Raw genomic sequence first — 570,951 nt, 5'->3', positions numbered from 1 at the left:
AGGAAATATCGTCAACCATACAGGTCGAGGTGCATATTCAGAATTTCTTTCGAGTAACGCATGGAAACTATCTATCATCGTTTCTGTCAACCATTCTTTGGAAATCAAAATGTCTTTTTCCTTATTGCCATAATAGAACTTGTGACACTGATGATGCATTTTGAGCTGGCGCTCGGGGCAGCCTTATACAGATATATGGCGCTTAGGGCAGTCTTTTAGTCATGCAAGTGTCACAATCACCTTAAACGAATAATTAAAGTTACAGAATTCTATATCAGATTTTTTAATTTGGCGCCTAGGACAAGCCAGCCAGGGCCAAAACTCAGCGCTATTGCAGCCGATATTTTAATTCAGCGCTTACGGCAGCCGTTATACAGCGCCAGAGCAGCCGATTATTTTTTCTAATTTTTTTCTGGATCTGAAAAATAAAAAAAGTGTATTAATACATAAAACAAACAAGTTATAAATTTTAGATTAATAATTGTAAACTTTGTACAAGTTTTTTTGCAATAAGCAAGCGAACAGTTTAAAATAATTTTAATAAACATATGCAGAGATTTAAAATTATTATACTAAATAAAATATTGCAGAAAATTTGCTTATAAAGAAGTGAAGCTACATTTATCTTCTGTATAGTATTTCTGAATAGTTGAAAATCAAGTAATCACATTAACATTTAAAAATAGTATTTATTTATTATCACTAAATCATCAATGCAATCTCCTAAAAATTTTTGCTGCTTTCTATTCTATATAAATAAATCCTGTTTATAAACCTTGCTTATAAAAAAAAATTATTCCATAAATTCTACACTTATATTAAATATCTCGAAAATAAAACATTTTATAGGAAAATGTGTTAGACAAAAGATGTTTGGTTCGAAAAAGGAAAAAAGATGGACATATTAATTTGGATGAAAGCGCTTCGGAGATTTGAAAGTCAATCTAGTTTTTTTAAATGGAACTCTATCTTAATTTTTTTATAAATCGATTCCTCGCAATATTCGGTGTTAAAAGTTATATAGGTAGAATGGCCACAAATTAAATAGTTTATGAGATATTTTATACGTTGACATAATTTTACTAAAACAATAAAATATCTCATAAAATAGTCATTTTTCCATTACCTTATCTGCATACTTGTATGCACAAAATAATGAAAAGAATCAATTAGTGTAAAGAAATAAATAGTTGTTTAGAAAAAAAATATGTACCTGCTTGTTGCAAATTCATGCTTTTTCTTAAAAACAACTATATGTTTCCTTTACACCAATTTGTTCCTCTCATTATTTTGTGCTTATAAATATTCAGGTAGAAATATTATGTCAAATGAAAATAAACATATGCATATAATATATCTTGAAAACTATTCCATTTTTGACCATCCTACCCTTATAACTTTTAACAGCGTATATTGCAAGGAATCTATTTATATAAAAAAATTAGAGCGCTTCCATTTAAAAAAATGAGGTTTACCTTCAAATCGTCGAAGCGCCTTCACTCATAGTCAAACTAATATCCTTTTCCTTGCTTCCTCTTCAAAGCGAACAAGTTTTTTCTAAAACATTTTCCTATAAATAAAAAAATGTTTTATTTTCGAGATATTTAACAGTTTTTGAACTTTTGGGACACACTGTATATACAACCTACAGGGTGCGGCATTTAAATTGAAACGTCTAAATGCCACCCTAATTTTTTTAAATAAATCGATTCCTCGCGATATTCGATGTAAAAAGTTATAACGATAGAATCTCGTTAAATATTCATTTTTCGATTATCTTATCTCAATACTTTTATGCACAAAATGATGAGAGGAATCAATGTTTAAAAAAAATATGTTACTGCTTGTTGCAAATTATCATACTTTTTCTTAAAAATAACTGTGTTTTTTATATACCAATTGATTCCTCTCATTATTTTGTGCAGAAGAGTATATAGATAAGATAATTGAAAAATGATTATATTACGAAATATTTCATACTTTATGTAAAATTATGTCAAATTAAAGTATAAAAATTCTCCTAAACTATTCAATTTTTGGCCATCCTATCATTACAACTTCTTACGTCGAATATGGTGAAGAATCGATTTATAAAAAAATTAGAAGAGTTCCATTTAAGAAAACTTGATTGATCTTTAAATCTTTGAAGCATCTCCACCCAAGGTGTAACTAATATCTCTATCTCTTTTTCTTTTATGAAGCAAACAACTTTTGTTTAAAACATTTCTTTTCATTTTTATTTTTTATACATGATTCTGAAAGGTTTCCTCAAACTTCAACGGCGTATTCTAGCGGTCCTGATGAAAACAATTCCTATAAACATATGTCCTGCAATGTTTCCTTTTCAAGATACAATCATTTTTTAATTTTTAATGAAATTTTTAATTTTATTGGAAAGTGCAGTATTAAATCCAAAAAACAATCAAAGTAAATGTTCGAAATGTTCGCCAGCCGCAATTCAGCGCCCAAGAACAGTATTGTCGAGAAAAAAGGTATCTCGAAAAGAAAGCGTTGTAGGACACGTTCATAAGAACTTTTTTCATCCTTATGACCGCTAGAATACGCCTTTGAAGTTTGAGAAGACCTTTCAGAAACACCTTGTATATTTTGGAGTCTGAATTAAAATGCCGCACCCTATATATGTATATATATTAATAATAAATAAAATTTTATTAACTAAACAACTGCAATAATTGTTCAATAATAAATTCAACAAATGAATAATAGAAATATGTTCCAAGAAATATGTTCCAAGAAATATGTAAGAAGGCAGTAGACCGTTATATTACAACGATCTCGTTTGTCTAATGCAGTGCTCGAAATTGGTTGAACATTTGAGCCGATTTCCGCGGTAAACGCCTCCTTTCCTCTCCTTACCGCGCGCGCCGCAGCCGCTAGGGCCAGCACCGCCGAGCGTTAGGAGCGGCACTATCTGATTATGAGTGGGTTCTTCTCCCTATTTATTAAAATTTTAAAAAATGTATTAAAATTTAAATATAAATTTAAAAATAAATTTTTTATTTTTAAATTTAATAAGTGGAAATATTTCAATAGATTTCTACGTCACTCATGAGGTACTAATGCTGACGCGTTTTTTTAAAAGTGGTTTCTATCTACATTATTGCATCAATTGTTCATTCTCATAAAAGGCCAAGAAAATCTAATTAAGAAAATCTCTTTTATATATTTTTTTTAAATTAAGAATTTGTTATTTTTATCTTTAGTGGAATAGGCCTACGGGGGAAAAAAAAAAAAAAAAAAAAGCGTCAGCATTAGTACCTCATAGGTGACATGGAAATCTATTGAAATATTTCCACTTAATAAATTTAAAAATAAAAAATTAATTTTTAATAAATTTTAATACATTTTTTTTAATTTTAATAAATAGGGAGAAGAACCCACTTATAATCAGATAGTGCTGCTCCTAACGCTCGGCGGCGCTGGCCCTAGCGGCTGCGGCGCGCGCGGTAAGAAGAGGAAAGGAGGCGTATCCCGCGGAAATCGGCTCAAATGTTCAACTAATTCCGAGCACTGGTCTAATGCATAATATATTACATGGTAACGTAAGCGCGAGAAAATCATATCTACTCAATAAATACCTGTGATAGCTAAGAAAGCATATGTATACAATAATTATACAAGATAATACATAAATAGAATAAATAGAAATGTTAATAATAGTAATTATTTCTTACCTGATTTTAAACTCCAGAAAGTATAGATAATATATAAGTAAGCTTCAGAAAGTCTGTACTATTACAGTTATTTGCGTAAAAATCTTCAAAGTAAAATAAAGCCGCAGATTTATTTTATTTTATAGCTCAGGCTTCTTCTATGTAACTCCCACAGAACAAATTCTAATGGATAGAAAAACAGAATATCAAAAATTGTTGCACATGTGTCTGTATATCTATAAATAAATCTAACTTTATTTATTGGTCAAGCAACGGTTTGTTGAATTTTTAAAGAAATATGTTTTCATCAATGATAAATAAATCGCAGAACTAATTTATTTCCTAAGACAATTGAATTGACTCGACGAACTGTATTTATGTAAGAAGGCAATAGACCATTATATTACAACGATTTCGTTTGTCTAATGTATAATATTAAATGGAAACGTAAGCGCAAGAAAATCATATCGACAAATACCTGTAAAAGTTAGGAAAACATATACAATAATTACAAGATAATACATAAAATAAATGGAAATGTAATGTAACAATAATAACTATGCATTACTTACTTATGTAGCCACTTCTTTATACCAAACACTACTTAAGCAGTTAACCTGGTACACTCTGTCGTCAATATTTACACTCACTGATCAATGAAGTACTGAACATTGACATCCCGAATTCATAGTCGCGACATATAGATCTACTTATATCGATAATCTCGATGATAACTAAATCCATAATGTACATTTACACGAACTTACTCCAAACTACATTACCAGCTGTCGAAGTGATGACAATATTATTGTGAAAGTTTCAAATCTGTACTAATTATCGATTCAATGATCTTCAATGATCTCTGCCCTGTGGGGACCTATGGCGGACCGCTTCGACATTTGTGAACGCATGAGGATGGAGGACGATGTAAGTAACTCCTTTAATATTGTTAATATTTTATTAACAAATAAAATTAATACAATAAAATTGCAGATACTAATGATGAACGAAGAATCGCTCCTCAACGGCGATGTCGACGTCGACGTCGATTTAATCACCGCCCATTCCGTCGCCGCCCGTTCCGTTGCCGCCCGTTCCGTTGCCGTCCGGGACGTGGCTGCTGGTTCCGTCGCCGCCGGTCCCGTCGCCGCCGGTCCCGTCGCCGCCGGTCCCGTCGCCGCCGGTTCCGTCGCCGCCCGTTCCGTCGCCGCCCGTTCCGTTGCCGTCCGGGACGTGGCCGCCGGTCTCGTCGCCGCCGGTCCCGTTGCCGCTGATTCCGTCGCCGCTGGTTCCGTCGCCGCCGGTTCCGTCGCCGCCGGTTCCGTCGCCGCCGGTCCCGTCGCCGCTGGTTCAATGTCGAAACAAAACAGACAAGGTAACATAATTTTAATCTATTAAAGATTGTACCATATATTAGTACTTACATAGTGTATAATTATTAGTACTTACGTACTGCATATTTTCCTACGCACTATTTTTTAGTAATTACGTAGAATATATTTTTCTTTGTACTATTATAAAAACACATATGTAATTAAATTAATTTTAATAATTACAGATTATAGACCGAGAGGTAGAGCCGCAGGAGCTCGCCGACAGCAGGAACGATTTATGAAATTTTTATATCAGCTATCCATGGCACCACATCACTGGGGCAGACACAGGGGAAGAGGCAGAGGAAGAAGGTAAGAAAGCATTAAAAAATTTCTAAAAATTACAAGTTATAGTTACATGTATAGTTATTACATTTATTTTACAGAAACAATTAAGTATTATCAAGTCATGGTGTTCAAGCGGCTCGTCGCATCGCTCAAGAAAAAATTTTTTTTAGTTATTTTCTAATATTACCAATAAAACATCTGTTTCACAGAATGTAAGTGTGATGTGACAAAATACTTGTGTTAGAATGCGAAATAATTTAGTTACTATGTAATTAAGTTAATATTAATGCACAAAATTAATTATGTGACAAAATTGAGATTATTTTTCAATTATTTTTGCACATTTTAGATGTAACATTTATATTAAGTCAGTTGTATATTAACTAAATTATCTTACATTCTAACACAAGTATTTTGTATCACACTTACATTTTGTGAAACAGATGTTTTATTTCGAATATTCAAACTAAACTATTTTTTGTTGTAACATGTCTTCGGTTTGACTGCCCCATTGATATAAAGCCGTGGATAGCTGATATAAAATATCTTTGGTTTGATATTACAGTTTTGTTAAAATTTTTACAAAATATACGAAATAAAACTATAATATCAAATCAAAGACATGTTAAACATAAAATAATTTAGTTAAAACATTCGAAACGACACTTATTATGTTTCATTTAGCGTAATTGTGATATCAAACGCAATACTTATGTTTTATTTCAAATATTCAAATTAAACTATTTTTAGTTGTAACATGTCTTTGATTTAACTGCCCCATTCATATAAAGTTATGGATAGCTGATATGAAATATATCTTTGGCTTCATATCACGGTTATGTTAAAATTTTTACAAAATATGCGAAAAAAACTATGATATGATATCAAAGACATGTTAAACATAAAATAATGTAGTTAGAACATTCAAATGACACTAATTATGTTTCATCTAGCGTAATTGTGATATATCAAACGCAATACTTATATTATTAGTTATTTTTTAATATTATCAATGAAACATCTGTTTCACATGACTTAAATGCTATATAAAACACAAGACGTGTTATAATGTAAAATAGTTTAGTTAATATGTAATTAAGTTAATATAAAAATGTACAGAAATGTACAAAATTAATTATGTGACAAAATTTAAATTATTTTTCTACATTTTGAATGTAACATTTATATTAACTTAATAACATATTAATTAAATTATTTAAATTATAAGTTTTGCGACTGGATCGATGTCAACGTCGATGAGATGTTCTTCGTTCATTAATACTAATAAAATTCTATTATATGGCAGTTTATTTGTTAATAAAATATTATTAACAAGATTAAAGAATATAATTTTTTTTTCATACTTTTCAGAAGTTTTTTTTAATACTTTTCGAGTTATTTTATATCTTAATCTGACATATTTTGATATAAAATTTAAATTAAAATATCTCTAAAAATATTAAGTTCTGGATAATCTTACCGTAATACTTTTATGATTAGAATAATGAGAATCAAGTGGTATAAAGAAAACGCATAATTGTTAAAAAAGTACATTGTAAATTGCATACTTTTTCTTCAAATAATGGGTTTTTTACACGTATTGATTTGTTTTATTATTCTGTGCATAAAAATATTACGGTAAGATTATCGATAACTAAATATTTTAAGAGATTTTAGATTTTATATCAAAATATGTCATATTTCTCTCTCTCTCTCTCTCTCTCTCTCTCTCTTTCGTGTTTGCGAAATTTTCGTAGTGCAACTTGGGGAAGTCGAATTTGTTGAACCTTGATACCTGGTGCAAGGAATTCCCGTAGCGCAACTCGGGGAAGTCGAATTCGTCGACTCTTTGCACCTAGTGCGAAAAATTCCTGTAGCGCAACTCACGAAAGTCAAATTCGTCGACCCTTGATACCTGGTGCGAGGAATTTTCGTAGCGCAACTCGGGGAAATTGAATTCGACGACCTTTGGCACCAGGTGCGAAAAATTCTCGTAGCGCAACTCGCAAAAGTCGAATTCGTCGACCCTTGACACCTGGTGCAAGGAATTCCCGTAGCGCAACTCGGGGAAGTCGAATTCGTCGACCCTTTGCACCTAGTGCGAAAAATTCCTGTAGCGCAACTCGCAAAAGTCGAATTCGTCGACCCTTGACACCTGGTGCGAGGAATTTTCGTAGCGCAACTCGGGGAAATTGAATTCGACGACCCTTGGCACCAGGTGCGAAAAATTCTCGTAGCGCAACTCGCAAAAGTCAAATTCGTCGAACCTTGACACCTGGTGCAAGGAATTCCCGTAGCGCAACTCGGGGAAGTCGAATTCGTCGACCCTTTGCACCTAGTGCGAAAAATTCCTGTAGCGCAACTCGCGAAAGTCGAATTCGTCGACCCTTGACACCTGGTGCGAGGAATTTTCGTAGCGCAACTCGGGGAAATTGAATTCGACGACCCTTGGCACCAGGTGCGAAAAATTCTCGTAGCGCAACTCGCAAAAGTCGAATTCGTCGAACCTTGACACCTGGTGCAAGGAATTCCCGTAGCGCAACTCGGGGAAATCGAATTCGTCGACCCTTTGCACCTAGTGCGAAAAATTCCTGTAGCGCAACTCGCGAAAGTCGAATTCGTCGACCCTTGACACCTGGTGCGAGGAATTTTCGTAGCGCAACTCGGGGAAATTGAATTCGACGACCCTTGGCACCAGGTGCGAAAAATTCTCGTAGCGCAACTCGCAAAAGTCGAATTCGTCGAACCTTGACACCTGGTGCAAGGAATTCCCGTAGCGCAACTCGGGGAAATCGAATTCGTCGACCCTTTGCACCTAGTGCGAAAAATTCCTGTAGCGCAACTCGCGAAAGTCGAATTCGTCGACCCTTGACACCTGGTGCGAGAAATTCCCGTAGCGCAACTCGGGGAAGTCGAAATCGTCGACTCTTGGCACCTGGTGCGAGAAATTCCCGTAAATTTTAATGATAATGATAATACTCTGGGCCCCGTAAATTCTTCATTCGTCCCTGCGGACAGAGGAGAAGAATAAGGAGACGACGTTTCTTAATTTTTTGCATTACCAACATCACTTTTTGACCGCTTGTATCTCTGAAACGGCTGGACCAATTTAAATTTTTTTTGGCTTAAATTAGTCGTGGCGATGCCGCCTTTAAGGATATACTATGTGTTTTTATAAAATTTTTTATATTTTAGTTGCTACAAACCCCCGAAAAGTCGACTTTGTGCGCGCAGGATAAGAGACTTAGTAGTGTCATTTTCCGAACTTTGCCAGAGATTCTTTTCCTGACTTAGTAGTGTCGTTTTTTGAACTTGGCCGGAGACACTACCGCGTCTCCTGATATGTATAAGATGTTCAATTTTAATTCACATAACTGACTTCTCGGGAATCGGAATCAATATTTAAAGAAATGTAATTTTATTTAAAAAATTACCTTATCACAGAACTTTTCTACGTCAATCGAAGATATACTACCTACATATCATTATTCCTTGATTCTCTCGAAATTATACAAATCTTATTTGAAACATCTTTTTATATTTCCAATGTTTTTTGAGATATTCAGTTGTATTATTTAAAATTAGAAACTCTGTATACTGTAACTATACTGTAACTATACTGTATACTATACTGTATACTATACTGTACAGTTACACAAACTACTAAATATTAAGTGCCATACGCAAATTTCAATAATGAATCTGTTTCATATAAAAAACAAGAGATAAGAAATGGAAGTATTACTTAATGTTAAAAAACTTACCTAAAGTTATTAGAACTTCAGAATTTTCCAAAAAATTATAGTCATTGCTTTGCGTATTTGCCTCCGTTGTTTTCATTCACATTGACAAAGTTTGTCGTTCTAATAAAGCTACCTAATATCGACATAAAATTAAAAACTATGTAATTACGCAATAATTATTATAAATCAGCAGCAATACAAACTGATATTTTATAGATTACACTATAATCAAAGACTTATGATAAAATAACAATCATGAAACTTGCCAATTTTAAAGAAACTCACCTAATCGCATTCGAGTGTCTTCGTTTTCAAACGATTCACAGTCTTCGTTTTGTGCAGCCGTCTCTGTGTATGTATTTTCATCGACAGATCCTACCTTTGTATTAATATCTAATATAAAAGTGAAAAACAAGACTACATATTATCAAATGCTTATAGTAAAATAACAGTCATAAAAAACTTAACAATATTAAAAGATCTTACCTAAATGTATTTGAACGTTTGTTTGAACATCGTTTTCCAGAGATTTAATTAGTTTGTTTTTATTTTCCAAATAAATCCTTTCACATATGATGTGTGGTTTTTCATCATTTATGTTTTGCACTATTTCTTTTAAGATTGTTTTATTATCTGTGAAAGTAAAATAAGATGAATTTGTTTTAATGTTTTTAGAACTTTCCAGTTGAATTATGTATTATGTAATGAGTGTATGCAGCAAACACTAACCAACAATAACATAACATCAATGTTATAACTTTCCACACAATAATATAATAGTTACGTACAAAATATATTATATTTTAGTAACGTTGAGTGAGAAATTATAATATTGATGTTATGTTATTGTTTGTTAGTGTTTGCTGAGTATATGCAACTTATTACAATAACGTAAGAGCCAAAAATGGAAAATATGATCCTTATCATTTCTTGCTAAAACGTTTGCTGAGTATCTACGTCTATCACTATATAATGCTTTAGTAGTATCATTTTAACAACGATTGTGTTTGACTTACACACATAATGAATATTATCAAAAAATTTGACTAAAGCGTACAGTTTAATGAATTTTTATTCAACTTAATTTTGATAGAGGAAGTTATCAGGATTAAAATAGACTTCTCTCAGACACAGTCATGAGCGTACGCGTGCTCGCTCATGCATGCACGTACATGTACAAACACATAGGACATGCACGAAAAGGCACGGATACGGGAGTGTCCCGTTTGCGCACATAAGCGAACGGACACCGGAATTTTTCCCAATCGGACACAGTGGCAATTGGACACAAGTTAGAACGGACACAGTTGCAATCTGACACAGATGCAATCTGACACAGATGCAATCGGACACAGTTGCAATCAGACACAGATGCAATCGGACACAGTTGCAATCAGACACAGGCGCAATCGGACACAGGCTGACCTGACCGTCCTGACCTGGAACTGATTGACAGAACTAAAATAATAATAGTATAAATGATTATATTGGTATAATGGTATGCTATAAAGGCTTGTCTACATGGTCATCATATGGACAGAGTAAGTATTTTCTAAAGAGTAAGAATAATTCTAATTAAAAAACTAAACGATTAAAACATTTATATATTTTGTAGGTTATAGCGGTAATGTTAATTTTATGCGAAGCACGTACCACAGCACTGTATGAAATAATTTGGTCAAAATAGATCTTGTTCCCAATCTGTTAGTGAACATAAAGTTCACATGACAATGTTTCAAACTATTAGTTCAGAATATGATAAAGTAAAAATATAATTATGAATATAGTATGTATAAATTTTTATTGATAATAAAATGTATAAAAATTGCATAAAAATGTATAAAAAAGCACAACCTTTAGCTGTACTTGTTTATGAATTAATACCAAGTTGCATTATCTTGGATTTAAGTGTGGCTAAATATCTTTATCTTCCATGTTCCTTTATCTCTACCTTTCTGTCAAAATAAAAAAAAGATAGACATATTCGAGTTTAGCTTAAAGCCAAAATAACATTAATATAATCCAGCCTGAATTGAACATCAATTATCCACATAAAGAAAAGAAAGTGTAACTGCAAGATAAAACGCTTACACACTAGTATTTTATTTAATATTATATATTACAATAGCTTATATAATATTAAGAATAATTGGAACTACATGCATAAAATAATCAGTGGAAACACAATTTTAGCTTACATCTTATTTTATTGCAATACAGAGTATAACGTACATCATATAATATATAATCCAAACAAAATATTCTTTATATATTATCTTTTTTTCCATATTAAAGAATATGAAAATTGCACAAAAAAAAGTAATTTGTTACTTATAACAAAGTTGAGAAGAAATGCGTGTGCGACATTTACTTAAGAGCTAGGTTAGCTCTTGAGTAAATAAAAAAAATATTTATGACAAAATGACTTTAACGACACTTGCAATTTGTTTCTTGCAAATTGGACATTTTTTTTCATGCATATTTGTTAAAGTATTAATACAACGGGCACACATACACATGTGACCGCATGGTACGATTACTTGATTTGCTTTCGAATCAAAGCATATAATGCAAATTCCCTGCGGTACTTCATTTCTTAAAGCTGTGTGATCATCGTTGAAATTTGATGAAGGCTGCTCTATAGAGTAATATTGTACAATATTATCTAAATCATTTGTCATATTCCAAAATCCGTTATCATCCTCCGGAACTATGAGTATATTTTCGGCGACATCTGAAATATATAATACATAAAATATATACACACAAAATAATACGTGCTATACGTGACATACATATATATATACGCGCGCGCATATATATATATATATATATAATTTATGTAAAAATGTACACACAGGAGGGAGTACATAAAGTATCGGTGCTCTTTTGGGAAATATTAAAAATATTATATAAAATAAACTAATTTTATTTAAAAAATAATAATAACTTTGAAAAATGATCATAATTAATATTTATCAACTGTATCATCTAATTTTATACGAAATATATTTTAAAACAAAAAATTTTCATCTATTTACCGTGTAAATGACATTCTGTCACTTTTGTTGGCATGCCTTCACTTTCAGGCATTGAAGTCTCACGAATCGTGGGATTATGATCCCCTTCAGACCCAGTTTCAACTGATGTACTGTTTTCTGGTGGAAAACGCGTCCTTCTTCGCCGTGGTCGACGATGTGTATTTTTATGTGTATTGCTTGAATCAGTATTATCACTTTTGTTAAATTCTAGATAGAGAAAAAGAGGAAGAAATCAAAGAAAATAGAGTCATAAAAATGGAATATAAATGTATTAAAACAAAAAAAATAAGTATGTATAATGTATAACAGTATAATGTATTAAAACAGAAATAAATCTATATTTTCACCTTTATCATGTTGAATAGATAATTCTGATAACAAATCGCCGCAAATGTCATCTACTTCATTGTTATGCCCCACATAGCACGAAATATTACGTAAATATTTCAATAATATTGCAATATACCAGAAATATTACGCATTATCGTACTATATTACAGAAATATTACTGATATATTACATGTTGATAAATAACATTGAAATATTACAGTAATATTGTAATATATTGTTGCAAGATAATAAATAATACATATAATTAGAGTGATGTTATTGAGACGTTATTAAAATATCAAATATATTGATACATATATATTATATATATCATATAATATATATGTATCAATATATTTGATATAAGAAAAGTCTATTTGACCGTCATTATTATTTGCTATATTATAAACTCTATTTCGTTTAACCTTTTTATATATTTTTGTAAATTCATTTAAACTTCTTTTATGTGCTAAACGACGTTTGTGTCTATCTGTGTAATCTGCCCACACAATTTCATCTGTTTCTTCACTAGATGACATGTTGATGAATGTCTAGTGTGTATATATATATATATATATATATATATATATATATATATATATACAATTTATATTCGTACCTTTTTGAAATTCTGCACTAGATTAAGTATATAATTTATTGGTGCCAAGTTATTTATTAAATCCTGACACTGATATTACGTGAAAGACACGCGCACGTTATGTTTAAGTAAGTGCGTCTTTATAGCGCCTTTACATTAGATGCTCCTTGGTCGAGATAGTCTTATGTTATATATATGCAATTGTGTTATTTTGTGTGCGATAACCTTATATCGGATCGGAATGCATAGTGTGCATAATGTAATGTGCGCAGATTGTTTTTCATGTGATAGTGTCAAGATTTAATAACTTTGATACTAATGAATTATATACTTAATCTAGTGCTGAGTTCCAAAAAGGTACAGATATAAATTATATAATGTATATGTGTACATACATTCAGAAATTTCATGATTTCAGTTTCCTAAAATATCGGTTTATTTTAGGTCATATATTTATCTTTGCCGTGTTTTACCAAACTTGTTGCCTCTTGTATTATTACTAACTGACTCTCGATTAAATTGTAATAACACGCTATTGGGGTTATAATAAGCATAAATATCTTTTTTAATAATGCATAATTTTTCATTTTTCTAGTGCTTCAGTTCCCAAGAAACCATATATATATATATATATATATATATATATATATATATACACATATATTACTATATATATATATATATATATATATATATATATATATATATATAGTAATATATGTATATTTTTAATGAACTCTTTATTTCTGTCATTTTTTTCAGATTCTCTTTTCACAATAGTTGAAAATAAAATTAGAACATGTATTCAATCGTTGAATTTAATGATGGAATATTTGCTATTCCAACTATTTGGTTAAGCACAGACAAGAAAAAAGCTAAATGGCCTCCATTTGATGAAAGAAAAACTTTGAAAGCTACCCTGATAGCCACCTGTCTGTGTTGTTGTTGCCACGTTGCCGAAAACAAAGGGCATTAGTTTTCAGCAAATTTAGAACAAGGTGTGTGAGTCATTTGCCTCTGGTATGATCACATGAATTCAGCATGTGTTGCCGTCAAGTTGCTATGTGTTTGCTGTCAATGGTTTATCGCTGTACATAAAGAGCAAAATGACAGCAAGTTGCCAACAACACATGCCGAGTCATAAATTTCAGCAAAAATTCAACAGCGTGTTGAAAACGGTTAAATATATTTTTTGCACCCTTACTCTTTTCAAACATATAAAATAATAAGTAAATAAATCCTCCTTTTTGTTATCACCAGAAAGAAAAATTTCCTTATTTATTATTTGACATATATATTATATATATATATAATAGATATGTAAAATAATAAATAAGTAAATTCTTCTTTCTAGTGATAACAAAAAGAAAGATTTATTTACTTATATTTTATATGTTTGAAAAGAGTTAGAGTTTCAAACGGATACACACACACACAGCAAAAATATCGAAAATATAATCCGATCGGCAAATATAAACTTGTATTACTAAAATAATTATAAAAAATTTTTTAACTTTTAAGTGAAATTAATCGGGATAAGAAATGATAGGATAAATAAATTGTTGCAATTGAAAATTATGCATATATATTGAAAAATATTTTATTTCTGGTCATTACTATCTAATCATCATCATCATCCTTCTTCTTCTTCTTCTTCTCTATTGCTTATTTCTTCTTCCTCTTCTCTGTTTCTTGTGCCAAATATGGCATCTGCTTCCTCGCGCCGCCTTGTTCGGCGACCTTTCTCTCCTGGTTGTCTACGAACAGAATTTCGCAGTCGTTGTTTAGCGAATCTTATGGATTCTTTCACAGCATCATAAAATTTTTGTTGGTCAGGTACCGCAAAATAAGGGCTGTTTGCTACCGCTTCTAAATTTATGAACAGAATAATAACAAAAAAACGTTAAGAAGGAATATATTCCAGTGATTATAAATATTTCATAAATTGAAAACAAGTTGAATATTGTAATAAGTGATACAAGATTTGTTTTTCAATTTTTATTCTTTCAATGCCATTTTAATAATATTATAAATAAAAATATATTACCATATACTGCATATAATAACTGAGTATTATAAAGTTCGAGATTCCGGTCCTTTTCGCCCCATAAGGAATATTTATTTAATGCTTCGTCCGTTATTATTTGTTTCATGCAAAATTTTACACTTTCGTCCAAAGTTTGTCCTCCCAAGTATTTGAGATATGTCACCTAAAATACATTGTATAGGATAATGTAAATATGATAATGTATTTAATTTCTACACAATGACAAGGAAAAAAAATTATATATGAAACAAAATAGAATTCTGTGTTCTGGGAAACACTAGAATATCTATAAAGATTCTTTATATATTCATGTCATTACTATAATATGATTACTGTAATATATTATGCTTTAAGACCTACCACTTCGTTGTACTGTTCTTCGTCAATATTGTCGAAGTTCTGCACTTCTTTGACGGATTTTAATGGAATACAGTGTGGTTTCATTGGCATTTTATTGCTTTGCTTTTTTAACAGTTTATCAAGTTTTTGGGTGATGGTTCTGAAACAGAGTATAATAGCCTAGAGAGTATTAATAATAGTAACATCCTCATCTTAAAAATTAAAACGGTTAACATTTTTTCTAGCCATTTATAGTATTTTTATAACATTAATATCTATGTATTCGATCACAAATGCATAAATAAAAAGAAAAAGGGCATTTCTATACATGATTTAAATAAAGTTTGATCTATGAAGGCTTCCTAGTTTCATCTTTTAGTCATTATCGTGCAATAATGTTACGTTGCAAAATACTGTTTAATCGGCAAGTTTAGGACACAATAGTGTCGAAAAGAATACTCTGATTACAGTAACAATAAAAGTTTATATTATATTATACAGGATGTATAAAAAGTATCGGATTAATTTTGACTATGACCGCATGTACCGTATATAAGACATTTTCATTATTCACATACACATATACATATATACTTTAATATTATTATCAAAATACATATGCAGAAAGCTTACATGAAATCTTCTTTCGTCGGCATATTTTCTAGCTGCTTTCTCATGTTATTGAATTCCCTAAAACGTATAACATATTTATTTTTATTTCTTAGAAATAATATTATTTCTAAGAATTTATTTTTATCTACTATTTATCCAAAAATATCTATACATTCGCTGCATGTACATATATACAAAATGTGTAGTATTTATGTAACTTGTAGAATTATTTACGACTAAATTTGTGATTTTTTTTGGTTTTGGAACAAATACATGTCGAATTCTTCAATGTACTACAAGTATAAAACTAATCCCGTCATCACATTACTCAAAATGACTCAGATATCGATCATGTAACTTGAATTTTCCAGCTAATAGAAAACTGAAAGTGTCAAATAGTCAATATTATATTAACTTAAAGATATCTATATCTCTTAAGTTATGTGCGCAGACCACACAGAAAAACTATAAATGGCACATAACTGTTAAAACACGTAATAATTGAATTTTCCAGCTAATAGAAAACTGAAAGTGTCAAATAGTCAATATTATATTAACTTAAAGATATCTATATCTCTTAAGTTATGTGCGCAGACCACACAGAAAAACTATTAATAGCTCATAAATGTTAAAACACGTAATAATTGAAACTTTAACCTTTTTTTCGTTTCTACCCTAATTGTTTTATGAACACTAATAACATTTTTAAATGTTTATTTCGTTTACCAGATCAGCTAATTTCAGTTAATTCGATCAAAAAATTATTGTATACAAAGAATAAAAGTCGTAACTAATGTACTAAAGGATATAACTATTAAACTGCGTTTATATATTTAAATCTATAGTCTTACATTTCAAAAGAAATTCAACATTTTATAAATAAATAGAAAAATTATCACTTGCCCTATTATAGCATTCCAATAATGCTGATGATCATGTTGTGTTGCATGCTCATGTTGTGTTGTTTTATGATAATTATCTCTTGAAGGATACGGATAGTCATATCCGTCATATCTATCATGCCGTTGATAGCGATAATTTCCCATAATAGTTTCAGAGTATCCTCCAGTGCATCCGCTTGTTTGCGGCATTTGTTGCAGACTTTGCAAATGTAACAGTGGATTTAGTGCTCCGGAATCATTAGGACGCACGCTTTGATCTTCGGTAAAAGTGGATGCTCTATTAGTGCTTTCGAGTTGCCCTGTAATAAGAATGAACTCATTATTAAAGATTTTTATAATTATAATATAAAACTATTTCAGAGACGTTACATTTGTTGACTGCAAAGATTTCACCTAAAAAATATTTCTTTTTTCTCAAACGTAAACAGTAAAATCAAAATTTTAAAATTAATTTTAAGACATCTCAACATTCCATTACATTAACATCCACGTAAATTACTTCTGTTTTCAAGGAATTGATTTCAATTGCATTTCAAATTTCAAGTGCATTATTTTTCAGTCAAATAATTAGTTTATAAACACATTTCTTTTACAAAGCTTTTCATATGGAAGGTCAAGACTTATGAAAAATAATGTACAGAAGATTCTGTTTCATTTGATCTCCTAAACAAATTAAGATATTTTTATAAATCATTACAGACATATTACATCTCACATGTCGAATATTAAGTGACATACCACCAACACGTGTAACGGAAGTTGAAGTTCCTGACATCAGTTGCGTGTAACTGCGGTCAACCGCAACTTTTTCATTCGTAACTGCTACGTCGTCTCTAATCGGTAAGGACCAAGATGACATGTTGCTTCTTTCTGACTCCTGACTTGGAAGAATCGTTGTAGAAGCGTCGTTTGGTGCATTGCGAATTTCATCGACATCTTTATCGAGATTAATTGGTTTCTCTGTTTCTGGTTTTTTTTTCTTTTTTAACGACGGTGCTTCGTCCTGACTTGAAGTTGTCACATACCTCTTTGGTTTTGTAATATTCCTCGTAGGACGTTGAATGTTTCTGCAATTCAATATTTTATTCTATTACTAGAAATTTTTTTAAATTACTATTTTTTCCAATATCTGCAATAAATTTTCGTAATATCAATAAAAGATAGTTCATAATATCAACTACAGTACTTACTGACTTAAACGAAATTGTTTCAACTTCTGAACCTTATAGTTAGCAACTCCAGCCTTAGAAAGGAATGCTTGTTTACGACGTATATGAGTTTTGCGTTGGTTATTCATCTTTCAATGAGTCTCACTACCTTTAAATGTATATAAAAAAAAAAAGAATTTAAAAAAGTTAAACTCTATGCACAAAATTCCATTTAAATGCCGCAGTAAATACTTTTATCACCTTTTTAATGGCGATTTCTACTGTTCTTATCAGCTATCAAACATTTTGTTGCGTACAAATATTACAGATTTTTAAATGGATTATCTCTGCATTGATAAGAGAAATCAATATCATCATATTTTGACAATGTAATTTATACGCTTGACCAATGCATTAATAGACGTATCTTGTTTAATTTTATTTACACAAAATTAGTAATATAATTTATACACTAATAAAATATAATACAGTAAGGAACTTGTAAGAGTGGAATATGTACAGTGTTACGAATAATATTACTATGTTAGAATACTATACAAGTTTTATATATAATTTGAGTTATTTCGAGGAAACATTCATTCATTACTTTTATTTAATAATATTGGATTGTGTATATACTCATGTTTTTGCTCTTTTATTTTTCATTATCTCCTTTAGTGTTTCTTTGTTACTGTAGGTTCCTATAAAAGTAAGTTCCTATAAAAGAACTGATATAACATATTCACCAGGAACCGGCTTATCGGTTTCGGAATCACTGCTGGAATCAGAACTCTCGTCATCAATAGTTTTCCAATATAACATCATGTAACATTTTGCCCGCACATCAGTAATAGGTATTACATAAAAATCGCTTGATAACGCAGAGCATTTATAAATATCTAATGATGATGATGAAATACCCACATCATAAAAATCTTCCATAATTTCGAATTTCTTTACCACAAAATGGTACGTTTCATTCATTTCTAATATGTTTTCGATGACACATACTGAAGAATCCTTTAAAATACAACATTTGTTGCCAAGTGAAGTAACATTAAAATACATACTTCCGGTTTGTATCTTTGTGTACTGTTGACAATGTGTAGGAGAAAATCCTAATGGAAGAGGACCTTCGCCATGCCGGTCGAACATTTGTATAACTGTTGCATTACTGTGTGCGGAATGTTCTTTCCGCTCATGATTATTTATTTCCGCCTGTCTGAGGGCAAATTGCTGTAAAGCCTGATGAGGTTTTCTATACGAGCGTTTGAATAATTGCATATTATTTTCATACTTAAAAGCGGAAAAACTGTCAAGCGGACCAAAGCGTTTGACATCTGCCACCAGGTGTAGCAAAGCATGCACATTGTATGACATAAAAGAAAGTTTATAGAAAACTTGACATTTTTCAACAAATTTTTTAAGTGCTACTTCTGCACACTGTAACAGAGACATATTCGAAAATGTGTTACTGCAAAGCGTACGAATTGCTGTATGTAGAAATAATAAATGAATATATGTTTGTTTTTCCATAATGCCAAGCATTACTGTAGGCCCAGTATATAAAATGAACTGTCGTCCCTCTGTGGCTTTATAATCCGAATAGTCGCTCAATGACCTAGGTTTTCTGGCGAAGTCCCGTGGACAATAATGGGAAAGAAGTTCAAGTCGTTTTGATACTACATCTAGGTTTCGGCCTGATAATTTTGTCTTTTTACCATATTTGCCCGTAATCCACGCCGTTAACAATTTCTTCACGACTCCTATACACACTAAGTGCATATAGTCTACGGGAACTTGTGTTACCATTCCCATAGGTAATCGGGATAAAGGGCTTTTTCCTTTATGATGATCGCGGTCTGTCATCCGAATGTACTCTTCATCGGTTCTTAAACGATGATTCGTACCTAAGAAGATCATTCGTTGCTCATATCGTATGCCGACAACTTTACATTTTCCGCATGCATGACTCGATGTGTGCCCATAATGATTTAATAACCAAGAACGTGCTGGAGCATCTGCGATGAATGCTCTCAGTGTAGTGGGAATTTGTTGATGACTAAATGTTATACCGCCCTTTTCAAAAACTTGCAATACATCAGTTACAAATTCATCCATAAATAAGTTAATGTCACCTGGTTTTTTATTCCCCATATAAATACCCACTATTTCCGGTTTGCTGTTACTTATATTGCTTATTGAAATTTGGATCGGCCAAATTTGCATTGTCCCACATTTGTTTAATTTCGCGCCGTCGGTACTCCAGTCTATTTCAAGAACGGAAGGAATCTGATTCGGTGGAGTTTTCTTCAGAATATTATTAATGCCTTTTTCAAAACCAATATAAAGGTATTGTCCTGGGTACATTGAACAAACTGCAATTCTGTCACGCGGCGTATTAAGTAATGATCTTGTATCTTTTGGTAGAAACGTATGGCATTTATGTGATCGTAATGTATTTAAGATTATATTCCCCTGTGTATGGGTCAGATTACATTTTATAAACGCTGATGCTAAAGATTCTTGAAATGTCTGATTTACAGTGTCCAAAGATATGTCATTATTGATTGTACTACTATAATCATTATCTACGATTGACATGTCATTGACTTCAAGATTTTGTTCACTTTCAACATGCATTAAATCATCATAAATATTTTCATTCGTATTTAACTCGATAGCAGAAGACACTGTTTCATTATTAGCAAGATTATCTGTTTCATTATTAGTAAGATTATCTGTCATGTCTACTGACAACATTAATTGTTCGGAATTACGCTGCTGTTCGTCGTAACATCTTGTTTGATAAAATCGCCTCATTTGCAACAGAACTCTTGATTGCCTCTTTGGCCCTAATTGAAAAATAGGCTTACGGCGTCTTTGAAATAAACTCATATTTAAAGATATGTTAATGTCCGACTAATATATATAAATTCTACAATATTATATCTGATTAGTGTATGTATTTTAATAATAGAGAATTATAATATTACAATAATATTGATAAGAATATTTACACAGGAGCGTATAATGGAAAATTTCGATAAAATATTGTACAATATGATATCAATTTTACATAACCTTACTTGCAGGAATTTATATTCAATTAAAAATCCAAATACCTGTACGGCCGTACTTATTGATAACGCAACGTATAGTTGACGTAGATATATATTCAAAGATGTATATTCAAAACTATCACTTTTGAATGTTAATAAAATATTGGTAAAAGCAATCTCGTGCTAATGCGTGCCAATGCGTGCCACGTGCCACACCTTTGACCGTTATATATAATCGTGGACTATGGATTGCTAGTTGGTGTACTAATAATAAAGATCTGTAGCGCCTTCATCTCCTAGTGGCAGAAATGTGAAACATACAAGTAAGACAGCAATACATATAATAGTAGAAGACGAGGAAAGGAATAAGTTATACGTCGTTGTGCCATACTTGCTCCACATTATGCGTTCACTCTAGAATATACATTTACAAAATTAACAAAATAATAATAATAATAATGGTTGCAAGACGCAATTAACATATTTAAACAGTTTTTAACAATTTAATATATTTAAATAGTTTTTAACAAATATACGACAAAAGCACAGACATCATTATCTTTTTCTATCACCGTCATGTTGCTCTTATGTTGTCGAAAATGAATGACAAAGCAAAATGTTTTTCATGAATAGAAGTCATTTTGTTGGCAACAAAATGAGCAACAGTTGCTCTCCGTTTGCTCTGAATCTGCTGACACGAAATGTTTCAAATCTGCCCTCGTGTTGTTGAATACATATGACTATGCATTACGTTTTTAGCAAATATACAGCAACTAGTCGAAAATTCATGCTCAGCATTAAGTTGCATGATTTTGCAAAACATGCTTGGCTATCAGGGTATCTCTAGGAGAGAAGAACCTGATGAAAATTGGGAATTTTTAAGTGTCATAAGAATTTTTGGAACTGCATGTAAAATAATAATATAGGTTTTATATGTTCAATTAATAATATATGTTATATAAGTGATAAAAATACTTGTTTTATTACAGCTGATTATGATAATGCTATGAAAAAAGTGTCCTTAGCAGAACAGCTGACTGATATTAGTGATTCAGAAAATGCAAAAAAGACTAGAAAACGTCGTGCACGTCGTATGTTATCAAGTGAGGATTCTGACAATGAAGAATATCCTCCAAGAAAAAGATCAAACAGAATTAAAAGTAGTATGAAAAAAACAATGAATTCCAACATCCAATATCCAGAATTTCCTTCAACATCCAAATTACCACTTATTAGTATGGAAAATGGTAATTATATATATATTTACAAATTGCATAGCAAGTAATATACTTCAGTCAATGTACTTCTTAAACGCTCCATTAATTTGTGATATACATATTATTTGCTTGAATATAACATAATTTCTTTTCTTGTTTCTATTATAGATAATTCAATTGAAAAACATGATGGTGATACATCAATTGTACATGATGATGATACATCAATTGTACAAAAGAAAAATACTTTTATGAAAACATTCACCATTAAAGATACTTCTACAGATATAGATGTAGATCACACAAGTAATGAAAAAATTGTTGACGTAATTGGTAAGTCATGCATAAAAGTGATTTACAAATAATGGAAATTAAAAATTTTTAATTTTTAAATATTTCTACAAAAATTATGTATGAGGAAGGAAAATATTCTCACGAAAATAAATGCCCAGATAATTTGTGCGAGTTTATATTCCTCTCACGCGTGAATATTACGTGTATAAACAAGATCTCGCAGCTTTTTTTATAAATTTATTAATATAAAAGAAATAGTATACCTAATTTTAATCGAAATGATTTCAAATCAATTACTTTTAAAATGATTCAATTTTTGATTTCTGCTTTATTTCAGAAGCACGTATCCAAAAGATCATGCATAAACCAGAAGAAGTGAAAATCCAATGATGCGATGTTCGAAGAATAGGCTGCAATAAGATTTTTCATTCAACATCAAGAAATGCTTATTTAACAGCAGCTTCTCATTATCATGGGGAAGACTTCGGCGTTTTTTTTTCCTTTATCTATTTTGTATTTAATCTGTTCTCCGGACATCGCATCTTCGGATTTTTACTTCTTTTAATCCATGGAGCACGACTTTTTGGATATCCGCTTTTGGAATGAAATAGAAGTCAAAAATTGGATCAATGATTACTTTAAAAGGCGAAGCATTTTTTCGTCGAGAGATTGGCACCTTACCTGAGAGATGGCAAAAAGTAATCAATTCAAAAGGATATTATTTCGATTAAAATTGAGTGTACCATTTCTTTTATATTAATAAATATAATCTAAAAAAAACCAAGAACTTATTTGTACACTTAATAATAAGTCTGTTCTTTTTAGCTAAACTAGCTGCATCAGTTCAGAGTTTATCTTTCTCCTTTCATTTCCAATGTGGAGAGAAAAAGATAAACTTTGAACTAGTGTAGCTATTTTAGCTAAAAAGAACAAACTTAATAAGATTATTAAAATATTAAGTAATAATCTTTGGTTCTCTATTGAGCGTAAAATTTAAAAGCTTTTTAAAGCACATTAGTCGAAGGGCGAACAATCCGCACGCGCGCACTGTGAAAGCATTGTGCAGACATTTTGTTATCTGGGTAATTGTTAAAATATTAATGTAAATATTGGGTTGGCAAGAAAGTCATGTCGTAATAAGTTTTTGTTGTCGCCTTTCATTTAAATAAAGGAAAAAACGACTTTCTTGCCAACCCAATAATTAATTTTTTTTATTTTCATAGATAACGCAATGTTGACAAAATATAATGTTGACACCTCAATTGTACAAGAGAAGAATACTTCTCAGAAAACATGTTGCATAAGAGAAACTTCAAGAAATATAGATCATACATTTTTAACAACTAATGAAAAAATAGATTATTTAATTGGTAAGCCATAAAATGGAAGTTTAAAAGATTGTTTTTTAATATTTAATTGTTTTTAATGTTGCAAATATTTATAGAATTACAAAAATTATCTATAAAGAAGGAAAATGTTGTTCTTACAAAAATTAATGATCTACTAAAATCTATCAATAGTCTGGATAAATCAGGATATATAGATAATGCTACAGTTAATAACAAGAGTGAAGATGATGATAATATTGCTTCTTTACTTCCAATTGAAGATTGAAAAACTTCGAAGAAAAATAAAAAATAAGGAATTTTAACTTGGTACACATATTTTTGCAAGTTTAGTTTAAAAGTCCTTCAAAATCATTTTTTTAATTACATTAATAAAATAAAATGCATTCAACATTATTATTATTACATATACATATTATTATACAATAATATTATTACTACATATAATTATAATATATAATTCTATCAAGAAATAGTAAATGTTGAAAAATTTTATAAAATAAGTAGAAATATTACTACAGTACAAAAAATTAGATATAAACTCTTTTGCTTTAACAAATAATATATATATATTAATAATATATATTATATATTACAAATAATCCACTTTTTAAAGTAGACAATTTCTTTTCCTGACAATTCATCTGCAATGCAAGGTATATATATATAAATTGATATTTTCTGTAGTAATAAATATATTGCAATTAATTTGTTCATAATGCTTGTGCATGTGTGTTAAATTTTCTATGCAGAGTAATCAGTATCTTTCTTTTTAAAAAATGAATGTTTTCATGAATGAAAAATGAAAATGATTAATATGTAAATTTGATTTCTATTTACGCTTATTGAATACATACTAAATAATGATAACGACTTACTATTTTATCATAAATATATATTGCATATATTATCATAAACATATTGCTTATTATAAATAAAATAATATATTATTTATTTATTTGTAATAATTATTACAGGTGACTAAATTATATTATCGAGGAGGAAAAAATGTTGACGAAGTTGTGAACAAAATAATGAGGCAAATTTTTACTAACTCTCTAGCATGTAGTTACAGTTATCTTGGAAAACAGAAAAAGAAACCGTTTTATAATTTAGTTTTATGTAAATGCGTTTTGGGTAAATTTTGTAAAATTATAATAAATTCCCAGCAAACACAAAGTAATAGTAACATAACATTATTGTGTAATAATTTTTCAACACTCAACAGTGTAACTATTACATACAAGGCAATGTTACTTGCAGTTACATTTTTGAGTGGGAAATTATAACAATAATGTTATGTTACTATTATTTTGTGTTTGCGTAAGTTTATATTGTTAAAGATAATTGAAAATAATAATAGAAATTTAATATTTTAGGTGCCGTTTATCGTCATAAATTTGATGTAACAGAGGACTACATCATTAAAAAAATAGGATTTTGGCTTGCTAATGCACCTACTCGTCAGGCTCGAGAAAAGTAAGTACAGTTTTTTAAAATATCACTTACAATAATTAAATTAAATTTTATTGCACAAACATAAATATATATATATAAAATTTTTAGAATAAAGGAAGAAAAAAGCAAGAATATAGAAAAGGAAAATGTAAAATCAAAAGACACCGACGATATTCTTGCACTTTCAGGAAATGAAAGTGAAGATTAAAAAATTTACAAACGGAAAACTTATTGTAACCATATATATATTATATGCCATTCAGTTTGTACTAACATTGTACGTAACATATTTTAATATATAAAGTATTATTGTGTATTAAAATAATTTTATTATTTAATTCCTTGCTATATTTAATATCACATAAATATTACAGAAATATTCATTAATATTACAGTAATATAATTGTGATATATGACTACAATATTACTGCGATTAATCTTCGCGGACATTTTAATATTGCTGTGACATCTCAATAATATTTAATCAATATTTCTGCTATATTTCATGGTAATATTGCAATGGAAAAATAATATTGCTGCAATATTGCTGCAACATTACGTGCTATGTGGGGCATTACAGATGAGGAAGTTGCATCAATAAGATATTGTTGAGTCTCGGTAAATTGATGAAAAGATTTTAAAAATTCCGTCAGAGCAATCCTGAAAAAAAAGAATAAATTTTTTTATTACAATTAAACAATATCTAAAAATTTTTAAAGTTTACATACTTATATTTCTAACAATGTATGATAAGATATATTGTATAATAGATAATACCTATTTTGTCTCAGATCTTCTTGTTTTTGGAGTATAAAATCATTTCTTTTTTTGCTAATTTTAAGATTAGAGCGTCGTACTTGAAGATTATTTTTTGCGCGACCAAAATCAATTTGCTGAGTAATGATCAGTTTCTTCAAATTATCTATATAAAAATAAATCTGCCTTTTAACGTTCTCTTAAAAAGTATAAATGTTATTAATAAATAATTAATTCTCTAATAAAAATATTAATCTATCATTGATGATTGTTAAAGACCTGTCGCTCTATATATTACATTATTTATTATTATATAAATACATATTAAATTATTTATTATTGTGATATATTATTTATTCATTTATTTATAAAATACTTATATATAATTACTGTATAAATTTGTTCTTTATAACTAAATTGTTTTGCACTGAAAATGAAACAAATATGTTTTTAAAGAAAAAAAGATAAGTGAACAAATATAGAAAAATCAATCGTAAAGAATAAAATCCTTTGTTTTACTAGATATAAAAGTGATAAAAGAAATAACGTACCTATAAATATCCAGATGCTTGTATGTCTACCAAAATGTTTTGATGCTGTATTATGGAAGCTTTCTACGAAATTGTTAGTTCGCACAGGACAGTTGTAAACTGAAACTTTTGTAGATATATCAAGCCATATATTACGCATATACGACATAAACCGCAACACAGCAGGATGATTATCACATATGTTATCAGCAATACGTTGTAATATTGTGAACGCTTCTTGAAATCTGATATGCGGTATTAATGGAATTGCCATTGCCATTAATATTAAGGTTTTTGGAGCGTTGGTTAATCCTAATTGTCGCCACTTGCGTAATATTGCCTGAAAATTGTTTAATTTTAATTTTATTAGAAATGTTAATGAGTTTTATGTGTATTGTATATTTTATATTAAATTTATTAGATTATTATTTTACTTATTGAGATTAAGATTATAATATGTAAATAATATTATATATATATATATATATATATATATATATATATTTTACATATACTCAATATTTTATTAATTTAAATATAATATATATAAAAAAAAAATTTAATTACATTATTAACATACCTGATTAAAATGAAACCAACATCCATGTATCGCAGCTGCGGGGAAAAATTCATGTAATATAGATATCGCTGCTCTTTCATAATCTAGCATAATAAATTTTACATTGTTCTGTAGTGCTGGAGCAAGCTTAATTACTTTTTTCCAAATTGCCCGATAAAGATTTTTAGTTCGCGATTCACATAAAATAAATACTGTTGCAATTCCCTGTAACATGTAAATAATGATACATAATTGCAAATAAATTTTTTAAACCAAAAAATGCTCTAATTTTTTAAGTTTTTTTACCGTATTCATATAACGAATATGAATGGTATATAACTGCACAATATTTGGTTTCCGAGGAACAACCTGTAATGAAAAAAATTATTAAACAAATATAGTAGAAAATAACTTGTTTATGAAAAAAATGAGAAAATTACAAAAATTACCGAAAATGTTCCATCAACATATAATTCTGTCGTTTCATTCAATGCATTGAGCAGTTCATCGCTTGAAAATAAAAGTCCCATGCTACCATCTTCTGCGATTACACTTCCTTTGTAAATATCTTTGCATGAATCATACTTTTCAAGTTCTACACTGAGAGATGCGAAAGAATCTGGCACAGGTGGTTTGCATGCAGCTCGTTTTCTATTCAAAGTACTTTTAAAACTTGGATAACTGATATGCATTGCTGCTTCAGGATCACTGAAACAAAAATTTGATATATGAAACAATGCCTAACAATCTGAAAAATTATAAAATTAAAATTATCACTTAAAAAATGTCATTATATATATGATCTCAACCTTTCACAAACATCATCAAATATTTTTTTTATAGGCTGTACACTTCCTTGGCAAAGGCGAAGCATTTCTCGCTTCAAGTATAACGTACGTAACACCATGTCATTAGGAGGATGGTCATGTGGAGTGAAAACAATTACTTTGCCATCGTCGTTGATTAATGCTAATCCTTGACAACCAGTGTTGCGACGAGTTGAACATCTATATGTACCTTCTAAACGCTTATCAACGTGATAAGTATAACCTTCATAGATGGTACTATTTTTTAATTTGCCTTCAATTTCTTCCATATTTAAGACTTGATGATGACATTCGCGATTAACAAGAGGTTGCAACAGAACAGAGTTCTGCAATATATATTCATAAGATCAATATGTAATAAGAGGAACTCAACCTTTGCTTAAGTTAGTTAGTTAAATGTTTATTGGCACTGGGTAATTCTCTTCCTTACGGCCATATGGTTCGTAAATGAGAACAAAAAAGGACAGGCACACACAAGTTTGCAGAGAACTGCGAACAAAGAAACAGTTAAGCCACAGGAAATGATACAACAATGTTGCTCGTAACGTAGTCGAGAACAGACTTTTTTTAATCTTTGCCTAACAATGGCCGCGTTCAAAAGATTCCACAGTTGTAGAATTTTTGACTGAATGTCAACTGTTGATTTGTCGGATCGAAAAATAAAAGTCAAAATCAAGTGCGATTGCTGCTAAAGGCCATCACACACAAAATGACATAACTGCATAAATATATGCATAAAGAAATTGATTAATCCATTTTCTTACGCATTTGCTTATAAACCACTCAATATCATTATGCAAGTATTTATGCGGTTATGCAAGTTTGTCTGGATAAGCCCTTATCTACGATATTTCGACTTTTACAATAGCACAATTTTCTTTAGTATAAATTTGAAATGAATAAATCCTAACGTTGCTTGATTTATCCAATTTTCTATTCAAATATATAAATTATTGCACGCGAATAAAACTTTAATTTTAAATTAAAAAACAATCTTTATTTCATGTCTCACACATTGCATGCATGCACGTGCATGAACGTGCATACGTGTGCGAGCATGTGCATGCGTGCAATGTGTAAGGCATGAAATAAAGATTGTTTTCTAATTTAAAATTAAAGTTTTATTAGCAATTAATAATTACATTAACAAAAACTAATGATTTCTTTAAATTCATCCAAATCTTAATCACAATCTTGGATATTCTGATAATGGCAATCCAATTTAATTGCCGCATGGAAACAAACAGCCGCGCTCCGATATTTTAATAGTAGCAATTTCACGCCTAATTTTTTCAATCACAATATTACATATACTAATTTCAATGTTTATTGCCAAAGACATAATAAAGAAAATAATTACCAATTGCCATTGACATGAATGTTCAGAGATTTCACTGGTTCACAGCGATTTTTGTCACAACGTGTCCAATCGGGAAGAAGCAAACGAATATTGTTTCTTCCTGATTGGTCAAATTCCCAATCTTCAATCTTTAATCTCAATCTTCAATGCGTAGTCTGATACGGGCTCAGTTTTCTATTAGCTGGAAAATTCAAGTTACATGATCGATATCTGAGTCATTTTGAGTAATGTGATGACGGGATTAGTTTTATACTTGTAGTACATTGAAGAATTCGACATGTATTTGTTCCAAAACCAAAAAAAATCACAAATTTAGTCGTAAATAATTCTACAAGTTACATAAATACTACACATTTTGTATATATGTACATGCAGCGAATGTATAGATATTTTTGGATAAATAGTAGATAAAAATAAATTCTTAGAAATAATATTATTTCTAAGAAATAAAAATAAATATGTTATACGTTTTAGGGAATTCAATAACATGAGAAAGCAGCTAGAAAATATGCCGACGAAAGAAGATTTCATGTAAGCTTTCTGCATATGTATTTTGATAATAATATTAAAGTATATATGTATATGTGTATGTGAATAATGAAAATGTCTTATATACGGTACATGCGGTCATAGTCAAAATTAATCCGATACTTTTTATACATCCTGTATAATATAATATAAACTTTTATTGTTACTGTAATCAGAGTATTCTTTTCGACACTATTGTGTCCTAAACTTGCCGATTAAACAGTATTTTGCAACGTAACATTATTGCACGATAATGACTAAAAGATGAAACTAGGAAGCCTTCATAGATCAAACTTTATTTAAATCATGTATAGAAATGCCCTTTTTCTTTTTATTTATGCATTTGTGATCGAATACATAGATATTAATGTTATAAAAATACTATAAATGGCTAGAAAAAATGTTAACCGTTTTAATTTTTAAGATGAGGATGTTACTATTATTAATACTCTCTAGGCTATTATACTCTGTTTCAGAACCATCACCCAAAAACTTGATAAACTGTTAAAAAAGCAAAGCAATAAAATGCCAATGAAACCACACTGTATTCCATTAAAATCCGTCAAAGAAGTGCAGAACTTCGACAATATTGACGAAGAACAGTACAACGAAGTGGTAGGTCTTAAAGCATAATATATTACAGTAATCATATTATAGTAATGACATGAATATATAAAGAATCTTTATAGATATTCTAGTGTTTCCCAGAACACAGAATTCTATTTTGTTTCATATATAATTTTTTTTCCTTGTCATTGTGTAGAAATTAAATACATTATCATATTTACATTATCCTATACAATGTATTTTAGGTGACATATCTCAAATACTTGGGAGGACAAACTTTGGACGAAAGTGTAAAATTTTGCATGAAACAAATAATAACGGACGAAGCATTAAATAAATATTCCTTATGGGGCGAAAAGGACCGGAATCTCGAACTTTATAATACTCAGTTATTATATGCAGTATATGGTAATATATTTTTATTTATAATATTATTAAAATGGCATTGAAAGAATAAAAATTGAAAAACAAATCTTGTATCACTTATTACAATATTCAACTTGTTTTCAATTTATGAAATATTTATAATCACTGGAATATATTCCTTCTTAACGTTTTTTTGTTATTATTCTGTTCATAAATTTAGAAGCGGTAGCAAACAGCCCTTATTTTGCGGTACCTGACCAACAAAAATTTTATGATGCTGTGAAAGAATCCATAAGATTCGCTAAACAACGACTGCGAAATTCTGTTCGTAGACAACCAGGAGAGAAAGGTCGCCGAACAAGGCGGCGCGAGGAAGCAGATGCCATATTTGGCACAAGAAACAGAGAAGAGGAAGAAGAAATAAGCAATAGAGAAGAAGAAGAAGAAGAAGGATGATGATGATGATTAGATAGTAATGACCAGAAATAAAATATTTTTCAATATATATGCATAATTTTCAATTGCAACAATTTATTTATCCTATCATTTCTTATCCCGATTAATTTCACTTAAAAGTTAAAAAATTTTTTATAATTATTTTAGTAATACAAGTTTATATTTGCCGATCGGATTATATTTTCGATATTTTTGCTGTGTGTGTGTGTGTATCCGTTTGAAACCCTAACTCTTTTCAAACATATAAAATAATAAGTAAATAAATCCTTCTTTTTGTTATCACTAGAAAGAAGAATTTACTTATTTATTATTTTACATATCTATTATATATATATATAATATATATGTCAAATAATAAATAAGGAAATTTTTCTTTCTGGTGATAACAAAAAGGAGGATTTATTTACTTATTATTTTATATGTTTGAAAAGAGTAAGGGTGCAAAAAATATATTTAACCGTTTTCGACACGCTGTTGAATTTTTGCTGTAATTTATGACTCGGCATGTGTTGTTGGCAACTTGCTGTCATTTTGCTCTTTATGTACAGCGATAAACCATTGCAGCAAACACATAGCAACTTGACAGCAACACATGCTGAATTCATGTGATATCATACCAGAGGCAAATGACTCACACACCTTGTTCTAAATTTGCTGAAAACTAATGCCCTTTGTTTTCGGCAACGTGGCAGCAACAACACAGACAGGTGGCTATCAGGGTAGCTTTCAAAGTTTTTCTTTCATCAAATGGAGGCCATTTAGCTTTTTTCTTGTCTGTGCTTAACCAAATAGTTGGAATAGCAAATATTCCATCATTAAATTCAACGATTGAATACATGTTCTAATTTTATTTTCAACTATTGTGAAAAGAGAATCTGAAAAAAATGACAGAAATAAAGAGTTCATTAAAAATATACATATATTACTATATATATTATATATATATATATATATATATATATATATATATAGTAATATATGTGTATATATATATAATATGGTTTCTTGGGAACTGAAGCACTAGAAAAATGAAAAATTATGCATTATTAAAAAAGATATTTATGCTTATTATAACCCCAATAGCGTGTTATTACAATTTAATCGAGAGTCAGTTAGTAATAATACAAGAGGCAACAAGTTTGGTAAAACACGGCAAAGATAAATATATGACCTAAAATAAACCGATATTTTAGGAAACTGAAATCATGAAATTTCTGAATGTATGTACACATATACATTATATAATTTATATCTGTACCTTTTTGGAACTCAGCACTAGATTAAGTATATAATTCATTAGTATCAAAGTTATTAAATCTTGACACTATCACATGAAAAACAATCTGCGCACATTACATTATGCACACTATGCATTCCGATCCGATATAAGGTTATCGCACACAAAATAACACAATTGCATATATATAACATAAGACTATCTCGACCAAGGAGCATCTAATGTAAAGGCGCTATAAAGACGCACTTACTTAAACATAACGTGCGCGTGTCTTTCACGTAATATCAGTGTCAGGATTTAATAAATAACTTGGCACCAATAAATTATATACTTAATCTAGTGCAGAATTTCAAAAAGGTACGAATATAAATTGTATATATATATATATATATATATATATATATATATATATATATATATATATACACACTAGACATTCATCAACATGTTATCTAGTGAAGAAACAGATGAAATTGTGTGGGCAGATTACACAGATAGACACAAACGTCGTTTAGCACATAAAAGAAGTTTAAATGAATTTACAAAAATATATAAAAAGGTTAAACGAAATAGAGTTTATAATATAGCAAATAATAATGACGGTCAAATAGACTTTTCTTATATCAAATATATTGATACATATATATTATATGATATATATAATATATATGTATCAATATATTTGATATTTTAATAACGTCTCAATAACATCACTCTAATTATATGTATTATTTATTATCTTGCAACAATATATTACAATATTACTGTAATATTTCAATGTTATTTATCAACATGTAATATATCAGTAATATTTCTGTAATATAGTACGATAATGCGTAATATTTCTGGTATATTGCAATATTATTGAAATATTTACGTAATATTTCGTGCTATGTGGGGCATAACAATGAAGTAGATGACATTTGCGGCGATTTGTTATCAGAATTATCTATTCAACATGATAAAGGTGAAAATATAGATTTATTTCTGTTTTAATACATTATACTGTTATACATTATACATACTTATTTTTTTTGTTTTAATACATTTATATTCCATTTTTATGACTCTATTTTCTTTGATTTCTTTCTCTTTTTCTCTATCTAGAATTTAACAAAAGTGATAATACTGATTCAAGCAATACACATAAAAATACACATCGTCGACCACGGCGAAGAAGGACGCGTTTTCCACCAGAAAACAGTACATCAGTTGAAACTGGGTCTGAAGGGGATCATAATCCCACGATTCGTGAGACTTCAATGCCTGAAAGTGAAGGCATGCCAACAAAAGTGACAGAATGTCATTTACACGGTAAATAGATGAAAATTTTTTGTTTTAAAATATATTTCGTATAAAATTAGATGATACAGTTGATAAATATTAATTATGATCATTTTTCAAAGTTATTATTATTTTTTAAATAAAATTAGTTTATTTTATATAATATTTTTAATATTTCCCAAAAGAGCACCGATACTTTATGTACTCCCTCCTGTGTGTACATTTTTACATAAATTATATATATATATATATATATGCGCGCGCGTATATATATATATGTATGTCACGTATAGCACGTATTATTTTGTGTGTATATATTTTATGTATTATATATTTCAGATGTCGCCGAAAATATACTCATAGTTCCGGAGGATGATAACGGATTTTGGAATATGACAAATGATTTAGATAATATTGTACAATATTACTCTATAGAGCAGCCTTCATCAAATTTCAACGATGATCACACAGCTTTAAGAAATGAAGTACCGCAGGGAATTTGCATTATATGCTTTGATTCGAAAGCAAATCAAGTAATCGTACCATGCGGTCACATGTGTATGTGTGCCCGTTGTATTAATACTTTAACAAATATGCATGAAAAAAAATGTCCAATTTGCAAGAAACAAATTGCAAGTGTCGTTAAAGTCATTTTGTCATAAATATTTTTTTTATTTACTCAAGAGCTAACCTAGCTCTTAAGTAAATGTCGCACACGCATTTCTTCTCAACTTTGTTATAAGTAACAAATTACTTTTTTTGTGCAATTTTCATATTCTTTAATATGGAAAAAAAGATAATATATAAAGAATATTTTGTTTGGATTATATATTATATGATGTACGTTATACTCTGTATTGCAATAAAATAAGATGTAAGCTAAAATTGTGTTTCCACTGATTATTTTATGCATGTAGTTCCAATTATTCTTAATATTATATAAGCTATTGTAATATATAATATTAAATAAAATACTAGTGTGTAAGCGTTTTATCTTGCAGTTACACTTTCTTTTCTTTATGTGGATAATTGATGTTCAATTCAGGCTGGATTATATTAATGTTATTTTGGCTTTAAGCTAAACTCGAATATGTCTATCTTTTTTTTATTTTGACAGAAAGGTAGAGATAAAGGAACATGGAAGATAAAGATATTTAGCCACACTTAAATCCAAGATAATGCAACTTGGTATTAATTCATAAACAAGTACAGCTAAAGGTTGTGCTTTTTTATACATTTTTATGCAATTTTTATACATTTTATTATCAATAAAAATTTATACATACTATATTCATAATTATATTTTTACTTTATCATATTCTGAACTAATAGTTTGAAACATTGTCATGTGAACTTTATGTTCACTAACAGATTGGGAACAAGATCTATTTTGACCAAATTATTTCATACAGTGCTGTGGTACGTGCTTCGCATAAAATTAACATTACCGCTATAACCTACAAAATATATAAATGTTTTAATCGTTTAGTTTTTTAATTAGAATTATTCTTACTCTTTAGAAAATACTTACTCTGTCCATATGATGACCATGTAGACAAGCCTTTATAGCATACCATTATACCAATATAATCATTTATACTATTATTATTTTAGTTCTGTCAATCAGTTCCAGGTCAGGACGGTCAGGTCAGCCTGTGTCCGATTGCGCCTGTGTCTGATTGCAACTGTGTCCGATTGCATCTGTGTCTGATTGCAACTGTGTCCGATTGCATCTGTGTCAGATTGCATCTGTGTCAGATTGCATCTGTGTCAGATTGCATCTGTGTCAGATTGCAACTGTGTCCGTTCTAACTTGTGTCTAATTGCCACTGTGTCCGATTGGGAAAAATTCCGGTGTCCGTTCGCTTATGTGCGCAAACGAGACTCACTCCACGGATACACATGAGTACGTTTCCTTTAATTTAAATGCAAATAACTAAGACTGACATTGAAAAATACCGGACATATAAATAGGCTGTGTTCCGAAATTCACTGTCAGTACTGAAAATCTACAATATACGTAACGTAAACTGTAGATTATAAAAGAAATAGTGCAAAACATAAATACTAAGGCACTAGATATGTAGGTATTCTCATCCGCCATTTTGGTTCCTATTAGATGGAGAATTATAGCGTATACAGGGTGACACTTAAAGACTGCCCACTAAGTACATAGCGTTATTCCTTGCCAAAAAATGAGTCGAAAAAAGTCCTGAATCATTTTTAATAATTGACGTGTTACACATGTACGCTATACTATACTATATACGCTATAATTCTCCATCTAGTAGGAACCAAAATGGCGGATAAGAATACCTACATATCTAGTGCCTTATAAATACTAAAAAACCATACATCATATGTGAAAGGATTTATTTGAAAAATAAAAACGAACTAATGTTAAACTCTTTCTATCTTTCATTTACTCTTGCACGCAGTCCGGCCAAATCTACAATTGATGTCATAAGCTTTAAGTCGACAAAAACTGACCAATCACAGACGAATGGGTAGAGAATAATCTGTGATAATTCGTCAACTTTTTACTGTTTAAGGATTACTATACCTATTGTACATCCGATCTCTTTGTAACAGATTTTATAATTTCGTATAATATCACTGCCGTGTAACAAATTATTATTTCTTTTACAGAAAAAAATTAAAATTAAACTTATCCAGAAAAGCGAAATAATCTTAACAATCCCGACAATTAAATAATCTTTTTTTATTTTCAGACATAAAACTTTTATATCATTGTGACTGCATAAGATGAAGCAGTAAAAATTAACTATTTATTAACTACTTATATGTCCGGTATTTTTCAATCTCAGTCGTAGTTATTTGCGTTTATATTTATGGAAACGTACTCATACGTGTCCGTGTCTGTTCGTGCATGTTCGTATGTGTTCGTACATGGACGTGCGTGCGTGAGCGAGCATGCGTACGCTGTGTATGAGAGAAATCTATGGGCTCGTTCGTTTTAGCTACACTGGGGCTGCTCTGGTTCTGCTCTACACAGGATAATACAGGACAGATAAATAGTTTGTCCTGTATTATCTTGTTTAGAGCAGACCCAGAGCTGCCCCAGTGCAGCTAAAACGAACAAGCCCTATATTAATCTTGATAATCTCCTCTATTAAAATTAATCTGAATAAAAATTGATAAAAATGCACGCTGTAGTCAAATTTTTTAATATTTTATTGAATATTATCAAAAAATTTGTTATGTGTGTGAGTCAAACACAATTATTGTTAAAAAAGATATTATTAAAGCGTTATATAGTGATAGACGTAAATACTCAGCAAATGTTTTAGCAAGAAATGGTAAGGATCATATTTTCCATTTTTGGCTCTTACGTTATTGTAATAAGTTGCATATACTCAGCAAACACTAAAAAACAATAACATAACATTAATATTATAATTTCCCACTCAACATTACTGCAATATAATATGTTTTGTACGTTACTATTATATTATTGTGTGGAAAGTTATAACATTGATGTTATGTTATTGTTAGTTAGTGTTTGCTGCATATACTTACCACATAATACATAATTCAACTGGAAAGTTTTAAAAACATTAAAACAAATTCATCTTATTTTACTTTCACAGATAATAAAACAATCTCAAAAGAAATCTTAAAAGAAATAGTGCAAAACATAAATAATGAAAAACCATACATAATATGTGAAAGGATTTATTTGGAAAGAAAAAACAAACTTATGTTAAATTCCCTCTATCTTCCATTTACTCTTGCATGCAGTCCGGCCAAGTCTACAATTGATCTCGTAAGCTTTAAGTCGACAAAAATTGACCAATCACAGACGAATGAGTAGAGAATAGTCTGTGATGATTCGTCAATTTCTTACGGTTTAAGAATTACTATACCTATTGTACATCCGATCTCTTTGTAACAGATTTCATAATTTTGTATATCACTGCCGTGTAACAAATTATTATTTCTTTTATAGAAAAAGATTGAAATAAAAATTATCCAGAAGAGCGAAATTATCTTAACAATGTCCCAATAATTATTTAATCTTTTTTATTGACAGACATAAAACTTTTATATCATTGTGATTGCATAAGATAAACCAGTAAAAATTAACTATTTAATAACTATGGCTGCATTCCGAAATTCACTGCCAGTACTGAAAATCTACAATAAACGTCACGTAAACTGTATATTATCAGTACTGGCAGTGAATTTCGGAACGCAGCCATAGTTAATAAATAGTTAATTTTTACTGGTTCATCTTATGCAATCACAATAATATGAAAGTTTTATGTCTGTAAACAAAAGAAATTAATTAATTATCGGGTCATTGTTAAGATCATTTCGCTTTTCTGGATAATTTTAATTTTATTTTTTTTCTGTAAAAGAAATAATAATTTGTTACACGGCAGTGATATTATACGAAATTATGAAATCTGTTACGAAGAGATCAGATGTACAATAGGTATAGTAATCCTTAAGCTATAAGAAGTTGACGAATTATCACAGATTATTCTCTACTCATTCGTTTGTGATTGGTCAGTTTCTGTCGACTTAAAGCTTACGACATCAATTGTAGACTTGGCCGGACTGCGTGTAAGAGTAAGGGCCACTTTTTTCAACGTCGGTTAACTTTAACCGACTGGTAACTTTTCAGAATAGCCAACTGAAAACTCGAAACTTGTATATGTATATGTATATACAAGTTTCGAGTTTTAAGTTGGCTATTCTGAAAAGTTATCAGTCGGTTAAAGATAACCGACGTTGAAAAAAGTGGCCCTAAATGAAAGACAAAGGGAGAGAGAGAGAGAGAGAGAGAGAGAGAGAGGGAGAGAGAGAGAGAGAGAGAGAGAGAGAGAGAGAGAGAGAGAGAGAGAGAGAGAGAGAGAGAGAGAGAGAGAGAGAGAGAGAGAGAGAGAGAGAGAGAGAGAGAGAGAGAGAGAGAGAGAGAGAGAGAGAGAGAGAGAGAGAGAGAGAGAGAGAGAGAGAGAGAGAGAGAGAGAGAGAGAGAGAGAGAGAGAGAGAGAGAGAGAGAGAGAGAGAGAGAGAGAGAGAGAGAGAGAGAGAGAGAGAGAGAGAGAGAGAGAGAGAGAGAGAGAGAGAGAGAGAGAGAGAGAGAGAGAGAGAGAGAGAGAGAGAGAGAGAGAGAGAGAGAGAGAGAGAGAGAGAGAGAGAGAGAGAGAGAGAGAGAGAGAGAGAGAGAGAGAGAGAGAGAGAGAGAGAGAGAGAGAGAGAGATGCTCGAAATTTTGAAACATAATTATTATTTATGTATTATTTTGTACTTCTGTTTTTTGCATATAATTGAATGTACCGTTCCTATGTTATTGACAAATAAACTGCTTAAATGTATTAATATAATTTTACAATTTTGTAGAAAAGCCATAGTGCCACAAAAAAACCTGTACGTCTTTAAATTACGTGGTTGTAACAAAAAGATAAAAAGCCTGTATTTTAATGAGCAAATTTGCAAAGGAATACAATGGAAATTAATCAATTTTACGCAGCAAATTTACACGGTTACGGAAACGCATGGCAACTTATTGTTATTAAATTAGTTTCCACTGATAACGATGTTGCTGATTTGGTTACATTCATGGGCCATGCAAAAAATACATTGAAAACTTTTCCTCTATCTTATATTGTATTTGCGTAATCTTCCTAGTATATTAGTATGTGTTGCATAAATAATTACACAAATGCATTATTTTGAGAAAACTGTAGAGATCTCAACACTGAAAAAAAAAAAAAAGATTGATTAATGACTGGAATATTATTAGGCATATATGTTGTGTATATTCTATATATACTTGTTTATTATAAACAATTTAACAATAAAAAAAACACTTGCTTCTAATTATAATGTACTTTATGACGTACACTTAAGAACTTGTTTTGTGTTATTAAAATAATCATGTTCCTTTAAGTTAACACAAAAGGATACTTATTCAATCTTACTTCTTCGAAAGAACAAGATTTGAAAGATTTACAGATCTATTTACAAAGCACAGAAATATTACTTTCGCCTCCTTAAAAGTAAAATAAACAACATATAATACAAATATGTAGCGCAACAAGATCTCATTCGTACCCAGATAGACAAAAATATGCATAATGAGCTCATATTGCACTCATGTATCTCGCAAACATGATGACAAGAATAGACACAGATGCGGGCTCATATGCTACTCAGAACGCAATCATGTTATGACATCCATAAAATGCAACAAAATAAGGACATAATATATACACACATGATGATCAAGTTGATATTGCAAGTTGTATGTTATATGAAGTTCAGAATATGATAACAAGATATGTGTGTATTTATTGCAACTTATGAGCTCATTTTATGATAATATTTTCGGGATATTTTAGGTTATGATTAGGTTATAATTAAAATTATAGATTGAATAAAAAGTACAATAAATTTATTCTCAAAATTTATTATGAATTTATTTAAAAGTAAAAGCTACTATTATACGCATACAGAACCACAATTTATTATATGTAAAACGGTTTTATACAAAAGAAATAGTCGCAATATTCCAGTCGCAAAACATAACCAAATACTTCCAAAAAATATTCGTTATATACAAAAAGATGTGTATATAATATTATATATATATATATATACACACATCTTTTGATATGATTTCAGTTGACCGCTTTACATATAAAATACATTATTAGTTTTTCCATCCTCATAATACTAAAACAAAATTATATCATTTAGTAATATGGTTCTTCATTAAGAAATGTATCACATGAGTTTTTTTTCGTCGTGTCACTAAAAACGGTTAGACAGTTGTATTAGACTTACAGCAAAGAACAAATGTGACGAACTAGTATGAAACATGTTTTTATCAAGTAGTAAAGTAATCTAATAATTAAATTAATAACTAAGAAATAACTAATTTAAAAAAACACAAAATTTAGAAAATATACAGTTTAACTTTAGTAATAAATTTTAGTAATAAACTTTAATAATAAACAAAACTTATCAATTAAAAATCAACTAACAAATCTCAATATTAAGTTCCATGTATCTTAACATGTCTCCCTTCCGCGATTTCTCTCTTTCTATAACATTAATCACTTTCAGCGGACGCATTACAGTTTTCAGTATTGTCATCACAATCTTCAATACTGTCCATTTCAGGCATGTCTTCGAATAAATTATTATTGCATGAAAAATCCGACATTTCTTCCTCTTCTACAATTACTGCAATACTTTTACTTCTTAAATGTTGTCGTTGTTTGGCAGCTCGAAAAACCTCCATAATTTCCAATTTGAATTCAGCCCTACTTTCAGGCCCTTTAAAATTTGGACACATTTTTGCCGCATCTAAAAAACATAACAGTATTTATACATTATATAAATGTTTGAAAAATTAAAATATCAATTCCAATATATGTAGCTTCTATTGTGTTTTATAATATAAAAAATACATACAAAAAAACACTTTTGCAATTTGTGTATTATAAAAGGCTAACGACTCCTTCGTTCGACCCCAATAAGTAAATTTGCACGTTAACTCATCTGTCATCGTTTCTTTTTGAAAATGGCTGAGAGCTTCTCTTAATTTTAGGCCACCGACAAATTTAAGATATGTTAGCTGCAATAAATTTGAATAATTAATGTATAATGAGATATAGAACAAACATTTTTATACTTTTTGCAGCAGTGTGTAAAGCTGATAGTTAACAATTTACTGTAATAGTTCTTTTATAAGATTTTAAAAATGCTTTACAGTTTTATCTGTTTTTATTTCATAAGATATCAATTCTAAAATATTTGTGTATAACATTTAATTGTATACTTAATTTATAAGAGAAATTATAAACAGCTAAAAAATTTTTAGAAAAAAGTCTTGAACCTGAATAGATATCTATTTCTCATACATTTTTGGTCATTGAATACGAATCTGTATTTTGTTTCACCGTATCGTATTCCTAATTTTTTTAACTTAATTTTTCTTTAAGTTTTTTTAAGTTAAAGTTTTTTAACTTAATTTTCGAACTATTTCTGATCTCAAGTCTAAATTTTGTTTAAAACGCAAAAAGGTGTAACAAAATACAGAACCATATTCATACACACACATACACACAATGACCCAAAATTGGTAAGAAATACCTTTCTGATATATTCATAATATATTACAAAAATATTTTATTACTGTCGTCTTTATTATAAAAGTTATTATATGTTTATTGAAAAATACATATTACTTACCAATTCTTGCAGACGGTCTGTATCAGCTTTTAAATTTTCAAATTCTTCAATCGTTTTTAATGGAAAACCATCGGGTCTTTTATATAAGTTGTTTTGCATCGTCAACGTGTGATGTCTTTTTAAAACTTTTATGTCTGATAATAATTCCAAATTTTGCTTTATCACTTGCCTGCAGTGAAAAATATATAATTGTACATGCATAATAAAATAAAAACTACAACAATAAAAGTATATTATAATATTTGAATATAATATACAATAACAATTTTTCACAGACTTAAGGTAAATTTTATCATCAGTTAAACTCTATTTCTATCTCTATCTTACCTCTTAGATAAGATAAAAATAGATGTTGAGTTTAACCGACCGTTTACTTTAACCGATGATGGTGAAATTGGCTTATAGAATAATACATTTTACAGTATATATTAATACTATACATTTCAATTTTTGAAAATTAAGAATTATTATAATTTACCTCAGAAGTTTGACAATTTCACTTTGAGTTTTATCTTCGGATATTGCTTCTACAAATAAATCAAGTTATATTAATCATTACATTTATACTTTTTTACTAAAACATAATTTTGAAGCTGTAACTTTTTGAATATATTAAAAACAATTAAATGTATACGTTAAAATATTACATAAAAGATTTTCTAAGTTTTTACAATATAAATTGATCATAATTTTATATATCTTATTTGTACACCAAAACATTTTTAAATTTTAAATTAAAAACAAACATGAAACATTGAAACATTTCAATAAAAATGATATCAATTAAAATTACATTTAAAACACACAAAATTCTAATCTTACCAGATTTTTGCAAGTCATCGTTTAAGACAACTGGTATTTCATCAATGTTATATGTGATACATCTGTTTTTGAGGCTTATATTTCCATCATTATTACAGATATTGTTATTCCAAGAATTACACGCAGGCAATGCATGATTGGTACCGTGTTGAACCCATTGTTTTGAGTTCTTATGTAGCAGACTATTATCCATGCTCATGCTACGTGATAAAACGTTATTAACCGCATGAGGTTTTTCTGATATTACATCATATTGTTGATTTGATTTCTGCATGTTGCTTGTAGAAGTAATATCTTTTAAAATATTTGGTTCGACTGAACATGATTGTCGAAGATCGTGCAGTTCCTCATGTATATTTGTACATTTTTGTTTCATAAGTCTTTTTTTTCTTTTCCCTTTTTCATCCGATGAAGTCGTTAATAATTTCTTTGGTTTAATTATTTGCCTTCCTTTTGAAGTCATTTTAAATTCTTTCTTTATGTTTTTATGATTGTTTGTACAAGCTTTCTTAATTATATCTTCATTGTTAGCCATATTTAACTAAACAAACTATTCATTCTTGTATTAGAGATTATTACTAGTTTTTTATACATATTAATAAATTGTAAAAATAAATTATACCCAAATATGATACAATATTATTGTTATACACATGCGCGCGCGCACGCGTGCACACACACACACACACACACACACACACACATTTTTATTATACATTACTTATACTAAGGCATTATAGAGGTGAGTCTTCTCATCCATTTTGATGCTAGTTTGCCAGCGCGAGAAGACAAATGTATAGCAAAAGGAGCTTGAGTTTAATAAATATTGTGAAAAATAGCGTCTTGTAGTGTATTATGAAAAGTGAGTGAACGTAAATTAGTTTTTTATGTAAAAGTTTTATTTCTTTTCTATTTTATTACGTTATTAAAATTCATTGTAGTATCTTAACGTTTGTCTATAACCAACGGCATGACAAAAACAGGGCATGTATTTTTATTGTAAGAAAAAAAAGAAAACTTAGCAGTTTTATTATTTTTTTATTTTATTTTAATTTTTATTAAATTTTATCAGTGATAATCATATCGTCCTTGTAGTGGATCATATATATAGAAAAAATAGCAAAGTATAAAAGTTTTTTGATGTAATATGTTATTATTTTCTTAAAATTAAATAAAACTTTGCGAATTGACTGTGCGTTAACGTATTAATCATATTGATACATCTGTAAACTGGCACCATAATAGCGAATGAGAATACCTACATTTATAATGCTCTACTTATACTATTACATTGTCCAAATTTTAACAAAATAAGCAGTTTATAAATAAAATAAGTCTAATTATATATCTGTTATATGTCTGGAAACATTGTAGTCACAACCCATACATTTGGAATAATATTTTCTTCTTCTCCAATAATTGCAGACCATTTTGGGATTCTAAAACATTTAGTATAAATATCCGATAGAGGAATAATAAACTGGTCTGATAAATTATAACATTCAAATACTCCCATTAATTTCGATTCTATTACATAATCATATACATTATAAACTTCTGTAAATTTTTTTACAATAAAATAATATTTTGTTAAAATTTGAACAATATTTTCTATAATACATATCATACCACTTTTTGAAAAACAACAATTATCACGTTCATTGCATCCATAAGAAATATGACCTATTTTTAATAATTTAAATTGAGTACATGTAGAAGAAATATTACGTAAAAGAGGACCATTTTTATGAATATAAGATGCACGAATTACATTATCAGAATTATTGGATTTTAACGAAACAGTAAAGTTCAACTCGTCTAATCTTCGTACAAACTGTTGTAATGGAAGATGAGGTTTACGTATAAATTTTCTAAATTCTGACATGTAATTCTCAAAATCAAACGCGGAAAATGAATCCAACTTTCCTAAAAGCTTAACATCATTGGCAAGGTGAAGTAAGCCGTGCAAATTATATGATAAAAATTCTGTTCCGTATAAATGTTCACTAAGAATTACAAATTTTCGCAATGCTTGTTCTGCAAATAAGATATCTTCATTTGAAGAATTATCAGATATAAGAATGCGGATAGCACTGGATAACAATAAAAAATGTATATAAACATCCTGTGTCACCACGTTATGTAATACAGGAGGTCCTGTATATATTAAAAATGTACGGAATTCGGTTGCCTTAAAATTTTTATATTCTACTATATCTCTACATCGGCGAGAAAATTCACGTGGACAATATTTATTGCAAGAAAGCAGTCGCGCTGAAATGATACTTATTTGTCTACCGGATAATTTTGAAACAGCATACTTTCCTTCTAGCCACGCGATGATAAGCTTTTTAGTGACTCCAAGTAAAACCATATGCATATATTCAAAAGGTACATTAGATACTAAACCCATTGGAAGAACAGATAATGGACTTTCACCATTATGATGTTCTGTATCTATACACATTTTATATTCAAAATCAGTGCGACATGGTGAATCAAACACATTAAATATCATTCTATTAGATAATCTAAACCCTTCAACTTTGCATTTAGAACACGGATTTGAAGACATGTGACCTTTATGATTTAAAATTAATGCTCTTGCTGGTGCATCTGCAATAAAACATCTAATACGTAAAGGAATACTTTTATCATTTATAAATATTCCACCATTTTGTATCACTTGTACAATATCATTGACAAATAATTTCATAAATTTATGTGGATCACATGGTTTTAACTTGCCAACATAAACACCAGCTATAATAGGTTCACTATTTATATTTTTAATTCTATATTGTATAGGCCAAAATTGAAAAGACCCATTCAATGTTGCACCATCTGTACTTATATCTATAACAACTTCTGTGGGTAATTGATTAACAGGTACAGATAACAATTTTCGTTGAAGAGTTGTTACAAAACCGATATGAATGTATTGACCAGAACCAATTGAAACAATATTATAATTTGATATCCTTGGTGTTTGCAGAAACGTTTTACTTAAACGTGGTAAATATGATAAGCAAGAATGTGATCTTAAAATACGTAAAATTGCATCACCTTGCACATGTGTAATATTATGTTTTAAAAAAATATTGCGTAAAGCAGAAGTAAATAAATCCTGATTATTAACAATTATTGCATTATTTGAGTTAATAGTCACTTGTGATTCTATATCGGACAATGAGTCAATAATTACTGATGATTCTTCTGCGTTTGAATGCAACACTTCTGAATAAGTTGAGTCATTATTTTTATTAGCAGATTTATTATCATCAGACAATAAATCTGCATTTTCAAAACTGTATTTTGAAACCAAATTATAAGATTGTTCACTACTTTTCTTTACTTGTTGTTTAGATCTTAAAAATAATATTTCTCTTCTCTTATGCGAAATACTTTTACGAGCGAAAGTTTTACTGTATTTTAATGTGTTTGATTTTTCCATATTATACAAATAAAAGTAAAACTAAAATTTTGTCTATACACACACTATAAAATTCTAATGCTTTGGTGAAAATACAAACATATATATATGAATTTTTGTCATTCGCAAAATATCAATTCCTATTTTCATTAACAGCAAAATGCATACGCATGTAGCATACTTGTGCGCATATGTGATTTATTAGACATATTAGATTTTAGTGACATATTAGAGTTTTTATTGCAAAATGTAGAAAACTTTGATAAATTTTTTTTGCTTGTCTACAAAATATTAGACATGTTTTGTATAAAAGATATTTTGTACAAAAAATTTGTTATATTTATTTTTTAATTATATGTAATATTATACACTATTTTCAAATTCAACACAAATTAGATTTAAAATTATTAATCGTATTCTGATAAGTTTTTTTATGATAATGTACTTGATTTTTCTACGATACAAGTTTTCTTCTAAAAGTTTATATTATATATTATTATAGATGATTTGTCTATTTTTTAGACAAGCCAAAATGTTAATTATCTACATTTTACAATATAAAATCTATAAAATTACATAAATGCGCACAAATGTGTGTTTGTGTAATAATTTTAAATGTTTAATTTTTTAATTAGTTATACTCCTTGCAGGTTTTCATTATTGATGATACTATACAAAAAAACGAATACAAAATATCAGTTGGAGATAACAAATACATATGTTCTTGTTATCGCAGAGGTAATAAGAACAGAAGCATGTATTCGTAGTCCACACATGATATTTTGTGTTTGTTTTGAACTTTATAAGTTTCATTGATGAATAAGAAACTCTTCTGCAAGGAGAAACCCACAATTACAACTAAATAAAAAATTAAGCAAGATTTGAAATATTATTACACAAACTTATATTTGTGCAAATATGTATATCAAAATTTTTTATTAGCTAGTTTATTATACCTGAAGCAAAACGTAAGAGGTAATAAGAATAGATGTATTCCTTCTCCGCATAAAACAACCGTGAATAAATAATATATTCCTGTATTCAATATTTCTTTTCTATTATTCTCCTATTCATACCAATAGTTATTCTGCATAACTGGAATAAAAATGTATGCTCTTAAACTTTTTAATACAAATATATCTATATTACACAAAAGTTTACTTCATTTCTTGTAAGAAATAAAGTAATTCACAATTTTGGAATAAACATTTTTGTATACTTACATATGAACTTTTTTGGAATTTCCATAATACGTATCTTATCGGAATCACGGTTTTTGTAGAAGATACTCTCAGATATTCAAAAATCTAATTCTCTCATTGTAAGATATGACTGACTTGCATGCAAACGGCAGAGATGACGTTCAAAAGAGAAGCATTGAGTTCATGCACGAAACCATTAAACCATTAAATGAATGAAACTTGTCGAGGATAAATCCGCTATAGGAACGAAAGGAATACAGAGTGCACGTCTTTAATGCCGGTTGACTCCAACTATAAATATTAACCTATTTATATGCCACGTATACTTGTTACACTGTATACAAGTCATAAATTAACGCGATGCAACATGTAGGGGATGAACAAGTCTTCGTATATACGCGTACACATATTAACAGAATATCCGCAGCAAAACAAAGATCGCACGTACGATCAACAGATATAAACTGCGACGACTTTTCCGTCGGGCAGAAGTACACCCGCCGGTAAGCGTGTCAAACCTCGTTGCTCTATTTTATAGATCTTAGCAATTATTGCAAAACTTATAGTTGGGCGCCAGGCGCGGATTAACGCGCCACACGAACAAATTACGTTAGAGTCAATTTTTTCTTTAAAGAGCAACGGCAATAAGCGCGACTAGCCCACTCTACAAATGGCAGAGGGGCGAGGTTCTTTAGAAATGCTAACCCGGTTTGGAGAGAGGAGTCTGAAATAAACGGTTATTAAAAACACACTAATCAGTAACAAATAACATTTAATTATAAATTAGATTAAGTGAGATTGACGCCGGGTAATGGGCGTCTTAACAATCCCGCGAAGTGGAGACATTTTTTTATCTCAGTGAGAGGCGTTATGATTTCACTGTTCAACTCGCGGAAATCCGCGTACTTCCGTCTCACGCGGTATAATATTCGGCGTACAAATTCAGTAACTTTCATTCGGTGCGGTTGTTACAATTAGCTCTACTTCAATCTTTCTCCATAACGGTTAGCCTGCAATACAAACTCTATCTCAGTATTATTCTTACGGTTTTGAATGTAAACGCTCGACCGAAGGCCGAGGCGAGAGATACGCGATAGGCTAACTCCAAAAATTCTAACACTCGGTACAGCAATACACAAATAGACGCGAAATTATCATTCATGAACGAGAGACATTAATTAACGCAAAACGACTGTCGGCTCGGCAGCCCCGAGGGGGATAGCATGGTGAAATCTTATTCTATAGAAGCGGTAGTCAGCGGGGCCCGGCCTAAATCTAACCTCGCAACATATCGCGAGACATTTCGATACTCTTAATACTCTTTCACGAAAACCAGGCGGGTTCTTATTTCCGCGAGGCTCGGGCCGCCTACTGATACCGCTCTTACCGCGAAGTCGAAGTGGTGGCCTTACAAATCGCTGGTACGCCCGTGGTAGTCCTCGAGGTTCCGCCCAGGTTGCCGACTCGCCGAACAGTGACGACAGCGAGGCTCGCCGGACAGCGGTGACATTCCGCGCATCGTCCTGCGCATGTAGATCCGCGCTATCGATTAGCGCTACTTGATCTTTCGATATCTCTAGCGATCTCGATCCTCGCGTCGCTCCTCGATTTTTCGGCCCTCGGTGACGCTTTTCCGAGGTGACCCCGGTCTCTCTCTTTTGGCAGCTGCCGTTAACGCCCTTCGTGGCCTTCTCCGTTTCCAGATCCGAACCTTCTTTGAATCGGTCGTGAACTGGCCAGGTTCCGACCGGATTCCTCTTTCCTGGCTCGTTACAACAGCTCTTTGTTCGGGTACTCCACCCCGGGTCTTCGGCGTGTGAGAGCGCGCTTCCCTCTCGGGCGTCATCTCTCTCGGTGCGTTCACCGGCCTCGATATGCTCCGGATCTGAAATCGTAACTGCGGTAGCGACTGTGTCTGGAATCGAATGATATTTGCAAGGGTGTTTTTACTTGCCCTTATCCTGGATCCGTCTGCACGCCGTCCGGGCCTCCGTCGTCCTGCCTGCTGAGTCCCTCGCAGGTCCCACGAAGGCTGCTCCACGGTAATTCACAATATGGGAGTTTGGCCACTCACCACGACTCGCTTAATTCGCTACAACGCAAAATCTAAAATCTCCAAAAAAGAATTAAGAGGGAGAGGTCGTCGCCCCCCCGCGGTGGGGTCTCCGACCTCTCCTTGTCCTAATTGTCATCATCGGCATTCAGTATTTCTTTAGGTTCAGTGAATAATCAGAAAACACAATTTTGAAAAATACGATCTTATATTGCAGTTGCATAGGCAGCGCAGCAAGTTTTCCAGCACTAATACATGTTGCATAGACACAGAAATGCATTATTTCTAGCAAAGCTATAAAATTTCCCTCCTCGATCGGGCTTTCTCGCCCTTGTGACGGACGTCAAAAATGTCACGTCACAAAACACGGTATAATAAAAAAGAACATTCTCGCCGCTTCACCACGCTGACCGCTGGCCAGCTCGCCGTATGTGCAGACTCGCAACTTCAGCCAATCCAGTTGGTTATATTTACGCGCAAAATGGCTTACAGTACAAACACATCCTACATGCTAAATTTTGAAATATAACTTTTGTAATTACTTTGTACTTTTACGAATGTAAAAGACAATTAAGAATGCCGTAATCATGCATTTAACTCTGTAACATATAATAATGACAACAAAAATGCTAATAATGAAAGAATGTAACATTTATTACGCATAATAATCAATTATTGCAGTCAGCATGTGATTATCATGAATTTACAAATTAACATCAATACATGAGCTCACATTCTGTTCTCATGTGCTTATTAATTTGTGCTTATGACATGATCATTATAATATGAGTGCAAAACATATATTATTTGTCGATAAATATCAGAACATCATGATATGATGAAATCTGATCATCACGCAAGTCTATCTGGGTACAGCAATTTTACCAGAATAATTGTCATCATCGGCATTCAGTATTTCTTTAGGTTCAGTGAATAATCAGAAAACACAATTTTGAAAAATACGATCTTATATTGCAGTTGCATAGGCAGCGCAGCAAGTTTTCCAGCACTAATACATGTTGCATAGACACAGAAATGCATTATTTCTAGCAAAGCTATAAAGATCTCATCACTGAAAAAAAAGAAATTGGTTAATTGCTGAAATACTCTTAGGCATATGTTGCATATACTTTACGTACTCTTGTATTATAAACCTTATCACAAAAATGTACTTGCTGGTAATTATAACGTATCTAATTACATACACCTAAAAACTTGCTCCATTTTGCTAAAATCAAGCTCCTTCATGTCAACACGAAAGTGTTTACTCAATGTCATTTTATCGAAGGAACAAAATTCAGGGAACTTATAGATATGCTTGATAATAAATCGCCATAATAAAAAACACAGTGATATGCGTGAGGTTAGGATATCTGACATGTAGCATACAATATAGAGAAACACAATGTGAAATATCTTTATTATTTATATAAATATGTATTTCTGTTTTTCGTGTGCTATTCCGTCTGTAAACAATTAATAATTCTGTATCTTCTTGCAAGTAAAACTTCATGTATGTCACGACGTTGTGAAAGATTTTTTGACAAAATACAGTACAATGATTAATTGTTTACCAAAAGCATACCGTACAAAAAACGCAAAAGTACAAAACTTATATATAAATAATAAAGCTACTTTAACATTACGTTTTTCTACATTGCATATATGACAGATATCCTGAGCTCACATATTTATTATTTAATACATTAAAAAATTAAATATATAGAATTGTCGTTAAAATAACCGATAAAATAATTTCGTTTAAAATAACAATGTCGCCGTACTAAACAAATAATATATTATAGTACATAATTTTGTACTGTTGTCAAAATAGTCTATCTATAGTTAATTCTTCATACATACTTTCTAGCATGTTGTGTCTTAAAACTATTGTTGATGTATACGTCAGACGATCAATGTACTCTAATGTATACAATAATATATGGAAGTTTTTGGTGTCGGTAAAATAGCTGATTGACATACATATATATATATATATATATATATATATATATATATATATATATATATATATATGAAAAGGTAATTAATATTTATAATTAAAATTTTTTAAAACTAATTTTATAAAAAGTAAATTTTTTTTAAATAATGTAATCATTAAACTTTATGTTCACGAGTTCTTCTATGTCAATTTCTATTTTACTTATCGCAATTTGCATTAAAATTAATAACCGATTATCAGTTAATAAAGATCTATTTTTGTTTTTTATCAGTTTCATTACAGAAAAAGCACTTTTACATGAGTAAGTAGTGCCAAACATCGAAGCCATTTTAAGACCGAAAATTCGAAGCTCGGAGTACAAATCTTTCGGAAGAAGTTTAAAAAAATCAGTGCCTATTTCTTTCTTCATTGAAAGATAAGGATCAGCTCGCAAATTGCACAATTCAACCCGATATTTAATATTTTGATTTTCAATTGATACGGCCAAAGGATTATTAAATAATAACACATCATCTTTTAATATGAGTAATTCTTTAAATCGAGAATTAAATTCAATTGCAATTTCATTAATTAAGTCTCCGAAGACAGTAAAATCAGCATCGGAGTGTTCTTTTTTTATTTCTCCACAACAAGGGAAATGATGAAATTCTTCGTTTTCAATTTCTATTTTAAACATATTTAATTGAATTTGGAAACCATTTATAAAATGAATAATGTCACTAATTGATTGATTTTTTCCTTGCAATTTTAAATTCAAATTGTTCATATGTTGAGTAAAATCCGTTAAGAAAGCTAATTCACTCAACATATCTTTGTCCATTAAAGCTTTCTCAAAATGAATAGTATTACTGGATACTTCTTCTTGCAAAAACTGTAAAATTTCTTTTCTTATGGCAAAAAAGTACTGCAAACATTTTCCAGCACTTAACCATCGTACCTCACAATGAAGGGGCAAATTTTTATAAGTTGCATTAATTTCTTGTCAAAAATTTTTAAATTGTCTGTGCGACAACGATTTATGCCCACCTCTAATAAAATTAGTAATTGAGGTAACTAATTTCATGGCATGGCACATTTTAGTGGCTTTTCCACATAATGCTTCCTGATGAATTAAGCAATGAATAGTTAAACAAGTGATGTCATTTTTCTTTAATAAGCCAAAAAAGCCCTCTTTCAAGCCAATCATTGCTGGGGCACCATCTGTGACGACAGCTGAACATTTATTAAAATCGATGTTGAATTCTTTAGTTATTTTAATAAAAACATCATAAATATCGACTCCTTTCGTTGTATTGTGCAGTGATGCCAAACCTAGCATTTCTTCATTAAAATCTTCTTGTATTGTTCTAATAAAAATACATAATTGACTGATGTTACAAATATCTGTACTCTCGTCTAAACAGAAAGAATAATAAACCGCATTTTCTATCATAGCTTTTAGTTTATTACATAAATGCTCATTAATATCAGTAATTCTTCTCACAATTGTTTGACGACCAAGAGGAACAGACTTAAATTTCTCAGCTAATAAATCTTCCTTGAAAGCTTTGGCCATTTTAATTGCACATTTTTTTATCATTAATCCATCAGAAAAACTTTTTTTACTGTTTCTATTTCGCTATTTCGAGCGATACATCATATGAAGCATGCATAATTTGTTTTTTTTCTCAATATTAAAGTCTTGTTTCTTGGGAGAATTTTGAAATAATTTTATTTCATTTTTCAATTTGCATATTTTTTTTTACGAAGTCTCCGTCATATTTTTGAAATTCAAGCTCATGGAACTTAGCGTAATGTCTTTGTACATTATACTTTTTAAAAGTATGTAATCTACTTTTACATATGAGACATAGTAATGAATTATCATCTTTAATGAAGAAATAATCATTTTCCCATTTTGTTAAAAACAAAAGTATCTTTTGTCTTTTCGCCATTGTGAAAAAACAAAAAAGTAAAATTTAAATAAAAATTATTGCAAAATATTTTGCAAATATTGCAAATTGCAATATAGCAAAATTGTAAAAACACAAAACAACATCAGACAATAACAAAAAGAATAACAGAAAAAATAACAGAAAGAATAACAAAAAATAATCTGAAGAACAATGAAGATATCGCTTTGGGATTTGAGAACAAATATCGCTGATCGGGCTGACAAATATCTGACAGAGCGCACGAGAATTGACGATAGTCAGGCATCACTGCGAGAATGACGGCCGTATGGAGGGGATAGGTGGATCGAGGGGCCAGAAAGGAAGAAGGGGAAGAAGCAGCCGCGCGAAGAGAGGGCACGTTCTCCTCCTCGCGTGCTCCGTGGGCGCCCACAGGGCCAAGCCTGAATTAGACAAACTGTTATTCAAAAATTGCAAGGATCTAGTGTTATGAAATATAGAACAGAAATGGCAGAAGATTTAATGCAAAGTTGCGATAACATAGAGCCTCCGCATTTATTTAGTGCAAATGTTTTACGCGTTGCTAAATATAATGTTACACAAGCTAATTATTTTCATAAAGATCCAATAAGAGCATTAGAAATTATGCAATTAGGACCATTAAAAAATATTATCCATAATATTGGATTAAGTCCATTTTTTGTACATTATTGGTCAAATTATCAGTTGGATGTATACAGAACATATACATCTAACGAAACAACATGCATTTACATTGATGCAACTGGAAATATTATAAAAAAAAATAAAAAGGCCTGATAATTCAAAGACGGGACACATTTTTTTATATAATTGTGTTGTAAATTCGGAAAAAAGTAGACTTTTTCCAGTATCACAGATGTTATCTGAAAAACATAATACAAATATTATTCAGTACTGGTTAATGGAATGGATACGATCCGGGGCACCACGATCACGTGAAGTTGTATGTGATTTCTCACGCGCATTATTAACAGCAGCCGTGCGAAGTTTTACCAATTATTTTACACTTGACGAATATGCGGACGCATGCAAAGAAAATGATTTACCTGCTTGCTACATACGTATCAATGTAGCACATTTTATAAAAAAATATGCCAATTTTTTGAAAGATTCGCGTTCTCGTATAAAACAATTTTATTTATGTGTATTAGGACAGTTAATTTTATGTCGTAATATTGAAATTGCTGAAGATTTAATAAAAGGAATTTTAATTATTGCACGGAGCGAAACGAAAGGTGAAACAAGCGAAAATAGAAAAACAATATGTGAAGAGTATAAATTAAAAATAAAGGATCTTCTTACAAGAGATTTTACTGAAGATCTAGTTAAGGACAGTTCAAAAGATTATAATGATATGCAGGATAAAGAAGAAAATAATTTCAATAAATGGAGTCATTGGGCAAAAGATATAGATGATAAAGTTAAGATTTTATTAGCTGATAATGATGGAGACAAAGAAAATGCTCATTATATGCCAAAATTAGCTGATTATCTTCTAAAAGATGTAAAATTATTGCCTCTATGGTCTTGCGTGTGCCGTGATAAATTTGGATTTGGTAGAATACCAGCTAGCAGTGCATCTGTAGAAAATGATTTTAACATAATAAAAAATACTATGTTGAAAACGGAACAAACACCTATGCGTGCAGATGAATTTGTTACAAAACATGTAAACTTCATGAGCGAACGTTTAAAAATAGCACATACAAAAACTCAAGAAGTTACGGTTAGAAATGCAATAGAAATACAAGAAGATGTTAATGAAGATGATAACCAAATTATTGAACAAAATTACACAAGAAGCGAAAAACGATGTCCAACTTGTGAAAATGGGCACGAACCAACTGGTGGACATGCGTATTACGTATGCAAAAAGTATGTGCGTGCTCTGGAAGAATGTTCTATACCACTTGGAGAAGAAGGATATGGACAGCAGCGAATATGTGTCAGTTGCCAAAAAATTAATAATATTCAAGACATAATTGTAACAAAGGAAATTGAAGACTGGCGTGGCTTGGCAACAGCGGATGTACAATCCAGAGGAAGATATTTACAAAAGGATAGTATACAAAATAAATTTTTATTAGAAAGCAATATACGTAAGATACCAATTATGAGAAATGGTAATAGTATATCTTTAAAACCAGTTCTTATTGGAAAAGAGAAATATTCATTAAAAAATACTTGTGCTTTTGATAGCATCTTACAATTATTTATTGCTGCTTATTTTGACCAAGAAAGTATTAAAGATCTTATATGTACTAAGATAGATATTAAATTTTTTGAGTTAATAAAGGATATGATATCTTACGGCATTAAAAAATCATCGTATAGACTTCGTGCGATGATTTTAAAAGAAATATTTCCAAGTAAAATATTGCCCAATAATTGTAATCTTATTAATTGTGAAGTAACGATTGGCTTTTTGTGCAGAAAATTGTTTCAAAAGTATCCATCACTTCAGGAAGTGTCGAAGTGTACAAAGGGTTGTCCTGAAAGATTGAAAGCATTGCCACTAATTCAAGTTCAACTTACAGCATTATTGGAAAATAATTTAAATGAAATTGAAAAGGATATCACAATTCAAGGATTGCGATCTTGTTGTCAATCAGGCTGTGATGGGCTAAAAGATACCACAATTTCAAATATAGGTATTTGTTGTACACTATGGTTAATATATTTCATAAGAAAATTTCAACTCATATAATAGTGTGAAATTTAATTCATATAATAGTATTTTAGAAACAGATAATATATTTTAGATAACTGATAAAAAATTAATTTGAAATAAATATTATTTTTTATATCTTACTATAATAATATAAATATAAACCTATTAATTAAAAATAAATTAATAACTGAAATGTACATATAATTTTCAGGACAATTTATCATAATGGAGATATATTCAAACGTTAATGATAGAGAAGAACATGCTGTTCAACTAAAAGATATACCAAAAAAGATAAAATTTTCATTTATGACGAAGGAATATACTCTTGCTGGAATAATTAATTTCAAGCCACCTGCAAAACAAACAAGAAATACTATGGATCAAAGTATTGATCATTATACTGCCATTAGTTATCGACGAAATAAATGGATACAGTACGATGATTGCAAAGAAGCAGAAACAATTTTGAGAGATAAGGATATTGTTTACCCACATATACTTTTATATATTGCATAATTATAAAAAACAGAACATTTAATATTACACGCACGCACGCACGCACGCACGCACGCACGCACGCACGCACGCACGCACGCACGCACGCACGCACGCACGCACGCACGCACGCACGCACGCACGCACGCACGCACGCACGCACGCACGCACGCACGCACGCACGCACGCACGCACGCACGCACGCACGCACGCACGCACGCACGCACGCACGCACGCACGCACGCACGCACGCACACACAACACTGATATGATAGAAAGTATTTAATTTTAAGACGTTATAGTGTTTTATTTTTTTCCATTTTTGCAATACTTAAAAATGTTTTAATTTTAAACAGTGTTTAGATTTAAAAGACTAAAATATTCTAATTTGTTTTAAATTAAAACATCTTCAAATATTTCAAAAATGTAAACAAGAATAAAACTTTAATTTTTTAAAATTAAACATTTTTTTAACAATATGTGTGTGTGTGTGTGCGTGTGTGTGTGTGTGTGTGTGTTTGTGTATGTGTGTGTGTGTGTGTGTGTGTGTGTGTGTGTATGTATGCAAATTATCAATAGTAACTTAATAAAAAGATATAAATGCGTTCGCGTAATGATCATACATGAGCGCGAACGATTCATGAGTGAATACAACAGAAATACGATATGCGTTCGCGGAATAATCTTGTGAAGTCGTGAACTGCATTTGCTATTAATTATACCTATTATACAGGGTGTCTGGCAATAATCGCCCCACCGGTCATATACAGGTAGAGGAGGTCAAATCGAGTAGAAAAGTCCTTTACCATTTTTTGATTTTTGTAATAAGTACTAAGTAATTAACGAAAAAAGATTGGTGAATCCGTGCAAGTAAAGCGCGCGCAGCGAGAAGGACATCCCACTGCTATGCGATCACTAGGCGCGCGATGAAGCGTTGGGAGGAGCGCTCTACAAATGACAATGGCAACATACAAGCGGCGCGTAACGCTAGAGCCTTGTGTCCTAGTGATCGCGTAGCAGTGGGACGTCCTTCTCACCGCGCGCGCTTTACTCGCGCGGATTCGCCGATCTTTTTTCGTTAATTACTCAGTACTTATTATGAAAATTAAAAAATGGTAAAGGACTACTCGATTCTACTCGATTTGACCTCCTCTACCTGTATATGACCGGTGGGGCGATTATTGCCAGACATCCTGTATAATTTTTTTCAATTTTTTAAAGTTAAAATTTAAACTAAATTAGCGTTCGCGCAATATTTACAAGTGAAATTCACATCGTGAACTGCAACTGTTACGCAATTATAATTAAACATAATAAGAAATATATACGTTACATGATAAGTCCTTGACGAAGAATGCCAAATTATTGCTTTTAAGAACTATTGACATAAATTTAAATTTATTACATTTTATTTCACATTTTATTTCCATCCACAAATTTTATTTCCATTTTGTGTCTAAGTTTATTAAATTATTTAAACATTTTGAAGCAATTTTAGTATAATAATTAAAAACTAAATGATATAATCATATTTAATATTTTTCTTCTCTCAATATATAATCAATTTATAAGTGTATATATATATATATATATATATATAAATAATATATAAAGTGGTTGGTAATCTTCTACAGGCATACAGAATATAATTTATACGTTCGTGCAATGATTGTATGGGAGCGTGAACTGCAGTATGCATATTTTGTATACAATAAATAAAAAGAAATAAAATAAAAATAAAAATAAAATATGTGTTTATTAATACTTTTCCACCATTTTCCTGTTATTAATGTTATTATGCTATATCTCTTATTTATCTCTTATAATCTTTTATTCTTTAAATTAAATATTTATTTTTATTATAGTTTATAAGTAATATTTTAATAATATATTAAATTATAATTTATATGGTATGTAATATTATCCACGCAGTTGACTGCGACATAAACTGTCGATACGTGTCCTTTAAATGAAAATTTTATTATTGCGATGAGTTCAAAATATACAGATACGAAAATCAAACTATTGGGAAGGGCGTACATGATAGTGCGCACTTGACAAGATCGAGAGGTAGGCGGAGTTTAAGGAATCTATAACGAATAATGTGTTAGCAGCTGTGTAGCAACTACGTGAAATTATTCCTTAGATTTATGTGAACAATCATAATCGAAGAGTGCTTCAAAGCTGTTACACGAGAAGAGTTGACGGACAAAGCACAAGAAAAAATGGACAGTGAAGGTAATGTTTAATATACACTGTTTAATATTAATTAGTCACTTGATTTCAATATTAATTTGGAAAATATAATTTGAATTTTGTAGAATCTTTATAATATAAAATGCAGTTAACTCTCCTTCTATGAAACTGTAACAAGATTAAAATTAATATAGTTTTGCTAATTTATATTTAAAAAAAAGAAAAAGCTCTGAAATTAATATATTATTTATACTTCCATTCAAAAATTTGTACAGATTCTTAAAAATAAAATTAAACGCGCATTTTTGTATAATTTTTTTTAACGTTAGCAACATAGTTATGTAACAAATTAATTAATTATAATTAATGTAAAAAGCTCCAGTGATTAATAAAATGAAATAAAATTCGAGCGTAAAGAGCTACAATGCAGGTTCTTCGTGCGAAGGTTACTGTATTCTCGTTTAAAATTATTTACAAACATTTCTGTCTGTTATCAGGCTTTCATCGGTGTTAATAAGAAATAAAATATACAAAAATTAAGAATTCTTACATACGTACGATTTGGATTATTTAACCATGGACTCAACTTATTTTGAATCTTATACTCTTCTAATGATTTTAACTTTTCTGGACACTCTGAACCTGTTTCTAACATTATAAACTGCGGAATTACTTGTTCATGAATATATAACTTTTAAAATTGCGTGCGTCTTTTCTTACAATTGCATACGGTTCTTTTTATCTCCGTCACAATATGTTAATTATTAATGATAGTTTTAAAATTTGTGCGACTATGTAAGAATTCTTAATTTTTGTATATTTTATTTCTTGTTAACATTGATGAAGGCCTAATAAGAAGTAGAAATGTTTATTTATACTATTTGTTTTCAATACATACATGCACGAACAACCAGCACAGGCTTCTTTTGCGCCTTACATTCTTAATTTTTAATAAATATATTAAAAACATTAAAAATAATAGTTTGCGGAAACTTATAAGCGGTGGCGTATTTAAATTTTTATAACTTGCATTACTTGTGTTTCACATTTATAGGTAAATATATAAAAAGGCGTCCGGGAAGAGCTGCATTACAGCGCTCTCGTGCTAAAACAAAACAGCGACGTAAAGAACGATTGCTTGCTGCAGGTTATGATCGCGATTTTCCGCCACTGCCAACGCCATCGCAAGGGCGACAGCAACAGCAGCAGCAGCAGCCACAAGAACTGCAACAACAGCCGCAGTAACAGTTACAGGTGCGAGAAGAACTGTAACAACAGCCGCAGCAACAATTACAGGTGCGAGAAGAACTGCAACAACAGCCGCAGCAGTCACAGCAGTTACAGGCGCAACAAACTTTTCAACAACAGCCGCAGCAGTCACAACAGCAGCAATTAGCAGCTGCTCATAGAATACGAGAGCTGCGAAGAGAACTGCGACAATTGGAGCAAAGTCAAAGGATGACAGAAGTTGCGACGAATGTCCGTGGTCGTGGCGGACATCGTGGAAGAAGCCGGGGACAAAATTATGGACGAGGTCGTGGATGTGGTCGTGGTCGTAGACGCGGTCGATACGAACGAGTAATTATTTATCAAAAAACAGCGAACATGTATTTTCAAAAATAGAAAAAAGTATTATATCTCATAACTTTATTTTTATCGGTACATTATGTAAATCATATTTATAAATTTGACAATTATTTTATTTTAATTTTGACGTAATAGTATTCTATGATGATAGTATTATATAAATTTAATTAATCAATTTTTAAATTTATTATTAACAAATTATTAATTATAATTTATTATAATTAATTTATAAAAATTATTTTATAAATATTATTGTATATATTATTGTATTATTATCTTATTATTATATTTATTCCTTTTATTATTTTATTTTTACGTTTTTTTTTTAATTACTATGTATTTATAATTGTAATATTAATTTTTATAAACTTTATATTTTTTAAATAACAAAATAAATAAAAATTTTTAGAATGTAATTATTGCGTACAATTATTATACATGTGCGTAAGTGAGAGAGAATGTGTGTGTGTGTGTGTGTGTGTGTGTGTGTGATAAATCACACACGTTTCTAAAATAATTTTAGTTTAAATAGAAATAATTATTTAAATAATAGATAAAATAGAACTTCAAAATTAATACTATTATACTATACATAAAATACTACTATTACGGAAAAAATCCAAAATAACAGGTATAAGCTATAATATTTTAAAACAATAAATAAATTTAGTTTTTGATTTATTTTACAATCTGTAGATTAATTTGTTACCAAAATTATACAAGCAACAAATTTTTTAAACTACTTATAACGTTCTTAATCCGCGCCGTACCGGTCCGCGACGACAAAGTGTCGCTTCTCGATACTTTAAAACGAGCAACAAATTCAATTTCTTATATATTTCGATAGTACAGAATCTATAGATTAATTTGACACCAGAAACATACGAGCAACAAATTATTTCAACTAATTATAAACGTTTTTAGTCCGCGCCGTACCGGTCTGCGACGACAAAGTGTCGCTTCTCGATACTTTAAAACGAGCAACAAATTCAGTTTTTTATTTTTCTGAATAGTATATTGTTCGTAGATTAATTTGAGACCAAAAACATACGAGCAACAAATTATTTCAATTAATTATAACGTTTTTAATCCGCGCCGTACCGGTCCGCGACAACAAAGTGTCGCTTCTCGATACTTTAAAACGAGCAACAAATTCAGTTTTTTATTTTTCTGAATAGTATATTGTTCGTAGATTAATTTAAGACCAGAAACATACGAGCAACAAATTATTTCAATTAATTATAACGTTTTTAATCCGCGCCGTACCGGTCCGCGACAACAAAGTGTCGCTTCTCGATACTTTAAAACGAGCAACAAATTCAGTTTTTTATTTTTCTGAATAGTATATTGTTCGTAGATTAATTTAAGACCAGAAACATACGAGCAACAAATTATTTCAACTAATTATAACGTTTTTAATCCGCGCTGTACCGGTCCGCGACGACAAAGTGTCGCTTCTCGATACTTTAAAACGAGCAACAAATTTAATTTCTTATATATTTCGATAATACAGAGTCTGTAGATTAATTTGACACCATAAACATACGAGCAACAAATTATTTCAACTAATTATTACGTTTTTAATCCGTGCCGTACCGGTCCGCGACGACAAAGTGTCGCTTCTCGATACTTTAAAACGAGCAACAAATTCAATTTCTTATATATTTCGATAGTACAGAGTCTGTAGATTAATTTGGTACCGAAATCATACAAGCAACAAATTTCTTTTAGTCAATTTTACTTAGATTGTACATGACATGGTGCAACGTAATCATTCTTAAGTGAAGTCGCATCTTTTAATTAATTTATTATTATTAATTTAGTGCAAATTATGTGCTAATTTGTTGCTGTAGTCCGGATTTTGTTGCTTTTACCGTTTAGCAAGAATTGATGTTTGTATTAAGTGAGCTATCTTGATATTAAGTTAGCCCCTCCCCCCATAGCGGAAAGAAATATATAGAGTGCTCAAATCAATAAATCATTTATACCAGAATTTGTTGCTATTTTGTTGCTCCAAGATAGCGTGAAAACATTTTGAAAAAATTGCATTATTTAAGATATACCAGTACACATCATTATACGACACTACGCATTTACTGTAAATAATATAATTTTTTCAAAATGTTTTCACGCTATCTTGGAGCAACAAAATAGCAACAAATTCTGGTATAAATGATTTTTTGATTCGAGCACTCCATATATTTTTTTTGTTATGGGGGGGCCAGCTTAATGTCAAGCTGGCCCCTCCCCCCCACTTTAAACGTGAATTCCTGCTAAACGGTAAGAGCAACAAAATCCGGATTGCGGCAACTAATTAGCACATAATTAGCACTAAATTAATTGATAGGTGCAACTTGATTTGGCGATGGTGGGAGGTCTAACTTAATGGGGGTGAGAAAACCGCCTTTGGCTTGTCTTATTCTTTATTGTAAGATATTTTTATTACGTCATATGCTTTATATATATAATGGATATTATGTGCTATATTATCTATATTCATATCAAAATATCTTTTTAAAATGACATTATTTTGTATACTCTTTTTACAATAAATGTATATGATATATGCCATATTTTTTATTTCTAAAGCATGAAGTATAAAGATACTTTTAATTTCTTGTGCCTATTATTTGTAAAAAAATCTTGATAAAAAAAACAACATTAATTTTGCGACTTGCAATAATCTGTTTTAATATATTGTTACGTCCTATGTCCTGTACGGACCTTTCCCTTGCACAAGTTTCTCACGACCAGTCGGGAAAATTCAAAGAAACGTTCCGAGAATATTATTTTAATGATTTAAGATTCCGAATGTACTATAATAATCTTTTAGGCCTTCAATCGAAAATTTGTCGAGATAAGACACGCGACCACGATAGTAGACTTTGAATTTTCGCCGACAGAAAAGCCGACGGAACAATAAACATGTCATTCAAGCAATCCATTTATTAATCTTCAAACAACCTTTTTTTATCTTATTTTTATTAACAACCCCTCGGAAGGAATGTCTCCCTTCCAAAACCCAAAATTTCGAGTATAAAAGGAAGATACCCACCCGTGAAGCAGGCAGTTAATATAGTTCTCTCAACATCTCTGAATCCAGCTCAATTATTATCGAATCTTAGTTCATATCTTAATATATTAGAAAAACCGATTGTATCTCAAAATGCTTGTATATCAATAATTATAGTAAACGTGTTTGTTAAACAATATTTCGACTAAAACCATTTCTCACACATTTAACCTACCCCCGCCTCATTCCTAATTGTTTCTTCAGATCAGCACTCAGTATCGATATTTTCGGTGCGGACCACCGCACGTGGTATCGATTTCTGTATCCCCGCGTACCGTGGTGCGGCCCACCGCACGCTTTACGCCTGAAATTTCTGAACTAACATAAAATTCCTTTCTTATCCCTAAATCCAAAACTCGTCGCGGAGGAGTGAAGTACTGCGCGCGGCAATTGCTTCTCCAACATATTAAACCAACCTCCGAGCAATATTCGTTATACATCGGTGTGAATACGGACCACTGAACGACCCAAGAAGATCCAGATATATTTTCAGAACATCCAAGTAGTAAGTCAAATCCTTGGTAAAAGGAGTTAAGTCTCTTGACCAGAAAACGGAACCACGAACGATTGGTTGAGACCTCTAACAGGGTAATATCGATCTTTACGATCGTTGACCTGTTCTCAGCCAAAGAAAATCGTTCGGCTCGCGCGATCGCCTCTCCTCATACCAACCAGCGAGCAAACACCATAAAATACTTTTATGGTTGCGTCCGCCCGTATGCCTGACCCTACCCCTTTCCCTCCAGGTTAGGACGTAACAATATGCTTCTTTTAAATACATACAATTAGCCTTATTTTACGTGATTAACTTGGTATTTAAAATACGTATCAAAATCGCAAATGTATTTCTATTACAGTAGAAAAGAAATATTCTTGTCTTACAACACAGAAAAATGGCAAAATATAATATTGTCTAAAATACAGTCCAATAAAAACTGTTAAAATTGAACATTTTATAAAACCACTGTGATTTATGAAAAATCAGAACTATTATTTTAAAAATATAGACATATTTCGACTTTGTGTTTTAAACTGCACTACACATTCAAAAATCAGAGAATAATTTTATTTTTGCAAAGTTGTGTATAATGTCAGTGGAAAAGTGATTTATTTGTTATTGCATATACATGATATTTTACCATTTTTCTATGGTGTAAGACTACAATGTTTTTTTTTACTGAATTAGAAATTAATTTTATATTTTGATGCGTATTTTAGATACCAAAGTAAACGCATAAAATAAGGCTAATTGTAAGTATTTAAAAGAAGTATATATTGAAACAGATTATTGCAAGTCAAAAAATTAATGTTTTTTTTTATGAAGATTTTTTTACAAATGATACATACAAGAAACTAAAAATACCTTTATATTTCATGCTTCATAAATAAGTTATATGACATATACATTTATTATAAAAATATATACAATATACAAAATAATATTAACTTTTTACATAGATACTTTGATGTGAATATACAGGGTGTCCCAAAGTTCGCACCGTCGTGTACAGATAGAGCGGGTCCCCCTCTCGTTGTGCGCCACCTTGTCGTGGTGAGAGGGCTCACCGGGGGAATACCTGAAAAGGTGTTCCCGCGGTGCTAAGAGCGCACAGTTCCTCCGCTGGGGGGAACAGGGAGTCCGGCGACTCCCCAAGGGACTTTTCCCATTCGCCGGTAGGAGACGGGGACTCCGACTTCAAACCCCCGGTGGCACGGCACCGTTAGGGGGAGATTTCAATCTCCCCTCCATGCACGGGCGGCCAGGCTCGTAGCCCAGTGGGGCGGCTGGTCAGGGGGGTGCTCCCCCCACTGTTGAGGCCTGTCTTGGCCGGGGCTGCTGCTCCGGCGGGACGGGTCTCTGGTGGGGTCACTTCGGTGGCCCTGTCTAAAGGGAAGGGATGTGGGTGCCGGTCCTCTTGTGTCTGGGGCCGATCCTTCCTCCTCCGATCAAGGGGATGGACAGGATGCGGCCTGGCATGGGAGGAAGCGGTGTCCCACAACAGGGGTGGCTCTCCCTCTCCGCTCAAACGGCACGGGGACGTGGTCCCTGTGTACGCGAGCGTGAAGGGGAGCGACGGGCCGTCGATGTCCCGGAATTCACCGGGCTCGTCGGGCCGGGCCGTTCCGAGCCGCTCAGAGGTAATCCGAGGCAGGGTCGGACGGTGGGGGGGGCTGGGGCGGATTCTGGGAGCATAGCTCGCGGTTTCCGGCCTGGCCTGGTGGCTGCTCGAGCCGCTCAGAAGTATTCTGAGGTCGGGGTCGAGTAGCGAGGTCCGTACACTCTCGGAGTGCGTCCCGGTAATTTATTACCGGTCCCAGAGTGTGCGGACGAGGAGTGGTTTGCTGGTTGCCACGGCGGGCAAGGCGGTTGGTTGTGTCGCAACGACCCTCCGCCCCATCCGTCCGTGGGGCCCCCCGCGTGGCGGCGCCCATCACGGTGCCCACAGGTCGGAGATGTGGGACCCCTGAAAACCCCTGGGTTAAACCAGGGGTGTGTAGGGGGCTGGAGGCCCGTGCACCGGATGTCTTTTCCCGGTGCCAGAGCCATATGCCGACTCCCCGGGGGAACTCGGGGGTAACTGGGCATGCCCGGTCGGCGAAGCCGTGATGGGTTGTGGGTTAGAAACCAAGAATGGAGCTTTACAATTATACGAAGATGGGGGAGGAATGCGAGCAATCGCAACACACTTGCGTTATGACGCAGGTGGAAGACGCCAGTCACCGGCGTATGTACGGGTTGGAGGTCACCGGCTCTCTTCCTTTAAGGTTGAGAGGAGGGGGTGATGACACCAGGGAGGGACGGGAAGAGGGAGGTAACCCCCCCCTGGACAAGGAGGGCACTGTACGAGGACCCAAAAGTGGTCAAGGCTCCGACGGTGAAGAGAGGATGTCCGACAATACGGAGATGTGGGTGAGGATGTCCGACAAGACAGAAGGATCGGCTATTGTGATCTGTTCACAATCAGACTCCGATCAGGGGAAGAAAGCTTCCTCCTCTGGGAGGCAGACAAGGAAGAAGAGGCCGACGATCATCCAGTCCTCCTCCGAGGACGAGGACACGGACTCGCCGAGCTCACACCCCCCAAGAAGGAAGAAACCGGGTCGCCCAGCCAAGTCGATAGACCAAGTTGGGCAACACACAGCTCAGAAAAGACGGGAGAGGAAACAGCTTTACAAGAAAGACTGTAATATGGACCTGGCCCTCTCCATAGCGGACGGAATCGAAACCGTCGATAAAACGACCAGAAGGTTCCGTTTGCACGAGAAGAAGATGAAGCAGTGTTCGGACGAGTTTGCAACGGCACCTGTCCAGGATGTCTTAAACACCCTAGAGGGACAGGTGCATGCAATAATGTGTGCGGCAAGCAAGGGAGCAGGCTTGCAGGGCGGCCTACAGAAGGTCCTGTACATGGCTGCCTCCACTTTGGGAGCGGGAGCCAAGGCGCTGGCGTCTCGCACAGAAAAGGGGCATTATGACCCCCAGGCTGGTAGAGCCCCCTCCCCTATCAACATGGAGGTAGAGGAGTTAAGGGAGGCTAATCGCCGCCTCCTTGAAGAGCTCCAAAAAGCCCGCAGGGAGATTGAGGAGAGGAATAGAACCTCTCCTCCTCCCTCCCCTGTTATTACAAGGGCTAGAGTCGAGAAGGAGGAGAAGATGGAGGAGGATGAGAGTGGGGAGGAACTGGGGGGGATTTTCCCCTCCCTGGTACCCTCTCCCGATATTCCCCGCCCCTCCAGAGAGGAATTGGAGGCAAACCCTGCCAACAGGCCCCCGATTCAGGGGAAAAGTAAGAGGCTTGAAGACCCCAAGTACCCGGCCATCACGAGCAACAAGGTACTGCAAGGTGATGAGTCGGTGACCATCATGGGGCAAGTACTTATGGGGCAAATGAGGGAAGAGTGGAGGAGGGAGATGAGGGAAATGAGGGAGCTTATCGAGATGAGACTCCCCTCCCTCTCCTTGCCTAACCTCACCCCTTCCGAATCCCCTAGTGGCTCGGGTCCACCTCCCGTTAAGGCGGTGGCTCCCCCCACTGGGAACTCAAGGAAGGAGGAAGGGAAGAAGGGGAAGAAGAAGGTGCCGAAGCAGCGGTCCGCTGCCCTGCAGCAGCCCACAGTCGGCCCTCCCCCTCCCCCAAAGGAGAAGAAGAAGGACCCGAGCAAAAAGCCGGGTCCCCCAACTCCCCCTGGAGAGGTGAAAAATACCACTGTGGCCAGCACTGCCGTCCCGTCTCGAGAAGCGGAGTCGTGGACCACAGTGGTTAAGAAGGGGAAGAAGAAGCTCCCCCCTTCTAAAGGAGAAGGGAGCAAATCAGCTCCCAAATCTTCCCCCACTCCCCCCTCTCAGGAGACGGGGAAAAAAGGGGGAAAGAAGAAGAGGAGGGCCCCCCGCACAGCGGCAATTATGCTGACCTGTCCGGGGGGCGAGTACGCTGCCACAATGAGGCACGTACAGGAAAGGATCCCCCTCAAGGAATTGGGGATCACTGGGCCACTAAAGCCCAACACGGCCCAGACGGGAGCCATGCTCATCGAGCTCTCGGGCCCAGACAAGGGAGAAAAAGCGGACAGGTTGGCCAGTAAAATGGCTGACCTGTTCGCTGACAGACCAGAGATCCGGATCACTCGGCCCCAAAAAATGGGGGAGATCCGGATCAATGGGAAGGACCCTTCCATCACACCCGACGACATCGCTCGGGCTGTGGTGGAACAGGGCGGATGTTCCCTCACTGACATCAAGGTGGGGGACATCCGGGAAATGGGCAGGGGCCAAAGGACCGCCTGGGTCCGATGCCCCCTGGAGACGGCCACTAAGGTGGCACAAGTGGGCCACCTTAAAATAAGGTGGTTCACACACAAGGTGGAGCTGCTCAGTGCGCGCCCCCTCCAGTGTTACAAATGCCTGGAGAAGGGGCACGTGCAGGCCAAGTGCCCCTCGGGCAGCGTGGACCGTAGCAAATGCTGCTACCGCTGCGGCACTGAGGGGCACGAGGCACGAACGTGCACAGCACCGGCGCACTGCACTTTGTGCCATGCAGCCGGTCGCCCGGCCAACCACAGGATGATGGGCCCGGCGTGCAAGGCCCCGAAGAACGGGGGCAAAAAAAAGAAGGGGGTGGCTGCCCAAGCACCCCCTCCCCAAAAGGAGGGGAAGAAGAAGGAGCAGGCAGCGGCGAATCTGCCTGCCCTGGAGGGGCCCTGCCCCCCCGAAGCAATGGAGTGCGAGCCTACAACCTCGCAGTGTCCCGCAGCTGAGGACACAAGGATGGTCTGCCTGCAGGAGTGAAGGGTTTCGTGGACCCGAAAATGTCCACAAAACTCCTGCAGGCGAATTTGAATCACGCCCGTCAGGCCCAAGATCTTTTTGTTCAGGACCTGGACGGGTGTGACGCAGGGCTAGGTGTGGTGGCGGAGCCGTACAGCGTGCCCGACTCAAATCCCAATTGGGTCGCGGCCGCTGACGGCTCCGCCGCCATTGTAAGAAGGAACTCCCCGTGCTCCCCCCCCTTAGCCATATTGGAGAAGGGGAGGGGATATGTCATCGCGCGGTGGGGTTCCTTTCGGGTGGTGGGAGTATACGCCCCTCCCAGCATGTCTCACCCCGACTTCCTACACCTACTGTGGGAGATGGGTGGGGGCATACGCCGATGCCTCCCCCATCCAGTTCTGGTGGCCGGGGACTTCAATGCCTGGCATACAGATTGGGGTTCCCGGTGCAATAGAAGAAGGGGTGAGAGCGTGAAGGACTGGGCGGCGGAGCTGGACCTCTTGTTATTAAACAGGGGGTCCGCAAGCACGTGTGTACACCCCCGTGGGGAGTCCATAGTCGATCTGACGTGGGCCTCCCCGCGGGCTGTGCAACTGGTGGAATCCTGGAGGGTGACGGACACCGAGTCCCTGTCGGACCACCTTGTCATAGAGGTGGTCTTGACTGCCACCCCCAGGAGCGTGCTGCTCCGTCGCAGGAAGAGGGGCGATAAGCTCCCGCACAGATGGGTCCTGGCCAAATTGGACCAGGACCGGTTGGAGGCGGCGGTCTTAGTGGAGACGTGGTCGGAACCCCCCGACCGCGTCGAAGCCGAGGAGGAGGCCGCCGCGATCGTGGGCATGGTCACGCGTGCTTGCGACGTGGCCATGCCCCGATCGAGACCCGCCCCTCGTCGGGCGGCGTATTGGTGGTGCGAGGAGATCGCGGAACTCCGCAGAGAGGCCAATTCGGCCAGACGCGATCTCCTCAGGGCCCGACGAAGGGCGGGTGGGGACGACGATGAGACTGCAGTGGCGCGCGGTGTGTACCTTGCCGCAAGGTACGCGCTGCGGACAGCCATTAGCAGGGCCAAGGCCAAGGCCTGGGACGAGTTGATTGCGGAACTCGACAGGGACCCATGGGGGCGTCCGTATCGGGTAGTCTTAAACAGGCTAAGACCGGCGGCGCCCCCCATCTCGGAGACGCTAGATCCGGAGTTTCTCGGTCAGGTGGTGGAGACCCTTTTCCCCGAACGGGATGTTAACATCCCTCCGAAAGGGGACCCTCCCCCCTGGTCCGGGGACCTGGACATTACGGGAAGAGAGCTCTCCGAGGTAGCAAAGAGACTGGGGGCAGCTGGTAAGGCCCCCGGTCCTGATGGGATCCCTGGTAGAATCTGGGCCTTGGTTTTTGGCGGAGTAGGGGCTCGCCTGAGGAGGTTGTTCAACACCTGCCTCAGGACGGGCTCTTTCCCCTCGGCGTGGAAGATGGCCAATCTGGCCCTAATCCACAAAGAGGGGAAGCCGGCGGAGCAGCCTTCTGCTTATAGGCCGATTTGCCTGCTGGACGAGGTCAGCAAGTTGTTCGAAAGAATAATTGCTGACCGAATCGTCCAGCACCTGTCGCGGACCGGTCCCGACTTGAGTGAGGAACAGTTTGGATTCCGGGAGGGTCGCTCGACCACGGATGCTATCATGCACCTGAGGGCCCTTTCGGACCAAATTGTAGGGGAGGGAGAGGTGGCGTTGGCAGTGTCCTTGGACATTGTCAACGCGTTTAACTCCCTCCCCTGGGACTGGGTGGGGGTGGCCATGGAGCATCATGGCCTCCCCCAATACTTAAGGGACGTAGTCTGGGACTACTTCCGCGGCAGGACGCTCCAGTACAAAGACCAACTGGAGCGTATAAGCAGAAGGCCTGTGCACTGCGGGGTTCCACAGGGGTCAGTTTTAGGCCCCCTTCTGTGGAATCTCGCGTATGACAGAGTGCTCCGTACGGCGCTCCCCCTGGGCTGTCGTCTGCTGTGTTACGCAGACGACACACTGGTGGTAGCCCGGGGGAGGAGTTGGGTAGAGGCTCGGGACGCGGCCAATGCCGCAACCCGAGCAGTCGTATGCTCCATACGTACCATGGGACTGGAGGTCGCCCCACAGAAGACGGAGGCCCTGTTCTTTTACGACAGGGCCAAGGGGCGCCCTCCCCCCATCCAAATGTGGGTGGGGGAAGTCCGAGTCCTGGTGGGGACCCAGATGAGATATCTGGGCCTCATCCTGGATGGGCTTTGGGGATTCGAACGGCACTTTGTGCAAACCGTCCCCAGGGCGGACAGGATGGCGGCAGCGTTAGGCCGTCTCCTGCCCAACGTGGGTGGGCCGAACGTAAGGGTTCGGCGTCTGTACGCCAACGTAGTGCAGTCGGTGTCCCTCTACGGGGCACCGATATGGGCCGATAAAGTCCTGGCCAGTCGGCGCATTAAAGCGATCGTGCATCGCCAACAGCGTCGACTGGCCTCGAGGATCATTCGGTCCTACTGCACGACGTCGTTCGTGGCGGCCACGGCCCTGGCGGGCCTCCTCCCGGTAGAGTTTTTGGCGAACTCGTACGCTGAAGTGTATCAGCGTACGAGGGACCCTGACCGCGCCGGGAGCGCCCGTCTAAGACCAGGGGCCGTGGATAAAATTAGGAAGAGTGCCCGTCGCAGAGCTATATCCCAATGGCAAGAAGCCATGGCGGATTCTGCGACGGGCAGATGGACCACCCACGCCATCCAGCCCTGTCTACCGGAATGGGTAGACAGGCGAGGACGAGGACTTGAGTTCCACCTGACACAGGTACTCACCGGGCACGGTTGCTTCGGTGACTACCTGTGCAGGATTGGTAGGGAGCGTACGACGAGATGCCACCACTGTGCGGCCGGTCGGGACTCGGCGCAACACACACTCCAAGAGTGCAGCGCATGGGACGAGGAGCGTCGAGTCCTGACCGCAGTGGTCGGCGGAGACCTCTCCCTGCCAGTAGTGGTTAAGGCCATGCTGGAGGGAGAGGAGAAATGGAGGACCGTCTCCTTCTTCTGCGACAGCGTAATGCTGCAGAAGGAGGAGGCGGAGAGTGAGAGAAGAGGGGAGGCGGCGGGGGGAGGGGGATGATTTCCCCTCCCTTCCGTCAACATGTATCCCCCACCCACCCCCCAAAGGGGTAAATAGGAGCAGAGCCTTCCCAGGGGGGCGGTACTCACCCCACTGGGGAGGACTCTTATTGGAAGGGGCCCATTAGGGGGCCCCTCTACATCGGGCAGCCGGAGGGGAGGGAGAATATAGTCCGGTATATCTGGAATTATACCTCTCCTCCGGAGTTAAAATTGGGCAGTAACAACCGAGGGAGAGGGAAAGCCTCTCCCTCGGAGTTTACATTGAGCAGTGGCCGGGGGGGAGGGAGATTACCTGCAATTGTTGGAATTATACCTCTCCTCCGGCACGTGGAGGACTTAATCCTCCACAGCGAATGGCCGGAGAGGTGGATACCGAGCTTTATCGGAATCACATCCTCTCTCCGGCGGGGGGGGTCAGTAGGGAGCGGGGGCTCCCGGCTGGCCTCAACCCCCCACCAATTACGGGAGGGCGGGGAAAGGCCGAGATAGCCCGGTCTTTCCCGGTAAGGATGGCGACAATAAAGGGGAAGGGGGACTTGAGAACCCTCCCTTCCCCCGAGATGAGACCGATAAACGGTCAAGATTGAGGAAGGGTGAGATGAACGCCGCTGGCGATGCCTCACCCTTCCTCCTTATGGTCTAGGATGGCTATCGGCAGGGGTTTTAGTGGGTATGCCTGGGACATCTTCCCAGGAGAATCCCACATAACCCACGGGACTCCCCCCGGATCCCGTGGGTATCCATAAAGGATTTCCCCTGCCTTATCAAAAAAAAAAAAAAAAAAAGATAGAGCGGGTCAAACTGAATAAGTAAGTTCTTTACCACTTTGCGAAATTTTTAATAATTAATTAGAAAATAATTAATAAAGATCCGCCAATCCGCGCAAGTATTCCCCGAGCGCCGAGCGCGCGGCGAGTAGGACCCATCCAGCATAGCATAATACAAAGCGCGGCAGAGCGGTGGGAAGGACGCTCTCTTGGCTAGCTATGCACACTACACACGAGCGGCGCGTGACATAGAGATTCACGCCGAATTATTTTATTTTCAGTTTCTCTCTCCCTCCCTCTCCTTCTCTCTCTCTCTCTCTCTCTCTCTCTCTCTCTCTCTCTCTCTCTCTCTCTCTCTCTCTCCCCTCCCTCTCTCACTCTCTTTCTCACAAAATATGCTATCGTTTCCACACCACTTTGCGATAGATAGCATAGCGCATTTTTTTTAAAGTGGTATCCCCAATAGGTCTAATCCACTCTTACATTTTAATGTAAGAATTGTTCGAAGTGCCTTCCTCGTTCTCATAAACAGAGTTCAGCTTTTCGAATAATATTGCGCGTCGCAGATAACGCCATTTCTGGCGTAATGGTATTAAAAGCTGCGACGATTGCTTCTCGTGCTTCAGCTTCTGTACCATCATGCGTGTGCTCGATTAAATTTTTAATGTAGTCCCATACAAAATAATCTAGCACATTCAGATCTGGCGATCGCGCCGGCCAGATAATTGGGCCACCTCGACCCATCCACCTGTCCGGATAATGCGCGTTTAAAAATTCGCGTACTGGACGCGCAAAATGTGCAGGAGCCCCATCGTGTTGATAAATGAGTTCCCTTCTTCCCTGAAGAGGAATATCTTCGAGTAAAAGGGGTAACTCATTTTGAAGAAACTCTTAATAATTATCTCCATTTAAACGGGGCGCCAGAAAATAAGGACCGATCTAAAAAACGTCAAATAAAATATTAATTAATTAATTAATTAATTTTTTTTATCTCACTGACAAATTTATTACTTACAATTTGATCTTGTGTTATTCCTGCCCACACGTTTATTGTCCATTGATACTGGAATACACGCTGGCGAATGGCGTTGTAACGTCTCGCGATAGTATGCCGCTGCCACCAATCTTATTATGTTTTATTGTATTGTGTTGCAGATGGCGATGCACCTCGATGCTCGACCGTTACTTCCTACACAGATGTTACGCCTCGGCAGACTCCGTTGGGTCCTTCTTACTTGAGTGTACCTCAGTCACGCAGAGTAAGGGTGCTCTCAATTTTTAAGGCTACCTGCTGGGCCGGCAATACCTCGGGACTCGAGAGCTTAAGAAGGTAGAGACGGTCCGTGAGTGCGAGAGCGGAGATGGGAGTTGTATCAATAAATGTTGTAAAATTAAGAAAGTTGTAATTTACTCATGTAAAATTCTACTTTCTTATCTGCTGCTAGAGTATCGAAATCGTCGTTAGTAAGTATGCTACCCGTCGGTTGACTGTCGGTAAGTAATTTTTCTTCTACGCCTGCGATCGTATTATCAGGGCTGACGTTAGCGGATATACTATATGTCAGTCGTGTGTCGGTAGGTAAATTTCCTTTACTCGCGGTTAGAATATTGCAATTTTCGTCAATTGTATGGTCTGTCGTTTGGTTGTTGGTATGCAACTTCTCTATTATATCATCAATAATTAGTAATTGTGGAGACGTCAATGTGAGGAGGGCTTCTCGTAACTCTGATTCTAAGATCTCTGATCGTAACTCGATCTCGATCTGATTTGTGTATTGTACGTAAGTGATCAAGTCGTCGTAATTTATAATCGTTGGCGTTGTAGGATTGAGATTTAGTTTAGTATAGAAGTCTACTTCGTCGACATTATTCTCAAAAGTTATTTGTTCGATTGTAGAATTTATATTTATTTCCGATTTAATAATTTCACGGTGTTCCGATTTAATTATTTGATCTTTTCCTTTTCGTATTTTCAATGTCTCGTAAAACGTCGTATGCGTTTGCTTGAATAGGAATTTCTATTATTTCTAGAATTAACGTTTCGAAAGCTATTAATTGTTTCTGTGAGAGCTGACTCGATTTCCGGTGTCTCTTTGCTACGCGGAGTTTAGATTTTCGTAATTTAGAAATTTTCCGTTTCTTGAGGTTGCGTCTAGTTGTGTCAATAGTCTTTGTCATTTATTAATGCGTTAATATGTCAAAAAGAAAAAGGGTGAAACACTCGATTAAACAGACAAATATAAATTTTGACTTACTTGGTACTGAGTTCCGTGGCGTTGATTTTGCTCGCTGTGATTGTAAGAATTTTGCTTATCATGCGTAGTGATCGAAATAAAAAGAATTAAGCGTATTACGATGTGATAGAAAAGATGTGTCGAAGATATGTCAATCTGTGTAAGTGTGTATGTGTGTGTGCGTAATGTAAGATCGGAGTTAGATAGATTCGTCACTCGGTTTCGCGATATAGAATTTTTGTATTAATTGTGCGATCGGGTTATGTTCACTTTTGATCCTTATGTTTTAATTAATTTGCATTTATTCGTTAATGTTCTGATTTTATTCATTCATTCCTATGGCGCTACAGCCCGTATTCGGGCCCTGGCCTCCTTCATTTTTTCTCCCCATCTGTCTCTATCCTTAGCCCTCTCCCTCCAATTCCGAAATCCCAGCATATTCCTTGAGTCCTCCGTCACCTCCTCCCGCCATCTTCTCCTGGGTCTTCCAGCCGGTCTCTGCCCTTCCATTCTCAATTCTAATATTCTTCTGGGTAGCCTTTGTTCTGACATTCTAGCTACGTGTCCCGCCCACTGTAGTCTTTGGAGTTTTACAAAATTGGAAAGTGATATATCCTTATATTGTTGAAATAATTCTTGATTGTGCCTAAGTCTCCACAACCCATTATCATTTTTGGGGCCGAATATTTTCCGGAGTATTTTTCTTTCAAAAGCGTCAATGTCGTTTGTGATCTTATTTGTTAGGACCCATGCCTCGCACCCATATGTTATTATTGGTCTCACCATGCTTTTGTATATCCGGATTTTGTTATTTGCGTGGATGTCTCTTGATTTGAAAATGTGTAGGAGAGCAAAATAGGCTTTATTGGCCTGAGCGAGTCTTCTGCAGATTTCTGGTTCTTCTTTGCCATCTCTTGTAATACTCACTCCCAAGTACTTAAACTCGTTTACTCTTTCCAAATTGTCACTCCCCATTGCTACATTTTGAGAGCTTCTTTTGCGCCTGGTTTGGGACAGGATCTTTGTTTTTTCGAAGTTTATATTTAGGCCTACCTCTTCCGCTTTTAATTCTGTGAATACCTTCTTCACTGTAACCATTGACCTCCCCATTATGTTAATGTCGTCGGCATACGCCGCAATTTGGGTTGATTTGTTGATTAATATATTACTAGGATTCAGCGACATTTTCCTTATTACATATTCTAAGGACACGTTGAATAATAACGGAGCCAGTCCATCGCCTTGTTTTAATCCTTGAGTAATTTTGAATGGGTCGGTCAGTTGATTTTGTATCTTTACGTGAGCTTCGGCCCCTGTCATCGTTGCTCGTACTAGGTTTATTAGTTTCTTTGGTATTCTAAATTCACTTAGGATATGATAAAGCTTCTCTCTTTTAATCGAGTCATAGGCTTGTCGAAAATCTACGAAGATCTGGTGGACATCGATATTAAATTCCCATGCTTTCCGTAGGATCTCCTTTACACTGAATAATTGATCTATTGTCGACCTCCCTGGTCTGAAGCCAGATTGATATTCACCAACCACACCGCTTTCCGTGTATTTGAGCAATCTTCGATTTAGGATGTATGTGTATACCTTATACGCTGTGCAGAGAAGGGAGATACCGCGGTAGTTTTTGCAGTCCAGTTTGTCGCCTTTCTTATTTATTGGGCAGATTATACTTCTCCTCCAATCTTCAGGGATCTCCTCTTCCGTCCAAATTTTGCTTATGAGATCGTGCAGATGTTGTAGTAGTACGCAGCCTCCTGCCTTGTACAGTTCCACAGGTATCCCGTCAAAACCCGGGGCTTTGTTATTCTTTTGGATTTGAATTGCTTGCCTGACTTCCTCAAGTGTTGGGGGTTCCTCCTCTGACTCTAAAGGCCCTCGGGCTGGATTTGCAGACTCTTGCTCCTGTTGGTCATGTGGCTCATCCACTCCATCGCGTTCCCCCAGAAGTTCTTTGAAGTAATCCCTCCACGTGCGTTTGATTTGTAACGTATCACTTATAATCTGTCCATTTTTATCTTTGCATAAACTTGTTTGGGGTTTAAAACCTGTTTTTAAACCTTTTATGTATTTGTATGCGTTCCTAGGATTATTGTCTTTGAAGTTCTGCTCCATTTCCACCATTAGTTGGTTCATGTGCTGTCTCTTCCTTTTTCTGCATATTTTATCCGATTTTCTTCTTGCTTGCTCGAAATCGGCTTTTCTTTCTCGCGTTCTTCTTTGTATGTATATCCTATGCAGCCTGTTTCTCTCCTCCACAGCCTCCGCACACTTATTATCATACCATGTTTCTTTGCGTCGGCGTTTTTGTGTTCCTATCACCTCTTTGGCCCTTGTCATTATAGTCGTTCTCATAACTTCCCAAAGTTCCTCCATTGTTTGACCGTCCACGCTCTGCATCTTCCTGCTCACTTCTGATTCATATTTCTCTCTCGTTCTCTGATCTTTCAGTTTTTCTAAGTCAATTTTTTCTGAGCGTTGTGTATGACTGCGTTGTTGTTTCTGGATTTTACTTCTAAATCTGGCCTGCAGAAGAAAATGGTCTGTTCCACATGACGCCCCTCTTCTTGCTTTGACGTCCAGAATGCTTGTGGCTCCTCTTCTTTCTATTAAGAGATGGTCAATCTGGTTGGCCGTTAGTCCATCTGGCGATATCCAGGTAGCCTTATGTATATCTCTGTGTGGGAAGCATGTTGAGGTGACTATCATATTTTTACTTGCTGCAAAGTCTATTAACATCTCCGTTTTCATTGGATTCACTATGCAAGCTATGTTTCCCTATTATGCCAACGTATCTTTCTTCCCTTCCAATTTGTGCATTTATATCCCCTATTACAATCTTTATGTCATTTTTTGGGGTGTTGTCATACACTCGCTCTATCTGTTGGTAAAATTGCTCTTTGATGTCTCTATTTTTATCCTCTGTGGGACAATGGACATTTATAAGGGATATGTTGAAGAATTTAGTTTTTATTCTTAGTGCACAGATCCTTTCACTCACCGCTTGAAAGTCCAATATACTATGCTTTATGCTTCTGTCAATTATAAAGGCCACTCCAAATTCCCTGTTTCCCTGCAGTTTGCCACTTTGCAGGATCGTGTGCGTTCTTGTGTCTCTAATTGACTGCCCTGGCCATCTTGTTTCTTGTATTGCTGCAATCTTGATTCCATATTTTTTAAGCTCGTCTAGCAGATTCCTTTGTGCTCCAGACTTCAGCAGAGTTCTTACGTTCCAAGATCCCAATTCTAGTTCCATATTTCTTTGCTTGAGTCGTTTCCTGGCGTTCCGTCCTGACATCCGAGACGTCTTTGAAGGTTTCGTAACAAGCTCTTTTTTACTGGAATGGGTTGTTAGCCCTTAGCCAAACCCCCTTATATCGGAGGACCATCTCCTCCTTCCTCGTCTGCCCTGACCTTGCTTTCCACTGGGGTTGGTTACCCAGTCTCTGGCAAGGTTGCTCCGGTTCTCCGGGGTTCACCCGCGTGCTTTTTGCTACGCTTCGTGGAGGTGAGGATAGGAATTGGGTAGGAGAGGCTATGCGATGCTAGCTGGAATCCGCATTGTGTGTTACGCATGCACTACCCCCTTTGAACCCCATGTTCTGATTTACAATAATAAATTTCGGACTTACAGATTTTCGCTTTGATTCCGTTGCATTCGCTCGCTTTTCTGGAGTGCGATGTTCCCGTTGATCGGTCGTTGGTTGTCTCATTGCTTCCCTCCAATGATGATCCGTTGGTTTGAAAGAAGTTTCCGCTCTGACGTATTTCCCTTGAGTTGCGTTGTATTCTTGAATTTCCGTACTGCTTGATGTCTTTCTTCTTGAATTTAATTTGCGCACTGCCTCTTTTCCAATTTTTTATGGCGGACTGCTTGCGTTTTTCTAAGTTTTCAGACCGTTTTTATTTCGCATTGCTCGCAAAATTTTCTAAGTTTTTATTTGATAGTTTCAGAATTTTTTTATGTTCTTATTTTGCATTGCTCGTGAAAATTCTAAGTTCTTAAATTGTGCTGCTCGAGATTTTCTAAGTTCTTAGTTCGCGTAGCTCGTTGAATATGGCTTCTTTGTTCTTATTTCGTATTGCTCGCAAAAATTCTATATTCTTATTTGCACTTCAAGAATTTTTTCTAAGTTCTTATTTCGCATTGCTCGCAAAAATTCTATGTTCTTATTTGGCAGATATGGCTTCTTGACTTACCCCACGCGATGACACTGCTTCTTCTCCAATTTTTTTTTGGCGGACTGCGCTTTGGAGCTGTCCGGTGCCCTTTTTATAGGCGAAATAGGCGGGGCTAATGATGTGGCGCGTGTCAAGGTTTTTCTTTGTTCTTCGCAGTTCGATACGTGATTGGCGATGATTTTCCTTTGTCGGCGAATTGCATCAGTTGACTCTTCTCTGTGTTGAGCCATATACGTGATTTCGTAGAACATCGTTAGACCTTCAGCTCAGAGTGGAAATTTCCTTTGTCTCATCTCGGATGCTTGATCTTGCAGGTGTTGGTGAGTCATCGCATTAGTGCTTGCCGATATATTCGTCGATCTATTTTATGTTCCGAAACGAAATTTATATCGCATTTCCTCGCTTACAGATAATTATTAACATTGTTTTGTTCGGATATTAACATTGCTTGTTCTCAGATCTACAACGGTGTATAAGTTTAATCTCGGAAAAATTCTGTATTCTGCGTTTAAAATTAATTATTGTTTATAAAATGTTAATATTTAACTTATTCTAACGGAATTTCATCGCATATAATAAGGCGTAACATTACAAGTATATAGCCGCAAGTGTATACAATAATTATTTATTATATGCGAGAATTTGTATTAATACTAATAATTCGGAAGCATCGACAGTGTATCCTAATTAAGAATAAAAAGATATATAATTCTGATTAATAATATACAGGGTGTCCCATTATAAAACATCCACGCAAATTACTCCGAAGATAAGGGTGATAGCAAAAAATAACCTTAACAAACGTTGTAGGATTAAAAGGAGGCCAACTGAGGGTGACCTTGACTTTGACCTCGCAGTTGATTTTCAAAGTCATTTAAAGGTCAGAGTTATTTTTTTAAATAGAAACCTCTATTTTTGATTCCAAAATCTAATAGCTGGTGTCAAGAGCTTTTCAAAACACTATAATGAAGTTATTTTTTATTAAGTATTTTTCGAGTTATGAGGCTTGTAAATTACAGTATTTTGACATAAAATACAAAATATCTTGTAAAACATTCAATTTTTGGGAATCTTACCTTAATACTTTTATGCATAAAATAATGAGACGAATCAATTGGTATAAAGAAAACACATAGTTGCTTTCAAGAATAAATATGTAATTTGCAACATGCAACTGCATACTTTTTTTTAAAACCAATGTGTTTTTTTTATACCAATTGATTCGTCTCATTATTTTATGCATAAAAGTATTAAGGTAAGATTCCCAAAAATTGAATGCTTTACAAGATATTTTGTATTTTATGTCAAAATACTGTAATTTACAAGCCTCATAACTCGAAAAGTACTTAATGAAAAATAACTTCATTATAGTGTTTTGAAAAGCTCTTGACACCAGCTATTAGATTTTGGAATCAAAAATAGGGGTTTCCATTTAAAAAATAACTCTGACCTTCAAATGACCTTGAAAATCAACTGCGAGGTCAAAGTCAAGGTCACCCTCAGTTGGCCCCCTTTTAATCCTATAACGTTTGTTAAGGTCATTTTTTGCTATCACCCTTATTTTCGGAGTAATTTGCGTGGATGTTTTATAATGGGACACCCTGTATATTAATTTCCTTATTCTACCTCATGCTTTATAAAATATATATATAACAATAAATTATTATTTTTAATTATTTCATAAAAATATTTCTATCTTACTCGCCTTCACTCGTTGGTTAAGTATTTCAAGTCATTCGGTCGTTTAAAGCTAGCGGCGAGGAGATCTATAGTGAGACATATATATGTATATATAGCATGTGTGAAAAAAGGTGATTTTGTTTCAAGGGCTACAGGCTAAGGGTTAGCACTTAGATCGAATCTTTTCACGTAGGCAAGTTACATTTTACGTCTTCTGGTAGAGAAAATACAAATTGTGCCTTCATACAGGCTCTTTCATAAAGTAGTACTTTTCCTGTAGTTCTATGAAAATATACTACAGCTCTAATTAGTCGAATTTTTAATTAGAGTTAATTAGTGAAATATTATTGAAGAATAATAGGTGATCCCGTATTTAAAAGTGGTTCTCAAAGTTTGAAGTCGGTAGTTAAATTCACTTTTGAGTTATTCACGATTTTGTGTTGAAATAAGGACTTATAGATATAAGTACGTAAATAATTTTAGATTCCGTTATACTTGTCGTAGGACGTTCGGGAATAGTTCTATCAGATCGGCGTCGTAAATTTACATATAGCCTGTTTATAAAAATAAAAATATTATTTATTATTATTCTCATACCAAAAAGGTGTTTATTTTACTTTTAGAATTTTTAATTTGGACGTTTTTTTCTTGATTTTAATAACTAGTTAAGATACAGTTTGTCGACAAGATATTATTTTTAATCCAGCTTCTCTGGTAAATCTTTTATTTAACAATTTGAATTTCAGCTCTTGTGCTTGCATATACAGGTATAGTATAACTAAGTATAACTATCTATTTTCCGTTTATTATTTAATTGGTTAAGTTTATAGCTTAAGATATTTTAATTATTAGTTTATTTCTGCAAATCTATAAGGTTGTTAAGTTTAAAATATCAAAATAAAACTTATATTTTCTGGGCAAGCACTTGTCAGTCTTAATTTACTTGTGAGGCTGGTACCTAGAGGGCAGCTAAGTAAAAGTTACTAGTGTCACGTCCTGATCGGCGCGTGACACGGATATTGTACGTTTTCAGGAGCAAGAGGCTCTTGTCGTTTGAATAAATCCGGACGATGGTTACCCGTCTCCCAGAAAACCATTAGTGTGGATATTTTAGCCGCTGTCACCAGATTTTTGATGGTTTACTCCATGTAAGTGGTCACTGCGAGGTCGCGGATCTGCTGTCACCAGGTTCTTGTCACAGTCGGTCCTTGCAGGATTTGTGTGTATTTTCTACCTTGGGTCAATAAAACTGATCTCTTGATTTTCAAGGTTTACTTCATTTTATTTATCCTTTCCTTCCTTATAAAATATATGAAATATATGTAATAATCTAATGCCCATACTATAGCTATAGTAATTCTTTTTCTGTCGTATTATAATTTTGCTCAGCTCGAGAGAGTATTCGGCTGGCGTATGCTATAGGACGGTCGTGTCCTATCAGGCCTTGTGATAGTATAGCTCCCATGGCGTAATCTGATGCGTCGGTAGTTAATATAAATTCTTCGTTAAAGTCCGGATATTTAAGAATTGGTGCTGTTATTAACTTTTCTCTAAGGATATCAAACGCGGTTTGTTGCTCGTTTGTCCATTCAAATTTTATTTTTTTTTCGTTAAGTTGGTTAGCGGTTTAGCGATCTTAGAAAAATCTTCGATAAATCTTCGATAATATCCCGCAAGTCCGATAAAAGATTGTATGTTTTTTACTTTCCGCGGTACCGGAAAATTTTTTACCGCCTTTAATTTCTCTGGGTCAAGCATGATCCCATTCTCGGCTATTACATGCCCCAGATAGGTAACTTCTTTTTTAAGGAACTCGCATTTATCGGGTTGTAATCTGAGGTTGTAATTTGAGATTGTTGGTTCGTATTCTTCGCAACACGTCTTCTAATCTACGGTTGTACTCTTGGAGACTGGCTCCGTATATCACTATGTCATCGAGATATACTAGGTACTTTATTCCTTGTACACCTGTTAGAATTGTATTCATTAGACGTTGAAAAGTTGCGGGCGCGTTCTTTAATCCAAAGGGCATTCTATTAAACTCATAGTGCCCATGTGGTGTAGAGAATGCAGTTTTTTCTTTATCTTTGCCGGCCATTGGTATTTGGTGATACCCTGACGCTAAGTCTGACGTCGAAAAATATTTCGAATTTTCTAATTGATCGAGTATATCCGCAATGTTAGGCAATGGGAATGAATCTCCGATTGTTAAATCGTTTAATTTTCGGAAATCTACGACTACACGTAATTTTGCCTTTCCTGAAGCGTCTGTCTTTTTTGGCACCACTAGCAATGGAGCATTCCATTGGCTATTGCTCGACTGAATAATTTTATTTTTTAGCATTTCCTGCACTTGTCGATTTACCTCTGTCTTATGTTTCTCGGGCAAGCGATAAGGTCGAGTGTTAACCGGTGCTGAATCGGCACGCGTCGCTATCTCATGTTTCGCAGCCGCGGTAGCCGTCAGTGGTTCTCCTTCTAGATGAAATACATCATCGAAATCTTCGCAGATTTTAAGTAGGGTTTTTCGCTCTTCGTTATTTAAGTGATCGAGACGAAGCGCCTCTTTAATTCGTTGCATACGTGACAAGGGAATTTCCTTCGGTATATACGGTATATATCTGAGCTATTAATATCTCGGCATTTTCTTCTGTCTTTACTTCTTCAATTTCTACTACTGGAGCTTGCATTTCGATTTTAGTTTCGGTAGTATTTATTATGTTAATCGGGCAACTATTATTTTTTGGCTCGACTAGGCAATTTCCGATAAATATTCCTGTTAATATGATAAATCCTATATGATCCTGATAAATATCCCTTCTAGTTTCCACTGCTTGGATTATTCCTGCTGTGTTTTCTTTAGTTATGGCTGTTATAATAGTTTCGCTTCTAGCTTCTAAAGTAAATTTTTTGCATGGGAAAAGCGTAAATAAATTTTTATCGATGCGTAGTTTTTTAGTAGTATAGTCCCAAGATGCTTGATATTTTTGTAGGAAGTCGGCTCCGAGGATTCCGTCATATTCAATAGGAAAGTCGTTTTTTATCACGTTTAACTCGTGTTTAACATCTCTTGTTTTTAACGGAATAGTTGCTTGCATTACGCCTATAGTATCCGCTTTGTGCCCTGTTGCGCCAATAATTGTTATCTTTTTATCGTATATTATGGTTTCATCCTTCAATTTATTCAATTTTATTAGACTCATGGTAGCTCCTGTGTCGATCAACATATTTATTTTATCAATCACTTCATTCATGGGTAGTGAAATCAGATCGAGCTCAGTGTGTGCATGGTTTATTATCTCATCAGCTGTTAGTACCTTATGCTCTTGTACTGTCTTAGCTGTTGCTTTAATTGTTTTTCTTTCTGCATCGTCGTCCTCAGTCTCGCGATGCTTATTAGTTTTATTTATGGTATTTCGCGTGTTTGATTCTTCATTTATTTTCTTATTTTTAGTATATTCCGGTTTTCCGTTTAATATCCAACATTCGATACGGTTATGTCCGGATTTCTTGCAATAATTACAATGTTTATCCAGCGTATTAAATCTTGATCCGCTCGGTTTAGACAAAGTGAATTGATTACCGTAGCGGCTCGTTCGGCAATCGCGACCGTAAAGTCCTTGCTTACCGCATTTATGGCATTGAATTGCCTTAGGATTATTAAAACTTTTATTCGCGTTGTACGCGGAATCACGTGGTCTCTTTAATTTTTCCTCTGCTTTGGTCCCTTCGATGGTTTCTTGCAGGGTTGCATATCGTTGCGCGCGTATTACCATTCGTATATCCTCGCGCAGTCCGTACACAAAGTTTTGTAGCGCTTGCTGTTTTACTATATCTAATATAGTGCGTTTATCTTGCGGTGTCTTTCCTGGACTGTCTGTTAGAGATTCGTATAGCTGTATCGCTAAATGGTCTGCTTGTGCCCCATATTCTACTTCACTTTCTCCGGGTCGTTGTTTCAAATGATTAAATTTAATTTAAATCGATGCAGGATTTCTCTTAGGGTAGTAAAAGCTTTCCAGTTTGTTTTTTAACTGTTCAAACGATCTGATATCTTTGATCTCAAAATTTATTAATGCTCTGCCTTGCAGTTTAGTCGACATTATGACGTCGAGTAGCTCGTCTTCGAACTCGGGCTTTACATACTTCATTGCACATGTACAAGCGCTTAGAAATGATTTTAAGTTCGTTCGTGACGTACCGTCAAAAATAGGTATTAAATTTATCGCGTTTTTTGATGTCATGTAGCGTGGTGCGTCAGTGGACTGTCTGTTTCGTACGTCTTTAGTAGTTCGACCGTACGAAATTTCGGCTTCGCGTTCTTGTCGTGGATTTCGTTCGTGATGGTGCGCATGAAGATACTCAAATAATGTCGCGATCTGTTTGCGCATTTCGTGCAATGCTTCTTCTATTGCTGAATTCTGATTTTTATTTTTTGGGCGTGTTCCCGTTCGAAGTCCGCTGGCTTTATTTTCTCTTGTATTTTGCTCCATTAACGCTGATATTTCGTTTTCTATTTCGATGTCTGCCTCACTCTTTCTTCTTTGAGACATTTTTTCGTTTCTTCTTTCACGAATTTCGTCCGGATCAAATATGCTACTATCGTATGATGTTAGCTCAAACTCGCTGTAATCTGACACGCGGCTTGGTGTTTTACTAATGTAAGGTCTAGTCCTTTTAGTTTTTACTTCTATCACGGTATCGTTAAGAGCGGGAATTAAACTCGAATCGATATCTTCGAAAGTGTAATCTTGTTTATTTTCTACGTTTGCATCTAATTCGTCGTCGGTATCACTGTCCGAGTTTGTATATTGTAAAGTACGGCGTACGTTATCGCTTATGTCGCGAGTCGCGTCTTCGATAATGCGTATCGGGTTTAACGCTGTGCGGATTGCATGTCGCGCTTGGTTGCTTAATAGCCACGACCTATTTCGTATGTGACCGGGATCGTTTTCGCTTTTGTACATTCACGCGTTTTTATATATTATATAATGGTTCGGACTTACAGTAGTAGTAGTATGATCGCTCGCATGTTGCCTCGTCCTTAGCTGCGGTTCGCTGTCCGGCTGTAGATCGTAGGCTGTAGGTGTAGGTCGCTCGGCTGCTTTCTGCGACTGGCTCCTATTTCGCTGACTCCGCTTGGCACTGCTTGGCTCTGGGTAGTCTGCTGCTGCGCTGCTACTCTGCTTACCGTTGCGTTGGTCGGGGTCTTCTCGTTTCAATAATCTCCGTATTGAAACTTGTCCGCCGACTATTTTGCACTCAATTTTCGGCTGCTTACTGGTGCGTTGGTCGGGGTCTTCTCGTTTCAATAATCTCCGTATTGAAACTTGTCCGCCGACTAATTTTCACTCACTTAAATTTTTTTTTTTGTTTCAGGCTCTGGACGTTCCGGGTTCCTGGTCCCGAAGAAGAGGCAGATCCCACCGCTGCCACTAGAATTTGTTGTGCCCTTTGTGGTAGGGCACGGGTTCGGGATCTGCCGAGGAGTTAGGCCGGGAATCCGGGAATAATCTTTTGATGTTCTTTCCAATAAAAAACAGTCTCCCGTATATTTATTGGTTTCTTGTTTTATTACAAATTCCCTTACTTCTAGATAAACTAAGTTCCGTCAGGAATCCTTGCCTTAGTGTAGTATCACGGAGCCCCAAGTTACTCTTATTCGCTTTTAGCGATTTGTTATAATTCGCGTTCTTCTAGATTTGTGGTCCCGACGGACATACATCCGTTTCTTTTGACTGATAGTTTTTGACCCGCCGTCGTGATCTCGCGACAGCGATTTTATATGCGCGAAACTGCACTTGATTGCAGTTTTAACGGTCTAACTTGCTGACAAAATTCGATCGTTCGTCAGCATTGTCGCGTTAAAAGTGAATTAGGTTTTAATTTTCGCTGCGCGATTCTCCGGTGTCTCGCATGAGCCGGAAACTGAATATTAGATATCTTAATCTGATATGTAATAGATATTTTCTTATATTTTATTAATATATATATTTTATTATTAATAATTGGTTGTGGTTCTTTGGACCCACAACAATATGTGAGTATAATCCTTACAACATTCTAATATTATCTACTAATGATTCTAATTCTAAGTACGCATTACTATAATTATTAGTTATTGATACGGTACGATTATTATATCTGGATATTAAGATCGGATTTTCATGTAACTGTTCGTATATAACTCTAATATGAGAAGCACCTTTATTTTTGGTAAATCGTTCGAAAAAAGTACTGCATCGGGCACATTCTAAGAGAGAATTAATCTCGTTTAATACGGTCGAACAATGTTCGCACCTTTTAATAAGAGTATTATGTGCCAATGTGAGAAAATGGAACTCTTTAAAGTAAACTTGTTTGTCCTTGTAAAAGCTTTCTTTTAAATTTCTAAGAAAATAGAATAAAATGCGTTAAGCAATTTTTAATGACGTATGATGTACTTGTTTCTGTGTCTTGTGACAGTTTCCTGTTGTGAAAATAGAGTGTAAATGTTGTGTGCATGTAGATGTATGCATTGGGTGCACATGTACGTAAAAGTAAATTATTATAATTAAAATAAATGAAATTATTAAATTACAAATGAAAACTTTTGACACAGACTGTTTACGCGTCGTTTTGCGTGGACTGTACGGTGCAGTCTTAGCTGGGATGCGGACGAAGATCCGCACAAAGAAGAGAGACCGATAACTCTCAAGTAATTTTTAATGCATTCGTAATGATGCTCAAGGCTACCGCTTAGTAACAGAATGGATGTGTAATGACGGACCGACCGGTAACCGTAATCTCTATTAGCAATAGCGAAGGAATTTCAACACTGATATTCGCGCACTGACTCAACTTCAATCTTTAATTATAAGACAGCAAATAAAATTATAATGAATAATATTCTTACCTTATTATTACTGGTGGTGTATCGTGGTTGTATGTTGCTGATCTCGTTCTCACTCTGCTTTTATTACTTTATTTAATTGAATTTGTTCGAGTGAAAAAATGAATAATTCGTTAAATGCTATTTCGATTACAAAGTTTATTAAAACTATAAGGGTATAATATGTAGTAATGTAAATAAATATAATTGATTATAACATGAACACAAATATAACAAAATGTATTAACTTTAAAATAATGCAACCTTAACTTCTAACAAATTAAACGTAATTAAATCAAGTGTATTATAATAATGCAATATCAATATAAAATGGTAATAATATGATTATTGATGAATCTTTCTTAATCAATCTTTAATAATTCCCTTCAACTTCTACTTTAACTTTCTTAATTCTCTTTTCAACTTTAATTCTCTTTCAATTATTTATTTCTTAGTTTCATTAATTAATTAATTTGCGGGACTCGAAATTGACTATTTAGCCTTACCGCATATGTATCGTCGTCTTTTTATAACTTCCTTAAGAGCACCTCAATTGTGCGACTGTTCCGTACGACTTCTATTATTCAAGTGAGTACTTTAAAATGGACCGTGTATGAGGACACGTCCGAACTTGACGAGAGTAGTTTTCCGAGTGACGACTTTAAAGCGGAGCGTGTATGAGGACACGTCCAAACTGTGACTGTTAATTTTCGAGTGTCGCAAGTGTGGGGACTTGCGCTAGAGTAGGGTTTGCTCTGTGCGTGCAGTGGAGGAGGTCTATGTGCCTTGCTCATTATGCGTCATGATGATTGGTTTATGATTTTATTGACGGGGGTATCTCCGCCTACTCTTTATAATAAGATTCTCTACCGAGCAATGGAGAGTACTGGAGGGGGCCTTATCGCCTTGCCTCGATTAGATAGCTTGCTCTTGAGCGAACTAACGGAGTGGGACCTATGCGTCACCTCCTGATGATTTCATGCTTTTATCTTCCATCGGCATGCAAGTAGAGGGGACTTATGTGTCACCTCTTGACAACTTTTATTCTTATCTTTATCTTTATAAAACAACTTCTTGCAACAGTCGGCAAGCAAATGGAGGGGACTTATGTGTCACCTCTTGACAACTTTTATTCTTATCTTTATCTTTATAAAACAACTTTTTGCAACAGTCGGCAAGCAAATGAAGGGGATCTATGTGTCACCTCCACATTTTAATCTTTAACTCTTATTTCAACTCTACCTTAATATTTCTTTTATTTATTAAGGCCTTTGCCTATTGCATATTTCATCATGAGCATTTTTATGAGAGTATGCACCCACTCTACCACTGAACGGACCCTTTTATTATTTTTATCATTAACTTTACTGAGCCAGAAAAAGATGTCGCGATACATATTAAGATTTTCTTTCTTTTCTTTGTTCTTTAAGCAAATTCAATAATCATATTATTCTTTCAACGGATCTATTATTCTTTCTAACAGAATCTTTCTTACTTTAAAAATTTTAAAATTTTCCTGTGATATTGCTTACAATATAGATATATTGACTGGACGTTACACTAGACAAGAAAAGATCGAGAGCTGACGGAATTATTTTTATCAATTATTTTTTCCTAAACGGTAAGTTATTGAGTTTTGAGATTTTTACTATTATTATTATTTTTTTTATAATTTATTTTAACGCATAGTAATTTTTCAAAATTGTCGATATCTCGTAAACGGGATGTCATAGCAGTGTAATATAACATTATTAACCTTAATCCAGATCGAATATGCGAAATATAAGGTTTTATAAAAAATTTTGAATTTGCTATAAATCGGGAACGTTTAGAGATAACTGTTTTGAGTTGGGTCTGTAAAGTTTGCTTAAGTCGTGAGATTATTCTAACAATAAAAAGTTTTCAAAATTTCAAAATTTAAAATTTTTAGATTTTTATAATTTTTATTAATATGTTTTATTTTCAGGTAAATTTAACCTATAAAAAAAATGTCGAATATGTTAAAAACCTTTCCAAAAAAATGTCGTATATATTAGTAAAAACCTTTCAAAAAAACTGTCTTATATATTAACTCTTTCAAAAAAACCTATCCTACATTAAAAAAATCTTTCAAAAAAAAGATGTTATAAATATTTAAACTTTTCAAAAAAAGCTAACTACAAATATAAAAAATACAAAATATGAAACTTTTTACAAAAAAATGTGATATCAGAAAATGACGCCAAGTAGGACTAAAGAACTATGGAAAAAGTTGTAAACTATTTTTATAAAGACTCTTGTATATAAAGCTGTCATATATACACTCACCCGAAAAAAAAGCGGTACACTGAAAATGTGGGAAAAATTCATCAAATTTCAACTGACGATAACTTCGTAAATAATAAAGATAGAAAGTTCTATAAAATATGGAAATGAAGCTAAAAATCTCTACTTTAAGAATCAATTTATTTCAATGTTGCAAAATAAATTTATTGAAAATGGCGGATGACAAAGCGCAAGCATGCAAAATTGAAAAATAATGGTTCGAGTTTGCGACGGTGCACGGTATAAACAAAAAATTGTAGCTTATTGGGATCAAAAGCGTACGAAAGTACAGAGTCTCCTCTTTAAAATGCTTTTTTATGCATCTCGATACGATGATTTTTCGCCGAGAGATTCGCATTTGAAGAAAAAGGCAGATTCTTACTTCAAATGCGAATCTCTCAGCGAAAAATCATCGTATCGAGATGCATAAAAAAGCATTTTAAAGAGGAGACTCTGTACTTTCGTACGCTTTTGATCCCAATAAGCTACAATTTTTTGTTTATACCGTGCACCGTCGCAAACTCGAACCATTATTTTTCAATCAATTGTTTTGCATCCGAAGGAGATGTCTGCAGATCTTTTGTGATTTCTCCGCCCTGACTTTTTGTTTATGCTCGACCGCACATTGCGAGAAGAGTGCTTGATTTCTCTTGATCTTTTTCTTTCGAGACGCGTTACTTATTCGTACGACTTCGTCAAAGTAAACAATAATTAATCTTTTCGCATTGAAATTATTGGTCAATTATGGCGACGATAAGTCCTGAAAAAGCTGCTCAAGTTGTAGCGTTAATTGAAGATGGGAGAAGTCGAAGGTACGTTGCTGAGGCACTTGATTTATCAGTGTCAACCGTGCAACGTGCTTATGCTAGGTACTTGGAGACTAATTCTGTCCAAAGAAGACCTGGTTCGGGACGTCCTCGTTGTACGAATGAAAACGATGACCGATTTATTGTTTTAAATTCATTAAGAGACAGACATCGAACGGCTGTTCAAATTCGAAACAATTTAAGAGATGTCCGCGAATGTAATGTATCCGTTGACACTATTCGAAACAGATTAGCGGAACACGATCTTTTTCCGCGCAGGCCAGCAAATGTACCTTCGCTTATGCGTCGCCATCGCGTAACTCGACTCAATTTTGCTGTCGAGCATGCAGGCTGGACATATGCAGAATGGAGTACCGTTCTTTTTAGCGACGAATCTCGTTTTTGTCTGTATTCTTCAGACGGACGAGAACGAGTATACCGTCGCGTTGGAGAACGATTTGCAGACTGTACTATAAGTGAGAGGCCTAGCTACAATGGTGGCTCTGTAATGGTTTGGGCAGGAATTTCTGCGAATGCTCACACAGATCTCCACTTTTTTGACGCAAACATGAACGCAGATGTATACGTGGAAGACGTACTCATACCGTACGTTGTTCCGTATGCGCACTTCATCGGAGAAGACTTTTTGTTTATGCAAGACAATGCTCGATCGCACGTTGCGAGAAAAGTGCTTGATTTCTGCGATGAAGTTGGCATAAATCGACTCGAATGGCCAGCAATGAGTCCAGATTTAAATCCCATTGAACACCTATGGGACAATATTAACAGAAAAGTACGAAATCATATACCTGCTCCTCAGTCATTGCCAGAACTTCGAAGAGTTCTTGAAATAGAGTGGAATGACATTACGCAGACTGAAATTAGAACACTAATAAGAAGTATGCCTCGTCGCATGAATGAGGTAATACGCGCACGAGGAGGTCATACCCATTATTAATATACGCGCGCGCACACACAATTGTACACGCACCACCGGGAGGGTTTGGAGTCGTAAAATATCGTGGATCTAACGAGCCATGAGGTCCTTATCCCAGTGGTGCACGCGCACACACATGCATGCACGCGCACGCACGCACGCACGCACGCGCACGCACACACACATACACACACACGGACGCACAGACACACGCACGCACACACACACACACACACATACACACGTGCCAACATGTGCACACGGGATCAGATTTCTGCCACGTCCACGCCGTTGATCCTGGGTAACGCCAAGAGCAGAATTGACACTTATAACCGTAAGGAGAGTTTGGAGTTTTAAAATACCGCGGAGCTGATAACCACAGAATTCTTATTCTTGCAATTCGGTCTGGTTCAAAATTGAATATCTCGGCACGTAATACAGCTAGCAGGATTTTTTAAAAACCATTTTAAAAGTTTGGATGTCTAGTGTTCGAAAATTCATAACGCAATAATGTGTGATAACTTTCTCCAAAATGGCGGATGACAAAGCAAAAGCATGCGAAATTGAAAAATAATGGTTCGAGTTTGCGATGGTGCACGGTATAAACAAAAAATTGTAGCTTATTGGGATCAAAAGCGTACGAAAGTACAGAGTCTCCTCTTTAAAATGCTTTTTTATGCATCTCGATACGATGATTTTTCGCTGAGAGATTCGCATTTGAAGTAAGAATCTGCCTTTTTCTTCAAATGCGAATCTCTCGGCGAAAAATCATCGTATCGAGATGCATAAAAAAGCATTTTAAAGAGGAGACTCTGTACTTTCGTACGCTTTTGATCCCAATAAGCTACAATTTTTTGTTTATACCGTGCACCGTCGCAAACTCGAACCATTATTTTTCAATTTTGCATGCTTGCGCTTTGTCATCCGCCATTTTCAATAAATTTATTTTGCAACATTGAAATAAATTGATTCTTAAAGTAGAGATTTTTAGCTTCATTTCCATATTTTATAGAACTTTCTATCTTTATTATTTACGAAGTTATCGTCAGTTGAAATTTGATGAATTTTTCCCACATTTTCAGTGTACCGCTTTTTTTTCGGGTGAGTGTATTAATGTTAAATAACTAAATATTTAATTTACTTCTTTGATTGGAGTGTAGATTTTATCCTAAATAGTTTAAACCAATCGGAGAAGCAGATTTAGTTTTCTGATTAATATTAGATAACTTTTGTTTAGTACGCGTACCAAATATTTAATCTACTTCTTTGATTGGTGTACATTTTACTCTAAACAGTTTAAACCAATCGGAGAAGCAGATTTAGTTCTGGTTAACGTTAGATAGCTTAAACCAATCGGAGAAGCAGATTTAGTTCTGGTTAACATTAAATAGTTTAAATCAATCGGAGATTATAAAAATAAATAAGTTAATACGTAAAAAACAAAAAAATAAAAATATTAGAAAATAAAAATATTGGCTAGCTATAAAAATATGGCTAGCAATAATTATTTGTTTCGTAAAGCACGAACTAAAAACATTGTGAGGAAATCTATCTTTTCAAAATTGATTCAAATAATTTTTAATCATAATTAAAAGATTTCTATAAAAGGACCCCGCACAAACATTATGAAAAGTGGTTAAATTCGCCGAAATTGCAGTATCATTTATTGATGCTGATCGAAAGTCTCAATGGGAACAAAGCTTAAAAATTAATAGTTTTTTGTCTAGAGATATTTTAAAAGTCTTTAACTTTTAACTTTTGCTATGCTGTGATGACATAGCCGTGATATAATGCCGTCTAATGTGATGCTGTGTGTGTGAGTGGATGTGTGCGTATGTGTGGGTATATGCTGTGTTGTGTATATACACACGCGCGTACACACCCACCACTCACTCGCATACACACCTACACGATACATACAGCACACACACGCACGCACATACACGCATATGCACGCACAGCGCGCATACGCACGCACACGCATGCGCACCCGCTCCGTACTCCGTACCCGCCATATTCAAATAAAAATTATTTATTTTGTGTTTTAAACAAAAACAAATGTTGGAATTATAAATTTAACCGATTATTAATAATGTACAAACGACGTACAAACGATTAAGCACGATAAATTCATAAGTTATAGTTTACGTGATGTAATTGCGACATAGGGGGGGCTAACTATCATTGGCACAGTTACGAAAACTTTGTAATTTTTTTTTAAATTAACGAAAAATGTACAAACGATAAAAATCATAGTACATTCATGTACAAACAATGTACAATCCGAATATATAAATGTTTTTACGATTTGCGTTAGGGGGGGGGCCAACTATATAGACCTCTGCTATAGCATTATCTTTTAAATATGACTTTAAGGGGATGCTGGAGTTACCGGCCGGACATTATATTTTTTCGAACAAGAATATTTTTTTATTGGTTGCATAGAATTGTAAATCCTTTTGCAGGAGTAAAGTGTACACAAAAACGGAATTTGGGCTGGTCAACTTTATTTGGAAAAAAAAGAATTAATAACAAAATTTGTTTCTATTCATTAATTTCTATTCTGCTCTTAGGATAACATATTGTATAGAGTGTCACGTCCCGGCGCGGTGGCGGTAACACGTAGTGTTCGCACCTTTACGCAAGACTCAATCGGTAAGATTCACGAACCAATGAAAAAGTAAAAGATCAGAAAAGAACGTGAAACACAAATGTTGTGTTTAATATAAAAATCGTAACCAAAATCCCTTTCTAATGGATAGCGAAATTGAATGAGAGATCGTAAGGGAAGCAGTATCGCATTGATATTTTGTTGCTCCTTACGCGAACAACGTGTATGACCAATAATTAGGACCGTATTCTAATGAATAATAAATTTAAATAATAAATCTTAAGGAAAGCAGTATCGCATCGATATTTTGTTGCGACTCTGCAAAACAACGTGTATAGTAATAATTAGGACCGTATTTTAATGAATAGTTAATTTAAATAGAGGCGAATAATGAATCCGCGCGAGTAAGACCACAAGAAAATGAATATGATAATACAGCAACGTAGTAAGAAATAGTAATCAACCATTGTGACTGACGTGTAATTATTTAAGTTTTATTATCATGCATTTGAAATGAAAGAATCGTTTAATACCATTAGAATGCATCAAGTATATGTTGACCGAAAATTTAAGAGAGTAACATTGGGTCTCGCTGATCATAAAAACTTTCTCCGTTTTCAGCGAGATTTTGCATATAATTAAGGTACCTGTCTTCGCATTCATGACACTCGGAAATCGGTTGAATCAACGCGAGGTAGCGATGGCAAATAATGCAATGTAATCTTGGGCGGCGACGCCCGACGGATGCGTAATGCCTATCATTTAAAACTACGAATAAACTTTTATATTCAATCGGTTCGCTAGCGATGCATTCTTTGCAAAGACGCTCTTTTGCCGTAGGATTCACGAAGCTGGTTTCACGAACGCAACTAGCTAAGGAGTACCTATAAAGATATTCCAATCGAGGCGACCAACAAGCGTAACGTTTCCCCACACACATATCAATTATTTAAAATTCGATTAATCAGACGGTTGATTTAATAAGCTGGTTATAACTAACGTACGTATTCCCGGGCCTCCGCCAAGTAGAACGCTGGTAGGATCGGGAAGATTAACAACACTTCGTCCTTCTCGAGTTAATTGATTTGTTAGGCTTATAAAATGATTGAGACACGCGAGACAGTGACGCACTGAAAAAGGTTGAGATACGTTCTGGCCACAAACACGACACCTTGCTAATGGAACTATAGAACCGATATTCAAATGATGTCCGAGGACGTGTTCGAAATCATTTCGCGTTGGTTCTGATAAATCGTGATAACAATTGAGGCACAAGATCGTGCCAGTATTTCTATTCAAGCACGCGTTATCCAAGATACAGTACACGAAACGACAATTACAATTTGAGTCTGGGCGCGAAGATGTTACTTCGGTATCTGGCATTTTCTCTTGCTCAGATTTTAACTTTAAACCTTCCCATGCAAATAAATTTGGAACGGACTCACCGGTGTCGACTTGTATGGTACCTGAAGACAGTGATAACTCAATCTAATTGTAAGGCGCCCGATCGGTTCCAGGATCGATCTTCCAATAGCAGGCTGATAGTCGTATGGAGATGAATCTTCAGATGCGTCATTGTTGCTGGTTATCTTGCGGTCGAGGAATCACTGCACTAGAGTTATTTCGCGACACGTCTTTACCTTTTATTATTCGTTGGAATTTAAGGATCGCACGCTAAATTGGAATAATGTTTAAGGATTTGAAATTAAAGATAAAATTCTCAAAGCAACCAAATAAATGTAATTATAAATGAAAATAAGAGTACATTGGTTTATAAATGAAATTACACTCAAATGAACTTATAAGATAATAATTCTTACAAACATATAAGCACTTATGTTCTAGAAATGGAACGCGCAGTTCGCGAATTAAGTAATTGAACATATAAAATTGATAAACCGAACTTAAATTAACCGTACTGAACTAGGACAAAACTAGAACTAGAATTAGAATTAGAATTAGACTTAGAATTAGACCGAGACTGAGTCAGAATTGAAATTGCGAATGCGAAAACTAACAACTTGACCGAAACTGACTCTCTGACTGAATATTGACGGCTTACTGAAAAATTGAATACTGACTCGGCGGCATCGCAGGGCCCGTATTTATACTCCTCTGGATCTTCAGAGACAAAGGTTTGTCCTATGCAATAGGACCGCACATGGATGTAATCTCGCTTTAGAATATCGAATGTTCGAGGCATGGTTTATATAAAACTGCAGGCGATACTCGAACCTAAGTTTTGAGAGTGGTATGGTTAACATAAAACCGTAGGTTATATCCGGACCTAAGTTTTGAGAGCGACGACAGATAATTTACAGTCGTACGCTTTGAAACGCAACAAGGGGTTTACGTTACGCGAAAGGTTTCGTGTTGCGCCTTTCTGGCGACATGTGTCGAGCGCTATTGATACAGCGAGCGATAATTCCAAGAGGTGATAAACTAGAAAGTTTAAAACAAAAATTTACGAGTGGAAATCTACTTGCTAAAATATGGGGACGTTACAAGAGCTATCTATTTTCGTTTTTTATAAAAGTTTAACAGTTTTAAGACGCTGAATAAGAGCAGCCCGAATTGCGGACTGCAGAATAGAATGTTATGGAACCATTAAAATTGGGCTGAAAAGTCTAATGTAAAAAATAACCTTGTCCGACTATTTTTACATACGTGTGCGTCCAATATCGGTATAACAGATGAAAAAATAACAGAAGATTAGTTCCAGGATAATATCAAAGAGGCGCTATACAATAATATGCGAATATATACACGCACCACACATACGCATACACAATACATTTATACTTAGATTCTTCTCTCTCTCTCTCTCTCTCTCTCTCTCTCTCTCTCTCTCTCTCTCTCTCTCTCTCTCTCTCTCTCTCTCTCTCTCTCTCTCTCTCTCTCTCTCTCTCTCTCTCTCTCTCTCTCTCTCTCTCTCTCTCTCTCTCTCTCTCTCTCTCTCTCTCTCTCTCTCTCTCTCTCTCTCTCTCTCTCTCTCTCTCTCTCTCTCTCTCTCTCTCTCTCTCTCTCTCTCTCTCTCTCTCTCTCTCTCTCTCTCTCTCTCTCTCCGCATCATCGTTACACTCATGTTACACGCATTACATATACGCACAGGAATTGCGTGTGCATGTGTGATGCGTGCAATGTGCGTGTATGTATGGTAAGTATAAGTAACGATGATATAGCGAGCGAGAGACAGAGAGAAAGAAAGAGAGAGAGAGAAAAGAAAAAAAATCCAAGTGTGAATGTATTGTGTATGCGTATATGTGGTGCGTGTAATATGAGTGTAAGTTTCAATGATGCAGCGAGAGAGAGAGAGAGAGAGAGAGAGAGAGAGAGAGAGAGAGAGAGAGAGAGAGAGAGAGAGAGAGAGAGAGAGAGAGAGAGATGTAAGAAAAAAAGAGAATCTAAATGTGAATGTATGTATTGCGTGTGCGTATGTGTGATGCATGTAATATGAGTGTAACGATGATGCAGCGAGAGAAGGAGAGAAGTTATCTTCGAGAAGAGGACTGGGTCACATAAAAAAGAAAATATTGTAAATAATTATTATATTATATTTATTTTATTTTATATTGTATTATTATATATTGTATATTGTATTTTATTTTATTTTATTTTATTTTTATTTTTGTTTTGGTTAGGCTCCACATCCTTGGTTAGGCTCCATCCTTGGTTTTAAACTGAAAACAAAAATATGTATTAAATATGACATTAAATTTATACATTATTTCATAATATCAATCAAAACAAAACTTACCAATTTATCTATAATAATAACCAGGATTTATGCCGGGATAAAATCCCGGATAAGATGCAATATTTTGGTATTGCATCCCTCCGGACATATATCCCGGCATAAATTGAACAGAATAAGGCGGCAGTGGTTGAAGCGGCAGTGATTGAGGCGGCAGTGGTTGAGGCGGCAGTGGTTGAGGCGGCAATGGTTGAGGCGGCAGCTGAGGAGTCGCATAAAAAACCATCGGGGCCATGGGCAATGGTGGTTTTGTTCTATTGCGTCTCCGCTCTTTATTAATGGCCCGCCGCACTGCTTCATTTAATCGCTAAAACATAACATAACATTTTAAATTAATAATAAAAATTATTAAAAAATCGTTGCCTTACACTCATATTACACGTACCACATACACACATGCAATACATACATTCACATTTAGATTCTTTTTTTCTTCTACATCTCTCTCTCTCTCTCTCTCTCTCGCTCTCTCATTCGTTCGCTACATCGTCATTACAATTATCATACATCCATGCACATTACACGCACCATACATGCACACGCGATTTCTATCCTAATATATTTTATTTAGTTATTACTTACGTTTTTTTGCGGTCTGAATCGATTCGGCAATGATGCTGGTCGCGGCGGTGGTGGCGGCGGTGGCAGCGGAGATGGCGGCGGCGATGGCGGCGGCGGCGGCGGCGGCGGCGACAATTCTATTTTTTTTCTTCTGAACGACGATGGTACCGTCGCCGCTCTCGAGCTGGACGACGACGGTGCCGTCGCCGCTCTCGAGCTGGACGACGACGGTGCCGTCGCCGCTCTCGAGCTGGACGACGACGGTGCCGTCGCCGCTCTCGAGCTGGACGACGACGGTGCCGTCGCCGCTCTCGAGCTGAACGACGACGGTGCCGGCGCCGCTCTCGAGCTGGACGACGACGGTACCATCGCCGCTCTCGTCGACATTCCCGTCCTTGCTACCGTGGGGGAGGGGGACGGTACGGCGCCTTCACTTTTGCCTGCAAATAAAAATTTTTTTTATATATATTAATAATGAAACCAGTTAATACATTATTACAGTTAACGCATCGTAATACGATATGTAAACTGTAATAATATATTAACCGGTTATCATAAAATTAAAATAAGGATACTTACTTATTCTTCCCATCTTCTAATGTCGCGTGGTCGCGTGGTCGCGTGGTCGCGTGGTCACGTGTCGCACAGCTAACAGAAGAGTGATTCTTGCCGATTTTCAGCTGTTGAGTAGGAGAGGTCACTTTCTTTCCTTGTCACTTTTTCATCACTTTTTCATCACTTTCTTATCTTACGGGATTTCATAGACGTGCGATTGCATTTCGTTCCACCGTATTTATTTTTCTGATAAATATTTTTTTTACTTTTTTGGAAATTTTATTATTTTAAAATAAGTAAACAAATATAGATAATTCACAGCGTGTACATTTTTCAAAATATTAATGCAATTAAAAAAATAAAATAAAACATTAATAAAAGCATATGATAGCAGTATATGCATTTCTGAAATGCGCTATAAGAAAATATGAATATTTTTTATACTTTTATATTATTTTGCACATTGTAGCAATAAAAGTATAAACTAAATATAAAAATAGAAAATGCTTTTATTTTTATCTCTAGTTTTCTATGAAATTTTGTTACCACTAATATTTTGAAAAATTTATTTGTATAGAATTACTTAACATTACTTACTTTAAAATAATAAAAAATATTGTAACAAAACTTTATACAGATTATGACTTATACTTTATTCGCATAACCAGGAGTCGCACAGAGTTACGTACATTACTGAGCACTACAGCTGACAGTAAATTTAGCGGGAATACTGTTATTGTTATTGATACCGCGTAATATCAGTATATAGTGCGAGTGAAAGTGTTAGAAGAAAGAAGATAGGAAAAGAAGAAAAAAGATAGGAAAAGAAGAAAGAAGATAGGAAAAGAAGAAGGAAAGAAGAAAAAAGATGGGAAGAAAAAATTCCATGCAAATATTGCCTCTTTTTCGTTCGCGAATGTCATTGAAAAAAGGATGGCGAAAAAGGTTAGTAACCATTTTTCATCAGTTGAGGAATATCTCATTTGATGATATTATTCTTTTTATTTATTTCTGTTTAGAAATTCATATTTCTTATTTCTATTTTAATTATTAATTATTAAAATGTATTAAGTATGCTTGCGGCACGAGGTGCTATTTTCTGTGCTTTAATTTTTTCTTCTATATTTTGTGTGTTCTATATATAATTGAGAATTGCTACTACATGGTATTTTAAGAACAGTGACAAAATTTAAAACTACAGATTTTGTCTTAATATTTCTATTTTTTTATGAATTTATAAACAGAAATAAATAGAAAGTAATATAAAATCATGGGTTGAAGAATAGTAGCGGTTGTTAGTGCGAAAGGATTTATTTATTTCATATTGAAATTATTAATCTATAGAGACACTATAGTGTACATTGATCTTACAATCACATATTTACAGTATAAAAAAATTAAGTACATAGCTCTCACAACAGAAAAATGTGAGATCGATGTACATTACATTGTCTGTATATAGACTAATAATTTGAATATGAAATAAATTCTTTTCACTAACAACCGCGACGATTCCGAAATCCACTATAAATAAATAATTTTTATTAATTATAATTAATTTATTTCTTGTACAGCTTTTTTCTAAAGTAATATAGAAAGAAATAAGAGAAAAATCTTTCATTTTGAGTATGATTCAAAAATATTTTTACCATGTTCAATAATATTTTCTTAAAAAAGTGCGCTCGTGCAGTTGCAATTGCATTTATTTCTTAAAAGGCATCGAATGCAGCAATTGCAGTTAGACTATGTAAATAAATGAAAAGTAAGTGAATAATTACTTATTAATTTAATATTATTTCAATATAATAATATAATTATTTTTCATAAAACATTCAATATAAATAAAATATAATAATACTATAAAAAAATTAAAGAAGCTAAAAAAGAATAAATTGAATACAAATAATGTAATTTTTTTTTCCTTCATTATAACTTTCTACACTTCTTCAACGTACAAAAAAAGCTAACTTGTCTCAATTACTAAAAAAAATCTGTAAAAAATAAATAAAAATGCAATATAATAAAAAAACAATATAAAAAGAAATAAATTAATTATAATTAATTATAATTACTTTTTTATATTATTACACTTTATTATTTTATTTTCTTTTATCTTTTATTATTGTACAGATTTATTGTAGTACTTCAAACAAGTTAGCTTTTTTTCTAAGTTCAAATAGAAAGTTATTATAGAGAAAAAAAAAATTACATCATTTGTATTCAATTTATTCTTTTTTATCTTCTTTAATTTTTTTTATAGTATTATTATATTTTATTTATATTGAATGTTTTATGAAATATTATTATATTATTATATTGAAATAATATTAAATTAATAAGTAATTATTCACTTACTTTTCATTTATTTACATAGTCTAACTGCAATTGCTGCATTCGATGCCTTTTAAGAAATAAATGCAACTGCAACTGCACGAGCGCACTTTTTAAAAAACATTTTATTGAACATCATACTACTGTTACGTCCTGATAGATGTAGAATTTTTTCGTTGGGCTCGGCGATCGACGTAAACGGGCCTGACCGCACGAGCCGAGCGGCACGTTTAGGACTTGCAACGGGTCAGCGACTGGAAGAGTCGTTTTTACTCCGTCAACAAGTCAACCGCTCGTGGTTCCCTTTTTGGGTCAAGGAATTGAATCCCTATTACCCGGGGCGGAACCTTTGTGCGCAATTTGAGAGGGAAGGTGTGAGGGGGGTGACGAACGAGGAGGGTGTGGTTAAATGAAAAAGAACAAAAGTTTAATTTACTAAAGACAACATTTTAATTTGATTGAATTTATAATTAGGATACAAAAACTTAATTCTTAATCGCATATGTTAATAATTTTATTTATGTATTCTTTACAAGAGTGTGTGTGTGTGTGTGTGTGTGTGTGTGTGTGTGTGTGTGTGCGCGTGTGTGTGTGTGTGTGTGTGTGTGTGTGTGTGTGTGTGTGTGAGTGTTTTATTTTTCCGGAGGGAGGACAGAAGAAATAATAAAATAAAGAGAAATGAACTGACTTACTCGTTGCAAAGTAGTTTCGGATCGCGTTGAATATGTTCGGTGGTTCTGAGCAGGTGCCCCGTTGAGGGAAGGTGTTGTATAGGCGTCGGACCCTTTTGTAAACGAGTGGGCACCCTACTGCGGGATGGTGTCGTCAAGGTAATGGACCCTCTACTTGAGATGCACCACGAGATGGTCGCGACAAAGTATCAACTGATTTTACTCTTTGATTCGCGCCCCCGAACTACTCGAAAAACTGTTTCGAGAAACTGAGCTAAACGGAATAACTGCGCAAACTGCTTGAAAAACTGTGTGTGATTGTGTCCGGAGCCACCAGAACACGGGTTTTTATACTTTTTCTTTGGGGTAGATCCCTTTGGAAAATCTTAGGTTTTTGGAGCGGGGATCGAATAGGAATTAGTCTTGCGAGAAAATTTTTAATGTGGGGGAGGATGGCGTCATTTTTAGCTAATAGGATTGGGTTTAGATGATTAGGTTACTTGAAATGAGATAGGAAGAAAGAGGCCCTAACGAATAAGGAATAGCGTCGTTTCGGGTCCATATATGATGGGGGTAGGTTTTTGAGGTGGCGTAACCCGGTTGGTGTTAATTAGTATAGGTGGGGTGCATCTCAGTGTCTTAAGATCTGGGTGGGCGTAGTCTTTAGACCATACAATGGAATGATGGGTGGTCTATAGAAGTGCTTGCCCCGATTCTCGGCTTTCGGATTGGGTGGTTAAGAATCGGTATATAAGTTCGCAAAGCCTTGGGTCACTGATCTAATAAATTTGACAGTTTACGACTGTCGCGTGCCCTTGGTGTCGCGTGGAGAGTGCGACTAATGCATCTCGGTTTCCCAGACCTACTAAACACGTGCGCCGTATCAGGTGTCGCGCCTTCTCGGCATGCGACTGCGGTCATTCCCCGATCGTTACTCGGTAAAACCCTATCTACTAGCTAGAGTTCCCGTAGGTGGAATCCAAGAATATGACTAGTTGGTGCCAGTTTTTCTTTTTATCTCTTACTCTAACCGTCTGGAGTCGGTTAAGGACTCCAGCTACCGCGAAGTTTTGACTTTTACGGTTTTTCTGGCGACGATAGGCACGCTGAGCGGCCAAGGTATTTTGAAATATCCATGGCCCTTGCTATTTTTCTCTGTGAGAGAAGATCCGAGCTTCTGGTGTCTCATGAGAAAAACAGCTCTGGCGTTATAATATTTCTTAAGAGTTTTTGTTGGTCCCGCGTTTACTAGGTCTGGTATTTAATGAAAAGAAAGAAATCGTGAAGTCTGATCAGGACGTAACACTACAAATGAAAGATTTTCCTTTCTTATTTCTTTCTATCTTGCCTTAGAAAAGAGCTGTGATCCGTCCCACTTGAATCATCTTGTATGTATACAAGGTGTATAAAATAGGTGGGAAGTCCAGAATATCTTGGAAAATGTTTAATACAAAAATGTTTCACATTAAAATTATAGGGTTTCAAAAGATGTATTTACTAATTTTATCAGTTTTACCTTGGGAGGAAGCACTTCGGAGATTTGAAGATCATCTTTATTTTTTTAAACGGTACCATTCTAATTTTTTTGTTGAAATCGATTCTTCGCTATATTCACCGTAAAATTTTATAACAGTAGGATGGCAAAAAATTGTACAGTTTACGAGATATTTTACACTTTTATTTTACATTATGTTACATAAACTATGAAAGATTTTGTTAAATATTAATTTTTCAATTATCTTACTTTAACACTTTAATGTACAAAATAATGACAGAAATGAATTGGTGTTAAAAAAACATATAGTTATTTTTAAGAAAAAATATGTAACTAAAATATTATTATTTACCATGTTTTTTTCACACCAATTGATTCTTCTCATTAATTAGTGCATAAAAATGTTAAGGTAAGATTATTGAAAAATGAATATTTAATGAGATGTTTCATAATTTATATAATATTATGTCAAATTAAAGTGTTAAATATCTCGTAAGCTGTTCAATTTTTTGCCATCCTATTCTTATAAAATTTTACAACAAATATAGCGAGGAATCGATGTATTAAAATAAAAATTAGGGTAATACCATTTTAAAAAATGAAGATGACCTTCAAATTACCGAAAACGCCTTCATCGAAGGTGAAACTGATAAGATCAATTAATAAATCTTTTTGAACTCTATAATTTTTATCTGAAACATTTTTTTATAAAACTTATCTTTTTCGAGATATTCTGGAATTCCCATTTTTTTTACACTTTGTATGAATCTATAATTGAGGGCCCGGATCGAAGAACTCGCCTAGTGCTCGAAATCCTGTAAAGGTATTATCCAAACGTCTCAGAGCATGAAAATTGTAAAAGTCGCAAAATTAATTTTTTTAAATATAGGCTTGTAGAGAATGACGAGACGGAACTTTTTTCTATTTGCAGTTTTTTTGTTCAATGCCTATTTTTAATAATAAAAATAAAAAACTGAAAAATTTTTATCCCCAAATTCAATAAGATTTTAAGATATAAATCGTCGTAATTTGGCCAAATTTTGTTAAAATTGTTTGAAATTTGGTATACGCATGCAGTATAGTCTGGCGATGCCTACAAAACAATAAAGAAGCTGAAAATCACCTATTGTTTGATAATAATTAATTGCAAATTGAGGCCAGTCAGTAATCACGTTTTTTTAGTTTCGCCGATAAAAAGTATCGAGGAAACTTGAAATTTTAAACAACCTCCAGTGAGACATTTCTTCCTCATTATTGAAGGAAGGTTTCTGGAAATTTTCAGATCGATTCATAGAAAATTTGTGGAAATATGCATTTTATAAAAAAACATGCGATGCCGCCAATGATAGCTCCGTGAGCGCTAAGCACCATCAGGCAGCGTACTCACTGTTCGGCTTTCCAGGACTCGATTTTATAATGATTTTTTAAAACTTCAACTATTGTTATTTGTTAAATTACTATCGTCCTAGAGACCGCGTCTGTGGAGTGTATGTGAAATATTTTGAAATAATAATAATAAAAGTATTTAATTAAAGACCCGTATTAATAATAGTTTATTTCGATATTTCGTGGGGAGTGGGCGATTGTTGAAATGTATAACCATTAAAAAATCATAATAAAATCGAGCCCTGGAAAGCCGAACGGCGAGTACGCTGCCTGCTGGTGTTCAGCGCTCACGGAGCTATCATTGGCGGCGTCGCATGTTTTTTTATAAAATGCATATTTCCGCAAATTTTCTATGAATCGATCTGAAAATTTCGAGAAACCTTCCTTCAATAATGAGGAACAAATGTCTCATTGGAAGTTGTTTAAAATTTTAAGTTCCCTCGATACTTTTTGTCGGCGAAACTAAAAAAACGTTATTACTGACTGGCCTCAATTTGCAATTAATTATTATTAAACAATAGGCGATTTTCAGCTTCTTTATTGTTTTATAGGCATCGCTAGACTATACTGCATGTGTATACCAAATTTCAAACAATTTTAACAAAATTTGGCCAAATTACGACGATTTATATCTTGAAATCTTATTGAATTTGAGGATAAAAATTTTTCAGTTTTTTATTTTTATTATTAAAAATAGGCATCGATCAAAAAAACTGGAAATAGAAAAAAGTTCCGTCTCGTCATTCTCTACAAGCCTATATTTAAAAAAATTAATTTTGCGACTTTCACAATTTTCATGCTCTGAGACGTTTGGATAATACCTTTACAGGATTTCGAGCACTAGGCGAATTCTTCAATCCGGGCCCTCAATTGTGATTTATTTGACATAAATTGAACATAAATTTTGAGTTGTCATTTTTGTTTCTTTAATTTTTTTATTGTTAATATTTTTTACATTTTATGTATTGCATGTTATATTAACTGCAAAAGTAATGCTATGTAACATAAGAAAGCAATCCTTTATTATTTATTTTTACAGATTCAAAATTACATACTAAAATATATAAATATATATTTATTAGTTATGTCTGTAATACCTAAAAACTAGAGACGAATAAAACGTGGGCTGGCAATTTGTAATAAATGTAGCCAGAGGCGATCTAACGTGGGCTGGCAACATTTAAATAATATAGCCAGAGGCGATCTAACGTGGGCTGGCAATATTTAAATAATATAGCCAGAGGCGATCTAACGTGGGCTGGCAATTTGTAATTAATGTAGCCAGAGGCGATCTAATGTGGGCTGGCAATATTTAAATAATCTAGCCAGAGGCGATCTAACGTGGGCTGGCAATTTGTAATTAATGTAGCCACAGGCGATCTAACGTGGGCTGGCAATATTTAAATAATGTAGCCAGAGGCGATCTAACGTGGGCTGACAATTTGTAATTAATGTAGCCAGAGGCGATCTAACGTGGGCTGGCAATATTTAAATAATGTAAAGTCTCAGGCTGTCAGTTTACAGGGTCTGATAACTTACAATAATAAATTATAAATTATAGATGTCTATCCGATTACGTACAGATATAGGTAAAATATAGTTAAGTTATAAGTAAGGAAAAATAACAAAGGATTGCTTTTATTTATAACGTACAAATTTTAAAATTTTCATGTTATGTCAATTTAATAAAGTATATTAGTAGGAGCATATATATATATATATATATATATATATATATAGGGTGTCCTATTTTAAATGAGAACTTCAAATATCTCTTGAACAAATGCATTTTAAAGACAAATGTTTCAGACAAAAGTTGTAGGGTTTCAAAAAAGACATAAAAAGAATAAAACAAAATATTTCTAGATAAAGACATTTCATAGATTTGGAGGGCAACTTAATTTTTTGAAATGGAATTACTTTAATTGTCTTATGTCAATAGATTCCTTGTAACATTCTGCATAAAAGTATTATGATAAGATTATCGAAAAGTAAATATTTTACGAGATATTTTATATCTTAATCTGATATATTTGGATATAAAATACAAAATATCTCGTAAAATATTTACTTTTCGATAATCTTATCATAATACTTTTATGCAGAATGTTACAATCTATTGACATAAGACAATTACAGTAATTCCATTTCAAAAAATTAAATTGCCCTCCAAATATATGAAATGTCTTTATCTAGAAATATTTTGTTTCATTCTTTTTGTCTTTTTTGAAACCCTACAACTTTTGTCTGAAACATTTGTCTTTAAAATGCATTGTTCAAGAGATATTTGAAGTCGTCGTTTAAAATAGAACGTCCTGTATATATATAAAATAAATGTAATGTGCATATATTTATTGATTTTTTTTTGCAGGCGTCAAATGCTGCAAACAGAAGTGCGAAATGCGCAATTCGAGGAAAGAAGTGAGACAACAAAGCAGCAAAATGAAGAAGAAATAAGTAAGTACAATATGTCGAATATAACGACGATAACAGTTTGGTTATCGAAAAGGGTCATCTGGATACGAATCGTATCCAAGAAAACATGCCCGAAAGTCGTTGCATTGTCGACCTTTCTTTTATGTGGAATGAGATCCACAGAGTATTTGATGATCATGCACGAGGAATTGAGTGCCAATTTAAAGATTGGAAACTTGTAAATTCCCGTCGCCGTGGATTACTAACGCAGTTGTTCTTCAAGTGCCAAATGTGCAACTATGAAGCCAACATATGGTCAGAACCTTCAGAACCTAATAAACTGGATCTCAATAAAGCTGCTGTAGCTACATAAACACATTAACTATAACAATTGGGAATGGTTATGCCCAACTGGAAGAATTCTGTGCGGGTATAAATATCCCTTGTATGTCTGAAAAGACTTATATCAAATATCGAGAAAATGTAGTCGATGATTTTCAAAAAATAGCCATGGAAAGTATGAAAATGGCAGGCAAACTCGAAAAACAACTTGCTCTCGAGAGGAATGAAACTATAAATGGCATTCCGTATATAACCGTTGTAGCGGATGGTAGTTGGATGAAGAGATCATATGGCAACACCTATGATTCACTGTCTGGTGTTGGTGCCATAATTGGATATCGCACAAGGAAAGTTCTCTTTATTGGCATCCGCAATAAATTTTGTACGGTGTGTGATATGGCGGAGCGAATCGGTCATGAGCCACATAGCCATAAATGCTATAAAAATTTTGACCGCAACGCTAGCTCTACAAGAATGGAAAGCGACGCCATTGCAGAAGGTTTTAAAAATAGCCTTGAAATGCATGGACTGATCTATAGAACTGTTATTGCTGATGGCGACAGCAGCGTATATCAGTCCATTAAAAATAATGCGCCATATCGTGAACAAAAAGTGACTGTACGAAAAATAGAATGCAGCAATCATTTGCTTCGCAACTTGTCCAAAAAGCTGAAAACTGTTGCAGAGACAGCACAGCCAAAACAGCATAGAAAACGTGGCTTTGTACAGCTACGAAAAGTTGTAGGAAACAACATTTTAAAAATACGGAAAGAAGTGGTAGAGGCAGCCACTTTACGAAGGGAAGAAAATATACCTCATCATAGCAAGGCTACGGAATTACAAAAAGATATTTTGAACATTCCTAGCCATATTTTTGGTGAGCATGAAAGATGCAAAGAACGCGGCCGTATATGCGAAGAAAACCGTGAGAAAATGCAAAATTATGTGCCGTATTTGAAATTTCACGGTTTATATCAGAAAATTGAAAGTGCTGTTACGTACTTGAGCGCTTATTCCGATAGTTTGTTGTTAAATTTAACAAACAATCCTGCAGAATCGTTTAATTCAATAATCTGCAAAACAATAGGTGGAAAGCGCAAATTTCGGCCTACGTGGTTCTTACAATGCTAGAATTGCGGGAGCTGTTGTGCAGTATAATACTGAACAAGTTCTTACGCAAATGTATGAAAACATGTGTAAGAATGTCCCTCCAGTCGTTGAGAATTTAGAAACGACGACAAATAAAAATTCCGAGAACCAAAGAATCTCGAGAAATGCATGGCAGATCAAAAAAATTCAAACGAGAGCCAGGAACAGATTGTTATTATGGCCCGCAATCACAAAAGCCAGATCTTCCGCCTAACGTTTATCAACAATTAGAAGAAAATCACATGGAAAAGTTTGCGGAAAATGCGGAAAAGAGGCAAGAAATAGAATTAGAGACAAGAGGCCAAAGTGATTGTGAACTATGGCATTCATTGAGACGTGAAATGCTAACAGCATCCAATTTTGGAACCGTATGTCGCATGAGACCAACAACGTCTTGTGCAGCAACTGTAAAAAGCATTTTGTATCCTCCACACATTGACACTGTAGCCATGAAATATGGTCGCGAGAAAGAGGAAATCGCCAGAATAGAATTAGCTGCAAAATTGAATAAAAAAATTGCACTATGCGGATTGTTCATTGATTATGAAAATCCATGCTTGGGTGCTTCTCCCGATGGACTTATCGATGAAGATGGATTGGTGGAGATTAAATGTCCTCCATCAGCTGAAAATTTAACAGCTGATGAAGCTGTACAAACATTGCCTCAATTAAAAGGCATATTTGACAAAAAAAATATTGATAAAATGAATCGAAATCATCGATTCTTTTATCAAGTTCAGGGGCAGTTGAACATAACGCAACGCAATTATTGCATTTTCGTTATATGGACTCCAAAAAGTTTAAAAACCGTGCGTGTTAATAGAGACAATGTTTTTTGGGAAAAAGAAATGGTACCTATCTTAACACGCTTCTATTACGAGTGTATATTGCCAGAAATCTTAGACAGTCGGCATAACAGACATATGCCTATTAGAAATCCACAATATATTGTGGATGCTCAAGAAAAAGCATCTAAAAAGAAAGTTAGTCACAAATTAAGTGTGCAAGAAAATAACAAAGTACAAGAGACAAATATTGTACAAGCTAAGAAAGAATTACAACGGAACATTTTGCTAACAGACGCGACAAATGTTACTGCTGATCTGAATGCAGAGCAAGATAGCGATTGTATCTTTGTCAGTTATACAAAGAGAAAAAATCTGACTAAAGATGAAATAGCAAAACGTAAGAAAGTTCTAGATGATACAATTGTTCCTCTTTCTTTGGTGAGAAACAATGTTTTGCCTGTACAGAACCAACTAAACGATGAATCGTTAGACACATTCTTACGCATCGTTAGAAAAACTTCTTGTTTCGAAACGCAAAGCGTTCAGTATTTGCAATTTCCTGAACTAATAACAGCCAGTGATAGCGATAACAGTTTACAAATAATTGGAGGCAACTGTACTGATCACTGGCGATGCATTTTTTTTTATGGCTCCAAACTGCACGTGTATGACAGTTTACCTAACTGTACATACGACAAATTGGCAGAAAAAGAGAAAGATTATATTCGCAAACGTTATCCAACGATAAACGTGAGTGATATAACATTTCAAAAAGTTCAATCACAACCGGACAGCACAAGTTGCGGAATTTATGCAGCTGCTTTCGCAACAGCTGTAGTTTTAGGAAAAAATCCTTGTGAAGAAAAATATTCTAATGACGTTCAGCGCATGAGACGTCATTTAATGAATATAATAGAAAAGAACAAGCTGTCGCTTTTTCCTTCACAATAAGTGATTTCCGCAACATGGCATTCAAAAAAAGCAATATAGTTTAAAAAGTAGCATTTTTTAATGTAATATCGATAATATTTGATCTGTGCTTTTCCACACTTAAAAAATGCTTTATTATTCACACAGTTGGTGTGCAAAATCGGAGAGACGAAGAATAAGAATAATGGTTGCGTCTCACAAGAATGGGCGGCGGATGGGGCCCATTCTATATTATTTTAATTAATAATAATAATAAAAAAATACAAATAAAGCCAGAGACGATGTAACGTGAGCTGGCAATTTGTTATAACGTTTTCTTTCGTTTACTACATTGATCTGTGTTATGGTGTAAATTGTTAACAGATATTTGTACTTTTTTCGATCGAAATTCCGTCACAAAACTGTAATTTAATATACCAAACGAAATCGACATGATACCAGATGTCTAATAAATTGTGATAAAAAGTAGCAAAGTAAAAATGAAAATATACTTGACATACATATAATATTATAGACTATATTACATGTAATAAATGTCATATGCTTTCCTTATTTGTATCCGTATGTAATTAATACTCAATTAGTTAATTATTGTATATTTAATGTACATATATGAAACATTTCATTATCTTTATTTTGTACATTATACAATAACGATTAAGATTATTTAATACATTTGTTTTAATGTTTTATATATATATTGAATACACATTGAATATTACAATATGTATTAATTGTTTCAGTCATTATTTTATAAAATCTTAAATAAAGATAAATGTATATGAAATAGGTGTGTGTATGTTATAATTAATAAATTAACTATTAAATTACTTATTTTTTTATTTTGTATTCGTTACATAAGAAAAAACAGAAAAGAATGGCTTTCTTTTTTAAGTTTATTAATTTCAATTAAACATATGGTATATACATATGTATACGGTGTATATATATACTTTCTACAAAAAAATATGATATCAGGAAATGGCACCAAGTGGGACTAAAGAACTATGAAAAAAGTTGTACACTATTTCTATAAAACTCTTCTATAAAACTCTTGTACATAAAGCTGTCGTATATATAATTAACTATATTATATACTATATATATTATAAAAAAATAAATACATAAATAAGAAAACAAAAATTCAAAATTAAAAAATTTTTTAAAAATATTTAAAAAATAAAAATATTTAATTAAAAAATGAAAAAATATAAAAAATGTGATCAAAATAAAAAGATATTTATTAAAAAACGTAAAAAAACTTGGCGCTGCTACAGTAAACTACATGTTAATTTCATTGCTTTATAATACTTTGTGGTGTAGCAGCGCCAAGTTTTTTTGCGTTTTTGAATAAATATCTTTTTATTTTGATTAAATTTTTTATATTTTTTCATTTTTTAATTAAATATTTTTATTTTTTAAATATTTTTAAAAAATTTTTTAATTTTAATTTTTTGTTTTCTTATTTATGTATTTATTTTTTTATAATATATATAGTATATAATATAGTTAATTATATATACGACAGCTTTATGTACAAGAGTTTTATGTAGAAGAGTTTTATAGAAATAGTGTACAACTTTTTTCATAGTTCTTTAGTCCCACTTGGTGCCATTTCCTGATATCATATTTTTTTGTAGAAAGTATATATAATAGCTTTTTTAAAAATTTTACTATATACAAGTTTTTTTTGAAAGATTTTAATATCTATGACAGGTTTTTTTGAAAGGTTTAATATATACGACAATTGTTTTAAAAGATAAAACAATATGGTTTTGTTTTAGTTGTGACAAGAGCGTGTACTTGGCGCCTTTTTTTTACCTTTTTTTAAAAAAGGTAATTTTTTGATAGATATTTCTTTTTTTGTAATATATATACGACAGCTTTTTTTGATTTAATATATAGGCACGACAATTTTTTGAAAGGTAAAACAATACTGTTTTGTTTTGATTCTGATAAAATTAACTGAAAATTATAAATGTTGAAACTAATTTAGGATCTGTCAAAAAAGCACACGTTTCAGAAATTTTGTATGATTTGTCTAAAATAAATAAAATTAAATACCAAAGTTTAATATTTCTGTTTTATGTATCCTAAATTAATTCCAACAATATTTATAATTTCCAGTCAATTTTAATCAGTCAAGAAAGCACACGTTTCAAGATTTTAGTATAATTTATCTAAAATAAATAAAATTAAATGTCAAAGTTTAATATTTCTGTTCTATGTATCCTAAATTAGTTCCAACAATATTTATAATTTTCAGTCAATTTTATTTTGTGTATTACAAGATTTCTTGTCGAGTTTGTTTATAATCGAGTTTGTTTATAATTTTTGTTTTTTATTTTCTATGGACATAAAATTGACTAGAAATCATAAATATTAGAACTAATTTAGGATAACTACACACAAAAAGTATCTTATGCTATATTTTTTTATATATAAAATAAATTTTATATATAAAATATAAAATTGACTGGAAATTATAAATATTGTTGGAACTAATTTAAAATACATAGAACAGAAATATTAAACTTTGAGATATTTAATTTTATTTATTTTGGACAAATCATACACTAAAGTCTCGAATGATGTGCTTTTTTGACAGAATGTATTGTAAAATTAATTTATACAATCATACCAATCATCACTATGTTTTATAGGACCATTGTTTAGAAACTTTAGTGTATGATTTGTCTAAAATAAATAAAATTAAATATCAAAGCTTAATATTTCTGTTCTATGTATCCTAAATTATTTCCAACAATATTTATAATTTTTGGTCAATTTTAATTTTAATTTTAATTACAAGATTTCTTGTCGAGTTTATGTTTATAATTTTTGTTTCCAATTTTCTATGGATATAAAATTGACTGGAAATTATAAATATTGGAACTAATTTAGGATAATCACACAAAAAGTGACTTATGCTATATTTTTTTATATATAAAATTGACTAGAAATTATAAATATTGTTGGAACTAGTTTAAGATACGTAGAATTAAAATATTAAACTTTGAGATATTTAATTTTATTTATTTTAGACAGATCATACACTAAAGCTTTTTGACAAAATGTATGGTAAAATTAAAACACAATACTTATAACCTATATACATATACACTTATTTTACTTGATACATTTATATTGAATTTGATCACTCGCACTACACTGCACTACACTACTCTGATGAACACGAATAAAAAACTGGTGAACATTAAGCAGCCTTGAGTGTGCACCAGTGCAATGTAGTGCGAGTTGCCGAATTCAATATTATTCTTTTGACACATCTTCTGTAAGGTTATTTGGTATGCGCGGCTATTTTCTTTAGCGCCACCAACACAAACCCAACTACTAACATCACTATAGCCATCTAGTGTGAAAAATGTTGACTGTACATCCTAGAAATTGAGATAATATTTTTGACATTTCGACTTTGGACTTTTATATATTTATTTATAAAGCACGTAGAGCAAAAACAAGCATACTTTTATTATATATTTTGGGTATGCGCTATTGATTGAGACCATTATCAACTCGATCGGCCCGGGCATTATTGAGTTCCGATAATCTCGGCTCTCTGGGCTCTTCGGGCTCGCGTAAAAATACACGTTCGGTCTTGCGCTGCGCGTGAACTTAGCGCGAGACACTACCGTGTCTCTTGATATGTTGCGCCCGTACTATTTCGCCGCTGATGCTGTGTGTGTTACAGCTGACGGACCGATCGATAAAATCGATTAGTTCCAACAATATTTATAATTTCCAGTCAATTTTATATTTTATATATAAAATTTATTTTATATATAAAAAAATATAGCATAAGATACTTTTTGTGTAGTTATCCTAAATTAGTTCTAATATTTATGATTTCTAGTCAATTTTATGTCCATAGAAAATAAAAAACAAAAATTATAAACAAACTCGATTATAAACAAACTCGACAAGAAATCTTGTAATACACAAAATAAAATTGACTGAAAATTATAAATATTGTTGGAACTAATTTAGGATACATAGAACAGAAATATTAAACTTTGACATTTAATTTTATTTATTTTAGATAAATTATACTAAAATCTTGAAACGTGTGCTTTCTTGACTGATTAAAATTGACTGGAAATTATAAATATTGTTGGAATTAATTTAGGATACATAAAACAGAAATATTAAACTTTGGTATTTAATTTTATTTATTTTAGACAAATCATACAAAATTTCTGAAACGTGTGCTTTTTTGACAGATCCTAAATTAGTTTCAACATTTATAATTTTCAGTTTTGGCACACTTTTGGCACACTCTGTATATATATATACTGAATACTTATGATTGAATATTATAATATGTATTATTGTTTCAGTCATTATTTTATAAAATCTTTAATAAAGATAAATGTATATGAAATAGGTGTGTGCATGCTTTAATAAATTAACTATTTTATTTATTTATTTTTTATTTTTTATTCATTACATAAGGAGAAAAAGGAAAGAATAGCTTTCTTTTTTACTTTAACGTACAGTATTATATATATTGTTGCGCCTGTACTATTTCGCCGCTGATGCTGTGTGTGTTACAGCTGACGGACCGATCGATATTATCGATCGGTCCGTCAGCTGTAACACACACAGCATCAGCGGCGAAATAGTACAGACGCAACAATATATATAATACTGTACGTTAAAGTAAAAAAGAAAGCTATTCTTTCCTTTTTCTCCTTATGTAATGAATAAAAAATAAAAAATAAATAAATAAAATAGTTAATTTATTAAAGCATGCACACACCTATTTCATATACATTTATCTTTATTAAAGATTTTATAAAATAATGACTGAAACAATAATACATATTATAATATTCAATCATAAGTATTCAGTATATATATATACAGAGTGTGCCAAAAGTTCCGGAACGGTAAAATATGTCGAAAAAAAATCATTATGAAGAAAAATGTTTGATACAAAAGTTGTACGATTTAAAATGTACTATATACTGATCTTATCAGTTTAATCTTGATTGGAAACGCTTCGGAGATTTCAAGGTGATGTTCATTTTCTTCAATGAAAGTACCCTAATTTTGAAATACAAATCGATTTCTTGCAATATTCGGCGTAAAAAGTTATAGAAGTAGTATAGCCGAAAATTCAATACTTTACGAGATATTTTATACTTTTATTTCACATAATTTTACATAAACTGTAAAATATCTCGTAATATTTATTTTTTAATTATCTTACTTCAACACTTTTATGCACAAAATAATGAAAGGAATTGATAGATGTAAAAGACATAGTTATTTTTAAGAAAAATATATGATTGATCATTTTGACAACATATTTTTTTTTAAGACAACGATGTGTTTTTTTTACATCTGTCGATTCCTCTCATTATTTTGTGCATGAAAGTGTCAAGGTAAGATAATTGAAAAATTATTATAGATATTTTATAGTTTTTATAAAACGATATCAAATTAAAGTATAAAATATCTCGTAAACTATTCAAATTTCGGCTATACTATTTCTATAACATTTTTCGCCGAATATTGCAAGGAATCGATTTGTACAACAAAATTAGGATAGTTCTATTTCAAAAAGTGAAGATGACCTTTCAATCTCCGAAGTGCCTCCATTCAAGATCAAACTGATAATATCAGTATATAGTACATTTTAAATCCTACAACTTTTGTATCAAACATTTTTCTCTAAAATAAGTTTGTTTCGACATATTTTACTGTTCCGGAACTTTTAATACACTTTGTGTGTATATATATAAAATACGACAAGAAATGTATTATCCATTAATCAATTATATAAAGTACAAAATAAATATAACAATATATGAACATTCAATATACAATAATTTGTTAATTTTATATAAATTACATAAGGGTAAAAATAAGAAAAGCGTATTATTTATTATATATATAATATATATAGTCTAAAGTATTACATGTATGTCAAATATATTAATTTTTACTGTACTAGTTTTTTTAATTTATCAAACATCTGGTGTATGCCTATTTCATTTTGTACCTAAAATTGTAGCCTTATTACGGAATTTCAGTCGAAGAAAAAAACGCGAGCATTGTTTACAAAACATCTGACGCGCAGATGACGTAACCGCACGTCGGTGTACTGTGTCACCACTACAAACAAATATGTTTGTAGTGGTGACATTTTTTTTAGAAAAAAGAGAGCCAAAGACAATTTATTCGTGAGCTGACAAATTGTAAAAAATATTGTCAGAGACGATCTATCGTGAGCTGACAATTTTTAATAAATACAGTCAGAGGCGATCTAACGTCAGCTGATAATTTTTAATAAATACAGTCAGAGGCGATCTAACGTCAGCTGACAATTTTTAATAAATACAGTCAGAGGCGATCTAACGTCAACTGACAGTTTAGAAAAAACAGAGCCAAAGACGATTTATTCGTGAGCTGGCAAATTGTAAGAAATATTGTCAGAGACGATCTATCGTAAGCTGACAATTTTTAATAAATACAGTCAGAGGCGATCTAACGTCAGCTGACAGTTTAGAAAAAACAGAGCCAAAGACGATTAATTCATGAGCTGGCAAATTGTAAGAAATATTGTCAGAGGCGATCTATCGTGAGCTGACAATTTTTAATAAATACGTATTTCTAAGTTTGTTATTTACTACAAGTGTGGTCTTTTAACGTTTTATCGCATAATTTATAAAGTTATTTTACCTTTTTTCTCGCAATTGAAATTCTATCGTATGGCTGTGTGATGTACATACGAGACGAAATAGACTTATACAAAGTATCTAATAGATATAAATTAGATATGATAAAATATTTTATTTGAAAAATATATATATAATACTATATATCTAATTGGAAAAAAATATTATATGCTTTCTCTATTTTTATTTTTATGTAATTAATACAAAATAAATAAATAAGTTAATTAATTATTCAATACATACATATACATATTAAATATAATTATCTTTATTTTATATTTTATATAATGACCGAATTGATATATACTCTCATTATTTCAGCCATTATCATATAAAATACAAAATAGGGATAACTATTTATTCAATATATGTGTATATGTATATATTAATTAATTGATTAATTAGCTATTTTGTATTTATTACATAAGGATAAAAATAAGAAAAATATATGACATTTTTCTTCAGTGATATATATAGTATTATATGTATTTTATTATTTTGTCATATTTAATTCATATTTATTTGACACCTTGTATACGCCTATGTCTTCTCGGACATTATATTGCAACCTTGCGACGAAATTTCAATCGAGGAAACAAGCGCAAGCATCGTTTGTTTACAAACTATCCGATCACACGTACACAGACCACACGTCAATGTAGTGAGTTACCACTACAAACAAATGCGTACACACGGACCTACGCGGCATAGGTCCGTAGGCTACGCCGATAATGTCATTTCTTTTTTAGTACCATCGAAATGATGGCGCTTTCGCGTCGGAGTTCGGCTTCCACTCCAGCATCCTCTTAAAGCAACTAGATTCAAAATTACAGTATGAATATATTTATAGATTTCTGTCCTTATTGTATTTATTACAAAGAAAATAAAATTTATTAAATGAATAAAATAAGGTTAGAGATCCGAGAATAAATTATATAGTTTTGAGTCTACTGGATAATTAGCAATTGAGAATTCAACGTTTACAATCTATTGATGAAACCTTAAATTTCACAATAGCATTATTATTTAATGATAATTAAGTTTATTTATTCCGGGACTTCCACCTTAATAATTATAATTTTAAATTATTAGATTAATATTTGGTCTCGCAATTTAATATTTTAAATATATATATCTCTACTGACAATTAATTGATTATTATATTTTTTAGAAATTTCACGGGACGTTAGAAAATAATTATTATTCGTTAGATTTTTAATCTTTAAAATCGAGCGATTTTTCACACTAGACACACATAAAATAAAACAAAATTAGAAATAAAAAATACAATTAGAGCGGAAACAGATTTTACAGAAAATAAATTCTTAAATAAGATATTTCATATCAAACACTGTACTGTTAACAATCGCAAGACAAATAATTATACATTAATTGTAATAATTATTTGTTACGGATATTCCGCTTTTGTTTTTTCCGCTTTGACCACGATTCCGAAAATATTTGCGGCTGCCACGTTGGCCCGCTCTTTTCCATCTTCTGGCTGTAACAAAAAAAATTGTTTAAAATTAAATAATTAATTAATTGTTGATCAATTTGCTACAAAAACTAAGTTATGTAACTTTTAGTTGCTATACTTACGTTGTGCTGCAGCCTGATTTTGTGGCATGGCGGCTGCGACGGCTGCGACGGCTGCGAAGGCAGTGGCGGCTGCGAAGGCAGTGGCGATATTTCTGATGGCAGCTTTTCTTCCTGCATGACTAAAAAAGATATTAATAATTTAATTAAAAAACATTTTAATTATCAGTTAATTTTTACTTACTTTTCGTACCACGTGTTCTTAATTCTGGTGATGGCAGCTTTTCTTCCTGCATGACTAAAAGACATTAATAATTTAATAAAAAAACATTTTAATTATCAGTTAATTTTTACTTACTTTTTGTACCACGTGTTCTTATTAATTCTTATTAATTAAGAGACACGGTAGTGTCTCGCGCCAAACCGACCGCACCGCACACGTCATCGAATAAAATGGCCAGATATAACACCGAGGCTTACACACATTCAATCTAGAGTGGCGTATACCTACTGCGCGAAGCGTTCTGTATAACACCACACATACGCGATTCTTGATTGGCTGTGTATGGGCCACAGATATCTATATTATAACTAGATCGCTAACTTGCTTTAAATACATAGCCCCAAAATCTATGTACTAAACTTTCGCGCATGCGTAACATTGGTAGACAGCGTAGACAGTAATCATTGGTTGATGTTATGTATAATCTGTACACATATAAGTATGAAACTTGTATATATAATATTATAATAAAATTTTAAAGTAATATGCAACTTTTCTCATCTTTTAAGTAAAAAATTAGCTCCTAAAAATAAAATAATGTAAAAAATATTCTTAAAATATGCAGTATATTGAAAAACAGACAAAATCAAAAATGTTTATAGTAAAGATATATAATTTTTAAGATAAAAAGTTAAATATTTAAAACAATTATTTTAGCTATATTTAGTTAGCAATGATTACACAATTATAAAGTAATAATGCAATTTTGAAAGAAATTTAATAAAGATTTAATATCTTTATATAAAAAAAAAACATTTGTTAAAAAAAAAACAATATATATTTTAAAAAAATAAAAAATAAATAAATAAATAATATATATATATATATATATATATATATATATAGTATAAAACTTTTGTACATAAAGCTGTCGTATATATTAAAAAAAAATCTAAAAAAATGCTGTCGTACATATATTATTATATTGCATACTATATTTCACCATATTTTACATATACTATACTATATATATTATATATATTATTACATATACTATACGATATATATTATTTATAATATTACATATACTATATATATTATAACAAATTAAACTCATAAATAAAAAAAATAAAAAAAATATTAAAAAAATAAAAATATTTTTGCAAAAAAAATTTTTAAATATTAAAAAAATTTAATTAAAATAAAAAAATATTTATTAAAAAACGCAAAAAAACTTGGCGTTGCTACAGTAAACTACATGTTAACTTTCATGATGTCAACTTATTACATTATGTCAATTAATCGTCAATTGTTATATTATTACTAATTTTTTTGCTTTATAATATTTTGAGGTGTAGCAACGCCAAGTTTTTTTGCGTTTTTTAATAAATATTTTTTTATTTTAATTAAATTTTTTTAATATTTAAAAATTTTTTTTGCTAAAATATTTTTATTTTTTTAATATTTTTTTTATTTTTTTTATTTATGAGTTTAATTTGTTATAATATATATAGTATATGAGTAGTATAGCAATGATGATTCTAACTCAGGGATTTGAGGGGGTGCGCGGGTGAAGAGGGGAAGAGGGGTATCAGATAACAGTGGAGGGGGTAATAACGTCATCGTTTTTGGAGGAGAGGGGGTAAATGTGGAGTGGTAGGGGTATCAGATTACAATAATTCCCGGAAGATAAGGATTGTTAATACAAATCGCAAGATAAGGATTCCCGGAAAAGATAAGGATTGTTTATTGGAAAGAGAACTGTTTATTGGTGCAGGTTTTTTTTTCTACACATCAAAGTAGAGCGCCATGTTGTCGGAATCATTATGTTTATAGTATGCAGGTTCGTGCAGATTTACGGATTGCGTCATCGCTGTATTTTAGAACAAAGAGGCAGCATTTGAGCGCCGTTTCTTAGAGGGTGTGATAATGATTGTTAATACAAATTGTAGGCATCGCCAAGTTGCTAGATGCGTCATCGTGTTTGGAGGAGAGGAGGTAATTTTGGAATGGTGGGGGGTATCAGATCACAATAATTCCCGGAAGAGATAAGATAAGGATTGTTAATGCAAATATGAACCATCGATAGTTTTAATCAATGTCGTGTGCAACAAGCGGGTATATAAGGCCCGCGAAGAACGAGTGGTATAACAGTCGAAATGTTCATCGCACTCTCGGATGAACGCGATATTCTCAATTTAACAGCAGCGGAGTTAGAATTTGTGCCAAAGGTGATTTTATTAAGCAAGTTTGCTCGGTTCGTGGACCAAGTGTGGGAGAAACTTCCGGAACACGCAAGAGTGGACCCGGAAGTGCAGGGTTACCGTCGGTGCAAAAAACATCACAATCAACCGTGGCAGCGCGACCACATCGACGGACCCGCGCCATACGTTAAAGATTGCACTCTGTGCGAATTAGGTGAGAAAAATATCTCTAAAAATAGAAAGTGAGAAATATTCAGCGAGTAGATATTTAGGTGTATTGTAAAATGTTTCAGGATCACCACGATGCGACAGCCGAGGAGTCTCGTCGAACTCGCCAGGAAGGTCATAAACCAGAACGTCGCAAGCAGATACCTATTGAGCGATCTACCGCTTCCGGAGAAGTATATTCGACAATTGTATCAGACGTATGGTCGGAATCGCTTCGAAAAATTGTTATCAAAATGTAAGACGCAAGTCGAGTACTTAGGCATCGTACAATTGATGTGTTGTGTCGATACCGACGAAATGTCGGAAATGTTTGTATGCGAATATTGAAATAAAAAATTTTTATATTTAAAATGTAAGTTTTTTTTTTATCATCATCCCGCTGTAGTAATATAAGAGAACGCGTCGACTGTACCGACTTATCGCGAGTCAAGTTACACCGTTGTAGCGGACCATTTAAATAAACAATTTTAAAAGTTTTATTAAAATAAACTTATTCATATTAAATAAAAATAATTAGAATTATTATTCCTGTGCCTCATCTTATTCACTGACCTATTCTACCGCGAGATAAGCGACAGATCATATGTCACGAGGATCGTATAACTGAGGTGGAATAAAAGTCGTACGATATAAATCATTTTTTTTTTTTTTTTTTTTTTTTTTTGATATAGATAGTGTGAAATAATTAAGTTATACATTTATTCTAAACACCAATAATATACTTCAAGTTTTTTTTTTAATACAAATTATCCGCGGTAAAATATAAATTTAATAGGAACTTTAATCTAAACTTAATATGTAATTTAAGGATGGGAGGTGAAAGGAGAAAAAATCGCAATAAGATTAATATTAGCAAATTTTATTCATATTTTTGTAAAAGATGTTACATAGATGAAAAAAAAATTGTTTTAACTGAGCCTCTAACGCCTTTCACGATTACGAGGGGGAACGGGGGGAGGCGCTTGAGTCGTCCTCGGACGAGGCTCGACCACAGCTATCGGCTTGTGGTACACTCCGCAATCTTTACACTTCTCGTATTCGGAATTTTTTTTATTCTGATCACGCTCCATTTTCTATACTTTTTTCTCCACCGCGTGCACACTTTGAACTGATAAATTACTCTCTTCCGCACACCTTATATACAGCTCGACGCAAAAAACGTCAATTTCGCTGTAGTAATAAACGTTAAAATACGTTCGATAGATGTTAAAAATGGTTTAAGTAATGTTGAAAAGATGTACAAAAGATGTACGTAAGATGTTCAACAATACGTTAAAAGACGTTCGATAGACGTTCAAAGACGTTCGATAGACGTTCAAAAAGACGTACGATAGATGTTCTTACGAATAATCTCTTCGCGAGATAAGCGACAGAGCATATATCACGAGGATCGTATAACTGAGGTGGAATAAAAGTCATACGAGAGATGTTCAAAGATGTACGATAGACGTTCCATAGATGTTCAATAGACGTTCAAAGACGTACGATAGACGTTCAAAGACGTACAATAGACGTTCGATAGACGTACGAGAGACGTTTGATAGACGTTCAAAGACGTACGATAGACGTTCAAAGATGTACGAGAGGCGTACGATAGACGTTCAATAAATGTTAAAAGTAGTTCGATTGACGTTCAAAGACGTACAATAGATGTTAAAAGTTGTACGTAAGACGTTCAACAATACGTTAAAAGATGTTACATAGATGTTAAAAGTAGTTCGATTGACGTTAAAAGACGTACGATAGACGTTGAATAGATGGAAATATCATACGCTGGCCTATCGTCCTAGCGAAACCTTAGATCCGCGATTACTATTCCTCCAAAAGGAGATGCTACTGTCGAGCGAGTCATCTCGTCTTCGACATATTATAAAGAATTTTATTGTTGTAAACTATCAGCGGATATCGATACAAATGTTAGTTAGCGACGAATAGCTTAGCACCTATCGTCCTGGCGAAACCTTAGATCCGCGATTACTATTCCTCGAAAAGGAGATGCTACTGTCGAGCGAGTCATCTCGTCTTCGGCATATTATAAAGAACTATATTGTTGTAAACTATAGTGGATATCGATACGAATGTTAGTTAGCGACGAATATAATAAGATTATAATAAGATTTAGCGGCATCTTTGATGTAAGGGTATATAAGTCGGGATTAAGTATTGCATCCATAATAGATATTCGTTGTTCACAAAGTTCGTAACGTAGTTATTCGTTTAAAAAAATGTCTAGTTGTCGGAAAATAATCGATTCGTGTTTGCGATTGACGCATAGCTTAAACGGGCTATGCGTTGATAATTATTTATCATCGTTGTCCGACAACGACGATGATAATTATACGGTATTCGCAAAGTTTGCGGGTGCGTGCCCTAGCGCGGTGCTCGCTGTGTTATTTCGGTTGGGACATTTTTCGAATTATCCTCAGCTCTTGATTATTGCTGGGGAAATTGTCGAAATGAGACGTATTTACAGCGATGCTGAAGAGGATGCGGGAGGTTATATCACCTGGCTGTCGCATTGCTATAATGATGCTGTAAAAAATGGTAAGTTTTTTTTTTTTTTATTATGAATATTAAAACAAAGTTTTAAAAAATTAAAATCATTATTTTTTAGGAACGCTACAACATCCAACATCTAAAAAAACTATGGTGGTGGAGGGTGTGGTGCGTGGTACGCGTCGAAACCACGACGAGCGAGCTACTCGACGTCTCGGGGTAAGACGTCGAGCGGATACCTCGCCTGAGGCCGGACCCTCATGTAAGTCGCTGTATACATTATTTATATGAAATAACAGTATCGATTTTTATAGTAGGAAATTTTACAAAAAAAAAAAAATTTAATGTTTCAGCTCGCGCTCGAATTGTTCTAACGCCTGAGCTCGTCGATCTCGTGAGCGACGAATCGATGAGCTCACTTCGCGAGGAAGAAGAGCAGGAAGAGGAAGAGGAGAGGACTTATGAAGGAGGGGATGAGGAAGGCTACACGCAAGACGGATGGGGAATGGGTGACAGAGGTAAGAAAGATTGAAAATTTTTACAGTTACTTTTGTTTGAATTTTTTTTTTTTTTTAAACATTAAAATTTTCACAGGATACAGCCCCCCTGTGATGTCTTACTCTTCCGATTAGAATTTTCAAACGGGGGAGTAAAATAAAAAGAAGAAAATCGAGAGGTGAGTATTTTCATACTCAAATTTTTTAATTAATTTATTAATTTTTTTTTTTAATTTTGACTTTTTGCAGTTTAAACAGGTGGTAGAGAAGAAGAGTCGGAGGAAACTTGGTCGGGCGAGGTTCCTGCGACACGCTTTCGAAGTCGTCGGTTTCACCAGTCGATTCCTCGCGAGGAAAGAACTTTTTTTTGCAATTGAAAAAAAAAATTCTGTTTGCTTAAATGTACATATATTTTTTTAATTGTTTTTTTAATAAATATTATTCATATTAAATAAATTAATTTTTTAATTTTTTTTTACCAGACTCTTCCCATCCTATTCACTGACCTATCCTACCGCGAGATAAGCGACAGATCATATGTCACGAGGATCGTATAACTGAGGTGGAATAAAAGTCGTACGATATAAATCATTTTATTAATATAAATCATTTTATTAATATAAATCATTGTTATGTTACACGTTTGTTACACTCAAACCACCACTTGTACAATTTGCAAACATTCCGCATAGCGCAATGTTTCGTGTGATACGCGCAGCGCAAGGTTCCGATTACATCCAAGTTCGTCAGGCGTGCGATATCTTCGTAATCCGCATCGATCGTTTCGATCTCTACATCATCTTACAAAATCTCGCACAGCCACTTTTTCTTCTCGAGTCCTTTCACGTATATCAGAGGCGGTTCCGTACCAATGGCGTTGTTGATGAGGCTTTTCATCCGACTGTACGAGACGTGTCCATCTTCCCATCGGAAGCCGTGATGGTGTATCTGTAACCAACACACCAGCGATTTTTCCGATTTCGTCAATAGATACCACGGTACGTGTTCACGAAATACGTAATGAGACAGCGTTTCGCCATCTCGAAGTACCGCTGCTTCTTTCACGATAAAAATGTTGTTGAACGCGTAACCTTGCAAGTCGACGAAAATTGGTACGTTCGACATCGTCGTCGATCGTCGGAAAACTGACATGTCCGCGTACGCACACGTCTAATTTATAACTTTTCACACGAGTCTGCGCACAATGTTGTTGAGTGGATTATATTCGACCATTCGATCGTGTATAACGAGACAATAGGCGGTGGTGTTGGCCGGTATATTTTCCTTACAATCAAATTCTATTCGCACGTCGACGGTGGCGTTCTTGACAGAGTCGTTTTGTCGCAAACAATCTATGACTACGAACGGACCGGTTATCAAGAAATCATCGATATCCAAATACGTATCGTCCTGTCCGTAATAGGCTTTGCGGAAACGCGCATACATGTTGTACAGTATAGCGTATCGATTTTTGTCGAAATCCAAGTTCTCGTCGTCGTACGGATAAAAATCTGAATTCAGATGCAGTCTCACATTGGTGAGTTTACAATCGTCAAATTGCGCAGCGTTTTCAGACAGTACGTTTTTTCGACCGGTTTGGAGAGCGAAGATTACGTATCGCGGTTTTTCCAATTGCGTCGCGGCTTTGATCGCCCAGGAATGCTTGGTCGTGTTTTGCAGCAGAGGAAACTCGTACAGATCCCACGAACGGAAGCACACGCTCAGATATCGTCCGCTTTCCAAAGTTCGAAGAAAAGACAGCTTGTTGACTTCGCTCAGAGATACGTGAGGCATTCCCACTGTATCTTGAGTAGCTCGATCGTCGGATTCGCACCGGCTCGTCCTACGAGACAATTGTTATCGTTGCGCGATCGTATCAATACAAGTTCGTGACGAGCGTTGATCACGATGCGCTTGTAGTCCTCGCAGAATCCAAACAGAGCATTGAGCGGAACGCAAAAATTAAAGTTTCCATCGATCAACGAATATCCATTCGGATTCCACGATGCGTATTTCAGCATCTTGCTCTTCTCCGTCGTCAGCGATATATAATTTTTGATCGTCATTGTTATTCCAGCGTTTCTGTTACGATCGATTTCAATTCCGTCGAGCTCGTATCGCATTTCTTCAAACATGAACGCGACACAATTATTTCCCATAATACACACGACATCTCTATTCTCACCGGTAGGATTCATAACGAGTTTTCCTTCAACGTAGAGAAAACTCTCACACGGCAACGTGTACAAATCCTGTTGTTGTATAGGTATTCGTATCTCGTCGCTGTGTCCCAACGTCGTGTTAGCGTACGGATTGTACGTGTGCATCTCATATTTCACGATACGCTCGTCGAAGACGGGCTCGTCAACGATGTCGAGTATATCCATCTCTTTAAGCGTTTCTCACAACGAATCCCAACGATTGTAAAAAGTTTACGTTCGTCGTACTGAGCCTCTTGAATGGCGATTTTTTCACAATTTTCGTTGTTCTCTCAATCACTCGCTGTTCGTTCAACACGAGCATTCCCTTGCACCGCGTCGCCGCAAGTGCAGTCTGATGGTAATCTCCTCTCCGCGAAAGTCGATCAATCGTCCGTCTTGATCCACCACACGCAAGGTGATATCGGTAACACTCCTCGCGATGACCGGAAGGTAAATGATTTGCGCCGGTGTTTCCGAGACTTTATATCCCGGAGGCACGTTCGGTGAAAATTCGTGTATCGTGTGCACCGACTTGTCGTTGGCGTACGCACCCGCGGTAATGCTGCATTCCACTCGAATAATGTTTACGTTGATGATGTTTACCGAGGAGTCTGATTCGTACCACTTTCTCGGTTCCAGTATACGACCCGTCGAAAATCCCAACAATGGTCCGATGGTATTCGGTTTGGCGAAATTTATCCGAAAAGCGCACATGATTTCACTCCTCATAGTATTAACGTTGGGACGAAGTGACAATGGATAATCCAGCTCTTCGCCTTTTTCTCGTTTTTGCAGTATCGCGCGTTTCAGATAAGAAGCAATGGCGTCCAATTCGTACGATCCTTCGGGAATTGTAATTTCTTCGTCATTGTCGTCGAAATAAAATTTATCGTTCGCTACCGTCACGTTCGGAATCGTGTTGTAGGTCTCCATCGTGGTTAGGCCGAGCTCGTAGTCCCCATCGCTCAAGTCTATCGGTGGAAAATAATCCACCGTGAGAACGCTGCTTTTACCGTTTAGAGTGAGCGTCAGCGACATTGCCGAGATTCCATCGACGACTGATGTCGATCGATGGTGGATCGATTTTTATATCTATTTTCTGGAGGAACAGGAGACACAATTGTCCACAGATCGTTTGATCGTACGTCTGGTGGACCGTGCGATTGTACGTTATCGTTGTATCGGTGTCTCCGAGGTAGCGTGTAAGCTCCTTCGGCGGTTGCAAATTGCCAAAGCTGTCAAAATATACGGCGCGATCGCCTCTCTTGGCGTACGCCACCCAATGTGTGCCCGGCCCGTCGACATCGTCCAAATTCACGATACCGCTCTCGTTTTAGTGTATCTCGTCGGGTAAAGCGTTACGCATGTAGACACCTCGGAAATACGGTATTCGCATACGCTTCGCTATTCGTGACAACTGTAGATTGGTGGTGGCACCCGCGGGCATCTCTATCGTTTTTTCGACGTTTTTTTTTTCTTCTTCTTCTTCTTCAATCTTTTGCCCCGCTTGTACGGAGCGAGATAAATCCCCCGTCCTTCCATAGCTTTATTGTGACGTTTCATCTCTTCGAGTTGTCGTCGCGCGGCCTTAGAGTCGTTCACCGCCTTTGCAACACCCGCCGCTCCACCGGCAAGCGAACCGATGACTCCCAAGAGCGGTAACAACGGTAACATACCACCGCGTTTCGCCGTCGGAAGCGTTCTCCTCTTGGTCTTCTTCTTCTTTCTCTTTGTCATACCCATCCCCAATTTCGTTTTTGCTTTCATAGCAGCCCATACGGCGGTAGCGGCGGCCCTCTCACCGAGAGTTGCGTCCGCAGCGGTAATCCGCTCCCGCGCTTTATCGGCGAGAACGCGATCGGCCGCGTGGCGGTCCGCTGTTTCGCGGTTTTGCGAGTACGCGACGTCGTGATCGCGACACGCCGCGTCCAATGGATTGATACCTCGATCCCCTCGCGCGAGTCGTTTCCGCAGACGAGTCTCCGGCCCACAAAATTGGTAGCCGGGTATATGCAGCTCCAACGGTAGTCGATTTATCACACTGTTCAGTAAACCGGCACCCTTGTATCGTTTCATAGAACGCGAATTCTAACGTATCGCGTGTAAATCACATTTCCAACTGAGGTGTGTTTCGACAGCGATCACCTATAAATAGGAGGCGCGTATCGATCGCTAACTAGTGGAATATCAAAGTTTGTCGGACGACGACGTACAATGAATAACCGGGATAATAAGAAGGAACGGAAGGAGGTGAATATCGCAAACGTGCATCGCTAATCGTGTGTTTGAAACAATATTTTTTTTTTCAGGATAATGTCCGAATCATGTATGGAAATAGAGATATTTTAGATCTAGCGACGAATATCCGAGCATCGCTCTTTCCGACATCCGATACCGCGCACTCGTCGCGTAATAACAAGGATGAGAAAGAGTCTGGTAAAAAATGAAATTTGTACAACAACCGTACACGATCCGTGTGAAAAACATGGATGATAAGACGCAAGGGGTTTGTGAGAAGGCGTGCAGACACGGTAAAATGCTGCCAAACACGATACGCGGTATCATTTGCGGTCCCTCGAATTGCGGTAAAACCAATGTGATGATCAGTCTGCTGGAAAGTCCGAACGGTGTACGTTTCGAAAACGTGTACGTGTACTCGAAATCGTTGAATCAACCAAAGTATCGGTATCTCGAAAGATTGCTCGGATCGATCGATGAAATCGGCTACTTTACGTTCTCGGACAACGATACAATTGTACCGCACAGCGAGGCGTTACCGAATTCCGTATTCGTCTTCGACGATATAGCGTGCGACAAGCAGAATGCGATATGCGAGTACTTTGCTATGGGTCGACATTCGAAGGTCGATTGTTTCTATCTGTGCCAAATGTACGCGAAAATACCCAAACATCTCGTGCGCGACAACGCGAATTTACTCGTAATATTCAAGCAGGATGGAACAAACCTTAAGCACGTCTACAACGATCATGTGAATACGGACATTTCGGTACATTGTGTCACGCATGTTGGCGACACAAGTATGGTTTTTTAGTGATAGACCAGGATAGTGCGATTAACGATGGACGATACAGACGTGGTTTTAACGAGTTTGCGGTACCGCGGAATGGTTAGTCGTTCTCAAGACGTTGACGATGACGCTCGACACGAAAGATATCGACGAGAGGGAGAAGATCGCGAAGGAAATCGCTCGTACGAGCGAGTCGATTCGCAAGAAGCACCGGACGTTGAAGACGGGTAGAGTGGAGCAAGAGGCGCAATTGGAGAAACGGTTGAAACCGATCGTAGAGCCGTTGAAACAAATCGTCGAGAACATCAAGAGTGACGATGATTCGGTTGACGATCTCGAGATTACAAACGAGCCGGATATCAAACGAAAGCGGTCGAGCTTCGAGAAGAGGAAGAAGAAAATCAAGCGTACCCCGTTGACGACACCGATACAAGCCTCGACGCCGTTCCAGCCGCGAAAATTGGCGTTTGAATCGCCGATAAATTTACCGATCAAAAACGTGTTCGAAACCACGGACTCCGAGTCAAAATTTAAAACCTACTATAAACCTCATACATGGTTATTTGTGCCTCTAATAATGTTCCTTGACCTACAAGTTCTATCTTGAAAGTGTTATGTCTTCTTTTGGCTTTTCTTTAATCTTGTTTTCCTAGAAAACCCTTATTTTTATTGATGTTAAACATACAATTCTTACTTTCGTTCTTACAACTCCTATCTCTTTTGAATCTCCAAATCTTATCGAAATTTCTAGCAATAAAAATATTAATATTCAATCTATAATTGAGTTCAATTTCTATTATATCAGATTAATATAATAAATGTTATAATTAGAGGCGGACTGGACAGGAGAGATACCGAGAAATTTCTCGGGGGGCCCTATGTTTTTGAGGACCCCAGTGGCCCTCAAATCCAAATTTTTTTTTTAATTTTTTATGCAAGAAATTAATAATCTAAATTCTAAATTATCAGATTGCGACAGTTGAATAACGACGTGCTTTCCTTCTCTAACCAAGATAGCGCTGAGCACGAGTTAGCGTTAGTCAACTATCTGTAGTGCGTCACTGTCTTTCGTGTTCTCCTTTCATTTTTTTTTATAATTCGTCTGAAAGGTTATGGCAACTGACAATTTATAAAAGAATATTTACTAAAAGCCAAAGAAATATTATTTTATTATTAAATAAAATACATGCACTATACATGGTTATTTATTTTACGTATGCTACCTTTACTACAATACAAAAAAATTTACAATAAAAACAACAACAAACAAATTAAAGGACAAAATATCTCCAAATTTCATTAAAACACGTTTGACCTTGAACTAAAAAAATTTTTTGCCGCGGCGCTTTAGAGTGGGGGCCCTTTTTACAAATTTTCTCGATGGGCCCTGGTGTTCCAGTCCGACCCTGGTTATAATATAAAATAAATAATAACAAATGAATAGTAAAAAATATTTTTAAAAATTAAGTGCAACTCAGTATTATATTTAGTATTATAAATAACTAAAAATTTATTCGAATAAACAAAAAACAATTAAAATTCAAAATTTTATTTAATATTTTATTACATATCTGACCTATAATTCAAAATTATTTAATATTCTATTACCACATTTACTTTATTTATATTTAATGCATATCTTAATTTCAATAAGCGCAATACATTAATTATGTAATTTACTTAACTGCAGATAGATACGTAAGAGATAAGTGAATATTATTTATATAATATTTGCTTATAGTAGCCTATTTACAGTTAAGCAAATTATAATAATTAATATATTGTTTATTGAAATCAAGATACATTAAATGCAAGTAGAGTATATGAGATAATAGATTATTAAGTAATTTTGAATATTTATTTTCTAGAAATACATATTTATAGAACCTGAAGCCTTTTTAGAGGTTCTCAGTAGATACTCTTTTGAGCTTCCACATGGAAAAAACGGCAATAAGTAACAATTTTTAGTATCAAAGGAGGGCAATAGCCAATGTAATGTTATATCTATATATATGAATTAAAGCTTACATTTGTTCTCCAAATTCGACAAAACTTGTAGGTTTAATCTAGGCTAAAAATTTCGACTCGGGACCCGTCTTTCGCGACATCCGTGAGACAGACGATGCAAACGTCCGATGGTCGGGAAGCGCTGTACGGTCAAATGGGCCCGCTGGGCCAAGAATACATCGGGGAGCTCTTGAGCGGTGACAAGAAGAGAGGGATCGACAACGTGTACGGCGTATACTTCAACGATGCGGGAACGTTTCTCGGGGACAAGACCTTCGACATCAATCGAGACGACAATTTGATCGTGGACGGTGTGAAATACGCTGGCACGCCCGGCATGTTTGAATTAATATTCAAAAGACTTCCCGACGATACGCTGTGTACGGAGGCTGACAAACAAAAGTACAAGAGCATACTACTAGCTACTAACGCTCACAGACGCGGTCATAACGCGCATTTACCTGTTTTGGGAAACAAAGGATACAAATACAAACATATCATCATACCTCTAATATCTAAGGTGGAGGTGTCGCACATCTCGACAAGAGAGGTGCGGGTCGCACGTTACCCAAGTGTAACGTACCACAGACCATGACTGTGACCGACAACGCGGTCGATTACGTGTACTGGGATGATCCGAACGAATTGGTGGATCGCCTTCGATTGCTGGACGCCTCCCGTCAGGCGGGAAACAACGCGCACGACAACGAATTTCTCTCGATTATCGAGGAACTGCGCGAAGCCGGTCTGATTATAAATTGATCGTCGTTGTCATCGCTGTAGCCAGTATTGCTCGTGCGATGCTACGGGAATGTCTATCAACAAATTCGGACTACAGCTAGGAGGAGGAAGCGCCAGGGTGACGAGACAAAGCGGTGGAGTCTCGAAGAATTACGTGCGCGAGAATTGTCTCTGCAAGGATGGTGGGGTTTTCAACGCCAAGTCACGCGTAATCAGACATCTCGCCGACCCTGAAGCGGACACCGACGCCGTCAACAAGCTGCATCTGGATCATCACTTCCAGCTTATGAGCGATCGTGCGAATCGAGATCGTATGCTCCATGAAAATTTTAAGCGAGAAGTACTTTCGCGACTCGAAGATTCGGAGAATACCGAGCGGACCTGGAAGAGGGCCACGACGATTACATCGAGACCAGATACGTGACGTTGGAACGCCAGATTCACGATCTGAGAGGTCTCCTCGACGAGAGTGTGGCGCTACTCGATGGAAAACTCGTCGATCGCGAGCGAGAGACGAAGAGTCTTGTCGAGCGAGAGATTCACAATCTTCGTAGAACTGTGAGAAAAAATTTCATCAAATACTACGATGAGGCGATGAAGAAGAAGCAAAACGAATCGCAATGAGCCTGGAGAGGAGATCGCTCGTGGACGAGCTCCACGCACCGGCGAGAAGAAACTTTACGCGTCGGCCAGTCGTCGTGAAAGGATACGATGATTTGTGGCAGGCTGACATTGTCGAGATGAGACCGTACTCGCGATCCAACGGCGGTTACAACTATATTCTAACCGTTATCGATGTGTTGAGCAAGTACGCGTGGGCCGTGCCCTTAAAGACCAAAGGTGGAATCGAAACGTCCAAAGCATTTTCCGCGATATTTAGGGAGAGAATTCCGAAAAATTTGCAGACCGACCGTGGAAAAGAATTTTACAACAGAGATTTCCAAAATCTTGTCAAGAAACACGGCATCAATCATTATTCGACATACTCGGTTATGAAGGCTTCGATGGTGGAACGATTGAATCGCACGTTGAAGAACGAAATGTGGAAGTTTTTCACGCTCGCGGGATCGTACAAGTGGATCGACGATTTACCGCGATTGGTCTCGGAATACAACGGTCGTAAACATCGTACAATCGGTATGCGCCCGATCGATGTCACTCCCGAGATCGCAAAGGGACTCTTGAGCACCATGTACAGTAGAATAAAAATTGCCGCGCCGGCGAAATTTAGGGTGGGTGATCCGGTGCGCGTGAGCAAATTCAAAACTGTATTCGAGAAAGGATACACGCCGAATTGGTCGACGGAGGTGTTTAAGATCGCCGCGGTGCAACGTACCAATCCTGTGACGTATCTGATTAAAGATTACCGCGGAGATCCGGTCGCGGGAGGCTTTTACGAGCACGAATTGCTCAAGACCGCTCAACCCGACGTTTATCTCGTGGAGAAGGTGTTGCGTCGAAAGGACGACAAGGTGTTTGTAAAGTGGTTGGGATTCAACAATTCGCACAACTCTTGACTAAATAAAGACGATGTATTGTAATAAACTGTGTATATTATACATTGTATTATAATAAACTATTATACATATATACAATGGTGTTTTTTATTACTACTACAATATGTTACAATATATACATTTAAAAAAAAAACTAATAATACATAAAATATTAAACTATATAAATTAAACACTATGTATATTACTAAGCATTATTTACAAATGTATCTCGCGATGTCCTCATGGTAGAGTGTCGGTGGAACCGGATACGACGTGCCGCTTATCGTCGTACGGACTGAGCGCGAGCTTCGACTCCGACACGGTGTACACCTCGTGCATCTTTGAGCGGATGCACGATTGACGCCGCGTCAGCTCGATTTCGGCGTTGAGGCACCGAGTGTAGTCGTCGAACGTTATCGTTCTAGCGACTACACTCTTTTTTATACCTTTAACCTTTTTGGTGTCTTTTTGGCCGGTGACTCTCAACGCGTACATCTTCGCTCTCAGTCCGACAAATTCCGTCATGATCGCGCCGTTATTCTCGTCTTTCATCAGACCGGGTACTTTCTTGTTGGCGCGCGGCATACCGTAAGCGTTGTCCTCGAAGTAGTCGCTCGTGTCGAATTTGGATATATCGCGTTTCATATCCCGATACGCGTCCTCGCAGTGCAGAAAGTATATCAGACTGTCGGTATCGGTATACATAATTTTGCAATTATCGCGGTAGAGAGGCGCCATGTACTCGTAGTGAAACTCGTACAAGCAGGTCTTGGATATGTCGAGGATGCACATACCCACGTAGATCGGCTTGTCAAATTTCACTTCGAGTTTTCGCAACTCTACGGCCATCAGATCCTCCGAGAACACGCTTCGGCTGTGGAAATTCGGTTTCGCGATCATAGCCTCCGCTCCGTACCGACCCTCCCACTGTGTAACGAGCCGTACATCCGTGTGATTTCGCACATTCTCCATGGTTTTGCCGAAAACCGCGTTGTTCATCAATTTGTACAAATTTTTTTCGAAATCATTTTTCGCCCGTGTCCGAAACTGTGTATTCAGTTCTATGTATCCGCGGAGCCATGGAGATTGCGCGAATTGCAGTACGCGGTGAATCTTTGCAATTCGCAGACCATATCGCACGCATTGCTGTAGATTACGGTAGTGAATGACATAACGCTGCTTATCGTACAGCGTTGCGAGTAACTTGAGCTCCCGCTTGCCGGGCGGCTTATCGCGCGTCGGGCAGAACGGCAGGTCGGCGTGCGCGTCGTGAAGATTCACCGGATACTCGAGATCGACTTCCAGCACATAACCGGTAGCCGAATCGGATGCAACGGACATTACGTTAAAGTTTTCGACATCATCGACCCATCGAAATTTGGCGTTGACACATTGCCCAGCCGTACAAGTTGTTTACATCAAAGTACATTAAGTACGATGACGGTTCCGATGGGTCGTAGGATGGCATGTATTTGTTGTTGGCGGCGGCGTATCGGTTGGAGCATTGGCTGAGACCGCCGCGTATACCGCGCTCGACAAACAGTACCATATCGATGTCCGTGAGCAACTCGAATTTTACACGCGTGTACTTCATCATAGCGTCCCACGTGTATCCCGGTAGAGTGTAGTAATGAGCGGGATCTAAACTGTAACTTTTAATACACATGTTTCGGAAATTTTCGAAAATATCCGCCAACAAAAGAACGTCTGTTTTCAAATACAAATCGCTGTATTGACCTAGATCTTCGATCGAAAAAGTTTGCCAGACGTTTGTCGCGTGCGCGTAATCGCTTTCGGATACCGTTTCTCCGGTGAGCGAGCTGTAAAACGATTCGCGCGATGGTAGGTTTGTGTCCCGGAGCTTGTCGACGCTGTCGACGTACTCGTAGGGAAACACGCCTTTCCGAGTAAGCAGATTGAAATTTTCCGCGGAAAAATGTTTGAATTCCGATCGTGAAATTTTTAATTCATCTACAGTTAAATACGATGCCAATTTGTCGAGACTCGTACTGAGAAATCTGAACGAATCGATGAATCGTAATTTAATGCAAATTTTGGAATTTTGATCCTCGGTATCTTTAACATTTTTTGTAAATGAAATGTAACGTTCTTTCGTCAGCGGTAACAATTCGACGTAGCCTTTGAAAGCATTGGCAACGTCTTTGATTATAAAATGCGCGTCGTAACCGGATAAATTGTGAAATATCACCGGGATAACGTCGGAGTCTATGTAATTTAGATTGCACGAGTGCGCGGCACCGCGATAACGCCCGGTCAGATGACAATGATCGCGCACCCGCGTGTCATACGCTGTTAAGGGTTTCTCGCACACGTGACACGTTACGGCGCTACGGAATTTCTCCGATTCCTCCCGCGTAAGATCCGCCATGGGGACGACGGTGGTGCGGATCGCTTTCACGCGGTGCGTCAAATCGTGCAGTTCGTTGACGAACCACGCTGTGCAATCCTCACCGCGATATGACTTAAAACTAGAGAGTGAATTATCGTAAGCGCAACTTACATAATATCCTACGCTAAAGGCTCTGTGATGTTGGTAGGCGTAAGTAGTACCGTCCTGATCCTCCTTTTTCTCGAGCGTACATTCGAGATCGGCGTACACTACGAACGGAACCCGCTCCTTCCGATTGTAATTCCAGAACGTCAGCCACTTGTCCTCGCCGGGGAGAACGACGGCGCAGTCGTTCATTTTCCCGCAGTCGACGCTGTGGACTGATAACTTCTCCCGTGTATAAAAGTAGTGTAGACACCTGTAATAATTTATTTGATTAAAACTATGAAAAAAAAAAAAATATTGATTTATTTTATACGCATCTTTTTACTTACCGATCGCAAATGTACTTTTTATTTGCGTGCTTGCTCAGTTGCGAGCTCACCAACCGCGACAAGTTTTTGATGCACACAAAGTGTGCATCGTTGTTTTTACACACGTAGAGCAGGTTGACGTGCTTCTCCTTTTTGTCATCGGCGAGCCGCAGAGGAACGATTTTTGAGTCTTTGGTGGTGAAGACGTTGACGGAGATGGCGTTTAGTTTCTCGAACTTTGTTATTTGCGGAAGCGTCATGGGGAACTCGATATCGCACAGGTTGAGCACCGTCGAGTAATGTGGGTATTCGATTGTTCTGTCTGAATTTTTTTCCGCAGGATACAAGGCTGCTACCACCGCCCACGCAAAGCACGCATTATCGTTTGATTTAACATTGACCACCGCCCTTTTTAGCATAATTTGCCACGGTAACTCGATGTGGCATCCCGCGTGCAGAGGATTGAACTTGTTCACATTGACGGTGAGATTCAGGATACGCGACAACGCCCATCCGCTATCGCGTTCCTGAAACTCCTCCAGAGCCGCCAGAATATCATCCTCCACGTGCCGCGTGTACCACTCGTTGAGATCGGATGTGGGAAACAACTCGCAATTTTTGGTGGCGATGGTCTTCACAGCAGTCTTGTCGCCCGCGACGAATTCCCCGTTGAACGCGGTGTTAATCTTGACGCTGTTGTGTTCCGCCATGACGCCCTGGATCCGCTCGATAACCGTATTTTTTACATTTTCAAAAAATTCACGAGGATCTATATAGTTTTGGTTGATAATCGCACCGGTCAGCACACGGTTCCTAAACGCCGTCTCGATCTCCTTCCACGTGTAGCCCTTCTTCTCGTATCCACCGTATCCGGCACCGACGGGCACGAAACGCTCGTGTAGGGCGTCCCTCACACCCTCCAGACGCACAATTTGCGCCACCAGAGAGTTGACTACTCCGGTGCGTTGCCTCTTGCAACATTGTTCCTTGAGAGAATCGAGGTACTCGTTGCACTCGTAGTCCCATGGAAGGAACTCTCCCGTCGTTTTGATATTCGCTGCTCGTACGGTAAGATCGCGCGCCTTCTCCATTTTGAACAACTGTGATTAGTCGTTTTTTTCTCACTCGCTTTATATATACCCGTTTGTTGCACACGACACCAACTATAAGCATAACGATGATGCATTCCGACAACATGGCGCTGTCTACAATTTGTATTAACAATCTTTATCTTTTCTCTTCCGGGAATTATTGTAATATGATATCCTCACCACTTCGAATTTACCCCCTCTCCTCCAAACATGATGACGCAATTTAAACAGGCGCTCTACTTTGATGCGCGCGTTGTAGGATAAGTCGGTATAGCGGATAAAATGACACGGAAAAATAATAAAAAATTTTAATTACAGTTGAAATAATATTTATTAATATGTATTGTTACAACTCCGCAAAGACCTGAGTCACCAGTTCACAATCAATTATATTATTCTTATCGAATAAATCGCTTTTGCGAATCGCCACGTGATCGGGGTCTTTCGCATTCCTCGCGATTTCTGAAAAGTGTGCGAACTTGACATCAACTGTACCGGTGATGTTGTTCAACGAATGATTGATACAGTCTACGCAATATTCAAGTGCAAACATGTTACACACGGTTCGGTTTGACATGATTAAACATAATGCTGATGTTGCCAGGCGCATTACTTTTAGGTTGTTCATTTTTCCAAAACTTAACGTGCAGTGTCCAACGGTCTGAGACGGTGCTTCGTCCGCATCATTCTTAAAGAAGCTGGCGATGATGCTCCGTTGATTCATGAGTTCTTTCCATACGTCGTATGATAGACGTAGCTCCTTGCCATGGTTGTCACCGAGAGCGATTTCCACACGGCTCGGCGTTGAGACGTTGATTTCGATGTCGAGATATTTGTAACTGGTTTTTGTCAACGGGTATCTTCTAACCAAGATCCTAGATGATTCTTTTTCCATCTTTGACATATTACTTTTTTGTTTTCTGTGAAAAAATAAATTGTGAGTTTAAAAGTATAACAATTAAGTTTAAAGATGTAGCTAAAGAAACGACATACTCGTTGGGTAATTGCAGCTTCTTCGCACTCTGCTGTTCGTTGATCTGATTATTCACGGTTGACATGGTGCAAAACATCGTTGCTAGTAAACGTCACAGCGAACTAGTGATTTTCTCAATGATTTCGAACGACTGATGGTTCCTATTCTTTTTCACTTGCTTTATATACCCGCTTGTTGCATACAAAATTGATTAAAAATATCGATGGTTCATATTTGCATTAACAATCCTTATCTTATCTCTTTCAGGAATTATTGTGATCTGATACCCCCCACCATTCCAAAATTACCTCCTCTCCTCCAAACACGATGACGCATCTAGCAACATGGCGATGCCTACAATTTGTATTAACAATCATTATCACACCCTCTAAGAAACGGCGCTCAAATGCTGCCTCTTTGTTCTAAAATACAGCGATGACGCAATCCGTAAATCTGCACGAACCTGCATACTATAAACATAATGATTCCGACAACATGGCGCTCTACTTTGATGTGTAGAAAAAAAAACCTGCACCAATAAACAGTTCTCTTTCCAATAAACAATCCTTATCTTTTCCGGGAATCCTTATCTTGCGATTTGTATTAACAATCCTTATCTTCCGGGAATTATTGTAATCTGATACCCCTACCACTCCACATTTACCCCCTTTCCTCCAAAAACGATGACGTTATTACCCCCTCCACTGTTATCTGATACCCCTCTTCCCCTCTTCACCCCCTCAGATTCCTGAGTTAGAATCATCATTGCTATACTACTTATATGTAATATTATAAATAATATATATTGTTACGTCCTGATAGATGTAGAATTTTTTCGTTGGGCTCGGCGATCGGCGTAAACGGGTCTGACCGCACGAGCCGAGCGGCGCGTTTAGGACTTGCGACGGGTCAGCGACTGGAAGAGTCGTCTTTACTCCGTCAACAAGTCAACCGCTCGTGGTTCTCTTTTTGGGTCAAGGAATTGAATCCCTATTACCCGGGGCGGAACCTTTGTGCGCAATTTGAGAGGGAAGGTGGAGGGGGTGACGAACGAGGAGGGTGTGGTTAAATAAAAAAAAGAACAAAGTTTAATTTACTAAAGACAACATTTTAATTCGATTAAATTTATAATTACGATACAAAACTCAACTCTTATGCACACGTGTTTTATATTTCTATTAGTGTATTTTTCACAAGTGTGTGTGTGTGTGTGTGTGTGTTATTCCTCAGGGGAGAGGACTAAGTTTAGGAAATCAAACCCTGTGAATTCAGGGTTTGGAAGATGGGGAGGAGCCGCGACGTATTCGATGGTAGTGGCTTCGGAGTTGACGGATATGTTGTCGAAGTCCGGATCGTTTCGTGGGAATTCCTCCAGTTGAGCCTCTACTGGAGGAGGATAGAAGCGGACAGGCGAAGGGGGTCTGTACTCCAGGAACTCTTCAAGAGACGGAGAGATAGACCTAGGAGAAGGAAGTAGAGGAAAGTCGAACACGGGAAAGGGTTGAGGAGGTGGTTGAGGAAATTCCTGAGGAATCGGTGGTAATGGAGGAGGTTGGTCTGTTTGCGTGTGAGTGCTTGTACGGGCGTTATTAAATGGGGTGTGTCGCCTAATTCTAATGGGTCTTACGGTGACCCTCGCAGCGTATCTAACGTATGGCGGGAGGAATATAGCTAAACAGAGAGCAAATGCCGAGAGATCCGAGCGGTTCCGACGATCGTTGGGTCGCGGCGAATGTTTAGTTCTCACTGACAAATAACACAAAAAAAGATTTTTAACCGAAATAGGGACGGATTACATAAAAAGAAATAAGAGAATACTAAAGAGAGGAGGAAAAAAAAACAAATGAACTAACTTACTCGTTGTAGGATAGTTTCAAGTCGGGTTGACTATGTTCGGTGGTTCTGAGCAGGCGCCCCGTTGAGGGAAGGCGTTATGTGAGCGTCGGACCCCTTTTTTTGTAAACGCGTGGGCACCCTGCTGCGGGATGGTGTCGTCAGGGTGATGGGCCTTCTACTTGAGATGCACCACGAGACGATCGCGACAAGGTATCAACTGACTTTACTCTTTGATTCGCGCCCCCGAACTACTCGAAAAACTGTTTGAGCTAAACGGAATAACTGCGCAAAACTGCTTGAAAAACTGTGTGTGATTGTGTCCGGAGCCACCAGAACACGGGTTTTTATACTTTTTCTTTGGGGTAGATCCCTTTGGAAAATCTTAGGTTTTTGGAGCGGGGATCGAATAGGAATTAGTCTTGCGAGAAAATTTTTAATGTGGGGGAGGATGGCGTCATTTTTAGCTAATAGGATTGGGTTTAGATGATTAGGTTACTTGAAATGAGATAGGAAGAAAGAGGCCCTAACGAATAAGGAATAGCGTCGTTTCGGGTCCATATATGATGGGGGTAGGTTTTTGAGGTGGCGTAACCCGGTTGGTGTTAATTAGTATAGGTGGGGTGCATCTCAGTGTCTTAAGATCTGAGTGGGCGTAGTCTTTAGACCATACGATGGAATGATGGGTGGTCTATAGAAGTGCTTGCCCCGATTCTCGGCTTTCGGATTGGGTGGTTAAGAATCGGTATATAAGTTCGCAAAGCCTTGGGTCACTGATCTAATAAATTTGACAGTTTACGACTGTCGCGTGCCCTTGGTGTCGCGTGGAGAGTGCGACTAATGCATCTCGGTTTCCCAGACCTACTAAACACGTGCGCCGTATCAGGTGTCGCGCCTTCTCGGCATGCGACTGCGGTCATTCCCCGATCGTTACTCGGTAAAACCCTATCTACTAGCTAGAGTTCCCGTAGGTGGAATCCAAGAATATGACTAGTTGGTGCCAGTTTTTTCTTTTTATCTCTTACTCTAACCGTCTGGAGTCGGTTAAGGACTCCAGCTACCGCGAAGTTTTGACTTTTACGGTTTTTCTGGCGACGATAGGCACGCTGAGCGGCCAAGGTATTTTGAAATATCCATGCTATTTTTCTCTGTGAGAAGATTCGAGCTCCTGGTGTCTCATGAGAAAAACAGCTCTGGCGTTATAATATTTCTTAAGAGTTTTTGTTGGTTCCGCGTTTACTAGGTCTGGTATTTAATGAAAAGAAAAGAATCGTGTAGTCTGATCAGGACGTAACAATATCGTATAGTATATGTAATAATATATATAATATATATAGTATAGTATATGTAAAATATGGTGAAATATAGTATGCAATATAATAATATATGTACGACAGCACTTTTTTAGATTTTTTTTTAATATATACGACAGCTTTATGTACAAAAGTTTTATAGAAGAGTTTTATAGAATAGTGTACAACTTTTTTCATAGTTCTTTAATCCCACTTGGCGTCATTTCCTGATATCATATTTTTTTATAGTTTTAATATACACAACAGCATTACTTGTGAAAGGTTTTAATATGTACGACAGCTTTTTTTGAAAGGGTAATATATACAACTGGTTTTTTGATAGGTTTAATATATACGGCAATTTTTTTTAAATGTAAAACAATACTGTTTTGTTTTGGTTGTGACAAGAGCGTGTACTTGGCGCCTTTTTCTTTATCTTTTTTTTTTTGAAAAGGTTATTTTTTGAGATATATATATATATGTCTCTCTATAGATCCCTTCGCCGCTAGCTTTAAGCGACCGACTGACTTGAAATACTTAACCAACGAGTGAAGGCGAGTAAGATAAGAATATTTTTATGAAATTATTAAAAATAATTATTTATTGTTATATATATATTTTATAAAGCATGAGGTAGGATAAGGAAATTAATATATATTATTAGTCAGAACTATATATCTTTTTATTCTTAATTAAGATACACTGTCGATGTTTCCGAATTATTAGTGTAAATATAAATTTCTCGCAAATGATAAATAATTCTTGTACACACTTACGGCTTATACTTGTAGTGTTGTGTCTTGTTGTATGCGATAAAATTCCGTTAAAATAAGTTAAATATTAACATTTTATAAACAATAATTAATTTTAAGTGCGGAATACAGAACTTTTCCAAAATCAAACTTATATGTCGTTGTGAATCTGAAAACGAGCAATGTTAATATCCAAACAAAACAATGTTAAAATGTTAATAACTGTCTGTAAATAAGGAAATACGATATAAAATATTTCGTATCGGAACGTAAAATAGATCATCAAACACATCGACATCCGCTAATACGATGACTCACCAATACCTGCAAGATCAAACATCCGAGATGCGACGAAGAATATTTCCGCTCTGAACTAGAGTTCCACGAAATCACGCATATGGCTCAACACAGGGAAGAGTCGACTGATGCAACTCGAAACTCATCGACAGGGGAAAATCACCGCCAATCATATGTTGAACTGCAAAGAACAAAGAAAAACCTTGACACGCGCCACATCATTAGCCCCGCCTATTTCGCCTATAAAAAGAGCACCCGATGGCACCGCAGAGCAGTATGGAAAAAGTGAGCAGTATGGAAAAAGTCAGCAGTGCGCCAGAAATATTTGAGGAAGAAGTACATCAACCAGTGTCGGGGTAAGTCAAGAAGCCATATCTGCCAAATAAGAACATGGAATTTTCGCGAGCAATGCGAAATAAGAACTTAGAAAAATTCTCGAAGTGCAAATAAGAACATAGAAAATTTCGCGAGCAATGCAAAATAAAAAAAGTCCGAGGACTTAGAATATTTCGAACAAGTAGTATGGAAAAAGTGAGCAGTATGGAAAAAGTCAGCAGCACAGCAGAAAAATCAGCAGTGTCGGGGTAAGAACAAAGAAGCCATATTCAACGAAATAAGAAGATAGAATTTCGCGAGCAATGCGAAATAAGAACTTAGAAAATCTCGAGCAGCACGATCTAAGGACTTAGAATTTTTGCGGAGCACTACATAAGAATATAGAATTTCGCGAGCAATGCAAAATAGAACTTAGAAGAAATCAGCGACACATCAAGAACATAGAATATCGCGAGCAATGCGAAATGAGAACATAGAAAAATAACGCAAGAAGTGCGTAAGGAAGAAATCAAAAGCCATACTCAAGCTGAACATTAAAATTTATCCGACGTACTGCCACTACAAACTATATCAACCAATCGCTACTTCTATTACGTCGAAACTTCGTTACAAACGTTAACGTCTGCCACTGTCACGTTCCGGGTGGACGCGCCAACGCGTTATTGTCTATCTTCAGGAACGAGAGGCTCTTGTCGTCTGAACGATGGTTACCTGTTTCCCGAAGACCATTAATGTGGATATATTAGCCGCTGCCACCAGTTTTATTAACGTGGTTTGCTGCACGAGTGCTCACTGCAAGGACGCGGGGCTGCCGTTACCTGAACGTTATCTGAACGTCGCAGTCGGTCTGTAGCAGGATTTGTGTGTATTTCTACGTTTTAAAATAATAAATAAATTTCTTGTTCTGCAATGTAAATGTCGTTTATTTATTCTTCTTCGTCCTTCCTTGATCAATTTATTATAATTAACATAAATGACATCCTTAAATTATGGAAAAATTTTTGACATGGACTATACTGTGTGGTCTTAAAAACTTTTGATATGGATTGTACCACATAGTCGAAACTTTTGACATGGACTGTACCACACAGTCGAAACTTTTGACGTGGACTGTACCACACAGTCGAAACTTTTGACATGGACTGTACCGCGCGGTCTCGCTCAAGGCTACGCTTAGTAAGAGAATGAAGGAGCGACCGGTAACCGTTTTCTCTGCTGGCGATAACGAAAGAATTTTAACACTGCTATTCGCGCACTGACTCGACTTCAATCTTTTTATTTGTAATGTCTAAACTTGAATCTGTTACCAGTTTAAGGTCCTTATTTCTGCTGAATCTTCAATGATGTTTTCGCAGTTTTGTCAGTCTTAATATATTTGAAGGATGAATAAGCTTGTTTAAACACTGCTTCGATTATAAAGTTTATTATAAGAATAATATAGATGATAATGTAATAATGGTTAATATATAAAAATAATAATTCTTCAATTTTCTGTAATTTAATTAACTCGCGGGACTCGAGACTGGCTATTAGCCTTTACCGCGTATGTACTGTCTTTCTATGATTTATTTTAAAGCACCAATTTGTGCAACTGTTCACTTTGACACTTGTTTAAAAGTGAGGTTAAAACGGACCGTAAGTCCAACTTCTTTACTGTACTGATTTTTTCCCGAGTGCCTCCGCAAGTGCGGGGCACGCGTATATATAGGCGTTTGCCCACTCGTTCAGTGGAGGGGTGATGCGCCTGGCTCAAGACGATTGGTTTCCTTTCCTAATGATGGGGTGTGTCTCCGCCTACTCCTTGTTGAGATTCTCCAATGAGCATGGAGATGTACTGGAAGGGGCTTTATCGCCTTATCTGGATATTAGTTACATAGGCAACTCGCTATCGCGCGAGCCACTGGTAGGGGCACTTGCGCCGCCTCCGATGACTGCATACTTGCGAGTGGAGTGGGGCCTATGCGGCGGCGCTGTGTCGCCTCTGCAATAACTTTCCTCTTCTTATCTTCTCTGATGTTTTGCCTATGTCTCGCCTTTGTGTCGCCTTCCTCTTCTTCTTCGTATTCCTGCTTTTGGCGGTAGGCGAATGGAGTGAGGCTGTCGCCTATGCGTCGCCTTCTACGTCACCTTTTAATAACTTTCCTCTACTTCGTATTCATTATTATTTGTAACATTAACTTTCTGCCTTTGGCGGCAGGCGAGTGGAGTGGGTTGATGTGTCGCCTATGTCTCGCCACTGCGTCGCCTCCTACGTCACCTTCTAATAATTTTCCTCCTTTCAATCTTATCGATATATTGATTGTTCTTTATTTCGATATATCGATTTTACTTCGATATATCGATTATTCTTATTTCGATATATCGATTATTTCGATATATCGATTATTTATTTTTTATAAAATATATTTTTTAATTCTTCAAGTGGTTTTACGCGTCAACTCCGCGGTATATTCTTTAATTTTTCAATAACAAAATTTTAAATTCTCTGGCGTTAAACGCTTAATAAAGTAACATAAAAATTAGCGGGACGTTACACTTCAAAGTTTAACATAAAATTTATAGAACTTGAAATTATTTATGGGAAACTGGCAAAAAAGAATTATACAACATATTAGTCAACAACTTACAAAGCCGCTACGGAAATTCGAGAATACAAGGAACTCCATAGAAGACACGTCAGAACGGGAACCTCTCCTTTCAGCCGACGGATCATCACCATCGGAGAAAAGCAACGAGTCAGTCAACGACCGATGAACAGGAACATCGTACTCTAGGAAACCGAGCGAACACAGCGGAATCAAAGCAAAAATCTGTAAGTCCGGAATCTATTATTGTAAAACCATCACTAACGAATAAATGCAAATTAGTTGGAACATGAGAATCAAAGGTGAACATAATCCAATTGTACAAGTTAATATAGAATTTTTACATCAAGAAACCGAGTGACAAATTTATCTAACTTTAATATTTTATTACGCACGCACACATGCGCGCCTACACCAATTGACGCATTTTTCCTACCATATTAAATTCTTTTTATTTTGATCACGATACATGATAATTAAAATTCTTACAATCACAGCGAGTAACGCTACTTAAGATTAACGCCACGAAACTCAGTACCAAGTAAGTCACATTTATAATTGTCTGTTTAACCAAGTGATACACCATTTTCTTCCGTTTGACATATTAACGCATTAATAAATGACAAAGACTATCGACACGATTAGACGCCATAAGAAACGGAAAACCTATAAATTACAATGATCTAAGCTCCGCGTAGCAAAGAAACATCGGAGATCGAGTCAACTTTCGCAGAAACAATTAATAGCTTTCGAAGCATTAATTCCAGAATTGATAGAAATTTCCATTTAAGCAAACGCATACGATATTTTACGAGACATCGAAGATAAAGAAAGGAAAGAACGAACAATTAAATCGGAACATCGTGATATTATTAAATCGGAAATAATTATAAATTCTACAATCGAATAGATAACTCTTGAAAATAACATCGCTGAAATAGATTTCTATACTGAATTAAATCTCGATCTTACAATGCCAACGACTATAAATCACGACGATTTAAGCTCTTATTTGCATTTCATAAATCAGATAGAGATTGATCCTTTAGAATCCGAGTTACGAGAAGCCCTTCTCACATTGACAACTCCGCAATTATTAATTATTGATGATATAATAGAGAAATTGCACATCGATAATCGAGCAACAGACCACACAACTGACAAAAATTGTAATATTTTAATCGCGAATAAAGGAAATTCAACTATTGACGTACAACCGACGTGTAGTATATCCGCTGACGTTAGCCCTTATAATTTGATCGCAAGCGTAGGAGGAGAATCACTTACCAACAATCAACCGACGGGTAGCATACTTACTAACAACGATTTTGATACTCTAGCAGCAGACAAGGAAGTGGAATATTATATGAGTAAATTACAACTTTATTAATTTTATTACGTTTATTGATACAATCCTTATCCCCGTTCTCGCACTCACGGACCGCCTCTACCTTCTTAAGCTCTCGAGTCCCGAGGTATTGCCGGCCCAGCAGGTAGCCTCAAAAATTGAAAGCACCCTTATTCTGCGTGACTGAGGTACACTCAGATAAGAAGAACCTAACGAAATCCGCCGAGGCACGACATCCGTGTAGGAAGTAACGGTCGAGCATCGAGGTGCATCGCCATCTGCAACATAAAAAGCAATAGATACATAAAACATAAAATTGGTGGCAGCGGCATACTATCGCGAGACGTTACAGAGGCTGAATATCGTTGTAAAATGATCTCAATTCTTGTTTATCAAGAGATGATAGGAAGTTGTTAAATCTATATAGACACGAATGGCACCTCTGTATCGGTCTAATATAGGTTATAGTGGTGTGACAAATAGAACAACTATATTTCCGTGTGAATCTAGTTAAGTCTATACAAAATATTAAATTATGTCTTAATTTTAGCCTTTGGTCTTGCCTTGAATCACATGAGAAACTGGCTAAACATTCATGACAAATTTTGTTAGATGCCCTGTCGCGTTTTTGGAAGTAATATAGCTTTACGCAGCATATAAATCTTTTAATAAAAATATCTTTGATATCAAGTTTATAGTGTGGGTATAATTCTATAACTGGGCGATGTCTTTCATTAATATATAGCTGGTGAGACATCTATGGAGGAAATCATATTTGATTGGTAAAATCTTCAGGTGTAATATGGTATGAGATTTTCTTCTTACCTTAATGATTGATGATAAAGATGTATTGTTTATGTGAATAATATATATATATGGTCCCTTATATAACGGGCCTTAATGTTAGGTTAATCCTGTATTTAATAATAATAATACTTCCTTGAAGAAGTTATCTGTATAAAAATTAAAATGTATTAGCCAAGTCCTATAATAATTGGTTAATTATTCCTGTGTCTTATGATAATTTTTGTGTGTAGGAGTTACTATTGGTGTTGTACAATGCGAGCAACGTTTTATAATCTAGGTCCTTGTGACCTTCAACTCCGAGGTGTTGAGTATAACTTGTACTCGCGGGCGTGTAATAATATTCTGCTAATAATTTACGCGAGTGATACTTAATTCCGCCCCGGCGTGTTTTTGATTTAGGCATAAAGTTGATTTTGGAAAAGGAGATTTTTGTTGTAAGGGAAGCAGTAAGCGTGCGGTGGTCCGCACCGAAAACCACTGGAGTATGTAAAGAAAGCAGTAAACGTGCGGTGGTCCGCACCGAAAACCACAGGAGTATGTAAGGATAGCAGTAAGCGTGCGGTAGTCCGCACCGAAAACCACTGGAGTATGTAAGGAATGCTTGAATTTCGGAAATCATCAAAGGAAAATGCCGGTTGATGTGATCCATTAATAAATGTGCGGCTGACCACACTAAATACCACAGATCTGTGTCTCGATAAGCCGTGTGCGGCTGACCGCACAACAGATTCTCTAAACATGTGCTCACTTCCAACAGAAAGGTAAAAAGGAGTTCGTGAAGTGTCGGGTAAGTATTAGATAGTTGGAAAACTTTTGACACGGACTGTACTGTGTGGTCACGAAAACTTTTGACACGGACTGTACTGTGTGGTCACGATCAAGGCTACGCGTAGCAGAATGGATAGAGAATGAAGGACCGACCGGTAACCGTAATCTCTATTTGCGATAGTAAAGGAATTTCAACACGATAATCGCGCACTGGCTCGACTTTAATCTTTATAAGATCTTTATAAGATCGTGAATAAAATTTGATAAATAAATTCCTCACCTTTATAATGCTGTCAGTTTGTTGTAATTGTAATTGCTGTTTTTGTACTTTTACTGCTTTTATTCTTTATACTTTTATTTATTTAAACAAAACGAGTAAGTCATTAAATAGTATTTTGATTATAACATTTATTAAAATAATAAGAATATAATATATGATAATATAAATGCATATAATAATATGTAGCATGGATTATAGTTCAAGCAAATGTATAGTAATAGTATTTCTTGAATTCAAATGAATAACATATATTTGATATAATGCAATAGTAATAAAAATTAATAGTAATATGATTATTGTAATAATTCTTCAACATTTCTTCTCAAACTCTACTTAAATCTCTCTCAATTATTTCTCTTAACTTTCTTTCAACTTGTTTCAATAATTCTTTAATTTTACTTTAAATCGCGGGACTCGAGACTGGCTATTAGTCTTACCGCGTATGTACCAAGTCTTTTTATGACTTACTTTAAAGCACCAACTTGTGCTATAACACGTTTATTCACTTTGACAATGCACTAACTTGTGTGCAACTTTATTCTCTTTACTGACACGTAGCGAGTGACTATTCAATTTAGTAATTGTAAAAGTGAGGTTAAAACGGACCGTAAGTCCAACTTCTTTACTGTACTGATTTTTTCCCGAGTGCCTCCGCAAGTGCGGGGACTCGCGTTTATATAGGCCTTTGCCCGTCGTTCAGTGGAGGGGACGATGCGCCGTGCGCATCACGCTTCATGATGATTGGTTCCCTTTCCTAATGATGGGGTGTGTCTCCGCCTACTCCTCGTTGAGATTCTCCAATGAGCAGATGGAGATGTACTGGAAGGGGTTTTATCGCCTTATCTGGATATTAGTTACATAGGCAACTCGCTATCGCGCGAGCCACTGGTAGGGGCACTTGCGCCGCCTCCGATAAATGCATACTTGCGAGTGGAGTGGGGCCTATGCGGCGCCGCTGTGTCGCCTCCGCAATAACTTTCCTCTTACTCGGGAAAAAATCAGTACAGTAAAGAAGTTGGACTTACGGTCCGTTTTAACCTCACTTTTAAAAAAGTGTCAAAGTGAACAGTTGCACAAATTGGTGCTTTAAAATAAATCATAGAAAGACAGTACATACGCGGTAAAGGCTAATAGCCAGTCTCGAGTCCCGCGAGTTAATTAAATTACAGAAAATTGAAGAATTATTATTTTTATATATTAACCATTATTACATTATCATCTATATTATTCTTATAATAAACTTTATAATCGAAGCAGTGTTTAAACAAGCTTATTCATCCTTCAAATATATTAAGACTGACAAAACTGCGAAAACATCATTGAAGATTCAGCAGAAATAAGGACCTTAAGAGGATGCTGAAGTGACGGGCGAACTCCGACGCGAAAGCGCCATCATTTCGATGGTACTAAAAATGAAATTATCGGCGCAGCCTACGGACCTATGCCGCGTAGGTCCGTGTGTACGCATTTGTTTGTAGTGGTGACTCACTACACTGACGTGTGGTCTGTGTACGTGTGTCATCGGAAGTTTGTAAACAAACGATGCTTGCGCTTGTTTCCTCGACTGAAATTTCGTTGCAAGGCTGCAATATAATGTCCAAGAAAACATAAGCGTATACAAGGTGTCAAATAAATACAAACTAAATATGACAAAATAATAAATGAAAAATATACATATAATACTATATATATCACTGAAGAAAAATGTCATATACTTTTCTTATTTTTATCCTTATGTAGTAAATACTAAATAACTAATTAATCAATTAATTAATATATACATATACACATATATTCAATAAATAGTTATCTTTATTTTGTATTTTATATGATAATGACTGAATAATGGAAGTATATATCATTTCAGTTATATAAAATACAAAATAAAGATAACTATATTCAATATGTATATGTATGTATTCAATAATTAATTAACTTTTTTATTTATTTTGTATTAATTACATAAGAATAAATTTAGGAAAAGCATATAACATATTTTTCCAATTAGATATATAGTATTATACATACATTTTTCAAATAAAATATTTTATCATATCTAACTTATATCTATTAGACACCTTGTATAAGTCTATTTTGTCTCGTATGTACATCATTCAGCCATACGCTAGAATTTTAATTGCGAGAAAAAAGGTTAAATGACTTTATAAATTATCTGATAAAATATAAACAGACCACACGTGCAGTAATTTGCTAACTAAAATAAATACGTATTTCTTCAAATCTGTCAGCTGACGTTAGATCGCCTATGACAATATTTCTTAAAATCTGCCAGTTCACGAATAAATCGTCTTTGGCTCTCTTTTTTTTAAACGGTCAGCTGACGTTAGATCGCCTCTGACAATATTTATTAAAAATTGTTAGCTGACGTTAGATCATTTCTGACAATATTTCTTACAATTTGCCAGTCCACGAATAAATCGCCTTTAACTCTCTTTTTTCTAAACTGTCAGCTGACGTTAGATTGCCTCTGGCTATATTTATTAAAAATTGTCAACTCACGATAGATCGCCTCTGACAATATTTCTTACAATTTGCCAGTTCACGAATAAATCACCTTTAGCTTTTTTTCTTCTAAACTGTCAGCTGACGTTAGATCGCCTCTGACTATATTTATTTAAAATTGTCAGCTCACAATAGATCGCCTCTGACAATATTTCTTACAATTTGCCAGTTCACGAATAAATCGCCTTTAGCTCTCTTTTTTCTAAACTGTCAGCTGACGTTAGATCGCCTCTGGCTATATTTATTAAAAATTGTCAGCTCACGATAGATCGCCTCTGACAATATTTCTTACAATTTGCCAGTTCACGAATAAATCGCCTTTAGCTCTCTTTTTTCTAAACTGTCAGCTGACGTTAGATCGCCTCTGGCTATATTTATTAAAAATTGTCAGCTCACGATAGATCGCCTCTGACAATATTTCTTACAATTTGCCAGTTCACGAATAAATCACCTTTAGCTTTTTTTCTTCTAAACTGTCAGCTGACGTTCGATCGCCTCTGACTATATTTATTTAAAATTGTCAGCTCACAATAGATCGCCTTTGACTATATTTCTTACAATTTGCCAGTTTACGAATAAATCGCCTTTAGCTGTCTTTTTTCTAAACGGTCAGCTGACGTTAGATCGCCTCTGACTATATTTATTAAAAATTGTTAGCTGACGTTAGATTGCCTCTGGCTTGTCTTATTCTATATTGCCAGTCCACGAGAAAGCCGCCTCTGGCTTGAAGACAAGAATAAGAATTTTCTTCTAATGCCAGTTCACGAGAAAACCGCCTCTGGCTTGTTTTATTCTATATTGCCAGTCCACAAGGAAACCGCCTCTGGCTTGAAAACAAGAATAAGTATTTTCTAATGCCAGTCCACGAGAAAACTGCCTCTGGCTTGAAGACAAGAATAAGAATTTTCTAATGCCAGTCCACGAGAAAACCGCCTCTGGCTTGTCTTATTCTATATTGCCAGTCCACGAGAAAACCGCCTCTGGCTTGTCTTATTCTATATTGCCAGTCCAGGAGAAAACCGCCTCTGGCTTGAAGACAAGAATAAGAATTTTCTAATGCCAGTCCACGAGAAAACCGCCTCTGGCTTAAAGACAAGAATAAGAATTTTCTAATGCCAGTCCACGAGAAAACCGCCTCTGGCTTGTCTTATTCTTTATTGTAAGATACTTTTATTACGTCATATGCTCTATGTATATATATAATGTATATTATATGCTCCATATTATCTATATTCATATCAAAATATCTTTCTAAGAAATTGACATCATTTTGTATACTTTTTTTACAATAAAGGTATGATATATGCCATATTTTTTATTTCTAAAGCATGAAATATAAAGATATTTTTATTTTTTTGTGTCTATTATTTGTAAAATAAACTTGATAAAAGAAACAACATTAATTTTGCGACTTGCAATAATCTGTTTTATTATATGCTTCTTTTAAATACTTACAATTAGCCTTATTTTATGTGATTAACTTGGTATTTAAAATACGTATCAAAATCGAAAATGTATTTGTATTACAGTAGAAACGAAACATTCTTGTCTTACAACAGAGACAAATGGCAAAATATAATATTGTCTAAAGTACAGTCTAATAAAAACTGTTCAAATTGAACATTTTATAAAACCACTGTGATTCATGAAAAATCAGAACTATTATTTAAAAAATATAAACATATTTTGACTGTGTGTTTTAAACTGCACCACACATTCAAAATTCACAGAATAAAATTATTTCTGCAAAGTTGTGTATAATGTCAGTGGAAGAGTGATTTATTTGTTATTACATATACATGATATTTTACCATTCCTCTCTGGTGTAAGACTACAATGTTTTTTTTCTACTGAACTAGAAATTAATTTTACATTTTGATGTGTATTTTAGATACCAAGGTAAACGCATAAAATAAGGCTAATTGTCAGTATTTAAAAGAAGTATATATTGAAACAGATTATTGCAAGTCACAAAATTAATGTTTTTTTTATCCAAATTTTTTTACAAGTGATACATACAAGAAACTAAAAATACCTTTATATTTCATGCTTTATAAATAAGTTATATGACATATACATTTATTATAAAAATATATACAATATACAAAATAATATTAACTTTTTACATAGATACTTTGATGTGAATATTCATAATATGGAGCACATAATATATATAATATAAACACATGAAGCACATGAATAAAAGTATTTTACAGAAATTAGAATATGAATGTATGTAACTTAATAATATAAATATTTGCAAAAATGTTGCAAAATTTATGTATAATACATACACTTTTTTATCCTTCAGAGTGCCTTCAACCCATTTTTTTCAGCCGGGTTTTGTAGCACATAACACAAACACACACACACACGCACAACTAACAAACATAACTAACCTAAAAAATTCTGTATATGACAGATAGCACTGAGAACTGTATAGCGCCTCTATCCCAAAATCGCGGAACTAATCTATAGCTCTTTTTTACCATTTTCTTTTATATTGCACGCATGCTTTGCATAAATCTGGAAAAGTATGGCATTTTGAAAATAAGTCTCTAAGCTCTATTTTTTTGGTTTTCCATTATTGTTTCATACGCTCTTCTTCGGCACACACTCTTGTTTTGCAGATTGAAGCAGTATAATTTTGATATAAAAGATATAATTTTTTGAGGTGACATTGTCGATAAATTTTCAAAAATTTTTTTTATTTTTTGGTTTAAATTTCACTATCCACCGAAAGATTAGCATGTGCACTTTACTTACACCAAAGGATTTGTAATTCTATCAAAGCAATAAAAAATGCCATACTTTTCAGAAAATTAGAAGTTCGGTCGGTAACAATATGACTTCAGCATCCTCTTAAACTGGTAACAGATTCAAATTTAGACATTATAAATAAAAAGATTGAAGTCGAGTCAGTGCGCGAATAGCAGTGTTAAAATTCTTTCGTTATCGCCAGCAGAGAAAACGGTTACCGGTCGCTCCTTCATTCTCTATCCATTCTGCTTACTAAGCGTAGCCTTGAGCGAGACCGCGCAGTACAGTCAGTGTCAAAAGTTTCAACTGTGCGGTACAGTCCATGTCAAAAGTTCCGACTGTGTGATACAGTCCATGTCAAAAGTTTCGACTGTGTGGTACAGTCTATGTCAAAAGTTTCGACTGTGTGGTACAGTCCATATCAAAAGTTTTCAAGACCACACAGTATAGTCCATGTCAAAAGTTTTTCCATAATTTAAGGATGTCATTTATGTTTATTATAATAAATTGATCAAGGAAGGAAGAAGAAGAATAAATAAACGACATTTACATTGCAGAACAAGAAATTTATTTATTATCTTAAAACGTAGAAATACACACAAATCCTGCTACAGGCCGACTGCGACGTTCAGACAGGTAACGGCAGCCCCGCGTCCTTGCAGTGACCACTCGTGGAGCAAACCACGTTAATAAAACTGGTGGCAGCGGCTAATATATCCACATTAACGGTCTTCGGGAAACAGGTAACCATCGTTCAGACGACAAGGACCTCTCGTTCCTGAAGATAGACAATAACGCGTTGGCACGAACAACCCGGAACGTGACAGCGGCGGACGTTAACGTTCGTAACAAAGTTTACGACGTAACAGTATCAAACAATATCGCTTTCCCCCATTACACAAGGAGGAAATAAACAAACAAGTTACAGACTTACTACAAAACAATATAATACAACCCTCAAATTCACCCTTTAATTCGCCACTATGGGTAGTACCGAAAAAGCCCGATTCCAAAGGAAATAAGCGATGGCGTATGGTAATCGATTATCGCGCCTTAAACGAAAAAAACCATCGGAGATGCACATCCACTTTTTAATATAAACGAGATTTTAGATCAGCTGGAAAGCGCAAAATATTTTAGCATTTTCGATTTTGCTTCCGGTTTTCATCAAATCCCTATGCACAAAAACGATGCACCAAAAACAGCATTCTCCACTCCATACGGTCATTACCAATTTAACAGAATGCCTTTCGGTTTAAAAAACGCCCCAGCAACATTTCAAAGACTAATAGATCAAATTCTTACAGGCTTACAAGGAAACGAATTATTTGTATACTTAGACGATATCGTGATTTACGCTAGCTCATTACGCAAACATGAAATTAAATTTAATAAATTAGCAGAAAAATTGAGAGCAGCAAATTTAAAATTACAGCCTAATAAATGTGAATTTTTAAGAAAAGAAATAGTTTACTTGGGACATATAATCGGAGAAAATGGTGTAAAGCCAAATCCAGAAAAAATTAGAGCCATAAAAGAATTTTTGATTCCGCGAAATCCCAAAAATATCAAACAATTTCTCGGTTTAGCCGGATATTACAGACGTTTTATTCAATACTTTTTTAAAATCGCGAAACCAATAACGGAATTATTAAAAAAAGACAATGCTTTTAAATGGCAAGACGAGCAACAGAACACGTTTGCAACTTTAAGAGATTTATTATGCTCAGAGCCATTATTACAGTACCCAGATTATACGAAACCTTTTGTCATTACAACAGACGCCTTTGATTACGCTATTGGAGAAATATTAAGTCAAGGCCCTGTGGGAAAGGACCTACCTATTTCATATACTTCGCGATTGTTAAATCCAGCCGAGAAAAATTATTCTACCATAGAGAAAGAATTATTAGCAATCGTTTATTGTACGCATTATTTTAGACCCTACATATATGGTAGAAAGTTTCTTTTGGTGACCGATTATAAGCCACTCACTTGGCTACATTCAGTAAAGGATCCGCCTTCGAGATTACTGCGATGGCGTCTCAAATTAGCAGAGTATGAATATGATGTAATGTATAAGGCCGGTAAAACCAATGTAAACGCCGACGCACTATCTCGAAATCCAACCACAGTAGAATCACCTAAGATATTAATTTGCAACGATGATAGCGATTCCGACGAACTAATATTCGGTTACGCTCCGAGGAAACCTCCTTTTGCAACGAAAGATACGCAGCAATCAATTTTCAAAGACAAAGATGGTGCAGACTTCTCAGATAACGACCAACAAACGGACACGGAGCCTTTCATGGACCCGACAACAATATAGCACAAAAAAACCGACTTCTCGATGACGCGATCGACAAAGCTGACGACGACTCATCATCTATGCACAGCGCATCTTCAGCCATATCCAATGACGAAAATAATAACGACGAACTGGCAGTTGGTATTACCAGCAGCAGTAACGAAAATAGTGAATCAGAAATCTTTGAAGAAATTAATCCGCGGTATGAACTAAAGAAACCAGAACTGATATATGTGCGTGACAACTTTCTTACGCGGAAAGATAACTTGGTTAGTAGTTATACTATGCCGGTTCTAATCCAGGGGCAATGAGGGGGGTGCGGGTGAAGAGGGGTATCAGAAAACAGTGGAGGAGGTAATGACGTCATCGTTTTGGAGGAGAGGGGGTAATTTAGGAGTGGTGGGGGTATCAGATAACAATAATTCCTGGAAGTGGGGGATTTCCGGGATTCCCGGAAGAGATAAGATAAGGATTGTTAATACAAGCATGAGTCGTCAAGATATAAGGATTCCTGGAAGAGATAGGGATTCCGAGAACTGTTTAGATCCTTTGGTTTTTCTCTGCGCATCAAAGTGGAGCGCCATGTTGTCGGAATGTATCATTGTTAAAGAATTCCGAGAACTGTTTAGATCCTTTGGTTTTTCTCTGCGCATCAAAGTGGAGCGCCATGTTGTCGGAATGTATCATTGTTAAAGGATTCCGAGAACTATTTAGATCCTTTGGTTTTTCTCTGCGCATCAAAGTGGAGCGCCATGTTGTCGGAATGCATCATCGCAATGTTTATAATATGCAGGTTCGTGCAAGTTTACGGATTGCATCATCGCTGTATTTTAGAACAAAAACCCATAGCAACAGGCAGCCACGTCAGCATTTTCGGCGCCATGTTGTCAGATTTCAATTTTGTATATAACAAGCGGGTATATAAAGCGAGTGAAAAAGAATAGGAACTATCAGTCGTTCGAAATTATTGAGAAAATTACTAGTTCGCTGTGACGTTTACTAGCAACGATGTTTTGCACCATGTCAACCGTGAAGTAAGTTGTTTCTTTAGCTACATCTTTAAACTTAATTGTTATACTTTTAAACTCACAATTTATTTTTTTTTTCATAGAAAACAAAAAAGTAATATGTCAAAGATGGAAAAAGAATCATCTAGGATCTTGGTTAGAAGATACCCGTTGACAAAAACCAGTTACAAATATCTCGACATCGGAATCAACGTCTCAACGCCGAGCCGTGTGGAAATCGCTCTCGGTGACAACCATGGCAAGGAGCTACGTCTATCATACGACGTATGGAAAGAACTCATGAATCAACGGAGCATCATCGCCAGCTTCTTTAAGAATGATGCGGACGAAGCACCGTCTCAGACCGTTGGACACTGCACGTTAAGTTTTGGAAAAATGAACAACCTAAAAGTAATGCGCCTGGCAACATCAGCATTATGTTTAATCATGTCAAACCGAACCGTGTGTAACATGTTTGCACTTGAATATTGCGTAGACTGTATCAATCATTCGTTGAACAACATCACCGGTACAGTTGATGTCAAGTTCGCACACTTTTCAGAAATCGCGAGGAATGCGAAAGACTCCGATCACGTGGCGATTCGCAAAAGCGATTTATTCGATAAGAATAATATAATTGATTGTGAACTGGTGACTCAGGTCTTTGCGGAGTTGTAACAATACATATTAATAAATATTATTTCAACTGTAATTAAAATTTTTTATTATTTTTCCGTGTCATCTTATCCGCTATACCGACTTATCCTACAACGCGCGCATCAAAGTAGAGCGCCTGTTTAAATTGCGTCATCATGTTTGGAGGAGAGGAGGTAAATTCGGAGTGGTGGGGATATCATATTACAATAATTCTCGGAAGAGAAAAAATAAGGATTGTTTATACAAATTGTAGACAGCGCCATGTTGTTGGAATGCATCATCGTTATGCTTATAGTTGGTGTCGTGTGCAACAAACGGGTATATAAAGCGAGTGAGAAAAAAAACGACTAATCACAGTTGTTCAAAATGGAGAAGGAGCGCGATCTTACCGTACGAGCAGCGAATATCAAAACGACGGGAGAGTTCCTTCCATGGGACTACGAGTGCAACGAGTACCTCGATTCTCTCAAGGAATAATGTCGCAAGAGGCAACGCACCGGAGTAGTCAACTCTCTGGTGGCACAAATTGCGCGTTTGGAGGGTGTGAGGGACGCCCTGCACGAGCGTTTCGTGCCCGTCGGTGCCGGATACGGTGGATACGAGAAGAAGGGCTACACGTGGAAGGAGATCGAGACGGCGTTTAGGAACCGTGTGCTGACGGGTGTGGTTGTCAATCAAAACTATATAGTGCGACGTGAACTAGCCTCGGAATCACGCCAGATCCGAGGGAGCACGCCCAATGGAAATCGGTCTAGACGGTATTATATAAGCGAGCGCGTGTATGAGTGTTTACGTCGCGTTCGGCCGCGAGCGAGCGGCGTGTAGAAAAACTCTACAGCTGAGCGGCACGCGCCAACACAGCGAGCGGTATCACACGTATACGCGGCGGCACACAAATTCCAGAGTCCTCTTCTTTTATATAGGACTTAGAATATACTTATTGCAACTTACTTGCATAGGACAGCATATATATATTGTGGACGATACGTACATTTGTCATATACACAGACGAAAGAACATGAAATGTAATAAGTGGATTAGTACCTTGACAAAGACACAGATATAATTAATTGAGTTACGCTCTCTCACTCTCCAGATTTTACTTTCCCCTAATTTCTCGATAATTTTTCACGGCGTGGGCCCCACGTTGGGCGCCAAAATTTGCGACGTGAACTAGCCTCGGAATCACGCCAGATCCGAGGGAGCACGCCCAATGGAAATCGGTACTCGAGGCATCGGCAATAACTGCTCGACTCGGTAACTTACGGTATCAGAAACAGATGCTTAATTCGGTAACTCGCGGTACTCCACGCTCGTCGGGAGCAAGGTAACTCGCGAAATCGGCAATAACTGCACGATTCGGTAACTCGCGGTACTCCACACAATTCGGGAGCAAGGTAACTCACGCGATAACGGTAACCGGAAATGGGCGCCAGGTGCGAATAATCGCACCGCGGTATCGGTAACTTTAATAATTCTCAAAATTTTGCTCGGCCGCTCCCCGCTCAGTATGGCAGAGGGGCGCAGTTCTTTTACTTAACGTAGATATCTGGAGTGAGAGGCGAACACAAGGACAACTCAATACTTAATAGTTAACAATAATGTATTTCCATAATTTGGCTTACAAGGGTAAAGATGTGCAGCGTTCGGCCTGAGCCGATACGGCGGAGACGGTTCAATGCGGTAGCAGGGCCGTTCGCCCAATTACTCGATAACAAGAATAAAGTTAGACAAATACGCGAAATCACGGAGATGCGATCACGATAGTTCGCCGCTGATCCGACTCTATCCGGTAAACACGGGACTTATACTCTGATCATTCGATACGGCCGGTGAAGGCCAAATAAACAGACTTTAAGCGACGGGGGCCTAACGGCCAGGACTGAGATGTCGCGGAACGGCTATTTTTCGCGGGCTTTCCCGTTTCTCGCCGAGACGCGAACTTGGCGGTAACCGCAATCTCGCGGAGAACGTTCCCGGATCAAAATCCGCCCGCAGACATTCACGGTACTTCCGGTACGGTGATAACGCGGCAAACGGTAACGGAGCGGTATCGCAAGAAAACGGTAGCAATCGGTTTTTCTTTTCTTTTAAAAGACGGTAACGGCAGGACGGTACGGTAACTAAACGAACGGTAACGAAACGGCAACGAGAAAAGACTGTCGGCGCTGAATTCCCACAAGACAGAGAGACTGTTACGCGATATCCGGGGCCGGCTGGACATGCGGTAATTGAGCGTAATTGAGCGCTCACGATATCAAACACTACGGTTAATGTGAGAGACACTACATATTAAACGAACTCACGCTACCAGCCATCACCGGACGGAACTCTACGGCTACCCGAGAGGCGGCTTACAACGATTGGACGTCCTTGGCGTCTTCGGTGTCGTCGGGCTGAGTCCCTGATGTCGTCCTCGCGCACTTGTGTCACACCGAACAGTGACTCTTCTCGGCTCTGCCTCTAGGTCCTTCCAGATTCGCGTCGCCTTCCTGCGCATCCTGCCGATTTTCCGAAAAGGGGGGCCCCTGAGAACCGCCCACAGTTCATCCAAGGCGCCCCCTTCCGCTCACTGTGGTTTCCTCAAGTCTTTCGGCTGATAACGTGTCGGTAAGTCGATGTTCCCGGAAGAGACTGGTTAGGCTGGCCGGGCCATACTCCGGTCCTTCCGGGTGCAGCATCTTCGGGGTCCTCGAAGCCGTCTGCAGCCGGGCGAGGTCCGCTGCTGCGTGTCTTTGTGTTGCTTTTGACTTTGTGGCTGAAACCAAAGCGGAGTTAGATAGGGCTTGGATGGCGGAGGCGACGGAATCGCGGTACCTGACCTTTTTCGTGGGGTCACTAACGCGTGGCCCCTGCGGATGATCCCCCGGTGTCCGGCTTCCCTGGCGATGCTGTCTTCGCCCTGAGGCACAAAACACGCAACGCCGCCCGCACGGGGTCTCGCCTTACAACTCAAAAACGGTATTACGGTACAAAAACAGGAATTACAATACAAACGACGCGCAAAAATTGTGGAGTCTCGCGGGTTGCTCTCTCCACGCGAGGAGCAACACCGGGGCTCCTTGCTCCCTCGGCCGGGCTATCGCCCTTGTGACGGCGCTCGAAAAGCGTCACGTCACAATAGATCCACACGAGTTTTTGAAAAACGTGAGAAATATGGTTATCGAGCGGATCCAGGGCGTCATGGTGGAACACAACAGCGTCAAGATTAACACCGCGTTCAACGGGGAATTCGTCGCGGGCGACAAGACTGCCGTGAAGACCATCGCCACCAAAAATTGCGAGTTGTTTCCCACATCCGATCTCAACGAGTGGTACACGCGGCACGTGGAGGATGATATTCTGGCGGCTCTGGAGGAGTTTCAGGAACGCGATAGCGGATGGGCGTTGTCGCGTATCCTGAATCTCACCGTCAATGTGAACAAGTTCAATCCTCTGCACGCGGGATGCCACATCGAGTTACCGTGGCAAATTATGCTAAAAAGGGCGGTGGTCAATGTTAAATCAAACGATAATGCGTGCTTTGCGTGGGCAGTCGTCGCCGCTCTATATCCAGCGGAAAAACATCCGGAAAGAACGATAGAATACCCACATTACTCGACGGTGCTGAATCTGTGCGACATCGAGTGACGCTGTCACAAATATCAAAGTTCGAGAAACTAAACGCCATCTCCGTCAACGTCTTTACCACCCAAGACTCCAAAATCGTCCCTCTGCGGCTCACCGACGACAAAAAGGAGAAGCACGTCAACCTGCTATACGTGCGTAAAAACAACGATGCACACTTTGCGTGCATAAAGAACCTGCCGCGGTTGGTGAGCTCACAACTGAGCAAGCACACACATAAAATGTACATTTGCGATCGGTAAGTAAAAAGATGCGTATAAAATAAATCAATATTTTTTTTTTTTTTTCATAGTTTTAATCAAATAAATTATTACAGGTGTCTACACTACTTTTATACACGGGAAAAGTTGTCAGTCCACAGCGTCGACTGCGGGAAAATGAACGACTGCGCCGTCGTTCTCCCCGGCGAGGACAAGTGGCTGACGTTCTGGAATTACAATCGGAAGGAGCGGGTTCCGTTCGTAGTGTACGCCGATCTCGAATGTACGCTCGAGAAAAAGGAGGATCAGGACGGTACTACTTACGCCTACCAACATCACAGAGCCTTTAGCGTAGGATATTATGTAAGTTGCGCTTACGATAATTCGCTCTCTAGTTATAAGTCATGTCGCGGTGAGGATTGCACAGCGTGGTTCGTCAACGAACTGCACGATTTGACGCACCGCGTGAAAGCGATCCGCACCACCGTCGTCCCCATGGCGGATCTTACGCGGGAGGAATCGGAGGAATTCCGTAGCGCCGTAACGTGTCACGTGTGCGAGAAACCCTTAACAGCGGACGACACGCGGGTGCGCGATCATTGTCATCTGACCGGGCGTTACCGCGGTGCCGCGCACTCGTCGTGCAATCTAAATTACATAGACTCCGACGTTATCCCGGTGATATTTCACAATTTATCCGGTTACGACGCGCATTTCATTATTAAAGACGTTGCCAATGCTTTCGAAGGCAACGTCGAATTGTTACCGCTGACGAAAGAGCGTTACATTTCATTTACAAAAAATGTTAAAAATACCATGGATCAAAAATCAAAATTGTGTATAAATTTACGGTTTATTGATTCGTTTAAATTTCTCAGTACGAGTCTCGACAAATTGGCATCTTATTTAACTGTGGATGAATTAAAAATTTCACGATCGGAATTCAAACATTTATCCGCGGAAAATTTCAATCTGCTTACTCGGAAAGGCGTGTTTCCCTACGAGTACGTCGACAGCGTCGACAAGCTCCGGGACACAAGCCTGCCATCGCGCGAATCGTTTTACAGCTCGCTCACCGGAGAAACGGTATCCGAGAGCGATTACGCGCACGCGACAAACGTCTGGCAAACTTTTTCGATCGAAGATCTAGGCCAATACAGCGATTTGTATTTGAAAACAGACGTTCTTTTGTTGGCGGATATTTTCGAAAATTTCCGAAACATGTGTATTAAAAGTTACGGTTTAGATCCCGCTCATTACTACACTCTACCGGGATACACGTGGGACGCTATGTTGAAGTACACGCGTGTAAAATTCGAGTTGCTCACGGACATCGATATGGTACTGTTTGTCGAGCGCGGTATACGCGGTGGTCTCAGCCAATGCTCCAACCGATACGCCGCCGCCAACAACAAATACATGCCATCCTACGACCCATCGGAACCGTCATCGTACTTAATGTACTTTGATGTAAACAACTTGTACGGCTGGGCAATGTGTCAACCGTTGCCCTACGCCAAATTTCGATGGGTCGATGATGTCGCGAGCTTTGACGTAATGTCCGTTGCATCCGATTCGGCTACCGGTTACGTGCTGGAAGTCAATCTCGAGTATCCGGTGAATCTTCACGACGCGCACGCCGACCTGCCGTTCTGCCCGACGTGCGATAAGCCGCCCGGCAAGCGGGAGCCCAAGTTACTCGCAACGCTGTACGATAAGCAGCGTTATGTCATCCACTATCGTAATCTGCAACAATGCGTGCGACATGGTCTGCGAATTGCAAAGATTCACCGCGTACTGCAATTCGCGCAATCTCCGTGGCTCCGCGGATACATAGAACTGAATACACAGTTTCGGACACGGGCGAAAAATGATTTCGAAAAAAATTTGTACAAATTGATGAACAACGCGGTTTTCGGCAAAACCATGGAGAATGTGCGAAATCACACGGATGTCCGGCTCGTTACACAGTGGGATGGTCGGTACGGAGCGGAGGCTATGATCGCGAAACCGAATTTCCACAGCCGAAGCGTGTTCTCGGAGGATCTGATGGCCGTAGAGTTGCGAAAACTCGAAGTGAAATTCGACAAGCCGATCTACGTGGGTATGTGCATCCTCGACATATCCAAGACCTGCTTGTACAAGTTTCACTACGAGTACATGGCGCCTCTCTACCGCGACAATTGCAAAATTATGTACATCGATACCGACAGTCTGATATACTTTTTGCACTGCGAGGACGCGTATCGGGATATGAAACGCGATATATCCAAATTCGACACGAGCGACTACTTCGAGGACAACGCTTACGGTATGCCGCGCGCCAACAAGAAAGTACCCGGTCTGATGAAAGACGAGAATAACGGCGCGATCATGACGGAATTTGTCGGACTGAGAGCGAAGATGTACGCGTTGAGAGTCACCGGCCAAAAAGACACCAAAAAGGTTAAAGGTATAAAAAAGAGTGTAGTCGCTAGAACGATAACGTTCGACGACTACACTCGGTGCCTCAACGCCGAAATCGAGCTGACGCGGCGTCAATCGTGCATCCGCTCAAAGATGCACGAGGTGTACACCGTGTCGGAGTCGAAGCTCGCGCTCAGTCCGTACGACGATAAGCGGCACGTCGTATCCGGGTCCACCGACACTCTACCATGAGGACATCGCGAGATACATTTGTAAATAATGCTTAGTAATATACATAGTGTTTAATTTATATAGTTTAATATTTTATGTATTATTAGTTTTTTTTTTAAATGTATATATTGTAACATATTGTAGTAGTAATAAAGAACACCATTGTATATATGTATAATAGTTTATTATAATACAATGTATAATATACACAGTTTATTACAATACATCGTCTTTATTTAGTCAAGAGTTGTGCGAATTGTTGAATCCCAACCACTTTACAAACACCTTGTCGTCCTTTCGACGCAACACCTTCTCCACGAGATAAACGTCGGGTTGAGCGGTCTTGAGCAATTCGTGCTCGTAAAAGCCTCCCGCGACCGGATCTCCGCGGTAATCTTTAATCAGATACGTCACAAGATTGGTACGTTGCACCGCGGCGATCTTAAACACCTCCGTCGACCAATTCGGCGTGTATCCTTTCTCGAATACAGTTTTGAATTTGCTCACGCGCACCGGATCACCCACCCTGAATTTCGCCGGCGCGGCAATTTTTATTCTACTGTACATGGTGCTCAAGAGTCCCTTTGCGATCTCGGGAGTGACATCGATCGGGCGCATACCGATTGTACGATGTTTACGACCGTTGTATTCCGAGACCAATCGCGGTAAATCGTCGATCCACTTGTACGATCCCGCGAGCGTGAAAAACTTCCACATTTCGTTCTTCAACGTGCGATTCAATCGTTCCACCATCGAAGCCTTCATAACCGAGTATGTCGAATAATGATTGATGCCGTGTTTCTTGACAAGATTTTGGAAATCTCTGTTGTAAAATTCTTTTCCACGGTCGGTCTGCAAATTTTTCGGAATTCTCTCCCTAAATATCGCGGAAAATGCTTTGGACGTTTCGATTCCACCTTTGGTCTTTAAGGGCACGGCCCACGCGTACTTGCTCAACACATCGATAACGGTTAGAATATAGTTGTAACCGCCGTTGGATCGCGAGTACGGTCTCATCTCGACAATGTCAGCCTGCCACAAATCATCGTATCCTTTCACGACGACTGGCCGACGCGTAAAGTTTCTTCTCGCCGGTGCGTGGAGCTCGTCCACGAGCGATCTCCTCTCCAGGCTCATTGCGATTCGTTTTGCTTCTTCTTCATCGCCTCATCGTAGTATTTGATGAAATTTTTTCTCACAGTTCTACGAAGATTGTGAATCTCTCGCTCGACAAGACTCTTCGTCTCTCGCTCGCGATCGACGAGTTTTCCATCGAGTAGCGCCACACTCTCGTCGAGGAGACCTCTCAGATCGTGAATCTGGCGTTCCAACGTCACGTATCTGGTCTCGATGTAATCGTCGTGGTCCCTCTTCCAGGTCCGCTCGGTATTCTCCGAATCTTCGAGTCGCGAAAGTACTTCTCGCTTAAAATTTTCATGGAGCATACGATCTCGATTCGCACGATCGCTCATAAGCTGGAAGTGATGATCCAGATGCAGCTTGTTGACGGCGTCGGTGTCCGCTTCAGGGTCGGCGAGATGTCTGATTACGCGTGACTTGGCGTTGAAAACCCCACCATCCTTGCAGAGACAATTCTCGCGCACGTAATTCTTCGAGACTCCACCGCTCTGTCTCGTCACCCTGGCGCTTCCTCCTCCTAGCTGTAGTCCGAATTTGTTGATAGACATTCCCGTAGCATCGCACGAGCAATACTGGCTACAGCGATGACAACGACGATCAATTTATAATCAGACCGGCTTCGCGCAGTTCCTCGATAATCGAGAGAAATTCGTTGTCGTGCGCGTTGTTTCCCGCCTGACGGGAGGCGTCCAGCAATCGAAGGCGATCCACCAATTCGTTCGGATCATCCCAGTACACGTAATCGACCGCGTTGTCGGTCACAGTCATGGTCTGTGGTACGTTACACTTGGGTAACGTGCGACCCGCACCTCTCTTGTCGAGATGTGCGACACCTCCACCTTAGATATCAGAGGTATGATGATATGTTTGTATTTGTATCCTTTGTTTCCCAAAACAGGTAAATGCGCGTTATGACCGCGTCTGTGAGCGTTAGTAGCTAGTAGTATGCTCTTGTACTTTTGTTTGTCAGCCTCCGTACACAGCGTATCGTCGGGAAGTCTTTTGAATATTAATTCAAACATGCCGAGCGTGCCAGCGTATTTCACACCGTCCACGATCAAATTGTCGTCTCGATCGATGTCGAAGGTCTTGTCCCCGAGAAACGTTCCCGCATCGTTGAAGTATACGCCGTACACGTTGTCGATCCCTCTCTTCTTGTCATCGCTCAAGAGCTCCCCGATGTACTCTTGGCCCAGCGGGCCCATTTGACCGTACAGCGCTTCCCGACCATCGGACGTTTGCATCGTCTGTCTCACGGATGTCGCGAAAGACGAGTCCCGAGTCGAAATTTTTAGCCTAGATTAAACCTACAAGTTTTGTCGAATTTGGAGAACAAATGTAAGCTTTAATTCATATATATAGATATAACATTACATTGGCTATTGCCCTCCTTTGATACTAAAAATTGTTACTTATTGCCGTTTTTTCCATGTGGAAGCTCAAAAGAGTATCTACTGAGAACCTCTAAAAAGGCTTCAGGTTCTATAAATATGTATTTCTAGAAAATAAATATTCAAAATTACTTAATAATCTATTATCTCATATACTCTACTTGCATTTAATGTATCTTGATTTCAATAAACAATATATTAATTATTATAATTTGCTTAACTGTAAATAGGCTACTATAAGCAAATATTATATAAATAATATTCACTTATCTCTTACGTATCTATCTGCAGTTAAGTAAATTACATAATTAATGTATTGCGCTTATTGAAATTAAGATATGCATTAAATATAAATAAAGTAAATGTGGTAATAGAATATTAAATAATTTTGAATTATAGGTCAGATATGTAATAAAATATTAAATAAAATTTTGAATTTTAATTGTTTTTTGTTTATTCGAATAAATTTTTAGTTATTTATAATACTAAATATAATACTGAGTTGCACTTAATTTTTAAAAATATTTTTTACTATTCATTTGTTATTATTTATTTTATATTATAACCAGGGTCGGACTGGAACACCAGGGCCCATCAAGAAAATTTGTAAAAAGGGCCCCCACTCTAAAGCGCCGCGGCAAAAAATTTTTTTAGTTCAAGGTCAAACGTGTTTTAATGAAATTTGGAGATATTTTGTCCTTTAATTTGTTTGTTGTTGTTTTTATTGTAAATTTTTTTGTATTGTAGTAAAGGTAGCATACGTAAAATAAATAACCATGTATAGTGCATGTATTTTATTTAATAATAAAATAATATTTCTTTGGCTTTTAGTAAATATTCTTTTATAAATTGTCAGTTGCCATAACCTTTTAGACGAATTATAAAAAAAAATGAAAGGAGAACACGAAAGACAGTGACGCACTACAGATAGTTGACTAACGCTAACTCGTGCTCAGCGCTATCTTGGTTAGAGAAGGAAAGCACGTCGTTATTCAACTGTCGCAATCTGATAATTTAGAATTTAGATTATTAATTTCTTGCATAAAAAATTAAAAAAAAAAATTTGGATTTGAGGGCCACTGGGGTCCTCAAAAACATAGGGCCCCCCGAGAAATTTCTCGGTATCTCTCCTGTCCAGTCCGCCTCTAATTATAACATTTATTATATTAATCTGATATAATAGAAATTGAACTCAATTATAGATTGAATATTAATATTTTTATTGCTAGAAATTTCGATAAGATTTGGAGATTCAAAAGAGATAGGAGTTGTAAGAACGAAAGTAAGAATTGTATGTTTAACATCAATAAAAATAAGGGTTTTCTAGGAAAACAAGATTAAAGAAAAGCCAAAAGAAGACATAACACTTTCAAGATAGAACTTGTAGGTCAAGGAACATTATTAGAGGCACAAATAACCATGTATGAGGTTTATAGTAGGTTTTAAATTTTGACTCGGGGTCCGTGGTTTCGAACACGTTTTTGATCGGTAAATTTATCGGCGATTCAAACGCCAATTTTCGCGGCTGGAACGGCGTCGAGGCTTGTATCGGTGTCGTCAACGGGGTACGCTTGATTTTCTTCTTCCTCTTCTCGAAGCTCGACCGCTTTCGTTTGATATCCGGCTCGTTTGTAATCTCGAGATCGTCAACCGAATCATCGTCACTCTTGATGTTCTCGACGATTTGTTTCAACGGCTCTACGATCGGTTTCAACCGTTTCTCCAATTGCGCCTCTTGCTCCACTCTACCCGTCTTCAACGTCCGGTGCTTCTTGCGAATCGACTCGCTCGTACGAGCGATTTCCTTCGCGATCTTCTCCCTCTCGTCGATATCTTTCGTGTCGAGCGTCATCGTCAACGTCTTGAGAACGACTAACCATTCCGCGGTACCGCAAACTCGTTAAAACCACGTCTGTATCGTCCATCGTTAATCGCACTATCCTGGTCTATCACTAAAAAACCATACTTGTGTCGCCAACATGCGTGACACAATGTACCGAAATGTCCGTATTCACATGATCGTTGTAGACGTGCTTAAGGTTTGTTCCATCCTGCTTGAATATTACGAGTAAATTCGCGTTGTCGCGCACGAGATGTTTGGGTATTTTCGCGTACATTTGGCACAGATAGAAACAATCGACCTTCGAATGTCGACCCATAGCAAAGTACTCGCATATCGCATTCTGCTTGTCGCACGCTATATCGTCGAAGACGAATACGGAATTCGGTAACGCCTCGCTGTGCGGTACAATTGTATCGTTGTCCGAGAACGTAAAGTAGCCGATTTCATCGATCGATCCGAGCAATCTTTCGAGATACCGATACTTTGGTTGATTCAACGATTTCGAGTACACGTACACGTTTTCGAAACGTACACCGTTCGGACTTTCCAGCAGACTGATCATCACATTGGTTTTACCGCAATTCGAGGGACCGCAAATGATACCGCGTATCGTGTTTGGCAGCATTTTACCGTGTCTGCACGCCTTCTTACAAACCCCTTGCGTCTTATCATCCATGTTTTTCACACGGATCGTGTACGGTTGTTGTACAAATTTCATTTTTTACCAGACTCTTTCTCATCCTTGTTATTACGCGACGAGTGCGCGGTATCGGATGTCGGAAAGAGCGGTGCTCGGATATTCGTCGCTAGATCTAAAATATCTCTATTTCCATACATGATTCGGACATTATCCTGAAAAAAAAAATATTGTTTCAAACACACGATTAGCGATGCACGTTTGCGATATTCACCTCCTTCCGTTCCTTCTTATTATCCCGGTTATTCATTGTACGTCGTCGTCCGACAAACTTTGATATTCCACTAGTTAGCGATCGATACGCGCCTCCTATTTATAGGTGATCGCTGTCGAAACACACCTCAGTTGGAAATGTGATTTACACGCGATACGTTAGAATTCGCGTTCTATGAAACGATACAAGGGTGCCGGTTTACTGAACAGTGTGATAAATCGACTACCGTTGGAGCTGCATATACCCGGCTACCAATTTTGTGGGCCGGAGACTCGTCTGCGGAAACGACTCGCGCGAGGGGATCGAGGTATCAATCCATTGGACGCGGCGTGTCGCGATCACGACGTCGCGTACTCGCAAAACCGCGAAACAGCGGACCGCCACGCGGCCGATCGCGTTCTCGCCGATAAAGCGCGGGAGCGGATTACCGCTGCGGACGCAACTCTCGGTGAGAGGGCCGCCGCTACCGCCGTATGGGCTGCTATGAAAGCAAAAACGAAATTGGGGATGGGTATGACAAAGAGAAAGAAGAAGAAGACCAAGAGGAGAACGCTTCCGACGGCGAAACGCGGTGGTATGTTACCGTTGTTACCGCTCTTGGGAGTCATCGGTTCGCTTGCCGGTGGAGCGGCGGGTGTTGCAAAGGCGGTGAACGACTCTAAGGCCGCGCGACGACAACTCGAAGAGATGAAACGTCACAATAAAGCTATGGAAGGACGGGGGATTTATCTCGCTCCGTACAAGCGGGGCAAAAGATTGAAGAAGAAGAAGAAGAAAAAAAAAACGTCGAAAAAACGATAGAGATGCCCGCGGGTGCCACCACCAATCTACAGTTGTCACGAATAGCGAAGCGTATGCGAATACCGTATTTCCGAGGTGTCTACATGCGTAACGCTTTACCCGACGAGATACACTAAAACGAGAGCGGTATCGTGAATTTGGACGATGTCGACGGGCCGGGCACACATTGGGTGGCGTACGCCAAGAGAGGCGATCGCGCCGTATATTTTGACAGCTTTGGCAATTTGCAACCGCCGAAGGAGCTTACACGCTACCTCGGAGACACCGATACAACGATAACGTACAATCGCACGGTCCACCAGACGTACGATCAAACGATCTGTGGACAATTGTGTCTCCTGTTCCTCCAGAAAATAGATATAAAAATCGATCCACCATCGATCGACATCAGTCGTCGATGGAATCTCGGCAATGTCGCTGACGCTCACTCTAAACGGTAAAAGCAGCGTTCTCACGGTGGATTATTTTCCACCGATAGACTTGAGCGATGGGGACTACGAGCTCGGCCTAACCACGATGGAGACCTACAACACGATTCCGAACGTGACGGTAGCGAACGATAAATTTTATTTCGACGACAATGACGAAGAAATTACAATTCCCGAAGGATCGTACGAATTGGACGCCATTGCTTCTTATCTGAAACGCGCGATACTGCAAAAACGAGAAAAAGGCGAAGAGCTGGATTATCCATTGTCACTTCGTCCCAACGTTAATACCATGAGGAGTGAAATCATGTGCGCTTTTCGGATAAATTTCGCCAAACCGAATACCATCGGACCATTGTTGGGATTTTCGACGGGTCGTATACTGGAACCGAGAAAGTGGTACGAATCAGACTCCTCGGTAAACATCATCAACGTAAACATTATTCGAGTGGAATGCAGCATTACCGCGGGTGCGTACGCCAACGACAAGTCGGTGCACACGATACACGAATTTTCACCGAACGTGCCTCCGGGATATAAAGTCTCGGAAACACCGGCGCAAATCATTTACCTTCCGGTCATCGCGAGGAGTGTTACCGATATCACCTTGCGTGTGGTGGATCAAGACGGACGATTGATCGACTTTCGCGGAGAGGAGATTACCATCAGACTGCACTTGCGGCGACGCGGTGCAAGGGAATGCTCGTGTTGAACGAACAGCGAGTGATTGAGAGAACAACGAAAATTGTGAAAAAATCGCCATTCAAGAGGCTCAGTACGACGAACGTAAACTTTTTACAATCGTTGGGATTCGTTGTGAGAAACGCTTAAAGAGATGGATATACTCGACATCGTTGACGAGCCCGTCTTCGACGAGCGTATCGTGAAATATGAGATGCACACGTACAATCCGTACGCTAACACGACGTTGGGACACAGCGACGAGATACGAATACCTATACAACAACAGGATTTGTACACGTTGCCGTGTGAGAGTTTTCTCTACGTTGAAGGAAAACTCGTTATGAATCCTACCGGTGAGAATAGAGATGTCGTGTGTATTATGGGAAATAATTGTGTCGCGTTCATGTTTGAAGAAATGCGATACGAGCTCGACGGAATTGAAATCAATCGTAACAGAAACGCTGGAATAACAATGACGATCAAAAATTATATATCGCTGACGACGGAGAAGAGCAAGATGCTGAAATACGCATCGTGGAATCCGAATGGATATTCGTTGATCGATGGAAACTTTAATTTTTGCGTTCCGCTCAATGCTCTGTTTGGATTCTGCGAGGACTACAAGCGCATCGTGATCAACGCTCGTCACGAACTTGTATTGATACGATTGCGCAACGATAACAATTGTCTCGTAGGACGAGCCGGTGCGAATCCGACGATCGAGCTACTCAAGATACAGTGGGAATGCCTCACGTATCTCTGAGCGAAGTCAACAAGCTGTCTTTTCTTCGAACTTTGGAAAGCGGACGATATCTGAGCGTGTGCTTCCGTTCGTGAGATCTGTACGAGTTTCCTCTGCTGCAAAACACGACCAAGCATTCCTGGGCGATCAAAGCCGCGACGCAATTGGAAAAACCGCGATACGTAATCTTCGCTCTCCAAACCGGTCGAAAAAACGTACTGTCTGAAAACGCTGCGCAATTTGACGATTGTAAACTCACCAATGTGAGACTGCATCTGAATTCAGATTTTTATCCGTACGACGACGAGAACTTGGATTTCGACAAAAATCGATACGCTATACTGTACAACATGTATGCGCGTTTCCGCAAAGCCTATTACGGACAGGACGATACGTATTTGGATATCGATGATTTCTTGATAACCGGTCCGTTCGTAGTCATAGATTGTTTGCGACAAAACGACTCTGTCAAGAACGCCACCGTCGACGTGCGAATAGAATTTGATTGTAAGGAAAATATACCGGCCAACACCACCGCCTATTGTCTCGTTATACACGATCGAATGGTCGAATATAATCCACTGAACAACATTGTGCGCAGACTCGTGTGAAAAGTTATAAATTAGACGTGTGCGTACGCGGACATGTCAGTTTTCCGACGATCGACGACGATGTCGAACGTACCAATTTTCGTCGACTTGCAAGGTTACGCGTTCAACAACATTTTTATCGTGAAAGAAGCAGCGGTACTTCGAGATGGCGAAACGCTGTCTCATTACGTATTTCGTGAACACGTACCGTGGTATCTATTGACGAAATCGGAAAAATCGCTGGTGTGTTGGTTACAGATACACCATCACGGCTTCCGATGGGAAGATGGACACGTCTCGTACAGTCGGATGAAAAGCCTCATCAACAACGCCATTGGTACGGAACCGCCTCTGATATACGTGAAAGGACTCGAGAAGAAAAAGTGGCTGTGCGAGATTTTGTAAGATGATGTAGAGATCGAAACGATCGATGCGGATTACGAAGATATCGCACGCCTGACGAACTTGGATGTAATCGGAACCTTGCGCTGCGCGTATCACACGAAACATTGCGCTATGCGGAATGTTTGCAAATTGTACAAGTGGTGGTTTGAGTGTAACAAACGTGTAACATAACAATGATTTATATTAATAAAATGATTTATATCGTACGACTTTTATTCCACCTCAGTTATACGATCCTCGTGACATATGATCTGTCGCTTATCTCGCGGTAGGATAGGTCAGTGAATAGGATGGGAAGAGTCTGGTAAAAAAAAATTAAAAAATTAATTTATTTAATATGAATAATATTTATTAAAAAAACAATAAAAAAAATATATGTACATTTAAGCAAACAGAATTTTTTTTTTCAATTGCAAAAAAAAGTTCTTTCCTCGCGAGGAATCGACTGGTGAAACCGACGACTTCGAAAGCGTGTCGCAGGAACCTCGCCCGACCAAGTTTCCTCCGACTCTTCTTCTCTACCACCTGTTTAAACTGCAAAAAGTCAAAATTAAAAAAAAAAATTAATGAATTAATTAAAAAATTTGAGTATGAAAATACTCACCTCTCGATTTTCTTCTTTTTATTTTACTCCCCCGTTTGAAAATTCTAATCGGAAGAGTAAGACATCACAGGGGGGCTGTATCCTGTGAAAATTTTAATGTTTAAAAAAAAAAAAAAATTCAAACAAAAGTAACTGTAAAAATTTTCAATCTTTCTTACCTCTGTCACCCATTCCCCATCCGTCTTGCGTGTAGCCTTCCTCATCCCCTCCTTCATAAGTCCTCTCCTCTTCCTCTTCCTGCTCTTCTTCCTCGCGAAGTGAGCTCATCGATTCGTCGCTCACGAGATCGACGAGCTCAGGCGTTAGAACAATTCGAGCGCGAGCTGAAACATTAAATTTTTTTTTTTTGTAAAATTTCCTACTATAAAAATCGATACTGTTATTTCATATAAATAATGTATACAGCGACTTACATGAGGGTCCGGCCTCAGGCGAGGTATCCGCTCGACGTCTTACCCCGAGACGTCGAGTAGCTCGCTCGTCGTGGTTTCGACGCGTACCACGCACCACACCCTCCACCACCATAGTTTTTTTAGATGTTGGATGTTGTAGCGTTCCTAAAAAATAATGATTTTAATTTTTTAAAACTTTGTTTTAATATTCATAATAAAAAAAAAAAAAACTTACCATTTTTTACAGCATCATTATAGCAATGCGACAGCCAGGTGATATAACCTCCCGCATCCTCTTCAGCATCGCTGTAAATACGTCTCATTTCGACAATTTCCCCAGCAATAATCAAGAGCTGAGGATAATTCGAAAAATGTCCCAACCGAAATAACACAGCGAGCACCGCGCTAGGGCACGCACCCGCAAACTTTGCGAATACCGTATAATTATCATCGTCGTTGTCGGACAACGATGATAAATAATTATCAACGCATAGCCCGTTTAAGCTATGCGTCAATCGCAAACACGAATCGATTATTTTCCGACAACTAGACATTTTTTTAAACGAATAACTACGTTACGAACTTTGTGAACAACGAATATCTATTATGGATGCAGTACTTAATCCCGACTTATATACCCTTACATCAAAGATGCCGCTAAATCTTATTATAATCTTATTATATTCGTCGCTAACTAACATTCGTATCGATATCCACTATAGTTTACAACAATATAGTTCTTTATAATATGCCGAAGACGAGATGACTCGCTCGACAGTAGCATCTCCTTTTCGAGGAATAGTAATCGCGGATCTAAGGTTTCGCCAGGACGATAGGTGCTAAGCTATTCGTCGCTAACTAACATTTGTATCGATATCCGCTGATAGTTTACAACAATAAAATTCTTTATAATATGTCGAAGACGAGATGACTCGCTCGACAGTAGCATCTCCTTTTGGAGGAATAGTAATCGCGGATCTAAGGTTTCGCTAGGACGATAGGCCAGCGTATGATATTTCCATCTATTCAACGTCTATCGTACGTCTTTTAACGTCAATCGAACTACTTTTAACATCTATGTAACATCTTTTAACGTATTGTTGAACGTCTTACGTACAACTTTTAACATTTATTGTACGTCTTTGAACGTCAATCGAACTACTTTTAACATCTATGTAACATCTTTTAACGTATTGTTGAACGTCTTACGTACAACTTTTAACATCTATTGTACGTCTTTGAACGTCAATCGAACTACTTTTAACATCTATTGAACGTCTATCGTACGCCTCTCGTACATCTTTGAACGTCTATCGTACGTCTTTGAACGTCTATCAAACGTCTCTCGTACGTCTATCGAACGTCTATTGTACGTCTTTGAACGTCTATCGTACGTCTTTGAACGTCTATTGAACATCTATGGAACGTCTATCGTACATCTTTGAACATCTCTCGTATGACTTTTATTCCACCTCAGTTATACGATCCTCGTGATATATGCTCTGTCGCTTATCTCGCGAAGAGATTATTCGTAAGAACATCTATCGTACGTCTTTTTGAACGTCTATCGAACGTCTTTTAACGTATTGTTGAACATCTTACGTACATCTTTTCAACATTACTTAAACCACTTTTAACATCTATCGAACGTATTTTAACGTTTATTACTACAGCGAAATTGACGTTTTTTGCGTCGAGCTGTATATAAGGTGTGCGGAAGAGAGTAATTTATCAGTTCAAAGTGTGCACGCGGTGGAGAAAAAAGTATAGAAAATGGAGCGTGATCAGAATAAAAAAAATTCCGAATACGAGAAGTGTAAAGATTGCGGAGTGTACCACAAGCCGATAGCTGTGGTCGAGCCTCGTCCGAGGACGACTCAAGCGCCTCCCCCCGTTCCCCCTCGTAATCGTGAAAGGCGTTAGAGGCTCAGTTAAAACAATTTTTTTTTTATCTATGTAACATCTTTTACAAAAATATGAATAAAATTTGCTAATATTAATCTTATTGCGATTTTTTCTCCTTTCACCTCCCATCCTTAAATTACATATTAAGTTTAGATTAAAGTTCCTATTAAATTTATATTTTACCGCGGATAATTTGTATTAAAAAGAAAACTTGAAGTATATTATTGGTGTTTAGAATAAATGTATAACTTAATTATTTCACTCTATATCATTCGTCGTAAATAAAAGAAAAAAAAAAAAAAAAAAATGATTTATATCGTACGACTTTTATTCCACCTCAGTTATACGATCCTCGTGACATATGATCTGTCGCTTATCTCGCGGTAGAATAGGTCAGTGAATAAGATGAGGCACAGGAATAATAATTCAAATTATTTTTATTTAATATGAATAAGTTTATTTTAATAAAACTTTTAAAATTGTTTATTTAAATGGTCCGCTACAACGGTGTAACTTGACTCGCGATAAGTCGGTACAGTCGACGCGTTCTCTTATATTACTACAGCGGGATGATGATAAAAAAAAAACTTACATTTTAAATATAAAAATTTTTTATTTCAATATTCGCATACAAACATTTCCGACATTTCGTCGGTATCGACACAACACATCAATTGTACGATGCCTAAGTACTCGACTTGCGTCTTACATTTTGATAACAATTTTTCGAAGCGATCCCGACCATACGTCTGATACAATTGTCGAATATACTTCTCCGGAAGCGGTAGATCGCTCAATAGGTATCTGCTTGCGACGTTCTGGTTTATGACCTTCCTGGCGAGTTCGACGAGACTCCTCGGCTGTCGCATCGTGGTGATCCTGAAACATTTTACAATACACCTAAATATCTACTCGCTGAATATTTCTCACTTTCTATTTTTAGAGATATTTTTCTCACCTAATTCGCACAGAGTGCAATCTTTAACGTATGGCGCGGGTCCGTCGATGTGGTCGCGCTGCCACGGTTGATTGTGATGTTCCTTGTACCGACGGTAACCCTGCACTTCCGGGTCCACTCTTACGTGTTCCGGAAGTTTCTCCCACACTTGGTCCACGAACCGAGCAAACTTGCTTAATAAAATCACCTTTGGCACAAATTCTAACTCCGCTGCTGTTAAATTGAGAATATCGCGTTCATCCGAGAGTGCGATGAACATTTCGACTGTTATACCACTCGTTCTTCGCGGGCCTTATATACCCTTATTGTATAAACATTGCGATAATGCATTCCGACAACATGGCGCTCCACTTTGATGCGCAGAAAAAAACCAAAGGATCTAAACAGTTCTCGGAATCCTTTAACAATGATACATTCCGACAACATGGCGCTCCACTTTGATGCGCAGAGAAAAACCAAAGGATCTAAACAGTTCTCGGAATCCCTATCTCTTCCAGGAATCCTTATCTCTCGACGACTCATGTTTGTATTAACAATCCTTATCTTATCTCTTCCGGGAATCCCGGAAATCCTCCACTTCCAGGAATTATTGTTATCTGATACCCCCCACCACTCCTAAATTACCCCCTCTTCTCCAAAACGATGACGTCATTACCCCCTCCACTGTTATCTGATACCCCTCTTCCCCTCTTCACCCGCACCCCCCCCCTTGCCCCCGGATTAGAACCGGCATAGTATAACTATTTTGGTTGTTTTCGCGACTTCAACGGGCGAACCTTGCGACGAAGGCGCTCAAATGACTTTAAAAAATAATAACGAAATAGACTTATCAAGCCACACCGTAGGCCTGGCAAAGCTAATAAATATAAATAAATATCGATTAATTGTACTTAATATTAAGGAAAAATCAAATCAATCCACTGACATTAAAATGTTCCAAGAAGCTATCCATTCCTTATTAGATGTAGTTATAGAATTAGGCTTAGACGCCATCTCTATTTGTAAGAATAATGTTGCGGAAATTGGATGGTTAGATGTTAAGACTTACATACAAAAGGTATTCAACGGCGTAACAATTAAGATATTCATATGTGAAAATAATATAAGAATTCCCGATGCAAACAAACGACAAGACATTATAAGGGAAAACCATAATACTGCTATAGGAGGACAGGGTATTACCAAAACTTTTAATCGAATAAAATATAATTATCATTGGCCGTATATGAAGAGAGACATCGAACATTTTATAAATAATTGTCATGAATGCCAGTTAAAGAAGTTAGTTCAAATAAAGACAAAATAACCAATGATAATTACCGATACTTCGGATAACGTTTTTGATAAAATCTCAATGGACATAATGGGCCCTTTACCCACTACCATTTTTGGAAACAAATACGTTCTAACAATTCAAGATTTACTAACGAAATACTGTTTGGCAATACCTTTAAAAGAAGCTTCCGCAATACAAGTTGCTGATGCTTTAACCAATGAATTCATTTGCATATACGGATCTCCTAAAGCAATATTAACCGACCAAGGCTCACACTTTATAAATAGCCTCATGCGTTTAATTGCGAAAAAATTTAAAATTACACAATATAAGACTTCCACCTATCGTCCGCAATCGAACGGCTCAGTAGAGCGATCGCACCACGTACTGTGGGAATATTTAAAACAATTTACCAAAAAAAATAATTGGGACAAATATCTTAAACTAGCCTCATTCTCATATAATACTTGCATACACGAAGGGACAAAATTTTCATCTCACGAACTCGTGTTCGGACGAACAGCCCGCCTACCGACTAGTGATCCGCCGCCTATAGACACTAATAATGAAAGTTATACGCAATACATAACGGGTCTATTTTATAGACTCAAAGAAACACAAAGACATGCAAAAGCAAATTTAATAGCGGCTAAAAAAAGATCAAAATACTATTACGATAATAGATTAAAGGTAGTTAATTTTAAGGAAGGAGATAAGGTATATTTGTTAAAAGAACCACGAAAGGATAAGTTATCCGACCAATATATAGGACCATTTGTAATAATCGAAATATTAAGAAATAATAATGTAAAATTAGATTTAATAAGAAACCGCTGTAAAATAGTGCATACAGATAAACTCAAGTTGTGTAAAGAAAAAAAACACTTCGCATATAAATATAGTGCAAACGTGCAACCAGCCAGAAGCAGCAAAAACTTCGAACGGAGAGGATGGATCCCCTCACTTTCATCCTTGTGACTACGATCATCCCGGTTAATGGATTAATCGGATATGATTGTGCAGGATCAGGACTAAATATAACGACTCTTTCACTAAACGACATAGGAGAATGCAACGTAGACGACATCGAACCAATAAAAGAAGAAACATACATTCAGTTACTCCAAATCTCAGACTTTGATAAAACGGATGTGATACAGTGCCGAATTGACTTTGCTAAAACTATATATTACTGTGGGATGCATTCTCACATTTCAGTCGTGCAAAATGGAAGAAAAACCTACATACAAGAAGTGAGTCAATACGGATGTAAACGACTACATGAGACCGGTGTAATCCAGATCGGAACCGCGATCATAGACAGAATCAGGAAAAATCAAACTTCCCATCACAGCATTACCATGGCAGGATCCATAACGATGGACGGACGTTGTACAGGAACACAGTACACCGATGGTCAAGGTACTTGGGATAATGCAGCTGTCCAAGCTACCGTTAAAATCACCTTACTTACCTTCGAAGCAGCAGTTAAACGATCAACAAACACACTCATACTTCCGTCAGGAACTCATTGCAATTTTGAAACCGGAGGATGTATGGATACCAAAGAAGGAGAAACCTTTTGGACATCCATACCTTCGGACAGCTGTCATTTCGACAGATACGATATTTTATACGAAGGTATTGCAGCACGTCTCAAACCAAGAGACGAAATCGACCACACTGAACCAATTATATACGCGGTCACCACCGAAGACACAACGTTTGCCCTGACAAAGACTAATGAAAAAATGCTGTGCGGTTATAAACTCTATCATACTGAACACCCAAAGTTATTAATCTTAGAGACCGAAAAGGGAAAATCGTTTAAATCCAAAACCCGTATATCCGTGGACAATCTCGACATATTTTCTTACGTTAATTCAAAATTTGTGTACGTGGAAGAGCATATAAAAACTCAATTAAACAGACTGTACCGCGACATAATGGAACAAAAGTGTGCCCTCGAGCGACAGATATTACAAAACGCGCTCTCGCTCGCGAGCATCGCACCCAACGAAATGGCTTCACGAATAATGAAAGTCCCGGGTTATACTGCAGTTACAGCAGGCGAAATGATACATCTCATTAAGTGCGTGCCGGTAGAATGTAAAATACAACATATCGAACACTGTTATAACGAACTACCGATAAACTATAATAATAAATCGATGTTTATGCTCCCGAGATCTAGAATAATAACGAAAAGTGAAACAGTGCGCGAGTGCAACGAACTTTTACCAGCCTTATATAAAATACACGCCACTTGGTTCCGCTTAAACCAGCGGCCAATAGAAACTTTACCGCCGCCCATAATTCAGCCATTAACCAAACCTACGTAGAAATACGTCAGCCCGACATCATTAGCAACGAGCGGAATCTACACCAGCGACGATCTAGATAGACTCCGCAATCACATCATGTTTCCCGTGGAAAAACCATTGTTATATTGTTATATTGTTATATTGTTACGTCCTGTTTTCGTTGCCAAAATAAATAACAGGGTTTGTGGAAGGTAGCAATAACTGGGATAAAGGGGTGTGATTCAAGGGGTTAGGCAGACAGTGGGGTGAGAAGTAAATTCTATAAATAAGAAGTATAAATTGAATTTAGTGCTTAAGTGTCAACAAGCGGGGCCGAGCGGAAACCTGTACGCTTAGTTAACGCGAAGGGCGTTATAAAGGGTCCTTGGAAAACAGGACGAGGATCGCGCAGGGTGGTTATATTTAACGATGTACCCTGGTTGATCGGGCGCGGACGTTGATTGCGCAGGACTATGATAAGTGGCTCGCTAGTATAGGAAGTTAAATGAGGTTAATTTAATATAATGATGATAGGGGAGGTAGCATGGCTCTCAATTATTAGTTAATATTATTTGATCTTATTATTTATTATCTTAAAGGGTGGTAACTAGCATTAGAATTGTCGGTTGTAAAATGGGTAATTTTAGTGATTAAACATAGTGATTTTAATGTTATGAATGAATGTTTATTGTGGAACGTAATAATAATATTTTACTAGATGGCATACTTAGTTTTATGAAATACTTAGTGTGTCTGGTAGTTATTAAGATAATTGTTTATAATTGTGATATTTGTTTAATAGAAATTTAAATAAAGGTTGTATTTTGCTCAGAAGAATGCTAATTTAATGAAACAAATCGATATTTATTATTATAATGGTCTATTTTGAGAAAGTAACTAGAATACGTAAAGTTGTGGCAATCGTCGCAACTAATTTTAAGGCAAAGATAGAATCTTATTTACCGACATTGAGTTGCAATTAGCAACAAACAAATTATTGATTAATTGCCATAGAAATAGTTTATTTAATTACTATAACAACATTAGTATTTTGTTAAACATTTTTATTTGTTTATCACTCATTCTTCATCTGTACATTATAACATTAACATCAAGTTAAAATATAGAAACCTTAAAACACAATTTGATCTTTTTCTTATTATATGTAGTAGTTCTCATTTTAACCGCTACATAATTGGTGACCCCGACGTGATCGGAAAAATTTAATTTACTTGAAGAGCCGCGGGAAATTTAAATTGTGAACGATATAATAGAAGATGCCTATTAACCATTCACCTCCTTCATCGCCGAAAACATCAACGACTCAAAAAGAAGCATCAGGAACACGAAATATATTAGAAAGAGCAACGATGCTGAATAGCGGTCCATCTAATTCAGGTGAGTCAATTGAGATTCATGCGAATGAGTTCAGATTATTGAAATTACCGATCTTTTGGCACAAACAACCAAAGTTATGGTTTGCTCAGTTAGAGAGTGAATTTTTAATATACCGTATTCGATCAGATGAAATAAAATTCAGTACCGTAATTCGTCATCTTGATGAACAAGCATTGGTCGCGGTAGCTGAAATTATTGAACGACCGCTTGAGTTAGATAAATATAATTATTTGAAAAACGCATTAATTAACCGCTTTACGGATTCGGAAGAAAAAAGATTGCGTCAAGTTTTAGCGGGAATTGAACTTAATGACAAAAAACCGTCAGATTTACTTCGCGACAATATTAGCTGGAGGAGCTATTTCGGACAATGTTCTACATTCAATTTGGTTGCAACGTTTACCATACCGTGTACAGGCAACTTTAGCTGTTGTCGAAGAATGTCTGTTAGCTAAATTAGCGGATAAAATTGTTGACCGGGACACAGGATCACTCCAAGTCGCCGCGATTACTCCGTCTGCTGAATCAAATTCTAAATCAGGAAGTCTTGTTGATCTTGAGCGCAGAATAGCCGCATTAGAAGTAAATCGTTCCCGTGACAAATCAAAATCTAGAAATTTTGAAAGAAAACGTTTTAGATCATTATCTAGAAACAAAAATGCATTAACTAATAAAAAAAATGAACAAATTTGTTTTTATCACAAGAAATTCGGTAAAAAAGCTTTTAAATGTACTATTCCTTGTTCAATGTCAAAGTTACTTACTGAAAAGACAGATAAGCAGGAAAACTAAGCTTACCGTTGAAGGAAGAGGCGACAGTCAACGGTTCACCCAACAATCATCTCATCGTCTTCGATAAAACTTCAGGTTTGAACTTTCTGATTGATACTGGAGCTGATATTTCTCTTGTTCCTAAAAAAATATTTCAGAAATCTTCAATTTCTACATTTAAACTTTTTGCTGCAAACGGTACTAAAATAGATACCTACGGTACAAAAACTGTAGCTCTTGATCTTGGTCTTCGCAGAGATCTTAAATGGAAATTCTGCATTGCAAATATCCAACGACCTATCATTGGTGCAGATTTTTTGAGTCATTATGGAATTCTAGTTGACATGAAACACAAAAAATTATTAGATTCAATAACTGATTTGTCACAAAAAGGAAAATTGACAAATATTAACCAGATTACAATTTGTACAACATTGCATGACTCACCTTTCCATAAAATCTTCGCAGATTTCCCAGAATTAACTTATTTTGCTCTAATTACAGCAAATAAAATTCATCAAGTGGAACACCACATTGTTACAAAAAGTTCTCCAGTTGCGACTACACCTCGTCGTTTATTTCCAGAGAAGTTAAAGTTTGCCAAGAATGAATTTAAACACATGATGGAACAGGGAATCTGTCGTCTTTCAAGCAGTCCATGGGCAGCACCGATTCATATAGTTCCCAAAAATGGACAGGACACATGGAGATTATGTGGTGATTACAGAGGTTTGAATGCTGTGACACTTCCAGATAGATATCCTCTTCCACACATTCAAGACTTCATCTGATCTCCATGGTAAGACCATATTTTCAAAAATAGATTTAGTAAAGGCATACTATCAAGTTCCTGTAGCCAAGGAAGATATTCCTAAGACAGCTGTCACTACTCCTTTCGGCTTATTCGAATTTTTAGTTATGCCATTTGGGTTACGAAATGCAGCTCAAACTTTTCAAAGTCTTATGAATAAATATAATATAATCAGGACTTGATTTCTGCTTTTGTTATCTTGATGATATATTAGTTGCATCATCAAATGTTGAAGAACATCACAAACATTTGCGTATTATCTTTTCACGTTTAAAACAGTTCGGATTAACTGTTAATGTTTCTAAATGTCTCTTTGGAAAAGAGGAGATTTCTTTCCTTGGATATCTCGTGTCCAAACAAGGAATCAAACCTACAAATGAAAAAATAAAAACAATCATTAATTACAAACAACCTCAAACAGTTCAAGAATTAAGAAGATTTTTAGGGTTTATTAATTTTTACCGTCGATGTTTGAAAAACGCTGCTTCACAGCAAGCAATTCTTAGACTATCTTAAAGATAGCAAGAAAAATGATAAAAGACCAATTCTTTGGACAGAGAATGCTATTAAAGCCTTTAATTGTTGTAAGGAAGAACTTTTAAAAGCAACATTATTATCTCATTCTGCTCCAACAGTTCCATTAATTCTTACATGTGATGCTTCAGACATTGCTATTGGTGCTTCTCTGGAACAAATTATAGGTGGAATTAATAAACCTATTGCTTTCTTTTCAAAGAAACTTGATAATGCTCAACGTAATTACAGTACTTACGATAGAGAATTGCTCAGCATTTTTTCAGCAATTAAACATTTCAGATATTTAATTGAGGGACGCCAGCTATTGATTCAAACAGACCATAAACCTCTAGTTTATGCCTTCAGACAAAAATTGGACAAAGCGTCATCTCGACAGATACGTCAACTTGATTTTATGCTCAATTTTCGACAGAAATCCAACATATTTCTGGAAAAGATAATGTTGTAGCTGATGCTTTATCGCGTATTGAAGCAATTTCTATGCCGGTCATTGTTTCATTAGAAGAATTAGCAGAATTTCAAAAAGAGAATGAAGAACTTGTAACACTTTAAGCAAATTCCTCACTCAAGTTGCAAAAATTAATTCTTACCGGTACAACAACTCCAATTCTTTGTGATTGTTCGACTGAAAATATACTTCCGTACATTCCACAACGTTTAAGGAGAAAAATTTTTGATGTCCATAATCTATCTCATCCAAGTGGAAGATCAACCTGTAAAATGATACAACAGAAATTTATTTGGCCTTCTATGAATAAAGATATTAAAGAATGGGCAAGAATGTGCTTACCTTGTCAACGTGCCAAAATACAACGACATACGAAAAATATTCCAGAAAAGATAGCCATTCCAGATCATCGTTTCTAATATGTTCATTTAGACTTAGTTGGCCCGTTATTACCATGTCAGAATTATCGATACTGTCTGACCATGATCGATAGATTTTCAAGATGGCCAGAAGCTATTCCTCTTAAAGAAATTTCAGCAGAAAATGTTGCAACAGCTTTCTTCAATCATTGGATAGCAAGATATGGATCACCGAATACTATCACAACGGATCAAGGACCTCAATTTGAAGCAACTTTCTTCAAAGCTCTCACCAATCTTATCGGTTGCGAGTAGATAAGGACTTCTGCGTATCATCCAGCCTCAAATGGTATCCTAGAAAGATGGCATCGTACATTAAAAAGTGCTATTATGTGCCATACAAATAAGAATTGGTTAGAATTATTACCTACTGTTCTTTTGGGTTTACGTACCTGTTATAAAGAGGATTTAAAAGCATCATCGGCAGAAATGCTTTATGGAACAACATTACGTATTCCTGGAGAATTTTTCATTGAAGAAGATCTTTCTCCTGATCCAGAAATCTTTTTAGAAAAACACAGGATTCACATGAGAGAAATTAAATCTCAACCAGTAGCACATCACACAAAAAAGACACCTTTCTGTCACAAAAATCTTTTTGATTGTACTCACGTTTGGTTACGCGATGACTCAGTCAGAAAACCGCCATACTCTGGTCCATTCAAAGTTGTAAATAGAATAAATAATAATGTTTTTACTTTAGAAATTTCAGGTAAAAATGTCAATGTCACTATCGAACGGCTGAAACCTGCATTCCTTCCTAGAGAACCAAATAGAGATCAAACAGATTCTACGTTTTCCTCTACTACTCACAAGCCACTCAGAACACTCAGAACATATACTGGTCCAAGAAAAAAGTTTCAATTTGCAACGTAGGACGTTGCTCGGGGGGGAGTACTGTGGCAATCGTCGCAACTAATTTTACCGGCAAAGATAGAATCTTATTTACCGACATTGAGTTGCGATTAGCAACAAACAAATTATTGATTAATTGCCATAGAAATAGTTTATTTAATTACTATAACAACATTAGTATTTTGTTAAACATTTTTATTTGTTTATCACTCATTCTTCATCTGTACATTATAACATTAACATCAAGTTAAAATATAGAAACCTTAAAACACAATTTGATCTTTTTCTTATTATATGTAGTAGTTCTCATTTTAACCGCTACAAAGTAACTAAGGGAATCGTAATTGGACAAAACCGAATTAGGGTTGTATAGAAATCTAACTAGGAGAATCGTAATTGGACAAAACCAAATTAGGGTTGTATTGAAATCAACCTGAGGTAATAATGATACGAGAGAGCGAAGTGAGTTCGATATTTATACTACTCGATTTAGGGAAAATAATTAGATTATGTAAAAGAACTATAAGAGTACGCGATTTGTAATTATAATGTCTCGCTTGAAGAAAGGGTAACTGGATCAAGTGAAATAACGATAGAAAGGTTAATTTGACAAAATGGAGTGATAATTATAATTATAATAGGTAGTTTTAGTAAAAGTAACTAGGGTTTGAAGAGTAACTAGGGAGGATTGAGGTTAATGGAACAGAATAACTTTTATAATTAATATATATATATATATATATATATATATGTAGTCTTAAAAAAAATGAATTTGGTTGGAAAAGGAATTAATAATCTTATTTCGACAGAAATGGGATAATGTTTATAATTAATGAATATAATTTTAAGGGGAATTAATCAAATAGGACTGCAAAAAGATAAAAATCGTAATTTAACAGTGGAATAATATTAATACTATACTTTCTTACTTTAAAGTAAAAGTAAGATTTTAAGAAGGGAATATAACTCTTATTTCAAATAAACAATGCGACTTTTATAATTGTAAGGTTTAAAGAGGAACACGATAGGTTAAGGAGTAATCAACAAATGTTTATTTAACAAATTGAATCATGTATTATTTTATCTTAAGAGAAAATAACCAAGAAGAATGCGTTCCTCAATATCATATCTAGAAAGTGACTAGATCTTAAGATATAAACAAAATGAATTAGGTTTAACAAAAATAATGGTGTAGTCTTTAGAACTAAATAATCGTAAAGAAATTAGTAATTGTAGCTTAATCAAACAATACTTCTAACAAAATAGGAACTAGAATTAGAAAGAAACATAACATTTATAATGTAAGAGTTTAGGGTATAAGGCTATTTGTCACCTTGATCTCACGAATAGCATCTAAATATGTGATTGGTTAACGCAACGCGTGCGTTAATGCATTCATAGTTAGCGCCATGTACTTCGCGTTTCTCACGTACGATTGGCAGTGTAAAGAAAAAACAGAAGAAGAACGAGAAGAAGGGCAGTGAGTCTTCCGCGGTGTATCAACGTGTCGCGATCCGCTTGCTGTAGTATTCGAGAAATAAAAAGAATAGTATATCGCACTCACAATCAGTGTCGCTTGCCACTTTTAATCCTCATTTCTCCTGACAATACGTTCGTGTTGTGATTCCGCGTTTTAAAGTTTCCACGCCGTGTTTCAACCTCCTCGTGGTTTGTCGGCTCGGATCTCTTTGTTCGAATCTGCGTAAGCTAATTCACGGACAATTCATTGACTCTGTCGGTATTAATTATACGCGTTTCACGCCTTCTATGCTCATAGAAGTAAGAAAAAGCATAATTTACAATAAGATCTCTTAATCTTAAAGAAAAGAATACAGTAATAATAATAATAATAACAATAATCTTAACGTAACCGAACCAATAATTATGAATGGAGATAAGTTTTATAAAATTAACATAACAATCTTATTAACATAAGGGAATTAAAGAATACTGGTAGAATCACATCTAGGGATAAATCAAATATCACTAGAAAATACACATCATCACTTTAAAGAATATAGTTAGATGTATAATTGTACTTTTTGATTAATATAGGAACAAAATAAGGAGGAAGAAGGTTCGAAATATAGCTCTTAAGTTGTTTAAGCTTAATCTAAGGTTATCACCGGCGGTGGATAAATTATCTTAAACTTAAGGAAAACAATCATATTAAATATAATTCTAGGGAGTTTCTTTAGTGCTTTCCAATTGATTTTAACCGTAGAGGCTAGTAAGGATGCATCAGAATTGTATTCGTTTTCTGAAACGTGAGGAGAAGAGTCCACCTTTCCAATCAAGGACCGTTGTCCAGTATTTGTAAGCTGCGATTCACCAATTACGTTGAGGAGGGAAATATCCCTATTTAGCGCGTTGAAGAGGTGTTCTTGCCCTAATTCTGTCGTGAATTGAGTTAGCTCCGGGTCATACGGAGGGCTAAATCTTATTAGAGAGTCCTCGTCCGGACTGTTATAATCCTCTATAAGGAGTAGGTACTCTAAAATCGACCTTTGCGAGAGGTCAGGTTCAGACAGTAGACCGTATCTTAGTCGTTTTAGTTGAATGGCTTTTTCTGATCGACGTGACCGGGACATTTAGGGAGATCCATCACGGTAAGTGAAAATGTTCAATTTATGTGGATAAAAATAATAGAAATTGTTAGTTGTATGTTATAGTTTTATTAATACTTATTTTTTTTGTTTCAGATGGTGCCAGAAGAAGTCCAGCGGGGAATTGACGAGATACTACGCGGATGAGGTAAGTAATAATCTAATAGTTATATTATATTAATTGTATTTTAATTGTTTACTCTTTTGTTTCAGATGGTGTCGCGGATGGGGTTGCAGTCAGGCTGTTCAATAATAATTAATAATTATTATCTGTTTTAGGGACCAATCGTCGATGAAGAGAGATCAGGCTAGTTATAGGTAAGTACAATTTATTTGTATAATAACATTAATTAGAAAATGTTTTACTTATATTTTTGTTAAGTTAATTAATAGTTTAGAGAACCACCGTGAAGAATATCACTAGTTAACTCTTGTTTGCATATTTGTTTAATTAATTTTTCACTTGCAAATTCCTAGGGGAAAATCTGACTTACTAGAAAAATAGGTTATTGGCCTAGTTTACACCGACCATTTGATACGTGTATCAAGAACTATATTCGTATCAAGTTGGCTTGGTACGATAGTGTAAACGACAATGTACCGACTTAGTTTAGTACGGATCGAAACTGGGTATCGTATTAAAATAGTACGCGGATTAAGGAAATACACAACGCTGTAAACACATGTATATTAAATACACATGGTATGGCCGACAAGTTGAAATGTGTCGTTCATTCTTAGTTATTAAAGTAGGTTATCTGTAAGAATATTAATATCTAAAAATGTCGTGTAAAAAAGGATAAAATTGGGGAGAACAAGAAACACGAGTATTTCTCGAATTGTGCAATGAAAAAAAAATTTTAATGATGATGGATGGGAAAAACCATAAGCATGTGGATATTTTTCGGTTGCTTGTCCCCGAGATGGAACAAAGAGGCTTCCAAAAAACTGCAGAGCAGATGAAATTGAAGTTAAAAAATCTTAAACTCGCTTATTTCAAGTGTAAAAGAGAAAATAAAATCAGTGGTGCTGCAACAACTACTTGTTCATTTTATGACGAATTGGACCTATTGTATGGTTGTAGACCAAGTGCAGAAGCTGTCTCAGGTACAGGAATTGATACATGCAACGTGGAGAATGATGCTGGTAAGTTAACAATTCAATTGTAGGTTTGGTAATTACAACAAAAGTAATTATAAAACTTGATAATTGCAGCTGGCATACTCACAGGAGATATGGAACAGTATGTTGAAATCAATATGGAACACACTGATGGCGAATCTCATGAGGATGAAAATAATATTCCACATCAAGAAGAAGTAATTAATAAAAAAAGAAAAAAATCAGCAAACTCTGGTGAGAACTACATAATCATCTTTGTTGAATTTTGAATAAAGTTATGTATTTAATATATAACGTTGAATATCTGTCTTATTCAGGAAGAAAGAGTTACCAATCAACGTTGGAAAGCTATACTGAGAAGTGGTTAAAAAGTCAAAAAACCATGTTGGAAACAATGATCGACCGACAAGATAAGATGCACAAAGACATAGTAGAAAAAGAAATGGAAAAGCAAAGAGAGTGGGAACAGAGAGAAATGGAAAAAGAACGTGATTTTCAAAGAGAACAAAATAACCTTATCATGCAGACTTTTTTGCAAAGCATGCACACATTGAGACCTTCAATGCCTTTGTATTCACCAAACAATACACCTGTGATGCCTCTTAAGCTGATCTCGGTATGTTTTAATTTAAAAATTATATAAAATTAAATATAATAAACAAAGAAAATGTCGAGCAGACAGGCTAGTTATAATGCCAATAACAATCTTCGTTTTTCTCCTTATTTCATACGTTTGGGTCAATATGTAAATTTACACGTTAAAATTAAGAGTGGATTCACTTATTTTTTAAATAATTGGACTAATGTAATATATTACAATAAAATGTTAAAGATAGTTACATATTAACCAAAACGTATGAAATAAGAAGAAAAATGAAGATTGTTATTAACACTATTATCTGGTCTTGGTTGATATCTTCTTTGTTTATTATATTGAATTTATTTACAAGTTCGAAGATAATTCGAAAATATATATATAATTGTTTTGAAAGTAAAAAGTTATTTAAAGAGTATTGTTCCTATTTCAGCTGAATTCTCCTCGTACAGTTTCTGCTACGATAACGAGCAAAATTGCAGAAAAAAGCCAGACTGATGTTCGTTCATCTGCAGAAAATCTACGAGAAACACAATAGTTATTGAATTATAAAATAAGAGTTGGTGCCAAAGTATTGCAATTGCAATCGTTAATACAAATAAATATTTAAAAATTATATTATAAATTATATTAAAAAAATATGTTGTGTTTATTTTTTTATAGATTATAGATTTTGTGTCCATGATTTTATGATTTCGAGATTTTATAATTTTATGTACTTAGATTTTATGTATAGAGTTTGTCTTTATTATTTGTTCAAAATATATTAATGATATGTTCCTTTATTAAATACAATTTATAGATGTAAAAATAAAATTACATAAAGACATATAAGTTTGTGCTTTTATTTCATTAGTAATATAATAGAAATAGATTTCTAGAAAATAGAATATAATGTATAGTATATTATTATAGTATATTATTTCGGAAAGAATTACATTGCAGCGTATAGCGTAAGTAGAATTAAATAGTACAATAGTAGGGGAAGGTGGGGTAAGACGGACCGCGGGGTAAAATGGTCCATTTGCTAGATCTTATTAGTAAGTACCTCTATCTGCTGGATAAACATAAAATTAATTTCCTTTTTGATGCTTTTTAACTGTTTAAAAATTACGTCATTATATCATAAGACTATCGTAAGTTATTTATAAAGAAACGTCAAATTCTTGCAAATAGATCTCGTGATCTAATTTCTTAGTATTACATTTTAAGTGACTAAGATTGCAAAACTTAATATTTTTAAATTTTTCTACAAGTTCCATATTTCTGGTTATTGAGAAGTAATATTTCATCAGTTACATTTAAAAAATAATTTTGATACAGGTAAATAAAAATAAAATAATATTAATGTTGTCATGTGGGGTAAAATGGACCAATTTAGATGGGGTAAAACGGACCAATTTATATATTTGTTCTACTTATATTTTCTACTTATACTTTCTACTTATAGTTTTCTGCTTATATATTTGCTCTGATTTGAGAAATATTTTACATCTCATTTTTTTTTACTGAAAAAAGCTATGAAAAATAAAAAACGCACTGTTAAAAGTAGAAGAAACTTGAAATTTATTGAAAATAATGTCTCCAAATAAAAACAGATTTTATAATAATTATTTATTTTATTTACATGCTTTATTTTAAAATGTTATATTTAATGTTATATTTAATATAAACGTTAAAAATTATAAAGATTATAATTATTTTAAAGATTTATGTGTATAATAAAATAATTAATGTTAAATTAATTTCTATTCTTATTCAAAAATATTTAATAAATACTATATAGTTTTGATTTTGAGTTGATCAGTTAAATTATTTCTTGATCCATATTATCTCGGCTTGGTCCATTTTACCCCATGGGATGGTCCATTTTACCCCACCTATGGGATAAAACGGACCAAAATTAAGTTTTTAAAAATTTTAATAATAATTCAAACTTTTGCAAATTTTGAAAATTTAACATTATAATCTTATAATAAACATTCTACAGTTTCTTCATGCTAAATTTCAGTTATTTTTTGTCATTAATATAAAAAATATAGCCATTTTTGCTTAAGGGGTCCGTCTTACCCCACCTTCCCCTACAGTGTTATATTATTTTATACTGAATTTTTCCAATATATTTAATTATTATATACTTAATTATTACATTAATTAAGAAGTAGTAAATAGTTCATATTGAAAACTGCTCGTTTTCACTGCCTTATCAAGGCTTTTCTTAAAGGAAAATTATCTGACAAGTATTGTTTCAAGTGATTTCTTATAGCTGTACTATTAAAACCTTCTCTTTCAACGTTAGATGTGGATCGTGGTTGAGGAAATAACCGATTAGATTCTTCAACCTCGTCCAACCACTGAATGATAAACCGATCATTCTTACTTTCAACAAAGTTGTGCAAGATGCAACAAGTTGTAATAATTTCAGGCACAAATTTGTAATCAGATTCGATTCGTTTCTGCAAAATCCTCCACCTAGCTTTTAATCTACCAAATGCCATTTCTATAGATACTCGGGCAGAGTTCAAATATACATTAAAGGACTCTTCTTCCGCTGACAATGAGCCAGAATAGCCTTTTAGAAGCCATTCCAACAACGGATAAGCTGGATCACCAACAATCATGAAAGGTATATCCATTCCATTAATGTTTCGTGTAACCTGAAATGTATCAATTTTAAATTATTCAGTAATGTATTTAATGATTGAATTAAATGATAATTTCTCTAATATTGTATGTACCTGAGGTATGATGATATTAATATTCTTATACAGAACACTATCTTTCAAAACAGCAGCGTCATGAGTGCTACCTGGATGTTTTATAACGACGTTTCTGAATCTGTAATTAATTTTTGTATTTCATGAGAAAAACAAGTAAAATTTGATTTTTTTTGCTAAATATTGTAAAACATTACCTTCCATTGTGATCAACAATTGCAAGAACATTATACGACGTCCATCCTTTTCTGTTTACAAAATCTCTGTAGCCTTCTTTCGGTGCAGTGATTGGTATGTGCGTACCATCGATACTGCCAATAATTTGTGGAATAAAAGATTTTTCTTCGAACTTTTGTGCTATGTGATTTGCTTCAAGCTCATGGGGCATATATATGTAATCTCGAAGCATTAATTTATTGATAGCTTTCACTACTCTATATATACACTTTTTTACTGTTGATTTGTGTATGCCCATTACATTTCCAATTACCCTGTACTCTGCACAACTTGCTAGTTTGTATAGAGTAACAGCTACTTGTTTTTCTACAGACAAAGCATCTCTCGATTTTAACATTTGTTCTTTTGGTTCCAGTTCAGCTTTAAGATGATTGCATAATTCTAAAAAACTGTCTTTAGACATCCGAAAACTTTCTAGCCATTCTATTGTAGTGTAGTGATTATTCACAATTCTATGCCAGAAATCATTACTCCTTTCTTTCATCCATATTCTCCGGTACCGTATACCGTCTATAAGTAGTGTTAGAGGTCTCGAATCGTTAATTTGCATCCACTTGATGAGCAGATCGTTTCTTTGCTCATGACATAACCTCTGGAAGTTCATAAGCATACGACGTTTGCGAATAAATACATTCCGCAAGTGCTTCTTTCGAACATCTTGATTTTTCTTCGTGATCCCAAGCAACATAGTAAAAAATCTCATTATAGTTTCCTCCAAATTCATTTTTCGAAATTATTTGTATTCACTTTCAGATAGACTAGACAGATTAACAAACTCGACACTTCACATATCATGCATACGGTGTTGCACGCGTACTTTATTTGTACCTTATTCATACTTTCGTCATGCAATATTCGCTCCATGTAAACGTTACCGACTTAATTGTATAGTACGTATCATTTCGGTACGCGTACTAAAACACGAATACGGTGTAAACTAAGCCATTGAGCACTATCTGGTGTTATAAATAATAGGTTTGAAGTTCAAAGCTAAAGAAAAGGTAACTAGTTAGTTGCAGAAGTGATCGTAAAGTTAATTAAAACAAAATTGTTTATTAAACATAAGTTATGTTGAATTTGTTTGTTATAGATCTGATTACCGCAACGGAAGGACTCGAGAGTTGCAAGTAAGCTTTGATTATTATTTTATACTAGATTGTTACTTAATAGTTTATTTAATGTTGTTATTTGTTTAATAGGTTTATTGTTCCTTTAAAGATGACTGTGTGAATGCAGTATATTAGTTATAGATGTGATTCTATGAACCAAATGTAAAAAAATGTTGTAATTGTTTAATAATTATGTAATTCCAATGGTTATATGTAATAATTTAACAAAGAAATAAATAATTTATAATTCTATCAAAATTCGTTTGTTTTAATAAATACTGGCATGTGTAGTCGTATAATGTTTATACAATAGTGTGTATATTGTAAAATAATGTTATGCAATAAAACGTATTTTAATTAATAATAAATGGATAATGTGTATATGAGAATGGCAAGAGAGAAATGTCGAGCGAGGTTATTATGAAAACGCCCTATGGGAGGCGCTAAGGATTATGAGTTTTAGAACGCTCTACGAGAAGCGCTCAAGGAGATGAGTTTTAGAACGCTCTATGGGAAGCGCTCAAGGGGAGGAATTGTTTAGAACGCTCTATGGGAAGCGCTCAAAGAGAGGAGGGAAGAGCTCTATTTATTACACTTTATCACTTTAATTATTAATTAATTAATTATTAATTATTAATTAATAATTATTGTTTATAAAATACAACAATTTCAATTAGTAAAATGAATTGACTAATTATGCCGTAATTGAATATATAAAATTGATAATTGGCGCGTAAGTGGCAGCGACTTGCGACTAATTGTTTAAATTAATAATACAAAAGTCAATTAATAAATGTATACCTTTATGATAGTTCGAAGATATGATTAATTTATAACAGCTTGCTGAGAATAATTAATTAATTAAGCACGAGGTTGAAGAATAATTAATTAAGCGACAGTGGTTTTATTATTTAACAAATCCGCAAAGCGTTAGTACTGTTACGTCCTAACCTGGAGGGAAAGGAGCGGGTCAGGTATACGGACGGACGCAACAATAAAAGTATAAATTTGTGGTGTTTGCTCGCTGGTCGGTATGAGGAGAGGCGACCGCGCGAGCCGAACGATTTTCCTTGGCTGAGAACAGATCAACGATCGTAAAGATCGATATTACCCTGTTAGAGGCCTCAACCAATCGTTCGTGGTTCCCTTTTCTGGTCAAGAGAATTAACTCTTTTTACCAAGGGCGGAACCTCGTGCAATTTTTCAAAAGGAGAGGTGTTTGAGAGAGAGAGAGAGGTGAGAGAGAGAGATGATTGTGAAAATTAGACTTACTACTTGGATGTCTTCGAAATGTGTTTAGATCTCCAATCCTAAAGTTCAGGTGTAGTCGGCCTTGAGGTGTACTTGATCCTCCTGGGGTCAGTTAGTGGTATCCGCACTGGGTCGATCGGAGATTGATTGCAGCTGAGGGGGATGAGAGTGAAGGGCCACGGCCGATGAGCGTTATATCCTTCGCGCCGGGAAAACTGATCGGAGGCGTTGCACAGATCCTCGTATTCGTAGTCAAAATAATTTCTTTGAACACCGATGTATTCTGAATTGTCTTCCGTAACCGATCTCGTGTACTGGAGAAGTAATTGGCGCGCACGGTATTTTACTCCCCCACGTCGCGTCTTAGATTTGGACATGAAGGATAATGTCGTCAATCTGAAAATTCCAGGCTAAAAGCGTGCGGTGGTCCGCACCACGATTAGCGGGGATACAGAAACCAAGTACAACGTGCGGTGGTCCGCACCGGAGCAAATAGTTCTGAGTGCTGATTCAGAGAGATAACTGGGTGGTTGGGTGTTAGGTAGGGTGTAGGTTGTACACGAGAAAAGAGATCGAATAGTTTTAACAGACACTTTACTGAATCTATTTTATTACAAACTCTTACAGTCAATTAAAAATGTTGCGAATTGTTTCTAAGTCCCAATATTCAAACTGTTCGGGTAATACTAAAAGCCTCTCTCTACTAACTGGCTGACTCTCTAACTAAAAACTGCTTAACTGCCTAACTGCCGCTTTCACGGGTGGGTGTCTTTCTTTTATACTCGAAATTTTGGGTTCTGGAAGGGAGACATTCCTTCCGAGGGGTTGTTAATAAAAATAAGATAAAAAAGGTTGTTTGAAGATTAATAAATGGATTGCTCGAATGACATGTATATCGTTCCGTCGGCTTTTCTGTCGGCGAAAATTCAAAGTCTACTATCGCGGTCGCGTGTCTTATCTCGACAAATTTTCGATTGAAGACTTAAAAGATTATTATGGTACATTCGGGATCTTAAATCATTACAATAATATTTTCGGAACGTTTCTTTGAATTTTCCCGACTGGTCGTGAGAAACTTGTGCAAGGGAAAGGTCCGTACAGGACATAACAGTACTTTAGTAGTAAAATAAGCGTTAACAATTAATTAATAGACTTACTTTTGTTGCAGTATTTGGATTCTACTGTTTTATTGTAGCCTGGTTGATCCTTTTAATAATTGTTCGTCTTTTGTTGGTTAAATAATTGAATAGTCAATTGGTTGAACACTGAAGAATACCCACTTCATTTATTTAACACTTTTTATCAATGGGTCTACAAAGTTAAAGTGACAGAAGGCCGACTTGTACTGAACATAACCTCACTTTTATATAGGTATACTATGGCACTGAGAGTCCGAACTGTGATGTGTGAATACTGACTACTGAATGTTGAATGAATAATAACGATAGTGATAATGATGATGTCGTGTGCTCGTTGGGAGCCTCCTTATATACTGGCTATCCCTTCTCTATTGACTTGCGCAGTGGACATCGTATGATCGATCGCGTGATGTGTACATTCCTTTCTTATGAGATCATCGAGTCACACCTGTGTTTACATGCGTACAGTCTAAGGCGAAAGTTAGGTCGGGTGACAGGTACTCCTAAAAGTATTTCGGTCTAGTTACATTTTGTTGGTACTAGTGGCCGACCATAGACTATTCCAAGAGTGAGTTTACACTACATGTCATTTTAAGGCTGCGGATTACTATTGTTTAAATTTATGGTTTAGACAAAATAGATCGTTGTTTTATCGTTGTAGCTTACTTGTTAATAACATTAGTGGTATTTTGTATAAACAATTAAAGGTTATAAACGCAATTAGTGTAATATTATAATTATTCTACGACAGAGATACTTATTCATTTTTATATTATCCATATTGTTAAACCAAGTGAATAATTGTCAATAATTATTATTAATAATAAGGTTTTAAAATTTTCCGTGTATATGAGAGCGAGAAAAGAGAGAGAGTAAAGTATGGGGACCTTAGGTGGAGTCGCCATACGTAACACCCCCCTCCTTAAGATGAGAGCATCTCTGATTAGATGCGACGGCGAGCCGGTTGAGCCCTGGACGTGCAGTAGGGATGTATTCATCCATCCTCTTTTCTAAGTGTTTGTATGCAGGTTGAAGCTCGGAAATCTTTTCTTTTATTTCCTTGCTTTTCTGCGTTCCGGTTTCTTGATGATCAGGCATCGGTGAAGAATGTTTTATGATGATCTTTTCGGTCTGACTGTCGACGATCTGTCCAACAGCAGTGCAGGTTAGTGATGTTGTTTCTCTATACACTAGGTACAAAGTGATTGCAGTAATGATGAGTAGCAGGAGGATCCAAATGGTCCTGAAGTAAGAAAGTGCTTGGGTTTTCTCTGGTTTTCTTCTAGGAGTTCCCCAAGTGCTGCGTTCTGGTTGCAAGGATTCAGGGATGGTATCAAGCTTCTTCATGCGTGGTGAGAAGGTGTACCACTGGCTTTTTATTTTATATATAGCTGTAGCGAGAGGGTCGCAGGTGATTTCCGTGCCCTTATTTGTTAAGAGCCGAGTCCTTGGCTCCAAGTACATTGGTTTACCATGTACGAGCACTGGTAGTTCAAGGTAACAGCTTCCAGGTTCCTCGTAGCAGGGTTGGTACCAGAGTGCATCTGATAAGTTGTGCTGCTTCTCCTCTGATTCTGGCAGAGTATCCGTGAGTTCCCATGACCGAGAAGGCGAATAATGATGGGTCTTTGTAGGCCAAAGTGATTGAGGTTTTCAGTTCTCTCTTTTTCTCGTTGCACTTAATAATACAATGATTCGTATACACTGTTTTAGTATCTACATTATGTTTAAATAAATGAATATCTCTGATTACCTTAAGCTTATTCACTACAATGTGATTTCGCAGGTACGTCGTATTATGTTCTCTTATAACTAATAGGAGATGTTCTGCTTGATGTACGAGGGCATCGCAGGCGTCGTAGAGGGTGCGGATGAAGAGGGTTATTTTATCGTCGGATATTCCGTACGCTGAGGAGTAACCCTTTTGAGATAGCTTATGCGCGAAACCTCGATATACTAGAGTCTGTTGCATTGGTAGGCAACCAATTTGAAAGTAAGGCGACCAAAAGTTATTATATCCTTCTTCGTCCGTACACTCGAGATCGGTGTAAATACATATCGTGCCAACGGGCAAAATTAACTGATTACGCACGAGATCGGTTTCAGTGTTATAACGCTTAAAAATAATATGAACGAATGTATAAATTTCCTCAACGGGATTATTTGTCTTATATAATGGGATAGAACGACTATTAACAAAATTAATTTCGAGATTGGTTAAAGACAAGTTTCCTAATTGTAAACGCCCGGTGGCGTGTAAGTGCGCACAAGCCCGCATGCTTATGGGTAGGTAATATCTTTTATTCTTTTGTATTTTCTTTTTTATTTTACTATCTAAGTTTTTAAGACTAACGCTATTGTATATTTCTACTCTACAACTTAAGATATCTATGGAATTATAACGAGGTTTTAATGAAGCTTCTACGACAATCTCGTGGAGATGAAGGTCTTCTTCATCGAAAAAACAATGAGTGGAATCGTCTAGTGAAATGAGAGTTCCGTTATCATGGGGATCGTCGCAATCGTATCCCACTAGAGCAACGCTAAAGCGGAACAAGAGAATACCGATGAATATTATTAATTTCATCTGTAAAGTAAAGAAAATGAATGATAGGGTGTTATCCTGGTTCGCTATAGTTTGCTTTTCTTAATCTATTACTATGTACTACGCGTGTTTTATTTCTTATTTTAATTTTGACGTTTCCGTTATCGAGAGCGTCGGTAATTTTGTAAGGTCCTGAATATTCCTTACTTAATTTGTCCAATTTCTGTAGTTTTAATAAGAATACATTATCGTTAACATTGAATTCTACTGCGTGAATTCTCTTGTCATAATAGGACTTTGATTTTTGTTTGGCGTTAATTAAATTGTTCCTAGCCGCAGTCTGTAGCTCATGGACCTTGTCGAATAAATTTAGTAGGTACGATTGATAGGTCTCCGAATCCTTATCGTATTGATGGCTGGATGAAGTGCGAGCGGGGTGCCCGAAAATCAGTTCGTGTGGCGAAAAGCCTGTTCCTTCGTGGATTGACGTGTTGTAAGAAAAACTGGCCCTATCAATTAGATCGTCCCAATGTTCTTCTCGGTTAAGAGGATGCTGAAGTCATATTGTTACCGACCGAACTTCTAATTTTCTGGAAAGTATGGCATTTTTTATTGCTTTGATAGAATTACAAATCCTTTGGTGTAAGTAAAGTGCACATGCTAATCTTTCGGTGGATAGTAAAATTTAAACCAAAAAATAAAAAAAATTTTTGAAAATTTATCGACAATGTCACCTCAAAAAATTATATCTTTTATATCAAAATTATACTGCTTCAATCTGCAAAACAAGAGTGTGCCGAAGAAGAGCGTATGAAACAGTAATGGAAAACCAAAAAAATAAAGCTTAGAGACTTATTTTCAAAATGCCATACTTTTCCAGATTTATGCAAAGCATGCGTGCAATATAGAAGAAAATGGTAAAAAAGAGCTATAGATTAGTTCCGCGATTTTGGGATAGAGGCGCTATACAGTTCTCAGTGCTATCTGTCATATACAGCATGGTATAAAGACAAGAGTATGCTCATGCGCATGACCAATCAGCGGTTTTGTTCTTGATTACGTCATAACAAACGCCAAATTTAAAGCATATAAATTTAACATTAGTAATTTTAAAAGAATTTTTGGTTAAATAATATATTAATTTGATTAGTGTGAATAATGGATTAGAAATAATCTAATTTTAAATGCAGGTATAGGATTAATCAACACATACACACACATTAATACTAAAATTTTATTTTTTTATTAGTAAATGTAATTAATTTTTTTTTTCGTTTTCTTAGTTTTGAAGCAACAAGTTCTTTATTTATTTTGTTAATTCTAATATAAGTTCTAGTCCTAATTAGGCATAATATCACCTCTTTCGGAATATCGGCGTGTAATTTGGGTGATATTAAGTTGTACAAAGTTTTAAAAATATATTTTTCCTTACGTAGAATTGTACCGTGGAATTTTTCAAATTCTGTATTTACTATCCTAGCAGTCTGCAACCACTGTTCCGAGGGATACATACATTTTCCGCGTGAAATAAATTGAAGCCAACTTATATCGCTGGGAACATCCATGTGTCTCGTTTCTAAACCTTGCGACGACTTTTCCGCCGGGCAGAAGTACACCCGCCAGTAAGCGTGTCAAACCTCGTTGCTCTATTTCATAGATCTTAATAATTATTGCAAAACTTATAGTTGGGCGCCAGGCGCGGATTAACGCGCCACACGAACAAATTACGTTAGAGTCAATATTTTTCTTTAAAGAGCAACGGCGATAAGCGCGACTAGCCCACTCTACAAATGGCAGAGGGGCGAGGTTCTTTAGAGATGCTAACCCGGTTTGGAGAGAGGAGTCTGAAATAGACGGTTATTAAGAACACACTAATCAGTAACAAATAACATGTATTTCCAGTAATGAGGTGATATAGATAATTGAGTAATCAAGTGAGTTTGACGCCGGGTGATCGGCGCCTTAACAATTCCGTGGAGCGGAGACATAAATTACCTCGGAGAGAGGCTTTATGATTTTGGATATTCGACTCGCGGAAATCCGCGTACTTCCGTCTCACGCGGTATAATATTTTCGACGTACCAGTTCTATACTTCTCATTGGGTACGGTCGTTACTATTCACTCTACGTTAATCTCTCTTGATAATAGTCAGCGTACAACGCGATTCTTTCCTTACGCGATTCTTAATTGTTCTTAGTATTAACGCTCGACAGAAGGTCGAGATGAGAAATACACGACAGGCTAACTTCAATAAGTTCTTACGCTCGGTACACCATTACGAGAATTGACGCGAAATTATTACTTATACAAAAGACATTATACTATACAAAACGACCGTCGGCTCGGCAGCCCCGAGGGGAATAGCATGGTGGAATCTTATTCTATAGAAGCGGTAGTCAGCGGGGCCCGGCCTAAATCTAACCTCGCACAATATCGCGAGACATTTCGACACTCTTAATACTCTTTCACGAAAACCAGGCGGGTTCTTATTTCCGCGAGGCTCGGGCCGCCTACTGATACCGCTCTTACCGCGAAGTCGAAGTGGTGGCCTTACAAAACGTCGGTACGCCCGTTGTGGTCCTTGAGGTTCCTCTCAGGTTGCCGACTCGCCGAACAGTGACGACAGCGAGGCTCGCCGGACAGCGGTGACATTCCGCGCATCGTCCTGCGCATGTAGATCCTCGCTATCGATTAGCGATTCTTGATCCTTCGATGTTTACTAGATCTCGATGCTCGCGTCGCTCCTCGATACTTCGGCCCTCGGTGACGCTTCTCCGAGATGACCCCGGTCTCTCTCTTAGGGCAGCTGCCGTTAACGCCCCTCGCGGCCTTTTCCGTTTACGGATCCAAACCTTCTCTGAATCGGCCGGGAACTGATCAGGTTCCGACCTGATTCTGCCTTGGCTCGTTACGACAGCTCCTTTTTCGGGTACTCCACTCCGGGTCTTCGGCGTGTGAGAGCGCGCTTCCCTCTCGGGCATCATCTCTCTCGGTGCGTCCACCGGCCTTGATATGTTCCAAATCTGCAATTGTATCTACGGTAGCGACTTTGTCTGGAATCTAATTGTTTATTCAAGGATATTTTACTTGACCTTGTTCCGGATCTGTCTACACGCCGTCCGAGCCTCCGTCGTCCTGTCTGCTGAGTCCCTCGCAGGTCCCACGAAGGCTGCTCCACTTTAATCACAATATGGAAGTTTGGCCACTCACCACGACTCGCATAATTCGTTACAACGCAAAATCTACAATCTCAAAAAGAGAATTAAGAGGGAGAGGTCGTCGCTCCCCGCGGCGGGGTTTCCGACCTCAAATTTCCCTTCTCGATCGGGCTTTCTCGCCCTTGTGACGGACCTCAAAAATGTCACGTCACAACCTAGTGTGCTATATTTGTTTTTAAGCCGAAATGCAACGTATCCTGCTACATATTTTAATGCCTCTTCTTCTATGATGTCACTTATATCTAATTTATCTAACGATAACAATAGCTGTTCTTCTTTATAAGTTGGAGTGAAAGAACATAGTTCAAATGAAATACAATTATTATTTTCGCATACGCACGATTTATTGCAGCAATGCATAGATTCTTCTTCATTGATTTGTTCCCTACTATCTAACGATGCTTGCATATTTATTAACAAAGATTCGTCAAGATCGGGAGAAGAATGGTCGATTTCTTCGCTTTCTTGAATATTTGATTTTGATGATAACAAATCACTTGAATGTTTACCTAAAATATAGCGCTTTAAACAAAATTTGAAGTCTAGAGCATTCGGGTGATCGTAAGTGGCTCCCAATGATCGGATAAAAGAAAAGAAGTGTTCCAGTAAGTTCTGGTTTAAGCGGTACGTCGTTATGTAAGAAATATCGTAGGTGTCATATTTCTCCTGTAAGTACGGCAGTAACTGTTGCAAGGAAGTGTTGCTTACGCAAATTCCTTTTTGAAAGCTCAATATATTCTTATGCTTTCCGATTCGGCATTCGCTTATAAATGCAGTCATTTGATCTAATATTTCATTTTGTTTCTGGATATGCACACCATAAGCACATTTTCCTTCTACTTTATAAAACTTGGATTTAGCATTGAATACGTCGAACCAGTCATTGCAGAGCTGAATAAACATAACGGTATCTTGAACCTCAATGTTTTGCAAAAAGCCTTTTTCAGAACACCATCTTATTGCATGTGCTGTTGTATTAGACAGTAGCTGCGCAGCAGGCAAAACCTTTTGCCTATCTGAACCTTGTACGGTTAAATGATCATCTGTAATTTTGTGTGCTATTTTCAAATCTTTAGAATTTAAAGATATCAATTTCTGAATAACTAAGCTTTCTATTTTTTTTCCTTTCCAATAGAACCATCATCAAGAAAATGATTTCTTAGCAACTTCAATAAATGCGGCATATCTGCAAACACAAATATTTGCAAGTCATTGCAAACTGGATTCTGAAAATAACATTTTTTAGGATGCATGCCAATCTCTAATTCCAACCACAATTTCATATTTCCTGGTCCCATATCACTCGTTACAGCTACCACTGTATATTCAGAATCATGCAATTTTGAAATGATCTCAAAAAGAGTGCTTACATCCATCGATTTATCATACTGATAATAAATAGGCTGTTTCCAGCTCGAGAAAAGGCTACGTACCATTACGCATTGACAGGTCCTATGAGGACCAATAACTTGTTCTGTTTCCCGATCTATACTTATTTTATTACTTAAATACATTTCGTCAAATGTAAGCACAACTAGTTTTTCGACATCAGACATGCATTTTTTCTTAGCTTTCATCACATCAAGCACAACAAAAAGAACACCTGTCTCAATACGAACTCGGTTTGCCCACCTTCGAAGTGTTGACAAGCCAGGAAGCGGTATTTTCATGACATTTTTCATGTATCGGTATCCCTTTGGGCTTGCACACCGCAACGATACAGCATTCGCGATGTCTACGGAAGACCACTTGACTTTACTCAATGATGGATTTAACAGAAGTCGGATCTGTCCTGGAGTAAAAAATTTTCCCAGCAGCTCATACATTCTGTTTTCGAAGCGTTCATTTTCTGTTTTTATCCGTTCAAGTTCGTAAACCTTTGCTTTCATCGCAGCGTTCTCGAGTAAAATGTCTTCTCTGAAAATATATTATAAAATAAAATTAATAAAGTAAGTATATATAATTGTAAGTAGTAAGTATATAATTGTAAATTTCTTCAAAGATTTACTATGATTTAATGCTTTTTTTATTACATTGTGTCTTATAAAACTTACATTTTAGAAAATGGCAACACTTTATTATCTGTGGATACTGTGGATGATGAAGCATCACCAGATACTGGCGAAGACACTGGAAATGCTTCAATAGTTATTGGAACGTCACTGGTTCCTGACAAAGGCACTACTTCAGTCAACGAAGCATCACTCGACATTTGCTGAGACATTTCTTCGTGGAATGTATTTGCAACTGATACTGGTAGAGGCACTGCTGTATAAGAGGCTCTTGCAGTTGACAAAGCTGCCTGATCAAACTCATCCTTGGTTAAAACACTAGATGTTGGAGGAAGATGCAATGTAGGAATAGCATCCAAATGTAACTTTCTCCCTTTACAAGGACTATAATGAAGCATTTGTTGCTGCAAAGACTTCACGAAGCACGTTTCATCAAAATGCTTAGAACATATCCTAGCTAGACAAACAAAAAAATAAACTTATATTATTAACAATGTTGGTGTACAATTTGCATAGTGTCGGTATATAATTTGCTTACAACAATTCCTTATAAAGGGAACAAGTCAGTTGCAAATACATTCCACGAAGAAATGTCTCAGGAAAACGTTTTTTAGAAGTTGCAAAAATACTTTAAATTTAAAGTTTTGCTGTAAATTTTTACAATTTTACTGCGAACTTTTAGTTCTATTACTAAATTTTTTAGGTTAACTACGAAGTAAAGCTACTAATAAAAAATATTTTCGCGAAGTTAAAAGGCGTTTACCGTTAGGGATTAAGAACAAAAAGTTGTAATAGTTGTTGTAAAAAGAGTGTTTGCTCTTAATAAATAAATAAATAACAAAACTTACCAGTTTGAACGTTCACATCTTTTCCGCATGCTTTGCGCCACTGTTCAGCAATTTCGAGGTCTTTTGGAAAAGTAAAATATTTAATATTACTTATCTCAATTTTCCTCGTTTTTGCCAAATAATTACCGCATCCTTTCACTGTACAAGTCATCGTAAAAACTTTAGCTCTTCGATTTGTGCTATGCATGAACGCTATATGAATTACGGCCGAGAACAACCAATCGCGTCAAAACCAACCAATCCGCGTATACCGAAATGTGACGTAGTCAAGAACATGCGCGGCACAAGACCAGTTTTAAATAAATAATGAGCATACCCTTGTTTTTATACCATGATATACAGAATCTTTTAGGTTAGTTATGTATGTTAGTTGTGCGTGTGTGTGTGTGTTTGTGTTATGTGCTACAAAACCCGGCTGAAAAAAATCGGTTGAAGGCACTCTGAAGGATAAAAAAGTGTATGTATTGCGACGTGAACTAGCCTCGGAATCACGCCAGATCCGAGGGAGCACGCCCAATGGAAATCGGTACTCGAGGCATCGGCAATAACTGCACGATTCGGTAACTCGCGGTACTCCACACAATTCGGGAGCAAGGTAACTCACGCGATAACGGTAACCGGAAATGGGCGCCAGGTGCGAATAATCGCACCGCGGTATCGGTAACTTTAATAGTTCTCAAAATTTGCTCGGCCGCTCCCCGCTCAGTATGGCAGAGGGGCGCAGTTCTTTTACTTAACGTAGATAGCTGGAGTGAGAGGCGAACACAAGGACAACTCAATACTTAATAGTTAACAATAATGTATTTCCATAATTTGGCTTACAAGGGTAAAGATGTGCAGCGTTCGGCCTGAGCCGATACGGCGGAGACGGTTCAAGGCGGTAGCAGGGCCATTCGCCCAATTACTCGATAACAAGAATAAAGTTAGACAAATACGCGAAATCACGGAGATGCGATCACGATAGTTCGCCGCTGATCCGACTCTATCCGGTAAACACGGGACTTATACTCTGATCATTCGATACGGCCGGTGAAGGCCAAATAAACAGACTTTAAGCGACGGGAGCCTAACGGCCGGGACTGAGATGTCGCGGAACGGCTATTTTTCGCGGGCTTTCCCGTTTCTCGCCGAGACGCGAACTTGGCGGTAACCGCAATCTCGCGGAGAACGTTTCCGGATCAAAATCCGCCCGCAGACATTCACGGTACTTCCGGTACGGTGATAACGCGGCAAACGGTAACGGAGCGGTATCGCAAGAAAACGGAAGCAATCGGTTTTTCTTTTCTTTTAAAAGACGGTAACGGCAGGACGGTACGGTAACTAAACGAACGGTAGCGAAACGGCAACGAGAAAAAACTGTCGGCGCTTAATTCCCACAAGACAGAGAGACTGTTACGCGATATCCGGGGCCGGCTGGACATGCGGTAATTGAGCGTAATTGAGCGCTCACGATATCAAACACTACGGTTAATGTGAGAGACACTACATATTAAACGAACTCACGCTACCAGCCATCACCGGACGGAACTCTACGGCTACCCGAGAGGCGGCTTACAACGATTGGACGTCCACGGCGTCTTCGGTGTCGTCGGGCTGAGTCCCTGATGTCGTCCTCGCGCACTTGTGTCACACCGAACAGTGACTCTTCTCGGCTCTGCCTCTAGGTCCTTCCAGATTCGCGTCGCCTTCCTGCGCATCCTGCCGATTTTCCGAAAAGGGGGGCCCCTGAGAACCGCCCACAGTTCATCCAGGGCGCCCCCTTCCGTTCACTGTGGTTTCCTCAAGTCTTTCGGCTGATAACGTGTCGGTAAGTCGATGTTCCCGGAAGAGACTGGTTAGGCTGGCCGGGCCATACTCCGGTCCTTCCGGGTGCAGCATCTTCGGGGTCCTCGAAGCCGTCTGCAGCCGGGCGAGGTCCGCTGCTGCGTGTCTTTGTGTTGCTTTTGACTTTGTGGCTGAAACCAAAGCGGAGTTAGATAGGGCTTGGATGGCGGAGGCGACGGAATCGCGGTACCTGACCTTTTTCGTGGGGTCACTAACGCGTGGCCCCTGCGGATGATCCCCCGGTGTCCGGCTTCCCTGGCGATGCTGTCTTCGCCCTGAGGCACAAAACACGCAACGCCGCCCGCACGGAGTCTCGCCTTACAACTCAAAAACGGTATTACGGTACAAAAACAGGAATTACAATACAAACGACGCGCAAAAATTGTGGAGTTTCGCGGGTTGCTCTCTCCACGCGAGGAGCAACACCAGGGCTCCTTGCTCCCTCGGCCGGGCTATCGCCCTTGTGACGGCGCTCGAAAAGCGTCACGTCACAGTATTATACATAAATTTTGCAACATTTTTGCAAATATTTATATTATTTAGTTACATACATTCATATTCTAATTTCTGTAAAATACTTTTATTCATGTGCTTCATGTGTTTATATTATATATATTATGTGCTCCATATTATGTATATTCACATCAAAGAATCTACAGTCAGTTAAATAAGAGCGTGCCAAACCTTATTCACAATCGGTAAAAAATATTATTCTAAATTTTATGTGAATTGATAGAGCAAACCTTTGTTCTTGGCGCATTTTAAAAAAAGATTTAGTTGTTGTTGATCTTTTGTAAGAAAAACACGCTAAGCGCCATGAGTGCCAAATACGCAAAGCGCTACGAGGCTGTGTTTCTGTGCATTCACCCAAAAGGTCCAAAAATGTCGCAATCAGCGGCTGCTAAATATATTAAAAAGTCAAGAACATTTGTGAAGAAGTGGATTCTGCGATATAAAGCCACAAAAAATGTGGATGATTTACCGGAACGTGGCTCAAAAGGCAAAGTGGACAAAAAAGGTGATAAAATGATCGTTGATCTGTTTTCGCGGAATCCTGGCTTAACACTGCGTCAAGGACAAGCAAAATTGAAGCAAAAAGGTTTATATATATCGTATGTAACTATTCGAACTCATCTCCGTGCTCATGACATGAAATGGCGCAGCACAATAAAGAAACCTTTGTTAAGTGAAAAACATGTGAAAAAGCGACTCGCTTGGGCGCACGAAAACATCGACCGAGATTTCAGTAACATAATTTTTACTGACGAATGTTCTATATGAGCACGTAGTAGCTTCAAACAAACTTGGTCAACCTCCACCAATAGATATGTCGAGCGAACCGTTAAACACGGAATAAAAGTGCATCTTTGGGGTTGCTTCTCAAAACAAGGATTCGGCACTTTGCATCTGTTTACCGACAATCTGAATGCCAAGAAAATGCTGGGAATTTACGAAAAGGCTTTGTTACCGTCTGCCGAACGTTGGTTTATTAATAAAAATGAGGACTGGATTCTGCAGGAGGACAACGATCCAAAACATCGAAGCAAGCTCTGTACCGAGTGGAAGGAGCAATCTGGCATCGTTACATTGGATTGGCCGTCGCAGTCGCCCGATGCCAATCCAATCGAAAATGTGTGGGCACAGTGCTCCCAGACTTGCCCGGATGGGCGCGCATGCGCGGCCTAACGAGCGTAAAAACAGTGACGTACGATGGATGCGCACTGGTGTACTTTTGGCGGGATCCACACAGGTAGAACCAGAGCTGTCAGATTGAAGATCCGGACAACGAGCTACTACACAGGACAGGACGAGACGGATATGAGTAAGTAAAAATTATATAACACCAAAATAGTAGTGCAATAGTAGTGCAATATTAGTATAGATAATAAAATGGATAGTAGTAGTATGGATAGTAGTATGCATGATATCAATAATAAAAAAAAAGGAGCTGTTAAAAAACGAACAATTAGAAATTTTAATTTATCGTGGTTAGATGAAGATTGTTTTAAAGGATGGTTGGCTCCTCATCCCGAGAAAAATAAAGCTCTTTGTGTCGTGTGTAACAAGACTATCAGATGTTGTAAAACGAATTTAACGCAACATTCACAAACGGAAACACATTTAACTAACATAAAGCCTCAAAATCAAAGCCTCAATCATAATTATAACGAGCGTGTATTACACAAAAATAAAGTAAAACGCGCGGAAATAAAGTTAGCTGCTTTTTTTGCTGAGCATAATATTGCTTTTTGCACCGCGGATCATTTAATTCCATTGTTAAAAGATATTTGTATAGAGCCTGAAATTACACAAAATCTTTCACTGAAATATACTAAATGTACTAAAATTGTAGAAAATGTTATTGCAAAACGCGAAGTAGAAAAGTTAGTAGAAATTTTGCAAATACGGAAATTTTCGATTTTAATAGACGAAAGCACAGATATAACTGATACAAAGTTTATGTGCTTACTTGTTAAATTTATTTCACCAACAGATAAAAAAATTAAAACACAATTATTAGAATTATTAGCATTAGATGCTACAAATTGTACCGCTAGTAACATTTTTAAAACTTTTAAAATATTTTTAAATAAAAAAAATATTCCTATTAAAAATATTGTTGGGATGGCAAGCGATAATGCATCGGTAATGACGGGATGTAATAATTCTTTTTTTTCTCATTTAAAAACTGAAGTACCCGGTGTAGTGCTATTAAATTGTATTTGCCATTCATCCGCTATTGTAGCAAGTAAAGCGTGTGAAAAATTGCCTAAAAGATGTGAAAATTTAATTAGAAATGTTAGTACTTATATTTCAGGCAGTGCAAAAAGATGTGCAATTTTAGGCAAATTTCAGAAATTTTTTAATGTTGAGAAAAAGAAACTTCTTAAATTATCAAATACAAGATGGCTTGTATTACATAATTGCGTAATTAGACTCCTTGAGAACTGGGAAGTTTTGAAAAATTATTTTCTTGTTGCTGTTGTAGAAGATAAATCCCAGTCTGCAGAAGCCATCTTAGCTCAATTAAATGATGAATCTATAAAAGCTTATTTACTATTTTTAAAATATTCGTTACATTTTTTTAATAATTTTAATATTCTTTTCCAATCCCGTAAAATTTTAATTCATAAATTATATAACAGTAGTCAACAAATTATTCATCAAATAGCTCAAAATTTTATGGTTCCGGAGGCTTTGAAAGATATTGTTACTTTAAATGTAGACGATGAGAGGAATATTAAACATCTGTTAGATATATATGTGGGACCAGATTGTGAAAGTTTTTTGGTAAATCAGCCATTAGTATTCGTGCAAGATATTAAATTAACATGTTTAAATTTTTATATAACAGCACTTAAAGAAATGTTAAAACGTTTGCCTTATAAAAATTCATTTTTTAAACAATTAACTTTTTTAGATGCCAAAATTGCACTTTATGATGAAGGCAGAAATGAAATTAAAGACTTGTCAATTATTGCTTCACATTTTGAAAATATTGACATAACAAAATTAGGATTTGAATGGAGAATTTTGCCAACAGTTATTAATGATACAGAGAAAATAGAATTAGCTTTATTAGAAGTAGACGAAATGTGGCAAAAAATATTTCATTATAAAGATTTTAATGAGGAAAAAATGTTTCCAAATTTAGAATTATTAGTTGAGTCAGTGCTTACTTTTCCTCATTCAAATGCGGAAGCAGAAAGAATATTTTCCATTGTTACAGATGTCAAAAATAAAAAAAGAAATTCTTTATCCGATAGCATAACTTCCGCAATTTGTACAATTCGTTCGAGTTTTCAGGCCGATAATATTAATTGTATTAATTTTGAAGTTGATGATAGACATTTAGAGTTGCATAATGCACAAAATTTATATTCAAAACACAAATCTGATAGTGCTTGATATTTTTTAAAATTTTATTTTTATTTTTTATTTTTTTACACACGCACATTTAATAATTACTTTTCTTTTTTTATTAATTAGGATAAAGACCTATTAATTTGGAAATATTAATGTTTTATTTATTTTCAGAGTTTATATTAGTTATTTTTTTTTTTAATTTGTAATATTAATAAATAAATTTTTTATTTGTGATATTAATTTAATAAGATTTTATTTGTGATATTTATTAAACAATAATATAGTAATATATATATTCAATATAATTATAATATATATGTTATTTTATGTGTTCATTAGTATTATAATTAAACAGATTTTATTTAATTAAATGTTTATTTTTAATGTTTATTTTTATGATAAAATGTAAGTTTTGTTTTATGAATACTGGTGAGGTTTTTGATAGTTTTCCTTACCCTTGCAACAAATGTTGGTATTTTTTACAAATTCTGCCAAATAAATTTTTATTTTAAATGATTTAAAAATGTGTTTTTTAACTATTATTTTATAACCTTTAATCACCTTCTCTCCTTAATTTATTATATGTATACATATATATACATATATATATATAAAGAAGTACTATATAATTGTCTGTAAAAGCATATTTACGACTTATATAAAAATTTTTGAAAAATTAATAAATACTTTTATTTACTTAATATATATTTACGCTAATTATTTATGCTAAAAGTAATTTCACATTTTATATAATTATTTTTAGCATGTAGATGTTTGTTATGTAAATAGAAAACACCTATTCATTCTTTAAAACTTTTACATTTATTTTTGCAAGCAGCTTTTGGAGGGAGTCATATAGCACCTTCTTTTACTCGATACAATACTTCAGTGAGAGAGCATTAGGCCGCGCATGCGCGCCCATCCGGGCAAGTCTGGGAGCACTGTGTGGGCATATATTAAGTACAGACTTCGAGGAAAACGCACATATACCGCAAAGCAGCTATCTCGCAACATTCGTCAAATTTGGAAGGCCTTGCCGCTACAGTACGCCATCAATTTAGTCGAAAGTATGCCTCGAAGATGCCAGGCGATTATCGACGCCGGTGGTGACTGGACGCATTATTGAGAGAATTGCGTTGTAGTCCTCATCAAGATAAATGTATATATGTTTAAAAATTTTTTTAAATACATTTTTTTTATAAATTAACCCTGGTACGCTCTTACTTAACAGACTGTATGTAAAAAGTTAATATTATTTTGTATATTGTATATATTTTTATAATAAATGTATATGTCATATAACTTATTTATAAAGCATGAAATATAAAGGTATTTTTAGTTTCTTGTATGTATCACTTGTAAAAAAATCTTGATAAAAAAACATTAATTTTGTGACTTGCAATAATCTGTTTCAATATATACTTTTTTTAAATACTTACAATTAGCCTTATTTTATGCGTTTACCTTGGTATCTAAAATACACATCAAAATATAAAATTAATTTCTAGTTCAGTAGAAAAAAAACATTGTAGTCTTACACCAGAGAGGAATAGTAAAATATCATGTATATGTAATAACAAATAAATCACTTTTCCACTGACATTATACACAACTTTGCAGAAATAATTTTATTCTGTGAATTTTGAATGTGTGGTGCAGTTTAAAACACACAGTCGAAATATGTCTATATTTTTGAAATAATAGTTCTGATTTTTCATGAATCACAGTGGTTTTATAAAATGTTCAATTTTAACAGTTTTTATTGGACTGTACTTTAGACAATATTATATTTTACCATTTCTCTCTGTTGTAAGACAAGAATGTTTCGTTTCTACTGTAATAGAAATACATTTTCGATTTTGATACGTATTTTAAATACCAAGTTAATCACATAAAATAAGGCTAATTGTAAGTATTTAAAAGAAGCATATAATGAAACAGATTATTGCAAGTCGCAAAATTAATGTTGTTTCTTTTATCAAAATTTTTTTACAAATAATAGACACAAAAAAATAAAAATATCTTTATATTTCATGCTTTAGAAATAAAAAATATGGCATATATCATATACATTTATTGTAAAAAGAGTATACAAAATGATGTCAATTTCTTAGAAAAATATTTTGATATAAATATAGATAATGTGGAGCATATAATATACATTATATATATATACATAAAGCATATGACGTAATAAAAGTATCTTACAATAAAGAATAAGACAAGCCAGAGGCGGTTTCCTCGTGGACTGGCAATATATAATAAGACAAGCCAGAGGCGGTTTTCTCGTGGACTGGCATTAGAAAACTCTTATTCTTGTCTTCAAGCCAGAGGCGGTTTCCTCATGGACTGGCAATATAGAATAAGACAAGCCAGAAGCGGTTTTCTCGTGGACTGGCATTAGAAAACTCTTATTCTTGTCTTCAAGCCAGAGGCGATTTCCTCGTGGACTGGCAATATAGAATAAGACAAGCCAGAGGCGGTTTTCTCGTGGACTGGCAATATAGAATAAGACAAGCCAGAGGCGGTTTTCTCGTGGACTGGCATTAGAAAATTCTTATTTTTGTCTTCAAGCCAGAGGCGGTTTCCTCGTGGACTGGCAATATAGAATAAGACAAGCCAGAGGCGGTTTTCTCGTGGACTGGCAATATAGAATAAGACAAGCCAGAGGCGGTTTTCTCGTGGACTGGCATTAGAAAATTCTTATTTTTGTCTTCAAGCCAGAGGCGGTTTCCTCGTGGACTGCCAATATAGAATAAGACAAGCCAGAGGCGGTTTTCTCGTGGACTGGCAATATAGAATAAGACAAGCCAGAGGCGGTTTTCTCGTGGACTGGCATTAGAAAATTCTTATTCTTGTCTTCAAGCCAGAGGCGGCTTTGTCGTGGACTGGCAATATAGAATAAGACAAGCCAGAGGCGATCTTTCGTGAGCTGACAATTTTAAATAAATATAGTCAGAGGCGATCTAACGTCAGCTGACAGTTTAGAAGAAAGAGAGCTAAAGGCGATTTATTCGTGAACTGGCAAATTGTAAGAAATATTGTCAGAGGCGATCTATCGTGAGCTGACAATTTTAAATAAATATTGTCACAGACGATCTAACGTCAGCTGACAGTTTAGAAAAAAGAGAGCTAAAGACGATTTATTCGTGAACTGGCAAATTGTAAGAAATATTGTCAGAGGCGATCTATCGTGAGCTGACAATTTTTAATAAATATAGTCAGAGGCGATCTAACGTCAGCTGACAGTTTAGAAAAAAGAGAGCTAAAGACAATTTATTCGTGAACTGGCAGATTTTAAGAAATATTGTCATAGGCGATCTAACGTCAGCTGACAGATTTGAAGAAATACGTATTTATTTTAGTTAGCAATTTACTGCACGTGTGATCTGTTTATATTTTATCAGATAATTTATAAGGTCATTTAACCTTTTTTCTCGCAATTGAAATTCTATCGTATGGCTGAATGATGTACATACGAGACAAAATAGACTTATACAAGATGTCTAATAGATATAAGTTAGATATGATAAAATATTTTATTTGAAAAATGTATGTATAATACTATATATCTAATTGGAAAAATATGTTATATGCTTTTCCTATTTTTATTCTTATGTAATAAATACAAAATAAATAAATAAGTTAATTAATTATTGAATACATACATATACATATTGAATATAGTTATCTTTATTTTGTATTTTATATAACTGAAATAATATATACTTTCATTATTTCAGTCATTATCATATAAAATACAAAATAAAGATAACTATTTATTGAATATATGTGTATATGTATATGTGGCGGCTCACCGCCACACCGCTGCACTGACGCGGTATAATACATCGCGGCGCCGCTACGCGCCGCAGGCCTTCTACCAGTTACAAGCTTGCGGACCCACCGCCAGGTTGCGCAGGCGGTGAAGAACCTTCTCGCGATCAAGCTTCGATCGACGAGATATAAAAGAGCTGCTCCGCAGATCTTTCCTGACTCACTCGCTTCAAGGCGAGCTCTCCCCAGGGCCCTTGAACTGAGTCGTACTCTGCCTCGGCAGAATCTAACAGAGACACATAGTCTCGCCGTTTTTCTCACACTGCCTCGCAAGGCGTGTAAAAAGAAAGCAGAGTCCCAGCATCGGCCACGCACTTCAACCAAGCGGCCCGCGGATACTCCACTTTCGCCGTCACCTCCTCAGTCTCTAGTGTGGAAATTAATCCCACTAGAGTTCTGCGTCCGGTTGACTCGACCACCAAGGGACACGCTCACTCAAGGCGACATCCGAATTCGGAGACCTCTCTCTCCTCGGTACACGGAGCAATCCGTAATTCCGAGAGCCGAGACGGTTGCCACCACCAGCACACCAGAGACTCGATCCATCGCAGTACAGACTTCACCGCTCAGAGCCTGCTCAGAGAGCAGTTGTCAGACGGAAGACCACTTCCCGAACGGAGTTCCACCGACGCCGGGAAAGGGGCTGCAACGAGCTAACTCAGTTGAACCGTCCTTTTTAGGACCCGTTCAACACACTAAGACGCGGCCGGTAATTTCTTACCGCGCCCGTCAATTTTTCTTTTGATTCTCGGCCTTACACTCTTGCCGAGAAAGCGCCTCTGGCGCCCTTAATCAAATCAAACACAAAACTTGTACATTACTCTACTTCTCTGACGAGGAAAAATAAAATATATTTTTCTAAGAAATTGGTCTCAATATCTTTCAACCAAGTCGAACACAATCCTTAGGCAATACGCCTATAAACTGGTGACCCCGACGACTGGTTAAAACAAATGAGCCAATCAGAGAAGGCCGGCGATATGCCAGGCGCCGACGCAGCACAAATCGGCAGAGTATCGGTGCGAGTACCACCTTTTTGGCCGGAGGAACCAGAATTATGGTTCGCCCAATTAGAGAGCCAGTTCCTGCTGAGCGCCGTCACGTCGGATTCAACCAAGTATGCGTACGCAATCTCGCAAATCGAAACAAAATACATCAAGGAAATCAAAGACGTGATAACGAATCCTCCGACATGCGGGAAATACGAAGCCGTAAAAAGGGCACTCATTCAAAGGCTGAGCGACTCACAGGAACACCGCATCCGCCAATTATTAGAGCGAGAGGAACTTGGCGACCGAAAGCCATCGCAGTTCCTGCGCCATCTAAGGACGCTCGCGGGCAATGCCGTGCCTGATCAACTCCTGCGCACGCTATGGCTGGGGCGTTTACCGGCCCAAATGCAGATCATACTAGCGACGCGAGCTGACGATCTTCTCGAGGACGTGGCGGAACAGGCCGACCGTGTCTACGAAGTCACATGCCGAACAGTCGCAGTTTTGGACAAGCCGAAGGAGACGAAATCAAAACCTACCGGCTCGCTCGAGGACCAGATTCAGGCATTGGTCAAGCAAGTCGCCGCACTCAACACGCGATTGGGCCGGCAGGAGCACCGCCACAAACAACAGCGCCACAGATCGCGCAGCCGCAGCCGGACCAAATCAAATTCGGAAGAAGACAGCGAGTTTTGCTTTTTCCATCGGCGATTCGGCAGCAAGGCAAGAAAGTGTACAGAGCCTTGTACATACAAGGAGAAGAAGAAGGAAAAAACGGAAAACTAGACGGTCCGGAATCAATGGCGGCAGACGGCCCGGACCCGAAACCATGCCGCCTTGTAATAACCGAGCGACAAACAAAAGTTCGGTACCTCATCGACACGGGATCAGACATAAGTGTCTACCCGCGCTCGATGGTACGCGGACGGATGTCCGGAGCAACGCAAGCCCTGTTTGCAGCCAACGGAACTGTCATTCACACCTACGGGTGGATCGCGCTTCAGCTCAACATCGGATTGAGGCGCGCCTTCCAATGGAAATTCATCGTAGCTGACGTCACACAGCCAATCATCGGCTCCGATTTCCTTGGGCATTTCCATCTCCTGCCGGATGTAAGGAGAGGCAAACTTTTGGACGCTACGACGGGATTGGCCACAAACAGCCTGCAGAGCAGAACCGGACAAACATCGATTAAGACATTACTACAGGAAACAGCTTTTCACGCCTTATTGGCTGAATTTCCACAGCTCACTAGACCAACCGGAAAGACGGAATCCGCGCCGCACTCAACGATGCATTACATCGAAACAACACCGGGACCACCGGAAGCATGCAGGCCGAGGAGACTGGCGCCGGAGAAGCTAAAAGAAGCAAAACAACAGTTCGATCTTTTACTGCAAGAAGGAGTAATCGCGCCGTCCAAGAGCGCATGGGCCTCACCGTTGCATATGGCACCGAAGAAAGGTGGCACGTGGCGACCATGCGGCGATTACAGGAAGCTCAACAACCGAACGGTGCCGGACAGATACCCGATTCCGCACATCGAGGATTTTACACAGGCTCTTCACGGGAAAACAATTTTCTCTACACTGGATCTGGTTAGAGCTTACAACCAGATTCCGGTAAACGCTGAAGACGTGCCAAAAACGGCAATCACCACACCGTTCGGTCTGTTCGAATTTCTCAAAATGCCTTTCGGGTTGAGAAACGCAGCGCAAACGTTCCAGAGATTCATAAATGAGGTGATACGCGGACTCGATTTCTGCTACGCCTACATTGACGACATCCTGGTAGCATCTCACAACGTTGACGAACATAAAGCACATTTAACAGCTTTGTTCCAGAGACTCAGCAAATACGGAATTCAACTAAACCCAGCAAAATGCGTGTTCGGAAAAGAAACCGTAGCATTTTTGGGCTACCAAGTCTCAGCAGAAGGGACGCAACCACTACCGGAAAAAGTCGAGGCCATTCGGAAATTTCCAAAACCGATCACCGTCAAGCAGCTGCGGCAGTTCCTCGGAACCTTAAATTTTTACAGGAGATTCATTCCGGGAGCGGCCATAGACCAAGCAATCTTGAATGACGCGCTAAAAGGGAACAGACCCGGGAAAACACCAATCGAATGGAGCGCAGAACGAGAGGCAGCGTTTGAAACGTGCAGAGAAAGCCTTGCACGGGCAACGCTCTTGGCACATCCGGACCCGAAAGCAGAACTCTCCTTAACAACCGACGCCTCAGATTTCGCAATCGGAGCAGTAATCCACCAACATGGAAAACTCGGACAGCAACCGGTGGCGTTCCTCAGCAAAAAGCTGACCACCGCGCAACAAAAGTACAGTCCGTACGACCGAGAGCTCTTGGCGATATACGCAGCAATCAAACATTTCCGGCACTGGTTAGAAGGAAGGGAGTTCATCATTTACACGGATCACAAACCGCTCGTGTATGCATTTCGAAAAGATCCTTTGCAGAGCTCACCGCGGCAGACACGGCACTTGGAGCTGATCGGGCAATATTCAACCGACATCAGACACGTGGCGGGAAAGGATAACATCGTAGCAGACACACTATCGAGGACGCAGGCTGTCCAGCAAGCAGTAAACTTTGCAGAGCTCGCAAAATCTCAAAAAGACGACGCCGAAATACAAGCATTACTCAAAGGGAATACGAAGTTGCAGCTTAAAGAAACCGTAATTCCCGGCACAGATATCAAACTGATGTGTGATACATCGACGGGCATCCCACGACCATACGTCACGCAACAATTCCGAAAGCAAATCTTTAAGCATTTGCACGGACTCGCGCACACCGGGATAAAAACCACCGTCAAATTGATCACGCAGCGCTTCGTGTGGACCGGAATAAAAAAGGATTGCCGCAGATGGGCGCAGGCTTGCATTCCCTGCCAGAAATCAAAGGTCCACCGACACACCGTTTCACCAACAGGAAATTACTTGGGGCCTACCAGCAGGTTCCAGCATATACACATGGACATCGTCGGACCTTTGCCTCCATCTCGAGGGAAGAAATACTGCCTCACAATCATTGACAGATTCACACGATGGCCAGAGGCATACCCGATGTCCGACATCACCGCAGAAACGATGGCTCGCCTCTTATTTGAAAACTGGATTGCGCGTTTCGGAGCGCCGGCACGAATCACCACGGACCAGGGACGGCAGTTTGAGTCGGAACTATTTAAGCAGTTGGCCAGACTGACCGGATCGCAACACATCCGAACTACCGCGTACCATCCGGCAGCCAATGGCATGGTAGAGAGACTACACCGGCAACTCAAAGCGGCTATCAAAAGCCACGAAACAGAAGCATGGACGCAAATTCTTCCAGTCATTTTATTAGGCATCCGCGCCGCAGTAAAAGAGGACATCGGAGCCACACCAGCAGAATTAGTTTTCGGAGAGACTATTCGGATTCCCGGACAATTCTTGGACCAAACCAGTAACGAGCAGCCAACGGACGAGTTTGTCCGTCATTTACAAGAAAAAATGAACAAACTCCGTCCACACTTACGACGCCATGGCCACCGCAGCACCTTCGTACACAAGGACCTGGCCACATCGGAAAAAGTTTTCGTCAGACACGATTGCCCGACCAGAGCGTTACAGCAACCGTACGACGGACCATTTAACGTTTTAAGCAGAAACGACAAAGTCTACAGGCTATTGGTCAACGGCAAGCCAATCAACGTCTCGATTGACCGATTGAAACCGGCTTACACGTTGGACGACGATGAGCAACCAATCGAACCAACACCAGCCGACCAACCAAAGCCCTCCGCAACCAACAAGACGAGGAGCGGCAGAACTTCAAAACCAACCGTGCGTTTCCAGGCTTAAAAACTGCCAAGGGGGTCCTGTGGCGGCTCACCGCCACACCGCTGCACTGACGCGGTATAATACATCGCGGCGCCGCTACGCGCCGCAGGCCTTCTACCAGTTACAAGCTTGCGGACCCACCGCCAGGTTGCGCAGGCGGTGAAGAACCTTCTCGCGATCAAGCTTCGATCGACGAGATATAAAAGAGCTGCTCCGCAGATCTTTCCTGACTCACTCGCTTCAAGGCGAGCTCTCCCCAGGGCCCTTGAACTGAGTCGTACTCTGCCTCGGCAGAATCTAACAGAGACACATAGTCTCGCCGTTTTTCTCACACTGCCTCGCAAGGCGTGTAAAAAGAAAGCAGAGTCCCAGCATCGGCCACGCACTTCAACCAAGCGGCCCGCGGATACTCCACTTTCGCCGTCACCTCCTCAGTCTCTAGTGTGGAAATTAATCCCACTAGAGTTCTGCGTCCGGTTGACTCGACCACCAAGGGACACGCTCACTCAAGGCGACATCCGAATTCGGAGACCTCTCTCTCCTCGGTACACGGAGCAATCCGTAATTCCGAGAGCCGAGACGGTTGCCACCACCAGCACACCAGAGACTCGATCCATCGCAGTACAGACTTCACCGCTCAGAGCCTGCTCAGAGAGCAGTTGTCAGACGGAAGACCACTTCCCGAACGGAGTTCCACCGACGCCGGGAAAGGGGCTGCAACGAGCTAACTCAGTTGAACCGTCCTTTTTAGGACCCGTTCAACACACTAAGACGCGGCCGGTAATTTCTTACCGCGCCCGTCAATTTTTCTTTTGATTCTCGGCCTTACACTCTTGCCGAGAAAGCGCCTCTGGCGCCCTTAATCAAATCAAACACAAAACTTGTACATTACTCTACTTCTCTGACGAGGAAAAATAAAATATATTTTTCTAAGAAATTGGTCTCAATATCTTTCAACCAAGTCGAACACAATCCTTAGGCAATACGCCTATAGTATATATTAATTAATTGATTAATTAGTTATTTAGTATTTACTACATAAGGATAAAAGTAAGAAAAGTATATGACATTTTTCTTCAATGATATATATAGTATTATATGTATATTTTTTATTTATTATTTTGTCATATTTAGTTTGTATTTATTTGACACCTTGTATACGTTTATGTTTTCTCGGACATTATATTGCAGCTTTGCGACGAAATTTCAGTCGAGGAAACAAGCGCAAGCATCGTTTGTTTACAAACTTCCGATGACACACGTACACAGACCACACGTCAGTGTAGTGAGTCACCACTACAAACAAATGCGTACACACGGACCTACGCGGCATAGGTCCGTAGGCTGCGCCGATAATGTCATTTCATTTTTAGTACCATCGAAATGATGGCGCTTTCGCGTCGGAGTTCGCCCGTCACTTCAGCATCCTCTTAATAGTAAATAATGGTTTTCGTTTCTGTTTGCGTTTTGTTTCGGCTTGTATATCTACTTTTTGAATAATAACTTGGCATTGTTGATATTCCTTTTTAGTATCTAAAAAATCAAAATTCTATAATATAAAATATATACAATGTACAATAAAAATATTAATAAAATATTATATATACAGGTTGTTCAAAATGTGTCAAGACAGCTGGATATTTCTAAAAATATACATTTTATAGAAAAATATTTTAAGCAAAAGTTACAGGATAGAAAGTAATATATTTAGTTTTAAACCCTGATAAATATTTAACAGTGTGAAACTTAAATCAAAAATTTAATTGTTAACATCATTAATTACATTACTTTATATTTTGTAACTTTTGTCTAAAACATTTTTGTATAAAATGTTTTTTGAAATATCCAGCTATCCTCATACATTTCGGATATCTTGTATATTAGATTATATACAATTAATGAATCTAAATTTGATTATTGACATTGGATAAATAATTTTCTTGTATATACAGTATCGAGTTTTTTTATCGATATTATCCCGAGTCGAAATTTTTAGCCTAGATTAAACCTACAAGTTTTGTCGAATTTGGAGAACCAATGTAAGCTTTAATTCATATATATAGATATAACATTACATTGGCTATTGCCCTCCTTTAATACTAAAAATTGTTACTTATTGCCGTTTTTTCCATGTGGAAGCTCAAAAGAGTACCTACTGAGAACCTCTAAAAAGGCTCCAGGTTCTATAAATATGTATTTCTAGAAAATAAATATTCAAAATTACTTAATAATCTATTATCTCATATACTCTACTTGCATTTAATGTATGGATCTTGATTTCAATAAACAATATATTAATTATTATAATTTGCTTAACTGTAAATAGGTTATTATAAGCAAATATTATATAAATAATATTCACTTATCTCTTACATATCTATTTGCAGTTAAGTAAATTACATAATTAATGTATTGCGCTTATTGAAATTAAGATATGCATTAAATACAAATAAAGTAAATGTGGTAATAGAATATTAAATAATTTCGAATTATAGGTCAAATATGTAATAAAATATTAAATAAAATTTTGAATTTTAATTGTTTTTTGTTTATTCGAATAAATTTTTAGTTATTTATAATACTAAATATAATACTGAGTTGCACTTAATTTTAAAAAATATTTTTTACTATTTATTTGTTATTATTTATTTTATATTATAACATTTATTATATTAATCTGAAATAATAGAAATTGAACTCAATTATAGATTGAATATTAATATTTTTATTGCTAGAAATTTCGATAAGATTTGGAGATTCAAAAGAGGTTGGAGTTGTAAGAACGAAAGTAGGAATTGTATTTAACATCAATAAAAATAAGGGTTTTCTAGGACAACAAGATTAAAGAAAGGCCAAAAGAAGACATAACACTTTCAAGATAGAACTTGTAGGTCAAGGAACATTATTAGAGGCACAAATAACCATGTATGAGGTTTATAGTAGGTTTTAAATTTCGACTCGGGATCTATAATAAAATAAATTTACATAAAAAATTATTACAACTTGTAATGTTAATCACAATTATATTATAATTGAAAATAATTGATGTTAGTTTATAAGTTACTTATTATAATAATTTAAAATAATAATAATTTTACCTTCCAGTTTGTTTGAATAGTCAAGATTAGTGTTTTGTTCGGAAAAATGAGTCATTTTTGTAAATATATCTTGATTATATATAACTAAAAATAAATAGGTGATAAATTTTTGTTTCTAAAATGCTATCAATATTTTTTAAATACATATTTTATTATTACCTATTTTTTATGATTTTTTTATTTATTTATATTTCTATATAAATAAGATAAAAATTATATATATTACCTTCAGATTCATTCAGATTATTTTCAAATGTAATATTATGTAAATAATCCACAGTTTGATCCATATTTTCAACATCAGTATTTGAAACTATAAATTATATATTACTATATATAATAATTTTACCTTTAAGTTTGTTTGAATTATCAAGACTGATATTTTGTTCGGAAAAATGAATGATTTTTGTAAATATATTTCGATTATATATATGTAATTTAAAAAAATAGACGATAAATTTTTATTAAGTACTAGCTTAAATACTATCAATAATTCTTTAACGTATATTTTATTATTATCTATTTTTAAACAGTTCAAACGATTAACGGATTCGACTATGCACAATTACTATCATCAAAAGCATTTCATAAATTATATTTTATTTGTAAATAAGAAAATAATTGAACATTTAAATTTTATTAGAATCACGTATGTAATATTAAGTGCTTTTAATGTATGTAAATTTAAATGTCTAATTTTATTTCTTTATCTATAAAAAGTATATAATTTATTATAATTTATAAACTAAAAATTAATGACAATTTATTAATATATTTTGTCATTTAGAACTTAAAAAATAAAATAGAAAATTGAAAATAATAGCACACTACTTTTATAATTATCTGAATTATTATTACACCCCGTATTCTTTATACATGGATAAGTATTTTGATCTTAAATAGTAATCATAACTAAAAAATAAAATTATAAATATGTTATAAAAAACTTTTTATTTAACAACTTTTATTTAAAATATGAATAAGATAAAAACTTTATATATTACCTTTAGGTTCATTTGAATTATTTTCAAAAGTAGTATTATGTAAATAATCAATAGTTTGATCCATATTTTCAACATCAGCATTTGAAACTAAAAATAAATATATATATTACTTCCTCTGTGCATGCGCGCGCGTGTGTGTGTTCTTTACGAAATTAAGTAGCAAAATTTCTTTTTGCCACAGTTTTAAAAATATATATAGACCGTATGGTTTCTATAGTATGTTAAAATTGAAACTTCAAGCAAATTTAGAAATAACAAAGCTCTAAGGTAAAAGCCACACATATACAGGGTGTCTGGCAATAATCGCCCCACCGGTCATATACAGGTAGAGGAGGTGAAATCGAGTAGAAAAGTCCTTTACCATTTTTTGATTTTTGTAATAAGTACTAAGTAATTAACGAAAAAAGATTGGTGAATCCGTGCAAGTAAAGCGCGCGCAGCGAGAAGGACATCCCACTGCTATGCGATCACTAGGCGCGCGATGAAGCGTTGGGAGGAGCGCTCTACAAATGACAATGGCAACATACGAGCGGCGCGTAACGTTAGAGCCTTGTGTCCTAGTGATCGCGTAGCAGTGGGACGTCCTTCTCACCGCGCGCGCTTTACTCGCGCGGATTCACCGATCTTTTTTCGTTAATTACTCAGTACTTATTATGAAAATTAAAAAATGGTAAAGGACTTTTCTACTCGATTTGACCTCCTCTACCTGTATATGACCGGTGGGGCGATTATTGCCAGACACCCTGTATATAAATTTAACCAAGGCAAATAAAATCCGAAATACAATATTTTATAAGATCTTCCGTACCCTCTTAAAGACTTGTAGACTAGATAAAAAGTTATCGACGTGAAATTGTTTTAAAAACTTGATGTATCAAGAAAATTTGTGTCTTGTGCACAGCATTCAGTTTCATACAAAAATTAATTTTCTACGAAGCTCAACGCACTATCATCCGTGTTCGGCTCTCATTTACCCCGGTTTAATTTGAACCTTTAAGCTATAAAGTGTTTTTTAAATTTTTTACCGAGATATCAAGATTATTTTTTAAAAATCTTAATATCAGGTTTAGTTTCAAAGTCGTGTATTCAACCAAAAAACAGAAAATTTATAAAAAAAGCGTTTTGTAATATGTTGTTATGGTATTTGTGTTAAACTTTTACTTAAAAAAAATTTTTATTGAGCTGCAGAATTGCACTTAAAAGTGCAGAAAATAGACGACAAAATAAAAACACTGATAAAATATATAGTTTTCTTTATTAATATATTTTCTTTATTGAATAAATTCTAAGAAAGATACAGGCTGCATTGCAGGCAAAGAGTAACCCAACTCCATATTAATATAGAAAAGTATATTTTTCCTAGGTATTTCCTAGGTATTTCTATTTTTTTTGTCTATTTTCAACACTCTGCAGTTACATAAAAAAAATTTTTTTTCTCGAATAATTTAACAAGTATCATAAACTACAATATTTTTCCTACAAAACGCGCGTTTTTTTCAATATTCCTACGATTTTTTGCAACCGTGTCACACAACTTTGAAACTAAACCTGCATTTTTAAAAAAATAATGTTAATATTCGCCAAAAAATTATCACAGAAAAAAAATTTTTTTTAAATTTGAAACTTCAAGTTTTAACTGTAACGTATTATTAGTGGTTTTTAAAAATATATTATATTTCCAGTTCTAAACAAGAAAATTGTATTTGTCACAAGTGTTTCCATTTTTTTGTTTACCCCCTGTATATAGTTAAAGCTGAAAGCAAATGGTATTAAAAAAAACTTGTATATAATAAATTATTTAACAGAACTATTTTGAAATAAACTTTCTATTTTTAAATACGTTATCGGCCAATGTTTGAAAAATTATTACAAAATTAGCTGATGTTAACTCACCTGCATCGACATCTCCTTCTTTATATAAGTCAGCACAAATCTCTATTTCATTATCATCATCTAAAAAATTCAACATAATTAATATATATAAATTATTGTAGAACAAACAAACAATGAAATAGTACAAAGAAATAATAGTACAACCAAGAAGGTAATAATTCTATAAAAATAATTGAAAACACAATTGTTTTTATCCAGAACTTTGTTCTTGAAGAAATTAATTTTGAAAAAAAATTGGAAAATTTGGAGATGATATACTTTTTTCAAATTAGAAAAACCTAATGTAATTTAATATAATTTTCTTACAATCTTATACCATATATTATCAAATTTATCTCGATGGAATTTACTTTGTGGATATAAAATAATTTTTTACATACTAAAAATTTAAGTTTATATAATATATTAAAGTTTGTTTTATGTACAATTTCTTTAGTGAATTATTTTAAATTTTACAAAATTAAACGTTATACTTTTTCATATTTATGTATTAACCATCACTGTGTGAAGACGAATTATATAGGTGACACATTACATTAATTAAAGATCATTTTCAGCAAGAACTCGAATAATTGATGTCGAGTCAACATAGAAAACATATAATGTCGATAAGTTCGACATCAGTAAAACATCGATTTAATGGGTTATTTTTTTAAGTTGAGAGAGAGAGAGAGAGAGAGAGAGAGAGAGAGAGAGAGAGAGAGAGATATGCAATAATTAAAATTTGAATTAATTTAAAAAAAAGTCAGTCACTTTTCTTAAAAGCAAAGCCTTACATAAAAAAAGAATTATTTATACATTTTTATATATCTTTTTCTTTATGAAGAATTACCTTTTCAAATTTTTTGTATTATCAGTTATGAAATATCTTGTAAATAATGACATAAGAATATTTTAAATTTAAAATCTACATTTTGCCTTCAATTTGTATGTATAACATTTTTAAAGAAATTGTACATAAAAAATAACAAAATGTGTATTTTAACAATAACATCATAATATATAATAAAATATACAAAAAAAAAAATAATTAATTTGTAAACACTTACCTATCAATAATGCTATTTTATGTTGTTTACGTAAATTTTCCTCACTAAATAACTGCAAAAATTCTTCCAATGAACAGATACCACGGGATAAATAATATTGCGCTTTTTCAATTTTTTTGTTTTTATACTCGTTAAATGGATTACGATCCCTTGTTAATTGTAGACCATTTACTAAACGATTATAATTAATTTCTTGATCCATAATTAATTTAGAAAAATTATCTGCAAAAATAAATTATTTTGTTAAGACACATAAAAATTATTTCAATGCATATGACGTTACATAAAGAAATTTTTATTTTATTGTTTAAAAAATTAATTAAAAATTTTTTTTTACATTTTTATAATTAATTTCTAAATCATTAACTAAACAAAAATAAAGTTCTCCAGTTTTATATTGTATAGCAATAAGCTTAAAGAAAGAATATCAAATTTTATAAAAGATTTTTATAAATATAATTTTTCGTATATGTTTTAAAATACTACATAAAATTATACCTAAAAATGTCCAAAAATTTGGATGAACCGTATGCATTTTTTTCAACATAATACTATGGAACGATTCCACAAGATTATTAGTCCTAATTGGGCATCCATATACACTTGTTTTTTTCGATATTGGAAGCCATGTATTTCTCATATATTTCATAAAGAGCAATATATTAGGGTAATTATCAGATTCTTCATCCGCAATTGTCTGCATGAGGTTTAAGCCTTCTGCAAACATTTCTGATGGTGCTAATGCTAATGTCATTGCCATGGATACTATTTTACGTGGTGCTTTTAAAAGTCCTAATCGTTTCCACTTTTTTAGAACAGCCTACCAAAGTAAACATAAAATATATAATTAATAAAATGTAAATAATAAATAATAAAATATATAATAATATATTTCATAAGTGTTTAAATGTTTTTTAAATAATTTATTAATATATATAACTATTTTTTGCAATTTTTTTACATATATAAATGACTATATTTATAAAATACTACATAAATATTAGAAATAAATAATATAAGTAATCTCAACTGATAGTTTTGTTAATAATAAATATTTGACATACTTGACAGTAATGAAACCAACAGCCTCGTAGAGATACATGGGGAAATTGTTCATGGACAGCGTTCATCGATGCTTTTTCATAATCCATCATTATGAAACGCAAATTACATTGTAGAGGGTGCCAGTTTTATAATTTCTTTCCATATGGATTTGTAAACTAATTGTGTTCTGGCTTCACACAAAATAAATACTACTGCAATACCCTAAAAAGAAAATGAGAAAATATTTTTAAAAGAGTATATATGAAATAAAAGTATATGGAATTAATAATCATTTGTCATCAAAATCAAAATACCTTATCCATGTACCGCACATGTATTGAAAATAGTTGTGCAAAGTTTGGTGCTCTAAGTACAACCTAAAATAATATATATTTATATATGATTATAACAATATTTCACTTATAATTATCTACAAATAATATTCCAAAAAAGTAATACTCTTTAATCACAAATATAAAATGCTAGTGATTAATACTTACAGAAAATGTACCATCAATAAAAACTTCAGAACATTTCTTTAATATTTTTAGAAGCTTATCAGTGGTAAATATGTAGGAATATTTGTTATCTTCAGATATAACACAGCCTTTATAAATATTTTTTGTAGGTTCATAACCTTGAAGCAAATTGTCAAGCTCATACACATTCGAAGGTAATGAAGGACGCATTTTGATTTTTTCTTTTGATAACTGATTTCTCATAGCATTATATGAAATAAAAGCTGCAGCTTTTGGATTTTTTCGAGAAACAGTATCAAATATTTCTTTGTTTGTTATAGTGATTTCTTTACACATTTGAATCATTTCTTGTTTTAGATTTAAGATATCAACTATGTAAGGCTCCCTTGGATGATTATGTTCATTTTTAATAACATATTTTTCTTCTGCTTTTATTAATAAGCCACTACATAGCGCAGTACGTCTTTTTGCGCAACGGTATATGTTATTACATCTTTTATCAATATTGTACGTATATCCTTCATATATATACAAATAACTGCCTTTTCTTTTTCCAGATATTATTTCCATTTTTGTATTGTAAATATAAAAAATGTACTGTAAATAAAAAAAAATATAAATATATATAAAATGTTTCCTGCTACATTTATTTTTTCAAAATATATATTTTTTTAGTTATAACAATGACGTTCAAGATTTTTACATGTTTTTATTCTATTGAATTTTTCTGGCCCATTTCTGTTTACAATTTTATTAAATCAATGAAATGTTTATATATTAAGTTGCATTCCGTAATCCACTGCCAGTACTTCGAAGATCTACAGTTCACGTTATGTATTATAGATTTTCAGTACTGGCACTAAATTACGGAACACAGCCATATAATGTATATACAATAACCTTTAATTGATTTAATAAAAGTACTTGTAGACAAAAACAGAAGAAAAAAAACTCAGAGAACAAAAAAATGTAAAAATCTTGATGCTATTGTATAATTAAAACATTTGTATAATATTAAAATTAAGACATATAATACCGTAATCTAGAAATCTAAGCACTTAGGAAACGATATTTCTGTTTTTCTCTTTCTTCTTCAAAAATTATATTAGCCTCTGCAATCTAAGGGTTAGTATACGAAGTACGAAGACGTCCGTTCCCGACAACTGCAGGCGAACACCAACGACTTCTGTTTTAGGGCTTCCGAAATTCACTGTCACTGGAAATCTATATTTTATATATATTGTAGATTTTTAATGACTTTCAGAACGCAACCTAAGATATTTCCATGAAGTCAGCTATCGTATGTACTAACAATTTCAATAATTTGGAAAACGCTATTTGACTGTTAGTCGTTTGCTAATTTTTGTATGTTTCTTTATTTTGTTAGCATATTTTTTTTTTTTTTTTGGTAAAAAATTGAAATTAAAATTTTGACAAATATAATCGCCATTGTTTGGACTTTTATTTCGTGATTTCATGAATATTGCGGTTAAAATGTTTGCTAGTTGTTTGCTAAATCCGTGTATACAAGTATTATATTTTTATTTTACCGATAAATTGTACAATCCCATAAAACATTAAGATATACTTAGTACATACAATGTATATACATTTATGTATATTGTATATTCTATGTATATACTTCCTTATGTAATTTATATATAAAGAATATGAAATGTATGTGCAAATGAAACCGGATTAATGTACATAGGAGATCCATGATACATACATATGTATATGATAAGTACAATCTATGTACATGTATTATGTATATACATTTCCTGTATATACCATGTGTATACAAAGTGTACATACATTAGATATAAATCATAAAACATTATAATATACCTAGTATATACATTTATGTATATTCTACGTATATACTTTTTTATACGTGTTGATACATAGAATATGAAATGTATGTGCAAATGTAACCGGAACAACATACATAGAATATCCAGTACATACATATGTATGTACGTGTTATTAGTACAGTTTATGTATATACTTTATATACATTATTTTTATATATAGCATGTATACATATACTAATTATAAGGACACGCATTATTCCTTCAGTTAATAAATACTATATATTTATATTTACAAATATAAAATTATTATAAAATAAGATATTCTGTATGTTCATATGCACATTCAACATATAATATATATATCATACAAGCTCACATGTATATGTATTACAGATATATACCCTGATATGCGTTTAAATTCATTTATTAAGATATTTCTGTATGCATACATCTGTACATACATATATGTGAGCTTGTATAATATGTATTATTGTATGTTGAATGTGCATATGAACATATGGAATATCTTATTTTATAATGATTTTATATTTGTAAATATAAATATATAGTATTTATTAGCTGAAGGAATCATGCGTGTCATATACATACATGCATTATTATATGCGTTATGTGTGTGTGTGCGTGCCTGCGTGCGTGCGTGCGTGCGTGCGTGCGCGCGTGTGTGTGTGTGTGTGCAATAGTCATATAGAATGACAAAAGGAAAGAATTAATATAACAAACTAGAAAAAAAGACAAGTTTGGAATTGAAAAGAATACTATAATTAATAATAAATCATACATATTATTACACTTTTTTTTCCTTTCTATCTGTCTCATAAAATAAAAAAAGGCTTACAGTATTAATTGCTTAAAGCATTCTTTTTCTTCTTTTTGTTTCATAAAATAAAAAAAAATTGCACATTTCTTCTTTGTTTTTTATCATAATACAATTAGATATAAGAATCTATCTATATAGTATTGTAACTTAACACAAAAATAAATAGAAGAACTAATGTTTCTCTATTATAATATAAAAACATAAATTTTCATTATATTAAATATATTATACACACATGTATAATCTCGAACATAGATTAAAGCTAAAGCTTAACATATTTTGAACCTTGAACATTATGCATCTGGATTTTTTATATTGTTAATGAGTTGATTCTTCAATTTCAACTCTTTGAGGAGCTATATTTTTGCCTTTGTTATTATTGTTAAAGCGATCTTTACTCCTTACAAGCCACGCTTTTATAAAACATATTATTTCTGAATCTGTACATTCTTGAGCGTTTTTATTAAGGCGTACAGCAGCTGTAAATATTTTCACAAAATATTATAAAAAATATATTTGTATATATATATATTTCAAAAATATTATAAATTTATTAATAATGTCGATGTATATATGTGTATATATCAATAAATAAATAGTAAAATATACTATAAATATAATATATATATAATATAAATAAAAAATAAAGATAATTATTTACAATTTTTATAAATATAAATGATATTTCTTTAAACAATTCTTTAAACATTCTTTTTGTTTCCTTTGTTTTTTAATTATACATACATTAAGCAATATTATTTTACATAGTTCCATTCAAAAAATGTACTTTATTATATTTATTTTTGTTAAAATTGAAAAAGACAAAAATAAAAATAATTATAAAAAAATTATAAAACTTATAAAAATAATTTAATAACTTACAGAGAATAACAGATGCAACAGCTAAATTTTTGAAAACTTTCTTTTTCTTAGCTCCTTCCCAAGAATAAGACATACCAACTTCATTGGTAAACACACGATACATTATTCTCCGTACGATTTCTTTAATACAAGACCCTTCAATACGGCTTAAATTTTGAGACTAAAATAATAAATTTTGAGAATAAAATAATAAGATCATTATTTATTTATATTTTAAATATAATAGTATATAATATAATAGTATAATATAATTAAATATTATCAAATAAAATAGTATAATTTTTACAATCTTTTTAAATGTAAAAAAAGGTGACATATAGAAAATATAAAATATACAAATAAAATAAATTATTTATATTTTTATTACAAGATTTATTAATACAAATTATTTATATTTTTAAATATATTGTATATATAATCTTTACAGATTTTGTTAAATATGAAAAAAAGGTTAGACATAAAGTCAAGTTAGACATAAAAATTTAAATATATTAAAAAATTATAAAATATTAAATATGATATAATATTATTATTTTTTTGACACTATTGTACATTAGTAGAAAAATATTTTGATTTCTCTTACCAAAATTGTCTTATTATCTTCTGAATTCATTAACCAGTCTTCCAATTCAGCCAAAGAATTTTTATTTAATGGAAATGATTGTATAATTTCGGGCATTTCATTACATACAGATTGTTTTTCTCCATCTGCTTTATTTTTTAATAAAGCATTCATACCTTCACAAATATCATTAATTTTTAAACTGAGAAGATTCAACTCTCTGAAAACTCGTTTTTCAAATTCTAAAATGTAAATAATTAATTCTAAGTATTGTATAGTAATATTTTTTCCAGAATTTAATTACAAAATTATATTTATTTATGTAATTATAGTGTAATAAATTGTGAAATATATCAAATACGAACTATCTCTCTCGAAAGTATTTTGTTCTAAAGTCGAGCCAGATTTATATGATAATGCAGTATTAGAAGTAGGAAGAGTAATACCACAAGTAGAAGTAGTATCATGAGTAATAACTTTTGACTGATTATTCTTACGAGTGTTATTTTCTACTCTCATGCCTAAAAAAGAATTAAATATATCTTTTTTATATAATTATATACTTTTTTAATAGATTAATAGCTGTTACAAATATTAAATTAGTATTAATTTAAAGAAATAAAAAAAAGTGCAAATAGAATTTTAAACTTTTCTTATATGTTTTATATATTTTTGCATTTTTTAATATAAATTATCTTTATTAAAAATACTTTTCATTAAAAATATTTAGAATACAGATAATAAATAAAATTTATAATATTTATTAAAATATTTTTTAATTTTTTTTTATTACGTAAATGTAATTTTATGTTATCATCATATTCTTTACTATTGCTTCTTACTATTGCTTGAATTTATTTGTTCAATTGGAACGTCAGGGTATACTGAATCGTCTGATGATATTTCTGTTTCAGAGGACAGTTCATATTCACTATTAGATTTATTTTGAGGCCTTCTATTCTTTTTCCTATCATGTTTCTTTTTTTGTTTCAATTCTTCATTGTTGGAAGAAAGAATGTTTGTATTTCTTGCTTTATTAGCTTTCTGTTGTGCTTTTTTATAGTTATCTAAAAAATTATTAAAAATTATTAAAATTATTAAAAAATTATTAAAAAATTATAAAAAATTATAGAATTTTAAATAAATAAAATAACTTATAATTCAATTAAAATTAGATTATTTATTTATTTCAATTAAATTAGATAAAAATGAGAAATAAATGCGGAATTTGTATTTCTCATAGTTAAATAAATTATCATAATAAGCAATAGATATCACTAATACTTATACAATACAGTTATATAAATATATACATAAAAGATTTATGAAGTGTAAAATATATATTTGCCACATATTTGTGTGTGTGTGTGTGTGTGTGTGTGTGTGTGTGTGTGTATGTGTGTGTGTGTGTGTTGTATATATATATATATATTTTTATTTATATATATATATATATATATATATATAAAAATGTGTGTTTTTACCATAAATGCCCAAAACACTTGCTTCATAGAGCATCCAATTTGCTGCAGGTTGATGTTTCTTTTTTATAAAGTCTATTATAACATGTTTCACAGTGCCTTCAGGTGGCCAATAACATTGTGAATTTTTTTCGATATACCATGTTTTCGGTACAGCTTCTACTGTTTCTTCACCATCAAATTTTACGACAATCCAGCTCATCTTGTCATCACGATTAGGTTATTGTAGAATATTTTACAACAAAAGAAATACATATTACATATTACAATATGTAAATAAACAAGTTTATAGAATAGTTTATAGAACAACAACATAACAAGTTTATAGAATACAACTAATTTCACATTTTTACTTATTTATAATAAAGAATAAAATTTTTATGCATGTAAAGATTTTAAAACGTAAAACATGAAAAAAATTAATCTAATAATAATTAATAATAATTAATAATACACATATTTATATATTATATTAAAAAAAAATTATTACAAATTTTAGCACAATTAATGTTATACATTTTTTAAATCAATTTAAAATTAGCAATAATTTATATATGTAACAATGGAAATGAAACAAGTTTGTGTTTGTAAGGTAACACTACCAATTTTCTTTTGATAAAATCAATGTTCCATACCTCAAGTGAGTTATTTTCCTTCTTTATATATTGGATATTAAATAAGGATGATGAACATGGCTTTGAATAAAAATTACCTTGCTTACTATATCTATAGCCTAATAAACATATAGAGTTTTCACAAGAAGCAAAATTTTCAATTTTAACTATTACATTATTCTTTAATTCTACAAATTTATCAGCTTTTTTTGAAATATCTAAGTAATAATTATTTATTTGTATTCTTTTGTATTGTGGAAATGTGCAATTATTTGTCAAAGGACCATTGGAATGTTCTATCAATAGCTTTACAGAATCATTGTTCGTAATAGAAAAACTATGTTGAATATTACTTTCCTCAAACACACGATGTATGATTTGTTGTAAAGGTAAAGCAGATTTGCGAATCTTTTTCTTTAATTGTTGCATGTAATTTTCAAAAGGAAAAGCGCTAAAATTATCAAGTGAACCATATAATTTTACACAATCACTTAAATGCAAGAAGTTATGTATGTTGTGTGATACAAAGTCTGGACCGTAAATTTTAATAGATTGGCAAATAAAATGTTTCATCAAATTATGAGCATATAATACATAGTTTTCAAATCTCGAATAATATTGACTTATCATTATGGAACTTGCAAGATTTAATGTAATAAAATTATTGTAAATTTTAGATGACAAAACGTCTTTTAAAATAATAGGACCAGCATAGAGCAAAAAAAATCTAAATTCCGTAGCTTTATATCTCTTACAATCAAGTATAGAACGTGTTTTTCTTGAAAATTCATAAGGAACATATTGCTTTAATTTTAGAAGATTTTCCGAAATTGTATTTACATTAGAAGCTCGTAATTTATGAGGTGGTTTACCATAAATCCATCCATACCGTTTATGGCAAAGAAGTCTTTTCATGCCACCTAATAAGAGATTATGCATATAATCTATTGGTACACTGTCTATCATATTAAAGTTTGGTATATCTAATAATATACTTTTGCCAATATGATGTTCCTCTTGAGCAGCAGTTCTAAATAAAATATCGGTTCTTTTGCAAAAACGTTCTGTTTCCGTAAAGCATAGTACATGATTAAACATTTCACCCTCTTCATCACATTTTGTGCAAGAAAAATAGCCTGTATGACTTTTAATAGCTAAAGCATATGATTTTGCAGGTGAATCACAAACTAACACATAAAAATTCGGAATTTATATCTAAAAGAATTTATTAATATTCCATTATTTGATAGATGAATACATTCATTTACAAAATCTTTAAGAAAATCATTAGCAGATTTCGGTTTTTCTGAACCATGATATAAAGCAACTAAAAATACTTGTTTTATAAGAATTTTTATTGATTTTACCGAGCATAAAATAGGCCACAACGAGCTATTAGAACTTCTGCTTAAAGGTAAACCATCAATATTGACTGCTAATAAAAACTCTTTATTTTGTTCGATATTGATTCCATGCTTTATACAAAATAAATTTAACGTTTTTTCTATACCGAAATAAAAATATGTTCCGGAACCTAAAGGTGTTACAATTATTTTATTAGGTGTTTTTAGAAGCGTTCTCGGATCTTTCGGAATATTATCACATCCCGGTATTTCTCGTATTATCGAAAGTAGATTTCCTAACGCCGATAAAGTTATATTATCTTTTACCGCCCATGTAGCTAATTTTGAAGTTAACGATACATCATTTTTGGCACTATTATTATTATATTCAATATTATTTGATGATTCGGCATCATTAGATAACTCATTGTAATATGGAACATTGACGTTAATATCATTATTATAACAAGAGTTTGTATGCAATGTTGTACTATCAGTAGCAATATTATCAATTGTAATTTTTCTAACGTTATCATTGATATGAGAATTATAAAGTGATACAGAATTATTGTTAATTAGTGCTAGAGATCGATTTAATTTATTTTTAAGTTTTCTGTGAAACTTTATTTTATTTTTGTTCTCTAACTTATCCATGGCTAAAATTAGAGGTTAGACTAAACAGGATAAATAAATATTTAAGTTATAAATATATGTATTGTAGTACTTACTCTGAGAAAGATTCGTCTAATAATCGAAGAGAATAAACTAATAATATGATGTAAAATGTTGAAATGTATTAGTATGTATCATTACTACACAGAAACTTTGACGCGAAAGAATACAGACCACGTGGAGTGTCACTGCAGGGATTAATATGCCCGACGAAACGTGCATGCGTGATTGAACACGTGATCTGATACTAAGGCCGGTATTCATAGTCCGTTCTTATATTCAAGATCGTCTTAAATACGGACTTATATTCGCTCTCTTCGCCACACATAGATTGTGTCTGACGAAGAGAGCGAATATAAGTCTGTACTTAAGACAATCTTGAATATAAGAACGGACTATGAATACCGGCCTAAGGTCCAACGCATAACAGAGAAAATATTAGGAATAGGAATAAATATTAAATAAGAGAAAAAGAATAAATTCTTCTTTTCCTTTTCTTATATTATTTAATATTTCTATCTTTAAATATTTTTCTTTATTGCATTGGGCCTAATGCAATAAAAAAATATTCATTTTGTTAGTTGAAAAGTTAATTAAAATTGCCAGAGCTTCACACATATACAATAATATAATAAATAATAAAATAAACTATAATATCTATTAATAAATATACATAATACACAGTATAGCATATATAAATTATGTATGTGCAATGTAATAGCATAATGTATGTATATATAATGTACAGCAATATATATACACATTATATACATCAAAGTATATACAAATTATGTATGTCTAATCCCAGCAAACACAGAACATTGCAGCAACATTGTGGCAATTTTGCAATATTGCTGTAATGTTGCTACAATGTTGCAACATTGCCGCAATGTTACTGCAATATTCTGTGTTTGCTGGGATGTATATACATATTACGTTTAATAAAGTATATACAAATTATGTATGTGCAATGTATGTACTTAGCAATAGCATATTGTATGTATATATAATGTACAGCAATATATATACATATTATATACATCAAAGTATATACAAATTATGTATGTCTAATGTATATACATATTACGTTTAATAAAGTATATACAAATTATGTATGTGCAATGTATGTACTTAGCAATAGCATATTGTATGTATATATAATGTACAGCAATATATATACATATTATGTACGTCAAAGTATATACATATTATGTATGAACATTTGACATACATTGTACTATATATACATATAAAGTACATTAATAAATATACATGTCATATATTGTGATATACATCCAAATTATGTACATGTAATGTATAAACATTTGACATACAAGATATTATTTTCATATTATGGAACAAAAATATATATTCATAGAATGTCCGATGTTATATGGGATATATTTTATTTATTAATAATTTGTAAATTTATCTAGTAGCTTTAGTCTTAGTTACTTTTCGGCGGCTTAATGCATCGTTCTTGTTTGTGCAAGCAAAATCATGTAAAAGCAGGTAAAAACATGATGAATTTCCGTTTCCTGAGTACAAATTAGTAAAAATTTACAAAAATCAGTGAAGTTGGGTATTCTAAGAAGTTTACGATTAAATTTTTTTGTCCCATCATATTAAATACAGTCATTATGAATATGTTTGACACATAAGTATATATACAAAATACATATTTAATCTATATCTATATAACACCTTAAAGAGAGAGAGAATACATTTCTTGTGCTTACCGAACAATATTGCTAACATTGATAATACATACAATATTATGGTCAATATTGATCGTAGTAATCAGTTCCCACTTTAATTTTGAGAGAATAGAGATGTTATGTTAATAATGGCCTAGTTTACACTGATTGTTTAGTACGCGTACCAAATACTAAATCTGCTTCTCCGATAGGTATAAATCGTTTAGTGTAAAATTTACACCAATCAAAGAAACTGATTTAGTACATGGTCCGCGTACTAAGTATGTTTTCCAGCAAAGGACACAAGTTGACACAAATCGACACAAGTATCACTCTGTCTTTGTTTGATATTCAATGAGCAATAGAGAGAATAATACTTTTGTGTCGCTTGTGTCTCTTGGTGGAAAACTACCTAAATAATCGGTGTAAACTAAGCCAATCACTTTCTTAGTATTTGTACTATCATAAAACTGTTCATAATGACTAGGGTGCGGATGTTCGTGCACGATCCCGTGTCGCGCGCAGAGAACCGCTGCGTGCGAGTGAGTCGAGTATTTGCTCGATTTCACTTCGACTCACTCGCACGCAGCGACGCAGCAACGCTTCGACTCACTCGCACGCAGCGGTTCTCTGCGCGCGACACGGAATCGTGCACGTACATCCGCGCCATAATAATGACTGTATTTAATATAATGGGCACAAAAAATTTGCATCGTAAACTTCCGATACCCAACTTTACTGATTTTTGTGAATTTTTACTAATTTGTACTCAGGAGACAAAAATTCATCATGTTTTTACCTGCTTTTACATGATTTTGCTTGCACAAACAAGAACGATGCATTAAGCCGCCTAAAAGTAACTAGAACTAAGTTACTAGATAAATTTATAAGTTATTAATAAATAAAATATTGTACAATTTATCGATAAAATAAAAATATAATACTTGTGTACACGGATTTAGCAAACAACCAGCAAACATTTTAATCGCAATATTCATGAAATCACAAAATAAAAATCCAAACAATGGCGATTATACTTGGTGGTTAAACTTGATTTTAATTTCAATTTTTTGCCAAAAATAATAAATATGCAAACAAAATAAAAAAACATACAAAAATCAGCAAATGACTAGCAGTTGAATAGCGTTTTCCAAATTATTGAAAATTATTGAATTATTAAAAATTATTGAATTATTGTTAGTAGTATTTGTCCATTTCTTTATGCATTTGCCTATGGACCAATCAATTTCCTTATGCATATGTTTATGCGACTATGCAAGTTTGTTTGAATAGATCCCTAGATTGCAGAGATCACAATGTAAAATGTAATTATTGAAGAAGAAGAAAAGAACAGAAATCGTTTTCCAAGTGCTTAAATTTCTTACGGTACGTCTTAATTTTATATTATATAAATATTCCAGTTATACAATAGCGTCAAGATCTTTTTGTTTTCTTGAGCTTTTCTATTCTGTTTTTGTTTACAAGTAATTTTGTTAAATCAATTAAAGGTTATTGTATATACATTATATGGTTATGTTCCGTAATTTGCTGCCAGTATTGAAAATCTATAATATATAACGTGAACTATAGATCTTCAAAATACTGGTAGTGGATTACAGAATGCAGCCTATATATAACCTTTTAACTAATTTAATAAAAACATTGTAAACATAATAGAACAAAAAAAATTTAATAGAACAAAAAGATGTAAAAATCTTGCACATTATTATATAACTAAAAATGTATATTTTAAGAAACAATTAACAGATAAACAGGAAACATTTTTATACATATTATATTTTATACATTTATATTTTTTTATTTATAGTACATTTTTTATACTTGCAATACAAAAATGGAAATAATATCTGGGAAAAGAAAGGGCAGTTATTTGTATATATATGAAGGATATACATATAATATTGATAAAAGATACAATTACATATATCGTTGTGCGAAAAGACGTACTACAGCATGCAAAGGTGTGCTAATTAAAGAAAATGAAAAGTTTATTTTAGATTGTAAACATAATCATTCAAGTGAGCCTTATATAGCTGATATTTTAAATTTAAAGAAAGAAATGATTCAAATGTGCAAAGAAACCACTATAACAAACAAAGAAATATTTGATACTGTTTCTCGAAAAAATCCAAAAGCTGCAGCTTTTATTTCATATAATGCTATGAAAAATCAGTTATCAAAAGAAAAAATCAAAATGCGTCCTTCATTACCTTCGAATGTGTATGAGCTTGACAATTTGCTTCAAAGTTATGAACCTACAAAAAATATTTATAAAGGTGTTACGTCTGGTCACTAGGCGTGTGTAGAGAATTCTGTAATATCGACTATTAGCGCGAAATTTGAAATGTCTCCTTATTTTTTAGTCACCCTGCATTTACCGGGTTTACTAGGGATACAGGAGGTAACAATCTATCGTATGAAAAGGATATGAATAAAATCAAATAAAATAGATTAAATTAGCTTACCTAATTTTAATTAGGAACAAAGCCTTATAGATACGTCTTAATAATGCAGATATTACACTGCTAAATATAAACCAAATAACTCAGTGTTTTCAACTGAACAATGCAGAGAAAAATAGTATGTAGAACTTAATATAACCTAACAGTGAGTCTGCTGGAAGAGAACTGTCTCACGAGCGATGATGTACGTTGGTCCTCTTGTGGTGGGGAGTAGGCCCTCGAGAGTATCGCATAGATTTTTAATCGTCACATCGGCTTCTTGATACGTTGGAATATCGTTTGGCTGGAAGTTGATATGCAGCTCGTTTTCGTTTATAGAAGATAGCCGACGGATAAAATGGGTGTCTGGTAACCTTTGCTTATTTTATTCTTATCTCTTCACTTATTTGTTCAATGCATTGTTCAATTATGCAGTATTCTTATAGCTATAGTATAATTAATATTTTTATAACTAATAATACAGTTAACACTAATCATAACTTCAATCTTGTTCTTTGGATGAATTTTAGATGGACTTGTACAGATCTCTTTAATAATGTTCTGTTTTTTGAATTTTACCATTGTCGGAACATCACACCACCCCCCTTAAGTAACAAATACCGATAGTACTTTACTAAGGGATTTGTTCACTTCCATCTAATTTAGCCCGTAAATCTCGAAACGAATAGACTATGGATACTGCTTGTGTAAGTTGTGCGTGTGTTTCTGTTGGTTGTGCATTTATTATCGTTGGCGTATTGTGTGTGGTTTCATTCGCAGCGCTCTCGTTTACATGTGTTTCTTGCTTTGGTTCTGATTGATTCTGTTTTTTGTTAGCGAGATATAATAACAAGTGTGTGAAAGAGCTCCAAATAGCTGCTAGTAAATGCAGACTACATCCGTATGCTGCATGTAGTGCATAACCATGAATGAGAGTATCGAATATTATTTTGATTAACCTGATTATTATAAATATTCCAAATATTCCGGCCGTTGCAGCGCCAAAAGTAGTAAATCCGTTCCATATTTTTGACAAAGTATTATTGTAAATTTTATTCAAGGAATTTTCATCTAACAAATTTTGTAAAGAAACGGTATCGGAAGGGATTGATTGTCCTGTAAAGCCTCGAGCAATGGTATGTAAAACAGCGCTTTTTTCAGCGGGGAACATAATATGATCTCTTAATTCTTCTAAGTCTTGTTGAGAATAAATACCGCTAGTAGCCAAAGATTTGGGTGCCAAGTATTTCCAAGAGAGTTTTGTTAATGGTTTAATTTCCTGTGGCGGTGTTGTCATAGCAGGTGTTGGGTTTAGCTGTATCCAGTTTTCGTCAATATTGTAAAGTATTGGAAGAAGGGAGTTGCAGTCTCTAAGTGTATGATGTTTAGTAATGATTCGTGATTTTGGAGTCATGTATAATGAGGTGTTTTTAAAAGTGATCGGTAGTTCTGTATGACAAGTGTTTGATTTTCGGACAGTTACTTCAATAGGTATACATTTAATTACATGGATCGCCTCTCCAGCTGTGACTGCCATATAGCCAAGCATCTTCATAAGCCTGAATGCAAACTCATCAGGTAATATTGTTGCTAAAGACAAGGTATTTTGAATTACCTGTTTCTCCAGTTCACATTTTTGCAATATTATGTCCTGGTAAAGAGAGGTTATCTGATTTCTGATATGCCTCTCCACATACACAAATTTTGAGTTTACATAGGTGAACATGTCCAAATTTGTTACGGCAGTCTTTGACATTGTCTTAAAGATGTTTCCTTTCTCAGTCTCGAAGATGAACAGTTTGGGATGTTCTGTTCCAAGTAATGTGTATCCGCAAGTAGTATGTTTACGTGTTTGTGTAAGAGCAAAAGTCGTGTCCTGTGTCTCTAAAGTGAATATAATAGTGTGTTGTGCGCCTAACAACCCTTGAAACTTGGTAGCAGTCCCTTCAAATAAAACATCATATGCTTCAAACCCGCAAGCTGTTATTGGCATGCTTTGCCAAAACGTATATCCATCATCCGAGTCTACACAGGTTTCTTCGCTCAAATCGCAAATTGTGCCAGATTTTAGTATTATTTTTCCTGCGTTTAGTTTTACTGATACATAAGCGGTTTTTAACAATATTTTTACTGTGGCTTGAACTATTACATCATCCCAGGTACCGTAATAGTCTGAGTATTGAACGCCCTTACAAGTTCCGTCTACTTTTATCTTTCCTGCGATAGTGACACTACGATAGTAAGTATTATTAGGTTTTAATCCGTCTATAATGTCTGATTCTCCTATCCTGAGAAGCCCTTCCCTATGCATTTGAACGCATCTACTGCGTGATGTTTCTTGTAAGTAATTGGCGTATCCATTATGCACAGCCGCAATATGAGAGTGCATGCCGCAGTGGTATATGGTTTGCATGATCTCAACTTTACATTGTATAACTTCGGTGTGTGTGTAGCTGGCTAATTGTAGTAATTGTATATATGAAGTCGTAGTTATCGGTGTGTCTATATTCAAATCGCATTCACCTGATCTTAGTAAAGAAATTGTGGTTACGTTGAGGTAGGTTCCTCCGCAATCGTATGCAATAATGGCATTCGTACCAGAGAGCAAGGTTGAAGTCAGTAGGATGGCGAAACTTGCTTGTGAGTAAAATATTTTAATTAATACAATGAATTGGTAACAATTAATAATTAATGATTTTAAATGGTTAACTAATGATATCATTATAACGCGTTTCTATATTCTTATTATACGTAGATCCGGGAATCTGGGCTGTGTTTACAACTTAAGTCATGATTAATTATCACTTTCCTTCATCCCGGTTCAATTGTATGCGCAGATTTGGATAACTTTAGTTTATTAACATGTACCACGCGATGTTTTCCTTTAAAGTTAATTCTTACATTGTTCATAGGTAACATTTCAATGATCTCGTAGGGTCCCGAATATTGATCAGAAAATTTGCCCTTCATGAGTTCTTTTAATAAATAAACCTTATCATTAATCTTGAATTTTTGGACATTTACTTTTTGATCGTAATATTTTTTACTTTTTTCTTTTGATTTTATTAGATTTCCTCTGGCTATTTCTTGAGATAATTTTAAAGTATTAAAAAGGTTGGTCAAGTAACCTTGATAAGGTAATTCCATATATTCTTCTAAAATAGTGGTAGAGGAAGGTACCCTAGGGATATGTCCAAAGACCAAAGCGTATGGTGTATAGTTAGTTCCTTCATGCACAGAGGTGTTATAAGCAAACATAGCTGTCATTAAATGTTCGTCCCATTCATTATTATTGTTAGTATACATTTTTAAGTATTCTGTTAACACGTGGTGTGATCTTTCGATCGAACCATTCGACTGAGGATGGTAAGCGGTGGTACGGCACTGTCTAATTTTGAAATGTGAAGCGATTGCTTTCATTAAAGAAGTAAAAAAGGTAGGAGCCTGATCGGTTAATAATGCTCGCGGGGCCCCATAGATGCAAATAAAATTTTTTACAAATGCTTCAGCTATTGAAATAGAATCTGCCCTCATCAAGGGTGAGGCTACTGAATATTTTGTTAAAAGATCCTGTATGGTTAGTATGTATGAATTATTATTTTGTGTAGTAGGCAAAGGACCCATAATATCCATTGAAATCTTATCGAATGCGGCTCCCGGAGTGTCGGTTATCAACATGGGCTGTTTAGTCTTAACTCTGGTTAATTTTTTGATTTGGCAATTTCGGCAATTTTGAATATAGGTTTGTATGTTCTGTTTCATTGTAGGCCAATAAAAATTCTGACGGAGTCTATTATAAGTTTTATTCACGCCTTTATGCCCCCCTACTTTGGTTGCATGTTTCTCATATATTAAATTTTCCCTCTCGTTTATCTCAGGAAAACGTATCAAGGATTTGCAGATTGTTAATGTTATTGGCTGATCGAGTAAAAATCTTTTTAAATTTCTATACACAAAAACCCATGGTATGTTGTCATAAAAGTCTGTTTGTGCTATATTAACAAAGGTTATTTGTAGTTCTTGAATTACGTCAGTTAAAGATCTCATGCAATTTATTATTTCGTCACGTTCAATTTGGATGTGTTTATTTGCTTTGACCGCGAGGGCTATTAAAATTTTGTTACCTATGTCGGTTACGCGGGCTTTCCCGATAGATAGATTACTATATTGTGGAAGTTTATTTGCTTTTTGATAGTCCTTAGAACCCTTATCGAAAGGTGTACCGTCTAAATTTACAAAAATGATATGATTATCTTTCTGCATTAACAAAGAGTCGCGAGTCTCTCTTATCCTTAAAAGTTGTTCATCGTCATCATCATCAACGGAGTCGGGTTCCGTACTTGTCGATTGCTCATCATCCGAGTTCATTTCAATGTCTGAGTGTGGAAGATCAGAAGGGAACGACGGGAGTTCGTTAATGGTTATTGGATATATCGGTAAGGCATTTTCCATTGGATTTTCTATAGCTAAAGAAGCTAAAGAAGATGTTTGGTTAGTAATTGGTAATAGAGCAGTATTATCGTATTTAGAAGCTATAGGAGGCCTAGAAGATTGTATAGCAGTTTGATGAAAAGAAAGCAATTCATTTAAAGGAAATATCATAGCATTTGGCGGGTTTCTGGATAAAGCATCAGCGACAGTATTAGTTTTCCCTTTTTTATAATTTATCTCAAACTCATACTCGGATAGTTTTAACCTCCATTTCCATAGCTGAGAGCTTGGGTCCTTTATGGAATGCAGCCAAACCAAAGGTTTGTGGTCCGTTAGGATTGTAAAATGCCGTCCGTATAAATAGTGCCTGAAGTAGGTTACACAATAGACAATTGCAAGGCACTCCTTTTCTATAGTCGAGTAATTCCTCTCCGCGCTGTTTAAGATTCTGGAAGTGTATGTTATCGGCAGATCTTTTCCAATGGATCCTTGACTTAACACACCACCAATGGCATATCCACAAGCATCTACTGTGAGGATAAAAGATTTGTTAAAATTTGGGTATTGGAGAATAGGTTTTTTACAAAGTTCGTCTCGTAAGATAGTGAAAGCCTTTTCCTGTAAGGGAGTCCATGTAAAAGGTATATCTTTTTTTAATAAATCGGTTAAAGGTTTGGCAAGTTTCGAGAAATCTTTAATAAACCTACGGTAGTACCCAGCTAGGCCCAAGAACTGTTTTATATTTTTCTGATTTTTTGGTATAGGAAAGTTTTTTACTGCTATGATTTTGTCTGGATCTGGTTTAACCCCCATTGAACTGATCACATGGCCTAAATATACAACTTCGTGTCTCAAAAATTGGCATTTCTCGGGTTGAAGCTGTAAGTTAGCTTCTCTTAGTCTTTGCATTAATTTTTCAATTTTTATTCTATGTTCCTCCAAGGATCTGGCATACACAACAATATCGTCTAGATAGACAAATACTTCGTTTCCTTGTAAACCCACCAGCACACTGTCCATAAGTCTTTGGAACGTGGCTGGTGCGTTTTTTAGACCGAATGGCATTCTTAAATATTCGTAATGCCCATACGGGGTGGAAAACGCTGTCTTAGCTCTGTCATTCGGATTCATCGGAATTTGATGAAAGCCCTGTGCTAGATCAAATATGGAAAAATATTTAGCACTTCCTAACTGATCCAAGATCTCTACTATATTTGGAAGGGGGTATGCATCCCCGATAGTTTTTTCATTTAACTTCCTAAAGTCAATTACCATTCTCCATTTTTTTTCTTTTTCTCCGATCGATTTCTTAGGCACAATCCAAAGAGGTGCATTATATGGGGAAGAGGAAGGTTGAATAACGTTATCTTTCAGTAATTTTTTCACTTGTTTATCTATTTCTTCTTTATGGACTGGCGGGTATCTATATTGTTTAACATGAATAGGAATGTCGTCAGTGGTAGGAATGGAATGACTGGTGATATTAGAAAATTTTAATTTATCTCCTGGTAAGAAAAAGCAGTCTATATTCTTTTCTAATGTTGTTTCTACATGTCTCCTCTCTTCTTCATTTAAATGACTCAAGTTTGTTAGATTTTTTAATTTATTATAACGGTGTTCAATTGCTGGAATTGTATCTTCAATGTTTGATTTATTGAAATAGCAAAGCGCAGTGGAATTAGTAGGCTTAGTGAGGTCACTTAATTCAGTGGATTCAGAGAAATCAGTGGAGTTAGTAGAATTGACACAGTCAATTAAATTGGTAGAATAGTAATCTATCAAGTGCATGGGCTTCAGTATTATTGTGTAGTCACGCTCAGTGACGTTATATACTTTTAAATACCCTTTGCCTTGTGAATTAGTAACAAGTGCCTCACCAAGATATAATCCTTTAACGGGTTCACAACGCGGTACGTATCCTTCCGTTCTTTCAGGATTAGTAATATTAAAAGAGACTGGTAACACAGTTCGGGCTGGTACTATTATTTTCTCTTCGTTATAAAATGGAATTGACATGTTTCCAATAATCAAACTTTCTTTATCGTAATTTAGGATAGCATTATTATTTTTTAAAAATTCAGAGCCAAGAATTCCATCGCTCGGGATGGGTACTTCATCCTGCACTACGTAAAACTTTGTTATCTTACCGGCTACTGCAAAAATTACGGCTCCCTGTGTTTCAACAGGAACCTTAGTAATGCCTCTTAAAATTAATCTATCATCTAAATCTATGGGAGTGTTTCTTAAGATTTTAGACTTAATCATATTTATGGCAGAACCTGAATCAATCATAAATTTGCAATATCCTTGTAAATTTTTACAAGTTAGTATTATTTTTGGCAAAAAAGTGGCTGCCTCGGGTTTGCCACTATTATTGTTGCATCCGGAATAAATTTTGAGACCTGATTATTTGCGTCAGAATTATTCATCCTTCGTTTATTATTGGTTCTGCCTGTACACTTATCGGATGCGCTGTAACATGAGCCGTATCCCGGGCCGCGCTCGCTATCGGGCGGCTTTCTAAGTTTTCCGGATTCTGTACAGAGTTTCGGTATGCTAGCTTTTTGCAGTTTGATATGTTATGCCCCGGAAATTTACAGTATCGACACACATCAGGAGAATTTGGACCTGGTACACCCGGAATTAGTGGTCTAATCCAAGGGCGCGGAATCAGTGTGTTAGGATTTTTCAAAATTGACTTTGGTGGTTCAGCGTGCGGTGATTCTATATTTTGTATGTCAGAGCGTAGTAAAGGAGCAGTTTTCTGCGAAGATTGACGTTCGCGTAATTTTTCTACTTCTAAATTATTTGAAATTTTGACGGCCCACTCAATGGCTACATCTAAATCGGTTATTTGCCGGTGTTCCATACGAGTTATCAAGAGACACGGTAGTGTCTCGCGCCAAGTTCACGCGCAGCGCAAGACCGACCGTGTATCTTTACGCGAGCACATGAGCTGATAGGAGTCGAGATTTTCATATCTCAATAATGCGTGGACCGATCGAATTTATAATAGGCTCAATCGATAGAGCACATGCGATATACATGATAAAAGTATCTTTACTTTTTTTGTACATGCTTTCTAAAAAAATATATTAATTGCCAAAGTCGAAATATGCCGAAATCTATGTAAGTCTTGGTCGTCGTCGTCGTCGTCGTCGTCTGTTCGTCATCCTTCTCTAATATATAAGTTTGTCCTTTGCCAACTAGAAGCATCAAAATGCGACATGGTTGTCCTTTTCTACAGCCCGCGAAATGTCGATTCCCGCATAAGAGCGTCTTTTTTCTTTCCTTTCTTTTTCTAAAAAATGTCTGTCCTTTTCCAACATGGCGGCGCTCAGACCTGTCAGCTCGCAGCTTTGATGATACTAATCACATTGATATAATTAATATCGGTCGTAAAATGTATACATAACGTGTTGTGGAGACCAATAGAGATAGTGTATATTATCAAAATAATAGTATGCTTTATAAAAAAATTTTTTCTCGTCTTGAAGTGCAGAAGTGTATATTTCTCGTCTTGAAGTGCAGAAGTGTAGCAAGACACATGCTGACAACACTCTTAGGCCGGTATTTAAGAAAACTCTTAGGCCGGTATTATTTAAGAAAAACGGTAAGAAATTTCATATTTTAATATTCTTTTCAGTACATATTAAAAAATACATATACATTTTTCAATATTCTTTTCAGAATAAAAATTTTGCAGCGGCAGCAACAACGACAGCAATGTCAGCAGGGAAAACAATTTATATACGAGTGCTACGTAAGTTATTTAAAATTAAAAAAAGCATCCTGAAATGAAAAAAATTACTAATTATATTTGTTTTGTTACAGCACCACGATGGAATCGACGAAGAGAAGGCCGCGGTGGAGGTCGCGGTGGAAACAGAACGTTCCACCTCCACTTTTAATATTAATATTAAATATATTTTGTAAAAAAAAATACATATTTTGTATTTTATTTAAATAAAATGTTAATGTATTTATATATATAAATAAATACCATGTAGTATTATATCTCCTGATTTACTATTATCCTCAAATAGATAGAGTATAGTGTAAATCCTGAAATAGATAGAGTCGTGTAAAGACGTTTAATTTTTAATATAATATTCAATCTAAGAGACGTTTACATATATTTATTTTATAAATACCACAAATTAAACAATTAAGATAAACGTCTCTTAGATTGAATATTATATTAAAAATTAAACGTCTTTACACGACTCTATCTATTTCAGGATTTACACTACTCTATCTATTTCAGGATAATATCCTGAAATAGATAGAGCCGTGCACAGACGTTTTTAGTAAATATCACAAATTAAATTTAGTAAATACCACAAATTAAACAATTAAGATAAACGTCTCTTAGATTGAATATTCTCTATCTATTTCAGGATAATAGTAAATCAGGAGATATAATACTACATGGTATTTATTTATATATATATATATAAATACATTAACATTTTATTTAATATGTATTTTTTTTATATTTAATATTAAAAGTGGAGGTGGAACGTTTTGTTTCCACCGCGATCTCCACCGCGGCCTCCTCTTCGTCGATTCCATCGTGGTGCTGTAACAAAACAAATATAATTAGTAATTTTTTTCATTTCAAGATGCTTTTTTTAATTAAATAACTTACGTAGCACTCGTGTAAATTGTCCTCCCTGCTGCCACTGCTGTCGTTGTTGCTGCCGCTGCCAAATTTTTATTTCTGAAAAGAATATTGAAATATGTAATTTATGTTAATTTATGTTAATATGTATAAAATAACCGTTTATAATGTATGTTAATCTTACCATTTATAATGTATGGTGGTAAGTTGGATAAGTTGGATAAGTTCGATTCCAAAAGCGATAATGAGGGTTGGTGTGGTGACGGTAGCGGCGGCGGAAGCGGATCCGAAGGCGGCGGCGGCGGATCCAAAGGCGGTGGCCCCGGTGGCAGCGGCGGTGGCCCCGGTGGCAACGGCGGTTCCAGTGGCAATAGCGGTGGTCCCGATGGCAACGGTGTATTAGTAAACTGTTGTTTGAAAGCCTTCAGTTCTTCTCGCAATGCAGCGATTGCTACAGCATCAGAAATTGCTGCATTGGGAGAAGTATTTTCTTTTTCTGTTTCGCTCATTTCTGTAATCATATTTTTTTTTTATTACATTAATTCTATATTATATTATACTAATTACTTACTTTTTTCTGGCTCTGCGGACATTTTGTGTCATCTGTCAGAGTCGACAGCCATAGAGTCGCATTTATAAATGACTTACAAACTGTGCTACGAGAAGTGGAAATGCTGCATTGTGATTTGTCAGCTGTCATTATAAACGCGATTGGTTACGGAAAACACCAATTGAATACTTTTGAGGCGTAGCACAGTTTGTAAGTCACACTGGAACCGCCGTTGCCACCGGGGCCACCGCCGCTGCCACCGGGGCCACCGCCTTTGGATCCGCCGCCGCCGCCTTCGGATCCGCTTCCGCCGCCGCTACCGTCACCACACCAACCCTCATTATCGCTTTTGGAATCGAACTTATCTAACTTATCCAACTTACCACCATACATTATAAATGGTAAGATTAACATACATTATAAACGGTTATTTTATACATATTAACATAAATTAACATAAATTACATATTTCAATATTCTTTTCAGAAATAAAAATTTGGCAGCGGCAGCAACAACGACAGCAGTGGCAGCAGGGAGGACAATTTACACGAGTGCTACGTAAGTTATTTAATTAAAAAAAGCATCTTGAAATGAAAAAAATTACTAATTATATTTGTTTTGTTACAGCACCACGATGGAATCGACGAAGAGAAGGCCGCGGTGGAGGTCGCGGTGGAAACAAAACGTTCCACCTCCACTTTTAATATTAAATACAAAAAAAATACATATTAAATAAAATGTTAATGTATTTATATATATATATATATATAAATAAATACCATGTAGTATTATATCTCCTGATTTACTATTATCCTGAAATAGATAGAGTATAGTGTAAATCCTGAAATAGATAGAGTCGTGTAAAGACGTTTAATTTTTAATATAATATTCAATCTAAGAGACGTTTATCTTAATTGTTTAATTTGTGGTATTTATAAAATAAATATATGTAAACGTCTCTTAGATTGAATATTATATTAAAAATTAAACGTCTTTACACGACTCTATCTATTTCAGGATTTACACTACTTTATCTATTTCAGGATAATATCCTGAAATAGATAGAGCCGTGCACAGACGTTTGATTAGTAAATACCACAAATTAAACAATTAAGATAAACGTCTCTTACATTGAATATTATATTAAAAATTAAACGTCTTTACACGACTCTATCTATTTCAGGATTTACACTATACTCTATTTCAGGTTAATAGTAAACAGGAGATAATACTACATGGTATTTATTTATATATATATAAATACATTAACATTTTATTTAAATAAAATACAAAATATGTATTTTTTTTTACAAAATATGTATTTTTTTTGTATTTAATATTAATATTGAAAGTGAAGGTGGAACGTTCGGTTTCCACCGCGACCTCCACAGCGGCCTTCTCTTCGTCGATTCCATCGTGGTGCTGTAACAAAACGAATAATTACTTATTTTTCATGTTTTTAATAATGCATTATATTATACTAATTACTTACTTTTTTTTGGTTCTGCGGACATTTTGTGTCATCTGTCTATCAGAGTCGACAGCCATAGTCATATTTATAAATGACTTACAAACTGCGCTACGCCTCAAAAGTATTTAATTGGTGTTTTCCGTAAGCCAATCTTGTTTATGATAGCTAACAAATCACAATGCAGCATTTCCACTTCTCGTAGCACAGTTTGTAAGTCATTTATAAATGTGACTCTATGGCTGTCGACTGACAGATGTTTGTGTTTACAGTGAAGCGGTGGAAATATTTATGGTGTTTTTGTATTAAAAACTGCATCAGTATATTACTTAAGGTATGTTTCCGTTGTTTATTTATAATAATATATATCCGAAAATATTGCTTCACATATTACAATATGGTCGTGATAGTGATGATATGGTCTATGTGAACAATATTTACTATAAATACTATGTAGTATTATCCTGACATATATCTATCACGATAATATTTATAGTATATATTAACATTTTAAAGTATTTAATATTTAATTCAACATTTATCGTGTTAAATACAAACTATATATGTCATTTATTGGAGAAACAGAGAAAGACAGTGAGAGAGAGAGAGAGAGAGAGAGAGAGAGAGAGAGAGACAGAGAGACAGAGAGACAGAGAGAAAGGGAGACAGACAGACAGAGAGAAAGGGAGCCAATTAGAGGAAACGAGGAAGAAGGAAACTTATTAAATAGGTAATACAAAATTGTATAATTACTGTAACATTAAAAATTGAAATAAAAGATTGTATAGCCATCATTACTTTATTAAATGTTTATTTTGTTTCTTGGATTTCCAGAGAAGTTTTTTTGTTTCTTAGATTCCGGAGGAGTTTAGGTGTAAGTATATATTTTTTTTTATATAAGAGCTGCTGTGCGCTTACAAAAAAGAAGGGTTGCTGTGCACCTTATAAAAAGTATTACTGCGCTGTGCGCTTATAGAAAGAAGGGTTGCTGTGCACCTTCAAGAGTGACTGCTGTGCGTCTTTAAACACTTGTTATAAAAAGAAGAGTTGCTGTGCACCTGTAAAAAGCAATTGCTGTGCTCTTGCAAATAATAATCTAAAATATATATTTAATTAAAAGATAAAAATATTTATAATGGAAAAACAAATAACGCTGTCGTCTGATCAAAAACGTATTATTGCTCAAGGCGAATGGTTAAATGATATACATATGAAGCATTTTGCACATCTTTTAAAAACTTGTTCAGATTATAGACCTGTGCAAACACAAAAATTGTATTCTCTTGATACAATACAATGTGCATCAGAATATAAAAAACATATACAGATATTATTTAGTTCGTCAGGTCTAAACGCATTAGATGGACATTGGATATGTAACTATTATGACAAAAAAAATTTATTTATTTATGATTCGTTTAATAATAAAAAGTTGCACAGAGATTATGAACAATTTTTAAGACGATTATTTCCAACTTATCCTTTTGAAAAACGACCTATCAAATTTCCAGCTGTGCAATGTCAACCAAATAGTAATGATTGCGGTGTTTTCGCTATAGCTTTTGCAATTTCGTTACTATTCAATATTAAACCAGAAAAAGTTAAGTATGATCATAGCTTAATGCGTTCACATTTGATAAAAATTTTTGAATCTAATGTAATCGAACATTTTCCTCAAGATCCAAAATATGGTGTTCAAAAAGTACTTTCATTGGCATTAATAAAAGCAAAAGAAGCTGAAACAACTCGTAAGCGTATGATACATCAAAATAAAACAAATGAAAAGAAATTAAATCAATTGAAACAGTATAATCGTCCTTGTAAATTAAAGAAATTAAATAATGATTTGTTAAAAATGCAAAAAAACATAGCAGATTTAGACAAAATTGCAGATCTAACATTAATTATTAATAATCGTATTGATCAAGTTTATAAAAAAGATTATAAAGAGAATGAAGGACGTATACAGGTGTATTTAGAAAATGATATGCAAAATGAAAGATATCGAGATCAAATGATTATAAAAACTGAGAGAAAAATAGTTTTGTCATCCGAACAAAAAAATATTATTGTTCAAGGTGAATGGCTAACAGATTTGCATATAAAACATTTTAATCATCTTTTAGAAAGATGTTCTAATTATAGACCTGTCGAAACATTGCTATTACAATGTCTTGATGAAATACAACCTATACCTGACAATAATGAACATATACAGATATTATATAGTTCGTCAGGTCCTGGCGCATTAGATGGCCATTGGGTATGCAGTTATTATGATGCACAAAACTTATTTATTTATGATTCATTGAATAAAAAGAAGTTGCATAAAAATCATGAACAATTTTTAAGACGATTATTTCCGATTTATTCTTTTGATCAACGGCCTGTCCGATTTCCTACTGTGCAGCAACAACCAAACGGTAATGATTGTGGTGTTTTTTCAATAGCTTTTGCAACTTCATTACTATTTAATATCAAGCCTGATACAGTAAAGTATGATCATAGCTTAATGCGTTCACATTTAGTAAAAATTTTGGAATCTAATGTAATAGAGTATTTTCCTCAAGATTTAATATATGGAGTTATTCAAAAAGTATCTCCGTTAGCAATAATAAAACCAAAAAAAGTAGCTCCTTTACGTACAATAGGACAAAATAAAATAGAACAAAAATCAAATACATTAAAGAACAATTTTGTTGATCAAATTAATAACAAGGATAACCAAGAGATAATAAATATAGATGATAATATTACATTGACTAACAATTTTGTTGATAACAAAGAAAGTTGCAAAAAGGAAAATCAAGATATATGTGATTACTTAAAAAATCATGCGCATTACGAACGACATCGATATAAACAAAATTTAGAATATAATCGTGCTAAAAAGATACAGAAATATAAGGAAAATTTAGAAGATAATCGCGTTAAAAAAAAGCGCACATATAAAAAAAATTAGAAGATAATCGCGCTAAAAAGAAGCGCAGATATGAAGAAAATGTAGAAGATAATCGTGCTAAAAAGAAGTGCAGATATGAAGAAAATGTAGAAGATAATCGTGCTAAAAAAAAGCGCAGATATGAAGAAAATGTAGAAGATAATCGTGCTAAAAAGAAGCACAGATATGAAGAAAATGTAGAAGATAATCGTGCTAAAAAGAAGCGCAGATATAAAGAAAATTTAGATTATAATCGCGCTAAAAAGCGGCAACAATATGATAAAAATTTTGCAATGCGATGCACGCAAGAGCGCATACGTTATTCTAAATTGATGCAAAAGGAAGAAAGTAGACAAAAAATATTAGAACGTAAATGGAATTATAACAAACAATATTATAAGAAAAAGAAAGAAGAAAGAAAAAAAAGAATGAAACATTGAAATATAAACATAACATAAAAAATTGCAATGTTAGTAATAACATCACTAAAAAATATAGAAATGTTCGGTGCAAAAATTCTATAAAATTAAAAAATGGTTCTTTGATAACATTCATTAAAAATATTTCGAAAAAATTAAATATTGAATGTAATATCGAAAAACAATTAGAAGCTGAGAAAATAGTACGTTGGTGTAATAATGTTAGAAATAATTATATTGACGACATGAATAAAATATTATATAGACTTAAAAAGAAAGCAGAAGTTTGACTCTTGTTGCTGAATGTCATACAATTGATGAACAATTGAATGCTTTGTGTGGAGTATCTAGACATACAGCTTCATCCGAAAATTATTTTGCAGATTCTATGTATTGTAAAGCAACTTTACAAGAATCTTTAGCAATGAATATGGAAGGTCAAGTTATAAATGTGTTACCTTTGACAACAGCACGAGCGAAAAAGTCATGGTCGTGTTGTCCCACTTTATGTAAAATTGATAATCCAGCTTTGATTAAACGTTATCAAAAATTTCTTGAAACTGTTGATACATGTGCTTTAAAAAATATACCTACATTGGTAGAAGATATGTATAAATGTACAGATAAAAACTTCAGATTTAAAATTGGGTCACGCGCAAAGTTGTTACATCAATTTAACTCTTTGTAAAGCGATGCTTTTACCAGTTGTATTGCTATCGCCTCACTTTCCAAAAGTAAGAAATATTAAACGTTTGATTTATCAACTCACAAGTGTTTGTGGACAAATGTTTAAGTTAGATAAAGCATTAAATTGTGCTGATTTAGATGTATTAAATGAAATTGTGACTGCAGCACAAGAAATAACAGATATGTACAAACGTAAGCAAAGCGATGCAATTGCAAATGAGGATGATATATTTTCTAAATATAAGAATGCATTTAAGATATTGAAAAAACGCTTAATGGATACACCGCGTCATGCTTGTGTATCATGTGAAAGACTTTGTTATAGAAGAAACGTTTCTGAGATCACAAGTCTTAGAATAAAAATGGATACTCCAATTTGGAAAGATTTAATGGAACATGTAAAAAAGCAACAAATTAATTCGCAGTACATATGTATTTATTGTAAAGGAAAATTTCGTGAAGGTTCGATGCCTGCATATTGCATCTTGAATAATCTTTGTACAAATCATGTGCCGGATGTGATATCATCTCTTAACACATTCGAAAAGATTCTTATACAGAGAGCTAAAGCGTTTCAAACTGTTGTTAAAATGGGAACTGTTATGAATAAAAAATTACCTGGAAGACAAATGATACAAAAAGTTAAAGGTAGAACCTTTCATTTACCACTTCCAATACAAGAGACATTAAACAAATTATGTTCTGAAACTGATGCGATAAATATTAATCATGAATTATATATCTTAGTTAGAGGTATTCCCACAAAATCTAAAGTTATCTGGGAAAAGATGGTAAATGTTACAAAAGTAATTGATGCATTGATGTGGTTGAAGAACAACAATCCTTTATATTCTGGAATAATAATACCGAATTCACACGATTATTTAGTTTTGCAATTAAATAATATGGAATTCCAAATGCAAGAGGATGAAAATGTTGAAGAAGATATATTTGATGAGGAACATGAATTATTAAATAATTCAAAATCCAAAATGCAGGAAATGGAAAACGTTGAAGATAAGGCATTGAGTCGACATGAGGCATTACTAACTCAGATTATTAATGATAATGATAACTATGAGCAATATTCTATATATCCATTATATGAAAAAAGGGAAAATAAAACTGCAACGGCTTTATATCAAATGTTAAAAATTCAGGATATACCTATGGATAATCGTGAAAAATGTTTAGATTTGTTATGTTTTCCTGATTTATATCCTTACGGTATTAATGGAGAGCATGCAGATAGGGAGGTCAAGCTTCATGACCATGAATTCATTAAATGTCGCTTAATGTCCAAACATCCGCAGTATAGATTAAATCAACAATATCTATTTTATTTGTTAAACGGTACCAATATACGTCAGTTAAAACGTGGAATTTATCATAAAATGTATACTACTAATCAACGAGCTCGTTATACGGCTAAGGAATATTTAGAGGCAATGTCCAAAGATTTATTAGAATCTGATTTGAGCACAATATTTGCGTCGCTAAGGAATACGGAACAATTTTGGCGTAGACCGAGAAGTGATTTAAATTGTATGACACACCATTATGGACCCGCAACATGGTTTTTAACATTAAGTCTTGGTGAATGGTTGTGGGAAGAATTAGGTGAATACATTCGTGAAGTAAATGGATGGTGTGATACATCGTTAAGCACCAGTGCACTTATCGCTAAAGATCCTGTGTTAACATCGAGATTTCTCGATAACATGTTTTGGGCAATGCTTGATTTTATTTGTTCGGAAGATAATCCAATTGGAGAGGTAATGCATTATTTCTGGCGACGAAAATATCAAGGTAGAGGAATACAACATTTTCATTTATTAATTTGGATTAAAGATGCCCCAATTATTGGTGAATCTAGTATGGAAAAAGTTTCCAAATTTATTTTACAACATGTTAGCTGTAAAATTCCAAATAAAAATATCTCACCACTATTGCACAGGCGTGTTAATACACATCAACGACACAAACATAACGACTATTGTCTTCGTTCTAAAAAAGTAGGACGTAAAGTTGTTCGAGTATGTCGTTTTGGATTTCCTCGTTCTGTTACTGAGTCTTTAAAAATAATTGAGGTCAAAACTGCAATAGCAGGTAGAAAACAATTGAAACATAAAAGTAGGCTTTACAATATTCCTCGAACAGAAGAAGAAATCAATATAAATGATTATAATCCTGTCCTTTTAACTGCTTGGGAAGGAAATATGGATATACAATTTATTGGCGAAAAATCGACATTGCTTACCTGGTACATTACCAAATATATGAATAAAGCGGCAAAATGTGAGTTGTCTGATATTATTCTTGATGTTAAAAATAATACAAATAAATCATTGGCCAGCCGTCTTTGGAATATTGCTTTGCGATTTACGAGTAACAGAGAATGTGGAGCTCTTGAAGCTGCTGATACATTACTGGGTATCGCTTTATATGGAACCGATTCAGATACAACTCTTAGATGGTTAGATGTTAATCGAATTAGATCACGAAAATTAAAAACTCGTAAAGAGATTGAGGCACTTGCTAGTCAATCGACAGATTTATTTCATGAATCGTTGATAGATGATCACTATCCACAGAGACCAGAAGAACTGGAATTTATGTCTCTTTACGAGTTCGCAAAATGGTATGATATCAGAAAAGCCAAACCACGAAATAACAAAGGTGAATTTTATAAAATGGGCAATGGTTACTATCTTATACGACGACAGCGAGGATATCTTATCAATCATTATAAATATAATATTAAGATACAACCGGAAAATTATTTCTTTTCATTATTACTTATGTTTCAACCGTGGAACAAATTAGAAGATCTTAAAAATGAATGTGATACTTATGCAGAATCATTTCACAAAGTAAAACTACATTTAACGGAAGCATTAAAATATCACGAAAAGCTAGAAGAATTGCAAGAAGCATTTGAAGCTGCTAAACAGTTGGTTCAAGAATGTTTAGATAAAGCACAAAAACGTGAATCACTGGATGATCCTGATAATCCGATAGGTGTTGAAAATATAGAAGCAGGTGAAGCGATGCAAGACTTTAAAGATCTCGGTGATAAGAATAATATTCAAGAAATTGATGTCTCTGAAATGATAGGACAATTAAACATGGATCAGAAAAGAGTATTTGACAGAATCATTACCACTATACAGTCAGATAATTCAATATTGCGACTGTATGTTAGCGGAGAAGGTGGTACTGGAAAAAGCTTTTTAATTAAAACTGTTACATGTTGGATCAAACAAAATCTCGAAAAAGATACTGCTGTATCAGCACCTACTGGTATAGCAGCGTTTAATATAGACGGCTTGACAGTTCATAGATTGCTTCAATTACCTGTTGAACATGGTCATACTCCTAAATATAGAAAATTGTCTGACCATGTGTTACCAATTCTGCGAACGGAGCTAAAGGATGTTATTCTTTTTATAATTGATGAAATATCAATGATATCTAATTTGACTTTTATGTACATACATCTTCGATTGTGTGAAATATTTGACACAAGCGATTGCGACGATGGTTGGTTTGGAAAAAAGCATATTCTTTTGCTTGGAGATTTACTTCAATTACCTCCTGTACGTGAAGATTTTATCTTTGCAAACTTCTCAAAGGAAAAAATAGATAAATATTTCGGTTGCTTAGGAGTTGCAAATTTGTGGACAACATTATTTAATTATGATGAATTAACAATTAATATGCGTCAGAAAGGAGATGGATCTTACCATGAATTGTTATCGAGAGTTCGTATTGGTTTACTAACAAAATCCGATTCTGACATTCTACAAAAGAGAAAGATATCTTTTGAGGGAGATTCCTTCGAGTCTAGATTAAACGAATTGTGTAATTTTATTAATAATATGACATCAGATACCGTTTGTTTGCTGCCTACTTGTCACATGTGTGATGTTTTAAACGCTGCAATGTTAAGTCGTATTTCTTCGAAAGAAATAGTATTAGTTGCTGAAAATACGGTCAAGTGTAGTCCATATGTAAAAAAGAAAGTGTTAAAGGTATTGGAAAATAATGATGAGGACAACTCTAAAACAGCTGGGCTTTCGAAACGTATTACTATAAAAATTGGAGCAAAAGTTATGATAAGACGTAACATAGATGCTACTTTAGGTCTTGTAAATGGCACGATTGCTCAAGTGATTTCAATTGTACAAGATATATCTACCGATCGCGTAGAAAGCATTAAACTTCTTTTACCATCAGGTTCGGAATATTTAATTCAAAGAGTAAGTGTTAAATTTGAGGTAATGGATAGAGTGTATGTTATTAGAGAACAATTTCCATTGTCTCTGAGTTATGGAATTACTATTCATAAAAGCCAAGGATTGAGTTTGCAGAATGCTATTATGGATATAGGTAATTCTGTATTTAGTCATGGTCAAATTTACGTTGCTTTGTCACGACTAACATCTTTAGATGGGTTACATTTGATTAATTTTGATCCTTCATCTATAACAGCTAGTGAAGAAGCTATTATTGAATATAATCGATTAAAACGATTAAACAATGCAGAAACAAAAACTATTTCTCTTGTAAAAGAGCGATATCGTAGAATAAAAGATGTTTTATGGGCAGTGCCAAAAATAGTTAATTCTATTCAAGAGTCACATGAGAAGGTGCGAAAAAATATTACTTGGAATATGTATGGTTTCCAAAATGTAGATGAAGTTTCATGTTATGCAAATGTAGTATTACAATGTTTGTTACATTTAAATTCTATTAGAAAACAAATAGCCGATTATGATAAACAAAACGATTTAAATGTATTAATGTGTCATTATGAAAATAAAGTGCACAACTTGAATACATACGTTATACGGCAATCTTTAGGAGAGTATTTTTCCAAAAGTGTTAAACGAGATGCATGTGAATTCTTTACAGCTCTATGTACAAAATACGATAGTATAAAAAGTTTAATAGAGCATCAAGTTACTACCATTAAACAATGCAAAAGTTGTAATTATACAAAAACTATTGTTAATAATAATATTTTTATTTCAATTCCAATAAATAAATGCAAGAAACAAACTTATGATCTTAATGAGTTATTAAACTTAACATTTTCCCATTGGTGTCAATTGAACAACGAATCATGCAAAAATTGTACCAAAAATGAAATATTAGTTAAAAGTGAATTTACATTAAGCAGAGATATCATTGTTATTCATTTAATACCAATTCAAGACGGTAAATCAGTAAAAACAGATAAGTTTACTTTGCGTGCTGTTCCAACAACTAAAGTAATAATTGTTGGGCAATTGTACAAAGTAATGAGTGCTATACTTCATCATGGACCATCTATCGAAAAAGGTCATTACACAAGTATATGTAGAGAAGAAATGTCTAACATTTGGATTGAAGCTGACGATGCGTTAATTAAAAAAAGACAATGGCCTAGAGGTGCTAAAGATGTTTTTGTTATTTTCTTACAGAAAATTGATCAGTAAAAGTAATCTGCTTTTATATATATATATATAAAAAATGCAATAATTTAGAAATGCAAATAGTTTTTTATACCTTTTTTATGATCATAAATAATTTTCTTTATAAAACATGTTGTGAAGTATAAAAAAATTATTAGATTTGTTAAGTTAAAAAGAGGACCGTCGTATTGAAAAAATATGACGCTGGTGGTGGTGGGACCTCATTGGTAAAGTTTATTATTACCATTATTTTTACTAAAAAAAGAAATGATATCTCACAAAAATAAACCTTTTTTTTTTAAAAAAGGTAAAAAAAAGGGCGCCAAGAGTACACGCCTTGTTGTATTAAAAAAAAGTTTTTATCATAAAAAATCTTTCAAAAAAATTGTCTTCTTAAAAAAAGTTTTTCTCATAAAAAAACCTTTCAAAAAATCTTTTTCTCATAAAAAAAGCCTTTCAAAAAAATTTTTCTCATTAAAAAAAACCTTTTCAAAAAATTGTCTTCAGAAAAAGTTTTCCTCATAAAAAAACCTTTCAAAAACAGTTTTCCTCATTAAAAAAACCTTTTAAAAAAATTGTCTTTTCAAAAAAAGTTTTTCTCATAAAAAAACCTTTCAAAAAATAGTCTTTTTAAAAAAAGTTCTCATAAAAAAACCTTTTCAAAAAAATATTTTCTCATAAAAATCCTTTCCAAAAAATTGTACTTTTAAAAAAAGTTCTATATACTAAACAAATTAAAATTTGCTATATATTCTGTCTATAAAAGAGGTGATATCAGAAAATGACGCCAAGTTTAAATAAAACCTTTCAAAAAAAGTTGTATTTATATATATTTAACCAAGCATCGATAAGACTGTATTTAGTTATTTTTGCATCTTTATCTAGTTATTTAAAAATTATATTTATATCTACATTTAGTTTATTTTTTTTCAAGCAAAACATTTTAAAATAATTGCATCTATATCTAGTTACTTTTGCATGTATATTTAAAAATTATATATCTAGTTACTTTTGCATGTATATTTAAAAATTATATTTCTATTTACATCTAGTCAATTTTTTTGAGGTATACATTTTAAAATAATTGCATCTGTATCTAGTTACTTTTGTTTCTATATTTAGTTATTTTAAAATGATATTTGTGCTTATATCTTATTACATAGTTGATTTTTATTAAGTATACTTTCTAAAATAATTGCATTTGTATCTAGTTATTTTTTTTATATCTGTACCTAGTTAAATAAAAAAATTTTTCAAACTTAATCAAAATAAAAAAATATTACAAAATTTTGCAAAAAACTTGGCGCTGCTATAAAATAGCCTTAAAATTTCGGCTCAGACTAGAGCAACGGAGCGGCGAGCGGTGACGTTATAGCCAATCAACTTACAATTTTACCGTAAGAACAAGAGTTTAATTGGCTATCGCGTCGCCGTTTGCCGTTTGCCGTCTGGTCACTTTGAGTCATTATAATACTTATGCCCGATTCCACCAACGTAGATTAACTTTAATCTCGGTTCAACTTACTCTTCACCTTTTTTTAATTCTTAGAACTAGAAAAAGATGAAGAGTAAGTTGAACCGAGATTAAAGTTAATCTACGTTGGTGGAATTGGGCATTAATTATGTAAATTGTAAAATTATTGCGCATTTTCATTGCTCTATAATATTTTAAGATGTATAATAATAATATTTTAAGGCTATTTTATAGCAGCGCCAAGTTTTTTGCGAAATTTTGTAATATTTTTTTATTTTGATTAAGTTTGAAAAATTTTTTTATTTAACTAGGTACAGATATAAAAAAAATAACTAGATACAAATGCAATTATTTTAGAAAGTATACTTAATAAAAATCAACTATGTAATAAGATATAAGCACAAATATCATTTTAAAATAACTAAATATAGAAACAAAAGTAACTAGATACAGATGCAATTATTTTAAAATGTATACCTCAAAAAAATTGACTAGATGTAAATAAAAATATAATTTTTAAATATACATGCAAAAGTAACTAGATATATAATTTTTAAATATACATGCAAAAGTAACTAGATATAGATGCAATTATTTTAAAATGTTTTGCTTGAAAAAAAATAAACTAAATGTAGATATAAATATAATTTTTAAATAACTAGATAAAGATGCAAAAATAACTAAATACAGTCTTATCGATGCTTGGTTAAATATATATAAATACAACTTTTTTTGAAAGGTTTTATTTAAACTTGGCGTCATTTTCTGATATCACCTCTTTTATAGACAGAATATATAGCAAATTTTAATTTGTTTAGTATATAGAACTTTTTTTAAAAGTACAATTTTTTGGAAAGGATTTTTATGAGGAAATATTTTTTTGAAAAGGTTTTTTTATGAGAACTTTTTTTAAAAAGACTATTTTTTGAAAGATTTTTTTATGAGAAAAACTTTTTTTGAAAAGACAATTTTTTTAAAAGGTTTTTTTAATGAGGAAAACTGTTTTTGAAAGGTTTTTTTATGAGGAAAACTTTTTCTGAAGACAATTTTTTGGAAAGGTTTTTTTTAATGAGAAAAATTTTTTTGAAAGGCTTTTTTTATGTTATATTAGACGGCAATCCATTAATAAAAGCTTCTAATACTTCTCCATCTATTTCTTCTATGAAAGTACGGCTTATGCTTTTTCCCTGACGTCTATTTCCATCCAATATAGCAAATTTCAAATCTTTTACTCTCCCCGCATATTTAAGAATTGTTTCAGCCGGCAATTTGTAAGTGTTAGCAAGTTCACCTCGATATTGTGCAATTGATTTATTCGGTGCAAAAATAGCTTTTAGTTTGTCTAATAAATCGACAACACGCGTATACATATTTCCTTCAACAACTTGGTACGCATCACCCTCTAATTTATTAATAATAAACTGTACTAACTGAGGCTCCTGTACAGAGGATAATAGATCACGAGCACGTTCACAAGCACGGGCAAATTGAAATACCAAAATTTTATAACCGTCATACGCAGGGATATTGGAAGCTACATCCTTTAATTTTAAAATCGGAAATGATGCTGGCACTTCGTCCTGCGCCGGCATGCTTTGATACTCTTCGTAGGCCGATGCGGCTCTTGAAGTTTCGTTCACGCGTTGTTCTAACATATTTATTTGTTCCGGCAATTTTTGTAACTGAGAGAGTTCACTTTGTATTTTAGAAAGCACTTGCATAAGTGAATTCGCGTCAATAGCTTCAGTAGCGCGTTTTTCTATTTCCTCGCGTTCGCGTAGCAAAGCTTGATGCTGTGCGCGTAATTGTTTTTCACGTTCATCGAGATGTTTTTGCCTAATGTCTATTTCGGCGTCGGTCGACACCGGTCCCTGCGAGCGAGTACCGTGCGACATTTTAAATTCACAAATCACAACACAGTGGAATATAGTACTTACACTGAAATATTATTATTAAACAAAATTATTGAACGATAGATCATTATCAAATCCCACCGCTGCCACCAATTTTTATGTTACGTCTGGTCACTAGACGTGTGTAGAGAATTCTGTAATATCGACTATTAGCGCGAAATTTGAAATGTCTCCTTATTTTTTAGTCACCCTGCATTCACCGGGTTTACTAGGGATACAGGAGGTAACAATCTATCGTATGAAAAGGATATGAATAAAATCAAATAAAATAGATTAAATTAGCTTACCTAATTTTAATTAGGAACAAAGCCTTATAGATACGTCTTAATAATGCAGATATTACACTGCTAAATATAAACCAAATAACTCAGTGTTTTCAACTGAACAATGCAGAGAAAAATAGTATGTAGAACTTAATATAACCTAACAGTGAGTCTGCTGGAAGAGAACTGTCTCACAAGCGATGATGTACGTTGGTCCTCTTGTGGTGGGGAGTAGGCCCTCGAGAGTATCGCATAGATTTTTAATCGTCACATCGGCTTCTTGATACGTTGGAATATCGTTTGGCTGGAAGTTGATATGCAGCTCGTTTTCGTTTATAGAAGATAGCCGACGGATAAGATGGGTGTCTGGTAACCTTTGCTTATTTTATTCTTATCTCTTCACTTATTTGTTCAATGCATTGTTCAATTATGCAGTATTCTTATAGCTATAGTATAATTAATATTTTTATAACTAATAATACAGTTAACACTAATCATAACTTCAATCTTGCTCTTTGGATGAATTTTAGATGGACTTGTACAGATCTCTTTAATAATGTTCTGTTTTTTGAATTTTACTATTGTCGGGACATCACAAAGGCTGTGTTATATCTGAAGATAACAAATATTCCTACATATTTACCACTGATAAGCTTCTAAAAATATTAGAGAAATGTTCTGAAGTTTTTATTGATGGTACATTTTCTGTAAGTATTAATCACTAGCATTTTATATTTGTGATTAAAGAGTATTACTTTTTTGGAATATTATTTGTAGATAATTATAATTGAAATATTGTTATAATGATATATAAATATATATTATTTTAGGTTGTACCTAGAACACCAAACTTTGCACAACTATTTTCAATACATGTGCGGTACATGGATAAGGTATTTTGATTTTGATGACAAATGATTATTAATTCCATATACTTTTATTTCATATATACTCTTTTAAAAATGTTTTCTCATTTTCTTTTTAGGGTATTGCAGTAGTATTTATTTTGTGTGAAGCCAGAACACAATTAGTTTACAAATCCATATGGAAAGAAATTATAAAACTGGCACCTGGTCTACAATGTAATTTGCGTTTCATAATGATGGATTATGAAAAAGCATCGATGAACGCTGTCCATGAACAATTTCCCCATGCATCTCTACGAGGCTGTTGGTTTCATTACTGTCAAGTATGTCAAATATTTATTATTAACAAAACTATCAGTTGAGATTACTTATATTATTTATTTCTAATATTTATGTAGTATTTTATAAATATAGTCATTTATATACGTAAAAAAATTGCAAAAAATAGTTATATATATTAATAAATTATTTAAAAAACATTTAAACACTTATGAAATATATTATTATATATTTTATTATTTACATTTTATTAATTATATATTTTATGTTTACTTTGGTAGGCTGTTCTAAAAAAGTGGAAACGATTAAGACTTTTAAAAGCACCACGTAAAACAGTATCCATGGCAATGACATTAGCATTAGCACCATCAGAAATGTTTGCAGAAGGCTTAAACCTCATGCAGACAATTGCGGATGAAGAATCTGATAATTACCCTAATATATTGCTCTTTATGAAATATATGAGAAACACATGGCTTCCAATATCGAAAAAAACAAGTGTATATGGATGCCCAATTAGAACCAATAATCTTGTAGAATCATTTCATAATATCATGGCGCAAAAGATGCAAACAGTTCATCCGAATCTTTGAATATTTTTAGGTACTTTCTCTTAGTTTTATTTTAATATATAATATAAATACAATATATTATTACAATATACATACAATGTATTTTAATATAATATACAGTATATTAAATTTTAAAATGTTTATATTTTTTTAATTAAAATATTACATTTTTATAGATAATATTTCTAAATTAATAACAGATCAAGAAATCAACTACAATCGTTTATTGAACGGTCTACAAATAACAAGAAATCGTTGTCGATTCAATAAATATAAAAATACAAGGATACAAGAAGCACAAAATTATTTATCTGCCGGTATCTACTCATTGAAAGAATTTCTGCAGATATTTGATGTGGATAGCGGACGTCAGCAAGATGAAATGGCACCACTAATAGGTAATTATTTATAAACTACAATTTTTATTTATTTACAATATATCTTAATTATGTATACATATCTATGTGTATATATAGTAAATATTATATGTACACACACACACACATACACACACACACACACACACACACACACTCATGCGTGCGCGCGCAAGTACGTGCATACCTTTTATGTTTACTTCTATAGGCTGTTCTAAAAAAGTGGGAGCAATTCGGACTCTTAAAATTGCGTAAACTAATAAAATAGCGTAAAATATTATGCACTTCATATACATATGCACCAATTACTCTTTTGCTGCAAATAATAAAATTTATTTAAAATTATATAAACTATATATTATATATATATATATGGTATATATATATATATGGTGTATATTATATATAATATGTGTGTGCGTGTGTGTAAATATTTTTTACAATTATTATGAATAATTTTTTTGCGTAATTTCATGTTATTTTGTTATTTCAACTTTTTATAATAAATTTTATAGATGATAATGACGATGAGATTTGTGCTGATTTACATACAGAAGGAGCTATAGATGAAGGTAAAATTTAGAGATAATTACTAGTTAAATGATAAATAATGTTTTTCGACTGAAAAAACAAAGTTTTCTATTGTAATTATTTATACATCAAAAATAAAATATTTTTTCTTTTGATTAGTGCCAATTAATAACATTGAAATTACACAACGAAATGTCCGACGTCGAAGACGAACTCGGAGATGCACGTATAATTCCAATGAGCTCGAAGGTAACAATATTATTTGCTTTGTTTAGATTCATAATAGTATAAAGATTGCTTTATAGTAGATTTTTTTAATTAGTTTTATTGTAGTATCGTATAAACTGATATTCATAGTTTGTTCGTATATTTAAGATTATTTTAAGTGTAGCCTTCAATCATCTTAAAATCTCATCCAGTCAATGAAATAAATGGTCATATAGCATTTTAAGATCGCTTAAAAACGATCTTGAAAATAAGAACAGACTATGAGTATGAATATAGATCACTTATATGATACTATTAAATTGTTTTTATTATAATACAAATTATTAATTATAGTAGTTTTAGATTTTATATATTTTTATATATTCTTAGATTTTTTATATTCTTATACTGTATTACTGTAATCACGCAATATAAAAAAATAATATAAGAAAATAATGACAAGAATGAAGGCAGCAGAGAATAGGTGTAAAAGTATATATATATACAGGGTGTCTGGCAATAATCGCCCCACCGGTCATATACAGGTAGAAGAGGTCAAATCGAGTAGAAAAGTCCTTTACCATTTTTTAATTTTCATAATAAGTACTGAGTAATTAACGAAAAAAGATCGGCAAATCCGCGCGAGTAAAGCGCGCGCGGTGAGAAGGACGTCCCACTGCTACGCGATCACTAGGACACAAGGATCTAGCGTTACGCGCCGCTCGTATGTTGCCATTGTCATTTGTAGAGCGCTCCTCCCAACGCTTCATTGCGCGCCTAGTGATCGCATAGCAGTGGGATGTCCTTCTCGCTGCGCGCGCTTTACTTGCACGGATTCACCAATCTTTTTTCGTTAATTACTTAGTACTTATTACAAAAATCAAAAAATGGTAAAGGACTTTTCTACTCGATTTCACCTCCTCTACCTGTATATGACCGGTGGGGCGATTATTGCCAGACACCCTGTATATATATATATATATTGTTTTTAGAAATAAATAATTCTCTAATTATTTAAATTATCCATTTCTGTAGTTGCAACTATTGACATTGAAGACAAAAATCAAAGCACTGGCTCTCTTTCTTGTTCAGAAACTAACAAGAATCAAAATAAATTGGAAAGTAGTACTTTTTATTTCTCAACTTAAAACTCTTTGTGTTCAAAAATAATTTTTTTCAATAAGGAATAATATATTATTAATAATTTTTAAATTTGTTTTTTTTAGTCGTAACTGCAGCTAACATTGATTGTATTAGTAAAAATTCTTATGTCTTGGCAGAAAATACTATATATGATAGTATGACAGATATGTGTGACAGTGATTTAAATAAACTTACAGGTAATATTATTTTTTATTTTAGATTCTTGATAACTAAATATACTACTTAAGTAACATTTTCATTATTTAAATAAGAAATTATATTAATTGTATACTTAAATATATACTGATCATAATTAAAATATAAATTTAAAAGTAATATTCTTTCTTTTGCATAAAGATAATAATGAAAATTGTCCTGAAACACAAAATCTAGGAGCATTTAATAAAGGTAATACTTTTGAAAGTATTTTGATTATATGTATTATATAACTTGATTAATCATTCAAATCGATTTGTTATTTATATAAAAATAATAAATATATATTTTTGGAAGTAATTTACAATATTTATATATAAAAAATTTATTATAAATTTATTATTATTATAAATCTTTTTATATACAGGGTGTCCCAGACTTACCGTATCACCCGTTAATGGCAGATTCTTGAGGTCATTTGGAGAGGAAAATCTTAATACCAAAATGTCGAGGCTACTATAGTATTTGAATGGGAAAGGCTTAAAGTTTACCAATCAGCTTGTCAGAATTTCGCGCGCTCAGGGACATCGCATCTCGAAAGGACCCTTGCACAACACTTTATTCAATACGTTTTATTCACTTTACTCAGCTCTTATTCACTTTATTCACTTTATTTACATTGTTCGCAATGTAAATAATACTGACGAATTTACTAACAATAATAATTTCTAAATTGTATTAAAACACGATGCGCGTCGAACTGTCAAAGCAGTCGTGCCATTGACAAATGACGTTTCTCATGTCATGAGAGAAAATCAATACTATCGGCACGAAGTATGATCTGCTACATAAAGTATTGTGCAAGGGTCCTTTCGAGATGCGATGTCCCTGAGCGCGCGAAATTCTGACAAGCTGATTGGTAAACTTTAAGCCTTTCCCATTCAAATACTATAGTAGCCTCGACATTTTGGTATTAAGATTTTCCTCTCCAAATGACCTCAAGAATCTGCCATTAACGGGTGATACGGTAAGTATCACCCGGTAAGTATAAGGGTGTTTCATAATGTCCGTGCCAACGCTCGTGTGCGAATAGAGTGCGGTAAACTGAATAGAAAAGTCCTTTACTGTTTTACAATTTTCGCAATAGTAATTGAGATATTAATTAAAAGAGATTGACGAATAATCGCGCGTTGCGCGTAGCTAGATCGCGAGCTGTACACTCTAAATGTGATAACAACGAGGATCGCATGGCAACGAAAAATAAGACGTAGCGAGAGCAGGAGTGATATGCGTTGTTATTTTTTGTTGCCATGCGATTCTCATTGCTGTCACGTCTAAAGCGTACAGCCTACAATCTAGCCGCGATCAACACGCGATTATTCGTCAATCTCTTTTAATTAATATCTCAATTACTATTGCGAAAATTGCAAAACGGTAAAGGACTTTTTTATTCAGTTTACCGTACTCTATCCGTACACGAACGTTGGCACGGACATTATAAAACACCCTGTATATATATATATATATATATATATATATATATATATATATATATATATGTATGTATGTATATATTAATATTTATCAACAGCAAAAGCTACGGAAGTTGATGAAAATAAAGATACCAAAGAAAGTATTGATGATAATAAGGGTAATTAAATAAGTATATATAAAATACATAGCATATATACATATACATAAAATAAAAAAATTATTTTTGTAGAACACATTTATGACGTTCCTTATGATGATTATGGCTATTGGATTAATGATGAGAGCATAGAGGAAGACGAACAAGAAACACCATTTTTATCTATTAAGAACATAAAATCAACTGTAACTACAAACAGTTTATATGAAGAAGGAAGATGTATCATATGCTTAATTGAAAAATCTAAAATAGCTTTTATACCATGTGGTCATTTATGTTGTTGCAAAAACTGCATACAAAAGTTGTTACAAAAAAAATGTCCTGCTTGCAACAATCCTTATAGTAAATACATACCTATAATAACACCATAATATAACTGTAAGTATGACTTATATATTTTTTAAACATATCTTATAAAACATACATTAATAATATATTCTAGCATAGATATATAATTGTCCATATAACATATAACTAATATGTGTGTTATAATTATATGGCAATTAGAATGTACATGTAAGTTACATGTTACATGACAGTTATACTATATTTACTAGACAAAAACAAAGATTAAAGAATAACATTTAATTTATATATAAACTTTTATAATTTTTAGATACATCGATTTTTGTTTTAACAAGAGGAATAAGGAAATATCTGAAATGGATTAATATCAAAGCAACATGAGCCAAAAACTTTCCAAAATAAAGTTGTATTAGTGTTATGAAGCCTGTTTTTTAAGCTAAAAGATTTAATTATTTGTTGAAACTTTTAACATGATAGATTTGTTTAAAAAAATGTTAATTAGCTACATTTTATTTTTATAAGTTTTTCTTTAGCTTTTTCTTATTATTACACGTTGTTTTGTTTCATATTGCGTAGTAATATGTAATGTGATACACACAATAGTTCTAATCATACTGCGATATAAAGTGCAAAATTAGTTATTACGTATGTTGGTTTCAATCAAATACTTTATAACATATTTATAGTACAACAGTATTTTTAGTTAATTTCACGATTTTTAAGAGGAATATTAATTTGCTGGATGTTATTTTTTTAAGTTTCATTAGTTTTTCAATAGTTTTCCTTATTAAAACACGTTGCGTTTTGTTTTTTATTGCGTTGTAATTTGATATGTGATATGTAATAATAATCATATTGCGATATAAGGTGCAAAATTAGTTATTACATATGTAAGTTTAAATATTTCATAGTGTTGAGAAGCAACAATAGTGTTTAATTTAGGCGCGCTATAATAGCGGTGGCGCACGTAAGCTTTAGTAACTACTTTTATAGATGTGTGGTTTTTGTTTCTGGTCTAGTTAGTTCTAGTTGCTTTCGTCTTAGTCTAAGCGTTTTGTTTATAAGCAAGTGTTGTAATTCCTCTCATATATCTAGAACAAAATTGTATCGTTTCTTTTGGTTTAAATGGTCTCACCCGAGTGCACTGAGCACTAATTCATTCTTTTTGGTTTGTGATACTAATAATAAAGTATAAACACGCAGCTTGTGTTTTCATTATCTTTAACAGGTTATGGGCCCAGAATACGTGGCTAAAAAGGAAGGATAATGACGGACACACGGTTCAGTATTACGAAGCTGAATAACGCAAACTTCCAAGTATGGAAGTGTAAAGTAGAATTATTACTAATTAGGGAAAATCTGTGGCATACAATTAGTGGAGATAGACCACTGGAACTAGATGAGAGATGGCTAAAAGCAGACCGGCAGGCACGTGCTACAATCGGTTTATTGGTCGAAGATGATCAGTTGAGACACATCAAGAATACTACCAGTGCAAAAGAAGCATGGTTGGCGTTGCAGAATTATCACCAGAAGGCTTCGCTAACAAATCAGGTATTTCTGTTTAAAAGGATTTGTAGCATGAAACTCACCGAAAATGGTGATATGGAGAGTCATTTAAATACAATGCTCAATACTATAGATCAGCTTGCTGCATTAGGCGAAACATTGAAAGACAAAATGATCATAGCGTTGCTATTATGTAGTTTACCTGAATCATATAACACTCTAATAACAGCGTTGGAAACAAGATCAGAAAATGAATTGACTATAGAACTAGTCAAGGGCAAACTTTTAGATGAAGACAGAAGACGGAAAAATGCAAAGGATCATACAGACAAACATGACGACAAAGCACTTAAGGCACGACACATGAAATTCGCGAAAGCCACACAAAAGAAAGATACAAAAGATGTTGTATGTTATTTTTGTCAAAAACCAGGTCATTTAAAAAAGGATTGCAGAAGTTATAAGAAGTGGAAGGCTGGAAAAGAAAAAGAAAAAGCAAATAAAGTAATTGGCGAGGATAAGGATACACATATTTGTTTCAGCGTTAGTAAAGGAACACAAAAGAAACAAATGTGGTATATAGATTCAGGCGCTACCAGCCATATGACAAACAATAAGGAATTCTTTAAAACTCTAAACACATGTACAGATGAAAATATTTTGCTGGCAAATGGTAATAGCGCAAAGGTGCTTGGAATAGGTGACGGTTACCTCATCTGCAAAAATAATAAAGGTAAACGAAGCACGGTCCTAGTAAAAGGAGTACTGTATGTGCCTACACTTGAAGAAAGTTTACTGTCTGTAAAGAAATTAACAGAGAAAGGTCTGGAAGTAAAATTTGCAGAAAATACGTGCAATATTACAAAGGATGCAACGATTATAGCTACAGCAGATCTAAACAATAACCTATATAGTCTAAGGTTCGGCGACAAGGCCTTAATGGCGACAGAAAGACATAAAAAGGATTGCCAACATACATGGCATAGAAGGTTAGGTCACAGGGATCCAGAAGCAATAAAACAGATGGAAATGAGGAATTTAGTTACGGATTTTAAAGTAACAGACTGTGGCATCAGGAGCGTATGTGAAACATGCGTAAGAGGCAAGATGACAAGGCGGCCTTTTCCAAAAAGTTCATGTAGTAAAACAGAAGAACCCCTAGATTTAATTCACACTGATGTTTGCGGACCCATGCAAACGGCAACTCCTGGAAAGAAACGCTATGTACTTACTCTTATCGACGACTACAGCAAGTATACAACAATATTTCTTATGGAACACAAATCAGAAGTAATCGAGAAAATTCAAGACTACATAAGGAACATGAAAACTAAGTTTAATAAGGCACCTAAAGTTATTAGGTCTGATCGAGGCAAGGAATATGTAAACGCAAGTCTAAGGAATTATCTTCGAAAGGAAGGCATCGAAGTGCAATATACAGTAGGATATGCTCCAGAACAAAACGGCACTGCCGAGAGAAAGAATAGATACCTTATGGAAATGGCAAGGTGCATGTTAATAGACGCAAATTTACCGAACAAGTATTGGGGAGAAGCGATCTGCACCGCAAACTATTTACAAAATAGACTGTACACAAGTACTACAAACACTACACCATTTGAAAGGTGGTACGGGACAATACCATCCCTAGAACACATACATGTATTCGGTTCTAAGGTATATGCACATGTTCCCAAGGAACTAAGAAGAAAACTCGATGAAAAAGCAAAAGAACTTATATTTGTCGGTTACGCTGAAAATGCGAAAGGATATCGTTTGCTAGATAAAAATACGGATAAGGTCACAATAAGTAGAGATGTAAATTTCCTCGACGAAGGCAATGAGTCGGAAGAGATAGCTGTTCAAAAGGAGCAAGAAACAAAAGTACAGCATGAAGATAGTATATGGGAAGTCACAAAGAAAGAAAACAAAAATGAAGAAAGCGATCAAGAAAAGGATATAATTGCAATAAATAGAGACACTAATCTTGAAGATCAACAGGTACGGAGATCAGAAAGGTGCAATAAAGGCATACCACCGGGAAGATACTGCAATTTAGTAAGGAAAGAAGAAATGTTAGAGCCAAGTACATACGAGGAAGCAATACGTTCATCTAACAGTACTCAGTGGATAAGAGGAATGAAGGAGGAATACGATTCGCTTATAGGCGCAAATGCATGGACATTGATAAAAAGGCCCGTAAACATTAACGTAGTAGGATGCAAATGGGTTTATAAGGCGAAGACTGATGCTCAGGGACAAGTGATAAGGCACAAGGCAAGACTTGTAGCACAGGGCTTCACACAAGAGTACGGAATAGATTATGTGGATGTATTTGCACCTATGGCGAGACAAACGACATTCAAAACGTTATTGGCAATAGCAGGCAAGCAGAATCTGTCAATCCGACATTATGATGTAAAAAACGCTTTTCTAAATGAAGCCTTGGAGGAAACTATCTACATGATGCAGCCAAAAGGTTTCGAGGTAAAAGGCAAAGAGGACATGGTATGTAAATTAAATAAGAGCATTTACGGCTTAAAACAAGCTGCCAGAATTTGGAATAAAAGGTTAGATAATATTTTAACTATAGAAGGATTTAAACAGAGTCAAGTAGATTTATGCTTGTATACTAAAAATACAAATAACGGTAAAATATATGTGATATTATATGTAGATGATATAATAGTATCAAGTAATGATGTAAAGCATATATTTAGTTTATACAAAAAGCTATGTAACTATTTTGATTTAAAGGATCTCGGAGATATTAATTATTATTTAGGTATAAATATTACAAAAGATAAAAAAGGCATCTATAGCATTAATCAAGCAAGTTATATAGAAAAGCTGTTAAGAATCCATGGAATGGAAGATGCTAAAGAATCAAAAGTTCCACTTGATGTAGGTTACAGAAAGACAAAAGATGATTCAGATAGAATTGATAATAAATTATATCAAAGTTTAATTGGAGCATTAATATATATTGCGACAAATACTAGAATGGATATAGCCGCAAGCGTTTCAATACTAAGTAGAAAGATGAACTGTCCGACAAAGTTAGATTTGTTAGAAGCAAAAAGGGTAGTTCGCTATTTAAAAGGCACTAAAGATTTAAAACTAGTTTTAGGTTCTACAAAAAAGGAAGAGAAAGATATTCTAGTCGGTTATTCAGACGCAGATTGGGCACAAGACGTAGAAGATAGAAAATCTAGCAGCGGTTATTTGTTTAGATTTAACGGAGCAACAATTAGTTGGGCGTGTAGAAAACAAACTTGTGTTGCACTGTCTTCCACAGAAGCAGAATATATCGCGCTCGCAGAGGCATGTCAAGAAGCGGTATGGTTGCGCAATCTGTTAGAAGATTTTGGTGAAAAGCAGGAACAGCCGACTATAATATTTGAAGATAACCAAAGCTGTATTAAGCTAGTACATAAGGATAAATATAATAAGAGAACAAAGCATATTAGTACAAAGTATAACTATGTAAAGAACTTAAGTGATACAAATGTTACAAAATATGAATACTGTCCAACAGAAATAATGACGGCTGATATGTTAACAAAACCGTTAAGCCAGATAAAAATTAAAGATTTGCGACAGCGTGGTGGCTTAAACGGATAAGTTATTGTTGAGGGGAAGTGTTGAGAAGCAACAATAGTGTTTAATTTAGGCGCGCTATAATAGCGGTGGCGCACGTAAGCTTTAGTAACTACTTTTATAGATGTGTGGTTTTTGTTTCTGGTCTAGTTAGTTCTAGTTGCTTTCGTCTTAGTCTAAGCGTTTTGTTTATAAGCAAGTGTTGTAATTCCTCTCATATATCTAGAACAAAATTGTATCGTTTCTTTTGGTTTAAATGGTCTCACCCGAGTGCACTGAGCACTAATTCATTCTTTTTGGTTTGTGATACTAATAATAAAGTATAAACACGCAGCTTGTGTTTTCATTATCTTTAACACATAGTATACATGTTTATTGTACAACAGAATATTGCATTGTATTTTCATTATCATCATTATGACGGACATTCGATAATACTGCTTCGTGTTGAAAGGCTGAGCTGACAGCTGAAACATAAAATACAAAATGTATGTATATGAACGTATATATGTAAAATAGACTTTAATAAATGTATTATAATTGTAATTGTTACTTTTAAATATTAACTATAAAATTTATATATTAGCTTACATACTAAATCGATAAAATATGTGTGTTTTGCTAAATCGGTTAATATTGAAGCATTCCACTAAGTTGGATTGATTCTTTTTGTACTTAAAGTATTATAAAGATAAAAATTATAAATGGGATTTAATAAATAAATCAATATTAAATCTAAACGTTAATTACTTGATTTGGCGAACAGTTTCCTCAACACATAATCGTCATCCGCGGTCGAAACCGATTCTTCTCTCTCACGAGAACGTAATATGCAATATAATTTATGTGATACATAATAGTCATAATCATTACGGAGCTCGCAGTGACAATTTGGAGTGTTGTAACTTTAAAGAATATGTGCAAACAATTTTCTCAGCAAGCATATTTCTACTTTTTACATAGTGTGTGTATGTTACGTTCAAATAATTAAAAATTATACTATTCCTTGCATAACGTGTTATATTTTGTTATATTTTTTAACCTTTCTTATTGTCCTGTAATAAGTTATATTATTGTTTTCAGAGCGTCTCAGTGTAAATTCTCTCCATATCCTCACTTCTGCAAAATAACATTGCGCTTGTATGCCTTTGTAAAAAGAGGAAATAAAATAATCAGGAAGACATGTATCAGAAGTTAAAATAATTATATTTAATATTTGTAACAAATTCTTTGAATTTTAATTAGTTATATCACTATTTTAAGCAAGTGTTGTATGTTTATCTAAATACTTTTTAATAAGAAAAGTTTAGTGATTTATTACATTATATTAATTTATTTATAACAATATCTTTCAATAAATAATTAATTTTTGTTTTCGATAATATAACAGGTGTCAATATGATGGTAAACATATCATTGTGCAATATCCATTAGTGCTGTGAGAGAAGTCATTTACAATGCAAGTTGCTGTTTCAGAAGTTTTAAGATTTCCTACATACTAAATCTTAATAGAGTATGTATAGTGATATGTGCTAATAAAGTTCTATTAAAATTATTGTGCTTATATGAAATTTAAATATATTGTGTTATTTAAAATCATTAAATACCTATTTCAGATTTAAAAGAGCTTTAAGTCATATATTCTGTGCATCCAAAATAATTTACAAGGCAGCTCTCTAGCTGTTATCAAGTATTAGAAGAGAATCCATTAACAAGACATGAGATTCTTTTAAGCGAAAGTTTTTTTAATATTTTATCCGCTATTAGAATCTTTGTGACATGTTGTGCAAATATCAGCGTTCATCCATATAATTTAAAGATTTCCTTGAAATATTAAAGTCTCTTTTATTGTTACAATATTTTAGGATGGCATACATTTATTTTCTATAGAGGTAATATACATATATGAATTAAAATGTAAAGCATGTATTTTAAAGTGTTGCATTCAAAAACTAATACTATGTATTACATGGTGTATTCGTTGTTAAGTACGACAGATGTCAAATACTTGTGAGTTTCTGAACAAGAATTTCTTTTACCATTTTATAAATAAACAAATTTTTGAGTTATTAATTGACTACAAAAATAATTCAACCTACATGAAGAACATTTTGAGAAAAATAAAGATAAAAATTTAATACATGATTTAAAAATAACATTGAAGTTTCTTTTACTAATATTTCTTGGATCAAGCATGATAATTTTTTTTCTTTTCTTGGCTAATTATTTATAAATTTAATTCTTAAAAAATAGATAAAAACTGACCTAAGTAAAAAATGATATAATTAATAGAAAATAAAAACTTCTCTTATTAATTTCTTTTCATGGAGAAATCCTCTCCACATGAGATTTTGATAATTTTCAATGTAGGAAACTTGGATATGGATTACTTGTTAGTAATCCATATCCAAAAGCTTTAAATTTATAATTTTATGGATTATTCTTACATTATGACTAATTAAAGAAAATGCCATGCACATAAAAGCTTCTTTAACTAATGACTTAATCCAAGTAGATTTAATAAAGTATGACAGTTGTCATATTTTATGTAGATATGCTATATATATCACATAATTCAAGGCTTAAATTGATTACATTTTCACTTACATACATGTATTTGTAAAAATACATAGATATAGCAGATACGACACATATTGTTTGAGTTTTAAGTACTGTGATGTAGATAATATATTACTCTACATTCTATGGATAACCTACAGACTATTTTAAAGTATACACATACATGCATTTACTGGATAGGAACATTAATACTTTACATACGAACATACGTTAACTGTAGAAGCACGTTGATTCTTTAATAAACATAACTTAATTTGTTAAATGGCCTTAGGGAGCTCCGCAGGGAGGGGGATATCCCTCCCGGCGCGGTCGACTGTATGAGACAGCGGGCCCGGGCTCGGGCCGTCCGCTCTTGGGAGCAATTTCTGGAGCGGGTGGTCCGGGTGGAATACCATATTGTTAAAAACAGCAGATAATTCCATAACATTCCATAAAATTCTTAAAAACAGAGACAATAATGAAGAACTCTTACTTAATAGAATTTCATACCTTGTCAATAGATTCTCTCTTGATATTTGATCAGTTAAAAATATAAATTGTAATTACTACAGATGCAAGGATATGTCGCTCTTAACTTTTTTAAATGTGATTAATTTTAGATGTGATAAATGAATTTGATATTTAATAATCTAAATTAAAAGCATTATGTTCAAAAGCAGAATTTCATGTACAGGTTATAATTTGATTAAAAATGTTGTATTAGCATGTATATTTTATTAAAGTTTATTAATCAACTAATGTAGAGATTAAAAATAATTATTTTAGACTATAAATACATATTTCTTACAGCACTGTTATTACGTTGACACAGTGATATATAATTTGTAGCAGTAATGTGGTAATTAGTTGTACTATTGAAAGTAAAAGAGAGTAATTAACAATTGGAACACAAAATATCGCTAATTTGTAATCTTGGATCATTATTTAATTTTAGTAAATAACACTTATAAATAACAGTGATATACCTTATGTGTAAAAAAAAAATTATTTGAAATTACTCAAATAAGCAACTTATCACGGTTAAAAGTATACTTATGCAAAATGACCCATAAAGATCAATGTATGTAAAAAATTTTAGTCGTAGTCATTAGGACGTTAAGGCCTGTTTTACAATGCATCGTATATCACAGTCGGATATCCCATGCAAACGAATCAATTATTATCAAATATTCTTATGAAAATGTTGTGAAAATGTTTAATTTTGATTAGTAGTTAATTTGCCTACAGACTTACGAATACAACTAAAACTTTTTCATGTATAATGGTCCTTAGCATTAGCCACAAGCAATCGTGCGGTCTCCAATCGTGCGGTGTCCAATTGTGCGGTGTCCAATCGTGCGGTTTCAAATCGTGCGGTTTCCAATCGTGCGGTTTCCAATCGTGCAGTATGCGTTTCCAATCGTGCGGTGTCCAATCGTGCAGTATGCGTTTCCAATTGTACGGTGTCTAATCATGCGGTGTCCAATCATGCAGTGTCCAATCGTGCAGTGTCCAATCATGCAGTGTGCGCTTCCAATCGTGCGGTGTCCAATCGTGCGGTGTCCAATCGTGCGGTTTTCAATCGTGCGGTGTCCAATCGTTCCGTGTCCAATATTACGTGTCCAATCGTGCGGTGTCCAATCGTTACGTGTCTAAACGGGTGTCACCCCCACTGCTATCGCCTCTTGCAGATTGCTGTAGTTCCGCGATCGGACTATTATTTTTATGTCCTCCCGCAATCCTAATTGAAAATTTTGCAGGGCCTGGCCTTATGTTGTTCCCTTAATCGTGTTCTTTTCGGCCACGGTGTGTCCCTTGCCTTCAATCTTTGACTCATAGAGTTTCATTGCGAGCTGATCCACTCGCAGGCCATATGCTTGAGCGCCCTCCCCCTGCTTTTGCTTGAGTGTGTTAAACTCTAACTGCAGGTGAGCAATGCTTTTACGGGTCGTATAGCATACCTCGAGTTCTTGCTTCAGTTCTGCGAACGTTTGTATGTTTCGCGTCTGGAAATCGAGCATGACCTTTCCCTTTAGTTTAGTGCACAATATGGCCTTGAGTAACTGTGACTTTTCTGTAGGATTTATGCTTTCCATTGCATATGTGCTTGCGCTTAAAAATTCTTGAATTTTGTGCTGCGAAGTACCGTCAATTTCCGGTATTATACTCCGCGCCTCTTTTAATTGCATGTAGCTGGTCGCGGGTAGGGACCTACTCCGTATATCGGATGGGCCACGTCCGTATGTCACGTTCGTCTCTGTTACACGTCGTGGTGAAACCTGTGCCCTATTATCAGGCCCGAACGCGACTGGTCGGATCGTGTTTCTTATATCGCGTTGCTGTTCTTGTAGATCGACGAACTGCTCTTGTAAGCGTAGTATTTGCGTGTGGAAGTGTTCCTGTATCTCTTGTAGTTGAACTCGCATGTCGCTCATAAATTCGACCATTATTTCTATCTGCTCAGTTTCGCGATTTCTATGCGTTCCGGCCTCTATTACGGTCTCTTCGCCTTCGTTACTTAGTTGTTCGCGTAACGATTCTATATCTTCGTCTATCGCGCTGGCAGTTATGTTGCGCGGTGCTTGGGCCATCGTGCTCCCGTATCTTATCTCGCGCGGATCGAATATACTGCTATCGTATGAGGTCAGTTCGGACTCGCTATTTGCTGACGCGCGACTCGGTGTTCTACTGCCTATTTGTCTGTTTCGACGCGTTTCCCTATCCTCGCTTTCGGGTATTAGACTAGTATCTATTTCCCCGAAAGAGTAGTGTCGATTTATTTCTATATTCTCGTGGACTTCCGGATTCTCGCTCGCGTTTTCGGTACTAGAACTCTGTGTTTTGAGTTCGCGATTTCCGCGTGTCGCACGCTGTGTTCCCTGACTCGGGTTTATAAGTGCGCTTATTGCTCGTTGGCCCTGGCTGCTGAATAGCCAGGATCGATTAAGTTGCACGTTGGGGTTATCGCGTTCTTCGGACATTAACGCCGCTTAACTTTTAGTGTACAATTTTTGTCAGTAACTTACAGAATTATTATCGCTCGCATGTTGAATCGCTGCTCGTGCCGTTGCGTCGGGCTGTCTTCTGCGTCCAACTGTCGGCTGTTGAGGCAGGTCGCGGTTCGTCTCTGCGATAAGGCCGCTCTGCTCAGGTTGCGCTGATTCAGCTCCTGCGGCATTCTGCTAGGCTCACGCTGTCCCTCTGCTGCTTGCTGCTGCGGGTTGCTTCGGCCTTGTCACTTTCTTGGTCACCAGTTTCAACACTTTAACTTTCGTTTTGCGTTGTTTTTAGCTCTGGCACCCGTGCTTCTAATTCTTCGAGTTAGGCTTCTTGGTCCAGCTGCAGCCGTGCCCAGGTCATCAGGGTATTCAGAACATCCAGGTAAATGGTAAAGATGGCGAATCCCACCGCTGCCACCAATTTGTTGCGCCTACTTCGGTAGCGGTAGGCGCTGCGTATAGATTCGGGAATCGCCGTGCTGGTCAAGGGGGCTTTGGCTCGGAGAGTTTAGAGTAATTAAGCACTTCTGAATAGATAGAATAACTTTTATTTGGTATCTTCTTATTACACTTGTCACCTCACTTATTCGGCGACCGTACTACCGTGGTTACGCGTGTACGCGACGTGTCGTGCTTCGTCCGGAACTTTGCTGATAAAAACCCAGCGGCGCCTTGTGTACCGCCTTAATTTATACGGATCAGTATTCGAAACACAATGAGACTTGAACTATATCGATCCATTGTGTTACCAAAATGCTGATCTGTTTAACCTACTTTAGACGCAAGTGACACTCGGGCTTCTAAGAACGAGTACTCGCGTCAGCGCCTAATTGTTTAATAATTAAATAACTTTTGTCACAGGATTCTCGAGAAGTGGCCTCGATTAATGGCCTTCTAAATGTTATTGCCTAATTAACCTATAATTATTACGTTGTGGTCTTTCGACACACGACAACGGTAACAATAACGAGTTACTTTTATAAAGTAACTTTCCCAACCTTGGTTACATGTATATATATAGAATGTACACGAGGTATATTCTATGTTTATACAGGCAGCGATCTCGTTCGAATATACATTCTATGTATATCCATACGATATCCTATGTATATCCATAAATGTATCTACCTCAACATATATTGTATGAATGTACGTTACATGTATATACATGAAATGTACACGAGGTATATTCTATGTATGTATAGGCAGCGATCTCGTTTGAATATACATTCTATGTATATCTATAAGATATCTTTTGTATATTCACAAATGTATCTAAATCAGCGTATATCATATGTATGTACATAGTATATACAGTACATTTTTTTCACATTATGAATATTTCATGTATATACATAGAATATCGAATGTCTACTGGGTAGTAAACGACGCCTTGCATATCCCACCAAATGCAGAGCATTGCTTTGTGGCCATGGATATTTCGCTTTGGTGTGGATGTCGATGGTTGACCGGGGTCCACCCATGACCTTTTGTGTTTGGAATTGTCAAAATAGATCCACTTTTCATCGCCAGTCACAATGCGCCACAAAAAACTGTTTTTTTTTTCTGCCTGGAGAGCAGAGGAATAGAGATGTTTAAGCGATTTGTAATGGCATTTTCGGTTAATTCGTGTGGTACCCATTTTCCTTTCTTTTGAATCTTTCTCATTGCATGTAGACGTTTGGAAACAGCCATCGGAGTAACATTTAATGCTGCAGACAATTCTTGGAGCGTTTGAGTTGAGTTTTCGTCCAATAATGCTTGCAATTCGGTGTCTTCAAACTTTTTCGGTTGATCTGAGCGTTGTTTATCATTCACATCATAATCACCACTTTTAAATCGCTGAAACCATTCTTGGCATGTTCTTTCCGATGGAGCACAATTGCCATAAGCTTTGACAAGCAATTTATGAGCTGTAGCTGCAGTTTTTTTCAAACCAAAGTAATGAAGCAGCACATGTCGAAAAAACAACTTATCACGTTCCATGTTTAATCAAAAGAAAAAAATGGCACTGTTTGCTTAAATAAATCTTTTTGCACTGAATTTTATTGATAAATGTCTAACCTCTAAAATGCAGCCAGTTTCAGATGTCAAAGTAAATTACACGTACAACTAACGTCATCTAAATGTGAGCCGCGGAAACTAAATTTACTACCTAATAATAAAGTTGCGACATAATTTAATTTAGATTCTGTAGGATATGTATAAAAGATACAGCTTTTTAATGTTTAATTGTGACACTTATTTTACAAAATAAACATTTTTTAAAAGTGATGTAGTAAGATTAATTCACATTTAATAACATGTGTAGTCTATCCTTACCACATTCAAAATTAAATTTTGGTTCTTCCTCAACCTCTCCGAGAACTAAAACCAGTTCATTTTTGAGATTAACTTTATTAATTTCACGCATATACATGTATATTCTTTATACAGTGTAGTATTAAAGATTATTGATTACTAGACATGGAATTATCTTAATCGGAGATCAATAACAATTTAGACAGCGATTAGAGAAAATACCATCGTAAAACAGTTTATGACTCTACTATGTTTTAAAAATGATAAAATAACCCATTTTTTAATTAACTGTAATTTAGACTTAATATCCTCATATGCTTAATATTCTTATATCTCATACGGATAATACTTATAATAAACTTAAATTTATTCTATATTTTATGGCATATTGAATATTTAATGGAATTCTGAAAGAAAAAGCAAAGCACATCGATTATATTCAAACGTTAATTATATAAAAGAATTATATATTTTTATGTAACTACAATAGTCATTTCGAATTCCTGAAATATTAGTAGTGTTCTTCAGTACATCATCAAAACTAATGTTAACTACATATTAACAGTAATAAAAGTAGCGATATGAAAAATACAATCTTCTATGGGTTTTATTATACATTGCAAATAATAAAATAATTCATTTCTTGATAAGCTATAATTTGCATTAAGTATCTTCATGGAAAACAACGCTAATTGCTTTATTAATCTAAATGTTTTATAACTGCTTTATAAATTCTTATTTATGTATCTATTATTGATAACTTATAATGATCTTTAATTCATCATTTTCTCTAACTTCACTTTAAGATAAGTAGAGCACTTCACGAGAAGTAAAGTATATTAAAAATTTAATACTGTGAGTGTATATTATAGATTATATTCCAGACTAGTACATGCAAAAATGGCACGTTTCCGTATGAAACCACAACAGTTGCTTCGAATTCTTGAGATATTAGGAGTAATTTCTAGTACTTCGCCAAAACCGATCTCTGGAAAATTTTATAACATTGTTCGAAATATTATATGGTGCCTTACTTTTAGCAATTTAATATTTCAATTAATCGGTGAAATGTTGTATATGTATCACTGTCAAGATGATAGTATTATGATATTGAAAACTATATTTGTGGCTGCTTGCGTTTTCGATGCAATTCTAAATCTCATTATATGTCACATTCAGAGAGAGCGACTTCAGGTAAAGTAATTCTCATTACTTTGGTATATAGTAAAGAAGAAGATATACAGGTGCGGAAAAAATTCTGGAACTGTTTAAGAAGGTATTCTCACTTTTGGGCTTCAAAAAATCAATTTTTTTTTCATTTTTGAATGCTTCGAACCATTTAGAATATATTTTTATTTATTCAAAGGCGATTTGAGTTCTCAAATTGGTTTAGAAAGTTGATAATCGCATGCGCGTTACGCAGATACACGATCGACCGTTACACTTATTGTTAGTTCGGGAGGAATATTCTAGAAGCAAACAAAAAGGAATCAGTCTGCTGCTGAAGCGTGTAGCTAACAGTCTGTTTTAATAATAGTCGTCTGTTTACAAGTAGTTTACAAGTATAGTTTGCAAAGATGTGACGACACTTGCTAGAACGTAAAAAAAAAGATAAATAAGTCAAAATCGGTGCAAAAGTTAAGAATTTTGCGGACGCAAGAAATCAAGAGCGCATAAAACGCTTGGAACGCTGGACGTCCGATGAGGCAAGAATTGCAAAATCTATAAGCAGACAAGACAAATCTATAATTATATTATAATCACTTTTTAAGAGGATGCTGAAGTGACGGGCAAACTCCGACGCGAAAGCGCCATCATTTCGATGGTACTAAAAATAAAATGACATTATCGGCGCAGCCTACGGACCTATGCTGCGTAGGTCCATGTGTACGCATTTGTTTGTAGTGGTGACTCACTACACTGACGTGTGGTCTGTGTACGTGTGTCATCGGAAGTTTGTAAACAAACGATGCTTGCTCCTCGACTGAAATTTCGTCGCAAGGCTGCAATATAATGTCCAAAAAAACATAGGCGTATACAAGGTGTCAAATAAATACAAACTAAATATGACAAAATAATAAATGAAAAATATACATATAATACTATATATATCACTGAAGAAAAACGTCATATACTTTTCTTATTTTTATCCTTATGTAGTAAATACTAAATAACTAATTAATCAATTAATTACTATATACATATACATATATATTCAATAAATAGTTATCTTTATTTTGTATTTTATATGATAATGACTGAAATAATAAAAGTATATATCATTTCAGTTATATAAAATACAAAATAAAGATAACTATATTTAATATGTATATGTATGTATTCAATAATTAATTAACTTATTTATTTATTTTGTATTAATTACATAAGAATAAAAATAGGAAAAGCATATAACATATTTTTTCAATTAGATATATAGTATTATACATACATTTTTTAAATAAAATATTTTATCATATCTAACTTATATCTATTAGACACCTTGTATAAGTCTATTTTGTCTCGTATGTACATCATTCAGCCATACGATAGAATTTCAATTGCGAGAAAAAAGGTTAAATGACCTTATAAATTATCTGATAAAATATAAACAGACCACACGTGCAGTAAATTGCTAACTAAAATAAATACGTATTTCTTCAAATCTGCCAGCTGACGTTAGATCGCCTATGACAATATTTCTTAAAATCTGCTAGTTCACGTTTAAATCGCCTTTAGCTCTCTTTTTTCTAAACTGTTAGCTAACGTTAGATCGCCTGTGACAATATTTATTAAAAATTGTCAGCTCACGATAGATCGCCTCTGACAATATTTCTTACAATTTGCCAGTTCACGAATAAATCGCCTTTAGCTCTCTTTCTTCTAAACTGTCAGCTGACGTTAGATCGCCTCTGACTATATTTATTAAAAATTGTTAGTTGACGTTAGATCGCCTCTGGCTTGTCTTATTCTATATTGCCAGTCCACGAGAAAGCCGCCTTTGGCTTGAAGACAAGAATAAGAATTTTCTTCTAATGCCAGTCCACGAGAAAACCGCCTCTGGCTTGTCTTATTCCATATTGCCAGTCCACGAGAAAACCGCCTCTGGCTTGAAGACAAGAATAAGAATTTTCTAATGCCAGTCCACGAGAAAACCGCCTCTGGCTTGTCTTATTCTATATTGCCAGTCGACGAGGAAACCGCCTCTGGCTTGTCTTAATTTTTATTGTAAGATACTTTTATTACGTCATATGCTCTATGTATATATTTAATGTATATTATATGCTCCATATTATCTATATTCATATCAAAATATCTTTCTAAAAAATTGACATCATTTTGTATACTTTTTTTACAATAAATGTATATGATATATGCCATATTTTTTATTTCTAAAGCATGAAATATAAAGATATTTTTATTTTTTTGTGTCTATCATTTGTAAAAAAATCTTGATAAAAGAAACAACATTAATTTTGCGACTTGCAATAATCTGTTTCATTATATGCTTCTTTTAAATACTTACAATTAGCCTTATTTTATGTGATTAACTTGGTATTTAAAATACGTATCAAAATCGAAAATGTATTTCTATTACAGTAGAAAAAAAACATTCTTGTCTTACAACAGAGAGAAATGGCAAAATATAATATTGTCTAAAGTACAGTCCAATAAAAACTGTTAAAATTGAACATTTTATAAAACCACTGTGATTCATGAAAAATCAAAACTATTATTTCAAAAATATAGACATATTTTGACTGTGTGTTTTAAACTGCACTACACATTCAAAATTCACAGAATAAATTTATTTCTGCAAAGTTGTGTATAATGTCAGTGGAAAAGTGATTTATTTGTTATTACATATACATGATATTTTACCATTCCTCTCTGGTGTAAGACTACAATGTTTTTTTTCTACCGAACTAGAAATTAATTTTATATTTTGATGTGTATTTTAGATACCAAAGTAAAGGCATAAAATAAGGCTAATTGTAAGTATTTAAAAGAAATATATCATATATTGAAACAGATTATTGCAAGTCACAAAATTAATGTTTTTTTTATCAAGATTTTTTTACAAATGATACATACAAGAAACTAAAAATACCTTTATATTTCATGCTTTATAAATAAGTTATATGACATATACATTTATTATAAAAATATATACAATATACAAAATGATATTAACTTTTTACATAGATACTTTGATGTGAATATACATAATATAGACACATAATATGGCACATAATATACATAATATATACACATGAAGCACATGAATAAAAGTATTTTGCAGAAATTAGAATATGAATGTATGTAACTAAATAATATAAATGTTTGCAAAAATGTTGCAAAATTTATGTATAATACATACACTTTTTTATCCTTCAGAGTGCCTTCAACCCATTTTTTTCAGCCTGGTAGCACATAACACAAACACACACACACACACACGCACAACTAACACACACATAACTAACCTAAAAGATTCTGTATATGACAGATAGCACTGAGAACTGTATAGCGCCTCTATCCCAAAATTCCGGAACTAATCTACAGCTCTTTTTTACCTTATTCTTCTATATTGCACGCATGCTTTGCATAAATCTGGAAAAGTATGGCATTTTGAAAATAAGTCTCTAAGCTCTATTTTTTTGGTTTTCCATTATTGTTTCATACGCTCTTCTTCGGCACACACTCTTGTTTTGCAGATTGAAGCAGTATAATTTTGATATAAAAGATATAATTTTTTGAGGTGACATTGTTGGTAAATTTTCAAAAATTTTTTTAAATTTTGGTTTAAATTTTACTAACCACCGAAAGATTAGCATGTGTACTTTACTTACACCAAAGGATTTGTAATTCTATCAAAGCAATAAAAAATGCCATACTTTCCAGAAAATTAGAAGTTCGGTCGGTAACAATATGACTTCAGCATCCTCTTAATGGACGAGGAAAGATCTTTGTATGCCGGAATAGCAGATTAGAGGTAAGACACTTAAAAAAATTTTTATTAACATGTAAACTGTTTGTATAATAAAACTATAAACGCGTTTTTCTCGAAACATTTTCCAAAATTATTACCATGATAACTCGTACAATTTTAATCTGATTGACTTATTTTAAGGAGATATTCACAACATTTTCTTGGCTATAAACTATAATCAAATAAAAATTCCAATTTTTCGACTTTTCCGACAAGGAAGAATCTCGGAAAAAAGGTGAAAAAATTGAATTTTTTTAAAACTGGCATTTTTGCAAAAATTAATTTTTTAATGTTTTCTATGTGTTTTTTAATTTTTTAACTTGGTTGTAGTTCAGCCAAAAATTCCCTGATAGCACTGAAAGCTTTTAGTTATGTTACAGTAACATAACAAGGAAACCTTGAAATTGTTTCAGTTATGTTGCAAAAAGTCTCTGCAAGGTTATAACAACGTCAAAATGTCCGCATTGATTACATTTGCAACATTGCAGAAACATGTCAAGAAACCTTCCAAAAATATTTCTGAAATGTTATCCAAAATGTTTCTGAAATATCTCGGAAAGGTTGTTGTAATATCAAAATGTCCGCTTTGATTTCAGTTGCAACATTGCAGAAACCTCTCAGGAATATATGTGATATGAATAAAATTGTCATTATGAACATTGAAACTTTATTTTAAAAAAACGATATAAATATATCTTATTATAATACTTATTATAATATTTAGAATAAACTCTATACTACTCTATACTAACTCTATACTACTTTGTAGTTGCAGATCCTTCCTTATCGGAGGCAATAATAGGGTTCTGATTTTTGCTGAAAATAAGAAAGTGGTTAAAACGAACATTTTACATTACAATATAGTAAAGATAATAATAAAATAATCTAAAAAAATAAAATAAAATAGTTTATTATATTAATATTTACATTTAGCTTAATATTTTTATATGTTGAGAATTAAATTTTGTAAAAAGATTGCCAGAAGCAATAATTTGATGTAATAAATATGTGCTTTAACCAGTTGAGTGGTAATGTATCATATTGCATGTACAAAAAAAAGTGCCAAACGTGGTAATGTATCATATATGTACATTTCTAAATAACTCCACTAATTTTCAACAGATTTGCACAAAACTTGATATTCTGAGGTTTTTTGGGCTGCTGAATTTGAATCTGTTGTCAAAATTGCAAAATTCAAAATGGCGGATCCAATATGGCGACTGTTAATTGTTAAAACAACTAAAATATTGGAGTTAGGTAAAATATGTATAAGACCTTCTTTGTAGAGCTTTTTATGAGCTTTATTTTTTGTTTAACAACTTTTTCTGTACAATGAATACTTTCTGAAATAATTAACAAAAACAGTTTTATTTTTGAACCTTTGAGGGGGGCTGGGGGCGGAGGGGGCATTTGCGCCAAAAATCTATTTGGGAATATTATTTACTAGATAAAATAAGTATTTAGGCTGAATATAAGCCAATTTGGAGGTGATAGCTTTTTGGAAGTCCACCCCCCTTTTTTGATCCACCTCCACTTTTGACTGGAAAGTCGTAGTAAACATTTTCAAAAATCATTGTTCTTGTCTTGAAACGCCCTTTCAAATGATCCTCACTCGACTCATAGTGCCATTTAACATTTTTCACTCCTATTCTGTCCTCCCCCCCCCCCGTCTTCAGGGCGTGGGGGGAGGGGGGGGGATCCACACTCATTCCGAAAAGTTGTTTTTTTGAAAACTTTGAACCCATGTTTCACCGTTTTTCGATATTTTAACTTTTGGCTCTTACCACTTTTGGCATAAATCTTTCGGAAAAGTCTACCACTCAACTGGTTAAATTTCATAAGTGAAAATTTCACTTACATTAGTGCAGATTTATAGTTATTATTATTTTTATACCGTACTTAATTGATACTAAGATACATTGTTAATTATTTTATTAAAAGATTTAGTTATTATTGTCTATTATTTTATTAAAAGATTTAGTTATTATTGAATTTTTAAGCACCTACTTTTTTTCTCCAGCATTCGTCCATGTCTTAATGTCGCTTGCACGAGCCACTTTGAAGCATAGTTTGCAATATCAGAATCTGTACAATTCTCGTACGTTAAACGTACAGCTTCTGTAACATTTATTAAAATTAATATTTTTAATATGATTACTAAATAGGTTTAGATGAAATCAATATATTTGTACGTAAAATTTGCAAACATATTACGTTTAATACATTTCGATAAAAGTAAATCGTTAAAGCTCTTTTTCTTTGCCTTGCCAGCCCAACTGTACTCCAGGACGACTTCATTTGAAATAGTCTTTTTCAAAATGTTAATAATTAATTCGTGACTGTCACGTCCTCCAATTCTGTTAAAGGAAGTTGCCTGTAAAAACACAATTTTTTATTATAATATTGTAATAATATTTCTTTGCAAAAAAATTAATGTAACTTGTACACTAAAAAACTTCAATATTTTCAATGAAATGAATAAATATTTACCATTCGATTGAAAAAATCTTTATTTTCAAGATCACTTTCCATATATTTAAGTTTCTGTTGGAATTTTAAAGGCAATGACACAAATTCTTCGAAAATTGACTTTTCTTTACTTTTCTGGTCACTGCAGTTGTTTTCATTCCTTTCTTCTAGTTTCTCAAGTCTGTCATCAATGGATTTTAATTTTGCATAAATTTGATTTAACTTTCGCAATATTTCTGGTAATATATCTGAAAAAAAGCAAACTAGAATACATTTTCGAACACAATACACAAAGAGATGAGTTTATTTTTTTCGTCGAAAATTGATATAAATTTTTTCAGATTATTCACGTCTACGTCAAAATCATTAATCAAAATAAAAATATACATTTAATTTTAGCAACAAAAAATGCACAAAGTACACGTATTCAATCACTTCTTTAAATTTCTATCAAATATACGTAATTTTTATTAGACTTAACGTACAAAATTATAAATATATTATACTAACTTTTGTCCGAGACCGAAGTAAAGGAAATGCTCTTCTGGCTATCGTGTTCCTTATTTACAAATTCTTCATTTTTTGACGATAAATTATTGTTATTCTTAATTAAGAATTGCGGCACAGGTGGCAATGTCAGAAAATGCAAGTTAGTTGATTGTTTCTCATATTTTCCACTAATATTTTTATTATTGTTCGTATTTTCGACGTCGGATGATGAAGAATAATTATTATTTTGAATCGTTTTGAGACGTCTTTTTTTACGTGAAATTTCTATATCTGATATTTCTAAATCAGAATAATTTTCGCAAGTTTTGACTTTCTCCATTCTGGATTCATATGTGTCTAAAAATTAATACAAATATATAATAATGTTAAAATCATAGTATTAAATAACATTACATTAAAATTGTAGAATAATAAACTTACTTGATTTTCCAAAAATTTGCAGTACACGGAATGTAGACCAGCTGCAGACAGGACTCATTTCTTCGATGATAGCTTTTCGAATTTTTTTATCATTGCAGATTGGCGGCTAATAACACATTGTATCATTGTCATATAGCCAAGATGTAGGAACTAATTAAAGTCCATTCCAACAAGACGATTGTAAATCGTGACATCTTCAATTTTCTATAAATGTCCATGAATACAATAAAAAAATAATAATAAGTAAATAATTCTTTACGGATATCATATATTACTCAATTTTAGTTAATTCTACTTCAACAATTTATTTGTATATACACAATTTGAAAAAACAATTTGGTTTTCTATTAACAAAACATAAATCGATATTTTATGAACGCAAGCTATTTTTATTACGAATTATGTATCTATAATATTACAAATTGTTACGCTACTGTGTGCATATAATATATATTTTATATATAATTCAATAACAATAAAATAATAACAATCCCGACTTGAAAAACAATGCTAAATTTAAAAATATTCTTAAAATATCCGCAAATGTATTTGATATCATTGTTATAAAGAATTATAATCATCATTATGAACAATACTTATATTTCGATTTTAAATGTAAAAAAAATTATCAAATTTTAGATTAAGTACAATTAAATTTTAAAATTAAGACTTTGTGCTTAATATTAATAAAAGTATATCCTATGTGTGTATAATTGGAAAAACGACACTTAAATTATTATTGTATGGCATTTTCCACAATTTAGCTTTAATTTTGTCGCATGATCATACACGCATGCAATCCTCTGTAATTACAACTTGAATGTTGAATACATTTGATTCGCAAGGAAGTAAATATAGATTTTTAAGTTTTAGTTTCTTACCAATAATTAATTTTTTATTATCTTCGGATTTTACAATGTTTAAAATTGAAACTACAGTTCCGTTTCGCAGTGGATCAAATATGAATTAGTTTCAAGAACTTTAAATTCAGATTCAAAATTATGTCCCTCAATGAGAGGTCTAGTTTTGTGTTTCTTTAAACGTATTTTATTACAAAATTGATCCCGATTTGAAATTTTTGAATCAAGTATTTCCATTTCAGCATATCGTTTTACCAATTGCTGAAGTGGTTTATTTGATTTGCGGATTAATGTTTTAATATAAGTCATGTGATTTTCGAAAGAAAATGCACTAAACTCATCTAGAGGTCCGTACTTTCGAACATCTGCGCAAATGTGTAATAAATTGTGGATGTTATGAGAAACATATTTTGGGCCATATATTTTTGTAAAAGTACTGACAAAATATTGTAATAAATTTTCGGCGTAGTCTATATGAGCTGTATTTTTTGACAGAACTGGGCTCGCAAGTATTGTTATCGCAACATGTAAACTTAAAAAATTTTCATATATATCTTTTTTTAAAACATTTTTTAACACAATTGGACCGGTATAAAGAAGAAACTGTCGAAATTTAGTTGCTTTCCAGAGCCTAAAATTGTTTAATGATCTTGGTCTTCGACGATACTCAAACGGCACTGTAAGTTAACTAATGTGTCCGAGATTATTTTTATCATTTGGTGAGATAGTTTATATATAGTTTTGGAATATAGGACCGAATGCGGTCCTATATTCCAAAGTAAAATTAATTTTTCGACTACTCCTAAACACACTAGATACATGTAGTCTAAAGGTACATCGGTCACAGGTTTAAAATTAGGTATGTTTTGGAATATTGTTTCCCCAATTTGATAATTTGTATACTTATTATTTATAAAGTTTTTTAAATAATAAAGTTTATTATTTATAAAGTTTTCGTTGGTTCTTAAAATAGCGCAATTATTATGTACTATGGGGATACATATTCTATCACGAATATACTGCCCTCGAATAGTACACTTACAATTAGAACAACTGTTGTAAGCATTGTGATTTTTTACATTTAAAACGAATGCCTTAGCTGGAGCATCGCATATCGAACCATGTATTTTAATTTTAACTTATTATCCATTATGATTTAATGGATTGTTTGTTAAAAATGTCGCCTCGTCAACAAACTTTTGCAAAAATATATTGTTACTGTCAGGTTTTGCTTCGCCATAATATGCTCCTACAATGTACACCAATTTTGTTTCCGAATCACTACATAATATAGGCCACAAAGAAGCTTTACTAGATTTTGTAATTGGAAGACCATCAATATTTATAAAAACCCTAAGAACTTTTGTTGAGCCTACAAGCTGCACATGTTCGTGTAGCATCTTCTTAAGAGCTTTCTCAAAACCAAAATGATAATACTGCGTTTCTGCAGGAATACATTCGACATTTCTTGGAGTGTTCAGAAAAGTGCGAAGATCTTTTGAAAATGGATGACTTGTATGTTTCCGTAAAACAACTAATAGTTCTGAAAGTCTTATGCGATACTCGACATCTTGCACACCAACGACACAGATTATTCTTGAAATCACTGTAATTTTCAGCATTTGCATTATCCATTTCATTCGCAGATTTATTTACAGAATCGACTTCGTCAGTATTACTTTCTGTTAGTGATTTATTCTCTTCATTTATCATTAACTCAACATTATTAGGTAACTCTATATTACTAAGATTATTTGGCTCTTCATCAATATTGTACAAATTGTCAACATTGTCATCATTTGCAACAATATTTGAATTGCCTACTATCATTTTGATTTTGACGAACATCATCTGCTCTTAAATGCTTGTTACCAGAAGATAGGCGGTGAAAACATCTCGGTATAAAGTGCAATATATTATTTATATCGATCGCCGTATTTTTCTTAATTAGTCGTCGAATATGACGTTTCGAATAAGAAGAAAATATTTTTCTTTTATTATCCATTATAAAATAAATATGTACTTACTAATGGATTAACATAAATGTAATTCAATGTGTAGTGGCCATAGATATATTACATATAGATAGAGCTTTGTGAATCTTACGCGTGCCAAGATAAAATTATCTTTTCCTCCCTCGCGCATGTGCAATCGCGCATTTATCTTCTGTTTATCCATGACAGCCAAGGATATAACCTAATTTTATGTAAAAGTGCTGTATCCGCCGAGATAAATATACGAATGCGCATGCGCGAAGGAGGAAAATCCGTCATTATCTTGCCACGTGTTGCACTATAGCAAAAATGGTACAAAGCTCTATCTATATGTAATATATCTATGGTAGTGGCAAATGACTATATGAAAACGATTATATCTGCAATAATTAATATATACAAGACACATTATAATGCTTGCTTTTAAACAATTTTAAAACAATTTTCTTATACACGAGGAGGGAAATATAATATATTAAATTGTTTAAACATACCTTTTTGTTTGACAACTTATCTTCTTGTTCTTCGTGCACTAAATGTTAAAAAATATTTGCTCCAGTAATATCACTGATAATAACACTGATAATAATCCGGTAGCATGCGATAGCATGTGGATGGGATAAAGCACACCGTGAGCGCGATCGCGTATTTATCGCGATTATCAATTTTTTAATAAATATCGTCGTAGTTAGGATACACAAATAATTGCACTCTGAGAAGCCTCAGAAACCTTTCGAAATCTTTAATTTCGTAATGTTGCAAAATATTACATTGAAGAGACATTTCAATTGTAAAGGTTCCATCCAGTACAATGCAGAAACATTTCAAAAGGTTTCAATAATGAATGTCTCAGAAATATAACAAATGTAATGATATACAATTCAGACACTTGTAATATCTCTGCAACGTAATTGAAACCTTTTGTGCTATCAGGGTTACAAGTGTATAGATTAAGAATCTTTTTGAATTTTTTGTTTCAGATAATTTATGCGCTTTGAATCGTGGCAATAATGAGCCGAAGTTTTTTTGACACGCTCATATGAACACGTCTATAACTTTTACAAAATTTTTTTTTAATGTTTGCAAAAATTTATAAAGAACTTGGAAACATAGAGAAATAAATGTACCAAGTTATTTATAACTTTTATATTTTTCCCCAAAAAAATTTCTGAAAAACGCGTCGAAAACGGTACCGAAAGCGAGAATATCTCTTTAATGTATTTAAAATTATAGATTTTGGAAAAAAATGTTTTAAACAAAAGTTATAGGATATGTTCTATTTAGTTGTGCCATATATGGACATTGGCGATTACCCTGAAAATCAGGTTAAGGTCACTTACATTTTTTTTAAATAGAACCCTTTATTTTTTGTTATAGAATCTTAAAGCCGCTGTCAAGCCAATTTTAAAATGATATATAACATTAGTATTTGATAATAAATTATATAATCTGTGAACTGTCGAAGTTAAGATACCGCCGGTATAACGCAAATCAAATTGTACCACATACAACTTTGTTTGATTGGTGTGTGTGCGCGCGTGCGCGTGCGTGCGTGTTTAAATTAGTTTGTTAAAGTATTATCTGCCAATTGTCAGGCAATAGGCTAGTCGCTAGTAAAAAATTTGAGATTGCGTGTCTACAATATGCTTTAAGTATTTGTTTTGCCTCATAAACTATAGTTATAGTTATAGTTACAATATATCTAAAGCGTATTGTAGAGAAATGCAATCTCAGATTATTATCATGAACTAGATCTGATCTTCAGGGTGATCGCCAAAGTCAAAAAACGACACTGCTAAATAACAGCTAAATAAAACATTATATCCAACTTTTATCTAAAACATTTTTTTTCTAAAATATAGATTTAAAAATATTAAGCCGTTTCGGGACTATTTCCTCACTTTATTTAAGTATAAAATTTTAAAGTTAACTAAAAATTTTAAGATTAAAAAAAATTTTATAAGTAAATAATTTTAAACATACATAAATAATATTTTTATTACTTTGAGGATATTCATATTTATAATTTGATTATATACTCTGATTATATATTCCACAAAAAATAAGGAACACTTTTCAGGCGCTCAAAAAACAATTTTTAAATGACTGAAACTATGCGAAAAATCATAGCACACAAAGAATTAATAAGCATTGTAAAACTTGATGATTGTACTTTCGTGCGTTAAATCGTTTTTTGAAATTTTTTATCTCTACTTTGAGCCAAAAAATGTAGCAAGCGCATAGCAATTAAAATATATTAAATATATACGATGTCCATTGGAATATTCTTTATTTATCACTTCGTTACAATTGCACAATCAATTCTGTCATTTACGTCGTTACTCGAATGTCTACTTCTCGCTGTTATCGATCTTTTTATATTCTTTTATTAGCGAGCGCTCAATCGCGAATCTTGTTTTTCGCGACGTCCCGAAATTAGACGCGCTACAATTCGGCCTGACGTGGTTTGATTCTCAAACCATAATGGTAATTTAGTCAACAAATATAATCTTTATCAGGAGACGCGGTAGTATTTCCGGCCAAGTTAAAAAAATGACACTACTAAGTCTCTTATCCTGCGCGCACAAAGTCGACTTTTTGGAAGTTTGTAGCAACTAAAATATAAGATATAATGATAATATATATAAATATATATAATGATAATTGGGATCGAGAGCCAATGCCGGATGTTCTTTGCAGTTTATTCTTTTTCCAAATTTTCTTTATTAAAGAACAGTATACGTTTCGGCCACTATCGGGCCATCTTCAGTACAATAGCTAAAATTCGACGGATATAATTACAAATACATTCTCTGCAGTGTAAATTAATTCCTTGTAACATACCTGGTATTTTAAAAGAATCCATTTAAAACAGACTGAATCGCATGTTGTGTGTGTTAGATGAACACTACTGTGTAGATAAAAGATACCGGAATTAGAAAAGAAAGAAACTGGTCACGAGAAACACATTAAAAAACAAAAACAAAAAATAAGAATAAAGATAATAAAACAATGAAAAAGCATAAAAAATATCTAAATTGTTAATTACTTGTGTAACGTGTTAGCAATTGATGTCTAGTGAAGTCAGTGACTGACTGCGTGAGATCGAAACGGGTAAAACGTACGGTACAGAAAGAAACTAAACGTTATTGTGGAAGGGGGAATTTAGGAAGGAGAATTAGGACGGTAATGATTTTATGATAGGTAAATAGGCTTCGGACAGAAGGTCCGTGCCGCTCTGTTTATTTATGGCCGATTTTTGGCGTTTAATTTGAATCATCTCTGATGTCAGTCTCTTCCAATAAGAGTTCTCCCTGCCCATTATCTCTACATTTTCCCAATCAAATGCGGTGCAACGATATCACGGAGAGATTGTTGGAATTAATGTTGTTCTTGTGTTCATTAATTCTGGTTTTTAATTGTTTTTTTGTCTGTCCGCGTTTTGTCTGTCTGAGTTGCGCTACGGGAATTCCGCGCACCTGGTGCCAAGGGTTGACAAATTCGACTTTCGCGAGTTGCGCTACGGAAATTTTTCACACCAGGTGCCAAGGGTCGACAAATTTGACTTTCGGGAGTTGCGCTACGGGAATTCCTCGTACCAGGTGCCAAGGGTCAACGAATTCGACTTCCCCAAGTTGCACTACGGAAATTTCGCAAACGAGAGAGAGAGAGAGAGAGAGAGAGAGAGAGAGAGAGAGAGAGAGAGAGAGAGAATATATGAGAAAGTGTGAGAGAATAATTCGACGCAGTGCTGTAGTATTATACGCTGCTCGTATTGATAGCCGCTGCTCCTCTCACCGCTTCATCGCGCGCTCAATGATCGCGTAGCTGTGGGACGTCCTTCTCACCGCGCGCGCTTTACTCCCGCAGATTCACCGATCTTTTTTCGTTAATTACTCAGTACTTATTATGAAAATAAAAAAATGGTAAAGGACTTTTCTACTCGGTTTGACCTCCTCTACCTCCTCTACCTCCTCTACCTCCTCTATATAACGTGTATATGAGGTGGAGCGATTATTGCCAGACACCCTGTATATACAGGGTGTCCCATTTAACTTGAGACAACTAAATATTTCGAAAAATAAGCATTGTACAAAAAAATGTCCCAAATAAACTTTTAATATTATCAAGGGGGACGTCTGCCTGTGTAAAAATTAACCCGCCCCCACCGCCCCTTGGGGGTGGGGAGGGTAGCAACTTTGAAATTTTAAATGGGAAATTCCATTTTTAATTGCAGGTTCGGATTCCTTGGAAAAAAATACGTAAGTTTTGTCCGAGACATTTTTTCGAATCGTGATAGATGGCGCTGTAATCAGTGAAAATTAGTTTTTGCCATTTTCTCTCACCATCGGGGTGCTTTATTTCGGTGAGTCCCCTCGCCTCTCACTATTCAATTACAATAAATGCTCGAAATGATGACCTTCCATTTCGATGCATTTATTAACTCAAGCTTGGAATGCTTGTACACATGTAGAAAGTGTATCTGGCGTTATTTGTGCGCAAGCATATCTAATACGTTCCACCATGTTTTCTCGAGTATTTGGTACTTCTGTATACACTTTTTCTTTAAGGTAACTCCACAAAAAGAAATCTGGTGACGTAAGGTCTGGCGATCTGGCAGGCCAATTTACCGGACTACCTCTACCGATCCAGCAATCATTGTAATTACGATTTAACACTTCTCGTACTATTGCTGAATAATGTGCTGGACAACCATCATGCTGGAACCACATGTTCTGTCGCACTTCGAGAGGTACATCTTCCAACAGAATCGGTAGTTCATCTTGCAATAAGTTACGGTATTTTTCTCCGTTCAATGTACCTTCAATAAATACGGGACCGATTAGTTTGTCACCTATGATTCCGCACCAAACGTTAACGGACCAAGAACGCTGATGCTCAACTTCACGTAACTAGTGTGGGTTTTCCACACTCCAGTAATGCATGTTGTGACGATTAACATTGCCATGGTTCGTGAAAGTTGATTCGTCGGAGAACATTACTCGATAAAAGAATTGTGGGTCTCTTTGTATTTGTGTGAGTGCCCAATTGCAAAACACCACTCGATTATTAAAATCATCGCCATGAAGTTCCTGATGCATTGAGATATGATAGGGATGGAATTTGTGATGCTTCAGGATTCTCGAAACACTAGTACGAGATTATTAAAAATGTAAAATAGCTATGTTGACCCAGAGCCAGGTGTTAGATGCTCAAAAAAATAATAATTAACCAAATTATTAAATCATACGTTTTGGCACATTTATTTCGGCCATCTTCAGTGATAACACAATAGAAAGTAAACAATCGTTACAGAGGAAACATGAAAGAATAAAAACAAATATGCTCCGCAAGGCCAACGCATATCGGTTAAAGAATTTGAACGCTCATTATAATATAAAATAAAATAGTAGTCAATTAATACTGCGACGCAAAGTCGTCGTATAAAAATTGCAGGTTTCGCACATATTTATGTATGTCAACAGGTTTCAAAATTAAAAAGAAAAAGAGATCTTACTTGAAATGTCCAGGTTATAAATAATATAATGTTACAGTAAACGGATAGATTGTCCACACAATGTGTCTTCAACTTCGAACATATATGAGTCAGACTGTCCTAGTATGCGACATGCACAGCAACGCTTAAAAGTCATTCTTCTTTTTTCTTTTTTTCTTTATGCTTTACAAATTGCAAACAATGAAAGAGCAGACAACTGATCGGTCAATCTATGAAAAAGATGAATAAAAGAAATAAAAATAAAAACCATTATAAAAATTTTTTTTTAAATTGTAAAAACAAAGTTAATCCAACACATAAATAGAGAGAAACGTTAGTCATATAAAATAAAAGACAAAAAGAGCAATATTTACCTCTACGCACACAAACAGTTGAATATAAGAGAGTCGAATTGTCAAAATGTTTGATAAAAAAATGTTCTGGTGTCCGATAAGAAATTGAAATCCTTGCAGATGAATTAAAAACTTTTTGATGTGTCAATTCAGATATATGTCAGGTGAATGAAAGATGAAATTAGAGTGAGGAAAAATTTTCAGTAGAAGGAAAAAGAACTATTAAAGGAAAAGGGAGGAGAGGAAGGAATATGAAAGAGGGGAGAAAAGGAGAGGGGTCTGGAGAGAGTCTTAAAAGAGGGAAATTTATGAAGAATGGGTAGGTAAGAGTTAGGCAGGAATTCTGTGTCACTTTGTTTATCAAGGCTATTTTGTTGCTTTTTTATGTGTAACATTTCTGAAATCAATCTCTTGCTATAAAACAATGACCAATAAAAAAATTACGTCTTTTGAATTCATTAAAAGCATTGAAAGAAATCTAGAGAGATGCGACGAAGACTTACAATGTTCCGTTAGAAACGAATCCATCCCGATTATCAACAATTTAGATAAAGTTAACAACAATAATAACTATATTCATAAAATGTTATTCAACTGGCTCTTTCACACAAAAAAGTTTATGAGAGAAAACAAAAATATTTTGTTCACCAGAGCCGATAAAGGCAATTCCACAGTTGCATTAAGCATTGTTGATTATAATAACAAGGTACTCTCTCTACTCTCAGACAATGCTACATATGATATTGTTAAAAAAGACCCTACTAGAAAGATTACTAACGGATTACGTACTCTCTTGTCGGGATGGAAAAAAAGAAGGCTTATTGATGAGTACACATATAAAAAACTCATGATCACCGATGGCATTTTACCTAGAGTTTATGGGTTGCCAAAGATTCATAAATCCAGTTATCCTTTAAGATTGATTGTCTTATCTGTGAACAGCCCCCTTCATTCTCTTGCTGTTTTCTTACATAATATAATAAAAAGCTTGCCGCGTCCAAGTAGCCATATTATTAATATAGTTTTAATCTTGTGAATAAATTAAAAGATGTTTATTGTTTCATTGTTTGCAATTTGTAAAGCATAAAGAAAAAAAGAAAAAAGAAGAATGACTTTTAAGCGTTGCTGTGCATGTCGCATACTAGGACAGTCTGACTCATATATGTTCGAAGTTGAAGACACATTGTGTGGACAATCTATCCGTTTACTGTAACATTATATTATTTATAACCTGGACATTTCAAGTAAGATCTCTTTTTCTTTTTAATTTTGAAACCTGTTGACATACATAAATATGTGCGAAACCTGCAATTTTTATACGACGACTTTGCGTCGCAGTATTAATTGACTACTATTTTATTTTATATTATAATGAGCGTTCAAATTCTTTAACCGATATGCGTTGGCCTTGCGGAGCATATTTGTTTTTATTCTTTCATGTTTCCTCTGTAACGATTGTTTACTTTCTATTGTGTTATCACTGAAGATGGCCGAAATAAATGTGCCAAAACGTATGATTTAATAATTTGGTTAATTATTATTTTTTTGAGCATCTAACACCTGGCTCTGGGTCAACATAGCTATTTTACATTTTTAATAATCTCGTACTAGTGTTTCGAGAATCCTGAAGCATCACAAATTCCATCCCTATCATATCTCAATGCATCAGGAACTTCATGGCGATGATTTTAATAATCGAGTGGTGTTTTGCAATTGGGCACTCACACAAATACAAAGAGACCCACAATTCTTTTATCGAGTAATGTTCTCCGACGAATCAACTTTCACGAACCATGGCAATGTTAATCGTCACAACATGCATTACTGGAGTGTGGAAAACCCACACTAGTTACGTGAAGTTGAGCATCAGCGTTCTTGGTCCGTTAACGTTTGGTGCGGAATCATAGGTGACAAACTAATCGGTCCCGTATTTATTGAAGGTACATTGAACGGAGAAAAATACCGTAACTTATTGCAAGATGAACTACCGATTCTGTTGGAAGATGTACCTCTCGAAGTGCGACAGAACATGTGGTTCCAGCATGATGGTTGTCCAGCACATTATTCAGCAATAGTACGAGAAGTGTTAAATCGTAATTACAATGATTGCTGGATCGGTAGAGGTGGTCCGGTAAATTGGCCTGCCAGATCGCCAGACCTTACGTCACCAGATTTCTTTTTGTGGAGTTACCTTAAAGAAAAAGTGTATACAGAAGTACCAAATACTCGAGAAAACATGGTGGAACGTATTAGATATGCTTGCGCACAAATAACGCCAGATACACTTTCTACATGTGTACAAGCATTCCAAGCTTGAGTTAATAAATGCATCGAAATGGAAGGTCATCATTTCGAGCATTTATTGTAATTGAATAGTGAGAGGCGAGGGGACTCACCGAAATAAAGCACCCCGATGGTGAGAGAAAATGGCAAAAACTAATTTTCACTGATTACAGCGCCATCTATCACGATTCGAAAAAATGTCTCGGACAAAACTTACGTATTTTTTTCCAAGGAATCCGAACCTGCAATTAAAAATGGAATTTCCCATTTAAAATTTCAAAGTTGCTACCCTCCCCACCCCCAAGGGGCGGTGGGGGCGGGTTAATTTTTACACAGGCAGACGTCCCTCTTGATAATATTAAAAGTTTATTTGGGACATTTTTTTGTACAATGCTTATTTTTCGAAATATTTAGTTGTCTCAAGTTAAATGGGACACCCTGTATATATATATATATAAATTTCAATAAATTGTATGAATTCAAAGGATTAAATAAGAAGCTAAACAGCCGTTGCTCGATGGTCGTGTTAGTGTATTCAAAGACAAATAGTAAAAACAACGTTTGGATCTGTTATCAGGTCTTCTTCAAGTTTATAATAAATGAAATATTACATTACAAATTAAAACGTTTTTACGGACGAATTAAATGAAAGGTTGTTTAATATTTTATTATTCCTTTGAATTTATTTCATTATTTCAGCCTTAATATATTTTAATTTAAATTGTATAAAGCTTATCATGTTTAATTAAAATATTTAATTTGATATTAAGAAAATTTTATATTTATTTTATATATTTAGTATATATTTTAAAAGAATAAATTATAGAATATAGCTGTAAATATTTATAATACAAAATTTGTGTAATTTGTGTAATAATATTTTTATGTGTAATAACATTTTTATTTATAGTATCTTCTAGAAAATATCGAAAACTACCTGAAAACGGCCGATAAGAACGATATGAATATTCTGCAGAAACATGTGGATCATTATACATTAATTTTATTGGTGAACACTATATTGTTGTCTTGTGCTGGCCTCATTATTTGTTTTCGTCCTTTGATTACAAAAGAACGTTTTCCCGTTGATGTATGGTACCCATCTTTTATGGATACAGCATTGAGAAGATATATAATTTATGTATCACAAGTTTTTAGTGGTATAGAATGTGTCCTATGTTTCAATACTGACATCTTAATCGCTATATTTCTCTGTTATTCGACGGCTAGATTAGAAGTTCTACAACGCAATTTACAAAGTACAAAAACGAAGGATTACATACATGTATGTATTGAGGAACACCAAAATATTATTAAGTAAGTACTTTATATTAATAATTTATATAATAGAATATTTTCTCTTTGTTTGAACGTTTATATTTTGGATAAACTTCTGAAAACTACTAACGCTCTGATAATAATAATGTATTAATTAATAATATTAAGTACAGTTCAGTTTGAACGTAAACAGTAATTGATCAATATATCTTCAATTAATAATATTTGAAGATTTGAACAGTTTAGATAGTAAAGAAGTTTCAAGTAGAAATATTGGTTTGAGATTATATCATCGCAATTATTATGTAGATGCATTCTATGCAAACCAATGATTTCTCCAGTTCTTCTATGGTTTTTGAACTTTATATTTAGACTTTATATTTGGACTTACTTAATAAGTACTCGGTGCGTTTAACCTCCGCTTTTGCATCGGATGTGTCTCAAAGCTGCTCATTGTCAGTATATCATTCTTAGACTTTGTAATTTTATAATAAAAATAGCTTTTTTTAATCAAAACAACTCAATTCATAAACTTTAACTTAAATTAACTGATTGTGAATGATTTATTTAAGACGCCTTAATTTGAATGTTACCATTTCTTGTCTGTAGTTTCGGGCTGTTGGAGAGAACGACGTACACAAACCAAGAATTGTGTCTATGTTCGCTTCGCGTTTCGGCACTATTTGATCTATTTTGAATAATAGAAAAGAACAGAAATTTTTTCTTTCTCGTTTTTACTGCGCGTTATGATTCGCAACGGCAGCGAAGGCGATGTTTGCTTCTTAATCAGTGAACTCTATATTATACTAGAATGCTCACATAATATTTTAAAACCAGGCTAAATAATAAAAGAGGCAGGTAGATTAGGGACCATTCCATTCCTTGTTTAGTAAATTCTGATTGGTTAATGTTATTTACGATATTATCTATGTCCTTGCTTGCAAACATTGGTCTTTACTATTGTTACGTTTTGATCAGACTCCACGATTCTTTTCTTCTCGGATGAACGAAAACACCAGACTGAACACCAGAAAACGCGGCACAGACCAAAAGTTCTAAAAGATTATCTTAATGCCGGAATTGGCTTTCCTATGGAGTTTTGTGAATTCGATTTTTCTCACAGAATCTTAAGTAAAAGTAGCAGGTGGCGTTGACATTCCAAACCCTCTTAACCAACCAGCACTCACCTATTGGCGCCAAAAGGCCATAAAATTGAAACTTTACTTTGCTTTAACTAGAATTTTCACTTACTCCAGATGGTAAACTAAGAGATAAGCTGCCATTTGTAGGCAGCTAGTTTACACTCATGGATTCCGATAAAGGGGAATCCTTTTAAATAGATAAAATGTGCTGAGCAATGGTCGGAGTTGAGCGCCAAGAAAGCGTTTAAATTTAACACCGCGCACGTGTTCGGTAGGTCTGGAAAACCAAGATGCGTTAGCTATGTTCTCCACGCGACTCCAGGGATACGCGACCGTCATAAATTGTCTAAAATATTAGATCCGCAATCTTACGCAACAAGACACTGTCCCCTTGTACCCCACCGAATTTTAACCTTCCAATCAGATAGTCAAGAATTAGATCAACTGCTTCTATAGACTACACATCGGTTCATCTTATACCCCAAAGATTACGCCTACCTAGATCTTAAGATACGGAGATGCGCCCCCCCCCCCCGCCAAGTTAATTAACACTTTCTGGATTATGTAATATTAAAACCTACCCCCACTGTACGGATCTTCCATATGTATGGACCCAAAGCAACGCTACTTCTTATTCATTAAGACCCTTTTATACTATCCCCATCATAAATGATATTATTATCTAAACCCTAATCCTATTAGCTGGAAGTGACACCATCCTTCCCCGCATTAAAATTTCCTTGTAAAACTAATTCTTATTTGACCTCCGCCTCGAAATTCTAAAATTTTTCGAATGGATTCACCTAAAGAAAAAGATATAAAAACACGTGTTGGAGCCGTTCTGACACAGTTCTTCTTCAACAGTTTTTCCACCGTTTTTTCTCATCATTTTTGTTGCGCGGTCCATGAAGGTTTCCCGGAAAAATTCGAACTTAGTCGTTAGCGATTTACTCAGATCGGGACTTACAATTAATTGTTAGTCGCGTTGAGGCTTTCCACCAACCCAAGATGGCGACTGACACGACCGCGTCTATTTAAACCACTAGTACAGTAACAAATAGATCCACACAATTTATTACCAGAAAACCCTCAGGATTCTCCTCAACGTCAGTCTTCTTCCAAACCCAAATCACTATCTCTCGCAGAATTATATTCGTCCATACTCTCTTTAATTAATCAACTTCCGGACGAATTGTTAGATTTTGATCTCGCTGATCGAGACAACCTGTCCGGACATATCTCCCGCTATCACAGTGGAATATTTCGATCCACACCCCTATCTCCCTAATGTAGAATTTTCCTGTCCAGATTATCTAAATTTCTTTCTTTCCCATGAGGAGTGACACACCTCACACTTTTGTGAGGTATGAAAATCTCAAAAGACCCTCCGGGCACGATTCCCGAGGGAGTATGGGATTCATAGAGCCTCCATAGAGCCATGGATATTTAGGCTCTGTTAACGGAAGACGGTGCCTACCTACTACTAAAACCTCACCTTCTTAATTAAAGCCAAGGCCTTGACTGAAGAGCCGTCTCGGCAATTGCCAGAGTATGGCATTATTTCGAGACGATCCTCCATCGGCCCTGTCCTAGACTACGGGGTCCACAATAAAAACTGGGGGTACCAGCCCCAGATATCAAATGGAGGGAGGAACGGACCTCGGCTTCTCCAGAAAAAGCGTCGGAGGTGGGACCAAGGCCCACCCAACCCTATGTAGAAAAAAAACACGCACCGCGCGAATTCCTTGGTTTAATGACCGAAAAAAAAATAGAGGGCTACCCCCTTGTCACTAGAGGCAATTACCCGGCTCAACCTAGTCCGATTCGGACTCCAGCAGAACTGGGTATGTTAACCCAGGGACTCTGCGCGTTTGCCGCTCTCTCTCTCTCTCTCTCTCTCTCTCTCTCTCTCTCTCTCTCTCTCTCTCTCTCTCTCTCTCTCTCTCTCTCTCTCTCTCTCTCTCTCTCTCTCTCTCTCTCTCTCTCTCTCTCTCTCTCTCTCTCTCTCTCTCTCTCTCTCTCTCTCTCTCTCTCTCTCTCTCTCTCTCTCTCTCTCTCTCTCTCTCTCTCTCTCTCTCTCTCTCTCTCTCTCTCTCTCTCTCTCTCTCTCTCTCTCTCTCTCTCTCTCTCTCTCTCTCTCTCTCTCTCTCTCTCTCTCTCTCTCTCTCTCTCTCTCTCTGCCAACTCCTTGGTGGTAAGAACTGTTCGGCAGAGGGAGTTTACGGCCTTTCAAGCGTCTGAGAACATTGCCTCGACAATATCCCAGGCGGACCCCAATCTTGAGGGTCAAGTCCAGTCTCTGTTCTGCTCAAGCAGTGGGCAATGCTCCAACGTGTGTTGAGCATCATCCCGGACTTCGCCGCAATAAGCGCACCTTGGAGAGGGTTCTTTTCCAATGCGGCTGAGGAACGCACCAAAACAACCATGCCCCAAAAGCATCTGCGTGAGGTGGAAAGTCAGCATGCCGTGTTTCCTTTCCACTCATGTCATTAGCCTCGGGGCTATGGCGTCCGACACCCTGCGCCCGTATGTTCTGCACGTTGTTAGGCACTCTTGGACGGCCGACTTCAACGCGTCAGCCTTAATGCGTGCACTAATGCGTGCATCCACCACCGTCCCTTCGAGAATCAACCACTTCTGGTTGCGGTATACCGAAGCGCACATCCTGGTGAGGATGTCGAAAGGATACCTCACACTTACAAGGAAATCATCACAAGTGTCCCTCTCCGATTTGATTCTCGTTGAAATATGTTGCAAAGCATATAATTTTAGGTGACATGTATTTTTTTATACGTGCCTAATTGAAGGTTTAAGGGATGATACTCTTTGAAAGAAAAACAGATTTTTTCTATGTAAATATTATGAAAACAAAAACAAATATAAAAAATGTTTGGAATAAAAATTTTATAGTACATTATGGTATTTTATAACCGCGTAGCTGGATTTTTTAAAATGTTATATTTTCTAATTTACCCCCACCCCTTGTTATTATTTTTGCGAGTTTCAAAATTTTTATAATGTGAAAAATTGTAGAATTTTTTACGTTGAATTCAACCATATGTGATTTTATTATGTTTCAAAATCGCATCTTTTAAAAATAAGCCGTTAATGTTACACTTGTATCCTCCGACGGGGGAGTTCAAAATATTAAATTCGGAATCCGCCGGAAAAAGTTTAATAATAACTGTAGCCAAGAATTATCCCCAACAAATAGATTTTATTTCCTTGGAAAAATCTTGAGTTTTCTTAAAGTAAAAGTTTGCGTTCTTCTTACAACTAAGTTCCGTTATATGTTTATTCTGATCTTTTATACTCAGAACTTTGAGATAACGTACGTTCATACTTTTTCAAAGATTTGTCACGACCCGCCGTCGTGGTCTCGCGACGGCGTTTTTATACTTGTTAGAATTTAGACAGAGGGGATATTTTAGCAACAGCAATCATTTGCAATTTTGGAAGTCTTTTTGATCGAACTCCGTATCTACGTTGCACGATTCTTCGATAACTCGTACGAGCCGGAAATATACTGAGTTGTCAGCGCTTTTATCTTTCGGATTTCTTGTTAAGAGGTTCCGAAAGAATATTATAATATTTCAATAATTTTACAATTGTAATTACTTTGACTTTCTTATTATAAAATAATAATTTGAAAGAAGTTATTAAAGTCGGAGCTAGAACTTAGTGCTCAAATAAATATTTTTATTAATATACAGGGTACCCCAGAATTCGTGGACACGAAATGTACAGTGTGATTATCCGTGCCAGAAGAAGTAACTTTTGCCTCTGGTAAAATTGTGTCTGAACATTATTTCTCAAATAAGAGTTAACTTTAAGCTAACGAATGAGCACTCTAAGGTTACGCATGAATCAAGAGCGGTGCGCGCACGGCGTGCGTGGCGCGTGAGCGTGTACGCTATTTAATTATTTTGTTAAAGATTTTGTAAGAACTATGCCTAATATTTAAATATCGCTATTTTGAATACTTACTTAATAAGAGAACACTTTCTAATGGATATCGGCATGCCGAAGCAACAACTAAAAATAAAATAAGCAGATTAGATAACACGTGAATAATTTTGATTTAAGATTATTATTCCAATGTTCTAAAAGTGTTGTGAGCCTAAAAAGGGCCGATTAAATGTTTATGCTCAAAATGCATTCCTTTCATTTGTACACACATATTTGCTCTACGTATAAGATTTTTTTGTGCACGTTGGATTATTTCGGGTGTGACGCTTGCTATTCATGCGTAACCTAGAGCGCTCATTCGTTAGCTTAAAGTTACTCTCATTTAAGAAGTAATGTTCAGACACAATTTTGCAAGAGAAAAAAGTTACTTCTTCTGGCACGGATAATCACACTACATTCCGTGTCCGCGAATTCTGAGAACCCTGTATAACCATTTGCACAAACTTTTCGACCATATTTTTTATCATTTTCAGTGTGTAATATCTAAGTCTAACTAGTCTTAAAACACACGCATAATATCTTAAATTATCGTTCTTAACATTACAGCGTATAACATTCATATCCTCTATTTCCCATATAGCAAAATTTCATCCTACGGATGTCCGTGGGATGTAATGTAAAGGATTTTCAGATATCCCTGGGATGTCTGTACAAAGCCGTAAGATATCCGAATATCCGCTTTTCAGATATCCGTAGGACATCCAAAAATAAATCCCTGGGATATCCCTGGGATATCCTACATATGATTAAATTAAATCCCAACAATGTTTCCTGGATATCTTTTTTTATCCAGATAAAATCCAGATAAAATCGTTGAATATAGGATGGTGTTTGTGGCGGCTCACCGCCACACCGCTACACTGAAGCGGCATAATACGCCGCGGCGCCGCTACGCGCCGTAGGGCTTCTGCCGAGTTACGAGCTTGCGGCTACACCACCAGGTTGCGCAGGCGGTGAAAAGCTTTCTCGCGATCAAGCATCGATCGAAGCTGTATAAAAGAGCTTCGTCGCAGATTTTTCTTCACTCACTCGCTTCAAGGCGAGCTCTTACTAAGGGCCCTTGAACGGAGTCACAGCTCTGCTTCGAAGAGCGCAACCAGCAAGTCTTCTCGACTTTTCACAGTGCCTGGAAAGGCACGGAAGCGAGAGACTCAGTCCCAGCTCTGACCGTACACCTCACATAGGATGTGCATCTACGGTCAGCTGACGCACCAGCATCGCCGTCGCCACCACAGACTCTACAGCGGAAAACAATTCCCTTAGAGTTCTGTGCCCGGTTGACTCGGCCCCCACGGGACACTCACGTTCGAGAGGACATCCGAATGCGAAGGCCTCTCCCGCCTCGGCTCGCAGACTCACTTGCGCCACCGAGAGCCGGACGGTCGCAGCGCATGGCACAACGGAGACATACTCCACCGCAACGCAAACCTCGCCGCCTAGGGCTTGCTCACAGAGCAACTACCATGCAGAGGATCGCTTCCCGCACGGAATACTTCCGACACATGGGAAAGGGATGCAACATGCACCCTCGCAAGAATCGTTCTTTTTAGGACCCGATTCCAATCATGCAGACGCGGCCGGTAATATATTACCGCGCCCGTCAACTTTCATTCTAAACTCGCGGCCTTACACTTTGCCGCAAATGTGCCGCTGGCGCACTCAAGCTCCAAACACAACTGTACATACATACTTCTCTCTGACAAAGAAATAAACACATTTCTACACAATTGACTCTATCTCACTTCTCACCAGTTCGAACACATCCTTAGGGCAATAAGCTTATAGTGTTCATAATCCGATCTTATATTCGAAATTATTTTAAAACCTCATTCAATCAATAAAATGATTGCGCAACATTATTTCATTAGTTGAATGAAATCATAAGACAATTCTAAATATAAAATCGGACTATAAATACCACCCAGAAAAATATCTATTTTAAATATTTATTTAAAATGTCTTTAAAAAATATATTTTTTAAAAAGATTTAAACAGAAATGTTTAGTTTTAAGTTAAGGAAGCAATAAAACAGTAATCTTAATAAGTGACGTCTCTCTCTTTTTCTCTCGAAAAGTTTTATATTAATTATTATTTATATTTTAAAAAATTACGACAATCTCGCTTTAATGACACCACTATCAAGATATTGTTTTATTACTACTTTTTATTACTCTTTTAAAACTAAACAATTCTAGAAACATTTTTTTAAAATACATATTTTTTTCAAATATTTTATATAGACATTTGACATGTAAGTATCTTTATGAGCATAAAGGAAAGATTATTAGCAAAATTTTTAAAAATAAAAGCTTCTATTATATTACATTATTTTAAGAAATAGACACATTTCAAAAAAGGTAAAGTATGTATAAGTAATATAAATAATAGTACATTTAAAGCATATTTTATTATAAAATATGTAATTTTAAAAAATTTTTTTAAATTTTTTATTTACTATATAATGAAAAAATAGTCACAATAAAAATAAAATTTATATAATATATATATATATATATATATATATATATATATATATATATATATATATATATAGCACAAAAATTAATATAAAATATATAAATAAAAATTGTAGTAGTGGTGTTCTACTAGCCAACATCTCGCAAACATAACCTTATTTGTGATATACAGGATGTCCCATTTTAAATTACGCACCTGAATATCTCGTCAGGGGAGCCACCAATCCGAAATTAACCCTTACAAAAGTTGTTGGTTTGGAGGGGGACATCCGATGATGACCTTGGCATGTACACCCTAGGTTAAACTAATGTTCATCGGATGTCCCCCTCCGAACTCAACTTTTGTAAGGGTTATTTTCGGATTGGTGGCTCTCCTGACGAGATATTCAGGTGCGTAATTTAAAATGGGACATCCTGTATATAGAAAGATGAACTGCGTATGATATAATAATTTGAAAGTTACAGCATTTTAACATAAAATACAAAATATCTTGTAAAACATTCAATTTTTGGGAATCTTACCTTAATACTTTTATGCGTAAAATAATGAGACAAATCAATTGATATAAAGAAAACTCATAGTTGCTTTAAAAAAAAAATATGCAGCTGCATGTTGCAAATTACATATTTTTTCCTAAAAGCAACAATGTGTTTTCTTTATATCAATTGATTCGTCTCATTATTTTATGCATAAAAGTATTAAGGTAAGATTCCCGAAAATTGAATGTTTTACAAGATATTTTGTATTTTATGTCAAAAAGCTGTAACTTTTAAGCCTTATAACTCGAAAAGTACTTAATAAAAAATAACTTCATTATAGTGTTTCGGAAACGTCTTGACACTAGCTTTAAGAATATGTAATAGAAAATAGGAGTTTCCATTTAAGATTTCAAAGTTGACTTTCGCGGTGTCTTTCAAGGTCACATGAAAGTCATTTCAATATAACCATATAATAGACCAGTTAATATACTAAAACTTTTGTATCGAACATTTTCTTCCATAATCATTATTTTCCAAGATATTTGACGTTACGGAACTTTCTCCCATCACTGTATATACTGGCTTCTCGAATCAAGAACTCGATGACCAAGTTCTAGTATCGTCATATAATAGAAATAAATATTTTCTCTATATATACTTGTACTTTGATCTTAACAAATAGACGGATTAAAATTATATTTGTATGTTATATGTGTGTCTACGCATGCACACAAAATTAAATTTGTTCTCTGTTCAAATTAAGCAAAAAAAAATGTCTTACTAAAAAATATTTATGTAAGAAATCTTTTGCTAAATTTGAAGAAACAGCAATTTTAATGTACGTATATTTTTTGTACTAAAAATATCTTCAGGAAATCCTACGATTAACTATTTATTATCGATTTGTATCGTTGGGATCATTTTGATCAAAATGGGATGTCCCACGGAGATCGTACATAAGATATCCACAGGACATGCTACACGGGATATCCTCAGGTAATCCTACGGATAACGTTCTACTCTGGATCAAACTGGGACCATTTCGATCAAATTGGGATGTCCTGGGGAGATCTTTGCTATGTGGGTTTAGTATTATAAATTATCTTCTAAAATAAGTTAATTGTAGTTTCCGTTAAAAATTTCTTTCTGTCGTGGTCATTATTAGGGCAATTATCCTATTTACCATACGTATCAACGTTTTATGATACAGTAAATCTCAATGCAGACAAGGCCCTTCGTTATATTAGTTGACGTATTCTCTTTTACTTTTAGTAAATTAATAAATTTTACTTTTAAAAATGTTAAAACGTATATTTTATATCAAGTTTATTGAGAGAAGGTCGGATAAATATTAGGAGCGTGACTGACATAGAGAAGAGTTTCGTGTAAACAGTCGTTGCACACGCGTCGATCCTAATCCCTAAGAGAAATCCTATGTTTCAGTCACGCCCTAAAGATTTAATAAGCATTGCTAACATTAATGTTCGAACTAGTGATCTAGTAACATTTATTATCTGCTCTTCCACTCTTTTGGATTTAGATGACAGCGATATGGATCAATTATGTACGTTCAAATTTATTCATTTTTTTTACACATTAAAGATTACTTTCATAACGATTCATTTATTATTTTTTAGAGTTTCAACTTTTCAATGTTTTTTTAACTCAACCAATTTTGCGGCTGGTTTGCATCTCGCTCTATGGAATACATGATACTACATCTAATTTCTCTACTGTCTCTACGTTATGAGATACAAGCTATTTATTTTGTTAAATCATATTTGTTTTCAAGCGCATTTTATTTTATAAGCACATATCTCAATGTATTAACCAGCGTCCGTTTATGTTTGAATTTTATTTATCTGTATGACACTGAAGAAGGCCTGATGTCAGTATGTTTTCATATATAATATAATTGTTTTGCACGAAGACCTAGCGTTGGCTCTCTAAGCTCCTTTCTTTTATTTCATAAAATATTCATTTTTTCTTGATTTTATCTGAATATTTTTGAAACCGTGTGAGCTTCGGCGGACGCGGAGTAGCTCGCCGGAATCCAGGTTCGGTCGGTTGGGGGTATGTCAAATAAAACAAATGCTCGTTTATAACAAAGTAAAGAAACAACGTTTATTAAGTAAAATGTTGAAATGACTTGCTTCAAATGATCTGCCTCAATGTTCGTGTGTACATGCGAAACGTGTGCGAAGCGAATTCGAAAGAACAGATAAGTAGCGTAAAATAGAAAAGTATCGGTGCGATCGGTATAATAACAACGGTGAAATAATTAGTCAAAGCGGCGTGGAATAATCGTAAAAGTATCGGTGAGATTAGTTTAAGCAACGGTGAAACAATTAGTAAGCAATAGCGAAATAGTTATTGAAGCGGCGTGAAATAAATACAAAGCAGCGTGAGATAAAGATGAAGTATCGGCAATAGTGAAATAATTATTTGGGTGAACGGCGAAATAATTACTGAAAGCGGCGTGAAATAAATCCGAAGTATCGGCAACGGTGAGACAATTATTTAGGCGAACGGCGAAATAGTGATTAAAGCGGCGGGAAACAAATACAAGAGCGACGGTTAAATAAATATGAAAGCGACGGTGAAATAATTATTTAAGCCAACGGTAAAATAATTATTTAAAGTAACGGTAAACGAATTATTAAAGTTCGACGTGAGGCGTCTCGGTGCGATCGGTGAGAGCGCGGACGATCGTGTCGCAACGGTTGGTACAACGCAACGCTCGTCGGTGAGTGCGTTCGTGACGGTATCGCGAGTCCGTTCGATCGTAGATCGTGACGGGTCGCTTGACGGCGCGGATTGATCGACGTAGTTTGCCCGCCGGATGGATTCTGCGGATGAATCCCGGTGCGCGGTAACGCGAGATTAGGAACAGGTCGTCGAGTACGCTCGACGGGAGTACGAGAACGCTCGCACTAAAGGCTTTGAGGCCGAATCTGGTCGGCGGACGTACGAGAACACTCGTACGAAGGCGGATTTAGAGCGGCGACTTGACTAAGTATGAGGGAATGCCCTGTATACGAAGATCGATGCCCGGAGGAGCCGAGTACGCTCGACGGGTATACGAAAACGCTCGTATCGGAGATAGAAACGGTATCGAGAACGCTCGTATACCTGGAATAAGGCATAGAATCCGAGTACTCTCGGTCGGACTACGAGAACGCTCGCAGCAGGATTGTTCGCTGGCTAACAGCGAACAGGATCTAGTGAGAAGACGTACAGCCGGGCCTCTTTTATACCCGGCTGGCAGCCGAATGGCTTCGAATCGGCAAGCATCGGCGGTTTCGGCGGCGAGTCCCCCACAAAACGGAATTTCGGAACGGCGGGTGTGGGGGATTTTTGGCGATTGATCGCCGTTGTTTTGATAAGAAGTTTATCGGTGCTCGATGCGCCCTTGGTGGGCTACGGACGATGGACGGTCCGTAGCCGTAACGATGCAGCTTGCGGACTGCACCGTTACATTTTTAATGTAAAATAATGAAAAGAATCGATTATACAGGGTGAGGAAAAAGTACCAGGACATTTAAATAACTTCTAAACGGTTTGAGATATCGGATTGAAATTTACAAGATTACAATGGTATCACACAATCTATCACATAACACCAAAAACGCCCATTTTGACACCCCCGGGTGGCGGGGGGAAGGAAGGGCGAGAAAATTTTAAATGGAATGTGGGGTCGAGTAAGGGTTCGTTTGAAAGAGCTTTTCGAGATGAGAACAACGCGATGTCGCCGAAGTCTCTACGATTTTTTTTCGCAGAGTTATGATCATTTAAACATTGAGATTTCGCAGTAGCGGAGGGCCCGCGACGGTCTTGCACACACACACATACACCCCCCCCCCCACACACACACACAGTAGAGGTGGTTTGGAGTCGTTAATTACTGCGCAAGCACGCACACCCCACATGCCTTCCTACATGCAATTTTATCCACACGTGTCCGCGGAAAGTCTTTCTCAAGTCCTTGTCGTGGGCCCTCCGCTACTGCGAAATCTCAATGTTTAAATAATCATAACTCTGCGAAAAAAAATCGTAGAGACTTCGGCGACATCGCGTTGTTCTCATCTCGAAAAGTTCTTTCAAACGAACCCTCATTCGACCCCACATTCCATTTAAAATTTTCTCGCCCTCCTTCCACCCCCCGCCACCCGGGGGTGTCAAAATGGGCGTTTTTGGTGTTATGTGATAGATTGTGTGATATTATTGTAACCTTGTAAATTTCAATCCGATATCTCAAACCGTTCAGAAGTTATTCAGGTGTCCCGGTACTTTTTCCTCACCCTGTATATACAGGGTGTCAATTAAATCCCGGGACGGCTGAATATTTTCTCATGTCAGGTATTTTTGAAAAAGGTCAAGGTCATTTCTGAAGTAATTTTCAACGAGGAATTTAACGGTGACCTTTAATTTGACCTTGAGCTTGACCTTCAAGGTCATTTCAAGGTTAGGTTAGGTTTTTTAAATAGAAACCCCTATTTTTGATTCCAAAATCTAATAGCTGGTGTCAAGAGCTTTTCAAAACACTATAATGAAGTTATTTTTTATTAAGTACTTTTCGAGTTATGAGGCTTGTAAATTACAGTATTTTGACATAAAATACAAAATATCTTGTAAAACATTCAATTTTTGGGAATCTTACCTTAATACTTTTATGCATAAAATAATAAAACGAATCAATTGGTATAAAGAAAACATATAGTTGCTTTCAAGAAAAAGTATGTAGTTTGCAACATCCAACTGCATACCTTTTCTTGAAAGCAACTATGTATTTTCTTCATACCAATTGATTCGTTTTATTATTTTATGCATAAAAGTATTAAGGTAAGATTCCCAAAAATTGAATGTTTTACAAGATATTTTGTATTTTATGTCAAAATACTGTAATTTACAAGCCTCATAACTCGAAAAGTACTTAATGAAAAATAACTTTATTATAGTGTTTTGGAAAGCTCTTGACACCAGCTATTAGATTTTGGAATCAAAAATAGGGGTTTCTATTTAAAAAACCTAACCTAACCTTGAAATGACCTTGAAGGTCAAGCTCAAGGTCAAATTAAAAGTCACCGTTAAATTCCTCGTTGAAAATTACTTCAGAAATGACCTTGACCTTTTTCAAAAATACCTTACATGAGAAAATATTCAGCCGTCCCGGGACTTAATTGACACCCTGTATATTATATACAGGGTGTTTCATTTTAAAAACCCCACGTAAATAACTTTTTAAAGAGACATTTTCAAGAAAAATGATTCAGACCAAAGTTGTTGAGTTTGGAGGGGGACATCCGATGATGACATTGGTTTAACCTAGGGTGTACATGTCAAGGTCATATGGAGGTCAAATTTGTTTTTTTAAATAGAACACTCTATTTTTGATTCCAAAATCTAATAGCTGGTGTCAAGAGCTTTTCAAAACACTATAATAAAGTTATTTTTCATTAAGTACTTTTTGAGTAATGAGGCTTGAAAGTTACAGCATTTTGACATAAAATTCAAAATATCTTGTAAAACATTCAATTTTCGGGAATCTTACCTTAATACTTTTATGCGCAAAATAATGAGACGAATCAATTGGTATAAAGAAAACACATAGTTACTTTCAAGAAAAAATATGTAATTTGCAACATGCAACTGCATACTTTTTTTTAAAACCAATGTGTTTTCTTTATACCAATTCATTTGTCTCATTATTTTGTGCATAAAAGTATTAAGGTAACTTATTAAAAAATAAATTGGCTGTATTGACCCAGAGCCGGGTGTTAGATGCTCAAAAAATAATAAGTAACTAAATTGTCAGTTCATACGTTTTGGCACATTTATTTCGGCCATCTTCAGTGATAATAACAAAATAAGTAAACAAACGTTACAAAAGAAACATGCAATAATAAAAACAAATATGTTCCGCAAGGCTAACGCATATCGGTTGACAAAATTTAAAAATTCGTTGTAAAATAAAATATACAAAGTAAATTAAAATAATAATGAATTATTATCGCAAACGCAAAGTCATAGTATAATAAAAGCAGGTCAGAAGGTCTTACTTGAGTGTCCATGATAAAATGTAGAAGTAAATGTGTCTTCAAAATTCGAACCAATTATGAGTCAATGTGTTCTAATATGCGACATGTAACAGCAACGCTCTGAAGACATTTTTCCTTTTGCCACACCTTCACTATGCTTAACGGATTGCAAGAAAAAGAAGCCGACGAGTGGTCGGTCAATCTATGAAAATTATGAATAAAAGAAGTAAAATAGAGACTATTACAAAAATGTGAAACGAATATAACCCAACACACGAATGGAAAAGACGTTAGTCACATGATTTGCAAGAAAAACAGAGCAACATTTACCTTTGATTATAATATCAGTTGAATATAAGAAGGTCCAAAGATTATAAAGTTTGATAAAATGTTTTGGTGTCCCATTAAAAAGTTGAAATCCTTAAGGATGGAATAAAACTTTGATATGTCAATTCGGATATATGTCAGATGAGTGAATGATGAAATTGAAATGAGCACAGATTTTGGTAGAAGGACTAGGGGCCGATCTATTAGAGGAATAGAGGGAAGGGAAGTAAGGAATATGGAAGAGGGGAGAAAAGGAGGGGGATCTAAGAAGAGTCTAAAAGGAGGGAAATTTTCGAAGGATGGGTAGGTAAGAGTTAGGAAGGAAATCCGTGTCACTTTGTTTATTAAGGCTGTTCTGTTGTTTTTTTATGTGTAACATTTCAGAAATTAACCTTTTGCTATAAGATGGTTCTCTATCTAAAACCTCGATTTGATCCCATTCAAAATCATGATTGTGTTCTAATCTGTGGCTCGAAATGGTAGAGGGAGAACCAGATCTTTTATTAATGTCATTGCGATGCTCTTTGATTCTAGTTCGAAGTTGTCTCTTTGTTTGGCCTACATAAGAGGCATCACAATCATGACACGAAATTTTATAAACCACTCCGCTTTGTTGCATAGGATCAAGAAAATCTTTGCCAGTTTTTATAAATTTGTCTAATCGGTTATTACAATAGTAGGCAGTATTAAAATTGTATTTTTTAGAAATGGACGTAAGTTTTTCGGAAATATTGTTAACATATGGGATTATAAAAAATTTGGTTCCTCTCTCTTTAAATTGAGATGTATTATTTTTATTATTATGTAGTAAGAATTGAATCCTTTTATTAATAGTAGAAAAAATAAATTCTAAAGGGTAGCAATTATTTAGCAAAATCGAAATTGTGTGTTTTAAATTTTTTTGTTGAAATTTAGGATGTGATAGTCGAAAAATTTTATCTACTAGATTTATAATGACACCCTGTTTATGTATCAAAGGATGTTGGGAATGGAAATTTAGGTATCTTCCAGAGAAAGTAGGTTTATGGTATATATCAAAAATAAGTCTGTTGTTATCGTTAATGATTAAAATATTTAAAAAGCTAATCTGGTTGTCCGTACTAGTTTCCAAAGTAAAGTTTAGTCTCTCGTGTATTGAGTTAAAAACGTTAAGAATATTCTCAAATTCATCACCATCCGCTGATAATAAAATGTCGTCTACATATCTATAGTAAAACCTCAAATTACAAGTTAACCGACCAATCGCCTCCTCCTCCAAGTCCCGCATAACAATGTCGGCCAAGACAGGTGACAAAGGGGAGCCCATGGGTGTGCCAAAAATTTGTCTATAAATAGTTTGATTAAACGTAAAAAACGTGGAGTTCAAAACCAAATTCACCGCAGTCATAAAATCATTTTTGTTTAGATGAGTATACTTTTTTATAAGGTCCCATCTCTTGGTCAAACTAATGTTAATATTACTTTTACAACTAGGACATCGTTTTAATCTGCCAATGACCAATAGAGAAATTACGTCTTTCGAATTCATTAAAAGCATTGAAAGAAATCTAGAGAGATGCGATGAAGACTTACAAGTTGCCGTTAGAAACGAATCCATCCAGATTATCAACAATTTAGATAAAGCTAACAACAACAATAACCATATTCAAAAAATGCTATTCAACTGGCTCTTTCACACAAAAAAGTTTATTAGGGAAAACAAAAACATTTTATTTACCAGAGCCGATAAGGGCAATTCCACAGTTGCATTAAACATAGTTGATTATAATAACAAAGTACTCTCTCTACTTTCTGACAGTTCTACATATGATATTGTGAAAAAAGATCCTACCAGAAAGATTACTGACGGGTTACGCACTCTCTTGTCCGGATGGAAGAAAAGAAAACTTATCGATGAGTATACATATAAAAAAATCATGACCTCCGATGGCATTTTGCCTAGAGTTTATGGGTTGCCAAAGATTCATAAATCTGGTTGTCCTTTAAGATTAATTGTCTCATCTGTTAACAGCCCCCTACATTCTCTCGCGGTTTACTTACACAACATAATATATAAAAGTTTACCGCGTCCGGAGAGCAACATTACTAATAGCTTCGATCTGGTGAATAAATTGAAAGATGTAACACTCGATCCGAGTTGCATTCTTGCCTCTCTGGACGTTGTTTCTCTTTTTACTAATATCCCTTCTGAGGCTGTTAACATTAGTTTGACCAAGAGATGGGACCTTATAAAAAAGTATACTCATCTAAACAAAAATGATTTTATGACTGCGGTGAATTTGGTTTTGAACTCCACGTTTTTTACGTTTAATCAAACTATTTATAGACAAATTTTTGGCACACCCATGGGCTCCCCTTTGTCACCTGTCTTGGCCGACATTGTTATGCGGGACTTGGAGGAGGAGGCGATTGGTCGGTTAACTTGTAATTTGAGGTTTTACTATAGATATGTAGACGACATTTTATTATCAGCGGATGGTGATGAATTTGAGAATATTCTTAACGTTTTTAACTCAATACACGAGAGACTAAACTTTACTTTGGAAACTAGTACGGACAACCAGATTAGCTTTTTAAATATTTTAATCATTAACGATAACAACAGACTTATTTTTGATATATACCATAAACCTACTTTCTCTGGAAGATACCTAAATTTCCATTCCCAACATCCTTTGATACATAAACAGGGTGTCATTATAAATCTAGTAGATAAAATTTTTCGACTATCACATCCTAAATTTCAACAAAAAAATTTAAAACACACAATTTCGATTTTGCTAAATAATTGCTACCCTTTAGAATTTATTTTTTCTACTATTAATAAAAGGATTCAATTCTTACTACATAATAATAAAAATAATACATCTCAATTTAAAGAGAGAGGAACCAAATTTTTTATAATCCCATATGTTAACAATATTTCCGAAAAACTTACGTCCATTTCTAAAAAATACAATTTTAATACTGCCTACTATTGTAATAACCGATTAGACAAATTTATAAAAACTGGCAAAGATTTTCTTGATCCTATGCAACAAAGCGGAGTGGTTTATAAAATTTCGTGTCATGATTGTGATGCCTCTTATGTAGGCCAAACAAAGAGACAACTTCGAACTAGAATCAAAGAGCATCGCAATGACATTAATAAAAGATCTGGTTCTCCCTCTACCATTTCGAGCCACAGATTAGAACACAATCATGATTTTGAATGGGATCAAATCGAGGTTTTAGATAGAGAACCATCTTATAGCAAAAGGTTAATTTCTGAAATGTTACACATAAAAAAACAACAGAACAGCCTTAATAAACAAAGTGACACGGATTTCCTTCCTAACTCTTACCTACCCATCCTTCGAAAATTTCCCTCCTTTTAGACTCTTCTTAGATCCCCCTCCTTTTCTCCCCTCTTCCATATTCCTTACTTCCCTTCCCCCTATTCCTCTAATAGATCGGCCCCTAGTCCTTCTACCAAAATCTGTGCTCATTTCAATTTCATCATTCACTCATCTGACATATATCCGAATTGACATATCAAAGTTTTATTCCATCCTTAAGGATTTCAACTTTTTAATGGGACACCAAAACATTTTATCAAACTTTATAATCTTTGGACCTTCTTATATTCAACTGATATTATAATCAAAGGTAAATGTTGCTCTGTTTTTCTTGCAAATCATGTGACTAACGTCTTTCCATTCGTGTGTTGGGTTATATTCGTTTCACATTTTTGTAATAGTCTCTATTTTACTTCTTTTATTCATAATTTTCATAGATTGACCGACCACTCGTCGGCTTCTTTTTCTTGCAATCCGTTAAGCATAGTGAAGGTGTGGCAAAAGGAAAAATGTCTTCAGAGCGTTGCTGTTACATGTCGCATATTAGAACACATTGACTCATAATTGGTTCGAATTTTGAAGACACATTTACTTCTACATTTTATCATGGACACTCAAGTAAGACCTTCTGACCTGCTTTTATTATACTATGACTTTGCGTTTGCGATAATAATTCATTATTATTTTAATTTACTTTGTATATTTTATTTTACAACGAATTTTTAAATTTTGTCAACCGATATGCGTTAGCCTTGCGGAACATATTTGTTTTTATTATTGCATGTTTCTTTTGTAACGTTTGTTTACTTATTTTGTTATTATCACTGAAGATGGCCGAAATAAATGTGCCGAAACGTATGAACTGACAATTTAGTTACTTATTATTTTTTGAGCATCTAACACCCGGCTTTGGGTCAATACAGCCAATTTATTTTTTAATAATTTTTTATTATGATGGCCCATGATTGACTTTTATTTTATAATTTATTAAGGTAACATTCTTAAAAACTGAATGTTTTACAAGATATTTTATATCTTATGTCAAAATACTGTAATTTACAAGCCTCATAACTCGAAAAGTACTTAATAAAAAATAACTTTATTATAGTGTTTTGAAAAGCTCTTGACACCAGCTATTAGATTTTGAAATAAAAAATAGGGTGTTCCATTTAAAAAAACAAAGTTGACCTTCATATAACCTTGGCATGTACACCCTAGGTTAAACCAATGTCCCCCTCCAAACCCAACAATTTTGATCTAAATCATTTTTCTTGAAAATGTCTCTCTAAATAGTTATTCACGTGGGGTTTTTAAAATGGGACACCCTGTATAATTAATATTAATTTTTGCATTTGCAATTTTGCAAAATACAACAACATATTTGCAAAATGTTATAAAATATTTTAATAATATTTGTTTAATATTAATTTTTCTTTTCATTATTCTACATATAAAAATAGTATATGTAAAAATAGTAAAATAAGATAATCAAAAAGCGAATATTTTACGAGAAATATAATCCATATTTTATATAAACAATTATTATTATAAAAAAAGAAATATCTTAAGAAATGTTCATAACAAAGAAGTTTGTAACCAGTGTTTTGAAAACATTTCAACATCAACTACAAGAATATGTCGTAAAAATATGAGTTTCTATTTAAAAAATTTAAGTTGACATTTATAAGGCAATAGGCTATTGTACGTCCCCATATTTTTGCGAGTAGATTTCCGCTCTTAAATTTTTGTTTAGACTTTCTATTTTATCATTTCTAGAGAATATCGCTTGTTGTATGAATTGCGCCTGACATATGTCGCCAGGAAGGTGCAATCCGAAACCTTTCGCGTTAACATAAGCCCCTTGTTGCCTTTTAAAGCGTACGACTGTAAATTATCTTTCGTCACTCTCAAAACTTAGGCCCGGATATCACCCATGGTTTTATATAAACTATACCTCGAGCATCTGATATTCTAAAACGCAACTAGATTCATATACTATTCTATTGCATAGGACAAACCTGAAACGGTACGTTTGTCTGCGCGGAATAGTTCGCCGGAATCAGGAGTTCGGTCGGTTGGGGGCACGTGAAAGAATGCGCTTGTTTTGTGTAATAAGATATAACGATTTATTATTTAAGTTGAAGTTAGCTATGTACAGCTGTGTGGATACGGCGAGTATAAATGTGTGTTAAACGTGGCGCGTGTTACAAAAATTATATTAGTTACGGCGGCGTAAGGCGACGCGGAAACGTCGGCGCAAGCACGGGTGTCGTGGTTATCTCTAGCTTGCTGCGAGCGCGTGGATCGATACGTGCGAGTGGTGTCGATTATCGATCGACTGATCGATGGTTCGGGCGCGTGCGCGGTGATTCGATGGTCGCTCGAATCGATTAGTCGCGATTGCCTGCCGGATGTAGGGCCACTTTTTCCAACGTCGGTTAACTTTAACCGACTGGTAACTTTTCAGAATAGCCAACTTAAAACTCGAAACTTGTATATACATATACATATACAAGTTTCGAGTTTTTAGTTGGCTATTCTGAAAAGTTACCAGTCGGTTAAAGTTAACCGACGTTGGAAAAAGTGGCCCGTAAGGACCCGATTTGAAGGGATGAAGACGGGAGCGAGGACACGCGTATTGCCTGCGTCTTGCGGTGATCGGTGGTCGGACGTGGAGCCGAGTATTCCCGGCGGTATACGGGTATGCCCGTATGTAAGAAACGGAGCCGAGTATTCTCGGCGGTATACGGGTATGCCCGTATGTAAGAAACAGAGCCGAGTATGCTTGGCGGTATACGAGTACGCTCGTATGCGAGGATCGAGGCCGAGTACTCTCGGTGCCGTGCGAGTATGCTCGCACTGGGGAACAGAGGACGGTTCCTGGGGCCGAGTACGCTCGGTCGGAATACGAGTATTCTCGTATCGGGGTCTAGAGTCGAGTATGCTCGGCGAGACACGAGTATTCCCGTAACGTGTGGAAGCGGTTCCTGGAGCCGAGTATGCTCGGTCGGTGCACGAGTATGCTCGTGCTCGTGGGGTTCCTGGACATAGGTTTCGAGTACTCTCGAAGGATTGCGAGTGCTCTCGCAATAAAATGTTCGCTGGCGAGCAGCGAACAGGATCTGGTGAAAAGGCGTACAGCCGTGCCTCTTTTATACCCGGCTGTCGCCTGACTGGCGTAGGATCGGCAAGCATCGGCGGCCTAGCCGGCGGACCCCCACCTGTAATTTTCGGAACGGTCGGGTGTGGGGGACCGTCCGGCGATTGACCGTCGGTGTTTGTGAAAATGTTTATCGGCGCTCGATGCGCCCTTTTTGGCTACGGACGATGTTCGGACGACGTTCGTAGCCGTGACGATGCATGCTGCATCGTTACAAACTTTTGTCTCCAACGATCTAGAATAGTATAAATACGGGCCCTGCGAAGCCGCCGCTTCAGTTTAGTAGTAAAATTTAGGCAGTTTAGTTCAGTTTAGTACAGTAATGCAATGTTTCCTACTGGGCTCCCGGCTTCAAAGCTCTACACAAGCGTGTACGTGTACTGCGCAGTGTTCTGCGTGGGGTTCTGAAGGTGGGCTCTGAAGCCGGGAGCCCGGTAGGAAACATCGTATTACTGGTTCAGTAGTAGTTTAGTGTTAAAGTTGTTTTAGCAGTTTAGTAAAAATTAGTCAGTAAGTCAGTTAGTTTAGTTCGGTTCGTTAGTTTTTATGTCGGTTCATTTTTACGCGCTTAGTACTTAATCCGTGAGTTGCGAGTTCCATTCCTAGAGTATCAGCACCTATGTCAGTTTTGCAAGAATTTACATTTTATAAGTTTGTGACGATGCGTTTCACACACCGCCCTAAAGCGCCCAACCGCTCGAAAATAGGCCCGACGCCTATGGCGCCCACGAACGTTCGCGCCCATGCAGCGCCCCAGCGTGGGGACCACTCCCACTACGCGACCGATACTCGTAAGTGGGAGGCCCGAGCTGGGTATATAAGCCGGCTCGGTCAGCATAACGATACCTGTCCTGATCCAGAATCCTGCCTAACCGCTGCCTCAGGGAGCTCCCGAGGCATTCTACCGCATCAAAGACAACATTTCCACCGACGAAGAAAGGTTGCTCCTTCTTCGAAACCAGGGTTTTCCCGGTGTTTGGTTTCCCACCATTCTTGCCGACGAGGAAAGGTTGCTCCTTCCTCGAGACCAGGGTTTTCCCGGTGTTCGGCCTTCCGTCATTCCCGCCGACGGAGAGAGGTTGCTCCCTCTTCGAAACCAGGGCAGAGCTGCCAGTTTTCCCCGGAGAGCTCCATACGCACACAACTGAGACCCGTTGACGTCACGTGTTCGTTCAGCTATCGGTCTGGTAGAAGTAAGCGGACCTATGTTTGTATCTCCTTTCCATCAAGCCTAGCATCAAACCGGTTTTGAAGCTCGCACGATTTCTTCTGCCAAGCGTTGGCAGCGAAAATGCTTTCCCGAATTTTGCTCTACGCGACTAAGTCGACTAGCGGCGTGTTGCTTTCGCTCGACGCGATATTTTTTCTGAAATTTACAGTCTTTTATAAAACATATCATATTTATATTAATAAAATATTTTAACATTATGTATCTGCAGAATATGATTTTTCATTTTAATGTATAAAATAAGAATAAAGTAATAAATATTATATATCGCTAATAAATTTTCTATTATAATAAAAAATTATGTGTATCGCAATATATAAACAAAACAAGTAATATTTCTACAATTTTAGTAGAAAAACATTTTTCCTATTAAAACATATTAACATGAGTTAATTGCGACAAAAATAAGCTTTATGTATATTTAATATACAGGGTGTATAAAAAGTACCGGAACCCCAGAATATCTCGAAAAATATAAGTTTTATAAAAAAATGTTTTAGATAAAAATTGTAGGATTTAAAAAGATCTATTTATTGATCTTATCAGTTTGACTTTAGATGGAGACGCTTTAGAGATTTGAAAATTATCTTCATTTTTTTAAATGGAACCACTTATTTTTTTTATATAATTATATATAATAATATATTATAAATCGATTCCTCGCAATATTTGGTGTAACAAGTTATAAAGGTAGAATGGCCAAAAATTTAATAGTTTATGAGATATTTTATACTTTAATTTGACATAATTTTACACAAACTATGAAATATCTCGTTAAATATTCATTTTTCAATTATCTTATCTCAATATGTAGCTGAAATAATATATACTTTTTCTTAAAGCAATTATGTGTTTTTTTTTACACCAATCAATTTCTCTTATTATTTTGTAAATAAAAGTGTTAAGGTATGGCGGCCGAGCCGCCGATAGCCTTGACTTAGGAACGTCTGTGTAACAAATAGGCTGATGATGAGCGGGCACCTTTCAGAAAATAAAATTTTCTTCGTTATAAGAAGAATAAGAATAAGATAACGGAGGGGCGTTCCTCTTTCGAAGCACCGCCCGCGGCACCCAGACAATTGTCCATTGTGCCTCCCCTTATACACTTACTCATGAGAGACCTGTTTTTCTCCAAAAGAGAATCAGATCCCTCACCGGCAGCTCCCTGATCTGCTCGGGCCCAAGTAGTGCTGAGCCCAGCATCTTGTGTCTCAGCCCTGCATGTGCAGGACAGTCGCTGAGCACATAAAGGCTTGTTTCCTCGTCGTCTCCACACTAACCTGGATGTATCGCTACGCCCAAGCTTGTACATGTGGTAGTTTAAGGTGCCATGACCCGTCAGTATCTGTACCGCTGTCCTGGCATTTCTCCTACTCAGAGCCTTTATGCTCCAAGCCAGTTCCCTATTAGGAGTATCTCCCATCAGAGCCTTAGTCTGTCTGCATTTGGATTCAGATTCCACTCTCCAGTGTCTTAGATGCTCTCTGCGGAGCCGTTCTTTGATCCTCCCCCTTCCTAGACAAAAGGGGATTCCCAGAGCCGGCCCCGGTCCTATCATCGTTCTTTCTGAACCCGCTCTTGCCAGCTGGTCCGCACATTCATTATCCTGGATGCCTGAGTGTTCCGGCACCCAGGTAACGATGACTTCTCTTTCTCTCGCCAATTCGTCCAAAACGCCTCTGCACTCCTGAACCAACCGCGATGTTATTGTCGGAGCCCCCAGCGCCTTGATGGCCGCCTGGCTGTCCGTACAAATTCTGATGTGCTCTCACGCTTCTTCCCTACTCCGCACGGTCTGGCAAGGGGAGACTACGACGTGATACCAATCGATTTTGTCGAAACTCCGTGTATCGATAGAGTATCATGTCAAGTGTTTCAAGGTAAACGGATAAGATGCACTTCTCAAGCGTTCGCGAGAAAATCGACATTAAAGAATCCCAAGCGCTATATTAACACATGGCGTAGAGCATAAAATCGAAGAGCGCGTAGCTCAGCGGTTAAGTACTAGACTCGTAATGGCAACGTGCTGGTTCGAGTCTCGATAATTTTTTTTTTTTTTTTTTAATTTTTTTCTACAAGGGAATGTAATTATTAATATATTATTAATATATTATTATTAATACATACACAGAAAATAAATGTAAATACATTTTATTTATTCATTGCATATTAAAAAAGCACATTTTTTTACATATTACGAAGGAAAAAATTAAATAAATGTAATTATTGATTGTTTTTAAACAACGGATAAATCAGTGCTATATACAAGTAAATGTGAAACGTGTTTTGTGAAGCAGTTGAAAGCCGTTACACAGGAAGAAGGAGAAGGCAGAACGTTATGTTACCAAGGGCCCGTTGCAAAGGGCCACGTAGTCTACTCCGATTGGTCCATATTCGGCGAAGGCCCAATCAGATTGTCCCATATTGGGCGCTCGGCCGTTACGTACGGCATCGGAGCGCATTTTGCTCCTAGCAACGATAGTAGACAGTAGAGAAAATTTTTGTGTGATATTTGTGTAAATATTAACAATAAAATGGAAGGTGTTCCTGGTTCTTCGTCGGAACATGAATGTGACAGTAATTCACTTCATAGCGAGGAATCAAAATTACGGCTAAAAGATGCAATTAAACATCTGGAACAATTACTCCTAGAAAATGACCTCGTGGTCCCAGAATCTTCTGGAACAATTAGCCATGAGGCAATGCAAATTAGCGAAGATTTATATGAATCCACCGTTGAGATATTGGACAGTAAAATGTTTGTGGAAACAGAAGAATTGATAATGGCAGAATCTGATGACGAGGAAAGTCTATTTGAAGAAATACAAGACGACGATGATTCCAAACAATATATGTTACCAGAAAAAGAAAACAAATCAATGGAATATATTCCTCTGGATTATAAAATTAAAGTCGTCAACATGGCTAAAGAGCATCCAAAGTGGACTCTTAAAACTCTACACAAAAAAGGATGCTCTCGTTTAAAGAGCATGAAACATTTATATTGATGGGAGGAAAATATAAAACGTGGAGGAACAATTATAGACAAGTATGCTATCATTAACTCATGGACATATGATCGCTTTGTGGAAGCCACAGTTAATTATCAACAAGTAACAACAAGAAATTTACAAGAATGGGCGTTAAGTGCTGCAAGTCAGTTTGAAAACTTTCCTTTTAAGGCATCAAAACCGTGGGTTATAAAATTTAAAAAGCAGCACAGAATAAAACAACGAAAAATCACAAAATATGTAACAGAAAAAGAAACTGCCACGCTAGAAGAGATATTGGCTGCAGCAGATATATTCCGGAAACAGACACAAGTATTAATTCCTAATTTTCATAAGGATTTCATCATCAACACAGTTCAAACAGGTAAATACTTATTTCTTTATAAAATGATGTAAAATATATTGTAACTTTACTTTATAATCGGTAATATAATACATTTAAATTGTATCTAATCAATTTTTTGTTGCAGGATGTCAGTATCAATCGACATTTAATAGAACTCTCTCAACGCAAGGGGCGAAAGCAGTTTTTGTACAACATAAAAGTAGCAATAAAATCAGCCACTCGTACACAGCACAATATGCAATGACTATGTCCGGAAAATTATTATCACTTGTATTTATATGTTTACAAGAAGTGACAGGTGCATTCGGTCCGAAAGTAAAAAAAGCTGTCGATGAGTTCGTTAAAATATATCAAAATGTTATAGTAACATCTTTGAAGTCCGGAAAACTCACAACATATCTGTATACAGTTTTTAAAAGTGTTATCACCGTATGTGAAACATGAGAAATTTCTTTTATTAATAGATTCGTGGGGCGGTCAAACAAATCCTGCATTATATGATGACATTTTTCAAGATGATAACAATGTAGGAACATGTACAATTAAAGTTATTCCTCCAAAATGCACACCGCTATGTCAACCGTGTGATGTGTACTTTTATAGACAAGTTAAAAATCTTATCAAGCGCCTACAAAATTGTTCATTTTTAATAGAACAAAAACGTGAAATAGCGTCTCGTGAAGATTGCATCGAAATTCATGCAATTGTACATCACCAACTGTCTGCTCCCATTTTTGAAAACATGTTACGATATGCATGGTTTGCATCAAAATTAACAGATGACAGAGAAGTTTTCATGAATGTCAACGAAGTATGTTTTCCGTTAGATATTTTAAAAAAGTCATGCAATTGTAAAAATGTAGCTTTCATACGATGCGCACATTGTCGTGCGAATTATTGTTTTGTTTGTTTTTATGATAAATATCATCCTTCAACATGTACTGTTCCATCTACTTCCACCGATGAATAAAATATGTTTCACATTAATTTTTTATGTTTATTTATTTGTATAGCACTGACCATTTACCATTATTTTACATTTACATTTATTTAATTTTTTCTTTCGTAATATGTAAAAAAATGTGCTTTTTTAATATGCAATGAATGAATAAAATGTATTTACATTTATTTTCTGTGTATGTATTAATAATAATATATTAATAATATATTAATAATTACATTCCCTTGTAAAAAAAAAAAAAAAAAAAAAAAAAAAAAAATTATCGAGACTTGAACCAGCAACGTTGCCGTTACGAGTCTAGTACTTAACCGCTGAGCTACGCGCTCTTCGATTTTATGCTCTATGCCATGTGTTAATATAGCGCTTGGGATTCTTTAATCTTGATTTTCTCACGAACGCTTGAGAAGTGCATCTTATCCGTTTACTCTGAAACACTTGACATGATACTCTATCGATACACGGAGTTTCGACAAAATCGATTGATATCACGTCGTAGTCTCCCCTTGTGAGCACAGCTTAGGATAGCCACAATCTCCGTTTGGAAAAACGTAGCATAACTGTCGAGAGAAATGTTGTCCTTCCATCCCTCTCGACTGCCAAAGAAGCCGGCCCCGGAGCCCGTGTCCGTCTTAGAGCCGTCCGTATACCAGACATCCCCCTCCTCGCACTCGAGCCCCTAAGTTTCCACCTTCTTTTTCCCACTCCTTCGGCTTCGGTATATGCACTTTGAAGCGCCTATCAGAGGCCCGAATAATAGGTATTCTGTCCTGTCGCATCTCGAATATCGGATCCAACAGAACGTCCTCTGGCAGCCTCGTATGCCAGGCTCCCTTCTTCCATTTTAGTTCGCATCTCAGACGGTATGCCGCCATTGCTGCAGCAGCCACCACCACCTGGTAAAACGGTTCGATGCCGAACATTACGTCCATCGCCGCCACTGATGTTGTAACCATAGCACCCAGGGCCCCTCTTAAAATGAGAGCCCTGACATGCTCCAGCGCAACTTTGGCTGTTTTCTTCCGCACCCTAGTCCACCATACTACAGCTACGTATGTAAGTCTGGGGCAAAGTATGGCTGTGTAGATCCAGCGCACCATACTTGGTTTCAAACCCCAAGTCTGGCCAAAAGTCCTTCTGCACATCCAAAAATACTGGCACAAGCTATTGCACCGGCTACGAAGGTGCTCCTCCCAAAGCAGTTTCCTATCCAGAATAACTCCCAAATATTTCACTGATTCGGTCGGAACTAACCTTACTCTTCCAAGAGTGGGTATCACAATGGTGCCCACCTTGTATTTGCGAGTGAAGACAGTAAGACCGGTTTTCAGTGGATTCACCGTTAAACCCGTCCTCTGACACCACTCTTTTACGACTTCCAGTGCCCCCTGCATGAGCTCTAGAAAGGGGTCTTGCACAAGTATTGCCACGTCATCCGCGTAGCCTTGTGCAGTGAAGCCCCTATCGTCCAGTACCTTTAAGAATCCGTCTGCTACCAGGCACCATAAAAGTGCGGAAAGTACTCCGCCCTGCGGGCAGCCTCTTCCCACCCAACCACAAATCTTCGCAGTTCCCAGCGAAGTCATCACACGTTTTTCCAGCATGCTCCGGATCCACTCGACGAGCTTCATCGGGACACCTCTTCTGGCGGCTTCCTCACACACAACCTCGTGCGGTGTGTTGTTAAAGGCGCCCTCTATGTTCAAGAAAGCACCCACTGCGTAGCCCTTCCTTTCCAGTTGCTCCTCTAATAAACGCTACCGTCTGATGTAGAGCAGTCTCGGTGGAATAGCCCGGGCGATACGCGTGTTGATTTTTATGAAGAGGAGGCCTCCACAGAGTTGCCTCCCTCAGATACGCGTCCACCAGCTTCTCCAATGTTTTAAGGAGAAACGATGTTAGGCTAATTAGCCTGAAATCCTTTGCCTTGGTGTAGCTCGTTCTTCCTGCCTTTGGGATGAACACTACCCTGGCCAGTTTCCATGCGCTAGGTGTGTAGCCCAGCGCGATGCATGCTCTTAAGGTTCGAGTCAGTGGGCCCGCGATCTGTTCCAGTCGCTCTTGTAGAAGAGCCGGAAAGACACCATCCGGTTCCGCTGACTTGTAGGGCTTAAAGGTGTTAATTGCCCATTTGACCTTCTCGGGCATCACAATCTTGGCCGCCATTTGCCAGTCCGCTTGTCGGGCTCTTTTGAGTAAGCCCGGCTCCTTATATGCAAATAGCTCTCCCGGCTCCCTATAGAAGCCCGGAAAGCTCACTTCCAGTAGATTCTCCAGATATCGCTTTCCAGTCACTACCGTCCCATCAGGGAGTGCGATGGCTTCCAGGGTCGCATCCGAGTTCCTAGCGAAGATCCTGCAGATTCTTGCCGTTTCGGGCATTCCCTCCACTTCCTCGCAAAATTTCCTCCAGCCTTCCTGTTTCGCCCTAACCACAGAGTCTCTGTATTCCTTTTGTGCCCTCCTAGAAAGCTCCCAGTCGGATTGGCGGCCCGTGTTCCTAGCTCTATTCCAGGCCCTGCGAGCCGCCACTCTGAGACCCTGCAGTCCAGGGGTCCACCAGAAAGTTTCTCTACTATTTGTAACCGCCTTTTCGGAGCAATTACTTTCGTAGCAGTTTACCAGAGACCTCTGCAAGTAGTCGACACAGGTTTCCAGTTCGTCTTCTGTCCCGTGCCTCTTAGGGAAGCCTCTGAGACTGCTGGTCAGATCTTCCCTATAAGAGTCCCACTTGGTTCTCCTCGGGTTCCTGAATTTGACCTCCTTCCCCCTAGCCTTAGCTATCCTGAAGGTGATCTGCCTGTGGTCTGAGAACGAGGGCTCCGTCAAGACCCTCCACTCCACTACCTCCTGTAACAACTACCTGGAACAGACAGTGATGTCGAGCACTTCTCTTCTCGCTATAATGCAGAAGGTGGGCTCGTCTCCTTTGTTGAGAATCTCCAGATCCGTGGATGCTAGGAACTCCAACACTTTCATTCCTCTTACATTGGTGTTCGAGCTTCCCCACACAGTGTGATGCGCGTTAGCGTCACATCCCATGATCAGGGAAAACCGTTTCTTTTGGCAGTATTCTGCCAGTTTTATCACCGGTGCTGGCGGCACCGCCTCTCCCTCATCATGAGAGAAGTAGGCCCAGCACAGAACCATTTTCTTCCTGTCACCGGAGTCAGCAGTGAAATCCATTTCTACAGCCGCAACGTCCCTGGAACACAGGTGAGATATTAGTTGGGTTTCCATATCCTTGACGGCCACGCAGGCCCTGGGCCGATCCACTGATGGGGCCCTAAAGAGTCTACCGCAAACCGCCAAGCCCCTGATGCAACCTCGGATTACCCAGGGCTCTTGCATCAGTGATATGCATGTTTGCTTTCCAGCTTGTTGCCTGGCCAAAACAGCCGAAGCCCCTTTGCTGTGATGCAGATTAATCTGGGTGAAGGCCACCCCTCCCGATCCCGCCATTTTACTACGAGACCGTTTTAGGGGGCTTCTCCTTATCCCCGCTTACCCCCCCTTGGGCCCCACTTACCCGAAAGGTAATCCTGTTGAGCCCAAACAATGGTTTGAAGTCCAGCGTCCTCTATTTGAGGACACTAGACTCCGGGACACCGAGGACTAGGTTCCCACCTTCCTTGGTGGCCCCTACTCCCTCCGCGAACACCTTCCAGCTCCCGGTGACAAGATCCGGGTTCTGCTTCTCCAGCCGCTTCAGGACCGTGGCCACGCCCTCGGAAGGTCCCGGGACCCAAACCACCGTCCTGTGCTGCCTCTGAAGCGCGTCCATGCCCCTCACCCTGAGCTTGGCGCCCTCCCACGGAGTGATGCCGCCGATCCGCTCCACGAGCCAACCCAGCCTCGTCCGCGCATCTTACCACCGCCGCCCCACTCCTTAGAGAGGTGCTGTGGAATCTGGGCACCGGACCCTCTTGGATCCCGTCAATCTTTTTCGAGACCGCACCCCTCAACCGAGTCAACTGCTCTGCAGTGATCTCTGCCTCGGGGTAGCCCTCCGCCACAATCACCCTCGCCAGAGGGTCAGCAGCGTCAGCATAGGCATGGTGCCCATCATGAGCCCTTTGTCTCTTCAACGGACGGCCGCCCGATGGAGGGGTTTCATTGTAGCCCTTCCGACGTTTACCGTTGGTGTGCCCCTTCACCACCTCCGCCGGCGTACAAGGGGGAGCCACGGGGAGAGAGCGAGCCCCTTCCGAAGCCCCTGCTCTTATCCGCTTCGCCCTCCTTCTTTCGGCCCCGCACCAATTCTTCTTAACTGGAGGTGAAGCCTCCTGCCGCGCAGCCGAGCCGGCTTCACTTCCGGAGCCCTTAAGGGTCCCATCCGTCACCGTCGTCTCAGCTCCTTCCCTCGGAGACCCGTCACGCGAGCCCTCCCGATCTCCCACTTCGTCCTCTAAGTTTAAATAAGTAATGTCCATAGTGGTCCCACGAGATCTAGAGAATTACACGGTCCGCCCACGCAGAGCCCCGCATGCGTGGGTAAGGCTGGATACTCTGGGGTTTCGCCCGGTTCCCCAGAGGCATTGTTCGCGACACTGCCCCCCCAGTGACATGCAGCCATCGCCACGATGGCTTACAACTTGGCTTGGGGAGCTGGTCCGCGGCAACGGTCTTCCCTTACCCTCCACAGGATTCTACTTCCGTGGGGCCAGGTTATAACCGCCACTACCCAGCAGCACTGAGTCCCCTCAGGAGGCTCACACCTACTGGGCGTCCTCCTATCCGCCACCTTGGAGACGCGTCCGGTGGGTAGCTCAACCCCCGGGATTTTTTTTGTTATAGAAATAATATTTATTTTTACTAATTATAATTAAATATCTTTATTACATTCATTGTAGTAATTTATCTAGACAATAATATATAATATTTAAAAAATAAAAATAATTAAAATAAATCAAATTATTAAAAAATTTAACTTTTTAATAAAAATTATATGGTTTTTTAATTAAAAATCAATAGCTTTCTACATTACTCCTGAGATACTATTGTGAATGCGTTTTTTAAAAAGTGGTTTCCCCAATTGGCCTATTTCACTAAAAAATAACAAAGATAATTTAATATCTATATAAATATGGCTTGGCAGAAAATTTTATATAGGGCTTACATAATATTTTATATTATAATCAATAAAATATCAATAAAAGATCTTCCCCTCTTGTATCATAGATTGGACCATATCCACGAATTCGATTGGGATCACATTGAAATTTTAGACAGAGAACCTTCTTATAATAAACAACTGATTTCTGAAATGTTACACATTAAAAAACCAAGCAATAGCCTCAATAAACAAAGTGACACCGAATTCTTCCATAACTCCCATCTGCCTATTCTTCATAAATTTCTTTCTCCTTAACTTTTCCTCATGTTTTACTCTTTGCCTCTCTTCTCCCTTCTGTAGGTTCACCCCCTCTTTAAATATCTGCTCTTTCCCTTCCTACCTAAGTTCGTCCTCACTTTAGCTCTCACTTACATGATATTAATCTACTGTGACACACACGAAATTTTTACCGGTCTGAGATTGTTTCAACTTTTTTATAACTGACTTCAGAATTTTCCGTATCAAACCTCCGACAATTTGATGGTTTTACAATCAACAAAGTTTGTGCATTGAGGTAAAGTGTTCCTCTTTTTATTATTTTTGATTTTTGTTTCTTATTTTTATCTTTAACTGTAACTAATTTTGGGACATTGCATGCTGCTTGATGCAATTAGTCGTCGCATCTCTGATTAAAACTGTCATTTCACCAGTGGACTTTCTCGCAAGGTATCCGCCCAGTTGTCTGCCTTCACATAGTCCCATAAAAAAAGAAAAAAAAATATGGGATTGCTGTTGGTTTTCAATGTTGGGTCATATCGAACTGATATTTCTAATTTTTCCGACCGCTGATTTATATTAAAGGACTACCTTTTCGGACCTTTACGCATCGTCGTGTTAATTTTTTTATAACTCCGACAATCAAATAAGATTATGTATACTTTTTGTAACTGGTTAAATTTTGTAACCGTTTTCCGATAACCTTGCATCGTATACGTATTTTTATAATATTTTATTTTATTTTTCTAATGTTCCGTTGACTTTGTTATCTCTCACTGAGGATGCCAAAATAAATGAGCCAAAACGTCTTGTATAACCGATTTTTTAAAATTATATTTTACTGAGCAACCAATACCTGGCTCTGGGCTTATATAGCTATTATATTTGAATGTTATAATTTTATCGGTTTTTGTTTTAAGGTGTGGCTAGAGCCATTGGGTTAGAGCAGGCATTGTGTAACGAGAGTTCATACAGGAAGCATCAAGACTTATTGTAAAATTATAAATAATAATATTATTACAATTATAAATTAAGAATTAATGAAAAAAGCTCTTCGAATTGATACAATTGAACATATAATATGAAGCTTACTTAAAGCCAGAGCATAGTATATACAGTAGCGCAACTCTCTATCGGTATTTTAGATATTAGCGTGGATAAAAATAAACTGCGCATGCGCGTATGTAACCAATCAAGACATTAATTTTCTGTCTCAATGTCTTTCTGTCTTAATGTTCTTCTCTTTGTTATAACTTTCTCTTTTTTTTTAATTTCACTATACATTATATTTGAAATAGAAATTAAACATGATGTACAAGCGCACGTTATTTATTTCTTGACATTATATATTTTTTAATTAAAAATACATAAAATTTGAAATATACATATATTTATTTTAAAAATATGTGTAATACATCTTTAAACCTGTTATATGCGTTTTTAAAAAAGTATACATGAAAATTACTGTAGAGTGAGAGAGAAGAAGCGCGTTGAGCGCGTTGCCTCATTTTCTTTCTGTCTTACTCTACCGTAACTTTTAAGCCTCATAACTCGAAAAGTTCTTAATGAAAAATAACTTCATTATAGTTTGCAAATCTATGATTCATGCTTTTTATTTTTCGTTTTTTGTAATGTATGGTGAGTTTTGAAAAGCTCTCGGGATTGACTACAAGGATATGCAATTAAAAATAAAAGGATCCATTTAAAAAATTCAAAGTGACCTTGCCCTGACTTTGGTGACGCCATCAAAGGTCAAATAAATATCATCAGCTAACAGATTTTTTTTAAACCCTACTTTTTTTGTTTGAAACATTTTTCTAATAAATCAATATTTTCCGAGATAATTGGTCGGTCCAGAACTTGTTGCCATTACTGTATATTGTAAAAAGAATGTTAAATATAATGTGAATGAAAATGCAAATAGTATATTGAGTTAACATATCTTTTAAATAATTTTATTATAGTATACAACTTTACACCACGGTGGTGATGAATAGAGTTAATTATCGAAATACATTAAAAAATGAGCTAGTAGAGCCAGAGCCGGTTAAGTGCTCAATTATTTATTACAAATTATAGTACAAACTGTAGGATTAATTGCTGGGATCTTTAATTATAGTTGAATATCACACAAGCTTCTTTTGAACTTCTATATATTAATAAGATAGCTTTTCTATGATACATGTCCATCACCTAATATAAATGTACTCATATTTCAACACAAACGTTTCGGCCATTGTATTTGGCCTTCCTCAGTGAACTAAGCTAATATGATAAAAAATTCTTTGATAACATAAAAGACGTGTAAGAACGCAAAACGCAAGGTATACTGAGCTTCTTTTCGCCGATAACCATAAGAAGTAGCGAAGGAAGAAACAGTCTTCTAAAGTCGTTATATTATAACAATTCTTATTGTACACAAATGAAACTTTTTTTTCTTGATTTATTGTCCAATAAATAAAATAGAACAAAATAAGAGCTAACGCTAACACGATCCATAGTTCGTCAGTCCTGTCGGATTCAAAATTGGAATTCGTTATAAATCGGAATAAAAACAAAAGAAAAATATAAAAGATAAATAAATTTATAACTTGAAGTTTAGGCTCGCAAATTTCAAAACGATGGAATAGCAAGAAAATCTCAAGCCAAAGAAGATTGTAATTCTTGATATTTTTTATTCAAACCAATGTTTTAATTAAGCAGCATACGTTTCGGCTAATCATTCAGCCATCATCAGTGCTACCTTTACAAAACTGAGCAACTATATATCTTGTTAGTGATTTTTTAAATATAATTAAGATCAAGATGATAAAAAATTTTTTTACTTAATGAGATAAATAACTAATAAAATTATTTTTCTATCACATACCTGTTTCTTAGAAGACAGTAAATTTAATTTGTCATTATTAATAAAACCTCTTATGAAGTGATCACATATGTGATTGCGAGAATTTCTTATTGAGGTGTTGATCGAAAGTCATCATGTTCTCAACTGTGAGTTAAAATGTGAAACCCAGAAGGCGTGTAAGCAAAAAGGATATAAGGGAGGGGGGAACACAAGGAGGAGTAACCAAATGTACAACCGGCAAGGAGAAAATTATTATTTTTCTACCTCTATAAAGTAGGCAATAAGTTGAGAATCGGAACATACGAATCAGAGAACAAATCAGTGTCACTTTGTTTATTTAATCCGTGTGACTGTCTTTTAATATTTATCATTTCAGTCTTTTAAAGTATGATTTTTTATTATCAACTATGCTAATTCCTTCCCAATTCATTTGGTGATTTAATTCTAACCGATGTTGTGAGATAACTAAAGGAGAAGTGCTTTTTTTAATGTCGTTTTTATGCTCTTCGATCCTAGTCTCCAACCTTCTTTTCGTCTGGCCTATGTATGTTGCCTCGCAATCTGCATAAGCAATTTTATACACCACACCACTGTGTAACATTTTTCCTAGATTGTCCTTATGTCTCTTTATAAAATATCTCAAATCAAAATCTCTTGCATATGACATCCTAAACCCATGCTTCTTAGTCATAGACGTGAATTTCTCAGATATGCCTTTGACGTATGGAATAAATAAATTTGATGCACATACCTCAACTCTTATTGTGAGCACAGATGTTTTTGGAAGTCGAGAATTTTAAGAAAATTAAACATTCAAAGGTTAGTTACAATATAAAAATTATGAAAAGCTGTCTTGGTCATTTCACACTTGTTAACTCGTCAATATTCGGAGACGGACAGGTCGGAACATAATATCAAATAGGGAAAAAGGAATAAGGAATAAGGAATAAGGGGGGGGGGGGGGAAGACGGTAGAAAAACGAAGGAGGAGGGGGTGTGGGAAAGGGAGGGGGGTGTTAGGGTTAATTATGTTAATGATATGAAAGAGGTACTAGCGGACAAGAATACATACGAAATTATGGAAAAAGACCCTACAAAAAAAGTGACGGAAAACTTAAGAGTCCTCCTGTCCAGATGGAAGGACAAGGATTTTATTGACAAAAACACATATAAAAGGTTATTGAAAACGGTGTTATTGAAACGATGTCCTATTGAGAGCTTATGGACTGCCAAAGATACACAAAATCGGATATTCAGAATTATTATTTCTCTCAGAATTATTATTTCTTCAATTAACAATTCCTTATACACGTTAGCCAATTTTCTAGATAATACATTACAAGATAGTCTACTTATGCCTAATAGTTTCTTAAAAAACAGTTACAAATTGATTCAAAAACTAAAGGATATACAGCGTGTGTCAAAAGTTCCGGGACGACTAAATAATTTGAAAAATACGTATCACAGAGGAAAATGACTTTGACAAAAGTTGTAGGGTTTTTCTTGGGCAATCTGATTGTGACCTTAGATTTGGCCTTGCCCGTGACTTTCAAGGTCATTTCAAGGTCAAATCGGATTTTTTAAATAAAAACCCCTATTTTTGATTTCAAAATCTAATAGCTGGTGTCAAGAGCTTTTTAAAACACTATAATGAACTTATTTTTTATTAAGTACTTTTTGAGTTATGAAGCTTGAAAGTTACAGCATTTTGACATAAAATACAAAATATCTTGTAAAACATTCAGTTTTCGGAAATCTTACCTTAATACTTTTATGCACAAAATAATGAGACGAATCAATTGGTATAAAAAAAACATATTGGTTTTAAAAAAAAGTATGCAGTTGCATGTTGCAAATTACATATTTTTTCTTGAAAGCAACTATGTGTTTTCTTTATACCAATTATTCGTCTCATTATTTTGTGCATAAAAGTATTAAGGTAAGATTTCCGAAAATTGAATGTTTTACAAGATATTTTGTATTTTATGTCAAAATGCTGTAACTTTCAAGCTTCATAACTCAAAAAGTACTTAATAAAAAATAACTTCATTATAGTGTTTTGAAAAGCTCTTGACACCAGCTATTAGATCTTGAAATCAAAAATAGGGGTTTTTATTTAAAAAATTCGATTTGACCTTAAAATGACCTTGAAAGTCACGAGCAAGGCCAAATCTAAGGTCACAATCAGATTGCCCAAGAAAAACCCTACAACTTTTGTCGAGGTCATTTTCCTCTGTGATACGTATTTTTCAAATTATTTAGTCGTCTCGGAACTTTTGACACACGCTGTATATGTATATTGTATATTCTATGTATACAGGGTGATTCAAAATAACCGTATGTCCTTAAAGGGGCATATTCCTGAGCGTATTCTGAGACAACTTTTCCTTTGGCAAAAGTTTGTGCAGAGCTTAATTTTCAAGTTATAAAAGAAAATAGTTAGCGTATCGTGAGTCGAGTACAAGAAACAAGCAGGGGCGTCGCAACTCTCCGTTACACGCGAGTGTTTACGTGAGGCGCCTGCTACAATCAGCTGACACTCACGATACACAAATACGTATACGCATCTCTCTTTCTCTCTTTCTCTCTCTCTCTTTCTCTCGCGATGAGACAGATCCATATCGAGTAAAAGTTTTTCCACTTTTTTATGATTCACGTTTCACGTTTTAAAACACAACACATTCACATACTCTGTTCACTCACTTCATCGATAAAACGAAGAATTTATTTAATGATCACTACTAATCACTTGATGCGTGAAAATTACTCGAAAAAAGAAACACGTGTTTTTCGAGTAATTGTGTATCGTGAGTGTCAGCTGATTGTAGCAGGCACCTCACGTAAACACCCGTGTATAGCGGTGAGTTGCGGCGCCCCTGCTTGTTTCTTGTACTCAACTCACGATACGCTAACTATTTTCTTTTATAATTTAAAAATTAAGCTTCGCACAAACTTTTGCCAAAGGAAAAGTTGTCTCAGAATACGCTCAGGAATATGTCCCTTTAAGGACATACGGTTATTTTGAATCACCCTGTATACAGAGAATGTGAAAAGTATATAAAGCGCATATCCTATGTATGTGAAATAATTACTACATGTATGTACATAGGATGTCCATAGTACATACATAGGTATATTCCAAAGATATGCAGTGTACATTCGTGGTATATACATGGGATATATTCCGAGGATGTGCAGTGTACGTTTGCAGTATGTACACGTACCGGCACGTATGGTGTCCCCAAGATCTATAGAGAGAAGGTTACCTCATGCGCAAAGAGGGACGAGCGGCAAGAGGAGCAAATGCAGAGAGGGGCGAGCGGCAAGTGGGGCAATGATGATCTCATCGGCAAACAGAAGCTATCTCAGACAGCTACTGTTTGTCGATGAGATCATCATGCTTTCCCTTTCCTTCATCGCCTCTCGCCATCAAGCTGTTTCTAGCTCCCCCCTTCCTTCATCGCTTCTCGCCATCAAGCTGTTTCTAGCTTCCCCCTTACTTCATCGTCCCTCGCCCTCAACCGGTTTTACTGAGATAACCTTCTCTATAGATCTTGTGGTGTCCCTCGCCGGCAACGGTATATGTGTATGAAACAACCATAGATATATTACATATAGATAGAGCTTTGTACACAGATATCTATATTATAACTAGATCGCTAACTTGCTTTAAATACATAGCCCCAAAATCTATGTACTAAACTTTCGCGCATGCGTAACATTGGTAGACAGCGTAAACAGTAATCATTGGTTGATGTTATGTATAATCTGTACACATATAAGTATGAAACTTGTATATATAATATTATAATAAAATTTTGAAGTAATATGCAACTTTTCTCATCTTTTAAGTAAAAAATTAGCTCCTAAAAATAAAATAATGTAAAAAATATTCTTAAAATATGCAGTATATTGAAAAACAGACAAAATCAAAAATGTTTATAGTAAAGATATATAATTTTTAAGATCAAAAGTTAAATATTTAAAACAATTATTTTAGCTATATTTAGTTAGCAATGTTTACACAATTATAAAGTAATAATGCAATTTTGAAAGAAATTTAATAAAGATTTAATATCTTTATGTAAAAAAAAAACATTTGTTAAAAAAAAACAATATATATTTTAATAAAAAATAAATAAATAAATATACATATATATATATATATATATATATATATTAGTATACACACACAAATATAGCAAACTTATTTAACAGTAGGCACACAAGACAGGATATAGGTATAATATATTGAACAGGATATATGTTATGTATAACATTCATCTCTAATTATATAATAAACTCTAGGTATAATTAAGATAAAAAATATTATTTCCTTTTCCTTTTTATGTTTTTATTTATATATATTGTAAATACATATTATTCTCTATAAAATAATATTTGTTTTGTTAATTGGTGCCTTTTTCGGATAGGTTTTAGGACTTCTTGTAAATAAAACTTAGAATATGTATGCAGTCTTATTTTAATGTATCTAGAACTAATTGCAATTATAAGTCTAATTTTATACGGCATATCAAAAATGCCAACATTATCGCATTCTAAGTTTGGAAATATAGAAGAATCAAGAGCTAAATTGTTTTTAACTCTATTTATAACAATGTAATCTAATCTTTGTACAGATAATTCAGAATAACCATCAGTTACAATATTTAATTGTTTTTCCGTCTCTATGCAGATTTTATAAACAGAATTAGATGGCTTAATTAAACCACCGTTATCCGAAAAATCTAAAAATTTTGCAAATGTTGAACAATGAACATAACTATTTGCATAATTATGTTCATTATTCAAACTTCTTAGCTGAAGAGCACATGTATAACAATCAATATTTAATTTTTTTACTATATATCCGCTTAAGTAGTACATGATATATTCATTTAATTTTTTCATTGATGGAGGTAAAGATATCGCACCACTATGAATATATTCATCGTCGCTTTCATAGTTATTATTAAAATCATTAAGTATAGATTGTTTCCTTTTTTTCCAACGAAATTCAAATATAGAATCAGATAAATCTGTATCAAGCTTAATACAGTTTGCATTTGTAGAGTGTCTAATATCATTGCGAAGCAATAATTGTCGCATAGCATTTTTGAACTGAAACACATTAGGATTGTTATTATGACCATGACGACTTCTTATTTTCGAAAAAAATATTTCAACATGATCCTGCGAAAAATTATAAGTTAATAAATATTTATATGATTTATTTTTTTTAAATAAATCTTCAGCCACATCTAAGACTGATTTAGCAGATATAGCAAAACCATAAATGAAAGTTTTTCTACCTGTGTTATACAAAGGTTTTCCCTCTTTATTTTGTAATGAAAATAAATACGTTATATATTCTTGAACCATATTTTTTAAGTATGGTATATTACTCTCAAAAATTGGCTTTTTATATCCTTTACCGAAAGGATTTCTGGAGTTTAAAAAATCAAACATGTTATCAATAATTCTAATAAATTTGATTGTACCATTACTATCTTTAAACTGATCAAAATTTTCTTCTTTTAGAAACTGAATTGCATTTGCTACAGATGAACTTAGAGTGTGAGCGGCGTATTTTACCTTCATCTTATTTTGTTTCCAATATACACATTGGCTATTTAACCGATTTTTAAGTCTAAAAGTTAATTTATTTTGAATAGAATGTAATTCAGTTATATGTTGCCATTTGATTAAATCTCCATTTTCAATTTTAAATTCTTTATAATCGGCGATAGCGTTTCGTGCTAACTTTAGCATATGGCATGGATCCAGTAGCACTCGTATATTATGCTTCATTGTAACATGAGGAAAGAAATTTTGTATATTTTCGTAATATTTATCAAAAATATTTGCGCCTAAAAGTTTAAAAGCATTACAATTGCTACTATCGCCATCAGCAATAACTGCTCGTATTTTTAAACCTGCTTCTGCAGTTAATATAAGAGCAGTTTTTATTAATTCAGCTAATGTCATTGCAGACATAGAATGTTTAAAAAAATAAGCGATAGGCCACTTCCAGATACCTTTTAGAGAAACTAGCATAAATACGAGTGCTTCTGTAGCTTCTGTATCTTTATTTTCTAAATTAATACTATTACCATAGTCACAAAAACCGATATATTTATGTTCTTTTTCGCTCCATAATAGTTGTTCTCGTATTGCCATGCCGTCGAATATAAGACAGCAATCCTTCTCATCATTATTTAAATCTTTTAAGGCACGCAAAATTTATAACTGAAAACCTGGTTCAGTATCAATAACAGAAGTCCAATTTCTTATAGCAGATGCATGAGGCAATTTAAATATTGTCCTGTAAAAATATAAATATTAATAAAATAAGTTAAAAATGTCGTAAAAAAATTAAAAAAGACAAAATTCTGAGTAAGTGCAAACATTTACTTTTTTAAAATTGTCATGATAGTCTTTTTTTAAACATGCAACTGCAATTTTAACAATAATTATAGCAATTAAAACTCAAAACGCATGTCACACACACATAAGTACATTTTAATAAATGTATAGGATAAAGATGTGTTTTAGTATTTTTATTAAAGTCATGCAGAAATTTTTTATTAGTGATGTTTTATTGCATTAGAAAAATGTTATAAACTCATGCTTTCATAAAACTTTATAAAAAAGCAATTTGTTTACTTATTAAAAGTATTTCTAATGTTTGCTTTTTATTATTTGTTTAATGTATCTTAAATAATTACCAGTAAACCAATTAAAAGGCTTATTTTTAAAACATCTGCAAGTCAAATTTGTTAAAAAAATTATATTGATAAAAGAGTTAATGTAACAAAATATTTATACTTACTGAGAATGTTAGTTATATGAAATAAGCTGCACTTTCTTATTCAATTTCAAGATACAAATTTATACTTTACGTTAATTATAAATTTTAGTGCTGGCAGTGAATAACAAAATGCAGCAGGAATACAAATATAAAACAGGCAAACAAGCACTAACCTACAATACTCATAAGCTTTAGGAGAATGGTAATGCATGGTAACAGCAAACCGTTTTACCTCATCAGAATAACGTCGGCCTTCAGAAGATTTATCCTTATTTTTTTTTTCATTTTCTAACAATGGAACAAGTACTTCACCAAACTCATTACTTAATTTAAAAGCATCATCTTTTGTTAAAATATTTTTGTCTTTTAATATTTTAAATAATGTTTTTAAATTTTTAATATTTGTCTCTTTACGTTGTACACTTTTAGTTAAAGCTTTATTTTTTTTCCTTTGAAGTTCTATGTTTTTTTTTAATTCAGCTTTGTTTTTATTAATAATTATATGAAACATGTTTGCTTGTTGTTCTAATCGTTTTTCTTGTGATATTTCTAAATCTGTTATATTCTGTTGTAACATTTTATTTTGTACTTTTAACTTCTCACAATTTATACCTGTAATATATTAAAAATAATTAAATAATTATAAAATGTATAATTTTAATACATAATAAATAATAACTATTACAAAATTGTTTTAAAATTACAAAAAATTTGTACATACATTTTGATATCACAGAAGAAACACTTTGTTCCTTATCAATAAGCATATCGTTTTGATTAATTTCTTCTTTATTATTTTGACTGTTTGTTGCTGTTTGTTCCTCATCAATGAGCATATTGTTCTGATTAATTTCTTCTTTATTATTTTGACTGTTTGTTGTTGTTTGTTCCTCATCAATGAACATATCATTCTGATTAGTCACTACTCTTTCTTTATCATTTTGATTGTTTGTCGTTGTTCGTTCTTCATTAATAATAGGCAGGTCTTTATTATTATCTATAATAAATATTTATATTATTTTGTTTATTACTGAATGTAATGTATGCTTAGTATACTTAATAATAAATAAAAAATTTTAATACATAAAATAATGTTACTCACTTTCGTTAATTTCATCTGCTTTAGCTAACAATTGGACAATATTTTTATGTACATGTTGAGTTGGGAATGTATCAGGTTTTAAAAATTTTTTGCCAACATGCTTTGTATGATTAAAATAATCATTATTTGTGAAATGTAAACTACATATTCTTGCATTTGGAAAAGAAACTAAATCCTCTCTTCCAGCAGCCGCAATCCAATAATGGAAATATTTTTCATTTGACGATGGAAATCTAAAATTATATTATTAGAACACATTTAATTTCTAAAAGTAAATAGTATGAAAAGTTTTGGCCAAAAAATATTGTACATTTATATTATTAATGTTATAAAACAAATAAATCTTAACTTAAATATTAAAAATTATATAAATACTCTCTACAATACTAAAAATAATAAAAACTTTGGTTATTTAAATTAAACTCTTTAATTAATCTAAAAGATTAATACTGTTACGTCCTGATAGATGTAGAATTTTTTTCGTTGGGCTCGGCGATCGGCGTAAACGGGTCTGACCGCACGAGCCGAGCGGCGCGTTTAGGACTTGCGACGGGTCAGCGACTGGAAGAGTCGTCTTTACTCCGTCAACAAGTCAACCGCTCGTGGTTCTCTTTTTGGGTCAAGGAATTGAATCCCTATTACCCGGGGCGGAACCTTTGTGCGCAATTTGAGAGGGAAGGTGGAGGGGGTGACAAACGAGGAGAGTGTGGTTAAATAAAAAAAAGAACAAAGTTTAATTTACTAAAGACAACATTTTAATTCAATTAAATTTATAATTACGATACAAAACTCAACTCTTATTCACACGTGTTTTATATTTCTATTAGTGTATTTTTCACAAGTGTGTGTGTGTGTGTGTGTGTGTTATTCCTCAGGGGAGAGGACTAAGTTTAGGAAATCAAACCCTGTGAATTCAGGGTTTGGAAGATGGGGAGGAGCCGCGACGTATTCGATGGTAGTGGCTTCGGAGTTGACGGATATGTTGTCGAACTCCGGATCGTTTCGTGGAAATTCCTCCAGTTGAGCCTCTACTGGAGGAGGATGGAAGCGAACAGGCGAAGGGGGTCTGTACTCCAGGAACTCTTCAAGAGACGGAGAGATAGACCTAGGAGAAGGAAGTAGAGGAAAGTCGAACACGGGAAAGGGTTGAGGAGGTGGTTGAGGAAATTCCTGAGGAATCGGTGGTAATGGAGGAGGTTGGTCTGTTTGCGTGTGAGTGCTTGTACGGGCGTTATTAAATGGGGTGTGTCGCCTAATTCTAATGAGTCTTACGGTGACCCTCGCAGCGTATCTAACGTATGGCGGGAGGAATATAGCTAAACAGAGAGCAAATGCCGAGAGATCCGAGCGGTTCCGACGATTGTTGGGTCGCGGCGAATGTTTAGTTCTCACTGACAAATAACACAAAAAAGATTTTTAACCGAAATAGGGACGGATTACATAAAAAGAAATAAGAGAATACTAAAGAGAGGAGAAAAAAAAAACAAATGAACTAACTTACTCGTTGTAGGATAGTTTCAAGTCGGGTTGACTATGTTCGGTGGTTCTGAGCAGGCGCCCCTTTGAGGGAAGGCGTTATATGAGCGTCGGACCCCTTTTTTTTGTAAACGCGTGGGCACCCTGCTGCGGGATGGTGTCGTCAGGGTGATGGGCCTTCTACTTGAGATGCACCACGAGACGATCGCGACAAGGTATCAACTGACTTTACTCTTTGATTTGCGCCCCCGAACTACTCGAAAAACTGTTTGAGCTAAACGGAATAACTGCGCAAAACTGCTTGAAAAACTGTGTGTGATTGTGTCCGGAGCCACCAGAACACGGGTTTTTATACTTTTTCTTTGGGGTAGATCCCTTTGGAAAATCTTAGGTTTTTGGAGCGGGGATCGAATAGGAATTAGTCTTGCGAGAAAATTTTTAATGTGGGGAGGATGGCGTCATTTTTAGCTAATAGGATTGGGTTTAGATGATTAGGTTACTTGAAATGAGATAGGAAGAAAGAGGCCCTAACGAATAAGGAATAGCGTCGTTTCGGGTCCATATATGATGGGGGTAGGTTTTTGAGGTGGCGTAACCCGGTTGGTGTTAATTAGTATAGGTGGGGTGCATCTCAGTGTCTTAAGATCTGGGTGGGCGTAGTCTTTAGACCATACGATGGAATGATGGGTGGTCTATAGAAGTGCTTGCCCCGATTCTCGGCTTTCGGATTGGGTGGTTAAGAATCGGTATATAAGTTCGCAAAGCCTTGGGTCACTGATCTAATAAATTTGACAGTTTACGACTGTCGCGTGCCCTTGGTGTCGCGTGGAGAGTGCGACTAATGCATCTCGGTTTCCCAGACCTACTAAACACGTGCGCCGTATCAGGTGTCGCGCCTTCTCGGCATGCGACTGCGGTCATTCCCCGATCGTTACTCGGTAAAACCCTATCTACTAGCTAGAGTTCCCGTAGGTGGAATCCAAGAGTATGACTAGTTGGTGCCAGTTTTTTCTTTTTATCTCTTACTCTAACCGTCTGGAGTCGGTTAAGGACTCCAGCTACCGCGAAGTTTTGACTTTTACGGTTTTTCTGGCGACGATAGGCACGCTGAGCGGCCAAGGTATTTTGAAATATCCATGCTATTTTTCTCCGTGAGAAGATTCGAGCTCCTGGTGTCTCATGAGAAAAACAGCTCTGGCGTTATAATATTTCTTAAGAGTTTTGTTGGTTCCGCGTTTACTAGGTCTGGTATTTAATGAAAAGAAAAGAATCGTGTAGTCTGATCAGGACGTAACAATACTTACCTATGAAATGTTATACGTGAATGTTTTTTCCAAGAACTTTTGCATCCTTTCACACTACAAACTGTAGGCATTTCGTACAAATTAAAATCTGTCTAAAATTTATAACCTGTTTATAATAACTAACCTCACACGAGTAATAGTCAACAGTCATGCGCCATACTACTTTTCTACCAACGTTACGCATGCGCGACCATCGTATTACATGGTTTTCGGGAACCAATTTTATGTACAACATCAATGGAAGTTAGCGATCTAGTTATAATATAGATATTTGTGGCTTTGTACCATTTTTGCTACAGTGCAACACGTGCCAAGATAAATGACGGATTTTCCTTCTTCGCGCATGCGCATTCGTATATTTATGTCGGCGGACGCGCATCGTTTAAAAGAAGATTTGGAATTGGCATAAAAATTGTAGGAAATTTAAAATTAACAAATGCGATAAATTAAATGTGTTGCAATCTTTATTAGTGTATTATAGAATTAATCAAATAAAATAATCAAACACAAATAAAAACTTATATATATGTATATATATATATATGTAAGTATGTTTTCAGTTATTATACAAAAACATATTAAAGTCCTTATTAAGTTTTATAACATTTTTTTTATAAAATATAATACTTATTAAATCTTTTTTATAAAATTATTTCATAAACTATATATTCTCAAACAACGTAAAGTAAACTTTCATTGATTTTTGAAAAGGACCAGTTTTGTATTTTGACTTCTAACTCGTTCTTTGTGAAATGATTCATTTAAATTTTTTATGTCATGACAAATTCTAATAGTAATGTATTTCTTGATGATATTTTTAATCAATATATCCTTATGATTATTTATGGGTTCCTGATCATAAACATGTTTATCAAGAGAATTTAATACATTAGAATTCAAATTTCTCTCTATATCGATTGAATGCTGTAAAAAATTTGTTGTTAATAAAGTTTTTTTAATTTTACATAGTCTAATCTGTTTTTCAGTTTCATGACAAATTTCTAGTACTGAATCTGATGAGATTTTTAAACCACCTGTATTCTTTTTTGTTAATAATTTAGATTTATTCTCAATTCCAAAAAGAGAAATGTAGCATTCATTACAATCAATTGTCTTCGAAAGTGAATGAACTACAAATCCTGCAATGTATGCTATTATATCTATAGTATAGAATGATAAATTATTGTATAAGGAAACAGTTTGATAATAGTCATGATCTTGTAGCATGTTAATGTTAGTATAGTATAACTCTTTTGAAGTATCATGTTTTTTAGATGATGAACAATATAACACTAGTACAATCTAATGGCCAACAATTAGCTCCTCTTTTAACAGAGAAAACTATATTTATACGCAAACGTTTATAGCTAGCAATTAACATTCTAACAGATGGATTGTTGTTCCATCCTCCCCTGCTGCGTAATGCGCTGAAAAACATTTCCAAGTGGTCTTGGGAAAATTTATAAGTTAAGAGGTAAGGTAAACTCAGCGATTCTATTAAATCTTGACATAGACCAGTAAATGATTAAATACACACTAAGAAGCCTTGAAAACCTCTTTTATTTAGTGAAGATAAAATTGGTATAGTAGAACATGACTGATTATCTTCACAATTGTTCTCTTTATTTATTTCATACGTAACACTTTTTTCTATTTTTAAATCATTAATGTATTTTTTAGCTTTATTAAATAGTTCTTTAAAATTTTCAATAGTCTTAGGTGACAACGGTGCTTTAAAATTTGAACCGAAAAGATTTCTGCTATTAAATGCATCGAAAAGACTATCTGCCATTCTTATAAACTTTACAGTAGCTTCGCTGTTTTTAAATATAGGAATCTGCAAGTCATGATTGAGAAAATCTAATGCATCAGCTACACTTTTGCTTAGAGTTTGGGCTGCAAGAGCGACTTTCATTTTCTCTTTGTGAAATTGTATATGCCTCTTTGTTATTTTATTTGCAGCAAGAAACCCTTCATTTAACTGGAATTTGTGTAAGTTTTCTGTATATTTAAATTTAATAATTCCACCTTCAGAATCATATAATATTTTAGAGCCAAAGGTATTTCTCCAAAGTTTCAACATATGGCAGGCGTCTAATAAAATATACACTGAATGCTTCTCTATAAGATGAATAAACCAAAGCTGAAAATTTGTTTTTAATGGATCCATATTTGCTCCTAAGTATCTTGCAGTTGCTATATTTGTATTATTGCCATCAAATGTTAAGGAGACAATTATAGCACCACTTTCATGAACACAGTTAAGGCAATGATTGACTAAATTTGCTTTTTGTACAGCATCCATAGACTTGATAAGAAAATATCCTATAGGTAGTTTCCATGAGCCATTGATACAAACAAGCATAAAAAACCACGCTTGAGTAGCTAAAGCCATTCCATCATATTTACGATCACTGCCGTTATCTGCATATCCAACTATATCATTACCTACTTTTTCAAGTCCTGGCCGTATTACGATTTTGTTTATTACCAAGTTACAAAATACTTTTTTTTTGTTTCTCTTCTGCTTTAACTTTTTCTTTTAAAGTTTCAAGAGCTTCTTTAGTAAAACCAGATTTTCCATCGATACTCTGAAACCACTTAGTGTCTTTTCATGAGGTAAACAATTTGAAAAAGTTTCTCTTACAAATTTATATGCAGATGGAGATAAAAAATGTAAGGTTAATGCAAATTTTCTTAAGGTAGGACAAAATTTTTGTCTTGATTTTTTAGTTAAAGCTCTATTGATTATAGCAACTACTGGGCCAGAAAAGTTATTCTGTAAGAAGTTCACAAAAAATAGGATAAAGAATTAAAAAATATTAAAGTTGTAGCAAATTTAAGAATATAGGAGACTCTTTATAGAAAAAAAAAATAAAAAAATCTGAAAAAATACGATCAAATAACATTACATACCTTATAGAAATCTACATCTATCAAAGAAAATTTATTTCGTATTTTTTTCAGATTTTTTATTTTTTTCCTAAAGGTTTCCTTACATTCTTAATAAAATACAAAATAAGAAAATAAGATTGATCATTGATATTAAATGTATGGATAAAGAGAGAGATAGAATTAGTAAATTTAATATTTAATATTAAGATTTAATTGAGAAGATTGGTATTAAAGATATTTGTATTTATTCAATATTAATTAAATACTACAAAAAAATCAAAATAATATTAATTAGTAAAAGTATTAACCAATTTTTATGATCTACACTTTATTTATAAAAAATATCCAAAGATACATAATATTAATAACCTTATAAATGCCAGTGATCAATTCAGAATAACTACTGCTAAATTGGAATAAACTTTACCTGTATTATATCAGATAGTTCTGGAGATAAGTATCTATCTCTTTCTAATTTATATAACAGAGAAGTCAACTCAATATTTTTTTTAATAATCTTCTGCGCTTTTCATTGGCAATTTTTAAGCGTTTTCTGTTGTTTTCTAAAAGTCGCTTTACTGTATTCAAGGATTTTTTTTTTTTTTTTTTGATGTAGTGAAGTCATTTTCTGTTAAATCTCCAAAGTAATATTTTCTTATTTGTGGTGTCTTTGGTGGAGTTTTTGGTAAAGTTCCGTGAACAATAGAGTCTTCATTAACATTCCTGTAAAATAAGTGATAAGTCATATAAATAAAAATATACAAAATAGTAAAAAACTCTGTACTTACTTGTTTATTTCATCCACTACAGTTGTTTCAAAAATAGATGGAACAGAATTTTGTTGCAATTGCCCAAATTTAAAACATGATAGATCAAAATAAGTAGTACATAATACAGCACTAGTATAAACAGTAAACTTCTTCACTTTTTTTGAAGAACAATATAATTCATTTACAGTATTAACCTAGTCTTCCCACTTCTTTGAAGTAACTGGATTGCGTGGAAACCTATGGATAACAAAATTATATCTTCGCTATTTACAGAAACTAAAGAAAAGAAAAATTTAACTAGCAATTAGAATACAAAAATTAATAAAATAGGGTAACAGAATATAAATAACAAAACAATAATTTATTTATATAGAAAATAAGTAAAAATATAATTAAAAAATTAAATAAAAACGGATAATATATATCTTGACAATTCTTACTTATGCAATGTTATACCTTTTTTCATCTTTCCATTCTTTATTTTATTGGGACAATTTTTTACAACACACCATTTAGTCATATTTATTATTTATGCAAACACTTCAAAAATATTTTTTTTTTTATTGAAGAATACAGCACTTTTACATAAAATTAGGTTATATCCTTGGCTATCATGGATAAACAAAAGATAAATGCGCGATTGCACATGCGCGAGGGAGGAAAAGATAATTTTATCTTGGCACGCAGTAAGATTCACAAAGCTCTATCTATATGTAATATACCTATGGGAACAACCGAAGGCGTCACACACATTCACACAAACGCGTAATTGACGTGTCGCTTGAAGCGAGGAGCACAGCGAGCAGCAAGGGGAATAGTAGTGGGGAATATTTTCATCTTGCATCCTTAGCGCAAATCGGACGATCGAGAGATCGGACGATATTTGAACATTTATTGGAGACAGTATGTTCTAGCGACTTATCCTGTTCCATTATTACTAATTTTGCTTATAATAAAGAAGTTATTAATTACGCAATCATAAATGAATCAATAATTAATCAGGACGAGCGTGTATTTTTGTTACAGAAGCAAACATGTCTTATATTCGTATAATTAAACATTTTAATACAAATTTCTATTCTTCATTAAATTAAGCCTCTTTATATGATATAATAATTAATAAAATGAATGCCGGTGGTCGGTACACGCGGCTCAGCTACGTTTCTTAAAGGAAAGAAAGAAAAGCACGACACATAGGTGTTAGAGCGAACGAGACATCGATAAGGACACCGAGCTGCTCTAACTGTCTCGCTCGCACTTCCTTTATTAGACGGTCGCATGAGGAAGACAGCTATAGGGACACCACTAACTTGACATCACGTCTTGCAATGCTTTCTCTCTCGATCGTCCGATTTGCGCTAAGGATGCAAGATAAAAATATCCCCTACTACTATTCCCCTTGCTGCTCACTGTGCTCCTCGCTTCAAGCGACACGTCAATTACGCGTTTGTGTGAATGCGTGTGACGCCTTCGGTTGTTTCATACACGTATACCGTTGCCGGCGAGCGACACCATACGTGCCGGTACGTGTACATAGGATATATTCCGAGGATGTGCAATACACATTCGTGGCATGTACATGAGGTACATTCTATGTATGTACAGGGTGTTGCATATACATATTGGGCAGTACGACGGGTTGCGCGGCATACTTTGCAGGGATAGGCGCGGTCCAGTGGGTAATGACAGCATATATACGTAGCATCATAACTTATTAATTGAATTGATTTTTACTAATTTTGAGTTTACAGCGTTTCAATTATAACGGACTTGAATAATCGTTGCGATTATTACTAGAGAAGCTAAAACACATTAAAGATAAAAAATTAACAAATATGATACAACAAAATTTCTTTCTTTACCGCTTTACTTTTCGCGCGTGTTAGCGTTGTAAATTTTGATAGAGCGGTAAAGAAAGAAATTTTGTTGTATCATATTTGTGTCTTTCAACGTGTTAACTTTCTAAAATTTAATTTTTTATCTTTAATGTGTTTTAGCTTCTCTAGTAATAATCGCAACGATTATTCAAGTCCGTCATAATTGAAACGCTGTAAATTCAAAATTAGTAAAAATGCGCGCAATCAATTTGATCAATAAGTTATGATGGTACGTATACCATATATGCTGTCATTACCCATTGAACTGCGCCTATCTCTGCAAAGTATGCCGCGCAACCCGTCGTACTGCCCAATATGTATATGCAACACTCTGTACATAGTATATACAGTACGTTTTTTAATAATAAATAATTTTCATTCATTCGGATATTTATCTATCCAATTTTTGAACAATCAGTTTATCTAAATTCCCTGTGTTGGGATTTAGATATTAAAGAACAGGTCTTTTCCGATAGGAAAAGTTATTACATCTTCAAATTGAAGACTTCAATATTATTACCCGCCTTTTGCAAGTTTTATATAGTTTTCATGATTAAAATTTAAATACGAAATAGATAACGTATAATGCGTCACATAACGGCAAGCGAACGAACTAATGACTGATTCTATGTATATCCATACGATATCTTATGTATATCCATAAATGTATTAGGGGTACAAATAAGTTTTAAACCGTTTTTTTGAAAATTTAAGATTTTTTTGCAGAAATTTAATAATACATTTAAGTATCAAAATATTTTCCGTTATTATCTATGACTTTGCGCCATCTTTCGAGCAGGTTACGAATTCCGGCAGTGAAGAAAATTTCGTCTTTTGATTTAATAAAGTCGTCGACCCATTTTCGCACTTCTTCAATATTCCGGAAGCGTACTTCAGACAATGCGTTTTGCATCGACCGGAACAAGTGATAATCACTTGGCGCTATATCTGGCGAATAGGCCGGGTGCGGTAAAACATCCCAACCAAGCGTCAATAATGTTTCTTTGACCGTTTGACATGAGGCCTAGCGTTGTCATGAAGCAATTTCACCGGACGTAATCCTTTGCCAGTATTTGGACGTTTTCGACGGATTTCTTCGTTCAATCTCGATAGTTGTTGACTATAGCGATCACCATCAACCGTTTGCAGAAGTTCATAATATAGCACACCCTGCATATCCCACTATATACAGAGCATTACCTTTTGGTCGTGGATATTCCGCTTTGGCGTTGATGTGGATGGTTGGCCGGGGTCTACCCATGATTTTTTTTGCTTGGGATTATCGTAATATATCCACTTTTCATCACCCGTTACGATTTTCGACAGGAAAGACTTTCTGTGCTGTTTGTTTTACAGATTCAGACACATTTCGACACGGTTATCTTTGTTCTTCTGGCTCAATTCGTGTGGTACCCACTTTCCCTCTTTCTGAATCTTTCCCATCTTCTGCAAACGGTTGGAAACGGTTTGTTGCTTTACTCCCAGTTGTAATACAAGCTCTTTTTGCGTTTGGGACGAATTTTCATCGAGTAATGCTTGCAATTCATCGTCCTCAGTCTTGAGAGGGGCTCCGCTACGTTCACGATCGCTAACGTCGAAATCACCTTCTTTAAACCGTTTGAACCAAAATTCACACGTACTTTTGGATACAACGTTGTTTCCAAGAGTCAAACAAAATGCACATGCTTTTGCGGCGCTCTTTCCTTGATGGAATTCATAGGGAATGCAGTGCCGAATAAATTGTTTCTCGTTTGCCATTTTCAAGCTGCTGCAATTTTAGGTTACACAAACAATATCGTGAAGTTGGTTGTTATTTTTTATGTTACCATATAAACACTACAAAATCGGAAAAGAGCAGGAGAATATTTAAATTTTGAATTACTTTTTTATGTTCTACAAAAAACGCTTTAAAACTTATTTGTACCCGTAATACATGGAATGTACACGAGGTCTATTCTATATACATACAGGCAGCGATCTCGTTCGAATATACATTGTATGTATATCCATACGATATCCTATGTATATCCATAAATGTATCTACCTCAAAGTACATCGTATGTATGTACGTTACATGTATATACATGGAATGTACACGAGGTATATTCTATGTATATTCTGGCAGCAATCTTGTTCGAATATACATTGTATGTATATCCATACGATATCCTATGTATATCCATAAATGTATCTACCTCAGCGTATATCGTATGTACAGGGTGCGTCAGCTAAATCCGGACAAAACAAATTGTTTATTAAAACACTCTTTAGACTCAGAAAAAACTTGAAATTATGAAATATTTTTTTGTACGTTGCTTAAGGGATCCTCTCTGACAAGGGATACCCGCATAACCTGAGTCACCGATTTGGCTGAAATTTTACAGGTACGTAGTACTAGTATAGTAGTAAGTAATGTTATACGGAGACGATGCACTATTCAGCCGTTTATGAGAAATCGCTGTTTGAAGTTTATCATGTCGTATAAGTACTATGCAATAAAACATATTTCAAACAGCAGCGTGGCGCAGCGGAGTAAGGCGAATATTAGAGATCTAAAGGTGCGGGTTCAATTCCATATATATATATATATATTTTTTTTTTAATTTTTCTAATAGAAAAAATGTTCTTAAAATGCATAAAATATAACAAATATATATTATATAGTGTTTAATAAACCAAAAATCTGTAAATTTAAACTTTGTGTAATTTTTATAGTTTTTTTAAGTTTTAATAGTTTATATATATTTATTGTTAGGTAGGTGGCAAGATATTTGTATTATTAAGGTAAAATAAATGGTGATTATGCATATATTTTTTAATAATTATTCATTTATTTATTAAAATATAAAAATATTAAATATTAAATATAAAAAAGTAAGTATGTACAATAAAAGAAGTACGTATAACAAAATTTCTAGCATTAAAAATGTTTTTTATGTCTTTATATATATATATATTATCGTTATTATTTTGCGATACAGCTGCAGTCCCTTTTCTTTAGACAATTTCTCGTTTTAAGTTCCCCTCTCTTGCCTAACAACAAGGGACTGCGCCCTTTTCAGGTAGTCTATACTTCAGAAACCGTTAGTTGATCGTGAACTATCGTTGAGAACGTTGTACGAAAACCTTTTACTAACAGTTTTTAAAATGGATCAACCGGGTCCATCTACGGCAATAGATCAGTTACAAATAGACGAGGAGCGTGAAAAACTTTTGCAAACTGAAGATTTTAAGGGCGAATTAACGAATGCTGTTAAATATTGCAATAGTTTGCTGGAGGCGGAGCATCTTCTAACTGATACTCCACCTGATAAAATAAGTTCTGTGTCTGTAGTGATGGGTGAAGTAATATACCTACCTAACAATAAATATATATAAACTATTAAAACTTAAAAAAACTATAAAAATTACACAAAGTTTAAATTTACAGATTTTTGGTTTATTAAACACTATATAATATATATTTGTTATATTTTATGCATTTTAAGAACATTTTTTCTATTAGAAAAATTAAAAAAAAAATATATATATATATGGAATTGAACCCGCACCTTTAGATCTCTAATATTCGCCTTACTCCGCTGCGCCACGCTGCTGTTTGAAATATATTTTATTGCATAGTACTTATACAACATGATAAACTTCAAACAGCGATTTCTCATAAACGGCTGAATAGTGCATCGTCTCCGTATAGCATTACTTACTACTATACTAGTACTACGTACCTGTAAAATTTCAGCTAAATCGGTGACTCAGGTTATGCGGGTATCCCTTGTGAGTACAATTATTCTATATAACCCCCGTTTGCTGCGATCACTGCTTCAATCCTTTGCCTGAAGCGCGAGCACGCTCTCTTCAACTGCTCCTTGTCTAAATCAACGAATGCTGCTTCAATAGCGGCATGAAGAGTTGCCACATTGGGGTGCCTGGACTTGTTAGACACTCTTTCAATAACGCCCCAAACATAATAATCTAGGGGGTTTAAATCCGGACTATTAGGAGGCCAGAATTCCTTGGACCAAAACGCATCCACGTTATCGTTAAGCCAATTTTGCACTAAATGGCTTGTGTGAGCCGGTGCACCGTCTTGTTGAAAAATGTACGGCCTCCCGGAGGCCGTAGTTTCCATCCATGGTTTTATTACAGTCCTCAAAATCCGGAGGTAAACCTCCTTCGTGATGGTTTCTCCCTTTTTAAAGAAATACGGCGGCATGACATCACCCTCATTAGAGACGACGCTTAAGACGTGAACATTGGCTGGAAACTTCGTCCTGCCTATTATGGGGACATTCTCGGGATCACGGGCGAGCCAACGGTCGTTCCTTCGATTCACTTTTGTCGATCTCGAGTACTTGAAGAACCGAATAATTTCGATCGGCGAACGTCCGGCGCGAAGCGCTTCAATTAACGCCGCTCTTCGATTGTATTCCGCACTTGATTTTATTAACTCGGACATTTTAAAGGTTATACACGTTTTACACAAACATTTGACTAACGCGAACATTAACAATCATTTGTTCCTAAATTCACACGTAGCAAGGAATTCTAATTTAATTTTGTCCGGATTTAGCTGACGCACCCTGTATATACATTTGATGTATATGTAACAGCACGCGCTGTTACTAAGCGCCACACGGGCTTCACGTGTACTCCCCCCATTACGGGCCGCATTCCGATCCTCCAACTCGAGGGTAGTAGCTCGAGAAGGGGTAGCTGCCGGGTAGGGTAGCACCCCAAGTGGGGATAGCGCAACCGGTATAAAAGCCGGCTTGCGGAGCAGACCAATACCATTCCCCCGAGTACGACTCGGGCAAACCTCGGGCGCACTCTGAAGCTCCGGTCGTACTCGCTCCCATCCTGTCCCGTCGTTCTAGGAGCAGGGCGTTCTCTGCTTCGGTCGGGTGTTCTCGGCGTTCGACTTCCTATATCTCGTCGTTCTAGGAGCAGGGCGTTCCCTGCTTCGGTCGGGTGTTCCCGGCGTTCGACTTCCGACATTCCGTCGTTCTAGGAGCAGGGCGTTCCCTGTCGGGTGTTCCCGGCGTTCGACTTCCTATATCTCTCGTACGAGAGAAGATTCTCTCTGTCTTCGGACACAGCGCACTGGCAACCGTCGACGACTCAGCAGGGCTCGGATACACGCGGTATCGCTTATTTTTTAATACTTTTACACCGTGCCGTACGAAAACCGACCGACTTAGGATTAATTATACTTATACGTTTATGTGATCTTTTGCCGTATTTTTCTAACCGACTAAAATTAGTTTAGGATTAAATAGTGTTACGTCCTGATCAGACTTCACGATTCTTTTTTTTTTATTAAATACCAGACCTAGTAAACACGGGACCAACAAAAACTCTTAAAGAATATTATAACGCCAGAGCTGTTTTTCTCACGAGACACCATGAGCTCGAACTTTCTCACAGAGAAAAATAGCAAAGGGGATAGATATTTGAAAATACTTTGGTCGGTCAGCGTGCCTATCGTCGTCAGAAAAATCATAAAAGTCAAAACTCGCGGTAACCGGAGTCCTTAGTCGACTCCAGATGTTTAAAGTAAGAAATAAAAACTGGCACCAGCTAGCAATATATTTGGATTCCGCCTACGGAAACCCTAGTAGATAGGGTTTTACCGAGTGACGATCGGGCGATGACCACAGTCGCACGCCTAGAAGGCATGACACCTGATACGGTGCACGTGTTCAGTAGGTCTGGGAAACCGAGATGCATTAATCGCACTCTCCACGCGACTCCAGGGCCACGCGACAGTCGTAAACTGTCAAATTTATTAGATCAGTGACCCAAGGCCTCGCGAACTCATATACCGATTCTCAACCCTCCAATCCGGAAGCCGGGAATCGGGGCAAGCACCTCTATAGACCACCCTTCGTTCCGTCGTACGGTCTAAAGACTACGCCCACCTAGATCTTAAGACACTGAGATGCACCCCACCTATACTAATTAACACCAACCGGGTTACGCCACCTCAAAAACCTACCCCCATCGCATATGGACCCGAAACGACGCTATTCCTTATTCGTTAGGGCCCCTTTCTTCCTACCCCCATTCCAAGTAACTTAATTACCTAAACCTAATCCTATTAGCTAAAAATGACGCCACCCTCCCCCACATTAAAAATCTTCTCACAAGACTAATTCCTATTCGAGCCCCGCTTCAAAAACCTAAGATTTTCCAAATGGATCCACCCCAAGAAAAGGGTATAAAAACCCGTGTTTTGGTGACTCCAACGTCTATTATACACAATTAGTCACTCAGTTAATCAGGCGAGTTTGCCAAGTGGTTCGGGCCGCGAAATAAAAAAGGTCGATACTTTGTCGCGACCAAGTGGTGCATCTCAACCAGAGGGTCCATCACTCTGATGACACCATCCCGCAGCAGGGTGCCCACGCTTTTACAAAGGGTCCGACGCCTACACACCATCCCTCAACGGGGCGCCTGCTCAAAACCACCGCATACACTCAACCTAATCTGAAACTATATTGCAACGAGTAAGTCAGTTCATTCCTCTTTATTCTATTATTTCTTCTGTCCTCCCTCCGAAAAAATGAAACACTCACACACACACACACACACACACACACACACACACACACACACACACACACACACACACACACACACACACACACACACACACACACACACACACACACACACACACACACACACACACACACACACACACACAATTATAAAGAATACACAAATAAAATTATTAACACATGCGATCAAGAATTAAGTTTTTGTATCCTAATTATAAATTCAATCAAATTAAAATGTTGTCTTTAGTAAATTAAACTTTGTTCTTTTTCATTTGATCACACCCTCCTCGTTCGTCACCTCCTCACACCTTCCCTCTCAAATTGCGCACAAAGGTTCCGCCCCGGGTAATAGGGATTCAATTCCTTGACCCAAAAAGGGAACCACGAGCGGTTGACTTGTTGACGGAGTAAAAACGACTCTTCCAGTCGCTGACCCGTCGCAAGTCCTAAACGTGCCGCTCGGCTCGTGCGGTCAGGCCCGTTTACGTCGATCGCCGAGCCCAACGAAAAAATACATCTATCAGGACGTAACAATAGTTTAAATTGTTTAATTTTGGCCAAAGGCCAACACGTTTAATAATTTACGCAGTTTACTTGTTTATTCGATTATTTCCGATATTTGTACCCATTTATACCGTTGAGATATTAGATAGATTAACTGACAGGGAAATACTTAACTACTCAATGTTAAATACCTTTTTTTTATAATTATAGTCCAAATGCTCTCTTGAACAAATATTTATCTTGTTTTTAAATTGCTTTTGTTACTTTGGAGTCTCCCGAAAACCACACGAACGAATTCTGGCGAACCAGCAAGTTATTCCGCGTCGTAAGAATCCGCTTTGCTACCTACACACCGTAGAAATTCTGCATCGTTACACATCGCCCGTGAGGCGTAAAAACATGCACCGTTACATATATACATGAAATGTACACGAGGTATATTCTATGTATATACAGGCAGCGATCTCGTTCGAATATACATTCTATGTACATCTATAAGATATCTTATGTATATCCACAAATGTATCTACATCAGCGTATATCATATGTATGTACATTGTATATACAGTACATTTTTTTTACATGTGGATATTTCATGTACACTCACCCGAAAAAAAAGCGGTACACTGAAAATGTGGGAAAAATTCATCAAATTTCAACTGACGATAACTTCGTAAATAATAAAGATAGAAAGTTCTATAAAATATGGAAATGAAGCTAAAAATCTCTACTTTAAGAATCAATTTATTTCAATGTTGCAAAATAAATTTATTGAAAATGGCGGATGACAAAGCGCGAGCATGCAAAATTGAAAAATAATGGTTCGAGTTTGCGACGGTGCACGGTATAAACAAAAAATTGTAGCTTATTGGGATCAAAAGCGTACGAAAGTACAGAGTCTCCTCTTTAAAATGCTTTTTTATGCATCTTGATACGATGATTTTTCGCCGAGAGATTCGCATTTGAAGAAAAAGGCAGATTCTTACTTCAAATGCGAATCTCTCGGCGAAAAATCATCGTATCAAGATGCATAAAAAAGCATTTTAAAGAGGAGACTCTGTACTTTCGTACGCTTTTGATCCCAATAAGCTACAATTTTTTGTTTATACCGTGCACCGTCGCAAACTCGAACCATTATTTTTCAATTTCGCATGCTTTTGCTTTGTCATCCGCCATTTTGGAGAAAGTTATCACACATTATTGCGTTATGAATTTTCGAACACTAGACATCCAAACTTTTAAAATGGTTTTTAAAAAATCCTGCTAGCTGTATTACGTGCCGAGATATTCAATTTTGAACCAGACCGAATTGCAAGAATAAGAATTCTGTGGTTATCAGCTCCGCGGTATTTTAAAACTCCAAACTCTCCTTACGGTTATAAGTGTCAATTCTGCTCTTGGCGTTACCCAGGATCAACGGCGTGGACGTGGCAGAAATCTGATCCCGTGTGCACATGTAGGCACGTGTGTATGTGTGTGTGTGTGTGTGTGTGCGTGCGTGTGTCCGTGCGTCCGTGCGCGTGCGTGCGTGCGTGCGTGCGCGTGCATGCGTGTGTGTGCGCGTGCACCACTGGGATAAGGACCTCATGGCTCGTTAGATCCACGATATTTTACGACTCCAAACCCTCCCGGTGGTGCGTGTACAATTGTGTGTGCGCGCGCGTATATTAATAATGGGTATGACCTCCTCGTGCGCGTATTACCTCATTCATGCGACGAGGCATACTTCTTATTAGTGTTCTAATTTCAGTCTGCGTAATGTCATTCCACTCTATTTCAAGAACTCTTCGAAGTTCTGGCAATGACTGAGGAGCAGGTATATGATTTCGTACTTTTCTGTTAATATTGTCCCATAGGTGTTCAATAGGATTTAAATCTGGACTCATTGCTGGCCATTCGAGTCGATTTATGCCAACTTCATCGCAGAAATCAAGCACTTTTCTCGCAACGTGCGGTCGAGCATTGTCTTGCATAAACAAAAAGTCCTCTTCGATGAAGTGCGCATACGGAACAACGTACGGTATGAGTACGTCTTCCACGTATACATCTGCGTTCATGTTTGCGTCAAAAAAGTGGAATCTGTGTGAGCATTCGCAGAAATTCCTGCCCAAACCATTACAGAGCCACCATTGTAGCTAGGCCTCTCACGTACAGTCTGCAAATCGTTCTCCAACGCGACGGTATACTCGTTCTCGTCCGTCTGAAGAATACAGACAAAAACGAGATTCGTCGCTAAAAAGAACGGTACTCCATTCTGCATATGTCCAGCCTGCATGCTCGTTGAGTCGAGTTACGCGATGGCGACGCATAAGCGAAGGTACATTTGCTGGCCTGCGCGGAAAAAGACCGTGTTCCGCTAATCTGTTTCGAATAGTGTCAACGGATACATTACATTCGCGGACATCTCTTAAATTGTTTCTTTGAACAGCCGTTCGATGTCTGTCTCTTAATGAATTTAAAACAATAAATCGGTCATCGTTTTCATTCGTACAACGAGGACGTCCCGAACCAGGTCTTCTTTGGACAGAATTAGTCTCCAAGTACCTAGCATAAGCACGTTGCACGGTTGACACTGATAAATCAAGTGCCTCAGCAACGTACCTTCGACTTCTCCCATCTTCAATTAACGCTACAACTTGAGCAGCTTTTTCAGGACTTATCGTCGCCATAATTGACCAATAATTTCAATGCGAAAAGATTAATTATTGTTTACTTTGACGAAGTCGTACGAATAAGTAACGCGTCTCGAAAGAAAAAGATCAAGAGAAATCAAGCACTCTTCTCGCAATGTGCGGTCGAGCATAAACAAAAAGTCAGGGCGGAGAAATCACAAAAGATCTGCAGACATCTCCTTCGGATGCAAAACAATTGATTGAAAAATAATGGTTCGAGTTTGCGACGGTGCACGGTATAAACAAAAAAGAAATTGTAGCTTATTGGGATCAAAAGCGTACGAAAGTACAGAGTCTCCTCTTTAAAATGCTTTTTTATGCATCTCGATACGATGATTTTTCGCTGAGAGATTCGCATTTGAAGTAAGAATCTGCCTTTTTCTTCAAATGCGAATCTCTCGGCGAAAAATCATCGTATCGAGATGCATAAAAAAGCATTTTAAAGAGGAGACTCTGTACTTTCGTACGCTTTTGATCCCAATAAGCTACAATTTTTTGTTTATACCGTGCACCGTCGCAAACTCGAACCATTATTTTTCAATTTTGCATGCTCGCGCTTTGTCATCCGCCATTTTCAATAAATTTATTTTGCAACATTGAAATAAATTGATTCTTAAAGTAGAGATTTTTAGCTTCATTTCCATATTTTATAGAACTTTCTATCTTTATTATTTACGAAGTTATCGTCAGTTGAAATTTGATGAATTTTTCCCACATTTTCAGTGTACCGCTTTTTTTTCGGGTGAGTGTATATACATAGAATATCGAATGTTTACTGGGAAGTTCCAATTTTTCTAATAAAGAAATTGAGATGTTGGTCTTCGTTGTACAACAGTTTAAAAATATAATAGAGTGCAAAAAAACAGATGCTGCAACTTGGCGAGAAAAGGATGCTGCATGGGAAAATGTAGCTAAAGCATTTAACTTCAGTTCTGGCGATGTATTTAGTTCTAAAAAAACATTGAAAGCAAAATATGAGGATATTAAAAAAAGCATCAAGAAGAAATTGGCCCATAATAGAATGGAACAGTTTAAGACTGGTGGAGGTAAAGCAGAAATTCGGCCTTTAACTGGTGTTGAAGAAAATATCCTTTTGATGCTGCCATCATCTATAGAAAGTCTACCATCTACAGGATGTCCCGTAATGATTAGTAAACCTTGCAGGGAGTGAAAGAAGTTGGAATTTTGAACTAAAAGTTCCTTTTCCACTTTTGGCTTAGACTATTATTTACCGAGTTATTAACTATTAAAGTTCCCCAATGAGACGGCGCACAGCCAAAGTACGCAGGGGCGTCGCGTGCCATGTGATCCCTCGCGCTTGCTCTAGTTACATTGCCCCTGTCAACATTGCATTTTAATTTGTCAAATTAATTAATACATAAATAAATAAATAATTAAAAACAGTTACAAATCGATCAACCAATTAATTTATTTGAAAAAATTATTGATAGATTGATACATTTTCACTAATAATTTTTCAAACATTTTATTATGTTTTGTGGTCCTGAAAAGGGCCGATTTGCTTACAAATCCGGCTCAAAATGTTCTCTATCGACTGCCAGACAAGCGTGGGATCTCCGTATAGCTTCGTTCCTTACGCGAAGAAGCATCTCGGCATCTATGGTTGCCACAACAGCGTGGAGTCGGACAATTACTTTCTTTATGTCTTCTGGCTCTTCCGCGTAAACTTTTTCCTTTAAATAACCCCAAAGAAAAAAGTCCATGGGCAAAAGATCAGATAAACTGAAAATAATAAGCAAATTTAAGTTATTATTCATGTTTTCATAACTTTTTTATAATAAGTTCAAATGAATCTTACCGTGAAGGCCAGCGGATCGGGCCGCCAACACCGAACCAATGTAAAGGAAATTGGGCGTTGAGATATTCACATGCTGATAAATGAGCCCGATCTCTGACAATTCCTCTCCATACGTTCACTTTCCAACGATGCTGAAAACTTCTTGACCTTGTTACGATGGAATTTTCATCAGCATAATAATGGAAATTATGCTGGTTAAAAATTCCTTCTCTTTCCTTCTTCATTTTGCACTTTTTATTTGAATAATCCAATCATCTCCATCCGGATATCCTGAGAGTAAGTATTACTACATCTGAGAGTTGCACACACGCACGCAACGATGATAACGCGTTTTTATCATTTTTTTTTTGTTTTAGGGTGCAGAGTACGATGTTTTCCTCGAGGAGACGCTTCCGGATTTGCTGGACGACATCCCCCTTGCTGCTCGACCTCGTTGGTTTCAGCAAGATGGAGCACCACCTCATAACACTCGGCGTGTGAGGGAATATCTTAACGCCCAGTTTCCTTTACGTTGATTCGGTGTTGGCGGCCCGATCCGCTGGCCTCCACGGTAAGATTCATTTGAACTTATTATAAAAAAGTTATGAAAACATGAATAATAACTTAAATTTGCTTATTATTTTCAGTTTACCTAATCTTTCGCCCATGGATTTTTTCCTTTGGGGTTTTCTAAAGGAAAAAGTTTACGCGGAAGAACCAGAAGACATAGAGGAAGTAATTTTCCGACTCCATGCTGCTGTGGCAACCATAGATGCCAAGATGCTTCTTCGCGTAAGGAACGAAGCTATACGGAGATCCCATGCTTGTCTGGCAGTCGAGGAGGACATTTTGAGCCGGCTTTGTAAGCAAATCGGCCCTTTTAAGGACCACAAAACATAATAAAATGTTTAAAAAATTATTAGTGAAAATGTATCAACCTATCGATAATTTTTTCAAATAAATTAATTGGTTGATCGATTTCTGTTTTTATTTATTTATTTATGTATTAATTAATTTAGCAAATTAAAATGCAATTTTGACAGGGGCAATGTCAAAATTGCATTTGGGGCAACTGAGCAAGCGCGAGGGATCGCACGGCGCACGATGCTTCTGCGTATTTTGGCTGTGCGCCGTCTCATTGGGGAACTTTAATAGTTAATAACTCGGTAAATAATGGTCTAAGCCAAAAGTGGAAAAGGAACTTTTAGTTCAAAATTCCATTTTCTTTCACTCTCTGCAAGGTTTACTAATCATTACGAGACACCCTGTATATGGGATATACAGGGATCAATTATTAGGTACTTGTATATCATTTTATAAGTGTTATGTATGAAATATTTGAAATATTTTTTGTTATTAAAATAGCTTTAAAAATATTTTATGGACTTTCAATAGAAACCTGTAAAGAAAATGCAAGAATTGCAGATATAGAGATAGAAACAAACAACAATATACAAGTTGATAATATACATCTCGAGTACATAGTATGTATATTGTAAATGTATCAATATACATATTTTAAGACAAGAATATAATAATTAATAATGAATAATTAACATTCTTTATTTAACAGAATAGTCCTACATCGCTTGAGCACGCAGAAATCGACGCAGAAATTGAATTCTTGATGAATGATGAAAACAAAGAAAATAATAGAGAAACTAAAACAGACAATGAAGAAAGTAATGGAGGATGTAAGAGGAAAAGAAATACTGTTAAGGAAACTGGTGTTTCTATATTGAGAAAGACAATAGTACCAGAACTACGCACTAATAAAAGGTTAAAGAAAACGCACCAGCTAATTCCGCATGAAACTTCAGAACGAGACCGAGACATGAAGGAAGAAGTCCACGAAACAAGAATGAAGATATTAAAGAAAGAACTAGAATTAAAAGGAGATTAAAGAAAATCAATTCTTCTCAGAACTCGAGATAAATGCTGAACGATTAAAAGTTGCTAAAGTTGAAAATGAAGTAAAGGTGTTGCAAAAACAGATAATGGAAGCTAAATTAGAGAAACTGCTGAAAGACTGATTGATTTAAACATTTAAACATTTAACTGATTGATTGAAATATTTTCATTTACTATATTAATATATAAGTATTACATTATATTATAAAAATGTTACGCTATAAATGCAAATTATAAAAAATGTTGACATATCATGCTATAAATGCAAAGTTTAGAACATGTTACAAAACAAATAAAAAATAAATACACTGGGTAAAAATACATTTTCATGATTAAATCATTCCTAAGTGAAAACAATGTTATGTATAATTATATAATTTATGTTATGGTATGTATAATTGTATTATTTTCCATTCTTGATATCAGAATGTACAATATTAATTTTAATCAAATGTATACCTCAACGGACAAGACTGTAAACAAAAATTGTGTTAGTCAGAAAGAAATAGTTATCCAATGTATAGAAAATTTACCGTGAAAAGTATGTATCAATTAGTGACCGCCGTAGATTAGCATTATCAATGCCATTATGATTTTGTGCTTCTTGAGTTTCCAATTCCTCAAATGCAGCTTTAACATCAAAATTGATTAGAGGATCAGGTTCTGCTCTGTCTTGTACAATATTATGTAGTACTACAGTAGCTACTATTACAGCTTGTGCAGTTAAGGTTTTCATTCTTAAACCAAATGCCAGTGCAGGAAATCTTCGTTTCCACAGTCCAAAACTTCTTTCAATGATATTTCGTGTTTGTATTTGAGACTCATTATATAATTGTTCAGCTTGAGTGTGCGTTTCAAACAGTGGTGTCAATAAAAAATTGGAACAAGCGTAACCACTGTCACCAAGTAATAGTGCATTTCCCATTTCGCCATTAATAAACCTTGCACGTATTCTGCTAGCGTTAAAAATGATAGAATCGTGTGTTGAACCAGGCCACCGTGCAACAATATACAAATTTTAAAGCACTGTTACAAACAGCCTGCACATTTATAGTAAATATCCCTTTTCTATTTCTGTATACTTCAGCCTCTTCTCCACCTATTAATAAAAGCAATATGGAAATACTGTAGATTTATTATTTATCATTTTCAACTTAATATATACCTGGCGATTGTATTTTAACACGAGTACAATCAATAGCTCCTATAACTCTAGGGAAACGAGCAATGTTGTAAAAGTTTTCTTTTGTGTGCCTTAGACTCTGATTTGAATTAGGACAATAAATATATTGTGGACGTAAAGACGTTATTGCTTCTGTAACCTTTTTTATAATCCTGCACATGGTGGATTTGTGAATGCCACTAAAGTCACCAATTACAATTTGAAAGGTTCCAGTTGCATAGAATCTTAAAGTAAGTAATAGTTGATGTAGTGGTGATACAGCATGATTTCTAAAATAAAAATATTTATATTTATTAATATAATATATAAATTATAACTGCAAGAGTATCTTCGCTTAAATAGCATATACATTATATAAAATAACCTTAAAAGAAAATACGTTTAATATTTACCTGTCAGTCCTGCTTCTTATTCTCTCTTCAATAAGAGTTAAAATCATCTGGACAGTACATTTGCAAAATCGTCTTACAAATTCTACATTATCCTACTCGTTATATAAATCTGGACGCGGACGAATTGTATATCGTTTGCAAATCACCACTATTATTTCTTCATCATCTTTATCACTATGCAAAAGTTGATTTTTGCACAATTCCATTTTCGATATTTAACCGTAATATTTATAACTACCGTAATATTTAAATTTAATTGCAAAAAATGAGTACACAAATCGATAAAATTTTAGATAATTTAACTCAGCGCATCTTCCACTGTGTACTTTTTATCCCTACCACATATTTATCTGTCAGAGTGGCTTACACGGTACCGAGAGTGCCGTGTAATTTATCTTTTGGTACTGGTCATTTACCAAGGAGATAAATTTTAATAAAAAGTGGAACAACGTAAATCAGATTTTTAACCATTAGATAAATTACCTGACAGTTTATCTAAAGGTGGAACAACCGGCCCTAAATAGAGCAAAATTCGAAGCATTTCCATCAAACGATTTATCCATTTTAATGGAAAATGTGCTATTAGTGTATCGTCTAAACGGGTGGATGCAATTAGATGGTTGTCTATCACATTATGTAAGACAAATTAGAAACTGGTTGGATGCAAAGTATACTGAAAGATGGATAAGTCGCAGTGGACCAGTTTTTTGGCCTCCAAGGTTACCGGACCTTACACCAGTCGATTTTTACTTATGGGAAACTATAAAATAAAAGGTTTATTCTACAGAAGTGACTTCGCGTAAAAAACTAATGCAAAGAATTAAAAACGCAGTGTTGTGGGCTTTTTTTTGTCTGTAGGGAAGGGCGTTAGCCAGGAAATGTTACAATCACAGTTCCCAAATATAGTATTTTTTATTTTTTTCGAAAGTGCTTTTTTATTACAAGTTCCCATCCTATAACTAAGTCCCGATATATCCAGATCTATAGATGTATCCCAAATATTAAAGTATCAGATAGTTTCTAAGTTCTTGATTCGGAACTCAAAGTAATGTACGTCCGTACTCTTCCAAAGATTTATTACGACCCACCGTTGTGATCTCGCGACGGCGTTTTTATTGAAACTCGTTGAAATTTGGATTAGAGGGGATGTCTTAGCAACAGCCCTGATTTCTCAAAACTGGAACTGGTTGCAGTTTTCGAAGATCTTTTTGACCGGACGTCTTTCAATTAGCTGACGAGTCTCCGGTATCTCGCGTGAACCAAAAATTTACTATATCATCAGCGTTTTCGCGTTAGATTAGGTTTCAGATCGTTTAAAAAATTTATTAAAATAAAGAAAAAACTATAATATAAGAAAAAACTTTTAAGTTGTGGTTTGGGCCACAACAGCAGTTACTGAAACTCGGCAAAATTCTCAGGAACTGAGAAGCCTTGGTCATGACTTCCCCTTCAATCTTGGCCAAAAGAGGAATCCTTTTAAATAGATAAGATGCTGAGCAATTGTCGGAGTTGAGCGCCAAGAAGGCGTGAAACTTGACACCGCGCACGTGTTCGGTAGATCTGGGAAACCAAGATGTATTAGCTATGCTTTTCACGCGACTCCAAGGATGCGCAACCGTCATAAATTGTCTAAAATATTAGATCCGCAACCTTACGCAACAAGACATTGTCCTCTTGTACTCCACCAAATTTTAACCTTTCAATCAGATAGTCAAGAATTAGATCAACCGCTTCTATAAACTACACATTGGTCCATCTTATATCCCAAAGATTACGCCCACCTAGATCTTAAGACACCGAGATGTACCCCCACCGATGTTAATTAACACCAACCAGATTATGCAATATCGAAACCTACCCCCACTGTATATGGACCCAAAACGACGCTACTCCTTATTCGTTAGGATCCCTTTTCCCATCCCCATCATAAGTGACGTGATTATCTAAAAACGCTAATCCTATTAGCTAAAAGTGACGCCATCCTTTCCCGCATTAAAATTTCCTTGTAAAACTAACTTCTATTTGACTTCCGCCTCGAAAATCTAAGATTTTTCAAATGGATCAACTCCAAGAAAAGGGTATAAAAACCCGTGTCCGGGTCACTCCGACACAATTCTTTGACAGTCTTTTTCATAGTTTTTCGACAGTTCGTCACAATTTTTCTCGATCTATTTCTTCAGTAATAGCGCGGTCCGCGAATCAAAAGTTTAGTTGTTATTGAAAATCGAAACTTAGTCGCTAACCCGTCTGAAACAAGAGTTCATCGCCTTAAGAACAGCGACTATTAGCAGGAGCGACCACTTCATGGTCCCACTAATTGTAAGTTAATTCATTTTCTTCATTTTCTTCCTTTCTTTCCACTTATCTTTCCTCTTCTCTGTTTTCACACTTTCCAAATCTTCCCCTTATTATCTCATATACTCATATTCCCAATTTATCACCATTAGTGAGAACCAAACGTTCTTCGCTGCCCGTCGCTGGAGATCGTCGGAGCCAAGTTCGAAAAAACCTTCTTTGCTCTATCTTTCATTAACTGCCATATTCTCGCCGTACGCTAGGTACACGGCGAAGATCTCCACACGCACCATAAACCGATGTAGACGAACACAGCCGCTCCGAATTCTACACTCCACTCGCACAATACATACACAAACAGATCCACCGCATATTACACAAAATATTCCTCAGGAACCTTCTCAGCCTCAGTCTATCTTCGAAATCAGACCACCTTCTCCATCAGAGTCGATCTCCTCAATCCTTGAGATTTTCGATGAATTGCCGGAGAAGACCCTTGAATTTCATCCACCGATACCTGCCGGTTCCAACCCTTCTATAGAAAACCTTATCAATAAATTTTTTGATGACAATCCAGATTTTGACAATGTTTCCGTCCTCTCTGATGCCACAACCGTGGAGTAGAACCTTCTTTCGATCTGCCCAATTACGTTTTTACCGGACACGACTTCCTAAACTACTCTTCTAGTCTTTCCTTCTGAGGAATGACACACGCACACCTAGTAGGGGAAGGTGGGGTAAGACAGACCCCCTAAGCAAAAATGGCCATATTTTTTATATTAATGACAAAAAATAACTGAAATTTAGTATGAAGAAACTGTAGAATGTTTATTATAAGATCATAATGTTAAAGTTTTAAAACTTGCAAAAGTTTGAATTATTATTAAGATTTAAAAAAACTTAATTTTGGTCCGTTTTATCCCATAGGTGGGGTAAAATGGACCATCCCATGGGGTAAAATGGACCAAGCCGAGATAATATGGACCAAGAAATAATTTAACAGATTAATTCAAAATCAAAACTACATATTATTTATTAAATATTTTTGAATAAGAATAGAAATTAATCTAACATTAATCATTTTATTATACACATAAATCTTTAAAATAATTATAATCTTTATAATTTTTAACTTTTAAATTAAATATAACATTTTAAAATAAAGCATGTTAATAAAATAAATAATTATTACAAAATCTGTTTTTAATTAGACACATTATTTTCAATAAATTTCAAGTTTTTTCTACTTTTAACAGTGCGTTTTTTATTTTTTATAGCTTTTTCCAGTTGAAATTTGTAAGGAAAATCGGTAATTATTGCTGTTTTTCCATGTTTACTTGTTTTCCTTTTGTTCTTATTGTTAGGATTGTAGGATTTGAGTGCAAAGGACAGGAATTAATTTAACAATATCTTGTAGTTAGTCTCTTTAATCACAGGATACAACTTCTCACTAGCAATCACCGCGGAGGACTAACTGGGGCCGACGGACCGACTAATGATGCGCGCTCATACAGCACGCGGTTATAACTAGACGCGATACTTTATGGCGGGAACAACAGAACATATAAAAATAAAACTACTTAACACTTCCGCCGTTTTTTTTATATTTAATTCACTCGGCTATCGTTGATTATGCTCATATTGTTGCACAGCCTTTTAAATCGTTCTCGGGGTAGAGCTTTTGTCAGAATGTCGGCCTTTTGCATTTCAGAAGGTACGTATGCGATGCTTATTTCGCTACTTTCATACTTCTCGCGTAGATAATGATACCGGATGTCGATATGTTTGGTGCGCTTGTAAAATTCGGGGTTTTTGGCCAATTTGATCGTACTCTGGTTATCGATGTGCAAAGTTGTCGGTTTTTCACATTGAATACCGATACCTTTTAACAGTTTTCGCAACCAAATCAGTTCTTTTGCTGCAGCCACATATTCTGATTCCGTTGTACTTAGAGTTACTAGTTTCTGTCGCTGACATGACCACGTGACGGGACCGTTTGTCATAAAAAATATGTAACCCGTCGTCGACCTACGAGTTTCCGGGTCGCTTGCGTAATCTGCGTCTGAAAAACCAACTAAATTGGCTTCGCTTCCGCCGCTTTTATATTTTATACCGACATTTGAACTTTCGACTAAATATGCGAACACTCTCTTAACACTTTGCCAATGACTTCGATTGTGATTATTTAGATACTTACTCAGATTGTTTACCGCGAATGCTAAGTCCGGACGCGTCACGATTGCTAAAAACATCAGTGAACCAACTGCCTCACGGTAAGGTACGTTATCTATACATTCGTTCTCTGACTCTACGGGTTTGGAAATCACATTCGGATCGGCAGGCACGCTTATGGCTTCATTCATTCCGAATTTCTCGAGTATGCTCTTAGTGTACGTACTTTGATGTATGAACATACTTTTACGCTCTCTATTACGATCGATTTGTAAACCGACAAATAAACTCGCATCGCCAACCGTGATGTCGAATTCGCGACTTAATTCCTCGAGAACTGAATAGAGAATTTCCTTTGATTTGCACGCGATCAATCCGTCATCAACAAAAATTGCGAGGTGTACCGTGTGTTCTCCGTATTTTCCGATAAAGATACACTTGTCGGCCTCGATCTCTCTAAAATTGAATTTATTTAAGAATTCTTTGATCTTGTTGTTCCAACAGCGGGGCGATTGTTTTAGACCGTACAGTGTCTTATTTAATGCGCACACGAAGTCCACGCCTTCACTTTTCCTTTTATTCACATTGGCGTCGCGCACTTTTTCCGAGTTGACATCCTCAGGAACCTCCATGAAGATTTCTTCCTTCAGTTCTCCGTAAAGAAACGCCGTTCTGACGTTGAAGGACACCATCTCCAGATTCTCCTGTGTCACGTGTGCCAGCAATACGCGTAGTGAATCGTATCTCACCACTGGTGAAAACGTCTCCGTGAAGTCAATGCCCTCACGTTGCTGGAATCCTCTTGCGCACAACCTCGCCTTGAAACGATGACTCTTGCTTTCTTTGTCTCTCATGACTTTGAACACCCACTTGGAATCGATCGTTTTCATGTCACGCTTTCTAGGAATTAGATTCCACGTCCCATTTCTTTTATGGGCTTCGAGTTCTTCGTTTATCGCCTCGATCCATACTCTCTTGTCTTTGCAGCTCATAGCTTCCTTATAGTTGGTTGGGATATAGTATTCTACTGCGTTCGCTTCGTAGCGCTGAGGCTTCTTGAGTGTTGCTCTGTCTCGTAGCAGTCGTGATTGAGCTGGGGTTGTTCGTGCTGGCTCGGGTTCGTCGAGTGTGTCGTTCTTCGTAGTATCTTCTGTCTGCTCTTGAACTGAATCGGGTAAGACCAGTTCCCTATCGTTCGCTTCGTCTCTTGACGAGTTGAGCTCTTCATGCACTACTATATTTCTCGATACTGTCACTTTCTTTGTAGCAGGTTCGTACACCCTGTAGTTCGATGAGTCACCTTGATACCCCACGACCATGACCCTCTTAGATCTTGCTTCGAACTTTGTCGTAAATTGTTTGGGCACATGCATGTATGCCTTTGACCCGAACACTTTTACATGTTGGAGATTGGGTTTTCTCCCTGTCCAGGCTTCGTACGACGTCATCATCTTGTTGTTGCTTGCCCTTAAGACTCTATTTAACATGTAAACAGCTGTGTTAACAGCTTTCGCCCAAAGGAACTTTGGTACGTTTTTGGCTTGCATCAGTGTCCGTGCACATTCGACTATGGTCCGGTTGTCCCGTTCTGACTTTCCGTTCTGTTCTGGTGTGTAAGACGCCGTCCTTTCGTGTTTGATGCCTCGCGCCGAGAGATATTTCTTCATCTTCTCGTTACAATATTCACGCCCATTGTCTGACCTCAGTACACGAATTTCCTTGCCGTGTTTTTTAGTTATTTCCCGCTCGAACTTTGTGAAACACTCGTACACGTCGGCCTTGTGCTTCATAAAATACACGTATCGGTATCCTGTCGCGTCATCTTTGAATGTAACGAAAATTTTTGCGCCGCCTAGAGACGTCTCTTGCATAGGTCCACTGACGTCACTGTGTATAAACTCGCCGGGTTCCGCTTCTCGTTTTTCATTCTGTTTCGTAAATGGAAGTCTATGCAGTTTACCCAATTAACACGAGTCGCAGAAGAATTCACTCGAGTTTGATACCTTTACACCGTTCACAAGTTCCTCGTTTACGAGTTCTCTTAACGCGCGCGCGTTCACATAACCCAGTCGTACCACAATCTTAAACTTGTTGTTGACACGTTTGCCTCTTGATTGTTCGCGGTCACTTGTGTGCGGAAGATCATCCGATAAATTTTGTTCTTTTGCTTGATGCCGACTGCCATCTCCACGCCGTTCTTTGTCACTCTTGCCCGATCGTCCTCGAAAATCACCTTGAAACCCTTCGCGGTGCACTCACCGATCGAAAATAAGTTCTTTTTTATCTCCGGTACATGGAGGACATTTTCGATTCGCGCTTCGTGCCACTCTTCGTCTACTAGCATTTCGATGAGTGCCGTTCCTTCGTCGATGACTTCACACTCACCATTATCGCCTAGTAATATAGTATTTCCTTTTCTCAATCGACAATTTACGAGCCATTCGCGTCTGTAGGTAATATGGGCTGAGGCTCCGCTGTCAGCTATCCACACTTTGCTTAAGTCTTCTTTCAAGACTTTTCGTGCTTGCTCAATTGACGGTTTTATCTCATGAGATTTGGCATACGCGTCGCGTTTTGCGTATGGCTGCCCGTTGCACTTGCCTAGCACGCTTCTAGAGTTGTTATTCGCCACGAACGCGCACTCACGTGATCTGTTCCGCCCCTTTGTCTCTTTTTCACTTGAATTTTCCCCGTTTTTGGCATTCGCGGGCGAAATGTCCTTTCTCACGGCACTTGAAACACTTCACATCCTTTTGACTGTGATTCCGTTGACTCGATTTTTTCTCCTCCTTTCTAAAGAATTTGCTGCCGCCAGTTTTTGTCCCTTTTTTCGACGAGGATGAAACCGCCAGAGCCGTGGCGTGTTGATCGTCATCTGTTAATCGACTTTCTTCTTGGATCAGCCTCTCCTTCAGATATTCTATTGTTTGACGAGTTGGTTCGACGCTTTCCCATGCAGTCTGGAAATTTCCAAATTTCGATGTCAGGCTTGCTAAAATCTTAGCCATTATGGTCACATCGGACACATTCTCTCCAAGATCCATCAACTGCCGGGCCATGTTTTGCACTTTCGCAATATGCTGCACGACTGTTTCCGTGGGATCCATGCGGTGCGCGTGAAAACGCTGCGTGAGCGCGAGCCTGTTCGACGCCGATTTCCGCTCATGAATCGTTGTCAGGCTACTCCACATTTCCTTTGCGGTCGTGTGGATCAACAAGCTTTCAAGTTGAGGGTATTCCATTGCCGACGATATGAGAAACATCGCCTTGGCATTGTCCTTGATCCATATCCTGGCTTCCTGGAACTAGTTGTCGTTTGGTTTCGCTCTTGCGCCGCTGACTACATCGTCGATTCCGTGCGCGATAAACAGAGCATTCATTTGGAACTTCCAGCCGAGGAAATTTGTTCCATCGAATTTTGCCACGTGTTTCGCTGAGATTTCTCCCGCCATCTTGCAGATTCGGTCTTACGGCACACGCGTGTTAACCACTAACAACGTAAATAAAAAAACTTCTGTACTACTCGCACTCGTCGTTTCACTTCAGCGTGAGACTGGGCCCATAACCTGTTAGAATTGTAAGATCCGAGTGCAAAGGACAGGAATTAATTTAACAATATCTTGTAGTTAGTCTCTTTAATCACAGGATACAACTTCTCACTAGCAATCACCGCGGAGAACTAACTGGGGCCGACGGACCGACTAACGATGCGCGCTCATACGGCACGCGGTTATAACTAGATGCTATACTTTATGGCGGGAACAACAGAACATATAAAAATAAAACTACTTAACTCTTATTATTAACATGAGGAATAGGTTGTAATTTCAGGAGAGATTGTAAAAGAGGAAGTTGATGAGTCTTGAGATGTTGCAGAAGATAAGACAGAACATTGAGAGATGATAGTGAGGAGGAAAGCAAATAATAATAACACCATTATCTCGAGCTTTCTAGATCAATTGTAGATTAATTCGATGTTTTTCATATGAGTTGCATGACCATCAAGCAATAAGAGAACTGGGTTGTCTTTTGAGCCATTTGTAAACTAAATAAAATGCTCAAACCATTTTTTAAATATGTCGGTTTGCAACCCGACTTATCAGTGTAACGGTGCAGCCCGCAAGCTGCATCGTTACGGCTACGGACCGTTCATCGTCCGTAGCCCACCAAGGGCGCATCGAGCGCCGATAAATTTCTTATCGTAACAACGGCGGTCAACCGCCGAAAATCCCCCACACTTGACCGTTCCGAAATTCCGTTTTGTGGGGGACTCGCCGCCGAAACCGCCGATGCTTGCCGATTCGAAACCATTCGGCTGCCAGCCGGGTATAAAAGAGGCCCGGCTGTACGTCTTCTCACCAGATCCCGTTCGCTGATAGACAGCAAACAATCACTCTACGAGTGTCCTCGTAATCCAAACCGAGCATACTCGGTTTCTATACCTGTTCCAGCACACGAGTATCCTCGTGTACCGCCGAGCGTCCTCGGTATTCTTGACTCCCGCATACGAGTATATTCGTATACCCGCCAAGCGTACTTGGCTCCTCTAGGCCACCGAACTTCGTATTGCGGGCATCCCCGTGTACCTAGCCAGGTCGCCGTTCTAAATTCCGCCTTCGTACGAGCGTCCTCGTACTCCCGCCGAGCGTAATCGGCAGCCTAAGTCCTTATATCGCGTTTATTCACCGGGATTTCAAATCCGTAACCCATCCGGCAGGCTAAACCGCGTCGACCAATCCGCACCGCCGAATAGTCCGCATCGATCTACGATCGAACAGACTCGGGATAATACTCTACAAACGCACTCACTGACGAGCGTTGCGTTGTACCAACCGTTGCGACACGATCGCCCGCGCTTGCGCTCTCGCCGACCGCACCAGGACGCCTCGCGTCATATTTTATAGTTCCGCATAAATAATTATTCCACCGTTGCCTAAAGGATTATTTCACCGTCGCTCTTCTATGTCACTATTTCCGATACTTCACGTTGCTTTTGCATTTATTTTGCGCCGCTTTAAAATAATTATTTCACCGTTAATCAAATAATTATTTCGCTATTGCCGATACTTCGCATTTATTTTCACGTTGCTTTCGCATTTATTTTACGCCGCCTTAAATAATTATTTCACCGACGCTCCAATAATTATTTCACTATCGACGATACTTCGCATTTATCTCCACGCTGCTTTGTATTTATTTCCCGCCGCTTTAAAGAATTATTTCTCTGCCACTTATTAATTATTTTACCGTTAATATACCGATCGCACCGATATTTCTCTATTTTGTACACTCTTTCAAATTCATTTCGCACACGCTTCGCATGTACACACGAGCATTGAAGCAGATCATTCGAAACAAATCATATCAACATCTTGCTTAATAAACGCTGTTTTATTACTTTATTACAAACGAGCATTTATTTATTTTACTAACATACCCCCAACCGACCAAACCTGGATTCCGGCGAGCTACTCCGCGTCCGCCGAAGCTCACACGGTTTCATCAGTTTCAGCCCAAGCCCCTGAGAAAGCACTATTATTCATCAAAAGAGGGTTTATTCTTACTCGGGGAAAAATAAACATAGATGGTATATAGCTACCAGAAGCCAAAAAACATATTTCTACAGTCACGGTTTGACCTCTTTCTGCAGAAGAAAGTATGCCAACTTGCTTACGACCTTTTTGAGCAAGAATTTTAGATACAGACTTGGATACTGTAGAAATACCGATTTTGTCACAATTAAAAATGCGGTTTGAAGAAAATTTATATTTGTTCAAAACATTATTCAATAGTTCATAAAACGTGTTAACGACAACTTTGTTAAAACCCATGGCACGAGCTGCGCTTGTAGCTTCCGGTTTCCTGATAGAAATTTGAGAATTGCGTTTTAAAAATCCTGCAAACCAGTCTTTTCCAGCAAGTTTTGTTTCTTCAGAAAAATAATGTTTTATAGAATTTTTTTCTGCTAATTCATAAGCCGGTTTTCGTACATCATAAGTGTAAGTGGTTAAACCAAAAAATCTTTTTTTCATATCTAAGACGTAATTTGGTAATTCTTTTTCTTGCTCATTTGAAAAAACAGGCTTTCTACTATCTAATTTTTGTGTAAGATTTACTTCAGATTGAGTTTTCAAAGCTTTAAATCAGCAATAAACGGTTGTAACTGGAACAGAGAATCTTCTTGCAGCTTCTCGCTTACCAATGTTTTCTTCTAACATGGCTTTTAAGGCTTCGTATAAATTTTTCTCATTCTATTTATATTAATTTGATTTTTTTTTATAATTTCTAGGCATCTTAGCAACTAGAAAAATGGTTAAAAAACAAAAAATTGTTAAAAAAAAAAATGAGATGTAAAATATTTCTCAAATCAGAGCAAATATACAGGGTGTCCCAGACTTACCGCGTGACCTACCGCGTCTTACGTCGATACGGAGCAATCGATGTAAGATACGAAATAAGAAATAATTTAAATTTTTTATTAAAAATGTAAATTTTATTTTTGTTTAAGAAAACGTCGTATCTTATATCGATTGCTCCGTATCGACGTAAGACGCGGTAGGTCACACCTCGCAGCGCTCATATCGATTTTCTATCGCGGGAGCGCGGGGCGCTTCACGCTAGTGCTTGACAATTCCGCGCGTGTGTCGTGATTTCGTGCAATTCGGTGAGCGATTGGTCCGTCCTTTTTCGTCGGTCATATGAATGTCAATGTCGTGAAGAAAAAGTGTCGAAAAGTAACGCGACGATAGCCTCGCCACACACGTGCGCGAAAACGCGTTGCGCGTTAAACGCGAGATACGCGGATAGATAAATCGTACGCGGAGTGCGCCCGTGCACTGGCCGGCGAGGTCTCCGGCGGATCTGACTCCATTTTTCTTGTGGAGTACTGTGAAACAGTGAACAGTGAATGCGTGAACAATCGCGAGAAACGTGCTCGATCGAAACAATCGTTGCGCGATGCACGGGGCTCTTTTGATGTGCGATGTCCCTGAGCGCGGGAAAATTCAGCGCATCGATTGGAGAACTTTTACCCTTCATAACGCCGAAATTACGACACCCTCAACATTTTGCCAAAGGAACTTTCGTCTCAGAACAACGTCAGGAGTCTACCCTGAACCGGTTATTCGCTAAGTCTGGGACACCCTGTATAAGCAGAAAACTATAAGTAGAAAATATAAGTAGAACAAATATATAAATTAGTCCGTTTTACCCCATTTAAATTGGTTTATTTTATCCCACATAACAACATTAATATTATCTTATTTTTATTTACCTGTATCAAAATTATTTTTTAAATATAACTGATGAAATATTACTTCCAAATAACCAGAAATATGGAACTTGTAAAAAAATTTTAAAATATTCAGTTTTGCAATCTTAGTCACTTAAAATGTGATACTAAAAAATTAGATTACGAGATCTATTTGCAAGAATTTGACGTTTCTTTATAAATAACTCACGATAGTCTTATGATATAATGACGTAATTTTTAAACAGTTAAAAAGCATCAAAAAGGAAATTAATTTTTATGTTTATCAAAATTTTTAACCAATTTTATTTTATTTTATTTATTTTTAAAGACCTTTCGTTATTTCTTTTCCTTCTCTCAGCTCTCGCACAAGAATTCCGTCCCGGGTAAAAGGGATTTAATTCATTGATTCAAAAAGGAATCTACGAGTGGTTGACCTGCTGACATTCATTGTGAGGGCTTTCTTCCCGAAGGGATAAAACACTTGCTGCTTGCGCATGAGTGCTATACGCCACAATACTCTCCACTATCCAACATAACTCCAAAAGCCGAGCAATGGAAAAACCCAGCAGCGCCTGCGAGTTTGCACGCAGAATGAGCAGTTTAGCCGTGACCGGTGCAACCACTTTTTTGCACATAATACCCGGGGAAACGACAAGACACGCTACCCACCTGTCGTTGATAAACGCGCCCAGCCGCCGCCCCTTGCACCTTAGTTAAGCCCACGGGGAGGCCTGCCCATTCGTGTCCCCGTACCTGGACACGCGCTCTGACTCTGTTGGGTAAAAAATAGGGGAAGGATTAAAAACATGAGGATCATGGGATTTAGGAAATGGTTGTGAGAGAAGGACATGGCATCTCTGCCATTGGATAATAAGGTTGGAAACTATCTAATTTTTTTATCTAATTCCTATCTATCTTTTCCCTAACCATTCAGTTTACCTGAGATACTTACGAGGCTGCGCTCCCATGCCCGAATGTATCTACAACTCACGGGTGAATGGCCCAGAATCTACAACTATCTACGATATCACACACGCGATTTTCCTAGCCGAAATTTCTACCAATTTGCCCGATTAAACCCTGTCAACCAAAGAGGCTCTCTGCAGAAATCACCAAACAGGGAGAAGGCCTCTGGAGTCTCCACCAAAAAGGGTGCCATCTTCGGCCATCTCCAACTGTCAGCCTCTACCATTTCGCGCACAGCGACTCTCTGCGCTTTGAATCTTTTGCACTCGAGAAGGAAGAGCACAGTATCATCGCCGCCGCCGCAGTCACAGGCTCCACTGTCAGCGAGTCCGAGTGACTAAGTATGCCCGGAAATCACCATGACCCGTAAGCACCTGCGCGCTCCAACAGTTAGGCCTAATCCACCGCGCGCCTATCCTCCCAGAAATGTCCCTGAAGAACGAATAAGTGGTACGACTTTTCGTCAAAGAAATCCACTTGACCTGCACATCCTTCTGCCCTCTGCTTTGATGCGTTTTACCGCATCCTCATCGACTGCTGAGACTACAGTATTTTCTAACTCTGCGTTTATATCTCTCCTAATCTTGTATTTAGGCCTGCCTTCCTGAAGAAGGATTTTGACAGGGGTTGCGCCTGTGGCGACGCACAGTGAGTCTAGCGACAATGTTCGGTACGCACCTACCACCAGTATCAATGCCTTGCGCTGTACATTTTGTAACATTCTAATATCGCGCTCCGTACAGAGGTCTGCCCACCCCGCCACAACATATGCTAGTCGGAGCAAACACTCCCCTGTAAATTGTCGAGAGCGCTCTATGTTTGAGTTCTCACGTTACCCTAGCTAGCTTTCCTAACTTTGCAAATAGTGTGTTGTGTTTCTTTTGAGGGCACGGGTTCAGGATCTGTCGCTAAGGGAGTTAGGCCGGAGATCCGGATTTTTAAAATAACTTTTTTGTGTTTAATAAAAACTTCCATATATTTTTTGGTTTCTTGATTTTAAAAGTTTCCTTTTCTAATAGACTAAGTCCCGTTTCAGAAATCCGTATCTTAGCTCGGAACCTCAGGTTACACGTATTTGCTTAGCGATTGGTTATGTTCCGCGTCGCGGATCTTCTTTCGCGATCTTTTTAATTCGTTTTCCCGACGGATATACGTCCGTTCCGTTTGATAGTTAGTTTTCAACCCCGCCGTCGTGGTCTCGCGACGGTGATTTTATAATCGCGAAACTGCAATTGATTGCAGTTTTAAAGGTCTTTTGATCGAACGTGCTGACGGATTTTTGATAGTTTGTCAGCGTTTTTGCGTTAGGAACGATTTAGGTTTTGATTTACGCTGCACGATTCTCCGGTGTCTCGTACGAGCCGGAAATGCACTGAATTGTCAGCGTTCTTATATGATATTATGTAATAAATATTCTTATAATATTTTATTGATTAAAAATTGGTTGTGGTTCTCTGGACCCCAACAAGTGACTCTATTTTATTTTTTAAAATTGACAATGGGACGCTACTCTCATACCCTTGTCGAAATGAACACCGAGGTATATTTAACGGAACTTTTAAATTTTAAACTATTATCTTCTATTTTTATTGTTGGAGGCCTATCTAAAAAAATCCGTTTTTTTCCTATTTGTTTTTCGTTTTCTAATTTCGTTTTTTGTCTTCTCCGGACGGTCTCCTTTTCTTCTTCCTATTGGAGTCCTACGTATCTTTTTATTTTTCAAAATTATAGCCTTCGTCTTCTTTTGAGAGACCTCAAGTTTCACGGACCTACACCATTCTATTATTTTGTCTACTACCTGCTGACCTCTTGACTCTAATTCTTTTTGTGAACTTCCGCCGACTAATATGATTAGATCACCCGCGTATGCTGCATATTAATCCGAAATTAATACTTCTAATTCCCTAAGCAAACCGTCGAACATAACGTTCCAGCACGTGGGACCAAGAACAGAGCCCTGCGGGTATCCCCTCGTGGCCTGCTTGGAAACTTTTCCGTGCCCTAACTCTATCTGCACCCTTAGATCGCTGAAAGGGTTATATCTACTTGCGAGGCCGAAAAAATACGATTTTTGTGAATTTTTTTCTAGAAAATATATGCATATTTCTGTACGAAAGTTTTTGTGTTCGAAAGAGTCTACTTTGATGAAGTCTTCATTTTTTTTTATGCAAAAATATTAATAAATAAAAAAGTTATAGACAATATCCATGAAGCTGTTTTTTAAAACGCGTTTTGCGGTGACCACTGCCATTCCGAACCAGGTTATTTAAAATGAAAAAATCCAAAAAATTTAGTTAATATATGAATTTATCTAGTCCTTAATCGTTCGATATGCCGAAAAATTAAATAGCAACAAAATGGCGGTTATTTAAAGTTGAAGAATCGATTTTCGTAAAAAAAAAATCGGACTTTTTCGTCCTTTAAAAACAAAGTATGCATTGGAAAAAAAAATCCTACGATTAAGGACTAGATATACATGTCTAAAAATAGCATGCAAAATTTCAGATCGATCGGTGCAGCGGTTTTTGAGATATGTGGTCACCGATTTTAAAAACATAGTTTTGAGAAAAACGCGTTTAAAGTTTCAAGTATAGTTTACACTAAAACAATTTTAAACACATATAAAGGAATGGCTCAAATGATAACAATCAATTAATATAATAGAAAGGCATAGAGAGCCGTCGCGGGATGTTAGTGCGAAATTATAATTTTTCTTAAAGAAATTAATTTGTTAGTCTACGTGAGACAGTTAAATTTGTACACCGATCTCTGGTTCGTTACACTATATTAGATAGTTTACACTAGATAGTTACACAATAGTTTACACTAAATTAAAACATTTATTTTTCAACTTACACAGAGTCATCTATTCCAGGACCATAAAATGTATCCTCTGCCGAAGTTGTTGCTTCTAAAATGTCAGTTTGTTGTTGCCGACGACGTATTCTTTCCTCCCGAGTACTTTGTTGCGCGCGACAGTTTGCTAGTTCTGTACGGTTTGCGTCCTGTATAGTCACATATTGATGGGCATTAGGGCCGCTGCTTACTCCCATGGATTGTAGCATCTGTAGTAATGTTATTGATCCCTCATTAAATACACAGGCAGCGATATATGCGGCTAATTCGACAGTAATTGAGCCACTTGGAATAATTTTTGAGCTAATTTTCCAGATCAGTTGGTTATAACTCTCGTTATTGTTTTGGTTAAACCCGCCAAGACATCTTTCTAGTAAAGTATCCTTACTAAGATCTTCATAAATAGGCTTGATTGCAGTCAAAACATCTGGAGGTAAAGGTTTATAATCATGTTTAAATGAAGCCAGCTCTCTTTTCGCCGAAGCGCGCTGCCAAGTACACCATGACTCAACTCCAGTCGGACATCTACTATGACACGGTTTTTCATCTGTAGAGCTATAATGATCATATGTTGCCCAAATCGCGTTATACATATCTTTCACTGATTCACAATGTCGTCGTATTGCTAAACCGTAATAAACTGTTAATTTATCGATTATTTTTGCCGTTAGCTTGCCTTTACCGCCGAACCCCTTCGTTTTCTTTTTGCACTCGCGCAGGCGACTTCCCATTCTTTTTTGGACGTGTCCAATGCATTCTTTTTTAATAATAGGAGTATCACCATAAGGAGCAGCATTTATGATACCCTTGTACGTTTTTGAATCGCTATCACCGATGTAGTTCGTGTATTTTATACCGTAAATTTTCTTTGAACGCTGGAACATTTCTAGAATCGCGTCTACTTCCATTTTACCTGACGACCCTTGATGGTTTGCGTGACATTCTTCTGTATGCGTACTTAACCATTCTTCATATTCTTCAGAACCTTCTTTTTTACTCCAATATTCACATACTTTGCAATATGAACTTTTCACAAAAACGTCAATAACTTTGCCAGTGTAATATTCGATGATAGAAGAAACACTGAATAAAGAACTAAATCCGCGCTTTTTCCACGTCCCGTCACCAGACACAGTTAATTCAGTTATTTTATCCAAATTTTTTGCTTTACAAGTCTGCTACTTCTTCTTTCACGGTCTTTTTAAAAAGTATTTCAGCAACAGTTTTAATACATTCGTGCATATGTTTTACAATCATATCATACGTGGTGTTGTGTGTCGAAAGACCACAACGTAATAATTATAGGTTAATTAGGCAATAACAATAATAAACATTTAGAAGGCCATTAATCGAGGCCACTTCTCGAGAATCCTGTGACAAAAGTTATTTAATTATTAAACAATTAGGCGCTGACGCGAGCACTCGTTCTTAGAAGCCCGAGTGTCACTTGCGTCTAAAGTAGGTTAAACAGATCAGCATTTTGGTAACACAATGGATCGATATAGTTCAAGTCTCATTGTGTTCCGAATACTGATCCGTATAAATTAAGGCGGCACACAAGGCGCCGCGGGTTTTTATCAGCAAAGTTCCGGACGAAGCACGACACGTCGCGTACACGCGTAACCACGGTAGTACGGTCGCCGAATAAGTGAGGTGACAAGTGTAATAAGAAGATACCAAATAAAAGCTATTCTATATATATATATTCAGAAGTGCTTAATCATTCTACACTCTCCGAGCCAAAGCCCCCTTGACCAGCACGGCGAAATCCCGAATCTATACGCAGCGCCTACCGCTACCATAGTAGGCGCAACAGTGGACTGATGAAAAAAAGCCGGCATGTCCATTAAGCCACAAAACTTTTGAGCACCTTTTAATCCTATTCCTAGAACTCTCATTGTAAATATAAATCTTCGATTTATTTCGTAGGAATGTGAGACAAAAGTACTCGAAGAAACATACTGAGGCTCGCAATTATCACACAGTAAAGCAATTTTAAAACCGAGGCCGCGCGTATCTGCAGTTTGAAAATTAATATTTCCATTACATTGCTTGCACTTTATAAAATTGGAAATAGTGGAAAAAACGGTAATAAAGTTTATAATTCTATATTCTATGTTATTGTTTTGCGGCACAATTATTTCCTTTTGCCTCTTGAGTTTCTTTGCAAATGCACTAAAACTGTCTTCATTGTGCTCCACTGTTTGTGGATTAAACACGTTCTTCCTTTTTCTTGTTCTCGATTTTCTTAAATTGCCTGATTTTCTTAAATCTCTTGAACCCTTTTGGCGATTCATAATTTTGAGGAAAATGTAACGAATATTCAACTGTACGGCTCGACGTCAATTGCTATACTGCCAGGGTTATGTGTTTGCTGGTCTAAAAGTCCGTTAAATTTGAAGTTGAAATGTGTTGGAAGACTCTTTGTATTTACTAATATGTCTATATACTCTAATACACACAACAGATGACCTGAGAGACAGGTAGAAGGAGACGGTATTCATCCTTCGTGCAGCTGCCGCGCCAAACGGCTCAGAGCGTTCCGACGGACCTACACTCAAGATCGTATATCTCCATGAAAATACGACGGATCAACTTAAAATTTTAAGGGAATATTTCTAACATTATATACTTTAAGAAAGTGATTTTTGAAAAATCGATTTTTTCAAAATTTCTAAGTAGATATAATCCCTGAAGTACCTCCGGAGCACCTTGAAAATGTTCTTAGGGCAGTTCCTATCTTTAAAACTATCTAATACAAGGGACCACCAGACATTGTCAAAGGCACCCGAGATATCGAAGAGTAGGGTGACGACATACCTCTTTTCAGAGGCAGAGACCATCCTCCGCAACTCCACGATAGCGTCCTCCGTCGATCTTCCGGGCGTGAACCCGAACTGTCAGTCGGAGATGTTTCCAGGCGCCACCGACGTGTCCTCTAGGCGAAGCTTGATAAGCTTTTCGAAGAGTTTTCTTACTACAGAGAAAAGACATATGGGCTTGTAGGATTTCGGGTACTTCTCGTCCCTGTCCTTGCTCTCCAGAAGAACTCGCAATGAGCCCTCCTTCCAAGTTGAGGGAAAGACGCCCCACTGAAGGCATCTGTTAAATAACCTAACTATTTGACTGGGGATTGTTCTACACGCTACCTTCAAGATACTGACCTTGATTAGATCAGGTCCGGGTACTTTGTGATTCTTAAAACTCCTAACTACCTCGACCACTTTTTGCTCCGTGAAGATTGGAGCATCGGCCGTATTTGGCGCATTTTCTTGTGCATTTTTTCTAACTATCCTTTGGTTCTCTGTGTCTTCATTCTTCCAGTCGTCTGGGACATGAACATCCAAAAGGAAGCTGGCTGTCTCTTCTATGGTGTTGGTAGAGTATTTGCCTTGCCGGAGAGTGCTAAACACTCTCTCAATCCGGAGCTTTTTAGCTTATAAACGTTTATAAACGTAGCCCCAAGCTTCCGAGTTGTCGTGCGACATGACAAATTTTCGCCAACTTGCGACCTTCGCCTTCCTCACCTCCCTGATGTAGTACTGCAAAGATACGCGATACTTTTGACGTAGGGTAAGATAATTGGGCTCCCCTCGCCTTCTCTGGGTGGCACGTCCCAACCTATATATTGACTTTTTGATGATAGTCAGCTCCCTAGTCCATCATGGGTTAAAAGGAGGTTTTTCTAAACCTCCGTTTCCTTGGCATAGAAAACTTACAGGCCTCTTAGAGCACCATTGTAAGCTTCTGCGCCATCAGCTCTACATTCTCCGCAGACTATAAACCGAAGACCTCAAGTTGCGACCTAGGTAGATCGCGCAGGCTCTCGGAGAACTGATTCCAATTGGCCCGATAAATGTCGAATCGATTGACCTCAGCTCCCCGATCATTGCCCATCGCTTTCGGCACCTTCACTCTGATGTCCACAGAGTTGTGATCACTGCTCGTCCAATCCTGCTTCACCTTTGACTCGCCGATGAAATGGCTTATGGTAGGAGACGAGAGATAACATCTATATAAGACGATCCTCCTGCCATTCAATAGGTTGGAGGCTGAGCAGCGTCGTTCAATACCTGAGGCCAAATGCGTGGATAAAGTCTTCAAATTTGACATCTCTTTCATCTATTTTTTGGGGCATCAGACAGACGATCACGCATTGACGTCTATCACAACTAACATTCTCTTTCCCCTCAGCGAATGACATCATTTCGAGGTGCCTGAGGTGTTTCTCGATCTCGTCGTTGTACTGAAGGTAGCACGACACGACATAGAATGAAAAATTGGGAGCTTGCATTTCCACACAAACGCAATGCGTAGTGCTAAGCTGCGAGACAAATAACATTTCTAAATTTGAATTACTTATGGCTACTGCCGCCCACAGGCGTTGCAAACGAACAGCAGCCACCCTAATTTGCATACCTAGCCCATAGAATACGTGGCTTGAATTCTGCTTCCTGACATATGTTTCCTGCAATAACAGGACATCAAGTCGCTTCTCAGAGGCCAGTTGACAAACCTCACTCGATACTACTTGTGGACGATGTATGTTCAACTGTAGTATCCTAATTCTTGTGGACCGCGCGCAAACTACCGGTGGCTCTGTGGCCACTACTAAATTATACGCCGCGTTATACGGGCTAACTTCATTTGATGTGTCTTCCAGGTGGGTCTGGATGGGGTTCGCGAATCTAAAGCGTTTTTTCCTATCAACTTGTTTTGCCTCGCGTGGCCTAACGTTTCCTAACATCTTATTTGTTATATGGTATTAGCCTATTAACTAATACACACCGGTTAACGTTGTACTCAATAACCTTTATTCTACTATCACAATACACGAACATAGGAGTGTTTACTACGGAGTCAATACCCTATGACGGCTCAGTGATGACTGACTTTTACAAAAGATTGTCGAATTACCGCGATACTTAGAATACCGTAGCATTGGTAACTCAGCTGACTTACTTATCGATACATCACACTATTAATCCCTATAAGCCTATCGCCTTCCTAATGTTACGCGGGCTGAGCGAAGACTTTTTACAACACGCACTATCCTATCACATCTTTCTAAAGCAATGCGGACAGTACAAAGACTGCAACACTGGGACTGTGCCCCGCCGTGTCCAACGCAAACCCGCTCGGGCACAGCTCGGTGAGGTGCTCTCGAAGAAGCGGAGATCACCACCGAGCCCACGAGCGACCGCGTACGAAACCCAGCAGCGGGAGCTCTTATCACTTTCCTACCAGCAGTCTGGCCGGAAACGGCTGGCCAGACGGGCACTCTTCCTCACCTGATTAAAAATATTAGAATTTATAATTGTTCCCAAAAGTATGGTGGAAAAAAAGTTCGGCGCCGTAGAGCCACCTATACGACACTAACAAGGGAAACCCACATAACTTGGGTCACCGATTTTGCTGAAATTTTATAGGTACGTAGTATTGGTATAGTGGTAACAAATACTATTCGGAGACGATGCACTATTCAGCTGTTGACGAGAAATTGCTGTTTGAATTTTATTATATTGTATTAGTACCACGGCAGTGAAACATCTGTCAGACGGCGGCGTAGCGCAGTGGAGTAAGACGAGTACTAGAGATCTGAAGGTTACAGGTTCAATTCCATTTCATCTTTTTTTTTTTTTGTTCAGTTTTTTTAATACAAAACACGTTTTTCAAATACATAAAATATAATATCTTTCCAATAATTCCTATATGTACATTAAGTTTCTCGATATATGGGAACAATGTACTTAAAATTTCGTACACTTTAGGTATCTCGATCCGAGATCGGTGTACAATTTAACTGTCTCTTGTGGACTAATTTATTAATTTCTTTAAGAAAAATTAAAAATTTAGCACTAACATCCTGCGACGGCTTTTAATACTCTTCTATTATATTTCTAAATTTTTTATTTTCTAATGATATGTAATTTACTAAAATACAAAGCAACTTATCATTACTGATAGTTATGCTTTCATCAACTAAAATTGAAAATTTCTGATTTTTAAAATTTGTAATAAGTTTTTCACTTTCGCGTTTTCCTAAAACATTTTCAATTGTTTGTGCACATTTTTTCCTTGACAGTTTCAGATCGTAAACCACCTGTGGATTAGAGCAATTTCTTTCAATAAAGGGACCAAGTGATCTACTATTTGAAAAACTATATTGTGTTCCGCGTAAAAAGTATCTAATTTTATTTCGGCTGTTTTAACTTTTTTAACATGGTCCTCATTTTTAATATTGTTATTGAGTTTAGGTAATAAAGCAGATGGTGCGACATTACGGCTTTTATCTACATTCTTAACATGCAACTTCGTTTTGGAATGTTTTATTAAATCTGATTTGCCACATAAAAGAACTTTATTACAAACCGTGCAGAGAGCTTTTTCATTATTTTCATGTGGCGTTAACCAATCTTTAAAAATGTCAATACTTAGCCAAGAATACTGGAATACTTTCATTTTTTATTTCCTCTTCTTTTTCTTGATGCCACTTGATGTTGATGGTTGTGGATAATCCATCTTCTTCCACAATATCAGCTGATTTCAATTGTAATTGATTATAATGCACTACAATATGTCATGTGTCACTAAAAACGCGGGAAAACTATCATATCCCCTATAGTACACCTAGATACATCTGTGGTAGCAGCCGACGTCTAGCCGTGACGTCAGCTTACGCATGCGCACGGAGGTTTCCGTACGGGAAAAAATCCCACGACAGCGCATCACTGCTCTCACATCCGCCGTAGGGTCGAACGTGTCGGCGCTAATATTTGTATTATGGTCCACTGTTTATCCGGAACTCTTCTAGCCATATCTTTGTTATCTTGGTACATAATTAATTGCGATTTGCGGCAAAATGTTCGGAGAACATCAACATATGCGGAATAAAAAAAATTCCATTTTTTTATTTTTCTAAGGTGTATATGTTCCCTTAATAACGGTACATTGAATAGAGAGAAGTATCGAAACTTCTGGCGCAACAATTATCATTGCTTCTTGAGGAACTAAGCTTAGAAGAAAGAATGAATATGTGGTTTATGTACAATGGTTCCGGCACATTACTCGCATGTTGCACGACAAATTATGAATGGGGATTATAATAACTGGTAGATCAAACGGGCTGGTTTAGTACATTGGCTTGCTCGATCGCCAGACTTAACTTCTCTTAATTTTGGATGAGGATATCTTAAATAAATAGTTTACTAGGACGTACCAATCAACCAGGGAATATAAAAGAGCGCATTATAAATGCTTGCAGAAGTATTGATAGGGAAACTCTATTACGTACCCACCAATCTTTTATGAAGCGTATTGATAAGTGCATCGAAATTGAAGATCACCATTTTGAGCATTTATTAAAATAATTTGACAAATAAAGTTTTCTTTTTGACAAATAATGCATAACTTATCTTTGGCATAACCACCAGAAATCGTGGTAATTACAACAATTCATTCCTTTCTTAAAACTTAACAAACTTTGTCTGAAACATTTTTTCATAAAATGCTTTGTCTTCGAGATATTCAGATGTGCCAATTAAATGCCTCATATATCTTTAGTGCTCAAATATTTTTCAAACATCTTTCAAAATAAAAGTCAAATAAAAAATTGTTTCGGACAAAAGTTGTTTGTTTTTTTACGTAGAATAGAAGGTGCTAAAAAATAATAAGTTCTCATTTGAAAAAACAAAAGTTGATTTTCAAATAATCTTGAAAACATTCACAAAATAAAAAATGAATACGTCTCTCTTTCTCCCTCAAAAACAAACCACTTTTGTCCGAGATATTTGTTTCTGAAGTGCATTGTTTTCGAGATATTTAGTTGTGCCAACTTAAATAAAGCAACCTTTATATCTAAATATACAGGGTGTCATGTAACTGGTGGTACAAGTGGAAAGGTGATGATTCTACATAAAAAACTGAATCAAAAATATAGAATAAAGTATTTTCATACGAGGTTTTGTTTCCGAGAAAAATGACTTTAAAAGTTTATCGAGTAAGCGAGTACTTGATTAAGTCTCAACTCAACGGATTTTACTGTAGACTATCTTGATGTGTGTAAATACCGTTGATATTATGTTGTTTGTTTTTTTTTTGTATTATTCGTACTCTTCTCTTACGCTTATCGAAATGAGCTCTTAGTTTCTATTATACTGCCGATATAACTACAGATAGCAATCGAGAGTATACGGACATGATTTGTGCGTTAGGTGCATGTAACAACAGTGCTTTGGCCGCAGTTAAAAAAAACGACAATTGAAAAGTAATATGGTGTGTCATAGAAAAAAGAATAAGAAAAAAATATAAGAAAAGGAGAGGTGGAGAGAGAGAAGAGAAGAGAAGAGAGAGAGAGAGAGAGAGAGAGAGAAAAAGAGAGAGAGGGAGAGAGGGAGAGAGAATAATTCGACGCAGTGCTGTAGTATTATACGCTGCTCGTATTGATAGCCGCTGCTCCTGTCACCGCTTCATCGCGCGCCTAGTGATCGCGTAGCTGTGGGACGTCCTTCTCACCGCGCGCGCTTTACTCGAGCGGATTCACCGATCTTTTTTCGTTAATTATCAGTACTTATTACGAAAATAAAAAATCTCCGGTTTGATTGTGACTGATTTGTGATTGGATTTTGTGACTCCGATTTGATTGTGACCGGTTTGTGGTCCGTGTATATTGTGAACTCCCTTCCTTCCAATCAATGACGAAAGTGTTTGACGGCTGCGTAAATCGCCAGGAGCTCTCGGTCGTTCGGGCTGTACTTTTGCTGCGTGGCGGTCAGCTTTTTGCTGAGGAACGCCACCGGCTGCTGTCCGTGTTTGCCATGCTGATGGATTACTGCTCCAATTGCAAAATCCGAGGCGTTGGTCGTCAAAAAAAGTTCCGCTGTCGGATCTGGATGCGTCAAAAGCGTTGCACGTGCGAGGCTCTCTCTGCACATTTCGAATGCTGCCTCTCTTTCTGCGCTCTATACAATTGGTGTTTTTCCCTTCTGATTGGCTTTGAGCGCGTTATTTAAAGTAGCCTGGTTCATGGCCGCTCCCGGAATAAATCTCCTGTAAAAATTCAATGTTCCGAGGAACTGCCGAAGCTGCTTGACAGTGGTAGGCTTCAGGAAATTTCGTATCGCCTCGACCTTCTCCGGTAAAGGCTGTGTTCCTTCTGTTGAGACTTGATACCCCAAAAATGCTACGACCTCTTTGCTGAACACGCATTTTGCCGGGTTGAGTTGTATTCCGTACTTGCTGAATCTTTGGAACAATAATCTTAAATGCTTTTTGTGCTCTTCCTTGTCGTGAGATGCTACCAGGATGTCATCAATGTAGGCGTAGCAGAAATCAAGCCCGCGTGTCACCTCATTGATGAATCTTTGGAACGTTTGAGCTGCATTTCTTAAGCCGAAAGGCATTTTAAGAAATTCAAATAGGACGAACGGTGTGGTGATCGCCGTTTTAGGCACGTCTTCCGGATTTACTGGAATCTGGTTGTAAGCTCTAACCAGTGTGGAGAAAATTGATTTCCCGTGAAGAGCTTGTGTGAAATCCTCGATGTGCGGAATCGGGTACCTGTCCGGCACCGTTCGGTTGTTGAGCTTGCGGTAATCGCCGCATGGTCGCCACGTGCCACCTTTTTTAGGTGCCATATGCAACGGCGAGGCCCATGCGCTCTTAGACCAAGATCTATAAAGAGAAGGTTACCTCAGAAAAACCGGTTGTGGGCGAGGGACGATGAAGTAAGGGGGGAGCTAAAAACAGCTTGATGGCGAGGGGCGATGAAGGAAGGGGAGAGCATGATGATCTCATCGACAAACAGTAGCTGTCTGAGATAGCTTCTGTTTGCCGATGAGATCATCATTGCCCCTCTTGCCGCTCGTCCCTCTCTGCATTTGCCCCTCTTGCCGCTCGTCCCTCTTTGCGCATGAGGTAACCTTCTCTCTATAGATCTTGCTCTTAGACGGCGCGATTACCCCTTCCTGCAGCAGTAAATCAAATTGTTGTTTAGCCTCTTTGAGTTTTTCCGGCGCCAGTCTCCTCGGCCTGCACGCTTCCGGTGGACCTGGTCTCGACGTAACGCATCGTTGAGTGCGGCGCGGATTCCGTCTTTCCGGTCGGGTTAGTGAGCTGCGGAAATTCAGCCAATAAGGCGTGGAAAGCTGTTTCCTGTAACAATGTTTTGATTGATGCTTGTCCAGTTCTGCTTTGGAAGCTGTTTGTAGCCAATCCGGTTGTTGCGTCCAATAGCTTACTCTTTCGTACATCCGGCAGAAGGTGGAAGTAGCCAAGGAAATCGGATCCTATGATTGACTGCGTGACGTCAGCCACTATGAACTTCCATTGGAAGGCGCGCCTTAATCCGATGTTGAGTTGAAGCGCGATCCATCCATAAGTGTGGATGAGTGAACCATTAGCTGCGAATAGGGCCTGCGTTGCTCCGGACATCCGTCCGCGTACCATCGAGCGCGGGTAGACGCTTATGTCCGATTCCGTGTCGATGAGGTACCGAACTTTTGTTTGCCTATCTGTTACAAGTAGGCGGCATGGTTTCGGGTCCGGGCCGTCTGCCGCCATTGATTCCGGCCCTTTTAGTTTTCCGCTTTTTCCTTCTTCTCTTTGTACGTGCATGGCTCTGTACATTTTCTCGCCTTGCTGCCGAATCGTCGGTGGAAAAAGCAAAGATCGCTTTCGTCTTCCGACGTTGATCTTGTCCTACTGCGGCTGCGCGATCTGCGGCGCTGCTGTCTGTGGCGCTGCTCCTGTCGGCCCAATCGCGTGTTGAGTGCCACGACTTGTTTAACCAATGACTGGATCTGTTCTTCCAGCGAGCCAGTAGGTTTTGGTGCTTTCTCTTTTGGCTTGTCCACGACTGCAACGGTTCGGCATGTGACATAGACGCGGTCTGCTTGCTCCGCTACGTCTTCGAGGAGATCGTCGGCTCGAGTTGCTAGGATTATTTGCATTTGGGCCGGTAATCGCCTCAGCCAAAGCGTGCGCAAGAGTTGGTCCGATACCGTACTGCCGGCGTCCGTAGGAGGCGCAGGAATTGCGACGGCTTTCTGTCGCCTAGTTCCTCGCGCTCTAACAATTGGTGAATGCTCCTGTTCGAGTCGCTCAGCCGTTGGATTAGTGCTCTTTTAACCGCCTCGTATTTCCCAAATGCCGGTGGATTGGTTATCAGATCCTTGATTTTCTTGATGTATTTTGTCTCGATCTGCGAGATTGCGTACGCGTATTTGGTTGAATCGTACGTGACCGCGTTTAACAGGAACTGGCTCTCCAATTGGACGAACCATAATTCTGGTTCCTCCGGCCAGAATGGCGGTACATGCACCGATACTCTGCCGATCTGAGCTGCGTCGGCGCCTGGCGTCTCGCCAGCTTTCTCTGATTGGCTCATTTCTCTCAACCAGTCGTCGGGATCACCAGTTTATGGGCGTAATGCCTTAAAGATGTGTTCGAACTGGTGAGAAAGTTGTGAGAACCAATGTATCATGATATAAATACAAGGGTATGCTCTTACGCATCTTGTAGAAAGCGACCAATGAGGAACTGTCTCCAAGGCTACGTCACACTGAGCGGTAAATTTAAAGCAGCGACTTTACATAATTATTATTAAAAGCATTTTCCAGATAAAATTGTTACTATGTTTAAATGGCAGTAATATGGAATTACAAAATATGCTACGGTAATATATTCTACATAATAGTATAGAATCTGTTATATGCATGCTAATGTAAATTGCAATATGGTCTGATTAGTGTGTGAAATGCGAACATTTAACGACAAAATATAGTTTTAAACATCAAATTACTGATTGTGAGCTGAATATGAAATAAAAAGAGTAATAAACGTTTTTTATATTAAAATACAGCGGTTTTTGAAAGTAAGTATTTTATTTATATATAAAAATTATTTATTATATATTATACAAAAATTATTAGAATGTATTACGACAGAAAACATATGGAAAAGACAAATAAAATAAGAGTAGAGAAAGATATTATAAAACAGGTTTTTTATTTGTAAATTTGGACATTTTTTCTGTTTTTTTCCTGTAATTTGCAGAAGCAATTAATTTATTAAATTCGTTTAGTCTAATATATGTTCTCGTTCTAATTAGACATAACAAAACTTCTTTCGGCATTTCACTTTTTAAATTAGGTTGTATAATATTCATCAACGTTTGAAAAATGAATTTATCTTTACGCAGACTAGACCCATGATATTTATTGAATTCAATATTCATTATACGTGCTACTTGTAACAGTTCTTCGGATGAATATATGCACTTTCCTCGGGATATAAATTGTAGCCAATCTTGATTGTTTATTGTCTCAAGCTGACGCGTTTCAACATCTAATGTGGTGTACTTATTTTTGAATCTGAACGCCACGTATCCTGCTATATATTTCAATCCCTCTTCTTCAATAATGTCGCTAACTTCCAACTCATCTAATTCTAGCAGAAGTAATGCTCTAATGTGAACAAACCTAAAACTTACTGGCGCCATATTGAATAGCAGCCGATGTATGACGTATCTATGACGTAATCTTGGAGATGCGCAGTGGTTTGACATGTAATGAGCATACCCTTGTATTTATATCATGCAATGTATTAGAAAATATATATTTTATTTTCTTCGTCAGAGAAGGTGTGTATGTACAAGTTTATATTTGAGTTTTTTATTGCGCCAGAGGCGCTTTCTCGGCAAAGGTGTAAGATCGAGAAGTTAAAAGAAAAATTGATGAGCGCGGTAAGAAATCGCGGCCGTGTCTTGGTATATTGAAACGGTCCTAAGAAGGATGGTTCGATAGACGATGCTCGTTGCAACCCTTTCCCGGGTGTTGGAGGGACTCCGTTTGGAAAGTGGTTTTCCGTCTGGCAACTCTCCGAGCACGCCCTAGGCGGCGAGGTTTGTATTGCGACGGAGCGAGTCTCTGGTGTGCTTGATGAAGTGACCGTCTCGGCTCTCGGTGCAACAAAGTGTTCTGTGTAGCGAGGAGAGAAAGGTCTCCGAATTCGAATATCCCCAGCAACTAGAGTATCCCTTGGAGGCCGGGTCAGCCGGACACAGAACTCTAAGGGAATTAATTTCCACTGTAGAGTCTGTGGGGATGACGGCGGTGCTGGTGAGTCAGCGGGTTGCTTGGATGAAGTGTGCGGCTGAAGCTGGGACTCTGTTTTTCTTTTACGTGCCTTTCTAGGCACTGTGAGAAAAACGGCGAGAAAAATTTGTCTCTGGTCACGCTCTGCTACTGCAGAGTTAATACTCAGCTCAAGGGCCCTAGTAGAGAGCTCGCCTTGAAGCGAGTGAGTGAGGAAAAGCTTGCGTCGAAGCTCTTTTATACGGTGTTGATCGATTCTCGATTGCGAGAGAGCCTTACACCGCCTGCGCAACCTAGTGGTGTATCTGCAGGCTCATAACGCAGAGGCCCTGCGGCGCGTAGCGGCGCCGCGGCGTACTAGGCCACTTCAGTGCAGCGGTATGGCGGTGAGCCGCCACAGCTCTATTGTAGCGTTCTGTTCGCGAAAACCAAACTAGTGTTCAGGGATGGTACTATTGCTTTCCAAAACAGGTTTGATTATTTTTAGGATAAATTTTTCAAAGACTTTTGACAAGATAGGTAGTAGATTTATTGGCCTATACAACGTTACTTTTTCAGGTTCTTTTCCAGGCTTTGGTATTAGCATGATTTGCGCCACTTTCTATTGTGCCAAAAAGTAGTCAAGCCTTAGTATAGCGTTGTAGACAAAAGTAATAAATCTTAGTGCTTTTTGCGGTAGCTCTTTTAGTACTTTACCGGTAATTAAGTCGTATCCTGGCGCCTTGTTTCCCCTTACAAGGAGAGGCTCAGGATTTGTCCTCTCCGATTTTGATGGACTTTAAATATATAATAGTATTACCTTCCTATTAATTACTGGTAAAGCCACTCGACGCAACTCTCAAGCATTCGCGAGAAAAATTAGCTTAAACTTTTCCGTGTCTGTAATGTACCCATGCGTGAAAGATCAATCGTCGAGCACTAGTAGCTGTGAACGGCTGTAAGACGACTGATTACTAGAACGAACTGTTGTACGTTTGCTGGTTCGAATCTTGCTTTTTTCTTCTTTTTTTTCCTTTTTTTTTTAATAAGCTGCATTAACATGGATATGATTGTATAACATACTTAAAGAAAAAAATTATTTAATAATTTTTAAAAATGTTGCACAATCACATCCATGTTAATGCAGAATATTAAAAAATAATATATTATTTAAATTATTATAAAACCCTGCAATTAAATTATTATAAAATATTAATTATTTACTCGTCATATACACACACACACACATATATATATATATATATATATATGCATTAAAAATTTTAAATAATGTTATTAGTGTTATCAAAATTTTTATTTCTACATTATATTATTTTTACGTTACATTGGAGCAATGAACTCTTGCATAGAGTTCCTTTCTAGAAGGGGATTCATTATTTTGTAAGTTGTCCTGACTATCTGCGAATGTTTTCTTTGTGTGTGTCCCCTCTTTCGGCAATATGAATATAGCCGTTAACCGTCACTCGATTTGAAGAAGAGCTAGCATTAACATCGTGTTCTGCGGAGTGTTAAAAAAGTGAAAAAATGGAAGAAGCAAGCGCAAGTACTAGTGCAGAAAATTTTCCAGAATCCATTACAGAAGTGGAAAAAAATATAGATAATCAAAAAAGAAACGATCTGACTAACGCTCTTATATACTGCAAAAGTTTGCTCGAGGCTGAAAATCTTCTTACAAATACACCGTCAACTGAAATATCAGCCGCTTCTATAGCCATGGGTGAAGAAATTTTTAAAGAAATTATTTTCATGTTGGAGGACAGACAAATAGTAACGAATGAATGTTTAATCAGTGCTGAAAAATTTAACATAGATAATGAAGAGAAATATGAGGAGGTATGTTTTAAATTTTTTACTAATATTTTTAGTATTTGTTTCTGGAAGCAATAAAGCATAATTGTCATAAGCAAAACATAACACGCAATTATTTTGCTAATTATCATAGTGTACAGACAAGACAAGCAGTTCGAGTCCAGAATTCGAACCTGGTGAGGAAACGCTGCGATCTCATGATCACATTCCTTTAGAATATAAGGAAAAGGCGGTTGCTTTAATACAATTGCATCTCAAATGGTCTATAAAGACATTAAAAAGACAAGGCCTCAACCACTTGAAAGATGCCAGGATGCTGCGTACATGGAAAGAGGATGTCAAACGAGGTGGAACAACTATTGATAAATTTGTAAAAATTGAAACAGAAACTTTTACAAATTTTAAAGAAGCCAGAGAGTGCTTTGAGCAGGTAAAAAATTATAAAAAAATTATCTATATATTATAGAATTTAAAATTTTAAAAATATATATTGATAATTGACATTTAAAATTTTTGAATTTTTCTAATTGTCAGATTACAACGAGGACTTTACAACAATGGGCAATGGCTATTGCATTTCCACTACTATCGGAAGATTTTACTTTTTTCGCTAGCAAAAGCTGGGTGACCAGATTTAAATATAAATATAGGATAAGGCAAAGGAAAATTACAAGATTTGTAAGTAATAAAGAAGTAGCGTCATTTGAAGAAATTTTACAAGCAGCGGAAAAATTCAGGACACAAACAAAAGCAATCATGCCCAACTTTAATTTTGATTTTATTATAAATACTGATCAAACAGGTTGTCAGTATCAAATTCCATATAATAGATCGCTCGCATCGCAAGGTACAAAAACAGTACTTGTTAAAAAAAATGTTTACACATTATAACACATTCATATACAGTGCAATATTCTTTGACTGCATCGGGCAAATTGTTACCTACAGTCTTCTTATGTATGCAAGAACTAACCAAAAAATTTGGTCCTACTATTAAAAAAAAAGTAGATCATTTAACTAATGAATATAAAAATATTTTCGTAACATGCTCCAAATCAGGCAAACTCACAAAAGTTATATATAAAGATTTTCTTATAAATTGTATTTCCCCATACGTAGAAAAAAATCAATTTCTATTACTTATCGATTCGTGGGGAGGACAAACTGATACAACAATTTATGATGAAATTTTTGAAGATGAGAGAGGAACAGCATCTTGTAATATAAAAGTAATTCCACCAAAATGTACTCCTCTCTGTCAGCCTTGCGATGTATATTTTTATCGTCAAGTAAAAAATTTTATAAAACGTTTACAAAATGCAACAACTTTGTTGAAGGAAAAAAGAGAAATTGATACACGAGAAGACGCTATTAAGATTCATTCGTTAATTTTGCATCAATTGAGGGCACCTATATTTAAAAAATTGATTTTATATGCATGGTACGCATCAAAATTGCTTGATGATAAACCATTATTTCTTAATGTTAATGATGTCTGTTTTCCTCTTACAATATTTAAAAAATCTTGCGCATGTAAAGACATTAGTTTTATACAATGTGCTCATTAATATTATGTTTTAAATGCTTTTATGATAATTATCATCCAAAAGTGTGTAAACCTTGCGAGGATTCCGAAGAAGATTCCGATTAAATTATGTAAAAATAAAATTATTCATAAACCAAAAAATTATTTATAATTGTTTTTTATTAATCACATTACTTTTTATTTCATAAAATTTTTAATGCATATATGGCGAGTAAATAATTAATATTTTATAATAATTTAATTGCAGGGTAATAATTTAAATAATATATTATTTTTTAATAATCTGCATTAACATGGATGTGATTGTACAACATTTTTAAAAATTATTAAATAATTTTTTTTTTTAAGTATGTTACAATCATATCCATGTTAATGCAGCTTATTAAAAAAAGGAAGGAAAAAAAAGAAGAAAAAAGCAAGATTCGAACCAGCAAACGTGCAACAGTTCGTTCTAGTAGTCAGTCGTCTTACAGCCGTTCACAGCTACTAGTGCTCGACGATTGATCTTTCACGCATGGGTACATTACAGACACGGAAAAGTTTAAGCTAATTTTTCTCGCGAATGCTTGAGAGTTGCGTCGAGTGGCTTTACCAGTAATTAATAGGAAGGTAATACTATTATATATTTAAAGTCCATCAAAATCGGAGAGGACAAATCCTGAGCCTCTCCTTGTAAGGGGAAACAAGGCGCCAGGATACGACTTAATTACCGGTAAAGTACTAAAAGAGCTACCGCAAAAAGCACTAAGATTTATTACTGTTGTCTACAACGCTATACTAAGGCTTGACTACTTTCCTTGACTACGAACGATGGACGGTCCGTAGCCATAACGATGCAGCTTGCGGGCTGCACCGTTACAAGTTTTAAATGCATTAAATATTTTGTCCACACTGCTACTTTTTGCGTCGATATTAATTAATTTTACTAATTGCGTGCGAATATCTAATGTTTTAGGATCAACAAACTGGACAAGAAACGTCATCCGTTTTTCATTACAAATATCAGACGTTTCGTCTATAAAAATAGAAAATTTGGTATTTCGAATGCTTTCAACCACACGATCTGTTTCTATTAGGCATAGTACATTTGAAATAATGTTTGTACATTTCTTTTGGCTCATACTCATTTTTTGTAATACGTCCGAATCCTTTCCTATCTCTTGGAAAAAATTGAGAATATCTTTCGCAGTTTGGAAAGGAATATTTCTATCTGCGATCAACGCTGCATATCGAATTTCTGCCAATTTCCTTCGCTCTTTAAGTGAAATCGATTCCTCTATCATATCGACATCTTCGTCTGTTTCTTGTTGTTTGTTTTGTTCCACGTGTTTTTTAGAAAATGCGTGACGATATACGTTTGATAAGTCTCCAATAAACGATTTGTTGCAAAATGTGCAAAAAAATGCACGCTTGTCATTTGACACTTCGCGTAACCATGGCTTAAATAATGCTATATCCAACCATTCTTTTTGAAATTTAATGTTGTATTTTGAAATTTTGGTTCTTGGACTTATATCATCATCTGATATATTTTGTTTTATCTTGTCCTTATAACTCGCAGAATTTGCATGTCTTGCAACATGCGATGAATAGCAAGACATTTCTTTATTGCATATAATACAATAAAAAAGACTTTCGTCCGATGATACTTTACGAATCCAAGGTTTGAAACGATCATCTTGAAGCCAAGATTCCGAAAAACTTTGTTTACGTGTATTTTTTGTCTTGTCGCTCATTTTTATAGTAAAAAATAGAAGTCAGAGAATAATATAGAATAATTCGAAATGCACGATCGCAGTCGGAATCCCTGCAATACGAGTTAACTGTCTGAACACGAAAATATTACAAATGCATATAAAATATAAAATATAAATAAAATATTTACTTGCAAGTATAAAGTAACAGGACTTTAAGATTCCAGTTTCGTTTGCCAATGCGCCAATAATTAAAAAACTATATAATAATAAAACATTAAAAAAATATAATAAAAAAAAAAGAAATATAATTTATATCTCACTAGTTACGGCTATAGTATCTCCTTCAAACAGCAACACGCAGCGAAACAATGTCTCGTAAAATATTAAATTATAATTATTATAATAATTATAGCACTGGGAAAATAAATATACGTTTCAACAAAGATTTTCAAAGATTTTCACTGGACTGTAACCGACGGTAACAACCAAGAAAGTGAGCATTGTGTTTTGATATTAGGAATTATATTTTATAGATGTATACAGAATTGACCGCGAGACGTGCGAGTGAATAAACGCAAAATCTTGAAACAGACGAAGACTGAAGAAGTGTGTTAAGATTGCTGTTTTCGTATTCAGCTGTTGTTGTATTCAGCTGTTTTAATAGAAAAATAAAATATATACAGAAATTGTTGAAAATTAAATTACATATAAAACTAAACTTTCATACATTTATTTTCAATAATTTCTTTATATATTTTATTTCTCTATATGTACTTTATACTACTCTATAACAATCTTCAAACCATAAAAGAATTTTTTAATAGACGGTCAAGAATTTAGAGAAATTTACTTTTATTTTACCTTTAATTATTTATTTTATTTTTATATTTATTTCTTTTATTTTTGCACAAGATATGGTCCATCAACATCAAAACAATAAAAATTACTTTTACCTTAAATTATAATTTTAAAAAAGTGGTACGATAAGGCTCCAGGCGACGATTCACTTAAAAAAAATCGAACGCGCCTAGTTAGTGGAACCTCAAAGGTAGTGTGAAAGACTACTATTAATAACACTTAAAATTACTAATGAACCAATAATACGCTACACATACTTTAACATGCTAACAAGAGTGCAATAAATCTTTGATTTATTTGACTGCATTTGTAAGATGTATTTGACTGCATTGTATGTTACCGTTTCTCCACTAATCTCCACAGTACAGTAACTTTTGCTAATATGCAGTAATTTAAAATAAATAGTTAATAATTTTCCAAGTGTGTAATCTTTCGATAGAGATAAATGTTAAGAAGCAAGCGTGGCTAATCGATTAAGGCGAGTGGCAGGAATATTGAAAATCTTATGTTTGAAAACTGCTTTTGTAACATTTTTTTTCTTTTTCGATATTTGTTTTTAGCACTGTACCATCAAGTGAATCATTAGATTATGCTTTTGGCTAAAAAATATTATTTTATATTTATTAACAATAATTTCACATGTTAAATTGCACTTTGTTGCAATATGTATGTTGTAAAATGACTTCATTTTTCTATTTATAATAGCAAATCAGTATTTTTTTAAAAATAATTAGTTATTAGTTTAACATTTGCAAATATATTATTAATATACAAAATAATATTTTTTAGCCAAAAAAACATTATTAACTAACTTACACTGTTAGAAACAAATGTGGAAAAAAGAAAAAAAAAGTTGCGAAAATCAAGTCTCGAATACGGGACTTCGAATCCGCTAGGCACTCGCCTTACTCGATTAAAAGCGCTTGTTTCTGAGCATTTGCCGTCCGCAATGTGTTTACGTCGGCTCGATGGTAGCAAGACAGAGACGTCCGCTCTCTCTCTATAGCCGAACGGCCGAGCGCACACAGACACATGACGTAGCGCTTCTTACTTGTGCTGGGGCTCGAGAGCCGCGAGCTCGGTAGTAGATATCGCATCACTGGTTAGTAGGCACAGTATGTGGGCCATTATTATTTATGTCAGCCTTTTCTGGATGTTGCTGGTGTAATGGAGTGTCTCCTCTTAGTGTCTGAGCATAGCTTGCATTAGGTTGGATAGGTCTTATCTTAGTTTTAATTTGATTTTTTCTATTTTGAACTGGACTTAAATTGAGCTCTTCCGCCTGTCTTTCTCTTAGTTTTGGAAATAGTCTTTGTTGCAGTTGTTTGCGAACTTCGCAGCCTTTATAACTTGCTTGGCTCCACAATTGCAGCATTTCACTTCTTCGAATTTCTGCTTTCTGGGACATGTACTAGTCAGATGTTTTTCCGCGCACTTGACACATCTAGGATCCCTAAAACAGTTATTTTTACTGTGTCCATAGGCTTGGCATCTTGTGCACTGTACAATATCCCGTTTTTTATATGGTTGTTTGAAATTAATAATTGTGTTTAATAGATTTTTAATTTTATAGATTTCTTTATTGTTGTCTTTTTGCTGTAGTTCGATGAAGAATAGCGGAAGTGGTTTCTTTGTTTTTGTTTCTAGTGTATTTATTTTAATAATTTTATGATTATGTGTTTCAATTTCTTTTTTCAATTCGTTTATGTCAGTTGTCGAATGCATGTTTCTTAAAACTACCTTGAATTTTTTATCAGCTTTGCATTGGTATGTATAACCTTGACTTCCTTTTTGTTTAAGAGCCTCCATTATGGAATGATATTTTGCAGTTGTTAACGGCTGTATCTTGATCTGATTATCTCTTAATATTTTTATTTCGTACTAATCCTTTGCAATTTTGTCAAGTACTTGTTTTAACGGTGCGATATTTTTAATTCCGTCTAAAAAAATGGGAAGTGATTTGCTTTCTTATATATTTTTAGTGCTGTTGTCATCGTTTAGGTTTAGGTTTAAATGAGCTTCTGCGTCATTTGATTTTTCATATTTGTTGCTGGTACTCACTGGCTTATTTAGCCAGTAATCTTCGATCTGTGTCTGTTTTTTATTTGATTCCATTTCTGTACCCAGGTTTGATGATCTTGTTGGTTTTCCTGAGGATTCTGTTCAGGCATGTCTGCTTGCTGCTGATACGACTCAATTTGAATGTCCCGCCTGGTGGGCTCATGAATTATGGTTTCCCTGGATGACGAGCGCTTGCGCGAGTAGCGCTGTCGATCGGCTATTCTTAATGCAGTAGTCGTGTACATGCCATAGGTTAGGTTGAACGTTATATTAAATCTGTAACGATGCAGCATGCATCGTCACGGCTACGGACCGAACATCGTCCGTAGCCAAAAAGGGCGCATCGAGCGCCGATAAAAGTATCATAAACACCGACGGTCAATCGCCGGACGGCCCCCCACACCCGACCGTTTTCGAAATTTACCAGGTGGGGGCCCGCCGGCTAAACCGCCGATGCTTGCCGATCCTTCGCCAGTCGGGCGGCAGCCGGGTATAAAAGAGGCCCGGCTGTACGCTTTCTTACCAGATCCTGTTCGCTGCTCGCCAGTGAACATCCTATCGCAAGAGCACTCGTGATCCTCGAGAATACTCGAAATCTATGACCAGCAGCCCCACGAGCACGAGCATACTCGTGCACCGACCGAGCATACTCGGCCCCAAGAACCGCTTCCATACGTTACGGGCACACCCGTATCCTCGCCGAGCATACTCGGCTCTAGATCGCGATACGAGAATACTCGTATTCCTGCCGAGCATACTCGGCCACCAGGAACCGTCCTCCGTTCCTCCGTGCGAGCATACTCGCACGTTACCGAGAATACTCGGCCTCGATCCTCGCATACGAGCGCACTCGTATATTACCGAGCATACTCGGTTTCGTTTCCTCGCATACGAGCGCACTCGTATAATAACCGAGCATACTCGGTTTTGTCACCTAAATACGAGCATACTCGTATATTACCGAGCGCACTCGGTTTCTTTCTTACATACGGGCAAACCCGTATACCGCCGGGAATACTCGGCTCCACGTCAGATCACCGGTCATTGCAGGACGCGGGCAATACGCGCGTCCTCGCTCCCGTCTTCATCCTTTTAAAATCGGGTCCTCAAATCCGGCAGGCAATCGCGAACTAATCGAATCAACAGCGAACATCGAAATCACCGCGCACGCGCCCGAGCATATCGATCAGTCGATCGATCATCGACGCCGCTCGAACGTATCGATCCACGCGCTCGCAATCGTCTAGAGACAACTGCGGCACCCGCGCTTGCGCTGACACTTTCTCGTCACAGTACGACCACCGTTACACATTGTTCATCACCGCCGAGATAAATTATAACCCGCGTTCAAACAAACATATTAAACGCTCCGTATCCACACGGATTTGTATATAATAGACTTCCTCAGTTGAAAAATAAATCTTATTTTATTTTATTCTTTCGTTTTACTCATTTCATCCGAGCATTCTTTTACGTGCCCCCAACCGACCGAACTCCTGACTCCGGCGAGTTATTTTGCGTAAATCAACGTACCGTTTCATGTCTCACTCGTCTCATCGTCTCAAATCGTCAGACAGTGGAGAGAGATGTAGGGCCCTTTCTATTTACAGAGAAAGATCCTTATTTGGCTAGGCCAGGTTCTGCAAGAAGTCACCCCGCTAAAGCCTTGTGTCCACGATGCTAGAACTCGGTCCGAGATCTCGGACCGAGGGAAAGTTACTAGAACTCGGATCATGTACACACTGAACTTGGATGCAAAACTAAAACTAAAAATTTTAATTAAATAATATGAAATACGGCATAAGAGTTATGACTAGAATTATGTGTTAAGAATTAGGAATAATTAATACATTTCGTTCTCTTATTTCAAGTAAAATAATTTCAATTTGATTTTCCTAATATTTAATATTTATTCCTATTCCTAATATTTTCTCTATTCTGCGTAGAGTCTTAGAATCTTTATTATAATATAACATTATTTTAATTATTGCTAATCTCAATCTATTGTTTCTATCTTGCAAGTTTTTCAAGTATAGTTTTTTAAAAAAATTTACATTGAATCTTGCTTAAGAGGATGCTGGAGTGGCAGCCGAACTCCGACGCGAAAGCGCCATCATTTCGATGGTACTAAAAATGAAATGACATTATCGGCATAGCCTACGCCACGTAGGTCCGTGTGTACGCATTTGTTTGTAGTGGTAACTCACTACACTGACGTGTGGTCTGTGTACGTGTGTCATCGAAAGTTTGTAAACAAACGATGCTTGTGCTTGTTTCCTCGACTGAAATTTCGTCGCAAGGCTACAATATAATGTCCGAGAAGACATAGGCGTATACAAGGTGTCAAATAAATATGAACTAAATATGACAAAATAATAAATAAAAAATATACATATAATACTATATACAGGGTGTCCCAGACCTACCGTCAAACCTCTTCAGGGTAGATTCCTGATGTGATTCTGAGCCGAAAGTTCCTCTTGCAAAATGTCGAGGGTGTCCTAGTTTTTGAGTTATAACCGGTTACAGATCACCAATAAATGCGGTGAATTTTCGCGCGCTCAGGAACGTCACACATCGAAAAACCCCGCGCGCGTGTCTTGTATAACAATTTATTTAACGCGTTTCTTGTAATTATTCACTGTTCACTGTTCACTGTTCACTGTTCACTGTTGCACTTAGTCCTCCACAGAAAGGGTAGGGTCAGGAAATTTCGCCGGTCAGTTCACACGGTCACACACAGCGTATCTTGCTTTTAACACGCGACGCGTTTTTGCGCACGTGTGTAGCAAGGTTATCGCGTCACTTTTTGACACTTTTCACTTAACAAACTGATCACTGATGACTTACCGAATTGTACGAAATTACGATACGCACGCGGAAGCCGTCAAGCACGACACAAGTGCAGAACTGTCAAGCACTAGCGTGAAGCGCAACGCGCTAGTGTGACAGAAAATCAATACGAGCGATACAAAGTATGTCTTATCGCGTCGATACGGAGCAATCGATACGATGTTTCTTAATAATAAAAATTAAATAAAACAAAGTAAAACTTTTATTTTTATTAAAAAATTAAATTATTTTTCATTAATTTTAATTTATTTATTTCTATAAATTAGTAAATATTAATTAATTATTATTAATATTAGTTATTTATTTTTAAAAAATTTACAATATTTATTTTACATTAATTATTATAAGTATTACTGCTGTATTACGCGTAAGAAATGGGCCGTTTGATTCCTCAATGTGACATCTCAATGTCATTGCTGAACGTCACGCTCGTACGGTAAACAACGAAGAGAGGATCCTAGATACGGTGAACAATGCTCCAGAAATGAACGTTCGCGAGATGAGTCGTAAGGTCGCAATCTCGCGTAACACTGTTTACCGTGTACTGCGTAATAACAGATTTTGCTGCACAAATCTGAAAATATAAAGTAACTCATATGTATGTTGCATGTTTATCGCAAGCATACCGTTTATCATACAAAATAACATTGTTGTTGTCGTACCTATTTCACAAGAGGTGTTCAAATTGGCCACCATCGCATTCGACGCAGAGCCTTGCCCGTCGCAACAGACTGCGTTGTGCGTTGTTTACCATTTCCGGTGTTATTTTTGCGAACGCCTCAACAATCTTGTCGCTCAATTCTTCACGATTGTCGATGCGTTCACGGTAAACGTAATTTTTCACCGTACCCCAAAGAAAAAAATCTAATGGGGTCAGGTCTGGTGATCTCGCTGGCCATTGCACGGGACCTAGGCGTCCGATCCATCGGTTTTCAAAAGTTTCATTTAATACTTGACGCACCATCCTACAAGTGTGCGGCGGGGCTCCGTCTTGCTGGAACATCATGCGTATTCGTTGATCCAGCGGCACGTTTTCTAATAGTTCCGGCAAGTTATTTTGCAAAAATTGTGTATACAATTGACCTGTCATTCGCGCTGGCAGTTCAAACGAACCAATCTGAAAAGGTAAGAAAATGAATTCTCGAAACTTTGTTTGATCAAGGAGAATATACTTACAATTGCATTGTTCAGCACGCCAGCCCACAGATTTATACTGAACCGATGTTGAAAACTTTGAATCCTGTAGTCTCTTGGATTCTCGTCTGCCCATAAATGTGTATTCCGCATATTGAACCCGAGTTGAAATTTAGCGTCTCTTTTAATGCTCATACAGCCTATATGAACCTATTTTTACGGAATTAGAACCTAGAACTCCTCTTTTAAAACTTGATCTCCTATAATTTGACGTTGAAATACTACTTTAAACCTATAGAGCCTCACAAAATAGATTGTATTACTGCGAGAACTCCTCCATTAAGCCTCGAACTTTTATCTAGTATATATATATATACTAGATAAATTCGACCTATAAAAGTTATTATAATGTTTAATCATAAAGGAAAATATTTGATTCGTTGCATTTCCAACTTTCATTAATATTGATACCTTTCCGTTTCCTTTTTCAAAATAGTGATATAATATCTGAAAAAAATTCAACGCAAAAAAATTTTTTTAAATTAATTTTTTTATTAAATGTTAACTATTTTAGATGTACTCGTTAAAATTTAAATAAAAATGAAAAACTATACGAGCAATATGCATAATGTGGTTGTATTTTGATTATTGCTTTATTAAGTGATACAATATTATCAAACGTTTCAGTCTTAATTTGGACCTTTTTCTGTATAAGTATTTCTGTCTGAACTTGTTTTAACGCATGTTAACTATACTTAATAATATACTCTTAACTATATGTATTATATATACTTAATAAATAATATTTAATTCAATAAATATTATGTAATGTTTTTAATATCTTATTTTATATTTAATATCTTAATTTAATATTTTTAATATAATCACAAAGGTATATGGATTTTCAGCACTAGTTTTATGATATTATCAAGAAATTCTAATGATTGCAAAAATCTTCACAATAATAAAGAAAATTACTAACTATATAATTTTAATTGATGATAATTTTAATAGCATACAATTTTTAAAAATATCAAATCAATACTCAATAGTTGAATTTTGATATTATATTTTGATATTATCAAGAAATTTCTAATAATTACAAATTTTCAAAAGATAATAAAATTCAACTAAATGGTATTGATTGATGATATTTTTAAATTGTATGCTATTAAAAATTATCGTTAATCAAAATTATAGTTAGTATTTTTTTTTATTGTGAACATTTGCAATCATTAGAATTTCTTGATAATATCATAAAAGTAGTGCTGGCAAAAAGGAATCTATATATTTTCAGGGTCTAAAGCGGGTCAACGGAGGGTTTTAACTAAACCCTACTTTGAAGCTTTAGCAGGAAAAAAGGAAATTTCGGACATATTGTAGCGCCAAAGTAGGTGCTATTATATACATACGATACAATGCATAACATCTACTTTGACTCTCTTATGCCTACCTCAAAATAAAAGATTAAGGTTCAATACAGGTGTTAAATTTCGACTCGGGAATACACCATCGCGCGTGAATTGCGATTCATCCGTGAATAAGATTTCACGCGCGAAACCAGGTCGATCATACTCCTGGTCTAAGAGCCATGTGCAAAAACGAAGTCTTGCAGCAAAATCCATTGGCAACAAATGTTGCACTCGCGTAAAATGATACGCATGGAATCTGTTATCACGTAGCACGCGGTGGACAGTGCTACGTGAGATCGTGAGCTCGCGGCTAATCTCGCGTACGCTCATTTCTGGAGCATTGTTCACCGTATCCAAGATCCTCTCTTCATTGTTTACCGTACGAGCGCGACGTTCAGCAATGACATTGAGATGTCTATCAGGAATCAAACGGCCCGTTCCTCGCGCGCGATGCAACAGTCGCAAAATGACATGTGGATTGATTTGTTTCCGCCCCGGAAAACGAGCGTTATATTCTCGCGCGGTAAGGAGACAGTTCTGACCACACTCTCCGTAAATAATTAAAATATCACAATACTCTGCTGCAGTGTACTCCATATTTTACAAATGTTTTATTGCATTATCGTTAAAAAGTGGAAATGCGAACAAATGATATACTAAATAAAAAAAGAATAATGTTATTTAGTACATCATTTATTCGCATACTCGCGCCGTACTTCACTCTAATGTCATAAAACGTTTATGAAATATGGAGTACACTGCAGCAGAATATTATGACATTTTAATTAAAAATTAAACTAATTATAAATATTGTAAATATTAATTGCAAATATTAATGCATGTTATACTGTTCTAATACTTATAATAATTAATGTAAAATAAATATTGTAAATTTTTTAAAAATAAATAATTAATATTAATAATAATTAATTAATATTTACTGATTTATAGAAATAAATAAATTAAAATTAATGAAAAATAATTTAATTTTTTAATAAAAATAAAAGTTTTACTTTGTTTTATTTAATTTTTATTATTAAAAAACATCGTATCGATTGCTCCGTATCGACGCGATAAGACATACTTTGTATCGCTCGTATTGATTTTCTGTCACACTAGTGCGTTGCGCTTCACGCTAATGCTTGACAGTTCTGCACTTGTGTCGTGCTTGACGGCTTTCGCGTGCGTATCGTAATTTCGTACAATTCGGTAAGTCATCAGTGATCAGTTTGTTAAGTGAAAAGTGTCAAAAAGTGACGCGATGGTAACCTTGCTACACACGTGCGCGAAAACGCGTCGCGTGTTAAAAGCAAGATACGCTGTGTGTGACCGTGTGAACTGACCGGCGAAATTTCCTGACTCTACCCTTTCTGTGGAGGACTAAGTGTAACAGTGTAACAGTGTAACAGTGTAACAGTGAACAGTGAACAGTGAACAGTGAACAGTGAATAATTTCGAGAAACGCGTTAAATAAATTGTTATACAAGATACGCGCGCGAGGTTCTTCGATGTGTGACGTCCCTGAGCGCGCGAAAATTCACCGCATTTATTGGTGATCTGTAACCGGTTATAACTCAAAAACTAGGACACCCTCGACATTTTGTAAGAGAAACTTTCGGCTCAGAATCACATCAGGAATCTACCCTGAAGAGGTTTGACGGTAGGTCTGGGACACCCTGTATATCACTGAAGAAAAATGTCATATATACTTTTCTTATTTTTATCCTTATGTAATAAATACAAAATAACTAATTAATTAATTAATATATATATATATATATATATATATATATATATATACACATATATTGAATAAATAGTTATCTTTATTTTGTATTTTATGTGATAATGACTGAAATAATGAGAGTATATATAATTTTAGTTACATAAAATACAAAATAAAAATAACTATATTCAATATGTATATGTATGTATTGAATAATTAATTAACTTATTTATTTATTTTGTATTAACTACTTAAGAATAAAAATAGGGAAAGCATATAACATATTTTTCCAATTAGATATATAATATTATACATAAATTTTTCAAATCAAATATTTTATCATATCTAATTTATATCTATTAGACACCTCGTATAAGTCTATTTCGTCTCGTATGTACATCATACAGCCATACAATAGAATTTCAATTGCGAGAAAAAAGGTTAAATGACCTTATAAATTATCCGATAAAACATAAACAGACTACACGTAGTAAATTACTAACTAAAAGAAATACGTATTTCTTAAAATCTGCCAGTTTACGAATAAATCGTCTTTAGCTCTTTTTTTTCTAAACTATCAGCTGACGTTAGATCGCCTCTGACAATATTTATTAAAAATTGTTAGCTGACGTTAGATCGCCTCTGACAATACTTCTCAAAATCTGCCAGTTCACGAATAAATCGTCTTTAGCTCTCTTTTTTCTAAACTGTCAGCTGACGTTAGATTGCCTCTGACAATATTTCTTAAAATCTGCCAGTTCACGAATAAATCGTCTTTAGCTCTCTTTTTTCTAAACTGTCAGCTGACGTTAGATCGCCTCTGACTATATTTATTAAAAATTGTTAGATGACGTTAGATCGTCTCTGGCTTTTGTAATTCTAAATTGCCAATCCACGAGAAAACCGCCTCTGGCTTGTCTTATTCTGTATTGCCAGTCCACGAGAAAACAGCCTCTGGCTTGTCTTATTTTATATTGCCAGTCCACGAGAAAACCGCCTCTGGCTTGTCTTATTCTATATTGCCAGTCCACGAAAAAACCGCTTTTGGCTTGTCTTATTCTATATTGTCAGTCCACGAGAAAACCGCCTCTGGCTTGTCATATTCTATATTGTCAGTCCACGAGAAAACCGCTTCTGGCTTGTCTTATTCTATATTGCCAGTCCACGAGAAAACCGCCTCTGGCTTGTCTTATTCTATATTGCCAGTCCACGAGAAAACCGCCTCTGGCTTGTCTTATTCTTTATTGTAAGATATTTTTATTACGTCATATGCTTTATATAATGTATATTATGTGCTATATTATCTATATTCATATCAAAATATCTTTTTAAAATGACATTATTTTGTATACTCTTTTTACAGTAAATGTATATGATATATGCCATATTTTTTATTTCTAAAGCATGAAATATAAAGATATTTATAATTTCTTGTGCCTATCATTTGTAAAAAAATCTTGATAAAAGAAACAACATTAATTTTGCGACTTGCAATAATCTGTTTCAATATATGCTTCTTTTAAATATTTACAATTAGCCTTATTTTACGTGATTAACTTGGTATTTAAAATACGTATCAAAATCGAAAATATATTTCTATTACAGTAGAAAAGAAACATTCTTGTCTTACAACACAGAGAAATGACAAAATATAATATTTTCTAAAGTACAGTCCAATAAAAACTGTTAAAATTGAACATTTTATAAAACCACTGTGATTTATGAAAAATCAGAACTATTATTTCAAAAATATAGACATATTTCGACTGTGTGTTTTAAACTGCACTACACATTCAAAAATCAGAGAATAATTTTATTTCTGCAAAGTTGTGCATAATGTCAGTGGAAAAGTGATTTATTTGTTATTGCATATACATGATATTTTACCATTCTTCTATGGTGTAAGACTACAATGTTTTTTTTTTACTGAATTAGAAATAAATTTTATATTTTGATGCGTATTTTAGATACCAAGGTAAACGCATAAAATAAGACTAATTGTAAGTATTTAAAAGAAGTATATATTGAAACAGATTATTGCAAGTCACAAAATTAATGCTTTTTTTAATCAAGATTTTTTTACAAATGATACATACAAGAAACTAAAAATACCTTTATATTTCATGCTTTATAAATAAGTTATATGACATATACATTTATTATAAAAATATATACAATATACAAAATGATATTAACTTTTTACATAGATACTTTGATGTGAATATATATAATATGGAGCATATAATATACATAATATATACACAGGAAGCAGATAAATAAAAGTATTTTACAGAAATTAGAATATGAATGTATGTAACTAAATAATGTAAATGTTTGCAAAAATGTTGCAAAATTTATGTATAATACATACACTTTTTTATCCTTCAGAGTGCCTTCAACTCATTTTTTTCAGCCGGGTTTCGTAGCACATAACACAAACACACACACACACACACACACAACTAGCACACACATAACTAACCTAAAAGATTCTGTATATGACAGATAGCACTGAGTAGAGTACCTCAAGTAAGAGTACGGACAACAGAACATAAATGAGGCAAAACCGGAAACGTGTCTAAAGAGCGCGCGCATTTTCAAATATGCTCTGAAGGGTAAAACTGAAATTGTACATATAACAATGATTTTATACTGTATAAATGGAAGGAGATATAAATAGAATGAAAGAGAATTGTTTAATTAAAAATAGGATATTAACTATTTTTTAATAAATTTTATTTTTTAATAGATACCTAAATATTTTATTATACAATTTGCATCCAATATATTATTATCATTGACGACAAAATTGCATAATACAGATAATAAATTAGAATATACAATTACATCTTCTCTCTATATCTTCATTTTCGTCTTTTTTTCTCTTTGTTCTCATAATTCAGTTTCGAAGAAATAAGTCTGTATAAAATGAAAAGATATTATGTACATTAGCAAATACATATATACACAATCAATAAAATTATATATTAATAAATATAAAGTTTCAACTAACCTATAGAATATCCTCCTGTAAAATATACAACATAAAAAGGGAAATTAATAAAATGAATTATCTTGAATGTATGAGTTATATATACCAAATATTTTATTTTGCAGTAATATTAAAGTTGATAAGCACAAACAGAGCTGTAACACGTATATGCACATGCAATCTTTTACTACTCACCTCTTTTCTTATTTATATTTTATTCTCATATAAAGCACAGAATTATTTTAATTAGAAACAATTTCTTTTCAAACAGTGGTATACACAGTTGGTGCGCACGGACATGCTACTTCCGCTTTTGCCTCAATTTGACGGACCAATCACCGATCGTTACCCTGTTGTCCGTACTCTCACTTGAGGTACTCTAGCACTGAGAACTGTATAGCGCCTCTATCCCAAAATCCCGGAACTAATCTATTGCCCTTTTTTACCTCATTATCGTCTATATTGCACGCATGCTTTGCATAAATTCTAATTCAGGAAACATTTTTAGACTACATCTCTGAACTCAATTCTAACAGTTCCCTATTAATCTTTGATATACAGGGTGAGGCAAAAGTATGGAAACCCCCGAATAAGTTTTGAGGAAGGTATTTTACGAAAAAATGTTAAATACAAAAGTTTTAGGAAATTTCTCTGGCTTTTCAATGGTGACCTTGGATTTAACCTTGACCGTGACCTTGAAGGTCATTTGAAAGTCAGAGTAATTTTTTTAAATGGAAACCCCTATTTTTTATTCCAAAATCTAATAGCTGGTGTCAAGAGCTTTTCAAAACACTATAATGAAGTTATTTTTCATTAAGTACTTTTCGAGTTATGAGGTTTGTAAATTACAGTATTTTGACATAAAATACAAAATATCTTGTAAAACATTCAATTTTTGGGAATCTTATCTTCATACTTTTATGCATAAAATAATGAGACGAATCAATTGGTATAAAAAAAACACATTGATTTTAAAAAAAAGTATGCAGTTGCAAATTACATATTTTTTTTTTAAAGCAACTGTTTTCTTCATACCAATTGATTCGTCTCATTATTTTATGCATAAAAGTATTAAGGTAAAATCCCCAAAAATTGAATGTTTTACAAGATATTTTGTATTTTTTGTCAAAATACTGTAATTTACAAGCCTCATAACTCGAAAAGTACTTAATAAAAAATAATTTCATTATAGTGTTTTGAAAAGCTCTTGACACCAGCTATTAGATTTTGGAATCAAAAATAAGAGTTTTCGTTTAAAAAATTAATTTTGACCTTTAAATGACTTTGAAAATTGACTTCAAGGTCAAAGTCACTAACACAAATAGGTGACCCCCATTGTCCTCAACAACTTTTGTCTGAACCATTTTTCTGTATTTGGCTTACTTACGGAGAAATTTGCGTGGATGGATTAAAATGGCCTACCCTGTATATTAATTTTTGCAGACGACATGACACTTTCACCTTCTGTAAGGACGTAACAGCTATGACTTGTCAATAGAAAAATAAAAATAATTTTACAATTTTACAACAAAATACAAGTTTAACATATACCAAAATTATTAATAAATGTGCAAAAAAATTGCAAAAAGCAATTTTCAAACACGATATTTTCAATATTCTAACCACTTGCCTTACCCGTTTAGCCACGCATACTACTTGGCATTTACCTCTTTCGGCTGGAAAGAAAGATTTATTAATAATTAATTAGTAATAACACAGGCCTGCAATGAATTTGATCCAGAGATCAGACTAGATCATTCCGAAGGTTTTTGAAACGAATCCGTTGCTCGAATTGCCCCATCACGTAAGGTTTTAAGATATCCTCAAAGTGTGAAAACGGCGATTTTATCCGACTTTCAGGTTAGAATCACTCAGAAAGTATTAAAGATAGACTATTTTGATTAACAAATTCAGATTCAGCATGAAAAAATTTATAAAAATCAACCCTCATGTTGCAGGAATCACTAAATAAATGCGACATGCATTTCTGTTGAATTTTCTAAATTCTTCAATACACACTACATGCGAGATATAGGTGCAGGTCACTCTGTCATCACTCAATCACCTGTGTATGTCTCAGATTGATTTCTTGCACATTTTCTGTTCCAAAAATCATAGAAAGTTATTCATTACTACGAACAGAGATTTCAAAATGGAAGGGAGGGGGGAGGTAATACGGCTAAAGTTTTAACTTTTTAAGGCCTAAGTTATTTCCACCAACTCGAATTTTATCCTTCATTGTGTTTAAGGGTTTTTGGGGTCGCGGATTCCGAATCTGAAGTACAAATTCCAAAATAAAAAATAGTGAATCCATTATAGCGGACCGCTATTGTAAAAACAAAACTGATCGGAAGTTTTTTATGTCGTTTATTCCGAATCTCCGAAGTCAAAATTCCAAAGTTCAAAATGGCGGATTAAATAACTCAACGGAGTGTAAATGTGAAGCATTTTTATATTTTTAATAAACACTTTTGAATCGAAAAAAAATTTACATTTCAGGCGCTACAAATTTCTACCTAACACAACAAAGTGCAAATAACATTTTTAATAAAATTTAAAGTTTAATAAATATTTTTCTTCAAAATAACCAATTCCCTCGATTAAAAGGGTGGGATGGGTGGTCTGAAACACCTTGTATACAGGGTGTCCTATTTTAAACCTATTGGGCACCCCAAATAACTTCGAAGGAAGTGATTTTCAAAGAAAATGACCCAGACAAAAATTGTTGGGTTTGGAGGGGGACATCCGATGATGACATTGGTTTAACCTAGGGTGTACGTGCCAAGGTCATATGGAGGTCAACTTTGTTTTTTTTAATGGAACATCCTATTTTTGATTCCAAAATATAATAACTGGTGTCAAGAGCTTTTCAAAACACTATAATGTAGTTATTTTTCATTAAGTACTTTTCGAGTTATGAGGCTTGAAAGTTACAGCATTTTGACATAAAATACAAAATATCTTGTAAAACATTCAATTTTCGGGAATCTTACCTTAATACTTTTATGCATAAAATAATGAAACAAATCAATTGGTATAAAGAAAACACATAGTTGTTTTCAAGAAAAAATATGTAATTTGCAACATGCAACTGCATACTTTTTTTTTAAAACCAATATGTTTTCTTTTCAAACCCCTTTAAACTCAACAATTTTTGTCATTTTCTTTGAAAATTACTACCTTCGAAATTATTCGGGGTGCCCACTTAAAATGAGACACCCTATATAGTAACCATAATTTTAAAATAACCGCTTTCAGCTAGAACCGGAGTCACAAATGGGGACGTGGCGGCTGTTGACTCTATTTTTTTGTTTAAAAAAATTTTTGTTTTTTTTTATTTTTTTGTTTATTTAAAAATTTTTTTTTTTTTTTTTTAATATTTTCTCTCTTTTTTTAACGATTCATGTCTGAAGCTCATGTATGTGCAATAAATATGTCACTTTTTTATCTTCTTTTTATAAAATCAAGGTTTTTATTTTCGAATATTCTTTGCATGGATTTCCTTTTATGTAAATTTATTTCAAGTGTCTTCCTTTTTAATGATCAGCAGTAGTCTGCTATTATGTGAGCCTTTTACCAATCTTGATAATGTCTCTAGTAGTATAGCTAGGAGAATTTTAACTCAGGCATGTGAAAGAAGTGTGGGGAAGAGGGGGTATCAGATTACGCTACGTCAGCACTTTTGGAGGGGAGGAATTATCAGATTACAACATTTTGGAGAGGAGGGGTATCAAATTACAGCATTTTTGGAGTGAAGGGGTATCAGGTTACACACGTTTGCAGTTGTAAAAGCGCAGCGTCAGCACTTTTTTGTGATGTGGGTATCAGGTTACACAAAATAAAGGGGAGAGATATCAGTTTACAAAAGTTTGGAAGAGATCACATATTTTACGGATTACGTCATCATTTTTTTTTAGAATTTGCAGGCGCCATTTTACGCTATCAGCACTGTCGACTATTTTGCACTATTTTGCGTTGTTACAAGCATGGTGTTATCACTATTTTTAGCCTTTACAACAGCCACGTTAGCAGTTTGAGATGCCATTGTTGCCAGATTTCTTTATATTTTATCAGCACTTTTAATAGTGCTGTGTGCAAAAACCCATAGCAACAGACAACACTTTGGGCGCCATTGTTTTCAGATTTCAATGTTTTAATCAGCATTGTCAGCATTTTTAATTAGTGTCATGTTTAATTAGTCTCAACAAGTGGGTATAAAAAGCTTGCGAAAAATACGAAAAATAAAATTATCAAAGTTGTTCGAAATGAAGACGGAGCGTGATCTCACCGTTTGAGCTGCGAATATTAAAACGTTGGGAGAGTTCCTCTCATGTATAAGGCCATAAAAGGCCTATAGTTACCGACGCTGTTTACAAACAAAGCCTTTGATTTAGGCGACACCGACGCCGCCGATTCTACCGACGCGATGCGCGAACGTTAGCGGCAGATAGCGGCTCATTCTTTCTTTTATTATTCCTTAGAAATAACAAAATGCGAACGCGGCCACTCGAGCTCGAGGAGCGATCAGTCAGTCTTGAGCTGGCTTCCGTACGAAGCAGTTCTATTTTTCGTGGCCGGCCGTCAATGTTAATTCGCGCAAACTTGTAAACGGATTATTAACCAGTTGAGTGATAATGTATCATATATGTACAAAAAAAAGTGTCAAACGTGGTAATGTATCATATATGTACATTTCTAAATAACTCCACTAATTTTCAATAAATTTGCATAAAACTTGATATCCTTATATTTTTTGGGCTGCTGAATTCGAATCTGTTGTCAAAATTGCAACATTCAGAATGGCGGATCCAATATGGCGACTGTTAATTGTTAAAACGACTAAAATATTAGAATTAGGTAAAATATGTATAAGACCTTATTTGTAGAGCTTTTTATGAGCTTCATTTTATGTTTGACAACTTTTTCCGTACAATGAATACTTTCTGAAATAATTAACAAAAACAATTTTATTTTTGAACCTTTGAGGGGGGCTGGGGGGCGGAGGAGGCATTTGCACCAAAAATTTATTTGGGAATATTATTTACTAGATAAAATAAGTATTTAGGCTGAATATAAGCTAAATCGGAGGTGATAGCTTTTCGGAAGTTTATCCTCCTTTCTTTGATCCACCTCCACTTTTGACTGGAAAATTGTAGTAAACATTTTTAAAAATCATTGTTCTTGTCTTGAAACGCCCTTTCAAATGATCCCCACTCGATCCATAGTGCCATTTAACATTTTCCACCCTTATTCTGCCCCCTCCCCCTCTTTCCCCAGGGCTTAGAGGGGGGATCCACACCCATTCCGAAAAGTTACTTTTTCGAAAACTTTGAACCCGTTTCACCGTTTTTTGATATTTTAACTTTTGGCTCTTATCACTTTTGGCACAAATCTTTCAGAAAAGTCTACCACTCAACTGGTTAAACAGTTACGTATATTAAGCACGCCTACAATTTATTAGGAAAAACCTTACAAATTCAAAAGTGGGATTCCATTGGCGTCAAGTCCGGCGTTATGATAGTGTGAATCAAGAGAAACTAATTGTGTTTTATGGACATTTTCGGTGATCATTACGAAAGGATCGCAAACAGTTGTTTATGGAAACGCAGACGAATTAAGAAGGAATCGCCTGTGTCGCGCGTTCGCTTTGGGTTACGTTACGCGCGGTTATGTGTGCGGTTTATGTTACGTATCCGGTGTATGGTTTCCGTTATGAGTCCGGTCCGCGCATTTCTATAATATTAATGTTATGGAACATTGCAGTATATTTTGGCAGAACTGTACGAACTATTTTGAACTTGATTTATACGTTTTATGAACTTACGGAATTACGTTTTATGAACTTGTGGAATTACGTTTTATGAACTTATGAAATTACATTTTTAAGATCGTGATACACTACTCGTGTGCGGATTGATCGATATATATTTTGATTACGAATATGGATCTTGACTTAACGAACGGAAGATAAAGTGCCAAAATGAGCACACTTACGGTGGCGGAACTTAAGGAAAGGCTGAAAAGCAAAAATTTGTTGACGATCGGAACGAAAACCAAATTAGTGAAACGACTGTTGAAGGCGGGAGCCTCGCATGAAAAATTAATTGTCACGGGACACGCACCTGAAGAACCGTACGAGATGCAATCCGACGGGCCCCAGCAAGGGACGAGTGCTCAAGTCGCTGTCTTCACTCTCCGAGAGATCGAACTCGCACGGAAGGAAAGAGATTTAGCCATACGCGAAGCTGAGCTATTAAGAAGAGAATTAGCGTTGTTAAGGATGTCGCTAAGACCGGAAGTAGACGAGCCCGTTCGAGCCAATGTAAAGAAATGGCAAGAACTCAAAGATTTAGTCGGCGAATTTAGCAGTAATAATTTAGATTTTGACGATGGGAAAGACAAGTAAAGAAGTTGCTCTCCTCTTATGACTTAAACGACTACAGAGCAAAAGCGCTAGTGCAGCAGGTTAAGTAGCAAGGCGCTAACTTGGTACCATTCGAGAGTCGATTGGGTCGAATTAAACTGTGATGACCTTCTCCGGGAATTAAGAAGGATGTATGGGCAGCGGCCAGATCAGTTAGTTTTACGGTGCAAGCTTGAAGCAAGAATCTGGAACGCGGGTGAAACGTTCGTGGATTATTTGCATGACAAAGTGACGCTGGCGAATCGAGTCGCTGGCCAGTCTCGGACACAGAAATCATTAGTTACGTTATCAAGGGCATTCCAAACCAGGAATTACGTACACGTCTATTAAGCTACTTAACGACACAGCCACTTTAGCACAATCGAATAAAACTTATACAGAAATTTAGTGCTCTTTTGTTGCTAATTTGTTGCTCACTTCCCGATTTTGTTGCTCCAGCCGATTCGGAGAAAATAGTGGCTGTGCTAACTTAAGATTAAAGTTAGCACAGCCATTAAAAAAAATAGTAAAAAATAAAAAAGCACGACATATTTTTTTAGTGCTAATTTGTTGCTAATTAGTTGCTCTATTCCAGATTTTTTTGCTCCATTTTTAAACTCAAAAACAACCCCCAAAGCTACCCCACACTAACAAAATATTCTGAAATTGCAAATTAATGAGATATCTCGATTGATTACGTTTCTCTGATTTTGTTGCTCGCGATTTGCAATAAATCCGATTTTGTTGCTCCACTCTTAACGCTTAAAAACCACCCCTGTCTACCCTACATCAGCACAACACCTTAAAACTAATTTGCCTTCCGTTTCAGACCGCGCAATTGTTAAATTAGTTTTAAGTATAAGACCAGCTTTGTCTATGTTTCGACATATCATTAGTGGACCGACTGCAGCCATATAAAAAACTTTAATTCTTCGTGAAAAACTTTTGAAAAAATTTGCGTACATCTTAATAAAGTGCGCAACATCTATGCGTATGTAGCACTCTGGTATGGCTTTATTTTTGCAAGCATTTGCATAATCTTTTATTGTAGTATAAGATGTAAAACATCGTATAACAGCATTTAATAATGCCTTCGATGAATCTACAACAATTTCACGGGGATAAGGAGCACCCATTCTGCACCATTCTAGTAACCAGAAGTGAATGTTGTTGGTTGTGTGCCTTTCGGATAACATTTGTGTTACCGAAAATTGTTTGTTATCGTAATTTATGACTGTTTGATACAAAAATATATGTTTTGATAAATGACTGTTTAATACAAGAAGATATGTTGTGATAAAGTATTATCTGGTTTTATTAATTTTTTACTATGCTACTTGTAGCATTAATATATATTGTACTTATATTTTTTGAACAATATTCTCGATACATTTGTAGCTGGTGATTAGTCCAATAATGGATAAAAAATGGATCTATTCCAATATTATGAATACAATTAGCATAAGCGCTATATTTCATAATACACAAGACTTTTTTTTTTATAGAATCGGCGTTAAAAAATTGTGATTTTACGTATTCATTTTTTGCTACATGCAATGTTGATGATTTGTGCAAGTGCGGAAGTTTCGGATCTCCGAGTATCATAAGTTCATTGTCTTTTTCAGCACTTCAACTGGTTTAACACATAATTCTTTTCCAACAATTGTTCTCAATGGTTTTCGTAAATATCTCTTACCACATTTTCCAGTTTTTCTTTTTGTATTTTACATTTTAATAGCACTTCTGTATTGCAGTCTTCTTCTATACCGCATCGTAAAGTACTACCACATTTGCAAGTACCTGAGTAAAAAAAATATTATTTTTTATGTAATAAACAATAAAAATAAAATTCTTTACTTTGTCTTTGTGACCTGTTTTTAATAATTATATATTATTATGAAACAAACATATAAATCTTTTTTTATTGTACTTATTTCTGATTTAAGATATTCATAGATATAGTTTTATATTTAAGATAAAATAATTTTATATAATTATATATTTATATATATATTTATTATTAATGTATTTAAATGTACCAACATTTGATTAATTATAATTACAAATTCAAAATCTATATTTTAAGTGTATTGCATCCCAAATTTTATTTGTGATAATTTTGTCATAAATTCTTAGGCGAAAAGTTTTCCAAATTCTGTTTCGCATTTTGTTTCATTGCATATGTTTGTGTGATTTGAAAACAATTAATTTTTTAAACTCATATTTTTAGTATAAATTGTATTTTTATTATAAAATTAGTGAGTGTTATATTCATTGATTCTGTAGATTTTTCGCGAACTGTGCTGTGACTTATATTTAAATTATCACTTATATTTTTAATTATATGTACTCTTTATATCTTTTGGATGACCTAGTAAGCTAGTCATATATGTCGCACATATATCTATTGCACGATACCATAGTATATAGTGGAGCAGACTTTATTACATAATCTAACGGATATTTTGGACCATACTGTATCATATTTAGGCATTTATCTAATAGTTTGATGCAATTTTTATATATTAGAATAAATAGAATATTGTATATATTAGAATAAATAGAATATTGTATGTATTAGAATAAATAATTTTTATATAATAGAATATTGAGATGCAACCGGCTCCATATTTGTATAACGTGTAATGACATCGCTCTAGCTTTGGCTGCGATTCCACTCTTAAAAAAGGCATGAGAAGTCAATACTCGAAAATCTTGAAGTGTATTATTCACGCTTTTCCATGACACTGATTGGTTATCTCGATTATTCTAATAGTTTGATATGAAAGTTATTTTGACGGTTATTTATAATTTAAAAAAATTTTATTAAAGTATTTAGATTTTATAATTATTAAATCATTATAATAAGTGCGCACGCGTAGCGCATGCTTGTACTGTAGTCGTTTTATAACTTCTATGCACATCATGCGAGACATGGAATAACTTTTGTTTCGTGGTGTTTACTGTCGATTGTTCATTGTTTTACTCGTGTCTCCACCGTGCAGCGTGGCCAGATTTGTGATGCTGCCACCGTGAGCTTCTTATCGTTTTTGTTTAATTTTACACTTTGATCAACATCAGTCGCAATTGTTCAAAATGTATTCTAATAGAGGACGTCCATCTAAAGTTCAAAGTGAAGATATTATTAATATTGTTTTAGTATATAAAAATCGGATTATAGTATCAGATAAAATAATATCTAAACATGATGCAGTTTGATCCGAAATATCCAGTGCGTTGTGTAATCGTATTACACCTTCTTCATTATATACAATGGTATCATGCAATACATATGATATACGTGATCAACTTATTAATCATCCAAAAGATATGAATACTACAAATAATTCAAATTTAAGTGATAGCATTTGTTTAAGATCAATATAACTGCAAGATCTTCGTAAATAAACGCTAATAGTTTTAGATGAATAAAACCGCTACGACGTAAAGCTCCGCTACACAAGCTAAGCGATCACTCGAAATTCGGCGTCTCGACGACCGCCGCAAACTCTAATGCGCAAGTCGCGACGTCAAATTTCGTCGCTCGATTAGATCGATCGCCGTCGAACGCGAGGAGATCGTTTGAAAACTCACTTGTTCTTAAACAGTCGAATCGTTCAGACTACTAATTACTTCTTAAACGTATCTGAAAATCTCGTGAGACTAAATTGTCGGACCGCTCTCCGCGATTTCACGAATCCGAGTGCGAATCAACTTCAGTCATTCAGTTGGAATTTGTTCATTGAATTTGTTAAAATTTGTGTTGATTAAATATGATTGCCTGATTTACTAAAAAATAGACATTTGCTTTTATTTCTCTGTAATTTCGAACACAAGAATTTCTGTCTTCAACTCCGAGGAATAAAGTTCCGAAAACGACACATTTATCACTAGTTGCGGGCAAAACAGACCTTTTGAAATCGATCGTGCTTGACCGCTCGTGTTGATAAACTTTGTTTTTCGGCTGTGCCTTGATCGGCTGAATAATATTTTCTGGCCTTGCTACTACTTTCGAGCAACGGTCGCACGAGTCGAACGATTTGTCAAGATGATATTCGCATGAAGACCTTCAGCTTTAATTCACAAAAAAGACTCTGTTCGCGACTCCGTTCGCTGCGTTTTTCGTGAAAAACAGTTCCGGTAATCTGTGTCTGCATCGCCGCTCGCATACGCACGAATCCGTGACACGAACATTTTGGTCCTTCGAGCCGGATCGTAGCGACGGATCGCGAATTGGAAAATTCGTAATTAGCACCCTTTCTGGTGCAGTTTCGTCTTGATAAACTCTCGTTCAGCATGGCCGAAATCTTAACAAAACAGAAGCAGTTGTTACGCTCGCTTGATCGCTCATTAGACAATTTAAAAAAAATTGGCAAAGGCAATTTAAGTGCAGCGCGAGTACGGAATCGAATAAGCGCGTTGAAAGACTGTTGGGCCGAAATTCAAGCCGGTCATCTCGAGCTAGTGACTCGGCTTACGAAGCAGGAGCAAGCAGCTTGCAGTTACTTCTCGGATAATCTATACGACCACGCTGAGGACACATTTCACGCAACCTCCGACTTTATGGCCGAATGTCTGGAAGAATTGGAACCTCCGGTGAGCCCGAACCATTCTATTATAAATAGTAGTGTGCACCATGGCTACTCGTCGTCGGTTGCTCTTCAACATTTGCCTCCCATCAAATTGCCGCCCTTTGACGGAAAATTCGAGGAGTGGGAGAGCTTTCGCGATCGTTTCACCGCGTTAATCATTGACAATTACGATCTCACGAATTTTACGCAGATGCATTATTTAACATCAAGTCTCAGAGGCCATGCCCTAGAATGCGTGAAGTGTTTAGCTGTGACCGAAAACAATTTCACAGTAGCGTGGAATTTGCTAAAATCACGTTACGAGAGCGCGCGCCGTTTATTGAATGTGCATCTGAGCACGCTGTTGAATTTGAGCAGCGTAACTCGCGAGTCCGTGTTGGATCTCCAGTCTCTACGCGACAAGGTCGGGGTCGCTGTTGCGGCATTGAAAAATTTGAAACGGTCTCCGGAACAATTGTGGAACGACATGCTTGTGTGTATCGTTTCACAAAAGCTCGATCCTATTACACGAAAGGCGTGGAATCTAAAGTTTTGTACTGAAAACCTTCCGTCCTTCGAAGATCTTAAAACTTTTCTTGACACACGCATTCGCGTGTTAGAAGATCTCAAGCTTCCAGCAATCAACGCAGATAAGGCAACCAAAGCATCATCTGCAAAAATTAATAGCCCCAACGCAACTACAGCTCTACATGCTCCATGTTCTTTGTGTAACGCGAATCACAGTTTACAATCCTGTTCAACATTTATTAATAAGAATCCGAGCGAACGTCGCGAAATAGTCAAAGCCGAAAATCGTTGCACGAACTGCTTAAGTAAGCGACATAATTACTACGCGTGTACAAGTAAATTCACGTGCCGACATTGCAAACGTAAGCATCATTTCATGCTGCACGAAGGCTCGGATTCTTCATCAAAAAGTGCTGAAAGCGCGGCGCAGCAACAGCCAGCAAGCTCTGCCGAGACAGCAATCTCAGAAGTAAAATCTTTGTATGTTTCCACTAAAAAACAGACCCGATCACCGATCTTGTTGGCAACTGCGTGGCTGAACGTTGCCGCGCCGTCCGGTCGCACGATTTGCGTTCGAGCATTGCTCGATCAAGGGTCCGAAATGACCTTCATAACTGAGCGTCTCGCTCAGCAATTAAAGTTGAAGCGAATTCGTATGCCGATTTCAATATTCGCGATCGGAGGTGTAAGTGCCGGAACGCATCGCCACACCGCACAAATACTTATTTCGCCGCGAAATGCATTGACTCCGGTTTTCTCCACGACCGCACTCATTCTAAAAACATTAACGGCATACTCCCCACCTCGCGCATCACAAGATTCAGTCTCAATTCCTTTCAAGAATCTTACGTTGGCGGATGACAATCCTTTCAGCTCTCATCCCATCGACATTCTCATCGGTGCGGATCTCTATGGGGAAACACTGCTCGATGGAATCCAAAAATCCACGTCCGGAGAGCCGGTCGCTCAAAATATCGCGTTTGGTTGGATTATCTCCGGGCCGATCGTTCTTTCGGACTCTCCCATGAACACGTCCTCAGTTAACACGACATGTCAGAAATCATTAAAAGTTAACGCAAATCATTGCTACAATTCCGACTCTCTCCAGTACGAATTGCGCAAATTCTGGGAGATCGAAGAGATGCCTCACAAAAAAGTATTAAGTCCCGAAGACGAACGTTGCGAGACTCATTTCCAGAATACGCACTCGCGAGATTCCACCGGAAGATACGTGGTGCGTTTTCCATTCAAACATGGTCCTCCAATTAACATTGGAGACTCTCGCGCTATAGCTGAGAAATCACTGCACAATTTAATTCGAAGACTCGACGCTCATCCCGCGCAGTCACGCGAATATTCAGATTTTCTCTCAGAGTACGAACTCCTCGGGCACATGCAGGTCGCTCCGAAATCGTTCTCACACGAAAAGCAGTGCATTTATATTCCACACCATTCCGTCATCCGGGATAGTAGCACAACGACACGTTTACGCGTTGTCTTCGACGCTTCGAGAGCAACCTCAAACGGATCGTCTCTAAACGATCATCTCTTAGCAGGCCCGAAGCTCCAATCAGAACTTCCGGCCGTTATAATGCAATGGCGACAATTCAAATACGTCTTCACTACCGATATCGCAAAAATGTATCGGCAAATCCGCGTTGATCCTCGCGACGTGGACTATCAAAGAGTTCTATGGCAGTCCGCCTCAGCACACGTCACAGAATTTCAATTACTCACAGTCACATACGGAACAGCCTGTGCACCATTCTTAGCTCTTCGTGTTCTCAAACAACTGGTGCAGGACAAAGGTCAGAAGTTTCCTCTTGCAGTTCCCGTGTTGACAAATCAGACTTATGTCGACGACGTACTCTTCGGCGAACACGACGTAACACGCATTCGTCAAGTACGCGAACAGTTGATTTGACTCTTGCAATGCGGCGGTTTCGAAGTACGAAAATGGGCAAGCAACTCGCAGAATCTTCTAGCCGAGATCAACCCGGAGGATCACGGTCTCGCTTGCACAAAACCTCTCGACGAGAGCGAAACGCTCAAAGTACTCAGCGTCGGTTGGAATCCCGTGCTCGACGTGTTCCAATTTCAATCGACATTAAAAGACCATCCGCCAGATACCAAACGCTCGATACTTGCGATCATTGCAAAAATTTTCAATCCCCTTGGTTGGGTGACACCTGCAACTATCATCGCAAAGGTTTTCATGCAAACTCTATGGCGCCTTAAATTGGAGTGGGACCAAAAGATTCCACCATCACAATTAACTACATGGCACAAAATTCATTCAAATCTTAGGTTGCTCAACGAATTCCGAGTGCCCCGTTGGACAGGGTGCGGTCCGCACGTCGTCAAGCAAGAATTGCACGGCTTTTCCGATGCTTCGCTCGTTGCATACGCCGCAGTTGTTTACCTCAAGGTCACTTCATCTGACAGAAACTCAACAATATCGCTCATAGCCGGAAAATCTAAAGTAGCTCCATTAAAGCCCTTAAGCATTCCGCGTTTAGAACTGTTTGCCGCCGTTCTTCTATCACGGCTAATGAAATTCGTATAAGAATCAATCTCGGCAAATACTACTCAATGCTACTGTTGGACGGACTCCACAATCGTATTAGCGTGGATTCGTCAACATTCATCTCGGTGGAAAACATTTGTTGCAAACCGCGTCACCGAAATTCTTGCAAATCTCCCTCATCTCACTTGGCGTCATGTACCAACCGACGATAATCCAGCTGATTGCGCATCTCGCGGATTGCTCGCACAAGATTTAATTAATCATCACTTATGGTGGTCAAGCCCACCATGGCTAAAACGCTCCTCCGAATTTTGGCCGATTGAGAATTGCACAGTGTCTCCCGAAGCGGAGTTCGAAGTGCGAACTACATGCGCAACGGTCGTAATGAACGATCGCGAATGGGATCTAGCGCAAAAATATTCATCTCGGGCTAAATTGATCCGCGTTACAGCTTATATATATAAATTTTTCAATAAATGTAAACGCAGGAAGCACAATCAACCGCAAAGGTCTGAAGTTCCTGCCGCAGTATCCGCTGACAAGTATCGCAGCGCTAAACTTTATTGGATCCGCTATATCCAACAAGCCTTATTTTCCACGGAAATCCAAGCGCTCGCTCATAAAAGATCGCTCAACCATAGAAGTCCAATCCTTTCCTTCAATCCATTCCTTGATCAGGACAATGTGTTACGAGTGGGAGGCCAATTGCAAAATTCGCCTCTCCCATTCAACAGGAAGCATCCGATTCTACTCGCGTCACATCCGCTTGTCCATCTCATTATTAAAAATGCGCACGTGCGATCTTTACATGCTGGACTACAACTAACCTTAAATGTATTAAGACAAGAATTTTGGATCCTACGCAGTCGAAGTTTGACCAAAGCCGTCATTCATCGATGCGTTCCGTGCGCTCGCGAAAAGGCAGCTGTTCCGTCACAGTTAATGGGAAATCTTCCCGCGATCTAAGTCACAAAACCAGAGCGCAGCTTCCTGCATTGTGGCGTTGATTATGCCGGTCCGATCCAAATTCGCACAAGTAGCGGTCGCGGAATCAAGACTCAAAAGGCATATATCGCCTTATTCATTTGCCTTAATTCACGAGCGATTCATCTTGAGCTCGTTAGTAATTACTCGACCGACGCATTTCTCGATGCGTATTTACGATTCTGCTCTCGTAGAGGATTACCGGAGTCAATGTATTCCGATAACGGAACTACATTCTTAGGCGCTGACAGAGAGCTCGCGTCCGCATATCGGGCCGCTCTCACCGAGAGCAATTTTCAAAATAAAATCGCGACTGACAGTGTAAGCTGGAATTTTATTCCTCCATCTGCGCCGCATTTCGGCGGACTATGGGAGGCTGGTGTGAAAAGCGTGAAGCATCATCTCCGCCGCTTAGTCAAAAACGAGACGCTCACATTCGAGGAATTCACAACGCTTCTTTGTCGAATAGAGGCGTGCTTGAATTCGCGACCTATTGTGCTAAGCGACCATCTCGACGATTACGACCCCTTGACTCCGGGCCATTTCCTAATCGGTTCTGCCATCACAACGACTCCTGAACCATCGTTGCTCAATCTGAAGGAAAGTCGGTTGTCACGATGGCAACGCGTGCGATTAATGACCGAAAGATTCTGGAAACTCTGGCAAAACAAATATGTCAACACACTCCAGCAACGAGTCAAATGGAAGCGCAAACAAGAAATGGTAAAGGTCGGTCAGATGGTCCTCTTGCGCAAGCCAGATTTGCCTCCCTGCAAGTGGGAGCTCGGGCGCATTACGCAATTACACTCTGGTTCAGATGCATTACCTCGCGTCGTGTCAATAAAAACAGCGTCGTCCGAATTCAAGCGCCCAATCACGAAATTATGTTTATTACCTCTCGATAGCGAGCCAACAAACACTCCATCGGTATAAAAAAAAAAAAAAAAACACGCCAAGAAACTCACAAGAATTTATCATCGAATTTTATTCTGTGTTTACTCGAATTTCACAAGTCATCAATTTCGTATTCGCGACGGTACTATGGCTGGAGCTTCGTTGTCGAGCGTTTTCACTAGTTCGAGAGTTCGCTCATATTTCGGAATTGCCATTCCAAGGCGGGCGGTATGTTTAAGATCAATATAACTGCAAGATCTTCGTAAATAAACGCTAATAGTTTTAAATGAATAAAACCGTTACGACGTAAAGCTCCGCTACACAAGCTAAGCGATCACTCGAAATTCGGCGTCTCGACGACCGCCGCAAACTCTAATGCGCAAGTCGCGACGTCAAATTTCGTCGCTCGATTAAATCGATCGCCGTCGAACGCGAGGAGATCGTTTGAAAACTCACTTGTTCTTAAACAGTCGAATCGTTCAGACTACTAATTACTTCTTAAACGTATCTGAAAATCTCGTGAGACTAAATTGTCGGACCGCTCTCCGCGATTTCACGAATCCGAGTGCGAATCAATTTCAGTCATTCAGTTGGAATTTGTTCATTGAATTTGTTAAAATTTGTGTTGATTAAATATGATTGCCTGATTTACTAAAAAATAGACATTTGCTTTTATTTCTCTGTAATTTCGAACACAAGAATTTCTGTCTTCAACTCCGAGGAATAAAGTTCCGAAAACGACACATTTATCACTAGTTGCGGGCAAAACAGACCTTTTGAAATCGATCGTGCTTAACCGCTCGTGTTGATAAACTTTGTTTTTCGGCTGTGCCTTGATCGGCTGAATAATATTTTCTGGCCTTGCTACTACTTTCGAGCAACGGTCGCACGAGTCGAACGATTTGTCAAGATGATATTCGCATGAAGACCTTCAGCTTTAATTCACAAAAAAGACTCTGTTCGCGACTCCGTTCGCTGCGCGTTTTTCGTGAAAAACGGTTCCGGTAATCTGTGTCTACATCGCCGCTCGCATACGCACGAATCCGTGACACGAACAGCATTAATTTGAATATAAGTGACAATACTGTTAATTTAGTAGAATCCAATGCAGAACCCATTAATTTTATAATAACAATATCAAAACACGAGTTCCAAGAATTAATTGTTTTTAAATCATACAAACGTATGCAACGAAACAAATCCCAAAACAGAATTTAAAAAATTTTTCGCCCAGGAATTTGGGAAGACTTTATTACACATAAAATTTAAGATGCAATACACTTGAGATGTGGATTTCGATTTCGTAATCATTATTTATCCAATGTTGGTACATCTGGATACATAAATGGTAAATATTAATTTTTAATTATATAAATTATTTTTTCTTTTTTAAATGTAACTATATCTATATAAATTTTAAATCAGAAATAAAAAAGTACAATAAAAAAAGATTTATATGTTTGTTTCATATAATATATAATTATTAAAAACAAGTCACAAAGACAAAGTAAAGAATTTTATTTTTATCGTTTATTACACAAAAAATATTTTTTTTACTCAGGTACTTGCAAATGTGGTAGTACTTTACGATGCGGTATAGAAGAAGACTGCAATACAGAAGTGCTTTTAAAATGTAAAATACAAAAAGGTACTGGAAAATGTGGTAGGAGATATTTAAGAAAACCATTGAGAACAATTGTTGGAAAAGAATTATGTGTTAAACTAGTTGAAGTATATCGTGCTGAAAAAGGCAATAAACTTATGGTACTCGGAGATCCGGAACCTCCGCACTTGTACAAACCATCAACATTGCATGTAGCAAAAAATGAATACATAAAATCACAATTTTTTAACGTCGATCCTATAAAAGCCTTGTGTATTATGAAATACAGCGCTTATGCTAATTGTACTCATAATATTGGGATAGATCCATTTTTTATCCATTATTGGACTAATCACCAGTTACAAATGTATAGAAAATATTGTTTGAAAAATATATGTACAATATATACTAATGTTACAGGTAGCATAGTAAAAAAATTAGTAAAACCGGATAATACTTTATCAAAACATATATTCTTATATCAAACAGTCATAAATTACGATAACAAACAATTTTCGGTAACACAAATGTTATCCGAAAGGCACACAACCAACAACATTCACTTCTAGTTACTAGAATGGTGCAGAATGGGTGCTCCTTATCCCCGTGAAATTGTTGTAGATTCATCGAAGGCATTATTAAATGCTGTTATACGATGTTTTACATCTTATACTACAATAAAAGATTATGCAAATGCTTGCAAAAATAAAGCCATACCAGAGTGCTACATACGCATAGATGTTGCGCACTTTATTAAAATGTACGCAAATTTTTTCAAAAATTTTTTACAAAGAATTAAAGTTTTTTATATAGCTGCAATTGGTCAACTAATTATATGTCGAAACATAGACGAAGCTAGTCTTATACTTATTAAAGCTATTTTAACAATTGCGCGGTCTGAAACGGAAGGCAAATTAGCAAGTGGCGAAGAAACTCTTTGTGAGAAAGAAAAGAATAGATTAAAATTTATTATAACTGGTAAGTCTTTTTTGTTACTTTCAATATAATATTAATATTTATTTTTATTCAATTAATATATAGGATTTTCCAAAATTTACTCTGTATATTCAAATACAAAATAGTGTATACATGGTGGGCCATTTTAATTTATCCAGTCGATTTTCTCAAAAACTAAAGGAGATATGAAAGAAGAAAAAATGTTTTAGATAAAAATGGAACGGTTTCGAGAGGGACAAAAGATGGAATTACAAGCAATTAATATAGATAATACAAATTATTGTTTAGTGAATACCAGCGCATTCGATAGCCTACTACAGATTATACTTGTAGCTCTGTCAGATTACAAACATTTTGAAAGAGAGGTACAATATTTAATTACTTCAAATATTGTACCTCTCTTTCAAAATGTTTGTAATCTGACAGAGCTACAAGTATAATCTGTAGTAGGCTATCGAATGCGCTGGTATTCACTAAACAATAATTTGTATTATCTATATTAATTGCTTGTAATTCCATCTGTCCCTCTCGAAACCGTTCCATTTTTATCTAAAACATTTTTTCGTATCTTCTTTAGCTTAAGAGAAAATCGACTGGATAAATTAAAATGGTCCACCCTGTAAGTATATATATGTATATATATATATATATATATAATATATATAAACTCTTGCAACATTTCTATTTATAATAGGTGATTGATTTTTTAACATATATCGGTATTATTTTATCGGAGTTATTTGTGTATATACATACATACATATATATATATATATATATATATATAGGATGTATAAAAAGTACCAAAACCCTAGAATATCTCAAAAAATATAAGTTTTGTAAAAAAAATGTTTCAGAAAAGTTGTAGGATTTAAGAAGATCTATTTACTGATCTTATCAGTTTGATCTTAGGTGGAGTCGCTTCAGAGATATCAAGGTCATCTTCATTTTTTTAAATGGAACTATCCTAATTTTTTTATATAAATCGATTCCTCGTAATATTCGGCGTAAAAAGTTATACGAGTAAGATGAATAAAAAAGTTGAACAGTTTACGAAATATTTTATACTTTAATTTGACATAATTTTATATAAACTATGAAATATTTCGTTAAATATTTATTTTTCAATTATCTTACCTCAACACTTTTATGCACAAAATAATGAAAATAATCAATTGGTATAAAAAAATTTCATTATGTTCAAAAAAAAGTATGTAATTTACAATGTACTTTCTTAAACAATTATGCATTTTCTTTACACCACTTGATTTGTCTCATTATTTTGTGCATAAAAGTATTACGATAAGATTATCGAAAACTAAATATTTTAAGAAATATTTTAGATTTTATATTAAAATATGTCAGTCTAAGATATAAAATAACTCGAAAAGTGCTTAATGAAAAAGAACTTCATTATAGTGTTTTGAAAAACTCTCAAAATCAGCTACAACAATATGCAATGAAAAATGAGGATTTCCATTTAAGAAATTGAAAGCGACTTTCACGTGACTTTCAAATGATACTGATTATTGAAATTCAAACTAATGGCACCATCTTATGTCCCCCTCGAAACCGTTCCATTTTTATCTAAAACATTTGTTCATATCTTCTTTAGCTTTTGAGAAAATCGACTGGATAAATTAAAATGGTCCACTCTGTATATATACTTAAAACGGTAATAGAAAACAAACACACACACATATATATCTAAAATTAAAATTATAATTGATACATAACAAATCAGATGTAAGTGTATACATAATTATTACTTTAATCTTTATTTTAATAACGTAACTTTATTTTAAGATACATGTGGCACATAATAATAAAATATACGAAATAACAATCGACATTTTGGATAAAGGCATCAGGGCACATACCTATAAGCTACGAGCACAAATACTCAAGCCCATTTTTATTTCTCAAAACATGGAAGAGACATGAAAATTCCATACAAATTGATTGGGACTTCCGTTTCCGGTGCGTAGTGAGAAAGATACGTGGTTCGGTAGTGAGAGAAAATTAAGTGAGAAAAGGGTATAGAGATAAGGAGGGAAGGTGAGGGTGGAGGGGGTGTGAGTGGAGGTGCATGTGAAGGGGAGAGAAAGTGGAGAGGCAGGGATAGAAAGAATAAGGGCAAGGAGAGAGGAAGGAAAATAGACAGGTGATATAAGAAGGTGAAAGGCGCGGAACATAGGGAAGGTAGAGAGGTAAGCGAGTGGCTCGAGTAGGTCAGGGAGAAGGTAGGAGATAGATTGGAAAGTGAGAGTGCGGGAGAGTAACTAGGGAGAGGCAGGTAGAGAGAGTGCGCAAGCGTGACAGGGAGAAGATGAGTGTGAGAGGAGCAAGGGGGAAAATAATGATGAGGGATAGGAGTGTGAGTGTAGATGAGATGTGGAAAAGGAGGAGAGAAGAAGGAGGGGAGGGGGAGGAGGAAGTGTTCAGGACATGTAAAAAAACAATGAGGTCGCCGGAGAGAGGGAAAGGAGAAGGGGAGGGGATCGAAAATTTGATAAGAGGATTAATGGAGGAGGTAAAAGAGATGAAAATAAATGGAGAAAGGGCGAACAAAGAGTTGAAGGAAAAAATAACGGAGAAAATAATAGAAGAAGGAAGGAGGCAAGAGCAGGCGTTGAGGAAGGAGGTGGAGGATTTAAAGAGAGAGTTGAGGGAAATGAGGGAGAGGGAGGAAAGTTGGAGGAAGGAAGGAGAGAGGTGGGAAGAAGGACTTAAAAAGGTGGAAGGAAGGGTAGGAAACATGGAAAAGAGATGGGAGGAGAAAGAAGGAGAAAAGAAGAGAAAGGTGGGGGAGGAAGGGAAGGTGGAAAGTATAATTGGGATATTTTTAAATTATTTTTTCACATTCTAAATATCTGCAATGTCCTTCATTTCTATATATTTCCAGAGTTTTACAACAGTAACATTTACATCTATATATATGACATTTATTTATAGATTTAACATTCCGTATTAATTCATACTTTTCTGACCATGTGATATACTCGTCGGAATAATAAATTTCATCATTTTTTACTTCTAACACAAATTCAATTTGCTTGCCAATGTTTCTTGTGTAAACCCATTCGTCGATTCAAAACAGCTGTGCACAGAGACACAGGACACCAATTGTCCGGATTCTTTGCATACACTGTTAGATCATTTATGTAACAGATGGTTTTTTTCCGTAATGCACAATCTGGTTCTTCATTTCCCGATGTTTTATCACACATAAACAATATTTTATATGTCCGACTGGCGTAGTTGTAGATGTACCACTCACTGATTACCGTCTGATACAAGTGATCAAGAAGTGCTTTTTCTTTTACTTCTTCAGGATATTTTATTATCGCTGTTAATTGTAATGGTATAGCTATTTTATCTCTATCTTCAAATTCTAAATCGCGTATGGCAATGTAGAAATTATATAGAGTGGTACACCCAGATAATAGTTGGTCGTAATTGAGGCGGTCTTCTGCAAACGATTCCTCCACGAATGAGTCTCGGTGGAAGCGCGAGGTCCCTGAGATGCGGTGCAGATTTGATGTTTTTGTTTATAGCTTTGCGTGCAAGCTCGGTAAGATTTTTCGGCTGATGCTTGTTTATGGTAAACCTAAAACTATTTATAAACTTATAATAATGCACATATTATGATAGTTTTTTTTAGATTTAAATACCCATTTATAAACGTTCCTAACAATATGGAATTATTATTATAAAAATATATTAGATCATACTTACTGGAGACTGCTAACAGATCGGTAATTAACTGATCCACGATGTTGACGATATATTACTGAATATTTCCATAGTATTTTCGCGAGTTTTTTATACCCGCTTGTTGCACACGACACTACTTCAAAATGCTGACAATGCTGATTAAAACATTGAAATCTGACAACAATGGCGCCCAAAATGCTGACGTAGCTGCCTGTTGCTATGGGCTTTTGCACACGGCACTATTAAAAGTGCTGATTAAATATATAGAAATCTGGCAACAATGGCGCCCAAACTGCAAACCGCGGCTGTTGCTAAGGGCTAAAAATAGTGATGATATCATTGTTGTAACAACGCAAAATAGCGCTCAAAATGCTGACGGCGCAAAATGGCGCCTGCAGATTCTAAGAAAAGCGATGACGTTATCCGTAAAATATGTAATTCCCTCGAATCTCTTGTAATCTAATATCCCTCTCAATGACTTTATGTAACTTGATACCCACATCGCAAAAAAGTGCTGACGCTGCGCTTTTACAACTGTAAACGTGTGTAACCTGATACCCCTCTCCTCCAAAGTGCTGTAATCTGATACCTTCCTCTCTTCAAAGTGCTAACGCAGCGTAATCTGATAACCTCTTCTTTTCAAGTGATGACGTAGTGTAATCCAATACCCCTCTCCCCTCCAAAAGTGTTGACGCAGCGTAATCCGATATCCCCCTTCCCTCCAAAAGTGCTGACGCAGCGTAATCCGATACCCTCTCTTCCCCTCTTCCCCCGCACCCCTCTTATTGCCCCAAGGGTTAGAACCCGCACAGTTATACTGTCTCTCTTTTTCTTTTATATCTTGGTGGAAATGTTTACCTTGTTCTTCGCTCAAAGCTCCAAGGTTCTCGGGAAAGTAATCTAAATGTGAGAACAAAAAGTGTTTCTTAAGCCTCATCAAACAATCCAATGCTTTGAATTTTTGTAGCATCTTGAAAACGATCTGTTCATATTTCGAGTCTTTATTTCCTAAAAACTTGTCAATGACATTCACAAAGCTTAACCAAGCCTCCTTCTCAACACCAGTTATGGTCGCAACGAAATCCGGATCCTTAATTAGTGACCTAATATCAAGTCCAACAAATATGCCTGCCTTTATTTTGGCATCTGACAACTTTGGAAATTTACGTGAAAGATACAGGAAGCATTTGCCTTCTTGAGAGCTTTCACAAACTGCTTCATTAAGCCAAGCTTAATATGAATAAGAGGCAGCAGAATGTTCTTAAGATCAACAAGTTTGTGATTTATTATATTTTTTGATCCGGGTATCAGTTCTAATCTCGCTGGTCAATCTTTCTTTATCCAATGCTTATCTCGAGCACGACTGTCCCATTCGCAGAAAAAGCAAGAATACTTTATAAATCTATCTTGTTGACCCAACAGTATGAAAAGAATCTTGAAATCACCACAGACGAGCCAGTTATGTTCAGAATATTTCAATTTTTTTAGAACCAGCTGTACGCTTTTATAGGATTCTTTCAATTTGACTCAGTGAGCAACTGGGACGAATACATATATGTTGCCTTTATGGAGTAAGACTGCTTTCAAACTGCTAGAAGCGTCAATAAAGTCTCTAATCAGTTGCCGTGTACACTCCACTTCTCAATTTATTTATTAACCTTGCGACATCATTGCAATAAACCAGAGATTTGTGGTCCGTGAAATATTGCAACAATGATTTTTCTCTGTATCGGAAGTAAGAGATTGTACTTTCAGGGGTCAATAAATTCTTTTCCTTTAGTCGTGATGCTAGTAACTCTTTTTTAGAAAATTGTTAGAAATGCTTTTTCTTTCGAGAGACCTAATCTCTCGTACAAAATTTCGCGAGATCATTCAACTCGGTTTGATTTAATCTCTTTGGATCTGTCGAATTTATTGTAGATAACAAATGACTATAGTCATCGTTTTCCCATACATTGGAGTCTTCTTTATCAAACTGTGATGAAGATCCATCAAGTGTTTTTGACGTATATTGCTGCAGAATAGCTGATTTTATGCCCAGTATAGGTGGAGTTACAGATTGTACGACACGATAAACGATTCGTTTTTTGTTGGCAGTATTGAATCCTTCTATATTGTAAACACAAAAATAGCAGTCATCCTTGTGGTTCTTCGGTTCACGCCAAATTAGTGCGATGATGATTTGACATTTGAAACTTGCATCACTTTGGTTTCAGCGTTATAGCATTACTTTACAAGCATTACAAATACTCGTTGGAATGTTTATCCAGGTTATTGACAGATATCCCAAAACAATGATTATATTTTGATGTCATGTCTTCATTTATTTTTCTCTGTAGATTACTATATTCTGTCCAACGAGAGAATATATCTCTTTCTGCGCATAGGAGAAGCATAGCGGCCAAAATGGGAAGAGCGTTGGCTGCTTAACGTCGTGCAGCTTAACAACCTACACGAGCAGTAGAGTCATGTAGAGTTGGGGGGGGGGGGGGGGGGGCTTTCTAAGCGTTCCGTAAGAGGAAACCTGCACGAAACGGACGAGTTTTTGTCTGAGCCAGGTATATTCTCTCGCTGGACGGTATAGTCTCATAATGACCACAAACATAACAGAATTTATCAACTTTATCTCTACATGGATATCTTGGAAACATAATAGATCATGAGAATAGTATAAACAATTTTAATAAAAAAATAAAACCGACTTACAAAAAACCCACTAAAAAGTAAAAATGAATATATTGTTAGCGATTAAGAACGGCAACGTATAAAATGTAAATATATAGAGCGAAAAATGGGACGAGGAATAGCGCTAGGAGAAACGTAAGAGACGGACGTGTGCGGTGACGGTGGTCCGATTGGTGTCGGAGCCGGGTACGATCGCGTGGCGAGGACTGTCAGCAATTGAGACTGCGAAAGACTATGCAAAATTATATAGTTATAATGAGTATAATTGTACTGTAAAGACTGTGATCTATCAGTTAAAAAAGTTAAAGAAATACATAAACAATCTCACAAAAAATTGTGGACATTCTGACGAGCCCTCCTCCTTTAGTGTGTTCTTTAAGTTCTATATTTTTATATATTGTTGCGCCCGCGAAGTCTTTCCGTCACAAACGGCACGCACAAAAGAAAGAACACTTTTACGAACACAACAGAACTTTATTTCACTCAACCACTGAAGGGTAAAACACAGAACAAGCTCGTTTAAATGGTACACCGCTGAGCTAGCAGAAACACGTCCGCACTTTTCTGCAGCTCCCGAAAATCTGACATCTGTCTCCTTGTTTACATTCTTTTAGCAACAACTTGTTTATTTACAATATCCTAGTAACTGTTGAACATTTACTATTTCTTAGCAACTATCCTCTTTTATTAACTCCACAAATCAATATATCAATCGCAGTTCTATCAGCTGTCAAACGCGATATCGAGCGACGAAAATCAAAACGGCGAGGACGCAACACTTCCCCCTTTCTTCAAAATTGTCGTCCCGACAATTATTCCAGAGTTCCAATGTTGTCCTCTTGTGATGATTATAAGGTACCAAGATTCTTCTTCGCTCTACCCTATGCTGCTGCAGTAGGTTACCAAGCGTTAATCCTCGGTCCTTATTTCGTTGATTCCAGGGCACCCAAACGATTTTCTTGCTCTACCTTGAGCTTCTGCTGCAAGTTACCAAGCTTTGTTCCTAGGACCCAATCAACCTTGCACCCAAGCGTCTTGCAATTGAGTTTTTCGGACAAGAGGGGGGTAGCTTCCGTGGACCCTTCGCCTTTAAAAAGACTCCTCAAGTCCCTGTCTCGGCATTTACCCTTCGTCCCACGGGAAAACCATGGTCAAAAACCGTGGGCGAGACAGTCTTCAATCAATCATTCTTTATTTCTTTCCATTTCCATTCTTTTAACTGCTTTCCATTTCCATTCTTTTAACTGCTTTCCATTTCCAAACAGTTCCATGTTTATAAAGATGAAATCTTCAGAACACTAAAAAAAACAAAACTTAAACAAGTAAATTGATCACAAAAGAAAAATATTAGTTAGGGCTTCGGATGTAATAAAACTTTCTCTAATTCCTAAATTTGACAAATTGTTTAAAATTAATTTAAAAATTTTCAAAATTAACAAAATTTTATCAAGATTAATTAATTTTTTTTTTCTCTTCATTGGTTACATTAGGACACTCTGACCGGTAGTGCCCCTGTTCACCACACTGCCAACATTCTTTATTTTCTCTATTAGAAAAACTTTTCATTAACTTCTTTTATGACTTTTGCTCTTTCAATCGCTAATTTTAGCGATGTTATCTCTTCTAATTGAAGGGTTCTCTTGATGAATCCATCATTTAGCGCGTTTATAAATTGCGCACACGCAATTTTCTCGCGGACTTCAACTGTACATTCCGCATAAGTTAATCTAACAAGTCTTTCTATCTCAGCACCTAAATCCGAAACATCTTCTCCAAATTTTTGCCGACGATTCGTAAATTGAGTATAATATGTGCCTGAGAGACATCCCTCCCCAAAACGTAATTCTAATTTTGATTTTAATTCATCAAAATTTAAATTTTCTATTTCGGACACACATTCTAACACCGAACGCGCCTTTCCCCTCAAACAAGAAGCTAACGCGAAAGTTTTTATCCTATTCGACCAATTATTTGCACTAGCTATTAAATTGAATGGTACGAAAAATTCGCGTAAAGATCTCGAACCGTCATAAACATCAAGCTTCAATTTATAACCCAATTCATAGCATTCGCACACAATTCATCTCGCGGTATTAAATTTTCGCGACAAGCGTTATTCTGAAAGATATTATGTGCACGACTTAGCTGGGTTAGTTGTTCTTCAAAGCCCTGCATCGCCATATCTCGCCGCTCCAATTCCGCCTGCAACCGCTCCCGTTCCTGCTTGCGCTCCTCCCAAAGCTGTTCCAGTTCCTGCTCTCAACGTTTCCGTTTCGGCAGACATCGCTGGGGTTTGCGAGCGCGTTCTCCTTGGCGTATGCGTAGTTGCCATTACCAAAAACAATAAATCACTGCACATTCCGATCGTTTGTTATGATTCCGGACGAGCCCCCAAAATGTTGCGCCCGCGAACAGTCTTTTCGTCACAAACGGCACGCACAAAAGAAAGAACACTTTTACGAACACAACAGAACTTTATTTCACTCAACCACTGAAGGGTAAAACACAGAACAAGCTCGTTTAAATGGTACACCGCTGAGCTGGCAGAAACACGTCCGCACTTTTCTGCAGCTCCCGAAAATCTGACATCTGTCTCCTTGTTTACATTCTCTTAGCAACAACTTGTTTATTTACAATATCCTAGTAACTGTTAAACATTTACTATTTCTTAGCAACTATCCTCTTTTATTAACTCCACAAATCAATATATCGATCGCAGTTCTATCAGCTGTCAAACGCGATATCAGGCGACGAAAATCAAAACGGCGAGGACGCAACAATATATATGTGTGTGTATGTATTTACAATAGCGAGTGTGTGTGTGTGTGTGTGTGTGTTTTATTCCTCAGGAGAGAGGACTAAATTTAAGAAGTCAAATCCTGTAAATACAGGGTGTGGAAGATAGGGAGAAGGCTCGATGTATTTGATTGTGGTGGCTTCAGAATTGATGGAAATATTATCAAAATCTGGATTGTTATCCGAAAACTCCTGCAGTAGAGTCTTTACAGGAGGATAAAAACGGACAAATGAAGGAGGTCTGTATTCCAGGAGCTCTTCGAGAATTGAAAAGATAGACCTGGGAGGAGAAGGTGGTCGAAAATCGAATACGGGAAAAGGCTGAGGAGGTTCCTGAGGAATGAACTGCAATGTTGGCCGTGGATCAGTTTGCGTGTGTATGGTTTGTGTCGTACGCGGGATAGAAGGTGACTAAATCTGCCTATTTCTAGTAGGTCTTGCGGAAACTCTCGCCGCGTATCTAAAATATGGAGAGAGAAGAGTGGCCAAAGACAACGTGTGGAGATATCCATTCAAGAACGGGCCCGACGATTTCCGGAGACGGATCGCGCCGAATTTTTAATTTTCACTAATAACGAAAAATTTAAAAAAATAAGAACAGGGCAAATAATAATAATAATAAAATACCGGTGAAAAGGGAAAGAAAGAGAGATCAGAGAAAATAATAAAATAAAGAAGGAATGTACTGATTTACTTTTTACGGAGAGAGAAGGGTAGTCGTTCCGATTTAAATGTTGAACTTGAGTAGTTTTCAGGTCACTTGTGAAGTGGGCGCCCTGCTGAGGGTTGATGTCGTGTAGGAAACGGACCCTCTTTTGGAGATGCACCATTTGGTCACGGCTAAGTTTCACTTGACAGCATGACTCGTGACTAGTTTTACTCTGCGATTCGCGGTCTAAACTACTCGAAAAATTGTGAAGGAAAATAGCGGAAACTGTTACAAAAATGAGTGTGTCGGAGCCACCACAAGACGGGTTTTTATACTCTTTTCTTGGGGTGGATCCATTTGGAAAATCTTAGATTTTCGAGGCGGGGGTCGAATAGAAATTAGTTTTACAAAAAGATTTTTAATGCGGGGGAGAATGGCGTCACTTTCAATAGGATTAGTATTTAGATAATTATTTTACTTGTGATGGAGATAGAAAAGAGGGGCCCTAACGAATAAGAAGTAAGCATCGTTTCGGGTCCATATACGATGGGGATGGGTTTTTGATGTGGCGTAATCCGGTTGATATTAATTACCATCGGTGGGGTGCATCTCAGTGTCTTAAGATCTAGGTAGGCGTAGTCTTTAGACCATAAGATAATGATGGGTGATCTATAGAGGTGCTGGTTTCAGGCCTGGTTGAACCTGATTTCAGGCTTTCTGATTAGAGTGTTGAGAATTGGTGTATACAAGTTCATAGGGCCTTGGGTCACTGATCTAATAAATTTGACAGTTTATGACGCGTGTCCCTGAAGTTGCGTGGAGAATATAGCTAATGCATCTCGGTTTTCCAGACCTACTGCACCGTGTCAAGTGTCACGCCTTCTCGGCGTTCGACTACGGTCATTGCCCGATCATTACCCAGTACAACCCTATCTATTAGATAGGGTTCCCGTAGTTGGAATCCATGGGTATTTGTTAGCTGGTGCCAGTTTTATTTCTTACTTTAAACGTCTGGAGTTGACTGAAGACTCCAGCTACAGCAGAGTTTTGACTTTTACGACTTTCTTGGCGCTGATAGGCACATTGAGCGGCTAAAATTGTTTGAAATATTGATGCCACCTGCTACTTTTCTCTGTGAGAAGGCTCGAGCTCGTGATGTCTCGTGAGAAAAGCAGCTCCGGCGTTAAGATATTCTTTAAAAATTTGTTGGTCTCGCGTTTACTAGGTCTGGTATTTAATGTCGTACCTTATTCAAAAAGAAAAGAATTGCGGCGTCTGATCAGGACGTAACACTTCCCAACCCTGGTTTTCTTACGTTTTATTTAGTGCTAACAGCGCCATAGCATTAGATAAATAATAAAGTAATTGTTAAAACTTCATTATATTCATAGACTGCAGTTTATGACCGGATTTATGAGTGTTGTTTCTAAAAGATAGATATATCCGGTCTTCGTACAGGGGCGTTAATTTTTGAGGATGGATTTAGGAATATAGAGATGGAACATATTGTTCCGACTTTTCGTGAAAGGATTAATGATGACACTTTCAAAAATTCTGAATGCTGCACGAGTTAATGCACAATGTATTATAACGACTTGATACTGTTGTAATAGAATAGGACAGTGTACTACACTTAAAAAATTTTTATCAATAAATAAATAGAGCGTGAGCAGTTTTGGAAGTTTTGTTCAAAGTTTATTAGTTTCAATATTTATAAAATATATAGATTTTATTATTATATTGTAAAATTTTATTATTTTACACTATATTAGCATTATATTAGCGTATAAAAGTATTTATAAAATATACATTCTTGTATACACTCCTGAAAAAAAAATTAAGGGATTACTTGACTTTAAAAAAAAGGCAATTTTCAAACAACTGTAATTTTGTAACAAAAAGTGTTATCAACTTTCTAAAAAAACATTTTTTTGCAAGCAAAAGCATAAAGCTTCAAATTTCTACTTTCAAAAGCATTTAGCCAAAAATTTAATCTTTTTTTATCTAATTTTAATTTACAAAGAAAAAGAGCCCGACAAAATAAAAATGTTTTACTTGACTTTGCAAGCGTGCACGGGGTTCAAAAAATCTCAGAAAAATTTTATTACATGCATTTAAAAGCTTGAAACTTTTTCTTTAAAATAATGACAATGTTATAATAAGGAGAATGCCAATTGATGTTCGCTGTATTCTCTGATCTTCTTTATTAAAGAACAAATAACTTCTTACAAACGTTTTGGCCAATATTTGGCCATCTTCAGTGTTAGAACAAACTAAAATTTAATAATTATTATTGTATTATGGTGTGAGTGGTCAATACATTAAAATTCTAAATGTCAATGTCGCATACCTGAGATAAACGGAAATCAAACGATGTTTGACCTAACCGAATAGAAAAATGACTGAGGTCAACGCTGATTAGTAAAAAAAAATCTTATGTCCTATGTGAAGTTAGACCCGCACTTTTCGAATTTCATATTTTTCAACAATGTGAACGTAGCGATGTTTGGTTTTCTTTTGTTTTTGTCTATTTGGTTTTTCTTGTTTTTTTATGTTTTTATATCTTTTTTGTATTTTTTAATTATATATTATATATTATATATATATATTTAATTATATATTATTATCAATGTGTATGCGTATGTGTATGTGTATTGACGAAATGTTTGATAAAAAAAAAGTGTTTATATTTTTATAACCATGTACACACACATCTTAGAAAAATAATATATTATTATATAATATACCTCTGGCGGAGGCTGTAACCGCTAAGAGGCGCGTTTCCCGGGTGGCGGATAGGGGAGTACTCGTCAGCATCTTTGGATGCTGAAGGGCTGGAGGGAAATAAAATACCTCCCGCGGAGGGAGGTATCATCTGTTCATCTGTTTTTAATATATGTTAATATATGTATTATATTCAATATATGTAGTATGTTATTGTTGAAGGTAAAGTTGTAATTGTTTCGACATATATTATTATAAAAGAAATAAAATAATAAACAAACAAATGTTTCTAGTATTGATTAATAGAAAAACTTGAAATTAATTGGATTTTTTTGCATTACCATTAAAAAACAATAAATTGCATTTTAATTGTAAGATTTTTATTTATTTATTTCTCTTTCGATATAATCCACTCTTAAAAAAGGCATGAAAAATCGATACTCGAATGTGTCAAAAGTATTGTTGACGCTTATCCGCGACGCTGATTGGTTATCTCGATTATTCTGACAGTTTGATAGTTTAAGAGCAAAGATTATTTTGACGGTTATTTAAAATTTTAAAAATTTTATTAAAATATTTAGATTTCATAATTATTAAATTATTATAATAAGTGCACGGGCGCAGCGCGCGCTTGTATTGTTCTAGTATAACTATAAAAGTATAATATAGAGGAGATGCCTTGGCAACAACTTTAGTGAACTTTATTCTTTGATCAGAACATTTTTCCGAATGTTTCATAACATGCTAATCTTTATTTCTAATTTTATTTGTCTTATCAATTACACATGCACGACAAACATCGATTACACAAGCGGCACAAACGATGCGTTATGCATATATATGCATATATCGCAGCGCGACGCATATAGTGCGACATTGACAGCTCATTTCTGAAAGATGCGATTTCGAAATATAATAAAATCATATATGGTTGTATTCAGCGTAAAAAATGCTACAACTTTTGTCATAACAAAAATTTTGAAATTCGTAAAAATAATAAAAAGGGGTGAGGATAAATTAAAAAATATAAAATTTTTTAAAAATCGAGCTACGCGGTTATAAAGCTCATAAAAGACCATGCAACTTTTATTCGAAACATTTTTTGATATCTCTTACAGTTTTGACGATATTCAGTCAAAACCAAAAAAACCGTTTTAGCTTGTAGGGGTTGTTTCAACCCTAAACGTGCGAGAAAGCACATAAAAAAAAAATACGTGTCTCTTAATTTGAGCTACTTTACAACATATTTAAAGCTCGTCAAAATCGGAGGGGGACACTTGGGTCCCTTTCCTTGTCAGTGTTAGGTATTTTTGAAACACTCTGTATAATACATTAGTTTTCTAAAATGTGTGTGTACATGATTATAAAAAAATAAACACTTTTTTTTATAAAACATTTTGTAATACACGCATACACATTAACATTGTAACGGTGCGAATTTATCTCGCGATCTTATTGCTAAGCGCGGAGTAGCTCGCCGGTGCCAGGATTCGGGATAAGCGGTCAGACGGGAAGACTCCAATCAACTAGACCAATTTGGAGGTAAAAATAAATATATTCTTAACTGAAGAAAGCACAATACATTGAAGTAATAATTATTAAGAGCAAGCGGTAGCCATTACAGCAAGCGAGTGCGGCGTGCAAGCGAGAGCGCGAGGAAAGCGTACAGAAGTAACGCTGGTAACGCAAGAGTGAGACCAGAATCTACCGCGAAAGAATATAAACGAATACAAGCTAGAGAAGGATAAACTATTTAGTATAACCAAAAAAATACATGCTAGCGGATATAAGCTAGAAAAGGATAAACCAAAAGAATATAAACTAGAAAATATAAACTAGGAAGCGCGAAGTAAGTAATACTTAATCCTACGGAGGACGGAACGGTGAATACGGGACGTCGAGTGTTCCCGACGAAGACAGAGTGCTCCCTGCCTTGAGAGGGACGGTGAACGGTAAACGGTGAACGGATGCCGAGTGCGCCCGGCGGAGACAGAGTGCTCCCTGCTCCTTAGAGGAACGGAAAAGTATACGGATGCCGAGTGCGCCCGGCGGAGACAGAGTGCTCCCTGCTCCTGGAGGAAAGGAAGAGCCGAGTCAGAGTGCGCCTTGATGGCTCGGAAGGTCTGCAGCGTGCTCACTGCAGACCGGGAAAGGTCTCTACTGGCCGGAGCGATGGCCTTATATACCCGCTCGCCCCACTCGGCGGCCGCATTTCGATGACGTGTTGCGGCCGGCGGCTCGATGCGCGGACGATCGTTGCGGCCGATCGCGCGAGTAGTAACATGGGTTTAACCCATGTTACAACATATAATATATAATTAAAAAATACAAAAAAATATTTAAAAAAAAAGAGAAAAAAAAAGAAAGAAAAGAAAAACAAAAAGGAACAAAACACTGCTACGTCCACGTCATTGGTTTTGGCGAAATTCACGCCAAATGTGGTTTTATAATTAATAAGATTTTAATTAATTCTATTTCTAAATTCTATAATTAATAAGACAACTCATGATCAAAGATAAATGCAAAAGAAATTAATATTTCAAATTGCTGTTATGTTAAATAAATAATCTGACGACGATTTTGTTATAAAGAAAAGTTGTGCTCGTTTTCACAATTCGGCACAACTAAAAAAACAAAAATCTCAAAATTCTTTTTACTCTCTTCCCTTTTAGATGGTTGTTGATCAACTTTTGCGCTTATCTATATTTGTTTTGTTTGTTTCTTCTTTGTAATAATTATTACAATTACTACAAAGCGAGCCACAATATAACACAGTAACGGGGCTAACGCAAATTTTTTTTTTTTTTTAAATATGCTTCATGTGATCGAGTTGCGGTTTACGGCATAAATCGGCACAAATGTAGCACAATGCAACACAATTAAGAAAAATATGAAATTCGAAAAGTGCGGGGCTAACTTCATAAAGGTTAATCTTATTATAGGCGTTATTGCCCAATGGATTGTGTTCGACTTGGTTGAAAGTATGAAACCAATTTCTTAGAAAAATATAATTTATTTTTCTCGTCAGAGAAATAGAGTATATGTACAAGTTTTGTTTGAGTTAATTGATTGCGCCAGAGGCGCTTTCTCGGCAAATGTGTAAGGCCGAGAGTTAAAAGAAAAATTGACGGGCGCGGTAAGAAATTACCGGCCGCGTCTCATAGCGTTTTCGATTATACAGGATTTGAACGACCCAAGATTGGTTAATGACGTCATTGCAACCTCTCCACCAATGAAAGACTTGCATTTATAGTAAAATAGTGATTGATCAACCCTAGATCGTTCAAACCCCGTTTATTCGAAAACGCTATTAGTGTTTTGAACGGGTCCTAAAAAGGACGGTTCAATTGAATTAGCTCGTTGCAGCCCCTTTCCCGGCGTCGGTGGAACTCCGTTCGGGAAATGGTCTTCCGTCTGACAACTGCTCTCTGAGCAGGCTCTGAGCGGCGAAGTCTGTACTGCCACGGAACGAGTCTCTGGTGTGCTGGTAACTGCAACCGTCTCGGCTCTCGGTATTACGGATTGCTCCGTGTACCGAGGAGAGAGAGGTCTCCGAATTCGGATGTCGCCTTGTGTAAGAGTGTCCCTTGGTGGTCGAGTCAACCGGACGCAGAACTCTAGTGGAATCAATTTCCAAGCTAGAGACTGAGGAGGTGACGGCGAAAGTGGAGTATCCGCGGGCCGCTTGGTTGAAATGTGCGGCCGATGCTGGGACTCTGTTTTCTTTCTACGCGCCTTGCGAGGCAGCGTGAGAAAAACTGCGAGACTATGTGTCTCTGGTTAGATTCTGCCGAGGCAGAGTACGACTCAGTTCAAGGGCCCTGGAGAGAGCTCGCCTTGAAGCGAGTGAGTGAGGAAAGATCTGCGGAGCAGCTCTTTTATATCCCTTCGATCGAAGCTTGATCGCGAGAAAGCTCTTCACCGCCTGCGCAACCTGGCGGTGTCTCCGCAAGCTCATAACTCGTAGACGGCCTGCGGCACGTAGCGGCGCCGCGGCGTATTATACCGCGTCAGTGCAACGGTGTGGCGGTGAGTCGCCACACTTATGTTAGTTAATTACAGAGAGCTGTATTAATGTGAAAAGTTATTTTTTTTTTTGACATACTTATGAGATTATTATTCATGACGTTAGTTATTCGGCAGACAGTGTATTAATGCGAGGAGCCTTTTGATGAAATTGATGAGGAAAGGGGTGGAAGGGGACGAGATGTGTAAGAGGGGACCATTCCATTCCACTTTGCTTAGAGCTATCCAAATCGTTTGGTTAGATTTAATATATCTAACGTCGCACGCATTTTCTTTCGCTAGTCCCGCGTACAACTGTACTTCACAGAGTGCTCTTGGATTTATAGAGTATACTGGACTGTCTGGTTTACAAATATACTGATTTACGATTTTTACACACTTAAATTTTCTACCGTCATGGTTACATAGGAGGGTAATTCCAGATTAACGGCAATTACATGTTGGTTTATTTCCGTAAAGGTAAATAGTTTGCCATGGTTATGGACAGGTAGAGGAATTATCTTTATTAATTTATACTTAGGATAAGATACAAGTGGAAATCTTAATATAGTGTACACAGTGTCGTTCGCATAATATGCGTTAACAGTGGTCAATTTTTCTAGTAACGGCCATCCACTATTTTTGAGGGCAAAGGGGAAGTGCGTCCCTTGAGGCAAGTGTGGCGTTATCGCTTGCAATTCACTAAAAATTTGCTCTACCGGAACTAACCTAGGGTGTATAATTCCGTGTGTAGCGTAAGACAAGTAGTCATATACGTTCTGTACGTCACGTTGTAAATCGGTTAACATTTTGTTAATAATAGTACAATATTCGTTTATTTTTTCGCTTTTGATAATTAACAATGTGCCGTTGTAGATACGCTTATCTAGATCGTATAATCTTTCGTTATTCTGTTCGATAGTTTCTTCTAAATCACTGATATGCGCTATTGTAGTATTTAATACTTTTAATTGGTTATGCGTTACGTGCGTAAGCGTCTTCTGGTTACTTTGTATTAGCATCAGTTGTTCGTTTATTTATTTTTCATCGTCGGCGTCCATAGTGCCGAATAACGATTTAGCTAGCGAACCTATTCCGTTAATCAGTCCGCGCTTTCTATTTGATGAATCCTTATAGATACTGTTTAATCTGTCTATTAGTGCAGCTAATCTAACTTCATCTTTCTTTATTAATTCTAATAGATTCGCGAATTTGCTTTTCTCTGGACGAGTAGGATGTATCGTGTCCCGCGCGCTTTCGGCTCGCTCGACCCATTCTCTGATATGCTCATGACGCTGACCTAACGACGATATTTCGAGTTTGATTACTAGTTTCCAGGTAGAGTTTATAATGTTTAGGTCTCTAATCTCCTCGAAATATAACCCAGGCTCTTGCTGGAATCGGTCCACGGTGACGGGTAGGTTTGTCTCAGGTTGCGTCGCAAGCGCTTCCCGGAGAATTAGATACCTGTTACCAGGTAGTTATAAAGTTACATTAGATATGTGATTGAGCATTTTTACCGGTGGGTCGTTAGAGAGCGAGTGGCGCGTAGTTTAGTACTGTTTCGATTTGCGAAGATGAATGAGACCTTCCTCGTTGAGTCTGATACGATCGCGGGAACGCGGCGCGTGTTTCGCCTCCGTCTACCGCGGAAGCCTTTCCCGCTCCGCAAGGATTTAATAGACGTGACGGCGAAGTTCGAGGGGGAGTTGCCCCCAAGTTTTCTTCGGGGGTTTTTCCGGTTTGGCGTGCCGGTAGCGCATATGATAAAGTGCATGGAGAAGCAAGGAGAGGCGGAGAGGTAAGTGTTTATTGTTCCACAAATAATTTTAAACGATTCGCATGAACGACCATGCTTTTCCTCCCCGCTTTTATAGTGTAATTCACGTCGGAGTTTTGTTTAATTATTATATGCGGTCCTCTCCATAAAGATTCTAATTTCTTAGAACGTCCACGGCGCAGTGTTTCATCGTATAGCAATACCTTGTCGCCTCCTCTAAACGTGCTTATATTAGCCTTTTTGTCGTAGTATTCTTTTGATTTTGCTTTCTCCTCTTGCATGTTCGCTTTCGCTACCTGGTGTGCTGCGCGCAATCTTTCTTTGAACTCGGATACGTAGTCATCATACGTATACGTTAATTTCGGAGGACATGTCAGGGCCGTAGGGAGCGTAACCTGGTGTCCGTACAACAGTTCAAATGGCGTATAGCCTGTCGCTGTATGTGGTGTAGTATTGTATGTGAACATCGCGTAGGGCAGCCATTCGTCCCAATCGGTCTGATCTCCGTTTATGTAGTGTCGCAAGTACTCTGCTAGTGTCCTGTGCAATCTTTCGAGCGCGCCGTTACTTTCCGGGTGGTACGCGCTCGTACGAATCTTCTCAATTTTTAACAGTTTGCAAGTGCTCTTAAACACTTCGCTCATAAAATTCGTTCCTTGGTCGGTGAGAATTTTATCAGGCACTCCGTATTCCAAAATTATTTTTGTAACGAATGCCTTCGCTACTGTACCAGCTTCCTGATTTTCGATGGGCATTGCCTTGCTCAGTTTCGTGAAATAGTCTTGGAATGTTAGTACGTATTTGTTTCTGGTTAGAGTTACGGTTAACGGTCCTACTATATCTAGTGCGCATTTTTCGAATGGCCTATCCGGAGTATCGGTAATAATCATTGGCGCTTTACTTCGCCGTTTTAATTTATTCTTTTGGCAATGCTCGCATTTGGCAATGTATCGTTCTACGTCTTTTGTTAACCCTCTCCAATTGTGAGTTAAACGGATTCGATTTATGGTGCGTTGCACGCCTTGATGCCCGCCTATCGGTGCATCATGATACTCATATAATATTTGTTGTTTCTCTTCCTCTGTGTACCTTTTTATCTCTTTTTTGTTATCTCTTTCTTCTTCCTCTTCGTCACTCTCTTTCTCCTTGTCGATTATATGTATATCGTGAGCGACGTTGCGACTTAGTGCGTCAGCATTTGTATTGTATTTTCCGGCTTTGTGTACGATTTCATAGTCGTACTCTTCCAATTTCAGTCTCCATCTAATTAGACGAGATCCTGGATCGGTCACGTTAAACAACCAAATTAGCGGTTTATGGTCGGTGACAATTTTAAATTTGGTCCCGTATAGGTACGGTCAAAAATGTTTGACTGCCCACACAATCACGAGTAATTCTTTTTCCGTCGTGTTATAATTTTGTTCTGCACGAGAAAGAATTCTGCTAGCATAAGCTATTGGTCGGTCTTGTCCTATCACTCCTTGTGACAAGATACCTTCTATCGCGCAATCCGATGCATCGGTAGTCAGTATAAATTCATCGTTGAAATTTGGATACTGCAAGACGGGAGCGGTAATTAGTTTCTCTTTTAGATTGTCAAAAGCTCTTTGCTGCTCTTGTGTCCACTCGAATTTTACTCCCTTTTTAATCAATTTCGTGAGTGGTTTAACTATTTTCGAAAAATTTTCGATAAACCGTCTATAATAGCCCGCTAGTCCTATGAATGATTGCACATCCTTGACTCGTTTTGGCGTAGGGAAATTCTTTACTGCCTGGATTTTTCCAGGGTCAGGCATAATTCCGTGTTCGGTAATTATGTGTCCTAAATATGCCACTTCTTTTCTAAGAAATTCACACTTGTCCGGCTGTAATTTCAGATTATTGTCGCGTATTTTTTGTAATACTTCTAATAGTCGCCGGTTGTGGTCTTCTAAACTAGCGCCGTATATCACGATGTCGTCTAAATAGACCAGACACCGTATTCCTTGTATGCCCGCCAGAATAGTATTCATTAATCTTTGAAACGTTGCCAGGGCATTCTTTAGCCCGAACGGCATCCGATTAAATTCATAATGCCCGTAGGGCGTTGAAAAAGCCGTTTTTTGCTTATCTTTGTCTGCCATGGGTATTTGATGATAGCCCGATGCCAGATCTAACGTTGTAAAATATTTCGAATTCCCTAGTTGGTCCAAAATATCTGTTATATTTGGCAGTGGAAAAGAGTCTCCGACTGTTAGGTCGTTTAATTTTCGGAAATCGACCACGACTCGCATTTTAGGTTTTCCCGAAGCGTCTGTTTTCTTCGGTACCACCAAAAGTGGTGCGTTCCATTGACTCGAGCTTGGACGTACGATATCGTTTCTTAGCATTTCCTGTACCTGTCTATTTACTTCGGCCTTATGCTTCTCCGGTAATCTATACGGTCGCGTATTCGCGGGTGCCGTACCGGCTCGAGTTACAATCTCGTGTTGCAGTGCCTCGGTGCAGGTCAGGGGTTCTCCGTCCAAATGGAATATGTCACTGTATCCTTTGCAGATTGCCAATATTGCTTTTTCTTCTTCGCAATTCATATGTTCGGTCCTTATTGACTTCTTTATTTTTCCAATACGCGATAAAGGTACTGTATCCTCCTCCTCGCATTTTCCGGTGGTTAAGATTTGTGCTTCCACCTTATTTTCTATGGGCTCAATATCGACGTGTGGGGCTTGTATTTTGATCTCTTCGTCGGTGGTGTTTATTACGCTTACGGGACAGCTATAGTCACTGGCGTTTACTAAACAACCGCCGATGATCACCCCTGGTCGTGTCTCCAATACGTGCACGACTCCTAGAGCGTTTTCGCTTGTCGTGGCTTGCACGATTGTTTCACTTCGTGGTGCCAATGTTATTTTCTTATAAGGAAACAGCTTGAATGTAGTTTCTCCTATGGTTAATCGCTTAGTGGGTTACTCCCAATGCGTCACATGCCGTTTCAAAAAATCTGCACCCAGAATTCCTTCATGTGTTATGGGGAAATCATCTCCCACCACATGTATCTTGTGTTTTATGCACTTGTTGCGCATGGGTATATTGCCTTCAATTATCCCCAAAGTTTCCGTTTTTTTTCCGGTGGCGCCGATTAATGTAATTTTTTCGTCATAGATTAGCGTTTCTCCCTTCAGATGCTTTAACTTTATTAATGTTAATGTAGCACCGGTATCCACTAGCATGGTAGATATTTCTCCTTTTGCTTCTTTAACAGGGATTTTAATCAGATCCAAATCCGTGTTTGTTTGCGCTATTTTATCAGTATGTGCGACTTGTAGAGTTTTCGCTGGTCGAGCTGTTCTCTTAGCAGTGACTTCGCTCTCGTTGTCGCTATCGTCGCCCTTGCCTTTATCACTTTTAGTGTATTTAATGGCTCTTGGGCGTATATTATCGTTTGAGTTGGCCCCCTTTTCGGGTCGGCCGTTTAGCAGCCAACACTCGTCGCGCAAGTATCCTGTCTTTTTGCAATGCTTGCAATATTTTTCAAGAGCGTTTACTCTTTGTCCGTCCGCCTTGGGTAAGTTAAATCGGTTAGCAAAGCGACTTGTGCGGCATTCGCGTCCGTGGTGGCCCCATTTGCCACATTTTGCACATTGCGGTGGTTTTTCTCGCGTGGTACCTACCGCTTTGTAATTAGGCTTATTTATTACGTTTGGGCCTTTCATTTTTTCTTCTGAGGCAGCCACTGCTATCGCCTCTTGCAGATTGCTGTAGTTCCGCGATCGGACTATTATTTTTATGTCCTCTTGCAATCCTAATTGAAAATTTTGCAGGGCCTGGCCTTGTATTGTTCCCTTAATCGTGTTCTTTTCGGCCACGGTGTGTCCCTTGCCTTCAATCGTTGACTCATAGTTTCATTGCGAGCTGATCCACTCGCAGGCCATATGCTTGAGCGCCCTCCCCCTGCTTTTGCTTGAGTGTGTTAAACTCTAACTGCAGGTGAGCAATGCTTTTACGGGTCGTATAGCATACCTCGAGTTCTTGCTTCAGTTCTGCGAACGTTTGTATGTTTCGCGTCTGGAAATCGAGCATGACCTTTCCCTTTAGTTTAGTGCACAATATGGCCTTGAGTAACTGTGACTCTTCTGTAGGATTTATGCTTTCCATTGCATATGTGCTTGCGCTTAAAAATTCTTGAATTTTGTGCTGCGAGGTACCGTCAATTTCCGGTATTATACTCCGCGCCTCTTTTAATTGCATGTAGCTGGTCGCGGGTAGGGACCTACTCCGTATATCGGATGGGCCACGTCCGTATGTCACGTTCGTCTCTGTTACACGTCGTGGTGAAACCTGTGCCCTATTATCAGGCCCGAACGCGACTGGTCGGATCGTGTTTCTTATATCGCGTTGCTGTTCTTGTAGATCGACGAACTGCTCTTGTAAGCGTAGTATTTGCGTGTGGAAGTGTTCCTGTATCCCTTGTAGTTGAACTCGCATGTCGCTCATAAATTCGACCATTATTTCCATCTGCTCAGTTTCGCGATTTCTATGCGTTCCGGCCTCTATTACGGTCTCTTCGCCCTCGTTACTTAGTTGTTCGCGTAACGATTCTATATCCTCGTCTATCGCGCTGGCAGTTACGTTGCGCGGTGCTTGGGCCATCGTGCTCCGGTATCTTATCTCGCGCGGATCGAATATACTGCTATCGTATGAGGTCAGTTCGGACTCGCTATTTGCTGACGCGCGACTCGGTGTTCTATTGCCTATTTGTCTGTTTCGACGCGTTTCCCTATCCTCACTTTCGGGTATTAGACTCGTATCTATTTCCCCGAAAGAGTAGTGTCGATTTATTTCTATATTTTCGTGAACTTCCGGATTCTCGCTCGCGTTTTCGGTACTAGAACTCTGTGTTTCGAGTTCGCGATTTCCGCGTGTCGCACGCTGTGTTCCCTGACTCGGGTTTATAAGTGCGCTTATCGCTCGTTGGCCCTGGCTTCTGAATAACCAGGATCGATTAAGTTGCACGTTGGGATTATCGCGTTCTTCGGACATTAACGCCGCTTATTTTTTAGTGTACAATTTTTGTCGATAACTTATAGAATTATTATCGCTCGCATGTTGAATCGCTGCTCGTGCCGTTGCGTCGAGCTGTCCTCTGTGTCCGGCTGTCGGCTGTTGAGGCAGGTCGCAGTCCGTCTCTGCGATAAGGCCGCTCTGCTCAGGTTGCGCTGATTCAGCTCCTGCGGCATTCTGCTAGGCTCATGCTGTCCCTCTGCTGCTTGCTGCTGCGGGTTGCTTCGGCCTTGTCACTTTCTTGGTCACCAGTTTCACTTTATTTTTCGTTTTGCGTTGTTGTAGCTCTGGCGCCTGTGCTTCTAACTCTTCGAGTTAGGTTTCTTGGTCCAGCTGCAGCCATGCCCAGGTCATCAGGGTATCCAGAACATCCGGATAAACGGTGAAGATGGCAAATCCCACCGCTGCCACCAATTTGTTGCGCCTACTTTGGTGGCGGTAGGCGCTGCGTAAAGATTCGGGATTCGCCGTGCTGGTCAAGGGGGCTTTGGCTCGGAGAGTTTAGAAGAATTATGTACTTTTAAATAGATAGAATAACTTTTATTCGGTATCTTGTTATTACACTTGTCACCTCACTCACTCGGCGACCGTACTACTGCGGTTACGCGTGTACGCGAAGTGTCGTGCTTCGTTCGGAACTTTGCTGATAAAAACCCGCGGCGCCTTGTGTGCCGCCTTTATTTATATGGATCAGTATTCGGAACATAATGAGACTTGAACTATATCAATCCATTGTATTACCAAAATGCTGATCTGTTTAACCTACTTTAGGCGCAAGTGACACTTGGGCTTCTAAGAACGAGTGCTTGCGTCAACGCCTAATTATTTAATAATTAAATAACTTTTGTAACATGATTCTCGAGAAGTGGCCTCGATTAATGGTCTTCTAAATGTTTATTATTGTTATTGCCTAATTAACCTATAATTATAGCGTTGTGATCTTTCGACACACAACATCATATATATATAATAATACAAATGCAATTTACAATAATATTTACTACTTACGGGATGAAGCGTCTTCCATTGCACCTGTTGTAGCAAAAGTGACAATTGAAGATCGTGGACGCGATTTCGTTGCGCAAAATCGCTGTGCGCAGCATATTAGCGTTCCTCGATTGTTTCTGCGTATAAATCGCGTCTGCGGTGTAGTCTGCTGGAGCACGGCATATTTTAATTGGTATATTTTATATGCGTTTGTTTATTTTCCTTTGAAAAAGCTGTGGCAGTCTTGACTGTAAGTCTTGAAAACATTTTTATATATTTGCGTATTTTTTCTCTTCCTTTTTTTTCTTATTTGATTTTTTGTTTTTCTTTTTTTTTATTTAATATGGAAATGTGCGATTTGTTAGACAAAAAATGTAAACGAAGCTTTTCAGAAGCTTGGCTTTACGATGATCGATATAAATCTTGGGTACAAAAAGTACCATTAAATGATAGTTTATATCATTGTGTGATATGTAATAAAAATTATTCTTGCAATATGCGCATTTCAAAACATGCGGATTCTACGTGTCACAAAAATAATATTAAAGACACATCTGGTTCATTAAATAATGTAAGTTCTAAAAAAAACATTTGTAAAACACCTAAATTTCAACCACAATGGTTAGAAATTGAAGAATTTCAACCATGGGTTGAAGCATATGATAAAAAATTATTTTTTTGTTTTTTTTGTAAAATATATCGGTCTGCTAAAGTGTCGAATATTTATCGTCATGCAAAATTCGTAGCACGTATAGAAAATGCTAAGAAAAAAAACAAAAATAAAGAAAAAAGACGAAAATGTCAATATGACAGACGAAGATGTCAATATGACAGACGAAACATTTTTGTCATTTGATGAGCGAAAGAAAGCAGCAGAAATTCGATACGCTGCGAAATTCATCGCCGAAAAAAACATTTTGCATCAAACTGCAACAGAAATTCTGAAATTTTTTCAACAAATAGGAAAAGATTCTAATGTATTACAAAGCATGAATATGGGTTGGACTAAATGTAAAAATATTATTTCGAATGTGTTATGTCCGGTTGAAACAAATCGTGTGGTTGACATTATTCAAAATACAAAATTTACTATTTTTGTTGATGAAACGTCTGACATTTCTAATCAAAAATGGATGACGTTTGTTGTTCGATATGTCCATCCTGATACATTAGACGTTTGCTCGCAATTAGTCAAATTGATTCATATTGATGCAAGAAATAGCAGTGCGGAAAAATTATTTAATGCTTTAAAACGTGAAATGTGGAGATTGCAAATTCCATTTTTAAATATTGTTGCCTTGTCATGCGACAATGCGCCCGTCATGACGGGCAAATATTCGTCGTTTAAAACAAGGCTTGGGAAAATTTGTTAAAACTTATTAACATTTTCATGCCCATGCCATTCCGCTGCACTTGTTGCACATACTGCATGTAGTAAGATTCCAGACTATTGCGAGGAATTCGTAAAAAAAATAGTTAATTATATTAACAGTAGTCCAAAGAGATCAGCTATTTTTGACGAATTTTGTGAATGTTTTCAAGAAACAAATCGCAAAATTCTAAAGTTGTCCGACACCCGATGGCTTTCTCGGTATTCAAGTATTGAAAGACTTTTAGAATTTTGGGATACTATCGAGCATTTTTTAAGAGAAATAGTAATAAGTGAAAAAACAAAGTATGGAGAATATTTATTATCTGTAATGCAAAATCCGGATGTAAGAGCATATTTATTATTTTTAAAACATATTTTAAATTTTTTAAATTCCTTTAATGCTTTTTTCCAAGCTTTAGAAACAAGAATTCAGTTATTGCAACGGAAATCATTTTAGTTCCTAATTATAATTTGTAAAAATTTTTTGAAACCATAGCTTCTAAGCTACAAATTATGTAATAATTTTGAAATTTCCAATAAAGAAAATCAAAAATGTGTTAACAAAGTAAATTTAGGAGCTGAATGTAAAAAATATCTGAAGGAATTGATTATAGAAGGACACGCAGACGTAGTTGCAACAGTTCGAGAGAATTGCTTGCAATTTTATGTAACTGCTGCCAAAAAAATTTGCAAAAGATTACCAACAAATGACAAATTTTTATCAAAATTAAAAGTTTTTGAACCAAAAACAGCTTTACACGATATTAACAGAGAAACATCTTTTAATGATGTTTCTTTTGTCGCTCAAACCTTTAGCGGGTTTGATGTCAACAGTTTAAGAAAAGAATGGTTGACTTTTACATCAAGGTTTTACAGAAGCAGAAAAAGATCATTTGTCAAAATTAAAATTTAATGATACGTGGAAACAAATTTTCCAACGTATTCATCAATATCCCAATTTGAAGTCTCTTTTGAATGCTGTTAGATCACTGCCAAATTCAAATGCTGATTCGGAAAGAATCTTTTCCTTCTTGCCAGATTTAAAAACAAAAAAAAGAAATACACTTTCGTCTATCAGTGTAAATGCTACTTGCGTGTTAAAATCAGCATTAAAAGCGAGAAAGGAAACTACTGCAAACATTGAAATTACTGAAAAGCATTTGTCTCTAATGTCAACGGACAAGTTGTATTTTGCATGTCCTAAAAAACAAAAAAATTATTTAACACTATATGCTGCAGATGATGAAATTAATGAAATTAATGAAATTGCTGGTCCTTCCCCGTCTAATAACATGTAATAATATATTCTTATAATATATTATAATATTATATATATATATATATATATACAGGGTTTCCCAGACTTACCGTATCACCCAATTAATGGCAGATTCCTGAAGTCATTTGGAGACGAAAATCTTAATACCAAAATGTCGAGGCTACTATAATATTTCAATGGGAAAGGCTTAAAGTTTACCAATCAGCTTGTCAGAATTTCGCGCGTTCAGGGACATCGCATCTCGAAAGGACCCTTGCACAACACTTTATGTAGCAAATCATACTTCGTACCGATAGTATTGATTTTCTCTCATGACATGAGAAACGTCATTTGTCAATGGCACGACTGCTTTGACAGTTCGACGCGCATCGTGTTTTAATACAATTTAGAAATTATTATTGTTAGTAAATTTGTCAGTATTGCGAACAATGTAAATAAAGTGAATAAAGTGAATAAAAGCTGAGTGAAGTAAATAAAACGTATTGAATAAAGTGTTGTGCAAGGGTCCTTTCGAGATACGATGTCCCTGAGCGCGCGAAATTCTGACAAGCTGATTGGTAAACTTTAAGCTTTTCCCATTCAAATACTATAGTAGCCTCGACATTTTGGTATTAAGATTTTTGTCTCCAAATGACCTCAGGAATCTGCCATTAACTGATGATACGGTAAGTCTGGGACACCCTGTATATATAGAGTGTTTCATTTTAATCTAACCAGGCGAATATTTCAAACGTTGTTGAGTTTAGAGAAAAATGTTTCAGACAAAAGTTGTAGGGTTCGGAGAGGGACACAAGTTGGTGGGCTTGAGTTTTTGATGAAGGTAAAATTGAAGGTCATACAAAGGTCAACTTCGTTTTTTTAAATGAAATGTAGTATTTTTCATTGCATATTCTGATAGAACATAAAATTCTGCATTAAAATTGTCTGACACGTTTATTATGAAAATCCATAATTTTTGAGGAAATTTAGCAATTAAAGAAAAAATGTTTGTTTTTCGTAAAGAGAATCATGCATCAATTTGTACATGTTCATGAACATTTCTCGTTCTTAGAGTTACCCAGAATCAACGGCATGGACGTGACGAAAATCTGATTCCATCGGGGTGCTTGATTTACGTGAGTCCCTTTGCCTCTCACTTTCGGGGTGCTTGATTACAGTGAGTCCCCTCGCCTCTCACTACGTATCAGACTAACATTACAAGAGATGTTCAAAAACGTCTCCTTTAACGGCTAGGCACATGCGCAATCGACGCTGAAGTAAAAGCGTCGTTCTTCGTAACATTTCTTCAGGAATTAGTGCCATTGCATTACGTATGCAATTCTGCATGTCATCGGGAGTTGTTGGCTCTGTAGCAAAAAGAATCCCTTTCACGTAACCCCATAAAAAATAATCGCACGGTGTTAAGTCTGGTGAATTCGGTGGCCAGCGAATGAAACCATTTCTGCCTATCCAACGATGAAAAAACCTCTCATTTAAATAATCGCGGACAACACCCGCACAGTGTGCCGGGGCGCCATCGTGTTGGAACCACATGCCTCTGAGAGTTTGCAAATTGATGTCTTCCATCAACTCTTCCAGATCAGTTTGCAAAAACTGCAGGTACATCGCTCCATTTAAATTGGCATTAAAAAAGTGTGTCCAACAATTTGCCCATCCAATATTCCGCACCAAGCATTGACTCTCCATTGGTGCTGATTGTCTACGCGACGTAACAAAAACGGATTAACATTTGAATAGTAATGGCAGTTGTGGCGATTGAAATCTCCGTTATTGTGGAATGAGGCCTCATCGCTAAAAAGCATCCTGTCAAAAAACATCTTCCAGTCTTTGCAAAGCCCACCGACAAAATTGAACGCGTACCCCTTTCTGATCATCAGTCAAAGCCTGATGCCTTTCAATGTGATACGGGTGGAAGTGATTCGCCCTTAAAACTCGGTTTACCGTAGAAAGAGAGGTGTGCAATTCGAGACTGATTCTGCGCTGACTTACATGCGGTTTGAATGCGACCATCCCCAAAATAGCGATATTCAACACGGTTTCCTCTGTGCGATCTTTTTTCTTTCGTTGACGTCTCAATCGACCATCACGTGCTCTAGCGATAAGATTTGAAATTGTTTGACGAGAAGGATGTCGACAATTTGAAAATCGAAGCGCATAAAGACGAGCACATTCTCTAGCATTCTCATTACTTCTGCCATATTCAATTATTATATCTACAATTTCTGTGGGTAGATAATCAGTCATTGTTGCAATGCTACGTTCTCGTAAAAACAACTTAAGATGTATCTCATACGGTGACATTTATTGAAGCATATGAGTAATTCTTTCAAATCATGTAAGTAATCATCCGATACTTCTTTCTTTTGTAATGAATGAAATGTTGCCTAAGGATAAACGCGATACGATGTAAGAATGCAATAATGGAAGTACGAACAAAAATGACATTACATTACATCATTACATCAGACTAACATTAATCATTCGATCAACGCGACTAAGTTGAGATTGGCCGCCAACTTGGTCGCTAATTTAATTTTTTTACGCGGACGTCATCGTTCATTTTTGTTCGTACTATCTGGAAGAGTTGATGGAAGACATCAATTTGTAAACTCTCAGAGGCATGTGGTTCCAACACGATGGCGCCCCGGCACACTGTGCGGATGTTGTCCGCGATTATTTAAATGAAAGGTTTTTTCAACGTTGGATAGGCAGAAATGGTTTCATTCGCTGGCCACCGAATTCACCAGACTTAACACCGTGCGATTATTTTTTATGGGGTTACGTGAAAGGGATTCTTTTTGTTACAGAGCCAACAACTTCCGATGACATGCAGAATCGCATACGTAATGCAATGGCACTAATTCCTAAAGAAATGTTACGAAGAACGACGCTTTCACTTCAGCGTCGATTGCGCATGTGCCTAGCCGTTGAAGGAGACGTTTTTGAACATCTCCTGTAATGTTAGTCTGATACGTAGTGAGAGGCGAGGGGACTCACTGTAATCAAGCACCCCGAAAGTGAGAGGCAAGGGGACTCACGTAAATTAAGCATCTCGAAAGTGAGAGGCAAGGGGACTCACGTAAATCAAGCACCCCGATGGAATCAGATTTTCGTCACGTCCATGCCGTTGATTCCGGGTAACTCTAAGAACGAGAAATGTTCATAAACATGTACAAATTGATGCATGATTCTCTTTACAAAAAACAAACATTTTTTCTTTAATTGCTAAATTTCCTCAAAAATTATGGATTTTCATAAAAAACGTGTCAGACAATTTTAATGCAGAATTTTATGTTCTATCAGAATATGCAATGAAAAATACTACATTTCATTTAAAAAAACAAAGTTGACCTTTGTATGACCTTCAATTTTACCTTCATCAAAAACTCAAGCCCACCATCTTGTGTCCCCCTCTGAACCCTACAACTTTTGTCTGAATCATTTTTCTTTAAACTCAACAGCGTTTGAAATATTCGCCTGGTTAGATTAAAATGAAAAATCCTGTATATATATATATATATACAGGATATATATATATATATATATTCTTATAATATATTTATTTGTATTTGTATTTATATATATTTGTAATTTGTACATTATGTCTGGCATTGTGTATGTCAGACCACATCTATAAATGTATAGGATATCATGCCTGTTAGAGGCATGATATCTTTTGCATTAAAACATTATATCTGGCATTATGTATGTCAGACCGTATTTATAAATGTATAGGATATCATGCCTGTTAGAGGCATGATATCTTTTGCATTAGAATATTATGTCTGGCATTGTGTATGTCAGATCACAGCTATAAATAATAGATGTATATATAATAGTAGTATTTAATAATAAAATGTGGTATAATAGGGCTACAGGCGAAGGTCCACGTTAAAAAACCGAACGCGCTATTAGTGGCACCTCATAGGTAGTGTAGAAGACCACTTCCATAATTTATAATTATTTAACAAAATAAGATAGACAGATCTTGCAATAGACAGATTGATAGATAGATAGAAAATAAATAGAATTATTGTGAAAACATTTCACATTAAAGTATTAAAAAAACTCATAATCAGTAGGAAAGTTTTGTGATGAAAGTAATCGAAAAATGCGTGAGACTTTATTTCCGAGAAACGAAAAAACGTTTTATTGTCAGCTTATTCGGCTAATTGCGCTGTTAACTGCATGTTGATCGCGACGCATGAGAATTTTCACCTTTTATGACACATTTACAAATACTTCATAAAATGACATATAACATTAATATGAATCTAATACTTAAAGATTATCTATAAAATTTAATTTTTGAGTTAATTTATAAAATAAAAATTAGTAAATTAATAATATACATTATATATATAAAATGTTCTTTAATATTATAAAAGCTTATTTTTATCGCCATAAACTCTTATTAATAATTTATACTCCTATTAATAATTCAAATAATTCAAATGTTGATTGTAACGAGATTTTATTTATATCAATATAATATTATTTTTACAAAGCTGTAAATGCAAGCTGGAAAAAACATTTCACGCTGCCATACGCAACAAGCGCGCAACGTCACTTTGTAGCCGGCTTGGGCCGCGGTCCAAATCATGTTTTCAGCACTACTAACGCTCACGGCATTAATGGTCGGTTCGAATGAGAAAGCACGCAAGCATTGGTGCTTTGTTCGGACCAGTCATAAGCTCGTAAATTTGTTTTGTACACAGTGATAAAAAACATAACCTTTGCAGCATCTTGTGGCGAAAGTTTTAAGGTCACAGTTTCACCTGTATCTTCTATAAAGACAGGGACGGAGATTAACTGATTTGACATTATTGTTTTTAACGCGACGACTAATAAATAAAATAATAAATAAATTAATGTGTAGCACGTGTAGCATGTCTGACGTCACACAACCATAATCAGCCATGATGCTCACAGTGCCTCACCTTTCAACTAGGGGTACCATGAGCACTGTGCGCGTCATAAAACTATGACGTGCTATGATGTCATTATGTCCACGAAGGCACTGCGAGCGTGAATTGGACCAATCGTTAGTGTACTGATAGCGCTGTGAACGTGAATCGGACCGCGGCCTTGGTCGAGCGCACACAGACGCGTGACGTCAGCGGTCTCGCTTGTGTGGGTATCCCCTCCACTACGGTACCCATGGTGCCAGCGAGCTCGAATTGGCATCACTGACCGCCGGTGTTTATGATAAAGTTTATCGGCGCTCGATGCGCCCTTATTGGCTATGGACGATGTTCGGTCCGTAGCCGTAACGATGCATGCTGCATCTTTTCTTTAAAACTTTTCTCGGATTTTTCTGCCGCTATGCATGCTCGTAAAATCAAGCAAAACATTTTTATTTTGTCGGGCTCTTCTTTGTTTGTAAATTTAAATCAGATAAAAAAAGATAAAATAATAGAATTTGGTTAAATGTATTTGAAAGTAGAGATTTATAGTTTTAAAATTTTCTTTTAGAAAGTTATGAATTTTTGTTAAAAAATTACAGCTGTATAAAAATTGTTTTTTTCACGGTCAAATAAGCAGTTAATTTCTTAAAGAGTATATTTATTTAAATTTATTTATCTTAATGTATTAAATATATTTATCTTAATTTATAATAAAAAAAATCAGATAAATTACATTATTTGTTTTTACATTATTTTAATTATTTTTAAAATGATAGGTTCGTTGATCTAACCCAAGATGCGATACAATATTTAATTTTAAAGCTCAATTTTACTATGGGGACAGCTGCAGTTTGTAGTCTCTTTCCATTAATTATTGTAAGCGCTTTTCAACAATTTTTTATACTCATATATGTTTTATTCACTAACATATTTGTTATTTATTTATGTGTTTAAATTGCGATTAAAACTATTTTTTAAAGTAAAAATAAATAATTATACTTTTACTTTGGCATACACGGTGTGACAATTAAGTTTCTGGACTAACATTATGACAGTAATACTACTAACGCTACTAATTGAGAACTAGTTAGAGAGAACATTTATTTATATGTTGCGTCCTTATCTGGAGAAGGGCGGTTGGGCCATAACTACGGTGACTTACAGGTCAAAATTTTAAGAATCTGATTCTGTAACCGAACGATTTGTTTATTCCTGAAAACGAGTCAATGTCCGAGAAGGTCGATTTTATTCCGTTTTTGCAAAATACCGCTCGGTAGTTCTCTTTTAGATCTGAGATAGCGATTTCAATTACTGGGACGAAATCTTGTGTGATCTTTAATAGAGACAACTTAAAGTTTTATTTAATTAAATGATCGAATGCATTTACGAGATGAAAATATTTAATGCTACATTAACAAAACAAAATACATAATTTCACGTTTTTACAGTGTTTGAAGCTACAGTGAGTCACAAAATTATTCGCTCAGTCGAGAATGCAACAAAGATGAATGAAATAATGAGACAACAAAGGACTTTTTGAAATTTTTTTATTTGGAAATACATAATTTACAGTTCAATATAACAGAATCGTAAAAAAAATTTGAAACATTGTGGTTTATAATTACAGAAAAACAGGTTATAACAATTCTTTACACGTTTTCACGTCACAAAATTATTCGCTTATTTTGTAGAAATTATTTTAATAAAATTAATACTTAGTGGGATACCCTTTTTGTTTTATAACTTCGGCAAGTCTTTTTGGCATCGATTCTACTATTTTTTTTAAATAATTGCTGTCTATTTTTTGCCATTCCTCTTGTAATCTATTTTACAACTCAGTTTTGCTTGTAATAGAATGTTTGCGTATTTTAATATCTAACATATTCCACACCATCTTATTGGAGTCGGGGGACTGAGGTGGAGTTTTCAATATTTTTGGACAATTATACAACAATCATTCCTGTATTAATCTAGATGTATGCTTAGGGTCGTTGTCCTGATAAAAGTGGAAATTGTCTGGAATCCCCATCTCCTGAGCACTTTGCTTTAAATTCTTTTTCAAAATGTCTAAATACATTATCTTGTCCATCGTTCCTGTAAAAATGTGTAGTTTACCAATACCTTGATAACTGATGCACCCCTAAACCATTACATGACCGCCCCCGTGTTTGACTGTACTACACAGGTTCTTGGGATTCAACTCCGCGTTTGATTTTCTCCTTTTTGATGGCCGTCGGAGCCCCAAATATTAAAGGAGGATGTTAAAAATAGGTCTATTTTTGCCCATGGTGTGGAACCAAAACTACAAATGGTTTCTTATAGATTTTATACCGTAGAATCACGTGGTAAAGTCCGTTTTCCTCTAGACAGCGGGGAAAGTACGGAAAAATAGAAAAAAGACCATAAAAAATGCAATTTTCTGAGCTGTTAAAGTTTGAAACGTTCCTAGAGCGATTTTTTTAAAATGATTTGTCGCTCTTGTCCTTTTGCAGGGAGGAAGTTTCGAGATTAACAAACAAAGTACAAAAGAGACCGATCCGATACATGATCGGAAGACACCCTTATACCCGAAAAACTACCCCCAAAATCACTCAAACAATTCTCTCTCTCTCTCAGCCTGTCTCCATCCACTCCTGGATGTAGGCCTCTTCTCGATCTTTCCATATCGTTCTGTTTGACGCTACTTGTAGCCAATTTTTCTCCCCAGTCTTCTTGATGTCATCCAGCCATCTCCGCTGCGGTCTTCCTACATTCCGACTTGTTGTCCAGGGTCTCCATTGTACGATCTTTTTCGGCCACCTCGTGTCGTCCAGTCTTGCGACGTGTCCTGCCCATCGCCATTTCAGGCTAGCAATCCGCGCCACTACATCTGTGATCTTAGTGCGCCTTCGGATCTCCACGTTGCGCACTCTGTCTCTGAGACTGATCCCCAGCATTGTCCTTTCCATGGCTCTTTGGCTTGTCCTTAGTCTACTAGCACTTTTTTGCGTGAGCACGGTGGTTTCCAGGCCATATGTTGTTATCGGTAGTACGCAGGATTCGTACACTTTCCGTTTCAGGTTGATGGGTATAGCCGCGTTTTTGAGGATGAAGCCGAGTTTCCCAAACGCTGCCCATGTTAGTCTTATCCTTCTTGTTATTTCGGAGGTTTGGATTTCTTTGCCCAGTTTGATACTGTGACCAAGGTAGATGTAGTGTTTTACGACTTCCAGCATCTGATTCTCAACCGAAATTTGTGGAGCGTCCGGGCTCAAGATCTTTGTTTTTTGTAGGTTCATCTTTAGACCTACCTTTGCTGATACTTTGTGGAGTTGCTCCAGCATATCCTTCAGCTCCTCTGGGTTGTTGCTTATCAGCACGATGTCATCAGCGAATCTCAGATGGTTTAGATAGGTGCCGTCGATATTGATTCCCTTCCCCTCCCAGGACAGATTCTTAAAGATGTCCTCCAGTGCTAAGGTGAATAGCTTGGGAGATATCGTGTCTCCCTGTCGAACGCCTCTCTCCATCGGGATCTTCTCCGTCACCATGTCTTCTTCCAGCTTGACCCGGAGTGTTGCATTGGCGTAGATGTGTTGGATAAGGTTGGAGTATTGCGAATCGATTCTCGCCTTATCCATTGCCCCTAGTATTGCCCATGGATGTTTACGATAATTCAAGTTCGAGTTAGTTTCACTAGGACCGAAAAATGAGATAGACATAACCATCTAGAACCTTTATGATTCATGACAACTCGACGCTGTCTTGTATTGCTTGAGTTAAATTAATTGAATTTGTTGAGTTTATTGAGCAAATTTTATTGTAATAGAAAAATGTCAACTGCAAATCAGTCTATGAAAAAAACAAATAATGTTGGTATGTATGTTGGTATACCTCTTTAATAAATTAATAATAATATAATTAATAATAATAATAAATGACATTTTTCTATTACAATAAAATTTGCTCAATAAACTCAATAAATTCAATGAATATAACTCAAGCAATACAAGACAGCGTCGAGTTGTCATGAATCATAAAGGTTCTAGATGATTATGTCTATCTCATTTTTCGGCTCTCGTGAAACAAACTTGAACTTGAATTATCGTAAACACCCAATATCTCGATGGAGTCGAACGCTTTTTCATAATCTATGAAGGCCAGATGCAAAGGAAAGTTGTACTCTGCTGCCTTCTCGATTAGCACATGCATGACGTGAAGGTGGTCTATTGTGCTATAGCCTCTTCGAAACCCCGCCTGTTCGACTGGTTGATAGAAGTCGAATTTGTTGGCCAGGCGGTCTGTGACTATTCTTGTTAGCAGTTTGTAGAAGGTGGATAATAAGCTGATCGGTCGGTAGTTTTCCACCTTCACGCAGTCGCCTTTTTTGAACAGCAGGATAATTTCAGCATTCCTCCACGTGGTTGAAATCTGTTGCTCCTGCAGGCATTTGTTTAAGAAGATGAGTAATGCCTCTTCCAGCGATTCTCCTCCCATCTTGAGCATTTCACTCCTCATTCTGTCTTCTCCGGGTACCTTTCTGTTCTTCATCTTCTTCAACGCAGTTCGCAGTTCATTTCTGTCAATTTCTGGTATTTCCTCAGAACCCACATTTAAGATGTTTTGCCTTTTCTCATTTCCTATGCGGTCCGGCTTTGGAACTGTCGTGCTGTATAGTTTGCGGTAGAAGTTCTCGACGATTTCTATTATGTCCGTTTTATTTGTGACGATTTTTTCCTGTTCGTTTTTCATTTTGGAGATTTGTGTTTTCCCCCGAGCCATCCTGGATCGCAGGACTCGCATGTTAGTATTATCGGCAATTGCACGGTGAACCAGTTGGGTGTTATGGTTTTTCAGGTCCTTTCGAATTTCTTTCCGTATGGTCTTGTTGAGGGTTTCGTATCTATCCGTGTTCCTGTCTGTTTGCCGTCGCTTCTCTAGAAGGGCCATCGTATTGGCACTCAGCTTACTCACCTTATTGTTTTTTGTTTTGGTTCGGGTGCATACTCTTTTCGTCGCTACTTGAACGCTGTTAGTGATCTTCCCAGATAGTTCGTCCAAGTCCATGTGTCGTAGGGTTTCCATTGGTTCCACCTTCGCCTGGATGGTTTCCTGATATTTGACTTGCCTTTGCTCTAGTTCTGTTAAAGTTAGGAATACATGGCTCTTTATTAGTTTTCGCCTCTCCAGCTTAGTGTCGATGCTGATTTTCGCTCTTACTAGCCTGTGGTCGCTGCCAGTACTAAATCGGTTGAGGACATTGACATCAGTGCAAATCCCTTTGTTGTTGGTGAGGATGTAATCGATCTCATTTTTCACCCTGTTGTTTGGGCTTTTCCATGTCCATTTCTTTTGGGGTGGTTTCTTAAAGTGGGTGTTCATGCAGAATAGACCTTCTGTGCTCAGGTAGTCCAGTAGCATCCGGCCCCGCCCGTTCCTGGTACCCAGGCCGAACGGTCCCACGTTTGCTGGGTCTGCCGTTTCCTTGTGACCAATTTTTGCGTTGAAGTCTCCCATCACGACAACAAACTTAGCCTTCTCCGCGCTCTTCGCGGCGGTCACGTCTTCGTAGAACTGCTCGGCCTCCTTGTTTCCAGCAGCGCTAGTCGGTGCGTAGGCCTGGATCACCTGCAGGGAGTATCGGTCATTTAATTTGACCGTGATATAGATCACCCTCTCTGAGATGGCGCATGTTTTGCTGACCAGGTGTTTTAGGTCCCTGTGCACCATGATTGCCACTCCCCCGATATGTGAATTAACGTTTGTGTTGTTCTGGAATATCATATGTCCTGATTTGAGCACCGTTGTGGTTTCTCCCTTTAAACGTGTTTCGCAGATCCCTAGTATGCTCCATTTGATCTGTTGCAGCTCTTGCTCCAGTCCCTCGAGATGGTCATTCAATCGCATGGTACGAATGTTATATGTCGCAAGTAGAAGTTGGAGTTTCTTCTTCTTCTTCAGGTCTTTCATTGTTTTCATCGAATTTGTGCCTCCCCCAGAATCCTTGAGGCAGACTGACGAATCAGTGCGAGATTCTGAGCTTTGCGCTCTACTCGCCTGAGGTAGTTTTGTTTTAGAATCCGACATTTCATGTATGGAAAGAGTTGGCATTAAGTCACCACGCTTGCCGAGCGGGTTGGTAACTACCTGTTGGTCCACGGAGACTATTTTATTTCATCTCTACCCTCCAGGCAAGCCTGGCGAGCACTCCCCTATCCGCCACCTGGGGACGCGGTGTCTAGGGGTTACAGGCTCCCCCGACACATATCAAACAATTCTAGCCAAGCTAAAAATGATTTGTCGCTCTTTTCATTCTGCATGGAGAAAGTTCCGAAACCCTCACACGACATGCAAAAGAGACCGATTCGATACATGCGTTGGAAGACACTCTTATACCCGAAAAACCATCCCCAAAATCACTTAAACGATTCTTCCAACGGGAGATTCGTCCTTCGGGAATTGTAATTTTCTCGTCATTATCGTCAAAGTAAAATTTGTTATTTGTCAACGTCACGTTTGGTATCGTATTGTAGGTCTTCAATGTGATTAAGCCGAGTTCAAATTCTCCATCGTTCAAATCTATCAGTGGAAAATAGTCCACCGTGAGAAGGCTGCTCTTGTCGCTAAATGTGAGCGTCAGCGACATGATTCTGGCGACGATTGACGATAGGTCGATTCTTAAATCTATTTGTCGGAAGAACAATAGACACAATTGTCCGCAAATTGTTTGATTGTACGTCTGAGAGGCCGTGTAATTGTATGTTATTGTTGTATCGGTGCCGAGATAGCGTACAATTTCCTTCGGTGGTCACAAATTACCAAAACTGTCAAAGTACATGGCGCGATGGCCTCTCTTGGCGTACGCCACCCAATGCGTGCCTGGTCCATCGGCATCGTCCAATTTTACGATACCACTCTCGTTTCGATATTGTGTGGTAAAGCGTTACGCATGTAGACGCCTCGAAAATACGGTATTTGCATACGTTTCACCATTTGTATCAACTGTAAATTGCTGGTGACACCCGTGGGCATCTTTATTTTATTTTCGGCGTTTTTTTTTCTTCTGCGAGATTCCTTTGTTTTGTTTGTACGGAACGAGATAAAGTTCGCGTCCTTCCATAGCGCGATTGTGACGTTGCGTTTCTTCGAGTTGTCGCTGCGCAGCTTTGGCGTCATTCACCGCTTTTGCGACACCTGCCGCTCCACCGGCCAGCGAACCGATAACACACAAGAAGCGATAACAATGGCAAGATAGCTGTCGTGTTTCGCTACCGGGAGCAGTCGCTTTTTCACTTTTTTCTTCATTTTCCTCTGCCATTTCCATGCCCAATTTTGTCTTTGCTTTTATCGCCGCCCAAACAGCGGTAGCAGCGGCCTTCTCTCCGAGAGTCGAGTCCTTAGCAATGATACGTTTCCGCGCTCTATCGGCGAGAACGTGATCGGCGACGTGTCGGTCCGCTAGTTTGTCGCTACGCGAGTACGTAATGTCGTAATCGCAACACGCCGCGTCCAGCGGATTGATTCCTCGATCCTTTCGCTCGAGCAGTTTCCGCAGACGAGTTTCCGGATCGCAAAATTGATAGCCAGGTATGTGCAGTTTGAACGAAAGCGCGTTTATCGCGCGATTCATGAATTGCATAAAGTGCAATCTTTAACATACGGCACGGGTCCGTCGATGTGATTGCCTTGTTGATTGTAATGCTTGAGACACTGACGATAACCTTGCACTTCCGGATCCTCCGTTAAATGTTCAGGAAGTTTCTGCCACAGTTGCTCCACGTACCGATCAAATTCTAGCAGAAGAATCACTTTCGGTATAAATCGCAACTCCTCGGCCGTTAAAAGTAAAATATCGTCCGCCAGTACGAAAAACATTTTTCTAACTGAAGAATGTTTGAACCGCGCGCACCTATAAATAGCTGGTACCCGTCAAACGTCAACCAGTAAAAATGAAGTTTGTCCGACAACCGTATACGATTCGTGTAAAAAACATGGACGATAAGATGCGGGTGGGAGGGGCTTGTGCATCCAGACACGGTCGAATGCTACCAAACACGATATGCGGTATCATTTGCGGCCCCTTGAATTGCAGTAAAACAAACATAATGTTGAGTCTGTTGGAAAGTCCACACGGTGTGTGCTTTGAAAACGTGTACGTGTACTCAAAATTGTTACATCAGCCAAAATATCAGTATCTCGAAAGATTGTTCGGATTGATTGATTATATCGCTTACTTTACATTCTCGGATAATTATACTGTGATACCTCCGAGCAAGGCGCTATCAAATTCTATATTTATTTTTTATGACATAGCCTGCGATAAGCAGAATGCGATACGGGAATACTTTGCAATGGGTCGATATTCCAAAGTCGATTGCTTCTATCTGTGTCAAACGTACGCGAAGATACCCCTAAACATCTTGTACGCGACAACGCGAACCTGTTGATCCTATTCAAGCAGGACGGTACCAACCGTAAACATGTCTATAACAAACATGTAGATACGGACATAACGTACGAAAATTTCAGTACATTGTGTCGCGCATGTTGGCAACACAAGTACGGCTTCCTTGTAATAGACAAGGATAGTGCGCTTGACGATGGACAATACAGACGTGGTTTTAACGAGTTTGCGGTACCACAAAGTGGTTAGTTGTTCTCGAAACGTCGATGATGACGCTCGACACAAAAGATATCGAGGAGCGGAAAAGGTTAGCAAAGAAGATTGCTTGTACGAGCGAATCAATCCGCAAGAAGCATCAGGCGTTGAAGACTGGAAGGATGGTGGAAGAGGTAGATTCGGAGAAGCATTTTAAACCAATCGTCGAACCGTTGAAACAAATCGCCGAGAACATTGGCGGTGACGATGATTCAGTTATCACGGATGAGACAGTAGCACCAAGTCTCGATATTGAGGTAATGGATGAATCGAACAACAACAAACGGAAGCGAGAAAAAGAGCAAGCGGATGTGATCAAGTACTCTATTGACGTCACCGACACGGACCTCGACTTCTCTCCAATCGCGAAAATTGACATTTAAATCACCAATGGCAACAAATTTATCGACTGAAAGCGTGTTCGAAACGACCAACCCCTCTTTTGTAACATCTATGAGACGGACGATGCAAACGTTCGATGGCCGGGAAGCGTTGTACGGTCAACTAAGCTGGGGCAAGAGTACCTCGGAGCGCTCTTGAGCGATGATAAGAAGACGGATCAAGTTTACGGAGTGTACTTTAACAATGAGGTACGCTGCTTGGAGACAAGCGCTTTGACATCAATAAAAATGATAACATAATTGTGGACAGTGTGATATACGCGGGTACACCCGGTCTGTTTAAATTAATATTCAAAAGAATTCCTGACGTTGCGATATATACGGAGGATAACAAACAAAAATACAAGAGCATACTTTTGGCGATCAATGCTCACGCGGTCATAACATGCTTTTACCGGTTTTGGGAAATAAAGGATACAAGTATAAAAATATCATTGCACTTCTAATGTGTCTCAACAAGAGAGGTGGAGATGACTCGTCACAATATCGCGTTACCCGAGTGTAGCACGAGACGAAACGTTACACCGCAGACCATGACCGTGATCAACAACGCGGTCGATTATGTGCACTAGGATGATCCGAATAAATTGGTCGATCGTCTTCGATTATTAGACGCCTCCCGTCAGGCGGGAAACAACGCTCACGACAACGAGTTTCTATCAATAATCGAGGAACTGCGTGAAGCGGGTTTGATTATAAATTGTCCATCAGCTTTCAACTAATGCCAGTATCGCTTGTGCAACGCTGCAGGAATGTTTATCAACAAGTTTGGAATACAGCTTGTAAAAAACGACGCAAAGAGAGAAGAAGCTCGATGGAGCTGTGGAGTCTTTAGAAATTATGTACGAGAAAATTGTCTCTGCGTGGATGGTAAAGTTTTCATGCTAAGTCACGTAAAATTAGACGTCTCGCCAGCTCCAAAGCCGATAGCAATGCTTTGAACAAGCTACACTTAGATCATCGCTTCAAGACTATTAGTGATGACATGGACAATCGTATAAATAAAAATCGTTTTTTTTGCGAAAATTTCAAACGGGAAGTGCTTTTAAAACTTCAAAATTTGGAGATTACTGTACAGAACTGGAGAAAGGATAGCAACGTTTACATTCGCACAAAATTTGCAACGTTGCAAAAGCTAATTACAGATCTGTGGGCTTATATGAATTAGGATACATCCAAAACCAACAGAAAGATTGCTGCGGATAATGCGGAATTGATGAATCAAATGAAGCAAATAATTAATCAAGAGATTAAATATCATCATAGTGTTTTGAAAAATAATATGCATTTTCATGAAATAATAAAGAACGAACTGAAAGAATCGAGATGAAAAACAATATTAGTTTGGAGAAAAGGTTGCTTGTGAATGAACTCCACGCACCAGCTAGAAGAACCTTTAAACGCAGATCTGTTGTTGTAAAAGGATACGATGACTTGTGGCAGATTGACGTAGTCGAGATGAGACCGTACTCGCGATTTAACAGCGGCTACAAGTACATTCTAACCAGGGCCGCGCCAAGGGTATTTGCCGCCCGGGTGCGAATTCTACACTGCCGCCCTTTTTTATTATATATTTGTCATATTAAATATCAAATTAATGAGCGATTACTGTATAATCTCTGAAAGTTACAGGTAAATCATATGCAAAACAAGAGGAAAAAAAATTCGAAATATAAATATTATGATAATATTTTTCATCTATCCAGGTAAGTATTAAAATAACTTTTAGATTTTCCTGTAACTTTTACAGATTGCATAAAATTCTAGCATAAAGATGTATATTCAGAATCGCGCCGAAGGGAGTATAAATTTGTAAAATAAATTGCCAAATTAAAAACAAATATTAAAATATATATTAATATATATTTAGTTTATCTTATTTATGAATTCTATATTAAAAATGCTTACGTCGTAATACATTATGCCGCAATCGCGCTCAATCTCTTCGATACGGCAATAAGCAAGATATGAACGTTTTGAATTTTTAATAACCATTTAGTGTTATTAAAATTGATTATATTAACATATAATCTATATAAATTTAACTTTACGTGCTTTTTTTGTTGCGAATTAATTTATTATATTACTTAAATCTAGTTCAGTTGCTGTCTTATTTTCAATACTAATAATACTTAAATTGGACAATTTTTTCTGTGTCATAGTCGATCTTAAATAATTTTTTATTATTTTTAGTTTAGAGAAAGATCTTTCTCCCGTAGCCACTGTTACAGGTATTGTTAAAAATATGCGCAAAGCTACTGCAAGATTTGGAAATATACTAATAAGATCATTAGCAAAAATATATTCTAAAACAGCTAATGGATTCATCTGAGGTTTTAAATAAATCTAAATATTTTCTATTTTTTGACACAATTCAAGTGCATCTATGTCAGCTGCTTTTCGTAAATCATCTGATAATTTAATTTGCAAGTCTATGCAATATTTTAATTTCATCTCTTTACTCATTGATTTTAATAGATAAATATCGTTCAAAAACTGAAAAGTATTATTATGGTCATTTAAAAGTTCAAAACGCTCATCTATTTTGCTTATTGTTATATCTAAGATAACAAAATAAAAATTAATCTTAAACGAATTTTCCGGAGAGTCAATTATTTCATCCATAGCTTCGTACATAAAAAGTTTTTTTTCTTACGTGGTCTAATTACACTAGAAGCAGGAAATTCATTTTCACACTCCATGTCTTGTGCAATTTGTTTTGCATTTTCTAATATATCTTTGAAACCGTCATCAGATCTACATTGTTTTAAATAGCTGTTAAGTTCTTCAGCATTTGTATTATTGTTGGTAGCACTATATCAGACTTTTGCATCAAATTACTAACAACATTAATTTTGGATAAAATTTGATACCAAATTACCACAGAACATATAAATTTATACGACTTTATTCTTGTTAGTAAAGATTTGGCGAGATTTCTGCTGTTACTATCTCGGGATTGATCATTATACAAATTAAATAAAGCATCATATATTGAATCTAAATTATATCTGAATACCTTAACAGCATCAATTCTACTTTCCCACCTTGTTTCACTAACTCGTTTCACAGTTAAAGTGGGACATTCGTCTTTTAAAATTTTCCAACGATATATCGATGTCGAAAAAAATACGTATATTTCTTGAATAATGTTGAAAAAATTTTCTATTTCTAGAGAAGCCTTCACGGCATCGTTAACTACCAAATTTAAGGTATGCGCGGCGCACGGTACATAAAATGCTCTTGGATTAATATCCAAAATTCTTTTTTGAAGGCCGTTGTGTTTCCCTTTCATGTTTGCCCCATTATCGTAAGCGTGACCACGCATGTCGTAAATATTAATATTTTCTTGATATAAAAAATCAATAAGAAAATTTGTTAACCCTTTATCTGTTGTATCTGAAATAGAACAAAAGCCTAAAAATTGTTCCTTTATTTCAATTTTTTTGTTCTCATTATTTAAATGCACATATCGTACAACGATAGTTACTTGTTCTTCATGAGATACGTCCGGAGTAGAGTCTATTATAACTGCATAATATTTGTTCAATTTTAACATCTCTATAATTTGATTTTTTACATTTTTACCTATTATAGATATTAATTCGTTCTGAATTCGATCACCCAAATAATGAGGCATTTTATTATTATCATTTTGTATACGATTTATATGTTCTAACATGACATTATCAAATTGAGCAATCATTTCAATTAATTTCAAAAAATTTCCATTTTCTTCTTTATACAATTTATTATTGGTACCTCTTAACGCCAAATTTTGTACTGCCAAATATTGAATTACATGTATAATTCTTTCAAGTACTAATTTCCATCGATTTTTTTCTAGTTTAATGATATTTTCATTAATTGTATCAACCGTTCTATCATATTTTAATGACTTATTGAGATCAACCCACGATTTAAAACTTTTAACATGTTTTTCACTTTTTTCGTGTCGTTCTAAAGTTCTAGATAGATGTTGCCAATCCTTAAAACCATCTTCATTATTAAAAACGTTAATTTTATTATTAAAAAGTTTACAACAAAAACAATACGCGGCGTCTTTTAATTTTAAATATAATAACCAATTTCTGTGAACTTTTTCGTTATTACTTAAATGTTTATAATAATATTCTGAAGAAAATGACTTTTTTTTACTATCTACGGGAAAGTTAAAGTTTTGAATTTGTCTTGGTCCAATATCAATTAAAGTCATTCTAACACTATTAAAATTTTAGGCCACAATCCTGGATCATGAAAATCATCAATATTGTAGGAGCTTTCATCTGTAGTGCACGTTTTTTTCAGATGTACTGCTGACAGTTTCGTTTATACAAGAGGCACTTACATTTGTAACTGATACGCTTTTAGTATTGGAGACGCCTTCGATGTTGCACGGACTATTAAACGAATCCTTTGTAGATGTGAAATCTTGATTCTCTTCTGTATAAACGTTTTCTTTTGGAGGTTCAGTACATTTTACATTTTTTGAAAACGTGGGCTCAAAAAATTTTGAAATATTAGTTGTATTTTTACTAATATTTTTTTCTTTTTCTAATTTCTACTTTCGATATTCAGCTCTTGAAAGCCTTTTTTTCCATCTGACATGTATAGATAATCAATTAACTTTTTAGCATGTTGAGAAAAAATCAATTATTTTTATTAAAAAAGTCAAGCTACAACACTAACAATATTAACATAACATAAATTGACATAAAATTGTTTAATTTTTAGTTTTAATTAACAAAATAATTAAAGTCAATGAATACGTATTATAGATAATAAGTAAACATAGTTATGTTATAAATTTTAAACTAGAAGAATATATATTTATTAACGGTTTAATATTATATTAAATATATACATTATAAAAAAATAATTTACCTTTGCTTATATGTATTTTTCTGAAACATTGACCAACAAAAACTAATAAGTTCAAAACGTATTCGTTAAATGTAATCAATACGATCAAAATTTTGAGTAATGGGTATCTAATTCCGAGCACTGACAGCGGTCTACGATCTACGGCTTTCGAGTCCACACAAACAACAAACGAGAATCGCTATTAACAATATCGCATTATTACCACAGCCATACTTTTGTTTTTTTAATTATGTGTCACATATGTATGACGTCGGATTAACAAAACAGAATCGGCACAAAAAATATAAAATCTATAACAAAACCTTCAAAAAAAAAAAAAAATAGAAGAGAATCAAAATTCTATATCTGTGAAAGATTTTTCGAATAATTCACGCAATAACTGGGATTCATAAATAAAACAAACTGAATTTGCCGCCCCCTTTGTTGTGCCGCCCGGGTGCAATGCACTCTTTGCACCCTCGGGTTGGCGCGGCCCTGATTCTAACCGTCATCGATGTGTTGAGTAAACACGCATGGGCCATTCCGCTAAAGAACAAAGATGGAATCGAAGCGGCCAGGGCGTTTTCCACGATATTTCGAGATTACAAAAAAAGTCTAAAAAATTTGCAAACCGACCGAGGAAAAGAATTTTACAACGGAGATTTTCGGAAACTTGTCGAGAAACGTGATATCAATCATTACTCGACATACTCAATTATAAAGGCCTCGGTGGTGGAATGATTCAACCGCACGCTAAAGAACGAGATGTGGAAAGTTTTTACGCTCAATGGATCGTATAGATGTATCGATGATTTACCGCGATTAGTCTTGAAATACAATAATCGTCAACATCAAACTATTGGTATGCGGCCGATCGATGTTATTTCCGCGGTCGCAAAGAGATTCTTGTCCACGGTGTACAATAGAATAAAGATTGCCGCGCCAGCGAAATTCAAAGTGGGTGATCCGGTGCGCGTCAGCAAATTCAAGACTATATTCGAGAAAGGGTACACGCCAAATTGGTCTACGGAGGTATAAAAATTGCCGCGGTGCAACGAACCAATCCCGTGACATATCTGATTAAAAATTCTTGCGGAAATCCAGTCTCCGGCGGATTGTATGAACACGAATTACACAAGACCACTCAACCCGACATTTATCTCGTGGAGAATATGTTGCGTCGAAAGGATGATGAGATGTTTGTAAAATGATTAGGATTTGATTTCTCGCAACTCTTGGATAAATAAGAACAATGTATTGTAATAAAATATATTTATTTTACAATAAACAATTATATACATGTACTACAATGGTGTTATTTATTAAATAATATATAAACTATACATAAATACTAACAGTAGTGTATAAACAATATAAATAATATAATGTATAAACTATGTACAACATAATAATAAACTATACATAAATACTAACACTACAATTGTTTTTTGTAATGTCCCCACGGTAGTGTAAAACTGTCGTAGAGTTTATTGAGCAGCTGATTTGTCACTGAGTGACGGTAATTTGTCAGGATGAGCAGAAGGAGAGAGCAATAGGATACGTTCACTTTAAAATAAAAGACTTTATTCACCGGCTATACCGGCCACTGATTCTTGCGTCAACTATCGTTACAAAAGACTCACTGCGCTCGCTTAGTCGCTCTCGCGCGTAGACGAAGTCACGTGTCCCAACGGACTAATCCGAGAGCGGCCGCTAGCCAAGAGGAATCGGCCAATCGTGAGCAACAAGAAGAATACTAGCGCTCTTAGACTATGACTGAGCTGCCATCTAGGCGCGACTTAATCTGAATAAGCGCAATATCACTTAGGGATAATCCATCTCGTGCATTAGACCCAAGATCTATAGAAAGAAGGTTACCTCAGGCAAACCGGTTGTGAGCGAGGGACGATGAAGTAAGGGGAGAGCTAGAAACAGCTTGCAGGCGAGGGGCGACGAAGGAAGGAGAGAGCATGATGATCTCATCGATTAACAGTAGCTGTCTCTCTCGCACGCTTTAGTGTTTTCTCTCTCGCTCCTTTAATATAGAAATACTTTGAGTTTTTATCAAAAAAATACTTTTATTTTGTAAAATATTGATAGCACTGGAAATTGCGTAATAAAAATTGAAAAGTAAATTAGAAAGGCGCTATAAATTACATATATTGCAAATTATAGCGCTAGATATTTAACGTTTATAATGTTAAATATCGCTGCAACAGATGCATTTGTGATACAAATTGCTTTGTACTCGTATTTAGACTGTAATATCAATGAAAATAAAATATAATTTGGGGATATACACAAAAAACATCATTTGTAAAATAGTAAAATAAAAGAAAAAATAGTACATATTTAAAAATTATTTTTAAAATAATATTTACTGTTTATATGCATTATTTACAAAAGAAATACTATAAAGAAATTTATTTTTTATATTTAATTGTGAAAACCTCAAAAATTGTCAAGAAATTGTAACTGAAATTCATAAATGTGAGTACAATTCTAGGATAATATAAAAAGCATCATACACAAATTTATTATGATACAAACTTAAATAATGAAATTGTAATATATGTTTCAATATTGCAAATGTGAATATTTATATGATAAAATTTACAAAGTGTTAACAATTTTCAAATATTTGCTAATAAAATATTATTGAAATGTTTCTGTTAAAATCTTAAAATAATTCTTTAAAACAAATATGATGAGGTATATATTAGGGATCATTAAATATGCGGCAACATTGTGATTATAAAATTTTATAAATATCTATAATAAAAATTAAGTATAATAAATATAATAAGTATATAAGTATAATAATAAAATTTTTATAAGTATCTATAATAATAAAAATACATATATGTTGTATTAATCTGTTAATATAAAAAAATTATTAATTAATTTAACGCAAATAAATTTCTTTATATTAACAGATTAATACAACATGGATGTATTTTTATTATTATAGATACTTATAAAAATTTTATTATTATACTTATATACTTATTATGTTTATTATACTTAATTTTTATTATAGATACTTATAAAATTTTATAATCACAATGTTGCCGCATATTTAATAATCCCTAATATATACCCCATCATATTTGTTTTAAAGAATTATTTTAAGATTTCAACAGAAACATTTCAATAATATTTTATTAGCAAATATTTGAAAATTGTTAACACTTTGTAAATTTTATCATATAAATATTCACATTTGCAATGTTAAAACATATATTACAATTTCATTATTTAAGTTTGTATCATAATAAATTTGTGTATGATGCTTTTTATATTATCCTAGAATTGTACTTACATTTGAATTTCAGTTACAATTTCTTGACAATTTTTGAGGTTTTCACAATTAAATATAAAAAATAAATTTCTTTATATTATTTTTTTTGTAAATAATGCATATAAACAGTGAATATTATTTTAAAAATAATTTTTAAATATGTACTATTTTTTCTTTTATTTTACTACTTTACAAATGATGTTTTTTGTGTATATCCCCAAATTATATTTTATTTTCATTGATATTACAGTCTAAATACGAGTACAAAGCAATTTGTATCACAAATGCATCTGTTGCAGCTGTTACGTCCTGATAGATGTAGAATTTTTTTCGTTGGGCTCGGCGATCGACGTAAACGGGCCTGACCGCACGAGCCGAGCGGCACGTTTAGGACTTGCGACGGGTCAGCGACTGGAAGAGTCGTTTTTACTCCGTCAACAAGTCAACCGCTCGTGGTTCCCTTTTTGGGTCAAGGAATTGAATCCCTATTACCCGGGGCGGAACCTTTGTGCGCAATTTGAGAGGGAAGGTGTGAGGGGGTGACGAACGAGGAGGGTGTGGTCAAATAAAAAAAGAACAAAGTTTAATTTACTAAAGACAACATTTTAATTCGATTAAATTTATAATTACGATACAAAACTTAATTCTTAATTGCAGGTGTTGATAATTTTATTTTGTGTATTCTTTACAAGTGTGTGCGTGCGTGCGTGCGTGCGTGCGTGCGTGCGTGCGTGCGTGCGTGCGTGCGTGCGTGCGTGCGTGCGTGCGTGCGTGCGTGCGTGCGTGCGTGCGTGCGTGCGTGCGTGCGTGCGTGCGTGCGTGCGTGCGTGCGTGCGTGCGTGCGTGCGTGCGTGCGTGCGTGCGTGCGTGCGTGCGTGCGTGCGTGCGTGCGTGCGTGCGTGCGTGCGTGCGTGCGTGCGTGTGTGTGTGTGTGGATTATTCCTCAGGGGAGAGGACTAGATTTAAAAAGTCGAACCCTGTGAATACAGGGTGAGGAAGATGCGGAAAAGGCTCGACGTATTCAATGGTGGTGGCTTCGAAGTTGACGGATATATTGTCAAACTCCGGATCGTTATGTGGGAGTTCCTCCAGATTAGCCTCTACTGGAGGAAGGTGAAAACGGACGGGCGAAGGAGGTCTGTAGTCCAGGAGCTCTTCTAGGATCGGAGAAATGGACCTGGGGGTAGGAAGTGGTGAAAGGTCAAGAAAGGGTTCAGGAGATTGCTGAGGAGATTCCTGAGGAATCGATGGTGATACCGGAGGTGAGTCGGTTTGAGTGTGTGTGGTTATACGAGAGTTACTACGTGGGGTGTGTCTCCTAATTCTAACGGGTCTTACGGTGACCCTCGTCGCGTATCTGATGTATGGTGGGAGGAATAGAGCTATGCAGAGAGCGAATGCCGAAAGGTCCGAGCGATTCCGACGATGGTTGGGTCGCGGCGAACGTTCAGTTCTCACTGATAAATAATACAAAAATTTTAAACGAAATAGGGACGGAGGACATAATAAGAATAAAGAAAATACTGATGAGGAGAAAAATAAAACAAATGAACTAACTTACTCGTTACAATATAGTTTCGGATTGGGTTGAGTGTATGCGGTGGTTTTGAGCAGGCGCCCCGTTGAGGGATGGTGTGTAGGCGTCGGACCCTTTGTAAAAGCGTGGGCACCCTGCTGCGGGATGGTGTCGTCAGAGTGATGGACTCTCTGGTTGAGATGCACCACTTGGTCGCGACAAAGTATCGACTTTTTTTATTTCGCGGCCCGAACCACTCAAAAAACTGTCTGAAGGACTTGGTAAACTCGCCTGATGAACTGAGTGACTAATTGTGTATAATTGACGTTGGAGTCACCAAAACACGGGTTTTTATACCCTTTTCTTGGGGTGGATCCATTTGGAAAATCTTAGATTTTTGAAGCGGGGATCGAATAGGAATTAGTCTTGTGAGAAGATTTTTAATGTGGGGGAGGGTGGCGTCATTTTTAGCTAATAGGATTAGGTTTAGGTAATTAAGTTACTTGGAATGGGGGTAGGAAGAAAGGGGCCCTAACGAATAAGGAATAGCGTCGTTTCGGGTCCATATGCGATGGGGGTAGGTTTTTGAGGTGGCGTAACCCGGTTGGTGTTAATTAGTATAGGTGGGGTGCATCTCAGTGTCTTAAGATCTAGGTGGGCGTAGTCTTTAGACCGTACGACGGAACGAAGGGTGGTCTATAGAGGTGCTTGCCCCGATTTCCGGCTTCCGGATTGGAGGGTTGAGAATCTGTATATGAGTTCGCGAGGCCTTGGGTCACTGATCTAATAAATTTGACAGTTTACGACTGTCGCGTGGCCCTGGAGTCGCGTGGAGAGTGCGATTAATGCATCTCGGTTTCCCAGACCTACTGAACACGTGCACCGTATCAGGTGTCATGCCTTCTAGGCGTGCGACTGTGGTCATTGCCCGATCGTCACTCGGTAAAACCCTATCTACTAGGGTTTCCGTAGGCGGAATCCAAATATATGGCTAGCTGGTGCCAGTTTTTATTTCTTACTTTAAACATCTGGAGTCGACTAAGGACTCCGGTTACCGCGAGTTTTGACTTTTATGATTTTTCTGACGACGATAGGCACGCTGACCGACCAAAGTATTTTCAAATATCTATTTCCCTTGCTATTTTTCTCTGTGAGAAAGTTCGAGCTCATGGTGTCTCGTGAGAAAAACAGCTCTGGCGTTATAATATTCTTTAAGAGTTTTTGTTGGTCCCGTGTTTACTAGGTCTGGTATTTAATAAAAAGAAAAGAATCGTGAAGTCTGATCAGGACGTAACACAGCGATATTTAACATTATAAACGTTAAATATCTAGCGCTATAATTTGCAATATATGTAATTTATAGCGCCTTTCTAATTTACTTTTCAATTTTTATTACGCAATTTCCAGTGCTATCAATATTTTACAAAATAAAAATATTTTTTCGATAAAAACTCAAAGCATTTCTATATTAAAGGAGCGAGAGAGAAAACACTAAAGCGTGCGAGAGAGACAGCTACTGTTAGCCGATGAGATTATCATTACCCCTCGTGCCGCTCACCCCGCTCAGCATGTGCCCCTCTTGCCGCGCGTCCCTCTTTGCGCGTGAGGTAACCTTCTCTCTATAGATCTTGCATTAGACCCATTAGCGATGGTCAATGACATGAAATGAGCAAGCAGTTGTTGATTCTGTTGCATTTGTTGTGCTAAAAGTGTAACAACGGAGCGTAGACGTGGTTCTTCAGGATCCGATGGGGGCACGTCACTAGAACGCGAGTTATTTGCCGCGCAAGCACTAGAACCAATGATTTCGGCAGCTTCGTTGGAATGCGAGAGCTGCGAATCGATCGTATCCTTTTTATTACCGGAAACCTGTATTTTGTTTCTCTCGTAGAACTGCATTATAGCATCGATGCACTTTTGACGAGTGCGCTGCGGATCGATTCCGAGACTGATGGCTCGATCGCACAGTTTTTTATAGAAGAGATTTTCTAGTTGTAATCGATCCATAATGAACAGCGGATACGTTAAAACCGCACTTCGATGGCTTCACCACAAACTACACTACGCGTTAAAATTAAGGGATAAAAAATTTCGGGCCGATTTTCGCACGTTAACGTAACTTATGAGCTTCAGAACACTAAGAAAGAAAAATCCAGCGCTCTCGGGATTTGCGTGGTTACTGAGCATACCTTTAACTAAAATAAAACGTGGATACTAAAGAGTTTCAATCATTTTTCACGAAGTGCCGCCCAGGTGAATAAAAAAAGAGAAAAACGTGATTTTTAACACGTTTTTACAATCGATGTATCGAAATAAAAAAAATGTCAGATCGAAATTCTGAAGAGAGCGTCTTATAGAGGAGACTTTGAACTTTCCAAAAAGTCCATGGTGAATGTCGTACGACAGTTTGTTCCGGAGCTACGGAACAAACTGTTTGAAGTTGAAGGTACCAATTTTGCTTTAATCGCCAATAACTTGGTCAAAACAAATCGCACAGCATTCACTAAAAAAGCAAATTGTTGAGAATTGTGTGAGCTTTAACGTCGTGAATCGATTTTTGACAAAAAAAATTTTTTTGGTCCATGCATGTTGCTCAATTTGGGGAAATTTTTTTCATTTCTGGATTGGTCCGTTTAATAGAGGATAACTCAGTTAAAAATAATGATACGGGAGTTTTCTTCGAAGATTCAGAAACTAGAAGATTCAAGCTTAAAAACGCTTTTTTTAAATATTTTTTTGTCCATTTTTCGCGGAGATACAGCCGCTAAAAAACACCCAAAAATCGACCCAAAATTTTCTATCCCTTAATTTTGACGCGTAGTGTATATCAACGATTACTGAGCGAGAAGGCTTTTAATGTCTTAAGTGTCCCCACGATGGCGTCACCAGCGCGACGGACGTAGAAAATGGCGGTGCCAAAGCTATTTTGAAACAAAATGGCGTCACCATGTGGTCCCGGCTAACGGCGACAATGCTAACGGACGATACCTATACGGTATAATGCTGACCGTGAAGCGACCACTAAAGGAACACGCGTAATAATCACGAACGTAACGTTTACGCTCACTGACAATGATGAACAGTATCAATTTGTTAAAACTCAGTCACTGAGATATCGACCATTGAGTCTTGATCACTGAGTCTCGATCCCACTTCTGAGCTGTAAAGCTGTCGTGGAGTTTATTAAGAGGATGCTAAAGTGACGGGCGAACTCCGACGCGAAAGCGCCATCATTTCGATGATACCAAAAATGAAATGACATTATCGGCGTAGCCTACGCCGCGTAGGTCCGTGTGTACGCATTTGTTTGTAGTGGTAACTCACTACACTGACGTGTGGTCTGTGTACGTGTGTCATCGGAAGTTTGTAAACAAACGATGCTTGCGCTTGTTTCCTCGACTAAAATTTCGTCGCAAGGCTGCAATATAATGTCCGAGAAGACATAGGCGTATGCAAGGTGTCAAATAAATATAAACTAAATATGACAAAATAATAAATAAAAATATACATATAATACTATATATATCACTGAAGAAAAATGTCATATACTTTTCTTATTTTTATTCTTATGTAGTAAATACAAAATAGCTAACTAATCAATTAACTAATATATACATATACACATATATTGAATAAATAGTTATCGCTATTTTGTATTTTATATGATGATGACTGAAATAATGAGAGTATATATCATTTCAGTTATATAAAATACAAAATAAAGATAACTATATTCAATATACAGGGTGATTCAAAATAACCTGATGTCCTTGCAATGCCATATTCTAGAGCGAATTCTGAGACGATTTTTCCTTTTACAAAATTTTGTCCGAAGCTTAGTTTTCGAGTTATAATTGAAAACAGCAACTTACGAGTTCGGTACAACGGGCAGGCAGGGACGCGCAACGTATAATGAAACTGTCAAGTGTTTACTATCGTCTCATGACGCATTGCACCGTCCCTGCCTGTCCGTTGTATCGGACTCGTAAGTAGCAAACTATTTTCAATTAGAACTCGAAAACTAAGCTTCAGACAAAATTTTGTAAAAGGAAAAATCGTCTCAGAATTCGCTCAAGAATATGGCGTTGCAAGGACATCAGGTTATTTTGAATCACCCTGTATATATATATGTATGTATTGAATAATTAACTTATTTATTTATTTTGTATTAATTACATAAGAATAAAAATAGGGAAAGCATATAACATTTTTTTCCAATTAGATATATAGTAATATACATACATTTTTCAAATAAAAGATTTTATCGTATCTAATTTATATCTATTAGACACCTTGTATAAGTCTATTTCGTTTCGTATGTACATCATACAGCCATACGATAGAATTTCAACAGCAAGAAAAAAGATGAAATAACCTTATAAATTATCCGATAAAACAAAAACAGACCACACGTGCAGTAAATTGCTAACTAAAATAAATACGTATTTCTTCAAATCTGCCAGCTGACGTTAGATCGCCTCTGACAATATTTCTTACAATTTGCCAGTTCACAAATAAATCGTCTTTGGCTCTCTTTTTTCTAAACTGTCAGCTGACGTTAGATCGCCTCTGACTATATTTATTAAAAATTGTCAGCTCACGATAGATCGCCTCTGACAATATTTCTTACAATTTGCCAGTTCACAAATAAATCGCCTTTAGCTCTCTTTTTTCTAAACTGTCAGCTGACGTTAGATCGCCTCTGATTATATTTATTAAAAATTGTTAGCTGACGTTAGATCGTCTCTGGCTTTTGTAATTCTAAATTGCCAGTCCACGAGAAAACCGCCTCTGGCTTGAAGAGAAGAATAAGAATTCTCTAATGCCAGTCCACGAGAAAACCGCCTCTGCCTTGTCTTATTCTTTATTGTAAGATATTTTTATTACGTCATATGCTTTATATATATATATATATATATATATATATAATGTATATGTGTTAAATGACATATGTCATACGTCATATAACTAATATATAATATAAGTTATATGACATATACATTTATTATAACAATATACAAAATGATATTAACTTTTTACATAGATACTTTGATGTGAATATGTATAATATGGAGCACATAATATACATAATATATACACATGAAGCACATGAATAAAAGTATTTTACAGAAATTAGAATATGAATGTATCCCACACGAAACAAAAAGCTCTAATGGATATCCACTAGATGTCCATCATAGAGATTCGAAACCTCTATTAGATGTCTATGTAATTTCCTATAAATGTTTACTAGACATCCACAGTTCCGCATTACATACCTCCATTCGACATCCATTAAATATATTCATAGATATCATATGGAGCAATCATAGATGTTCCATAGATATTTCATAGAGCTTTGATGGATTGTAGTTTCAATTCGTCATTAATAAAATTATTTGGAAGTAAAGTCACAAATATGATTGCGAGATAGTCTTGTTTATGTAGGTGTTAACAGAATGTCACGACTGTGAGACAGTCGAGAACTGTGAGACAGTCGAGAACATGGTGAACACCTACATAAACAAGACTATCTCGCAATCACATTTGTGACTTTACTTCCAAATAATTTTATTAATGACGAATTGAAACCACAATCTTTCTACTAAACAGATTTGTAACGTTAGCACTGAAGATGGCTGAATGATCAGCCGAAACGTTTGACATCAACAATGCCCTAACAATATTCGTTACTATGGATACTGACACTTCTATCAAACATCGATAACAGATGTCTAATAGACATTTATGATGGATTTATATCGTCATTTATCATGGAAATAATATGGATTTCTAATAGAAACCTATCCAATATTCATTGTAAAGATAGATGTAGTATGGAATTATGGAGATTATATGGACGTCCATTGGATATTATGTTCCGTGTGGAATGTAACTAAATAATGTGAATGTTTGCAAAAATGTTGCAAAATTTATGTGTAATACATACACTTTATCCTTCAGAGTGCCTTCAATCCATTTTTTTCAGCCGGGTTTCGTAGCACATAACACAAACACACACACACACACACAACTAACACACACATAACTAGCCTAAAAGATTCTGTGTATGACAGATAGCACTGAGAACTGTATAGCGCCTCTATCCCGAAATCCCGGAACTAATCTATAGCTCTTCTTTACCTTATTCTTCTATATTGCACGCATGCTTTGCCTAAATCTGGAAAAGTATGGCATTTTGAAAATAAGTTTTTAAGCTCTATTTTTTTCCATTATTGTTTCATACGCTCTTCTTCGGCACACATCCTTGTTTTGCAGATTGAAGCAGTATAATTTTGATATAAAAGATTTAATTCTTTGAGGTGACATTCGATAAATTTTCCAAAATTTTTTTTAATTTTTGGTCTAAATTTTACTAACTGCCGAAAGATTAGCATGTGTACTTTACTTACACCAAAGAATTTGTAATTCTATCAAAGCAATCAAAAATGCCATACTTTCCAGAAAATTGAAAATACCGGTCGATAAAGTAGGACTTAAGCATCCTCTTAAGGGGATTCTAAAGTGGTCTGTTTTACCTATTTTTTTTAAATACACTTAACTTTTTTTTGGCTGTGTAGAATGAAAAGTTCTTTTCTGTAAGTAAAGTACATATGCTAATACACTACGGATAGTCGATTTGAAAGGATTTTTCAAGCCACGCAGCCAAAAAAAAACGAATTTTACGAAAAGTAGAAGGTAAAACAAAGACGTATCTGTTTCATGGCCCCACAGGAAAAAGTCTAGCGGATTCAAATCTGGTGATCATGCGGGCCAATTTATTGTTCCACCACGATCTATTCAAGCATTTGGATATTTATTGTTTAAAACCCGTCTTGCTCTAATAGAAAAGTGCGTGGGAGTATCATTATGTTGAAAAAACATATTTCGTCGAACATGCAGTGGAACATCTCCCAATAGTTCGGGCAAATCATTATTTAAAAAATTCGCATAAGTTTCCCCCTTCAAACGTGGCGGCAACTTTAATAATCCAATTTGAAAAATATTTAGAACTCATACTACTTCATTATGAACATAAAAATTATAAACAACATAAATTTAACAATTTATGTTGCGTTGTCTTTCCGATCGCAACCGTAAGTTCGAGATCCGCTTGGGGAACGGGACGTACTGCTTAGAGGTGTGGAATAACTGGACGCAAACTTTGCCTCGAACAATTTATTTAATCACTCACAAACCGCCAGGACGGTGTTAGATTTTCGTGAGCCGTGTACGGACACGGGGAAACAAGTCGGTGTATTCGCGTATCGTAAACTGAATCCGTCGCTGCTTGCGCGTGACTGTATTTATACGAATCGGCAATCAAGAGTTTTGTAATATTATTGATATGTTATTGTTGATATTTCTCGGATTGCTGATTCGTGTCACCTTGAATCCGAGGTTGTTTCTCTGCAGCCTCATCGTTATTCTTTATTTGCTAAATAATTCTTTCTTAGTATTTTTATTTTGGTATTTAACTTAATTAACCTTATAGCAACACGTTGTGTTACGACACACAACATCCCTCCCCCGCGAATGGAAGGAAATGTAGGTACGGAGTTTCCGTGCGGAGTAGGCGGTGCGAGTGTATAGTTTTACAGTTAGTTCTTGTCCTACCGTCTACCTATTATTCCGCAGTAGTCTTTCTTTTTCGTAATAATAGTATTGCTCCTATGCCTAGTGCTAATACAATAATCACGATGGCAAGCGAACTTGTGACCACAGGATACAAAGTCAAGGGTTGAATAATTTTTCCCTCTGTTAACTCGTCGTCTACTTCTCTTATTTTTTCTCCCAAATCTATTAATTCCTTTGAATTTTGTATCATCTTTTTCAATTTTAACGGTTTGATTTCCATGCTCGTTTCACCATTAGTTATACCTTCTATTTTTCCCGTTAGATTAAAACGTGGTATATATGCCTGAATGTTCGGGCCTTCTATTATTGTTCCTGTGTTCAGGGTCATGTCCTTCGCAATTATTTTACAATTATTTAATAGAGTTATTCTACCTGTTCGTGTGATTTTGGTCTGTATTTCCTTATGGTTTAAACAAGTAATCATTACGTCTTGTTCGCTGTTAGTCGAATATAACCAAGAATTTTCCTTCGTTAATGCTATCCAAATAGTTTGGTTAAAACTTACATACTTATTTCCGCAAATTGCCCTTTTTGTCAAACGTACATACAATTGTACTTCACATAACGCTCGAGGGTTAATATTATATATCGGACTATCCGATTTACATATATATTTCTTGTCTATCTCAATACATTTTTCTAAGTTTTCTTCGCTTATCGCTAGATATACGGATAATTCTAAATTTACAGCAAACAATTGTTGGTTAATCTCGGTAAATACAAATATCCCGCGTTGGTCAGGGACAGGTAAAGGTATGGCTTTTATTAACCTGTATTTCGGATATGTTACAAGTGGCAATTTCAACGTTACAAATATAGTCTCATTCTTAACATACGAGTTTACACTTGTAATTTTTTCAAACGTTGACCAATCACTTACATCTAGCTTGAGAGGAAAATACGTTCCGCGTGGTAAATACGGCGCAGCAGCCCGCATTTCGGCGAAAATTCGTTCGACGGGTAATAGACTCGGATTCAACATTCCATGCGACGCCTGCGTTAAGAAATCATACACATTTTGAATATCTCTGTCGGAATCTGCTAGCATTCTGTCGAGTAATGCACAGTACTCGTTGATTTCCTCACGTTTGATGATTAATAAAGTACCATTATAAATGCGTGCGTCTAAGTCGTACAACAATTCGTTATTTTCGTCGATCGTCTTTTCCAAATCGCTTATGTGCGCTATTGTAGAGTTTAATATTTTTAATTGATGCCTCGTGACATGATTAAAAGTACTCTCGCTATTTTGCAACAGTGTTAATTGCTCGTTGATGCGTTTCTCATCTCCGGCATCCATAGTGCCGAATAAATATTTCGCTACCTTTCCTATCCCGTCAATTAGACCGCGTTTCTTCTCGTTCGGATTTCCGTAAACTCTTTTTAGTTTCTTCAATAATGCTGTTATTCTAACTTCGTCTTTTCTAATTAATCATAGTAAATTCGCGAACTGACTCTTTTCTGCTCGTGTAGAGTGTATCGTGTTCTTTGCGCTTTCCGCTAATTCTAGCCATTCTTGTACACGAATATGTCGTTTTCCTAATGCCGAAATATCTACAGTTATCACGAACTTCCAATATGATTCGATGACGTTAATCTCACCTACTTCTTCAAAGTATATTCCTGGTTCGTGTGAGAATCTTTCTATCTCCACGGCTAGATCCGTCTCGGTTTTCGTTGCTGACATCAGAGTTCCAAGAAATATAATGCACCTACAGAATAAACTTTTCTTTAACTGTTTGTCGTCATAACTTATTCTACTGCTTAATATATTCCGTCATATTTTTATTCCTCCTTTTTTTAGTTTTCTACAAATAATTTTAGACGATTCGCATGCACCGTCATCTCTTTCCTCCCCTTTTTAATAGTGTAGTTTACTTCCGAATTCCTTTTTACTATTACGTATGGCCCGCACCATAACGTTTCTAATTTCTTTGAACGTCCTCGTCGTAACGTTTCATCATATAATAACACTTTATCACCTTCCTGGAAGATGACTTGATTAGCCCGTTTGTCGTAATACCGTTTAGCTTTTACCTTTTTTTATGCTTTTCCGGCAACCGGTACGGTCGCGTGTTGGCGGGCGCCGTCCCCGGCCGCGTCGCGATCTCGTGTTTCATCGCCACGGTATGAGTCAGCGGTTCTCCTTCTATGTGAAAGATATCGCTGTACTCTTCACAAATCTTTGCTATTGCCTTTTGCTCTTCCTTATTCAAATGTTCAATTCTTAATGCGTCTCTTATTTTCTCCAAACGAGACATTGGCTTATCTGTTGCCTTGTTAACTTCAGTATTAAATACTTGAATTCCTGTTTCCGCTTCTAACAATGTTAACTCTACGTGTGGAGTCTGTATGTCTACCGGCTTATCGGTAGTGTTGATTACGCTTATGACACAACCGTAATCTTGAGTTGTCGTCACGCAACCTCCTATGATAATTCCCGGCTGCATTTCCAATGCGTGCACTATTCCTGTCATATTTTTATTTGTAGTGGCGGATATTATGGTCTCACTTCGTGACTTCAATGTGACTGGTCGGCACGGAAATAGTTTAAATTTGGTGTCCCCTATCGTTAGTCGCTTAGTGGGGTAATCCCATTTCATCACGTGCTTTTTAAGGAAATCAACTCCTAATATTCCTTCATGACTTATCGGAAAATTGTCCTTCACCACATGCATTTTATGCGTAATAACTTGCCCTTTCAATAGTACGTGAGCCATTATCGTGCCCAACGTTTCGGCCTTCTGTCCAGTAGCGCCTATTATCATTATCTTTTCATCGTAAACTAAAGTTTCTTCTTTTAAGGTTTTCAATTTAATTAAAGTTATTGCAGCTCCTGTATCTACGAGCATAACTGCCCGTGCTGCTCGAATTTCTTGCATAGGTACTGCTATTAAATCTAGATTAAGTTCGTCCTGTGCATATTCGCCTACTGATGCTATCTGCAATGTTTTTGCGGGTCGTGCTGTTTTTATGTTTGCCTCTTCTCCTTCGCCTTGCTTGGCGTTTTTTCTCGTTCGGGCGTCGTCCTTGTCTGGCCTTCCATGCAATGACCAACAGGTATCTTGATTGTGCCCCGATCTTTTGCAATGTTTACAAAATATGTTCATCATGTTGACCTTCTGGCCGCTAGCTCTCGGTAATTGATACCGGTTATTATAATTATGAAAGCGTCCTATTCTGCAATCACGCCCTTCATGACCCAATTTGCCGCATTTGATACATTTTAGTATCTTTTCTCTTGCGCCGTTACTATTACTGAATTTGTTATAATTCCTATTTTCGGAATACGGACTTTGCAATTTTTCTTCAGCCGTCGCTATCGCAATCGCCTCTTGTAGCGTTTTGTAATTGCGTGCGCGTACTATAGTTTTAATGCTTTCGTTTAGTCCGATTTGGTAGTTTTGTAGCGCTAAGTTTTGTATAGTGGTCTTTATTGTATTTTTCTCCATGACCGTGAGACTTTTTCCATCGATCATCGCTTCGTAAAGTTTCATCGCGAGCTGATCTGCTCGTGTACCGAAAGCTTGGGCGTTCTCTCCATGCTTCTGCTTTAGCGTGTTAAATTCAATTTGCAAGTGCGTTATACTCTTATGAGTTGTATATCCTGCTTCTATTTCTCGTTTTAATTGCACGAACGTTTGAATATCTCTTGTTTGAAAATCGAGCAAGACCTTTCCCTTTAACTTAGTACACAGTATCGCCTTCAGCAACTGTAATTCTTCCAAAGGGTCTATACTTTTCACCGCGTAAGTACTCGCGCTGAGGAACTCTTGTATTTTAGCTTGTGACGTTCCGTCAATCTCTGGGATTAAGCTTCGCGCTTCTTTTAGTTGCATATACCCATGCATGGCTATCGGCCTATTTCGTATATCCGACATACCCCGTCCGTATGCTACATCCGCGTTATCAGTTACGCGCCTAGTAGTCAGTGGTACATTCAATTCTCGTTGGCCCGGTATAGCTAAGAGCCGTTGCTGCCACTCTTGCTGTTGCCCCCGTACGTTTTCTATTTGTTCGTGGAATTGCTCTTGCATTTCGGTCAACTGTTGTCTTATTTCGCGCACAAAGTCCATCATTGTATCTGTTAGCTCTGAGTTTCGCGTCGCGTCTTCAGTTTTTGCCCTGCGTTTTGCGTCATTTCCTTTCTTAGTAACTCAATATCCCGGTCGATTTCTGACTCGGTAGTCTTCGGTAACTCTTCATCATTATTCATTTTTACTTCAGTGCGGAACTCGTCTGGGTCGAAAACGCAACTATCATAAGATGTGAGTGCGAACTCACTGTATTCCGATACGTGACTCGGAGTTCTACTTGGCAGATGCCTACTTTGTCGCGGTTTTTTGTCCTCGCGAGTAGCTTTCAAAGCACTGTCGAGCCCTAGCAATGTACGATTGCGCTCAACGGTTGGTTTTTTCGAAATGGTATCTGTGTTCGCGTCCCCGGTACTTTGCTTCTTATTTCCAGTTTTCTTTCCTGTCGTCTTACTACGTTGTTCGCTTACGCTCAACGCTCGTTGATCTTGGTTGCGGATCAACCGAGATTGGTTTGGTTGGGATTCTACGATTGCGCGCTTTTCCTCTCCGTTCGCGGAGCTATCTAACGCCTCACTATGATTTCGGTTGTCGTTCAACCAAAATTGGAAGCCTAATTTCTCTCGTTTCCCGGACATTCGCTTTTCCTAATATTATTTCTTATTATTGACTTACATTAGGCCGCTCGCTCGCATGATGCACGCTGCTGGTTAGCTGATCCGTTGTTGAGGTAGGTCGCGATCCTTGCCTGTCGTCGTCCTCTCGGGTTACGCTGACTCAGCTTGGTCGTTGCTCCGCCAGGCACCTTTCCGCCGCTTTGTTGCCCGGACTGTCGTCGCCTTGTGAATCCAGGCGATTTTCCACACTGCCTTCTCACCTCACTTTTGTAGCTCCAGGTGATAGATTCTCTCAGTGGTCCCTCTGTTACCACTGCCGATATCCGATCATCGGGTGTCCAGAATGAACTTCGGTAATTGCGGATCCCACCGCTGCCACCAAATTTATGTTGCGTTGTCTTTCCGATCGCAACCGTAAGTTCGAGATCCGCTTGGGGAACGGGACGTACTGCTTAGAGGTGTGGAATAACTGGACGCAAACCTTGCCTCGAACAATTTATTTAATCACTCACAAACCGCCAGGACGGTGTTAGATTTTCGTGAGCCGTGTACGGACACGGGGAAACGAGTCGGTGTATTCGCGTATCGTAAACTGAATCCGTCGCTGCTTGCGCGCGACTGTATTTATACGAATCGGCAATCAAGAGTTTTGTAATATTATTGATATGTTATTGTTGATATTTCTCGGATTGCTGATTCGTGTCACCTTGAATCCGAGGTTGTTTCTCTGCAGCCTCATCGTTATTCTTTATTTGCTAAATAATTCTTTCTTAGTATTTTTATTTTGGTATTTAACTTAATTAACCTTATAGCGACACGTTGTGTTACGACACACAACAAATTTATTTACGAGCTTTAGGTTGTGTATTAATATGAATAAATAAATAGATAAATGAATGAAAGAATTGATTAATAAATAAATAAATAATTACCAGAGAGTCCTTGATAATACCAGCCCATAAATTGTGGCTGAATTTGGTTTGAAAACCTCTTCTGCTAATAATGTGAGGATTTCTTCTCCCTAAAAATGGAAATTGTTAAACATTCTTTCTCTTGAAAAATTTGATTCATCCGTAAATAGTATTTTATTTACAAAATTGTTATTATTTTAAAATTATAATGATATAAGGCTCATATGATTTTCAAAATTAAAATTATTAAACAGGAGCGTAAAGAGCCACACAGCAAGTTGATCGTGCAAAGGTAATAGTGTATTACTTAATTTACATTATCGTAGAATATAAACGTTTTGGCTTGTCATCAAGCCTTTATCAATATACATAATAAAAATTACAAAAAAAGCCGCAACGCATTTATTACAGAAAAAGTGTGATAACGTAATAAAGTTTTTCGGAATAATCCATAGAAGAACAGACGTAACGTTCAAAATCAAATGACATGAATATATGTATATTCTCTTCAATGTAATTGCTTCTTTTCTACCTTGTTAATAATTCACGTAGACTGCGTGTTAAGATTTTACAAGGATCTTTGTTGTGTAGAGAGTATGTATCCGAATCCGCCAACATTAATTCTAAATCTTTGATATATTGGTTCCTGTTAAGAGCTATCGTGGTGTTCCCCTTGTCCGCTCTGGTGATGATGATATCAGAGTTAGATTTCAAGAACCGTTTAGTGGCTGAATGCCATAAAATCAATTTTTTGTCATTGGAGTTGTGGGTAGGATCTTTTTTGTAGAATCTCTCCATCACTTGGATACATTTATTTCTGATTGAAAAAGCAATCTGCTCATCGAATTCGTCTAACTTTTTTTCAATATTCTTGATCAGGTGAGTAGAAGTCTTGTCTTTATTAGCGTGAATAATAGGCATTCCAAATCTGTCCCCCAATTGTAAAAAGAGAATGACTTTTTTAGGGAATTCATTAATTTAACTCTGTTTTCGACTAGCAGTTTTAATATAATACAAATTCTTATTTGTTTCTTTTAATCTGATTACAGTCTTAATGTCATTTGATTTTGAACGTTACGTCTGTTCTTCTATGGATTATTCCGAAAAACTTTATTACGTTATCACACTTTTTCTGTAATAAATGCGTTGCGGCTTTTTTTGTAATTTTTATTATGTATATTGATAAAGGCTTGATGACAAGCCAAAACGTTTATATTCTACGATAATGTAAATTAAGTAATACACTATTACCTTTGCACGATCAACTTGCTGTGTGGCTCTTTACGCTCCTGTTTAATAATTTTGATTTTGAAAATCATATGAGCCTTATATCATTATAATTTTAAAATAATAACAATTTTGTAAATAAAATACTATTTACGGATGAATCAAATTTTTCAAGAGAAAGAATGTTTAACAATTTCCATTTTTAGGGAGAAGAAATCCTCACATTATTAGCAGAAGAGGTTTTTAAACCAAATTCAGCCACAATTTATGGGCTGGTATTATCAAGGACTCTCTGGTAATTATTTATTTATTTATTAATCAATTCTTTCATTCATTTATCTATTTATTTATTCATATTAATACACAACCTAAAGCTCGTAAATAAATTGTTAAATTTATGTTGTTTATAATTTTTATGTTCATAATGAAGTAGTATGAGTTCTAAATATTTTTCAAATTGGATTATTAAAGTTGCCGCCACGTTTGAAGGGGGAAACTTATGCGAATTTTTTAAATAATGATTTGCCCGAACTATTGGAAGATGTTCCACTGCATGTTCGACGAGATATGTTTTTTCAACATAATGATACTCCCACGCACTTTTCTATTAGAGCAAGACGGGTTTTAAACAATAAATATCCAAATGCTTGAATAGATCGTGGTGGAACAATAAATTGGCCCGCATGATCACCAGATTTGAATCCGCTAGACTTTTTCCTGTGGGGCCACATGAAAGAGTTCGTATACCGCGAACCCATCGATAATGACGCAGAACTGAAGGGGAAGATACTGACATATTTAGGCTACATCACGGCAGATAATCGAAAGAGCGTGTCAAAATGTAATAAAACGTGCACGTCTATGCATTGCAGTGGTGGACATTTTGAACACTTGCTGTAATTTGTTTATTTTATAACATGCATAGAGCAATTGTAATTTTTTTCAAATTAATCGAAAGACATTAAATCCGATATTTCAGCAAAAATGCGTATTTGAAATTAGTGGTATAGCTAAGCCGGTTCTAATCCAGGAATAATGAAGAGGGTGCGGGGAAAGAGGGGAAGCGGAGGTATCGGATTACGTTGCATCAGCACTTTTGGAAGGAAAGGGGGTATCGGATTACGCTGCGTCAGCACTTTTGGAGGGGAGGGGAGTATCGGATTACGCTGCGTCAGCACTTTGAGGGGAAGGGTATCAGATCACAGCACTTTGGTGGGAAGGGGTACCAGGTTACACACGTTCGCAGTTGTAAAAGCGCAGCATCAAGCCTTTTTTTGCAATGCAGATATCAGGTTATATAAAGTCATTGGGAGGAATATCAGATTACAAGAAATTGGAGGGGACCACATATTTTACGGATTACGTCACCACTTTTGTTAGAATCTGCAGGTGCCATTTTGCGTTGTCAGTATTTTGAGCGCCATTTTGCGTTGTCACAAGCATGGTTTCATCACTATTTTTAGCAACAGCCACATCAGCATTTTGGATGCCATTGTTGCCAGATTTCAATGTTTTAATCAGCATTGTCAGCATTTTTTAATTAGTGTCGTGTGCAACAAGCAGATAAAAGCAGATAAAAAGCTCGCGAAAAATACCATGGTAATATTCAGTCTCAATACACAATCAATACATCGTGGATCAGTTAATCACCGATATGTTAGCAGTCAATTGTAAATATGATCTAATATATTTTTATAATAATGATTTCATATTGTTAGAAACGTTTATAAACAGGTATTTAAATGTAAAAAAAAGCTATTATAATACATACATTATTACAAGTTTATAAATTATTTAAGGGTCACCATCACATTACCGTAACATTAATTTAACTCTGTTTTCGACTAGCGGTTTTAATATAATACGAATTCTTATTTGTTTCTTTTAATCTGATTACAGTCTTAATGTCATTTGATTTTGAACGTTACGTCTGTTCTTCTATGGATTATTCCGAACAACTTTATTACGTTATCACACTTTTTTGTAATTAATGCGTTGCGGCTTTTTTTGTAATTTTTATTATGTATATTGATAAAGGCTTGATGACAAGCAGAAACGTTTATATTCTACGATAATGTAAATTAAGTAATACACTATTACCTTTGCACGATCAACTTGCTGTGTGGCTCTTTACGCTCCTGTTTAATAATTTTGTTATTATTTTCTTGTTTAAGTAGCCACGTACAAAATTCAATTCTAGCAACGTAGTTTTCGGGAAAAGGTCTTGCACACGAATGTAATGATAAGCGTGCATTTTATTGTTTTTATTGTTTTGTAATTGTTCTTATCGTTTTTTTATTGTGTTCTAAAATCAAGAGACACGGTAGTGTCTTGCGCCAAGTTCACGCGCAGCGCAAGACCGACCGTGTATCTTTACGCGAGCCCGAAAGTTGAGACAAGCCGAGATTATTGGATCTCAATAACGGCTGGGCCGATTGAGTTGATAATAGGCTCAATCGATAGCGCATACCCAAATTATATGAGAAAAGTATGCTTGTTTTTACTGTAGGTGCTGTAGAAAAAAAGTTATAATAGTCCAAAGTCGAAATGTCTAAAATAATACGATAAAAATGTCCAGCTAAAATGTCCTGCTAAAATGTTCAGTTTCCGATTTCTGACGTTAGGTGCGCTGATGGCGCTGAGAAGCCGCGCTGCGTGCGCTTACGATTAGACATTTTTACATAACTTTTCAGATCAGAAAGTGTTATAAAAAAGTAATAATAGTGAATTCGGTCTAACAAATTTAGTCACTCGCACTACATTGTTCTGTTACTTTGGTGCACACTCAAGACTGCTTATCAATCCAGAGCAGTGTAGTGCGAGTGACCAAATTTGTTAGAAATTTGTATTAAATGAAATAAGTGATATGTTGAATGTGAATGCCTTAGTAAGTATTTACTACACCTTTAAAAATTTTTTATTTTGCAGGTTATTCATACATGATTCGAGACTTTAGAGGATGATTTGTCTAAAATAAATAAAATTGAATAGCTCAAAGTTTAATATTTCTGTTCTGAGTATCCTAGATCAGTTTCAACAATATTTGTAATTTTCAGTCAATTTTATATTTTAAAAAATATAGCATAAGTTGCTTTCTGTAGTTAACGCTATGATTAACAACAAAATTATTCACAGTGTGGGCAGAGAATTAAGTGTAAAAAAATGTTTATATCATATTTTAGGTATATTATTGAATTTTATTTATCCATAGAAAAAAGATTATAAACATAAACTAAACAAAAAATCTTGTAAAACACAAAATGAAATTGACTGAAAATGATAAATATTGCTAGAACTAATTTAGTATATACATAGAACAGAAATATTGAACCTTGATATTTAATTTTATTTATTTTAGACAAATCATACACTAAAGTCTTGAAACATGTGCTTTTTTAACAGAATGTATGGTAAAATTAAAATTTATACACTACAATCACACCATTTATCACTGTCTTATGTGACAATTGTTTAGAAACTTTAGTGTATGATTTGTCTAAAATAAATAAAATTAAATAGCTCAAAGTTTAATATTTCTGTTCTAGGTATACAAAATTAGTTCCAACAATATTTATTATTTCCAGTCAATTTTATTACAATCAAAACAAAACAGTGTTTTACCTTTCAAAAAAATTGTTGTATATATTAAATAAAAAAACTGTCGTATATATATTATTAAAAAAAAAGAAATAATATCTATCAAAATAATCTATCATCTATCATAATATCTATCAAAAAATTACCTTTTTTAAAAAAAGGTAAAAAAAAGGCGCCAAGTACACGCTCTTATCACAACTAAAACAAAACAGTATTGTTTTACTTTTCAAAAAAATTGTCGTATATATTAAACCTTTCAAAAAAACCTGTCGTATAGGTATATTAAAATTTTCAAAAAAAGCTATCCTATATACTTCTTACAAAAAAATGTGGTATCAGGAAATGGCACCAAGTGGGATTAGTCCCACTTGGATAGTATATAGGATATATTTTTAGAGAAATATGAAAAAACTTGCACACTATTTCTATAAAACTCTTCTATAAAACTCTTGTACATAAAGCTCTCGTATATATAATTAATTATATTATATACTATATTTTATTATATTTTACATGTACTATACTATATATACTATATATACAGGGTGATTCAGAACAATCCAGGTGTCCTTGCACAGACGTATTCCTGAGTTAATACTGAGACGATTTTTCCTTTACAAAAATTTTGTCCGCGGCTTATTTTTCAAGTTATAAAAGAAAAAAGTTATCAAATCACGGGACGAATACAGAAGATAGGCAGGAGCGGCGCAACTGGGCGCAACTCCATTCGACACGGGTGATTACGGGACGCACGTTGCGATCAAACACACGTGATGAAACACACACACACACACACACACACACAACTCTCTCTCTCTCTCTCTCTTTCTCTCTCTCTCTCTCTCTCTCTCTCGCTCGCTCACTTACTTTTACAAATTCGACGTCTTCATTCTGTTTGACGGATGAATAATTTTACCGGGGATAAGCAATAAAAATTTACACAGCACTTGACATGCAACAAATCCATACCGAGATTTATAAGACATACATTTTTTTTCGTATCACGTATCGAATTTACTCACGTAAATGAATAATTTATAAATCGATTCATTACTATTAATCACTGCCGAATAATCATATTCCGCTTACTTTTATTAAGAAAAAAGTACACACTACATGCAATTACAGTAATCAATACTTTCACAGATTTACACACACTCACACACGAATCTATCGGTTTGTTATTACTACCGATTAATTATTCGGTGACTAAAAATTATTTGAAGGATACGCCTAACGTTTACACAACGCACGTAGCTCGATGCGGAGACAGTACTCGATGTAAACAATGAACCAGATTATGTTTTTATTGAAAAGTATTGTTACGCCTGTGCTTTTCGCCGCTGATGCTGTGTGTTACAGCTGACGGACCGATCGATAATATCGATAATATCGCAGTGATTAATAGTAATAAATCGATTTATAAATTATTCATTTACGTGAGTAAATTCGATACGTGATACGAAAAAAAATGTATGTCTTATAAATCTCGGTATGGATTTGTTGCATGTCAAGTGCTGTGTAAATTTTTATTGCTTATCCCCGGTAAAATTATTCATCCGTCAAACAGAATGAAGACGTCGAATTTGTAAAAGTAAGTGAGCGAGCGAGAGAGAGAGAGAGAGAGAGAGAGAGAGAGAGAGAGAGAGAGAGAGTTGTGTGTGCGAGTGTGTGTGTGTGTGGGGCGCGTGTTTCATCACGTGTGTTTGATCGCAACGTGCGTCCCGTAATCACCCGTGTCGAATGGAGTTGCGCCCAGTTGCGCCGCTCCTGCCTATCTTCTGTATTCGTCCCGTGATTTGATAACTTTTTTCTTTTATAACTTGAAAAATAAGCCGCGGACAAAATTTTTGTAAAGGAAAAATCGTCTCAGAATTAACTCAGGAATACGTCTGTGCAAGGACACCTGGGTTGTTCTGAATCACCCTGTATTATTAGATATACTATATATATTATAAAAAATTTTTTTAAATATTTAAAAAATAAAAATATTTATTAAAAAACGCAAAAAAACTTGGCGCTGCTACAGTAAACTACATGTTAATTTCATTACTTTGAGGTGTAGCAGCGCCAAGTTTTTTTGCGTTTTTTAATAAATATTTTTATTTTTTAAATATTTAAAAAATTTTTTTATAATATATATAGTAGTGATGTGCCGGATAGTGAAATTGCCGGATATCGGATATCGGATATCCGACAATGATGTAAAACCGGATACCGGATATCCGGCCGGATATCCGGCAGCCTAATTATCCGGCCGAATACCGGATATTTGCCGAATATCCGGTACTAATTCCTGAAGAATATGCTTCATAAGTGATAATAATCCTTATTAAAAAAGGCATGGAGGTTGATACTCGAATATATCAAAAATCTCGAAAGTCTCGAAGTATTGTTGCCTCTTTTCCGCGACGTTGATTGGTTATCTCGATTAATATTCAGTATGACAGTTTGATAGTTTGACAGCTAAGGTTATTGACTTTTAGGTATTCGTATTGTTTAATTTGAAAGAAGAACAAAGACAGACACATGATGATGATTCAAAAATTGTAGTTTAATATTAGTTAATTTTTCATGATGAACAATAACATTTCAGCATTCTGCGGTGACAATCTATTTCGATTATCAGAATAAACTAACTTTCCTGCACTAAAAAGTCTTTCTGAATTGACAGAAGAAGGAGGAGCACTCAAGTATTTTATAACCAAAGTTTTGAGATTAGGATATTCCAAAGCATGTGTTTTCCACCATATTAAAGGATCCTCATTTCTAGATAACAATGGTAACACGAGGTATTTCGCTAACTCAGCATTGTAGACAGCAGTTTTCTTTTTACTTCTGTCACTTGGTTGTCTCTCAAACGATGTTTTGCTTAATGAATCATCAAGATTGCTATTATCAGTATCAGATTTTGAATTATTTACTATATCGTCGAAACACTTCCAAATGTCCTCGTGTGTTTCGCTTATGACATCTCGTTCTTGAAGAGAGCTGACGTTATGACTCTGCGTATTGTTTTCGGTATCATTAGTGACTCTTTTATTCACTTCCAATAATTCTTCAATAATCCACTGTTTGGCCTTATTTTCGTCTGGACAAAATTTTGTTTTGAACCTTGGATCTAATACGGTAGCGAGTACAAAACATTTTTGATCCTTGACATTGAGTCCTACATAACAATGGAAAATATAATTATTTATTTCGAAGAAAAAATAATAATGAAAATTTATTAAAGTAATAAACATTATAGCAATACCTATAGGATTAAGAAATCGTTCTTCCATCGCTTTTTTGAGCTCTTCTTTCAACATCACTATTCCAGTATCCTTTTGTCGTTTTGAAAGATACGAGTGTAGAGTAACAATTACCGGAATAACGTATCCAATTGTCTCACAATCTGAACTGGCTATTTTAGTCATTTCTTCAAACGGTTGGAGAACACGTATAACGTTTTCTACCATATTCCATTGCATAGCCGTAAGGCTTGGTATGTCTTTCTCTGCAGCATATGCAGTTACCGCTTGTCGTTGTTCATGAAGCCTTGCCAACATATAAAATGTAGAGTTCCATCGTGTAGTAACATCTTGAATTAACTTATGAATTGGCAATTTCAAATTTTCTTGTATGTTTTTGAGTTTCGAGGAGGCAAGTGAAGAATGGCTAAAATGTCCAACAATTTTTCGACATTTTCCCAAAATTTCAACGAAATTTCGATTTTTAAAAATACAATCGTGAATCACGAGTTGTAAAGTGTGAATAAAACATCCTACACTCTCTCCTAACATATATGTAAGATAAAATACACAATATCGATAATTTTAAATCAATTAATCAACGGTATGTTATGGTTACATTTTTGCAAAACGAATGTATTTGTAAAATTGTTTAAAAGTGCATACCAGTTCCTATAATCATGTTACAAGCATTATCCCTTAAAATTAGATGAATTTGACTAGAACTTATATGCCATTCTTCCATCACATCATTTAATATCTGACCGATATTGAAACCAGTATGACTATCAGGAAAGTGTTTCGCGCTGAGTACAAGTATTTCTCTGTGCATATCATCACTTCGTATGAAATGAGCTGTCAGGCTTATAAATGACTCGTTGTTTACTGGACTAGTCCAAATATCGGTGGAGAACGATATGTTTATCGCAGTAATTAATTTTTCTTTAATACATGTTTTCAAATTTTCATACAGACGTGGCATAATTTTTTCAGAAAAATATGTTCTACAAGGTAGTGGATACTGCGGTGCCAAATATTTTATTAACTTTTGAAAGCCTTTTCGCTCAACTAGTGCGAATGGTTCAGCATCAAGAGCCATCATTTCGCCTAAAATATAACAAAAATAAATAGTTGAGAATTTTAAACTGTATAAAACTAATTTATTATTATAATACGAACGTTTGTTTATTAGAAACAATATTAGACATAGCTTGATATTGATGTTACTTACGAATTTTAGCATTAGCATAAATATTTAATTATTTAATATTTATTTATAATAATATTATAAAATATATAGCGTTTCTCTTAAATATATATAAAAATAAAAAAATACTCACAGATCTTTTTGGTTATGTTCATTGCTTTTGGATCATCCAAAGACCATATTTCTTTTTTCTTAATTAAAGATTGTAAAGTAGGCTGATGAGATTTTGAGTGTGAGATTGATGATGAAGAGTTTAAGTTTAAAATTGGTGGATCAGCTTCGATATTTGTATTTCTATTTATGTTTTCTATTGCCAGTGGATGTTTACTTTTTAAGTGATTCCATAAAGGTTTTGTAGAGAATATACCCGAGTCGAAATTTTTAGCCTAGATTAAACCTACAAGTTTTGTCGAATTTGGAAAACCAATGTAAGCTTTAATTCATATATATAGATATAACATTACATTGGCTATTGCCCTCCTTTGATACTAAAAATTGTTACTTATTGCCGTTTTTTCCATGTGGAAGCTCAAAAGAGTATCTACTGAGAACCTCTAAAAAGGCTTCAGGTTCTATAAATATGTATTTCTAGAAAATAAATATTCAAAATTACTTAATAATCTATTATCTCATATACTCTACTTGCATTTAATGTATCTTGATTTCAATAAACAATATATTAATTATTATAATTTGCTTAACTGTAAATAGGCTACTATAAGCAAATATTATATAAATAATATTCACTTATCTCTTACGTATCTATCTGCAGTTAAGTAAATTACATAATTAATGTACTGCGCTTATTGAAATTAAGATATGCATTAAATATAAATAAAGTAAATGTGGTAATAGAATATTAAATAATTTTGAATTATAGGTCAGATATGTAATAAAATATTAAATAAAATTTTGAATTTTAATTGTTTTTTGTTTATTCGAATAAATTTTTAGTTATTTATAATACTAAATATAATACTGAGTTGCACTTAATTTTTAAAAATATTTTTTACTATTCATTTGTTATTATTTATTTTATATTATAACCAGGGTCGGACTAGAACACCAGGGCCCATCGAGAAAATTTGTAAAAAGGGCCCCCACTCTAAAGCGCCGCGGCAAAAAATTTTTTTAGTTCAAGGTCAAACGTGTTTTAATGAAATTTGGAGATATTTTGTCCTTTAATTTGTTTGTTGTTGTTTTTATTGTAAATTTTTTTGTATTGTAGTAAAGGTAGCATACGTAAAATAAATAACCATGTATAGTGCATGTATTTTATTTAATAATAAAATAATATTTCTTTGGCTTTTAGTAAATATTCTTTTATAAATTGTCAGTTGCCATAACCTTTCAGACGAATTATAAAAAAAAATGAAAGGAGAACACGAAAGACAGTGACGCACTACAGATAGTTGACTAACGCTAACTCGTGCTCAGCGCTATCTTGGTTAGAGAAGGAAAGCACGTCGTTATTCAACTGTCGCAATCTAATAATTTAGAATTTAGATTATTAATTTCTTGCATAAAAAATTTAAAAAAAAAATTTGGATTTGGGGGCCACTGGGGTCCCCAAAAACATAGGGCCCCCCGAGAAATTTCTCGGTATCTCTCCTGTCCAGTCCGCCTCTGATTATAACATTTATTATATTAATCTGATATAATAGAAATTGAACTCAATTATAGATTGAATATTAATATTTTTATTGCTAGAAATTTCGATAAGATTTGGAGATTCAAAAGAGGTAGGAGTTGTAAGAACGAAAGTAGGAATTGTATGTTTAATATCAATAAAAATAAGGGTTTTCTAGGACAACAAGATTAAAGAAAGGCCAAAAGAAGACATAACACTTTCAAGATAGAACTTGTAGGTCAAGGAACATTATTAGAGGCACAAATAACCATGTATGAGGTTTATAATAGGTTTTAAATTTCGACTCGGGTAATTTAGGTGTTTTTCCTCTCATAATTTTTTTTTGCGACGATTCGCAAAGTGAACATTCTGCTTTTTTTTCATCATCACTACATATTTTAAAAAATTTCCATACGTTGGATTTTCCTTGTGCCATTATATTTTATAATTGAATGCAACAATAAAATAAACAATATATTCTTCAGATCATCTACACCATGTGGAAGATAAATTTATTGATAATTTTCTCTAATCACTTTGCTATTAATATCTTCTCGTAGATTAGGTTAGAAAAACACTAAAGGCCCTTACACAATGCCAGGCAACAGGCAATAGGAACAGGAAATAACGTAGAAGAGAAAGAGAGAAAAGCTATTTCTCTCTCTTTCTTTCCTACATTATTCCCTATTTCTATTGCCTGTTGCCTAGCATTGTGTAAGGGTCTTAATGCCCTTCGCCGTTATTGAAAATAAACGTTTAAAAAAATCGTACAAGGAGCCAACCTGAAATGATGATTAGCCAAAAAAAATGATTAGCTTTATTCCTAGAGGACTCTGTGTCTTGAATCCTGAACTAATGGTGCCAATTTTAAATATCAAATTTTGATTCGGTATCCGACCGGATACTAATGATATCCGGCTATCCGGCCGGATAGGCCGGATACCGGATAGTTGCCGGATATCCGGCACATCCCTAATATATAGTATATCTAATAATATATATAGTATATATAGTATAGTACATGTAAAATATGATAAAATATAGTATATAATATAATTAATTATATATACGAGAGCTTTATGTACAAGAGTTTTATAGAAGAGTTTTATAGAAATAGTGTGCAAGTTTTTTCATATTTCTTTAGTCCCACTTGGTGCCATTTCCTGATACCACATTTTTTTGTAAGAAGTATATAGGATAGCTTTTTTTGAAAATTTTAATATACCTATACGACAGGTTTTTTTGAAAGGTTTAATATATACGACAATTTTTTTGAAAAGTTTCTATTAACGCTACTTGCAGATTAATTAAATACACGTGCTACAACTCGTATATTTTTTTGAGGATTATCTTCAAATGCTTGAAGAACAATTTCTTCATTTTGTTCGTTTCGGACAGTACGATCAATGACACCAATTCCCTGTCTGTTCAATGATAATTGACCAGTGTGTCTCACTCGATTAATTAATCTTTAAAATACATTTACACTCGGCCGATTACAACGAGGAAAACAAATTGCATTTATCAATTAGCCACGTATAAAATTTGAAATAAGCATATCATTTTCTTAACGTTTTTTTTTTATTTTAATTAATCACAACATTGATGTAAAAAAATTGAAGTATGATAAATTGATAACTTGATATTAATGATATGATAATGACCCATGATATTAATTTTTTACATAGATAATTTGATGTAAATATACATAATATGAAGCATATAATATACTTAATATTAGGTCTATAACTTGAAACCCGCCCTCTTGCGAGAAATAGCTGTAACTTTGACAATTGTCAACTGTAATGGCTGATTCAGTCAACTGTAAAGGCATCATTTTTAGTTTTGACATGTGTCAATAATATTCAGTATATAAAAGTTTGTGTTTGCGACAACAACATAGTTTTTTACTGCGAAAAAAATGTCTGAATTTCAACCAAATAAGCATCATTTGCGCGAAGCTTTGCTTTTCTGTTTCAATTTGAAGAAAACTGCTGCTGAATCTCATCGAATGCTTGTTGAAGCTTATAGGGAACTTGCTCTATCGGAAACAACTTACAAAGAATGATTTCGACGATTCAAACTTGGTGATTTTGACACAAATGATAGAGAACGTCCAAGTCAGAAAAAAAATTTGTAGATACAGAACTGCAAACATTGGTAGATGAAGATCCATGTCAAACACAAAATCAACTTGCAGAAACGTTGAATGTTACTCAAGCAGTCATTTCCAAGCGTTTAAAAGCCATTGGAAAGGTATACAAGAAAGGAAGATGGGTGCCATATGAACTGAAAGAGACATCGAAAAATGAAAAACCATCTTCGAAATGCTGCTTGCCAGGCAAAAAAGAAAAGGATTTTTGCATCGAATTGTGACGCGATGAAAAGTGGATCTATTTCGATAACCCCAAACGCTGAAAAACCATTTGCGACACAGGCCAACCGACATTGACGCCAAAACGCAATATTCATGGGAAGAAGGCCATGCTCTGTATTTGGTGGGACCAGAAAGGTGTGGTATATTATGAGATACTGAAACCTTGACTGGAAAACAGTCAAAGGGGATCTCTACCAACAACAAATAATCCGTTTGAGCCAAGCATTGCGCAAAAAACGATCAGAATATGAGACAAGACAGCATAAAGTGATCTTCCTTCATGACAACGCTCGACCTAACGTCACTAAAGCTGTCAAGGAAACATTGGAAGCACTTTGCTGGGAAGTGCTACCCCATGCGACTTATTCACCAGACTGTGCCCCTTCCGACTACCACTTGTTTCGGTCGATGGCACACGCACTTGCTGAAAAAACCTTCAACTCTTATGAAAGCGTCGAAAAATGGGTCTCTGACTGGATAGCCTCTAAAGATGAGTCGTTCTTTTGCCGTGGGATCTGCTTATTGACAGAAAGATGGGAAAAAGTCGTCTAACGATGGCCAATACTTTGATTGATGTATTTTTTTATTTATTTTTTAAATAAAGGCTTAATTTTTGCAAAAAAGGCGGGTTTCAAGTTATAGACCTAATATTGTTACGCCCCGGCGCGTTAAATCTCTCATTATTCTATTCTTGCCTCTTCGCAAGGGCTTTTACCTGAGAAAACGCAGCGAACGGGTTAACATATAGGTCCGGGGTTAGCTGTAGCCTATAGCTAAGTGGTAACCCATTACAGAACGATCGCGCTACTAGCTTGTCAATCTCAATAGCGGCGTCGTTTGTCAGAATTCCTCTTTTGCGCCGTGTTTCGTCGAGGATTGATATTCGCAAGTCTTTGGTGCGACTAATGTAATCCAATATGTGCTCATTATTTCGAAGGTATATTGTACTTAATTCACCGCGGTATTGATCGATGGTCCTAGGGGACCCAAACGCTCCATTCAACGGGTTTATCAGGTGAGTCACTGTTTTGCACCCTTCGTCCTTTACTGCACATATCGCGCGCCTTCGCAGTTTCGTTAGAAGTCGTGTTAGGTTTCTTTTGGGGTAAGGAAACAATTCTTTTACCCGACGGCAGGTTCGTACGAATTGAGAGAGGGGGATATTGCGTCCATCAAATTGAGGAACCGTTTCTAATGCTTCTTTGAACGAGATTCTCGGTCCGTAGTTTTCATGAAAAGGTTCGTGTTGGGGGCCTACTGCTGATGCCTCGAACTTGTGTTCTCGGTTATCTCTAATTGGGGACTGAGTGTGTGATATGTGATGAGTGTGTTACTGTGATTATTGGGTAATCGCTCCAAGTCACGATCGATATTTGTTACGTTTAACTCGCTATCGTGTATTGTAGTCCTGTAAGTGAGTCGAATTTCTTATTTATTTCTGCTTCGTTTTCTATCAATTCACGTCGCATTTTTTCAAGATCGCGTTCTGTAATATTTTTATCGCGAGAGAAAGCTTCCTGTTGTTAATGCAACATTTCTGACTGCTGTCGGAGCTGCGTCTCCTTAGCAACTAATTGGGCCCGGTATTCCTCGAGTTCCGCCTCGCTTGTTCCCTCTGGAATTTTTCCTCCTTTTCGGGTTTCCATTTTAACTAATTATGGTAATCCCACCGCTGTCACCAAATTTCTGTTACGTCCCGGCAAGTCTTTGTTATAAAAACTCAACTTAGGGGACACGATTGCTTTCGGGTAATCGAGCCTGTGGGACTCTACCCTAGGTACGCGCAATCTAATCAGTTGTCTAGGAAAAACCGAAAAAGTAAAAGCCTGTATCGATTAGGGGAATATTCGATGTAATTTAATATATGCTGAGACACTAATTCGCGGGTTGATGCGGGGTCGCGGACGTCGTGATTTTGTTAATTATTTAATTTTGTACTTACCAATATTCAGGTGTTCTGGTTTTTTGAGATGTAATTGGTCCTCCTCGGGTGCCCTAACGGTAGCCGTGCCGGGTTGATTGAGAAAGGAATGCTGTCTAACGGGATCAGCGTAAAGGGCCACGGCCGGTGGGGGTTGAATCCTTCACGTCGAGAGAACTGGTCAGAGTCGTTGCACACACTTTCGTACTCGGAGTCGTAATATTTTTCCACGCCGATATATTGAAAATGTTCCGCAGTAGCTGGTCTGGTGTATTGAAGGAGCAATTGGCGCGCGCGATATTTTACTCCTCCGCGACGCGTCTTGGATTTTGGCATGAGAAGGAGATTGTGTCAATTCGAAAATTCCAGGCGTAAAGCATGCGGTGGGCCGCATCACGATTTGCGGGGATACAGAAATTAATACAACAAAGCGTGCGGTGGTCCGCACCAGAGTTATTAAATCTAAGTGCTAATTCGTAGTGACACTAGGATGGATATAGAGGTAGGTTAAAGACGCAAAGATAATTGAGCTGAGATGTAAATTTAACAAACACTTTACTATAAATTCTAAAGTACAAATTCTGTTAATAATCTACACGTTACACTTTTATTAACTTACGCTTACGAATACTTTTACTAAGTTACGTTTACAAATGTTAAATGATTCTAAGTTCGATATAGAGATAGAGTCGGATTCAGAGATGTTGCTCGTGTCGAGACCGGAGTAGAACTGAACTTACTCGGCTAGCGTGGGTTCTTTTATACCCAAAGATTTTATTACTTTTATCGCAAAAACAGGGTTTTGGAATTTTGGGTTTGAAAGGTCTTACGGATAGGTCTAAAAAAAAAAAGAGTTGGAGAAAGTTGGATAGTTTTATGGCGGGTCCCGTACGTGCCTCGGGGACCGAGCACGTTTGAGGGTTTTATGGTGGGTCACGTACGTGCTTCCGAGACAGGGTACGTTCGAGGATTTTCCAGAAGGTTCGAGAACGTTCTAGAAATGGAATATTCTGGAAGGTTCGGGAATGTTTGAGAACGTTCTTGTAAAAAGAACGTTTGAAAAAATTTAACTATAACGGCCGGAGGACGTTACAATATATACACATGAAGCACATGAATAAAAGTACAGAGCAAATTTTACAGAAATTAGAATATAAATGCATGTAATTAAATAATAAAAATATTGTAGAAATATTGCAAAATTAATATACAGAGTGTCCCATTTTAAAAACCCCATGTGAATAACTTTTTAGAGACATTTTCAAGAAAAATGATTTAGACCAAAGTTGTTAGGTTTGGAGGGGGACATTCGATGTCAAAATGCTGTAATTTACAAGCCTCATAACTCCAAAAGTACTTAATGAAAAATAACTTCATTATAGTGTTTTGAAAAGCTCTTGACACCAGCTATTAGATTTTGGAATCAAAAATAGGGTGTTCTATTTAAAAAAACAAAGTTGACCTCCATATGACCTTGGCATGTACACCCTAGGTTAAACCAATGTCATCATCAAATGTCCCCCTCCAAACCCAACAACTTTGGTCTAAATCATTTTTCTTGAAAATGTCTCTCTGAAAAGTTATTCACGTGGGGTTTTTAAAATGGGACACCCTGTATAATACATACACTTTTTTTATCCTTTAGAGTGCCTTTAACCTATCTTCTTCAGTCAGATTTCTTAGCACTTTATACACACACATAACTAGCACACACATAACCAACTTAAAAGATTCTAATGTATATGACAGATAGCACTGAGAACTATATAGCGCCTCTAGATCATAATCCGGGGACTAATGTACCATTCTGTTATACTCAATTATGTCATACGCACACGCACACATATACAAAAATTTTCACGCACTAGATTCTGATAAACAAAGCTTTTAAACTCAATTTTGAGAGTTCCATGTTGTTCTTCTATATAAAAGTGCGAAATTATACATACAAGTTGCATAATTCATGCATAAAGAGAATATTGTCACAAATTGACAGTTCTAAAGGTAAAGAAAAATCCTTTTCTTGTATTTTTTTTCTTTATTGGTTTCAAGTCTAGCACTTCCGCACTTTATTATTGCATATATTTTAATCGTAGAAAAGGATTTTTCATTTTTTACAAACAATAAAAAGATCCACGTTTTTTAAAAAATTGTGGTTAGTCGGTAACTCCAGCATCCTCTTAAGTAATAAAAAAATATTTGATTTAATTAGTTACAGGATATACAGGTGTCAAATACGTCTGTTTAAGCTAAAATCGCCTAATTTCGATAATTCTTACAATAATAAAACGTATCTGATAGCTTAAAATGTAATTCAATCAGGGCCGAAAACCGGCCTTATAAAACTTTCTCTTTTTGTGCAAAATTAAAAAAAAACAGCCATTGAAACATTTTAAATGCTGAAAAGTGCGTACGGTAAAAATGTTTATCGAGAACAAGTGTATTTGATTGGCATAAAAGGTTTAAAAAAGGGTGAGAATCATTAGAATGAAGACCGAAGATTTGATAAAGATCGATCAAAAAGACCGACCTTCATCTTCCAGAATAGAAAAGTTGATGGAAGTTATTCAAAAGTGTTTGGCCAAAGATCGAACTTTGAGTGTTAGGAGGTTAGAAGAGATGACAGGGATCAATAAAGAGACAATATGTAAGATTTTAGCTGGTGCAAAATTTAATCGCTGCTCCTTATTCTTCTTCTATTTTAAACTTCGACACGACGAAAACATTAATCTCAAGAAAATAATTATGCAACTTAAATGCATCAACCAAACTAATTAAAATTATAACTTCATGTAAATAAATGTTTTCTCTAACTAGTCTCGTTGATTCCTGATTGATAGGGTTAGTATAATATTACTATAATTATTATATAATAATATCAGTCCGGGAACTTAATTGTCACACCATGTATGTTAACTGTAATTTTACTTTGCTTGAAAGGATCAACCTTTAACTGTCAAAAGTCAATTTGTATTTACATTTCTAAGTGCGTGTGAAAGATTTTACGTCAGCGCTTGGTCAGCAACTAATTTAAGCGAAATGGTAAGCAATTTATTAAATATCTAATTATTACTTTAGTGATATTATATTACTTTTTAATGTAAAGCAAAGAACCTTAAAAATAATTAAAAAAAGAACAATTAAATATTATTATTCTTATCTAATTAAAATATTTAATTAAATTTTAGAGTAAAAAAGTAGCATATAGCTTTCCGGCAGAGGATTATATGTCATCAGAAACGATTCATGACATTCTTTTTATAATACTAAGAAGTCAAAAATCTTTTACAATATCAATGGCAGGTTTTCTACCTATTCTCTCGTTAGAATATTTTGGAAATGTAAGATTCTTAGATTTATTATTATTTATTATTATCATCGCTGTATGTATTAAATAAATTATTAACATTTATATTATTTTGCAGTTTATGGCAAAGGCATTTTCCTATTTTACAGCGATGAAAAGTATTATTAATACTTAAACTTATATGTCTAGATTTCGTTTAAGTGTAGCTTTTGTTCATTATAGAAATTGCCTTTATGTATTATGCATTATGCATTCCGTAACATGGAATTTATCTGTAGAGTTATAAGTTATTGCACATATTGTAAAACAAATTGTTTTTTGGTATTAAAATATTCATAATTTATTTTAGCAGTAGTTGTTAAATTATATCTTGTTTAAAAGGCAAACCTTGAATTAAATTTATATAATAAATAAATGTTTTCTTGTAGTATAAATAATTGTACGGAGTGTTTATGAAGTAACTTCTCTATTTTAAAATTACATAATTTCTAACTGGCTCGTCTGATTCTAATAAAATTTATCAGCAGTGTTCAGGCACTAATAAGTTTTTTTTTTAATTAAAAAAAAAAAAAAAAAAAATTTTTTTTTAATTAAAAAAATGTCATTTTTAAGCTATATTGATTTTTATTTGGCTTCTACGAATTCATCTGTGCTCTAATTGCATTCACAACGTTGTTATGAGTTATGGGTCCCTTTTATAAGGGGAATACCAGAGATTGCCCCCTCCGATTTCGCTGAATTTTACATATGTTGTAGAAGTAACCTCCCACTAATTCATCGTAAAATAATAGGACCCATTTCTCAAGCATTCGCGAGAAAAACGCGTTTAAAGATTTACGTGCGCGTGCAGTAAGAATAGATTGGTAGCTAAGCGGCGTGGCTTACAATTAGTGGATAAGGCGCCTGACTACTACGCTGCATATCGCTGGTTCGAATTTTATTTAAAAAAAAAATTTTTTTTTAATCTTTATTGCAGCGTATTATTATGGTAAGCATTTTTAAATATTTGACCTGAAAAATTATTGTTTTAATTATAAAATTTATTATGTTTAAGAATTATGAAATTTATTTATTTACTATTTTCAAATTTATGTAATTAAAATTTACATATATTAAGATGTGTTATGCAATAAACGTTATTAAATTAAAACTTACTTGCTATTCAAGAAACAAAGTTCAAATTATTTTTTATTTTTGCCACGATTTTTATTTTTGCCGCAATGAGTTTCGATTACACAGAAAGTCGTTTCTTGATAAGGGTATCTGTGTAATCATATTCAAAAAACTTGTTCTCTTTGTGTGACACTGTGAGGTAATTAAAACAATTTTAAGACCGTTGGGTTTATTCAAGCCATAGCTAGCGATTTTGTTTATTAAAATTTGAAATTTTATGAGTTGCAAACGTAATAAGGATTGGAATTTTCTTATTGACTTCCTTCTCTTACTTTCCTTTCCTTTTCATTTGTATTATAAAATGTTTATTGCATAACACATCTTAAAATTATGTAAATTTTAATTACATACAACTTTGAAAACAATAAATAAATGAATTTCATTATTCTTAAATATAATAAATTTTATAATTAAAACTATAATTTTTTAGGTCAAATATTTAAAGGTACACACCATAATAATACGCTGCAATAAAAATTAAAAAAATTTTTTTTTTGAAAAAATAAGATTCGAACTAGCGATATGCAGCGCAGTAGTCAGGCGCCTTAACTAACGTCACTAACAAGGAGAACACCAGACATGGCCTCCTCCGATTTGACTGAATTTTATATATACAGGGTGATTCAAAACAACCCAGGTGTCCTTGCACAGACGTATTTCTGAGTTAATTCTGAGACGATTTTTCCTTTACAAAAATTTTGTCCGCGGCTTATTTTTCAAGTTATAAAAGAAAAAAGTTATCAAATCACGGGACGAATACAGAAGATAGGCAGGAGCGGCGCAACTGGGCGCAACTCCATTCGACACGGGTGATTACGGGACGCACGTTGCGATCAAACACACGTGATGAAACACGCGCCACACACACACACACACACGCACACACAACTCTCTCTCTCTCTCTCTCTCTCTCTCGCTCGCTCACTTACTTTTACAAATTCGACGTCTTCATTCTGTTTGACGGATGAATAATTTTACCGGGGATAAGCAATAAAAATTTACACAGCACTTGACATGCAACAAATCCATACCGAGATTTATAAGACATACATTTTTTTTCGTATCACGTATCGAATTTACTCACGTAAATGAATAATTTATAAATCGATTTATTACTATTAATCACTGCGATATTATCGATATTATCGATCGGTCCGTCAGCTGTAACACACAGCATCAGCGGCGAAAAGCACAGGCGTAACAATACTTTTCAATAAAAACATAATCTGGTTCATTGTTTACATCGAGTACTGTCTCCGCATCGAGCTACGTGCGTTGTGTAAACGTTAGGCATATCCTTCGAATAATTTTTAGTCACCGAATAATTAATCGGTAGTAATAACAAACCGATAGATTCGTGTGTGAGTGTGTGTAAATCTGTGAAAGTATTGATTACTGTAATTGCATGTAGTGTGTACTTTTTTCTTAATAAAAGTAAGCGGAATATGATTATTCGGCAGTGATTAATAGTAATGAATCGATTTATAAATTATTCATTTACGTGAGTAAATTCGATACGTGATACGAAAAAAAATGTATGTCTTATAAATCTCGGTATGGATTTGTTGCATGTCAAGTGCTGTGTAAATTTTTATTGCTTATCCCCGGTAAAATTATTCATCCGTCAAACAGAATGAAGACGTCGAATTTGTAAAAGTAAGTGAGCGAGCGAGAGAGAGAGAGAGAGAGAGAAAGAGAGAGAGAGAGAGAGTTGTGTGCGCGCGCGCGCGCGCGCGCGCGTGTGTGTGTGTGTGTGTGTGTGTGAGTGTGTTTCATCACGTGTGTTTGATCGCAACGTGCGTCCCGTAATCACCCGTGTCGAATGGAGTTGCGCCCAGTTGCGCCGCTCCTGCCTATCTTCTGTATTCGTCCCGTGATTTGATAACTTTTTTCTTTTATAACTTGAAAAATAAGCCGCGGACAAAATTTTTGTAAAGGAAAAATCATCTCAGAATTAACTCAGGAATACGTCTGTGCAAGGACACCTGGGTTGTTCTGAATCACCCTGTATAATAGTTCAGCCTTCCCATTAATTCGTGTTAAAATTATAAGACGCGCTTTTCAAGCATGCGCAACAAAAACGCGTTCAAAGATTTACGTGCTGGTAATGTACCGAGCGGTAAGAAGGAATTGACAAGCGGTGTGGTGTAGCAAGTAAGACGCTTGATTACAGAGCTGCGTATTGCTGGTTCAAATCTTACTTTTATAAAATTTTTTTATCTGCATTGCAGCGTACTATTGTATATGTGTATTATCTTTTAATATCTGACCTAAAAAATTAATGTTTTTATCCTAAAATTTATTATATGTAAAAATTATATAACTTATTTTTTTAATATGCTTTAAATGCTTATGTGATTAAAATTTATGTACATTTAAGTTGTGTTATGCAATTTACATTATTAAATTGAAATTTATTTACTATGCAATAAACAAATTACAAATTAAATTTAGTCGAAAATGAACTTGATTCCGAAGACGAATAATAGATTTTACTTATGAAAAATAAAAATCTTATAAGTTGCAAACATAATAAAAGATTCGAATTTTCTTATTGCCTTCCTCTTTCCTTTCTTTTTCACTTGTTCACTTCTTCACATTATAAAATGTAAATTGCATAACACAACTTAAAATTACATAATATTACATAAAATCATATTAAATTACATAATACATAAATTTCAATCACATAAGCATTTAAAGCATATTAAATAAATAAGTTATATAATTTTTAAATATAATAAATTTTAGGATAAAAACATTAATTTTTTGGGTCAGATATAAAAGATAATACACATACATAATAATACGCTGCAATGCAAATAAAAAAAAATTTTTGTAAAAGTAAGACTCGAACCAGCGATGCGCAGCGTTGTAGTCAGGCGCCTTGCTCGCTACACCACGCCGCTTATTGTCAATTCGTTTTTACCGCTCGGTACATTACCAACACGTAAATCTTTGAACGCGTTTTTCTCGCGAATGCTTGAGAAGCGCGTCCTATTATTTTAACACAAATTAGTAGGAGGGCTAAACTATTATGTATTGTATATAAAATTCAGCCAAATCGGAGGGGGCCATGTCTGGTGTTCTCCTTGTAAACCACGCCGCTTAGCTGTCAATCTGTTCTTACTGTACGGTACATTACGCGCATATAAATCTTTAAACGTGTTTTTCTCGCGAATGCTTGAGAAGTGGATCCTATTTTACGATGAATTAGTGGAAAGGTATTTCTACAACAAATATAAAATTCAGCGAAATCGGAGGGGGCAATCTCTAGTGTTCCTCTTGTTAGGCCCAGTTCCACAACTTGCTTTAACCAGAGTTTAAGTCGTTAAACCCTGTTTAAAGGAAATGTTGCATTCCACAACTGCCTTTAGCTTCGGTTAATGTCGATAATCTGCGGTAAAAGTTAAACGTTAAATTTTGGACGTTTATCAAATTTAAACGAAGTTTATATAGTACGATTGATTTCAATATCAAAAGTTATTGACTATTCAGTTCTTTTGAGGTTATGTATTGCAATATTGTAAGTGAGGAATATTCTTTTGGTGAGAAGTATGGCTATGGCTCTAGCATATGTATTATCTTCATCCGACGAAGAATGTGATGAAGATTTTGTGATTAATCGACGACCAAGAAAAATAAAAAGACGATCACCATATTTTGAAGAATTTGATGATGTGGATTTTCATGCTCGATTTCGATTAAGTAAAGAATATGTTAATATAGTGTTAAGAGAAATCGAACAGGAAATTTCTCATAAAACAGAACAGTAAGTAAAGTTGTGACTTAAAATATTATAAAATATTATAAAATAATATAAAATATTGTACTTACAATTAGATAGAAATTATTGTTATAACAGGAGTAACAATAACATAAAAGTAAAAAGTTTAACGAAATCAATATTATATAATTAATTATTTACTATTAATCACAATTATTCGCAATTATATTCATTATTTCTTTTATATCTTCATTGCTGTAAAACAAAGTAGTGAAATAATTAATACAAATGATAGTAAAATTATTTGTTTTGGTTTACTAGAAACAACGCTATATCTCTAATGACGCAGCTGCTCCTAACATTAAGATTTTATGCAACTGGAAGTCATTTATTATCAGCAGCAGATTTTTCTGGCGTAAGTAAAACAAGTGCTCACAGAATAGTTCATCGGGTGACCAAAGCTATTGCTCGTCTTCGACCAAGATTCATAAAATTTCCTATGCTTGCCGAGGAAATAGAGAAAGAGCAAATAAAATTTTTTGATATTGCACGATTTCCAAAGGTAATAGGTTGTATTGATTGTACTCATATAAAAATACAGTCATTCGGTGAGTAAAATTTAATATCTTAAAAAATATATGTTTATAATAAAGTTATTAACTTTATTATTTAATTTTATTTGCATTTATTTAATTTCAGGTGGAAACGATGCTGAATATTATAGGAATAAAAAAGGATATTTTTCTATAAATGTGCAAGCAATATGCAATGCAAATTTAGAAATAACTGATATTGTAGCTCGATGGCAAGGTTCAGTACACGATGCTACAATATTTAACAATTCTAGAATACGTGCTTTATTCGAAGCTGGAATGTTTGGAAATTCCTTATTGTTAGGAGATGGTGGTTATTCTTTTCGTTCATATTTTATGACTCTTTTGCAAAATCCATGAACTCGAGCGGAGCAATTGTATAATGAATCACATATACGAACACGCAATACTATCGAGCGTGTATTCGGAATATGGAAAACAAATTTCCTGTTTTAGCGCTTGGGGCTCGATTTCAAAAAGTGGATAATGTTTTACTTGTAATTGTTGCAACTGCTGTGTTGCATAATATTGCTCGGCGTGCTGGAGATTTATTACCACCAGATGATTTAACATTACAATTGCCTGCTGCATGGGAAAATATTTTACAAAATGGAAATATACGTATACCTTGCAGAGATAATGTACAAAATAACATACAGCAGCTATTAATCAACGATTATTTTCAAAGGTAAGAGAAAAATTTTATCGCAAATTATATACTCACCCGCAAAAAAAATGGGCTACCAAACTTTAGCACAATTTTTTAACATTTTTGAATAGCGATAACTCAGCAAAAAATCATCGTATTGGCATGGGCCTCCAGAGGGGGGGGGGGGGGCAGAAGGGGCATTTGCCCCCTCCCCCTCTGGTATCAGAGAAAAAAAATTCAGCATTTGCTCTCTTGTTTTTATTAAATATGTTTGTCAAGTCTCATTTTGTTGTATTGATCAAAGACGCCGTTCAAATTGCATATTAAACAAAAAAAAATTTGTTTAGTTTATAAATTAAGTAATATTTTCAATTGAAAAAAGAATTAATCAACAAAGCGCAAACTCGAAGGCAAATTTCGAAGCTGGGAGTTGGGAGTCGACGCAGAGAATTGAGAGAATCACTTCCGCGCTCGATATGAGTTAGAAAGAGAGAAAGTGAGCTTGCTGAAGTGGGGATGCGTGGGACACGTAAAAACATCAGTCGGCGCATCTCCACTTCCGAAGCTGCTCGAAGCGCCGAGTCCATCCACACATCGCTATTCTCATTCTATACAGACCGTAGCGGAGCCCGAGATCCGAGACCCGTGACTCGAAATGCCCAACACTGCCTGAGAGCCTTAGCTCCAATATCTCTCCTTGCATGATTGCACTGGCCTTTTTATTTATGTAGCGGCTATATTAATGTCTGCATTACGAATTTAATATATGTTCTGTTTCTGTGGTTATGTATATGCGCTTGCCAAATACCATATAACTGACTAACTGCCTGCTTTGTTTTCCAGTGCTACTTGATAGTTTTTTCCACTGATACATACATATCATTTTTTTCGTAGGCATTTTATTATAAAATATAAAATATTTAAATATGGATATACGAAATTTTTTTAAAAAACCAAGGTTAGAGAAAACCGACCAGTCCGAAACTCAATCCTCAGAGCCCTTTCCTTCAGTTTCCTCTAGCATCGCAACTAGTACCCTCGCTTCTAGCACTGGGCCTTCATTTACTAGAGAATTTGATATCGGGCAATACATTAGTCCTGTCTCAGATATTTCTTCTGAAAAATGTGAAATTTTTATAAATACATGGGTTCCGGATAAAAACTACAACTTCAAAAAAGTCGGTAAAAAAAGGAGTTTTCGATACGAATGGTTACAGACATATGCTCCTTGGTTAGCATATTCTGAAGTTGCCGACGGAGCTTTCTGTAAATTTTGTGTCCTCTTCAAGCAAATAGTCCATAGAGGATTACAGGGTTCTTTTATTTTGAAAGGATTTAAAAGATATAATGATTTCAATGAGGCAGCACGAAATCATGTTCAGTCTGAATGGCATAAAAAAGCTCTTTCAGATGGAACTAATTTAATGGCCATAAAAAAAACAAGAAACTAAGTATTGCTAATATAATTACCCAGTCCAGATTAGATTTAATTACAAAGAACCGTGAAAAGTTAGGTTCGATTGTACAAACAATCATTTTCTGCGGAACTCATGATTTGGCGCTTCGTGGAAAAAATTCGAATGAAGGTAATTTCAAAGATCTTTTAAAGTTCCGAGTGCAAGCTGGTGATTCGGTTTTGAAACATCATTTTGAAGAAGGCGCACGAAATGCGCAATACACATCTGTTAGAACCGAGCATGAAATAATTGGAATTTGTGAAAGCATAATAGCAAATGATATCGTTTCAAAAGCTAATATCTCCAAATATTTCTCAATTTTAGCAGATGAGACATTGCTGGGGTAAAACAATTTGAAGATAGCAAATTAACAATACAAGAAGAGTTTCTCGGCTTTGTTGAACTTAAAAAATTTGATGCTCAGTCTATTTCCGATGCAATTTTATCAAAATGCAAAAGTTTAAATTTGAATATGGCATATTGTGTAGGTCAGGGTTATGACGGGTGCTTTGCAATGTCGGGAAAAAAGAATGGTGTGAAGAGCATAATACAACGAAAGTACCCAAACATTCATTATGTGCATTGCTCGTCACACAGATTAAATTTGGTCGTCCATGATTTAAATAATTTGAGTGATATCAGGAATACTATAGGTACTATAAAAGAAATAATAAACTTTTTTAGAGACAGTAATATTCAAAGGCAATTAGTTCCTTCAATCCCTATGCTTTGCGAAAATCGTTGGACCGAGAAGTACAAAAGTATTCGCTTGTTTAAAAAGCATTTCAAAATAATATTAGAAAAATTGTTCGAAATTTCTGAAGGATTCACAAATGGTAAACAAAAAGCGAATTATTTATATTGTGCCGCAACAAGACCGATATTTCTGTTATGCCTATTCATAATGTCAAAATATTCGGAAATATTAGAACCAATTACCGTTCAATTAGAAAATAAACAAATAAATTTGCTTCAATGTCAAAATCATATAAAACGTTTAATCTATTCTTTACAATGAACGGAACGAATTCGATCACATTTTCACGGAATGCCAGAAGTTCAGCTGCACAATTGGTATTGAGATTAAAATACCACGGACTGTAGCAAAACAAACTAAAAGGGCAAACTATTCTACAGAAGATCCCAAAGAATACTACAAACTAAGCCTTTTCTTACCATATATAGATTCGTTGGGTGCAGTTCCGAATAGGTGAAACGCCCGATTGTTTTGAAACTCCACTATTTTATGTAGTTTGGCGCGCTGATTACGAATATAATAATGAAAATCGCCGACTAGGTCATTTTCAAGGTCAAAACAAGGTCAGAAAAAGTGAAAAAATATCACTTTTTTTGAGATTATTTCGAGAAATATTGATGTAACAAAAAAAAGTTTCAAATAAAAGTTGTAGTTCTTGTAAAAATACATCATTTATGTCCTATGCATTTTTTGTGTAAAACTGATAGTTTTTGAGAAAATTGATGTTAAAGATTAAAAACTTTGGTAAGTAGGATGAAACACGGGGGGTTCGGGGGGCGGAGCCCCCCGAGGGGGAAATGGGTGTAGGCGGGGAGGGGGGTGCAAGGGGGAGGGGCGGAGCCTCTCCCCCCGCCTATTACATAGCTAGTGTCTATTATAGAAGTTGAAAATAACTTTCAAACACAATATGCTCTCTACCTTGCGTAGGGGTCTTGCTAATCTTTTCAGTATCAAATATTTTTAGTATATTGTAGACTCATCATACCTTTAGTAAGGCGAAGAATTAATTCATATAAACTTTCTGCGCGCACACACCTTGCATTGGGGTCTTGCTAATCTTTCCTGTATTTAATATTTTTAGTATATTGTAGACTCATCATACCTTTAGTAAGGCAAAGAATTAATTTATATAAACTTTCTGCGCGCACACACCTTGCATTGGGGTCTTGCTAATCTTTCCTGTATTTAATATTTTTAGTATATTGTAGACTCATCATACCTTTAGTAAGGCGAAGATTTAATTGATAAATATAAACTTTCTGCGCACATACACTTTGCAACTTTTCGTGCAAAACTACTTCCTATCATCTGGTGTTTCGGATTAAGTCTATAATTATAGATGCTTTTATATGGGTTTGCGATTTTTAATGCAAAGCTAATTTTCTAATACAAGTTTTGCAGCTTAATAAAGTTGTTTCTTTTAATTTTTTTTTTTTTACGAAAAAATGGATAAAACATACAATTTATTTTCATTAGCATCTATTTTTCAAAATCGTTCATCAACTCTTTAGTGGTTGAGAGAAGTTGGTTTGATTCCAACAAAAAGATTCTGCAAAACTCATAAAAAGTATATGAATTTGCTAGAAGAAGACCTTGAATGCGGAAGATTTCTTTGCGTGAAAAGAGAGAAGTATCGACACACTGCGACTGTTGTGGAGGATACATGGTTTGAAAGGTGTCATATATCTCCTGCAGCATGTATTCTTATCACGTATTGTTTCTCGGTTAATATGTCGTTTGAGCAAACAATTCGAGAGAGCAGTGTTATTGATGGGCAGCAGATATCTCGTGAAACTGTAGCCGATAGATTTTCTTTTTGTCAAGAAGTCTGCATGGCTGCACTTGATGAACAGTTTCAGGAAGAGGGTCTTTTGGGAGGTGTCGGTGAAGTTGTAGAGATTGATGAATGTAAGATTGGTCGTCGGAAGTACGAACGGGGGCGTGTTGTTGAAGGATCGTGGATTTTAGGAATGATTCAGCGTGGACACGCCACTAATTATCGGCTCGAAATTTGTCCGGACAACAAGAGAGACAAAGATACTCTTCTGACTTTAATAAAAAAACATGTCATGCCTGGGACTGAGATCCATACGGATTGTTGAAAGGGTTATATTGATTTGGAACATCACGGATATGTCCACAAAACGGTGAATCATTCTGAGTTCTTCGTAGATCCGGAAACTGAAGCTTATACTCAGAATATTGAATCTTTCTGGCGTTGGATGCGTCGTGCATTATCTCGCGGTGGTGTTCGCAATAATTGTATCGCTGATCATTTGTGCGAATTTGTGTGGCGTCGTCGACTTCAAAGATTGGGTCAAGATCCTTTCAACCAATTACTTATTGATATCAAAAAGTGTTATCCGGGTAAGGAGTAAAACTATGAAAAAAGTTGTTAACTATTTCTATAAAACTCTTCTATAAAACTCTTGTACATAAAGCTTGTACATAAAAAATTGTACTTTAAAAAAAAGTTGTATATACCAAATAAAACTTCGCTATATATTCTGCCTATAAAAGAAATGATATCAGAAAATGACGCCAAGTTTAAATAAAAAACCTTTCCAAAAAAGTTGTATATTAACCAAGAAAATTGTACTTTTAAAAAAAGTTGTATATACCAAATAAAACTTCGCTATATATTCTGCCTATAAAAGAGGTGATATCAGAAAATGACGCCAAGTTTAAATAAAAAACCTTTCCAAAAAAGTTGTATGTATATATTATTCTATAAAACTCTTCTATAAAACTCTTGTACATAAAGCTGTCGTATATATATAAAAAACAAAAAATTAAAATAAAAAAATATAAAAAATTTAATCAAAATAAAAAAATATTTATTATAAAACGCAAAAAAACTTGGCGCTGCTACACTAAACTACATGTTAATTTCATTGCTTTATAATACTTTGTGGTGTAGCAGCGCCAAGTTTTTTTGCGTTTTATAATAAATATTTTTTTATTTTGATTAAATTTTTTATATTTTTTTATTTTAATTTTTTGTTTTTTATATATATACGACAGCTTTATGTACAAGAGTTTTATAGAAGAGTTTTATAGAATAATATATACATACAACTTTTTTGAAAAGGTTTTTTATTTAAACTTGGCGTCATTTTCTGATATCACCTCTTTTATAGGCAGAATATATAGCGAAGTTTTATTTGGTATATACAACTTTTTTTAAAAGTACAATTTTCTTGGTTAATATACAACTTTTTTGGAAAGGTTTTTTATTTAAACTTGGCGTCATTTTCTGATATCATTTCTTTTATAGGCAGAATATATAGCGAAGTTTTATTTGGTATATACAACTTTTTTTTAAAGTACAATTTTTTTGGTTAATATATACGACAGCTTTATGTACAAGAGTTTTATAGAAGAGTTTTATAGAAATAGTTAACAACTTTTTTCATAGTTCTTTAGTCCCACTTAATTAGATATATACGACAGGTTTTTTGGAAAGGTTCTAAATATGTACGACAATTTTTTTGATAGATAAAGCAATAAAATATAATTTTTGTTTTGGTTAGATATATACGACAGATTTTTTGGAAAGGTTCTAAATATGTACGACAATTTTTTGGACAGATAAAGCAATAAAAGCAATAAAATATAACTTGTTTTGGTTGTAACAAGAACGTGTACTTGGCGCCTTTTTTTTTACCTTTTTTTTAAAAAGGTAATTTTTTGATAGATATTATTTTTTTTGTTATAATTTTGACTATAAATTGAAACTAATTTAGGATACTCAGAACAGAAATATTAAATTTTGAGTTATTTAATTTCATTTTATTAGACAAATCATACAGTAAAGTCTCAAAACAGTTATCACATAAGGCATAATAATAATTGGTATAATTGTATAAATTTGTTCAATTTTACCACACATTCTGTCAAAAAAAGTACATGTTTCAAGACATTAATGTATGATTTGTCTAAAATAAATAAAATTAAATAGCTGAAAGTTTAATATTTCTGTTCTGAGTATCCTAAATTAGTTTCAACAATATTTATTTCCAGTCAATTTTATATAATTCCAGTTTAATAATTTGTGTTTATTATAATGTTTCTTATTTACTATGATAAATATTTTGTATGGATAATATTCAATAATATACCTAAAATACGATCTGAACATTTTCTTAATTCTCTGCCCACACTGTAATGTGAAAAAATTTTCTTAATTCTTTGCCAACACTGTGACGTGAAAATAATTTTGTTGTCAACCATAGCGTTAACTACAGAAGGTGACTTATGCTATATTTTTTTAAAAATATAATTTTGATTATAAATCAGAACAGAAATATTAAACTTTGAGCTATTTAAGTTTATTTATTAGACAAATCATACACTAAAGTCTCAAAACAATTATCACATAAGGCATAATAATAATTGGTATAATTGTATAATTGGTATAATTGTGTATAAATATAAATTTTTTCAATTTTACCATGCATTCTGTCAAAAAAAGTACATGTTTCGAGACATTAGTGTATGATTTGTCTAAAATAAATAAAATTAAATAGCTGAAAGTTTAATATTTCTGTTCTGAGTATCCAAAATTAGTTTTAACAATATTTATAATTTTCAGTCAATTTTATAATAATTAAAAAAAATATAGCATAAATCGCCTTTTGTAGTTAACGCTATCCACATCACAATGTGGATAGAGAATTAAGTGTAAAAGAATGTTTAGATCATATTTCAGATATATTATTGAATTTTATTTATCCATAGACAAAAAAATTATACACATAAACTCGACAAGAAATCTTGCAATACACAAAATGAAATTGACTGAAAATGATAAATATTGTTAGAACTAATTTAGTATACATAGAACAGAAATATTAAACTTTGAATATTTAATTTTATTTATTTTTATATATTTAATTTTATTTATTTTATATATTTAATTTTACTTATTTTAGACAAATCATACACTAAAGTCTCTAAACAATTGTCACATAAGACAGTAATAAATGTTATGATTGTATTTAATTGTTGTACCATATATTCTGTCAAAAAAGCACATGATTCGAGACTTTAGTGCATGATTTGTTTAAAATAAATAATCAAAGTTTAATATTTCTCTTCTATGTATACTAAATTAGTTCTAACAATATTTATTATTTGCAGTCAATAATTAAGTCGTGGCGGAATAAGCAAAAGCGGAATATCCGTAACTAATAATTATTACAATTAAATATTGCGTATTATTACATTTTTTTATATTTTTATATTAACCAGTCAAATTTTATTTGTGTATTACAAGCTTTCTTGTCGAGTTTGTGTTTATTAATATTATAATTAAAATTTGCGTATTATTACATTTTCAATTATTATATTAACCAGTCAATTTTAATTTATGTGTTACAAGATTTCTTGTCGAGTTTGTGTTTATTATTAATAATTATTATCAATTATTATATTAATTTTATGAAAAACATTAATCTGATAGTAATGATAGTAACCAAACATTTTTATATTACACCAAGCAAAGTATTGCGCAAAAATTTTTGTGTTACACCAAGCGAAGTATGCGCAAAAAATAAAATTGACTGAAAATTATAAATGTTGAAACTAATTTAGGATCTGACAAAAAGCACATTTGTATTGTCTAATATATGAAACGCGAACATTCTCTGTTGTTTCTTTATGTACTTCCGATAATTCAAGCGATGGATGATTTTTTTTCTGCCATGCTTGGAAGATCTCTTTTGCTACAAAACATGGTTCCTTGTCTGGATGATAGGTCAAAAATTTATCGAACAATTCGTGTTGCAATGCTGCTTTCTCATTTGTAGTATATGGCAACAATACATCTTCATGAGCAACATAATCTAACCCTGGAATAGCGTACAAACTGCGACTGCTCTCATAATTGCCTAAAAAAGTTACCGCTTCTGTTTGAGCACGCTAAATATATAAAAGTATTATATACATATAATGCAAGATAAAAATTATAATTTTTTGCTTCTTACTATAAAAGGACAATCTCATTGATCAATCAAAACTTGATAAAACATATGTGGCCTGCCTTTTACTTCTTTCTCTCCAACATTGTTGAAATATTATCCTCTCTATATAAAAGATAAAGATTATCTATATAACATCCATATAAAAGCAAAAAAAATAGATATAGTTATTCATACAACTACGCATACCCATCTTTTCTTTCTTATTGAATAGAGCTCTGTCATATATACTTTAGCCAACCAAGAAAATAAAATCACACCTCGATAACTGTAAGAATTTGGACAAAGGCACTAGGGAACTTTTTAAATCTTTCCCGGTGGAAGTGTTCTTTCGAAATATTTAACTCTTGCGGCGAAGAGATTTTTCGCCACGTCGACGGTCCTTCCCGACTGCGTGTTTCCGGTCTCGCATGCGCGAGCGACTCCGAATTAAACCGGCCGAAATAAAACGTCTGTACACTTGTACTTGAGAAATCACTTTATTTGGAAGGAAATACGTATAATTGCCGGCTCCGAATTACAACTTTGATTTCGGTTGCCAACACGACTCGACTCGCTCCGAATTATTATTTAACGACTAGCCAGTGATTTTCCCGACTCGACTGGCTTCTTCGACGACTACTTTACGAGTGTCTCGCATGGTCTCGCACGGAAACTATTCCGTTCGCACGCAGGTTCTCGATTCTTCGAGCACGTTCCATTAAGGGGTGGATTTGACAAAGGACCCGCTAAATCCGGTCGATTATTCTGGTTCGATAATCGATTGCGCTCGAGGCGCCAAGCGTTTTCTGAGCTGCCAGAAGGTGGCGCTCTCCCGCGTTCGATTCTGGAAGTTATCTTACAACTTCGGCCGTCCTGCTTAGCTTCGTCCTCGAAGCTTGTATTGCGAATGCACAGTAAACATGTGACGTTTTAATCACCAACAATTCGTCGCTTACAATGTCGGTACGTATAGCTTATATTTTTCTTAAATCTAAATTCAACATTTTATTATCAATATAAAGTTTTTTTTTTTCTTATTTGCTAATCACAATATAACTAACCTAATTTTCAATAAATTCTTAAATTACAAACTTGTCTGATCTTCTGTATTATCACAGATAAACTATTGCCGTATCTACTTACGACCAGGACTTCAATTTGTCCGAGGAGAGAATGGTGTTCAAAGGACGGGACGCAATGTTAAAACCAGGTACGTCTTTAACCACATACCGATTATTACCCAAACTCTTATTTATTACGTAAGGACCCTTATATTTAAATTTAAACTTTCCGCTTTCCCCCGGTTTCACCCGAGTATCCCTAATCGCGACGTAATCACCGGCGGCATAGGTCGTTGGCTTACGGGATCTTTCGTCCCGATAAACCTTATTATACTGTTTAATTAATTCGTTAGCCGAATGAGCGTTGCTACGCGCCGATTCTCTTTCTTCAAGAATGTTTTTGTCGATGCCTGTCAATTTTTGCGTGAACTCTGCTAAAGCATGGTCGGAGTGATTTTTCTTATCGTATCCGAAGGTTAATTTCGACGGAGAACTTTTAATAACCGAATGGTACGTGTTGTTAATTATATACTGTAATTTCAATAATTGATTTTTCCAATCCGACGTAGAATCAATTAATTTGGTCAGAGAACTTTTAATGAAACGATTAACGCGTTCAACAAGGCCGTTAGCCCACGGCGAGGCCACAGCTACCTTTCGATGCTTGACCGAAATCTTATTAATGAAATCCGCGAATTCCGCCGAAGTAAAAGCAGTTCCACGATCCGACACAATCTCTTTAGGATTACCGAAAGTAGCAAAAATATATCTCAAGGCTTTAATAGTTTCTTTTGACGACGTAGATTTCACCGGACTTAACCACGTGAAACGAGAAAATGCATCGACTACCACGAAAATGTGTCGGTATTTTTCCGGCGTCTCAGGCAAAGGTCCGAAATGATCGACGTGAATAATTTCCATCACCGCCGACGGAGACGAATATAGGCTAGTTTCCCTTTCAAAACGATTCATGGAATCATTAGCCATAATACACGTAATGCAATTATCTACATAATTAATTATTTTTTTCCGCATTGCAGGGAACCAAAAATCTTGGCTTATCCCTTGATAAGTCTTTTCGACGCCGCAGTGGGCCATCTCATCATGATGTGCCCGTATTATGCCGACTATCATCGAATCAGGTACGACAAATTTCAATCCATTATCACATTTCTTATAAACTAAACCGTCAACTAATGCGAATCTATTATCTTCTTTTTTTTCTAGTATATCATTAATTTGTTGGAGACGTGGATCAGCCAATTGTCGAAATTCGAGCAGTTTCTCGAGCGGCATTTCGCTTACTAAGCCTACGCATCGGCTTAATGCATCGACGTGTTGCATTCTACAGCCAGGCCGGTGAGTCACTTTAAAATTATAATTTTGAAGTGTCAAAGTCCATCGAGCTATCCGTGGATTAAGATTAGCCTTATTCACGGCATAGACTAACGCGTTACAATCGGTAACTACCGTAAAGGCCATACCATATAAATATAGATGAAAACGTTCAATTGCTCGAACTATTGCGAGCATTTCTAGTTCGAAGCTATGGTAATTAGCCTCCGCTTTATTCGTTGACTGGCTGAAAAATGCAACAGCTGACCACCTCCCATTTCGCTGTTTTTGCAGCAAAATTGCGCCTAAACCTACGCTACTCGCGTCTGTGTGCAATTCTGTTTCGGCGGCCGGGTTATACAGCGCAAGCACCGGCGCCGACGTTAGTTCCGTCTTCAACAATTCGAAAGCTTGTAAGCAATTTTTATTGAAATCAAATTTATGATCTTTTCGCAATAACTCGTGTAAAGGTTTAGCCTTCGTTGCAAAATTCTTTATAAACCTGCGGAAATAGCCCGCTAGGCCCAAAAATCGTTGCACCTCGTGTACATTCGACGGTGCCCGAAAATTCTTAATCGATTCAGTGTGCCTGCCGCTGAGAGTGATTCCATCCTCCGAAATAACGTAGCCCAAAAATTCTACACGGTTTCTCAAAAAGAGACACTTATCATAGTTTAATTCGAATCCATATTTCTTTAACAACGTCAGTGTTTCCTTCAATATTTCCAAATTTTGTTCCACCGTTACTGATGCGATAAGAACATCATCTATATATACAATAATCTTATCCTGCCGTATCAACGGGTTCAAAATTTGAATAAGACGCTTTTGAAATTCGGCAGGTGCCTCAGAGTAACCAAAAGGCAAACGCGTGTACTCAAATTGCCCGTCCGGCGTTGCAAAAGAAAAGAACTTTGTAAAGTTTGGATCGACGCGGATTTGATGGAAACTATCTTTCAAATCTAACGATGTAAATACTGTTTTATTATTTAATTTAGTTAAACATTCTTCAATTAAAGGAAATGGATACTTTTGTTTCTCTACGCGGCTATTCAATGGGCGTAAATCGACGCAAAGCCGTACCTGACCGTTTCTTTTTCTAATTGGTATCACTCTCGCGCAATACGGCGAGACACTGGGTTTTATTATACCCCGTTCGAGTAAATCATCGGTAATTTTTCGAATTTCAATACGTTCCGCATAGGCTAACCGACGAGGTGCATAAGCGTACACCGACGTATCTTTTAATTTTACCGTAACGCAATAATCGTCTTCTATTTTCGCAATTTCTGCCGACTCGACCTGTACTATTAAATCAACTAATTTCTTCTTAACATCTAAATCAAAATCTATATCTAACGACTCTATTTTATTTTTCAGATTCTCTGGCTCGCTTTCCTGGACGCAAAGAAGCAACTGGGAGAACAAATTAACATGTGCTTCTTGCTCGCTCGCCGATTGGTCGTACAATTTACACAATAAGGCAAGTTTTTGATCACGCAAAAATTCGCGCCCCAGAATTATGTCGCCCTCAATTGCTTTTTCGCCCAAAATGTATAAGTCCGTATTTAGAACTCTATGTTCCATCGAATCAATTGTAAAACTAACCGTCACCATACCCATAATATTGAGCGGCTCTTTCGATAAATTGACGAATTTCTTTTTTACAGGTTTCACGGCGGGCACAAAAGGCTTTATCGCGTACTCATAAACGCTATGTTTAACAAAAGAAACGGGACTGCCCGTATCGACAAGTGCGGACAATTTACAAACACGGTTGCACAGACTCGTTACCGTGACGTACGGCCGGGAGAGCTCCAGCAGGGATCCTTCCTCCTCCAGCACCGCAGCTACCACTTCTGAGGATGTCTCCTCCTCTGAAACCGCCGCAGCCGTCGACGATGCTACCGCACGCTTTGTATTCGGCAGTGTACCTCTGTTTTTAAGAGTCGGGCAATCAAATTGCCTATGACCCTTCGACTTACAATAAAAACAAATTATATCGGCTCTGCAGTCTTTGTGATTATGTCCCGATTTTCCACAATTTCGACATGAATTATCACGGTTCGACTTACTCACTCGCGTCTCTGTTCTGCTGGTCGCCACGGGAAAACGTTTTTCACTATCCGTCATGCCCTCGGTCACTTGACGCATTTTTTCTAAGAAGCTGTCCAACGAGTCGTTTGCCATTGAGAGCGCGGTGGCCTTCACTGCACTGTGCGACACGCCACTAATCAACAAATGAATGGTGTCTCTTACCGGAAGATCTAATTGATGGATCAGTGCTAATTTTGCGATAGCATACTGATCGAATGTTTCTTTAGATTGAATCCACTTGCGCGCTTCGGCCCGTTGCAGCGACTTATAGAAGGGCACTTTACGCTCAAAAATCTTTATCAGTTCGTTTTTAAGGCTTGACCAGGACTCAATTACCGAACTCGTTTGAATCTCGTACCACTGTTTCGCGAACTTAGACAGTTTACTGGACGCGGCCAGTAAAATAATTCCGTCTGATGCCCCGTGGATCGTGGCGATCCGGTCGACTCGGCGCACCCACGCGTGCACATTTTCGTCTTCTCCCCCTTTGAATTCGGGGATTTGCGAGGCCATCCAATTAATAGAATGCCCCGTCGGCATAGAATCTACGCTCCGTTCCGAACGCGTCTCGAGCGCAGGCGCCGCCTGAACGGAAGTCCCGTTTGGCTCCGGAACTACCGGCGCCTCTGCGCCATTCGGAGCAGCGTGTCCGCTTCCGGCGATCTGCTGCAGCATTCGGAGCATGAATTCGTGGTTTTGCGCCAACATCTCTTGCTGTTGTCTTTGGAATTCCAGCTGCTGGCGCGTAAAATTTTTCGACAGCGCCGATAGCGCCTCCCGAAGCGTGTCTGGAGTGAGCGGCTCCTCCTCGGCACCCGTTTCCGTTTCCGTCGGCTCCGTTGCCGTCGATTTCGACGTGGACGGCGCATCTCCTAACGGATCCGCCAATCCTTTTCTCTCGGCATACGACAGGATTGCGTCGAGTAACATTACCCGATCGCCCGCGGTCGGCAGACCGCATCGTCTCGCCATCTTTTGGAGCTCGTCTAACGAGGCTTTCTCCAACGCGGCACGGTCCATTGCACGTGTCGCCGGCATGTCCCTCGTGGATTACGCGCTAACTCCGTTACGCACTCCACTCTAATTTACGACGTCCTCTCGATTTTTGAGGCACTTCCGCAATTACGAGCCGCAAAAATCGTCAAAATACGCGGTCACTATCCCACTTCTGAATTTATTCAACTGTAAGAATTTGGACAAAGGCACTAGGGAACTTTTTAAATCTTTCCCGGTGGAAGTGTTCTTTCGAAATATTTAACTCTTGCGGCGAAGAGATTTTTCGCCACGTCGACGGTCCTTCCCGACTGCGTGTTTCCGGTCTCGCGTGCGCGAGCGACTCCGAATTAAACCGGCCGAAATAAAACGTCTGTACACTTGTACTTGAGAAATCACTTTATTTGGAAGGAAATACGTATAATTGCCGGCTTCGAATTACAACTTTGATTTCGGTTGCCAACACGACTCGACTCGCTCCGAATTATTATTTAACGACTAGCCAGTGGTTTTCCCGACTCGACTGGCTTCTTCGACGACTACTTTACGAGTGTCTCGCATGGTCTCGCACGGAAACTATTCCGTTCGCACGCAGGTTCTCGATTCTTCGAGCACGTTCCATTAAGGGGTGGATTTCCGCCAAGGACCCGCTAAATCTGGTCGATTATTCCGGTTCGATAATCGATTGCGCTCGAGGCGCCAAGCGTTTTCTGAGCTGCCAGAAGGTGGCGCTCTCCCGCGTTCGATTCTGGAAGTTATCTTACAATAACCAAAAACTCTATGTAAAATCAACACATATATATACACTTATACACTTATTTCACTTAATACGAATTTCTAACAAATTTGGTCACTCGCATTACACTGCTCTGGATAAGCAGTCTTAAGTGTGCATAGTGCGAGTGGCCAAATTTGTTAGACCGAATTCACTATTATCACTTTTTTTTTATTTTAACACTTTCTGAACTGAAAGGTTATGTAAATGTAAATAAATAAATGCCAACGTAAGCGCGCGGCGCGCGGCTTCTCAGCGCCATCAGCGCACCTAACGTCAGAAATCGGAAACTGGACATTTTAGCGGAACATCCTAGAAAAGATGTTTATTTCAACATTTCGACTTTAGACTCTTATAACTTTTTTTCTACAGCACCTACAGTAAAAACAAGCATACTTTTCTTATGTAATTTGGGTATGGCTATCGATTGAGCCTAATAACAACTCAATCGGCCTAGCCGTTATTGAGATCCGATAGTCTCGACTCGTCTCAACTTTCGGGCTCGCGTAAAGATACACGGTCTTGCGCTGCGCGTGAACTTGGCGCGAGACACTACCGTGTTTCTTGATATAGCTAACTATATTTTACTATATTTTATTATCAAACTATATTTTCTTTATACTATATTATTTACTATATTATTATTTAACTATATTTTAATGGGTTTAAAAAATAAAAATACGTTAAAAATTAAAATTAAAAATGTGAAAAAAACAAACATTAAAAATATGAAAAAAATATTAAAAATTATAAAAATATTAAAAAATATAAAAAAATAACGTCTATTAAGCTGACACAGCCACTTTAGCACAATCGAATAAAACTTATACAGAAATTTAGTGCTTTTTTTGTTGCTAATTTGTTGCTCACTTCCCGATTTTGTTGCTCCAGCCGATTCGGAGAAAATAGTGGCTGTGCTAACTTAAGATTAAAGTTAGCACAGCCATTAAAAAAAATAGTAAAAAATAAAAAAGCACGACATATTTTTTTAGTGCTAATTTGTTGCTAATTAGTTGCTCTATTCCAGATTTTTTTGCTCTATTTTTAAACTCAAAAACAACCCCCGAAGCTACCCCACACTAACAAAATATTCTGAAATTGCAAATTAATGAGATATCTCGATTGATTACGTTTATCTGATTTTGTTGCTCGCGATTTGCAATAAATCCGATTTTGTTGCTCCACCCTTAACACTTAAAAACCACCCCTGTCTACCCTACATCAGCACAACACCTTAAAACTGTAAATTAGTGACTCCTTCTAAGCTGGACTTCTCACCATCGCCAAATCAAGTCGCACGTATCAATTAATTTAGCGCTAATTATGTGCTAATTTGTTGCCGCAGTCTGGATTTTGTTGCTCTTATCGTTTAGCAGGAATTCACGTTTAAAGTGGAAAGGGGGGGGGGGCAGCTTGACATTAATGATTTTTTGATTCGAGCACTCTATATATTTTTTTTGTTATGGTGGGGGGGGGCAGCTTGACATTAAGCTGACTCCCCCAATCAAAAAATCATTAATGTCAAGCTGCCCCCCCCCCCTTTCCACTTTAAACGTGAATTCCTGCTAAACGATAAAAGCAACAAAATCCAGACTGCGGCAACAAATTAGCACATAATTAGCGCTAAATTAATTGATACGTGCGACTTGATTTGGCGATGGTGAGAAGTCCAGCTTAATAGAGGTACATTTTCCGGTGCATTATTAAAAAGAATTTACAATATAATGTTTTGTAAAATAAGATTTATTTATTTATTTTTTATGTATATAAGTAAATGTGGATTTACTTTTTTTGTTTTTTTAATTTTCTTTTCTGTTAATATTAAATCATTGTATTTTATCCAACTTTCTGCGCGTTGAACAATTGTTGTGTAATGACCTAAGTTATGTTCCGTAGATGCTTGTCTTGACATTGCGGGTGTTTGATAATGTACCATGCCTATTAATTTCAGATCATTTTTTGTATCTGTTGGATTTCTTATAACTGTAGGTATATTTTCAATTTTTATAGGTGTGTTTTTATTAAGGTTTAAAATACAGACATCAAACAATACTATGGAACCTGAAAAAGATTTTATATAAACATCTACACCTTGTACGAGATTTATGTACAATGTAATAACTCTGTGTGTGTGTGTGTGTGTGTGTGTGTGTGTGTGTGCGTGCGTGCGTGTGTGCGTGCGTGCGTGCGTGCGTGCGTGTGTGTGTGTGTGTGTAATGTGTGTTATAAGTTGTATATGGACAATGCTAAATTGTATTCTTAAATATTATTTTAAATTATCAAAACACATACTTTAAAAATAATTACCACAAATTTATTAGATTATAGCGAATCCGATTGGATGTACTAGTGCACATTAAAGAATGTCGTATATAAATGTACAATAGCTTAAATAACTTAAACAATAAGATAATTAATGCTACGAATTATTATTTTTATCATTAACTAAATACTAATAATAATAACTTGTAGTATTAATTATTTTATTGTTTTAGTTATTTATACTATTGTAAATTTATATACGACAGTCTTTATGTACACTAGTGCATACAACCGAATTCGCTGTTAGATCTAAGAGATAACTTTAGTAAGATTAAAATCTTTATGGAAATTTTTTGCTGGAAAGATTCAAATTTTCTAACAACGTAATATAATTTTGATTACCTATTTTGGAAAGTTTTGTTGTCTCAAAACCGGGACAATCTTTTTGATAGCACTTTCTTCTTCCTGTTAATATAACATTATTATTTATAATGTTATAGAAATCATTTTGTTGTATTAAATTGTAATCAATTTGTGCAACGGGTAATTTCTTCGTTCGTATTGGACATCCCATACTGCAAGTTGATATTTCTTCAAAACTCGGAGTGTTTTTAAAAAGTGTACTGGCTAAATAACCAACATTAGTTTGGCAATCAATTTGTATGGAATTTTCATATGTCTCTTCCATGTTTTGAGAAATAAAAATGGGCTTGAGTAATTGTGCTTGTAGCTTATAGGTATGTGCCCTGATGCCTTTATCCAAAATGTCGATTGTTATTTCGTATATTTTATTATTATGTGCCACATGTATCTTAAAATAAAGTTACGTTATTAAAATAAAGATTAAAGTAATAATTATGTATACACTTACATCTGATTTGTTATGTATCAATTATAATTTTAATTTTAGATATATATGTGTGTGTGTTTGTTTTCTATTACCGTTTTAAGTATATATACAGAGTGGACCATTTTAATTTATCCAGTCGATTTTCTCAAAAGCTAAAGAAGATATGAACAAATGTTTTAGATAAAAATGGAACAGTTTCGAGAGGGACATAAGATGGTGCCATTAGTTTGAATTTCAATAATCAGTATCATTTGAAAGTCACGTGAAAGTCGCTTTCAATTTCTTAAATGGAAATCCTCATTTTTCATTGCATATTGTTGTAGCTGATTTTGAGAGTTTTTCAAAACACTATAATAAAGTTCTTTTTCATTAAGCATTTTTCGAGTTATTTTATATCTTAGACTGACATATTTTGATATAATATCTAAAATATTTCTTAAAATATTTAGTTTTCGATAATCTTATCGTAATACTTTTATGCACAAAATAATGAGACAAATCAAGTCGTGTAAAGAAAACGCATAATTGTTTAAGAAAGTACATTGTAAATTACATACTTTTTCTTGAATATAATGAAATTTTTTTATACCAATTGATTTTTTTCATTATTTTGTGCATAAAAGTGTTGAGGTAAGATAATTGAAAAATAAATATTTAACGAGATATTTCATAGTTTATATAAAATTATGTCAAATTAAAGTATAAAATATATTTCGTAAACTGTTCAACTTTTTTATTCATCTTACTCGTATAACTTTTTACGCCGAATATTACGAGGAATCGATTTATATAAAAAAATTAGGATAGTTCCATTTAAAAAAATGAAGATGACCTTGATATCTCTGAAGCGACTCCACCTAAGATCAAATTGATAAGATCAGTAAATAGATCTTCTTAAATCCTACAACTTTTCTGAAACATTTTTTTTACAAAACTTATATTTTTTGAGATATTCTAGGGTTTTGGTACTTTTTATACATCCTATATATATATATATATATATATATATATATATATATATATATATATATATATATATATATATATATATATATATATATATATATATATATATATATATATATATATATATATATATATATATATATATATATATATATATATATATATATACACTTAAAACAACAACGGAAATGGAAAACAAATATTATAATAAAAGATTAGTAGACATTACAATAATATATGAAATTAATATATAAAAAAGCATAAAACATTTTTCCGTGTTTTCTCTCTCTCTCTCTCTCTCTCTTTCAGACTAATTACATTAAAAAATCAATTACTTGAAATATTGTACCTCTTTTTCAAAATGTTTGTAATCTGACAGAGCTACAAGTATAATTTGCAGAAGGCTATCGAATGCGCAGGTATTCACTAAACAATAATTTGTATTATTTATATTAATAGCTTGTAATTCCATAGCACTACCATTTTTTATGATTGGAATTTTTGTATTTTTGTTCCATGTCAGAGAATCCTGTATATCATGCTGATTATTTCCTAAATATTTAGCTGTTCGTTTTTTTTCGATCAATCCTCGCCAAATTTCCTCTTCTTGTGTGGTAAGAATTTCTTCAGAGTTTTTTAATATGGAACATGATATGCAAATTCGCTTTTGTCCATATCCCTCTTCATCACAAGCAACTGAGCATTCTTGTAATGCATGGACAGGAATTTTGCAAATTGCACAAACGTGTGCACCAGTTGGTGTGTCATTCATACAAACTGGACATTTTGGAGTTTGTTGTATGTCTGTTTGTATATTTTTCATATTTTCTTCTGCGTCTACAATTTTTAATTTGCCGTGCAAAAAATCTAAATGAATGTTGATAAATTTGTCCACTCTTATCAGCAAATTATGATTTTTAAAGACATTATTTTTTAATTTGTTGAATTCTCCTTCAACTGCTGCGCTGGACGCTGGTACTCGTCTATAACCAAAGTTATCGCGACAAACGCATGACCACAGGGAAAACATATTTAAATCTTTCAATAAGCGTTCCGCTAAAAGTGGAAAATAATGAGCGTTATCACGATCACCCAGTTCGTTTAAATAATTTCCCACTTCTTTATTAATTTGGGTACCCCATTCTGACCATTCATTATCTGGGTTTTCAATTATTTCGTTTTCATCATTTAAGTACTTTCTTTCAAAATCTTCTTCATTATTTTCATAATCTGACATACCTATGCCATATAAAATAACAAACATGTAATTTTAAAGTTTAAGCTGTCAAATATGTTTTTCTTTATATTTCCATGAAAAATCTTGAGAAATTAAATATAAATTGCAATTAAATATTCAGTGTGTGTTAATGCAATTTACGTACATACACATAAATATGTATAATATTCACATACATATTTATGTGTATATACATACATATATACATATATATATATATATATATTATTAGTACTTGTTTTATGCAGCAATTTATATAATGTGCAATTTAACTATATATAAGATAGGTATATAAGCAGGCATAATCTACGATATATTTTGATTGGTTATTTAATATTTACCCACAGTGTATACATGTATATCCAAAAGATGCTTAGAGAACATTCCGAAGATATCTTTTAGAGATCTTCGAAATGTCTTTTGAACGTCTTTTGAATATGTATGTTGTATGGATAAATAATATTATAGTTTTAGTTTCTTTAATTTTTAAAAAATTGCGAGTATATTATTTTTTTAACACTGTCGTAGAGCTATTAATATTTAGAGCTAATATATATATACTTATTGTACTTATATACATATATAAAATAATATCAGATATTCTAATAAATTTCACATATTTTATTGAAGAACATGTTTTTAATCTCATTCTTATAATTAAAAAAAATTTACCATTGGATCCCCATACTACAAAGACGTTTTTTTGACGTCAATAAATAGTCAAATTTTGTAACCAAAAATCATCATATTGACTTTTTCTGCTGTGACGTAATTTTGATGTCAAAATGACGTCATTTTGACTATGTTGTGTTCCTTGGGCTGAAGATGACCACAACCAAATGGTCGAAACGTTTAGATCCTTATAATTTGTTATAATTGACCAAAAAAACATTGATTGTTATAAGAAGTAAATAAACTAACAAAAGCACGTAAATCCAGCTTGGGCTCTGTAGCTTATTTTCATTAATTTATTATAATAAAATTATATATGGTTGAATTCAGCGTAAAAAATGCTACAACTTTTGTCATTACAAAAATTTTGAAATTCGAAAAAATAATAACAAGGGGTAAGGGTAAATTAAAAAAAATAACATTTTTTAAAAATCCAACTATATATATACACAGTTATATAGCCCATTACAAGCCCTATAACTTCTATTTGAAACATTTTTTTATATCTTATATGGTTTTGGCAATAGTTACACACAAAGAAAAAAATCGTTTTTTTTTCAAAGGGGTGTTTCACCCCTTAAATTTAAGATAGGGCCGCTATAAAAAAATACGTGTCTCCTCAAATTGTATATTTTACAACATATTTCAAGGAGAATTAAATTGGGGGGGGGGGGACATTTGTGAACGTTCCCTTGTTAGTGAACCATAAAAATATAACTGCATAGATAGGCAAACCCAATGACGTTGCACAAAAGTTACTAGACTATGCAGTTGATAGCAAAAACAACAGTCTTATAATTAATAATCAATTCTGTAGCTGTATGCACAGATGGAACACAACCTCCGAATCAAACATGTATTATAATAAATTTGAGATATAAAATATTAAAGGCCTACAAAGAGTACCAGTAAAATTAACTCAATAACAATAATTTAATATTCTATCTTTGAAACTGTTCGATTAATTGTTAATACAAAAATTCAATGCAATTTATAATTGTAGACAATCACTAAGAATGTTGCACATTAATCATATCACAGAGACAAAGAACTTATCACAACAAGATCAGAATTAATACAATATTAATTGTTCACTTAATTTGTTTAAATAATTGTTCCAGAATTTAGTAGTATGTAACGGACAGCTGACAAGAAAGGGTTAAGCATAGTATCGCAGACTATACTCTTTATAAAGACAGCCACCGTTCAACCAATATTCTAGATATGCCTCTATGGTGTCCCATAGGCCTCCACTTACAACACATATCGAGAAAATATTGTTCTTAATAAATATAATAAGAACTATATCCAAATTGCATATCACCTGCCTAAACTCGAGCACGCATACGCATGCGCTGGAGTTATTCTTGCACAATACTTTATCGCATTATATACCAATAAATAAATATATATGCAAATAAATGGTATGCAATTAGATATAATTAGTTTCAGTAAAGATGATAGTCAATAAATTCAGTTCAAATAGAATATATACACTGTGCCCATAAGGCATAAGATCATAACCTCACTTTACTACAGTGAGTAACTTATTAACAAGATATTATTCAAGAAATAGTCATATAAAAGAAAAACTTCACCAAATTCAATATTAGGCAGCACGCTGAACACGATTATAGTCAAATTACCGTCCTTAGGAGCCAAAACAGTTCAAATTAAAGCGACTCAAGCCAGAGCTACACAAAAGCACGTCCGCCTCGCTCGGTGGTCACAAGAGACTCCTGCAAGTACAGGAATATGACAATAACAAATATCATCATTGTATCGTTTCTATCATCAGTATAGATATTTTTTTATAAATAGAAACATGTATAGCGATACATATGGGGCATTCTTTCTCAACTTTACACCTATGCTGCCCATTTTCTATTTGATCTAAAAATTTTTGAAAAAATCTTAAAATTTACAGAAAAGCTTTCCAATGGCGCGTGGCAAAATTATCAAATTCAATTGAATTATACTTAAAATTTCAGAAAACCGAAAAAAAAAATAAAAACGGTAATTATTCAAGTGTAGCGATTATTCATTCGACGTTTTTCTCTTCCAATTAACACTTTCGAGTACTCTGTTTATCTGTGCACTGTCACATAAGTCTAAACTAAAATGGCGGATCCAATATGGCCGCCAAAAATTTAAAAAATTTAAGAAATTAACTGATTTTTATAAAACTTGGTATCAAGGGGTTTTTCGGGTTACTGTATACGAGTCTAAAGTTATCTTTCGAAAATACAAAATGGCGGATCTAATATGGCCACCAAAACATTTTGAAAATTTTTAGAAATTAACGAATTTTTATAATACTTGGTATCAGGGACTTTTTCGGGTTGCTAATAACGAATCTGAAGTCGCATTTCGAAAATTCAAAATGGCGGATCTAATATGGCAACTAAGAATTTGAAAAATTTTTAAAAGTAAGGGAGTTTTATAAAATTTGAACAGAGAGTTTTTCGGCCAGCTAAATACAAATCTTAAGTCGGCTTTCGAAAACTGAAAATGTCGGATCTAATATGAAGACCAAAAATATTGAAAATTTAGGAAGTTGAAGTTTTTTATAAAACTTGATACTAGAGATACCTTTGATTCTGATGTCGCCTGAGCTCTTACCCCCTACTTTTTGAAATCTTGATATGAAAAAGTCGAACTATTATCAGCATTGGAATATCTCTTAATCACCATTTCTTTGTTGATTGGGACGAAACAGTGATTTCTCAGAATCTCTGGAACTGGTGAAGTTACATCAAATCGTTTTTTCAAAAATCTTTTTGTCTTTTGGTGCTCTTTGTCATTATATGACAATATACTAATACTTTTAGAATTTTTTTGAACCCAGTCAACAAGTTTCTCGAATGGAAGAATGGCATCGTTCGGTTTACTAAGGAGGCTAACTCGCATAGCTTCCCTTTTGAACACAGCACCTACACCGTCTGAAGCACCTTTACCATGTGCAGTGGCATGATAGTTCCATTCCGCTGCAACACCAAAATCCTCTTCGTGATGCATTAGATTCATCATCTGATATTTATTTTTAAAATGCTGTTTTGCCCCATCGATAAAGTAGATTACTCTTCTTAGCTCAGTAATTATTATTTTCAATTCAGGAATCAGCATCTTTTGTACAGTATATACAGCAGCTGTGTCATGAAGTGTACTATCCGACAAAAAAATAAAACTTTTGTGTTCAAGTTCTAACTCTTTTTTATAGTAATACACGACAGGAAAGACAGTACATTGTGAATTATTAAAATGGAACGCTTGCGATGCATCTTGCACAACATACTTGTAATTCTCAGAAAAATCTAATACTGTAAGAACTTCACCTTTTTTTAAATTCTTTTTTCTTTCCTGGTAGAATCGAGATTGTTCTTTTGCAATGAAAGAAGGAGGTTTTAGAATAATAAATTTGTCACAAAATTCATCGACAAATTCCGACGACGGAAGAATTTGCGTCTGAAGAGTTGATCTGTCAGTTGTTATCCAGACACTGAATTGTATGTGGTGAATACCTTTCTCATCTATAAGAGTTCTTTCAAATGTTTTTTTAGTTCAATAATACCAGGACATTTATTGCATTCACCAATATAACAATTTTCATCAGGATTTTTGCACACGATTTGGCGTAAGCAATCTTTATAATCATGTAAAATCACATTGGAATCTTTAGTAAGATTATTTAAATTGACAGAGTCAATCATCAATTTGCAATTTTGATGTATTGTACAGACACAGACCGAATGCGTACCATTCGCACCAGCAAGTATACAATGTTTTGGTCGGAGTTGGGCAAATTTACTAAAACTAACATGACAGTCAGGATGGCATTTACTATAAATATCATAAAGACCTCTTAAGTCTGAAAGAAGAAGACGTTTCTGAATCAAATCTCTGCCCTCGTCATTTTTTACTGAAACCATATCTTTCATACCTGGCATGATTCTGCTATTTTCGTCACTATTGTAAAAATCTCTAATTCGTGTAACAGTACTTTCCGGCAATGGTTTACCATTCTTAGCAGTTGTTTCTGCTAAAACGCCCTTAGATGCTTTCAATTCTCTAGCTTTTTTTGCAAAATACCTAGAACAGTTGAATTCCCGAGAAATTTGACTTACAAGGGGAGGACGCGGACTTCGGGTCACCGATTTCAAAGAAATTTTTATATGGTATAGTACTCTATCAGAAGAATACTTGAGTAAAAGGATAGGGCGCAACGCTCAGCCGTTTTTGAAAAAAATCGATTTGAAGTTTATGGCGTCCCTTATATTCCGGTCCTGTTGGATCGGTTGTCGAGATGGCGGCGTAGCTCGGGCACTTAGGCCCTGGACTATCACGCTGTCGACCTGGGTTCGATCCCTGCCTATTATACTTTTTTTTTTATTTATTTTATTTATTCTAGCGAATATTTATTCATTATATTATTATAATTAAATAAAATTATTTTAATTAACAATTTTGTTTTTTTTAATTTGCACTTTTACTACTATCATATAAAAAATAAAGTAAAAAAGACGTCTACGATTTAAATAATATTATAATTATTATTTAATACCAGAAATATTTTATTAATCGTAATTTAATTTGGTGTGTAGGAATATACGTTACAGAAGGGAAGTAGTCTGAAGAAGAGTTAAAAACTGTTAGCAGTTACCTGATGTGAAAACATTAGGTATACAAATATTATGGTTGGAGCAATAAGTAACTCAACGAAGTTGAGTGAAAAATTACATACCAAATTAAATTATAATTAATAAAATATTTCTGGTATTAAATAATAATTATAATATTATTTAAATCGTAGACGTTTTTTTTACTTTATTTTTTATATGATAGAAGTAGTGAAAGTGCAAATTAAAAAAAAACAAAATTGTTAATTAAAATTAATTTATTTTATTATAATAATATAATAAATAAATATTCGCTAGAATAAATAAAATAAATGAAAAAAAAAGTATAATAGGCAGGGATCGAACCCAGGTCGACAGCGTGATAGCTCAGAGTCTAAGTGCCCGAGCTACGCCGCCATCTCGACAATTGATTCAACAGGACCGGAATATAAGGGACGCCATGAACTTCAAATCGATTTTTCTCGAAAACGGCTGAGCGTTGCGCCCTATCCTTTTACTAAAGTACTCTTCTGATAGAGTACTATACCATATAAAAATTTCTTTGAAATCGGTGACCCGAAGTCCGCCTCCTCCCCTTGTTAGACTCCATGCATCTGGTACTACAGTCAAAATAGTCAATCAAAGGATCATTAATTTCATGAGTGGAAAATTTTTCTTTTAATCCACTCAACATATCTTCCAACTCAATCTCTCTTTGTGATTTTATGTTGCATTCAATTCCACTGAAAGATAATGAAGATGCACCGGAAGATACAGAAATATTCTGTTCAGTATCATGAGTACAATTATCAAATGTTTTATCAAGACTCGATGAGACGTGCGTATCTTCATTCATGCGAGGATATTTCATTTTCCTACATGCTGCACAAATTTTAGCATTATCTGGAAATTTTGGGAATAATCGTTTGATAACACTCGAAATGCGTCGAAGATTTTTCCCTCTGTGACCTTCCACATTGTAGGGATTGCAACATCTATCACCGTGTATACTGGATATATTCAAAATTAAATTCTAAGATTCACGATCAAAAATAGTACAGATAATAGAATTTTCTGTAGTATTGTTCTGAGAGCAGTCCTAAAAGAACAGTTAAAAGTAGCTCTGAAAAGAACTGTTCGAAGAAAACTTCAGAGAAACGCTCAAAGCACAAAAAAGCCCAGAACCATGGGAGTCGGATATACAAATCCAAATATTAAAGCGTTTAGAAATTTACGGAATCACAATGAAACGTTTTTTAACGTTAAAATGTTGTAATGAATGGCGATAATATCGCGGTAGAGAAACTCTCTCGAATGTGTACAAAATGGATTTCACGATCTTATTTTATGAAACTTTTTTGACTAGACTCAAAAAAAAAATAATGATCCAATTGAATTTGATAATTTTGCCACGCGCCCATGGAAGACTTGAATTTTGTTATAAATTTTAATAGTTTTTTGATAATTTTTAGACCAAATAGGTTGATAAATACGAATTTAATGATGAAATTTTAAAATCTGCGTCCCAAATATACTCCTGATACCAAGTTTTATAAAAATCCGTTAACTTCTTAAATTTTTCAATATTTTTGGTGGTCGTATTAGATCCGCTATTTTGAATTTTTTAAATCCGATTTGAGATTTGTATTCAGCATACAGAAAAACTCTTTGGTATTAAGTTTTACAAAAATCCGTTAATTTCTTAAATTTTTGGCGGCCATATTGGATCCGCCATTTTAGTTTAGATTTATGTGACAGTGCACAGATAAACAGAGTACTCGAAAGTGTTAATTGGAAGAGAAAAACGTCGGATGAATAATCGCTACACTTGAATAATTACCGTTTTTATTATTTTTTTTCGGTTTTCTGAAATTTTAAGTATGATTCAATTGAATTTGATTAAGATTTTGATTAAGATTTTTTCAAAAATTTTGATTAAGATTTTTTCAAAAATTTTTAGATCAAATAAAAAATGGGCAGCATGGGTGTAAAGTAGAGAAAGAATGCCCCATATATATGTGCATATGTGTGTGTGTGTGTGTGTGTGTGTGTGTGTGTGTGTGTGTGTGTGCGTGTGTGTGTGTGTGTGTGCGTGTGCGTGTGCGTGTGCGTGTGCGTGTGCGTGTGCGTGTGCGTGTGCGTGTGCGTGTGCGTGTGCGTGTGCGTGTGCGTGTGCGTGTGCGTGTGCGTGTGCGTGTGCGTGTGCGTGTGCGTGTGCGTGTGCGTGTGCGTGTGCGTGTGCGTGTGCGTGTGCGTGTGCGTGTGCGTGTGTGTGTGTGTGTGTGTGTGTGTGTGTGTGTGTGTGTGTACAGATCTTCATTCTAAAATATTTTTAATTTTATTACATAACTGTTGTTAACTATTAATCTCCACTAATGTCAAAGAATGAACATTTAAATACGAAAATATATTTTTGTTGGTTTTATTATGCTGTTTTTGTTATGAGACATTCTATTCATAATGCATTTTTAATTTTCCCTGTTCTTTTATTTAATTCATAGTGTGATAATAATAATATTATTATATCATAGATTATTGCCTCTTGCTATTCGTCATTTATCATGTCTGACGACAATGACGATAGTTATAATGACAATAATTATCAGCCCAGGAAAAAATATAAAACATGGCAGATGGATGAGAGCATTCCAGTATGTACACAATAAGTGTAAAAAACATTGAATTATAGACATTAGATCTGTTTTTTATAAGCTGAACTAGTACAGTAGTTAATTACAAGAATTACAATTTATTTTATTTTCCTCATAGGTTCCCTTGAGGACAATATCAAGATATTCAAATTTGTCTCATTTAAATATGGATTCCATTGAAGAAAATGCAGAACTCTTGCAAAAATTAAGTTGTGAAAATATTGACATCAGTATTACTAATGACGAAAGAAACGATATTGTGTTAGAAAATTGCGTAATCAGATATGACAATGGTGATGGCAGTATTACTGGATCAGATGATAAGAATGATCAGAAGATATTTTTTGAACATGACAAACTTTCCACTTATGCTTCGAATAAAAGTTCTGATAGCGATATTACTCAGAATTACAGTAATAGTGATGATGATGACATTGAACTTGAAGAACAGTCAATGGTTTATGAAAATAGTAAACAAACAACAGATGAGGCAGTTCTATCAATTCTACAATTATACATGAAACATAAATTGACTAAAAACGCTTTGAAAGATATATTAAAAACAGTTTGTGAAATGTTTCCGGTACCTAATAATATGCCTATACAACTATTTTTAAATTATTCAAATATATTACAGATCTAGCTCCTCCATGTGCTGTCATAAAACACTATTATTGTAAAAACTGTCAGATATGTTATAATGATAAAGCAGAGCATTCCATCCAAACATGTCAAACGTATCCACTGATTAATGAAAATACTGGTGTTTTTTATGAGCTGAATGTCGTGGATCAGATAAAATATTTGTTTGAACATAGGAATCTATACAGAATTATACAGCAACATAAACCTCGTGATTTTAGTGTAATTACTGACATCACTAATGGCTCAGAATATTTAAGAGTTAATTATTCAGAAACGCACAAAAGAGGATTATACGATTTAACATTGATACTGAACACAGATGGTCTATGTCTGAAAAAAAGTTCCACTGGAAACTGTTGGCCATTAATGTTTACAATTGCTGAGATTCCAAAAAATTTGAGGAATAATTTTGTGATTATTATTGGAATGTAGTATGATAATCATAAGCTTTTCATAAATTTGTTTCTTCAACCCTGCTGCGAAAAATTTAAAACTTGTTTTGATGAAGGTGTCAATTGGATTCATCCAATAAATAAAACACAACATAATTCTAAAGTTGTTGTTCCATTAATAGTAGCTGATGCTCCAGCTAGGGCACAAATACAAAACATTTTGAATTTTAATGGACGCTACGGTTGCAACCTTTGCGAAATAAAAACTCGAAAGTGTAAAATATTACCAAACAAGAAATGTAAGCGTATATATCCATTTATTAATGAACAATAGATCATGCTTAGAACTAGCAAGAGAATGAGAATTCAAGGAAAAAAGGTACTAACAAGAGCATTAAATAATATTAGAGGTATAAAAGGAATTCCCATCATTTCGACTCTTTCTCTTATTGATATTAGCACGTGTATGGTACCAGATTTTATGCATTCTGTACTTCTTGGATCAGTAAGGCAATTCACGAATCTTTGGTATGAATCAAATGGAAAATGGTGTGTGAAAAAGTCGTTGAACGATATTGACAAGTTTCTCTTAAAAATTCGGCCTCCTGATACCTTCCGCCGAATACCAAGATCATTATCTCTCTTGCACTTGTATAAAGCATCCGAGTGGTATGTTTGGCTTTTATTTTACTCTTTACCTACAATGACCGAATATTTACCAGATAAATATGTTCAACATTGGCTTCTACTTTCAAAAGCTATTTATATTCTTCTTGGAGATAATATTTCAAGTGAGGATATCGAAGAAGCAGAAACCTTGCTTAGGCTATTCGTAAGCCTTGTAGAAAGGCTTTATAATGACAGACAATTAACCTACAATGTTCATATGCTATTACATCTTGGACTTTGCGTAAAGAGATGGGGTCCCTTATGGGCTTGGTCGGCCTTTCCTTTTGAAAACTTCAATGGATTTCTTTCACGTATCGTTCATAGTTCTAAGCACATCGGACAAGAATTGATCAATAATATAATAATTACTCAAGGCATTCAAATACTGAAAAATAAAGTTACAGAACATGTATTATCACCAGAAAGTATTCAAGATTGTATTATTGTTCCACCTTATTTAAAAATCGTTCTTAACGAAACTGAAATCAGAAGTGAGTTTTTAACATCTGCGGGTACAGTGGATCAAACGATACAAATCGAAGAGAATGATGTTCTTATTTACGGTCGAGCAAGAAGATTTTCTGAAATTTATACATCCGAGAGACATACACTTTTAAAGACGAATAGTTACAACGTTGAATTTAAACTAAAAAATGCTGAATCCAAACAATATGGTTCGATTAGATTATTTTTTACAATGCTGGACAATGTATTTTTCATGTTCCGTCCATTAACGGTAATTCATAAAAATATGTTTCATCATCGAGACACCAAGACAAAAGTAAATCACATCTTACCGATAAAAGAAGAAAATTATTTTTATAATGTTCAAGTAAAAGATATTGATTATATGTATAAATTAGTAAAGGTGGGAAATTACATATGTAAAACATTACATTTGATGAAAACAATTATATAAACCATAATGTATAATATTACAATGTATTTCTTTTTTATTATTTTTTTCCGAATTGCGTTTTTATCCCAATCCCAATAGATCTATAATAAATAATACCAATAGCGAAAAATTTCATCTGATTGTATTGATTTTTATGCCATATTTTAAAATGTTAGAAAATTATTTCTTTGAAAATTTTTATTTTACATTAAAAGCTAAATATATATTTGAAGAGATTCAAATTTTTAAAACAAAATCTGTTGTTAGGAATTAAAAAATAAAAAATTTTTATCCACAATTTTATTTAATACATTAGAAATTAAACAAGGCAGCACGTATTAATATATATGATCAATTGATCTAAAATTTTGCTCATTTTTTTGTTATATTTTGGTACCGATATAGGGATTGGGAAAAAAAATATTTTGAAAATTATTTTTCGCATCTTCATAACGGAAGTTTGGTCAGATCTTAGCGGATTTAATGTGATCTGACATTATCAGATAAGATCTAACGAGATCTGATTTCATCAGTTAACCAAATATTGCAGGTAAAAATCATTAGATCTGACGAGATCAAAATATGTCTAGTTTGGTCTGATCAGATTTGGTGAGATCTGATGTGTAATATTTGCTCATACCTCATAATATCTGATGTGACCAGATAATGTCCGATTAGATTGAAAAAGATCCGATTGGATCTACGATTCAATATCAAACGGCAACAATGATTAGATTTTGTGAGATCGGACAAAAGTTTAGCATTTCTGGCTGGATCTGAATAGATCTGTCCATGCAGATCTGACGTGATAAAATTGTATCTGATCAGATTTGACTCTACCTAAATTTCAGATCTTATTTTATCTAATTTTATCAAATCAGACATAGTCAGATCCCTTCCATTTTTTCCCGGGTAACTACTGAGTACCTCAAGTGAGAGTACGGACAACAGGGTAACGATCGGTGATTGGTCCATCAAATTGAGGCAAAAGCGGAAGTAGCATGTCCGTGCGCACCAACCTAACCTAACCTAACCTAACCAACTGTGTATACCACTGTTTGAAGAGAAATTGTTTCTAATTAAAATAATTTTGTGTTTTATATGAGAATAAAATATAAATAAGAAAAGAGGTGAGTAGTGAAAGATTGCATTGGAATTATATATTCTTTTAATGACATAAAAATATTAATTTTTTGTCATTAATGTTTTAACATAACCTAGTTGTTTGTTAATAATTAAAGCTGTCAAGTTAAACAATGCCTGGCTGTGTAGCTGATTATTGCACAAACTCTGCCAAAAAAGGTTTCAAAATGTGCCGTTTTCCTCGAGATCCAAAAAGAAGAAAAATTTGGGCTGAAAGCACAGGACGACAAGACTGGATTTTGTCTAATAATTCAGTGTTATGCGAGATTAGTAAGCATTTGTTTTTGTTAAATGTAGATGATTTTAAAACAAAAATTATAAAACAACGTATATTATTCCAGGCACATTTTGCTGCAGAAATGTGGACGAAGAATGGAAATGGCAAGCGTAAATTGAAAAAAAATGCTATTCCAACTATGTTTTGTGAGCTTCAGACTACACAAAAAGGTATACACACATATAAATAAATAAATATATATTAATATAAATAAATATAAAAAGTATATATAAAATATAGTAATATATATAGTATATATAAATTTTATATTTTGTTTACTGTGAATAGAAAACTACTAAACTATTTTTTAATATTTATAACATTAATATTTAAAAATATATATATAAAATAATAAAGAATTTAATTTAATTCAATTGTAACAATTATTAAAACAAAAATGACAAAATCCATAATTTGTCTACAAAAGAAAATGTCATCGATACCACCACCAGCGTGCAGACCATCGAGCATACCAATCAAAGCGAAACTGATATAGGTCATAATGAAAACTATATCGCCGATAATACCATTAGCAGCGAAGATACGTTATATGATGAAGAACTTAGCATAAGAAGGATGGAAACTACCGAAAATTCTGATGAGAAGATACAGAGATTATTAGGACTCCTGGAAAAAAGCGAAAGGTTGCGCAAGGATATGAAAAAAAAGCTACAGCGGATGAAAAGGCAAATGAAGCGACTACGCACAGTACGTAATGGAGGTTCGATTCTAGATGCAATAAAACCTATTTTAAATGAAACACAGATTAAGTTCTTGAATGGGAATATCAAGAAGGTTCCAAAATGGCCAATTGATATTCTCAAAAGGGCTTACAAATTAAGATTTGCATGCGGCAGATGTGGATATGAAGAAGTTCGTAAAATGATGCCTCTTCCCTCAATAAGAACTTTAACAAGAAAATTAGAGAGTTTGCAATTCAATAGTGGCATAAACGACGATGTTCTCAAATTTCTCGCTATAAAAAAAACTCACTTTCGCAATAATGTAGATTTGCATGTTGGTATTAGATGAAATGCAAATATTGCCTAGTAATTCATTTGATACATCATCGAACTCATTCATTGGGAAGGTAACGCTTCCAGATTACACTGGTGACAAGGCAACGCATGCTTTAGTAATACTCATTGCTGGTATTAGTAGCAGGTGAAAACAAATTATAGGTTTTTTCTTTACCCCTAACAGTGTTAATGGTTCAGTTTTACAAAGGATTGTTCTTGAAGTCATTAATAAAGTAGAGGACATCGGTTTCCGTGTGCATTGTGTCACTTCTGACATGGGCGCTGCAAATCAAGCTATGTGAAGAGTTTTCGGTGTATCAAACTCTAAATTTTCAAAAACAAAGAATTATGTCAACATCCGTGTGATGAAAGTCGTAAGCTTTATGTCTTTGCTGATGCTCCTCATGCGTTAAAGAATTTGAAAGAAAATTTGTTAAAAAATGAGTTTTTTATCATTCCTAACAAATATGTTACAAAATATGATCTCCCTTCTAATAAAGTAGAAGCGTCTCATCTTATCAAATTAGTCGACTGTCAAAAACCATTTACTCTTGCATTAACTCCAAAACTGCGAAAACAATATCTAGATACAAAAAGTCATTTTCAAAAAATGCGTGTCGGCAGTGTTACGAATGTTTTCAGCCACGACGTAAAAGCAGCACTAGAACTACTTTCTAATAAATTTTTAAAACCAGAATGGAAAACAACTTCCTGGTTTATCGGTGTAATTCACAGGTGGTTTAAAATTATGTCATCGAGGAATGTTAGCTTCGCATTAGGGAAATTGCATGTCGATAAATATGATGAAGCTGTAAACTTTTTAAAAGAAGTGATTGATATAGTTTCATTATTGAAAGTCGGAAGTCAAGGGCATTGGAAACCCTTCCAAACTGCCGCAATGATATCAACGACTTCAATAATTGAAGTATCAACATTTTTGTTAGATCAGTGTGGCTTTAAATTTGTTTTGGGCAGTAGATTTACCCAGGATTGTTTGGAAAATATCTTTTCTTTGGTTCGTATGAAGCATGTTCTCCCAACGGCCTTGCAATTTAAAAATAACCTTAAATTAATTATGATTGCTCACAAAGAAAGGGACCCAAGTGTCCCCCTCCGATTTTGACGAGCTTTAAATATGTTGTAAAGTAGCTCAAAATAAGAGACACGTATTTTTTTTTATGTGCTTTCTCGCACGTTTAGGGTTGAAACAACCCCTACAAGCTAAAACGGTTTTTTTGGTTTTGACTGAATATCGTCAAAACTGTAAGAGATATCAAAAAATGTTTCGAATAAAAGTTGCATGGTCTTTTATGAGCTTTATAACCGCGTAGCTCGATTTTTAAAAAATTTTATATTTTTTAATTTACCCTCACCTCTTCTTATTATTTTTACAAATTTCAAAATTTTTGTTATGACAAAAGTTGTAGCATTTTTTACGCTGAATACAACCATATATGATTTTATTATATTTCGAAATCGCATCTTTCAGAAATGAGCTGTCAATGTCGCACTATATGCGTCGCGCTGCGATATATGCATATATATGCATAACGCATCGTTTGTGCCGCTTGTGTAATCGATGTTTGTCGTGCATGTGTAATTGATAAGACAAATAAAATAAAGATTAGCATGAAATAAAGATTAGCATGTTATGAAACATTCGGAAAAATGTTCTGATCAAAGAACAAAGTTCACTAAAGTTGTTGCCAAAACATCCTCTCTATTTTACACTTTTATAGTCGCATTTCGAGTGCATTTATAGCGCAGCGCGTTGTCATATCCCGTCAGTGCATATTACGCTTTAAAGTTGTGCGCTTGTTAGTGATTACAAAAAAACAATATATAAAACAGCATCAAAAAAAGAACAACAAATTCACTATAAAGTAAGTATTATTTTTTTGTACACAAATAAGGAGAAATATTTAATTGTTATATTTTTCAGAATGGTTCAATTAAATCCATTTAACGTAATAATGTTAGTATACGTAACTTTTTCGGCCCTTAATCTATCAACAAGTCCGATAACATCTGAAGAACGAGAAATGGCACATAAAATAGAATCTATGCTGAAAGAAATGCGCGATGAGAGATACAAAATGGAAGTAGAAGAATCTTTAGATTATGAAAACGATAACGATATTCCAACAGCAGAGCAATTCGAACTAGGAGATAAAGAGGAAGAAGGTGAGCTATGGACGCAAATCCTAAAGTTATATGTACTACAGATGGACGTATTCCGTATGAATATAAAATGCAGTCGAATTTTGGAAAAACAGTACAACAAGGCTAAGAACATTAGAAGGAGTAAAGCAAAGATTTCGGAAAGTATATTCATTACGTCAATTACGACGATGGGAAATTCAAGTGAATCAAGGTGGCAATAGATTCGAAAAATTAAAACAAATTTCGGAATATACATTAAATAATTTTTATACAGCTCTTGAAAATAGAATTATTGTTCACGACGCTGATTTAGCTCGATGGGCTATTCGGGCACAGGAAAATTTAAATGTACCAGAATTTACAGTTTCATCGCGATGGATACGAAAATTTAAAATAATACATAATATTGTATCTCGTAAAATAACAAAATTTATAAGAAAAACATCTATATTGTCTAACGTCGATTTTGAAGAAAAATGTAACACATTTATTGAAAACGTCAAATAATAGAATATGGAGTTGAAAATATTTACAACAGTGATCAAAGCGGATTCCAATTAGAACTTCATGCCGGTCGTACATTGGCATATAAAGGAACAAAAAAAATTGAATCTGCAGTACAATCCGTATCGGCAACTACGCATAGCTATACTATACAACCTACTGTTTCAGCCGATAGTAGATTATTATCGCCTCTTTTTATTGTACTGAAAGAAGTTAGTGGAACATTTGATCCCAGAGTGCAAGAAACAATGTTTAAGGCACCTAATATTTTTGTTACGGCTTCGAAATCCGGAAAATTAACAGCGCATCATTTTAAAATTTGGTTGCAAGACGTACTTTTTCCAAATGTAGGTCCAAAATCTGTTTTACTACTAGATTCATGGACTAAACTTTGGTCATTGTCCAAATATTATTCAAGAATCTAAACCAGAATCCACAGAAGATATTATTTTGTTGACTATACCAGCTGGAACAACAGGAAAAATACAACCATTGGATGTATATGGTTTTCGTTTGTGGAAGAATTTTATTAGACACTTTTCTGATACTGTAATGCTTTTAGGTCTGGAAGTCAATCTGCATGTAAGAAACACCATTTTAAAATTACAGTCATTGACTCATAATCAATTTTCATCGCCAAGATTCAGAAATTTATTGAAATACGCATGGTATAAAAGCGGGTACGTAATAAATAAGCCCGAAGAATTCGAAACACCAGTGGAATTTTGTTTTCATAAACAGTCAAAACCAACATGCGATATTTGTAGCGCACCTGCAATAATTACTTGCGCATGGTGCAAAAAGTCACTTTGTATAAATCACTTTTTTCACGAACATCACTTTTGTGATACGTTTGTTCCATAAATTCATCTGTTTTTAATATATGTTAATATATGTATTATATTCAATATATGTAGTATGTTATTGTTGAAGGTAAAGTTGTAATTGTTTCGACATATATTATTATAAAAGAAATAAAATAATAAACAAACAAATGTTTCTAGTATTGATTAATAGAAAAACCTGAAATTAATTGGATTTTTTTGCATTACCATTGAAAAACAATAAATTGCATTTTAATTGTAAGATTTTTATTTATTTATTTCTCTTTCGATATAATCCACTCTTAAAAAAGGCATGAAAAATCGATACTTGAATGTATCAAAAGTATTGTTGACGCTTATCCGCGACGCTGATTGGTTATCTCGATTATTCTGACAGTTTGATAGTTTAAGAGCAAAGATTATTTTGACGGTTATTTAAATTTTTAAAAATTTTATTAAAATATTTAGATTTCATAATTATTAAATTATTATAATAAGTGCACGGGCGCAGCGCGCGCTTGTATTGTTCTAGTATAACTATAAAAGTGTAATATAGAGGAGATGCCTTGGCAACAACTTTAGTGAACTTTGTTCTTTGATCAGAACATTTTTCCGAATACTTCATAACATGCTAATTTTTATTTCTAATTTTATTCATCTTATCAATTACACATGCGCAACAAACATCGATTACACAAGCGGCACAAACGATGCGTTATGCATATATATGCATATATAGCAGCGCGACGCATATAGTGCGACATTGACAGCTCATTTCTGAAAGATGCGATTTCGAAACATAATAAAATCATATATGGTTGTATTCAGCGTAAAAAATGCTACAACTTTTGTCATAACAAAAATTTTGAAATTCGTAAAAATAATAAGAAGGGGTGAGGGTAAATTAAAAAATATAAAATTTTTTAAAAATCGAGCTACGCGGTTATGAAGCTCATAAAAGATCATGCAACTTTTATTCGAAACATTTTTTGATATCTCTTACAGTTTTGACGATATTCAGTCAAAACCAAAAAAACCGTTTTAGCTTGTAGGGGTTGTTTCAACCCTAAACGTGCGAGAAAGCACATAAAAAAAAAATACGTCTCTTATTTTGAGCTACTTTACAACATATTTAAAGCTCGTCAAAATCGGAGGGGGACACTTGGGTCCCTTTCCTTGTCAGTATATGAAAGGCGTTCCTAACAGCAGTTACGACGAAGATGACCGACCATTTTTAGATGAATTTTTTGAAATTTTAAGTGGCCAAAATGGCCAAACCTTTCAAAAATGTTCTCTCGATGACTTGAATTCTCATCCATGTCTTTCACTTCCACATACATTGAATGAAACGGTTGCTTTCAACAATATTGAACTGTACTCCATAAGGAGTTATATAAATAACGTTGCAGATTACATTATAACAAATATTGAAAACAATGAACAAACGTGTTTAGAAAGCATTGCTGCAACAGGATCGAAGACACAAAAAACGCACACTTTTGATGCGTTTACGCGAATTAAATGTTATGCGGAAGAGACATTATTTTATGTCAATTCCTCAACGTTTCAGTTTTTTACACTGGAAAAAAAGTTTTGTTGTATTATAAGAAATTCTGGTTGATTCTACTAGTACGTTTGTTTAAAAATAGACGAAACAAATTTGTTGTTGGAATTACCAGAAGATTCTGTTAAATTTCATCCTGTTTAAATCTATCAGAATTTCTTGTAAACCTTACTACATCGTGTTGTTAGATTTACAAAACTCTACCAGAATTTCTTGTAAACCTTACCACATTGTGTTGTTAGATTTACAAAACTCTACCAGAATTTCTTGTTAACTTTATTATATCGTTTTGTTAGGTTAACACAACTTTGTAGTTAAAAAACAAGTTTGGGTAGGTGTGGTTTTTGTAAAATAGTAACAATATATTTTGGTTTAAAGTATACTCAGTGATGTGATGTTTCCTACCGGGCTCCCGGCTCCCGAGCCCGGTAGGAAACATTACATCACTGGTATACATATATTTCATTAAAAAAAAAAAAAACACCACGTGATCATAAAACTTTTCGGATGTAAGGCTGATGGCAGAGATCGAGACGTAAGAACTTATGTATGTCGTAGTCGTTTCCACACGTATCCACACAATAACCTTTCACGACTTACGTTTTTCTCTGCCTTACCATACGTCCACGACAGACGTCTACGACAGACATAAGTGCTTACTTCTCGTTCTCTGCCATCGGCCTAACTAATTTCGTAATGGATTCCACGACGCGACGTAAAACTTTAGCGAGCTCAGTTGAGACTGTTCCGACTGCTTAGCGCCATTGCTTCGCGAAAGATCTAATGCGCGCGATTCACGCCGCGAGTAGCGAGGGCGCAGTAGCAGTGTAACAAATAAATGCGGCGAACAGTTGATCAACCGTTTAGTGACGAAACTGTTGCAGAGCGCTGCGATTTATGTAAATATAACAAGAAGTTTTGTAGATCCAACAAGAAAACACTTATTCAAATCCTTATAGTAAAGTTAACCAAACGATGTTGATATAAGGTGTAAAATTTTGTAACGATAACCAGAAATTCTGTTTCGTTTGACTAAAATACGGTCAACCAGAAGAATTTTGTTAATATAATAAAACCATTTTTCTCAGTGTAAAAATATGGAATCAATGATTAAACAAAACTTGAAAGTTCTTTTAACCCAAGATAATGTCACAAAGTTTTTGTGTGAAAGATTCCAAAGCCTTCCGTATTCGCTGCCAAATTGTCACAATCTCAAAAATAAAATATTTATACACTGGAAAAAAAGTTTTGTTGTATTATAAGAAATTCTGGTTGATTCTATTAGTACGTTTGTTCAAAAATGGACGAAACAAATTTGTTGTTGGAATTACCAGAAGATTCTGTTAAATTTCATCCTGTTTAAATCTATCAGAATTTCTTGTAAACCTTACTACATCGTGTTGTTAGATTTACAAAACTCTACCAGAATTTCTTGTAAATCTTACCACATTGTGTTGTTAGATTTACAAAACTCTACCAGAATTTCTTGTTAACTTTACTATATCGTTTTGTTAGGTTAACACAACTTTGTAGTTAAAAAACAAGTTCGGATAAGTGTGGTTTTTGTAAAATACTAACAATATATTTTGGTTTAAAGTATACTCAGTGATGTGATGTTTCCTACCAGGCTCCCGGCTCCCGAGTAGGAAACATTACATCACTGGTATACATATATTTCATTAAAAAAAAAAAAAACACCACGTGATCATAAAACTTTTCGGATGTAAGGCTGATGGCAGAGACCGAGACGTAAAAACTTATGTATGTCGTAGTCGTTTCCACACGTATCCAATAACCTTTCACGACTTACGTTTTTCTCTGCCTTACCATACGTCCACGACAGACGTCTACGACAGACATAAGTGCTTACTTCTCGTTCTCTGCCATCGGCCTAACTAATATTCCGTAATGGATTCCACGACGCGACGTAAAACTTTAGCGAGCTCAGTTGAGACTGTTCCGACTGCTTAACGCCATTGCTTCGCGAAAGATCTAATGCGCGCGATACACGCCGCGAGTAGCGAGGGCGCAGTAGCAGTGTAACAAATGAATGCGGCGAACAGTTGATCAACCGTTTAGTGAGTGATGACAAAACTGTTACAGAGCGCTGCGATTTATGTAAATATAACAAGAAGTTTTGTAGATCCAACAAGAAAACACTTATTCAAATCCTTATAGTAAAGTTAACCAAACGGTGTTGATATAAGGTGTAAAATTTTGTGACGATAACCAGAAATTCTGTTTCGTTCGACTAAAATACGGTCAACCAGAAGAATTTTGTTAATATAATAAAACCATTTTTCTCAGTGTAAGATACTGCGCATTTCGTATAAAAACGCTTTCCGTAATAGTCCGCAATAACAAATCCAATTTTGCGAGTAAAAGTATGGCTATGCATCTTAATGTTAAATAATAAATAATACCTAATATCTATAATACATATAATACCTTAATGTTTAATAATATTTATATATTAAAAAACTCTTCTGTTATATTATAACCGTTTATTATATTTTATTAGATTTGTGTATTGGATTTTATTTGCATGTTTTTCTTATAATTTTGTTCTATCTTGCATGTGCATATACGTATTACAGCTCTGTTTGTGCTTATCAGCTTTAATATTACTGCAAAATAAAATATTTGGTATATATAACTCATACATTCAGGATAATTCATTTTATTAATTTCCCTTTTTATGTTGTATATTTTACAGGAGGATTTTCTATAGGTTAGTTGAAACTTTATATTTATTAATATATAATTTTATTGATTGTGTATATATGTATTTGCTAATGTACATAATATCTTTTCATTTTATACAGACTTATTTCTTCGAAACTGGATTATGAGAACAAAGAGAAAAAAAGACAAAAATGAAGATATAGAAAGAAGATGTAATTGTATATTCTAATTTATTATCTGTATTATGCAATTTTGTCGTCAATGATAATATATTGGATGCAAATTGTCCCATACAGCACACAAAGATTGCATACACATTGCATCAATCTTTCATCGCAATGTTGCAATATTGCAAATTCACTGCAAAATGTTGTTGCATCATTGCTGTGGGATTTCAGCAACATTAAAATGTCCGCTCTTAGGAAGATTGTAACGAAATATTACAGTAATATTGCAATGTAATGAATTTGCAATAATGCATTGTTATTGCAATCTTAGAATAATGTTGCATATATTTTTATTTATTCGGACATTTATCTGTCCAATTTTTTAACAATCAGTTCAATATCTGAATTCCCTGTGTTGAGGTCGTATCAGAAAAATTAAACTGATAAAAATAATTACTATGTCTTTAATCTTACTAGCCACTCTTTGCAAGTTTCATATAATCATCATGACTAAAACTTAAATACAAGATAGATTTTGCAACGCGCGTCGCATAGCGATAAACGAACGAACTAGCGATTACCGAATATTGCTATTGCAATGTTGTTGGAATGTTGCTGTCACATTCTCATGAAATATTACAATTACAGGTTGCAATAATGTCTCAACAATATTACATTGCAACTTGCAAGATTGTAACATTGCTGCAATGTAATTGCAATGTTCTGTGCTGTATGGGGTATAATAAAATATTTAGGTATCTATTAGAAAATAAAATTTATTAAAAAATAGTTAATATCCTATTTTTAATTAAACAATTTTCTTTCATTTTATTTATATCTCCTTCAATTTATACAGTATAAAATTATTGTTATATGTACAATTTCAGTTTAACCCTTTAGAGCATATTTGAAAATGCGCGCGCTCTTTAGACACGTTCCCGGTTTTGCCTCATTTATGTTCTGTTGTCCGTACTCAAGATCTATAGAGAGAAGGTTACCTCAGGCAAACCGGTTGTGGGCGAGGGACGATGAAATAAGGGGGGAGCTAGAACAGCTTGTTGGTGAGGGGCGACGAAGTAAGGGGGGAGCTAGAAACAGCTTGTAGGCGAGGGGCGACGAAGGAAGGGGAGAGCATGATGATCTCATCGTCAAACAGTAGCTGTCTCTCGCACGCTTTAGTGTTTTCTCTCTCGCTCCTTTAATATAGAAATGCTTTGAGTTTTTATCGAAAAAATACTTTTATTTTGTAAAATATTGATAGCACTGGAAATTGCGTAATAAAAATTGAAAAGTAAATTAGAAAGGCGCTATAAATTACATATATTGCAAATTATAGCGCTAGATATTTAACGTTTATAATGTTAAATATCGCTGCAACAGATGCATTTGTAATACAAATTGCTTTGTACTCGTATTTAGACTGTAATATCAATGAAAATAAAATATAATTTGAGGATATACACAAAAAACATCATTTGTAAAGTAGTAAAATAAAAGAAAAAATAGTACATATTTAAAAATTATTTTTAAAATAATATTTACTGTTTATATGCATTATTTACAAAAGAAATACTATAAAGAAATTTATTTTTTATATTTAATTGTGAAAACCTCAAAAATTGTCAAGAAATTGTAACTGAAATTCATGAATGTAAGTACAATTCTAGGATAATATAAAAAGCATCATACACAAATTTATTATGATACAAACTTAAATAATGAAATTGTAATATATGTTTCAACATTGCAAATGTGAATATTTATATGATAAAATTTACAAAGTGTTAACAATTTTCAAATATTTGCTAATAAAATATTATTGAAATGTTTCTGTTGAAATCTTAAAATAATCCTTTAAAACAAATATGATGGGGTATATATTAGGGATCATTAAATATGCGGCAACATTGTGATTATAAAATTTTATAAGTATCTATAATAAAAATTAAGTATAATAAATATAATAAGTATATAAGTATAATAATAAAATTTTTATAAGTATCTATAATAATAAAAATACATATATGTTGTATTAATCTGTTAATATAAAAAAATTATTAATTAATTTAACGCAAATAAATTTCTTTATATTAACAGATTAATACAACATATATGTATTTTTATTATTATAGATACTTATAAAAATTTTATTATTATACTTATATACTTATTATATTTATTATACTTAATTTTTATTATAGATACTTATAAAATTTTATAATCACAATGTTGCCGCATATTTAATGATCCCTAATATATACCCCATCATATTTGTTTTAAAGAATTATTTTAAAATTTCAACAGAAACATTTCAATAATATTTTATTAGCAAATATTTGAAAATTGTTAACACTTTGTAAATTTTATCATATAAATATTCACATTTGCAATGTTGAAACATATATTACAATTTCATTATTTAAGATTGTATCATAATAAATTTGTGTATGATGCTTTTTATATTATCCTAGAATTGTACTTACATTCATGAATTTCAGTTACAATTTCTTGACAATTTTTGAGGTTTTTACAATTAAATATAAAAAATAAATTTCTTTATAGTATTTCTTTTGTAAATAATGCATATAAACAGTAAATATTATTTTAAAAATAATTTTTAAATATGTACTCCCGGGAAAAAAAGTTTATATCCAGTTATATATAATTATATATAATTTTGTAGATATAATTATGTATGGATTTTGATCTGATCTAATTACATATAAACAGATGAAATTGTTTTTAATTATATATAATTAGATCGTATTATAGTAGTTATACTATGATGATTCTAACCCAGGGGCAATGAGGGGGGTGCGGGTGAAGAGGGGAAGAGGGGTATCGGATAACAGTGGAGGGGTTAATAACGTCATCGTTTTTGGAGGAGAGGGGGTAAATGTGGAGTGGTAGGGGTATCAGATTACAATAATTTCCGGAAGAGATAAGGATTGTTAATACAAATTGTAGGCATCGCGAGATAAGGATTCCCGGAAAAGATAAGGATTGTTTATTGGAAAGAGAACTGTTTACATCCTATGGTTTTTTTTTCTACACATCAAAGTAGAGCGCCATGTTGTTGGAATCGCAATGTTTATAGTATGTAGGTTCGTGCAGGTTTACGGATTGCGTCATCGCTGTATTTTAGAACAAAAGCCCATAGCAACAGGCAGCCACGTCAACATTTTTCGGCGCCATGTTGTTAGATTTCAATTTTGTATGCAACAAAATAATTCCCGGAAGAGATAAGATGAGGATTGTTAATACAAATCGATAGTTTTAATCAGTGTCGTGTGCAACAAGCGGGTATATAAAGCATGTGAAAAAGAATAGGGAACCATCAGTCGTTCGAAATCATTGTGAAAATCACTAGTTCGCTGTGACGTTTACTAGCAACGATGTTTTGCACCATGTCAACCGTGAATAATCAGATCAACGAACAGCAGAGTGCGAAGAAGCTGCAATTACCCAACGTGTAAGTTGACTCTCTTACTATTTGCACTTTTAAACTCACTGCCATTGTTACACTTTGAACTCACGCAAGCTTTTATCCACAGAAATAAAAGTAATTCACCAAGTAATTCACCAAGAAGCATGATCACGCCTCCCAGAATTTTAGCTAGAAGATACCCGTTGACAAAAACCGGCTATAAATATCTGGATATCGGAATCAATATTTCTACGCCGAGCCACATAGAAATCGCTCTCGGTGACAACCATGGCAGAGAGATACATTTTACATACAACATGTGGAAGATCCTCCTGGATCAACGACATGCCATCCACCATTTCTTTAACAATGATGAAGACAAAGCACATGCATCATCTCAAACCATCGAACATGTCACGCTACGGTTTGGAAAGATAAATAATCTAAAAGTGCTGCGTCTGGAAACATCAACGGTGTGTTTAGCAATGTCACACAACACCATATATAACATGATCGCTCTCGAGTATTGTGTGGATCGTATCGTTCAATCGTTAAACAACGTCACTAGTATGGTCGACATCAAGTTCACACACTTTCGAAAAATCGCGAGCGGTGCGAAGGATCCCATCGCGGTGATACGTGAGAGCGAATCGTTCGATAAGAATGATATAATCGATTGTGAGCTGTTAGCTCAGGTCTTTGGATCGCAATAATTCTAGCATATCACATACTTTATTGTTAAAATATTTTCACCATCATAATGTATTTATTAGATGCATCTGTTTAATAAATATTATTTCAATTAAATTATTTTTTATTATCTCGACTATATACCTTTCTCACCCTATCCGCTATACCGACTTATCCTACAACGCGCGCATCGAAGTAGAGTGTCTGTTTAAATCGCGTTATCGCTGTATTTTAGAACAAAGAGGTAGCATTTGAGCGCCGTTTCTTAGAGGGTGTGATAAGGATTGTTAATACAAATTGTAGGCATCGCCATGTTGCTAGATGCGTCATCATGTTTGGAGGAGAGGGGGTAATTTTGGAATGGTAGGGGGTATCAGATCACAATAATTCCCGGAAGAGATAAGATAAGGATTGTTAATACAAACATGAACCATCGTTATGCTTATAGTTAGTGTCGTGTGTAACAAACGGGTATATAAAGCGAGTGAGAAAAATATGAATCTTCAAAATCATTCGCAATGGAGAAGGAGCGCGATCTTACCGTACGAGCAGCGAATATCAAAACGACGGGAGAGTTCCTTCCATGGGACTACGAGTGCAACGAGTACCTCGATTCTCTCAAGGAACAATGTCGCAAGAGGCAACGCACCGGAGTAGTCAACTCTCTGGTGGCGCAAATTGCGCGTCTGGAGGGTGTGAGGGACGCCCTGCACGAGCGTTTCGTACCCATCGGTGCTGGATACGGTGGATACGAGAAGAAGGGCTACACGTGGAAGGAGATCGAGACGGCGTTTAGGAACCGTGTGCTGACCGGTGCGATTATCAATCAAAACTACATCGATCCTCATGAATTTTTGAAAAACGTGAGAAATACGGTTATCGAGCGGATCCAGGCCGTCATGGTGGAACACAACAGCGTCAAGATTAACACCGCGTTCAACGGGGAATTCGTCGCGGGCGACAAGACTGCCGTGAAGACCATCGCCACGAAGAACTGCGAGCTCTTTCCAACATCTGATCTACAAGAATGGTACACGAGGCATGTGGTTGACACCATCTTGACATCCCTGGAGGAGTTTCAGGAACGCGATAGTGGATGGACGTTGTCGCGTATCCTGAATCTCACCGTCAATGTGAACAAGTTCAATCCTCTGCGCGCGGGATGCAACATCGAGTTACCGCGGAAAATTATGCTGAAAAGGGCGGTAGTCAATGTTAAATCAAACGATAATGCATGCTTTGCGTGGGCAGTCGTAGCCGCTTTATATCCAGCGGAAAAACATCCGGAAAGAACGATAGAATACCC

General features: G+C 35.5%; 25 protein-coding genes, 9 long non-coding RNA genes and 6 pseudogenes across 45 annotated transcripts in view; 20 read left to right on the top strand and 20 right to left on the bottom strand.

The window, feature by feature from the left end:
• Positions 1 to 2,862: 2,862 nt before the first annotated feature.
• On the top strand, positions 2,863 to 6,640 carry LOC136999857 (proline-rich protein 27-like). 2 transcript variants are annotated; one of them, XM_067354657.1, is made up of 4 exons: positions 2,863 to 4,601; positions 4,668 to 5,049; positions 5,233 to 5,359; positions 5,434 to 6,640. In XM_067354657.1, exons 1-4 carry the CDS (start codon positions 4,530 to 4,532, stop codon positions 5,441 to 5,443), a joined length of 591 nt encoding a protein of 196 aa, XP_067210758.1. In that variant the 5' UTR covers positions 2,863 to 4,529; the 3' UTR covers positions 5,444 to 6,640. The 2 variants fall into 2 exon arrangements, with proteins under 2 accessions (XP_067210758.1, XP_067210757.1); XM_067354656.1 differs by having other exon boundaries at positions 2,863 to 5,049.
• A 1,448-nt stretch (positions 6,641 to 8,088) lies between these two features.
• Positions 8,089 to 12,533, bottom strand: LOC137000095 (uncharacterized). Of its 2 annotated transcripts, XR_010890392.1 has the most exons (5): positions 12,467 to 12,533; positions 12,120 to 12,326; positions 9,565 to 11,812; positions 9,364 to 9,471; positions 8,089 to 9,211 (listed from the first exon to the last, which is right to left on the bottom strand). It is a non-coding gene; the product is annotated as an uncharacterized lncRNA (long non-coding RNA). The 2 variants fall into 2 exon arrangements; XR_010890391.1 differs by having other exon boundaries at positions 8,089 to 9,471.
• A 512-nt stretch (positions 12,534 to 13,045) lies between these two features.
• LOC137000096 (uncharacterized) lies at positions 13,046 to 13,905 on the top strand. Its single transcript, XR_010890393.1, has 2 exons — positions 13,046 to 13,404; positions 13,810 to 13,905. It is a non-coding gene; the product is annotated as an uncharacterized lncRNA (long non-coding RNA).
• Positions 13,906 to 14,631: 726 nt separating this feature from the next.
• On the bottom strand, positions 14,632 to 21,982 carry LOC105674176 (uncharacterized). 5 transcript variants are annotated; one of them, XM_067356396.1, is made up of 9 exons: positions 21,221 to 21,501; positions 18,357 to 18,389; positions 18,138 to 18,264; positions 17,686 to 18,014; positions 16,949 to 17,246; positions 16,067 to 16,123; positions 15,455 to 15,593; positions 15,095 to 15,257; positions 14,632 to 14,916 (listed from the first exon to the last, which is right to left on the bottom strand). In XM_067356396.1, exons 3-9 carry the CDS (start codon positions 18,242 to 18,244, stop codon positions 14,681 to 14,683), a joined length of 1,329 nt encoding a protein of 442 aa, XP_067212497.1. In that variant the 5' UTR covers positions 18,245 to 18,264; positions 18,357 to 18,389; positions 21,221 to 21,501; the 3' UTR covers positions 14,632 to 14,680. The 5 variants fall into 5 exon arrangements, with proteins under 5 accessions (XP_067212497.1, XP_067212495.1, XP_067212496.1 ...); XM_067356394.1 differs by having other exon boundaries at positions 18,357 to 18,442; positions 21,221 to 21,500; XM_067356395.1 differs by lacking the exon at positions 18,357 to 18,389 and having other exon boundaries at positions 21,221 to 21,500.
• Positions 21,979 to 24,273, top strand: LOC137000071 (uncharacterized). Its single transcript, XM_067355701.1, has 5 exons — positions 21,979 to 22,066; positions 22,147 to 22,404; positions 22,543 to 22,707; positions 23,006 to 24,038; positions 24,113 to 24,273. The coding sequence occupies exons 1-4, from the start codon at positions 21,979 to 21,981 to the stop codon at positions 23,056 to 23,058; spliced, it is 564 nt and encodes a 187-aa protein (XP_067211802.1). The 3' UTR covers positions 23,059 to 24,038; positions 24,113 to 24,273.
• Positions 24,274 to 24,395: 122 nt separating this feature from the next.
• Positions 24,396 to 25,770, top strand: LOC136999932 (uncharacterized). Its single transcript, XR_010890224.1, has 4 exons — positions 24,396 to 24,670; positions 24,992 to 25,151; positions 25,394 to 25,493; positions 25,581 to 25,770. It is a non-coding gene; the product is annotated as an uncharacterized lncRNA (long non-coding RNA).
• On the bottom strand, positions 25,701 to 28,913 carry LOC136999931 (uncharacterized). Its single transcript, XM_067355096.1, has 7 exons — positions 28,127 to 28,913; positions 27,767 to 28,025; positions 27,624 to 27,686; positions 27,339 to 27,542; positions 26,780 to 27,098; positions 26,250 to 26,394; positions 25,701 to 26,132 (listed from the first exon to the last, which is right to left on the bottom strand). The coding sequence occupies exons 1-7, from the start codon at positions 28,411 to 28,413 to the stop codon at positions 25,976 to 25,978; spliced, it is 1,434 nt and encodes a 477-aa protein (XP_067211197.1). The 5' UTR covers positions 28,414 to 28,913; the 3' UTR covers positions 25,701 to 25,975.
• A 780-nt stretch (positions 28,914 to 29,693) lies between these two features.
• LOC105667488 (uncharacterized) lies at positions 29,694 to 31,470 on the top strand. 2 transcript variants are annotated; one of them, XM_012359317.2, is made up of 4 exons: positions 29,694 to 30,035; positions 30,509 to 30,647; positions 30,845 to 31,007; positions 31,298 to 31,470. In XM_012359317.2, exons 1-4 carry the CDS (start codon positions 29,992 to 29,994, stop codon positions 31,387 to 31,389), a joined length of 438 nt encoding a protein of 145 aa, XP_012214740.2. In that variant the 5' UTR covers positions 29,694 to 29,991; the 3' UTR covers positions 31,390 to 31,470. The 2 variants fall into 2 exon arrangements, with proteins under 2 accessions (XP_012214740.2, XP_012214732.2); XM_012359309.2 differs by having other exon boundaries at positions 29,705 to 30,035; positions 31,186 to 31,470.
• A 730-nt stretch (positions 31,471 to 32,200) lies between these two features.
• On the bottom strand, positions 32,201 to 33,035 carry LOC136999933 (uncharacterized). The gene is made up of 2 exons (XR_010890225.1): positions 32,680 to 33,035; positions 32,201 to 32,296 (listed from the first exon to the last, which is right to left on the bottom strand). It is a non-coding gene; the product is annotated as an uncharacterized lncRNA (long non-coding RNA).
• Positions 33,036 to 33,558: 523 nt separating this feature from the next.
• On the top strand, positions 33,559 to 34,812 carry LOC137000128 (uncharacterized). The gene is made up of 3 exons (XR_010890414.1): positions 33,559 to 33,625; positions 33,766 to 33,972; positions 34,282 to 34,812. It is a non-coding gene; the product is annotated as an uncharacterized lncRNA (long non-coding RNA).
• A 6,039-nt stretch (positions 34,813 to 40,851) lies between these two features.
• Positions 40,852 to 50,038, bottom strand: LOC136999960 (uncharacterized). Of its 2 annotated transcripts, XM_067355242.1 has the most exons (8): positions 49,041 to 50,038; positions 47,650 to 48,638; positions 47,383 to 47,521; positions 42,994 to 43,543; positions 42,650 to 42,698; positions 42,172 to 42,340; positions 41,392 to 41,554; positions 40,852 to 41,283 (listed from the first exon to the last, which is right to left on the bottom strand). In XM_067355242.1, the coding sequence occupies exons 4-8, from the start codon at positions 43,526 to 43,528 to the stop codon at positions 41,027 to 41,029; spliced, it is 1,173 nt and encodes a 390-aa protein (XP_067211343.1). In that variant the 5' UTR covers positions 43,529 to 43,543; positions 47,383 to 47,521; positions 47,650 to 48,638; positions 49,041 to 50,038; the 3' UTR covers positions 40,852 to 41,026. The 2 variants fall into 2 exon arrangements, with proteins under 2 accessions (XP_067211343.1, XP_067211344.1); XM_067355243.1 differs by lacking the exons at positions 47,383 to 47,521; positions 47,650 to 48,638; positions 49,041 to 50,038 and having other exon boundaries at positions 42,994 to 47,339.
• A 444-nt stretch (positions 50,039 to 50,482) lies between these two features.
• LOC137000084 (uncharacterized) lies at positions 50,483 to 51,641 on the bottom strand. The gene is made up of 2 exons (XR_010890377.1): positions 51,545 to 51,641; positions 50,483 to 50,753 (listed from the first exon to the last, which is right to left on the bottom strand). It is a non-coding gene; the product is annotated as an uncharacterized lncRNA (long non-coding RNA).
• Positions 51,642 to 66,235: 14,594 nt separating this feature from the next.
• Positions 66,236 to 68,890, top strand: LOC137000070 (serine/arginine repetitive matrix protein 1-like). The gene has a single exon (XM_067355700.1). It carries the CDS (start codon positions 66,236 to 66,238, stop codon positions 68,888 to 68,890), a length of 2,655 nt encoding a protein of 884 aa, XP_067211801.1.
• Positions 68,891 to 97,995: 29,105 nt separating this feature from the next.
• Positions 97,996 to 100,890, bottom strand: LOC136999871 (nematocyst expressed protein 3-like). The gene is made up of 2 exons (XM_067354668.1): positions 98,737 to 100,890; positions 97,996 to 98,461 (listed from the first exon to the last, which is right to left on the bottom strand). Exons 1-2 carry the CDS (start codon positions 99,100 to 99,102, stop codon positions 98,162 to 98,164), a joined length of 666 nt encoding a protein of 221 aa, XP_067210769.1. The 5' UTR covers positions 99,103 to 100,890; the 3' UTR covers positions 97,996 to 98,161.
• Positions 100,891 to 107,259: 6,369 nt separating this feature from the next.
• Positions 107,260 to 110,831, top strand: LOC137000069 (uncharacterized; annotated as a pseudogene).
• Positions 110,832 to 134,378: 23,547 nt separating this feature from the next.
• LOC136999917 (uncharacterized) lies at positions 134,379 to 135,768 on the bottom strand (annotated as a pseudogene).
• A 667-nt stretch (positions 135,769 to 136,435) lies between these two features.
• Positions 136,436 to 138,242, bottom strand: LOC105668930 (uncharacterized). Its single transcript, XM_067354955.1, has one exon. The coding sequence runs from the start codon at positions 138,050 to 138,052 to the stop codon at positions 136,979 to 136,981; it is 1,074 nt and encodes a 357-aa protein (XP_067211056.1). The 5' UTR covers positions 138,053 to 138,242; the 3' UTR covers positions 136,436 to 136,978.
• A 23,495-nt stretch (positions 138,243 to 161,737) lies between these two features.
• Positions 161,738 to 165,066, top strand: LOC137000067 (uncharacterized). Its single transcript, XM_067355691.1, has 4 exons — positions 161,738 to 162,048; positions 162,117 to 162,446; positions 162,525 to 163,259; positions 163,476 to 165,066. The coding sequence occupies exons 1-4, from the start codon at positions 161,738 to 161,740 to the stop codon at positions 165,064 to 165,066; spliced, it is 2,967 nt and encodes a 988-aa protein (XP_067211792.1).
• Positions 165,067 to 177,684: 12,618 nt separating this feature from the next.
• LOC105668089 (uncharacterized) lies at positions 177,685 to 180,545 on the bottom strand. The gene is made up of 2 exons (XR_010890208.1): positions 177,840 to 180,545; positions 177,685 to 177,760 (listed from the first exon to the last, which is right to left on the bottom strand). It is a non-coding gene; the product is annotated as an uncharacterized lncRNA (long non-coding RNA).
• An 8,088-nt stretch (positions 180,546 to 188,633) lies between these two features.
• LOC136999982 (zinc finger and SCAN domain-containing protein 32-like) lies at positions 188,634 to 191,716 on the top strand. Of its 2 annotated transcripts, XM_067355369.1 has the most exons (8): positions 188,634 to 189,266; positions 189,360 to 189,411; positions 189,477 to 189,581; positions 189,741 to 189,966; positions 190,062 to 190,409; positions 190,479 to 190,619; positions 190,703 to 191,001; positions 191,414 to 191,716. In XM_067355369.1, the coding sequence occupies exons 5-8, from the start codon at positions 190,127 to 190,129 to the stop codon at positions 191,516 to 191,518; spliced, it is 828 nt and encodes a 275-aa protein (XP_067211470.1). In that variant the 5' UTR covers positions 188,634 to 189,266; positions 189,360 to 189,411; positions 189,477 to 189,581; positions 189,741 to 189,966; positions 190,062 to 190,126; the 3' UTR covers positions 191,519 to 191,716. The 2 variants fall into 2 exon arrangements, with proteins under 2 accessions (XP_067211470.1, XP_067211471.1); XM_067355370.1 differs by lacking the exon at positions 189,741 to 189,966 and having other exon boundaries at positions 190,348 to 190,409.
• A 587-nt stretch (positions 191,717 to 192,303) lies between these two features.
• On the bottom strand, positions 192,304 to 194,977 carry LOC105668088 (uncharacterized). Its single transcript, XM_012360270.2, has 3 exons — positions 193,895 to 194,977; positions 193,719 to 193,818; positions 192,304 to 193,637 (listed from the first exon to the last, which is right to left on the bottom strand). Exons 1-3 carry the CDS (start codon positions 194,656 to 194,658, stop codon positions 193,176 to 193,178), a joined length of 1,326 nt encoding a protein of 441 aa, XP_012215693.1. The 5' UTR covers positions 194,659 to 194,977; the 3' UTR covers positions 192,304 to 193,175.
• A 14,406-nt stretch (positions 194,978 to 209,383) lies between these two features.
• On the top strand, positions 209,384 to 215,493 carry LOC137000255 (SCAN domain-containing protein 3-like). The gene has a single exon (XM_067356380.1). The coding sequence runs from the start codon at positions 209,772 to 209,774 to the stop codon at positions 211,788 to 211,790; it is 2,019 nt and encodes a 672-aa protein (XP_067212481.1). The 5' UTR covers positions 209,384 to 209,771; the 3' UTR covers positions 211,791 to 215,493.
• A 1,045-nt stretch (positions 215,494 to 216,538) lies between these two features.
• LOC137000066 (uncharacterized) lies at positions 216,539 to 217,363 on the top strand. Its single transcript, XM_067355690.1, has one exon. The coding sequence runs from the start codon at positions 216,539 to 216,541 to the stop codon at positions 217,361 to 217,363; it is 825 nt and encodes a 274-aa protein (XP_067211791.1).
• Positions 217,364 to 221,830: 4,467 nt separating this feature from the next.
• LOC137000063 (uncharacterized) lies at positions 221,831 to 228,888 on the bottom strand. The gene is made up of 6 exons (XM_067355685.1): positions 228,819 to 228,888; positions 228,525 to 228,726; positions 227,959 to 228,280; positions 227,461 to 227,682; positions 226,412 to 226,471; positions 221,831 to 221,949 (listed from the first exon to the last, which is right to left on the bottom strand). Exons 2-6 carry the CDS (start codon positions 228,612 to 228,614, stop codon positions 221,831 to 221,833), a joined length of 813 nt encoding a protein of 270 aa, XP_067211786.1. The 5' UTR covers positions 228,615 to 228,726; positions 228,819 to 228,888.
• A 98-nt stretch (positions 228,889 to 228,986) lies between these two features.
• LOC137000256 (uncharacterized) lies at positions 228,987 to 230,002 on the bottom strand. Its single transcript, XM_067356381.1, has one exon. The coding sequence runs from the start codon at positions 229,551 to 229,553 to the stop codon at positions 228,987 to 228,989; it is 567 nt and encodes a 188-aa protein (XP_067212482.1). The 5' UTR covers positions 229,554 to 230,002.
• Positions 230,003 to 233,070: 3,068 nt separating this feature from the next.
• LOC137000062 (uncharacterized) lies at positions 233,071 to 236,360 on the bottom strand. Its single transcript, XM_067355684.1, has 4 exons — positions 234,564 to 236,360; positions 233,922 to 234,146; positions 233,445 to 233,600; positions 233,071 to 233,321 (listed from the first exon to the last, which is right to left on the bottom strand). Exons 1-4 carry the CDS (start codon positions 234,760 to 234,762, stop codon positions 233,071 to 233,073), a joined length of 831 nt encoding a protein of 276 aa, XP_067211785.1. The 5' UTR covers positions 234,763 to 236,360.
• Positions 236,361 to 241,358: 4,998 nt separating this feature from the next.
• LOC137000267 (uncharacterized) lies at positions 241,359 to 243,975 on the bottom strand. Its single transcript, XM_067356399.1, has one exon. It carries the CDS (start codon positions 243,759 to 243,761, stop codon positions 241,983 to 241,985), a length of 1,779 nt encoding a protein of 592 aa, XP_067212500.1. The 5' UTR covers positions 243,762 to 243,975; the 3' UTR covers positions 241,359 to 241,982.
• Positions 243,976 to 249,509: 5,534 nt separating this feature from the next.
• LOC137000269 (uncharacterized) lies at positions 249,510 to 251,522 on the bottom strand. The gene is made up of 4 exons (XM_067356400.1): positions 250,975 to 251,522; positions 250,588 to 250,914; positions 250,431 to 250,502; positions 249,510 to 250,361 (listed from the first exon to the last, which is right to left on the bottom strand). Exons 1-4 carry the CDS (start codon positions 250,994 to 250,996, stop codon positions 250,285 to 250,287), a joined length of 498 nt encoding a protein of 165 aa, XP_067212501.1. The 5' UTR covers positions 250,997 to 251,522; the 3' UTR covers positions 249,510 to 250,284.
• Positions 251,523 to 255,348: 3,826 nt separating this feature from the next.
• Positions 255,349 to 261,951, top strand: LOC137000061 (uncharacterized). The gene has a single exon (XM_067355683.1). The coding sequence runs from the start codon at positions 256,474 to 256,476 to the stop codon at positions 261,949 to 261,951; it is 5,478 nt and encodes a 1,825-aa protein (XP_067211784.1). The 5' UTR covers positions 255,349 to 256,473.
• A 2,982-nt stretch (positions 261,952 to 264,933) lies between these two features.
• Positions 264,934 to 269,366, top strand: LOC137000270 (uncharacterized). 2 transcript variants are annotated; one of them, XR_010890547.1, is made up of 3 exons: positions 264,934 to 266,470; positions 266,563 to 266,766; positions 267,004 to 269,366. It is a non-coding gene; the product is annotated as an uncharacterized lncRNA (long non-coding RNA). The 2 variants fall into 2 exon arrangements; XR_010890548.1 differs by having other exon boundaries at positions 266,563 to 267,692; positions 268,187 to 269,366.
• Positions 269,367 to 285,508: 16,142 nt separating this feature from the next.
• On the top strand, positions 285,509 to 519,087 carry LOC136999858 (odorant receptor 10-like). The gene is made up of 6 exons (XM_067354659.1): positions 285,509 to 285,827; positions 304,920 to 305,326; positions 469,103 to 469,202; positions 518,378 to 518,479; positions 518,626 to 518,778; positions 518,863 to 519,087. The coding sequence occupies exons 1-6, from the start codon at positions 285,534 to 285,536 to the stop codon at positions 518,917 to 518,919; spliced, it is 1,113 nt and encodes a 370-aa protein (XP_067210760.1). The 5' UTR covers positions 285,509 to 285,533; the 3' UTR covers positions 518,920 to 519,087.
• Positions 330,465 to 332,243, top strand: LOC136999962 (uncharacterized; annotated as a pseudogene).
• On the bottom strand, positions 346,877 to 348,066 carry LOC136999941 (uncharacterized). Of its 2 annotated transcripts, XR_010890250.1 has the most exons (3): positions 347,854 to 348,020; positions 347,473 to 347,748; positions 346,877 to 347,363 (listed from the first exon to the last, which is right to left on the bottom strand). It is a non-coding gene; the product is annotated as an uncharacterized lncRNA (long non-coding RNA). The 2 variants fall into 2 exon arrangements; XR_010890249.1 differs by lacking the exon at positions 346,877 to 347,363 and having other exon boundaries at positions 347,854 to 348,066.
• LOC137000049 (uncharacterized) lies at positions 386,485 to 388,436 on the bottom strand. The gene has a single exon (XM_067355649.1). It carries the CDS (start codon positions 387,642 to 387,644, stop codon positions 386,733 to 386,735), a length of 912 nt encoding a protein of 303 aa, XP_067211750.1. The 5' UTR covers positions 387,645 to 388,436; the 3' UTR covers positions 386,485 to 386,732.
• Positions 401,784 to 408,009, top strand: LOC136999859 (uncharacterized; annotated as a pseudogene).
• Positions 464,614 to 465,236, bottom strand: LOC136999983 (uncharacterized). The gene is given in 2 exon segments (XM_067355372.1): positions 464,614 to 464,990; positions 465,023 to 465,236. Coding segments are annotated over 2 exon segments (591 nt in total).
• On the bottom strand, positions 499,394 to 508,967 carry LOC105669626 (zinc finger BED domain-containing protein 4-like). Its single transcript, XM_067355371.1, has 4 exons — positions 508,326 to 508,967; positions 507,710 to 508,238; positions 500,818 to 501,062; positions 499,394 to 499,647 (listed from the first exon to the last, which is right to left on the bottom strand). The coding sequence occupies exons 1-4, from the start codon at positions 508,852 to 508,854 to the stop codon at positions 499,394 to 499,396; spliced, it is 1,557 nt and encodes a 518-aa protein (XP_067211472.1). The 5' UTR covers positions 508,855 to 508,967.
• Positions 519,088 to 523,474: 4,387 nt separating the features above from the next.
• On the top strand, positions 523,475 to 526,118 carry LOC137000059 (putative nuclease HARBI1; annotated as a pseudogene).
• A 30,566-nt stretch (positions 526,119 to 556,684) lies between these two features.
• On the top strand, positions 556,685 to 560,736 carry LOC137000058 (uncharacterized; annotated as a pseudogene).
• Positions 560,737 to 568,157: 7,421 nt separating this feature from the next.
• Positions 568,158 to 570,951, top strand: part of LOC137000110 (uncharacterized) — a 3,130-nt gene continuing 336 nt past the window's right edge. The window contains exon 1 of the mRNA XM_067355883.1: positions 568,158 to 570,951. This exon is cut by the window's right edge and continues 336 nt beyond it. Within this exon, the coding sequence (XP_067211984.1) occupies positions 570,164 to 570,951 (788 nt within the window). The 5' untranslated portion in view covers positions 568,158 to 570,163.

This window comes from Linepithema humile, chromosome 5 (assembly GCF_040581485.1).
Source record: "Linepithema humile isolate Giens D197 chromosome 5, Lhum_UNIL_v1.0, whole genome shotgun sequence".
Classification (NCBI taxonomy): Eukaryota; Metazoa; Arthropoda; class Insecta; order Hymenoptera; family Formicidae; genus Linepithema; species Linepithema humile.
The sequence above is the reverse complement of the archived record's forward strand: the minus strand, read 5'-3'. Positions and strand labels throughout refer to the sequence as shown.

Excerpts from the sequence above, each read along its gene's own strand:
- LOC136999857 (XM_067354656.1), top strand. The coding sequence starts at position 4,530 with ATGATCTCTGCCCTGTGGGGACCTATGGCGGACCGCTTCGACATTTGT. Across the intron at positions 5,050-5,232 it reads GTCGAAACAAAACAGACAAG|ATTATAGACCGAGAGGTAGA; the intron begins GTAACATAATTT and ends TAATAATTACAG.
- LOC105674176 (XM_012370326.2), bottom strand. The coding sequence starts at position 20,918 with ATGAGGCGATTTTATCAAACAAGATGTTACGACGAACAGCAGCGTAAT.
- LOC137000071 (XM_067355701.1), top strand. The coding sequence starts at position 21,979 with ATGCTTGGCTATCAGGGTATCTCTAGGAGAGAAGAACCTGATGAAAAT. Across the intron at positions 22,405-22,542 it reads ACTTATTAGTATGGAAAATG|ATAATTCAATTGAAAAACAT; the intron begins GTAATTATATAT and ends TTTCTATTATAG. Across the intron at positions 22,708-23,005 it reads AAAAATTGTTGACGTAATTG|AAGCACGTATCCAAAAGATC; the intron begins GTAAGTCATGCA and ends GCTTTATTTCAG.
- LOC136999931 (XM_067355096.1), bottom strand. The coding sequence starts at position 28,413 with ATGGAAGAAATTGAAGGCAAATTAAAAAATAGTACCATCTATGAAGGT. Across the intron at positions 27,543-27,623 it reads ATATTCGTTATATGAATACG|GGAATTGCAACAGTATTTAT; the intron begins GTAAAAAAACTT and ends TACATGTTACAG. Across the intron at positions 27,099-27,338 it reads GTTGGTTTCATTTTAATCAG|GCAATATTACGCAAGTGGCG; the intron begins GTATGTTAATAA and ends AACAATTTTCAG.
- LOC105667488 (XM_012359309.2), top strand. The coding sequence starts at position 29,992 with ATGAGAAAGCAGCTAGAAAATATGCCGACGAAAGAAGATTTCAT. Across the intron at positions 30,648-30,844 it reads AAGAACAGTACAACGAAGTG|GTGACATATCTCAAATACTT; the intron begins GTAGGTCTTAAA and ends AATGTATTTTAG. Across the intron at positions 31,008-31,185 it reads GTTATTATATGCAGTATATG|AAGCGGTAGCAAACAGCCCT; the intron begins GTAATATATTTT and ends TCATAAATTTAG.
- LOC136999960 (XM_067355242.1), bottom strand. The coding sequence starts at position 43,528 with ATGGCTAACAATGAAGATATAATTAAGAAAGCTTGTACAAACAATCAT. Across the intron at positions 42,341-42,649 it reads GAAATTGTCAAACTTCTGAG|GCAAGTGATAAAGCAAAATT; the intron begins GTAAATTATAAT and ends TTTTCACTGCAG. Across the intron at positions 41,284-41,391 it reads AATTGCAAAAGTGTTTTTTT|ATGCGGCAAAAATGTGTCCA; the intron begins GTATGTATTTTT and ends TATGTTTTTTAG.
- LOC137000070 (XM_067355700.1), top strand. The coding sequence starts at position 66,236 with ATGGAGCTTTACAATTATACGAAGATGGGGGAGGAATGCGAGCAATCG.
- LOC136999871 (XM_067354668.1), bottom strand. The coding sequence starts at position 99,102 with ATGTCGACGAGAGCGGCGATGGTACCGTCGTCGTCCAGCTCGAGAGCG. Across the intron at positions 98,462-98,736 it reads GATTCAGACCGCAAAAAAAC|CGATTAAATGAAGCAGTGCG; the intron begins GTAAGTAATAAC and ends GTTATGTTTTAG.
- LOC105668930 (XM_067354955.1), bottom strand. The coding sequence starts at position 138,052 with ATGGAGAAGGCGCGCGATCTTACCGTACGAGCAGCGAATATCAAAACG.
- LOC137000067 (XM_067355691.1), top strand. The coding sequence starts at position 161,738 with ATGGTTATCGAGCGGATCCAGGGCGTCATGGTGGAACACAACAGCGTC. Across the intron at positions 162,049-162,116 it reads TGCCACATCGAGTTACCGTG|TCGTCGCCGCTCTATATCCA; the intron begins GCAAATTATGCT and ends TTGCGTGGGCAG. Across the intron at positions 163,260-163,475 it reads AAATTGTGTATAAATTTACG|CTCGCTCACCGGAGAAACGG; the intron begins GTTTATTGATTC and ends ATCGTTTTACAG.
- LOC136999982 (XM_067355369.1), top strand. The coding sequence starts at position 190,127 with ATGATGATGGATGGGAAAAACCATAAGCATGTGGATATTTTTCGGTTG. Across the intron at positions 190,410-190,478 it reads CAACGTGGAGAATGATGCTG|CTGGCATACTCACAGGAGAT; the intron begins GTAAGTTAACAA and ends TGATAATTGCAG. Across the intron at positions 191,002-191,413 it reads TGCCTCTTAAGCTGATCTCG|CTGAATTCTCCTCGTACAGT; the intron begins GTATGTTTTAAT and ends TTCCTATTTCAG.
- LOC105668088 (XM_012360270.2), bottom strand. The coding sequence starts at position 194,658 with ATGAATTTGGAGGAAACTATAATGAGATTTTTTACTATGTTGCTTGGG. Across the intron at positions 193,819-193,894 it reads ATTGTTGATCACAATGGAAG|ATTCAGAAACGTCGTTATAA; the intron begins GTAATGTTTTAC and ends AATTAATTACAG. Across the intron at positions 193,638-193,718 it reads TTAATATCATCATACCTCAG|GTTACACGAAACATTAATGG; the intron begins GTACATACAATA and ends GATACATTTCAG.
- LOC137000255 (XM_067356380.1), top strand. The coding sequence starts at position 209,772 with ATGGATAGTAGTAGTATGGATAGTAGTATGCATGATATCAATAATAAA.
- LOC137000066 (XM_067355690.1), top strand. The coding sequence starts at position 216,539 with ATGAGCCAATCAGAGAAGGCCGGCGATATGCCAGGCGCCGACGCAGCA.
- LOC137000063 (XM_067355685.1), bottom strand. The coding sequence starts at position 228,614 with ATGATGGATTATGAAAAAGCATCGATGAACGCTGTCCATGAACAATTT. Across the intron at positions 227,683-227,958 it reads AAATTTTTGGACATTTTTAG|ATAATTTTTCTAAATTAATT; the intron begins GTATAATTTTAT and ends TTATTTTTGCAG. Across the intron at positions 221,950-226,411 it reads AGAAGGAGATGTCGATGCAG|ATACTAAAAAGGAATATCAA; the intron begins GTGAGTTAACAT and ends TTGATTTTTTAG.
- LOC137000256 (XM_067356381.1), bottom strand. The coding sequence starts at position 229,553 with ATGGAAATAATATCTGGAAAAAGAAAAGGCAGTTATTTGTATATATAT.
- LOC137000062 (XM_067355684.1), bottom strand. The coding sequence starts at position 234,762 with ATGAGCTGGATTGTCGTAAAATTTGATGGTGAAGAAACAGTAGAAGCT. Across the intron at positions 234,147-234,563 it reads AAGTGTTTTGGGCATTTATG|ATAACTATAAAAAAGCACAA; the intron begins GTAAAAACACAC and ends ATAATTTTTTAG. Across the intron at positions 233,601-233,921 it reads ACAAATAAATTCAAGCAATA|GCATGAGAGTAGAAAATAAC; the intron begins GTAAGAAGCAAT and ends ATTCTTTTTTAG.
- LOC137000267 (XM_067356399.1), bottom strand. The coding sequence starts at position 243,761 with ATGCAAACCATATACCACTGCGGCATGCACTCTCATATTGCGGCTGTG.
- LOC137000269 (XM_067356400.1), bottom strand. The coding sequence starts at position 250,996 with ATGTCCGCAGAGCCAGAAAAAA. Across the intron at positions 250,915-250,974 it reads GTCCGCAGAGCCAGAAAAAA|AAATGAGCGAAACAGAAAAA; the intron begins GTAAGTAATTAG and ends ATATGATTACAG. Across the intron at positions 250,503-250,587 it reads ACCACCATACATTATAAATG|AAATAAAAATTTGGCAGCGG; the intron begins GTAAGATTAACA and ends TATTCTTTTCAG.
- LOC137000061 (XM_067355683.1), top strand. The coding sequence starts at position 256,474 with ATGCTTTTACCAGTTGTATTGCTATCGCCTCACTTTCCAAAAGTAAGA.
- LOC136999858 (XM_067354659.1), top strand. The coding sequence starts at position 285,534 with ATGGCACGTTTCCGTATGAAACCACAACAGTTGCTTCGAATTCTTGAG. Across the intron at positions 285,828-304,919 it reads TTCAGAGAGAGCGACTTCAG|TATCTTCTAGAAAATATCGA; the intron begins GTAAAGTAATTC and ends TTTTATTTATAG. Across the intron at positions 305,327-469,102 it reads GAACACCAAAATATTATTAA|GTTCGTTGATCTAACCCAAG; the intron begins GTAAGTACTTTA and ends TTAAAATGATAG.
- LOC137000049 (XM_067355649.1), bottom strand. The coding sequence starts at position 387,644 with ATGGAAGTAGACGCGATTCTAGAAATGTTCCAGCGTTCAAAGAAAATT.
- LOC105669626 (XM_067355371.1), bottom strand. The coding sequence starts at position 508,854 with ATGTTAGGAGAGAGTGTAGGATGTTTTATTCACACTTTACAACTCGTG. Across the intron at positions 508,239-508,325 it reads ACGATTTCTTAATCCTATAG|GACTCAATGTCAAGGATCAA; the intron begins GTATTGCTATAA and ends ATTGTTATGTAG. Across the intron at positions 499,648-500,817 it reads TCTACACAACAAAGATCCTT|TGGTAACAGAGGGACCACTG; the intron begins GTAAAATCTTAA and ends GGATATCGGCAG.